Source organism: Hyperoodon ampullatus, assembly GCF_949752795.1.
Source record: "Hyperoodon ampullatus genome assembly, chromosome: 6".
In the NCBI taxonomy this organism is placed as follows: Eukaryota; Metazoa; Chordata; class Mammalia; order Artiodactyla; family Ziphiidae; genus Hyperoodon; species Hyperoodon ampullatus.
The window spans coordinates 4662916-5216459 of record NC_136919.1 but is presented as its reverse complement, the minus strand read 5'-3'; the positions used below and the strand labels follow the sequence as shown (position 1 = coordinate 5216459).

Here is a 553544-nt window from a genome sequence, read left to right as displayed (position 1 = left end):
GCTGCAGGAGTCTCCAGACGCCGGGCGGCCTCCGGGAAGGTTCCCTCCAGACACACCTCCGCTGCCTGGGGCCGTCGGAATGATCCCCCGGGACTGCAGGGCCGGGGTGGGAACGTGGGCCAGCGCCCGAACCGGCAAGTCAGACTCCTGAGCCCTGTGACCCGGGTCGGAAGTTGGAACGGGTTCATCCTCCTCGCGTGCGGTCACCCCGAGAGCGCTCTGTCACCTATGCACCTGCGCCTTGTGCTCCGCCCCAGCCTCCACCTCCCGGGCCCGACACCTCTTGCCTGGGCACAACCTTAGCGCCGCCTCGGCTCACCCCCACTCCAGCCCAGCCTCCACGCTGGCTACCCGAGTTTCCTGACACTGCCCTGATCGTGTCACCCACCCACTCCCCCGCTAGAGCCTTCAGTGCTGCCTCCAGCACAACTTCCTGGCCTCCTCAACCTTCCTAGTACGTGGTGGGCAGAAGTCATGGAATGACTTTTTAGACTCAGCACTAGACAGGCTGTGAGCCAAGAAGACAGAGGCCCTGTCTGCTGGATTCCACCTGTCCCCCCAGTACCTGGCACAGAGAAGGCAAACACCGACCTGTTCCAACTGCATGTTTCCCCAAGGCATCAAGTCTCTCTTTGCAGGTCTAGCTCCTAATGCATTGTGAGCACTCCATGAATATTTGATGACATTGAAATATGATGCAGGAGAGACTAATGTGCAGGCATCAGGCGAAGTCACTGTTTATGCAACTTCAGAGGCCTTAACCCACCTCAGGAAGGGTTACAGGATGGTTCTTCTGATGGGGGGGGAGTGTACAAGGGAACTTGGGCCTCCTGAGCCCTGTGGACCTGGACAGAGGGAAGCTGAGGAAGGAGCGGCTGGATGGACATGAGAAAGCCACCCCCCACCTGAGAGGAACTTACACAGAAGCTCAAAACAGGGAGGGCCATTCACACATTCACCACGGGGGAGGCAAGGTTAGGCACTTGGCTCTGGGTTTAGAGTTGGGTTCAAACCTTGCCTCTGCCGAGTGACCTCGGGCAGTGATGTGGTCGTGGTGTTTCCTTCCCAAATGTTATGGGGGAAGTGTTATGACTTCATGAAATTAACATGTGTGAGTGGAGCTTGAGGAATCTGATGGCGGGCAGAGGTTCAACAACAGACCACAAGAGAAACTGAAGCAGAGAAGTTTATTACTCACAGGTCTTGGAGGAGGTACACGGCATGCCTCAAGGGGCCACACAGGAGGTCAAGGCAGAGTGCAGATAGAGAGGCAGGCGCTGGGGCATATTCCTTTATCAGGGTCTGTGGGTGGAGTGCTTTGGGTTTCCCAGGCTAGGGCTGGGTTGGTTAATTCAAGCCGAAAGAGTGGGGTTTTGGTAAGGTCCACGGGGGTCTTATCTCAGGGGCGCATAAAGCATACAGGCAGGGGAGACTTGATCACAGGAGCATACGTTGGCTGGTGACTCCACAGGCTGCTGTCTAGGGTGTGCACGTGTATGAAGGGACGTACTGTCAGTGTGAGGCTTCTGCAGGCCGCTTAACCAAACAAACTGGATGCCAGGGCAGCAATACCATGGAATAGCTTAGCTAAACTCTCAACAGGGAAATACCACGGTGAGGCTTCCATGCCAGAAGGCACACAAAGGGCCTGGTGTAAGGCCTGGCCCAGAGCGGGTGCTGGGTGCCTGTTACGTGTTTTCTTCATTTGTGTATTTGTCTATGTGGCATCCATGCCTCACGGGGCCAATTATATTAACTATATTTTCTTATTTTCTGTATTATTTTCTTTTTTAATGCTGACACTTTTTTCTGGGGGTGGGCCGTGCCACGCAGCTTACGGGATCTCAGTTCCCCGACCAGGGATTGAACCTGGGCCCTCGGCAGTGAAAGCGCAGAGTCTTAACCACTGGACCACCAGGGAATTCCCGTTATTTTTTGTATTCTTTTTTTTTTTTTTTTTTTTTTTGCGGTACGCAGGCCTCTGGCTGTTGTGGCCTCTCCCGTTGCGGAGCACAGGCTCCGGACGCGCAGGCTCAGCGGCCATGGCTCACGGGCCCAGCCGCTCCGCGGCATGTGGGATCTTCCTGGACCGGGGCACGAACCCGTGTCCCCTGCATCGGCAGGCGGACTCTCAACCACTGCGCCACCAGGGAAGCCCTATTTTTTGTATTCTTGATGCTGTGGCATCTGGGGGCTTCCCCCAAGGCCTGCCACTTCTTAGGGATAGCAAAGGGAGCCCATCTTTCCCATGTGCACCAGCCAATGCCCAACCCCCTCTCATCTAACCCTACACGCTCCCACCAGGCCCCAGGCCCAGACACCCTCCTAGACCCTCCACTCCACCCTGTGCCTGGCTGACTCTTCCCACCATCCCTTCCCTGAGGATGCTCCAGCCCCTCCCCAGCTGGACCAGGCTAGCCCCTGTCAGTGTTCTCTGTAGCCCCGGAAAGCATGGAACACAGCTACAATTACGTAGCAGATTCTGCAGTCATGGGCTTGATGTTTGTCGCTAGAGCTGAGCCCTATGAGGGCAGGGTGGTGGCTGGCTTGTGCTGCCGAATCTCTCTGCCACGCACAGGAAGCACCTGTTGTTGCTGAATGAGCAATGGGGTTGAGACTCATAGGTTTGGCTTTCTCAGAACCAGGTGAGGCAGAACGCTGGGATTCTCTGCTCCCATCTGTACCATCCCCCACCAGGTCAAGTTCACAGGAGCACAGGAAACACAGCTTTCCAACATGGCCCTCCTCCCCCAATCCCCTTAGCCAGCCCCACCGCCTGCAAAAATGTCAGTTCATTCCCCTCAGGTCTTCAAGCTTTTGTTGAACACAAGCTGGCGCTCAGCACTTAAAGAGTTGACCAGGTGCCCGTCGTTTTAAGAGTATTTGTTGCCATTTTCCCAATCACGGTGTAACCCATGCTCATTGCAGAAAATGCATACGCACAAACACACACAAATAAAACTAAAATCAGCCATAACCCCTCACCCAGGGAAAACCGTGGTTTTGTATTCTGGTGTTTGCTTTTCTGGTCTGATATGGCCATGGCTAGATAGTGCAAAGTTAAACAAGGTTTGGTTACATATCTTGAATAGCAGTAAAGCCTCATACAATCCGTCAAAAGGGCAGAAATAGCAGGAGTAAACCCATGAATAACCAAAGTGGCAATCAGTAAAAGTCGATTGTGTAAAAGACAGTTCTTGAACCAAGAGCTCTCAAAACATGGACTAAGCCTCAGGGTACGTTGGTATAAAGCAGCTCGTATAGTGAGGAGGCAGTGACTGTTTATTCTTCACCATGATTGGTTATAATATTAGGATTTTCTTAAATAATATGGAATTGGTTACCTCATACCAATTTGGGGAAACAGTTTCAGTTGTGCTTATGATTTCCAGAGGCAGAAGGAAGGAATGACCCCTTGCAAGATAAGCTAAATTAAATGTGTGCAGGTAAACTGTCACCGAACCAAACCGGGGTCTGTTTGCCTGCGCACAGCAAAGCCAATCTACTGACACTGGGTTGCGGTGAAGGAAAATAAAGCGTTTACTGCAGGTGCCAAGCAAGGAGTCCAGGGCAGCTAGTGCTTAAAAGGCCCAAACTCTCCAATGGCTTTCAGGGAAGCTTTTTAAAGACAGTGTGAGGGAGGGGGGGCTGTGGGGTGTGTGATCAGCTGATGGACATTCTTCTGATGGGTTAGTGGTGAGGTCATCAGGAGTCAACAGCGTCAGCCTTCTGGTTCCAACCGGTCTGGGGTCTACGTGCTTGTGGGCAGCACGCAGTTAACTTCTTCCACCTGGTCAGGGTTTCAGTATCTGCAAAACAGCTCAAAGGACGTGGCTCAGAATATTAACTGTAGCCCCTGAAGAGGAACTAAAGGTCCTTGACTTTGTTTAATGGCTAAACTATTATTTTGTTTTGCTTGACTGTTTTCCTTTCTGCATTTTCTCACTTCTTTGATTAAATTTGCTCTTTGGAACTTGGGGAAGGCCTAGGAAGCTAACGTTTTTCTACAGCCAAGACGCAGGTGGAGGACATGACGGGGTTAGGGTGTGTGTGTGGGGGTCTTCTTTGGGAAGGCCCCGTAGGGTCCTGCTTGGTTACAAAACTGGTTTTGTCTGCTCAGGCAACTTTCAAGGCTGGTCTTCGTTTGTTTTTTACTTTAATAAACCCATTTTCCTGATGGGGAAATTGAGGAGCGGAGAGATTACATGGCTCGCCCAAGGCTTGCGGCTGCAAGTGGACCTCCAGTCAAGATAGCTGAGCTAGCGTGTTTGCGCAGATACACGCTCCAGACACGGAGGAGTGCATCATTGTCCCGTTCCAAGACAAGAAAGGTAAATACGGTATCCAGGCCCTTGAGAGAAGAAGGTCCTCGTTGCCGTGTGCCCATAAAGGAGCCGGGAGCAGATTGTGCCTTGGGGGGCGGGAGTCAAAGCCACAGCCCCACGCACAGCAGCAGGGTTCTGGAACTGGCCCTCTGCATTCCGCGGGAGCCTGAAAGGGTCTGTGCTTTTGTGAAACTGAAGCAAACTGCTACCCCAATGGCTCTGAGTAGAGTCCTCTCCCAGAAAGTGGAACGCTGGGCCTGACAGCACGTGGGCCACCTACATGGTGCAGAAACCCCAAGTGGAGAAATAAAAGATGGTCCACAGCCAGTGACTTCCTTAGAAGCCACCATAGAAGCCACCTGCCTCATACCCCAGGGCACACGTGCGGTACACACAGGGTGCCTTTAGAAGTTAACACCTGCTGACCATGAAATCATGATGCTGCTGAAGCCCACGAGGAAACCCCCCTACTGTGCAGCAGTCAGCAGGTGTGGCAAATGGGCTGAATCGCATCTAAGAAACTACAGTGATTTGAAAGATTTAAAACCAGGTCTATAAAAGTGTTTGAAAACATGGCAACTAAATGCAACACATAATCCTGGACTGGATTCTGTCCTGGCAAAAAATGCACTGGAAAAGGCATTGTTGGCTCATTTGTCCCATTCTTGCAACTTGTCTCTGAGCTTGAAATTATTTTCCAAGAAAAAGTTTTAAAAACCATTTGAAGAGGAAAGCACATGGAATAGAGTGCATCACCACAGAAAAGACATTATGAAAAACATGCAGATTTTAAAAGAACCAAATGAAAATTTTAACTGAAAAGTAAAGACATCAAGATGCTTTGCAGAGCCCCCGCAGCTGTGGCTTGTCTGAGGTTTTCTCTCATGTGATTGAATTTATGGATTCTTGGAAGGGATATACAACATCAGAGCTTCAAAATACCTGCATCACCTCTGTTTCCTCATGGTTACTTTTCCCATTTGTTTATTTGTCTCCCATCTAAGGTGGATGATCCCTGTCCCTGTTGATATTTTAGAGCAGGGGACTCGAAAGATGGTTAGAAGTTCTGAGTGTGTGGGTGAGGTTTGTTTGCCTGGGTACATTCATTGAGGAAACCCTGATATTTCTATATGTCTGTTGGTCTTTTCTCTGGGGCTGGTCATAATCCCAGGAGAGAATTCTTCCAGTCTTCTGCCACAAGGATGAAGTCCTGACTGCTGGCTTTCTGTGGGCACAGGAAATGAGCACCACAGCAATTGTTTTAGAACTGAGACCAACAAAATATTCTTTTCAGGGAGGAGTATTTTGTCACTGACATTGTTTAGAATTACTGTCCCATGGTGGTTAAAAGCAGAGCAGCTTTTAGCCAGTTTTATTATTGTCTTCAAACAATACACCCCCTTGTTGCCTGCACCCACCCAGGGTGGCCCCCTTCCACCCTGCTGCCGTGGTGTGTAACATCCTCCTCCTCCTCGGGCTAAGCTCTGGGTTGTTTTACTCTCTCTGGGTTAGCTTGCTCTTCATCACCAAAGCCAGCTCCCTGCATTAAATATCCCATTTCTTTTAAATACTCCAGGTGGTTTCTGCTTTCCCAGTTGGATCCTGATTGCCCCAGAATCAAGTCCTGCTTTCTTGTCTGGAGACTCTCATGGTGGGTTGTTTGCCTGTGCGTTTTGCCTTTGGGGGTTGTGCACTTATGTTTAGGGCGCTTTTTCTGTGGGAATCTTGTTATCTTGGATGGGGGTTGTCCCACCAGAGTATTTTTGCTTGGGAGAAATCCCAGTGCTCTTTTCTGGAGCCACTTTTTTTTTTTAATGTCAATTTTTAAAGTCGGGGTTTCTGGACCACAACAACGGGCTGAACTTGAACCCCAGACCCATGTGAGGAATAGTGGTCCCTGGGGATCTCCCTTACTATGTTGGGAGCTCAGCTATAAATTTAAATTGCCGTCTGGCTTGCCTATGTAGTCTAGCATTTCTCGGTGTTTGGAGTGAGACCTGCTTTGAGTTCTCCAGTCTGGTAAGTTTCAGGGAGTAGAAGTCTCACACGTTGTTTTAAAACCCAGGAGATTTCATATGACAATCTGTATTTCTGGCTTGTCTTGCTGGGCAAAATAAAAGGGGGGATTCGGCAACTCGGATCCCCAAGGCCTTTTCTGGCCACAAATGCATCCAGCCGAGGTCTCCGGCTTGCCCCAGTCTCCCCCTGCCCTTTCCCAGCTGGGCCTGGGCTGCTCCCCTCTTCCCACCCGCCTCCAACTCGGCTTCCTCCCCGGGGGGCCGCCGGGCGCGGGTCCTGCTGAGGCGGCCAGGCTGGTGGGCGCCCGCAGGTTCGGGCCCCAGCGCCGGGGCGCGCGTGGAGCCGCCTGTTGACACAGCCGCAGGCAATCTAGGCGGTCAATGATTAACCGGCCGCGCTGCCGGCACCAGGAAACCCGAGCCGCCCGCGAAAGCGGAGCCGGGCCCGACGGCGGCGGCGGGAGGCGCCGGACGCGGGAGGCGTGTAGCCCAGCTGGTCTCGCCATGGACGCAGGTAAGGGCGGCGGGTCCGGTGCGCGCTCCCGGGGGTCCCGTCTCCCGGGAAAGGCGAGGGCGACCCCGCCCCGGGCCCCGAGGCTGGCCTGCCCTGGGACGCCTCTCCCTCCCACCCGGAACTGAGGGGCTCCGGAGGCCGCTGCGGGGAGTTCGGGCACCTTGGCCGCAGCCCCCTCCGCCGGGGAGGGGCAGCCCTCGGGCGGGCAGCAGGTGCCCGGCTGTGGCGATGTGGGGGGCACGTTCCCCTCCCTCCCCCACGCCCCGTCCTTCCTCTAATGACTGTTCACCGGACAAAGGTGGTGAACGGGCTAGGCTGCAGTCCTTGGAGCGGGGAAGGGGGCCACCCTGGCAAGGGGGGCAGAAACAGGGTCAGGGAGGGCGAGAGAGCTTGGAAGAGACGGCAGGAGACCCCGCAGACTGAATCGGGGACCGAGAGAGGCGGGGCGGGGGCCAGGGGCCGGGGGCGTGCTAGGTAGCTGGGCAGACGGGGTGCGGGGCGCGGGGAGGCTCAGCCCGGCAACTCCGGCGGCCCGCGGCGCAGCCAGCCCTGGGCGGGGCGGGGGGGGGGCGGTGAACTGAGACCCCGGCCTTGCCCTCGGGAGTCCCAGGCTGGCCGGGCAGGGAGTGGTGGTGACGGCGGCGGGACCCGGCGCGGCAGGCGGTGCGGAGTCCGCCTGACCCACCGCCCCCGCGAAGCTGGGGCGGGGCGCACCTAGATTTCATCTGCAAGGGGCTCCCGAGGGTTTGCTGCTGCGAATGGGGACCGGCCCCGCCTGACTTCATCTGCCGCCAGCACCCCTGGCCCTCGAGCACCTCCCACCAAGCTCCCGGCCCCCCTTTCCGGCTGGAATGTCCCGCCGAGGCTCGGGTGTCGAGAACCCGAGAACCCGAGGCCACGGCCGGGCAGCGCCGCCAGCAAATTTATTTATTCTGCAGCCCTATCTCCGCGTCATCAGGCCAGGTATTTACCCAGGCGGCCCGGGTAGCTGCGGTTTTTGTTATGATAACTGGGGCAGGGGCTCGGCGTCTCCCCGGGGCACTCCCGTGCCCTTATCCGAGGGAGCGCCTCCTAGGCTCAGGTTACCTGCTGGGAGCCTCAGTTCTCTCACCTGTGAAACGGGATAATAAGACACACCTGAGGCTGACCTGAGCTACTGTAAGGAAACTCTCAGAACAGAGCCTGAGCATGTGTCCACTGTTACTATTTTTATTGTCTTATTTTAATTAATTAATTTGTTTTTCGCTGCCTTGGGTCTTTGTTGCTGCCCGCGGGCTTTCGCTAGAGCGGGGGCTACTCTTCGTTGCGTTGCGCAGGCTTCTCATTGCGGTAGCTTCTCTTGCTGCGGAGCACGGGCTCTAGGCGCGCGGGCTTCAGTAGTTGTGGCGCACGGGCTTAGTTGCTCCACGGCATGTGGGATCTTCCCGGACCAGGGCTCGAACCCGTGTCCCCTGCATTGGCAGGCGGATTCTTAACCACTGCGCCACCAGGGAAGTCCCTGTTATTATTTTTATTTATTTATTTATTTATTTTGCGGTACGCGGGCCTCTAACTGTTGTGGCCTCTCCCGTTGCGGAGCACAGGCTCCGGACGCGCAGGCTCAGCGGCCATGGCTCACGGGCCTAGCCACTCCGCGGCATGTGGGATCTTCCCGGACCGGGGCACGAACCCGTGTCCCCTGCATCGGCAGGCAGACTCTCAACCACTGCGCCACCAGGGAAGCCCCCTGTTATTATTTTTAAATGATCGTTACTATTATTGTCCTGATTTACAGATGAGGAAAGGGAGACATGGAGAGTTTGTCTCTAAGGTCGCAGAGCCAGGGTTCACAGGGTGGCAAAGTTGGCTCAGGGTTAATGCAGATGTCATGTCTGTTCCTCAGGGCCTGGCACCCGATAAATACTTAAAAATGGTAGCTGCAGTTCCAAGCACTGTCACTGCTATTCACTTGGACATCTTAGTGGCAAAGCTTCATCCACTTAGCAGCCCCACAGGCACCTGACCCTGCTGAAATCATGGTATTTTTGTGGGGTTTGTGTAGAGAATTCTTTTTTTTTTTAAAGTATAGTTTATTTGAAGGATAGTTGATTTCCAGTGTTGTGTTAGTTTCAGGTGTACAGCAAAGTGATTCAGTTATGTATACTTTTTCAGATTCTTTTCCATTATAGGTTATTATAAGATATTGAATATAGTTCCCTGTACTATACAGTAGGTCCTTGTTGTCTATCTATTTTATATATAGTAGTTTGTAGCTGTTAATCCCAAGCTCCTAATTTATTCCCCATCCCATTCCCCTTTGGTAACCATAAATTTGTTTTCTATGTCTGTGAGTCTGTTACCGTCTTGTAAATAAGTTCATTTGTATCAGTTTTTTAGATTCCACCTATAAGTGATATCATATGATATTTGTCTTTCTCTGTCTGACTGACCTCACTTAGTGTGATCATCTCTCGGTCCGTCCAGAATTGTATTTCTGAGCCTAGAACACTAGTCCACAGGAGTTGCCCAGTGGAAACATGTGGGATTGAATGGCTGGCAGCTGGGTGCCTCTGCCTAGCTGCATATTCAGAGGGTGGTTTGGGGGCTTTGTGTACCAAGGGTGGTGGATTTTGGCTGAGAGCTTCCTAAGTAGGTCAGCCAGTGGCCCCTGGGCTTAGAGGAAGGCCCTCTAGCGTAGACAGCAAACACAACTTCTCATTTTCCCCACAATGTTCCTTTTGTTCTTGCTGCCTTATTTGAAAACTCCAGCCGTTGGCTGGGTCGGTGAGGTTGGGAGCTGCCCTGGTGTCTCCCGCAGGGATATTTAGGTCACACCCACCCTCCAACAGATCAGCAACCCTGAAGCCCCCCACGGAGGTCCTCTTGGAAGAGCCCAGCTCTCTGGATCAAACTCAGAAGTCACAAACCTTGCTGACGTTACGTGTGATCTCATTCCTCATTGGCTTTGATTTCCCCCACTTCTTACCGATTCCCCAACTGGCTGGAACACCCTTCCAGTTTCTCATCTCCCAGCCGCTTCCTAACCTCAGATAACGGTAGCCGGCGTTAGTGGAGCGCCCAAGCACTGTACATGCATACACTCATTTCCTCCCCACAATAACCCCGAGAAGTGGTGACGTCCCCATTTTAAGGATGAGGAGACTGAGAAGGCACAGGGAAAGGAAGCAGCCCGGGCACGCTGGCCCCTGAGCTCCAGCTCCTGATCATGACCCAGAACCTCAGCCCAGGGACTTCCCTGGCGGTCCAGTGGTTAGGACTTGGTGCTTTCACTGCTGGGGCCCCAGGTTCAATCCCTGGTCGGGAAACTAAGATCCTGCATGCCGCGTGGCATGGCCAAAAAAAAAAAAGCACCTCATCCCATATCCACCAGCCCAGCTCTGCCCTGGGCACTGAGCGGGGAGAGAAGAGAGATCTGATCTGCCCTGTTGCTCTTGTCAGCTCCCTTCCCCTCCTCCCCCCGGATGCTGCCAGGCCCGGTGCACCGCCTCCGTACTGCCCCGGTCCGTCCGCTTGTCCATAGCCCTCTGGCTCTGGCCACTGCTGTGTCTCCCTTTATTCCGCCTCTGCCTCCTCTCCTCACTTCCAGCGCTCCCAAAGGAAACCTTCTGTGTCAGTTATCAGTTGGCTTTTTTTGCGGAACAAACCAGCCCCAAACCGAGTGGCCTAAAACAACAGACATTTATTATTTCTCATGGTTTTGCAGGTCGGGGCGAGCTCACTGGGGTTGGGTGGTCTGGGGACTGGTAAGCCATTGGTTGGGAGCCCCCATTCTCCTTGGAGCTGATCCAGCGGGCTCCCTCACGGCAGTGACAAGGATTCCCAGAGGTGGGAGAGAGCAAGCCCCGGTGTGCAAGTGTTTTCAAATATTTTTTCTTGGGCTTCCCTGGTGGCGCAGTGGTTGAGAGTCCGCCTGCCGATGCAGGGGACACGGGTTCATGCCCCGGTCTGGGAAGATCCCACATGCCGCGGAGCAGCTGGGCCCATGAGCCATGGCCGCTGAGCCTGCGTGTCCGGAGCCTGTGCTCCGCAACGGGAGAGGCCACAACAGTGAGAGGCCTGCGTACCACAAAAAAAAAAAAAAAAAAAAAAAAAAAAATTTTTTCTTTAGAGAATGTTTTAACTTTATTTGGGGTACAATTTAAAATGTACACTTTGATCAGTTTTGATGTATTACGCATCTGTCGAGCTATCACTACATCAAAGTAAGACTCTTCGTCACCCCCAAAAGCTTCCTTGTATCCTTGGTAATCCCTCCCTGCAACTATGGAATGGCTTCCTGTCCATCTAAGAAGGCGTGTTCTAGGATTTTATATACATGAAATCATACAGCCTGGACTCTTTTTGACTGGCTGCTTTTCCTCAGTCTAATGATTTAGTGATCCATCCATGTGGGCTGCTGTGTGTATCCACAGTTCATTCCTTTTTACTGCTGAGTACTTGCGACTGTTAAACAAATTATAGATGGTCCCCAACTTACGATGGTTCAACTTCTGCTTTTTCGACTTTAAGATGGTGCGAAGGTGATGTGCATTCGGTAGAAACCCTATTTTCTGTTTTGACTTTTGATTTTTCCTGCACTGGTGACATGCAGTGACATGATGCTGGGCAGTGGCGGGGCCTCTTCTCCCGGTCAGCCACGGGATCACGAGGGTAAACAACTGATACATTGTGTACCCATTCAGTCCTTCTATTTTTCATTTTCAGTACAGTGTTCAAAAAATGACATGGGGTACTCAACACTAGCTTCTCATTGCGGTGGCTTCTCTTGTTGCGGAGCTCGGGCTCTAGGCGTCTGGGCTTCATTAGTTGTGGCACGAGGGCTCAGTAGTTGTGGCTTGTGGGCTCTAGAGTACAGGCTCAGTAGTTGTGGTGCACGGGCTTAGTGGCTCCGCGGCATGTGGGATCTTCCTGGACCAGGGCTCGAACCGGTGTCCCCTGCATTGGCAGGCGGATTCTTCACCACTGTGCCATGAGGAAAGCCCGATATTTTCAACTTTTTTTTTTTTTTTGCGGTAAGTGGGCCTCTCACTGTTGTGGCCTCTCCCGTTGCGGAGCACAGGCTCCAGACGCGCAGGCTCAGCGGCCATGGCTCACGGGCCCAGCTGCTCCGCGGCATGTGGGATCTTCCCGGACTGGGGCACGAACCCGTGTCCCCTACATCGGCAGGCGGACTTTCAACCACTGCACCACCAGGGAAGCCCTTTTCTTTTCTTTTTTTTTTTTTTTTTGAAAGCCTGATAGTTTCAACTTTTGATGGGTTTCTCAGGAGGTAACCCCATTGTGAGTTGAGAAAGATCTGTACTCTCAACACTTAGGTTTTAAACAGCCCCCATTTATTACTGCACAGCCTGGTGTGGCTGGGCTGGGTGCCTGTGGCTTGAGTTTCTCCTGAAGTTGTAGCCAAGTCATCAGCCGGGATGCAGTCACCTCAAGACTCAGCAGAGGCTGAAGGGCTGCCTGCAAACGCACTCACCTGGCTGTTGGCAGGTTTCAGTGCCTCCTGGGTTGTTGGCTAGAGCCTCAGTGTCCTGTTGCATCACGTGGGCCCCTCCCACCATGGTTCACTTCCTCCTGGAGTTGCCAGAGACAGAGAGCAACTGATAAGAAGCCATGATCTTTTTAAAACCCAATCTTGGGACTTCCCTGGTGATGCAGTGGGTAAGCCTCCACACTCCCAACACAGGGGGTCTGGGTTCGATCCCTGGTCAGGGAACTAGATCCCGCATGCGGCAACTGAGACCCGGCAAAGCCAAAATAAATAAATAAACGAATAAATAAATAAAATATTTTTTAAAAAGCACCTAATCTCAGAAGTGACCCCATACCTGTTGCCATAGTCTCTTCATTAGAAGTCATGCAGGGAATTCCCTGGGGGTCCAGTGTGAGGACTCTGTGCTCTCACTGCCAAGGGTGTGGGTTTGGTCCCTGGTCGGGGAGCTGAGATCCCACAAGCCGAGCAACATGGCCAAAAAAAGAAAAGTCACGCAGTAAAAAAGTCATGCAGTCCGGGACACTCAAGGGGAGAGAATTACATGTCAGGAGGCAGGGATCATAGAGCTGCCTCTGCAGACGTATTCCAGTGTGTGGATACAGCACAATTGCTTTATCCATTCATCTGGTTGTGGACTTTTTGGGTTGTTTGTTTCCAGTTTGGGTCTACTGCAAACAGAGTTTCTATACAAATTTGTGTGGTTATATATATATATATATATATTTTTTTTTTTTTAAACCCACATTTGTTTATTTATTTTTTTGGCTGTGTTGGGTCTTCGTTTCTGTGTGAGGGCTTTCTCTAGTTGTGGCAAGCGGGGGCCACTCTTCATCGCGGTGCGTGGGCCTCTCGCTATCGCGGCCTCTTTTGTTGCGGAGCACAGGCTCCAGACGCACAGGATCAGTAGTTGTGGCTCACGGGCCTAGTTGCTCCATGGCATGTGGGATCTTCCCAGACCAGGGCTCGAACCCGTGTCCCCTTCATTAGCAGGCAGATTCTCAACCACTGCGCCACCAGGGAAGCCCGTGGTTATATATTTTTATTTCCCTTGAGTAAACACCTAGGAGTGGAATAGCTGAATGTTATGGTGTATGTATGTTTAACTTCTGAAGAAATTGTCAAACTGTTTCCCAGTTTGTTACTGTTTTATTTCCCTACTTGCCGTGTTTGTTTCCTGCTTCCATTGGTTTACATACTTACCGAAGCTTGCTAAGGTTAGGTTGGTTGGTTTTGTTTTTAATTTTAGCCATTCTAATGGATGTGTAGTGATATCTCGTTTTCATTGGCATTTCTAATTTTGATGGCATTTCTTTTTTTTTTTCTTTTAATTTTTTTTTTTATTTGCGGTACGTGGGCCTCTCACTGTTGCGGCCTCTCCCGTTGCGGAGCACAGGCTCCAGACGCGCAGGCCCAGCAGCCACGGCTCACGGGCCCAGCCCCTCCGAGGCACGTGGGATCCTCCCGGACCGGGACACGAACCCCCGTCCCCTGCATCGGCAGGCGGACTCTCAACCACTGCGCCACCAGGGAAGCCCTTGATGGCATTTCTGATGACTAAAGACATGGAGCATCTTTTTATGTGCTTATTGGCCATTTGAGTGTCTACTTTGGTGAAGTAGACAAATATTTCGTCCACTTTCTTATTGGGATATTTGACTTATTATTGAGTTTAAGAGTTCTTTATACAGTGTTGATACAACTCCTTTGTCTGATATATGTGTTATATTTTCTCGCACTCTGTGATGTGACTTTATTTCTTAGTGATGTCTTTTGAAGAAAGTTTTTTATTTTGAAGTCCAATATATGCATTTTTTCTCTTATGGATCATGCTTTTGGTGTCATACATAATATTGATTTATCTAGTCTAAGGTCACAAAGATATTCTCCTATATTTTTTCCAGAAGTTTTATAGTTTTAGGTGTTACATTTGGGTTTATGATGTATTTTAGTTAATTTCTGTGTATGCTGTGAGGAAAGAGTCAATATTCACTTTTTTCCCACAAAGATAGCCAGTTGCTCTTACACCAATTATTAAAAAGACTTTCCTTTCCCCACTTGGCAAAAATCAACTGACCAAACAGATATATACGTCTGTTTTGATACTCTACTATTTTAGTGCTACATTGATGTATGTCTATCATTTCATTAATATGAACTGTCTCGTTTATTGTAGATTTAGAGTAAGCCTTGAAATCAGGTAAAGTCCTCCAATTTTGTTTTGTTGTTTTAAAGAATGTCCTTTTTATTTATTTTATATTTTTAAAAGCCAAACATTTATTTATTTATTTATTTATTTATTTTTTTTTGCGGTAGGCGGGCCTCTCACTGTTGTGGCCTCTCTCCCTGCGGAGCACAGGCTCCGGACGCGCAGGCTCAGCGGCCATGGCTCACGGGCCCAGCCGCCCCGCGGCATGTGGGATCCTCCCAGACCGGGGCACGAACCCGTGTCCCCTGCATCGGCAGGCGGACTCTCAACCACTGCGCCACCAGGGAAGCCCCAAACATTTATTTTAATAAGCATGCATGGTTAATTTTTTTAAAAGATTTTTTTGATGTGGACCATTTTTAAAAATGAATTAATTAATTTATATTTATTTTTGGCTGTGTTGGGTCTTCGTTTCTGTGCAAGGGCTTTCTCCAATTGCGGCAACCGGGCGCCACTCTTTATTGCGGTGCGCGGGCCTCTTCCGTTGCGGAGCACAGGCTCCAGACGCGCAGACCCAGTAGTTGTGGCTCACGGGCTTAGTTGCTTCGCGGCATGTGGGATCTTCCCAGACCAGGGCTCGAACCCGTGTCCCCTGCCTTGGCAGGCAGATTCTTAACTACTGCGCCACCTGGGAAGCCCCATGGTTAGCAATTTTAAAGTGAATTTAGTGCTTTACAACAGCTAGAAAACTTTCTGTTTAGACAGAAAACTTTCCTCACCTTCTTTACAGTTATTTCAAAAGGATTACATGAATTTATTATACTCTGTCCTGTGTTTCATCCTCTTATATTACGATAATGCTCATATTTTATGCTAATTCTTACTGAACTTCGATAATCTACATCATATTTGAAAGGTTAGAATTATACCTTCTGGAAATCTTCAAATAGTTACAATCACTGAGAACATTTAGTCTATTCTCACATGTCCATTTTAAGAAGAATGTTAAGGAAAAAAATGTCTTCCCCACTAATCCCTCCATTCCTCACACCATCATATATATCATATTTTTTCACCTGCTTGGAATCGAGAATTACGTGGTCAGCCCCAAATCCTTCCTACCTAAAATGCTCTTTCATCCTTTAAAGAGTTTTTTGTTTATTTTTTAAAACCTTTATTTTTTTTGGCCGCGCTGTGCAGCTTGAGGGATCTTAGTTTCCCAACCAGGGATCAAATCCGTGTCCTTGGCAGGGAACTCCCCAGATATTTTTTCCTTGTGATGAGAACTCCCAGGATCCACTCTCTTAACAACTTTCATACATAACATTCAGCAGTGTTAATGTATCACGTTGTACATTACATCCCTAGTACCCATCTTATAACTGGAAATATTTTTATAATTATAATTTTATCTCATAACTGGAAATTTGTACTTAAAAAATTTTTTTTTGGCTGTGCGGCTTGTGGGATCTTAGTTCCCCAATGAGGGATCCAACCTGTGCCCTTGGCAGTGAAAGCACGGAGTCCTAACCATTGGACTGCCAGGGAATTCCCTGTTTTTAAAATTTTTAAGCCCTTAAAAAAAATTGAAGTATAGTTAAATTACAATGTTGTGTTAGTTTCAAGTGTACAGCAAAGTGACATATATATATATACACACACCCTTTTTCAGATTCTTTTCAGTTATAGGTTATTACAAGATGTTGAATATAGTTTCCTTTGCTGTACACTAGGATCTTGTTGTTTATCTCTTTTATATATAGTATTATAGTTTGTATCTGCTAATCCCAAACTCCTTATTTATCCCTCCCTTCAACCCTTTCCCCTTTGGTAACCATAAGTTTGTTTTCTACGTATGTGTCTGTTTCTGTTTTGTAAATAAGTTCCTTTGTATAATATTTTAGATTCTGCATATAAGAAATATCATCTGATGTTTGTCTTTCTCTGTCTGACTTACTTCACTTAGTATGATCATCTCTAGGTCCATACATGTTGCAGCAAATGGCATTATTTCATTCTGTCGCTCTTTTTTTTTTTGGCTCAGTAGTATTCCATTGTGTGTGTGTGTGTGTGTGTGTGTTACGCATACATACATATATATACACATATATACACACACACACATATATATATATACACCACATCTTCTTTAACACTGGCTTTTTTTTTTTCTTTTTTGGCTGCGTTGGATCTCTGTTGCTGCGCGTGGGCTTTCTCTAGTTGCGGCGAGCGGGGGCTACTCCTCGTTTCAGTGCGGGGGCTTCTCATTGCGGTGCCTTCTCTTGCTGCGGAGTACGGGCTCTAGGCGCCCGGGCTTTGCCTATTTTATCTGATATTAAAAGAGCCACTCCAGCCTTTTTTGCTTACTGTTTATTTGGCATATCTTTTTCCACCCATTTACCTTCAGCTCTCTGTGTCTTTATATTTAAAGTTTATGTATTGTAGGTTGCTTGTAAGTCTTGGTTTTTATTCATTATGTCAATCTCTGCATTTTAACTGGAAAGTTTAAACCATCAACTTTTAAAGTAATTATTGATATGGTTGCATTTAAGTATATAATTTTATTACTGTTTTCTCTTTGCCTCTGTTTTGTTCCTCTGGTTTCCACCTCTTCCACTCCCGTGCTGTGCCCCACTCCCTACCTTTTTTGGGTATGACTTAAATATTTTTTAGTATTCCATTTTATCTCTTGGTGTTTTGGCTACATAGCTTCATGTTATTTTTTTAGTGGTTGCTCTGGGGGTTAAAATTCATACCTAACTTTTCATAGTCTACTTAGAGTTAGTATTGTATCACTTCCAGTAAAATGTAGAACCTTGTAACCTTAGAGGTCTCTTTACCCTCATGCCCACCATCCATTTATAAGCTTAATAAGTGTTATAGTTTTCATGTGTAATACATCTGTACACATTGCAAACTCATCATAAAATGTTATAATTTTGGCCTTCAACCATCATATATTAGAGGATTTAAGAGGAAAAAATTATCTTTTTTATTTACCCCAATAATTATACCTCTGTGGTTCTTCCTTTATTTCTGAAGTTTCAGGTTTACCTATGGTATTATTTCTTTTCAGCCCAAAGAACTTCCTTTAGCCTTTCTGTTAACAGAAGTTCTCTGGCAAGGAATTCTCTTAGTTTTCTTTCATCTGGGAATGACTTTATTTTTCCTGTGGTAGGCAGAGCTCTAACGATGACGCCCAGGTTTTCCTTCCCTAGTTATTCAGTCAAACACTAGTATAGGTACTGCTGTGAAGAGATTTTACAGATGGAATTATAGTCTCAAGTCAGTTGATCTTAAAATACAGAGAGTTTTTCTGGGTGGGCCTGACCTAATCAGGTGAGCCCTTTAAAAGCAGAAATATCTCTCTACCTGGTAGTAGAAGGGAAGACAGGGAATTTTGAAGCATGAGAGGGATCTGATGTGCATCCCTGGCATTAAAGGTCGAAATAGTCACATGGGAAGGACGGTGAGCAGCCTCTGGGAGCAGAGAACCTCAGACCCACAGAACTGGAATTTGCCAACAACCTGAATGAACTTGCATATAGATTCTTCCTTAGAGTTCCAGGTAAGAGCCCATTCCAACTGACACCTTGATGTTGGCCTGTTAAGACCCTGAGTTGAGTCAGCCTGGACTTTTGACTTACAGAACTGTGAGTTAGTACATGAGCATTTTGGTAATTTTTCCCCGTTAAGAAAATTGTTGTAAAATACACATAACATCAAATTTATCATCTTAACAATTTTTAAGTGTACAGTCCCGTGGTACTAAGTGCATTTACATTGTTGTGTAACCATCACCACCATCCACATCCATAACTTCTTTCATCTTTCCAAGCTGAAACTCTCTACCCATTAAATAATGTCTCCATTCCCCCCGCTATCCCAGTTCCTGGTAACCACCATTCCCCTTTCTGTCTCTGAGTTTGACTACTCTAAGGACCTCAGACAGCGGAATCATACAATATTTGCTTTTTTGTCACTGGCTTATTTCACTTAGAGTAATGTCCTTAAGTTTCCTCCTTGTTGTCATAATTTCCTTCCTTTTAAAGGCTGAATAATATTCCATTGTATGGACAGACCACACTTTGCTTATGCATTCATCTGTTGGTAGACACTTGGGTTGCTTCCACCTTTTAGTTTTTGTGAATGGTGCTGCTATGAACACGGGTGTATAAATATCTCTTAAAGCTCCTGCTTTCATTCTTCTGGGTATATACCCAGAAGTGGAATTATTGGATAATGTGGGAATTCTATTTTTATTTATTTATTTATTTAAAACATCTATTTATTTATTTAGCCGCACCATGAGGCTTGTGAGATCTTAGTTTCCCGACCAGGGATTGAACTCAGGCCACGGCAGTGAAAGGGCGAGTCCTAACCACTGGACTGCCAGAGAATTCCCTGGAAATTCTATTTTTAATTTTTTGTGGAATTGCCATATGGCTGTACCATTTTACATTCCCACTAACCGTGCACAAGGATCTGATTTCTCCACGTCCTAGCCTCTGGGTTTTTCTTGTTTTTTGATTGTAGTCATTATATGGATGTGTGGTGGATGGGTGTTGTAAGCCGCTATATTTATGATAATTTGTTATACAACAATAGAAAATGAATACATGCCTTTATTCCTGAAGGACGTTTCCTTTATGTTTTATTTATTTATTTATTTTTGGCCTCGTGGCATGTGGTACCTTAATTCTCCAACCAGGGGTCCAACCTGCCCGCCCCCTGCTCTGGAAGCACCGAGTCTTAACCACTGGACTACCAGGGAAGTCCCTGAAGGACATTTCCTTAGATATCGATTTCTGGGCTGATCCACTGTCTTCTGACCTCGGTCGTCTCTTGACTGTCTGTGGAAATTCAAATGGTGGTTCCCCTGTATATAATGTGTCATTTTTCTCTGCCTGTTTTCAAGGCTTTGTTGTTATCCTTGGTTTTGAGAAGTTTTATGATGATGTATCTGGTAGTTTGCTCTCACAGAGTGCCTGTTCTGGGTTTTCTGAGTTTTATGAATTTGTCTTTCACCACATTTAGGAAGTTAGCGGCCATGATTACTTCAAATATATTTTTCCTAAAATCTGTCCTGAGACTTGACTGGCACATGGGGTGAAGACCTTCTTGTGTTACCACACAGGTCCCTGAGGCACTATTCTTTTTTTTTCCCCCCGTTAATCTGTTTGTTGGATTGGTGCTTCTTCAAGGTCACTGACTTTTTTCCCCCTGTCACCTCCATTTTGGTATTGAGACCAATCAGTGAATTTAAAAAAAAATTCAGATACTATGTGTTTTAGTTGAAAATTCCCAGTTGGTTCCTTTTTTTTCCCTTCAAACTTTCTAATTCTTTACTGAGAGCTTTTCTCAAGTGTGTTTATCTTTCCTCATGGAGCCTAGTTATAACAGCCGCTTTTTCTGATAATTCCATCGTCTAGGTCATCTGCAGGTGGACGTATGTTGATTGTCTTTTCCCTTGAGGACTGGTCACATTTTCCTAGTTCTTTGTATGGTGAATGATTTTGGGATTGTGTCCTGTACATTGCGAATGTTATGTGGTGTAGATTCTCAGTCCTGTTACAATCCCCTGGAAAGTCTTGATATGTTTTGTTTTAATAGGCAATCAACCTTGGTAGTTTCAGATCACTAGCTGTTTCACATTCTATGAGTAGCATTTCCAATCTTGGTCCAGTTTTCTGTTTTTTTATTTAGGTACAATTGCCATAACATTACATTAATATCAGGTGTACAATGTAATGATTTGATATTTGTATATATTGTGTAATGATCACCACAGTAAGTCCAGTTAACATCTATCACCATAATAGTTAGAAAAATTGTTTTCTTGTGATGAGAACTTTCAAGAACCACTCTTCTAGCTACTTTCAAATATGCAATACAGTATTTTTTTTAAGGTTTTTTGTTTTGCTTTTTGCTGCGTTGGGTCTTTGTTGCTATGTGCAGGCTTTCTCTAGTTGCGGCGAGTGGGGGCTACTCCTCATTGCAGTGTGCGGGTTGAGTCATTGCTGTGGCCTCTCTTTGTTGTGGAGCACGGGCTCTAGGCACGTGGGCTTCAGTAGTTGTGGCACACAGGCTCAGTAGTTGTGGCTCACGGGCTCTAGAGTGTAGGCTCAGTAGTTGTGGCGCACGGGCTTAGTTGCTCCGCGGCATGTGGGATCTTCCTGGACCAGGGATCAAAACTGTGTCCCCTGCATTGGCAGGCGAATTCTTATCCACCGCATCACCAGCGAAGTCCCAACAATGCAGTACTATTAACTGTAGTCACCATGCTGTACACTACATCTCCAGGACTTATTTAGTTTATAACTGAGTTTGTACCTTTTGACTCCCTTCACTCATTTTGCCCACCTCCATCCCCATTTCAGACAACCACCAAACTGTTCTCTATATCCATGAGCTCAGGGTTTTTATTTTATTTATTTATTTTCAGATTTCACATGTAAGTGAGATCATGCAGTATTTGTCTTTCTCTGTCTGACCTATTTCACTTAGTGTAATGCTCTCAAGGTCCATCCCTGTTGTTGCAAATATCAAGGTTTCATTCTGCTGAATAATATTCTATTGTGTGTGTGTCTAGATATATACCATTTTCTTTATCTGTTCATCCATCGGTGGACACTTAGGTTGTTCCCACATCTTAGCTATTGAAAATAATGCTGCAATGAACGTGTGAGTGCATATAGCTTTTTGAGTTAGTGTTTTCATTTCCTTCAGATAAATACCCAGAAGTGGAATTGCTGGGTCATACAGTAGTTCTATTTCTAATTTTTTCAGGAATCTCCATACTGTTTTCCATAGTGGTGGCACCAGTTTATGTTCCCACCAACAGTGCACAAGGGTTCCATTTTTTCCACCTGCTCACCAATGCTTGTTATTTCTTTTTGGTGATAGCCATTCTAACAGGTGTGTGGTGATATCTCATTGTGGTTTTGATTTGCATTTCCCTGATTGAGCATCTCTCCATGTACCTGTTGGCCTCCATTATGTCTTTGGAAAAATGTCTGCTCAGATCCTTTGTCCAGTTTTTTTTTTAATTTATTTATTGTGCTTCCCTGGTGGCGCGGTGGTTAAGAATCCGCCTGCCAATGCAGGGGACATGGGTTTGAACCCTGGTCCGGGAGGATCCCACATGTGGTGGAGCAACTAGGCCCCTGCGAGCCACAACGACTGAGCCCTCGGGCCTAGAGCCCGTGCTCCACAGCAGGAGAGGCCACCGCAGTGAGAAGCCCGCGCACCGCAACGAAGAGTGGCCCCTGCTCTCCCCAACTAGAGAAAGCCCATGCGCAGCGCAGCAGTAAAGACCCAACGCAGCCAAATATTAAAAAAAAAAATGTCTTTATTTATTTGGCTGCGCCAGGTCTTAGTTGTGGCACAAGGGATCTTAGTTGCAGCATGCATGCTCTTTAGTTGCAGCATGCTTGTGGGATCTAGTTCCCTGACCACGGATCGAATCTGGGCCCCCTGCATTGGGAGCGTGGAGTCTTAACCGCTGGACCACCAGGGAAGACCCATCTGCCCAATTTTTTTTTTTTTTTGCTGTACGCAGGCCTCTCACTGTTGTGGCCTCTCCCGTTGCGGAGCACAGGCTCCGGACGCGCAGTCCCAGCGGCCATGGCTCACGGACCCAGCTGCTCCGCGACATGTGGGATCTTCCCAGACCGGGGCATGAACCCGTGTCCCCTGCATCGGCAGGCGGACTCTCAACCACTGCGCCACCAGGGAAGCCCTTTTCTTTTTCTTTTCTTTTTTTTTTTTTGAAAGCCCTATAGTTTCAACTTTTGATGGGTTTCTCAGTAGGTAACCCCATCGTGGGTTGAGGAAGATCTGTACCCTCAACACTTAGGTTTTAAACAGCCCCCATTTATTACTGCACAGCCTGGTGTGGCTGTGCTGGGTGCCTGTGGCTTGAGTTTCTCCTGAAGTTGTAGCCAAGTCATTAGCCGGGATGCAGTCACCTCAAGACTCGGCAGAGGCTGAATGGCTGCCTGCAAACGCACTCACCTGGCTGTTGGCAGGTTTTGGTGCCTCCTGGGTTGTTGGCTAGAGCCTCAGTGTCCTGTTGCATCACGTGGGCCCCTCCCACCATGGTTCACTTCCTCCTGGAGTTGCCAGAGACAAAGAGAGAGCACCTGACAAGAAGCCATGATCTTTTTAAAACCCAATCTTGGGACTTCCCTGGTGGTGCAGTGGGTAAGCCTCCACACTCCCAACGCGGGGGGCCTGGGTTCGATCCCCGGTCAGGGAACTAGATCCTGCACGTGGCAACTGAGACCCGGTGAAGCCAAAATAAATAAATAAAATATTTTTTTAAAAAAGCACCTAATCTCAGAAGTGACCCCATACCTGCTGCCATAGTCTCTCCATTAGAAGTCATGCAGGGAATTCCCTGGGGGTCCAGTGTGAGGACTCTGCGCTCTCACTGCCGAGGGTGTGGGTTTGATCCCTGGTCGGGGAGCTGAGATCCCACAAGCCGAGCAACATGGCCAAAAAAAAGAAAAGTCACGCAGTAAAAAAGTCATGCAGTCCGGGACACTCAAGGGGAGAGAATTACATGTCAGGAGGCAAGGATCATAGAGCTGCCTCTGCAGACGTATTCCAGTGTGTGGATACAGCACAATTGCTTTATCCATTCATCTGGTTGTGGACTTTTTGGGTTGTTTCCAGTTTGGGTCTACTGCAAACAGAGTTTCTATACAAATATGTGTGGTTATATATTTTTATTTCCCTTGAGTAAACACCTAGGAGTGGAATAGCTGAATGTTATGGTGTATGTATGTTTAACTTCTTAAGAAATTGTCAAACTGTTTCCCAGTTTGTTACTGTTTTATTTCCCTACTTGCCGTGTTTGTTTCCTGCTTCCATTTTTTTACATAGTTACCAAAGCTTGCTAAGGTAACGTTGGTTGGTTTTGTTTCTAATTTTAGCCGTTGTAATGGATGTGTAGTGATATCTCGTTTTCATTGGCATTTCTAATTTTGATGGCATTTCTGATGACTAAAGACATGGAGCATCTTTTTATGTGCTTATTGGCCATTTGAGTGTCTACTTTGGTGAAGTAGACAAATATTTCGTCCACTTTCTTATTGGGATATTTGACTTATTATTGAGTTTAAGAGTTCTTTATACAGTGTTGATACAACTCCTTTGTCTGATATATGTGTTATATTTTCTCGCACTCTGTGATGTGACTTTGTATTTCTTAGTGATGTCTTTTGAAGAAAGATTTTTATTTTGAAGTCCAATATATGCATTTTTTTCTCTTATGGATCATGCTTTTGGTGTCATACATAATATTGATTTATCTAGTCTAAGGTCACAAAGATATTCTCCTATATTTTTTCCAGAAGTTTTATAGTTTTAGGTGTTACATTTGGGTTTATGATGTATTTTAGTTAATTTCTGTGTATGTTGTGAGGAAAGAGTCAATATTTACTTTTTTCCCACAAAGATAGCCAGTTGCTCTTACACCAATTATTTAAAAGACTTTCCTTTCCCCATTTGGCAAAAATCAACTGACCAAATAGATATGTGCGTCTGTTTTGATACTCTACTATTTTAGTGCTACATTGATGTATGTGTCTATCATTTCATTAATATGAACTGTCTCGTTTATTGTAGATTTAGAGTAAGCCTTGAAATCAGGTAAAGTCCTCCAATTTTGCTTTGTTTTTTTTAAAGAATGTCCTTTTTATTTATTTAATTTTTTAAAAAGCCAAGCATTTATTTTAATAAACATGCATGGTTAATTTTTTTAAAAGATTTTTTTGATGTGGACCATTTTTTAAAATTAATTAATTTATATTTATTTTTGGCTGTGTTGGGTCTTCGTTTCTGTGCAAGGGCTTTCTCCAATTGCGGCGAGCGGGCGCCACTCTTTATTGCGGTGCGCGGGCCTCTTCCGTTGCGGAGCACAGGCTCCAGACGCGCAGGCCCAGTAGCTGTGGCTCACGGGCTTAGTTGCTTCGCGGCATGTGGGATCTTCCCAGACCAGGGCTCGAACCTGTGTCCCCTGCCTTGGCAGGCAGATTCTTAACTACTGCGCCACCAGGGAAGCCCCATGGTTAGTATTTTTAAAGTGAATTTAGTGCTTTACAACAGCTAGAAAACTTTCTGTTTAGACAGAAAACTTTCCTCACCTTCTTTACAGTTATTTCAAAAGGATTACATGAATTTATTATACTCTGTCCTGTGTTTCATCCTCTTATATTACGATAATGCTCATATTTTATGCTAATTCTTACTGAACTTCGATAATCTACATCATATTTGAAAGGTTAGAATTATACCTTCTGGAAATCTTCAAATAGTTACAATCACTGAGAACATTTAGTCTATTCTCACATGTCCTTTTTCAGAAGAATTTTAAGGAATAAAAAGTCTTCCCCACTAATCCCTCCATTCCTCACACCATCATATATAACGTATTTTGTCACCTGCTTGGAATCGAGAATTACGTGGTCAGCCCCAAATCCTTCCTACCTAAAGTGCTCTTTCATCCTTTAAAGAGTTTTTTGTTTATTTTTTTAAACCTTTATTTTTTTTGGCTGCGCTGTGCAGCTTGCGGGATCTTAGTTTCCCAACCAGGGATCAAATCCGTGTCCTTGGCAGGGAACTCCCCAGATACTTTTTTTCCTTGTGATGAGAACTCCCAGGATCCACTCTCTTAACAACTTTCATACATAACATTCAGCAGTGTTAATGTATCACGTTGTACATTACATCCCTAGTACCCATCTTATAACTGGAAATATTTTTATAATTATAATTTTACCTTATAACTGGAAATTTGTACTTTTAAAAAAATTTTTCGGCTGTGCGGCTTGTGGGATCTTAGTTCCCCGATGAGGGATCCAACCCGCGCCCTTGGCAGTGAAAGCAAGGAGTCCTAACCGTTGGACTGCCAGGGAATTCCCTGTTTTTAAATTTTTTAAGCCATTAAAAAAATTGATAGTTAAATTACAATGTTGTGTTAGTTTCAAGAGTACAGCGCAAAGTGATATATATGTATATATATATGTATATATACCATTTTTCAGATTCTTTTTAATTATAGGTTATTACAAGATATTGAATATAGTTCCCTGTGCTATACAGTAGGATCTTGTTGTTTATCTCTCTCTTTTTTTTTTTTTTTTTTTGCGGTACGTGGGCCTCTCACTGTTGTGGCCTCTCCCGTTGCAGAGCACAGGCTCTGGACGCGCAGGCTCAGCGGCCATGGCTCACGGGCCCAGCCGCTCCGCGGCATGTGGGATCTTCCTGGACCGGGGCACGAACCCGTGTCCCCTGCATCGGCAGGCGGACTCTCAACCACTGCGCCACCAGGGAAGCCCTGTTTATCTCTTTTATATATAGTATTATAGTTTGTATCTGCTGATCCCAAACTCCTTATTTATCCCTCCCTCCCCCTTTCCTTTGGTAACCATAAGTTTGTTTTTTATGTATGTGTCTGTTTCTGTTTTGTAAATAAGTTCCTTTGTATAATATTTTAGATTCTGCATATAAGAAATATCATCTGATGTTTGTCTTTCTCTGTCTGACTTACTTCACTTAGTATGATCATCTCTAGGTCCATACATGTTGCAGCAAATGGCGTTATTTCATTCTGTCTCTTGTTTTTTTGGCTGAGTAGTATTCCATTGTGTGTACACACACATACATATATATACACATACATATATATATATATATATATACACACACACACACATATATATATATATACCACGTCTTTAACACTGGCTTTTTTTTTTTTTTCTGTTTTGGCTGCATTGGGTTTCTGTTGCTGCACGCGGGCTTTCTCTAGTTGCGGCGAGCGGGGGCTACTCCTCATTGCAGTGCATGGGCTTCTCATTGTGGTGCCTTCTCTTGCTGCGGAGCATGGGCTCTAGGCGCCCGGGCTTTGCCTATTTTATCTGATATTAAAAGAGCCACTCCAGCCTTTTTTGCTTACTGTTTATTTGGCATATCTTTTTCCACCCATTTACTTTCAGCTCTCTGTGTCTTTATATTTAAAGTTTATCTATTGTAGGTTGCTTGTAAGTCTTGGTTTTTATTCACTATGTCAATCTCTGCATGTTAACTGGAAAGTTTAGACCATCAACATTTAAAGTAATCTTTGATATGGTTGCACTTAAGTATATAATTTTATTACTGTTTTCTCTTTGCCTCTGTTTTGTTCCTCTGGTTTCCACCTCTTCCACTCCCATGCTGTGCCCCACTCCCTACCTGTTTTGGGTATGACTTAAATATTTTTTAGTATTCCATTTTATCTCTTGGTGTTTTGGCTGCATAGCTTCATGTTATTTTTTTAGTGGTTGCTCTAGGGGTTAAGATACATACCTAACTTTTCATAGTCTACTTAGAGTTAGTATTGTATCACTTCCAGTAAAATGTAGAACCTTGTAACCTTAGAGGTCTCTTTACCCTCATGCCCACCATCCATTTATAAGCTTAATAAGTGTTATAGTTTTCATGTGTAATACATCTGTACACATTGCAAACTCATCATAAAATGTTATAATTTTGGCCTTCAACCATCATATATTAGAGGATTTAAGAGGAAAAAATTATCTTTTTTATTTACCCCAATAATTATACCTCTGTGGTTCTTCCTTTATTTCTGAAGTTTCAAGTTTACCTATGGTATTATTTCTTTTCAGCCCAAAGAACTTCTTTTAGCCTTTCTGTTAACAGAAGTTCTCTGGCAAGGAATTCTCTTAGTTTTCTTTCATCTGGGAATGACTTTATTTTTCCTGTGGTAGGCAGAGCTTTAAGGATGATGCCAAGGTTTCCCTTCCCTAGTTATTCAATCAAACACTAGTATAGGTACTGCTGTGAAGGGATTTTACAGATGGAATTAAAGTCTCAAGTCAGTTGATCTTAAAATACAGAGGGTTTTTCTGGGTGGGCCTGACCTAATCAGGTGAGCCCTTTAAAAGCAGAAATATCTCTCTACCTGGTAGTAGAAGGGAAGACAGGGAATTTTGAAGCATGAGAGGGATCTGATGTGCATCCCTGGCTTTAAGGATCGAAATAGTCACATGGGAAGGACGGTGAGCAGCCTCTGGGAGCAGAGAACCTCAGACCCACAGAACTGGAATTTGCCAACAACCTGAATGAACTTGCATATACATTCTTCCTTAGAGCTCCAGGTAAGAGCCCATTCCAACTGACACCTTGATGTTGGCCTGGTAAGACCCTGAGTTGAGTCAGCCTGGACTTTTGACTTACAGAACTGTGAGTTAGTACATGAGCATTTTGGTAATTTTTCCCCATTAAGAAAATTGTTGTAAAATACACATAACATAAAAGTTATCATCTTAACAATTTTTAAGTGTACAGTCTCGTGGTACTAAATGCATTTACATTGTTGTGTAACCATCGCCACCATCCACATCCATAACTTCTTTCATCTTTCCAAGCTGAAACTCTCTACCCATTAAATAATGTCTCCATTCCCCCCGCTATCCCAGTTCCTGGTAACCACCATTCCCCTTTCTGTCTCTGAGTTTGACTACTCTAAGGACCTCAGACAGCGGAATCATACAATATTTGCTTTTTTGTCACTGGCTTATTTCACTTAGAGTAATGTCCTTAAGTTTCCTCCTTGTTGTCATAATTTCCTTCCTTTTAAAGGCTGGATAATATTCCATTGTATGGACAGACCACACTTTGCTTATGCATTCATCTGTTGGTAGACACTTGGGTTGCTTCCACCTTTTACTTTTTGTGAATGGTGCTGCTGTGAACATGGGTGTATAAATATCTCTTAAAGCTCCTGCTTTCAGTTCTTCTGGGTATATACCCAGAAGTGGAATTATTGGATAATGTGGAAATTCTATTTTTATTTATTTATTTATTTAAAACATTTATTTATTTATTTATCCGCACCATGAGGCTTCTGGGATCTTAGTTACCTGACCAGGGATTGAACTCAGGCCATGGCAGTGAAAGGGCCGAGTCCTAACCACTGGACTGCCAGAGAATTCCCTGGAAATTCTATTTTTAATTTTTTGTGGAATTGCCATATGGCTGCACCGTTTTACATTCCCACTAACAGTGCATAAGGGCTCTGATTTCTCCACGTCCTAGCCTCTGGGTTTTTCTTGTTTTTTGATTGTAGTCATTATATGGATGTGAGGTGGATGGGTGTTGTAAGCCACTATTTTTATGATAATTTGTTATACAGCAATAGAAAATGAATACATGCCTTTATTCCTGAAGGACATTTCCTTTATGTTTTGTTTTATTTTTTTCGGCCTCGTGGCATGTGGTACCTTAATTCCCCAACCAGGGGTCCAACCCGCCCGCCCCTGCTCTGGAAGCACCTGAGTCTTAACCCCTGGACTACCAGGGAAGTCCCTGAAGGACATTTCCTTAGATATCGATTTCTGGGCTGATCCACTGTCTTCTGACCTCGGTCGTCTCTTGACTGTCTGTGGAAATTCAAATTGTGGTTCCCCTGTATACCACGTGTCATTTTTCTCTGCCCGTTTTCAAGGCTTTGTTGTTATCCTTGGTTTTGAGAAGTTTTATGATGATGTATCTGGTAGTTTGCTCTCACAGAGTGCCTGTTCTGGGTTTTCTGAGTTTTATGAATTTGTCTTTCACCACATTTAGGAAGTTAGCAGCCATGATTACTTCAAATATATTTTTCCTAAAATCTGTCCTGAGACTTGACTGGCTCATGGATGAAGACCTTCTTGTGTTACCACATAGGTCCCTGAGGCACTATCCTTTTTTCTTTTTTCCCCCGTTAATCTGTTTGTTGGATTGGTGCTTCTTCAAGGTCACTGACTTTTTTCCCCCGTCACCTCCATTTTGGTATTGAGACCAATCAGTGAATTTAAAAAAAAATTCAGATACTATGTGTTTTAGTTGAAAATTCCCAGTTGGTTCCTTTTTTTTCCCTTCAAACTTTCTAATTCTTTATTGAGAGCTTTTCTCAAGTGTGTTTATCTTTCCTCATGGAGCCTAGTTATAACAGCTGCTTTTTCTGAGAATTCCAACGTCTAGGTCATCTGCAGGTGGACGTATGTTGATTGTCTTTTCCCTTGAGGACTGGTCACATTTTCCTAGTTCTTTGTATGGTGAATGATTTTGGGATTGTGTCCTGTACATTGTGAATATTATGCTGTGTAGATTCTCGGTCCTGTTATAATTCCCTGGAAAGTCTTGATATGTTTTGTTTTAGTAGGCAATCAACCTTGGTAGTTTCAGATCACTAGTTGTTTCACATTCTATGAGTAGCATTTCCAATCTTGGTCCAGTTTTCTATTTTTTTATTTAGGTACAATTCCATAACATTACATTAATATCAGGGGTAGAATGTAATGATTTGATATTTGTATATATTGTGTAATGATCACCACAGTAAGTCCAGTTAACATCTATCACCATAATAGTTAGAAAAATTGTTTTCTTGTGATAAGAACTTTCAAGAACCATTCTTCTAGCTACTTTCAAATATGCAATACAGTATTTTTTTTAAGGTTTTTTGTTTTGTTTTTTGGCTGCGTTGGGTCTTTGTTGCTGCATGCAGGCTTTCTTTAGTTGCGGCGAGTGGGGGCTACTCTTCGTTGCAGTGTGTGGGCTGAGACATTGCTGTGGCCTCTCCTTGTTGTGGAGCACGGGCTCTAGGCATGAGGGCTTCAGTAGTTGTGGCACACAGGCTCAGTAGTTGTGGCTCACGGGCTCTAGAGTGTAGGCTCAGTAGTTGTGGCGCAGCTGGCTTAGCTGCTCCGCGGCATGTGGGATCTTTCCAGACCAGGGCTCGAACCCGTGTCCCCTGCATTGGCAGGCAGATTCTTAACCACTGCGCCACCAGGGAGGCCCCATGGTTAATATTTTTAAAGTGAATTTAGTGCTTTACAACAGCTAGAAAACTTTCTGTTTAGGCAGAAAACTTCCCTGAACTTCTTTACAGTTATTTTAAAAAGATTACATGAATTTATTATTCTTTGTCCTGTGTTTCATCCTCTTATATTACGATAATGCTCATATATTATGCTAATTCTTACTGAACTTCGATAATCTACGTCATATTTCAAAGGTTAGAATTATACCTTCTGGAAATCTTCAAATAGTTACAATCACTGAGAACGTTTACTCTATTCTCACATGTCCATTTTAAGAAGGATTTTAAGGAAAAAAATGTCTTCCCCACTAATCCCTCCATTCCTCACACCATCATATATAACGTATTTTTTCACCTGCTTGGAATCGAGAATTACGTGGTCAGCCCCAAATCCTTCCTACCTAAAGTGCTCTTTCATCCTTTAAAGAGTTTTTTGTTTAGTTTTTTTTTTTTTTTTTTTTTTTTTTTTTTTGCTATATGCGGGCCTCTCAGTGTTGTGGCCTCTCCTGTTGTGGAGCACGGGCTCTGGACGCGCAGGCTCAGCGGCCATGGCTCACGGGCCCAGCCGCTCCACGGCATGTGGGATCTTCCCAGACCAGGGCACGAACCCGTGTCCCCTGCATCGGCAGGCGGACTCCCAACCACTGCGCCACCAGGGAAGCCCTGTTTAGTTTTTTAAACCTTTATTTTTTTTGGCCGTGCTGTGCAGCTTGCGGGATCTTAGTTTCCCAACCAGGGATCAAATCCGTGTCCTTGGCAGGGAACTCCCCAGATATTTTTTCCTTGTGATGAGAACTCCCAGATTCCACTCTCTTAATAACTTTCATACATAACATTCAGCAGTGTTAATGTATCACGTTGTACATTACATCCCTAGTACCCATCTTATAACTGGAAATATTTTTATAATTATATTTATAACTGGAAATTTGTACTTAAAAAAAAAATTTTTGGCTGTGCGGCTTGTGGGATCTTAGTTCCCCAATGAGGGATCCAACCCGCACCCTTGGCAGTGAAAGCACGGAGTCCTAACCATTGGACTGCCAGGGAATTCCCTGTTTTAAAATTTTATAAGCCATTAAAAAAAATTGAAGTATAGTTAAATTACAATGTTGTGTTAGTTTCAAGTGTACAGCAAAGTGACATATATATATATATACACACACCCTTTTTCAGATTCTTTTCAGTTATAAGTTATTACAAGATATTGAATATAGTTTCCTTTGCTGTACAGTAGGATCTTGTTGTTTATCTCTTTTATATATAGTAGTATAGTTTGTATCTGCTGATCCCAAACTCCTTATTTATCCCTCCCTTCAACCCTTTCCCCTTTGGTAACCATAAGTTTGTTTTCTACGTATGTGTCTGTTTCTGTTTTGTAAATAAGTTCCTTTGTATAATATTTTAGATTCTGCATATAAGAAATATCATCTGATGTTTGTCTTTCTCTGTCTGACTTACTTCACTTTGTATGATCATCTCTAGGTCCATACATGTTGCAGCAAATGGCATTATTTCATTCTGTCTCTTTTTTTTTTTGGCTCAGTAGTATTCCATTGTGTGTGTGTGTGTGTGTGTATTACGCATACATACATATCTATACACATATATACACACACACACACACATATATATATACACCACATCTTCTTTAACACTGGCTTTTTTTTGTTTCTTTTTTGGCTGCGTTGGATCTCTGTTGCTGCACGCGGGCTTTCTCTAGTTGCGGCGAGCGGGGGCTACTCCTCATTGCAGTGCATGGGCTTCTCATTGTGGTGCCTTCTCTTGCTGCGGAGTACGGGCTCTAGGCGCCCGGGCTTTGCCTATTTCATCTGATATTAAAAGAGCCACTCCAGCCTTTTTTGCTTACCGTTTATTTGACATATCTTTTTCCACCCATTTACTTTCAGCTCTCTGTGTCTTTATATTTAAAGTTTATGTATTGTAGGTTGCTTGTAAGTCTTGGTTTTTATTCATTATGTCAATCTCTGCATTTTAACTGGAAAGTTTAGACCATCAACATTTAAAGTAATCTTTGATATGGTTGCATTTAAGTATATAATTTTATTACTGTTTTCTCTTTGCCTCTGTTTTGTTCCTCTGGTTTCCACCTCTTCCACTCCCATGCTGTGCCCCACTCCCTACCTGTTTTGGGTATGACTTAAATATTTTTTAGTATTCCATTTTATCTCTTGGTGTTTTGGCTGCATAGCTTCATGTTATTTTTTTAGTGGTTGCTCTAGGGGTTAAGATACATACCTAACTTTTCATAGTCTACTTAGAGTTAGTATTGTATCACTTCCAGTAAAATGTAGAACCTTGTAACCTTAGAGGTCTCTTTACCCTCATGCCCACCATCCATTTATAAGCTTAATAAGTGTTATAGTTTTCATGTGTAATACATCTGTACACATTGCAAACTCATCATAAAATGTTATAATTTTGGCCTTCAACCATCATATATTAGAGGATTTAAGAGGAAAAGATTATGTTTTATATCTTTTATATTTACCCCAATAATTATACATCTTCCTTTATTTCTGAAGATTCAAGTTTACTTCTGGTATTATTTCTTTTCAGCCCAAAGAACTTCTTTTAGCCTTTCTGTTAACAGAAGTTCTCTGGCAAGGAATTCTCTTAGTTTTCTTTCATCTGGGAATGACTTTATTTTTCCTGTGGTAGGCAGAGCTCTAACGATGACGCCCAGGTTTCCCTTCCCTAGTTATTCAATCAAACACTAGTACAGGCACTGCTGTGAAGGGATTTTACAGATGGAATTAAAGTCTCAAGTCAGTTGATCTTAAAATACAGAGAGTTTTTCTGGGTGGGCCTGACCTAATCAGGTGAGCCCTTTAAAAGCAGAAATATCTCTCTACCTGGTAGTAGAAGGGAAGACAGGGAATTTTGAAGCATGAGAGGGATCTGATGTGCATCCCTGGCTTTAAGGATCGAAATAGTCACATGGGAAGGACGGTGAGCAGCCTCTGGGAGCAGAGAACCTCAGACCCACAGAACTGGAATTTGCCAACAACCTGAATGAACTTGCATATAGATTCTTCCTTAGAGTTCCAGGTAAGAGCCCATTCCAACTGACACCTTGATGTTGGCCTGGTAAGACCCTGAGTTGAGTCAGCCTGGACTTTTGACTTACAGAACTGTGAGTTAGTACATGAGCATTTTGGTAATTTTTCCCCATTAAGAAAATTGTTGTAAAATACACATAACATAAAAGTTATCATCTTAACAATTTTTAAGTGTACAGTCTCATGGTACTAAATGCATTTACATTGTTGTGTAACCATCACCACCATCCACATCCATAACTTCTTTCATCTTTCCAAGCTGAAACTCTCTACCCATTAAATAATGTCTCCATTTCCCCCGCTATCCCAGTTCCTGGTAACCACCATTCCCCTTTCTGTCTCTGAGTTTGACTACTCTAAGGACCTCAGACAGCGGAATCATACAATATTTGCTTTTTTGTCACTGGCTTATTTCACTTAGAGTAATGTCCTTAAGTTTCCTCCTTGTTGTCATAATTTCCTTCCTTTTAAAGGCTGAATAATATTCCATTGTATGGACAGACCACACTTTGCTTATGCATTCATCTGTTGGTAGACACTTGGGTTGCTTCCACCTTTTACTTTTTGTGAATGGTGCTGCTGTGAACATGGGTGTATAAATATCTCTTAAAGCTCCTGCTTTCAGTTCTTCTGGGTATATACCCAGAAGTGGAATTATTGGATAATGTGGAAATTCTATTTTTATTTATTTATTTATTTAAAACATTTATTTATTTATTTAGCCGCACCATGAGGCTTGTGGGATATTAGTTTCCCGACTAGGGATTGAACTCAGGCCACGGCAGTGAAAGGGCCGAGTCCTAACCACTGGACTGCCAGAGAATTCCCTGGAAATTCTATTTTTAATTTTTTGTGGAATTGCCATATGGCTGCACCGTTTTACATTCCCACTAACTGTGCACAAGGACTCTGATTTCTCCACGTCCTAGCCTCTGGGTTTTTCTTGTTTTTTGATTGTAGTCATTATATGGATGTGAGGTGGATGGGTGTTGTAAGCCGCTATATTTATGATAATTTGTTATACAGCAATAGAAAATGAATACATGCTTTTATTCCTGAAGGACGTTTCCTTTATGTTTTATTTTATTTTATTTTTTGGCCTCGTGGCATGTGGTACCTTAATTCCCCAACCAGGGGTCCAACCCGCCCACCCCTGCTCTGGAAGCACCGAGTCTTAACCCCTGGACTACCAGGGAAGTCCCTGAAGGACATTTCCTTAGATATCGATTTCTGGGCTGATCCACTGTCTTCTGACCTCGGTCGTCTCTTGACTGTCTGTGGAAATTCAAATTGTGGTTCCCCTGTATACCACGTGTCATTTTTCTCTGCCTGTTTTCAAGGCTTTGTTGTTATCCTTGGTTTTGAGAAGTTTTATGATGATGTATCTGGTCGTTTGCTCTCACAGAGTGCCTGTTCTGGGTTTTCTGAGTTTTATTAATTTGTCTTTCACCACATTTAGGAAGTTAGCAGCCATGATTACTTCAAATATATTTTTCCTAAAATCTGTCCTGAGACTTGACTGGCACATGGGGTGAAGACCTTCTTGTGTTACCACACAGGTCCCTGAGGCACTATTCTTTTTTTTTTTTCCCCCATTATTCTGTTTGTTGGATTGGTGCTTCTTCAAGGTCACTGACTTTTTTCCCCCTGTCACCTCCATTTTCATATTGAGACCAATCAGTGAATTAAAAAAAAATTCAGATACTATGTGTTTTAGTTGAAAATTTGCAGCTGGTTCCTTTTTTTCCCCATCAAACTTTCTAATTCTTTATTGAGAGCTTTTCTCAAGTGTGTTTATTTTTCCTCCTGGAACCTAGTTATAACAGCTGCTTTTTCTGAGAATTCCAACGTCTAGGTCATCTCCAGGTGGACGTATGTTGATTGTCTTTTCCGTTGAGGACTGGTCACATTTTCCTAGTTCTTTGTATGGTGAATGATTTTGGGATTGTGTCCTGTACATTGCAAATATTATGTTGTATAGATTCTCAGTCCTGTTATAATCCCCTGGAAAGTCTTGATATGTTTTGTTTTAATAGGCAATCAACCTTGGTAGTTTCAGATCACTAGCTGTTTCACATTCTATGAGTAGCATTTCCAATCTTGGTCCAGTTTTCTGTTTTTTTATTTAGGTACAATTGCCATAACATTACATTAATATCAGGTGTACAATGTAATGATTTGATATTTGTATATATTGTGTAATGATCACCACAGTAAGTCCAGTTAACATCTATCACCATAATAGTTAGAAAAATTGTTTTCTTGTGATGAGAACTTTCAAGAACCACTCTTCTAGCTACTTTCAAATATGCAATACAGTATTTTTTTTAAGGTTTTTTGTTTTGCTTTTTGCTGCGTTGGGTCTTTGTTGCTATGTGCAGGCTTTCTCTAGTTGCGGCGAGTGGGGGCTACTCCTCATTGCAGTGTGCGGGTTGAGTCATTGCTGTGGCCTCTCTTTGTTGTGGAGCACGGGCTCTAGGCACGTGGGCTTCAGTAGTTGTGGCACACAGGCTCAGTAGTTGTGGCTCACGGGCTCTAGAGTGTAGGCTCAGTAGTTGTGGCGCACGGGCTTAGTTGCTCCGCGGCATGTGGGATCTTCCTGGACCAGGGATCAAAACTGTGTCCCCTGCATTGGCAGGCGAATTCTTATCCACCGCATCACCAGCGAAGTCCCAACAATGCAGTACTATTAACTGTAGTCACCATGCTGTACACTACATCTCCAGGACTTATTTAGTTTATAACTGAGTTTGTACCTTTTGACTCCCTTCACTCATTTTGCCCACCTCCATCCCCATTTCAGACAACCACCAAACTGTTCTCTATATCCATGAGCTCAGGGTTTTTATTTTATTTATTTATTTTCAGATTTCACATGTAAGTGAGATCATGCAGTATTTGTCTTTCTCTGTCTGACCTATTTCACTTAGTGTAATGCTCTCAAGGTCCATCCCTGTTGTTGCAAATATCAAGGTTTCATTCTGCTGAATAATATTCTATTGTGTGTGTGTCTAGATATATACCATTTTCTTTATCTGTTCATCCATCGGTGGACACTTAGGTTGTTCCCACATCTTAGCTATTGAAAATAATGCTGCAATGAACGTGTGAGTGCATATAGCTTTTTGAGTTAGTGTTTTCATTTCCTTCAGATAAATACCCAGAAGTGGAATTGCTGGGTCATACAGTAGTTCTATTTCTAATTTTTTCAGGAATCTCCATACTGTTTTCCATAGTGGTGGCACCAGTTTATGTTCCCACCAACAGTGCACAAGGGTTCCATTTTTTCCACCTGCTCACCAATGCTTGTTATTTCTTTTTGGTGATAGCCATTCTAACAGGTGTGTGGTGATATCTCATTGTGGTTTTGATTTGCATTTCCCTGATTGAGCATCTCTCCATGTACCTGTTGGCCTCCATTATGTCTTTGGAAAAATGTCTGCTCAGATCCTTTGTCCAGTTTTTTTTTTAATTTATTTATTGTGCTTCCCTGGTGGCGCGGTGGTTAAGAATCCGCCTGCCAATGCAGGGGACATGGGTTTGAACCCTGGTCCGGGAGGATCCCACATGTGGTGGAGCAACTAGGCCCCTGCGAGCCACAACGACTGAGCCCTCGGGCCTAGAGCCCGTGCTCCACAGCAGGAGAGGCCACCGCAGTGAGAAGCCCGCGCACCGCAACGAAGAGTGGCCCCTGCTCTCCCCAACTAGAGAAAGCCCATGCGCAGCGCAGCAGTAAAGACCCAACGCAGCCAAAAATAAAAAAAATATTTCTTTATTTATTTGGCTGCGCCATGTCTTAGTTGTGGCACACGGGATCTTAGTTGCAGCATGCAGGCTCTTAGTTGCAGCATGCTTGTGGGATCTAGTTCCCTGACCATGGATCGAACCTGGGCCCCCTGCATTGGTAGTGTGGAGCCTTAACCGCTGGACCACCAGGAAAGACCCCCTGCCCAATTTTTTTTTTGCAGTACGCGGGCCTCTCACTGTTGTGGCCTCTCCCGTTGCAGAGCACAGGCTCCGGACGTGCAGGCTTAGCGGCCATGGCTCACGGCCCAGCCTCTCCACGGCATGTGGGATCTTCCCGGACCAGGGCATGAACCTGTGTCCCCTGCATTGGCAGGCAGATTCTTGACCACTGTGCCACGAGGAAAGCCCGATATTTTCAACAGTTTTTTTTTTTTTTTTTTGCGGTATGTGGGCCTCTCACTGTTGTGGCCTCTCCCGTTGCGGAGCACAGGCTCCGGACGTGCAGGCTCAGTGGCCATGGCTCACGGCCCAGCCTCTCCATGGCATGTGGGATCTTCCCGGACCGGGGCATGAACCTGTGTCCCCTGCATCGGCAGGCGGACTCTCAACCACTGCGCCACCAGGGAAGCCCTTTTCTTTTTCTTTTCTTTTTTTTTTTTTTTGAAAGCCCGATAGTTTCAATTTTTGATGGGTTTCTCAGGAGGTAACCCCATCGTGAGTTGAGGAAGATCTGTACCCTCAACACTTAGGTTTTAAACAGCCCCCATTTATTACTGCACAGCCTGGTGTGGCTGTGCTGGGTGCCTGTGGCTTGAGTTTCTCCTGAAGTTGTAGCCAAGTCATTAGCCGGGATGCAGTCACCTCAAGACTCAGCAGAGGCTGAAGGGCTGCCTGCAAACGCACTCACCTGGCTGTTGGCAGGTTTCAGTGCCTCCTGGGTTGTTGGCTGGGGCCTCAGTGTCCTGTTGTGTCACGTGGGCCCCTCCCACCATGGTTCACTTCCTCCTGGAGTTGCCAGAGACAAAGAGAGAGCAACTGATAAGAAGCCATGATCTTTTTAAAACCCAATCTTGGGACTTCCCTGGTGATGCAGTGGGTAAGCCTCCACACTCCCAACACAGGGGGTCTGGGTTCAATCCCTGGTCGGGGAACTAGATCCCGCATACGGCAACTGAGACCCGGCAAAGCCAAAATAAATAAATAAACGAATAAATAAATAAAATATTTTTTAAAAAGCACCTAATCTCAGAAGTGACCCCATACCTGTTGCCATAGTCTCTTCATTAGAAGTCATGCAGGGAATTCCCTGGGGGTCCAGTGTGAGGACTCTGCGCTCTTACTGCCGACGGTGCGGGTTTGATCCCTGGTCGGGGAGCTGAGATCCCACAAGCCGAGCAACATGGCCAAAAAAAGAAAAGTCACGCAGTAAAAAAGTCATGCAGTCCGGGACACTCAAGGGGAGAGAATTACATGTCAGGAGGCAGGGATCATAGAGCTGCCTCTGCAGACGTATTCCAGTGTGTGGATACAGCACAATTGCTTTATCCATTCATCTGGTTGTGGACTTTTTGGGTTGTTTCCAGTTTGGGTCTACTGCAAACAGAGTTTCTATACAAATTTGTGTGGTTATATATTTTTATTTTCCTTGAGTAAACACCTAGGAGTGGAATAGCTGAATGTTATGGTACATGTATGTTTAACTTCTGAAGAAATTGTCAAACTGTTTCCCAGTTTGTTACTGTTTTATTTCCCTACTTGCCATGTTTGTTTCCTGCTTCCATTGGTTTACATACTTACCGAAGCTTGCTAAGGTTAGGTTGGTTGGTTTTGTTTTTAATTTTAGCCGTTCTAATGGATGTGTAGTGATATCTCGTTTTAATTGGCATTTCTAATTTTGATGGCATTTCTGATGACTAAAGACATGGAGCATCTTTTTATGTGCTTATTGGCCATTTGAGTGTCTACTTTGGTGAAGCAGACAAATATTTCGTCCACTTTCTTATTGGGATATTTGACTTACTGAGTTTAAGAGTTCTTTATACAGTGTTGATACAACTCCTTTGTCTGATATATGTTATATTTTCTCGCACTCTGTGATGCGACTTTGTATTTCTTAGTGATGTCTTTTGAAGAAAGATTTTTATTTTGAAGTCCAATATATGCATTTTTTTCTCTTATGGATCATGCTTTTGGTGTCATACATAATATTGATTTATCTAGTCTAAGGTCACAAAGATATTCTCCTATATTTTTTCCAGAAGTTTTATAGTTTTAGGTGTTACATTTGGGTTTATGATGTATTTTAGTTAATTTCTGTGTATGCTGTGAGGAAAGAGTCAATATTCACTTTTTTCCTGCAAAGATAGCCAGTTGCTCATACACCAGTTATTAAAAAGACTTTCCTTTCCCCACTTGGCAAAAATCAACTGACCAAATAGATATGTGCGTCTGTTTTGATACTCTACTATTTTAGTGCTACATTGATGTATGTGTCTATCATTTCATTAATATGAACTGTCTCGTTTATTGTAGATTTAGAATAAGCCTTGAAATCAGGTAAAGTCCTCCAATTTTGTTTTGTTGTTTTAAAGAATGTCCTTTTTATTTATTTTATTTTTTTAAAAGCCAAGCATTTATTTTAACAAGCATGCATGGTTAATTTTTTTTAAAGATTTCTTTGATGTGGACCATTTTTTAAAGTTAATTATTTAATTTATATTTATTTTTGGCTGTGTTGGGTCTTCGTTTCTGTGCAAGGGCTTTCTCCAATTGCGGCGAGCGGGCGCCACTGTTTATCGCGGTGCGCGGGCCTCTTCCATTGCGGAGCACAGGCACGGGCTTAGTTGCTTCGCGGCATGTGGGATCTTCCCAGACCAGGGCTCGAACCCGTGTCCCTTGCATTGACAGGCAGATTCTTAACTACTGCGCCACCAGGGAAGCCCCATGGTTAGTATTTTTAAAGTGAATTTAGTGCTTTACAACAGCTAGAAAACTTTCTGTTTAGACAGAAAACTTTCCTCACCTTCTTTACAGTTATTTCAAAAGGATTACATGAATTTATTATACTCTGTCCTGTGTTTCATCCTCTTATATTACGATAATGCTCATATTTTATGCTAATTCTTACTGAACTTCGATAATCTACATCATATTTGAAAGGTTAGAATTATACCTTCTGGAAACCTTCAAATAGTTACAATCACTGAGAACATTTAGTCTATTCTCACATGTCCATTTTAAGAAGAACTTTAAGGAAAAAAATGTCTTCCCCACTAATCCCTCCATTCCTCACACCATCATATATATCATATTTTTTCACCTGCTTGGAATCGAGAATTATGTGGTCAGCCCCAAATCCTTCCTACCTAAAGTGCTCTTTCATCCTTTAAAGAGTTTTTTGTTTATTTTTTTAAACCTTTATTTTTTTTGGCCGTGCTGTGCAGCTTGCGGGATCTTAGTTTCCCAACCAGGGATCAAATCCGTGTCCTTGGCAGGGAACTCCCCAGATATTTTTTCCTTGTGATGAGAACTCCCAGGATCCACTCCCTTAACAACTTTCATACATAACATTCAGCAGTGTTAATATATCACGTTGTACATTACATCCCTAGTACCCATCTTATAACTGGAAATATTTTTATAATTATAATTTTATCTCATAACTGGAAATTTGTACTTTAAAAAATTTTTTTTGGCTGTGCGGCTTGTGGGATCTTAGTTCCCCAACGAGGGATCCAACCCGTGCCCTTGGCAGTGAAAGCACGGAGTCCTAACCATTGGACTGCCAGGGAATTCCCTGTTTTTAAAATTCTTAAGCCCTTAAAAAAAATTGAAGTATAGTTAAATTACAATGTTGTGTTAGTTTCAAGTGTACAGCAAAGTGATATATATATATACCCTTTTTCAGATTCTTTTCAATTATAGGTTATTACAAGATATTGAATATAGTTCCCTGTGCTGTACAGTAGGATCTTGTTTATCTCTTTTATATATAGTATTATAGTTTGTATCTGCTAATCCCAAACTCCTTATTTATCCCTCCCTCCCCCTTTCCTTTGGTAACCATAAGTTTGTTTTTTATGTATGTGTCTATCTCTGTTTTGTAAATAAGTTCCTTTGTATAATACTTTAGATTCTGCACATAGGAAATATCATCTGATGTTTGTCTTTCTCTGTCTGACTTACTTCACTTTGTATGATCATCTCTAGGTCCATACATGTTGCAGCAAATGGCATTATTTCATCTGTCTCTCTTTTTTTTTTTTGGCTCAGTAGTATTCCATTGTGTGTGTGTGTGTGTGTGTATTACGCATACATACATATCTATACACATATATACACACACACACATATATATATATACACCACATCTTCTTTAACACTGGCTTTTTTTTTGTTTCTTTTTTGGCTGCGTTGGATCTCTGTTGCTGCACGCAGGCTTTCTCTAGTTGTGGCGAGCGGGGGCTACTCCTCGTTTCAGTGCGTGGGCTTCTCATTGCGGTGCCTTCTCTTGCTGTGGAGCATGGGCTCTAGGCGCCCGGGCTTTGCCTATTTTATCTGATATTAAAAGAGCCACTCCAGCCTTTTTTGCTTACTGTTTATTTGGCATATCTTTTTCCACCCATTTACCTTCAGCTCTCTGTGTCTTTATATTTAAAGTTTATCTATTGTAGGTTGCTTGTAAGTCTTGGTTTTTATTCATTGTGTCAATCTCTGCATGTTAACTGGAAAATTTAGACCATCAACTTTTAAAGTAATTATTGATATGGTTGCATTTAAGTATATAATTTTATTACTGTTTTCTCTTTGCCTCTGTTTTGTTCCTCTGGTTTCCACCTCTTCCACTCCCGTGCTGTGCCCCACTCCCTACCTTTTTTGGGTATGACTTAAATATTTTTTAGTATTCCATTTTATCTCTTGGTGTTTTGGCTACATAGCTTCATGTTATTTTTTTAGTGGTTGCTCTAGGGGTTAAAATACATACCTAACTTTTCATAGTCTACTTAGAGTTAGTATTGTATCACTTCCAGTAAAATGTAGAACCTTGTAACCTTAGAGGTCTCTTTACCCTCATGCCCATCCATTTATAAGCTTAATAAGTGTTATAGTTTTCATGTGTAATACATCTGTACACATTGCAAACTCATCATAAATGTTATAATTTTGGCCTTCAACCGTCATATATTAGAGGATTTAAGAGGAAAAAATTATCTTTTATATTCACCCCAATAATTATACCTCTGTGGTTCTTCCTTTATTTCTGATGTTTCAATGTTACCTCTGGTATTATTTCTTTTCAGCCCAAAGAACTTCTTGTAGCCTTTCTGTTAACAGAAGTTCTCTGGCAATGAATTCTCTTAGTTTTCTTTCATCTGAGAATGACTTTATTTTTCCTGTGGTAGGCAGAGCTCTAAGGATGACGCCCAGGTTTCCCTTCCCTAGTTATTCAGTCAAACACTAGTATATGTACTGCTGTGAAGGGATTTTACAGATGGAATTAAAGTCTTAAGTTAGTTGATCTGAAAATACAGAGAGTTATTGTGGGTGGGCCTGACCTAATCAGGTGAGCCCTTTAAAAGCAGAAATGTCTGTCTACCTGGTAGTAGAAGGGAAGACAGGGAATTTTGAAGCATGAGAGGGATCTGATGTGCATCCCTGGCTTTAAGGATCGAAATAGTCACATGGGAAGGACGGTGAGCAGCCTCTGGGAGCAGAGAACCTCAGACCCACAGAACTGGAATTTGCCAACAACCTGAATGAACTTGCATATAGATTCTTCCTTAGAGTTCCAGGTAAGAGCCCATTCCAACTGACACCTTGATGTTGGCCTGGTAAGACCCTGAGTTGAGTCAGCCTGGACTTTTGACTTACAGAACTGTGAGTTAGTACATGAGCATTTTGGTAATTTTTCCCCATTAAGAAAATTGTTGTAAAATACACATAACATCAAATTTATCATCTTAACAATTTTTAAGTGTACAGTCCCGTGGTACTAAATGCATTTACATTGTTGTGTAACCATCACCACCATCCATCTCCATAAGCTCTTTCATCTTTCCACGCTGAAACTCTCTACCCATTAAATAATGTCTCCATTCCCCCCGCTATCCCAGTTCCTGGTAACCACCATTCCCCTTTCTGTCTCTGAGTTTGACTACTCTAAGGACCTCAGACAGCGGAATCATACAATATTTGCTTTTTTGTCACTGGCTTATTTCACTTAGAGTAATGTCCTTAAGTTTCCTCCTTGTTGTCATAATTTCCTTCCTTTTAAAGGCTGAGTAATATTCCATTGTATGGACAGACCACACTTTGCTTATGCATTCATCTGTTGGTAGACACTTTGGTTGCTTCCGCCTTTTAGTTTTTGTGAATGGTGCTGCTATGAACATGGGTGTATAAATATCTCTGAAAGCTCCTGCTTTCAGTTCTTCTGGGTATATACCCAGAGGTGGAATTATTGGATAATGTGGAAATTCTATTTTTTTAAAATTTATTTATTTAAAACATTTATTTATTTATCCGCACCATGAGGCTTGTGAGATCTTAGTTTCCCGACCAGGGATTGAACTCAGGCCACGGCAGTGAAAGGGCCGAGTCCTAACCACTGGACTGCCAGAGAATTCCCTGGAAATTCTATTTTTAATTTTTTGTGGAATTGCCATATGGCTGCACCGTTTTACATTCCCACTAACAGTGCACAAGGACTCTGATTTCTCCACGTCCTAGCCTCTGGGTTTTATTTATTTTTTGATTGTAGTCATTATATGGATGTGAGGTGGATGGGTGTTGTAAGCCGCTATATTTATGATAATTTGTTATACAGCAATAGAAAATGAATACATGCCTTTATTCCTGAAGGACGTTTCCTTTATGTTTTATTTTATTTTATTTTTTGGCCTCGTGGCATGTGGTACCTTAATTCCCCAACCAGGGGTCCAACCCGCCCACCCCTGCTCTGGAAGCACCGAGTCTTAACCCCTGGACTACCAGGGAAGTCCCTGAAGGACATTTCCTTAGATATCGATTTCTGGGCTGATCCACTGTCTTCTGACCTCGGTCGTCTCTTGACTGTCTGTGGAAATTCAAATTGTGGTTCCCCTGTATATAATGTGTCATTTTTCTCTGCCTGTTTTCAAGGCTTTGTTGTTATCCTTGGTTTTGAGAAGTTTTATGATGATGTATCTGGTAGTTTGCTCTCACAGAGTGCCTGTTCTGGGTTTTCTGAGTTTTATGAATTTGTCTTTCACCACATTTAGGAAGTTAGCAGCCATGATTACTTCAAATATATTTTTCCTAAAATCTGTCCTGGGACTTGACTGGCACATGGAGTGAAGACCTTCTTGTGTTACCACACAGGTCCCTGAGGCACTATTCTTTTTCCCCCCCCCCCCCCATTATTCTGTTTGTTGGATTGGTGCTTCTTCAAGGTCACTGACTTTTTTCCCCCTGTCACCTCCATTTTCATATTGAGACCAGTGAATTAAAAAAAAGTTCAGATACTATGTGTTTTAGTTGAAAATTTGCAGTTGGTTCCTTTTTTTTCCCATCAAACTTTCTAATTCTTTATTGAGAGCTTTTCTCAAGTGTGTTTATTTTTCCTCCTGGAGCCTAGTTATAACAGCCTCTGTTTCTGAGAATTCCAACATCTAGGTCATCTCCAGGTGGACATATGTTGATTGTCTTTTCCATTGAGGACTGGTCACATTTTCTTTGCTCTTTGTATGGTGAATGATTTTGGGATTGTGTCCTGTACACTGCGAATATTATGTTGTATAGATTCTCAGTCCTGTTATAATTCCCTGGAAAGTCTTGATATGTTTTGTTTTAGTAGGCAATCAACCTTGGTAGTTTCAGATCACTAGCTGTTTCACATTCTATGAGTAGCATTTCCAATCTTGGTCCAGTTTTCTGTTTTTTTATTGAGGTACAATTGCCATAACATTACATTAATATCAAGTGTACAATGTAATGATTTGATATTTGTATATATTGTGTAATGATCACCACAATAAGTCCAGTTAACATGTATCACCATAATAGTTAGAAAAATTGTTTTCTTGTGATGAGAACTTGCAAGAACCACTCTTCTAGCTACTTTCAAATATGCAATACAGTATTTTTTTAAGGTTTTTTGTTTTGTTTTTTGGCTGCGTTGGGTCTTTGTTGCTGCGTGCAGGCTTTCTCTAGTTGCGGCGAGTGGGGGCTACTCTTCGTTGCAGTGTGTGGGCTGAGACATTGCTGTGGCCTCTCTTTGTTGTGGAGCACAGGCTCTAGGCACGTGGGCTTCAGTAGTTGTGGCACACAGGCTCAGTAGTTGTGGCTCACGGGATCTAGAGTGGAGGCTCAGTAGTTGTGGTGCACGGGCTTAGTTGCTCTGTGGCATGTGGGAACTTCCCGGACCAGGGATCAAATCTGTGTCCCCTGCATTGCCAGGCGAATTCTTATCCACCGCGTCACCAGCGAAGTCCTGACAATACAGTATTATTAGCTGTAGTCACCATGCTGTACACTACATCCCCAGGACTTATTTAGTTTATAACTGAGTTTGTACCTTTTGACTCCCTTCACTCATTTTGCCCACCCTCCTCCCCATTTCTGGCAACCACCAATCTCTTCTGTATATCCATGAGCTCAGGGTTTTTATTTTATTTATTTATTTTCAGATTTCACATGTAAGTGAGATCATGCAGTATTTGTCTTTCTCTGTCTGACCTATTTCACTTAGCGTAATGCTCTCAAGGTCCATCCCTGTTGTTGCAAATATCAAGGTTTCATTCTGCTGAATAATATTCTATTGTGTGTGTGTCTAGATATATACCATTTTCTTTATCTGTTCATCCATCGGTGGACACTTAGGTTGTTTCCACATCTTAGCTATTGAAAATAATGCTGCAATGAACGTGTGAGTGCATATAGCTTTTTGAGTTAGTGTTTTCATTTCCTTCAGATAAATACCCAGAAGTGGAATTGCTGGGTCATACAGTAGTTCTATACAGTATGGAATCTTCATACTGTTTTCCATAGTGGTGGCACCAGTTTATGTTCCCACCAACAGTGCACAAGGGTTCCATTTTTTCCACTTCCTCACCAAGACTTGTTATTTCTTTTTGATGATAGCCATTCTAACAGGTGTGAGGTGATATCTCATTTGCTATTGATTTGCATTTCCCTGATTGAGCATCTCTTCATGTACTTGTTGGCCCCCTTTGTGTCTTTGGAAAAATGTGTGGTCAGATCCTCTGTCCAGATTTTTTTTAAAAATTATTTATTTATTTGGCTGCGCCAGGTCTTAGTTGTGGCACACGGGATCTTAGTTGCAGCATGCTCCTGGGATCTAGTTCCTTGACCACGGATTGAGCCTGGGCCCCCTGCATTGGGAGCTTGGAGTCTTAACTGTTGGACCACCATGGAAGACCCCTCTGCCCAATTTTTAATTGTGGGTTTATTTTTTGCTATTGAGTTTTATGAGTTGTTTAATATACTTTGGCTATCAACCCATTATCAAATATATGATTTGCAAATATTTTCTCCCATTCAGTAGGTTGCCAATTCATTTTGTTGATGGTTTCCTTTGCTGTGCAGAAACTTTTTAGTTTGATGTAATCCCAACTTGTGTGTTTTTGCTTTTGTTGCCTTTGCTTTTGGCTTCAAATCTAAAAAAATCATTATCAAGACTGATGTCAAGAAGCTTACTGCCTATGTTTTCTTTTGGGAGTTTTATGGTTTCAGGTTTTACACTCAAGTCTTTAAACCATTTTGAGTTAATTTGGGGATATGGTGTAAGATAGTGGTCCAGTTTCATTCTTTTGCATGTGGCTGTCCAATTTTCCCAACACCATTTATTGAAAAGACTGTTCTTTCCCCATTGTGTATTCTTGGCTCCTTTGTCATAAATTAATTCATGATATATGTGTTGGTGTACTTCTGAGCTTTTTCTTCTTTGACATTCATCTGTGTATCTGTTTTTATGCCAATACCACACTGTTTTGATTAGTGTAGCTTTGTAATATAGTTTGAAATTGGGGAGCATGATGCCTCCAGCTTTGTTCTTCTTTCTCAAGATTACTTTGGCTATTTGAGGTCTTTTGTGGTTCCATACAAATTTTAGGATTGTTTCTCCTATTTCTGTGAGAAATGCCATTGGAATTTTGATAGGAGTTGCATTGAACCTATAGATTGCTTTGGGTAGTATGGATATATTAACAACATTAATTCTTCCAATCCATGAGCACAGACTATCTTTTATTTGTCTTCTTCAATTTCTTTCACTGAGGGAGTATTGTTTTCAGTGTACAGATCTTTCATCTGCTTGGTTAAATTTATTCCTAAGTATTCTATTTTATATTGGTATTTTATTCTATTTGATAATGGGATTATTTTCTTAATTTCTCTTGTAGATTGCTATTAGTGTATAGAAATGCAACAGAGTTTTGTATATTGAATTCACATTCTGCAACTTTACTGAATTCATTTATTCTAAAGGTTTTTTGGTGGAGTTTTTAGGGTTTTCTATATATAATATCATGTCATCTAAAATAGTGACAGTTTTACTTCTTCTTTTCCAATTTGGATTCCTTCTATTTCTTTTTCTTGTCTGATTGCTGTGGCTAGGACTTCCAATACTCTGTTGAATAAAAGTGGTGAGAGTGAGTACCCTTGTCTTGTTCCTGATCTTAAAGCAAAAGCTTTTCAGTTTTTTTTTTTTTACCATTGATATGATATTGGCTGTGAGCTTATCGTACGTGACCTTTATTATTATGTTGAGGTACATTTCCTCTATACCCACTTTGTTGAGTGTTTTTATCATATATAGATATTGAATTGTCAAATGCTTTATCAACATCTATTGAGATGATCATATGATGTTTGTTTTTCATTTTGTTTATGTGGTATACCACATTGATTTTTTTGCAGATGTTGAATCATCCTTGCATCTCTGTAATAAATTCTATTTGATAATGATGTATGACTCTTTTAATGTATTGTTGAGTTTTGTTTGCTAATATTTTTTGTTGAGGATTTTTTTTTTTTTTTTTTTTTTTTTTTTTTTTGTGGTACGCAGGCCTCTCACTGTTGTGGCCTCTCCCATTGTGGAAAACAGGCTCCTGACGCGCAGGCTCAGCGGCCATGGCTCATGGGCCCAGCTGCTCCATGGCATGTGGGATCTTCCCGGACTGGGGCATGAACCCGTGTCCCCTGCATCGGCAGGTGGACTCTCAACCACTGCGCCACCGGGGAAGCCCTGTTGAGGATTTTTACGTCTATGTTTATCAGGGATATTGGTCTGTAATTTTCTTTTCTTGTGGCATCCTTTTCTGGTTTTGATATCAAGGTAATGCTGGCTTCATAAAATGTCTTTGGAAGTGTTTCTGCCTCTTCTACATTTTTGGTAGAGTTTGAGGATTGGTATTAATTCTTTGAATGTTTGCTAGCCATCTGGTCCTGGATTTCTGTTTGCTGGGAGGTTTTTGATTACTGATTCAGTCTCAGCAGATTGTATGTGTCTAGGAAATTATGTCTTCTAGGTTGGCAAATTTGATGGCATGTAATTTTTCATAGTAGTCTCTTATGAGCCTTTGTATTTCTGTGGTATTGGTGGTATCGTGTCCTCTTTCATTTTTTATGTTGTTTATTTGAATCTTCTCTTTTTTCTTAGTCTAGCTAAAGATTTGTCCATTTTATCTTTTCAAAGAACCAGCTCTTAGTTTCTTTAATATTTTCTCTTGTCTTTTTAATCTCTATTTTATTTATCTCTACTCTGATCTTTGTTATTTCCTAACTTCTGCTAGCTTTGGGCCTCATTTTTTCTAGTTCCTTGAGGTATAGAGTGTTTTTTTTGAGATTTCTGATGTTGTATAGGCACTTATTGTTATGAACTTTCCTCCTAGAACTGCTTTTGATGCATTGCATAAGTTTTGGTATGTTCTACCCATTTTCATTTGTCTGAAGGTATTTATTTATTTATTTATTTATTTATTTATTTATTTATTTATTGGCTGCACTGGGTCTTCGTTGCTGTGCGCAGGCCTTCTCTAGTTGTGGCGAGTGGGGGCTACTCTTCATTGCTGTGCCCGGGCTCTCTCTTGTGGCTTCTCTTGTTGCAGAGCATGGGCTCTAAGCACACAGGCTTCAGCAGTTGTGGCGTGTGGGCTCAGTAGTTGTGGCACATGGGCCCAGCTACTCCGTGGCATGTGGGATCCTCCCAGACCAGGGATTGAACCCATGTCCCCTACATTGGCAGATGGACTCCTAACCACTGCACCACCAGGGAAGTCCCTGAAGGTATTTTTTAAATTTCCCTTTTGATTTCTTCTTTAACACATTGGTTGTTCAGTAGCATGTTGTTTAATCTCTGTATTTGTGAATTTTCCAGTTTTCTTTTTGTAATTGATTTCTTGTTTCATACAATTGTGGTTGGCAAAGATGTTTGATATGATTTCAATCTTCTTGTTGGATTTGACCCCTTTATCCTTTTGTAATGCTCTTCTTTGTCTCTTATTACAGTCTTTGTTTTATAGTGTCTTTTTGTTATATAAGTAGAGCTACCCCAGGCTTTTTGGTTTCCTTTTGCATTGAATATGTTTTTCTGTTCCTTCATTTTCAGTCTCTGTGTGTGCTTACATATGAAGTGAATCTCTTGTAGACGGCATATAGATGGATCTTGTCTTTTTATCCATTCAGCCACTCTGTCTTTTGGAGAATTTAGTCCATTTACATTTAAAGTAATTGATAGGTATGCACTTATTGCCATTTTGTTAATCGTTTTCTGGCTTTTTTAGTGGTCCAGTTTTTAAAGTCTTTCTCATGCTGGTCTAGGTCTGTCCCCTACACATGCAGCTTGGGGGTGAGTCTAAGACTTGTGTGGATCCATTCTAAGATGACTAACCATTCCAGTTTGCCTGGGACTAAGGGGTTTGCCCAGATGCGAGATTTTCAGTAGTAAACCCGGGGAAGTCCTGGGCAAGCTGATATACGTTGGTCACCCCAGTGTACATACAAAACTAGGGGATCCCCCTCTGAAGCTACTTCCTCTCTAGGATTTCCCCACTATTTCCACTCTGCAGCGGCCCTTTCCTGGTTCCTCTGGCTAGAATAACAGAGTTTCCAGTGGAGTTTTATCTGCTCATTCTGGTGCTCTATCACATGGCTCTGTGACTGGAGCTTTGAGCTTCAAAGGAAATGAGAGGAAAAAAAAGGGAAATTCACCCCCTTTATGGTCACTTCTGCATTCTGACTGCACTCCACAATCTGCTTGCTTTTGTTGACTTTTCAGGGTCTTTGGGTAGTTTCTTCTGTATTTTGTCTAGCGTTTTAGTAGTGATCAGCAGGAGAGAGAGGCTTTAAAAAACTGGTAAAATATATGTAAGATTTACCATTTTAACCATTTATAAGTGTACAGTTCAGGGGCATTAAGTACATTCATGCTGTTGTGCAACCATCACCACCCTCCACCTCCAGAATGTTTTCATCATCGTAAACTGAAACTCTGTCCCCATTAAACACGAATTCCTCATCCCTCACCAGCCCCTGGTAATGTGGAGAGATGTAGGTTTTTAAAGCCTCTGTGTGCAAGATGTTTATTAATGATCCGTTGGCCGAAGCAAGTCACATGGCCAAGTCCAGATTCAAGGGGTAGAGAAATAGAGGGAACAGCATGGGTAGAGGTGTGGAGGTATGAACACCAGATGGGTGTGTAGGAGATGCTCTGAGTGAGACCCTGGCTGCTGGAGGAAGTGGGTGGGGAGCTCTCAGGGGCTCAGTACTCCCTGCCATTGGGGATCCCTCCCCTAAGGATCCCTAGTCTCTGACTCCACCCACCAGCTGTATGGGAGGTGGAAGTGGGGGGACAGATGGGAGGGGGATTTCAGCAAGGCTCCTTCACCCTCACCAGCACTGTCACTGTCACTGTCATGTCTGGTTTACTTAATTCTCTGCCTTCTATAACCCTTCAAGACACTTAGGAAATGAACCTCCAAAGCCACGCCCTGGGCTGCCTGTCCCTGCTGTGGATCCTTGAATGCCCACCCAGGTCCAGGGAGTCTGCCCCAGGACCCTTCCAGGCTGTTCCTCCAGGACCTACCTGAGGCCTAGAGGTGCTCAGCTGGTCAGAACTGCTCTTAGGAGGTGCAGGGGGACCTTCAGGACTTGCTGGGACCAGCTGGGGTGCCTCCAGAGTTTATGGTATGGATGCTGGAGGCCAGGACCAGGGAGGGAAGGCAGCTGGGCAGCTGAGGGCCTCTGAGCACCCTTCAAGCTGCTGGGTGGGCTGCTCTCCGCCCACTGCTCCTGGCCTCTCCCTGCCCCTCCCCCACCCCATTCCTGTTTCTGTTCCTTCTCTGCCTCAATAGGCACTTGGCCCTTAGCGACCTCCTGGCTCTTTGAAATCATTCGCTTGGCCGGGGTCCGACAACTCCAGAGCCGAGAACCTGATTGGCTCAGCTAACCTCCTCAGCCAGCCCCCATTGGATGGTGTCTCAGCACAGCCTATGAGGGGGCTGCCCTGGGCTGAAGCTTCTTCCCTGGTTCAATCAGCTGCGGCAGTAGGACCGTGGGGACAGGGCCACCTCCCAGCAGGGGCAATCTGGACCAGGGGCTGGCAGGTGTGGGCAAGGCCTGCCTTCCATCCAAGCCGGCCATTTGTACTGGCTGTGTGATCACCAGGAAGGCACCTCACCTCTCTGAGCCTTGGTTTTCTTGTCCTATTGTTGCACTTTGGGTAAAGATTCAAGGCCCAGCTTGGAGAAGCCTGAGTGCGGGGTTCATCAGGGGTCAGGATCGGCACGGTCATTGTTACTTTCTCCTTGGAGGCGCTGTGTTCTGGGGTTTGGGGGGAGGACTCCCACCTGGCCCGGCAGCCTCTTGGGGGCTCACCACCCCTGCCATTTCTTCCCAGGAGCGGACGCGAAAGGGGGCGGCAGCCCCGAGGACGCCGGGAGCGCTGAGCGCCCCGAGCTCCCGCAGCTCCCTCGCCGCCCGCAGCTCCTGGAGGAGGACGGAGGGCCCAGCGAGGAAGCGGCCGCGGACGGAGGCAGCGCCCCGGCGCCGGAGGGCACCCCCGGCGACCCCCCGGCCGAGGCCTCCGCGACGCCCCCCGCCCAGGCCCAGGCCCAGGCCGCGGGCGAAGCCCGGCAGGCGCCCAAGGGGGCGGCCGGCGGGGTCCCCAACATCGGTTTCGTGGGCGAGCCCCCGCCCTACGCGCCGCCCGACCCCAAGGCCGAGCACCTGCTCTACCCGCCGCCCTTCCCGCAGCCCGTGCTCTTCCCGCCCGCGCCCTCCGCCTCCGCCCTGTATCCCCCGCCCGCGCCGCTCTTCCCTGCGCCCACTGCGCAGCCGCTCTTCGCGCCCTTCCCGGTGGTGAGTCAAGTCGCGGGCGCCGCCCCCTGCCTGTTCACTCCCCCTGCCCCGCCCCCCGCCCCGCCCCCCGCCCCTCCCTCCTCCCCCCTCGCCTCTCCCTCCCTGGGCTGGAGAGTTTGGCGCGCAGGAGGTGAGAGGTCACCACAGGCACCCGGCAGGGGACGCTTCTGTGCCCAGGGGCGCAGTAGAAAAGGGCTCGCTCAGCTTGGGGATTGGGCGGGAGCGGGAGGCGTCCCAGCAGTGGGGGCCTTTGAGCTGGGTTCTACGGGATGAATAGGAGAGTCGAGGCAGAGGAGAGAAGGAGGGCACAGCACAGGCGTGCAGGGATGCAGGGGGCCAAGGCCAGTGTCTTCTGGCTGTGACGGTGGTTGGTTCAGCTCAGTGGGGAGGGGAGGATAGGAAGGTGGGATCCACCGTGAGGGTCCCCACGGCCTTTGGTAGGAGATGACTTGATTAGATTTTTAGGGAAAAAAACAAAACACTGGCCGCCTGTGGAGGACAGCTTCGAGGTCCCTCCTGGTGGGGACGCAGTGGGGACGTGGAGACACTGGTGGCTGGACCCTGGACTGAGCACTTTGTAGAGGGCAGAACCCTGAGACTTCTGGGGGCTGAGTGACAGGCTGGGGGTGCCGAGGGAGCGGGAAGAAGGGGGGCCTTGACCCCTGGGCGACCCGCAGCCTCACTGGGTGGGGCTTGGCAGTGGGTGGAGTGACGGGTCCACGGCTGTCGCAGGCTGCGTGCTCCCTAACCACGCCGTGGCCTCTGCCCTCACAGTACAACAGCCCCGTGGCCGGTGTGCCAGCCCCGGCCACGGTGGAACACAGGCCCCTGCCCAAGGACTACATGATGGAATCCGTGCTGGTGACCCTGTTCTGCTGCCTGCTCACCGGGCTCATTGCCGTCGTCTACTCCCACGAGGTAGGTGGGCGTGCGGCGGTCCTCGGTACAGCCCTCCCAGCCTGCAGCCACTAGGGCCCAGGTGGGGTCCACACAGCCCCTTCCCCAGCAACTGGGCCCCCGGTGATTCCCCCTGAGAAGGGTGGCAGGATTGGGAAATCAGTGCCCAGTTGTCTGTGCAGTCGTCGCCCTCTCTTCTGCTGTCTCTGCTCCCCGCCACTCAAGATCTGCCCTAGAAAATTCAACTGAAACAATTCACACTGAAGGTGTGAATGATTAAGGCCCAAGCAACTGCCCGTCCAGTGGGGGCTTGTGTTTAATCGGGTGGAGACTGGCATCCATCCATCCACTCACTCCTACCCATCCACCTGCATCTGTCTAGCTACCCGTCTGTCTGTTCAGCCACTACTCACCCATCCATCCACCATCTCTCTAGTCTCATCCATCCATCCACCCACCCCTCTGTTCATCCATTAATGCATCCGTCTACTCGTCCAACCACCTATCCCTGTCCATCCATCCATCCACCCACCCACCATCTCGGTAACACTCTTTCTTCTTCCTCCGTCCCTCCCTCCTGATTGTTTCTGACCATTGCCAGGCAAGAGGTTAGACCCTGGGGACTTAGCAGGATGCCAATGTGAGGACATTCTAATAGAGTAGGAAGGCCCTGGGGCTTTTGCTCATGGCTGACCTGGTGACAGCCCGGACCTCCCTCCGTGGTCAAGCTCCCCCGTCATAAGCAAGACAGGACTGTGGGGAGAAAGATGCTCTCGGACAGCTCAGAGGCGGGACTCTGGAGGCTGCTGCCTGCCTGTCAATTCTGGCTCCACCACCAGCTAGGGTGTGTCACTTAACCTCTCTGAGCCTTCGTTTCCTCATCTTCAAAGTGGGGACGACGATGACACCAAACTCAGGGTTGTTGTGAGGATTGTAGGCGATGGGACGGAGGGTGTGGACCTGGGTCAGGCCCGTGGCCAGAGCCCGGGAGCCGGCGGCCACCACCTCCATCGCTGGTGCTCCTTCGCGAGCTGTGGCCCAGGGAAGGCCCCTGACCGCCTCACGGGGTCAGCTGTGCAGCCTGCGCACTGGGGCCGGGCCCGATGGTGCCTCCGGGAGGGAGTGGGGACTCTGTGTCCGCTCACCCCCCCATCTCGTTGCAGACTCGTGCGGCCCTGGGCAGGGGGGACCTGGCCCAGGCTGAGGAGGCCTCGCGCAAGGCCCGCTCGCTTGTGCTCTTCAGCCTGCTCTTTGGGGTCTTCGTGTCCACCAGCTGGGTCATCTACGTGGTGGTAGCACTCTACCTGCCCTGAGGGCTGGTGGCTCCTTCGGGGACGTCAGGACACCAGGGACTCCTGACCTGGCCAGACTCTTTCTGCGGACCTGGATCCCTGCTGGTGGCCATCGGTCACCTAGAGGGGACCTGGGCAGGCTCAGAAGAAGATGGGCTTTGCAGCCTTCAGCACACTCACGGCTGGGCCTCTGCCCCTGCAGGTGGCCTCAGGCAGTGTCCTAGCCCGAGGTGGCCCCAGGGCCCAGGCCCAGCTGTGCTACAGGGGCCTGAGGTCTTTCTGGAACTGTGCTGGCAGTGCCCCCATGCCCCTGGCCTTCACTTGACCCCTGAGAGACCAGCAGAGGGACCAGTGCCCGCACTGTCCTCAGAGCCATCTGGAAGGACATTGCCTCCTCCGGCCTCCCCATCACCCAGCCCAGCCCTGGGATCGCAGGGCAGAGCTGCTGGGCTTTCTGTCTCCCTGTTGGGGAGTCGAGAGGAGTGGCCTCCTCTCTCCTGGGTCGCTCCTGGCCGGTCGTACGCGTCCCAGCCCCGTCCGGGGGGCCAGGCTCTCTCCTGATGACCCCGTGTCCAGGAACCAAGACCACGACGTCCGGTCAGTAAACAAACAGCAACACCCTGGGCAGAGCGTCTCATTGCTGCGTCGGGGCTGTTGCTTGCCCTGGGTCACTTTAGGGTGAGTGGGACGCACCTGTCCACAGCTGGGCCCTGGGGCTCCCACGCCGGCCCCTCTGAGACACTGGGGTTTGCCCAGTCTGTGCAGCGCGGTGTCTGACTTGTGCACGTGGCGGTGGAGCCACTGGGTACCGATGGTGGGAATTTCTGTAGGGTCTTTCGCGGGCCAAAGGTGATGAGGAAGCAAGGAAATCCATCTGCATCTCGAGAGGGGGACGGGGGGCCCCCTGGCCGAGCCGTAGAAGATTGACAGCTCAAGTTAAATCGGGTGCTTTCTGAGCACTAACCAGGACTGGGAGCTGGAGCAGGACGACAGCCCATCTCGGCCCTCGAAATGCTCCAGGGGCTGGAGAGATGGGGATGCAGAAGTAGGTGGTGAGGAGTGATGATGCTTGGAGCCTGAGAGGTGGCCTCACGGCCTAGGACATGGGGTGGCCCAGAATTAGGATATCAAACCCTAAAATGCACGATTGCCGCGGAAAAGGAGGAAGCCGTATTTTAGGGGTCCGTAGATGCCAAGAAGCACTTGGTAGGCCCCAACTGCCATAGCTCTTCCTGTTACTAAGCTCTTACCTAAAATCAGAATAGAAAGAAGTCATCTAGACCAGTGTGCCTTGAACCTGAAAGTACATTATGAAACACCTGGGAAATCTTATTAAAATGCAGATCCTGATTCAGTAAGTAGGACCTGAGAGCCTGCATTTCTCATGAGCTCCCAGGTGCCGCTGAAGCTGGTAGATGAACCAACAGCTTATCGTGTGTTAAGTGGGAAATTACTAAAACCACAGTAACCAGGACCAAGCCATGGGTGCCCCCTAGAGTCTCTGTTCAACATTGTTTTGAGGTTCTAGCTAATGTAAGAAACAGCAAAATGAAATTTGTAGTGTGAAAACTAGAAGAGACAAAATGATAACTCTAGCTAGAATATCCAAGAGTCAATGAAAAAATCAAAATAAGAGAACTCAGAGAAGTGACTAGATACAAAGTATACAATAGTCAATAGCAATATTCAGGTAAAAGTGGAAAAACTTTAAAATTCCACTCACAATAGTGATAAAAACAGTAAAACCTAGGAATAAACTTAACAGGAAAGATCCAGATCCAGATGAAGAGAATAATTTTATTTTATTTTGTTTTTTTGGAAGGCAAGTGCATGTATTGTAAGGTACAAGGACTCCGGGACAGCTAGTGCTGAGAAAGGCCCAAACTCCTCTAAAAAGAGCAAAGAACCAAATATCTGGATAGGAAGAGGTAGTATCATAAAAATATCCAGCCTTCTTAAATCAACAGATTTAATGAACTTCCAACAAGAAAGCCAAGCTTTTAAAACTGAAAACGATGTTTTTAAAAATAAATATGGAAGGAAAATGTGCAAAAACTGCTAATAATTTTGCAAAGTTTAATGAGGGAGGACTTTCTTCACCAGATTTTGAAACTTACGATACAGCTACAATAAACAAGGCGCAGTATGGCTTTGCCACAGAGATGGATCAGTGAAAAACAAAGTCCAGCAAACATTCCAAGTATATATGGGACATGAATATCTGACCAAAATGGCATTTTAATTGAGTGAGTCAGGGAGGGCCAACAGTAAACAGAGTTGGCGCTCTGGCTGGAAAAATAATTCTTCTCCTATTGTATGTAAAAATAAATTCCAGATGGATTTAAAGAGCTAGGTAGTGTGAAATAAAGCTCTAACAATCGTAGATGAAATCTTAGGAGAATATTTGTATAACTTCAGGGTGTTAGGCAGGATGGAAGGGGAGGAGACCTCCTAAAATCTGGAATTCCAGATACGAGGAAGAGATGGATTTGCGGTCCGTGGATAAGGGAAGTACAGACTTAAACCATGAGATGATTTTTACTTATCAGATTGGGAAAAAATTAGAAAGATTGATTCTAGAGGTGGCAAAGGCCTGACCCTCTCATTTTTTAATGGTAGATGTGTATTGCTACCATCTTTGTGGAAAGTGGGCTAGTGGTAGCTTCTAGTAATATGTGTACCATATATTAATATGCATGTAAGTGCAAAGAACAGAGTCTAGAAGCATACAGTGCAAACTGCTGAGAGTGGCTGCCTTTGGGGAGGGACTGGGACTAGGAGGGTTTGTGCCGAATTTTAAAATATGGGTGTATTCATGTGTTGTGTAATTAAAACATAACTGGAAAAAATGTGCATGTCTTTTGACCCAGTAATTGCAGTTTCAGGATTCACAGGAGTGAAGAAAGCAGTCCATTTCGACAGACGTTTGTCAGTGTTGTGGCTAAAGGGCCATGAAGGAGAGGTGACGGGGGCAAATCTGGAATGAGAGCTCTGATGACATCAGGGTGCACCCTGATTCCAGAGATGCTCAAATATGTGTGTCTTAGAATCACTCCGGTGTGGCCTAGAGGTGTTTGGCCTTGGAGAGTGGTAAAGAAAGGCTCTCCCGAGGAAGTTGTGAGTGTGTAAGACAAAGCTTCAATCAGATGCTGCCATTCCAAAGTGGTTGCATCATTTTGCATTCCCACCAGCAACGGATGGGAGTTCAGTTGTTCCACAAACTCATCAATCCCTGGTGTTTGTCAGTCTTTTACATTTGAGTGCTTCTGGTCGTTAAAACTGTAGTGGTGGGCTTCCCTGGTGGCGCAGTGTTTGAGAGTCCGCCTGCCGATGCAGGGGACACGGGTTCGTGCCCCGGTCTGGGAGGATCCCACATGCCGCGGAGCGGCTGGGCCCATGAGCCATGGCCGCTGGGCCTGCGCGTCTGGAGCCTGTGCTCTGCAACGGGAGAGGCCACAACAGTGAGAGGCCCGCGTATCGCAAAAAAACAAAACAAAACTGTAGTGGTATTTCATTGTGGCTTTAATTTGCATTTTTCTGACGAATGCTATTGAGCTTTTTATTATACGCTTATCAGCTGTTTGGATCTCTCTTTTTATAATGTACTTGTTTAAATCTTGTGCCCATTTTTATGTCTTTCTTTCATCAGTTCAGAGGAGTTCTTTAGTGTTTTCTAGATATGAGTCCTATGTTAGGTTCAGGGATTGCAAATATCCTCTCCTACTTTGTAGCTTCCCTTTTCATTCTCTTAATGGTGCATCCGATAGAAAAGAAGTTCTCAACTGTAACATATATTCAAATTTATCTTTTCCTTTATGGATAATGCTTTTTTAAGGCTTAAGAAAAATTTCCCTACTCCTAGGTCATGAAGATATTCTCTTATGTTGTCTTCAAGATCTAGAAGCTTTTCGGGTTTTTTTTCACATTTAGGTCTGCCACCCACCTGGACTAGATCCTAGAGATCCATTTGTCTATTCTTGTTACCACTATCATACCCCATGCCTGGGACTTGATAGTAAGTCTGGACATTGAGTGGGTCAGGTCCTCCCGCCATCTTTAAGATTCTTGGTCATTTAAAATCATTTGTATTTATAATAAATTTTAGAATTAATATGTCAACTTCCACCTCCTAAAAAACTGGGATTTTGACTCTGCTTTAAATCTATAGATTAATTTGGGGACAACAGACAGCTTAACAGTGCTGTTTTCCAACAAACATGATGAATCTCCTTATTTGTTTAGTAGGTCATTTAAACAGTTCCCTTGATTTTTTGTGTGTGCAGAAAGTTTGCACATTTTGTTAGTATCCCTAGGTATTTGATTTTTTGATGCTATTATAAATATGATCACTTTTATATTTTTTTGTTACTTGCTAGTGTACAAAAATGCAATTGATTCCAGATGATTGACTTTGAAGCCAGCACGCTTTCTAAATTCACTTATTCTGGTAACTTCTCTGGAGATTCTGTTGAATTTTCTATTGACACAGTATTACCATCTATATATAATGAGCTGCTTATCTTCCTTTCCAGCCCTTACGCTCTTTGTGTGTTTTCCTTCCTGCACTGGCTGGGGCCCCCCAGGTACAATGCTGGATAGCAGTGCTGACGGTGGGCAACTTTATCTTTTTCCTTGTTTCAAAAGGAAGGCTTCAACATTCTGTTTTTTTGTAAAAGATAGATATCCTTTTTCAGATTAAGGAAGTACTCTTCTATTTCTATTTTGCTAAGAGTTTTTTTTTAAAAAAATAAATTTATTTATTTATTTTTATTTTTGGCTGTGTTGGGTCTTTGTTGCCGTGCGTTGGCTTTCTCTGGTTGTGGTGGGCGGGGGCTACTCTTCGTTGCGGTGCGCGGGCTTCTCATTGCGGTGGCTTCTCGTTGCGGAGCACGGGCTCTAGGTGTGCGGGATTCAGTAGTTGTGGCACGCGAGCTCTAGAGCACAGGCTCGGTAGTTGTGGCCCACGGGCTTAGTTGCTCCGCGGCATGTGGGATCTCCCTGGACCAGGGCTCGAACCTGTGTCCCCTGCATTGGCAGGCGGATTCTTAACCACTGTGCAACCAGGGGAAGCCCTGCTAAGAGTTTTAAAAAATCATGCATGGATATTGAATTTTACTAAATTACTTTTACATATCCACTGAGAAAATTATCTGACTAATTCTGTTAATATGGTGACTTAATGTCGATTTTCAGATGTTAAAGTAACTTTTCATTTGTGGAACAAACCCATCTTGATCGTGATGTATTATCCTTTTTCTATATCGAAGATTGTGGATATTTTGTTTAGGGTTTTTGGCATCTGTGTTCATAAGTGAAATTGATCTGTAATTTTCATTTTTGTTTATGGTTTTGGTAGCAGGGTTATGTTGGTCTCATTACAAGAGTTGGGAAGGGATTCTCATTTTCTTTTTGGAAGTGCTGTGTAAGATTAGTCATTTCTTACAGTGCTACGCAGAGGGGTGTGTTAAAACTTCCCATTAGCATCTCAGATTTGTCCATTTCTCCATGTCGGCCCTTGCTTTAGATATTTTGAGGCTATGTAGTTAGATGCATACATATTTAGAAATTGTTAAATCTTTTTGATGAGTGAACCTTATATCTTTTCTCTGTTGGCTTGGCAGTTATGCATTCTTTCACTCTATAGTGGTGCCCTAGAGACTACACACTTGCATTCTTGACTTCTGAAAGCCTAGTACTTTTTCTCCTTTCTAGACAATTCAAGAACTAATTCAAGAATACTCTAACTCCATGTGTCTTCTTCCTGAATCACTCACTGTTGGTTTGTATTTTAATTCTCCATATTTTAAACCTCCATGAGACACGATTATTGTTTATACAGTTCATGCTCATTTAGGTTTACCCACATGTTGACTGGTTTTTGTGGCTTTTTCCTTCTCTCCTGCATGTCTGACTTTCCATTTGGGATTATCTCCCTTTGGCCTGAAAACACTCTTCAGTCTTGTCTTGGTGTAGGTCTGCTTGTGATGAATTCTGTTTGTTTGTCTGACAATATCATGATTTTTACCTTCATTCATGAAAGAGATTTAGAGTGAGTATAGAAGTGTGGTTGGTGATTTTCTTTCAGTACTGAAGATATTCCATTGACTTCTCTCCCCAGGTGCCTCTACTGGGGAGTCTCATTCACTGTTACCTTTTTTTTTTTTTTGTGCGGTACGCGGGTCTCCCACTGCTGCGGCCTCTCCCGTTGCGGAGCACAGGCTCCGGACGCGCAGGCTCAGTGGCCATGGCTCACGGGCCCAGCCGCTCCGCGGCATGTGGGATCCTCCCGGACTGGGGCACGAACCCGTGTCCCCTGCATCGGCAGGCGGACTCTCAACCACTGCGCCACCAGGGAAGCCCCACTGTTACCTTTGAAGGTAATGTGTCCTTTTTTTTCCCTTCTCTATCCGCTTAAAGATATTCTTTCTGTCTTTGTCTTTCAGAAGGTTTTTATTTTTATTTTTGGCTGCGTTGGGCCTTTGTTGTGCTGTGCTTAGATGTGTACAGTCAGCCCTCCCTATCTGTGGGCCCAACCAGCTGCGGGGTCACATGCTGTTTTAGATTTGAGGTTGACTCTGGTGCTGACCCCGTGGGTACAGAGGGCTGACTCTGGGACTTGAACTTCGGTGGATTTTGGTATCCAAAGCGGGTCTTGGAACCAATCCCCTGTGGATACTAAGGGACCACTGTGTTTCTTTTTAATTATCTTGCTGGGATTCATAAGGCTTCTTGAATTTAGGGCTTGATGTTTTTCAGTCAAGGACCGGTCAGAAGGCATAAACTCTGGAGTAATTTGAACAAGAAAGATTAATATAAAGAATTATTAACCGTGAGAGAAAAGCGACTCTGACGGTGTAGAGGGAATGCTAAAGTTACCCAGGGGTGAAGGTGGACACCCGAGGAAAGCAAACCTCAGGAGGGCCCGAGTCCCCCTGCTAGGATTCAGAGCTCGTTGGAGAAGGTGTGGTTACAGTCCACTGGGGGTGCTGAGAAACACACTGGGTCACCCAGGCCGGAGCTGGTTCAGAGCTGGGTGAGCCGAGGCTGGCAGGTGGGCATGCGTACAGGGTGGCACGAGGCCTGGGGGCCACAGTGAGAGAATGAGCGGGTCAGGCTGGGCTGCAGGCTTGCTGAGAGACAGCGAGGCGTGGGTAGAGGGTGTGGCCGGGGCAGAACGCACTGGATGCCTCCCAACACGTGCCTCCAGTAGCCCTGTGGTCAGAGTGAGAAGAAAAAAGCGGTCTCCACACCCGGAGCCGGCGCCTGCTGCAGGACCCCTCCAGGGACAAAACCCTGTGCTCCCTGCCCACGGGAAATGCTCACTGCAGAGCAGCCGATAAACGGGAGACGTGGACATGAGGAAGGAGAAACTGACAACGGGCACGATCAGTTTTGGAACCTTCTTTAAAAACAGCTTTACTGAGGTGTGATCTACATATCATTTTGAGTATAACATTAAATTTAGTGCATTTACAAAGTTGCGTAACTATTGCCATGAACCAGTGTTCAAACAATTCCATCACCCCAAAGGGTCCCTCATGCCATCTGCAGTCTGTTTCCACTCGCGGGCAACCACCGGTCTGCTCTCCGTCTCTAGATTTGCTCCTCCTGTACATTTCATTTAAACAGAAGCAGGAAGTATACAGTCTTTTGCATCTGGCATCCTTCATACCCATGTTTTTGAGGTTCATCCATGTTGTGTGTCAGTTCATTCCTCTTCAGTGCTAAATGGTGTTCCATCGTATGGAAGTATGTGTTCATCCTTTGACCAGTTGGTGGACATTTGGATTATTTCCACTTTTTGGCTATTGTGAATAATACGGCTATGAACATTGCTTCTACTTTGTTTTTTCCTTTTCTGTTGGTACTCTATTTAGACTTCTCATCCCGTCTCTTCCTGCCTTGTGTTTTGTCCATACTTTTCTCTCTTCACGCTTCATTACACACCTAGCTCCTATTCTATCTCCAGTTCATTAATTCTGTTTTTTAAATATTTATTATTTATTTTATTTATTTTTGGCTGCATCAGGTCTTAGTTGAGGCATGCAGGATCTTCGTTGGCACGCAGGCTCTTCATTGTGGAGCACGGGTGCCTCTCTAGTTGTGGTGCACGTGTGTTCCCTCTCTGGCTGTGGCGCGCAGGCTCCGGGCCGCGTGGGCTCTGGAGTTTGCGGCACGCGGGCTCTAGTTGAGGCGCGCGAGCTCAGTAGTTGTGGCGCGTGGGCTTAGTTGCCCCACGGCACGTGGGATCTTAGTTCCCCGACCAGGGATCAAACCCGCGTCCCTTGCATTGCAAGGCGGATTCTTTACCGCTGGACCACCAGGGAAGTCCCAATTTTGTTAAACACATTCACTGAGTTCCTTATATCAGTTAATGCATTTTTTGGTTCTAGAATTTCCATTTTCCCTCTATTTTACATCCAATTACTTGCTGAAATTCTCAGTCCTGTCTTATACCTAGACAGAGTATGTGTTGTGCTTTCACAACTACATCTGGTAACTCCAAAATCCCAGCCCCTGCAGGTCTGACTCTGTCCATTGTTTCTGGTCTTCTTCTGTTCATGCTTATTTGTCCCCTTGTGTTCCTGGTTAATTTTTGTTGTATATGAAAAATTAAATATATTGAGACCTAGGATGATGTCAGCCTCCTCAGTGAGGCTTTTGCATTTGCTCCTGGCAGGTGCCTGGGTGCTAGGAATCCAGACTGAAGCTGGGTTGGTACAGGGCTGTGAGGGCTGGTATACTTGTAGTCACACAGCTGGAAGGTATCTCCTTTGGGGTCTCAAAATATGAATTCTGGACTTTTTTTTTTTTTAAATCTCCCTTTTCTCAGAAGTGCTGCCGAGCTTCTCAGACACCTCTTCTGGAATTGGCAGGAATGTGACCCCAAATGTCAGGCTTCCTCCCTGGATTTCTGTCTCCTCCTGAATCCTGGCCCAGTAATTCTTCCTTCACCTGCTAGCTCTCTGATGAATCTAGGCAGGGATTTAAAAATACTTTGTATAGCTTTCCTAGCAGGATGGCTGGTCTGAATTACTTAGTGTGCCATTCCCAGAAGTGGAAAATTCCTTCTTAAACGTTTTTAGAATAAACTTGTCAAGAACCATACAAAATCCTGTTGGGATTTTCTTTGGAATAGTTTTGAAATATATACATTAATATGGGGGATAATTGACATCTTTAAGAAACTTAATCTTCCTACCCATGAATATGTGTATCTCTCAACTATTAAGGTCTTTATTATTTTTAAATGAAACCTTATTTTTTCATTTAAAAAATATATAATTTTATTGAGGCATAATTGACATATAGTATTAGTTCCAGGTGTTCAATGTGACGATTCACGTTTATATATTTTGCAAAATGATCACCACAATAAACCCAGTTAACATCCATCATCACATAGTTACAAAAATTTTTTTCTTGTGATGACAACTCCCCCCCCACCGCCGATATGCGGGCCTCTCACTGCTGTGGCCTCCCCCGTTGCAGAGCACAGGCTCCGGACACGCAGGCTCAGCGGCCATGGCTCACAGGCCCAGCCGCTCCACAGCATGTGGGATCTTCCCAGACCGGGGCACGAACCTGTGTCCCCTGTATCGGCAGGCGGGCTCTCAACCACTGTGCCACCAGGGAAGCCCGTGATGACAACTTTTAATATCTACCCTATGAGCAACTTTCAAATATGCAATACAGTATTACTAACCATAGTGACTATGCTGTACTTGACACCCCCATGACTTATTGTATAACTGAGAATCTATACCTTTTGACACCCTTCACCCATTTCGCCCACCTCTCCTACCTCAGGCAACCACCAGTCTGTTCTCTATACCTGTGAACTAGGTCGTATATATATATATTTTTTGCTCCAGATTCCACATATAAGTGAGACCATATGGTATTTGTCTTTCTTTGGCTTATTTCACTTAGCATAATGCCCTCAAGATCATCTTTGCTGTTGCAAATGGCAAAATTTCATTTTTTTCTGGCTGAATAATATTCTATTGTGTATGTATACACCACATCTTTATCCATTCATCCGTTGGTGGACTCTTAGGTTGCTTCCATGGCTTAGCTATAGTAAATAATGCTGCCATGAACATTGCGGTGCATATAGCTCTTTCTGTTTGTTGTTATAGAAAGATAAAAATGTATCTGCTTTCATAACCCCTCCTACACCCACATATAGCTTTTTAAATTTTAATTTTTTAAATTAATTTTCATTGCAGTATGGTTGCTTTCCAATGTTGTATTAGCCTCCACTGCACAACAAAGTGAATCAGCCAGACACATACAGATAACCCCTCCCTTTTGGACTTCCCTCCCATTTAGGTCACCACAGTGCATTAGGTAGAGTTCCCTGTATTATACAGTATGTTCCCATCAGCTGTCTATTTCATGCATAGTATCAATAATGTATATGTGTCAATCCCAGTCTCCCAATTCCTCCCACCCCACCCCTTTCCCCCTTGGTATCCATACATTTGTTCTCGACGTCTGTGTCTCTATTTCTGCTTTGCAAGTAAGATCATCTATACCATTTTTCTAGATTCCACACTAATGTGTTATTATACGATATTTGCTTTTCTCTTTCTGACTTACTTCACTCTGTATGACACTCTCTAGGTCCATCCATGTCTCTACAAATGACCCAATTTCATTACTTTTTATGGCTGAGTAATATTCCATTGTATATATGTACCACATCTTTATCCATTCCTCTGTCAATGAACAGTTAGGTTGCTTCCGTGTCCTGGCTATTGTAAATAGTGCTGCTATGAACATTGGGGTGCATGTGTTTTTTTGAATTATGGTTTTCTCTGGGTAAATGCCCAGTAGTGGGATTGCTGGGTCATATGGTAGTTCTATTTTTAGTTTTTTAAGGAACCTCCAGACTGTTTTCCATAGTGGCTGTATCAATTTACATTCCCACCAGCAGTGTATGAGGGTTCCCTTTTCTCTGGCATTTACTGTTTGTAGATTTTTTGATACAGCCATTCTGACTGGTGCAAGGTGATACCTCATCGTAGTTTTGATTTGCATTTCTCTAATAATTAGTGATGTTGAGCATCTTTTCACATGTTTGTTGGCAATCTGTATGTCTTCTTTGGGGAAATGTCTATTTAGGTCTTCTGCCCAGTTTTTGATTTGGTTGGTTGTTTTTTTGATATTGAGCTGTATGAGCTGCTTGTGTATTTTGGAGATTAACCCTTTGTCAGTTGCGTCGTTTGCAAATATTTTCTCCCATTCTGAGGGTTGTCTTTTCGTCTTATGGTTTCCTTTGCTGTGCAAAAGCTTTTAAGTTTAACTGGTTCCCATTTATTTAAATTTTCATTACTCTAGGAGATGGGTCAAAAAAGATGTTGCTGTGATTTATGTCAAAGAATGTTCTGCTTCTGTTTTCCTATAAGAGTTTTATAGTGTCTGGGCTTACATTTAGGTCTTTAATCCATTCTGAGTTTATTTTTGTGTGTGGTGTTAGGGAGTGTTCTAATTTCATTCTTTTACACGTAGCGTCCAGTTTTCCCAGCACCACTTACATATAGCTTTTTAAGTTTGTGTTTTTGTTTCCTTCAGATAAATACCTAGAAGTAGAATTGATAGTTCATACAGTAGTTCTATTTTTAATTTTTTCACGAATCTCCATACTGTTTTCCATAGTAGCCGCACCAATTTACTATCCCACCAATGGTGCACAAGGATTCCCTTTTTTCCACCTCCTCACCAATACTTGTTATTTCATTTTGATGATAGCCATTCTAACAGGTGTGGGGTGATATCTCATTGTGGTTTTGATTTGCATTTCCCTGATGATGAGTGATGTTAAGCATCTTTTCATGTATCTGTTGGCCATCTGCATGTCTTCATTAGAAAAATGTTCAGATAACCTGCCCATTTTCGAAAAGTTTTTTTTTTTTGCTATTGAGTTGTATGAGTTTTTTCATGTATTTTGGATATCAACCCCTTAGTAGGTATATGATTTGCAGATATTTTCTCCCATTTGATAGGCTGTCAATTCATTTTGTTGATGATTTCTTTTGTGTGCAGAAACTTTACTTTGTTATAGTCCCAACTTGCATTGTTTTGCTTTTGTTGCCTTTGCTTTTGGCTTCAAATCTAAAAAATCGTTGTCAAGACTGATGTCAAAGAGCTTACTGCCCGTTTTCTTTCGGGAGTTTTATGGTTTCAGGTCTTACATTCAAGTCTTTAATCCACGTTGAGTTAATTTTTGGGTATGGTGTAAGACAGTGGTTTTCCCAACACCATCTATTGAAGAGACTGTCCTTTCCGCAATGTGTATTCTTGGCTCCTTTGCCATAAATTGACGATATATGTGTTGATATACTTCTGGGCTCTTTGTTCTGTTCCATTGATCTATGTGTCTGTTTTTAATGCCAATACCATACTGTTTTGATTACTATAGCTTTGTAATATAGTTTGATACCAGGGAGCATGATGGCTCCAGCTTTGTTCTTCTCTCTCAAGATTGCTTTGGCTATTTAAGGTCTTTTGTGGTTCCACACAAATCTTAGGATTATTTCTCCTATTTCTGTGAAAAATGCCATTGGAATTTTGATAGGAGTTGCATTGAATCTGTAGATTGCTTTGGGTAGTATGGACATTTTAACAACATTAGTTCTTCCAATCCATGAGCACAGAATATCTTTCCATTTATTTGTCTTCTTCAATATCTTTCACTAATGTCTTAAAATTTTTAGTGTACAGGTCATTCACCTCCTTGGTTAAATTTATTCCTAGGTATGCTCTTCTTTTTGATGCAATTGTAAATTATAAATGAGATGGTTTTCTTTTTTTTTAATTAATTCATTAATTTTTTTTGGCTGTGTTGGGTCTTCATTGCTGCGTGTGGGCTTTCTCTAGCTGGGGCGAGTGGCGGCTACTCTTCGTTGCGGTGCATGGGCTTCTCATTGTGGTGGCTTCTCTTGTTGCAGAGCACAGGCTCTAGGCACACGGGCTTCAGTAGTTGTGGCACACGGGCTCAGTAGTTGTGGCTCACGGGCTCTAGAGTAGTTGTGGTGCACGGGCTTAGTTGCTCCACAGCATGTGAGATCTTCCAGGACCAGGGATCGAACCCATGTCCCCTGCATTGGCAGGTGGATTCTTAACCACTGCGCCACCAGGGAAGTCCCTTAATTTCTTATAATTCACTATTAGTGTATAGATACATAACATTTTTGTACATCGATTTTGCATTCTGCAACTTTACTGTATTTGTTTATTCTAATAGTTTTTGATGGAGTCACGTGTTGTCTATATATAATATCATGTCATCTGCAAATAGTTTTATATCTTCCTTTTCAATTTGAATGCCTTTCGTTTCCTTTTCTTGCCTAACTGCTCTGGCTAGGATTTCTAATACTTATGTTGAATAGAAGTTGTGACGGGGGCATCCTTGTCTTGTCCTGATCTTTTTTTTTTGGCTGTGCTGTGCGGCTTGCAGGATCTTAGTTCCCCGACCAAGGATTAAACCCCCACCACAGCAGTGAAAGCACTGAGTCCTAACCACTGGACTGCCAGGGGATTTATTATTTTTTTCCAGTGTCTATCTTGTTCTGATCTTTAAGGAAAAGCTTTCAGCTTTTCACCACTATGGTGTTAGCTGTGGGCTTGTCATATATGACTTTTATTATGTTGAGGTATGTTCCCTCTATACCCATTTTGCTGTGAGATTTTTATCATAAACGATGTTGAATTTTATCAAATGCTTTTACAATACCTATTGAGATGGTCTTTTGGTATTTATCCTTCATTTTATTAACGTGGTGTATCACATTGATTTGCAGATGTTGACCCATCCTTGTATGTCTGGAGTAGATGCAACTTGCTAATGATGTATGATCCTTTTAGTGTATTGTTGAATTTTGTTTGCTAATATTTTTTGTTGAGGATATTTGCATCTATGTTCCTCAGGGATATTGGCCTATAGTTTTCTTGTGGCATTCTCATCTGTTTTTGGTGACAGGGTAATGCTGGCCTTGTTTTAAAAACAAAAATGAGTTTGGAAGGGTTCCCTCCTCTTCTAGTTTTTGGAAGAGTTTGAGAACTGATATTACTTCTTCTTTGAATGTTTGGTAGAATTCACCAGTGAGGCCATCTGGTCCCAGACTTTTGTTTGTTGAGAGGTTTTTGATTACTGATTCAATCTCCTTACTAGTAATCGGTCTGTTCAGATTTATTTCATGATTCAGTGTTGGTAGGTTGTATGTGTCTAGGTATTTGTGTCTTCTAGGTATTTATCTGTGTCTTCTAGGTTGTCAAATTTGTTGACATATAATTGTTCACAGAAGTCTCTTAGGAGCCTTTGTATTTCTGTGGTATCAGTTGTAATAGCTCCTCTTTCATTTCTGATTTTGAGTACTCTCTTAGATTTTTCTTGGTGAGTTTAGCTAAAGGTTTGTCCATTTTATCTTTTCAAAGAACCAGCTCTTTCACTGATCTTTTCTATTGTCTTTTTTAGTCTGTATTTTATTTCCACTCTAACCTTTTCTTTCTTTCCTTCTAACTTTGGGTTTCATTTGTTCTAGTTCCTTGAAATTTAGTGTTTATTTGAGCTTTTTGTTTCTTGATTTAGGTGTTTATTATTATGAATTTCCCTTTTAGAACTGCTCTTGCTGCATCCTGTAAGTTTTGATATGTTGTATTTCCATTTTCATTTGTCTTAATGTATTTTTTATTTTCTTCTTTGACCTATTAGTTGCTCAGTAGTATATTGTTTAATCTCCATATATTTTTGGATTTTCCCATTTTCTTGTAATTTCTATAGTTTCATACCATTGTGACTGGCAAAGATGCTTGATATGATTTCAATCTTCGTACATTTACAAACACCTGTGGCCTAATGCTGGGGCATGTTTCATGTGCTCTTAGAAGAATGTATTCTGTTGCTTTTGGATGGAATGTTCTGTATGTATCTTTAAGTCCATCTGGTCTAATGTGTTTAAGGCCAATGTTTTGCTTATTGATTTTCTGTCTGGATGATCTATCCATTGACGTAAGTGGGGTATTAAATTTCCCTACTATTACTGTATTGCTGTTTATTCTCCCTTTTTTTTTTTTTTTTTTTTTTTTTTTGCTGTACACAGGCCTCTCACTGTTGTGGCCTCTCCCGTTGCGGAGCACAGGCTCTGGACGCGCAGGCTCAGTGGCCATGACTCACGGGCCCAGCCGCTGCGCGGCATGTGGGATCTTCCCGGACCATGGCACGAACCCGTGTCCCCTGCATCGGCAGGCGGACCCTCAACCACTGCGCCACCAGGGAAGCCCCATGTTTATTCTCCCTTTCAGTTTGTTACTATTTGCTTCGTATATTTAGGTTGCTCGTATTTGGGTGTGTAAATATTTACACATTATATTCTCTTGCTAGATTACCCTTTTTTCCTATAAGGTCTTATACATCTCTTATTGGGTTTATTCCTAAGACCTTAAGAATTGTGATGTTAGTATAAACTGGGTATTTCAAGAATTATGTTTTCTAGTAGTTCGTTGTTAACTACCATGATTTTCTTACTAATCTCTTAATTTTTTCTTGTTGCATTGGCTAGTATCTCCGGTACGGCAATGAAAGACAAGGTGACAGAGGGATCTTTACCTTGTTCTATTTTAAAGGAACTTTAAATATTTCACCATTAAGTATAACGTTTGCATAGGATTTTAGAAAGTAACATTTATTAGATTAAGGAAGTTTTTGATTACTACTTACCTAAGACTGTTATTTTTTAAATAAAAATTATGAATGGGTGTTTTAATTTTTTAACAGTGGTCTTTCTGACTACTGAGGTGATTATATGGTGTTCTTCCTTTAATCTGTTAATGTAGTTTATTCAGGAGAGGCTAGGCCATGTTGTGAAAACTTACAAGCCCTGAAATCTCAGCAGCTTATTGGTAAGTGCAAATTCATTTTTCATTCGTGTAAAGCCCAGTGTGGAACAGTGGGAGTCGTCCCTGACTGGGGTCCCTCCAGTTAGGGCTCTGCCATCTCAACACCTGGAATCTAAGTATGCCATGATGGAGAAAGTACACATGGAGGTGGCACCCTGTTCTCAGTTCCCCAGGAAGGAAAGGCGTACCAGATGGGAATGCCCAAATAAGGGTCTAAGAAAAGGGATCAAGTACTATCATCACTCCATCCTTGCATTTGAGGATGTGCCCAATGGGGAGTCTTGAGTTTTACGTTATCACTGGTTTGGGGTTGCTAAGATTATAATTTTTGCATCAGTAATTTTGCCTATAATTTTCTTTCTTGTCCTTGTCTGGATTTGGTGTCAAGGTTGTCTTCCACTCATAAAACAAGTTGAGAAGTGTTTCCCTTCTTCTGTTCCCAGGGGCATTCGCCTAAGACTGAAGCTACGTGTTTAGCATAAATTACCTGTTAAGCCTGTCTGGACCTGATGTTTGTGAGTGGATTTCAAATCCAACTTAATTTCTTTAATGTTAAGTACCTCTTCTTTGTAGTACTTATCATGGTTGTAGTATTTCACTTGTATCATTTTTAAATTAAGAGGATTCAGTGAGGTAAAGCTGCCTGCAAAGTGCTTGGTACTCAATATATGCTAAGTAATAATAGTGGTGACAGCTCACCAGATACTGTTCCAGGTATAACTTGCTGAGCCTTCACAGACTGTATAAGGTAGAGCTGTCACTACCCCCACTTCCAGATGGAGAAACTGGGGAACAGAGAAGGGACCACAGAGATGGGGACAAAAGACCCCCCCCAACACCCCCTGCCAGGCGCCCAGCCCACGAGGAGGTCACAGAAAGGAGACAGCTCAGTCGTCACTCTGACAGACACACGCGGCATGTGGTACACAGGTGGCCGCGGCTTTCATCTGTGTTTATTTTCCTTTCATATAAAAGTTACAGGTTTGAAATGTCTGCAGGAAGATGCCACCATCAGCCAGGTTAGTCGGGGATATATTACAATGTAACACTGGGGAGGCGCGGGGCCGTGGGAGGGAGGCGCTGCTCAGAATCGGGGCTTTAATTCAGCCCTGGCGCGTGCCTGCCCTTGCCCTGATCCACCCACACCTGCAGGTGAGACCTGCCTCTGCAGGGAACGAATCCTCCCGAGGGTGTCTTTGTTGTAAAGACTGATTCGTACAGCTGATCTGGCCCCTGAGACAGACAAACCACAGCCAGGCTGGCAACTCCCAGAGCCAGAATGTGTCTCGATGAGGTCAAGGTGGGGAAGCCTGTCAGCCAATAAGTTAAAACACACATTGCACCTGCTGTCCTCATGCAGGGTCACCTGGCCACGCCGGCCCCTTGTCCACCTGCACTGCCTGCCCAGTGCCTCGGCTCAGAGCCAGGGCTCCCGGCAAGGCGGGGAGGTGTGGGTGCAGGGTCTGTTCTGAATTGAGGGACGGTGAAGCCCCCGAGCCCCGTCCAGCTCGCGGCTGGGACGCTGAGCCTGAAGCACAGCGTCGACAGTTGCCCGCCTATGGAGGGAGGCCCCAGGGAACCGCAGTCCACACAGCCCATGGGCCCTGAGCACACAGCGGCTGCACACAGCAGCAGCAGAGCAGGGCCAGGCCAGGAGGAAGATGGGAAGGAGGGAAAGACTGAAATGAGAGGACTTAAAAAAGCGGGAACAAACTAAAACCCAACCCCACACACAATATTGTTCATAACCAGCGACTCTATACACACACTCTTTAAATAATAAAGTGACGCGTTCCGCCCGCTGCTGCAGGATCGCTGCCTGAGGGGTCGTAACTGACATTTCACAGATTCCTCCCCTCTGTGCACAGGACAGACAGCTTCTTGACAAAAGCTGTTCCAAGACCCATGAAGGACTCAAAGTGACGTGGCTGTTTCTTTAAACAGTTAACAGATGTTGCTTTCTACTTTTGTTCTGTTTAAACTGGGCTAAGCCCGGGTTGAGCCTGGTGTTCGCCTGCCCGAGTCCCAAACCCAGGAGAGGTGAGCTCTCAATTACGTAAAACGAACAAAACAGGAGGCGGGCAGCCGCCGGATTCTGATGGCAGCCTGCCCGCAGGCCCACGTCTGGCTGGCGCGGAGGCCAGTGGGCGTGGAGAGCCCCCGCAGACCTCGCCTCAGCTCGTCCACCGCAGCAGCGGGGCTGGTTCTGGAGGACGAGGCTGGAAAGAGCACCTGCTTCTGAAGACGCTGTGTCTCGCTGCCGGCTGGCAGGTGAGCCGTGGCCCTCAACCCCAGGGGGCGCCTCCGCGCCAGGGACACCCTGTCCTTCCCACGGGAGAGCCGGTCAGGCTGGCAGGTCTGATGAGCAAAGGGGAGCCCCTTTGGGCCCACCAGGCTCAGCGCCAGGGACGAGGGGAGCCCGCAGGGCGGGACGGATAGGAGGTGGAGTTTAAGGCACACGGCAAGCGACAGGGGAGGGGGCTGCCGGCCTCCCCCCCAACAGAAATGCCCCTCTCCTCTCCCCAGATTAACTCACCAAGAGCTACTGGCCCCAACTCAAAGTGTGTTTCTTGGATGGTCAAGTCCTTCCTTTCCAGCTGCTGCTTCCCAGCTCCCACGGTGCCAGAGGATGGGGAGGGCCGGTGGGACGGGGCGGAGCAAGTGAAGAGGCGAAAACACGACAGCCACGGCTGCTGCCTGTGACCCGGCAAGGGCGGGCCAGTACCGCGACGGGAGCACCAGCCCCAGGGCTGCTGAAAGGCCACCTGCCGTACCCTTCTGGGCCAGGTGAGAAGCTCACATCATCCTCCACTTAAAAAGTAGGACATGGACAGTGAAAGGAGTCTTCCCCGGGTCTCCTCTACTTTGTGCCCACCCACCTGAAGGTTACGGGGAGAGCAGCCCCCGCCCCGAGGCTCCTTGGGCCTCTACTCATCTGTCACTTCAGGAGATTCAGAAGACTCCCGCCATTCCTGGGCTGCTGCTGAAGTCCCTGCACTGCTCCCAGGCTTGGGGGGAGGGGGAGAGAGGGAGAGCGGAAGACACAGCAAAAGCAGAAACCCGAACCAAACCCAACCCCCCCGTTCACAAATCAGCAGTGAGGCCGCCCGCTGGCTCCCCGGGGCCGGGGGGGCTGCTCCTGTGGGGGAGGGGCGGGAAGCTGCTGCGGCTCCGGACGCCTGCCCAGCACAGCAGCGGCCTGGACGGGCCTGGTGGCTCTGAGGCCAGGACACGTGCCACTGCCACGTAACAGGTCCAAAGTCCCTTCCGGCCTCGGAGCGGCCCTCTGAGCCTCTCGAGTTCTCCTCGCTTGCGGCACCTGCTCCTAGGTCTTCTCTTCCCGGTCTGTTTTCCTCCGTGTTATGTTCCTGGGTTTGATTTTCAGAGAGAGTTCCCATAGCGCCTCCTCGGCCAGGTGGTCACTGAAGTCATTGAAGAAGTTGATGATGTCGTCGTTTCTCCGGATATCATAGTGCCTGGTGGAGGGAGGAGGGTGGCCAGTGAGAGCCAGTGTGGGCCGAACAGCCCCAAGACCCCTTGGAGGTGCCACGTGTGCCGCCCCAGCAGACTAACGGGGCAGGGGTGCCCACCTGTGACGCTTGTGCTCAGAGCGTGAGCTGCACCCCAGAGCTGTGCTCTGCTCTGTGCAAGGGCTCCCGGAGCAGCACCCTGCAGCCAGGCTCCCCTCTGCACGAGGTCCCAGGGAGACCCCACTGCCCTGGAGTAAGGAGGGCCAGGGCTTGCCAGCCTCCCCCGCCACGGGATGGTGGAGGACAAGCTGGCGGCCAGCTCTGGGGGTAGGCCCTGTGCCCCACTGGCAGGAGCAGCTGTTGGGTCCCCGGGGGGTCTCTGCTCAGTGCACCCCGCCCACCCGGTCCCTCAGGGCGGCAGTACTCACGCCTGCTGGAAGCACCGCATGCTGTCCAGGATGTTGAACTGCTGCCACCGCTTGGAAAAATTCACCTTCCCGTCAATATAGTCTGGGTTTCCCAGGTGAACGAAGGTGAGGTCCTGCAGGATGAGCCCCCTGGGAAGACGAAGAAGCAGGTTAGACTCTGGAGGGTGACTTGGCAGGTAGTCAGCTGATGGGCGAGCCGGAGCCCGAGCAGCTGCCAAACCCACAAGCGCGTCTGCGTGGAGGAGCGGCGCGAATTCCTGACTCAGGTTCTGGTCTCCGGAGAGCGGGCTCAGGCCCACCTGCTACGGAGCCTCTTCAACAGCCGTCCCAGCCCAGCAGAGCGGTACAAGTAACAGATGAGCAGGAAAGAATGACACCACCCTGAACTTGGGTGGCGGGGTGGGGGTCACACGCTGTCATCAAACAGGGCGCAAAGCCCCGTGGCGAGTGGGGGCGGGTCTTGCACAGGGAGAGCCCAGCCCGGGGGGCACAGCCACGCCCACCCAAGCAGCCCGGCTGGGGAGGGGTGTCGTGCTCGGCCAGGGCAGGAAGGCTAGGAAGCACGGCAGGGCCGTCGGCTGCAAGGTGTACACTTCGGAGCGTGGCGGCCAGGGCCGTGCCGCCGCACACTCAGCCCGGGACAGCGCTGAGCCTCCTGTCCCTCTGGGAGATTCCCACCGTCCACTAGCATATTAAGGGGTCCGGTGAGTCCCGCACAAAGAAAACTGTTTGGCTTCAATTTTTCCTGCTGTTTCCCAAGCTTACGTGACATGGGATTCTTTCTGGTGAGACACGTTTAGTCCGTGGCCCACACGTGGGGAAACGCTCCCTGAGCTGCCTCACACCAAGGACGCTCAGGGTTCCTGGGGTGACAGGAGCGCCCTCCGGGGGCTGTGATGTGCAGCTAAGCTTGAGGACAGCTGGACTACAGCACGCTGCCGCTGGTGGGGGAAGAGAGGTGCTACACGGCTGTCCACACGGGCGCCTAAACAAGCCCACTGGCAGATGAGGGGAGAGAGGAGGCGTGGGAGGACCGGGCGGTGGGGAAGACTGAACCATTTTCACTGGGCCCCTCTTTCATTTAAATTGTTTAACGAGGAGCACATTTTATTTTTAAAGTTCAAACAGAAGCACAAACGTCTGGGTTGGAAGCCTTTAAGCGAGGGCTTCTCTATGGGGAGCCCACTGTATCTTCCCCAGAGCACACGAGGGGCAAACCCAGTTGGGAGGCTGTACTCACAGGTATGGGATGCACGGCGGCTCCACCTCCGAGAGGGCGGCCCGGTAGGCGCGGAAGGAGGATGAGCTGTCAATCAGCGTGCAGTACTCCGCCAGGCCCTGTCAGGAGGGACGCGCAGTCCGTGAGCACAGCGCCAACGCTGGGGCACCGAGCCCCGGCCCCTCCCCCCACCAACCCAGAGCCAGACCCCGCCCCAGCCGCAGGCAGGCCAGGCCTTCCGTGGGTAAGTGGCCCGTGGGGCCGCGGTGCCGACAAAGAACCGCGTCTCTGAGCAGCCAGTGCCCCGTGTGCTGGACCTCGAGCTGGGCTCCTGCTTGGCTGTGCTCAGTGCTGCAGCCCGCCTGAACCTCAAAAGCACACACTGGACCATGTCACTCCAGGTCCCGAGCCTGCCTTCGCGCCTCACCGCGCTCAAGGCAGAGTCCACCAGGGATGGCGGGTGAGCTCGCTGCTCCTGCACGCAGCGTGGGTGAGGTTTTGCCTGCCTCTCACCTTGATGTGTCACCTCCTCCAGGAAGCCTTCCCTGCCTCCTCAGGGCCTGTTATGTGTTCCTGGAGCAGCTGGTGTGAATGTCCCATTTCTCCATACACCACTGTCTTGTAACTGTCCCTTTATGTCGCCCCCTGAGACGACCCCCAGGTAGCCCAGGCGACACAGCCCTGTGGGCTTTGTCTCCCTTCCAGGAACAGCACCCACACAAAAATAAAGGTCCAATTCCTTGCCAGGTCCCCCAAGACCCCTGTGATGCAGAGCCATCCTCCCCAGTGATGTGGCCACACTGGCCTCTGTTCTCCTCTGTCCCCTCTGATGGGAATTCCCCTCCCTTCCCAGGAAGCTCCTATTCGGGTCATGGTGTGATCGACACCTCCTTAGGGGGCCTCCCTGACCCCCAGGCTGGCCCAGGCTCCTCGTTCACATGCTTGCTCAGCACCCCATCCCCATCCTTCTCCCTGCAGTACCTGCCCTGAAGATCTCCACCTAATAACAGGTCTAGCCTGTCCACACTACATCCCAATGCCTAGTGCGGTCCGCACCCAAAGGAGCCCCTCTAGAAGCCCGGATGGAGGGCAGGAAGCAGAAGGTGAAGCTGGGGCCCAGGCACGGTTCTGCGGTACAGGCAGCAGGACATGACGTGACAACCCCGGCACTCACTAACACCAAGCCCTGCAGGGCCCAGTGACTGGAGATTAGAGACAGGAAACTAGGGCAGGGCGGGGCAGAGCTCGTCCCACCACAGCCAGGTCTCGTGCTCGTGTCCCACAGCTGCCCTCCCAGCCGCCCACCTCTGAGGTCTGCTTCTGCCACTCCAGCCTGCGGATGGGGGCCGAGTCCAGCGCCGACAGGATGGCCAGGTAGGAGTTGAAGTTGTTCAGCTTCCGTAAGTGCTGCAGAGAGAGGGTGGAGGCAGGGATGGGCGGGCGGGCGGGCGGGCAGGCAGGGGCTCCTGTGGCAGGCTCTGGGGAGGGTGCCCACAGTTACCTTCATGATCTTGATGAACTTCAAGAGCAGCCGTTCCCTGTCTTGGGCCTTTTCCTGTAACATGATGATGGACCGGACCCTGCACAGACCAAGGGGAGAAAGAGACGGTTGAGCTGACCCGTCTCTCTTCAGGCCTCTGGTGGCAATGGGATGGGGGCACCTGTACCAGCTGGCCAGGAGCCCGTGCCTACGGAGTGCCCCGGGCTCACGAAGCACCAGGTGTACCCCCGTCTCTGCTCTGAAGGAGCTCATGGCACCCCAGGGGTAGGTAAGAGACCACAGAGAGATCCAGTGGCTGGGACCTCTGACTGTGCGGATGGACGCTCTCCCGGTGAGCGCTGACCGTGAGCACCACGGCAGCTGGAAACGCTCAGTGAGTGGCCTCAGGATTAGCTCGGAGATGAGTGGGCGTGTGGCTAAGAGGCCACCTTGCTGGCCATGAGGGAGGGCACCTCTCAGAAACTTAGCAGCAACCAAAGCCAAAGGCCAGCCTTGCACGAGGACCTCACGGTGGCCTCGACCCCCTGTGCTTTCACAGGGGCCACCGCCCGTCACCCAGAGAACGTGCCCCTCTTCTGACCCATTAAAGGGCACTGGCACCGAGTCCACCTTGAGCACCGCGGCTCTGAAGGGGCCCCACCCGCATCTCCTCCTAGGCAGGCCCCAGGGGGTGTGTCTGGAGCCCCCGCGCCCAGCAAGGGGCGGGGCTGGAGGCCATGCTCAGGGCTGCACGGCTTGTCTGCCCTGGAAACCACCTCGTCCTCTGCTGGGCTGCTACGCTGAGCATGTGCTGCTGACGAGTGAAACGCGTCCTGCGGTGCAGAGAGAAGCAGGGCACGTGGGAGAGGACCCAACTCTCCTCCGAAGAGCGGTCCTTGGAGCACTTAACAGACAGACGTGTCCCTGGCGGTGGGTCAGTACGAGACTGCCTGGCCGCCACACCCAACCATCCTCTCCTGAGGCCGAGAGGCCGTGGACACCCTTGAGCCGCGTCTTTAAGAGTCAACAGTTCTGCTGTATGTTACAACAGAAATGCACTTTTGGGCTTCACTTTGCTTTAAGAATTGAAGGCTAAATAAAAGTATTAATACAGCCACTCCTTTGCTTTACTTCTCTTTCAGGCAGAGTCAGTGTGAGGATCAGTCCTGAGGCCACCTGGCAGTGGGGAGACTGGCAACGACCAGTGCAGGATGGCAAGTTTAACACCCACTCCCCTGCCGCCTTCGATAGCAGACATGACTAATAAGTCCTGGCTGAGTCCTCCTCCACCCACCCCCCAGGTGGCCCCTTCCAACGTGCAAGACACGCCCTGTCCCGTCCCTGCCCTTGTCCTGTCTCTGGTTCACAAGGAGTGCCCACAGGGCCCCAGAAGGAGCTGGGAGGAATGAAAGGGCGCCTCTTTCTCCTTGCCCGGGGCGCTCTCTGTGAAGGACACGCGGGCGCCCATCCAGAAGTGCTGTGCACCGAGGGCCCTTCTTACCAGTAGGACATGTTGTTGAAGTGCTCTGTGAACTGGGTCAAGTTGGGGCTCTTCTCCTCGTTCTGCTCTTTGGCCCAAAGCAAAACCTCAGGAATCTGAAAAAGCAGGTAGACCGGATAGAACCTGGGCCCGCTGGCTCTGCTGTGACGCGGTGGCTTTTCTCACTCGGGGACAAGCAGCAGCACTCACCAGGGCCGGGCACAGCCCTCCCCCAGCCCCACACGTGGCCATACCTCTATCTTATAAAAGAGCTCGGCATCTAGTAGTGTCAGCTGCTCAGCTATCTCGTGGCTGTGAAAGTCATGCAAGGTCCCGGGCCTGGAAGACAGAGGCACAAGATGAGTGGTCAGTGGACGGGACGGTGGGGGCCGCACTTCGGGCCTCAGAGCTGAGGGAACACGACTTGCTTCACAGCAGCACGGAGGCCACGCAGCAGGTCGGGGGCGGGTCAAGACCGGACTGCACTTCTCTCCCTGGGACCATGGGGCCTGCCTTCCTCCCTGCCTCCGCCCGGCAGGCTCGGTGGCTCCAGTCGCGAGCCCGCAAGCTCAGCTGCCTGAGAACGCACAGCCCGACCCCACTTCAGGGCCCAGTGGAAACAAAGATGGTGCCATGTGAATGGAGCTGAGACACCAACAAAGAGGTGATAAGTCAACAAACCTCCATGGTCTCGGGAGAGGGCCAGTGGAACCTCTACACAGGTGGAACCTCTACACAGGTTCTCAGGAACGGTCAGGATGGCACAGGGGGCGGTAAGAATTAAGTTGCCACGTTAGCGCCGGGAAGAGAATTAGGCGCTGACCACAGCCTGAAAGGCGTCCCTGTCCCCTGTCCTGGTAAGCCCCTACACGCCCTGCTGCCCCACTTCCTACTAAAACGGTGATCAGTCATACAACGTAACCCGGGAGAAGAGGCCCAGCCCCGGGGGAACCCCTGGGCTGTCCCTGAGGCACCTCGTCCCAGGGCCCGGGCAGTACCGGGAGGTGAGGTGGGGAGGCCGGGGGTGCGGGGGGGGCACTGAAGGAAATGGAATGGAGAGACGGCTGCTGGTACGGCTCTCGCCAGAGGCAGGGCCCGGAGAAGCCCAGGATGGACGGCGGGTGGCGCACCTGGCTGCTACGCCCCTGGCCGCCAGGGGCTGGTCGGAGTTGGCACACCTGAGCAGCTTCTTCTGGTCCACCTTGTCCAGGATGTTCTTTCGGAGCACCCGGGCCAGACTGAGCTCCCCGCTGCACACCAGGCGGAAGACCAGCTCCATCAGCAGCTTCAAGATCTCTTCCGTCAACTCCACTAGGCTAAAGGGCCAAGGGCCATGCGGTGAGGGGCAGGGATGCAAGCATAAGAAGAGGGCTGCTGCCACGGGGTCCAGAAGCCCCTCGAGACACCTGAGACACCCACCAGCAGAGCTGGGAAACCTCTCGTGGGAAGAGAGCCAGAGAAGGTCTTGGGATGGCTGTCTGCATCCTACAGAGTGCCGGGAGTGGTCCCACTGGCAACAAATAACTGCCATTCTCTCAGCAAATGGTCACTGGCACTGGATAAGCACCGGGGACCATGCTGCGGCCTGGGCTATGGAAACAAATCCTGCCCCAGGGGAGCTCCTGATCCCACAGGGGTGATGAATCACCACGACGAGGTCTGGGCTCCACAGACCAGACAGCCCTAGGACGCCCCTGCACAGTATTCTCCACACAGTGTTTCACAGCCCCACCCCATAATCACTAAGGCCACCCCCCAGCAGAAGGTAAACACCTTGAGGGCAGGGCCTGGGTGGCTTCCTTACCAAGGGCTCTCTAGATCTAGGAAAGGGACCTTGTGCTTTGTGTTTGTTAAATGACTGGAAACGGCAAATGCCACTCAGTCAGGGGACCGTGGAAAGATGAAGAGGGCAGCCAAGGTCTAAGCCACGTGCCAGAGGGATGGCCCCACAAGGAAACCAGGGCTGGGCCGGGCCAGGGCGGGGCTGAGGGGACAAGCCATTCTCCCCAGGGGTCGTGTTGAAGCAGGCAGGAGTGAGCCCTGTCCAGGGCCTTGGGCAGTGCTCTGTGGGCACAGAGCCCGGGAGACGCAGGTGAAATGTGACGGGAGGCCCAGAGCTCTGCGGGGAAGCCTGTACCCCAGCGGGGACCCCGAGATGCCCACGGTCTGCTGGGCCCCCTCCCCGCCATCCCCCGGGGGGAAGGACTCACCAGAGCTCGTCCACCACCCGTACCAGCACGAAGAACGTGTTCTTGCTGACGCGCTTCTTGAATGTGTCGGCAAAAGGAGAGAACTTCTCGTACGTGGGCGCAGGTTAAAGAAACAACCGCCCTCACGGGTAGGGACGGGGAAGTGAGCGGGAGGGCCGCCCTCCCCCAGCCCCCCTTCCCTGAGCGAACCCTGGAAACGAGGGCACGGGGAGGGCAGAGGACCTGTGCGGGGTGGCGGGGCCGCAAAGTGAGGTTCAGCCCAGACCTCTCTGACCCCATTCTCGACCACCACCCTCTCCTGCCTGCACAACCGTCTCCCGGCACTCCCAGGCCTGCCTCTCTGTTGGGATCAACCCAAGGCTCCTGTGACCGCTGAAATGCTGAAGGCTGCATCGCTGAGCTCAGGCAGAGAAAGGTGGTCAGAAAGCACTTGCCCTAAAATCCCTGGGTCCCTGGGGAAGGCGCACAGCCCCCCCCCCCCAGAGGGGTCTCCCTCCGCCCCCGTCACGAGTTCCCATCACCCTTCCACAGCTTCAGAGGCTGCCTGCACTTGTGCCCTTCAAACACCTGGCTACTTCCTCCCTGAGGCCGTGGGGTCCCCCTTGAGGGTCACGACTTCTCACTGCCCTCGTGTTCACCAAGCCTCCAGACACTTCTGTGGCTCCACACCGCCTGCTCTCAGGAAGGAGCTGTGCACCAGGGACAGCGCCGAGGGCCGGCAGCACATGGGACCCACCAGCCAGCTGCGCCCAGGATCTCGATGCTGCAACACGTCCGTTAACATGCCCGAAGCGCCAAGCAGGGCAGATACTGAGATGCCGAGTCCGAGAGGCCTGGGGGGTGCTCTCCCTCCAGGCTGCCCTACGGGTCACTTAACCTCTCTGAACTTGTTTCCTTAATTACACAGTAGGAAATACTATCATGGCGCCACATAACAAATGGCAGTGATGTGTGTGTGAAATGGTACAGCGGAGGGAGATTACCCACGCAATCGCTCAGCAGCATAACCGACACCAGGCCGTTCTCAAGTGTGAGTTACTGTCATTCGCTGATCCAGGCCTGTGCGTGAGCCACTGAAGGTGGGAGGCGGGAGGGAAGGAAGTCTCTGCACATGGGGGCCGTCCAGTTCTGAGGGACCAGGGCCCCGAGGGGGGGCCAGGGGAGAGAGGAGGACAGGAGGCAGAGGAGGCACACGGGAGGGAGTGGGCGAGCTGGGAGGGCTCAGGACTTCTGCCCCAAGGGACAGCGGCTGCCCAGCAGATGGCAGTCATGGGCTGTGACGCGGGAGGACGCTGAGGGGCAGGGACCCTGGGCTGGAACAGTAGCTCCTTCGCCTTGGCAGGATGGGCAGGTTTGGACCTGAGAAAGAAGCAATGGAAGTGTGTCCCTCCAGGCCTCGGGATCTTCCTTGGCCACTACTGTGGGGAGTCGTATCTGAAAGGGTGAGCCCGTGGGGTAGATGTGGTCGAGGGGCAGGAGGCGACGGTGCTCCCCTGCTGGGTCCGCCATCTGGGGGAGTGGCCGTGCCTGGCCCTGAGGTGGTTCTCTGGAGTCCTGATCCCCTCAAACCCTGCGAACTTCATACCCATCACCCCTAACGCCCTGGGGCTCAGCTCTGCAAAGCCGCAGGTGCCAGTGACCTGGGTCTCCGCAGGGGCCCGCACACTCCCACCCTCTCAGCGTGCACCAGTTCTTTCTAATTCTTTCTCAGAATCACCCAGTGATCACAACTGCCATTAGGCAGCACCCTATGTTCCAGGCACTTCACATAACGTCACTCAGCCCTTTTACAGACGAGGAATGAGGCTCAAAGAAGCCTTGCCTGAGGTCCCAAAGCTGGGCCATGGCGGAGCTGGGCTGAGCATCTCCCTCACTCCTGCCCGCAGCTCCCTGCGCGAGGGCCGTGTGGGCACGGAGGCCCCTCTCCCGGCGCCAGGAGGCTCTGTGCAGTGAGAGGTGTGACGCCAGGGCTGAGGCACGGGCAAGGATATCTGTACTGCAGCTTCTTGATGAGCTCCTCAGGGGTGATGAAGGTCCTGTAGGTGGTCAGGAAGGCCTCGCAGTACAGCACCAGGTCTGGAGGGAAGAGCGGTTGATTAGTGAGGCTGCCACTGGCGCAGGGCACGGACAGGCAGCACACCTGCTGCAAGTACATGCCACCTCTGATTACACACTGAGAGCTTCCTGTCTGCCTGAAGACGATGATTCAGAGTCTTAGAGAATACAATTCAAACTCATCAGCAGGACTCTGAAGCTAAAGCATAGGTAACACTTTAGGTGGCAGGGCCCAGGAACAAAAATCTTGGGAATTTCCACATAGTGAGAGACCTAAGAAAAGGCCGAAGGGGCTCAGCCTGGCATGTGGCTGGACACTCAGATGTGCAGGCTCTGGTGTCAGGGGAGGGCAAGGCCCACTGGAAGAAGGGGTCCAAGGCTGCACCCCCTGAGCCATGGGGTCTTCCAGCCATTGGTGTGGTCTCTGGTCTGCAGGAAGCCACCTGCCCAAGGAGCTTGCTGTGTGGCCCAGGGCCTCTGCCTCAACCGCCCATCCCAGGGACAAATGACTGGAGCCTCAAAATCTTTCCACTGATAAAACCGAGCGGAAGCCCCAGCGGGCAGCAGAGCCTCCTCTGCCAGGCACGGCCAGCACCGACTGGAAGGTCCTCGGGTTGCCCTGCCTGCAGGGTTCCCTCTGGCCTTGGCTGCAGCCGGCTGCACCTGGCAGGTCAGCAGTTTACTGCTCAGGGCTGAGGACTGGGGCCAGCTCCCACTTCAGCCTTTTACTACTGGACAAAAATGAGAGCTGTTTCTCATGCCAGGCTGAGGATGGAGCTCTGACCTGTCCGGCACGGAGGAGGGTTTACTGAAGAAGGCAGAGCACGGGCTGTTCCCGGGGGATGTAAGCAGATACTCCCTGAGCACTTCCTATGTGCCAACTTGCTCAGTCTTCACACCCACTGGGCACTTTGAACCTCTTCACAAAGCTGAGTCAGCTGAGGCCGAGAAGGGACGTGCCCAGCAGCGGCCCAGCCTGAGAACGCACGGCCACGATTCAAACTCAGTCTCCAGGACCGCACTCTGCCTGGCTCAGAAGAAACCCGGAGGGCAAAAGCGTGGCTGTGGTGAGTTTGTGGGAGCCATTTCTTCTTTTTCTCTAATTTTCCAATTTTCAGCAATGCAAACAATTAGTTTTGTACTACTTTCATAATTTAAAAATTCCCAGAATCATCTGTGTAACATACTTTGGGAAATCTGCTGTAAAAACATAGGGACCAGGTTGTTTACAGAAATGAAATTGGTGGGTTAGGGTTTCATGACTGGGGTGTTTTAATTCCTACACACCTTACTTTACCATTGCTGTTCCATCATCTTTTTAATAATTTAAAAAACGTAAAAAGGAAGTGTGTGTGGGGAGAGGCCGGGCCCAGCTGTGGGGCGTGTGCACTGCAGGCCCCTCCCACCTGACCAAGGTCACGGGCACCGGCCTTACAGACCCTCCTTTTCCTCCTTCCAGAACACAACTTGGAAAGACAGCTCCTCTGCTAGCAGAGTCCACCCAACAGAAAACAGGCCCTGCTTTTCCAGCCCTCTCGAAGGATCAGGACGTGAAGGGGTGTCTCTGTGCTGAGAGTGGGGAACCCTGTCCTGTGCAGGTAACGCTGCTGGAAGACTGGACGCTCCTGACAGGACCTCTGCCCCAGGAAGCTCCCAGAGGAGGAATAAAGGAAACCCAATCCAGCGGTCTGGAATAGTATAATGGGCAAAATATCAGGAAAAGCATAAAAAGCTACCCGCACATCAACGTAATTTTAGCACTATCGTTGAACATGTCGCTACTCAAGGTACCGTCTGTGGAGCACCTACCAGGTGCCGGGCTCTGCACCTCAAACTTGCCCCTTGATGATCCTGGGGTCCTTACTACCCTGCACCACCAGACGACACGCTCTGAGGGGGTTGGGAAGCGGAGGGTCTGGCTCTGAATGCGGGTCACCTGTCCCCCATGTGGGCACTCCCTACGGTAACCCAGCAGCACCAGGACTGCTGTTCTGACCCGCTCAGGGCTGGAGGAGAGGAGAGGGCAGGGCGGTGGAGCCGAGCAATGTCTCGGTTCAGCGGGACCAGCCTCCTCCAGGAAGCTCGGGCATAGAGGCCGCCGCGGCCGGCGCTGCCGTACCTTTCCTGTCCGTCTCAGTAGCGTGGACCAGTAGGATGTCACCAGATCCTCCCCGGACGTCTGGTCCGTCGTCGCCCTGCAAAACCACAGCAAGGGAGGGCGTGGAGCAGAACGCAGCTGTAAGAAAGTCTGCTTAGGGAGTCACAAGCAGGGACGAGATGACAAAGACACGGTGTTGCAGAGACGCCAGGTCCTCTCTGCCCCGCCCTCCCTCACTCCGGGAGCAGCGTGGCCGGGCTGCAGAGGCCAGGTGCGCCCATCCAGCCCGCCCACCACGTGGCACAGCGCTCTGAGGACACCACTGGCTCAGGGGGGCATGGCTCCGGTCAGTCTTTCCCTGTTCACCAACCCACGGCTCAGGGCAGAAGAGGGGACGGAGGGAGCCGAGGGGGAGGCAGGCAGGACCGGCACCGGCCCTTCCCAGGATGATGGTGGAGGCGGCAGACCACTTCCAGGTATGCGCATGTTCCCAAAACTGCAGCAAGCTGCCCTAAACCTAAACCTGCTTCCTCAGGTGGAGGGAATCACTTGTCACATCACATGTTCTTCCAGGGAGCCCTTCTTAGAGGAGTGAAAAGTGTCACAAAGATGCTCCATTAGGGGCTTCCCTGGTGGCGCAGTGGTTAAGAGTCCGCCTGCCGATGCAGGGCACACGGGTTCGTGCCCCGGTTCGGGAAGCTCCCACATGCCGTGGAGCGGCTAGGCCCGCGAGCCATGGCCGCTGAGCCTGCGCGTCCGGAGCCTGTGCTCCGCAACAGGAGAGGCCACAACAGTGAGAGGCCCACATACAGCCAAAAAAAAAAAAAAAAAAAAAAAAAAAAAAAGATGCTCAATTATATCCGATGTTGCTTACACTGACCGTGGCCTGCCAGTTAAGGGAAAAGTCTTATTTTCACATGAGCAAACTGAGGCCTTAACTCATAAAGCTGGCCTGCAGCCACCGGCCCCATACGCTGTAATTCCGAAGGAGACCACGCCCCGCGAGCTTCCTCGTGTCTCTAGCTCTTGGAGATGCACCTGCCTCTCCAAAGCTTCAAGGTTTTTACGCTGGAGGTGTCTTGGATTTCCAGCTAAGACAGGGCAGCTCCGCCCAGGGCCTGATTTTTCAGAAGAAATTTCTGGCAAGAGTCACGAAACATCATTCTCTCTGCAGAGGAGCCAGCCCTGCCTTCCCTGTTCCTCTCTGCTGCAGCCTAGCCACGTGTGTGTGTACAGCACAGCCGCCTCCTCGGTGGGGGTCGAGGCTACCACTGGGAGCCATTCCTCCGTGTCCCTGGAACCGCTGGGCAGCAGGGGGCAGGAGGCCCTCTCAGGTCAGCCCCTCTTACTGTGCCAGGTTCGGGCACCGCGTTTACCCATGAGGCTCTCCTGATAAGACATGGGACAGAGGCAGCCTCGGTGGCCAGGCCTGGAATTTCTTAATTAGCTGTGCTTCCCACGCTGACACTACACTGGGGTCATTCTGTCATTAACAACATAAAAATATCTTGCACTAGCGAGGGCTTACCACACACGGGCTCCGTGCTGAGCACCCTCGTGGATTTCGTTCTCACAACACCCTCCAGAGTCCTGTCATTTGGGGCTTAGAGAGGACATGTCACTTGCCCAAGATCACTCTCCAGAAGTGTCACAGAAGGGGACGGCACACTTCCTCCTGGAAGTCACCCATGTGCCCAGGGTCTTAGAGCACCCACGGTGGCCCAGGCATGGGGCCAGGACGAACGGGATGCCAGAGTCCACCGCCCAGGAGGGCCACCTGGGGGGGTCAGCACTCGGCATGGGCCTTTCTGTTTGGGACACCTGCAGGTTCCCCTCTCAAAGCCCCCCACCCTCTTCCCGGGCCAGGCCCTGCACACGAAGGCCTGTGAGGAGCCCACCTCTTGCTTGAGCGTCAGCCTTGCCATAATCTCACTGTGGTCAGTGAGGGACAGCTCGTCTACATCCTCCTCCGACTGAGCCTCTGGAGCATCTGGTGACTTTGGGGCCCTGGAGAGAGAAAGGGTTTGTGTGGTGTCAACAGACCCTGAGCTCCACGGCTCCCGGGGGCCACGGGGGTCTTGTGGTACAGCTGCTCCCCTGAACGAGTCCTCCCCGGACTGCAGCTCCAGCGAGAAGCCCAGACCCGCTTCCCACCCCTCCACAGGGGGCCCGGGGGTGGACAAGAGGCCGGGATGCAGACTGGGTTTCTAGTTCTGCTCCTGATAAGCTGCGTGACCTGGGGACAGTCCCTGCTCTCTCTGGACACTCCATCAGTAAGTGGAAGGGATTAAGCTCACAGAGCAAGAAGGTTCCACTGAGCAATTTGAAAAAGTAATGGTCTCAGTCACCTGTGTCAAGGCCCACAGACCGCACGGACTGTCAGTACTTAAGGAGAGAATGGCAAAGGGCCAGCGGGACGGGGGAACAAGCCAGCACGATCTCAGTGCCATCCCCAGGTCTTTCCCCAGGGCCACCTCTCTAGTGGACTGAAGAGGAGCATGAAGCAGGCCCCTGTCCGCGGGTGCCGGTGGGCAGCAGCATGAGCAGGGGCCCAGCCCGAGCCAAGGGCAGGGAGGGCTTGAAGATGGGACAGGCAAGCTGAGACTGCAGCGCTGAGTACGAGTTTGGTGAAGGGGGAGGAGAGAACCTCCAACAGACGAAGCACATGGGGAGCCTGCAGACGGGGGACACGAGGCAGACGGATGTGGGGCCTGCAGGCACCGCGCTTTCCCCCGGCATTTTCTCCCATATTCCCATCATTCTCATGATCGATCCTGTGAGCCACTGACTGGCCTTGTGGTCGCAGGCTTCATTTTTAACCCTAAGTATCTGAGACATTAAAACCTGGGCCTTTTGGGAATTCCCTGGCAGTCCAGTGATTAGACCCCGTGCTTTCACTGCTGAGGGCCTGGGTTCAATCCCTGGTCGGCAAACTAAGATCCCACAAGCCACACGGTACAGGCGAAAAAACCCAAGTCAAAACAAACAAACAAAACCCCCTGGGCCTTCAGTAAGACAACATGGATGGGCCAGAGCAAAACCATGCACAGTCCTGGGACGAGCCCTCAGCTGCATGTCAGCGTCCAGTTTGTGGCCTGGCCTTCATGGAAAGAGGACAACATCCCAGTGACCGCTTCTAGCCAGTCAGCGTGCTTATCCTTCTGCTTCTTGTGCAGGGGCCACCTGAGCTCTGAAAAATGGCACCCCTGGGTCCAGTGGAGCTAGAGCCCATGAGCTGCTGTTGTCTGGCACAGACGCCTCTGCCACTACGCGTTAGACTAGAAAACCCATCACCCCCTAACACGTGGGGAGACCTGAGCCTGGGCCACTGAACCAGACTCCGTGTGGACGGTACTGAGGGGCGGCCAGAGTAGGCTGGGCAGGCAGCCCTTGTCAACAGGCCCCTAGAGAATGCCTTCTATTTTTTTTTTCCTGTCTCTTGCTATTTTTACCACATCTTTAACCATTTATGTTTAGACCTGACAATAGCAAGTGGGTATTGCTTAGCTCTGTACCCAGGACTCCAGAAGTAGCCGAACCTTAGCCTAAAGAGGGAGGAAAAGCTTGAATTTGTGGAGCATTTCACAAAGAAGGGGAAGTCAACATGACGTCGCAGGTGGCAGGGCTGATTCACAGGTCCTGCACATTATCCTTTCTACGTGTGGACTGGAGAAATTTACTACATATTTCTAAACCTGGGCAGGTTTGACTCATGCTAATGTTGAAATGTTACCAAAGATGAAAGAGACATATGGCTAAATGCAGAGATGACTCCTGATTGACCCTGGTTCCAAAAAATAAGCCTTATAAGACATATTAAGGAGAACTAGGGAAATGGAAGATCATTTGCGTATCAGATAATGTAAAGAATTTATTACTCTTCTTAGGTGTGATAATCATATCGTAATCAGGTAGGCATCTAAAATTTTTTAGGAGACATGCTGAAATACTTAGGGGCTGAGTGTCATGTCTGTGACTTACTTTCAAATACACACTACATACAATTTACACACTATCTCTAGAAACTCACAATAAAAAGTTTGGTGGGGGGGAACCTTTTACACTCCTTTATTACATTTGAACTTGGAGGAGGCAGAAGGGAGGCTGGCCTAGGATTTGAGAAAGAAAACACTGTTGTGGGTAATTTGTAAGGTGAAGGGTACGCGTGGAGATGCTCAAGAAGCAGTGGCAGCCTGTGTGCCAGCAGGAAGGCTTCTGAGGGGTGCAGTTATCAGTGATTTTTCTTATTTTCTTGTACGTTTCTATACTTTCCATGTTCTCTACCCTGAGCATGCATAATTTTGAGAATCAGAATAAAGGGAAGAGTGTACACACATATCTCAGAGATACTGTGGACTCAGTTCCCAACCACTGCAATAAAGCAAATAACACAATAAAGTGATTCACATGCATTTTTTTCATTTCCCAGTGCATATAAAAGGCATATTTAGGGCTTCCCTGGTGGCGCAGTGGTTGAGAGTCCGCCTGCCGATGCAGGGGACACGGGTTCATGCCCCGGTCCAGGAAGATCCCACATGTCACGGAGCGGCTAGGCCCGTGAGCCATGGCCGCTGAGCCTGCGTGTCCGGAGCCTGTGCTCCGCAACGGGAGAGGCCACAGCAGTGAGAGGCCCGCGTACCGCAAAAAAACAAAACAACAACAACAACAAAACAACAAAAAAAGGCATTATTTATACTATACTGTAGTCTTAGTGCAATAGCATTATGTCTAAAAAAACAGTAGGGACATCCCTGGTGGTGCAGTGGATAAGAATCCGCCTGCCAATGCAGGGGACACGGGTTTGAGCCCTGGTCCGGGAAGATCCCACATGCCACGGAGCAACTAAGCCCGTGCGCCACAACTACTGAGCCTGCGCTCTAGAGCCTGCGAGACACAACTTCTGAGCCTGAGCTCTAGAGCCTGCAAGCCACACCTACTGAAGCCTGCGTGCCTAGAGCCTGTTCTCTGCAACAAGAGAAGCCACCGCAATGAGAAGCCCGCGCACCACAACCAAGAGTAGCCCCCGCTCACCGCAACTAGAGAAAGCCCGCACGCAGCAATGGAGACCCAACGCAGCCAAAAAAAAAAAAAAAAAATTAAATTAAATCTTAAAAATCAATCAATAAAAATTTTAAAAGTGTACATACACCTTAATTAAAAAATACTTTATTGCTAAAAAAATGCTAACCCCCATCTGAGCCACTGGTGAGCTGTAATCTTTCTGGGGGTGGAGGGCCTGCCTCGATGCTGGTGGCTGCTGACTGATCAGGCTGGGGCTGCAGCGATTTCTTAAGACGAGACCACAGTGGAGTCTGCCGCACCAACTGGCTCTCCTCTCACAAACACTTTTCTCTGGAGCAGGCGATGCTGTTTGCTAGCATTTTACTCACAGTGGAAATTCTTCCAAAATTGGAGTCAGTCCTCTCAAACCCTGCCGCTAATATGCTAAATCCGTTGTTGTCATTTTGATAATCTTCACCGCCTCTTCCCCGGGAGCAGATTCCGTCTCAAGACATCACTTCCCGTGCTCATCCGTAAGAAGCAACTCCTCCTCTGTTACAGTTTTATCATGAGGTTGCAGCAATTCAGTCCCATCTTCGGGCTCCACTTTTCATTCTAGTTCTCTTTCTATTTCTACCACATCTGCAGTGGCTTTTTCCACTAAAGTCTTGAACCCCTCAGTCATCCAGGAAGGCTGGAATCAACTTCTTCCAAACTCTCGTTAACGTTCGTATTTTGATCTCTTCCCGTGAATCATGAATGTTCTTAATGGCACATAGAATGGTGACTCCTTTCTGGAAGGGATTCAATTTACTTTGCCAGATCCATGAGAGGAATCACAAATTACGGTAGTGACAGCCTTACAAAATGTATTTTTTAAGTAATAAGACTTGAGAGTTGACATTACTCCTTGATCCAGGGGCTGCAGAACGGATGCTGTGTTATCAGGCAAGGAAACAACACTGATCTCACTGCATATCATCTCCATCAGAGCTCTTGGGTGACCAGGTTCACTAACCATGAGCAGTACTTTTTTTTTTGGTACGCGGGCCTCTCACTGTTGTGGCCTCTCCCATTGCGGAGCACAGGCTCTGGACGCGCAGGCTCAGTGGCCATGGCTCACGGGCCCAGCCGCTCCACGGCATGTGGAATCTTCCTGGACCGGGGCACAAACCCGCGTCCCCTGCATCGGCAGGTGGACTCTCAACCACTGCGCCACCAGGAAAGCCCAAGCAGTACTATTTTTAAAGGAATCTTTTTTTCTGAGCAGTAGGTCTCAAGAGTGGGCTTAAAATATTCAGTAAACCATGTAGTAAACAGATGTGCTGTCATCCAGGCCTTGTTGTTCCATTTATAGAGCACAGGCAGAGTAGGTTTAGCATAATTCTTATGGGCTCTTGGATTCTGGGAATGGTAAATGAGCACTGACTTCAACTTAAAAGTCACCAGCTGCATTAGCCCCTAACGAGAGAGTCAGCCTGTCCTTTGAAGCCAGGCATTGACTTCTCCTCTCTGGCTATGAAAGTCCTGGATGGTGTCTTTTGCCTACAGAGGCTGTTTTGTCTACACAGAAAGTCTGTTGCGTAGTGTAGCACCTTCATGAATGATCTCAGCTGGATCTTCTGGACAACTTGCTGCAGCTTCTCCATCAGCGCTTGCTGCTTCACCTGGCACTTCGACGTTACGAGACGGCTTCTCTCCTTAAACCTCTTCAGCCAACGTCTGTCAGCTTCAGAATTTTCTTCTGCAGCTTCCTCGCCTCTCTCAACCTTCACAGAATTGCAGAGAGTTAGGACCTTGCTCTGGATGAGGCTTTGGCTTAAGGGAACGTTGGGCTGCTCTGATCTTCTATCCAGACCACTCGAACTTTCTCCATACCAGCAATAAGGCTGTTTTGCTTTCTTATCATTTGTGCGATCACTGGAGCAGCACTTTTAATTTTCTTCAAGCACTTTTCCTTTGCCTTCACACCTTGGCTAACCAACTTGTTTGGCTGGTACAAGAGGCCTAGCTTTAGGCCTATCCTGGCTTTCAACATGCCCTCCTCACTAAGCTTCATTTCTAGCTTTTGATTTAAAGTGAGAGGGACTTCCCTGGTGGCGCAGTGGTTGAGAACCTGCCTGCCGATGCAGGGGACACGGGTTCGAGCCCTGGTCCGGGAAGATCCCACATGCCGCTGAGCAACAAAGCCCGTGCGCCACAACTACTGAGTCTGCGCTCTAGAGCCTGCGTGCTGCAACTACTGAAGCCTGCGTGCCTAGAGCCCGTGCTCCGCAACGAGGTGCCACCGCAGGGCCCACTGCAACGAAGAGTAGTCCCCGCTCGCCACAACTAGAGAAAGCCCACGTTCAGTAACCAAGACCCAACGCAGACAAAAAAAAAATGTGAGAGAGATGTGTGGCTCTTCCTTTCGATTGAACACTTAGGGGCCATTGTGCGGTTATTAACTAGCCTAACTTCAAATACTGTGTCTCAGGGAACAGGGAGGCCTGAGAGGGAGGGAGATTGGGGAACAGCCATTCGGTAGAGCAGTCAGAACACACACAATGTTTATCGATCGTTTGCCATCTTATATGGGCATGGTTTGTGGTGCCCCCAGACAATTACAGTCGTAACCTCAAAGATCACCGATCGTCATAACAAATATAATAATAATGAAAAAATTTGAAATCCTGGGAGAATTACCAGATACATGAAGTGAGCAAATGCTGTTGGAAAGGTGACGCCTACAGACTTGCTTGATGCAGGGTTGTTACAAACCTTCACTTTGTAAAAAACACATCTGGCGCAGCGCAAGTGTAAACATAAAGCCCCAGCAGGCCTGGCGTGCTCGCCGCAGGGGCAGCTGGGGCAGCTCTCACTGGGCGGGCAGACGTGATGCTTTCAGGGCACCCGGTTCCACGTGGGTAACTTCCTACCTGTCCCCGCCGTCCCTGCTTTCCTTCCCAGGTGCACTGCCGGCTGACGAGGCGTCTCTGGGATGTCCGTCCTTCGAAGCTGGTGATTCCTGAAAAGAGAAGGCAGTGCTGGGTGTGTGACAGGTGCCCCCGCTGGGCTGCTATGCTTCCCAGCATTCCTGCCTGCAAGTGGCTTTTGAATGCAAGTTCCTAAGGAACTTGAGATGTAAACACGTCAACCATGACTGCGGTCCATTACACAGGAAGCACGGGCCCTCTTCAGACTAGCATCTTGCCTCTGGGGAGAGTCAAAAGCGCCACTACTTATAACCTTTGTCAGCCGCCGACCTAGAGGAAGCCATCCCGACCACCTGCTGGAAGAAAGGACCGTCACAGGAGCTACCGCTCAGCCAAGCTCCGTGAGGCGCTGCACACGCCTTTCCTCACCTGGCCCTGACCAACACCCTACCTGCTGGCCGACGTCACCATACCCGGTCACACAAAGAAACAGAGACTGTGGGAAGTGAAGGGCCGGCCCCAGACCCCCGAGCTGGAAGGCTGTGGCCCTGCCCGCTAGGCCCTGCAGGTGTGCAGCAGGCCTCCGCCAGCTTGCCCGTCACGGCACGCCCTCAGCACCACAGCTATGCTTCCCAAGGGCTTAGCTGCTCGAGTGCACAAAGGCAACCCCTCCTTCCTCCAGCAGCCTTGCTTCTTCCTAGGAACCTGGGTCCACCCACTCAATGACAACACGGCACCCTGGCATCCCTGGTCTGCCACCGAGGCCACAACAGAGAACGGGGTGGGGTGGGGGGAGTATGAAGAAGCGGAACGTCCTCATGGAGGGCACTGCAGCACCTCACGGGGTCACAGGTGGAGGGGAGAGCTCTGGAAGCCCAGCCTGGAATGGACTCCATGTGCAGAGGCTGAATTGGATGATGGTGGGGGAGGTCACCAGAGGGGACAGGTGAGGTGGGAACACCAGGCGAGAAACAGCTTACCTCCCAAGGACGGGGCTGAACCCGCTGGAGTGAAAATTCTACAGTGTTCTACAGCGTGCTAATACCTGACGTGGGGCTTGCCTCATGTGGGTATCTAGGTGCTATGGGGGCCCCCTTAGGGGGCCATCCTAATGAGAGTGACCACGCTTTTAATGGACTGGGCCCCTTGAGCTGACCCCTGAGCAGGACGGAGTCCTCATGGCACCTCCCCTCCAGGGACTCGGCCCCCACTCGGGACGGTGGGGAGAATTAGTTTCAAAGGTTTTGCAGTTGCTCATGTTTTGCTGCAGCAAAACCTGGAAAGCTGACTGCTTAACAGAACTGCTGTGCCTTGACTGTCTGGCGCTGGGAGGGCAGCAAAACAAGGGCAACCACGACAGGAGGGAGGCCTGGCGGACTCACCAGGTTCCTTGGAAGCAGGGACTGTAGGCGTGGAGCTTGCTGGGTGGGAGGGGGATGTCGGCTTGGAAGGTTCAGTGTGGGAGAGAGGAGTCCCTGCCTCTGGGGGAGGGACAGCAGACGGGCCCCAACACCAGAAGACGGGGCAGAAAGAAATCCCTGAAAGCAACAGGACACGTGGCCAGGGCCAAGGCCAGGCTGCTCCCGTGATCTCGACGGCCCACCGGCCAGGCTGGAGGAGCAGCACACCGCTGAAGCGAAAGCAAAGGAGGCTCCGCTGGGGGCCGTCCTCTCCCCGCGGAGCCGAGCCGGCCCCTGGCTGGGCTGCTGGTGACCGGGAGGCTCAGCCAGATAGAAGCAGGGCCCGAGCCCTGCCAGGCTAGGCCGCAGGCACAAGGCAGCCCGCAGTTACTTTCTCCTCGCTGCTCTGGCCAGAGGCATACAGACTGACGGATTCACCCTCACTGGCGCGTTTGCGCTGGGGGAGACAGGACGAGAGGGGACGCACATGGGACGGACCCCGCCACGGGGCTGGCCCTGACCGGGACGCTCCTTTCACCAGGAGGAGAGGACGGTGGCGGCGGCATGCCCTTCGTTCTCCGGGGACGCCTTCCCAGGGTCGGGGAACAAAGCTGCTTCTGCCACCTCCTGCCTCTGTCAGAGGGGACCCACGTTTCCTGCTGGAGCTTCCCCAAAGGCGTCAAGGGCCACTCAAGCTGTCCTGGGGGAGGCGTACTCCTCCCCACTCTGCCGTGCTGGGGCCAAACATGGAGGCAGAGAGGCAACCCATCAAGACAGAGCACTGGCTGCACGTGCCTGCACTTGCCCTGCCCCCTGCCTGGCCGTGTCCCAGCCCACGCTCACGGCAGCACTTCCCTGTGGCTGGGTGAGGCGCTGCGGCCCATCTCGCAGCACAGCAGAGAGGCCCTCCACCCTCAGCACCTCGGCAACTAAACACGCAACTGCCTCCTGAGCTGTCGAAGATCTCTGCACCTTTCTCTAGACACAACCTATCACACAGAAAACCAGTAGCATTTGCTATCTTATGCTTATGACAACCTGTTGTCTCTAAATGGTCACTAACCCATTTGTGGAAAATCAGATCCCTAGTTTGATGGGAACTTTGCAGAGAAGGTTCATTTTCTGTTCTGGAAACAGACGGGCTACGATTTCACCTGGTGACCTGTGCACCCCTCAGTCCAGCCACACCGCGACTAGGCCCACGGCAGCAACAGACCTGACCGCTCGTGAGGGCGGAGGCTTTCTCAGAAGGCGCAGCCCCACGGGGAGGCGTGTGTGTGTTGAGTTCTCACCGAAGGCGTCTGGGGCGAGTCAGTGAAAGAGGTTTCGGAAGGAAGGCAGACAGTGTTCCCATGAAAGCTGCTCTCCTGAGAAGATGAAAGAGGCCCGTCCAGGGTGCTGGGAGGCGGATTGGCTACGGTTGGCACCGCTAAGTCAGAGCTCTGAGACTGGTGGACAGGTGGGAAATGTGGAGAGGAAGAGGAGGTAGACGGGAGGAAAGGCTGGACGGAAGCTTGGCTGTGAGGCACGAAATCCTGGGAGTAGGACCTAAACACAGATTTATACTACAGAGTCAGAGTGGAACACAGACACGAACACGAGAGGATGGGAAGAAGAAAACAGACAAAAGAAAAAGTAATTAGATTAACTCAGCTGAGCCGTGACAGGCCGTTCAGTCATTCTAACCAGAATCACCACTCAGGCCAACCACCCCCGTGCTCCTCTGGCCTAAGGCCCCCCCCCACCCTGGCACGGGTCCCTTGAGAAGGGCCTGAAGACTGACAAGTGCTGTCCTCAGTGTCTAAGGGGCAGTGTCTACCCTGTCCTCAGGGGCAGGACGCGGGTACCCCCAAAGGAGAGCAAGCCGCGCCCCACTGTATGGGGGTCCCGTCCTCTGTCAGAAAATGAAACCCACGCAACCCCATCTGTGCCTCTTGTCCTTCCAGGAACCTGGTGGCTAAATTCAGTGCGTGCAGTCAGACACCTGGTCATGTTTACTTATTTTGAGTTTTTTGGTTGAATCTCTCTGGTTTTATTCCTTGGAAGTCAAACACTGCAGCCTTTTAAATGTTGTAATCACTTCAAATCCTTCTGGAAGGGAAGGGCATAAGCCTTAAAAAATAGTTGAAAGAACAGTGCTACCAAAATGCTAAAAATTTCCGAATTCATTTCCCTTTCTGCCTAAACTTTTTCTTTTTTTTAACAAATGAAGTGCAATGCCTCTGACGCCACCTTAGAACCGCCAGGCTACGCTCTTCGAGATTCTCATCGTGAGAGAAAAGCCTGAGGTCAGGCTGGGGCGCGACAGCAGATGCCCACAGCTCCTTAGAGCCCGTGAGCGCACTTGGGCCTGGGCTCTGCTGCGGCAGGACGGATGGACGAGCTTTGGGACAAGAATCCCATAGTGTCATCATGTCCTGCAAAGGGTCTGCCGACACCTGCCAAACGGGGAGGAGCGTGAGGCAGGGCCTGCATCTGAAGTCCCTGCCAGGCTCACTTCCCACCACAGGTGCTGGAACTTGACAACGGCCCACCCAGCACAAACATGCACACTGCTCACTCAAATGTCCTTTGCATTTTGGCACAGGATTTCTGAAACCCACGGACAAGAAGGAGGAGGAAGAAGAAATGAAGTTTTAAACTAACCAGAGGTCAAAGCCACTCATACCCTTAAGCGTTTTTGCGAAGCTACATGCTTACAGGTTAACTGGACCGAGAGCTGCTGCCACTCAAGGGACAGGCACAGCCTCCCTCTGTCCCCCTGCTGCCTGCCCTGCCCTCCTAGGCTGTGCGGATCAGTCTAGAGCTCCTCCCCCCTCCTTGGTGAGGCCAAGGCCCTCTCACCCCATGAGCCCCACTGGCCGCTGGTTTATATCAGACCCAGGATACTGCCTGGGAACCGACTCGTCTTTACACATTTTATTCCCCATCTAACTCACAAACTCAAGGCCGAAGTGCTGTACCGACACTGAAGGCTTAGATTCCTACTGGTTCCAATTCGTCCACATCCCTTCTTTTTTTTTTTTTTTTTTTTTTGCGGCATGTGGGCCTCTCACTGTTGTGGCCTCTCCCGCCGCAGAGCACAGGCTCCGGACGCGCAGGCCCAGCAGCCATGGCTCACGGGCCCAGCCGCTCCGCGGTACACGGGATCCTCCCAGACCGGGGCACGAACCCGCGTCCCCTGCATCGGCAGGCGGACTCTCAACCACTGCGCCGCCAGGGAAGCCCCTTCTTTTGAGAGGAGCTGGGGGTGGTGGACCCCGGGCTTGGCTCCCCTCCCCCCGAGGGCTGTGGGGCCTGAGCGTCCACAGTGCCCTCCCCCAGCAGGTGCCATGTTTCACCTGACCTCTCACGGCAGCCATCCAGGCCTGGCCTTGCTGGGGATGGCAGAGGGGTGACAGGTTTGGCTTTGGGGACTCTCCATTTCACCTCTGGAGGATGCTCCCCTCACAGTGAGGCTCTCTCCCTGGCTGGAAAGGTGCGCAGAGAAGACCTTGAGTGAAATGTATCAACCGAGGGATGGAGGGATGGGATGGCCTGGTCCTGGGAGGCCAGCCTGTTTTGGGCAGTGGCTGAGGTCTGACGCAGGAGCCTGGGCCCCAGGCCTGTCGGATGCTCACTCCCAGCACGCAGGTGCTGCTATGAGATATGCTAACAGATACCTCTCCCTTGGCCATGACTCTATCTAGTTTACGATTCATGGTCAATGCTGCTATGGTCAGGATGCCTGCATCCCCCCAAATTCTTATGTTGAAATCCTAACCCCCAGGGATGATGGGATCTGTGCCACAGAAAAGAGGCTCCAGGGGGGATGCCTCACCCTTCTGCCACGTGAGGACAACGAAAAATCTGTGACCAGGAAGAGGGCCCTCACCTAACCATGCTGGCACCCTGATCTTGGACTTCCAGCCTCCAGAACTGTGAGAAATAAACTGGTTATTATAAGCCATCCAGTCTCTGGTATTTTGTTACAGCAGCCTGAACGAAGTAAGGCAAATGCCAACTCTGGAGTCCTGACACATCCTCACTGACGCCCCCTCTTGTCCATGCCCCATGTAAATGTGTTGAGCACTTAAGTGAGCCCTGCAGTAACCAAGCACCCACTTACAAGCACACGCAGGGCGGTGCCTTTTCTGGGAGGCGGAAGAATTGCCTAGAGGGCACATTCTCAAGTCACACAGACCTGGGCTTGGGTCCTGGGCTCTCTCTCTACCTGTGTGACCTTGGGCAGGTGAAGTAAGTTCTCGAGCCCCTGTCTCTTCCTCTTTAAAATGGGGATGAAAACAACAGTTCTTCTCTTACAGGGTCTCTGTGTGGATTTACTGAGACGCCCCCTAAGTCCCGCTGTGTGACAAGCAATCGATGTCAGCTAGCCTCTCCTGCCCTCCAAGATACCCTCAGGAACGCCTCTAAAAACAGAGCCAAGGCATTTAATTAATTAATTCAATACATATTTACTGAATGAGGGAATACTTAGGAATAGCTTCTAATGTTATTAACTAAAGTGCCTAGAATATCACCTGACTCAGCAGAGCATCGACTGCGGGTGTGGACAGTAGTGGACAAGCTTCCCTCGCTGTGCAGGTGCAGGTCCGAAGCGGGAGGCTGGGGAGGCCACCAAGGGTGCGGACTGCAGGAGAGGGAGCAGCCACCAAGGAAAAGGGAAGGAAGATGCCCGTCTCTCGGACAAAGCGTCTAGGCTGTCCTCCACAGCAAGGCTGCAGCAGCTCTGGTATTCAAGCTATGCAGTCCTGCTGGGACAGGAGCCAAGCCGGAAAATCACCTTCCAGTGGGCGGGGAGACACGGTCCCTCTGGGGGCCCTGCACACTCATTCCCATACCACGGTCAACAAATCCCGTCTCCACTGACTCCCCGGAGAAATGTTTCCAGGCCCTTTAAGATCATATTTATTCACACGGGCAGGGAGAAAGCAGGGCTGGCCGCTGAGCAGAAACACCCCTTCACCACAGCCTGGAGATTATCTTAGGATCTGGCTGGTGCCCGGCTTTGCTGCTGCGCTCCGCGGCAGGAATTTTTATTTATAGCCAGAGTAAGGCTGTTTGGGCCGAGGAGGAGTTATGACGTGAGGGCTGCCTGTCTGGAGACGGCAGATCTCTGCAGATCTAGGAGTGCTGGAGCAAGGTGCTGGGGAGGAGAGCAGTCAGGAGGTGGGGCACCTGGCCCCCACACCAGCCCTGATCACACAATCAATGCACCAGCAAGAACCATCCCATGATGATGATGGTGACGACTACGATGACAGCTACTCTTACAGAATGCTTCCTGCTGGTCAGGGGAGGCGCTAAAGGTTTTACCTTAATCAGCTCGTTTACTCCGCACGAAGTGCTGTTAGGATCCTTATTACAGGGATGGAGAAACGGGCTGGAAGGGGAAGCCACGTACCTAGTAACACGTGGCTCGGCTCGGCAGAGACGGTGCTGGGGCGGCCATCTCACACTCAGGGAGTGCCCTGGGCACGTGACAGGCCCTAAGCGCGCGGTCCCGCAGTGCTGCAGAATCCTGCCGGCTCACTCCACTCGGAGACCTCCTGAGGGGTGACCAGCCTGCAAAAGGCAGTGAGCCACGGCTTGATATACCAGTCGGGGATGCAGCGAAAAGATCTGCCCTCACAGGAGACACAGGAGCCAGCACCCCACTCTTTTGAAAACATACACCTGAAAGAACCGCCGAGAGTCTTCTGGGTGTAAAGGATGAGGGAGGCTGATGTGATGTGTGGCCAGTCACATGCTAAAAAGCAAAGCCATCCGAAGCGGGCCAGGCACCGGTTCTCAGTGCCACTTCCTTTCCATCATATCCTGGCATGAAAAACGACTAGGGACAGGCCCTGTGTTGTGTTGGCAAGAAAACAGGAAAGCAGATCTTCACATGAAAAATTCTGATTCCTTGGTATGACAGACGTTCCATTTAACTACACTGATTATCAGAAAGCTGGGGGAGCCAGAGGGGGCAGTCAGCGAGCCAGCAGCTGAGAGCTGGAGCCACAGGCCAGAGGACCTTGACTGGTACAGCTACTCCATGGTGACTTGGGCTCCAAGCTCTGGAGAACGTTCAGCTCTACCGATCATGGGGAAAAGGCGCTCATCAGAGTGAGAGGACGTATTGTTGCGGGCAAGTGTTTGGAAGTATAGAGAATTCCAGAGATCAGTCATTACTGTATCCTCTTGGCTCAAGCAAGGCTTATGACTTCAGTGTTTTTGGACGCTACTTAGCAAAACAGATAAGCTACTGGACAGCTTGTTTGGGGGCTTAAATTTTTATCCATCATTTGTGAGAAAACATATTCAAGGGAAGGTGCTTTTCTAGGGTGGTTTGGGCTTCCTTCCCCTATGGAGAGCCACAGCCCAGGGCCAGTCCTGGGCTCTGAGGATGCTTCTTTCAACCAGGGCCTGTGAGTGTTGACACGATATGGGTGTCAGTTACTTCTCTTGGAAGGAAGTAAAGCTTTTAGCCGCTGCAAAACACACATGTCCATGATTTCCTGGGGAGGCATCTCCTGGAAAGAACCACATCAGATTTGCTTCTTAGATGGGGCGTGATCACTCCTAGGTCACCAGGAAGGATTCTTGATAACGGTCCTTGTCACTCCATGTGGCAAACTGGCTGGAAGACTGCTCGTCTCCTCTCTCCTTCCTGGTCCCAGTTAATTACGTGTTTACGAAAGCCATCCTTCGGGTCTATCCTAGGTCCAGAGGGAACTTCCTTCTTTGATGCGCTTCTGTTAATTTATAACAACTACATGTTAGATAATGTCCAAAGATGAGGTTCCGAAGCCAAGAGGCAGATTCTGAGGCCAATGCCACAAGCTTCTGCACTTGGATTTCTCTGCTCAAGGTGAGGACAGACACTGTTGTTGGTCCCACCATGTGAACAATGAGACAGCGCCCAGCTCACCCAAGAAAGGCAATGTCAGCGTCGTATGCTGGATTCAAAAATACCTTCTCTCTTTCTGAATAAACTTCTTGGTGGAGTCTATGTCTTAAACTCATTTCAAAATTCTAATCTGTAGTTTTATAACAAAGGATGTAAAAGAACAAACATGTTTTGCTCAGGAGAATTTTAGGACAGATGTAAGTAGAAATTTCCTGTTTCTTCTCATGTTCCGTATTTTTGCAAGCGGAATCACAAGATCTTCCTTGAAAACACTATGTTTCTGGCCCGTGGTTTCGTGGCTAGTTATATCCTTGTGAGAACCTCCAATACGTTTTAGGAAGCTCCGTATATTCATTAAATATTAACCTTAATAACATCAACTCTTCATAAGAAAATTCAGTATAGATTCCAAAATTATCTGAACTTAGTTCTAGAAATCTGACTCAACTAGTTTTTACTCAGTTTGGATTTAAACAGCACGACAAGGGCTCTAGTTTATACTTATCTTTAGCACTATTTAGAGCCTGTAGCTACGCTCTGTGTCAGAACACAAAGGACAAAAGCACGCCCCTCAACGTCCAGCCCGTGCACGGGCTTTTCTTTCTACTGAGCCTCATCGGGTCTCAATGCTTACTGGCCATTAAGCAATTCATAAATGTCAACTTGACACTGTATGTCACAGGATGGGGATCTGGATTCTAACCTTAGCTCTGACTTAAAACTCTGATCAAATGGTTCAGTTTCTCTATTCTGGTGCCTCCATCTCCAGAACAGGGGTAAACATTCCATCACAGAGCAGGAAGGAAGGGCCCTTGACAAGTCGACAAGTAGCTTGAAAACATGAACGTAAAGGCAACTGTCAGTGTAGGAACAGCACCCTTAGGGTTCACATCACACAGGACCTTCACGAGGACCAGGGGCTCCTTTTGGTACCCGACCCGTCGACTGTCACGGACTGAGTCAGATGTACACGTGCAGTGAGGGGCTGCAGGGAAGTTCCTGTGTGTGAAGCAGCCTGCGGGCGCTGCCATCCACAATGCCGTGAGCGCCAACAACAGAGAGTCAGGGAGTCTTCAGAAGGAGGGGCAGAAACGGCTGGGTGGAGTGGCTGCTGCTGCGAGCCCCTGGGGCAAGGATCCCCAAGCCCCGGTCCTGCTTCTGGGCTACGACCAGCCCCGCCTCCTCGCTCGGCCCTTGCTGTGCACGGCAGGTGCGCCAGGCTCACTTCCGGACTCAGGCGGTGACCATCTCCTCCAGGGTGGGGGCTCGGCACAGAGCCGGGCTTCTACCGCTCCCCTGTGGGCAGCAGAAACCCGGCGGGTGCTTGGCTGCCTGTGCCTCCTGCCTCAAGGCCGTCTCTAGGCTCGGAGGGGCAGTGAACTCGGGCGTCACACTTCAGGGAAGCGATGGCCACATAAGCACCCCGGGTCACTGAGGAAGGGCGGAAAAGCACAGGGTAAACTTCCTGGAGAAGCCAAATCATATTTCAAGGGCCCAGCAGACAAGAAGTGCCTGTGAATCTCTCGGGCCAGAGAGCCAGCAGCCAGAGCCTCCTGGGTCAGCAGAGAAGGAAAAAGAGGAAGAAAGAGGGTTCTCGGCCACAGCCTGGGATCAGTGCCTCTGATTCGTGGGAACGGAGAGGCTCTCCCGTGATGAGTCCGCTCAGGTTGTTCTGATGAAATGCTCGGAAGCAGGGAAAGACGGCCGGGATGGTGGGGTGGGGGAGAGCTGGACGCCTCCCTGTCACCGCTCCCAGTCAGGTCAGCATCACAGAGCACCTGCGACTTGCTGCTGGGCCCTGACCCAGGTACAAGGAGCAAGAACATAAAAAGCCCAATCCCTACTCGCAGAGAAAAAGAGCCTGAGCACTGCAGAAGAAAGAAAAGCCACCCAATGCGGCAATACTGTGATAATGCCTCCCTTTTTACTGAATGCCGGTGTGCATCTCGCACTACAGTACGCTCTTTATGTGTGCTTTCCCTTTAATCCTCCTGACAACTTCACGCCCCCAGTGACAGAGGAGGAAGCGGAGCTGGGGTGGTATGCTCAGGTCCATGCAAGTAAGGAGAAAGGCTGGTGGGGAAGGGATTGGGGGAGTGGGAAAGGGCCGGGGCAGAGGAGAGAAGCCCAGGGGTGGGGTGGGAGGGGGGCAGGCAGTGATGAGGAGCCGGGGCGGGAGAAAGCAGAGGGAAGGCGGGGCCCGGGACAGGTGGGCGGCCTGGCCCTGCAGGGATGGGGTGACACTTCGGTCTGCCTGTGCTGCTTTGCGGGGAAGGAGGGCGGCCAGCTGTGGCGGCAAGGCTGGAAAGGAGGCCACGGTGGCCACACCGGGGGCGGCGATGGGGTGGAGAGAAGGACCAGCGTGGGGTGGGCAACAGGACGGGCCACAGGGCTTGGTGACTGGGTGTGCACACGTCCCGTGAAAACGAGGCGCGTACATGAGGCTGGGGGGACACGATGAGCTCAGTTCTCGCCTGGGCAACTCAGTGGACGGGGGGAACACGCACAGAAATCACCGGGACAGGGGGCCGAGGGCTTTGGCTCGTCCTGCGTGGCAGGTGTGTGGCGGGGGTGGATCCCTAATCCCAGGGGCCCAGAGTCTAGCGAGGAGACACTGGCACCTGCCCACTACACTCTGTGGTGAGGCCCCCAAGAATGGGGCAGAGCCTGAGAGTCCACGGCTTCCGGGCACTTGAGTGGCCCCCGGGTTGCCTGGGCCACAGCAAGCCGCAGAGGGGCCCGCAGAGACTCTCTGGCGGGCGGCAGCACGGCCCTGGCTTGCCCGATGCTGATGGCGCCGGGGCTGCTCTCCAGGAAAGCCCACAGAGTTGGGCAGGCCGACGGAACAACGCCCCCCAGGAGAGGTCAGCTCGGGGACACACCTGCCCATCCCTGGGCCCCAGTGCTGCCATGGACACGCCCTCTTCTCTCAGAGTGAGTTCTCTCTAAGCAGGGCAGGAAGCCATAAGGAGAAGGCGGCATCAGGAAGAAACAAGAGGCGGGCACGGGAGGCAGGAACACATTTTTCCCAGCAGGAGGGCACACGCTGTGCTGCGCCGTGCTGAGCGGCCGGCCCCCTCGTGACTCCGGCCCACAATCCCTTTCTCACCCGGCCCCGTCGTCTCTTCTTTCCCGCCTCCTCCCCCTTTCCCGTCTGGCCTCCAGACCTGTCAGAGTGCCCCGGTCTCCGGGATGCCTGTGACGGGAGGTCGAGGAGGGGGCCGGACAGAGCGCGTCTCCCCCGGGTGGGCCCTGAAGGGCACGCGTGCTGCGGCACGAGAGCCTGCGCCCAGCCCTCAAGAGTCACTGCCAGCAGCTCCACACATCTCCCCCCTTTAAACTGAAGTCCTCAACATGACACACCCTTGACCTTGTTACCCGAAAGATTTTTAAAAACAGATGACAGTTATTATGGGTATTTCTGAAGTTCTTCTTAAAACCTGGGTCTTCTAGTAGTTTTACTTCTCCAGAATCATTTCGGAAGCCAAGATGGTAAAGAAAGTATTTCAACAGATTCCTAGCATCCAGATAGATCTCTTGGTGATAGTAAATATCAGTTGGCAAAGAAAGGATGTACCAGAAAATAGTTCAGGAGACGGCGGAAAGTGATTTTTCTAACGTCGCCGTTGCAATACCTGGAGGGCACTGGCAACCCCAACAGTTACTGACAGACTCTCAGTGACACCTTGGTCAAGGGTAAGGTGAATATGGGCCCAACCCAAAACTTTCAAGATTGGCACCACTAGGGTTCAGAATGACAGAAAACGCAAGCCAGAGGAGGGAGATGGTGAGGAAACGGCACGTGGGACTTCAGGGTGGTGGGGGAAGGGCTGGTGCTGGAGGGACGAGAAGCGGGTGGAGGTGGAAGGCGGGCAGCCAGCACGGGCTGGGCCGCAGTGAGAACAGGGCAGGCAGCCCAGGGGGTACAAGTGATGGAGGAGAATCCAGGGACAGGAGCAGATGCCAGCACCACGTCTGAGACCTGTTTCTAGGAGGGCCCGTCACTCAAACCCTTACCAGTGTCACCAAGGGGCAGGCCCATTGCAAGGCCCGGCAGAATCAGAACAGGAACGAGGGCGTCGGCCTCCCAGCCCGGGGGAGGCTGCACCTAGCTCTCCACGTCATTCTGGCCTCACGGTCACTCATCGTTTCCCTGAACACCTCCTCCTATCAAACTGGTCTTAATACCCTGGACACCACATGTCAGTCCGGCTGCGCGTCTCCTAGGACCCCAGCGCGTGGCGGGAAGGACAGGGAGTCTGTGGACGGGGGGCTAAGCAGACCCAGCAGGAGACCGCGAAGAGGAGGGTGGGCGCCAGGCAGGAACGGGAGCAGGAACGCGTCTGGCGGACAAGTGGGGAAAGAGCTCAAGACCGGCCTGAGCCCCGGAGGGCCGCACCCACAAGGGAGCAGCTCGGGGAGCAGCTGGTCTGGGCTCAGGGGCAGGACAAGTGGAAGGGCTGGCTGCTGTCACTACCCTGCAGCCCACTCACCCAGGACCTCAGTCCTGCGTGCTTATACTTGAGACAACCTTCCAGAATGTATGCCAGGCCTTCCCGGCCTCATCTTCAGGCAGGGCCCTCGGCGTGGAACAACTGTGACTAGACTTCCTGACCTTTATCTCCCTGAAATCCTAACTGTCCTTCACACCACAGCTCGAGCGCCCCCTCCCCACGAAGCGCTGCCTGGCCCTGTCCTGGCTCCACAGACCATCTGCGGCTCTCAGGCTGTTCCTCACACCCTGCCCAGGCCGGAGTCTCTTTTATGCTCAACTTATCCTGCTCAACTGCAAGGGCTGCTCAAGGATGGGGATCTCCTACTCGCTCTGGATCCTTCTTGCTGCCTGACCCACACTAGGAGAGGCTCCGTGCTTACTGAATTAAACTTATCCTGGGATCCCGGGAAGGGTGAACAAGAATGCTGTTTCAGCACCTACTTCATTTTAAATCGATCAATGCAGGTTTACTGCTCTACAATTTCCTTGGCAAGGTTTTCAATCTTCCTGTTACGTGGCAGAAGTAACAGGTCACTGGACCAAGAACTGTGTGAGTTGTCTTCAGATTTGGCACCTGCTGTATTCCTACGAGGCAGCCCTTGGGAATTCCATGCTGGACTGATGACACAGGCCCAGGGACATTCGGGAATAGAGGGCTGCTCTGAGAACATGTCAAAGCCCTCTGTCTGGGGCTCATCTTAGAACGTAGCAGAGAATATATGAAGAATACGCTGGTATTACACTAAATCATTTCTCCGGGGTTTCAGCATTTCAAATGTCAAGTGTTGCATACATTTAGGCCATTACTAACAGCTCTTGAGGCCTGCAGGGACTTTCCTTTAAGTGAAATAAAGCACCTTTCTTAGCTCACTCCCCTCAGGCTCCTTTGTGGAGCTGCCGCTGAGAACACAACATTTCTGCTGCAAGATGCCGTAAGACTCCCCTACGTGCCAGGGGTGAAAACCATGACGTACTCATACCTAAACTTAATTAAAATGCCCTCAAATTTTCTTTAATTCTGTAGTAAACAGTCCAATGCATTGACAGTCTTCTACCCCAAACTACTCAAAAGCGATATTGCAGACACTCTTAGGAAATCTCACACTTACTTTCTGTTCACAGAGGGGGAAAAACTGTCAAGAGCTGGGATTGTCTACAGGCCAAGTTTTGCAAGATTTGTGAAGGGAGCTTGCCAGAGGTGCATGCTGAGGAAACAGAGGGCGTCTGTGCACCAGGGCAGGGCTGGGGGCCGGGGCGAGTGGTGTTTAGCCTTTCTACAGCATGTATGGTTGGTGCGGGCTCTAAAAAGCTAGGCTCTAGCACTGAAGGGAGGACTGCATCCCAAGGGCCTCACAACGGGCGGGCCCAGATTAAACCGGGCGCTGGACGGCTCCCAAATACGGAAACCAGACAAGACCACACTGGGAACCCAAGCTTGGAGAGGTCTCCAAAAGTCACCAGGTCAACCTCGTCATTCATACAGGGAAAGGGAAGTGCAAGCAGGTTAAGCCACTTGCCCAAGCTCTCCTGTACAGAATTAAAGCAGAGCCAAGACCAGAACCCAGAACTCTAAGGGAAAGAGCAATAGGAATACACTTTCTAAGCTTACTATGCTCCTGGAAGTCTCCTATGATTTTACTCAATCCTCCCATTCACGAACTATTGTAAGAGGCAAGGAAAAGTACAATCCCAGAGGAGAGAAACTGAGGCCTGGGGAGGATAAACCGACTTTAAGTGGAGCCCAAATGTGCCCCCTTGCCAAGTTCTTTCTCCTGACATCCAGAGTTTCATTGGAACAGATTAATTGGGTCAGCACAGCCACACTACTAAGCTGTGCCCCAGGCAATGACAAACAGTTACTGTGGTTTTAAGCCACAAGGTTTTGGGGTGGTATGTTACGTAGCAAGGGTTAGCAGAAGCTAACTGATACAGCTCTCAAACTCAAACTCTGTCATGCCGGGTATAACCTGCCCTCCGGGGCTTTGCTTCCTACGTGAGGACTATTCCTTTTTAAACACAGAACACTACAGGGCTGACCCAAGGCCCAGTGTGAGAATGGAATAAAAAGGCCAAAGCATCCCTGCCAGTTTATGCCTGGGTGACGACGTTCCAAGCGTGGCTGCTAACGATCCCCACCCCACCCGCTCACGCAATCCTTCGGGCCACAGCCAGCCAACCACGTGTACCCTTTCCCATCTAGCGCAGGGGCCTGCGGAGAGACAGGGCCGGCAAGGGGCAGCAGCACACACGTCGCGAGGCAGGAGCGACAAGGGAAAGATCTCGCTCACCGGTTTCCCAGTGGCGAGAAGCAGGGAGCGACTCACCGAGGGCACAGGTAAGTTGCCGTGCCGGCTGAGAAAGGAGTTAGAGACGGACACACTGATGCCCTGAGTGGCACTGCCGTCCTCGGGAGTGAAGGCCACTTTAGTTTGCTGGACACAGTAGGAGACAGAGGAGAAGGAAGAAGCAGCATAGGAGGCCTGCTGGACGGAGGAAGGAGAGAGAAGACAGGGAAGGAGGGAGAAAAGCAGAGAACAGTCAGGCATGTACACATAAAGGCTAAACAGGTGGCTACCCGACTCTGCTGGGACATTCTGGAGAGGGATGGCTTCCCGGCCCAGCTCAGGGGTTAAGAATGCCTGCCAAAGGCGACCTGGGTGAGAGGGCACCCTCTTCATTTCTGGGTCCGCTGGAAGTGGCGCTTAAGATGGGAGGAGCCACGCAGACCTGGGTGAGTCCCCGCTCTTCCACTTATTTCGGGCCCCAGACCCCCCTCTATGGGGTGGCTGTGCTCCGGCAGAGTGCAGAGCAGGAGCCAGGCTGCCTGGGTTTAACCTGAGCCCTGCCATTCGTGACCCGCCGGCCCCGGGCATTACTCAAAGCTCTCCGTGCCCCAGGTTGTCATCCATAGGATGTGGGGAACACGGTGCGGGGCAGTATGCGTGGAAAGCACTTAGAACCAGCCTCCCTCGGCACACGCGGGCCAGCAGGTGTAACCAGCACTCTCACTTCTATCTTGAAAAATGGGGTCACACTTCTTGCGTTTGCACTGGAGAAGGGATGCCAAGCAGCCGGCACAGGGCATGGCACATGTGTGCCTGGGCTTCAGTCAGAGCTGGGCGTGGCTCCCAAATCTTCCACTTCTGGCAGTGGGCTTTGAGTCAGTCTCTCCAGCTCTCTCAGCCTCAGTTTACTTAAAATGGGGGTGCCAGGGGCCGTGGGGAGGATCGTGTGACACCATATGAAAGCTCTGGTGCTCACACAGGGCGGTGTTCAACAGGGTGTCGGCCCACCTCCCGGGCCCCCGGCAGGTCTCTCCCCAGAACTGCCCTCACCGCCGCCCTGCCACAGGGGAGGCCGTCTGACAGCTCTCTCATGCGGGCTGGGACTCGCGTGCGCTCCTTAGGGATCTCTCCCCAGAGCTCTGACGCCTGTGGGCTACACAGTACAGAGAAGATGCCCAAGGCCAGCCGACAGGCACGCATGCACTCCAGCAGGAGGGGATGAGAAAACTTCACGTTTCAACCTAACTGGCCCAGCTGTCCAACCAAACATTTTAGGTCAGAGGTCCCGGGGGCAGGCATTTATATTTCTGTGGTGACAATTCCTTCTTGAAATTCTAGAATCAATTTTCAATTTCTGTTCATATTCGGGCACATTCAGGTGTCTGTGGGGTGAGCAGGACAGGTGAAAAGCTGAGATCCTGAACACAACTGCTGAGACACAGCTAGCTGGTGGCAGAACTGCGACCCACGACTCCCAGCCCGAGCCTGGCCTTTCTTCTACTGGTCCAGGCTGTCCCCCAAGAGGCTGGCTGTGGCTCTGCGGGGCCAGCCCCAGAGCCCGCTGAGTGTAGGAAGGCTCGGGGACGCCTGGGGCCAGACATGCTCGAGGCCCAATCACAGCACTGCTGAGGCCCAGACAGTTTCGAGGAGTCACCCAGGGGCCTTTGTCGTCCGGTCGGCAGCTGCCTCCCAGAAAAGTCGGGGCAGCACCTCACGTCCTCTCGCAATGGATAAAAGGCGGCCTGGCCAGCCACACTGGGCCCCTCGCTGGTTAAATCACTACCAGACTGACCAGCGTAAGAGCAAGACAGCACATGCAGCTCTGATAAAGTCGGGTCTCCTTTCCTGGAGAACATGGCTGGATGGGACATTTGGATTCCACACCCTGACCAGAGCCCACTCGGTTAGTAAACTGGTGGCAAAGAGAAAAGGGTTGAAAGGCGCACCCGCCGTGCCCCTCGTCTGGTCCCAGAGCCTCACAGCCTGCCCACGGCTGGACAGCCTGCCTCTGTGCCACCTACACGGAGTCCTTACACAGGAGGGGTTTTTGAAGGAGGAACGGTGTGCCATGCCTGAAACACAAAGCGGCTCTGTGCAAAGCCATCCTGCTTCAATAGAGCTGGTTCTCACTGGGCCATCCCCGGCCAGGGCGGGGTGTTAAATCACTGGGCAAAGTGAGGCCCATTATGTAAATCAAGTCCACAGATGGCCCTACACAGACGGTGCCCTGTGCTCTGATTGAGTCCCTCCTTTCTGGGAGGTCTATATTGGAGCCAAAGAAGAGAGAAAAAGGACCGTCAACAGAGAAAGCAAACATTCTGAGTACAAGCCAGCCCCAGCTGCAGGGGCTGCTCTGGAAAAGAAAGGCGCCATCCCCCAGGGTGGGGAGATGGTGCAGCAGGAGACCGGCCACAGCGAGGGCACGAGAGCACGGCCCAGAGCCCTGGCCCGGAAGGAGAGGCGCCGAAACCTGCCCCAGGACCACCCCAGTTCCTAGAGACCCGTCAGGACGAGAGACTGGTCGCTGGGGGTGGAACAGCGAGGGGCACCCGGGAGGGGCCACTTACCAGCTGCCGCTGCTTGGGGGGCAGGGCGGGGGGAGGGGCGAGCTCTTGCGGGGCATCCCCGGCGCTGAAAGAGTCGCTGAAGCCGTACACCTCCATGAGGAGCTTGTTCTTCTGCTGGTAGATGTGCTCCTTCTGCGGCGTCCGGTAGAACATGGAGGGCTGCGGCTCCGAGTAGTCCTCGAGCAGCTGCATATAGGCCAGCACTGCGGACACAGGGGACACTGGGCTGGAGACCGCTGTGCACAGATCCCCACCCTGCCCCCCCACAGTGGCCAGGGTGAGGGCCCGGAGAGCCCACTCTGTACGACACTACCACGCGGACACCCGTGTCAAGGCGATGTGAACCCTGACTCAGCGACCACGGCGTGTCATGGGGGGTCACGGTGGCGGTGGTGACGGTGGGGGAGCCGTGTGTGCGGGGAGGGAGGGCGAGGATCTACGGGAACTCCCTGTACTTTCCACTCAACGTCCCTGGGAACCTAGAACCGCTCTAGGGAATAGAGTCTGTTTTTAGAAACGCGTAGGGGGCACTCCACGCCTTGCTGAGAAGCCCTCGGGGCTTTCCAGCCTCTCCAGGGCCGGGGCCGTGGCCCGTGCGTGGGGCTCAGGGCACAGCGGGCGCCCCAGTGCACGCCGCCCGCTCCTCTGGCTCTCTCAGTTCCCGGACCACACTCGGGGCTTTCTGCAGCGCTGTTCCGGCTGCTCTTCCCGCAACCCTGCTGCTACGCTGCCAGGCCCGACTCATTCCCTCCTTTGGGCCTCGGGCTCAGGTTCCCTGCCTTCCATGGAGGCCTCTCACCCCCGGCCCTGCCCCAGCAGCCAGCCCCTCCTCGGCCCCACGTTCACTTCCTTCGGAGGCCTTCCCACTGCGTGTCACGAGCTAGCTGGGCTCTTCTCATTCGTCTGATTTTTCTGAGCACCTACTATGTGTTAGGCACTGACCCAGGTGCTGGGACAACACAGGGGCAGCAAAGTGAATCCTTCGCCTGCGTGGCGCTCACACCTCCCCAGGGAGACAGACAACAGGCTGAGGTGGGGTATGCGTGTCCCATGGAGGACAGTGAAATGGGGTGGCGATGGGGGTGCTTCTCTAGAATAAGGGTGAGGATGGGTGGAAGAGTCTTCTCAGCCAGGCAGAGGTCCACAGCCAGGACGAGGGTCCAGTGGGCAGAGCACAGCTGGTGAGGGGAGAGGGACAACTCAGGAGGTTGCATGGGGCTGTGTGAACGGGGCAAGGAAGCAGGCTTGATGCTGAGTTGGCGGGAACCCACAGCAGGGCACCCCCCCGCCCCGGGTGTGCCCGGAGCTGCTACGTCTTGGGAAGATGGTTCTGGGCGGCTGTGCTTGCTCAGGTGAAAGGCCGCGGTGGGGATGGGGGTGGGGTGAGAGTGGTTTGGTTCAGGAAGAATCTCCAAAGCAGGTGCAACAGGACTTACTGCCTCTCACTCAAGAGCTGAAGCCGCAGGAGGGCAGGGACCTTGTCTGTCCTGTCTGCTGCTGTATCACCGGTGCCTAACACACAGTAGGCGTCCACACATATTTATAGAATGAATGAATGAAGAGAACGCATGTCCCCCCGGCATCTGTCCCTGCTCAGTGACTTGCTGAACCAGGCTGCAGCCCCGGGGTAGGCGAGAAATGACAGTCACTAAGCTCAGTTCTCCCCCTCCAAGCCCACAGGTTGTATGGAACATCCTCTGTACAGAGGGACGAACAGTGAGAAAAGAAGTGCTCACACTGAAACATAAGGATCCTCCTCTCTAAAAGCCCTTTAAGAAGCCCTAGCCCGGTGCTTTGTGACCACCTAGAGGGGTGGGATAGGGAGGGCGGGAGGGAGACGTGAGGAGGAGGGGATATGGGGATACATGTATAGCTGATTCACTTTGTTATAAAGCAGAAACTAACACACCACTGTAAAGCAATTATACTCCAATAAAGATGTTAAAAATAAGTAAATAAATAAAGCAGCCCTAGCCCTTGCCACCGCGGACATCTGTCACGGAGCCGCAGCCTCACGGCGGAGTTGCCTGTACCTGAGGAGCCCACACGGCGGGCAGGCTCCCTCACTGGCAGTGTGGCGCCACCGACGGAGCCCTCGGCCGCAGACAGCGGCTCCGCGGCAGGTGTGAAGCCTTCAGCCCTCACGTGAGGGCATCAGCGTGTACTTTATTTCTGACTTTTGGTGGTTATTCAAGCCCCATCTTCTGAGCCAGGCCTTTCTGAAGACTCCAGAGGGTTCTGGGAGAACTGACAGTCTGGACCTGACAGAGCCGTCATCTGGTGTCCATAGCTGTGAAGGCTGGACTGGAGCAGAAGCCCTTTCTCCAGCCCCAATCTACCTGTGTGGACACGATCTCGCATTTACACTCCCTGTCGCAAAGTCGAGGTCAAGGCAGGCCCGAACTGCTCCGCCCTTCCGCTTCTCTAGGTAGCGGAGGAAGCTCCTGGGTGTTAGGGCATCCTCTATACAGACGCGTGTTTGGAGGGAAAGGCACTGTTGCGCCCCTCAATACCTGCGTCAGAAATAAGTACTAACTTATTTACAGAGTTACCGCGCACGAACTAAGAGGGAGGTGAAGGGACGCGAGCACCTGCTAGGTGAAGCCAAAGTTCAGATACTAAGAAACCATGGCAAGGACAAGTTTGCATGGCTTAACTTCGTATTTTCAAATAACCAGCAAGTTGGGCTTAACTGGAGACCTAGACCAGTCAGAAATGAAAGGACAGAGATACTTGGCTGGGGAAGGCAGCCATGAAGGTAGGGAGATGGTCTTTTTCTTCTCTGTACCTCACTGGCAGTCAAGGCAGACAGGAAATGCCTTTCTCCAAATACGTCTTTCTAGCACCCTTCACTGAAAGAGGGGTTCAAAGTTACTTTCTTTATTTAAAGGAATCAGTAAGAACATCTCAGCTCCAAAAAGCACAGAGTGGAGCTTGGCTGTAAAAGGTGGTTTCCCCCATAAAATCGGTGCTTCTCAAGGAGAAGCGCAGCTTGCAGTCCCCCTGGAGCCCCACATCGCCTTTTCTCTAACACTGCACAAGCAACACCACTGGGTTCCAGGGCAAGATGCAAACCATGAAGACGACCCCAAATGCCCATGAGTTTCTCCCTAAGGAGCCTGAATGCAACCGCCTCTGCCTGACCAAAATGGAAAGCTTCAGCAAGGCTGCGATCTTTTCAGGAGCTCCACGAACTCCTTGATGTTGAAGTCCTTGTAGAGAACTGCTAACCAAGCACAGAGAAGCAGCAGCGATGGTCGCCACCTTCTAGAATCAAGGAGGACCAGTCCATTTCAAAGGCAGCCCACCAGCACAAGGGCCCAGAGACTACAGCCACCGGCATCACTGGGAAGGCCCAGTGGGCACCTGGGGCTATGGGCAGACAGTGATGAGGAAGCTTGTCTGGCGCAAGGGGCTCACAGGGCCGGGGACCCTCAGAGCAACCCAAAGGACCGGGATTGCTCTCTGACACCGAGGCTGCGCGTGCACAAGCTTTGCCCAGCGTTAGCCAAGTATAAAGATGATGATTATCTCCTCCTTTCCTTCAAAGCAACTCTGTAAGGAGTGTTCCATGGGGTTGCAGATTGGAACTCTTCAAGGGTCCTCTCGGGAAGTGAAGAGCAGACTTGAGACTAGGACTAAGCCTCAGGGAGCCTCAAGTCAGGAGTCCTTTCACAGGGCACTGAGGAGACCACCAGCTGCGCAGGGGTTACTACTGTAAGCTGGCACAGGGCTCAGGGAAGTGGGGGGAGGCCTTCCTCCTCAGCCTGGGAGGCAGTGAGCTGAGCTAGGCAAACACTGCTCAGAAACCCACATCTGCCACCCACTTCCTTGCTGATCTGAGCTTGGGCAGAGGCTCAGTTCCTTTGAGCTCCTGTTTCTTCAGCTGTAAAAAGAGGGCTAATGACACCCGGCCAGCCAGGAGGTTGGTAAGGACGAATACGACAGAGTATGTCAGAGTATGTCGAGCTTCAGCCCAGGGTGCCACACCGGAAGCGCTCAGTAGATTTTAAAGGTTTGCAGGCACAAGAGCTACAGACATTTACGGATGACACAGAGCCTAGAAATACATGCCTAAATTAATAGGAAATATTTTCAGCCACAGGAGACTTGAGGCTATTCAAAAGGCAACAATGGACGCCTCCCCCTTTCCTTTTCTTCTCTGCCTGAAGCCGGCTGCCCACACCTGGTCTAAGAGCTCAGAGCGCGAGGCTCCTGGCTCCCCAGCCAGGCAGCACCACAAATCTGCTGTGGTTTGCACAGATGCAAGCCTGCTCTTGGTCTGGGTCCAGGAGATTCCTAGGAAAGGACAGGAAAGGGTGTGAGCCCTCAAGGGCACGCTGCTCAAGTCAAGGCCAGGAGGGTGGAGGGGAGAGGCCCATAGCTCTTTAGACACCTGTGCGTGTAGACAGAGAGGCGCAGAAGGAGACGTTCCTGGCGTTGCTGTTTGCAGCTCCCTCTACTAGCGGCCTGGTTTCTAGCGAGTGAACTTACATGACAAACAGGAATGACACCATTAGCCCTACAGAGCCAGCTCTCCCTCCAGCTGGGGGACCATACCACCGAGGCCATTATACAAGCTGGGCGACACCCAGTGCAGTAAATGAGGCCAGGTCTCCCCTTCTGAGAACGGGCCGCTCTCGGCAGGGCCAATCAGACGCTCTCACTTGGGAATTTAGAATGGACACTCAACTTCCAGGTCACAGAAGTCATCTGCTGGATGTTTCCACTGAGGCCAGGGAATCCTGGGGCTGTGGGCTGATGTGGCCACACACATATTGAAACACTGACAGCCAGTCTGCCCAAGGAAGATGAGGCAGAGCCGTGCGGGTGACGTGGGGAGAGGGCGGGGCAGAGAGACAGGCAACACAGAGCAGTCAGGGAGCCCGCAGAAAAGCAAATCCCTGCAGAACTTGACTTAGGACCTTGGAAACTATTCAAAATACAAAAATCCAGAATTTCAGCTCTACCCCTGGGCCCTAATAACATCATATATCAGATTATCTGGTCCAAGAAGTGTCCTCAGCAACTCCAACCAGGCAATCTCAGATTCCAAGTGGTTATGTGACATTTCAGTGTCTGCAAACAGAAGACAGAGCGGTACCAGGGTTCCCTCTAAACAGCCCCCTGCATTTCAGGGAGCCTTAGAAAACCCCTGTGGGTGCGATCAGGGCTATTTTAATTCAAAGGTCTGTTCTGCTTTACCCAGATGTAATGCCGTGATATTTGTTTCTCTTTGTCACCACGTGTTTGGGCCAGAAGGCCAACTGACTGCCATCTACAAGAGGCCAAATACTCTGTGGAGACCAGACCTGAGGTCCTGTCGAGACCAAAAGGAGAGGTCAGCTTATCAGGCTTTAAAAGTGGTCCCCAGTATTGGCAACACAAGGCTCCTGTAAGTGTCCACATACCTGTGGTTCTACCTTTTATGAAATTACGAGGCCACTGGTTTGATTCTGATCTAATGTTTCAATAAAACACCATTTTAGGTTACAAAAGGTGCTTCCCGACAATAGCTCAACAAAAACTTACTGTGTTTGTTTTTCTTCTCTGGTAGAGGAGGAGGTTTTTCTGGGTCACCCGTTGATTCAGGAACAGTGAAATCACCCACAAATTCGACAGAGGCTGAGGAACCTCCTTGCTGAAAGGGAAGAATAGCAGCAAAGGGCGTGAAGGGGACGGACTGGACCGAGGCCGGGTTTTGCAGGTCCTCCTCGGAGATGTTGTCGTACTGCGAGGGGTGCCGCTCGTAGGACGCCCTGCAGCCAGAGCTGTCCGCCGTCTGGGAGGCCGCGCTCCTGCGCTTCTTCTCGGGAAGAGCAGGCGGCACGTCCATCTGCTGCCCTGGGGCCGAGGGCCCCTCTGGCTGGGGACAGCTGCCCAGAGGCAACTGGAAAGAATGGCCGAGAAATGGAGACCCAGACTCCCCCAAGGACTCTGGCAACGGGCTGAGGTTACAGGCCACTTGCTGAGGTATCTGGTCTGCGTTAGAGAGGTCTTGTTGGAGGAATTCGTAGTCAGGGTCGTAATGATCTGCATTCACAACAGGAGAAACATACTGTGAGCCACCAGCCCCCACAGAAAGAAAAGATCCCACCCTTCTTCCCTGACCCAGTGCTGCTCATTAGAGTGACCAAAACACATCTCCCGTCTCATCCACAAAGACTCTCACTTTACATTATATTCTTCATTTTTCTCCTGCTTATAAAAGTAAAACCAGATGAGATTTTGACTGCTTGCTATCCAATTCTTTGTACTTTCCTGGATTTTTAAAAGTTTCTTACTTAAAAAAAGAAAAATGCATGACCACTGTAGAAAAGGTGGCCAAAAAACCCTATTGAGAAAATAAAAATCACCCACAATCCCATAATCTAACTATAATCTCTGCTTACCATTGGATATATTTCCTTAAAAGTCTTTTTTCCCTTGGATTTTTTTTTAAAAACTCTGAGAAAACACTATCTAAGTGGTCTTAGATTTTGTCCGCTGATCACTATATCATAATTGGTTTTTAATACAGTTATGTATTATTCCACCAAATGGATGTATCATAAGTCTCCTGATTTCCTACCACTGAGTAGTAGATTCTTTCCAGTTTATCAGCACTACTCTTAATAATGCTGAGATTAGTGTCTTTGGACAGAAATCTTGCCATAAATCTCTGATTATGTTCTTAAGATAAACTCTTCAGAAGTGAAGTATCTCGTTCGCGGGACATGAACAGTTCAGTGCTCTGTCAGCCTCCTGCCGAACTGCAGGCCAGGCCCTCCTCGGGCCCCAGCGCCCGCGGTCAGCATGTGCTGCTCACTCGCCTTCGCCCTCCGTCAACAGTAGTCCGGGGCTCTGAGCACAGATGGCTCTGAATTCTGGCAAAGGGAGTCAAATGACACACTGACAGACTAACTGAAGTAACAGCTACCATTTCAGTATCTCCCATGGGGTTTCACACTGCTACTATTTAAACTTTCAACCCCCTTCAGAGACAGACGCTGGTCTCCTCATTTTGCAGATGAGGAAACTGAGGCTCGGATTTTGAGTGACTTGGCCAAGGTCAACAGAGCCAATGACTGGCATCACTGTCTGAGCCCAAAAAAGCCACCGAGAGACGATGAGCCAGCAGCAATGGTGACCGAGACGCCAGCAGCTCACCTAGTGTTTCACAGCTTGTGTTCCGGGAGCACTGCCCGCTGTCCCTGTCCAGAGAAGACAGCTGCTCGTCCGACTTGCTGAGCTTGCCTATGCTGCTGCAGGGGGACAGGCGGGGCGACTCGCCGCCATATGAGTGGCTGCCGCCCGACAGTCGTCTCTGTGCGTAACAGTCCACGTCAAAATCCTCCCGGCAAAAACGAAAACAAACCAAGTCACTCCTGGGAAATGGTGGCAGAGACCAGGGGAGGGAGCCGGTACGTTTACTCGGAGAAGGAAATACCGGCAAGCTCAGCAACCTGCTGGAAAGGCCCGTCTTTGCTGTAGGCTGTAAACACCACTTCTGTGCCTTCCAAGAAAGAGGGCCTCTGCAGGCGCTCAGAGCTCGGTGGGAGGGAGGCCCTGGGGCCGGTCTCAGCCTCCCCACCCCGTGAGGGAACTTCCACCCCAAGGGGGAGAGCTCTTCCTGTGACCAACGCCAGGGACTGAAGACCACTGGGTTTCTCTCAGCTTCAGGAACCAAATCCCCAAAGCTGAGGCCTTCCTCTGCCTTTCTAGATGGAGCTAATTACCTGCCTATTAATTCCAACAGGCAAACTGGAGCCACTGGTGGCTCGACTCATGGGGGCCACGACGGCCACTCGGGTAGGGGATGGAGCCGACTGTCTCTTCTTCGGTGGCAATGCTGGTGGAGGACTGAAACAGAGCAAGGAACCCTATCAAACCAGACACCCCACAAAATGCTTTAAACAGATACTGGGGTATGGGAGGTGGGTTCTTTCATTATCAGACACTTCACACCCGCTTTTCACACTTTCAACTCCCATCCCATCAGTGCCAAAAAACTAGTATCCAAAGTCCTTGCTTTCCTTTTCGCAACAAATGGTACCAGTTTTTGCTTGGCTCAGGCTAAAAGGCAAGCGGTTGGGAGTTCTCAGGGTGCGGGGCAAGGGAGGGCACTGGGCCAGGCTCGCGTCCTCCGGAGACGCCCCTCCGGAGGAAGGTCAAACCGCCAAGGGGCCTAAAGAGCAGGTTCTGACCCTAATGGCACCGTCTTCTTTTTGGCTCATCCTACCCATCCATTCGTGAAATTATGACTAGAGGAGGGTGCTAGAAAAACAGAAAATTACCTATTATCAACCACACGAATGCCAGGTAAGGGGGGTTTGGGGGGCGCGACCTCTTCATCCGTGGAATCTGGGAGCCCCTCGGCCGACTGCGACAGGCCGGTCGTCTTGTTTAGAATCTCCATCTCTCGATCTGTCAAGGGGAGCTCAGACTGGCTGGAGAGTTGAAGAGAACTCGGGGTTACAGAAGGCCACAGAGAAGGTCCTGAGAGCGTGAGGACGTGACCAGGGCAGGGAAGTCATGGGGGGACAGGGACGGAGGTGCCCTGGACACAGAGCTGACACTGTGACCTGGGCTCCAAGGCACAGATGGGGTTTCAAGTCTGGTTCGATCACCCACAAACAGCAGAAGCTTGGCCAAGTCCCCCTGCCTCTGCACCTCAGTTTCCTCATCTGTAAGAGGAATCTCTGGACTAGATGATGTTCTAAAATGCTCCAAGTGTAGGTTTTATATTTTTACTAGGGGCTTGCAGTAGAAATTACTGCAAGGCCTTGTAACTGTCCACATTACCCTCAGTTTCCTCTCTTGGTAAAGTTAAATGCTCTCAAGTCAAACCCCTAAAACCCAACCCCTCAAAGTTCTTTCTAATTATGGGAGGAAGCTGGTCAAGAAAAGTATAGGTGGGTTTTGACACCACACACTATCCTTAGAAAAGGTCACGCTAACTATTAACCTGGAGACCACGCAATTCTTCAGAATGGGTGTGAGCTACACGCACTTTAAAGTAATGCAGGCTCTTACCTACCCAGAATTCACTGAGAAGGGAATGTGGGCCTGATGTGGGCTCTGGACCCGGCTCCCCTTCTTTCTCAAGTGTAGATCAACCGTGACCCCAGATACTGGAGGGTCTGGTCGGCACTCACCCGTCGGGTTTGCAGGCTGGGGAACTGGGTTTCACTGGGCTTGTTGGAGACGGATGCCCCTGCTTCTCGATGGTAAGTCTGACCAGCTCCTACACCCCACACAAGAGAAAAGCAGTGAGACACAAGGAAGCTTCCTCACTGGGAATGTTCCCAACCAGGTGGGTCACCTGTCTGTCCTCCACTCCCACAGATTCCTCACTCACCATAAGAGTGAGTATGATCTGACTTAGGTAATCTGCCTGACTTCCCAAAATGTCCCCTACCCTCCAAAAATACCTGCACAGCACGTTGAAAGTTTCAAGTGCATAAAGGCCCTTCCCTTTGGAAGGGGGAAACGACAAGCCCCACTGTCTCAGAATGACTAAGTTCATCACACAGATCAAACTCCTGGCAGAACAACTGCCAGTCGGTTTGTGGAGGAAGAACTACTACCCTTGAGTTCTCTGAAGCCATTATACGATGTGCAGGACGCTGCTTACTGACAACCAAACCTCTGGTCTTGGGGAAGGTGGTTTCCCAGAGTGAGCTGGCCATGGGTGTGGCAGCAGCTGGTATCCTGAAATGACTGGTGGGAATCTTTGTCGACGGACAGAAAGTTTAGGGCGTATTACCCAGCAGAGAAATGACTTTAGAAAATATTTTTTTAAATAGGAAAAAAAAAAAAAAAAGAGGTGATTAGGGTCTACTTGGTTTTTTCAACTAGAATGCATCTTCCCCCAGTTTGGTGAGTTTTGGTGACTGCATACACCATATAAGAATCACTCAAAAATACAGAACGTTCCCACCACCCTCTCTAGTCAATCTGCTCCACCGCAACCACTTTTTCACTTCTGTTTCTTGGACCACTTCTGCTTAGAACTTGAAGTAAGTGGAACCATACAGTATGTATTCTTTGGTGTCCATCTTCTTTTTCTGAACAGCTTTATGCCATAAAATTCAGCCATTTAAAGTGTGCAATACAATGGTTTTTAGTCTGTTCATAGTGTTGTGCAACCATCAACACAATGCTTTTCAGGACTCATTATTACGTCCAGAACAAACTCTGGACCTTTCAGGGGTCCCTCCTCATGTCTCCCCAGCCCTCCCGGACCCACAACCACTAATCCACCCCCTATCTCTATTCGTTGATCCCCTTTTGCTCAGTGTAAACACCCACGTCTCTGTGTGCATGAGTAGTGTGTCCCTTGATGTTGCTGAGTTGTATTCCAGTATATGGATAAACCCACAATTTCTTCATTCGTTGTCCTGTTGATGCACACCTGGGTAGGACCTACCTGTGTCACATGAGAAGTTCAGGCTTTCAGCATGAACGTCTATTTCTAAAGTTACAGAGGAGGCAGCAATGGAAGAAGGTGGGTAATGCAGCAGTGTGCCCCCAAATCAGACTGCAAAGCCTCTCCCAACTCAAAACACCCCACACAGGAATCCTGACAAGCGTGGTAAGGCAAAGAGTTAATATGATGGATGGAAGTAATGCTTTGGATAGCCTTTCTAAAAGATGACTTGTCAGTATACATAAAAAGCTTTAGATATCTGCATACGTTTTATAATAATTTAGCCCAAGGAAAATGACACGGATGTGTACAAAAATTAAGCCACAAAGAACGGTCACCGCAGCATTCCGTGTAACAGGTAATCAGACTACTCAATATTCCATAATTAAATATTCAATACTAAGTACTGATTACATAAATTAAGATAGACTTAAACAATGGACCATTTATATTACCATTTAAAAAACTCACAAGAATATATGATAGCGTGGAAAGTCAATACAATGTTAAGTGGAAAAACAGCCCAGATGGTACACTGGTGTATACATAGTATGTTTTGGAAACAAAATAAAACCAAGAACACACGTATAGGAAAAAATATGGCTATGAAACACCCCTTATTTTCTTGTTTTTGCTTCTCTGCTTTTTCTTACTTTGCTACAATGAACATGTATTACTTCTGAAATACGAATTAAAAGAAAAATAAGGCATACTCCATATAATCAGAATCAGTGTCACCCCACTCTGTAATAGTTTCGATGCCTATTCCTGGAGAAACGTGGAGGGTTGAGATCGCCAAGAATCAAGTACTGGAAGAAGAAAGGAGAAGGCTGGCATTTTCCTGTTATCACCATCTAGGAGTTAAACATAATCTCGCACATATTTTAAGGAACAGCTAACCAGCTGGTGATTACAGACAAGGTGGAGAGACAAGAGACGATGTAATTAGAAGAGAGGGCAAGTGGCGTGGAGGCAGGCCCCCTGCACCCCATCGCCTGGAGGAGGGTGGGGAAGGCAGTTCATCCAAGAAGCCCATCACCAGGCCGCACAGAAGAGCATCATGGCATCAGAGGGAGTCAAAGTGCCTCGGAAGCGCCACACTCAGCTCACTCTCTTTACAAGCAGGGCAAAGGAAAAGGGAGGAGCCTGTACGCTTGCATCTGCTGAGGCAGGACAAAATTCCACTAATTCTTCACTGATTCCTGAGCGATTATAATTAGAATGCCATCTTCCTGGAGAGGCAGCTGTGTGAACTCAACTACAGAACGAGGGCGAAAGAACCGCGCGACGACAGGCACACGTGCGCGAGTGCGCACCCGGATTCCAAGGCGGAGTCAGATCCCAGCACTCAGCCTCCTTCCCCCCCCCACCAGACCATCACAGGAGGGGGCAGCTTTCCACATTCACCACGACCTTCCAGCCCAAACACAAACACAGTGGCCAGAAGGTCTTCACTCTCAACCTGGCTTCTCTCTCACAGGCACAAGGGCATCCTTAGAACGTGCACGTACCCGGCGACCGTGCCAACACCCTCATCTCCTTCAGAGCCGCCCGTCTGTAACCTGGCCAGAGCCCAACTCCCCCACTACTGAAGCCAGAGTTCTGAGAGGATGTCAGACTTCCCAATCCTCCTGAGGCACAGGTTAGGGAAGACTGAGAGAGACGGCACATGAGACTGTGTCCAGAGCCGGCAGCTGTAAACCAGACAACTGCCAGTTCACCGAAAGGCAGTGTCCAAAAGCCCGAAAGGTACCTGGAAGAGTACCTTTCTAAATACACAATACTCTATTTCCATGTTCATTTTATTCATATTGAGAGTGATCACAGAGACACTTCCATCTTAGATGACCTTCATCCAGTCAAAGCACAGCTCAGTGCTCAGGTAAGGAACGGTCCTAACTGTTTCTGTCTCCTCGGCCCCTGCCTGGCAGAGGGGACACGGGCTGCAGTCCTCCAGGTTCACGTGGAGAGAAAACACACTTTAACTGGGAAGCGGGCCCGCCCTGCAGCCTGGGCCTGATGCTCCTGCTCAGGCCGCATCCCGACCTGTCACTGTCTGTCCTCTATCACCACGGGGTCCTGTGCTTATGGCCATGACACGGCCCCTCTACCGGTGAGCGGTCCTAAGACAAGTTCTTCACCAAAGACACTGGGTACAGGCCAGTGGGGAGTTTCCTGTAACTGAAGTGGCATAATGCAGTCACAGGGCTGTCCAGCCCCAGTATGACCTTTATGGTGACAACAAGGGACCTTCCCTGTCCACATCCTAAGTGGGGGTGAGGCAGCGACAGAGCAGAGGAAGCGCCTTCCTTCTCACATGTGCTCAGGAGCAGACAGAGCACTAAGCAGACAAGGGGCCAGAGTGCACCGGCCTGGCGGGTGACTCCTCAAGTCAGCTTCTGGAGGCCCACAGCAGCCTACAAACAAGGCAGCCAGAGGAGATCTCAAATTCCACCCTGAAAGATGCGGAAGAGACCAGCCCAGAAGCAGTGCCAGGCCCGGTTGGCATGGGGGGAGGGGCATAATTTTAAAACTGGGCACTTGTGTCTTCAAAATAATGACTTGGGGCCAAACACTACAACTCGAACAATAAAAGTTTTCAGGGTTCACCCCAATAAAGGCCCTAAACAAGCTTACAGATTATTGAAAGACCTTCTCTTGACATCTGTAACTAAGTAGAACACGTGTGGGCCCAGAAGGGAGATGCTGCTGCTACGACTCCTAGCTGGATAGGATGTCCTTCTACTCCCAACACCCTTGAGAATGAAAAAGCAGTAAATGTTCGGTGCAGTTCTTCAGGTTAGCAGATTTACTAGAAAAAATACTTAGTGAACTGCTCAGAAAGTAGGCTGAAGAGGGCTTATCTTAGTTTAAGCCACCCTATTATTTTGAAAAAACATTAACAACAAAAGTACCCCTAAACCCTGAGCGTATGAAGCTGAAATTGAAGCATGATGATTTCTCTGACTTACGAAAGTATATCCACAACATTCCTACATGGCAATTTCCTACTACACATAACCCGCTGTCTCTTCCCCCTTTCCTTTTTTTTCTTTTTTTTTTTTTGCGGTACGCGGGCCTCTCACTGTTGTGGCCTCTCCCATTGCGCAGCACAGGCTACGGACGCGCAGGCTCAGCGGCCATGGCTCACGGGCCCAGCCGTTCCGCAGCATGTGGGATCTTCCCGGACCGGGGCACGAACCCATGTCCCCTGCATCGGCAGGCGGACTCTCAACCGCTGCGTCACCAGGGAAGCCCCCCTTTCTTCTTCCCTCTCTTTCTCCTCCTTTGTAAAGCAGTGGAATACTCAGACCACTGCATACAGGAAATACTCAAATACATGCCACATAAGATGGACCATGTAGACACACCAAGAAGAACTATTTCAAATGACTGCAAAATGATGGATAACCTGAAGGTCAAAAATAACTTTGACACATCTTTAATACTTTCTAATAATCATACTGATGGAGGTGGTTACTGTTATTCTGAGACTTTTGTGTTTGTATTGTGAAAAAACAAATAAGTCAAAAACAAATGTTGATATTTTTTAAAACAGGGATTTTCAGTGTGGGAGGAAGAAAATTAAGATATAAGCTTGATGAGGTTAAGTAAAAACCAGTATAAACTCAAGATGTATTTTCTCTTAAAGAAACTAAACATGTGATCAATGAGTAGCAGTGAGGAACCTTGGGGTGAGGTCTCTAAACATCATTCCCCAATAAAGGGAACCAGAGCTCCTTAAAGGAACGGCTGATTCCAGGTCGGTGGTAAGAAATGTACAAGGTAATTATAACTCAATAATTAAAAAAAGATAAATAACACAATTTTAAAATAAGCAGAAGACTTGAATAAACATTTCTCTAAATAAGATACACAAATGGCCAATAAGCACATGAAAAGATGCTCAGCATCGTTAGCCATCAGGGAAACGCAAGTCAAGAACCGCAGTGAGACACCACTTCACACCCACTAGGACGGCTATATGGAAAAGAATAAGTGCTGGTGAGGATGCAGACAAACTGGAACCCTCATGTACTGCTGGTAGGGATGTAAAATGGTGCAGCTGCTTTAGAAAATAGTCTGGTAGTTTGTTACGAAATCAAACACAGAGATATTATATGACCCAGCAATTGCAGTCCTAGGCGTCTACCCAAGAGAAATGAAAACATACATCCACACAAAAACTTGTACCTGAGTGTTTGCAGCAGCATTACTCAAAATTGTCAAAATGTGGAAACAACTGAGACGTCCAAATGTCCATGAATAAATAACATGTGGTATATCCATGTAATGGAATATTATTTGGCGATAAAAAGAAATGAAGTCCTGATACGTGTGCTAAAACACGGATGAACTTCGAACACATTACGCTAAGTGACAGGAGCCAGTCACAAAAGGACCCACAGTATATGATTCCATTTATATGAAGTGTCTAGAAGAGGCAAATTTAGGGACGTCCCTGGCGGTCCAGTGGTTAAGACTCTGTGCTTCTGCAGGGGACGCGGGTTCGATCCCTGGTCAGGGAACTAAGATCCCACATGTTGCGTGACATGGTCAAAAAAAAAGAAAGGGGCAAATTTATAGAAACAGAAAGTTAGATTAGTGGCTGCCTAAGGCTGGGGAATGGAGAGAAATGAGGGCAGGGTATGGGGAGAGTACAAAGGGTATGGGGTTACTTTCTGAGGCAATGAAAATGTTCTGAAGTTGATTGTGGTGATGGCTGCACAACTCTGTGAATATACTAAAAATCACTGAATTGTTTTAAACTGGGTGAACTGTATGGTATGGGCATTATATCTCAATAAAGCTATTACCACATACACACACAAGTAAGTACAAGATGAACCTGGAACACCTTTTCGTGTCCCAAAGTGAGAAAACGATCAAAGACTTCTGGGGTCATGTCAAAATGAACTCAGGAAACAATATGAAGAAGCTGTCACTGTTCAAAGATGGGACTTGAGCATCACTAAGGATAGTAACTGCAATGGACTGGACATATAAACTATGTTTATTTACATCCCTGAGTTCAGAATGCTAAATTAAAAAACTCAATCCAGGGCTTCCCCGGTGGCTCAGTGGTTAAGAATCTGCCTGCCAATGCAGGGGACACGGGTTCGAGCTCTGGTCTGGGAAGATCCCATATGCTGTGGAGCAGCTAAGCCTGTGCGCCACAAGTACTGAGCCTGCGCTCTAGAGCCTGCGTGCCACAACTACTGAGCACGCGTGCCACAACTACTGAAGCCTGCGTGCCTAGAGCCCGTGCTCCACAACAAGAGAAGCCACCGCAATGAGAAGCCTGCGCACCCCAACGAAGAGTAGCCCCCGCTCGACTCAACTAGAGAAAGCCTGTGCGCAGCAACAAAGACCCAACACAGCCAAAAATAAGTAAATACAAATAAATAAATTAAAAAAACCCCCAAAACCTCAATCCAATGGTCATGTTAGATGATACTAAGAAACACTCATTTTGATAACTGGTAAATGAAGGAAGGAATTAAGCACTGATCCTGCCTTTCCCCTGAGAATCATAACACAGGATAACCTTGATTGACAAGGGGAGGTCTCTTTTAGTGTATTCCGGCTAAGGAATGAGGAAGCGATGGCAGAAAGAATTATAATGTCATCATTTTGCAACTCCAAGGAATTAACCGATCTAGGCAATAACCATCAACGGCTATTAATATCCAAAAAGGAAAGATGCCTCTAGATGGAAGTGCAGGGCAGTACCAAGGAAACATTCTTCTAGATACAAAGACATGAACCTGATTCAGCCTAGTTTTGCAGGAAATTCAAGGGACAGAGGAACATGTTAAATAACACTGCATAGATATAATCAGCAAAACCAGAGTGTGGGAGACGTCTCAGAGAAACAACCCTTCCTTAAAAAAAAAACAAATAAGTTACAAGGAGAAAAATACAGAGAAGGGAGAACTTTAGACAAATATTAATGAGTTATAGTGTTTGGACTTTATCTGGATCTGAAATTGAAAACCAAACTGTTTGAAAACAGCAAACTATACCCTGCAGGCCAAATCCAGCCCAGGGCTTGCTTCTGTAAGGCCCTCAAGGTAAGAATGCTTTGCTTAAAAAAATTAAATTAAAACAAACAAAGAATATGCAACAGACCAATATGCAGCAGAGACTATGTGTAGCCCCAGAAGCCTAAAATATTTACTACCTGGCCCTTTACAGAAAAAGTTCGCCTTGTTCTAGAGATATGCACTAAGATATTTACAGATGAATGGACATGATGCCTGGAATTCGCTTCCAAATAATCCAGGGGAGTAGGAAGAGGTCTGGAAGAAACAAGACTGGCCAGCTGTGGAAGTTCTGTGATGGGGCTTCATTATACTGTTCTCTTTTTTGCAAATGTCTGAAATTCATCATAAATAAGAATTTTAAAATAGGCTGATCAAGGAATAAAAGAGGTGGCTCATCTGAAATGTCAGTGCGGTAGAGACAGCTAGTTGCCCCACAGTACCTGCTCTTCCTTAGTAACAGAATTTTACTTGGGCATATGACCAAGTTCTGGCCAATAAAATGTTAAGTGAAAGTTCTGTGAGGCCTTTGAGGAAGCACCCCTAAATGGAGAAGCCACAACTTCCTACTCTCTTTTCTTCCTGGCTAGGTGGAATGTAGTCATAATTCATGGAGACTGTAACAGCCATTTTGGACCATGAGGTGGAATCCATGTGTGAAGATGGTGGGAAAGCAGGATAGGGCCATTTTGTGAAAATGCCACGCTAGCCTTGGACTGTCTGCCTATCTGTAGGCTTCTTATACGTGAAGGAGAAATAAAGTTCTATCTTTTGAAGCCAGTATTATTCTGGATTTTCTTGCAGTCAAGTCTAACCCTAACTGATACAGTCAGGAAAATGTTTCTTTCAAAATATTCCTGCTATTCAAGGTGAATCTGGTAGACAAGCCCAATTTTTGGGTGGTGATGGTTAAATGACAGAACTGCAAGTATTCCAAAGTTTCCCCCCAGGTCAGTATTTTTTTTTTCTTCCAATTAAAAAATGTGTGTGTGGGGGCTTCCCTGGTGGCGCAGTGGTTGAGAGTCCGCCTGCCGATGTTGCCGATGCAAGGGACGTGGGTTCGTGCCCCGGTCTGGGAGGATCCCACGTGCCGCGGAGCGGCTGGGCCCGTGAGCCATGGCCACTTGAGCCTGCACGTCCGGAGCCTGTGCTCCGCAACGGGAGAGGCCACAACAGTGAGAGGCCCGCGTACCGCAAAAAAAAAAAAAAAAATGTGTGTGTGTGTGTGTGTGTGTGTGTTGTGGGGGAAGAGGCTGGAGGTCTTAGAAGAGAGATCCAAGAAGGTCTGCAGAGATGGTAAAGCAGAGTCCAGAGAGATGGGTTAAGAAACTGTACATCTGAGATAAGAAGAAAAGCTGAAAAGGTGAAACTAGGAAGAGTTGGGGTCTTGGTTTTGAAAGGACAAACTCGTGTATCTGTTTGACCCTGAGAAGCTCAGTCCTCCAACAGCCAAGACCTAGGCTGGAGGTGGTTCCTACAGCAAAAGGAAAGTGAGGGCCTTTGAATTCCTTCCAGAGAGTCATGACCATCTGAGTCTCAGGCTCCCATTGGTAAAGCACCTGCCTGGGTCAGATTAGATAATGAGAGGTCCATCCTTCGACCTGAGTTAAGTTGCCCAAGGTTATAGAGCTAACAAGTGGCATTTACATGGGGGTTTAAATGATAGACGGTACTGCACATTCAGGGACAAAAACAAAGTAATCCTGCTTTACAACACTTTTTCAACCCTCAAAAGCAAAATTCCATTTATCAAGTGAATGAGTAACTTGGAAGCTGGTGAGTCAGTTTGCAGGAACATGCCAACACTTCCCCTCCAAGTGGGACGATGACACCCTCATGGATGTAGTTCACCTCCACACAGTCCGGTCCCTCCCAGCCCACAGGAGCTCCCTCACACCATGAGGACAGGAGCTTATAAGTTGTCCTAAGCCTGACGGGGACAGTGAGAGAGGCTGGAGGCCAGCTGGCCCGGAGGGGAGACACACTGAATCCCTTGGGCCAAACCATGAATCTTCCTCCTTGTGGGAGGCAGCTGAGGGTGATGGTGAGAACACAGGGTCTGGGGTCCAGCAGGCCTGGGTGTGAACCATGCCCTTGCCACTGACTACTGGTCTGCCTGAGACTGTTTCCACACCTGTGAAGGAGGGGATCACACCCACCTTGGAGGTCGTTATAAGCATTAAGTGGGTAATACACGTTAGCTATGATTACAGTTGAGACCCTAACGGCGAACGCCAACATTACAGTGTCTAAATCGTGCCCGTGGCCTTGACTGACTCCAACTATGAAAAACTTCTAGTGACACAGGCCAGCTCCTGCTCATCCTTTAGGCTTTAGCCTGCCTGTCTCTCCCTGGGGAAGTGTCTCTGATCACCCTGAAATTGAAGGTCCCCCCTACACCCAAGACCACACGCCATTCTTCCTTTATAGCACCAGTCCTGTGCTATTGTATATGTATATATATATATAAAATTGTATAATTATACAATTACAAGTATTTGATTGCTGTCCTTTTCCGCCTTTAGATTCTAAGCTCCATCAGGTCAGGGATGGTGCCAATTGTGTTTATCACTATATTCCCAATTCTATCACACTGCCCAGCACACAGGAGTTTCTCAATAAACGTTTCTTGAATAAATGAAACGAAATTTAATGTACAGAGCTCCTCACCTAGAGGATCTTTGTTCTGGTTAAAATATTTTAAAAACAATTATGGAAAAGTTCAGACGCTGACAGGCTCATAATCAATAGGTGTCTCTCGCTTTCTCTCTCCCTCCTCCTCTCTTATCCTGGTCAATTTGAAAAATCTGAGAAACTTTTCTTTTAGACAATTTTTCAACTGATACAGTGGCACTTTAATGATTTCATAAAGGAAATCCACTTGGGAATGTTACAAAGCTTTACGCTTAACTCTCTCTCTTCTATTTTGGATGTTCTGACTTGTTTCGAAAGATCTAATTATAATCAATTTGGTAGAAGGAAGCCTTAACAATGTCATCTGAAAAATAACACTTGTCAATAACAGCATTTCCAGAAGCCTGGACAGGAAGAGCAAGGCGAGGCGAGCCCGAAGCACACACACCCCGATGGTGAAGTGTGACCCAGGTCACGTCTCACTTGCCCTGCTGACCTCAGAGAGCGACCGGGAGGCTGGAATGGGAGAATGTGTGACTGAGCGCCAGGTCTGGAAAGCAACATCAGGTCCCACACAGCAGCCACCCTGGGCTACCTCCTTAAGTCTCACCAGCCAAAACCGATCGTGCAGGACCTAGTAACTGTGGGGAGTGAAGAGAACTGGGAGCCGTCAGAGGACACTGTGATGCCGTCCAGTCAAGCCTCCCTCTAAATGAGCTCCATAAAGCCCCAGCAGACACAGCAGCCCTGCTTACACAGTATTGGAGGTGGGGAGCCACCCAGACCGCACCAGGCAACACGGTTCGTTCCGGAGCAGTGTATAATGTCCAGCAATGCTTTCTTAGCCTCCCATCTGTAATTTTTACCCGTTGGGGGTCCTTATTCTACCCTCCAGAGCTTCTGGGGAATGTCAATCCAAGGAGGCAGCATTCAGGAGTCTAATGGCATGGTTGAGTGGGGAAGGAGCTGTTTGGACCTAGGGTAAGTATCTTGGCTACAGTTTTGTACTGGAGGGTCTAGAAAGGAAGAGAACACAGTTTTTCAAGCCAAGAGACCTGTTTGCAAAGCATATATCTAGCACCACATAATTAATAATAAACAGCAGCTACGATCTGAGTGTTTAGTATGCCCAGCATAGTTCTAAAAGCTTTATACGTATTCACTAATTTAACCCTTCCTACAACCCCACGACACAGGGTACCACAACTGCACGTACTTCGTAGATGAGTTGACTACGGTACAGAGCGCTTGAGTAAATTGCTCAAGTTCACAGACTAGTAAGCGGTGAACTTGGGATTCAAATCCAGCTGGGCTCCACTCTAGTCTAGCCCTCTTTCCACTACATTATCCGGCCTCACATTCCCACCGCTCACAGCCCTCATCCCAACCCACAGGATCCCACCTGTTTCACGCCCTACATTCTGCCTTGCTCCTCATCCACTGGGACTTATTTTCTCAATTAGGGTCCGTCCCTTGGACCTCAATTCCAGAACCTCCAAGGACTTCACTTCCTGCCGTAACAATGATTCATAGTTTCCCATTATGCCATTTCTGACTTCCCTGGGTAGTAAATTCACAGACCACATCATGGATTTCAAGTACAGTTAGTTTCATTTCTTACTCACGTCAATCCTGCTTTTCTACTAAGAATCCCAGAAGTTCTTAGACCATGAAAAGGTAGCAGTTGACATGTTGGGAGTTTTGCTAAAAGTCCCTGGACTTCATCTAGCCGGCAAGCGTGCACAGCCAGAGCTGTAGTATAAAGACTACCCGTAGATTTAATACAAGGCCCAGTAAAGGCTGACTGCTTCTGGCAGCTTTTCTAACTATCAGGACGAGTACTCCAAAGGTTGTATTCCTGTAAGAGTCACTTGTACCACAGAGAAACAGCTGCGGGACAGAGCAGCACCCAACAGCAGAAACACTGGAAGACGTTCACTCTAATGTACAAAGTTTAGCAATAAGTTCTCATGTGACAAACACCCAGCAGGGAGGGTGCTCCAAGTCCCTGAGGAGGACTGTCTGGAACCTGCACGTACCTTCACTCCGTCCAGCACGGCTTTGATGACCCCCTTCACCGTTGTCACCATCTCTTTATCTTCTGAGTTCACACCTTCTAGCATCACTTGGTCAGACCAACGAATGAGGTTGGCGAGACTTTGGTACACTCGGCTATAGCAGGAGGAGAGGGCTGAGCTAGAGGTAGGAGAAGATTTTTAAAAGAATATTAAAAATCTAAAGAATGACCATCACTTTACGTCATCTGTTTAGCAGAGAACTAGTTTCTCAGTGACTAAATCCTTCTTTCTATAAGATCTGCACCTCCTTTTAATAAACTTTTCCTCCCTGAATCTATTTCCTTACATCCCATGAAGATTTTGTGGAGCTTTATCTCCCAGTCTGTTATAAATTTTTTTTCATTTCTCATATATAATGTATAAAAATTCCACCATGATAGTTAATATGTTTTTTCAAACTTCACAACCTCCACGAGATTCTGATAACATCTCTCATCTTCCTCTCCTTCTAGTAGGTCAGACTGTTGTACACTTCTTGTTCTGGATTAGATAAAAATTCATGTTATATTGTGTCACAAGGAGTCAACAGGTTTGTGGAATTTTAGCAGGCAGGATCCTTTAAAGGAACAGCCTTTCTTTTTATTAAAAAAAATTTTTTTGGATCTTAGTTCCCTGACCAGGGATCGAATCTGCACCCCCTGCCGTGGAAGCGCAGAGCCTTAACCACTGGACTGCCAGGGAAGTCCCAAGGAACAGCCTTTAAACATGAGCCCAAAGAGATCTGAAATTTACTAGAATTCCTTCTAACATGGGCTCAGCTTCACCATCCCCTGCAATAAACCATCGCTGAGATGTCAGAGGAATGCACTAATGAGGAGTATTTTAAGGAGGACAAGTCAGAGGCAAGGTGACCTGTGGTGATGGTAGGTGGGGGGAGGAGGTACCAACTTCACTGTGATGCCAACAACTCAAAACAGAAGCCCTGAGCACATCTGGAGGCCCCAACGATTGTAGAGTGGAGGCCAAAATGAAGAAGTTTTATACTTCCACATATTTTTAAACAACTAAAGATACTTTTCCCTAGGATTTATGGAAAGGATTATTTTGCCATTTTAAATATTATGTATTACAACAGAGGTAGAGCAAAAATGTAGAAAATTTGTGGGATGCTACCTCCTCCACTAAAAAAAAGAATGAGGCAGACATTTAGGAGCCAAAGATATACTTTTTCCCTAAAGATATAATTTTGAGAAAAATATATAATATTGTAAGATATGATTAAAACAGGTTCTAAAAACAAAGACATTTAAAAAAAAAAAAAAAAAAAGCCTGAACCAGACAATGCTCTAATGAGAAGCTCTTCAGAATCAGGTAAGGAGGAGGAGAATTTCCAGGAGGTCTGAAGTCTCCACTTAGCCATTCACTCGGCTCCGTGCATGTTCCGGCGGGAGAAAGAAGAGTCAGGAAGGATGAAAGCAGCTCCTCAAGCCCCACTACAAAGAAGAAAACTTACAAAAGGAGCCACAAGAAAGCCAGGGTTTGGCTGCTTTAGAGGATGATACAAATGAAAAGTGTTTGGTGTCAGACCTATTCTCTTTGGAAGGAGGACTGAGAGAATAAAACACAACTTGCAGACCTGCCGGCGGGGGCGGGGGCCAGACCATAGATGGCGTCGTCCTGAAGGGGCGTGTGCTTCTAGCAGCTCTGTTCCTCCTCCCTGGCAAGGCCAGGCTAGGCCTCTTGAAACAAAGACTGTGGCCTCCCACCCGCAATAATTCAATGAAAGAGGTGGGAGGGGTCACTTTTACGTGATACTTAATTCCCACCTACACTGGATGTTAACATTTCCCTGAAAGCACCTGAAAATGTTGGTAATTGTGTCCACCCTTCACATTGTGAGCTTGCAAGAAGAATATCCCTGTGTCTTAATGTCATGGGAAGGACGTTAAAAAAGGAAGGAGGGTCTTGTACCATAGAAGTGTCCAGTGGACCAGTCGCTGGTGTGCACTGAGGGCAAAGCAGGGATCCTGCTCTCAAACATCTCTGCATGTTCCACCGTCAGGAAAAGCCTCCATTCACTGCGCACACGGAACAGCCAGCGGCTTGTTCACAGGCCCGTCACCACAGCCCTCGGAACCTAGGGGAGCCTGGCCAAGAGCCTACCTGCTAGGGCCCAACCCACAGAGAAGAGGCAGGAAAACACCCTCCCAGCTAACAAATGCATGGGAGGATGAGATGATGGAAGGCAGCTAAAAGAAACATTTGAGGAGCATTTTAGAGCATCTCAGGGAGATCAATATAAGTATCATCAACGGGCTTTGGAAGAATTTCAGGAGGAAAAAATCCCTTAAATGGCATTAGCCAAAGGATTACAAAGAAAAAAAAAGAAATCGTTATTCCTTATGGCCACACCCAGGCATTTCTCTTTTCCCCTCTAGGAAACTGTTATAGACAGTAAGTAATTTTTGTCAACTATCAAGTAATTACAAAACCTCCCCATGGACAAAAAATGCCCCAGACCATTGTCCTATTACTCGGTCAATTCTTCCAGAGCCTGCACGTCTAGAAAGTAACTTCCCAAGCAGAGTTGCTGGCTGACACTGCAGGAAGCGACAGTCCTAGCAGCATCGCCCTTTCAACGCTGTTACAGGGCTCAGTGAAGGTGACTGTCCTGGACTCTCCCAAAGAGGCCTGGCACGCGAGGGCATCCGCCCTCATTTCCCACAGCGCCGCCCGTCGGCGCCCTGGTGTAATCACACTCTGCTCACAGGACTGCTGGTCTCGTCCCTGCCGGGCACACTGTGCCCGCTGGCCTCAGTTCCTCTGCTCTTCTCCTTCTCCTGCCCCCACTGCCCATTCAAATCCTGCCCTTCCTTCAGGTCCAGCTGCAGCATATCCTGCCCCAGGAAGTGCAACTCTCTTGTAAGTCTCCCTCCTTCAGAGTCAAACAGAGCTTCCACTCGGTACCATCAATTCAGCACTGTCACACAGTGGGGGAGTTGATTTTTTCAGGTCTTAACTCTCCCACGGTAGGCCCATCCCGTGAGAAGACGTGTATGAGAGCATTTCATAAAAGCTACCTGTGCGTCTGAAACCCAGCAGACTGTTAAGCATGTTCCCTCAAAGGAGAACAGCACCGGGCCTGTCTACGAGCCGGGCACTGGGCTACCTATTGGAAAAGCATGGTGCTTGGTCTCAGAGAGTCCTCCATATGGAGCAGCTGAACAAGGCACCAAAGGGACTCGCTTCCTCAGAGGCTTCTCGTACATGACAGCAGCCTGGCCTGGAAAGTGAAGACAGAGCAGAGCGAAGCCTTATCCTTCCCCGCCAAGTGGCTTCAGTGAGCTTCCAGCCAAAAAACCACCATCTACAGGGGTCAGTAGAAGCTCCAGGGCAGAGAGCTTCTTGGAAATAAAGATACTGTTTTATCTCCCAGAAGAAGAAAACTATGCACTTCACTGTCAAGTTCTGAAAGCAGTTCACAAAAGCTTAGCCTCATGGGGCTACAAGGGCACTAAACCATCTTGAGGAACTGAAACAGAGAGATGTTTATCCTGCACAGGTACCAGGGAAGAAAAACAAAGCCAGCAGGCATCTGACAGCCTCTCAAAAAGAAGCTCCTGATAGGCTCTCACTGAAGATTACATTTCATACTGCTTTCCTTTCTGTATTTAACAACAAACATAGGGGCAAGCCGCTCACTAACCTTTCAGAGGAAAACGAACTCTAGCAATAAAAGCATTACCTCACAAAAGCGGACTACGCGTCCATACCTGGCTTCCAATGAATCCAGGTGCTGTTTGGGAGGACCTGGCTTGATACGATTAAATGTTTCACTAATCCAGGCTCTAATGGGATTCTTCTCTACCTCTTTTGGCCTAATAATCTAAGCAGCCAAGGTCTCCAATAGGTTAGATATTGGCAGGATTTAATGTCATAATAAACTATGGTTAACACAGGGTACTGGGAAAAATGGGTCCAAATCAATGCAATTATTGCCAACGAGCCAGCTAGTACGAAAAAATAACCACAGACTTACACTGTGGCTACATCCCCAGCAACGGTGGCGACCTTCCTCAGTGCTGAGGCCTCATGAGTAACAATGATGACCTCAACCTTGGAAGAATACCAAGTGACAGCCATGGGGCAGGGGTGGGGGCGGGGCGTGGGAGGGCTCCTTTTCCTCCTGGCCCTAGAAACACTGAGTGTGAAATGCCCCCGAACCAAGGTGCCACTAGGCCTCCACTGCTGACACAGCCCAGAGCAACTCACCTGTGTTGAATTCGAGGGTCGCTCTGCACCAGGGGTAAGATGGCCTCCAGCACCTTGCTGGCAGACCCTGGAAGCATCTCCAGTACCTTCTTATCAATAGCCATTTTGTCCACAATGGTCTTAAAGTAGCGCAAGGCACTGACAACCTCCTTCTCTTTCTCTTCCAGCCAGCTCAGGTTCTGAAAGGAAATGTTAAGCGTAAGGAGGGAGGAGAGAGATTAAAGGGAGCAATTTTAAAATAAAATAAAATAAAATTTCCTGCAAACTAGTTTGAGATTGACACCAATGGAAAAGGCTTCTTGCTGCAGAAAGCAAGCCAAATTGTTTTTCTAAGGATTGCAGTCAGGACACAGAGGCTAGACTTGAAGGAAGAAGAAGGGGCCGACGGAGAAAGGCTGTTCAGATATTCCTAATTCCCTTCCCGGACAGACACAGATTTGCCCTGGGGTCTCCGCCTCCACCACACTGAGATATCACCACTACACTCAGTAAGTGTAGTGAGGACTAATTTGCTGATGGCTGCAGGAGGCTTACAGAACCAACAGTTAAGTCCCAACGTGTGTATCTATCCAGTAAATCAAATCAAGAAACCCCAGGCCTTTCAAGGTCCTAGGGGCTGTGTAAGACCGGTCAGAGGCATTAGTGCTCAAAACCCACTCTCCCAGGACTCCTCACTAGATCCCCACATTTGACCAAAGACGCAGCCCCTCTCAACGAAATGATATGGCTCTCCCAGAGGACCTGGAAACCCTAGGGTTAGAAGGGGCGGGATGTGCTGGGGTGAAAAGGTGAAGAAGCTGGACAGATGGCAGTGATTCAATCACTACTCCTGCAGCGTGTGCTAACAGCACGCAGGGTCCCTCTGCCCCTGAGGAAAGCCCGCCTAGGAGGAAAATAAAACACAGAGTCCTGTACTTCCCAGCACTCACATTCCCACACCCAAATCTTTTCTCCTTGACTGTGGGATACCCTGAATGCACAGACAGTGGGTAAACACACCCCCCCTTTGGTTTCTTTCTCCAACCTCTCCTTATACTGACCCTAATGTCAACAACCCAGGTCCCAGCTGGCTGGCAGGGAAAGAGAGATCAAGAATAATCTATAAAATGGATAAATCCAAAAATGGATAATCTACTCAAGTAGAATCGATTACATGTCCAGGGCAAATTAAGAGTGGTACGTATGAGGAAAACTGCCACCTGTGGGCTCTTTGAGGTCCAGAGAATATTCAAATAAAAACCACCAAGAACAAGATAATTTCTAGAAAAAGTAGATTTAAAACTACATAAATATATAAAAAAGTGATACACAATCAAAAGTGATTATGATTCTGAACACCAGCTCTTTTAAAATAATGAGGAATGTCATTTTAAATAAAAAATTTCAATAGTGGATTTCATGGGAATATCGAAGGAAAAACATAAAAATGGAATCAAGAAGTAATTAGCTCCTTTCGTCAGACAACTTTCAAACACCCGATCTGATTTGTCTCAATGGGGGTACTTCCCAAAAGGTATCCTGTAGACCACCATGATACATTTCTCCAAGGGAGGAAAAAGACACCCCTTCCCCATCCCCATCACTGTGGCCTCTCTGCCGTCACTTGTTTTTCTCTTCTCACTACCCGACACGTTTGTTTATTTACTGTCTGTTTCCAAGAGCCAGGCGCTTGCTTCTCCACCTCGCGGCCCAGAGCGCTCTGCTTCGCCATGGCCTACACGGGGCCGAGAGGAACCTCAGTATGAAGGAACTCACGGTGCCTTGCAGACATCAAATGTGACTAAAACCACTTTGGCCAGTTGAGCAAGAGGACTCTGGCTACAACACTGCCCTCAGCACATCAGGACGCGCAAGGAGCCAGCAGTGACAAAACGTGGGGAGGAAGCAGGAAACATTTTAAGAAAATGTGTCGCGAGGTTTGCTAGGGAGAAAGGGGCTAATCTGGAGATGGGAGCCGTCCAAAAGTGGCAAGGCACTTCACAGAAAAAAAGAGAACTCTCCTGTCATTTGCAGAGAGATCAAATGAGCCACTGAAGAGCCGGGCTGCCCTGGGCTCCTAATAAAGGAGCCGACAACCTAGCAGAGTCAGGTTTCATCCATTAACTCTACAGAAAATTCCACTCCCAGAATTAATGGCCTCTGAACGCTGTGCATTCCCCTAGCCCATCAGCTGTTAAACTATGGCTTCTCGCAAAACACAGCCAGCAGTCGGAAGAGTTTACAATGAGACACCCAGACCGAACACCCCCAGGAACAGGGAACCTGAGGCCGAGGCCTCAGAGGGGCAGCTGCATCCACCTGCACACCCGCTCCTGCGTCAGGGGTTAGATGCCACCACTGGTGCAAATAAACCTGGAAACTACATGAGGCCAGCGGTGCTGGGGAAGGGCCTCGATCCAAAGGCACTGCTGGGCTTCAGGCTCCTCATCTGCAAAATGGGGAGAATAATGCCTGCCCTGGGTGATCGAAAGAGGTTCGTGTGGGGGGCTGGGTGAGAATGCATATGGAAGCACTTCATAAAATTAAGGGAGAAAGAGATTTTGATTAAGAAAACTTGGGCCAGAGCCCACACTCTCTGTATACTGGGAAGAGTGAAAGCGTGTGCACATGGTCCAGGTGAGGAGTAAGTAAGACGGTGTGTGAAATCACCCAGGACGGGGCCCGGGCGAAGAGAGACCTGCAGGAAGTTGTAGATGGATCCAGATCTATTTCTGTCTACCTGAGTTGCAATTTCCCATGTAATAACCTGGGAAAAATGGGAATATAGATGGAAATACTAAGTCGTAAGACAGCTAGTAAGCAATAATTAAGGAAGATGGCAAATGACAGAGCCGGCCAAGTTCACACCCCCCGGTGGATTCCCCAACACTCCCTGTTCTGACTGTGGGCCTCCACCATGGGTTTATACTCACTCTGTCTCATGCAGGTGGCCTGGGGCAGAGCACAGTCATTCAACCCTTCTTAAAGGGCAACGACCAGAAACCAGGGTAACACTCTTCCTTGGGTGAAGATCACATCTATAGCTCCTCCCCAGAGAACAGTTTCTCAGCCATGGCACTGACATTTTAGGACAGAAAATCCTTTGTTGGGGTGGGGGGGAGGCGGGGTTGCTGTCCTCTGTATTGTACGATGTTTACCAGCACCCCTGGCCTCCAGCCAACAGATGCCAGTAGCACCTGCTTCAATCTCCCAGTTGTGACAACCAAAAGTGTCTCCAGACATGGCCACATGTCCCCTGGAGTTTGCAGGAACCCCCACTAAGGAAAGAGAACTTGAGCATCAAATTTCCCCTATGACCTTCCTCTCTTGGAGTGATGAAGAAAGGGGGAAAAATTCCAAGAAGTGAGTGGCTGAAACAGTTTCTTATCAGAGTTCACTAGCAAAACACAGTGGTTAGTAAATCATTTTACTCCGGGCTGCCTGGACTAGTGTCAGATGACAAGTGACACTCTTCCTGGCGTTTAATATAAAACCCAGTTCCAAGGGGTTACTAAACAGATTGCAATAAGAAATAATTGTGGTACAGACCAAATCTCCCACTTTCTTACTCCTTCAATCTGGAATTTAGATCAATCTGGCAAACACCATATATTTCATTCTTGCTCTCTAGCCTCCTTTTCTTAACAGATGGGGCAGGAAAAACGATTATTCAACAAAGACTTTGGACTTAAAACCTTTATTTTCTCCACTTTTAACTAGACTTTTAAGATATTCTGCTGGTCAACATAAAAACAAAAGTAGATGCACTGCAAAATTGAAGAGTTATGTGTTTATATAAGAGGGTAGTGTTTGCTAGTGGCATTCAAGTGACAGCTGTGATAACAGTTCTACAAACTACACTGTGGACAGTCACTGAAGGGTTCAGAATCTACTAATCTATGAGGCTTGTCTTTATTTTACACCACTGAGTTTAATTTTGTTTTTATGTTCAGTTACATGTGGGAGCTAACATTAGATCTGTTAGATATTAAAAAATAAACTGACTTTCATAAAGAGTAACTGTAGCATCGAGAGAGTTTCGACTTGATGTCAGATGGCCTGTGTTCAAATCTCAGCATCACCACTCTTTGCGTGACTTTGCCCAAACGTTTAATATCTCCACAGTCCCAGCTTCCTTTTCTGCAAGATAAGTTTCCACCTCCCAGGGTTATAATGAGAATTAAGTGAGAGAGCGCGTGTAAAGCACATAGCATGGGGCTAAAAGAAGGCTTGGTACACGTTAGCGGCACAAAAGGTGCCCCCGGCTCCGAGAGCGCCGGGTCCGCACAGCAGCATCACACTCACGAGTCTCGGGAGACAGTTAACGGAGTACCTTACACTTTAGATGCCCTTCCTTTTCTCAACTATCCAGGTCGTCTTAGCAACTCAAGGAAAGAACAGCTGGTCTTAAGAGATGAGACTCACCCGCTTCCCCCGAACCCGTTGGACCCAAGCAGCACACCCAAACCAATCCCCAAAATCCCGGAGCTTTCGCCATGAAGTACTGAGCTCTCTCCAAAGGCCATGGGGGCTTGGATAAACTCTTACATTTATCCAAGGCTCCTTGGACTGTTTCCTGAACAATTAAGCCCACAGTTGCCACCCAGATGAACACAATGATATTGCAATAGATTTTTTTTCCATCCCCAAAACCACGGGCCAGGATTCTGCAGTAGAGGGCACGGCAAACCCAATTGTTCTTAACGTCACACTGACCTTCTGCCTTTGAGACCTGGAAGCCACAGCACTGGTGGACATAAATTCTACTGCCTGCTGCTCCAGATCCAAGGGGATAGGGTAGCCCTCTGGTAGAAATCTGTCTGTTGCCTCCTGGAAGAGAGGAAACCTGGATTCCTACAGAGCTTGAAATGGCCGTTTTAGGCTGAAGGGAGGGGTTGATGAAAACCAACAGCTGTTCCAACACATCTGGCTTGACTGGCCCTGCTGAGGTTACTGGTGTTTGAGGACATCTTTGGCTGGGTTTCAAGGGTTTAGCAAGTTTCAGAGCATGGGCCCTAAAGCCGAATGATGGATGTTCTGGACATCACGAATTTCCGTGTGTGTGCGTGTATGTGTGTGTGTGTGTGAGAGAGAGAGAGAGAGAGATTATGTGTGGGCAACGTGGGCCTCTCTGGGGCACAGAGGCAGCATCTTGGAGTGTGAACATGATGAGCTGAGCTGTTTTAAACGCCCAGAGGATGACACAGCTGGAAAAGAACTGTTCTAGCCAACCAAGCTTGACTCTGATTAACAGGAGAAACACTCACCATCCTAAAGGTTCATATTTCACAGGGACAATGAAGGCTCCGCCTGGAACCGTGGAATGCTATGGAATAGGTGTTCTGTACTGAAAGTTCAATCCCCAGGGTATAAACTTAAAAAATAGCACAAACTCATTGCTCAAAGCAGGTGAAGGCCAGGAGAAACACCTAGAGAGTCAGCTTACTTTGTTCACAGGCTTCTCTGGAATCTTCACAGACACCTCAGCTGGTTTTCCCTTCTTTGATGGCGTTCTCTTGATTTTGGGTGAGTGGAATTTGTCCATCAGCTTCATGGTGAAGGAGGAGAGATGAGAACGCTGAGAGTCTGAAAACAAAGAAGGTAAGGATTTTTAGAGGTAGAGTGGGAAGAAGCTGTGGTTCTTTGACCTTTTGTGGAAATGAGCATCGCCCTCAAACAAATCTTTCCCCCTAGCTGTTCAGGGTTACAAAGGATAGGAAATATGGATCCATTAAACATTTCTGCTTCCATGTTTCAATCTTTGCAATTTCCATCTAGTCTAGGCTGAAAGCAGTCAAAATGGGTTTGGAAAACAAACGTGCAAATATTTCCAAGTGTCCTTATAGAGTTTGTCTGATGATCTAACCAATGTCCAAGGGAACCGGCTAAGATGAAAGAATACCAAAGTAGAATCACAGAAGTGCTTGATGTAAGAACTGGAAAGGAAGGCCCTTTTGAATCAACCTTCTCGTTTTCTGGTTTAGGGAACTGCAACAAGTGACATGGGTAAGGCCTCAGAGCTGGCAGTGGAGACTGAAACAGAACTAAGATGTTTGAAACCCTCGGGGACACAGTGAAAGACTAAGTGGTTTCTCGCCAAGATCAGGAACAAGATGAGAGTGTCTGTTCTTACTACTGTCATTCAATTTTGTACTCTCTTACTCCAGTAAAAGCCATCCAGATTGGAAAGGAAGATATAAAACTATCTCTATTTGTAGATGACATAATCTTATATATGAAAAATCCCAAGCAATCCACTAAGAAACTACTAGTACTAATAAACAAATTTAGTGGGCTCACAGGATACAAGATGATATACAAAATCACATGCAAGATCATATACAAAAATCAACATTTCTATACATTAGCAAGGAACATATAAAAAATGAATGTCTAAAAAGCTTCCATTCACAATTATCAAAAAGAATAAAATACTTAGGCATAAAATTACACTTAAGTGAAGTACTGATATGCTACACTGTGGATGAATCTTGAAAACATTATGCTAAGTGAAAGAGGCCAGTCACAAAGACCACACAGTGTATGACTCCATATATCTGAAATGTCCAGAACAGGCAAATCTATAGAGACAGAAAGTAGATTAATGGTTGCCTAAGACTGAAGAGAGCAGAGAGGGACAGAGAGGGGCTGCTAGTGCGTAAGAGGGTTCTTTTGGTGGGGGATAAAAGTGTTCTAAAATTAGAATCTGGTGACGATTATACAACCCAGTGAATTACTATAAAAAAAAAAACTTGAATTCTACACTTTAAAGAAGTCATGTTATGTGAATTATGTCTCAATGAAGCTGTTAAAAAAAACTAACCCAATGAGCAGCCTTCCTTCATTTACCACCCGCCATTTACCACAGCACTTTCCACTGTTTGAAACCATCTTATTAAATTATTTACTTATGTGTTTATCTCCTCACAAGAATGCAAACTCGCTGAAGGCTGTACCTGCCTTGTTCAAGCCTGCATCTCCAGTGCTAACATGGTACCTGGCCCATAGAAGATGCTCAGGAAACATTAATTCAACAAATGAACAAATCAACCAACGAAAAAATACCCCACGAGGACTTCCCTGGTGGTGCAGTGGTTAAGAATCCGCCTGCCACTGCAGGGGACACAGGTTCGAGCCCCGGTCCGGGAAGATCCCACATGCTGCACAGCAACTAAGCCCGTGCGCCACAACTACTGAGCCTGCACTCTAGAGCCCTCGAGTCACAACTACTGAAGCCTGTGTGCCACAACTACTGAAGCCCGCGCACCTAGAGCCCGTGTTCCACAACAAGAGAAGACACCGCAATGAGAAGCCTGGGCACCACAACGAAGAGTAGCCCCCACTCACCACAACTAGAGAAAGCCCACGCACAGCGATGAAGACTCAACGCAGCCAAAAAAAAAAAAAAAAAAAAAACCCACAAAAAGGACTGCTTCTTTAGGTAATGTCAGAAATTCACAGGAAATCTTGAAATTGGTTGAAAATTAGGGAGAACATGATCCTATGCAATGGAAAAAGAAGTATCTGTATTTTTTTTTTTGGCTGTGTTGCATCTTCGTTGCTGCGCGCAGGCTTTCTCTAGTTGTGGTGAGCAGGGCCTACTCTTCGTTGTGGTGTGCGGGCTTCTCATTGCAGTGGCTTCTCTTGTTGTGGAGCGCAGGCTCTAGGCGTGTGGGCTTCAGCAGTTGCAGCATGCGGGCTTCAGGAGTTGCAGTGCGTGGGCTCAGTAGTTGTGGAGTGTGAGCTCAGCAGTTGTGGCTCACGGGCTTAGCTGCTCCGCGATATGTGGATCTTCCCAGACCAGGGCTCAAACCCATGTTCCCTGCATTGGCAGGCAGATTCTTAACTACTGCACCACCAGGGAAATCCCCTATCTGTATTTTTAAAATAAAAAATACACTCCCGGGCTTCCCTGGTGGCGCAGTGGTTGAGAGTCCGCCTGCCAATGCAGGGGACACGGGTTCGTGCCCCGGTCTGGGAAGATCCCACATGCCGCGGAGCGGCTAGGCCCGTGAGCCATGGCTGCTGGGCCTGCGCGTCCACAGCCTGTGCTCCGCAACGGGAGAGGCCACAGCAGTGAGAAGCCCGTGTAATGCAAAAAAAAAAAAAAAAAAAAAAAAAAATACACTCCCTTTCAATTTTCCCAGCAATTAAGTACTAAAAAAACAAAAAACAAAAAACCTTCCAAATAAATGACACAGCACCCTGTATTATAGGCATGTCAGTGTGTCTACTAGTGTTGCATATGACTTAATAGGGCCAAAGTTCAATTCTTTTGTCAAAGACCTTCCAGGTGGCAGGCAGGATCAGATAAACGATCTGCCCTTTGCAATTATCTAGGAACCCACTGCACTCTGGACCAAAGAGAAAAAGCCAGGGCCTGACCTTCGTTCACGAGTGGAGTCAAACCAAGCACAGCTTCACAGCTGTCTGTCTGCTGGCCAGAACTGCAGAAAGCCCTTCTTAGAGCCCCAGTGTGGACACAAATCCACAGGAAGCTCATGCACCTCTCTCCTCACCTGGAACGGCTCAACGCAGGGTCGGAAGGGCTCTCAGCACCAGTCCTCAAACGCTGTACCACCCCTGGGATTCAAAGCAGGTAAACTGGGATGGTGTGGTCGCTCTAGCTCCCCCCTTCGCCTTCCCCACCCAAGCAGGGTGGGCCCCATGTACAGTTTATACTTCCTTCTTTATACTTCGAAATGATGTGACCAGTCTACTAATTCATGTGGTAGTTAAGAGGGTGAGCTTTGCAGTCAGTCTGTTTGAGTTAACAGACTTCAGCGGCACCTCTCCAAGTCTTAAGTTTCTTTGTCTGGAAAATGGGGCTGATAACATTGTTCTAGAAACGGCTGATGTGATGTAGGTTAAATGAGATGCTGCTTGTGGACAACGTGGTGAGGCACTCAGCCATGTGCTGGGTACACGGTACCTGCTCAATGCAGGGAGCGAATTAACCTAACTATATGATTTGGGTGGGTAGCAAGCCTGACCAAACTCTGAATTCTTATTTCCCAGCTGCTTACGGATCTGAATCAGGATACTCTGCGGCACTGAACATCTGACCCGCGATCCCGAGGAACCGAGGGCCTTACACATGCCCCTCTCCTCTTCCTTTAGTCCTGACCAGAAGTTCATCTGTGTCCCTCTCTGGTGCCTCCTTCCGTATTGCCCTTATTGCTGCCCCCATCCTCCTCCTTCGGATGCCGGCCTCAGCATCCCGAAAGTCTCAGCACACCCCTCACCAGACAGGTTCCCCAAGTCAGATGTTAGGGTGTGACTTCCACCCGGGCAAGCAAGACTGAAAGCAGGGCAAGAAAAGCAGACACAAATGGGGAAGTAAAGGCAGGATGCATAGTTTCTCTGGTGGCCAAAAATGTTCAGAGACATGGGCTGGGCGAGCCAACCTCCGCCTCCTCTGGTCTGCTGCCCCGAGTTGCTATATGGGTAGGTAGGGGGCTGAGGGACTGGCCAGATTCACATCTCTGCCATCATGACCAGGGTGGAGCTAGGGTAGGCAAACAAGGTATGGGGGCTCCCACAAACCCCTGATCATGACCCAGGGGTCAAGTAAGGACACCTCCACCTGACAGCAAACAGAGCCCAGGAAGTATTTCACAACATACCCTCTCAACCTCTGCTTTGCCAAGCACAGCCTGAGACTCTGGTCTGTCTTGGGGCACAGCTGGGAATCCACATCAGCAGTTAAAGAAAGTGTTATATCCACCAATAAATCTCTCTCCTTGTAGTATTTAACAGCGTCAAAGCAGCCGGCTCTAGCACAAGATGTGATAAATGAAGTGGAGGAAGCAGGTTCTTTGTAATGACAACCAACCTCCTCAAGCCTGGAAATTAAGGACAGCACTAACTAGGGCAGATTTTGACTTGGAGGCTGCTTGTCACTTTTTCCTTGAAACAACAGCTTAGCAACACAGATTTCAACACAGGTTTCAGGAGACTTGCAAGGTCACTCAAACTATGCATTTCAGTGCTGATAAAGCACTATAATGACCAGTGACAGCATAGTGGAAGGAAGCAAAGGTGGCAGCTACGTTGGGGTAATCTTGCCAACAGTCCCCTCCCACACACACACTTCCTGCCCCTCTTCTCACATTCCTCATGTGTATCAATCATCTTGGGTAGAGGGCAATGCTGGAGAGATGCTCTCACACTACTGCAGAGTTTCAGGTGACTTTAATGACCATCTCTGACTTTTCACTTGGGAAGTTGTAAATGTATGTGTTTAGATATTTTCTAGTACTGAAATTAAAACAAAATTTTGAAAGATTTCATACATACACATGTACAACTTACAGAAAATTCATCAAATCCATGCATCCACCAACCCAGACTATCAAAGAGAACTGTGAGCAATGATGGAGTATCTGCACTATCCAACGTGACAGCCACTGGAGGCTATTAAGCACTTGAAATGTGCCTAGTGTGACCGAGAAACTGAGTTTTTATTGAAATGGAATTAAACAGCCACACGAGACTGGTGGCTGCCGTGCTGGACAGCACGGCTCTAGAAGCAGAAGATCAGCAATCTCACTGCCGCCACCACATGCGCCGTCATAATCATATCTTTCTTCCCGACGATGGGTAACTGTGGTTTTGATTTTTGTGCTTATCCATCCCTTATTTTTTAAAAAAATTTATTATTTAATTTATTTATTGATTTATGGTGGTGTTGGGTCTTCATTGATGCGCAGGGGCTTCCTCTAGTTACAGCAAGCAGGGGCTACTCTTCATTGCGGTGCACAGGCTTCTCATTGCAGTGGCTTCTCGTTGCGGAGCATGGGCTCTAGGCACGCAGGCTTCAGTAGTTATGGCTCGTGGGCTCTAGAGCACAGGCTCAGTAGTTGTGGCACACGGGCTCAGTAGTTGTGCATGAGCTCTAGAGCACGGGCTCAGCAGTTGTGGCATGCGGGCTCTAGAGCGCAGACTCAGTAGTTGTGGCACGTGGGCTCAGTAGTTGTGGCTCATGGGTTGTAGAGTGCAGGCTCAGTAGTTGTGGCTCACGGGCTCTAAAGCGCAGGCTCAGTAGTTGTGGTTCACGGGCTCTAGGGCACAGGCTCGGTAGTTGTGGCACACGGGCTCAGCAGTTGTGGTTCACGGGCTCTAGAGCACAGGCTCAGTAGTTGTGCCGTGCGGCCTCTAGAGCATAGGCTCAGTAGTTGTGGCACGTGGGCTCAGTAGTTGTGGCTCATGGGCTGTAGAGTGCGGGCTCAGTAGTTGTGGCTCACGGGCTCTAGAGCGCAGGCTCAGTAGTTATGGTTCACGGGCTCTAGGGTACAGGCTTGGTAGTTGTGGCATGCGAGCTCTGGAGCACAGGCTCAGTAGTTGTGGTTCATGGGCTCTAGGTATGCAGGCTTCAGTAGTTATGGCTCGCGGGCTCTAGAGCACAGGCTCAGTAGTTGTGGCACATGGGCTCAGTAGTTGTGGCACACGGGCTCTAGAGCACGGGCTCAGTAGTTGTGGCATGTGGGCTCAGTAGTTGTGGCTCATGGGCTGTAGAGCACAGGCTCAGTAGTCGTGGCTCATGGGCTCTAGAGCGCAGGCTCGGTAGTTGTGGTTCACGGGCTCTAGAGCGCGGGCTCAGTAGTTGTGGCACGTGGGCTCAGCAGTTGTGGCTCACGGGCTCTAGAGCGCGGGCTCAGTAGTTGTGGCACATGGGCTCAGCAGTTATGGCTCACGGGCTCTAGAGCGCGGGCTCAGTAGTTGTGGCACGTGGGCTCAGCAGTTGTGGCTCACGGGCTCTAGAGCGCGGGCTCAGTAGTTGTGGCACGCGGGTTCAGCAGTTATGGCTCACGGGCTCTAGAGCACGGGCTCAGTAGTTGTGGCATGCGGGCTCAGCAGTTGTGGCTCACGGGCTCTAGAGTGCAGGCTCAGTAGTTGTGGCGCATGGGCTTAGTTGCTATGCGGCATGTGGGATCTTCCCGGACCAGGGCTTGAACCCGTGTCCCCTGCATTGGCAGGCGGATTCTTTTTTTTTTTTTTTTTTTTTTTAGTGGTACGCGGGCCTCTCACTGTTGTGGCCTCTCCCGTTGTGGAGCACAGGCTCTGGATGCGCAGGCTCAGCGGCCATGGCTCACGGGCCCAGCCGCTCCGCGGCATGTGGGATCTTCCCGGACCGGGGCACGAACCTGTGTCCCCTGCATCGGCAGGCGGACTCTTAACCACTGCGCCACCAGGGAAGCCCGGCAGGCGGATTCTTAACCACTATGCCACCAGGGAAGTCCCTCATCCTTTATATTTTGTCATAGTTTATATCTATAAGTATAGTTTAATGTATAGGTTTGTGAAGTTAACTTAAATGGTATTTCACTGTAAATATTCCTATGTTCTTGCTTTTTCACTTAGTGGTAGGTCTGACGTTTGGCCAGGTGACGTGTGTATAAGTGCTTTTGTTTTCAGTGCTGTGAAGTTCCACATACAGCAGTTTTACTTAACCCCACCCTGCCAGTGAATACTGGGTCATTTTCAAACTTAAATGGTATTTCATTGTAAATATTCCTATGTTCTTGCTTTTTCACTTAGTGGTAGGTCTGACGTTTGGCCAGGTGACGTGTGTATAAGTGCTTTTGTTTTCAGTGCTGTGAAGTTCCACATACAGCAGTTTTACTTAACCCCACCCTGCCAGTGAATACTGGGTCATTTTCAGCATTTTTGCTTTTTTTTTTTTTTTTTTTTTTTTTTTGCGGTATGCGGGCCTCTCGCTGCTGTGGCCTCTCCCGTTGCGGAGCACAGGCTCCGGACGTGCAGGCTCAGCGGCCATGGCTCACGGGCCCAGCCACTCTGCAGCATGTGGGATCTTCCCGGACCGGGGCACGAACCCGCGTCCCCTGCATCAGCAAGGGGACTCTCAACCACTGTGCCACCAGGGAAGCCCCGGTTTTGCTTTTATAAACACACGGCAATGGACCTTCTCATACTTGCCTTCTGGAGCACATGCAAGAGCCTTCTGTGACTAGAACCGCTGGGCTACAGAGTACACACCACATCTCATTCCATGGATGTTGCCAGATGACTCTCCAAAGGGTCTGTGCCACTCTGCAGCCCCAAGGGCAAGGCTGAGTCCCAGCTGCTCTCCCAACACCTGGGGTTGCCAGACTTGCACTCTTTTCGATAGGGTCATACCTAAACAAAGGAAACAAAAGTCCTCCTTCCCATGGAAATGCTTTAAATTGGTGTATCTTACTGCGTTCTATCAAATCTGCCAGAACAACTTCAAAGCTCATGGATAGAACTTAAAAAAAACCCTCAACCACCACTTAGTACGGCATTTATACTAAGGAGGGTCTGGAGCTCCCAATGACCAATCGTCATTTCTGCCAGAGGAGGAAAGCTTACATGACCTCACAATCAATTTCTGTAGAGATGGCCGCGATGTTACTAAGAGCAGCACTCTCCTGGGCAACCATCACAGGCCGCAGACAGGCTGTCAGATGAACGTCCTTCTCTACCCTGAGGGAGAGAGAACGGGCTGGAGGAGAGGCACGTAGCCTGCTCACAAAATCAGGTCTGAAGCAAAACCAAAAACACACCAAAGCCAAACCAGTTTCTTCCAAGTAGTCTGCCAGGTATTCAAAATTTCATTCTTCAATTTTCAATTTGCCCCTTGGCCAGGCTTAACAACGATCTCTGCTTGGTGCTGACAAATGTACACATCAACTGGCCTTTCAGACGTCATTTGTAGCAGCAGCTGGGATCCCAACTTAGCAGTGCTTTCTGTCAGGGCTTAATTTCGCCTTGGATGGGGGAGTCTCTACATATCAACCATACAAGGGACCACAAAGTCAGGGGCAGTTCCTTGGGAGACACGGTGGCTGCTTATTCTTCGTACCGACGGCGTGCAGGGCGCGGAGCTGGGCACTGGAAGGACTCCCGCTCATCCGCGCACGAGCTCTGGTTGCACACTTCCGCTTCCTTCATCCACACCATTTCCCAAGTGTGTTAAAAGGACAACTAGAGTGGAGAAGTGACACGAGGACATTAGGAAGAACTGTTTAAACATAAGGACTTCAGATTTTTAAAGGTGTGTTTGCTTATCTAGAATCGTACAGACTGTAATGTAAAGACAAAGACAGCGTGAGAGTGAGTGGGTCACGGGCAGCGGGCTCTGGAAGCAGGCAGTTGGTGTTCTCGCTTGCGCGTGGCCTCTCTGAGCTGAAGGTGCCTCGCCTGTGGAGCAAGTGTAACCACAGGACCGACCTGCCTGGGTGGTTGTTGCGAGGGTTAAGCGTGAACCTGCGTGTGAAGCATTTAGCAAAGGACCCGATACACAGCAAATGCTCAGTACACGGCATCCGTTACTGTTACAGAATAACACCGCCAAGCCTCTGCCAACACTCAGTATGGCAAAGGCTAAAAATAATCCCAGCCTAGTAGAGCGCACAGTAACCTGATGCTTCATTTTTTCCAACAATTTCCACATTAAAAGATCCTCTTTCTTACTTAATATAGAACTATTCGTGTTAGGGAAAACGGGGAAAATAATTTCTCTAGTTCTGCAACACCAAAGGCTCTTTTGACATGAAAATCTGTTCATGTTACCCATTGGTTCAGGAAGTTGACTGATAGCTATGATGCTGCTGTGGGTGCTGATGGAAATATTAAGCATATCCTTTTTTCTTTTTTCAGTAACAAAAGTAAAACAACCTCATTATAAAAACCCAAGCACTATAAAAATATATAATATACAAAGTGAAAATCCCTCATAACTCCACGTATGGCAGAGCTGAAATATTTCCCTGACTTGCTTTTTTCAACTGAGCGATATGCTGTGGGCATTTTCCCATGTGAGCACAGTTAACGGGTGAATAATGTTCTGCTGAAAGGCCAACCACACACAGTCCACCAGTCTTCTGACTGATGGTTCCGGTTCCTAGCCCTTGCCCTTCAAACAACAGCACATGGAAGCACCCCCTCAGGCTTAGCCCTCTGAGCACCTGTCTGAGATAGGCTCCTAGAAATGGAACTGTTAGGCCAAAGGGCATAAGCACTGAAAACCTGCTAAGAGACCACGCAGCTGCCTTGAGCTGGAGGCAGGCCAGCAGGGACTGTGCCAAAGAGTGAGACTCGGGGCGCAAGCAGAAGAGGTGGGGTGCAGGAAAGAGACCAGGCCTGGGGACCCCTGCCACCTACAGAAGAACCCAGGCTTCACTGTGGATCTGGGCTCAACTCCGACAGAGCTACCAGTTTTGCTTTACTTGCGTAACAGGTAAGGGTTAAAAGCAGATTCAGAATTGAACAGACACTTCACAAAAGATGAAATCCAAATGGCCAATAAACAGATGACAAGGTGCTCCGTTCCATGTGTCATCAGGAAACAATAAATTAAAACCATGAAGCAATACTACTACACACACACCAGAATGGATAAAAGAAAAAAAAAAAAAAGAAACACTAAGCATTGGTGAGGATGAAGAGGTACAGGCACCCTCTCTCCACTGCTGCGGAGGGCAAGGCAGGACGAGAGCTGAGCACACGCTTCCTGGAGGCCCAGGATTAAACCTTAACTCATTTTGGAATCCGGCACTTAGCCCCGAAACCAGCACACAGTGAAAATAAATAAATGATTGTTAGTGAACACAAAGACAAAAGAATCAACGAATGAATTCTGCAACAACTAACAACTACTACATTCAACCAACACCAGAGAGTAATATCTGATTAGTGATGTAGACGGGACGGTTTATACTGATTTTTAATACAATTCTCTGAGGAATGCCAACACGTGAGTCAGAGACAACTCAATCAAGAACTTTCTCTGCTGTGGTGGTTCAGTTTGGGTCATCTGGGTTAAGAGAATGTTGTTCAAGCCACTTCCAGGGAGAAGACAAGAGAGAAACCATACCTTTCCCTCTCCCCATCTAGGTCTCCAGAGGACAACAGACTCCCTGTACTATCTGACAGAAATACAACAAGAGCCACATATGATTTTAAACTAACCTAAATTATCCATAATATTATAATTTCAATATGCAATTAAATAAAAACCATCAACAAGACATTTTACTCTTCTTTTTCTTTCATGCTAAGTCTTCAGAATCCAGTCTCCTGCTGGACCAGACACATTTCCAGCACTGCTGCAGCTCGAGGTCCTGGGAGTGGCTGGCCCTCCCCGTCCCTGTGAGGAAGGCTGGTCCACTGGTCTCTTGAAAGAAAGCACCTTGGGCTGCTTGGATTCCAGCGCTTCTGGACTGTGCCGCTGAGGTCTTTAAGGGTGCTTCGCCTCCCCCCGGAAAGGCAGACAGTGTGCAGCTGCAGAAGGGCCCACCACAGGGGGACCCCTCACCCCCAGGCTGGGCTCCAGGGCAGCACGTGAGTTCCAGGCTCTGAGGCCCTCCACTAACCACTGCCTACTGGAGGCACTGCAGGATCTCATTCTAGTCACCACGGGGTACAGGGACAGAGAGTGAGGAAACTCGCTGTGCAAGGCAGGAGGTGTAGGGCAAAGGAGGCAGACTTTGTTTGAACAGAAGGAATTTCTGACAATCATCGCTTCCCAACAATGCAAACCAATTTTCTTCGGCAGCAGGGACCAAGGACACTCATGCTGGCAGTGACATCATGTCCTCTGCTATGATTTGGGGGCAAAAGGAGTGACACTGACCTCCACACATGGCCAAGGACAGCCCTGTGAACTCATTCCCACCCCACCTGCAGCTCTGATATAAGTGAAACACTCCCAATGTGTGTGACTCTGAGTAAGTTGCCCACTGGGGCCTCACTTTTCTCATTTATAAAATGGGAATAATGATCCTTACCTCACCTCGTGGTGCTGTTATAAGGATGTAATAAAGTACTCCATGTAAAGTCACTTAGCACAGTACTGGCACTTCGTAAACATTAAATAAATGTTGTCTGCTGTTACCCAAATGTTCTGAGATAACTGCCACCATTCTGAATGGGCAATTATTATTTTTTAACACTGTAGAATTTTTAAATAGAGGAGATAATTCATTGAGCCGGTGCTCTTATGATTTGAGCATTTTTCTACATGTGTGTTTTACTTTAATTTAAAGAAAGTTGTAAAAAAAAAAAAAAAAAAAGGTAGAGCAGAGATGAGAGGAGTTGGACTCTTGGTGATGTTGTCTGGGCTGTTAGATACAGTTTTACTTTTCTGAGGCTCAACTGCCTCTCAACTTCCAGCAACTTGGAAAAAAAAAAAAGAAAAAAAGTAGAAAAAGAGGAGAATCCAGTAACTAAAGTACCCTGAAGGATTTAAATAGAAGCCACAGCCTCTGCCAGGTAAACTTCTGATGTGAACAAAGCCTGAAGATGACCTCCTGGGGAGCCTCCCACCCCCTACCTGTCAGAGAGGGCACTGAACAAAGAGTTTTCCCAACACTTACTCCTATTATGAAAAATTCGTCAAATAACGAACAGATATCCCATGAGATGAAAGGGGACCCTCTGGGATTGAGAGCTGCTTCCCTCGTGGAGCCCAATCAAGTGGCTAAACCAGCAGCTTGTGTGTTTAAACACCCTCCTGGAAGCCAGGCCCTGCCCAGGGCCAAGCTCACATCAACACTGGACTGGAAGGATTCTTAGCACCCTTTGGCAAATGAGGAAACCAAGTCGCAGGGGCCTAGTCCCCCACCTCCCACCCCCAGAACACGCAAACACTCATCACAGACAAGGCAACTGTAGCCCTAACGCGTGCTGTGAACCACTCAAGGTCAGCCTGTCCCCAGGGTGGCCTGCTCCCAAGGAAGGATTTTTTTTCTATGACTGTTTGGAATTGACCCAAAGATTCTTAAGGCCACAGGCTTCACAGACTTCCAGAGATGTAAATTAGTCATTTCTCCAGAGTGTTATTTCTAGAGACGAGAGAGGAGAGAGATCAGTTTATTCTGAGTAAACATACCAACACACTGGGCAGAAAGCAGGCGGGGCCAAAGCGCATCCCATCATCAGGAGCCCAGCTACAACAGGAAGCAGGTCCACCCTAACCTTTGTCCTTTAGGTGGAGCTGTCTGGAGCAGCCTCTGTCCCTCAGAGGAACTTGGATGTTAGGACTGGTGCCAGTTCAGAATTCAAACAACGCTCCTCAAGGGCAGCTGAGCCGACTGTGTAGCACGGTGTCGCCCGCCCAGCAGCCCGAGGTGGGGGCAGGAAGTCGTGTCCATGAGGCGCCAGGCCCAGCACGGGGCACCGCAGCACCACGGCCGCAGCAGACGGCAGCTCCATCCACCTCAGCTGCTCTAGGCCCAGCTAAGGGACCCCCGAGAACTCATGATTTGTCGGGCCACCCTCTGGGCTTCCAGAGGAAAAACAACATGTACATTTGTCTGTGAGCACATGTTAACTCATGTATTTCCCAGGCAACAGGAGAAGGAGCTGGGAGTCACAATCCCCAGCACTTTGGGACACTGCTGGGATTTCTCGCTGGGCAAAGATCTAAGAAAGTGAAGGGACAAGGGTCACCTGTCAACTCCCCTCCCTTCCCTATCACCTCAGAGAAACAGGGTGCATCAGGTAATGCAGGGCAGGCACAGACGGCACCCTCATTCATTCACTCACCCATTCGTCCCATACATATTGATATGCCAAGCATCTGCAAGTGCTGGCGTCAGAAAAAGGAGGACACAGCTCCTCCCTCCAAGGAGCCCCTCATCTTGTGGGGGAGACCCAGGAAAATCCTCAGTCCTGATGCAGCAAGGACTCCTGGGATGCCGACGTGCTGAGTAAAGGCAGGACCCTTCCAGCTGCTCACAGCCCACTCAGGAGGAGGACGGCTCCTGGTGCCGGTGGAAGCGCCCTGGAACCCACGGGCTTCGAGTGAAAACCCAGCCTGCTCCCCAGGGCAGGAAAAAGGGCTGAGACTACAGGCTTTGGACGTTTCACATGGGGACCAATGAAGAACATCACAGTCGGCAAACAGGAGCTGGTTTGGAAAAGGCTGCAAAAAACTCTGAAGGACACAGAGGAACCTGAAAATGCCCACTTCTCCAAAGACGCACTTCTGGCTTCCCAGGCATGGGGGTGGGAGCGGGAGGGGGCGGGTTTGCAGGAGAGGCAGCCTTTGCTCTCACGCAACCAGAGGCAGCGCGTTTGCTCCGGAACAACACGAGCCAAGGCTACTCGGCTGCTCCCTGACAGACCCCGCCCCCCCCCGCTCCTGTGCCTCAAACACGTCTGCGGCCAGGGCTGTGTTCTCACAAGCACGTCTACCATGTCGGTTCATGCACGCATCGGGTAAAAAACAAACCCCACTCGGCTCTATATGTTCAGAATCAAGCGCGGATCCATCCCGGTCTCTCCGGGGTAAGGACCAAGGTGGTCCTGGCTGCCCTGCTTCAGAGGCCCCACTCCCCACCAGGTGCCAAGTGAGCGGTGGGCTCTCAGCTTCCATGAAGCGTGGGAACTTGAAGGGATCTGAGTCTATGACAGAGGAAGCCGAGGCCCTGGTAACTGATTTCCCGCCAGCCTAGGACCCAGGCCTCCTGAACAAAGCCGGTCCAGGGCTCCCTCCTCAGTAATGGCCGAGAAGTATTAAACAGCTTCCAGTCACTTCTCTTCCTCATGGGACAACTTCAGCATAGTAAGTAAAAATGCAAAGAAGACAGAACGCGAGACAGCCACTCCAGTGCTGGGGACACCCACCTACCCTCTGCTCATGAATTACTTCGGCCACAGATGGTCTAACCGCCCACCAGAGGCTCTGAGCGGCCTCGAAAATCTGACATCAGGCTGGTTTAGTCAAAGCCAGAATTTCATTAGCTTACAGCCTGAAATCCAATCCAATTTGTTTCCAGTCAGATGTATGGGCCCCCCGTGTACAAGGTACTGCAGACACCATGTGAAGCCGACAACAGCAACACAGCCATCGCTGGGTCCACTGCTTGCAGGGAGTGCCCAGCACCACCCAGGCACTCTATGGGTCTGTCTCAGCTAATCCTCACAGTGACCCTCCAGGGCAGGAAAACTGAGGCTGAGGAACAAGGGACAGACTGGATCTGAACCCAGTGCAGCTTCACACACCAGGCACGCAGTCTCCAAACTTAGTAGAGAGAGAAGGGAGTTAAGTACCCTAAAGATGGCTCAAATGAAGCAGAGTACAGGTTCAGAGGAAGGTGGGCTCGTGTGTCCCACTCATAACAATCCAGTGCCCATGGGTGCAGGGCCCTGTGCTCGCCTACGAGCACCACTGCCCTGCCCCCACCCCGGCTTCCGACTCAGAAGGCACATCTCAGCGTGGGCTCCTCTTCCTCTTTTTTAAGCTGGAGCCCAGCAAATATGCCGTTTATTAGATGTGTTCACAACTTTGATCACCAGGGAAGCAAGTCACCACAAGAGTAGAAGAGACTTTCAGGCCAGGACTGCTTATAAAAGGGAATCACACCCTTCTGGAAAAGTCCAAGACCAAGATGGCTCACTCACAGAAAGACATCAAAGATGTGGCCGCCTCCTGGCCGTGCTAGCACCTGGGCTAAAAATACCCTCTGTGATGAAATCTCAGGCACAGTCTCTTAGCCTAAGGGAGAGGCCAAAGTTATACACTGAGTCTTTCAATTTGGGAGGTGGGATTAGGGATGGAACCGAGACACTATTTTTAAACAACAGGTCGCTGAAGAATACATATTTTAGTGACTGCTGGAGTTGCCAACATTTGGCTAGAAAGCATTGGAAGGGGATTTTCTGAAGTCAAAAAGGCCTCTCAGTTCTCAAGGAATTTATACCTTTACAGTCTGTGATAAATGGCAAATGGCCTCACAATATGTATTTTTAAAAGACAGTTCCTCAGTGGCGGCCAGCCCCTTTCCTGGATCTTGGACCCAGCCAAACAACATTCCTCTAACTGTCTCCAAATCTTCTCTCTTGTTCAGAACTCTCCCCAAACCTACCCCACCGCAGTGAGTGCCTTTAGTAAAAATCCAATTGCCTCATTCTAGAATCCTCAGAGCAGGAAACAGTGTGCATTTTTTGAGAAGACATCTCATTTTCCCTTGTTCTCCCTCAGCAGCCGTATCCTTTAAGTGTCCTACAACTGAAGTTCTTTTCAAAGGACCAAATCTTTGCACAGGAGGCGGCTTCCTGCCGATTGTCTAAAGGCCTCCATCTCGGCAAGCCAAGGAGGAAGAACACACACAGGCCACATGGCGAGGGGAAGGCAGAGACATGTCTTCTCAAAGTCAGCTGTCTGTGGTCAGCATTCACTTTTCCACTGGAACATTATTAAAAACTGAGTTCAGGCCCTGGCCATGGGGCACAACGTGGCTCCTTCCACCAGCCAGATGCTAGGCATTTGGAACCATAGAGGGTCCATGGTTGAACAGGAATGTAGGCCCTGCCCTCAAGTGGTTTATCAGCTAACACGGAAGTAAAGCTGTACACCCAGGGCTCCAACACACAGCAGAGCGAGACAGCTGCTGAAGAATTAAAGGGTTTACTTCCTGACATAGCCACAAAACATTCATGAAGGAAGCCCTGGAGTTGTAAGCCAAGCAGACACTGCAGAATCCAGCTGTGAGAAATGCAAAGGGATGAGGGTTGACTTGGGTGAAAAGGCATCCTTGAGAGACGAAGCTGAGTGGGCCTTGGCTACACGGGGGGCAGGTGTGTGGTCTACTCCTCCTGCTAACGTTAACTTCAAGTCACAACCCACTAGTAGGTCCCTAAATCAATTTCCTGGATCAAAACATGAAACAGAATACAAAATATCAGAGGGCACTGCAGATAGTAAGGCTAAATATTTCACGAAACTTATTTCACTTACTACCAACCTGACACGCTAAAGACCCTTCTCCCTGGGGAGCACGGGGTAGAGAAACCCTCTCACTAGGACAAAGAGGAGCCACAGGTCAGGGGTCCTGTAGGGCAATCAAGACTGCAAATCTAGTCTGTACCCGAAGTCACCAGGACACTGGTTGAGCTTCCTGACCTGGGTCTGGAACGAAGAATCACGCACAGGTGTAGAGCCAATAGGTGGGTCATTTCTAAGGTGGAGGCTTATCAGTGGCTTTCAAACCTTTTCTGACCACAGTAAGAAATGTATTTTATTTTGCAATCAAGTACACGAAGTATATCAAAAATCTACAGGTTTTAAATTCTTTTCCACTTTTCAATCCACTGAGTCGATTCTACGACCAAACAGTGTTTTAATCCCTCCCCTGACAGCGAGCAAGGAGCAGTGGGAGGAACTGTGCGGCCGCCGGCGGCATCACTGCGACCTGGAGCTGCTCAGAGTGCTGGCTCTCCACCCAACCTGGACCTAACGAGCGGAGGTCTATGGGGAAGGGACTCCGGAACTGGGGCTTTAACTAGTCCTCCAGGTAACTCTGCAGCACACTCACGTTTGAGAAGCACTGTTTTGGAAGACAAAGATCTGGGGGAAAGCAGTCAAGCTGATAAGAAACTCCAAATCTTGGGCCAAAGAGGGGGAGGGGTTGACTGCAAGCCCAGCAGAGCCAAGTGCACATATGAAGTGATAGGCAGGGGGATCCTTTGACTCTGACAGAAGGGGAGGGTCTCATCTCAGGTCAGAACATTCCTCAGGATAAGCCCCTCCTGATGGGGAGACGGATTGTAAAAGCTGCACCCAGAACACACCTGCATTAGCACAGCCAGGGGCCTGGGGGAAAGGGGTGACCACCAGTCTCAGCTGACAAATTCCAACCAGCCACCCCAAGCAAGAATCTTCAGCTACAAGGCTCAGAGCACAAGTAAACCGATAAATAAAACAGGACCTACCGTGTGCAGAGCTCTTGGGACACGTGTTTCACACGGAACTGGTGACCGAAGTGATCACCACCGCTCTTCCTTCTGCTCAGTGCCGTGCTCACTGACATCTGGCATCGACTCTGTGCTAGAAAAATCTGTGATTTTTGCCCTCAAGTAATTGCTCTAAGACAGTGATTCTCAAGAGGGTAGAGAGGTGGATAATGACAAGGTTTTGGTCTAAAAAAGCATAAACAAGACACCTATACAACACATTCCCATTTGCAGTCAGAAGAAAGCAAACCTGGACAAAATAGACAGAAGCTGAAAGGGGAAGGGCTGAGGTGTCCGAACGACCACAGTTAGGGGGGTGAGAGGCCACCACATTGACCCCAACCATGAATGAACTGTTTCCTCCATGGAAAATGAAGTATCTTTAAAGTCCTCTAAGTATCTTTAAAATTCAAGCACATTCTAAGATGAAAACCACATTTCACATTCGAGATGGGAAATCTTATATTTCCTAAAGAGGAAAACAAAATCAACCGGGAAGGAAAGGAATTTGCCCATGACCCAGACTCCCCAACCACAGGTCCCCCCAGATGTGACAGCTAGCAGTATGTTCCTGTCACCCAGTCTGTGTGGGGTCTACAAAGACCCCTTCCTTGGAGGAAAGGGTATGGCAGAAGAAAGTCTGGTGGTATTCAACCAAAGTTTCCAAGAGCCACCAAGCGGCCATAGAGAAAAACATGTCACTTCATTTCTTCCAGGAAGCGTGGGCCCATCATGTACTCATCATGACTTAAATCTGCTAAAAGACAGTTTTTGTTCTGCGACTGGTGTCCGCCAGCCACTGGTGTCCTCAGAACTAAGGGCACCTTAATAATAACATACGCAGCTTCCAAAAAGCTCATGGATATGTTTGAAAAATGCATGAAAATCAGTGGACTGAATCTGTAAATGGGTCTACGTTCTGCAGAAAGCTTGGCACATTTTTTTAAGGCCACCTTTTCAAACATTTTTGGTTCGAACTTTCTTTACAAACTGAAACATCACCACAGAGCAGGGATCAAAATAGATTTAGTTTCTTTGTAATAATATTTTTGTATTCTTTGTGGTAGAGGTTGCGAGTAGTGTTTTTATTTTCAATTTTATTTATTTGTTTGTTTGTTTTTGGCTGCATTGCGTCTTCATTGCTGTGCACGGGCTTTCTCCAGTTGCGGTGAGCAGGGGCTACACTCTGTTGCAGTGTGCAGGCTTATTATTGTGGTGTCTTCTCTTGTTGTGGTACACAGGCTCTAGGCGTGTGGGCTCAGTAGTTGTGGCTCTCGGGCTCTAGAGCGCAGGCTCAGTAGCTGTGGCGGACAGGCTTAGTTGCTCCGCGGCTCTTGGGATCTTCCCGGTCCAGGGCTCAAATCCATGTCCCCTGCACTGGCAGGCAGATTTTTAACCACTGCGCCACCAGGGAAGCCCCGAAGCTCAGGTTCTTGATGTCTCATCACAGAAAGAATTCAGTAAGAGACAAAGTGATAGGTAAGAAGTGGATTTATTTAGAGAGAAACACACTCTACAGAGTGGGGGCCATCTCAGAAGGCAAGAGAGGTGAGAGTAGTGTTTTTAAATTTTTCATCAAAACAAAAATATTAGCACACAACTGTGTGTCCTGAAGCTTGGTTAAAGTCTGCCTGTACGGGGTTCCCCCACTTTATCTTCAACATTCATTTCTGAGGCGATGAACCAAAACCAACCACGGAGAAGCCAGTTCTGAAATGCTGAAACAGGCAGCCTCTTCTATCCAGTCTCATGGAGCACTGTTTGGCTTTAAAATTCTGATCTCCTACTTAAAGAAGTCAACCTCATAAAACTCAGCTCACACGTCTGTGCTATACAACTGGTCCTGGGCCAATTCCCCAAAGCATGAGAGGTCCCACTCTGGGCCTCTCCCCAGCCACGAAGAAATCTAGACCTCCACACTTGGTTCAGGAAAAAACTCTTCTCCTGTGTGATTTCCCTCTTCCAGGGCTATAGCTATGCGTGGCCCATGGCACTTACGTAACTCTGCTGGCTTGGGCGTGGCAGGAGCTTGGAGAGGTGTCAACTGACGGCATCCGTCTGGTGAATGTAAATGTCCCCTGACGTTGCCCCACCTGTTCGTAAGGCACCAAGCTGAAGAGAGTGCCCTGTAAGCAAAGCCCAATCCAGGCTGGCTGCCTGCCAAGGAAGATCCTCTGTCACATTCCCTTCACTCCTCCTCAGAGGAGAAGGAACCCTGTGGAGACGGATGACTGCGTGAGGTTAACATAGCACTTTTCAAACCCTTAAGTACTCAGTGCCCAGGATGCAGCAGTGAGTCAGATAGACGTGGCACCAATACTTAAAAGGAACAGGGAAGGAAGACCTGAAACACACCATTACAAGGATGACAACTGCTACAAAAGGGGGGCCAAAGCCCACTAACCAAATCGGGGGAGGGTGGTGAATGCCTGAACCTTGGCCTGGGTTTCCCCAGAGGCAGGCTGAGACAGGGTTCAGGTCAAGTCGCTTATGTGGGAGCTGCTGGCAGGGGAGTGGGGCAGAAGACAGGGAAGGAAAGGCAGCCACTACAAGGCGCGCTTTAAAGCCCTCTTCCACGGTGGGCAACCACACGCAGCCCTGCATGGAAGCCGGTTTACACTGAAGCCTGAAAGATTCACAGCGTTGGCCAGATTTTCATTTTCTTTCTGGTGGGGTGAGAGGAGTGGACTGGGGAGAAGTGTTCCTGGCAGAGGGAAGGGCTGGTTTAGAAGGCCAGGGTCAGCAGGGTCAAGGTGAATCAGGAGACCTGACAGAAGGTCAGTATGGCGGCCGATGCCGGGGAGATGGGCCCTGCTCGATCAGGGAGCCTGAAGCCCCTGAGGTGTGCTGGGAAGTGCGTTTTACAGCGGGTGACGCAGCACAGGGTCCAGCAGTGCTTTCTTCACTTGCTACAGAAATCTACATATGGTCCCCAACAGGGCGAGAAGCCAACCACTCTGAAGCCATCTTCCTTTCAACAAGGAGATTCGTTACCAATGTACTGGTGGTCTTGCTGTTTAGACAAAGTGAATTCCCCCAACCCTGTCTTAACGCAAATTGCCATAAGGCAAAATCCAAGTGTGCAGGCACACCTGCCTTGTCTTAGGCCAGCAGAGACCACAGGAAGAGTAAACAGGAATTTAAGGCAAGTGTTAGCCATGTGTTGTCTATAACGTTCCACATCATATTCTCCTTAAAACAGCCCATAATTTATTGAGCACTTACCATGCCAGAAATTAATGTAAAATCCATTTTATAGATGAAGAAACTAAGGCTCAGAGAAAATAAGTAGGCTCAAAGTCACTCAGCAATTGGGGAAATCGCCTGAACTCAGACTCTGCTCATCTTGCTGCAAGCTGACTCAATCACGCATGAAAGTGCCTTCTTTAAGCATTATCAGTGACTGTCTTTTCAAGGGGGAAAGTGCTGGGAAGGTGGCACCAGGGTGATGGAAAATGAAAACGTGTGCACAGGAAAGGCCTACAGTAACCTTTTTCTGCCTACACTGAACAGCTTTTGCTCCAAGCCTGGCTGCCCATCAGGGATCCTCACCATCCCAGCCAGAGCAAAGAGAGAAGGGCTGTGAGTCAAAGAGCCATGGAACTCAGAGGTCCATCAAGAGTGCTCCTCCAGAAAAGGGAACCCTCCTACACTGTCCGTGGGAGTGTAAATTGGTGCAGCCACTATGGAGAACAGTCTGGAGGTTCCTCAAGAAACTCAAAATAAAGTTGCCATATGATGCAACAATCCCATTCCTGGGCATGTATCTGGAAAAAACTATTAATTTGAAAAGATACGTGCACCCCGATGTTCACAGCAGCACCATTCACAACAGCCAAGACATGGAAACAACCTAAATGCCCATCAACAGAGGAATGGATAAAGAAAGTGTGGTACACATATACAATGGAGTATCACTCAACCATAAAAGGAATGAAATAATGCCATTTGCAGCAACACGGACGGTCCTAGAGATGATCACACTAACTGAAGTAAATCAGACAGAGAAAGACAAATACCGTATTTGTCCACATATTTGTGGAATCTAAAGTATGACAGAAATGAACTTAGCTATGAAACAGAAACAGACTTACAGAATAGAGAACAGACTTGTGGTTGCCAAGGAGGAGGGGGTGAGGGAGGGATGGACGGGGAGTTTGGGATCAGCAGATGCAAACTGTTATACAGAGAACGGATAGACAACAAGGTCCTACCGTACAGCACAGAGAACCATATTCAATACCCTGTGATAAACCATAATGAAAAGGAAGATGAAAAAGAATGCATATAAAAAGAAATATGGGGGACTTCCCTGGTGGTCCAGTGGTAAAGAATCCGCCTTGCAATGCAGGGGACGCAGGTTCAATCCCTGGTCAGGGAACTAAGATCCCGCATGCCGTGGGGCAAGTAAGCCCGTGCACCACAACTACTGAGCTCGCTCACCTCAACAGGAGAGCCTGCGGGTCGCAAACTACAGAGCCCACGCGCTCTGGAACCCCCGCACCACAACTACAGAGCCTGTGTGCCCTGGAGACTGCGCACCACAACTGGAGAAGAGAAAACCCGCACGCCACAACGCCATGCACCACGCACCACACACCACAACTTAGTTGCGTGCCGCAACTAAGACCTGACGCAGCCAAAAATAAAAAATAAATAAAATCTTTAAAAAAGAGAAATATGTATAACAGAATCGGTTTGCTGTACAGCAGAAATTAACACAACTTTGTAAATCAACTAAACTTCAAAAAAAAAAATTACCAAAAAGAAAAAAAGAGGGTGCTCCTCCACTCTGACTTCAGTACCAACAGCACAGCGTGGAAATCTCCTGTGCAGGTGGCTGATTTTCCCTCAAGGCAGCGTCCCATCCACAGCTGACCAAGCACGAGGGCGGTGCTAACATCTCCCAGACAGTCAAGAGACACGATGCAGGAACTGGCAACAATGCGAGGACGCCACTCAGCTCCCAAACAAACCGCTCCCTTTGCGGGGTGGCGGATACCATCCGGTCACAAATGGGCAGCTGCCATAGGGCACTTTTGCAGGAGTAACTAACCAATATATGGAACAACACCTCTTATCCTCTTATTCTGTCCCAAGTTGTCTTTCTTCCCAAGAAAGAAACTGGGGAATGTGGTCACCATAGCAGTTTGCCAATTTAGAGACATCAGAATACAGTAAGTCCCCTACATACGAACCTTCAAGTTGCGAACTTTGAAAGATGCGAATGTGCATTCGCATGTCCAATCATGTAAGTTAGTTCACATATCTGGCATATACACTGTCACGTGCGTGCATCCTCTACAAGTGGTTGTGCTTTTGTGTACTTTACTGTACAGTACTGTATAGAGTACAGTAGTACGCTACCATCTCCCACCTCCTCTCCCTCCTCCAGTCAGTAACTCTTCTTGCCTGTTCACTCAATGCCAGCCCCTGTATGCCAGCTATTGTACTGTACTACTGGACTTTTCAAGGTACTGTAAGATTAAAAACGTTTTCTTTATTTTTTGTGTTTGTTATGTATTATTTGTGTGAAAAGTATTACAAACCTATCACAGTATTATATGGCCAACTGTGTTAGTTGGGTACCCAGGCTAACTTTGCTGGACTTATGAACAAACTGGACTTATGAACGCGCTCTCAGAACGGAACTCGTTCATATACAGGGAACTTCCTGTACATTTCTTTTTCCAGAAAGGGGGAGGAAAGGTCCGGCATTTAGTGTCAGTTCTGCCACTAATGAGTTTCGTCAGTTAGGCCCGGCGCAACTTCTCCAAGCCTGTCGTCTCATCTGGAAAACAAGGGCAATAAGCATAGATCACTGGCTCTCAGAGCGCAGCCCTGAACCACCAGCAGCGGCAGCCTCGCCCAGGAGGGACTGGTCTGAAGTGAAATCTCTTGGGCCCCACGCCACGCCTAACTGGATGGGAGACTCTGGGGCTGGGGCCCAGCGCTCTGCTTTAACCAGCCTTCCTTCCAAGTGATCCTGTTACACACCAAGTTTGAGAACCCCTGGCCTAGCTGATTTCCCTTCTTTCTTCATTGTTTTATAAGTCCACTATTCTTTACCCTCTCCCTACCTGCCGTGCTACTGACTTCATTTACCCAACAAATACTTACGAAGCCTCTACTGTGTGCTAGGGGACACCTGGTGAACAAGGCCAAGTGCGCTTTGTGGAAAGCAGGTGGGTGAGCACGCTCTGATGACAATGGATGTGCACGTGGCTTGTTCCTGGTTGTTGGATCAGCAGCACGACCCGGTTTTCCAGCAACTTTCCCCTTTAACCACGATCTTCCTCCAAAACTTACTTCACTTTTAAAAATAGGTGTTTTGCATAAAAGCAGAGATGCAAGGTGCCAGCAAATAAAATGTTACTGTATGGCTACTGATGAAAGAACCAGATTATGCAATTAAAATAAGCACAGAAAAATCTACTGGAAAATTTCTATACAGAAAAGAGTAACACAGATAACATTTCGTTCCTCCTAAAACTATTTTAGTGACTCACAGTGTTTACAAGTCTTGACTGTTATTCTAGGCACAAAATAAACACCAAGTGACATTTTTAGCAGTCCATTTTGCTTCAGGAGGTATACACAGGAAATGCAAAAGCAAAAACAAAAGCTAAAATGCTCTCCTCTAAGAGGTAAGACGCAACCCAACTACCATAACATTAAAAACAACTAAAATTAGCTTCTTCCCTTACGCCTAAGGGTCCTGCTAAAAGCTTGAGCCAAGAGCTTTTCCTCCTCCCCGCCTCAGTCCAAGTGACCAGGGAGGGTGAATGAAACGTGGCCAGAAGGCAAACAAACAGCCCGGCTGCTGCAGACCTCGTCTTCAACACTGGCTGCAGAAGAGAGCCTTGGTCTGCACCAAGCCCACAGATACACTCCACGTCAGAATGGAATTCTCCTCAAGCAAACTTACATCATGGGATTTGACCTCTAGAGCAGAAGCAGGAATCAGAGATCTCACCCAGAGCACAGGTCAACAAGCTCTTGTCTACATTAGTTAAAACACATACCTAATAATTAATGTAACACCCTCACAGCTGCTTCTACTCAGAAGCAGGAACAAAGCAACTCTTCCCCTACGTAGGTATTTATTTAGGCAACACTAAACACATAACTAATAAGACAGTTTAAAAGAGAACATAACCATAAGCTTGGAACACAATATTTACTGTGACTGAGCCATGACCATTCAGTTCTTAAATTTCCTAGTAGCAAAGGTAAAAGGGCAAAAAGATAGGTTAATTTTGGACCATCCAAAGAAAATATATGAACTCAAAAGAAGAGGGAAACTTTTCCGGATACAACATTCTAGAAAGAAATTTCAAGTAGGATGTGAAGTAACACTGTGAACTGAGTCTTCAATCTCGGCTTTACAAGATCTACAATGTTCTTCATATAACCAGTTAATATCTGCTATCTATCAAAAAATCAATAACCCAATAACTTTATCAGGGAAGACATTTCTTAGGAATGTAAGCTACTAATACAGCCTGGTGTGTTGTTTCCAGGAGCTCCGGCTTAATATAGAAATAACCCTTAAAGAACTTAATGGAAATGTGGTCTTTCCCCACCTATTTTTGGCAGAAATGAGATGTCAGTCGGAGGCCTAAACTCGGTGCAGTTAAAGTACTGATGACCTGGCCCACGTCCGCACCCACAGGACTATCAAGCACTCCTGGCACTAGCGGGGACTTTGGGTGCAAAAGAAAAACCAATGGTGCACCTGCGAGCCGGCCCCCACCAGGGGGAGGGAGATGGGCTGGGGGAGGAGAACCAGCAGCCCACTTCCTCCTCAGAGAATCTTTCTTCAAAGGGCCCCGCATTCAGACAGGCAGCCAAGATTACACAGGGAGGCTGAAGGTTTGCTTTTACCATTTCCCCCAGCCTTCTGTGAGTAAAATGGATAAGGTCGAGAAGGGCAGTAGAATGACAAAGAGGACAGCAGCAGAAGACAGATCAAGAAGTCAGGAATCCTTCAGACTGCAGAAGCGGCACTGAGGTTAAGGGGGGAACAAGAGGGCCGTCACCAACATGGCCCCCAAGTGTGGGAAGGAGGGGCCCCACTGAAACTCAAGGGAAGAAGTCAGGCCACAACCTCATCACTGACAAGAAGGGGGCACCCAGGCAGCTGTGTGAAAGACGGATTATGAAGTCTCCAGGTGCCAACACCTTGGAAGCTGAGACTGACTCTGGGGAGGGCACGCACGAGGACAGGCCCATCCTCCATGTGTCCCCTGGCTGAAGAACACTGGGCTAGCCAGTGTGAGGTGTCCATCTCCTCCACCATGGCCACGGCAACATCATGAGCAGGGCATCTCTCATTAGCTCCTTGCCAGAAGTACCTTGTCAGGGCCGTAGAAATGACCACAGGAGCCGCTTCTGGATTTGCCGGGTGAGACGAGAAAGGGACTAGGACTTCCCTGGTGGCGCAGTGGTTAAGAATCCGCCCGCCGATGCAGGGGACACGGGTTCGAGCCCTGGTCCGGGAAGATCCCACATGCCGCAGAGCAACTAAGCCCGTGCGCCACAGCTACTGAGCCTGCGCTCTAGAGCCCGCGAGCCACAACTGCTGAGCCCACGTGCCTAGAGGCCATGTTCTGCAACAAGAGAAGCCACTGCAATGAGAAGCCCGCGCATGTCAACGAAGAGTAGCCCCCGCTCGCTGCAACTAGAGAAAGCCTGCACACAGCAACAAAGACCCAATGCAGCCGAAAATAATTAAATGAATGAATGAATGAATGAATGGAAGGGACTAAAGAACGAAAGCTCACCAGGCTGAGATCAGACGTGCTGTTGGAGGTGAGCTGCTGCAGACTCAGCATCATGTGAGTGGTCCACCTCTTCCCGGGGCCAGTTTAGAAGGGAAAGAGCAGGAACAGCACTCCTGGGCTGAAGTTCTGTGGTAACCAGGCAGGGAGAGGGCGGCAGTCAAGCCTGGCTCCACCACGAACTAGCTCTGAAAACTCGGACATTAATTTAACATCCTCATTAGCAAAATGGAGACAAACAATAGCACCCACTACAAGGGGCTACTGTGGGTAATAAATGACAGAATATGTATTTACCTGAGAATTAAGCTTTTTTACACAAGTAACCACATCAGATAGGGGTCCTACAACTGCTAGCCTCTTTTGCTTAGGCAAAACAATAACAAACACCAAGTGACATTCTTGGCAGTCCATTTTGCTTCAGGAAATGCAAAAGCAAAATCAAAAGGTAAAATGCTCCACCCTAAGAGGGAAGACCTTCTAGACCTTCTCTGACATCACATTTAAAAAGCAGGGGAGAAATACTACACAAACACATTTATTTATTTGACACACATGCAAATTTTTTCTGAACCATATGAGAGTAAGTGGGTTCCCTAAAATACTTCATTGAGTAGTTCCTAAGAATAGGGACACTCTACATCACTGCAGTGCAGTAATCAGCTTCATAAAATTTAACACTGATACAATACTGTTATCTAAGCCACCATTCATACTGCAATTTTGTCAAGTGGCCCAACAATTTAAGGACAAGCTCTGAGGAGGAAAAACCTACTGCAGATTTCCAGGGTTAGCCTGAATTCTTACAATGTTTTAAGTACGAACCAGTAAAAGCTGCTCTAAACTGCTTATGTTTTGTCGTAGTTCTCCAGCGCCGTGTAACAAAAAACATGCGCATGTTATTGTTACGAGGTCTCTGCTGGTCAGGGCCCAGGCACAGCTCAGACGCACCCTCTGCCAAGGCTGTGGTCAAGGTGTCGGCAGGCTGAGGCACCCGGGAAGGCTCTGTGTCCAAGCTCTCTCAGGCAGCCCAGCTAGCAGACTTAATTTCCTTGCAGCCATCAGATTAAGGGCCCCAGCTTCTTACTGATGGTAGGCTGGAGGCCACCCTCAGCTCCTTGACACACATCGCCTCTGACTTCTCTAAAGCTTGCAAGGGAGGATGCTCTAGTGGGTCTGCTAGAAAGACGGTCTGCTATAACAAAACATAATCAGGAAGGGACATCCCATCACCTCTGCCATATTTTCGCGGTTAGAAGTAAGTCACAGGTCCGTCCACACTTCGGGATTAGACAAAGGTGTGAACACCAGGAGGTAACAAGCACGAGGGCCACCTGAAAGTTTGTCTGCCACATGCTTACCGCTCCCATACAATTATAAAATCAAATTAAATTTATAATTCAAAACAGTGAACAATATTGGTTAAACCCATGGACCATGGTTTCTTGAGACTGCGTCACCAGTGACAATGTGGACACAGTGTGGAAAGCTGCAGGGCAGCGCTTTGGGTTCAAGGCGCTTAACTACGTCAAAATGATGACTCATTCTTACCACTTTCCTCCAGTGAAGTCATGATGACATCATTTTAGCTTTGACGTCATTTAGCTTTTCAGGTCGTAGAAACGCACCATCTACGTATTAAGTCTACCTGTTCTTTTCTCCTCAGCCCGCACAACTGAAGCACAAAGAGGCTATGATGGACTCCATTAACCTCAGATGAATTCAGTTATGTACACTTGAAAAACAGACAGAAAGAGGGAGGGAGGAAGGAAACAGGAGAAGGATACGTATTTTAGGCAAATCACTCTCCATTTCTGCTAGTGAGTACATGACCCCAGTTGAAAGTAAGAGAGGAGAGGTGAAATGACTGTTTCCTCAGTTCCTTCATGCCTTCTGTGGTGTGAACATCTCACCTCACTAACAGGATTCTGGTATTTAAAGATAACAATTTTCTTTTTACCATGTGGTGCCCAAATATAAAACTAATTCCTACATTTGCTCTAAGCAGGGGTCAGCAAAGTTTTTCTTTAAAGGGCAGTAGAGTAAATATTTTTGGTTTTGTGGGGCATACAGTCTGTCAAACTACTTGACTCTGCCATTTTAATGGGAAAGCAGATGTGTAAATGAATGGGTGTGGCTGTGCTCCAATAAAACTATTTACAAAAACAGGCAGCCAAGTGGATCTGGCCCCAGGGGTGGTGGTTTGCACACCCCGGTCTAAAGAAACAGCATTCTGTATCAATGCCGAAAGGACAGCTCACTTTGTTGGTCTCCAGCAGGGATTCTCAAGGGTAATTTGGCTATACGTAACTTGTTTTATGTACTTTCATTCAAACCCAACTCCTCTGTATAAAATGCAACTCCACTATATAACTGAGCATCGACACACAGAGCTGTCAAATCAGCCCTGAAATCCAAGTAAAGTCACCACCCAGACTACCTACATACAATATGCTCGGCTCCTGTTTAAATAATTGTTGTTTCTCACTGACCTTCCTTGACCTCCTAGACCAGGTGACTCAGAGGCCCTGCAGGAAGCTCACTGCTCTGTACTGCAGGGTACGCTGACTGCCCCTCTCTTTCACTGGCCCTGAGAGGCACGGCTGTGTCTCGCCTGCTCGTGACTGTATTCCCAGGGCCCTGCACAGTGCTGGACACGTGCGAAGTCCTCATTAACAAACGCTGAATGAAGTAAAAGATTAGGGCCCATTACATGCCTCCTCAGCCCCAGATACTTTTCATTCACAGCACTTGAAAGTAATTACACAGTTGTACTATAATTATTTAGTCGAACTATGAATGGGGTGTGAATGGAGTATGAATGGGGGTGAAAAGGAAGATATAAAATAAACTGAACATTTCAACTGCTGAGGTTCAAAATCATATAAAAATAAAATTACCAACAGTATCGGTTATGTTAAAGCAAATTGCTAGCCGCTGGCTTCTTACCAATACTGGAAAATTTGAGAAGGCAAGCCCGAACAAAGGATTCAATTAATAACCAATTATTTTTGAGTGGCCAATTGAGTAGCTTACAGAGGGAATTCTATTCACCCCTCCCCACAAGCCTGTTCTCAACTGAGTATGTTCCCTTTAGAATTCATTTTCTAAAATGTCTCAAGAGTGAGGCGGTCCTCAGATTTTTCTTAACTGGAAGAAGGAAAGGAGACACATAGAAGGACTTCAGCCATTTGCACAACCGCCTTCCTATTTAGAACTCAGAGCTTGCCCAGCCCCTGGGCTGGTGCCAAGGATAACAAGCTTAAATGTAGTTGGCAAATACTTAATGCCAAGTAGGAGACCCTGTCTTCTCTCCCTCCAGCCCAGGACTGAGCATCTCTGCCATCCAGCCCAGGACTCTCCAGCCCCAAGCCTTAAAAGAAGTGAGTTTTCATATAAATAGAAAATTAACTTGTCCGTCTTGATACTCCATCATCACAGGTCCCAACCGTTGGACGACAACACGCTTCTGGCCGCTTGTACGAGTGCTAGCTACCCACAGAGCACACCCGACACAGCAGTTCTCCCAGTAATCATGGGAGTCATTCGTGCATGGAGGTTTCCTGGGACCTCCTAATGGAAAACATTCTCACTAGGAGCCCAACTGCCCATGAAAAGAAATAAAAATGAGCCACAGCCAGGTCTCTTCTCCCTTTTGAAGGTCAGGACGTGTGCGGTTATCTCCCCGGGCAGAGTTACCTTGAGGAGATGGCGTTAGAGATGCCATGCCAGGCAAAAGGAAGACCTTTCAAGATGGACTTGGGACACCGTCCCTCTAAGTCACTCCCTTTAAAAGCTCCCAAATCCTGTAAGTTAAGAACTTCAGGGGACTTCCCTGGGGGCGCAGCGGTTAAGAATCCACCTGCCAATTCAGGGGACATGGGTTCGAGCCTCGGTCTGGGAAGATCCCACATGCCGTGGAGCAACTAAGCCCGTGCACCACAACTACTGAGCCTGCAAGCCACAACTACTGAAGCCTGCGTGCCTAGAGCCTGTGCTCCACAACAAGAGAAGCCACCACAATGAGAAGCCTGTGCACCGCAATGAAGAGCAGCCCCTGCTCACTGCAACTAGAGAAAGCCTGCGCACAGCAACGAAGACCCAACACAGCCAAAAAATAATAAAATAAAATAAAATAAAATAAAGGAATTTCAGGGAGAACTCAGTCAATTATTCTGAGTTTGCAAACACCTGCAACCAATGGTTTTAACTCCTGTGGTTAATAAAAACAGAAAAAGCCCTAGAAGAACCACAATTCACTGTTTATATGTAAACCAAATAAACAGCAATGGGTTTCCTCCTGTACTTCTTATTTCAGTGGATGGTGACCACTCGTGAACATAAGCCAAAAACCCGGTTGTCATCTTTGACCTGCTTCAACCCTGTTATCCCCAAATCCCTTCCATTGCCAAGTCCTGTCCATTTCACCTTCCAAATTATCAGCGAATCGGTCCCACTGCCGCCACCCTCATCCATGCAGCCATCACCTGCAGGGATGACTAACTCCGCCTCCGAGTCCATTCTTGCCCTTTCCAGTACGTTCTCCCACTGAAGTCAGGGTAATCTTCAAAGCACAAATCTCATCTCCCTCAATCTCTTTCGCAAATACACACACATACCACTTAAAACACCAAGTGTCTTTCAGCTTGCCAGCACTCTGAAGCTCAAGGTTTCGACTGGATAGGTACATGTCCACCACTGAGTGGTCCTCTCACCACCCCCAGACCTCGTCCTCGGGGCCTTTACATGGTGTTTCCTCATCAGACAGCGGTGTGTGCCCGCTCACCCCCGCCCTAAGGCCCACCTCATTTCAGCTGGTTAACTCTGACTTAACCCTTCCAAGTTCAGCTCAGCTCCTTCATAGTATTCGTCCGTCTGTAATTAGTATCTACCTGGGGACTATTTTGGTTTCTGCCTTTCTCAACTGAGAGGAGAGAATGAAGTCGAAGACCCTAAGGCATGTTGGATGAACTGACTTCTCCTATTCTTCTAGAATGACTCTAGCTGGGTACCATCCTGGAATATCTGAGGAAACAGTCACTCACATACTTCTGTGTTCTGTGGTTCAGATGAAAAATGCAGGTTTGGAAAGATTTGTGCCTAACAGTATCTCACATAGCAGGTGCTCAAATATTTGTTGACAGAAAATGAGGAAATAAATTAATCAATGAACTCCCCACCCACGCTTCGATTCCTTTCACTGCATTGGGACCCCTGAGATTTAAAACTCAAGCCAATGACACTCTCAGCACGGGGGCTGATGGGGGGTGGACTTGCCCTGCCTCCTAATTTGCACGAGACAATTTAAACCATTCAAATTACACTCATCACTGCCCACAGCCCAACAGCCATCCACAGCCAGGGAACGACAATGGGATCCCACACACTTTGCACATACTGGAGCCAGAGGGATGTAGACACCAATCCCAGTTAGGCCACTGGGTAAAGCCTTGAGTAAGTTTAACTTCTGAATCTGTTTCCTTCCTGTAAAGGGGGCTGATACCACCATTTCAGCCATGGCTCTTTGGTAGCAAGGGACAGAAGCCTCATGAATCATGTTCAAGTAAAAAGGAAGGCTTAAGGGAAGTATGAGTGTAAGGAGCCTCCTGGGAATCCAAGGGAAGCTCAAGATCCAACCGTCAGGAAGGGTAAGAACCAAGAAGGCGGCTCAGAACCAGCGTCCTCCATCTCTCCCTGCTTCGGTGCCTCTGCGCCAGCTCCATGCCTCATCCAGGCTCACTCCTTTAGGGAGCTCGTCCACTCTTGTGACTTTAAATACAATCTTTATACCAAGACGCCCAAGTTTATACCTCTAATCCAGATCTTTCTCCTTTCAAGGCATATATTTAACTGTCCACTGAGTACTTCCATCTGGAGATCTAGAAGGCACGTCTACCTCAACTCCTGATCACTGCCACAGCCTTCTCCATCTGAGCGGATGGCAACTCCATTCTTAAAGTTAGATGCTCAGGCCAGAAACCCTGAAGTCATCCTTGACTCCTGTTTCTCCTACGATCCTTATCCAAGCAGTCGGGAAACCCTGTTGGCCCTAATCTTCAAAATCCTTCAGATCCAACCACTTTCCATCATTTGCACTGCGCCTCCCTGGATCACTACAGCAGCTTCTAGCAGGGCTCCCTACCTGTGCTCTGGCACCCCTTTATTCCCCTATACACACAATAGAGTGATCCTAGGAAAACTTAAGTCAGATGGTTTCACTCGGTTCAAAACTCGGCCAAAACTCTGCAACACCTGCCCATTTCCCTCATGATAAAAGTCAAGTCCTTATAATGATCCTCAAGGCCTGACAGGATCTTCTCTCTCTGTTCCAGTCATCCCAGCCTCCTCACTATTCCTTGAACACACCTACCTGTCACTCCACCTCCTGGAATGTCTGTCCCTCAGACACCTGCTGGGCCAACTCCCTTCCTCCAAGTCTTGCCGCAAATCTCGCCTTCCCCAGGAGGCCACCCCTGTCCGCCCTATTTAACTCTGCAGTTCTTTATGACTCTTTAGCTCCAGTGCCCACCAGTGATTAGATTGTCTCTCTGAGTCGTCGTTCAAATTCCTGAGCCAGAACCAATTGGCCCAGCTCATCTTTCTAAGGCAGGCCACATGACATAGGTCAATGGCCAGCTGCCTGTGGAAGAGCCATTAAGTACAGAAGGTCCTCTGGGCAAAACGAAAAAAGAGCAAAGCCGTCTGGAGCTATTCGTTGTGGGAGCACAAGCTCTCCATAGATCGCAAGAGCACTGCTGTATCATAGCAGAGCGCCATCATGAATGTCAGAGAAAGCCCAGAAGGGGTCAGAGTAGATGTTGAGCTCCCAACACTGACCTTAGCAAGAGTTGTTGTGGGGACTGAGTGGTGCATCTCAATGTCTGGCCCACCAGAGAAGCTGCATCATACTCTCAGGTAACTTAACTATCCTAGCCATAAACAGATTTCTTGACATGGATAATTGGTAAAAAACACTTAATATTAAAAATGAATGGATTAAACTCTGCAGGCAAGCAGGCATTTTTTAGAATTTCTCACTGTTCCCCCTTGCGCTGCTGAGGATTTTACATTACCTAAAGACAGAATGATTTAAATGAGCCGGGTGGTTCTGGCTCAGGGTCTCAGGTGTGGTCAGGGCGGCATCATCTGAGGCTTGACCAGGGCTGGAGGAGCCATTTCCAAGCTCATCCCCCGTGCTGTCAGCAGCAGGCCTCAGGTCCTCACCTTGTGAGCCGCTCCTCACGACAGGGCAGCTGGTCTCCCCAGAGCAGCAGATCCAAGAGAGAAGCAGGAAGGCAGAGCCCACCCACAGTCAGAAGTGACAACTCATCCATGCTTCTGCCACATTCTTCTACTGGTCATGCGACCAACCGTGATGCAAAAGGGGAGGGGCTGCACCTGGGCTTGTGACTACGGGGTGGGGGGGTGGGGGGGAGGCCTCCGGGGCCATCTTGGAGGCTGCTAACCACAGGTTATTCATGCAGACCAAGGCCTGTTTTTAAAGGGCCCAGAGCTAAGATGGTTTTTTACATTTTAAAGGGCTGTAAAAGAGAAAATGAAGAATATGTGACAGAGACCATACATGGCCTGCAAAGCCCACATTATTTACTATACGGCTCTTTATAGAAAAAGTTTGGTGACCCCCCCAATGTAGACTGTTTATTATAGATGACTTAAGGGGTTTTCAAGGGTTATTTGACTATAGGCAATGTTTCCCTTATGCCCTGACTTGAGAAGCTAACTCCTAGGTAAGCAAGTCTACTGAAGTAGGTACTCTGCAAATTGCAGCTCTGAATGTCAATATAATGTCAACCACTAAGAAATGAACAGCTCATCATAACCTGAGCAGAGAGAAAACAATCAACCATACCTTGCCCATAAGTAGAAGGCTGATAAATATAAACTCAGTGAATGAATGACTAAAGAAATAAGAAATACTATAAGGACACATCTTGAAAGTATAGAGTAACCATGAAAGTATGAAAAATCTTTAGTCAGTGATTTATACCGTAAGACCAAAGGTGAACTTTACATAGTAGTTACAACCATAGCTAACTCCCTGCCAAGTACTCCCCGATTCGTGCATCCTCACGACCTATGAGGTAGGGGCTATTAGCTGCCTCCATTTTTACAGATGAGCAAGTGAAAGCTGACAGAAATTATGTAATTTCCCCAAGGTTACACGATAAATAAGCAGCAGGACGATTTACTCTTACAGCAAAGTATGTAAGTATAAAGACCAACTTCATCCTGAATCTTCATGCCTCAGCGGCAGCCTGCTGACAGCACAGCCAACACACAGAGCCCTCCTCACTGGCCCCAGGCTTCTCCTCCAGGGAAGCTCTCCCTCCCGCCCAGCTTGCCGGAATCCCAACCCAAGGACTTCACAGAAGAGCGAAACTCCTGGGCTCCCTATAAGCGAGGTTATAGAGACCTGAAATGCTAGATTTAACCTAATTACTCATTTATGTGCCCCCTTTATCCAAAGAGAGCTTTAAAAAATATCTTCACCATGGTCTTTACTTTCCAACCAAATATCTTTTCTGAGACTGTGGAATCAGCACCCAGACCAGCCATCTCTCCAGCTGCTTCCCTAATGAGCTAAGTGGAGGGCAGCTGCTCGAGCCCCGGGGCCAACAAAGTTTTGACACTGGAATGATGACAGGCCAAAGAGAATGCTGCTGCTCCTGCAGCAAACAGAAGGGCTGTCAGATACACACGGGACTCGGGACACACTGGTAGCCACTGCAGAGAGAAGGGAGCTCTTGGCCAAGGGCTTTCTATGTGAACATAAGCAGACCTCACTCTCCCTGAGTGGTCTTGAAGATGGCTCAGCTTGTCCACTCAGATTCATGAACGTCAGGAGAAACGACTGCCCAAGGCTATACAACCAGTGGAAGGGCCAAAAGTTCCCTGATGCTAAGGCTAAGTTTTCCACCTTTTGGACTCTGCTCTTGGAAAGCTTGAAGTCCAGCTGCTTGAGGAGACAGATGTTGATCACAGCAGGTTCTGGAGGGAGAAGGACCTGAGCAGAGGCAGGCTGTCTGTGTCAGGGACAGAAAGAGAGAGGCAGCGATAACGGCAGACATAGAAAGTCAGGAGGCCTGGAGGCAAAGGGGGTTTGAATCGGGTCTTGTAGACGGTGGTGACTATCTGCACAGGCTGCTACAAGGTACAGGACAGTCACCTGACCAAGGACACGCACAAAGACTGTCAGAGGGCACTGAGGGTCCAGCTGACAGTGGAGACATGAATTTGTGTCAATAAAGGCCCTAATTACATACACAACTGTGACCTCACTGGGATTCTAATAAATACAGCTGTCCAATCCCCACAGTAAACATGCAAATCACAAGATAATCGCCTCCCTCAGTCCATTCTAATTACGAGATAACAGTCATCTTCAAAAATATTATTCCCTTGCCTAACAAGAAAAGAGAGGAAGCAACACTCTGGTCTGCTTGTCAACCCACACTATCAGGAATGTAGAACAGAGTGCAAGGGATTCTGACATCAGAGAGACCAAGGTTTGGGTCCCAACTCTGCCACTGACTAGCAGTGTGACACTGAGCAAGACACCAGACCCTCAATGACCCCATTTCCCCGTCTGTGAAATGAAGATAAAACACTACCCACCACACAAAACTCCTGCGAGGCTCAAACGCAATATACCCGGCTCACAGACAGCTGTGGCTGCCCGTCTGCAAAAATGGCCCCAGAATAACCACCCCAACCCTTGACTTCAGGGACCTTCCATCAAGAGATGGGGTCTCTCTCCCATCTTGAATCTGGGTTGGGACATGCTTTTACCAACGAAATGAAGTGGAGGCAACACTGTGCCAGTGCCGACCCTGGGCCTCGGGAGGCCGTGTGCGCCTCGCTCTCTAGGAAGCCGACAGCTGCCAGGTGAGTGATCCCGGCTGCCTGCCAGGGGCAGAGATGAGCCTTCCTGGCAGCTGATGGCAGACACAGGAGGGACCCCAGCTGAGACCAGGACTCCAGCCTAAACTGCCACTTGCAGAAGCGTGAGCTAAATTAACCATTGTTAGGTCCCTAAATCCTGGGGTGATGTGTTAGCGCTGACTGAGTGCTGCAGCAGAGCTCACAACATGAAGCTGTTAGAGCTGCTCCTCGCCAGTAATCCCCCCAGCCCTCAGTTCTCCCTTCTCTACCGGATCATTCACATCTGCATTCAATCACGCCATCACTTCTCCCTTAAAAAAGAAAGCTCTCCCTGACCCCACTGCCCTCAATAACTACCTCCTCGTCTTTGCTCTGTCTTGCAGCAAAACTCCTCACAGAACCACCCATGCTCACCGCGTCTAATTCCCCTCTGCCCCCTTCGCTTTCACATCCTCTTTCACCTCCAACACTGCACTGAAACGTCTCGTCAAGGTCCCCAGTGAACGCCATGTTACTAAATCCCGTGGTCGAGTCTCAGTCCTTATGCGATTTGGCTCCAATCAGCATCATCTGTCACCGCCGGTCCCTCTGCTCTAACACTGTCTGCACCTGGCTCCTGGGACGCCACAGTCTCCGAGTTTCCTCCTACCTCACCAGAGGGCCTTTCTCGTCACCTCAACCTCCCGATGCCGGAGTGCCCTGGGGTCAGTCCTTGGCCTCTTCTCTTCTCTAACTCACTTCCTTGGTAATCTCATCCAGCCTCAAAAGTCAGAAACTCAGAAAGGCCTAGATTTTCTCTGAAATCCAGATTCTGGCACTCACCGGCCTAACGGCCCCCTCTTTTTAGATCTCTAAGAGGCGTCTCAAACTCAGCCTGTGCCAAACACAACTCCCCATCTCCCCACTCGCCCCCATCTGCTCCTCTGGCACTCTTCTGTTTTTAACAGACAAAATGCTCAGGCCAAAACACCTCCTTTTCTCTCACACCCGATACTTTACCCCTTAGCAAATCCCACTGGCTCTCCCTGCAAATTCCTTAGCATCACCTACAAGGCCCTATGTGACTCGCTTCTCCCTGGCCTCGCGAGTTACCGGTCTCTCCCGAGTCCCTCTGCTCCAGCCGTGCTGACCTCACGTCCTCCTGTCGGCTCAGGCCCCCTGCTCCGGCTCCCCTTCCTCCTGGAGTGCGCTGGTCCGGAAGGTTCAGCACTTCTGCCCAATTCCTCACGGCTGGGCACTCTCCCTTTCCCGCCTCTGTAAAACTAACAATCCCTCTCCTAGTCCTGGACTTCCCATCCCCTCCCCGGCCCTCCTTCTATGATGCCTGTCATCTAACAGACTGTATGTTTTACTGTTTCTATTAAACTAGACACTTCGGAGGGCAGTGATGTCTGAATCTTTCACTAGGCGCCCCCTGTGCCTAGAATAGCGCCTGACACAGGACGCATTCGATGAATGTTGTTGAACGAATGAAAATCCATCAATCAAGGAATGAATGAAAGTACAGAAACTTGGGATGTTTTTAGGACAGTGCCCCCTCCAATGGTAAAGGAAGACGATTTAAGGCCTCTATATGCAAAGCACCGGGTTCTTCACACCTTCCCTGATCTCCTTTTTCATCACTGTAGTGATGAGAAGTATTTTTACAGATAAAGACCTGAATGGTGTGTGATAGGTTACAAACCAGAAGGCTCAGTTTAAGTAACTCCAATTTTTAAAATGAGTCACCTGGAGGGTGCTATTTAAGTCCTTTTTCTGGCTTGAAAATGTGAATATTTTTGGTAACTGATGAGTGACCTGCTTCTGAGTCCCCAAGTAACGATGGCAGAGAGCACCAAACCAAAAAGACCCCACAGGTCAGGGGTTGGCAAACTTGTGCCTGCAGCCTAAATCCCGCCAGCCTCCTGGTTGTTTGTGCAGATTCCTTGTTTATAGCCTGCAAGTGAAGAATAGTTTTCCCTTTTGTAAATGGTTTCATTTTAGCTGGTAATATAAGTTCCTGCGTAATAGTCTTGATTGTGCCTCCTGGCCCTGCAAAGCCTACAATATTCACTATCTGGCTCTTTAAGAAGTGTACCCACCCCTGACACAGATGTGCCATCCTGGGGCCAATTCCTCAGCTGCAGACCACAAAATCCCCAGAAACAATCATCTGGGTATTTCAGCATGAACTGACTTCCCAAACCAAGTGCCCTATAAGCAACTGCCCAAAGGTAATTAGATATAAAGTGGCCAGTGGCCACTGCTATTATCTTCCATATCGGTGACACCCTCTATACAGCTGGAAAAGAAACAGCCAAATACGGAAATGTGTTTTACGCATGTTCCCAGGGTAAAGCATATCCTAAAACCAACGGCTAGGGATAGATATTGTTCTAAATTTGGAAATATCCGATGACAAAGCGAAGTTTCCTTCCCTTTTCTTACCACACCCAAAACAACACCCTACCTTTCTCATGAGAAAAATTCCTTCACACTTATGGTTTCCATTTCCTACATTTGATCTTTCACTTAACAAAAAAAATGATTAATGGAAGCCCATGATGTATACAGATCTTTTAGTACCACGCCTGGCATACAGGAAGCTATCAGCATTCTTTTAATATTATACCCAACATATTATTATTGTATCATTATTACATTTGTTATTGCATCACATTGCATACTTTATGTATGGTAGACACAATATATAATGTACTGTAACACAACATGTTGAACATGTTATATTCTATAACATGTAAATATATAATATAAATATAAAATACATAATCATTATATATACAAGATGCTGTATTGTTTTATATCATTGTTACACACATTATTATATATCATTGTTATATTACTATCCTAACACAGGGGATACTAAGCCACAAACCAGCTGTGAGACTTCAGACAAGTCGCTTCACTTCTTTCTAAGCCTCAGTTCTCCATTGGTAAAATTAGGTAATCATTTTAGATTTTTACCACTCTCTTCCAGCTCAAGACTAACGCCAAAAGCATGCTAAATAACCTTTCCTTTGAAAACTTCTTCGCCTACCCTGAAGCCTATGCATGGTCACACCCAATCACGACAATGGACAGGCATGGACATCATCTTCGTTCATTACATCAACATCCTGATGCTCTGCACTTGTTGATTCAAGCCGCCCTCGCAGCAAGGTTTGAAGCAAGCTGTTTGATAGCAGTGTATCTATTTTAATAACAACTGGGTTGGTGCCCCATGATGTACAAGCATCCGGGGAAAATGGTAACGAATCATCCCTCAACAGAAACGGTCAAGAGGAAGAGTTGGGTCATTAGTCACGCCGGGTCATTAGTCACGCCGCTGAACAGTAAGCATTACACTAAAAGTGTTAATAACACTTCTGGGCTCACTCTGTCCCTTTCATGTGAGGAAATTAAAGAATTTAATAATCATTGCTCCCTGGGAGACAGAAGACAAAAAGTTGCGATGGTAAATGAGTATCCTTAAATAAAAGCTTCTCATGCCTTTTTTTAATGTGAAACTCAGCACTTGAAAGAGACTGAGCCAAGTCCAATGCAAAAGACCATGGGAAAATAGAATTCTGAAACAAAAATAGATTCTCAGCCCTAATAATGGTTTCTGAACTTCCCATTTCCCTTCTCTGAGCCCCATGCCTTTAGATAACTCATCACGATGGCACTAGTAAATACAGTTTAAGTTTCACAAGAAAAACAATTTCAAAATGATAACGCCCAACACTGATGTGCCTGTGGCTAACTGATAAATGTATGCATCACCCAAGAAAATGTTAACAATAGTCCATGGCAGGTTCCTGGACTGGGAACTTTACCTTGGGAACTTATCCTAAGGAAATCATCCAGCAAATCACAAATATATATGAATACAGCTACTTATTGTTACCCTACCTGTAACAGCAAAAAGGGGAAATAATTTCAATATCCAGCAGCAGGTGAATGAGTTAGTAAGTTATGGGACAGCAACATGATAGAATGTCACAGTCATTACAGTAGCTCTGAAGACCACATATGAAAAATATGCATGCATGTGCAGCAGCTCTGGAAAAGATTAACAGTAACAGCTAATTCTTCTGCTCACTCACTAGGTTTTAGGCCCTTTAGATCTAGTCACTCAATATGCATTTTCTTCTTCGCATTTTGTCAATTTTTTTCCAATTTCTTCTTTAATAACGTAACATCTTTTCGACTAAAATAAAATGAAATTTCTCTGTACTTAGCCTAAAAATAACAACACTAATAAACACTTACTGGACAGATACTACGTGCCAGGTACTGTTCTAAGCACTTCACATGTATAAACCCCTTGACCCTCACACCTCCCCATGAGGTCGGTACTATCTACATGTGAGAAAACTGAGGTCCAAAAGTTAAGTAACTCGCCAACCATCAGCCAGCTAGAAGTGGGGAAGCAAGGAGTCAATCGTGGCATCTGGGCTCCAGTGTACAGGCTCTTAACCACTATGTAATTATGAAAAAATATTTCAGCATTATTCAGGATGGGAAAATGGACTGTCCTGCTTAGTTCAATATTCTAGTTAACTAGGAATGGCTCAGCTATGGCTGGTCCTGCAGTAACTATTTTCAAAGAAATTCAACACCATAAAAACGCCCCTGTGACCGTGCTGTTCAGCAGAACCGAGGCTTCCTGCAGGTACTGAACACCAAGGGAGCTTGCAGATACGAGCAGCAGTGATGAGTGCTGATGGTCACTGATTCACAGCCCACAAGGCACCTCTGAGATCATCTGGCATGTGATCCCTTCAACTGAGGGAAGGAAATGGGTAGAGTTAGCCACACTCACACTGCTAGCTGGGACTGGGACAGATCCAGGCCCATGATCCATGCCCGCGGACGTGGTAAAAGCCGGGTACTTTCTTTCTATTGTGCAACATGTGATAACAAGAATGACTATGATTCATTAAGTGCTTGTGTACGCTAAGGGCTATAACCCCTTCACGTGAATTATTTAATTTCGCGCCACAGTCCTTCGAGGTAGGCATTATTATTAATCTCACGTGGAGACTAGGAAACAGGCTTGGAAACGTGAAGTCCAGCCCTTGCACATTCTGGAGCACTGCAGCCCCAAAAGCAATGGAATAAGACCACACAATGCATGGGGGTAGGTAGGCCGGCTCCAGCTCCGGCCAGAAAAGCCATCAATATTAATGATCTGGTACACAGGCATCCAGCGGCCCCAGATGCTTCTTGACTACCTAGCTAGGTACAAGCTTGTAGAGGCAAGTCTAAGCGCCCTTGCTGACTGGAATCCAAACAATTATAAATCTGCCCCCACAGCACAGGAACCAGAGAGCATGTGGAATGTATGCAAATCCTTGAGTCCCCACCCCCACCCAGCCAGGCAATCTCCTTCCCAGCCTTGCTAAGCCCATAGTCAGCCCAGGCCTCTGAAAGACACTTCAGCCTCAGCTCTTCCGCTGAGGGTGTTAATTTCATTTGCTCACACCCAACTGTGTACAAACATGCAAATCATTAACGTTTCCATTTACCAGGCCGGTATGGCCCTGAGCTGCTGGGGTTTCTGAAGGAGATAACAATTCTATTTGCAACTACGGCTGCAATTTTTAATTCCCAAGGAAACTTCCGCCCGTGTTATATTCCCAAAAGCCAAAATGACCACTGTAAGCAACCCTTCAAGTTATTCATGAAAAAAAAAAAAGACCAGAAGAAACAAAGAATTCTTCTTTTTTTTTTTTTAACACCTTTATTGGAGTATAATTGCTTTACAATGGTGTGTTAGTTTCTGCTTTTTAACAAAGTGAATCAGTTATACATATACATATGTTCCCATATCTCTTCCCTCTTGCGTCTCCCTCCCTCCCACCCTCCCTATCCCACCCCTCTAGGTGGTCACAAAGCACCAAGCTGATCTCCCTGTGCTATGCGGCTGCTTCCCACTATTTTACGTTTGGTAGTGTATATATGTCCATGCCACTCTCTCACTTTGTCACAGCTTACCCTTCCCCCTCCCCATATCCTCAAGTCCATCCTCCAGTAGGTCTGTGTCTTTATTCCCATCTTACCCCTAGGTTCTTCATGACATTTTTTTTTCTTAGATTCCATATATATGTGTTAGCATACGGTATTTGTCTTGAATTCTTTTGAGAGCACTGAACGGGATAGTAGGTATATTTCAGAGCAGTTCAATTTAGCTCTAAATTGAAGGCTTCCCCAGGTGCCTGGGTCAATGAATCAATAACGAAATGCCGACTGTGATTTAAGTGCCTTTTGTGAAGCAATCTTTTGCAGTGTGAACAATCATCAATAAATTTACTTAGTCTTTGTAAATTCAGAATTGCTGTGGGACAGAGGAGGGTGTACCTGTTTTCACCCCCCGACGCCTCTACTTTGGGCAGAGAAAGGCAAAGAAGGAACGTTTCCACCACACACGCGCCAGCACTGGTAGATACCATTTACTGAGCACCTACCGTGCACCAGGAACCACGCTGCACCTTTCGTACCTCATGTATACCCGTGGTAGCACTGGAGGCCAGGCAGCACTCAGTTCAGTTGCCGAGTGCACTCACTCACGGAGGGCACCAGGTGCCATACGCTGTGCTAGTATGGAGGACAGATCAATGATCCCAAGAGACAGCCCTCAGGTTTCTGGTCAGGAACTGTAGTAAACAGACCCCCCCTCCACCGGCCCAGCCCTGTGGTGAGGGCTGGAATGCAGTCATCTGAAGGCCACTGGAGGTAAGGACAGTGGGGAAACGATTTGGGATTACAAAATTCACTTGTTCAAGGTCAGAGAGAAAGTCAGGGGCAGCAGAGCTCTGGCTGGATGGACCGCTTGGGATCACAGGAAGCCACTGCCTTATCCTACCTCCCATCCTATTGTTTTGGACAGGGCCTTCTAGAACTCACTATGGTAATGCAAATGACTTAAATTTATCAACCACTGCAAGCATTCATTATTGTAAAAACCAATAAAGGCAGTACTGTTTCTTTCTTATGTTCTGGGTTCTGAGAGCTATAAGAAAAACTAGAACTATAAGAGTCGGAGAGTATAATGTTGGTCCCTTCAAAGGGTGCACGTCCCACACTGTTTAAAATCATTAGAGAGACATTTCTCTATTAGGCGTAAAATGCTCTTTAGGGTGACAGCAAGCAGAAGTGAGATTCATGTTTCTCAAACTAGTATTCTGTCACCTCGGTTTTTTAACTTTCCAGGTCTACAACATGGAAACAGAAACATAAATGATCCAAAAGGCAGATAATGATTTCCTTTAAATGTCCCTTCAGAATTTATTCTGCATTTGACCTTCCTAATCACGACTGTCTGGCTCCGGTTAAAGTCTGCCATCGCAGGTCAACACACAGACCGGACAGAAGTCAGGGGCAGGCTGGGCAGTTCCGGCTGCCTGCAGCAAATGCACACGAGGACGTGCCCCAGTTTCACTTGCCCCTAAAGCAGACAAGGATACCATGCCGCCTGCTCTAGAGCCTCGTGCCATCAGTCGTCCACTGAGCTTGGACTTCGAAAAATGCACTCGGATCAGGGTCAGGGTGGTGGCTGGGATCCACTAAACCAGCGGTCCCCAACCTTTTTGGCACCAGGGGCCGGTTTCGCGGAAGACACTTTTTCCACAGACCCGGGCCGGGGGTGGGGGGTGAGAGGGGATGGCTGAGGCAGTGACGTGAGCGATGCTGAGCAGCAGATGAAGCTTCCTGCTGTGCAGCCTGGTTCCTAACAGGCCGAGGACCCACACTGGTCCGTGGCCCAGGGGCTGGGGACCCCTGCACTAAATCATTCCTAACCATTGTTCCAAAATCCCAGTTCCAAAATATAAACAACCTTTAAAGACAAAGACACACAGACAAACTGTGAAGAATCAATAAACTCCACAGCATCGTTACTGTGGATCCTTGGACTGGAGAACAAACTGCGGGTCCAGGGTCTACCCTGCTCAAACCAACAGATCCCTACGCTAGCAGAGACACGGCCCTGGTACATGGGATGTGTGAAGACTCAGAAACCAGGGGCAGTTAACTGCTCTTCTTTTTACCCCCAGTTCACTGTGGATTCTGAAATCCCTACTGTCAACCCCTCTCGTTTAAATTTCTGAACACAACTAAACAACACAACAAAACACAAAAGCTTTCATTTTTGTCTGTAAGCCCAGCTGCTTCCTATGGAAGTATTAAGAAGTTTTAACTCACACATTTTTCTAAGGAAAACCAGAGACAACTTAAAAGTAAGTCAAATATTAAATTCCTGTTGTAAAAGTGACCTGAGTTATTGGATCAATGCCAATTTTCTTCTTGGTGGTTGGAGATACCAGGCCACATGGCACTGAAAGAGCGTTACATCCTGACCCACCAGTAAATACCCATGTCTGCTAAGATTCATTCTGAAGGACAAGGTACTATGATGTAAGCAGCAACTGCTGTTTTTTTTTTTTAATGTTTTTCTCCCCCAAATGAGTAAAGTACATTAAAGAAAATATAACAAACCTCATATATGCATGACCTGGATTCTAACAGTTGTTAAAATGATCCTGTTTTTCTTATCTGTATGTATGTGTTCATTCAGTCACCTGACCATTTCAGAGTAAAATTATAGCCAGCATAACCCTTTAGCCCTGAATACTTGAGCATGACAACCCCGAAAAGACACATGACTCATTACCGTCACCACACGTAATAACATAAGCAACAGCTCCCAAATATCATCTACCACGCAGTTCATGCTCAACTTTCCTGAACTGTCCCCCAAATGTCTTCTATTACTGTTTTGCTCACACCAGGATTTGATCAAGGACCAGTAAGGAGTACCTTTTTCAAAGTCACTTGTTGGACAAAGAATGAGTGACTGATGGAAAGTCAGAGGGGCTGGAATGGAACAGTAAATTAGCATCCGACCTACTTTTCCCTATTAAGAAGAAAAACAATTATATATAATCTGACCACAAAAGACAACTATTATTAACATTTCCATGCATTTTCTTCCAGTTTATTTTTTCTGTTCATAAACACACACCCGTACATACGCTTGCGCTCAAACTGTCTTGCTACAGGTCAGGTGCTATCTCCACCCTTTTTGGCAAGTGGAGATAAAAGAGCCAATACCTGATGAAGTCCTGTGGGCACCATCTTTGGTATTTTGGTGCCTGCCGGGTCTGCGAACTGCCGGTCTGCTAGGTTAATAACAGTGAAAAGGGCAGCCGAGTGCACTGGAAGACCCAAAGGCCCTGGGGCTGCTAAAGGGTCCTCCAGTTCCAGGCACACCACAGCATACTGCCGTGTGGCCCCTCTGGCTTCCTCCTCCTCAAAGCTGACGCTAACACAAGCCTGAGTGACACCGAGTAGGTTTTAACAGGTGTTGCTGTCCCATGTCACGGACATCTAGGATGGATAAATATGAGACTTGTTTTTTTTTAATAGAAGGTACTTTGAACTCTTTGGAAGAAAGGCGCTATATATTTAAAAGCTATTAATAACATTCTCTAAACCAAACTGTCACAAAAGATTCAAACTCCTGGATATCAAAATTTTTACTTGGGATATTTATTTTTTTTTTTTTTGCGGTACGTGGGCCTCTCACTGTTGCGGCCTCTCCCGCTGCGGAGCACAGGCTCTGGACGGGCAGGCTCAGCAGCCACGGCTCACGGGCCTAGCCGCTCTGTGGCATGTGGGATCCTCCCGGACCCGGGCACGAACCCACGTCCCCTGCATGGGCAGGCGGACTCTCAACCACTGCACCACCAGGGAAGCCCCTTGGGATACTTTTTAAAGCTGAAAATTTTCAACCAACGGACGTGTGCTGTACTAAATAAAACTCTCAAACTGAACTAAGTAAGTTCTCAGCCAAGCCAGGCCATCACATTGAGATGCAAATCGTTTTATTCCTTAGGAGAACTGCCTGTTAATTTTCTTTAAAATATGCTGAACTGCAAGCATTTTCTGATGAAAGGTATTTCCCCAAGCAGTTTCAGCTCTGGTTTTAAACCAAAATCTCCCAACAGAAGGCTGCCTCCTTCCTTCTTCCTGGCGATGAAGCACAGGGCCTCCTTACCTTGTTTCCAGGGGCACAGATGGCTTCGTTTCAGGGGTTTCTGTTTCTCAATAGCATTGCCCATTCTAAAGCCAGAGGATCACAGGGCCCTTCCAAGCCCAGGTGTCTTTGTTGAACAGCGAATACGGACCAAGTCACTAGCTGGAAGGGGATTCATCTCTCAGACATCCCAATCACCCAGCGGTGAGCCCTGGCAAACCCTCACAAGAAAAACCCGAACTCTGCTCTGGAAGGTCCTTGCCTCTGCCTTTCAAACTCCCTTCACTCCCAGGAAGGAAATCAGAATAAAAGGCTTGTTATCGCCCTGGCGGTGGGTCTCGGTACCTCTATACTAGGAAGCTCTTCCTCCGCCCTCCTTTGACAGTCTGTTACTCATTGGCACAGCAGCCTCAGATTAATTTCCAAACACTTTGGACACTGCTTTTCTTTGGGGGAGGAGTGGGAAATGAGATGATCAAAAAGCTGAAAGTTAAAAATAGACCAATTTGGGGGTGTGCCACAAGAAACATTTTTTTTTTTTTTTTTTTTTTGTTTGCGGTACGTGGGCCTCTCACTGTTGTGGCCTCTCCCATCGCGGAGCACAGGCTCTGGATGCGCAGGCTCAGCGGCCATGACTCACGGGCCCAGCCGCTCCGCGGCATGTGGGATCCTCCCACCGGGGCACGAACCCGTGTCCCCTGCATCGGCAGGCGGACTCTCAACCACTGCGCCACCAGGGAAGCCCAAGAAACAATTTAACAGAGACCCTAACATCACACCTTCTTTTTAAGGTTCTGGCCCTCAGACCAGTGTGCATCAGATGACAAGTTCCATCAGAGAGGAAACAAGCTGACTTCATTAATCCTGTGTTTCCAAGGGAAAAACAAACAAACATCAAAATGCAAGCTGCACTTTAGTTTCCAAAGAAGAAAAGACCTCAGAGGACAAGCAGCTAGGAGTTTGTCACCTCAAGCTCCAATCTTACACTCTATTTTGGAATTAATTTTTCTGGAGAAAATGTGGCACCACCTAAATTCTGAACAACAGGTTTCCTGGAAGAAAGAAGGGCATGAAATCATATGCTTTTTGGTAAAAACAAAGAAAATGGCAAGGTACGTGGAAAGATTTCATTGATTTAGATACCAGAGTTTGAGGGTAGAAAAGCTCTTAAAGAATCCTTGGAGCACATGCAGTGGGTGAGACTGGCTGCAGGACCAACCACCTGGGTTCAAATTCTGCCTCTGCGAACAGAGCACAGCCTTCTCAGTTTCCTCATCTGTTAATTGGGCATAATGCCAGTAGTCCCACCTCCCCGGCTGTAATCGTTAGGGGAAACACTGACTGAAACCGCCCGGCCCTGGCCAGGCAAAGACAGTAACAATGTGCATAAGTTATTTTACCACAGGAGATCCTGGTAAGGAACAGGGAACTAACAAGCTACCACCAACCAGAAGAATAGGGGAAAGGTCAAAAGGAGAGAGGAGACGCCAGTCCACATGTCCTACCAACCTCCCAGAATCCTCCTCGCTGGAATCCATCTTGGCTGAGCAGTTGCGCGTGCCACCAGAAAGGACCCTCAGTCAGAATGATTGGTCAGAGACAACCCGAAAACTCACCCCGTCACCATAAACCCCGAGACTGCGAGCCACGTGGCAGAGCAGTCTTCCTGGGCTCCCTCACCCCGCTGCTCTCCGCCCGGGCGCCCCTTCCCAATAAAGTCTCTTGCTTTGTCAGCACGTGTGTCTCCTCGGACAGTTCATCTCCGAGTGTTAGACAAGAGCCCGCTCTCGGGCCCTGGAAGGGGCCCCCCTTCCTGCAACGTAATGAGGATCAAATAAAAGGGACACTTAGGAATCCCTTGGTAAATCGTTATCACCAACACTGTTATACTCTTAGACTGTGAAACTGTATTAGCTCAGACGGCCGCTATCTGGCTTCAGGCAATTTAGCCAAAGGCACATAATCACAGTGAATTTCGTTCTATTGGGGTTGGAGGGTACAAGGTGGGAGTCAGAGTAAAATTTAAAGACAGTGTTCCAAAAAAGACCCACAGAACCAAAGAAATGGAGCTTGAGAGGCACTAAATGCACTAGTGCTCCAACTGTTCAGTGTGCTCTGTTACCACCCCCAGGGCCATGGCCAGCGTGCTGCACCAGCCACTGCCCGTTCTGAGGGAAACAGAAATACTCCTGCCAATGTATGAAAATGAATGAAGCTAAATCCAAATCTTTACAAGATCTTAAGGTTTCCTATTTTGATCTACCAATACAGAAATCATTTTTACAAAATCACAGCCTGAGATTCCAAACTTCTTAAAGCAAATAGCACGGGTCCGTTTCACTCCTCCAATGACAGGCAGGAAAGAGAGCAAATGCTTCAGTGAAGGCCACGGCCAACCCCGCTTCCCTCACACTGTGTGCTGAACTCAGCTTCCAATCAAACTGCAACCACAGACCAGAAAAGAGCAAAGGCTCGCACCCCAACCGCGCCAGAGGGGGCCGCTGAAACCTAAGAGTTGGTAGAAGATCCAATTCAAGTTCAGCACCCACCCCAACTCCATCAACAAACACCCCACCCTTTCGGTACACTCTGAAGAGACTTCAGTTTCCTTCCAAAAACCGTAACAATTTTCCTTAGGCAAGTTTGCAACGCCAGATATTATATCTGACCTCATTTCTTCCAGAAGACATTTAGTTCAAAATATCTACAAAAGCATAATAGATCAAAAAGGCTCTACTTTTTTTTTTTTTTTTTTTTTTTTTTTTTTGCGGTATGCGGGCCTCTCACTGTTGTGGCCTCTCCCATTGCGGAGCACAGGCTCCGGACGCGCAGGCTCAGTGGCCATGGCTCACGGGCCTAGCCGCTCCGCGGCATGTGGGATCTTCCCGGACCGGGGCACGAACCCGCATCCCCTGCATCGGCAGGCGGACTCTCAACCACTGCGCCACCAGGGAAGCCCAAAAAGGCTCTACTTTTTTTTTTGTTTGTTTTTTTTTTTGTTTTTTTTTGCGGTACGCGGGCCTCTCACTGTTGTGGCCTCTCCCATTGCGGAGCACAGGCTCCGGACGCGCAGGCTCAGTGGCCATGGCTCACGGGCCTAGCCGCTCCGCGGCATGTGGGATCTTCCCGGACCGGGGCACGAACCCGCATCCCCTGCATCGGCAGGCGGACTCTCAACCACTGCGCCACCAGGGAAGCCCAAAAAGGCTCTACTTTTGAACCTACATCTTAACGTCTCTTTTCACCTAAAGAAAGTTTTAACTTGTCAAATGCTCTGCACACGATGCCACCCAGTACCAGCAGAATACCCATGCACAGTAGGTGCTTAATAACTACTGAACAAATGGGCAGAGAGATGAAGGAATAAACAAATGGATGAACAAATGAAGGCTCCCCACCCCCCCGCAAACACACCCTACAATGTGTTAACGGGCGTTTTTTTTTTTTCTTTTATAAATTTATTTATTTTTTATTTTTATTTTATTTTTGGCTGCGTTGGGTCTTCGTCGCTGTGCGTGGGCTTTCTCTAGTTGCGGCGAGCGGGGGCTACTCTTCGTTGTGGTGCGCGGGCTTCTCATCGCGGTGGCTTCTTTTGTTGCAGAGCATGGGGTCTAGGCACACGGGCTTCAGTAGTTGTGGCACGCGGGCTCAGTAGTTGTGGCTCGTGGGCTCTAGAGCGCAGGCTTGGTAGTTGTGGCGCACAGGCTTAGTTGCTCCACGGCATGTGGGATCTTCCCGGACCAGGGCTCAAACCTGTGTCCCCTGCATTGGCAGGTGGATTCTTAACCACTTTGCCACCAGGGAAGCCCAACTGGAGTTTCTAATCCATAAATGAACTCTCCTTCCTGCAAGCGCCAGGGGTGTGGGCCCGCCTGAGCGCTGTTTCATCCACCTTCCCCACCCCTCAGCTCAGGCAAAGTCCCCAACCTGGAGTTTCATCCGTATCTTTTTTATCTCCACTAGTCTGTAAAGCTTTTGAAGTCAGGAACTGGGTTTGGGTCAGTTCCCCATGTCCCTGCGTGCACACAGGACAATAGGGCACCAGGGAAACCTGGGCTGGAGGCCGACGCTGCCATTTCTCAGCTAGGGGCTGCCACATTCTAACAGCTAATTTTCTGATGAACCTTCCAAACAAACTAGAAATTTCCTTGAGAGCAGCTCTGAAGGGAGGACCCTGTGGTTCAACTGCTTCTCGGTTAACCACGGCCTCCCAAAATGATTCCGTGTGAACTTGATGGGGGCTGGGGGTTGGGGAAGGTAAATCGAATCGCCTATTCTTAAGAATTCCTCCCTAACTCTCAGCTCAGAAAAAGCGTCTTCCAGAGTCGTCCCCAAGGGTGAATATGCTCACCATCCAAGATGGGCAAGTGACCCATCCAGTCCACACTTTAGGGAGACAACATGAGACTCAAACAGATGAGACGAATCAAAAGTGAAAGGCCACCAGAAGTGGAAAGCTCACTGCACGGCCAGCATCACGTGTCTCCACGTCCTGCGCAAATCCTCCGAGGGTGCTGTGGGTACATGGACTGCTTTCAATCAGACCGCGTGTCACCAAGTTACTCCTGAGGTATTACTACTGCAAGCCCCAAATCACGGACTCACAGAAGGGCAGGGCCTAAGGACACAGACTGACAAAATCATCTCCTCCTAAGAGCTTGGGGCAGGGCAGGGCGGGGGTCAAGGCTACACACTTAGTGAGAGAGCCAGGTCCAGCCCAAGAATTTTAATTCTTGGCCGGGAAACCTGCTACCTCTTTCTCCTGACCAGAGGGACGAGGCACGTGAGGAGTGGAAAGGGCTGGCTCTGGAGGAGCGCTGACCCGGTTTGAATCTTCAGGTGGGCACTTCCCATCAGGGCGACTTTGAGATAGGAACTTCACCTCCCTGGACCTGATTTTTTCACCTCTGAAAAATATGTACTAATATGCTGCCTACTTCACAGGGCAGTCTAAAGCTTAAACAGGATGTTTTAAAGGTGCCTGGCACACCTAAAGGATAGGTACCATTTTTGCTGTTTTTTTTCTTTTTAATTTCATTATCTATGAACATCCAGCTTTAGAGACAATACCTTAAAGAAAAATTATTTACCGTCACAGAGATTTTTTTCTTTTTTTAAATATCCCAGTAAGATCCATTGCAATGTTCTGGTAAATAACTCATTCCCTTAGTGCAAACAAAATAATATTTCACTTCCAAACATTTGTATCATCAGAATACTTTTTTGATTATGGAATGCAAGCGACATAAACCAGGGAGGTAACACTGTGGTTACTGAAGTCTGAAACATTTTACAGAGTCCTGTCCTCAATGCAAGATGCAACTGGATTCAGAAGAAACCTGCGTCAGGGAGTCCTGCAAGGCGCTGCTCACTGCTCAGAAGGGAAAGGCCCGTGATCGCTGTAATGTGCACCTTCACCACCTCCTCCCCACCCCGCCCCCAGGTGTGCGGGCGGGAGATGGAAGCTGGGCTCTGGAGCCAGTGCCCAGTAGCTGACATGAAGCTTTGTGCATGGAATTTGTCTGCTGGGAGGAAAGTCTGATGTTGGTCACTTCCCCTCCAGAGAAAAATACAACAATACAAGGAAGCCCCAAGCACTGTGGGAATGTTCCAAAGTGGGAGTTCCAGCTCAGTCCAGAGTATAAACAAAGGGCAATGACCAGCCTGGAGGTCAGGCCAGCACAGCACTGAGGCAAAAAGTCTGGGAGCCAGTCTCCTGGATGCCCTAGTCCCTGCTTTGAAGTGACATCCCTGCCCAGCGCTGCGGAATCACCGAAGGCGAAGGCACATCCCGAGTAGTGCATCACAGGAAACACAGACCGGGGCTCTCTTACGACACACTTGCAAACTCACAGATCAGTCTCAGAATGTCATGGCCTGAGTGGCCTCAGATTCATCCGACAAATGCCGACGTGGAGCTTAGGGAGAATCAGACAACATGAGCAAAGAGTCACTTAGTTACCACTGTAATCAGTGCTGAGAAGTTCCGGGAGGGGAACACGTCTAGCAGGGCAACCTAATCTAATCTGGGAGGTCAGGGAAGGGTGAGACTCAAAGGATGAGCAGGAGCTGACCAAGCAAATGGGTGAAAAGCATTCTGGGCAGGAGCAGCATGTGCAAAGGCCCTGGGCAGCTGGAGGTATGAGAACCGGGGGAGGTGGATGGGGGTCAGAGGCAGCAGAGCCTTAAGAGGTCCAGTGTTTCATCTCATGGGCTGCAGGGGGTGCCTAAAGTGTTGACCAAATCATGTGTGTTCATTTTTCTGGGAAGAGAAGTCCATGGCTTTCATTAAAGTCTCAAAGAGTTCCAAAAGGTTAAGATCCACAGAGCTAGTCCAACCCTCTCATTCCAAAACAAGGAAACTGAGGTTCCTCATTTTGAGGGAAAGACATTTCCCCACAGACAGCCAGAGAACCCTAATCACTGGCTCCCAGCCTGGTGTTTTTCCACAGCTAGCCAGCTGCCTTACTTCTGGCAGGGGTGTGTCAACAACAACAAAGTGCTAATCCTCACTGAATATTGATACTGTATACCACACAAGGCTACTTTGTTTCTGTCCAGGCAGGCCCAGAACTGACACTCTACAGAATGAACTGTAAAGTCTGCCAGTCCATCTTTCTTGGGGTGTGACCTAACCTGCAAAATACAGGGGGCAGAACCTCCAATTCCAAGGCACCCCCATGAGAAAGCTTCCGGGTTTTTCAGGGACCCTGGCAGCTGATGCTGGTTCACTAAAGGAAGAGCAATTAAGGCAGAGTCCTCGCTGCTAAATCAGCATCCAGACTTTTAAAGAAGCTGCTGCTTATTTGTTGTTCTTTCTAAAGTCAGGACTGGGGACGTCCCTGGTGGCGCAGTGGTTACGAATCCACCTGCCGATGCAGGGGACACAGGTTCGAGTCCTGGTCTGGGATGATTCCACGTGCCACAGAGCAACTAAGCCTGTGCACCACAACTACTGAGCCTGCGCTCTGGAGCCCACGAGCCGCAACTATTGAAGCTCACGTGCCGCAACTACTGAAGCCCACACGCCTAGAGCCCGTGCTCTGCAACAAGAGAAGCCACCTCAATGAGAAGCCCGCACACTGCAACGAAGAGTAGCCCCCGCTCGCCGCAACTAGAGAAAGCCCGCGTGCAGCAACGAAGACCCAACGCAGCCATACATACGTACATACATAAATAAAGTCAGGACTGGGCCAGAAACTAGCCTGCAGGACATGAAAGGGAGAAAGCCCACACCCTCAACTTTATTAATTCCACCTGGAATTGAGAGAAAGGAACTAATTTTTTAAGTGAACAAAAATAGTAATTTTCTCCTCTGCCACTTATTTCATACTATTTGCAATACTCGGGGAAATGTCTAAGTATATGTGGAGAATATTTCTTAAGCTCTTGATGCTTCCTGGAATACCCAAAGGAGGAAGTCAAGTGCCCAGACGGCCATTTGAGGCCTTTGGGAGTCCAGCCCCTGAACTACCTTTCCCACCTCCATCTCCCACATCCCCACTCAGGAGCCTTTACTTTGGCTAAAGACTCAGTACCCTGTGTGAACCTGCTCCTGCCTGCACTGAATCCCACCTCCTTCCTCCCCAGCAAAGCAGATGAAACCTAAGAGTCAACACCCAGCAGACTCTCAGTGGGCAACCATCAAGGGGGACGCACATTCTCTGCTTTGCCTGGAACATGACGGGGTCAGAAGAGGCAACGCCCTCACTGGGGAAAGGCTCCCACCACCTTCCGCTAGCCCACTAAGCCCCCAGGGTCTGTGGCCTCCTGCCCTTTACAGCACCCTACTTGCAGAGGCGGTCCTCCACCTTGACTAAGCGGCCTCTAGTTGGGGCGGGGCCGGCGTAGGAGTCACAGCAGCGCCCTCTAGTTAACGCTCTCCAGGCTTTTAAAGATGCACAACCTTCTCCACTACGAAGCTGAGCCCACACCCAACGTGTGCTTTTATCCACTCATTCAACAAGAATTTGTGAGCTTCACCTGTGTGCCTTTTGAGCTCTGGTGAAGCAGCAGCTGACAAGGAGCTTACCTCCTAATGAGAGAGAAAGATCATAAAAAAGAAGCAAATAAGCACTATATTAAAAAAAAAAAAAAAAAAAAGCAAAGGCAGGGTTAGGGGACAGTGAGGGGATAATGTGATGTGAATACTGCTTTGGACCCCCGTGGCTAGAGGAGGCCGCTCGGGGTGACACATGAACAGAGAGCCGAAAGGAGTTAGGGGGCAAACGCACCCAGAAGGGCAGCTCACGTTTCCCGAGACTCAGGACCTAAGTGCTTCCTGTGCGTGAACTCATAAGGACCCCACCATTGGCTCCATTTTCTCCATGAGGAAGATTTTTAAGAGGAAGAGGCGTGAGGGACTTTCCCAAGGTCACATAACCAGCAAGTGGCTTCTGACCACAGGCTCTCGGCAGCCATTAACCCCAATGCCCGGGGGGGATGAACAGGCAGAGCGAAGAGCAAGCACAGGTTCTGAGGCAGGAGTGTGCTTGGTATCTTCCCAGAACACCCGAAGGAAAAGCTCAAAAACCCGAGCGGCTGGGAAAGAGCAGCAAGGGACAGCGGTACGAGCGAGCCAGGCGCCAGAGTACAGGGTGCCACGCGCAGGCCGTGGTAAGGACTTTTTCATTCACAGTGTAAGGGGAAGCCACGGGACAATCCTCATCAGGCCTGATGTGATCTAATTCACGCTCTGGCTGTTGAAGGAAGGAAGGAAGACTAGACAGCTGTGAGGTGAAGTGGGAACCAAGAGGCCAGTGAGGCGGGCACCACGGCAGTACAGGGGGAGACGGCAGTGGCCTGGAGCCTGAGTCAGCAGAGGAGCTGGCAAGAGGGACCGGAGGCAGAATATATGTGAAGTAAGCCCAAGAGGATCTGCTGATGGGTCAGATACGGGCTGTGAGCGAGGGGTCGGGGAGGACTCCAAGATTTCTGAGCCTGAACAACTAGGTCAAAAATGGCGTAATTTACCGTCATGGGCACCCAGGGAGGAGCCAGCTGGGCAGGAGGTAGGGCGGTGAACCAAGAGCCCTGGTTTAGGCACATCAAGTCTGACACTTACAAGACATCCGAGTGGTGACGTTAAGTGGGCAGTCTGCAGTTCAGGGAAGAGACGGGGTCTGGACACATATACTTGGGAATGACCAGTATTTAGATGGCATTTAGACATGGAACTAGATTGCGCAGGAAGAGACTGGAGGACTCAGCCCTAGGACATTCCAAAATTGAGAGTCTGGAAGAGCAGGGGATACAGAAAAGGAGGGCTGAGATGGGCGTGTCCACGTGCTACCAGAACACTTACACATTAAGACAATTCAGAAGAAGCTTGTAAACACTTACCATGATGCTTTTAAAGTACTGACTTTAAACATAATTTAAATTTTAGAGTTTGGTTCTCGAGTCCTAGATACTTAGTTTTAAATGGTCTTGCTAATCATGACGACTAATATATCAAACCAATGAATTAGCTAATATCCCAAGGAAAAATATACATTTAGTGTGGTATTCATCAAAGAGTTTTCTTCACAGCTGCCGATCTCCTGGCCATTTTCTTGTCAGAGCTAATTAGATTGCTGTTTTTTACCTCACAAAGCTGCTGACAAAAGCAGGTACTGGAAGTAGAAGAACTGTGAACATCGTCAGTCTCTTGCTGTTCACCAGTGCTTGTATTATTAGAATCTTCTTCCATCTGTGGTGTCTTTGCCACTTATCCATTTCAAAAGGGTTTGTTTCAGTACCGGGCAATGGTTCCACCCTGCTCTTCCACGTGCCAACTGGGCAAGTCATGTAAACCTCAGTTTTCTCATCTGTAAAATGAAGCCACTATCACCTCCCCGCAGTGCTGTTGAAGGCATTAAATATACTCAGCACAGCTCCTGGCATCAATGCATGTAAATTGTTTTTTATATTCTTCCTCCCCCTCCAAGAGCAACTTTTCAGGTCGAATCCCTAGGAGCTTTTCCGTTCCTCTCCATACCTGACTTTAAGCAGTGATTCCAAAGGGTGCCCCCACCCCCAAACACCTACCCCACCAGGAGCATCGACATCATCTGAGAACTTGTTAGAAATGCCAGTTCTCAGCCCAACTCCAGACCTACTGAAGTAGAAACTGGGGGTTGGAGCACAGCAGCCTCCAGGTGCTACAATCTGAGACCTACTGGAGAAGGCAGGCGGCATTCTGGGACACCCAGGACAGGCACCACCTGACCCAGACAATCCTGTCATCAATACCTGCTAATATAACAGGCTGCAAGCTGCCAATCTGTTATAAACACAAAGCTTCCTACCCTTCTGGCTGTTTTCTTTAAACATCAACTATATCACTTGAATAAAAATAAAACTTCTTACAAAAATTCAATCCCTACCCTCCTTTCTATAGCAAGAGGGAAAAGAAAATCTCTAACTTAACCCAGATTACTGTTCCTATATAATTATTATATAATTATATATGTTTATATATATTATTATATTATATATAAGTAATAATATATATTATATATGTTATATACTACATATTTATATAATTATTATATAATTATGTAATTATTATATAATTATTTTTCCAATTCTCTTGACACGAACACTAAGATCCTTTCCATCCATTCCAAAGAATATGAATTTAAGATCTGGTTAATCTAATTTTTCTCATAAGGAAAACATGCTCTGGTTGTTTTATGTACACGTTTATTGTTTTTATCAACCAAACTGTCCCAGATTTTGATGCTTCCATGAGTTGAGTGACTGGAACATACGAAGTGGCAGATGCCCACAGGGAGAAGGGCACGAAAACCGAATCCAGCTGACCCCCCCGCGGACTCCATGGGACTGACCCCGCCTTGGAATAGAGGCCGTATTTCTGAAATAGTTCTCTCACTGCAAACGCAAGACCCTCTCCAACACAAATGTGTGGAACTCAGTAGCTGTAAATGATTCCTCCCTCAGTGTTTTCCCATCCAAATCAGGACACTTTTGAGAGTGACAGGGACGGCGCTATTAATAATCATGCCAGGACAGCAGGTGTAAGCCGGGATGTGTGATCATTACCCCATCTGTCATGTCTGCATGAGCCCAGTGATCCTCGAAGTAATTTTCCTCTGGTGTCCAGACACCTAACTGTGAGGCTAGATGAGAGCTACATTTATAAGCAAAACTCTAGAGCCTGACTCTTCAAGCAAAGGCTAGACCTCGCCTAGAGGGGAGACCTGGACAGCCACAGTGAGCTCCATGAGAGCAGCCTGGCTCATTTATCACTGTGTCCCCAGCATCTACCTTCACGAACTAAAGACAGCAGCTGCTCAAAAAAGCAGCTGAAAGAATGAAGCAATGCTTCCTGTTGTAGTTCCTTGATTCTAAAATGTATACTTCTTCACAGTTTAACTTTTGAAATCAGGATATGTTGTTTTATAATCAACCCTGCTAATGTATTTTATTTTTCTTTGTTTCCTGAGAAGTGCTACTATATCACTAAAATGTCTTACATGTGTTGGTGCCATAGTATCAAAAAACACAGCGACTGCCTATCGTCGCAGATTCACGGAGATGTGTTAATGATACTCATGGGACTAGAGACCTTATTGTGACAATCTCGAGGCAACAACTCCCAAATGGAGGCACCATTCCATCTAACAGAGTTTCCTGGCCTTAAAACTGTCAGAGGAAGCCTTGATCTTGCTTCCATGGATCGTCCTCCCTCTTCCCCTCCCCCAAGTCAGCGACACCTTCTCATGAACGTGGCCAGTAGCCTGGAATCCTGCCCAACAGTGCTAGAGTGAATGCCATCTGTGCTGTCCACCCAGAGCAAGTGCCCACAATGGTACCCAGGCAGTCTCAGATGGAAGCCACTGAGAGGCTTGGGAGGGTCTTTACTAAGAGCTGACATGCACTGAGCACTCGCTGTGTGCCAGGCTACAGCACCCCCAAGCTCTGGGGCTCAACTAGACCTTGAGGTCCCTGGACTCTCTTCCACTCCTGGCAACGTTCTACTCAGACGAATAAAGGACGGGAACCAAAGGTTGCCAGAGGGCAGCACTGGACAAATTCCCTCTGTCAGGGTCCTCGAGGAGCCCAGCACAGCTGAGAAGTGCCACATCCGGTGGGGAGGGGATCCACCCTGGCTTAAAAGCTCCCCGCCCCACAGGAGCCCACGTCTCATAATCTCACAGGCTCCCTCAAGAAGCACGCCCAGGGACTTCACTGGTGGCGCAGTGGCTAAGAGTCTGCCTGCCAATGCAGGGGACACAGGTTCGAGCCCTGGTCCGGGAAGATCCCACATGCCATGGAGCAACTAAGCCCGTGCGCCACAACTACTGAAGCCCATGCGCCTAGAGCCCACGAGCCACAACTACCGAGCCCGTGTGCCACAACTACCGAAGCCGTGTGTGTGCCACAACTACCGAGCCCACAAGCCACAACTACTGAGCCCGCGTGCCTAGAGCCCTGCTCCACAACAAGAGAAGCCACCACCACCGAAATGAGAAGCCCATGTGCCGCAATGAAGAGTAGCCCGCGCCCACTGCAACTAGAGAAAGCCCGTGCGCAGCAAGGGAGACCCAACGCAGCCAAAAAAAAAAAGAAGCACTCCCAGTTACAAGACCCACCGCACTCAGGGAGCCCAGGGTGTTGTGTCCCACCAAGTGTTTATCGTTCACCTAGAGGTCCTCCCAGCCCAGATATAATTAATTAAACCAGAGGTCATTTCTACCATAAGCACATCTCCCTAGTAATATACTTGGCTTATGCCATCACTTTTTAACTGTTTTAATATAACTTATTATAAGACATTTAAGATTAAATAACTATGACACAAATAAATACTGAAAAATAATTGGTATCCACAGCATTTTTTTTAACTGTGGTAAAATAGACATAAAATGTACCACCTTAACCATTTTTAAGTGTTACCACAGGTCAGCGGTAATAAGTACATTCACGCTGTCGTGCTGCCACCCAGTCACAGCAGGGCAGGAGGTGAGTGGCAGGCAAGCAAACCTTCACCCGCTGTTCCCCGTCACTCACGTGGCCGCCTGAACCATCCCCGCCCCCCACCCTGGTGGGAAGACTAGCTTCCACAAAACCTGTCCCTGGTGCCAAACAGGCTGGGGACTGCTGAGGTCACAGGACTCTTTTTGTCCTGTAAAACTGAATTTAAACACTAATTAAATGTTAAACAATAATTCCCCATTCTCCCTTCTCTCAGCCCCTGGCAACCACCATTCCACTTACTTTCTGTCTCTATGATTCGATTACTCTTAGGTATCTCACACAAGTGGAAGCATTCAGTATTTGTCCTTTTGTGTCTGACTTCTTCCACTTAGCATAATGTCCTCAAGGTTCATCCATGTTGAAATGTGTGTCAGAATGTCCTTCCTTTTAAGGCTGGATAATGTTTCATTGTGTGTACATACCACATTGTTGTTTATCCATCATCTGATGATGGGTACCTTTTGGCTATTGTGTGACTAATGCTGCTATGAAACTGCATATACAAATATCTTTTTGAGTCCCTTCTTTCATTTCTCTTGGGTATATACTCAGAAGGAGAACTGCTGAATCATATGGTGATTCTATTTTTAATTTTTTGAAGAACTGCCACTGTTTTCCATAATGGCTGCACCATTTTACATTCTCACCAACAATGCACAAGGGTTCCGATTTCTACACATCCTTGTCAGCACTTGTTATTGTCTGATTTTTTGAAAGCAGACATCCTAATGGGTGTGAGGTGGTATCTCACTGTGGTTTTGATGTGCATATCACTAATGGTTAGTGATGTTGAGCATCTTTTCATGTGTTTACTGGCCATTTGCATATCTTTGGAGATGTCTACTCAAGTTTTTTAATTGAGTTGTTTGATTTTTTTGTTGGTCAAATGCAATCTTTATTTCTAGGAAACAGAGCTAGTTAACCAAAGTCAAATTCTATGCAGATAAACAATGATTATAACCATACAATGAAATACTACTCAGCTATAAAAAGCAATAAACTGCTCATAAAAACAATAACTTCATGAATCTCAAAGTCAGTATACTGAGTAAAACAAGCCAATTCCCAAAAGTTACATGCTATATGATATTCTGGAAAAGACAAAACTATAGGGATGGAAAACAGATCAATGGCTGCCAGGAGCCAGAGGTGGAGGAAGGGTCTGACAACAAAGGGACAGCAGAAAGTCCCCCCCCCACCCCGACCCCGGGGTGATGGAATTGTTCTCAATCCTGACTGTGGTAGTGGTTACACAAATCTACACATGAGTTAAAACTCAGAGAACTGTACACCCAAAAAAGGGTCAATTTTACTACATGTAAAATTTTAAGACATTCTCATGCAGAAGGGGAAAGGGTTCTCCTTTTAACCACACAGGCATTATGATAAGCAGCTTACAAGCATCATCTCATGGAATCCTTACAAAACTTGAGAAATGTATAAATATCGACTGTCACCTGAGCCCAGGCCTGACTGAACTAGGAGAAACTAAGTCCTGATTATTCAGATACCCAAGATCCCATTCGATCTTTCCAAGACCTGGGGTGTGTGTAAATTATGATCGATCATACAGTAGGAGGAATTTAGTGTTGGTAGAACCACATCCACACATAATCTTTCTCCCTGGGGATGGGGTCCACAGGGCTTCTATCAGATCCCTCGCAGCACTTAGGATCTTAAAAAGCTCAAGAACCACTGTTCCCGTTCAAGGTCCAGGGAGGGGCTGTGGCCTGCCCCAGAGGACACAGCACATCTGTGACAGTGCCAGGCCAGAAGGGAAGGCTCCAGACACTCAGGCTGGTTCTCTCTCCATCATCCAAAAAATGCCACAGTTCCAAGCATTCCTGGTGACAGTGACTTCATATGTTCCCCGAGATGATTTTAGTCTACACAACTTCCCCAGCAGCAGGTGCATTTCACTACCAAGCTGGGACCAGTACTTTGGCCTCCCTGCAACACAGGCCTGAAACGGAGCCCAGGTTCCTAGTCCAATTCCTATCTTGGTCAAATATAAAAACTTCATTCTACAATCTTGCACATTTAGGGTAAGTAACAGACAGCTCCCCATAAACAGAATAAAACAAGGAGAGCTCATGCAGGAAAGCATGCTTTTGATCTGCACCTCTGGTTTTCTGATGACCTCAGAGAATTAGTATTTGCAAGGTACTCTTGACAAGCTGAGGCAGAAGCACAAATTGGTGTGGTTATGGTAATTAAATGAGAGGTCCAGGACTAAGTGACTGAAGCGAGTGAAAAGGGTTGGCTGGGCTTTGGTCTCTCTGCAAATAGCTGTGTGCTTTGAGCTAGTTGAACTGACAAAACTGCAAGCAGACCACACACATTTACTTTCACTTATCAGAAAGGCCCAAGAGAGCACAGGTTAAGGAAGACTCAGAACAATACACTAGAATTTCTGCATTTATCTCAACTGTGAAAATTAATCAAGGAAGGGGACTATAGGCTATGAAACCACCCCACTTGCCACGTTCAATGCAATTTGTAAGTTACCTGTACACAAGGCCCTTGAATGGCTTGTGGTGTTTTAGCTGTCACAAAACAAAAGCAACATCTCGTGATGATTTCACGTTCAGTGTTGAATAAAGATGGTTTTGTTGACCCTGAGAGTCACCCCTACAAGGAGAAACTGAGGTGGTGTCTCTAGGGATGGAGCAAAAGCCTACCTGCTGGTGACCTGCTCAGCCCTGCGCCGGCTCTGAGATAAGCTGCTGCCCACGAGCACAGGCCCGGTGCTTTCAGATAGACTTACAAAAGGATATAATCAGGACTTTTCCTCCATCTACTGCACGTGCTGGGGCCACGTGTGTAGTTGAAATGAAATGCCATCAACTCTTCCCATAAATTATCTCTTTGGAGGTTTATTATTTAGTCCTAAAAACCTATTCCCTGGAATTCAACTTGAGAGAGAGAGACGGACAGACAGACAGACACCCTGCAAGGAAATGCCTCAATAGCCAGAGACCTCCCCTTCTTCTGTGAGTGCTGAGGTCCGAACTTCACTTACCATATGACCATTTTAAAGGAAACGGTAATTTTAGAGCAGAAGGGGACACGAGGTAGGAACAAAAGCTAATGTTTATTGTGTCAAGACTCTGCTAACGTGCTTTACTGTACATCATCTCATTTAACCCTCTCTCAACACCATAAGGTAGGCACTGTTATAATTCTTTTCCATTTTACGGATAAGGAACTGAGGCTCAGACACGCAAAGCAACTTGCCCAGGATTCCACTGTTCCACGGGAGAGCTGGGATCCAAAACTGCAGCTTTAGGACTCAGTCGAAGCTCCCCATCCCTGCTCCATGAGTCCACCCTCTCATTTCACAGATGGGGAGACTGAGGGCTCAGAGGGCTCAGAGGGACCCCTGCAGACCCAGGGGCCATGAAGCAGGTCTCCTGACCTCCAGCCCAGGCTCATGCTGCCTCTAACATGGATGAGCGTTAAGAAAAGTATGAAAGCTAGATCAAAAGTCTCCTGCACACAGCAAATGCGGTGGCCAGATTCTCAACTCCCTAAGGGCACAGATGCCTCCAAACTTCTCAGTACCCTCATTGCATTGGAGGGCTGCTGGACACTTGGTGAGCATTCAGCCAATGCTGTATGGATGAAGAGGTATTGGGTGCATGTATGGATGGCTGTGTGGGTGGATGGATGGATGGGTGAGTGTGTAGGTGGGTGGACAGAGCTATGTCGACTAAGGGCTACTTCCCACTGGTTTATATCCAAAGTAGATTCCCTTGCAATATTTTCAGCAAACGTACTTTTTAAGCCACCTCTATAATGGAAAAAGCAGGAGCTGCTTCATAAATCTGTAGGCAGATGTGAATTCACCTTAACAGTCCTGCAGAGAGGTTGGAAAGCCCCAGGGGAATCCCAGAGCAGGTTCCAACCAAAGACAATGACAGTGCCTTCCAGCCGGCCTCCCTGTGGCTCTGTGGTAGAAGAGCAGCAGACCCCAGATCCAGACTCTCAGTGGGACCAGGGGAGCACACACCAAGGCAGGGAAGAGAAGGGATGAAGGAAACCCAAGTTCCCCAACCAGTTCTACCTCTCACTCAACTTGCCACCTGCCTCCCTTTCTTCAGCTGTCAAATGGCACAACACTTGCCATCTCTTTCTTTATAACAATAGACCTAATTAAATCATACAAGTACCAGAAGGTAAAATTCTGAGAGACTTCCCTGGTGGTCCAGTGGTAAAAAAATCTGCCTTACAGTGCAGGGGATGCGGGTTCGATCCCTGGTCAGGGAACTAAGATCCCACATGCCGCGGGGCAACTAAGCCCATGCGCGACACAACTACTGAGCTCGCCCGCCTCAACTAGAGACCGAGTGCCACAGACTACGGAGCCCACGCGCCCTGAAGCCTGCGCGTCACAACTAGAGAAGAGAAAACTCGCACTCCACAACTAGAGAGAAGCCTGCGTGCTGCAACTAAGACCCAATGCAGACAAAAATAAAGTAAATAAATAATAAAATAAATCTTTAAAAAAGAAGAAGACTCCCACTCCCAATGCAGGGGGCCCAGGTTTGATCCCTGGTCCAGGAACTAGATCCTCCTGCAGCCAAATAAATTAATTTTAAAAAACTAAAAAATAAAAAGGTAAAACTCCCAAGGACACAGGAAGTACTCAACAATCGTAAGCAGTCACCCTTCTCATTTGGGAAAAATGCTGTGTTACTCGAATACCTTTTAATAACAAAACAGACAAACAAAACCGAAGACAAGAGCAAAAAAACTGATGCCTATAATAGTGTTTTGAAAGCTACAAAGGATCATGTAAGTTTTATCATGATGATGAACAGTTACATGCCCTGCAACACTAGTGTCGGTAAAAACCAACAAAACTACCCTAACACACACTGCCCTTTATACTGCATACTAGACTCACAAAGAATCAGCATTAGAAAGGGCTTGGAAATGGGTTTGTCCCCCCGCCCATCAGGTTACAACAGAGGCACCAGAGGCTCAGAAAGATTAAGCAATTTGCCCAAGGTCACCCAGCAAGAAGCAGGGCTTCCTGGCCTCTTGAGAGCTGGAGCAGGATAGCCAGGGGACCAATGTCATCTCAAGCATCCCCTCCAACATTATCAGGTGGCCCTTTCAGTGTAGCAGCCACCTCAGTGACGGAGAAGTCCCTGGAAATGTAGACGCTCATTTTGAGCCAAGTCACAAAAGCCAAGAGAACAATGTCCAATGTCATCACAGCCAATGAAAATATGGATAAATGGGACATAATCAAATGGGCTTTAGTCCTGTCTTGGCCCCAACTTGGTACGACCATAGGCAAATCTCAGCTATTTTGGATCTCAGGATCCCACGCACAAAAGAAAAGCTCTGTGTCAGAGTTTTGTCCTCTGTAGAAGGAGAACGTAACAGTACTTTTCTTCTGTTGTGAGGATTGAAGGAGACCATGTGTGTAAAATACACAGAACAGAGCCTGGTACCAGCACGTGGTAAGTGCTTAATGAACGTTCGCTACTACTCTTATTTGTATTTATCATTGAAAGGAGAGGTTGAGAGCAGCTAAATCCATGACCCATGCACAACCATCCATCTATTTATTCACAGTCACTTGAAGGAGAGAGGGCACACGTGATCATCCAGGCCCAGCAAATAAATACAACCATTGTTTGCAAGCCAGAGGTTTTGTTTGTTTTTCTGTTTGCTTGTTTTGGGCCAACTAAGTGGCTCTGCGGCGCCATCTCATTCCACTGGACTTCCGCTGTCCCGTCTTCTCATTCCATGTCCACGCCTTCCTTCTTCCAAAGGCTACAAGCACCGCACTTCTGCTCAGGGGGACCACGGGCTGCTCCCATCCTTAACAGCACAGTGTGCATCCAGTCAAGTCCACGCCAAATGCCTGAACTCCGCCCTTTTGTGCCCGGCCCAGGAGGCACCACACACCACCCTGGGTCTGACAGCTCCATTTCGTCTACACTGTAAAAGCAAGGTAGAGTTTCCTGATCATGAAACTTAATTTGCCGTAAAATGACTGTGTGGAGCCAGCAAGCCAATGAAAAGCAAAGGAGAAAGAGCATCTTTAAGGGACCAATGGGAACCAAGGGTCTGAGCTGTTACGACATAGTAACGGTATTTTAGAAAGATGCAGTTCAGACTGCAGGACAGGACAGGTTCAGAGAACTATCGTCTATCTTCCAAACCACAGCCTGGAAAAAAAAGTGGGGAGAAAGAGGAATTGTGACCATCTGATGCCAGATTTCTAATCCATTTAGGTAAGTCTCTCCACTGCATCTTCACTCACAAAGAGCAAGAAGTGGCAAGAGAGACTCTGCTTAAATCCCTTGATACAGAAGAAAGGGGGCGCCAGCAGAACACCAACAGCCTGCCTCTCCAGCCCCTCGAAGACAGCGTGTACTGTACAACCACCCATAAACAGAGAGCTGACAGTGCAGGGAGCTGGTCCGAAATAACGCTCAGAGGCCAAATGAAAAAAGTAACAAGTACAGACAGGGCCTCCCATCATGGCGCTGGTCACACTGGCAGGCAGAGCAGAGCTGGCATGTGCTGTGGTTTGTAAATGAAAAAGGCAAAATCACAACTGCCTGACGCGAATGAGCACCGCCTAAGAGTACCTCACTCCTGTGCACCCCCAGAACCACTCAGAGTCACCACGAACGGGAGCTCCAGACTAGCCGGGCTGCACGAGCCTCTGCCTCTCCTCCCTCCCCAGAGCTCTCCCCACAGAGCGTTCTGGGAATTTCATCTCAGTCCCTCATCAATTTTCGGAAGAACACACCAGAACACTGATCACAATGTATATGGTTAACACAGAACCCCAACTAACTGCGTACCCTTATCAGAGTATTGGTCCTACTAACTTACCAAGAAACATCTCAATTGGCAATTCAAAACCCAGAAGCAACTCCATTTAAAGTTCATTTTGAGGCTTGGAATCAGAAACCTAAGTTCATTCTTTAACAACATGAATTAAATTCACTAGTAAATAGTTTCTGAGCACCTACTACGTTGTAGGTACAGTGACGGCAACCCCGTGGTAGACCAGACAGGCACACTCCCTCGAGGGGCTAACGGTCTATTTAAGACTGTATTTGTTGATTTTTAACTTGAGGAAAGGAAACTGGGGCTTTGGTTTCTGAACGAGCTGAACGATATTGTTCTATCCAAAGGGTTTATCTGGGGTCTTCGCACGGAATTCACTATCTGCTAGAGGAAGAGAAGGCACGGAGAGCCTAAAGGAAGGCGGATTTGGAAGAGGAGGCTGAGTGCACCCAGGAAGTGGGTCTTCACACTGTGCTGGTGGAGGATCCAAGGAGGGGCCTCAGGGGCCACAGCTGAGCGGTAAGGACTTGCTGTGTCCAAAGTGCTCCCCACTGACGGCTGGCTAAGAGCTTTCCTATATGTTATAAAAGGCCTGATGCTTTAAAACAAAACAAAACAAGGAAGCACTAATTTTAGATTCTCCCTCTCCCCGCTTCATGGCACTGATGGAGAAAATGAGACCCAGAAAAGGGAACAAATCTCCCAAGGTCACAATTGCGTAAATGGTCAAATGGTCTAAAGCAAGTGACCACAAACTAAGATGACAGATCCCTTAATAATTCACAAACTGGTTTTTTGTTTGTTTCTTTCTTTTTTAAATCATAAAACAGCCTCCAGGGCAAGGTGGATGACAAGTCAGAGGAACACCTGTCCCGGCAGCCGGGCGCCCGGTCGGGGCCGCGTGGGTGCGGTAGCAGAGGGGCCGGCCAGGCCGCTACTCCTTCCAGCGCGTCATCTTATTATGGCAACGGGAACACATTCAGCTGGACTGAGGTAAGCCCCAGCCGGCCCTGTGCTCAAAGGCATTCTCCAATCCGGGCTGGTTTGGGGGATGATTTTTCTGCAAACTCATACATGACTCATCTTTACAGGCCTCCTATCAGGTCTGCTGGCTACAAGGAATCCCATTCAAACCACCTCTGCCAACAGCTGCTCAGGAGACCAGGAAACCCTGGGGTTGCTGCGGTTGATGTTTAACACGTACTTAGCCTGCATCTGCGCTATTTTTTATCTTCTTACAGCACTGCCGCTGATATTAGTATCACACGCAGCCTGAAGACTGCATTTGGCCTACCCTAACTTAACAGAGGTGTTTTTTTTGTAACACCAGAAAAGAAACTTAGAAACATGAACAATAATTAAGATAAAGTTACTGCGTCTCCAGCAACATGGGAAGCTCTAAGCGGTGCTCTGGAAAAGGACTGGCGGAGTCGGAGCAGAGGTGGGCGCCCCGTTGCCCTGCACCGCACCAGGGTTGTGACCCTGGGCAAATCACCAACCTTCCCCGGGCCTGAACTGCCCTCAGGGTAAAACGGGGATAACTGGCCCTGCTCTAGTCCTCAGGACTTGTTTTAGGGATCAACTGAAATGAGGTCATCTGTCAATGCACTCCAGGCGGAAACTATAGAAACTGCACAAATATTCAAGACCGTCTTGATGTTACCCCTGGACCGAGAGCCCGGGAGGGCCAGGCTCCTGCTGGCTCCAGGCCACCGCAAGGCGGCACAGTGTTTGCCAACGAGGAGGGTGGAGGGTCGCTGTAAGTGCCACAGGAGTGAGGGAATGAATGACTAGCAGGTGCCATAAGAGTGCTGTATTTATTGACTGGATACATTTTGAGCGCAAAGATTGATAATTGTGGGGAAAAAAAGGAAGTGTAAAATTTGAGAGGAGTTTAAAATTGATCAAAATACAGTGACCGCTGATCTACAAGGACTCTTTCCTAGGCCAAAAACGTGCAGCCTCATGTGACAGACTGCACTTGTACTTTTTATCTGTTCTGAGAAAATACATAATGACAAAAAGTTACTATGACAGCAGACAGTGTGAATTTTTCATTTTAATTTATAATGAAAGCATCTTCACACATCTGAAATACACAGCACCTGAGTCTGAGACACCGCATTTATTCAGTCCTTGGGCAGGGCGCTGGCTGCGCCTGCTGCCACTTCAGCAGCCCCTCGGAGTAGCCTGAGGCCACAGGGGGCCTAGAGAGTGGCCAGAGGGTTCGGTAATTGATGAAACTCCTAGACAGGCTGCCAGTGGTCTGCTGGAAATACACAGCAGGGAAAGACCCCCCACCCAAACAAACAAACAAATAGAAAAACCTGCGTAATTTATGTCTTCATGACATCTACTTTTATTGTCTGCCCTAGTTGGATGGTATGGCCCAGGAAGCACAAATCTTTCTTGTATCCCAAACACTGGGATGAACTAGAAACTCTCGGCCTTTGGGAGGTTCTGGAAAAACTATTTGGTAATGAACTGAGGAACGAGCACCTGAGACTCTCTGATGAGTACAACCGGTGAAACTGAGGCCACCTTCTTCCCTACGCCCCCCTGCTCACCCAGCTAACGGCTCACCTGAAAATCTCAGCCCATCACAGAGGCAGTTCCCACCGTGAGTCTGATGGGATCCCTTGTAACCCCCCCAGCGCTCCCCACACTGCCAGAGGTAAGGCCTGTGTGGCAGCATGATGCCCGCCGAGTTCACCGCTGGCTCCCCAGAGCCTTGCACAGCGCCGGACAGCAGGAGCTCGATCGGTGCCAAGCAAGGGGATCAAAGAATGAATCCTTAAAGGAATGGGGCAAAGACTTCAAAGTCCAGATAAAAAGCAAACAAACACGAGTGATTTCCACAAGGAGAGGGATGCAAACTCAAACGTCAACAGTCCAAGTGGGAAGCAGGAATCAGTACTGGGGCTGGCAGCAGGAGTGGGAGGTCCCCGCCACAGTGGCCTCGTAGGAACAAGCGCCCAGGGTCACTAGAGCTGCTCACTTTCCAAAAGAACCAGAAACCTGAGATTTGTGAGTCTTTTCCTGATTGTTAAATACTGACCATCAATTCTTTCTTTTTTCTCCAAGAACATGTATGGATCACACACAACGCATCTATTGCCTGAATCCAGCCCACAGCCACCAGTCTGTCACCTCTGTTCACCAGGCAAGAGAGGTGTTTCAGCTCCAGAAGCATTAAGGCTTCAATTCCCTCCACTTAGTGCATCTGCTGGGAGTTAAGCACGAGCACACTGAGACCCACCATCACTGCGTACACGCCAGAATCAGATTCACTGGTCCCCGAAAGTGGCCTCAGCACTGCACACATCTCCCGCCAGCGTGGGTCCTCCAGAACAAGTCCCTCTTAATTCCCAGGGAAGCGCCTCTTCTCCTCGCCAGGCCATCCCGAAAGCTCACCCCGGGGAGCTCCCTAATCTGTCTGGCTCCACTCACTCCCCGCCTCCCCATTATCTCTGGAAGACACCAAGGAGCCTCCCCCTCCACTCCAGCATTCTTCCTGGCCTTCCAAATTCAACCCTTCTCCACCAAGCCTAACTGGACTGGCCCAACCAGCTAGCAAGCTGATCCTGTGCCACCCTCTGGAACCCAGACTGTCTTCATCCCCCACTGGGCCCAGGGCAGATAACCGAAGACAGCCAATCTGGTCCCTACAGAAGGGTAGGCCCTCCTAGGAGGGCAGTATGTATGACACCCCCATCCCAGACAGGCACTGCTCAGTAAGTAAACAGGTTGAAAAGCAGCGCGACAGATTCAAAAAGATCTCCCCCAGAGGTTGAAGAGGCTGCGGCTCATGAGAGGTATCAGGTGGGAAGGATGGGCAAGAGTCTCAGGGCTGTAAGGGATGCACAAAGTTTTCTTTTACACTCAAAAAACCTTGGCTCCCTTAAGCCCTGAGAAGTGAAAGCACTGGTCCTATTATCAGAGAGGAGATTGTGAACACATGTAAGCCACTCTTCTGCTCAAGTCAACAGAAAACAGCGAAACCTAACAACAATGAGCACTGACTGGGTGTCAGGCTCTATAATTTCCCAAAGACTGTTCACCTGCTAACAGGAGGCGCCACTTCACCTAAGGACCCTTCCTTTAAGAAACACTTTGCGGGTGACTTCACAGTAGGTCCATTTAGAAAACTCCAACAGAAACTGAATGGGAAATCTCATCAAAACGCAAAGTTGAAAGCCACCCACAATGACCAGAAGAAACCACCGAGAAGGTGTACCCCTCATTCCAGAGTGTCCCAGGCTTCCCTGACAGCTGTGTGTGAATCACAGCAGAAGACCTCACACTAGAAGGACAGACCTCCCGCTAGCTCCACGTGAGGTGCCATCTCTGGTCTTGCGAACCTCAGCACTTTCAGCGCAGCCGCCTCCCACCACGTGCATCTTCCTCCTGAGATTTCCACAACCCCTGCTTGGCCTCTTCCCCCACCTCCACGTGGGGCACCCTCGCCCTCCTCCAGAGCCCTCCCCATGCCCTCAGCGGACAGGCCACCCCTCACCTGTGCCCACGGGCCCCGCCTCCTGCTGCCCCACAGTTCCCGAGGCCTGGCAGCCCAGGGGTGATGCTGGGGCCGGCTCTCCCACCCACAGACAAGTTTCTCCGAAGGCAGGCACCCCTGGCTTCTGCATCTACTACAGCCCCCGGCAGATGGAGATGCCCAGGGATAACCTGGGCCAAAAAGAACTGGCCTCAGGCCTCCTTTCTCCAGGGAGTAGGGGATGCACGTGACAGCCCATCTGAGAGGGCTGAGCTCTGGAAAGCAGCCCGTGGGGTGGCAGGTGCTTTTCATTGTGCTCTTTTGGCTTTTCGTGATTTACCAATTTTTCAATTATCCTTATAATTAGACAAAACCCTGTTAATGCTATTTTGAAAATAAACCAGCCAAATTTCCCATCAATACCATTCAGAGACGCGACGCATCCTGAGAAACACTGCACATATTAACCAGAGGTATTTCTGGAACGGCATGTGTGCTAGGAGGAAACTCCTGGTCACTGGACACGGCCCTGGGCCTGAAGAACAGTGACAGAAATACCCAAGAAGCAGCACCTGAAGCCAAGGGCCCTGCCCCCAAGGAGGGCACCCAGGCTTCCACTCAGAGAGCAGGGCATCAGGGCCCGGCCCGTGGTCCTCTGGCCGGGCGGCCTACGAGAAGCCATTGAGCCCCCAAGCCTGTCAAACCGGGACCACGTTCTCTGTCACAGAGAATCTACGAAGATTTAATAAGGCATACGTTTAAGGTGCTCAGCACAGAGCCGGATACACAGAAAACCCTCAAAGAAGGCGACGAAAATTTCCTTCCTGTGCTCAAGCCACAGCCTGCAAGTTACACGGCCGGCTCGGTCCACTTCCGAGGCGCCTCTCCGAAAAGTGTCCTGGTTCAACCTGGGAAACCAGCAACTTCCAAAATCAGTGTAACCTTCCCCCTATCCATCCCCCTAAGCTCCCACCTTCCATAGCTTGGCTGCCAAGATGATGACAAGGTACCAGGTTATGACAAACCCGTGATGTCCCCGCTAGGGAGCCCAGGACCGCCCGCCTCCCTCACCTGCGACTCAAGGATGCGCCCTGCAAGGTGTCGCTAATTAAGCTCTGGGCCCCAGGTGCACGGCCCGAGTAGAATCTTTGGAGACTCTAATCCCCGTCAGGGCAAAACCCAGCTAACCGGAAGGCGAGGCCCCGAGATTTCTAGGAGCACACAAAGGGATGGGGTTGGCATCAAGACTTCTAACCCACCCCCAATCCAACTGGCTCCCCACAAGCCCCGCTTCCAGGGCTCAGCTTGATACCAGAGGAGAGCTCGCCCGCGCCCTGAAAACGCCCAGACACATCCTGCCCACTTCCTTTGAAGCCTCCGAAGTGGATACTTCTGGTTAAATATAAACTCGAGGCTCATCAGAAATGACACATTTTATGGCTCTGCTCTGTTCACTGCCTGAAAGACGACCGCCCGCCGCCGGGCCACTCGGGCACGCGGCCGCGGTCCCTGCCCCGTCCCCGGTCTCAGCCGTTGTCTCAAAGTTCACGCCGCGGGCCGAGCGGCGGGCACCGACCGGTCCGGCCGCGGGGCCCTGCGCCTGCACCCCGGCCCCCGCCGGCCGTGCGCCCAGGGGAGCGCCGCGCGGCCCGGCCCGCCGCCCGCCCGAGACGCGCCCCGGCAGGCCCGGCGGCGCTTTCACTTCTGCTCCCGGCGCGGCGACGGGCCCGCGCCCCCCGGGAGCCCGGCCGCCCGCCCGCCCCGGGCACGGGCCGCCCCGCGCCGGCCGCGCGTCTCACCTGCTTTCTCGATCTTGCCGGACATTTCCGGGCTGCGCCGGAGGCCGAGGCCGCCGCTCATCGGGCCCGCGCCGGGCCGCTGCGGAGCCACAGGCCGGCGCGGCCGCCGCTCGCCTCGGCCCTGGCTCGCCGCGCCTCAGACCCGCGCCGGCATGGCGGGCTCCGCGGGCCGCGGCCTGTGCGCTCGGCCAGCGGCGCCCCAGCCCGCCCGGGGCCGCCGCCGCTCCCGCCGCCAGCCGCCGCCGCTCCGCCTCCTCCGCTCCCGCCGTCGCCGCCGCCGCCGCCGCCGCCGCTTCCCCGGGCCCGCGAGCCGGCCGCAGCGCCGCGCCGCCGCCACCGCCGCCGCCGCCCGCCCGCTGGCCTCGGCCGCGGCCAGAGCGCCACCTGCCGGGCGGCTGCCGCGCCGCCGCGAGCTCAGCGCCCCCTGCCGGCCCGGAGTCTCCAAGCCAGGGCGAGGGACCCACCCCTCGACTCCCCCACCCCACCCCGCCTGCACCTGGGACTCAGCGTCTCCCGCCCGCGCGGTGCCTCCACGCCAAGGCCTGGAGTTGGACACCACCTCAGACTCAGCCTCCTCTGCCGTGGAACCCGAGTCTCCATCTCAAAGCCTGAGTCTGATCCCAACCAGGACTCAGCTTGCCCTGCTGGCTGAAAGCCTATCGTGACCCTCTCCCCCGAGACTCAGCCACCTCCCCCAGCCCCCCGCTACTGGCCTGTAGTCTCCATACCATGGCTTGGGACTGACACCCCAATCCAGGGTTCAGTGCCCTCCCCTGCCCAGGGCCTGGTATGCCCCCTCACAACTTGGAACACAGAGCTCCCACACAAACTCTAGCCTCCATGCCAGGCCTATGACCGATGCCACCCAGGATTCAGAGCCCCTTGATGGGCCATAGTTCATGCCAAGGCCTGGGACCAATCCCCCCTCCCTCCCTCCATCTGGGTCTCGGCAGCCCTTGCTGGCTGAGTCACCTGGCCAGTGCTCCCTGCCCTCCCAGAGGCTCCAGGCCGGGGACTGACCTGACTAGGGGTTCAGCCTGACCTGACCTGTCCCCTTGCCTGAGACTCAGCAGCCCCGGAGGGCAGGAGCCACCTGGCCAGGTCTGGGCCAGACTCCCCTGAAGGTTCAGTGTCCCCAGAGGCCCAGAGTCTCCCTGCCAACGTCTGGGTCCAGCCCATTAGGACACAGCGACCCCTGCCTGCTCTACTCATTTGACCCCCAAATGGGGACCAGGCTATCCTCCAGCCTGGGTCTCAGCTGTGGGCCTTTTCTAGCACGGCGACGAGTTCAGAAAAAGTCATTGGTTTAAGAATCAAAGATCCTACTTAGGGCTAGGCACTGTGTGAGCTGCTATGGGTCCTACAAAAATGTGCACAATCGATTCTTCCCTCCGAAGAGTCTGTAACTTGGGGAGTCAAAGTTAAATCATATAATGCAAGTATAAATAACAACAAATTTTAGTAACACAACAGATGTTCACATCCTGCCCCTGCTCGCTATTCTTGGCCCAAGATGGAGTGCAAAGAAGTAACACAAAACGAACTCGGTTTTCCCTCCTGTTTCCCTCAGATAAATAATCTGGTGATGGGAACAGGGTTTGGAAGAGGTGGAGGGAGAAGGAAAGGTAATTGACGTTGCAGAGATTCCTGTTCGCATCTGCCGGCACACTCTGGCGGGCTCGCTGATTCTGTAACTGAGAGCTGGCCCTGGGTGGCGGCCAAATTTCCAGAGTCCTCAGTTCCAGCTCTCTAGGGGTCAAAGGCAAAGCCAAAGATTGACAAATTCGTCTCCCTTTTCGAGCTGATGAATGGCTGCTCTGAGCCAGAGCCGCACTGCTCAGCTCTCGTGGCAGCTGCATCGTCAGGCAAAACTGGCCCTTGGCCCCAGACCACCTCCCCCCAACTCCCAAAGCCATCCCCAATCCTTCTAGGCTTCTGAGTCATCCTTTTAGGTCCAAAAGTCTGGGTGCAAAGCAGAAAATCAGTCTGAATAGTAGGCCCAGTCAGGGGTTCGTGAGAGTGGAACCAAATATATTCAATAAATCATGACATATCAAATGATGAGACATTTTCAAACAATAAAGTACTTTATAGGGACTTCCCTGGTGGCGCAGTGGTTAAGAATCCACCTTCCAATGCAGGGGACGCAGGTTTGATCCCTGGCCAGGGAACTAGATTCCACACGCATGCCACAACTAAGGAGCCGGTGAGTCACAGCTACGGAGCACATGTGCTGCAACTTAAGAAGCCGGTGAGCCGCAACTAAGGAGCCTGCCTGCCGCAGCTAAGACCCAGCACAACCAAAATAAATAAATAAAATAAATAATAATAATAATTTTTTAAAGTACTTTATAAATGGACATTACTGTTAGTTAATAAGGGTCATGGAGCTTATTTAATAAAGGTTATTCATCAAAGGTGTTTATAGCTATAATAGAACACATGCAAGGTAATGAAAGCAAACAAATTACTACAGCTTTGTTCTTCCTACCTTACAGCCTTCCCTCATGCTGCTCTTTTTGTCTAAAATATGCTCTCTCCCTCCTCTCTACCTGGCTAATTCCTAGTCATCTTTCACTTCTCAGTTTAACTGCCACTTCTACGGGAAACCCTTCCCTGACGCCCGCCCTCCATTAGGGCCAGTTCCCTGTACTGGTCAGGATGCTTGATTTCACTGTCAGAAACCCAGTTCAGCTCGGTTAGGGCAAAAAGGGAGTTTGTTGGACATCATAACTAGCAAACCAGGGTTACAGCCAGGACCAACAGCTACCTCTAGGCTCTGAAACTACGACATTACTCCTCTGCGTTGGCTCTATTCCCAGCTGATCTCTCTCTGTGCAGTGGCTGAGTTGGGTACCAGCTGACTCTCCTTAGCCTAGTTTGAGTCACATGCCTGTCCCTGAGCCAATGACTGCAGGCGAGGGGTGGGGGAGTAGGGTGCATAAATCGGCCGGCCAGGCCTGAGAATTGCACCAAATGCAAGAAACCTGGGGAGTGGATGCCACAGAACCAGCAACTGGGAGTGGGGACGGGTGATGCTCAAAGCAATATCTGGGGAAGAGATGCTGATGAGGCAGAATCCATGGACATTCATCTTGGCATCTTGGAGGGTTAAGAGCCTTGCAGAATCCTATATGTCTCCTTGATAGCACACACCTCCATATAGTTCTTTAATTTCTTGTATCTGTTTAATGTCTGTCCCCTTCAGGACACTGTGAGCTCCTACAAGCACGGACTGTCTCATTTGTACCCATGGGATTTTAATTTATGGAAGTGACTGAGTGACAACAAGCAGAGGCCAATGCCGCTGAGAGGAGAATTTATTACTTACATTTCCTGAGAGAAGGGGGCACACCATACCATGCAGGACCGCATGGGGAGCACCAGGGTGGTCAGGAGGCAGAAGCAGGAGTGAGAGGAAAGCTTAGGACAGCATCTTTACTGGGTTTTTTTTTTTCAGGAAAGGCAAGGCAGGGCCGGGTAAACAGTTTAGGATTGACTAGTGTGAATAATTCCAATGGGCTCTGGAAAAAGGGGTGCACTCTAGTTGCCTGGCCCTGGGATAACTTAGGGCGGAGGAAATATTGGTGTGGTGTGTGAGAGTTACATAACAGATACACGAAATTAGAGAACCATATGAAGGCAGGCATGTCCTCTCATAAGGTGATTGGGGATGGGTTGGTTTGCAAATGAAAGGTGTGCTCCCTCTCCTATCTCCAAGAATTGGCTAGACTCTCCCAAGCCAGGAAGACTTTTAAGATGTCAAAACTTCATGAGACAGACATGGAAAATAAATTTATGGTTACCAAAGATGACAGGGAGAGGGAGGTATAAATTAGGAGTTTTGGATTAACATATATACACTACTATATATAAAATAAATAACCAAAAGGACCTACTGTATAGCCCAGGGAACTATACTCAATGTGTGTGTGTGTGTGTGTGTGTGTGTGTGTGTGTGTGCATAACTGAATCACTTTGCTGCACATCTGAAACTAACACAACATTGTAAATCACCTATACTTCAATTAAAAATAAATAAATAAGTAAATATAAAAATAAAATTTCAATGTAAAAACAAAACACATCATAAGATACAGAAAATGAAAACCATTATTAGTACTAGGACCATGTCTGGCTTATGTACGTGGCAGCAACACAGGGAAGGAACTCAATCAGTACCTGCAAGGGCGCTTCCAGGCCCTCTCCCAACAGTCCAGGGAAGGATGAACCAGATGACCACTGCACAGCTCTGCAGAATCCACGGTGGAAGGGACAGCGAGGTGGCCAGGAGCCTGCTAAGAGAGCCTTTTTAAGAAGGGGCTTTTGGGGCTTCCCTGGTGGCACAGTGGTTAAGAATCCCCCTGCCAATGCAGGGGACACTGGTTTTTGTTTTTGTTTTTTTTGCGGTACACGGGCCTCTCACTGTTGTGGCCTCCCCCATTGTGGAGCACAGGCTCCGGACGTGCAGGCTCAGCGGCCATGGGTCATGGGCTTAGCTGCTCCGCAGCATGTGGGATCTTCCCGGACCGGGGCACGAACCCGTGTCCCCTGCATTGGCAGGCAGACTCTCAACCACTGCGCCACCAGGGAAGCCCGGGGACACTGGTTTGATCCCTGGCCCAGGAAGATCCCACATGCTGCGGAGCAACTAAGCCCGTGCGCCACAACTACTGAGCCCACGTGCCACAACTACTGAAGTCCGCACGCCTAGAGCCTGTGCTCCGCAACAAGAGAAGCCACCGCAGTGAGAAGCCCGCGCACCGCAACGAAGAGTAGCCCCCGCTCGCCACAACTAGAGAAAGCCCGCATGCAGCAATGAAGACCCAACACAGCCAAAAATAAATAAATAGATAGATAGATAGATAGATAGATAGATAAATAAATAAAAACAGCCGAAGGAGACTGGTGGCTCCAGGGCTCATCTCAGATTGGATTGTTGACAATCACTTCACACATACCTGCCTGAACTCCCCAACAACATCGTCAGTTCCCTGAGGACAGAGATGATCTCTTCACTATATCATTATTGCAGATCAGAAGGGGAGGTGGAGTCCATTAATAATAGTAGCAATGGTATGAGGGCTGCTTGCGGCTGGTCACTGCTTCAACCCTCACAGTAATCCTGGGAGGGTGGGATCTAGATCAGGGAATATTTGTTTGGTCACATGTTACAGATACCAATTTAATAATGGCTCAGCAAAAAGAAGAATTTATTAGAAAGCACGCAGGTGTCTCATGGGTAGAACCAAAGGGCAGGAAGTGCAATACCTCACCGGCACCTGAACTGCCCACACGGCCCCTTATCCACTCACCCCCAGGTCCCTTCCTCTCCCACCTCAGCTAACAGACCAGACTCATGAAGGATGCTCATTCCCAAACCTGAGTTCCAAGAGAGATGATCTGATTGGCCCAGCTCCAGTCAGAGGCTCACCCCCGGTCCAATCGGGGCTGGCCAGGTGGATAGGGTTACACAGTCCAAACAGCTGCTGGGGTCTAACCCTCCTGGTCTGGTGAAGGAGGGCAGCCACGTCCATCTTCTCCACTCCCTTGGCTGAGCGGGTTACACAGAGACACACTTCTAGTAAGTAGTCAGTCTGCACCACACTTTTTTTTTTTTAACTTTATTCCCCCCAGGCTCATGTTTTAACCACTGTGCTACAACTTCCCTAACCCAGACTTCTCTTTAGGTACCCCACAGTATTTTACATGACGCTCCGTATTTGTTCAGTTCAGTTCCATTCCATTCACATAGATTGCATGTCCTCAGCGTCCTGGCCTCATGAGAAGAACAAAGACAAACAAGACCTGGTTCCTGGTCTCCAGCAGATCCACGGGAATTGGGGGTGGAACTCTCAGTCCCCAACAAACTCTTCTATGAGACTGGCTATGATGAACATTCCAGCGGGGGGTGCCCACCGTGTTGTCTGGGTGTGAGGGTATTCATCCCGATTCAGAGCATCAGGAAAGTCCAAATAGAGGAGACAAATGTTTTAGTGACTTTGGATGACATTAGTGGTTTTGTTTCCATTGAGATTTTGCTCATTATTCATTCCTGTGAGCATGAGTTCCCCAACATTCCCCCGTGCCCCCAAATGCTTTAATCCCCGATCTGGTTGCCATGCTCAGGAGACTGGGGAAGAGTCCACATACATCCTCAAAAAGGTGGGGACAGATGTCTGGGTCATCACTCCTTGATCTAAACGTGGCATCTCCCAGACTGATCCCAGCAGAGCAGGCAGTACATTGGCTTCACGGTACTTTGGCCTTTTCTCAGGCAAGTTAACAGACTTCTTGCTCTGGGTGCTCGAAAGCTAGTATGAAACACACGCATTTTCAATCCTGACACATAAGCAACCACAGCCTTGAGGATCCGATTAAAATGGGATGGTTGAGCCCATAGCTGAAGCCCACGAGTGTGCGCGGCCTGGGTGCTGTTATTTTCTTTCTTTTTTAAAAAAATTTATTTATTTTATTTATTTTTGGCTGTGTTGGGTCTTCGTTGCTGCACACGGGCTTTCTCTAGTTGCGGCAAGCGGGGGCTACTCTTCTTTGCGGTGCACAGGCTTCTCATTGCGGTGGCTTCTCTTGTTGTGGAGCACGGGCTCTAGGTGTGCGGGCTTCAGTAGTTGTGGCACGCAGGCTCAAAAGTTGTGGCGCACGGGCTTAGTTGCTCCGCAGCATGTGGGATCTTCCCAGACCAGGGCTCAAACCCTTGTCCCCTGCATTGGCAGGTGGATTCTTAACCATTGCGCCACCAGGGAAGCTGTGCTGTCATTTTCTTAAACAGTTCAGCAAACGTTACAAATGGCCTGCTGAAGGAGGAAATTATGCAAGAAGTGTAGTAAATGGCGATTAGCAAATAGCAGAAGCACACAAAACACACATCTCTCCTGCCCCCTAGTGAACATTTAAAATTCTAAACTCCGTTGGCTCAAAGCCATTTTTTTAAAAAACATCTTTATTGGAGTATAATTGTTTTACAATGGTGTGTTAGTTTCTGCTGTATAACAAAGTGAATCAGCTATACATATACATATATCCCCATATCTCCTCCCTCTTGCGTCTCCCTCCCACCCTCCCTATCCCACCCCTCCAGGTGGACACAAAGCACCGAGCTGATCTCCCTGTGCTATGCGGCTGCTTTCCCACTAGCTATCTATTTTACGTTTGGTAGTGTATATATGTCCATGTCACTCTCTCACTTTGTCACAGCTTACCCTTCCCCCTCCCTGTGTCCTCAAGTCCATTCTTTATGTCTGCATCTTTATTCCTGTCCTGCCCCTAGGTTCTTCAGAACCTTTTTTTTTTTTAGATTCCATATATATGGATCTGTATTTCTGTTTTTGTGCCAGTACCATGCTGTCTTGATTACTGTAGCTCAAAGCCATTTTTAAGAAAAGCAACATAATATCATTTTACAAATCTTTGTGTGGTTTTTTAAAAAAAAATATTTATTTATTTATTTATTTAGGCTGCGCTTGGTCTTAGTTGTGGCATGCGGGATCTTTAGTTGCAGCATGCAGACTCTTAGTTGCGGCATTCATGTGGGATCTAGTTCCCCGATCAAGGATCGAACCCTGGCCCCCTCCATTGGGGGCACAAAGTCTTACTAGACCACCAGGGAAGTCCCATACAAATCTTTAAGTGTTAATCACAGAAAATACGTGCCATCATTTTGAAAAATAACATACAGACATATAAAGTGAGAGTCTCCCTTTCACTCATGAGAGGGAACGGCTTAACACATCCTTCCAGGCTTTTCCATATTAAAAATATATCCATGCACATACTTATTTTTTTTATATGAATCGGTTTAAAAGCTACATATCAGTTGGTGCAACCGAGGCTGGCTAGATGCTCACCAAGCCCACCTACTGGCATACAGCTAGACGACATCTCCCAGCCTCCCCTGTGGTGAGGAGTGGTCATATGCTCAAGGGTGGACAATGGAATATGGTTGAAGTAATGATTGTCACTTCCATGCCCAGCTCATAAAAATCTCCCACACCTGATCCTCTACTGTCTCTCTTCTCCTTCTGCTATGAGGAAGGATGGAAGATGGAAGGAGTCTGGGTCCCTGAATGGCTGCCTGGAACGGAGCAATGCTCTCCTCATGGACCTGCACGGGACTGGAGATATCGATAGATAGGTAGATTTTTTTAAAAAGCAACGTATGTGTATATATAGAGAGAGACTGAACATCTTTAATGCCAATACATATAAATCTTCCTGATACTTTTTAACAGCTGTGCAGCACTCCATTGTATGGATGTATCAGAATGTATTTAAGCATCCTCTTCTTTTTTTTTTTTTTTTTTTTTTTTTTTTGGCAGCACCGCAGGGCATGTGGGATCTTAGTTCCCTGACCAGGGATCAAACCCACACCCCTTGCATTGGAAGTGTGGAGTCTTAACCACTAGACCACCAGGGAAGTCCCTAAGCATCCTCTTCTTGATGGGCACATATTGTTTCCAATTTTTTTAAATTATAAACGAAACTGCAATAAATATCGAGGTCAGTATATCTTGCTCATTCATGTTATTATTTCTGCAGGGCAGGTTCTTATTCCCTACTGTTTTAGATAAGGACACAGAAATACAACAACCTGGGCAGTGGAGAATGACCTGGAATAGCTACATTTGGTTATGGCATGCATTTGGAGAGGTAGTAGAGTGCAGTGTTTCAGATCCTGGAAGAAAGAAAGAACCAGGTCCAAGTTCTGGTCCTGCTCCTTGCTAAGCAACCTTGTACAAGTCACTTAACGTCTCTAAGCCTCAGTTTACTCATCTGTGAAATGAGCGTAATGCTGGTGCCTGCCTCATATCAGTGTATCTGTAAAATGGGGATAATAAAATAGGGATACGAGTACCTACCTCATAAACTGTCAAGGTTCAATGACGAAGGAAGGAAGGAAGGAGGGAAGGACAGTGACCCCTGAAGGATGGATACAAATGAAGTGAGCCTTAAGATTGTTCCAGCTTAATGCCTGGAGAGAGTTTCCAGGCCGCAGTGTAGGGAAGGGCGACCCAGGCAGAGCCTGGCAGACTCCCTGAGTTGAGCAACAATGCTGAGAGTCTGGGGAGAATAAGGTAGCCAGAGTTCACAGGACAGAGGGGAGATGCACAGGGAACTGCAGGGCTACCTTGTAAAACTTGGTGTGGGGGGAACAGAGCAGGGGAAGAGGCAGGAAAGGGCTTAGTCACACGTGTCCACTTTCTCCTTCTAAACTGACCAACCAGATTGAGCAACTCTTCCTGGGGGTGGGGGCTGGGAGTCGGTGCAGGAGCAGAGAGAGGCTACGAGTGTTATGCTATCTGAGCTCTCTCCATCTAGAAGGAAATAGTGGTGTAAAAATGGAGAAGAAGCAATACTGTCGACACTCATACCTCAAAGCTCTCCTCCTGGCTCTGGGATTATTCTGAGAGGTGAGTCTGGACCCCCCGTTCCTCTACCTGTCCCCCTGTCGCAGGATCCGCTTGCTCAGTGGGCCATTTGCTATTGTCTTGGTTGATTATTTACCTTGCTGAATAACAAACTATCTCCGGATTTAATAGCTTAAATCTGTGCAGCTCTTGGGTACCAGCAAGAGTTCACCTAGACAGCCTGCATCTGATCTCAGTGGCATCAGTCAGGGTCAGGGTTTGGAGGATTCACTTACAAAATGGCTTCTTCAGGAACGTGCTGGGCCTCAGTGCTCCTCGACCACTCTCTTTGTCTCCACATGGCTTGGGTTTCTTACAGAACAGCGGTCTTGGAAAACCTGCACTTGAAACATGGTGGCTAGCCTCTGAGAGCCTGGAAGCAGAAGCTACCAGGACAGTTAAGGGCCACTCCTGGACCTGGCTGGGCATGCCTTTCATCCCTGCATTCTATTGGTCAAGGCTTCCATCCCTGCGTTCTATTGGTCAAGCCTTCCATCCCTGCATTCTATTGGTTAAGCCTTCCATCCCTGTGTTCTATTGGTCAAGCCTTCCATCCCTATGTCCCATTGGTCAAACCTTCCATCCCCACGCCCTATTGGTCAAAGCAGTCACAGGATCTGCCCAGATTCAAGGGGGTGGAGCAATGGACTGCACTGCTTGGTGGGGGTTGCCAAGGTCACTAAAAAGGACCACCCGGGATGGAAGTTGATGTTGTGAGCATCTTTGGGAGGTTAAACTGCCCTAGCCCCTGCTTCCAACCCCATGTGTATGCCTCCTGGAGTCTCCAGCTCAGACTTTGTCCTGAGTGTCCACAGCCTGCTGAACACCTGCCCAGGCTGTCTTGTAGGCAGCTCAGACTCAAATGTCCAAACCTGGACCCAGCCTTTCAGCCCCTAAACCTGCTTCTCCTCCAGGGTTTCCTATTCAGGAAATGCCACCTCCTTCCATGGGTTGCCCAGTTCAGAAGCCTGGGCGTCCAACTTGCCTCTGCCTTCTTTCAACCCCCATTTACTCAATTACAAATGCCCCGAGGCTTTCGTCTCCACTCCGACCCCGCCGCCACTCCCCTTGCTCTGCATCTGGGCCTCCATCTCACACCTGTGTTATGCCAACAGCGCCCTAATGGGCCCCAACCCTCATTCTTGCCCTTCTGGCAATTCGTCTCTACACTGCGGCCAGAGAAATCTTCCCCATGCTAACCTGATTGTGTCAATCTCCAAATTAAAAAGCCTCAGCCACACCCCATCACCCTCAGCACAAAGTACAACCATCCACTCTCATCTTCAACCTCATCTCTCCTTCACCAGGCCCACCAGACACAACTGGGACCCCCTGGTCATCCTCAGCCACTCGAGCTTTCCGGATGTGCTGGGCTCTCCTGACATCTCTGGACCTTGGCAAATCCTGTTCCCTTCACCTAGGACACTCCTCCCCCACTCCTCCCCTCCCTCCATCCTTGTCAAGATGGCCCCATCTCTTCCTTCAGGCCTCACTTGAAATGTGACCTTTGAGAAACCCACTACTTTGTGGCTTATCACTCAACTAAAACAATATTTTATCAAGCAAAATAGAATGTATGCACAGTAAACAGCATACATTTAAATTGTACAGTGGGATGAGTTTTGACAGGTGTACACACCCATGAAATCACCATCAACAATCAAGATACAGAACATTTCCATCACTCCCAAAGCTTTCCTCGTGCCCTTGGCACTTGACCCCTTCATCCACCACCAGCCCCAGGCAACCACCGATCTGCTTCCTGTCACTCTAGATTCTTTTGCATTTTCTAGAATGCTATCTAATGGAATCATACTGGTGTGTACTTTTGGTTCCTATCTCAATTTTATACTTTCTTGTTTGCTTTGGGGGCATCTCCCTCTAAAAGAATGCAAGATACAAAAGGACAGGGTTTGTGTCATGATGCCTGGCACATAATAGATGCCCCATGAATACTTGTTGACTAAATCAATAAACACCATGACCTTAGGTAGTTTCTCTGGGGCAGGAGCTATGTTTGTTTGTTTTTTAAAAAAATATTTATTTATTTATTTAATTTATTTGGTTGAGCCAGGTCTTAGTTGCAGCTCCAGGGCTCCTTAGTTGCGGCTCCAGGGCTCCTTAGTTGTGGCATGGAAACTCTTAGTTGTGGCACGTATGTGGGATCTAGTTTCCTGACCAGGGATGGAACCTGGGCCCCCTGCATTGGGAGTGCAGTTTTATCCACTGCACCACCAGGGAAATCCCAGGAGCTATGCTGATCAGGGAGACCTTGAGTCTCTCTAGCCAACCAGGAGAGCAGGGGCCTTGCTAAGACTGTCTTCTTGGAAGTCCCTAGCCTTCTCTGGCACCCCTTGCTCTCCCATACCCCCTAGATGTGACAGCTGGTAGACCCATAGTTCCCAGCTCACAGCCTCCTTTTGGAAATCACCTGCTTTTCTTCTTTAATGGTTTTTGTGGTAAAATACACACAGTATAAAATTTACCGTCTTAACCACGTTTAAGTGTACAGTTCAGGGGCATTAAGTACATTTACCTTGTTGTGCAACCATCACCACATTCCATTTCCAGAACTCTTTCATCTTGCAAAACTGAAACTCTGTACCTATTAAACAGTAACTTCCCATTCCACCCTCCGCCCCCACCCCCAGCCCTTGGCAAACACCATTCTACTTTCTGTCTCTATGAATTTGACGACTCTAGGTAGTGGAATCTATAAGTGGAATCATACAGTACTGTCTTTTTGTGTCTGGCTTGTTTCACTTAGCATAATGTCCTCAAGGTGGGTTCATCCATGTCATAGCATGTGTAGCATCTAACGAATTTCCTTCCTTTTTGATGTTGAATAATAATAATAATTATATATGTATATATTTTTTGTTCTTTTGTTGTTTGTTTATCCATTCATCCATCAATGGACACTTGGGTTGCTTCCACCTTTTGGCTATTGTGAATAATGCTGCTGTGAATGTGGGTGTACAAATCTCTCTCAGAGTCTCTGCTTTCAACTCTTTTGGGTATATACCCAGAAGTAGAATGGCTGGATCATATGGTAGTTCTATTTTTAATTTTTTGAGGAACCTCTATACTGTTTTCCACAGTGGCTGGACCATTTGGCATTCCCACCAACAGTGCACAAGGGTTCCCGTTTCTCCACATCCTCACCAACACTTGTTATTTTCTGTTTTGTTTTTTTCTTTTTTCTTTTCATAATAGCCATCCTAAAGGGTATGAGGGAAAGTCCGCTTCTGAGGGCTGGTTTGTTCCCTCTTCAAGGTCTTCTCCTGAGAAGACCCAGGTCTCCAAGCCACACAAATCTTAATCCTGGGAAATCTCAGCTCTGTCCCAACAGTGGTTCCACAACTTGAGAGTCGCCGATGGAAACCTGAGGCAGTTTTGACTTTTTGATGTCCAATGTGTGTATTTATTCAATAGATATGTATTGAGAGCATATCTCGGACAGGGCCTGGCCCCATGGTGGGACCTGATATCCCAGCTCAGGTTGGCCGTCCCCTTGACTGCACCCTAAGGAATTCCACTGCGCCATCTTGTTCACCTGGACAATGGGAAGAGGACCAAGAAGAAGCCTCCTTGCTGGATCCTCTTGGCACCCATCCTTGTTCTCCTGTCTTCTTCCATCTGCTTTTAATTTTACGCTATTTAGTCTTATTTTATGAACGCTGTGAGCCATTCTTAATTGTTTTTTTTCCCCAGAACAAGGCAGGGTATAAATAAATAAGTGAGAAATTGAAAAAAGAGTGGTCTGTGGATACAATTAGCAGGAGTCTCATTTTAGGCTGACTTAATCAAAATACTCTGCTATGAAGTCTCAGAGATGGAACAGCCCCCAGCACCACACATACCTTCATACTCATGGCACCCCTCCCCCGCCCGAGCAGGTGGTGTCAGGACCAGCCCTTCCCAGCGGCCCCCTGCAAGGTCTTCCCAAGGGCATGCTGGGAGTGTTCGTGTATGACAACATTCCCCATCACCACGCAGCACTGCTGTGATCCGTGTGGATTTGAGCCCCCACCTCCCTCTCTCTCCCTCCTGTAGGTGAACTGGCAGTGCCCTCTGTGTTTTCTGCTTCTCCCATCCTCCCAGGGATTCTTGCCAGCCTGGCTTTCTTTCCTGCTTCTGCAAACCAGCTCACATCTGCCTTCCCTTCTAGTCCTCTGGCACCTAGGTGCTCCCCCTCCAGCCCCAAACATCTTTATTATCTTTCTGGTTTATAAAATGAACACGTTTGTCGTAATTTTTTTTTCAGCTAACCGAACTTAGAAAGGAGAAAGGGAAAAGGAAAAACCACCCTAAATCCCACAGTTCTGTGATAATCACTATTAATATTTTGGCAGGGAACCTTTCAGACCTGTTTCTGAAAGTGTGTTCCTTTGAACAACAGCCCTGAGAAAAGCTTCTTAGGGAAAGAAAGGGATTCCATAGTCAAAAGTCCCCAGGAAGAGCTACATTATACTCACGGAACATCACAGCTAATAAGCAAGGTAAAGGCACTGAATTAGGCTTTCTTAAAACCCTTGAGAGTAACCCCAGGAACCCACATCGGAAAACATTATTTCAGGGTCTTTCTAATGAGTTGACCCCATGTACAAGCATAAAAGCACTCTTTAAAAAAAGCTTTACAAAAATCAGAAGATACTAAATTGCCCTTTTGTAAGATTTTATCTTACATTTTCCCATATTAATAAGGATATATCATCAATGCAATTTAAAAATGAATCTTAATAGATGATAAATGCACATGAATTGAGAACCCAGAAATAGATCCCACAAGTATGCCCAACTGATTTTTTTTTTTAATACATTTATTTATTTATTTTTGGCTGCATTGGGTCTTCGTTGCTGCGCGCGGGCTTTCTCTAGTTGCGGCGAGCGGGGACTACTCTTCGTTGTGGTGCGCAGGCTTCTCATCGCGGTGGCTTCTCTTGCTGCAGAGCACGGGCTCTAGGCGCGCAGGCTCAGTAGCTGTGACCCGCAGGCTTAGTTGCTCCGCGGCATGTGGGCTCTTCCCATTCCAGGGCTCGAACCTGTGTCCCCTGCTTTGGCAGGTGGATTCTTAACCACTGCACCACCAGGGAAGTCCCTGCCCAACTGATTTTTGACAAAGGTGCAAAAAAAAATTCAGTGGAGGAAATAGAGCCTTTTAAACAAATAGTCCTGGAGCAAGTGGCCATCCATATGCAAAAATATGAACATCACCTTAAGTGTCATACTTTGTAGAAAAATTAGCTCAAAATGAATCTCAGACTTAAATGTAAAATGTAAAGCTATAAAACTGTTAGAGGAAAAAAGAGGGAAAACCATTTGGATCTAAAGGCCCTTTTAAGAGAATGAAAAGACAAGCTATACACACTGAGAGAAAATATTTGCAAACTACATATCTGATAAAGGAGTAGTATGCAGAATACACAACTTTCTAAACTCAACATTTAAAAAAAAATGAACAGGACTTCCCTGGTTGCACAGTAGTTAAGAATCCGCCTGCGAATGCAGGGGACATGGGTTCGATCCCTGGTCTGGGAAGATCCCACATGTCGCGGAGCAACTAAGCCCGTGTGCCACAACTACTGAGCCTGCGCTCTAGAGCCCACGAGCCACAACTACTGAGCCTACGTGCTGCAACTACTGAAGCCCATGCACCTAGAGCCCGTGCTCCACAACAAGAGAAGCCACAGAATGAGAAGCACCGCAATGAAGAGTAGCCCCCTCTCGCCACAACTAGAGAAAGCCGCGCACAGCAGCGAAGACCCAACGCAGCCAAAAAATAAATAGAAAAATTTTTTAAAGTTTAAAAATAATTTTAAAAATGAACAATCCAATTAGAAAATGGGCAAAAGACATGAAAACACATTTCACTGAAGAGGATACACAAATGACAAGAACGCACATGAAAACATGTTCAACACCATTAGCCATTAGGGAAACGAAAATTAAAACCACAATTAGATAGCACGTCATGCCTATCAGAACAGTGAAAATGAAAAAACTGAGAACACCAAATTCTGGTGAGGATGCAGAGAAACTGGCTCACTCATACATTGCTGGTGGGAATGGAACAGGGTACAGCCCTCTAGAAAACAGTTGGGCAGTTTCTTAGAAAACTAAACATGCAACCGTCATATCCAGCAGTTACACCCCTGGGCATATATCCCAGAAAAATGAAAACTTGTGTTCACACAAAAACCTGTACACCATCGAACACAACTCGGCAATAAAAAGGAATCAACTCTTGATACAACAGCTGGATAGATCTCCAGAGAACTATGTTGAATTTAAAAAAGTCAGTCCTGCAAAGCTATATATTATATGATTCCATGTATATGAAGTTTGTGGAATAAAATAATTATAAGGGTGAAGAACAGATTAGTGATTGCCAGCAGTTAAAGAGGGGGTGGAAGCAGGAGGGAAGCAGGTGTAACTATAAAAGGAAAACAGGTAGGATGGTTGTGGTGATGGGGATGTCCTGTATCTAGGCTGTGTAGATGTCAGCATGGTGGTTGAGCTATCGTATAAGAGTTTTGCAAGATGTTAACCATTTGATAAAGGATCCCTGGGATCTCTCTGTATTATTTCTTACAACTACGTGTGAATCTAGTTATCTCAAAATAAAGCATTAAAAAAAATCACAAACGTATTTAGACAATGAAAAGTAGGTCACCACCCCACCCCCCGGGAAACACCCGCTGATCAGTTTCTGTACCTCTGTTTCTAAAAGTTGTGCTTTATCTCCCTGGCTGGATGTGCCATATTTTATTGGACCAATTCCATATTGTTAGAGTTACATTGTTCCTCCTTTTTACCATTACAAGCCATGTTATTATGAGCATCCTTGTGTATATATCTTTGCTAGAAGTGACATTTCTGGGTCAGGAAATGTGCATATGTGAAACATTGATACATGTTGCCATATTGTCCTCTAGAAAGACTGTATCAATTTATGCCTTTACTTCACAGATTCATCCTCTGACTCTAACAATCCCTTTCTCTCCTCACTAATCCACACTTTAAATTAAGAAAGGGCATAGCCAATAAAAATCCTGGATAAACTTTATTTCTATATTACATACAACCCAGGGTGTCAGAACGAAAAACAGAGGCACACCTTCCTTATTTACAAATTCCTACGAGGCAATTGCACCAACCCATCACTTAGACTGTTTTTTAAAACGAAAAGACAATGCTCTAGATTTTGAAAACAAGAGGGAGGGGATATGGAGATGTAAGTATACATATAAATGATTCACTTTGTTATACAGCAGCAACTAACACAACAATATAAAGCAATTATATTCCAATAAAGATGTTTTTAAAAAAAAATCCACCATTGCTAGCTTTGATATAACATTTCCTTTAGTCTTTACCTGAGAAGTCTTCTTGAACTCCTTTCTACTCTCACTTTTGCTGCTCTGAAAAACAAACGGTGTAACCTCTCATTTGCTAGAGGGGGGAAAATGTTAATTTTCACAGTTTTCCTTACCCAGAAAGGTGGAATAAGACAACCTGAAGGTCAGAATTGGAGGCAGCATCAGCTGGGTTGGCAGAGTCAGAACCGGGCCAAAGTGTTCTACCTGTGACTCCCTATGCTGTCACTTATGGATTGGGAGGTCTTGGTCAAGTTATTTAAATGTTTTAAAATCTGTGTCCTTGAGTGTAAAATGGATATAATAATAGCGACCATTCTTGTAAGGCAGGGAGTGATACTATAGCTCGATGCCTTCACAGGAAGGATGGAGACAGGGAGGTCCAAGGAAGGGAGGTGATTCACAGAATATCAACTGGTCAAGGGAGAGGTCAGGACTGGAAGAGAGCGCTCCTGACTCCCACCCACGGCCGTCAAAGCCCACTGTCACCAAAGCCACTCTGGGCCATCTACCTTGTTGTAAACCTAAGGGAGGAAAAGTGACTTAGTTGAGTAAGTGCTCAAGAAACGACGTAGCACGGCGATTCATGGAGGCATGCCATGTTTTTGCATTTGTGTCCATAGAAGGCCTGCTACCTCATAGACAGATGAAGCAGGTAGAGGCAGCTTTGGCGAAAAGGCTCAAGATCCCCCACCCTTCTCCCAACCCACGTGACTTGAACGCTCTTAGCGTCTGGCCCTGCTACCAAATCTGCCTTCGTGTAAAACCCACAAACCCAAATCTGCGCTCACAGCTTTCTTCCTCTAATTAAAATAGCTTTTATTGGCTTTTTTTTTTTCATATTGCAAAAGCTATAACACTTGCATTACAGGGGGAAAAAAAAGGTAAAAATACAGAGCAGCAAAAAGAAAGGGGCAAAAAGCCACAACCCTATCCTATAGCTTTGAACTGGGAAATCAACTAAGTACATTTCAGGAAAGGAAGCCATCTAGCAGGATGCTTTGGGGTTTTGAAAACAGTGAACAAAAAGCCAGCATCCCTGGGAACTTGTCTGTGCTTCACACGGATTGTCCCAGAAGGGCCCCAGAGCAGTCCTCAGGCCCATCAGGCCTCAGAGTCCTACCCACCACTGCCCTGCGCTGCCACGTGCTTATCACTCCCCCCTTCCCGCCATGTCTCTTGGCTTTCATTTTATTGCTAGAGTTTTTAAAGGTTTAACACACATACAATAAAGCAGGATGATCTTAAGTGTACGGCTTGATGACTTTTTACATGTGTGCACACCTGTATAGGCATCATCCAGAATGAAATCTACAACATTTAAGTGCACACACAGGTCCCCCACCAACCTCCTGGAGGCAACCACTACTTTGGCCTCTCCCACCATAGATTCACTTAGCCTGGTTTTGAATTTCATATAAATGGGAAGTTTGGGTCTTTCCATTGCTTAACTTTATACCTATGACATTCATGTATGCTGTACATGTAGCCCTTTTACATTGCTGCCTAATATTCCATTACAGGAAATGTGCACAACTACCACAATTTGTGCATCTGTTTTACCACTGATGGATATTTGAGTTGTTTCCAGGTTTGGGCCATTACCACTAAAAAGTCATGGACCTTGTACCTGTCTTTTGGTGGACAGAGTGTGTGTGTTTCCTGAGTCCAGGTACATACCCAGCGAACGGCTTTGCTGGGTCTTAGGGTGTATGTGTCCTTAGCTTCAGGAGGTACTGCTAAACATTTTCCCCAAGTGGTTGCGTCAGTTTACACTCCTGCCTGTCTCTTGGCTCTTAGAACATGCCGTGATGATGTAGGTAATCGCAAAACACACCCCTGCAAGGAGTCCCACTATTTCCCTAAACTGCATTTAAGGTGACACCTTAAATGCACCAGAGTGGACACCATATGCACTGGAGTTCTGTCTTTCCATTTTCCTTCTCACCTATGCACACCGCCTCCACGTGGTCCACACACACACACACACACACACACACACACACACATACACACACACCCGAGCCAAGGCACCTGATCCAGCCCAATGTGTAGTCACACACTCTTCCCAGCGCCTGGTGAGGTCTTGCAGGCTGCTCCGGGGGTGGCTGACTTATGTCCTGGATGGGGGTCACTGAGTGGTCCTGCCCGCACAGGACCGGGCAACGCGAGAAGCCTCTGCAGCTCTAGGGTGTGAAGGGCAAGGGCGAGTGTCCCTCTGGACGGCCTGGCTGTGGCCAGTCCTGTGTGGAACCACTAGGGGGCGACACAGCCCCGCAGAAGGACCGTGCGGCCCGGCTCCACGCGTCGGCCGGGCACACGGAGAGGAGCTGGCCCGGCAGTGGCCGACCTTGCTTCTCACTCCTCAGGGACCTGCCTTTCTCCCCGCCTCCCACCCTGGGGTGGTGCGCTGGGCCCTGGGCAGGAGATCCAAGGCCTGCCTGGCTCCTGCCCCTCACCAGCTTTGGGATTTGGGAGGATCATTCAACTCCTCTGTGCCTCAGTTTCCACACCTGTAAAATGGCAATAATAACGTCTTGCTCACTTTGTGGGTCTATGGGGAGGCTTGGTGCCAGTAATAATTATTGGTAACTTCTATGATCTGTCAGGTGCTTACCCTCAGCTGGAGTCTGTGCAGCACTTGGGGCTGGTGCTCTGAAGCATTCTCCCCTAGAATCCTCACCTCTGCCCTCTGAGGATCTGGGAGGGGAGGGGGGCAAGGAGCCACGACAGCAGCCACACCTATACGCCTCCCCACCCCCCGCAAGCCCATGCTAGGTGCCTTGCTCCTTGCTGGACAGGCACTCAGCTCCTTCCTTTACCCCACAGCCCACCTTGATGGGGGCTGTAGTGATCGCCACTGCACAGAGGGGGAAACTGAGGGTCAAACTGACTCACCGAGTCGTAGGAGCCAGGCTGGGGTTCGCCAACTCCACCCACGCAGTCTGGCCACAGAGCCCCTGATCAGAGTCGCTGGGTCGTTTGTGAGGCCTGAGGCATCGTGTGCATATGTGGCTGTCACCTCCCCAGGTGGCATCTGTACTACTGTTATCGTGGTGTCGGGCAGCAAGGGCAGCTGCAAACCCAGAGCTGGCTTCCCGGGGCTCACTGCACCCCCCAACCCCCAACCTTGCTTCTCTCCCCGCAGTGTGAGGAGCTAGAGGAGAATCAGTGCTTTGCTTTTCTTTTTTTAAATAAATTTACTTATTTAATTAATGTATTATTTTTGGCTGCGTTGGGTCTTCGCTGCTGCACGCAGGCTTTCTCCAGTTGCGGTGAGTGGTCTTCGCTGTGGTGCGCGGGCTTCTCATTGCCGTGGCTTCTCTTGTTGTGGAGCACGGGCTCTAGGTGTGCACAGGCTTCAGTAGTTGTGGCTCGCGGGCTCAGTAGTTGTGGCTCGTGGGCTCTAGAGAGCAGGCTCAGTAGTTGTGGCACATGCGCTTAGTTGCTCCACGGCACGTGGGATCTTCCTGGACCAGGTCTCGAACCCGTGTCCGCATTGACAGGCGGATTCTTAACCACTGTGCCACCAGGGAAGCCCAGAACCAGTGTTTTTCAATCAATGCCCCATGGAGGTGCCCCAAAGGTCGTGCAGGTCAGAGGGACCAGGGGCAGGTGAGGAGTCCCGTGGTGTCGAGCCCTCCTCCCCACTTCCTGCCAGAGCAGCTCTTACAGGCTTTGTATATTTTATTCTGGAAAAAGAGTTCTGATGCTAAAATTAACCCCCCAAATGTTTAAAACCACTAGACTAGATAATTCCTGAGGTCCCTCTGAGTTCTAAATATGTTATGAAAACCTTTCTTGAACCTATTTCTATTTTTAGCTGGTAAGTTCCATTTACCTTTTCCCTACTGAGTGCAGACTTCTTTTTTTGTCTTGCTTTGTTCTTTTTTAATCTTAAAATTTTCCTTCTGGCGTTGCAGGCACTCCCCACCTGCACATCCAGTTTTGGAGGCCCCAGCTTTTCCATGAAGTCTCTATTCTACCCTGTTTCTGGCTCTATTTTCAGGACCTCACTGGCTCCAGCCACATTCCTCCTGTTTCCTCATTCTGGATTGGAAACCTAACCTTCCCCTCTGGGGTTCTTCACAAGACCACCCTTTAACATAATCGATCTGGCCCTTTCCTAGCCCAAATCTGCAATATTTCTCACAGAACAGCTCCTAGCAGCCCATGTGGCGTTCCAGGGACCGGGCACCAGGGTCTGGTGGAAGAGAATTTGCTATTAACAAGTGAGACCGGAAAAAGGAAAAAGGAAAAAGAAACAAAAGAAAAAGAGGCTCACATATACATGCGCATTTTTTTTCATCATCATTTTCTGATCGATGCTTCCAACCTTCTCTTTTGAATGCAGAGATGAATCCATTTTACTTGAATAAATTCCACATTTTAAGCAGTTTTCAGGGTATATGAGAAAGAGGGTACCTTTGACCCTAGCACTTTCTGAGAGCATTTTAATGGCCCCTATTCTGCTGGGGAATAAAGTAACGTGGTAAGAAAGCCCACTTTACCTGTAAATACACTCTCTTCCAGCCTAACCCACAGCCCAGCTCTGAAGGAGAGTCTCACCCTTTCGACAGACACCACCGTCCTCTGAAGGACACAGCGTCCTTCACGACAGCCTCCCCTTCCCCAGCACGAGAACGAGAGGATCAATCGCATCAGCCATTGATCAACCCAGAAGTGCACGTCGTCTGCCTCACGTGGACCTCACAGTTTCAGGAACTGTAAGAAAACTGAGAGTCTCGACATGCAAGACGGAATTGTGGCTTGAGAGGGACACGGCCTTGGCTTCGGGCACAGCATGAAATGCAGCATGAACGCTAAGAGAGGGGGTGTTCAGAACAAAAGCCACATCTTTGCCCCAACCCTCAAGGCCATGCCCGAGCTCCCGTCCTCTCCGGGGGCCCCCTCACTTCGGCTCACCGTCCTCTGGCCACACGGACCCTCCTTCAGTGATGGTAATGGGTCAACCCCTGGTACCCTCCAGCCCTGCCCACGTGGACCCCACGCCCGCATTCTCCCCCTCAGCCCTCGCTGACCTGACCGTCACCCATCAGAGAACCCCCAAAGGAAATTAAGTTCCTCCACTACCATCACCCCCCTCAGGACCCTCGTCCTTCGTGGCACAGGACAGCAGCTCTAAGAGGGTGGTCACGTATTATTTGTTCAATCTTGGCTTCCCAGACTGGACTGTGACTTCGGCGTCTGTCTGCCCCGGGCCTCCAGCCCAGGGCTCACAACAGGTGCCCAGTGATTGTTTGTTGAATAAATGCGAACATCAGCTGATGAGCTAACTGAACAGCTGGACCACAGGGGCAGAGCACGAGGGAAAGGGACATCCTCATGGGCAGGAGCTAACAGGAACGCTTCCTGGGGGGCTACACCCTGTGCCTAGCCCAGGACCAGGCCCCTGGGGGTGGGGGGCGATGGTGGGCAGGCAGGGGATGAGACGAACCTGCCATCTGGGGTGTGAGGACACGGGCAGGAGACGGAGCAAGGCAGCCCAGAGATGGCTCAGGCCGGTGTGCCAGTGGGGCTGTCGTGCAGGGAGAGAGGTCAGCCCGGCTGCGGCAGGTAGGGGTGAGGGCGTGTCCTCCCCACGGGAATGAGCCTTTAAATGATTAATGCAGTTGCTAGTTATTGAGGGCCTACTATGTGCCAGCATGGGTTTCTGGGTGCTATGGGTATAGCCATAAACCAAGTCCCTGACATCATGGAGTGTCCACTCCAAGTGGAGAAAGAGATTAAACCCAGTACATGTCCATTCATCTGTTAATGGACATTTGGATTCCCCCCAGTTTTTGGCTGTCACGAATTTAAAAGCTACGGCACATCAATTCACTGGACTAGTGCTCAGCAAACAAACAGAAGGAACTACGGATACACACAACCACACAATGATGCTGAATGAAAGAAGTTAGATTAAAAAAAAGAGTATTATTAGAGAATTTCATTATATACAATTCTAGAAAATGCAGACTAATCGACGGTAAAAGAAAGTAGGTCAGTGGTTGTGCGGGGACATTGGGGGCTGGGAGGGACCACACAGGGGCACTAGAGAACTTCTGGGGGGTGAGGGGTGGCGTATTAGTTTGCTGGGCTGCTGTAATAAAGCTCCACAGGCCAGGTGGCTGAAACAACAGAAGTCTATTTTCTGTCTTTGGGGCTAGAAGTCTGAGATCAAGGTGTTGGCAGGGTTGGTTCCTTCTGAGGCCTCTCTCCTTGGCTTGCAGACGACCGTCTTCTCCTTGTGTCCTCACGTGGTCTCCCCTCTGTGCCTGTCTGTGTCCTAATCTCCTCTTCTTGTAAGAACACCAGTCATGTTGGATTAGCGCCCTTCCTAGTGCCCTCATTTTAACGTAATCACCCCTACAAAGACGCCATCTCCACATGTGGTCACATTCTGAGGTCCTGAGGGTTAGGACACCGATCTATGAATTTTTAGAAGGACACAATTCAGCCCATAGCAAGTATGGTCACTACCTTTATGGTAGTGATGACTTCACAGGTATAAAAAGTATCAGATTGAACACTTTAAATATGTGTATGTCAATGAGTCCTCCAGAGAGCCGTTAGAAAAACAAGTAAACAAATATGTCACACTTGGGGGGTGATATGTGCCGTGAGTGGGGGGGGGGTTGCCGCAGGGTGGCAGGAGGGGTGGTGAGGACCCGCTGCACAGAGCTGGAAAGAAGCCAGGATGGGGGAGCCCCCCTGGGAGAGGGCAGAGCTGGAGACACACGTTGGAGAATGATTCTGCATTTATGTTGTTCCATATTTTGAATAAGAAGCCCTTTAAAGGAGGGAGGGGGCCCTGGGGCATCCCGGCCGGGGAGCAGAGGTTTCTCTAAATGCCAGGAGGCTTCAGTACTTAGTTCAGATGTGCTAAGTGCTCTTACAGTCATTCCAAGTTTGGCTAGAAAACAAGCGTAAGAACTGAATTGTTTTTTTTAAATAGACTTTATATTTTTAGAGCTGTTTTAGGTTCAGAGTAAAACTGAGCAGAAAGTGCAGAGATTTCCCGTATACCTCGTCCCCACCATCAACATCCCCGCCAGCTGGTACATTTGTTACAAACAGTGAACCTACACTGACACATCATTGTCACCCAGAGTCCGTAGTTTACCTGAGGGCTCACTCCCGGTGTTGTACAGTCTGCGGGTTTGGACGAAGGTATGATGACACGTACCCATGTGGAGCATTTCCATGGCCCTAAAAATCCTGTGTCTGCCTGTTCCTTCCTTCCTTCCTTCCTCTGCACAACATCTGGCAAACGCTGATCTTTTACCGTCTGCATAGTTTTGCCTTTTCCAGAGTGTCATATGTTTGGAATCATATAATATGTAGCCTTTTCAGATTGGCTTCTTTCACTGAGTGATATGCATTTAACTCTCCTGGCTGGACAGCTCCACGTAATACTCCACTGTATGGATGTACCACAGTTTGTTCATCCAGTCGTCTACGGAAGGGCCTCTTGGTTGCTAAGGATTTTTTCAAACAACGGTTTTCATTCATGAATTCAAAGGCGTGTGTAGGAAGACCCAAAGTGAAGAAATACAGAGTTTACTGGAGGGAATGATGATTTTAAAGCAGAAGTCGCCGCTGTTTGCTGCGGGCTCGGCAAAGGGCTTCATCTTGCGTGCCAACCCTGACTCGTTCATTTATTCCACATGCATTTACTGAGCACCGACCACACCCAGGCACCATCCGAGACCACGTTCTGGGGATACACTTCAAACAAAACGGGCATACTGGCTGACCGCGTGGAGCGTCCCGTCTAGCGGTCTGGAAGGTGGATTGAGATAGGCAGCTTGGGACTGGAGAGGATTCTGGGGCTGGTGGGGCTCTGTGGGGAGGCGGCTGTGACTCCTTAGTGATGACAGCTGTCAGGAGGGGTACCAGGGTGCCCTGTTTGCCACAACTGGCTCATGGCCGTCGTCCCAGTGTACTCACTAACAGCCCCTCTCCTTGCTGAGCTTTCTGGCTGTGAGGTTGGGGCAGTGGGAGAGGGTCAGTTCTCCTGCCCTCCTTGGCCCAGGAGAATCACAGAAAATGTGCAGAGCCTGGAAGGTCTAAAAGTCTTCCTGTTAATTCAAATCCCTGAGATCAGTCACTAAATTTAGATTTTTCTAGATTTAACTATGAATTTCATTGATTGTATTCTTTAGATCAAAACTAGAAGATGTCTGTCTCAGGGGGAAAAAAAACCCCAACAAATTATATATTGAAAACATTATCTTGAAGATAATGTCATAGGGAAGGAATTAAGAACTGTGTATCGGGGATCGGCGAAAAGAAGTCCGGAAGATGTAAAACAGGTTTTTGACTTACGGTGTCTTTAAAAAAATTAACATTTGTTGCTTTTAAAAAATGGATCACCTGATCCACAACGGACTCTGCGACAGGTACTCGAGCATCACATTTAACTCTCTCAGAAGTCCTCTGTGGTGTGTGCTTTTTATCAAAGGGGAGTCCGTCGGCCTTGGAGGAGGAAGTGGGAAAGGAGGGATCTGGATTGGAATCCACATCTTTCCCATGCGCGAGGCGGTCTCTTGAGCCTCGTGGGGAATGACCCTATTTCCTAGGAAGTATCTCACCTTCCGCTGAAAACTCCAAGTAAATGAGGTAGCATCACTCCCTCCACACCCCCCAGACACCAGGGGCTTTTCAGTCTCATTCTTTCATCACCTGTCAGCCCAACTCGGTCGTAACAACCCCCGACACTGGAGACGGAGCTCCCCGGCGTGCTAAGCACGTTCATTTGCAACACGTAACTACATTCAGGTACCTGGTGCTGGAGACACAGGGGCGCACAGTTCAGATGCGTCCAGCCCCAGCGGGCTCACAGCCTAGAGGAGGAGACAGACAATCAAACAGAAACACCACCATGACTGTCAGGAGCGCTGGGATGCAGAAAGCACAGGCACACAGCAAGACACAGGGGCTTCCTGGAGGAGGTGACATGGAGATTGAGACCTAGAAGCTGGGTAAGAGGACCTGGCAGAGTATTCCACATACACAAGCCTGGAGGAGAGAGAGCATGGAAGCTTCCAAAAGCAAAAAACAGTTCAGTCTGGCTAGAGCGTGGAGTGGGAGAGTAGCAAGAAAGCTGTGTGTGTGTGTGTGGGGGGGCGGTTATTGTAATGGGAATGACTGATAATCGAGCCCTTACAATGAGTCAGGTGTATTCATCTCATTCCTTCCTCCTGCAGCCTATAAGGAAGCACTGTTATTATCCCCATTTTACAGATGTGGTAACTGAGACCCAGGGGTGGAATACCTTGCCCAAGGGTTTAGCCCAGGTCTGCCTGACTCCAGAGCAGCCTGGTGTCCCAGGGGCCTGGCTTTATCCAAAGGGCACTGGGCAGCAAGTGTACTCCCCTTGGAGGCCGCACGCCCAGCCTTCGGACCCCTGGCCCAGGCCTGTTCCCCCCACCAACTTGGCCTGTGCTGAACTTCTGTGGCACCCTGAGCTCCACCCAGGCTCTCCACAATGGCTCAGTTCCTCTGCAGGGTCCAGCTTTTCTCTTCCAGACAGCAGAGCCACAGCTGCACACAGGCTGCCTGGAAGCCGAGCACTGTTGGGCCGCTGCTGCGCCAGAAGAAAGACCCCCATCGATCGGGGTCTCCCCAGGGTCCTGCCTTTCTTCCTCATCTTTCTCTGTGGCCAGGAGACCCTCTGGTGGGGGCGGGCGGGATGCGAAGGTGACCCCAGGCTGCTTCCAGGAGGATGTGTCTGACCAAAAGCCTGACTAACAAATAGGAAAGCCAGCAGGACGTACAGTCCGTATTCCAAAGTCAAGCCACAAAAATGGGCTTCAGAAGGCAGGGCGGCCAGGGGGCCAGCATGAGTGGTGTTGGAAAGCCCTGCCCATCCCTCCTTTGTAGGCAGGAGCCAGCAGTGCCCCTGGGGGCCGGTGGACGAGGCCTGTGTCACTTTTGGCTGGTGAGACTGTGAGGCTGGTGCCAATGATGGGGACCCTGGCATTGGAAACATGCTCCCCAGTGTCTAGGGCACAAATTAGCTCTGCAGCCTTGGCCTGTCTCTACTTCTCTGGGCTTCAAAAGAGGAGAAAAATGGAGAGGTTGAATCAAATGCTCTTTCCAGCTTTGAGCCTATGATTCCTGCCCCGTCCAGCCTGACCAAGGGGAAAAAACCCTCTTCCACCCTGTCTACCACCGACCCCACTCGTTCCAGCAATGGGTGTTTACTGAGCACCAACGATGTGCCAGGCACTGCAATAAGCACTGGCAGTCCAGCTGTGAACTAGACATGGGCCCTGTGGTCAGGTGAAAAAAATGGTCCCCAAAGATATATTCACTTCCCAGTCTTCAGGACCTGTGAATATTGCCTTATATGGCAAAAGAGCAAATGCTATTTTTGGGGGGAAAAGGGTCTTTGTAGATGTGATTAAGTTAAGGACCATGAAGTGAGGAGATTATCCTGGGCTCTCTAGGTGGGCCCTAAATGCATCACGTGTCCTTTTTTTTCCTTTTTTGTTTCTATTCTTTTGTTTGTTTTATTTTTTAGATTCCACATATAAGTGACAACATACAGTATTTGTCTTTCTCTATCTGATTTATTTCACATAGCATAATAGCCTCCAGGTCTATCCATGTTGTTGTAAATGGCAAAATTTCATTCTTTTTTATGGCTGAGTAATATTCCATCGTATACATATACCACATCTTTATCCATTCACCTGTTGATGGACACTTAGGTTGCTTTCATGTCTTTCCTATTGCAGATAATGCTGAGAACATTGGAGTGCATGTATCTTTCTGAATTAGTGTTTTTATTTTCTTTGGATATATACCCAGGAGTGTGGAATTGCTGGATCATATGATAGTTCTATTTTCAGTTTTTTGAGGAGCCTCCATACTGTTTTCCATAGGGGCTGCACCAATTTACACTCCCACCAGCAGTGCACAGGGGTTCCCTTTTCTCTACATCCTTGCCAACACTTGTTACTTGTGGTCCTTTCGATGACAGCTATTCTGACAGGTGTGAGGTGATAGCTCATTGTGGTTCTGATTTGCCTTTCTCTGATGTTTAGTGATGTTGAGCATCTTTTCATGTGCCTGTTGGTCATCTTTGGTATGTCTTCTTTGGAAGAAATGTCTATTCAGTTCTTCTGCCCAGTTTTTAATTGATATTGAGTTGTATGAGCTGTTTATATATGATATTAACCTCTTATCAGTCATATCATTTGCAAATATATTTTCCCATTCAGTAAGTTGTCTTTTTGTGTTGTCAATGATTTCCTTTGCTGTGCAAAAGATTTTAAGTTTAATAAGGTCCCATTTATTTATTTTTGCTTTTGCTTGCTTTGGGGGACAGATCCAAAAAACTATTGCTATGATTTATGTCAAAGAGTGTTTTACCTCTGATTTCTTCAAGGAGTTTTATAGTTTTATAGTTGTAAATTTAAGGAGCATGCATTTAGGTCTTTAATCCATTTTGAATTTATTTTTGTGTCTGGTGTGAAAAGAAGTTTTAGTTTCACTCTTTTACATGTAGCTGTCCAGTTTTCCCAGCACACTTACTTGCTTTCATTTTTAAAATTTAAAAAAAATTTATGTCTTTATTGGAGTATAATTGCTTTACAATGTTGTGTTAGTTTCTGCTGTACAACGAAGTGAATCAGTTATATGTATACATATATCCCCATATCCCCTCCCTCTTGAGCCTCCCTCCCACCCTTCCTATCCCACCCCTCTAGGTCATCACAAAGTACTGAGCTGATCTCCCTGTGCTATGCAGCAGCTTCCCACTAGCCATCCATTTTACATTTGGTAGTGTATATATGCCAGTGCTACTCTCTCACTTCGTCCCAGCTTCCCCTCCCTGCCCTGTGTCCTCAAGTCCGTTCTCTACGTCTGTGTCTTTATTCCTGCCATGTCACTAGGTTCATCAGTACCGTTTTTTTAGATTCCACATATATGTGTTAGCATATGGTATTTGTTTTTCTCTTTCTGACTTACTTCACTCTGTATGACAGACTCTAGGTCCATCCACATCATTACAAGTAACTCAATTTCATTCCTTTTTATGGCTCAGTAATATTCCATTGTATATATGTGCCACATCTTCTTTATCCATTCATCTGTCAATGGACACTTAGGTTGCTTCCATGTCCTGGCTATTGTAAATAGTGCTGCAATGAACATTGTGGTACATGTCTCTTTTTGAATTATGGTTTTCTCAGGGTATATGCCCAGTAGTGGGATTGCTGGGTCATATGGTAGTTCTATTTTTAGTGTTTTGGGTTTTTTTTTTGAATTTTATTAATTTTTTTATACAGCAGGTTCTTATTAGTTATCTATTTTATACATATTAGTGTATATATGTCGATCCCAATCTCCCAGTTCATCCCACTACCATCACCCACCCGCCCCACCACTTTCCCCCCTTGGTGTCCATACATTTGTTCTCTACATCTGTGTTTCTATTTCTGCCCTGCAAACCGGTTCATCTGTACCATTTTTCTAGGTTCCACATATATGCGTTAATATACAATATTTGTTTTTCTCTTTCTGACTTACTTCAGTCTGTATGACAGTCTCTAGATCCAACCACGTCTCTACAAATGACCCAATTTCGTTCCTTTTAATGGCTGAGTAATATTCCATTGTATAGATGTACCACAGCTTCTTTACCCATTCGTCTGTCGACGGGCATTTAGGTTGCTTCCATGACCTGGCTATTGTAAATAGTGCTGCAATGAACACTGGGGTGCGTGTGTCTTTTTGAATTATGGTTCTCTCTGGGTATATGCCCAGTAGTGGGATTGCTGTGTCATATGGTAATTCTATTTTTAGTTTTTTAAGGAACCTCCATACTGTTTTCCATAGTGGCTGTATCAATTTACATTCCCACCAACAATGCGGGAGGGTTCCCTTTTCTCCACACCCTCTCCAGCATTTATTGTTTGCAGATTTTTTGATGATGGCCATTCTGACTGGTGTGAGGTGATACCTCATTGAGGTTTTGATTTGCATTTCTCTAATGATTAGTGATGTTCAGCACCTTTTCATGTATTTGTTGGCAATCTGTATGTCTTCTTTGGAGAAATGTCTATTTAGGTCTTCTGCCCATTTTTGGATTGGGTTGTTTGTTTTTCTGATATTGAGCTGCATGAGCTGCTTGTATATTTTGGAGATTAATCCTTTGTCGGTTGATTTGTTTGCAAATATTTTCTCCCATTCTGAGGGTTGTCTTTTCGTCTTGTTTATTGGTTTCCTTTGCTGTGCAAAAGCTTTTAAATTTCATTAGGTCCCATTTGTTTGTTTTTGTTTTTATTTCCATTACTCTAGGAAGTGGGTCAGAAAGGATCTTGCTGTGATTTATGTCATAGAGTGTTCTGCCTATATTTTCCTCTAAGAGTTTTAGTGTCTGGCCTTACATTTAGGGCTTTAATCCATTTTGAGTTTATTTTTGTGTATGGCATTAGGAAGTATTCTAATTTCATTCTTTTACATGTAGCTGTCCAGTTTTCCCAGCACCATTTATTGAAGAGACTGTCTTTTTTCCATTGTATATTCTTGCCTCCTTTGTTGTAGATTAATTGACTATAAGTGCGTGGATTTACTTCTGGGTTCTCTATTCTGTTCCATTGACCTATGTGTCTGTTTTTGTGCCAGTACCATATGATTTTAATTACTTTGTAGTATAGTCTGAAGTCAGAGAGAATGATATCTACAGCTCTGTTATTCTTTCTCAAATTGTTTTGGCTGGGTTTTCATACACATTGTAGAATTATTAGTTCTAGTTCTGTGAAAAATGCTGTTGATACTTTGATAAGGATTGCACTGAATCTGTAGATCGCCTTGGATGGTATGGTCATTTAAACAATATTAATTCTTCCAATCCATGAACATGGTATATCTTCCCATATATTTGCACCATTTTCAATTTCTCTCATCAGTGTTTTATAGTTTTCTGAGTACAGATCTTTTACCTCCTTAGGTAGGTTTATTCCTAGGTGTTTTATCCCTTTTGATGTGATGGTAGATGGGACTGTTTCTTAATTTCTCTTTCTGATTCCTTGTGGTTAGTGTATAGAAATGCAACAGACTTATATAGATTAATTTTGTATCCTGAAAATTTACCAAATTCATTGACAAGCTGTAGTAGTTTTTTGGTGGCATCTTTAGGATTTTCTATGTATAGTATCATATCATCTGCAAACAGTAACAGTTTTCTTTCTTCCTTTCCAATTTGCATTCCTTTTATTTCTTTTTCTTGTTTGATTGCTGTGGCTAGGACTTCCAATACTATGTTGAATAAGTGGGAATCCTTGTCTTGTTCCTGATCTTAGAGAAAATGCTTTCAGGTTTTCACTATTGAGAATGATGTTAGCTGTGGGCTTATCATAAGGTACCCACTTTGGAGTAACTGTTATGGCAGCCACAGGAAACTAATACAAATTTGGGAGCTCTCAGTCTAGTTGGTCTAGGAGGAGGGCATGTGGTTACAATCCAGTGTGGTCAGTGCCGAGTCAGGGGATGGGGACAGAGTGCTCTGGGTTCCTGTGAGAGGGGTATCTCCCAAGGTGAGGAATTGGGGCCAGAGAAGACATTCTGAAGAAGAGAATATCTGAGCTAGAGCAGGAGTGAGCGAGGAAAGGAGTCGGGAGCAGAGGAGGGAAGAGCATTCTGGGCAAAGAGGACAGCATGTGCAAAGGTTGGGAGGCAAATGATAGCATATTACATGAAGAAACTCTAGGATGTCCATGTGAGCAGGGGGGTGAGTGAGTGGGCAGCAAAGAGAGATGAGGCTGGTGAGGCAGACAGGCCATAAAGGGCCTTTAAAATAATCCTATTACTAACTATCTCTTACCGAGGTTTTGCTCTGTGCCATGCCCTGTGCTAAGAGTTTTGCAAGCACCATCTCATTTCACCCACAGCACACCCCTAGTACTCAGTGATTAGATGTCATTAGTCCCATTTTGCAGATGGGAAACTGAGGTCTGAAGAGGTTAGGTTCCCCACCCTAGTCTCTACCCCCAGTCTGACTCCTGAACCCTTGCTTTCACCAGCCAGGCTATATGAAGTCAAGCCAGAGAGCCGCCCCTGACAGCCCCCACCTAGCACTGGACTGGGTGCTGCTGGACCAGGCCACTCTGGTGAGGAAGACCAGGGCTGGGTGTGGAGAGTTGAATGAGAGCATGTCAGGCAGGATAACGTGGGCCCTGGGGAGGGACAGCGGGGCTGACTCATCCCATGCCAGCACCCTTCCTCAGGGCACCTCGGTCTTTCCTCAGCTGGGCTGATGGGACCCTCTGAGGGGCCAGTCACTGCTCAGGAGTTTGGACCCTGGGGTGTCTCTGCCCAGACATCCACACTTTTGTATTAATCATGCCTTTTATTGTCTGTATTTTTGATGCTTTGACATCTTGGGGCCTTGATGACCCTGGAGGGACTGCCCCTTCCAGGGTTAGCCAATTCCTAGAGACAGTAAAGGACTCACCTGTGAGCACACCTTACATATGCTGCCACCCAGCGCAGAGTCCACACCCTCAACCTCCTGTATGGGGCTCTCATATTCTGGGCCTCTGTCCACCTGCCCTAATCTCCCCAGGGCCAGGTGCCAGCTAGCATAGCCCCACGTGCCCCATAGCATACTGAAATTATTCAAACTATCCAATCCTAAGCCTGCTTATGCTGCCTCACCCGTTCCTTCCCATAGGAACCACAAAAAGACCCTTGCCCATGTTTTCCCCTCATTCCTTCTGCCTTCTGAGCAACGCTGGTGCTTCCTGGTGTGGCCCTGCATGGTGTGGCATGTCCTTCCTCTTCCCATCTGTGAGTATAACAAACCATCTTTTCAATGGCAGTTGTCTCCTGATCTGTTGGCCTAACCACACCTGAATAATCAGAAAACTTACATTTTAGAACACTTTCCCACATGAACGCCTGCATCAGTCTCTACCTTGGATAGACAGTCTGCTCTTGTCCACACTCTGGGTAAGGAGCTTATGATGTGAGTCTACTTCTGGCCATTCAGTGGCCCCTTGCTGGCCTCACTGTGAGGAAGGCAGGGCAGCGGGGCAGGTGGTATCACACTCCCTTTCGCCAAGTAAGAAACTGGGGTGTCTTATCCAAGGTGCTGAACTGCGCTAGACTCTCCCCGCCCCCCACCCCAGCTCTTCCAGACTCCCAGACCATGGCCACAGGCCACTTGTCAGGGACCCCTTGGGAACGACTTCCTGCTGGAGGATGAGGGACTCTGGGAACCCCTCTTCCCTCATCTCAGGGTTGGGTTCTCAGCTGAGCAATCAGCCTGTGTGTGTGGCTGATTGGGCCAGGTGGGCACGTGACCCAAGGAGGACCAATCCAATTTGCTTTCCCAGGGGCTTGGAGGCGGCACCAAGAAAGGGCACCAAGAAAGGGTTGGTGAGCGGCCATTTTCCTCCCTGTGGTTTGAAGAACACAAGAGGGCGGCTTGGCAAAGAAAGGAGCCAGTGGGCGGGCGGCTTGGTTTCCGGGTCTCAGGCTCCGCCCTGTCCACAGGCCTGGCAGCCTCTTGCTCCTGATTCCCCGGAGACGCGCGGTGACTCCCAACATCCCCCTGTGCCCAAGGGTTCCTGCTCTTTGCATGCGAAGGCCTCCGCGGTACCCCGGTGCCTCGCTGCCTCTTGCCGCTCGCGGTTTGTGAAGGCCCCCATTTTACAGATGACTCCATCCCCCGAGACACGGAGAGGTCTAATGGCCAGTCCCAGCGTTTGGGGGCCCCCGTGGCCGTGGGGAAAGGGGCTCCAAAGGAGGGGTCAGGCAGGGGCTGCAGTAGCTCAGGGCCTCGCTGAGCCAGACTCCGGCCGAGCGGAGGGGAGCTGGGGCCGTCTGTGAGGTCTCAGGAGACTCCCCGCTGGAGAGAGCTCGCTGCCCCTGAGCTCCGTGCCCAGGGTCCAGACCGTTCGCTGTGTCACTGCGGCCACACCCAGCCTCTCCAGGGGAGAGAGGACAGACAGAATGGCAGCGGGCCAGCCGGGCCCTGGGGGCGGGGCGGGGAGGTTTCCAGCCCTCTTTGAACCCAGAGTCATCTTTCCAGGAGGCCAACCCCTCCCAGACGGCAGGGCCTGGGCGCCTAGGGAGCCGGGCCTCTTGCCCATGCAGGTCAAGGGCGGCCCCTTCCTCCTCTCGCCTTCCACTTCCCCTGATGCTCTGCTGGAGAAAACACCTTTCAAAAAAGGATCAATGCAGGCAGGGTTTTTTTTTTTTTTTTTTTCAAAAGTAACAACGAGGTTCTTTAAACTCTCCATAAGCTCTTAAATCCAGGGAGCTTTTTTGGCTCATCTGAAAGTTGGGCTCTGATATTTAGAGAAGGATGACCTCTGATGGGGGGAAAGGTGACCTTTGTTCAGGAGCGGTGGGGCTGCCCCCTGCCGCCCCCTCCCTTCGCTGTGGGTGGCCTCGCCTGCCTCTACCACCCCAGCCAAGCCATCGCTCACTTCCCCCAGTGGCTCTGCCTGCTTCTGCCCACCAGTCCTTACTGGGCACTGACTGTTTGCTGGGCAGCCAGGGGCAAGGCGGTCCTGGCCTTCGAAGGCCACAATCCAGTGCTAGAGAGGAGTGACGGGAGTAACTGCTGGTACAGGTCACAGAATGTGAGCTTGAAAGGGACGGAGAGACTGTTAGGACCGCTACCCCCTCCCACTCTCCAAGGAGGAAGGACTTCCCCAAGGTCACTGAGTGAGTCAGCAGCCTAGCCTTGAAACCAGTAGGCTGACTGATCAGCTTCACCATTTTAATAGGCACCGTTTACTTATTGAGCACTTACTACATGCTAAACACTCGACCGCACCTTACTGTCTCATTTAGCCCCACAAGGACCCTGAGAGGGGGTTCTCATCTCTCTTTTCGCAGATGAGAAAACGGAGGCTGTAGGAGGTTATGCCACTTGCCCAAGGTTGCTTGTTAGCAAGAGAGAGAGCAGGACTTGAGCCCAGAGCTGTTAGATTCCCAAGTGCCAGCTTTGAAGGCTGCCCCACTCAGACCACTCTCCTCTGGGCAGGAGGGGGTGAGAACGTGCAGCTGGGTTGGGAGCCCTTTAGGAATTCAGGGAAGGCGCCAGCCCTGGGAGTCCCAAACTGGCCTCGGCTCTCTCCCTGCCACAGACAAGGACACAGTGTCTGCAGTTCCCCATGGAGTGGCAGGATGGCACATCCCCACGGGGTGCCTGCAGCCTTGGGCCAAAGCCACGGGGGCGGTGCCAGCCCTACTGCATCACCGGACGTCGGGAGGCCGAGCTCCCCGCAGCAGCTTGCAGGCTGTTCATGCCAGTGTTCCTGTGGGGCGGCCCCCCTGTGCCTGAAGAGCCTGCAGTCCAGTCCAGGAAGACAGCCTGACACCCACAAGGTCCCTTTTATGATACAAGAGAAGGGTCTACAAGGCGAGCAGCAAGGGGCCCTGGGCACCAGCTGATCCATTTTCCCCACTTTTCAGATGGGGATCCTGGGGCTCATAGGTGGGGTGAGACTTGCCCAGGGCCATTGTCCACCACCAGGCAGACTTGGGACATGGCTCTCGGGCTGTGAGTGACACGGGGCTTTTGTGAGTTCCAGGGCCCTGGGCTCCTGGAGAAGCTCGGGCCTGGTGTATCCCAGCTTGGGGGACTTGCATGCAGGTCCCCCACCTGGTCCCCTGGACACTAGCAGCAGAGCAGTGGAGGTGACACTCCAAAAGCCAGGCCCCTCCCCGTGGGAGAAGTGGGGTTAGCAGTCAGGAAAGGGATGTACAAGCAAAAAACTGGAGAAACCCAAATCGAGAGAAGGGAGTCCACCTCACAGCCCAGAACAAGCGTGAATCAGAGGTTAAAGGCCAGACCACAGTGCTGACAGCTGCACTGGCTGGGATGGGAGCTGTGCGGTGGGGAAGGGGAGGGGTGCATCTCAGAGAGATTTCACCTCTTCTCCTTCTCCTCTTCCTTCTCCAGCTGCCTGTATTATTCCTTCAAGGAGGGACCTCCAGTTCTCTAGAAAATGCACATGAGGGCTCTCACTTCTCAAATATTCCATGTCCCCAACCACCTTTTCATATCTGCAATTAAATGACTGCGTGCTTAATACCCATCTCTCTTGTCAAACCGACAGCCCTACACGGGCCTGGGCCCCATCTGCCTCGATTACAGCCGCATCCCTGGGTGAAATGACCTGGCGCTCCCTGCCCACCCAGGGAGTTCCCGAGCTCTCCAGGACCATGAAGCCGGGCTCAGATGAGGCCTCGAGCCCAGGGCGGGTATTGGAACAGAGAATGTGGGATTCAGGTCCCAGCCCCTCTCCCCAGGGAGCGACCCATCAGGGCTGACGGGGTAAAAGGTGATCAAGGTCTCGCCTGACACTGGGTAACTATCGCTCCAACCTGGGGTGTGGGGGTGGCAGGACTGGAGGTGGCAGCATCTCTGCCCCAGCTTTCCCTGAGCTGCTCCTGGGGTCACCGGGGACTGGCCCCCTGCACGGGCTTCCCGCATCCTCTCAGGGGGATCTGCCTGCCCTCGAATTGAAGCCCGAGCTTTCTAGAGGAACCCTCCACCGTTGGTCTCTCTCCCCACCCCTCTACTCTGCAGGGAAGACAGAACAGTGCTCCCCCCCAGAAGGCCACACATCCTAGTCCCTGGAACCTCTGAGTATGTTACTTAACATGGCAAAGGGACATTGCAGATGGGATTAAGGTAAGGATTATCCTGGATCACGTGGGTAGGCCCCCTGTGATCACAAAGTCCTTGTAAGAGGGAGGCGGGAGGGTCAGAGTCAGAGAAAGAAAATGTGATGACAGAAGCAGAGGTCAGAGACAGAGATTGACTTTGAACGTGGAGGAAGGGGGGCTGGGAGCCAAGGAAGCCTCTAGAAGCTGAAAAAGGCAAGGGACAGAGTCTCTCTGGAGTCTCCAGAAGGAACCAGCCCTGCTGACACCTTGATCTGGGGACTTCTGACCTCCAGAACTGGAGGGCAACAAACAGGCGTTGTTTCAAGCCACCACGGCTGTGGTAATTTGTCAGAGCAGCTCTGGGCAACTACTATATATAACAACTATGCAATTTTGTATTCGCACCCCCCACCCTTGATTTCCATTTTGATATTTATTTATTTATTTATTTGGCTGCACCCGGTCTTAGCTGCAGCACACGGGATCTTTGTTGCCGCGTGAGGGATCTTTAGTTGCGGCATGCGGGATCTTTAGTTGCAGCATGAGGAACCTTTTAGTTGCAGCACGCGGGATCTAGTTCCCTGACGAGGGATCGAACCTGGGCCCCCTGCATTGGGAGTGCAGAGCCTTAACCACTGGACCACCAGGGAAGTTCCTGATTTCCATTTTATAGTGAAGTGATACCCCGTAGCTATGTGACCTTAGGAAGCCGCTTGACTCCTCTGGGACTGTTTTTCTCATCAATAAAAGGAGAAGAGTAATCCCCACCCCCACAGGGCTCTTGCGGAGGTTTCACAGGGTCGAATGTGTAGGGGCCACAGCACAGGCCTGACGCGTTGTTGATGTTCGCATGAGATGCTCCAGGCCCAAGCTCCTCTCGCTTAATTTGGAAAAGGTACCAGGCTGTTGAAAGGGCACCAGGCTGGGCAGGTGGCCACAGATGTCATCAACCCTCTCCAGGCCTCACTTTCCTTGTCTGTGAAGATGGGACACTGCAGACCCGGCTCTCAGGCTGGGCTCAGCCTACAGACAGGCTTTGTTTAGCCTGCTCACTGTTTAGAAAATAAAAATGAGTTGTCCAGGTTTGAAAATTGGGAATCGCATCTTAAAATTCTATTTCTACCTTCTTTTGAAGAAATGGGCCCAGTTCTTCCACTGCAGGGGTGACCAGAGCTCAGGGCCAGCTGCCTTCTTGAGACCAGGCCTGTGGTCCCCAGCTTGCGACAGTCACCACTCCTCCCTGTGACCACACCCCTCCTGTTCCTTTCACTTATATGACCTGGCTGCTCCCACAAAGGCACTCGCGTTTGTGAGTCACTTTCTCTCCCTTTGCCTCCTGTGATCCTCTGCTATAAGACAGCAGTGAGGTCTCTGGAGCCCTTTTTCTAACTGCTTTAAATTCAAGCAAGTCAGACTTGCTTAATATCCAACTCCTTTGTGAAACCAGAGGTCCCGCAAGGGCACTGGCCCCCGTAAGTGGCCCCGGCTGGCCCTGCCTCTTCACCTCTGGCCTCCACCTGTTACACACCCTCTCCCCTCCTTCTGGTCTGGCTGCCCCTTGTCGAGTTGTGCTTGTTTATAGCGTCTGATCTCCACAATGGTCCCCTTCTGCCTTTCCAAGTATCGCCATTTCACACCCGCGAGAAGAAGAGAGAAGAAAATCCCATGCTTGTTAGAAACGAGTCTCAAATAAGACTGATGGGGCCCGAGGAACTCACTTGTGGGTCAAGGGCACGTACTTGAATTCTTGGGTTTTGCAACCTTGAAATGGCCCCTTTGGAGGATTTTTCAGCTTCCCTTTTGGATTCTTTTCAATAGTCCAGGCCACTCGAGTTGTTCATCCAGTGATTTCTGGATGACTGAGGTATTTCTAATATTAAACATTTAAGAATCACCAGCTTTGGACGGACTCCATTTTGCAGAATGGACCTTAGGGTCCTCGGTCCTTAGAATGAGATGCTGGAGCACCGCAGACAGTCCTCTGCCCCGGGTGTGCCCCTCCTTCACTGCCCAGAGGCGAGAGTCAGAGCTGTCCGGCTTCTCGCGGGACCCCCGCAGCTCTCCCCCACCCGCCACTGTCCCCAGGCCATGCCATTAACTGCTGGCCTTGGCAAATGCACACAACGGGAAACTGAGGCACAGCCAAGGGAAAGTTGGTGAGAGGCAAGAGCGCTCCCTACCTGTTGCTCTCTCCAGGTCCCCACCCGTCTCCCCCTCCCTGCCTGGCTAGGACGAGGGGCAGATGGCGGAGGCTGCAGTTTGCAGCTGCTCCTGTGGCCCTGGGGAGGGGAAACGAGAGTCTCTCCCTTTAAACACGGATTAGCAGCTCTCTCCCCAGCTCCCCTTCCTCAAAAAGAGAACTTGTCAGGGTTGGCATCAATAATAGATAACGGTGCATCGCTGTGGCAGGCTCCAGCCGGAGGCTGTTTTGATATTTTCTGGAGAATTTGTCAGCAATCGCAGAGTCGAGGAAGAGTGGGGGCTGGGGGGGCGGGGGCGGAGGAAGTGCCTTCATTAATTTCTCCTCATTTGCATTCTCGCTGTTAAATAATGTATTGATCGCTTTCCGTGTCTGCAGCCCTCCCCCGCCCCTGAGCCGCGCAGGGGTCCTCCCCAATATGAGAGATGAGCTCATCACTGGCCTTTGACAGCCAGAGGGCAGGGGGCTGCTGCGTGTCTCGGGGACACCCCACAGCCCGGCTGAGCCCGCCCCCCCAGGATCCTCGTGGACAGGAACTCCCGCCGTCTAGGGCATCATTATCCACTGTTTATTAAGTCCATACCAGGAGCTGATCCAGAACCAAGTGGTTTATGAGGATGGCACTGTGAAATCCTTGCAATAGCCCCATGAGGTCAGCACTGTTATTAAACCCATTTTACAGATGAGGAAAGTGAGGCTCAGGCAGGTCAAGGGCCTTCCCCAGGTCACAGAGCCAGGAAGTGGTGGAGCTGGGTTTGAATTCAGCTCTGCTTGGCTCTAAAGACAGGAACTGTCCTATCCATGGCCTGGCTGGACACGAGGCCCTCCTGGATGCTGATGCCGCCTGCTGACCCCCACCCGCCTCTACTCCCTGCTTCCCCAGTGGCCTGGCCTGGTGAGGTACCACGCCCATCCAGTGTTTCTCGCCTCCACGCCTGCGATGCCCTCCTTCCAGCCCCTCTCTGTCTCCTGGGAAACTCCAAGTCGTGCTCTGCGACCCACTCAGCACCCAGTGGAGCGGCTAAAAGCCAGGAGGCTGACAACACCAAGTGCTGGCGAGGCTGCAGAGCAGCTGAAAGTGGCATGTGTTCCCACAGGAGCACAAGATGCCTCCTCATGGGAGGACTGACCACCGTTTCCTGTAACATCCAGCATCCACCTGCCCTGGGACCAGTAGTTAGACTCCTGCGAACTCACCCAAGAGACTGGAAGACACGTGTTCACAAAGGACGTGCTTGAGAGTGTCCACAACAGCCTGATTCATGATGGCCAGAAATGTCCACCAACAGGTGAAAGGCTAGACATCCCTATTACAGGATGCTGCTCAGCTATGAAAAGGAAGGAACTGCTGGCTTGCAAACATCATAGACCGCCCTGGAGACAAGCCCAGTGAGTGTGTGGGGGGTACGTTTAAAGAAACCCTAGATCAGGCAAAAGTGGTTTATGGTGACAAAAATCAGAACAGTGGAGGAGGGACAGTGATGGGGACGGTCTGTATCTTGCTCTGTGCCAGTCACATAGGCGTATAAACTTACCCAAGTGCATGTGTAAGATCTGGTACACTTTATTGTACCTGAATCATTCCTCACGTACGTATCTGTATGTATCTATGTGTGTGTTTGCGTGTGTGTGTGCAGGTGTGTAAAGACCCCCCTCCTCAGGCCTTACCCTCCCCGGGCTGCTTCCCTGATGTCCTCCCCACCCCCGCCGCCAGCTGAGGCAAGAACCCCTCCTTCGTGCTCCCCGTCAGCATCTCTGTCTCGCCTTTGCTCCATTGTAATCACGGGTCTGGCTGCTCAGCAGCCCCAGCGTTCAGGGCGCCGCTGGTGGACACTGGTGGTGCTGCATCCTCTTCATCCGTGTGTCACCCTGAGCCCAGCATCACTCCTGCTGCCTCTGGGGGCTCAGTAGGCATTTACTGAACAGACAAATGAGGAAATGATTGCTGTGTCTTTATATTTATGGTTTAGCTACAGTCTAGATACATGTTTATGTCCGTAACCTCCATTTCCTGTTTATATCGATCTCTGTTAAATCCATATAGAGCCATAAACTCAATTTCCGGTGCATCTGTGTCACTAACTCTCTCTGTGAACCTAACTAAGCTCCTGGGACGGTATAGGCACCGGTCAACCCACAGGTCCTCAGGGTCCCCGTGGGCTGACAGATCAGCAGCCTCTGCCAGCCCCTCCAGCCAGGCTGGCCTGCTTCCAAAGACCCCCTGCCACCTCCCCCTTCTCGCCTTTCTTGTCCCCTGCCAGTGTGGGTGTCTGCCCCCTGCTCTAACGTATTGCATAGAGCTCAGGGGTTCTGAGGTCAGGCTCTGAGCTGAAGAGTGCTCGGTTTGATTTCTGGCTCTGCTGTGTGACCCTGAGCAAGTCACTTATTCTCCAGGTCTCAGTTTACTCATCTGCGAAATAGGACAGCATCAGCACCAGCCTCGTAGGGATGTCAGGGGGACCAGGTGAGGTTTTGCTCGTAAAGCTCTGAGCTGGGTGCATGAGGGGAACTGGCCAGCCAGGCACACCCTGTGTGCCCCCCAGGGGTTGTGTGAGTTGAGGGGGGGGTCTCCAGATGCAGAGTGATGCCAGCCTTGCCCCACCCCTGCATCCGGGCAGCCTCTGGTGGCCTTCTCAGCACAAAGAGCGTTTTCAGCTCAGACCAAATAGCCCTAAGCTAATTTTAAAATAAGGCTCACATGGTGGCTACAATTAATAATACTGTTATACACTTGAAGGCTGCTACGAGAGTAGATCTTAAATGTTCTCACCACAAAAAAAGAGATGGCAATTGTGAGAGGTGATGGAGGTGTTAGCTAATGCTATGGTGATAATCATTCTGCAATGTGTAAGTGTATCAAATCAACACATTGTATATCTTAAACCTATACAATGTTATATGTCAATTATATCTCAATAAAGCAGAGGAAAAATATTTTAGTATAAAAAATTAGGACAAAGGTTTTTAATAAGTCTGTCATTTAAATTAAAAGAAAATTAACAAAGTGATTTATATTTTTTTTAAAAAATTGGGGGACTTCCCTGGTGGCGCAGTGGTTAAGAATCTGCCTACCAATGCAGGGGACACGGGTTCAAGCCCTGGTCCGGGAAGATCCCACATGCTGCGGAGCAACTAAGCCTGCAAGCCACAACTACTGAAGCCCGTGTGCCTAGAGCCTGTGCTCAGCAACAAAGACAAGCCACCGCAATGAGAAGAAGCCTGCGCACTGCAAGGAAGAGTAGCCCCCACTCGCCGCAACTAGAGAAAGCCCGCGCACAGCAACGAGGACCCACCGCAGCCAAAGTAAAAAAATAAATTGGGAATTCCCTGGCAGTCCAGTGATTAAGACTCTGCGCTTCCACTGCAGGGGGCATGGGTTGGGTTCAATCTCTGGTCGGTGAGCTAAGATCCTGTGGGCCATGAGGCTCAGCCAAAAAAAAAAAAAGAAGGCAGATTGGAGACCACAGACCGCCCACCGCCACCCAACTACAAGAGAAAAAGCAGAAATGAAAAAACTATGAAAAAACAGTAGCCAAATGCTGGTGTGAAACTCGGTTCTGGGCAGAAGGGGGAACCTGTCCTGAACGTGGCGAAGCTCATTTCTCTTTCCTGGTGGAGGCAGCGACCAAAGGCCCTTTACCTGAGGAAGGACAGAGAGGCGGGGCCGTGTCATCAGCCCACAGAGCTGGGACCTGGGTTGTTGCCCGGCTCCACCCCTTCCTCAAAGCTGTGTGACCTCTAGTAAGTCACTGAACCTCTCTGAAGGGTCTGTCTGTTTCGGCCCCAGATCCCTCCGCAGGGCTGGGCATAGGTGGGATGCTTGATACAGACTTGGTAGAGAATGAAGGACAGTCTGAGCTGGGGGGGAAACCGAGGCACGGAGGAGTTGCTTAGGGTGACCGCAGAGGAGCACGGAGATGCAATGGCAGATGTCACCCCAGACGCTGAAGGCAAAGTCCCTGAGGGGGTGTGTCTCCCCTCTCCTGTGTACTCTCACGGCCCTGATAATCACACAAGAAATATATGTCCAGGAGAAATTAGGAACTGTAGGAAAATACAAAGAAAAGAAAAATCGCCCAAATCCCGCCACCCCGAGCCAGGTAGAGGTGAGACTGCAATGCACCTCCTCGGCCCTTCCACGCACGTGTTCACATATGCCCTGGTGCGCACGATTTTATATACATGGGATCACGCTCCTCCGGCTTCAGGCCCAGCACTGTTCACAGAATGATAATTGTGCACATCTTTTTCCATCAATAAAAACACACCTCTGGCATCATTTTTACTGGCTGTGTGATACTCTGTTGTGTGGACAGATCCTAATTTAATCAGTAAATCCCCAGTTGGGGTAGAGATCCCTCAGTGGTGTTTGTTTGTTTTCAGATATAAACACCGGAAGTAGGTGCCCCTGGCAGGTGGACATCCTTCTCTGAATCACCCCAGGTGACAGATGCTTGCTATTCCCAAGGCAGCCTCATTCCATTGTCAGGTGGCCCCAGGGCTGGGGAATCCTTCCTGAAGTGGACCCCAAATCTGTCTCCCAAGAACTTCCACAAGCTGGTGTCAATGCTGCATTGGGGTGACTCGGACCGTACACCCCTTGGCCTCGGCCCCGGCCTCGGCCTCCTCCTCCCCACCCGAAGACAGCCAGCATTTTCCCAGCTCGCCGCACACCCGCCCTTTTCTCTCACTCAGTTCCAGGCCTGGCTGGACACGAGGCCTGTCCTCTAAAGACAGGAACCTCTAAACCTGCAAACCCCACACCCACCTGGGAGGCTTCCCAAGGCCTGTGGTGGTTACCCACGTGGAGGACCCCGAGGCAGCCCAGTGGTTTGGGCTTGTCTGGCAGGTCGCTGTTTCACTTGGTCCCCACCAGGCGAGCCGGGCAGGCAGGGATGCTGCCCCGCTTGTAGGGGAGGCGCTGCCACCAGCTCTGCAGCTCCCACCGAGGCGCCTCCTGCTCTGTGTGGTGCTCTCTGGGGCTCCCCGAATATCCCACACTATCCTGGGCTCCCTGGGGAGACCGGTGAGGCTAGAACCAGGGTCCTGCCCTCTAGGGGCTTACAAGGTAGGCGGCCCGGATGAAACCATTCTGGGGAGTGACAGATGCGTCCGAGAGCCCACCAGGCGTCAGGTCCTGCCCTGGGCACTGGGAGTCGGGAGGGATCAGTCAGACCCGCCCTCATGCCGCCGAGGAGCTAAAACACCGGGTACCAGTGAAAAGGAGAACCAGAGGTGATGATAGTAATAACCGTAGCTCCCGTTTACCACCTGAGTCCTACATGCCAGGCGCTGGGCTGATGTGCAAGCGGGGGCTGTGACCACGACAGAGGGGGTGTGGCTGCGGGCCGGTAGCAGAAACTCTGGGGGTGCGGTGCTACCGCCCTGGGCCTCGACTCCCTCTTCTACAGACCGGGGCAGCCCCAATCCCTGACTCGTGGCCACGGAGAGGATTCGGTGCCATAACGCACGCAGTCGGCCAGGGCTCTTCCCAGCCCTCCCTCACAGCTCTGTCCCCAGGGCCACCAGGCCTAGGTGACAGCAGTGGCTGCTTCCTTCCACCTCACCGAGACCCGCCCTGGGACCCGAACTGGGAACCGTGACAGATGCCCGAGGAGGCGGGTTCCATGCTGGGCACTGTGGCCCCTGGGAGCCCCTGAGACCAAGGCTGTCCCTGGCTGAGGGGGACCACAGGGCACGGGGTGGAGGGAAGAAAAGGCAGGGACCCTCCTCCCCCGAGCTCTGCAGGTGCAGGAACGGGCTGCTGTGTACAGTGGGTCCCCCTGCCCTGCCGCACGGGCTGTTGTGAACTCTGGGTGAGTCTGTGTGGGCAGCTTAGCACAGGGCCTGGCCTGGGGGGAGGGTGCCGGGCACGGGGATTTGTTATCATCCTCACACCCTTACCATGTCCTCATGACCGGGGTCAGGATGCTCAGTGTGTCCAAAGCCAGTCTTGGGCTGAAGCCACACTCAAGAAAACCAAAGTGCTGTGGGCTGAACTGTGTCCCCCAAAAGGTATGCGTTGAGTCCTAACCCCCAGGCACCCGTGGATATGACCTCTTTTGGAAATAAGGTCTTTGCAGATGTAATTAGCTCAGAAGAGGTCCTGCTGGATGAGGGTGGGCCCTAAATCCAAAGACTGGCATCCTTATAACAAGAGGGGAAGAGACACAGAGCCACGTGGGGGAGGCCACAGGAAGATGGCGTTAGAGAGTGGAGTGACGCGTCCATAAGACACGGGATGTCCGGAGCCCGCGGAAGCCAGGAGAGAGGCCTGGACCAGATCCTCCCTCAGAGACTGCAGGAGGAACCAACCCTGCCAACACCTTGATTTTGGACTTCTGGCTTCCAGGACTGAGAATAATTTCCTGTCGTGTTAAGCTACCCAGTGTGTGGTACTTTGTCGCAGCGGTCCTAGGGCACGAATACGTGAAGCCAGGAGGGCCACTGCCCCCTCTGCCTGATGCCTTCAACCCAGATCCCACCAGCCAGCTCCCTCGCCTCCTTCAAGACTTTGCTAGGACCTCGATTCTCAGACACCTTCCCCACTCACCTCTGTGACAGCACCCACCCCCCAACTCCTGACCCGGTGGCCCTGCTTTATTCCCCTCCCTGGAGTGAACCATCTCTCAACATTCTATCTAATGTCCTTACTGGTGCTTCCCTGCTCCTAGGAGCGAGCCCCTCGTGGCAGGGCTGGGTCCCCAGCATCTGGCACAGAGGAGCCCCCATCAGTATCTGCTGAATGAATGGCTGGGTGGGTGGCTGGTGGATGGATGGCTGGGTGGGTGGATGGCTGGATGGATGGATGGATGGATGGCTGGGTGGGTGGATGGATGGGTGGCTGGGTGTGGATGGATGGATGGATGGCTGGGTGGGTGGATGGGTGGGTGGATGGATGGATGGGTGGGTGGATGGCTGGGTGGATGGCTGGGTGGATGGCTGGGTGGGTGGATGGGTGGCTGGGTGTGGATGGATGGATGGATGGGTGGGTGGGTGGGTGGATGACTTGGTGGATGGGTGGCTTGGTGGGTGGGTGGCTGGGTGGCTGGGTGGGTGGCTGGGTGGATCGATGGGTGGGTGGATGCGTGGCTGGGTGGGTGGGTGGGAGGGTGGATGGGTGTGGATGGATGGATGGATGGGTGGGTGGGTGGGTGGATGGCTCGGTGGATGGGTGGCTGGGTGGGTGGGTGGGTGGATGGGTGGCTGGGTGGGTGGTTGGGTGGATCGATGGGTGGGTGGGTGGCTGGGTGGGTGGCTGGGTGGGTGGCTGGATGGCTGGGTGGGTGGGTGGATGGCTGGGTGGGTGTTTGCATTCTACAGCACTATAGAGACCCCGTGCGAGGCTCAGCTGCCTGAGTTCCTGCAAAGGAAACCTGCCCAGAAGGTACAGGTGTGAGAGCCGGATTTAGGGTGACAACTCCCCTCCCCACAATGAAGCACGGGGATATTTTTCCTTCATCTGACCCCAGGTCTCCTCTTCCCTGTGTAGGTGATTAGCATGCACTTTAATTGGCTTCGCAGAGCCGTGGGCTAAGTGAGGGGAGGGCAAGCTTGCTTGCTACCCTCCTGACCCACTGGGACCACGCAACTGAAACACAGGAAGAACAGCCACCTCTGCGGGGACGCTGGGGGCCCGACACCTGGGAAATGGTGGGGAAGCTCCGAGTCATGGCTGGGGCTCCATGTCACGGGTCTCCCGTCTCCTTCCTGCATAGACTTGGCTCTCGTGAGCGTAGGAGCTGCTCTGCCCATCACCGGGGTCCCAGTGCCCAGCCAGCACAGCCCGTGCAGGGCTGCCGTGTTGCACAACCCCAGGGCGTGCCCATCACCTCGGGCTGTGTGGGAACGGTGTCCCCTGGGCTTGTGCAGCTTGGCAGGGCTGGTCCCTGCATGAATCAGGAGCTCAGTAAATGCGCCACCGAAGAGGGATGCTCAAGCTGCCACACTCAGACTCGCCGACCCTCCTGGCTGATCCGTGGACCCGGGACACAAATGCTTCTCACCTAACGGAACGTCCGGGTCCTCTTAGGCTCAGCTCAAGCGCCCGTCAGAACGTTACCCTCTTTCACGTCCACATCCACACTTCTACTCCCACGTCCACGTCCACCCTCGTGAGGGCAGCGGCCACAACAGACCTTTGTGAGGTGCTAACTGTGTGCTGGGCACTGAGCGGTGGTCCTAAACAAGCCACCTCATCTCATTCTTACAACTACATGGCGTTGTTGCTACCCCCCACTTTACAGATGACAAAACTGAGGCCCCAAGAGGTGAAGCAACTTACCCAGGGTCACACAGCCTGGACGTGGCAGAGACAAAACGGTAGCGGAGGCCTTTCTGACCCAGACCCCACTCCCCACATCCCAAACTCTGAACCCCCCAGCCAGTGGGCATTTTAGATTCACTACAGGAGAAGGTGCTGGTTCCAGATGCCCAAGTGTTCAGGTCTGAAATGGATGGGGAATCAGGAGGGGAAGGGGAAGAGAGACTGGGAGAGTGAGGGGGCAGTCGTCATTCGGAGGCACCTCTGGCCAGTGAGCAGAGAGGCAGGGAACCACAGGTGACAGGGCAGAGCAGGAAGACAGGCAGAGACGAAACGTGCTGGAAGCACCAAGTTAATGGAACTGTTAAGTGGTTCATCCTTCCCAGCTAATGAGGCCCCCTCTACGGGAGGGAGGGGCCGGGACAAGAAGGCACTGTGGCTCAGTTTCTCAAGGCACTGGAGCTAATGAAGTCACCGGAGACTCGGAATTCCTTGGGCACATCTGGCTCGGCTCCGTGGCGACGCTATTTTAAGTTCAGTCTGAGGATGACCAAAGGAGAGAGAGTCCCCTGTTAAAATGATGAGCTTGGGGGACAGGAATTTGGAGGGGGGGACAGGAACTCAGAACTTGTCTAACACGGACAAAGGACCCAGGATGGATGCAGGGATGCGGGGACCCGGAGGGGGCTTCCCGGAAACGTGTTTGAAAGGGTGGAATGAAGCTGCAGCCCACAGGGTGAAGCCAGGGTTCGGGGGCAGGTGTGACTTGCTGTCCTGGGAGGTGGCGTGGCATGCACACTGCAGACACACTCAAACACACGATGAAACCCGTCAGCTAATATTTATCCAGCACCTCATGTGTGCAAAGGGCAGAGACCAGTAAGGCTCGGATCCCACGGGGCCGAGGTCTGTCGGACTCCCAGCTTGAAGCACCATCCTGCTTCTCTCGGCAGGAAGCCCGCGCTCCTCCGGGGCTGTCTCTGCCCCCTCTCCGGACACGTCTGGCGTGACCTCCTCCCTGCCCAGGGCACCGGCCTCCTGGGTCCTTCCTTCAGCTCCTCCCTCCGGGCTCCGGGCCTTTGCACCTGCCATTCCTTGTGCCTGGCGCACTCTCTGCCGTTAGCTCCCATACAACCTCAGGTCTCTGCTCCAACGTCACCTCCTCAAGGGACTGCCCCTGACTCCCTACAGCGTTGGTTCCCTCTGGAGGCTCTGACTTAATCTGTTCCACGCCTCTCTCCCAGCTTCTGGTGGCTTCTGGTAATCACTGGCATTCCTTGGCTTTTGGCTGAATCACTCCAATCTCTGCCCCCATCTTCACGTCACCCTTTCCTCTGTGTGTCTGGGTCTTCTTTTCAGTCTCTTATAAGGACACTGTCATTGGCTTTAGGGACCACCCTAATCCAGGGTGATCTCAATCCAAGATCCTCACCCTATTACATCTGCAAAGGCCCTTATTCCAAGTAAGGTCACATACTGAGGTTCCAGGTGGACACGGTTTTGGGGAGGACGCTATTCAACTCATCCCCTGGCTGTAGAAAATTCATCACAACTGGAAATAATCCGTTATTGGTGTCATTATCTGTTGGATGCCCGTCTTTCCTGTTGGACGTTCAGGTCTATGAGAACAAAGACTGGACTGGGCTACTCCTGCAGCCTCTGCAGTGTCCAGCCAGGGCAGGCACACTGTGACTGTTTGCAGAATGAATGTTGAGGCTGGCAGGCTCCTGGAAAGGCGGTGAGAAAGGGCACGCCCAGGGCCACCCCTGCCTTGTGCTGCATCTCCCGATCCCAGGGGGAGGAGGGTGCAGGAGGTCCCACAGATAGTAAGAGCTAGAAGGGTTCCTGCAGATTGGCTGGCTGTCGGCAAGTCCTCAGGACAGGATGGGAGGGCACAGGCGGGGGGGCCCCGAGGGGCTCTCAGATGGGGGTGCCAAGGAGAGGGTACCACAGGCCAGAGTCACTCCCACACGCTTAGACATCAGGAGTTTCCTCTCCGTGTCTTCAAAGAACTTCAGTTTTCCTTTAAATCTTTTCATTTTGCTTGATTATCATCCAGGTGAACAGTAAGTGAGAGGACACAAAGGGTTAAGGAGGGCCAAGAGAAACTTACCTCAGGGCTGTGAGCTGGAAGAGGGGAGGATGTGGGGATGCAGAGGCCGAGGGAGATGGAGAGTCTGGTCACAGCATTAAAAAGTTTTGTTCCCTTCACGAGGCAGCAGGTCAGTGTGGCTAAGAGAGTGGGCTCTGGACTTAGACTGGCCTGGGTTTGAAACCCACATCGCCACTTGCTAACTCGGGGAACTTGGGTGAGTTCTTTAGCCTCTTGGAGCCTTGTTCTCCCAACTGTAACACCAGAATAATTGTGTCTCCTCCCAAAATGCATTGACAGGATGTGCTGAGAGCACCACACTGTGCCTGGCATAGGGTAAGGGCTCAATACATGATGGTGATGAAACACAGCAGAGGTCAGGGGAGGTGTGGGGCAACTCAGGGCGTTGTAACTAGGTTCAAAATCTCCGAGCTGGATTCTAAACGGCTTTTTCATTCAGTCTTGAAGGCGGGGCCATGCCTGTCCAGTCACCCGTGTAACTGTCCCAGCACCCAGCAAGACTCTAGCGTGTGAAGGACCTCCATAAATACTGTTTAATTGACTAGAAGTTGAATGAATGAGTAAATGAATGCCAGCAACCCTTCTGTTCTCCAGCTGCTGAGGACGCTGGGTTATTTCTCACTCGACTGGCTTTTCCTGCTTTCTGAGGTCCTCGACCAGCCTCCAGACTGCGTTGGGACAATTGCTATTCACAGAATCCTTTCTAGTGTTGATTGCTGAGGTGGAACAGCCCCCCACCCCAAACTCGGCCACCTTCCTCACCCCTCTCCACCACTGGTGACTCCGGTGAGTTTCATGATCAATTCCCCTCCAGAAGCGTTCTGATGAAGCCACATGCTTGCGCCAGGCAGCCTCCCAGATCAAGGATTATTTCACAAAGCTGCTTTCCTCTGTGACTTGTGTTCATTAGCTGCTGCAAGGGTCACACAGTTTTGCTGGTTCAGAGAGGCCATCTCTGAGCAGACAGTCCCCCTGGAGGGAGGCTCTCCCCAGCCTGCCCCCTGGGAGAGTGGGGAGTGACTGGAAGGTCACTACTGGCCAGACCCAGTGGCCTGGAGTCTGTGGAGGGAAGCAGATACCTGGCAGGGGGTGGGATGATCTCAAAGGAGAAGATATATATATATATATGTATATATATATACTTTTTTTTTGCGGTACGCAGGCCTCTCACCGTTGTGGCCTCTCCCGTTGCGGAGCGCAGGTTCCGGACGCGCAGGCTCAGCAGCCATGGCTCACAGGCCCAGCCGCTCCACGGCATGTGGGATCTTCCCGGACCAGGGCACGAACCTGCGTCCCCTGCATCGGCAGGCGGACTCTCAACCACTGCGCCACCAGGGAAGCCCTCAAAGGAGAAGATATTAAGATGAGCCACATGATATTTCTGATATTCAGCCATTTGTCGACTCAGGAAAACGGCATTTCAACCTAATAGGACCATCTAAGTTGCTCCTATAGAGAGGGAGGGTAGGAAGAGGAGAAAGGAGTCAGGAACCAGGTCCAGTCCTGCTCCAGTACTGGTCAGCTGGGCGGCTGAGGGAGCTTGGCCCCGTTGCTCTGCGCCTGCTTGTTGAGCACCAGTAACCATGGCACCGCCTCACAGGGAGGGCCTGCAGCTTCCCCGCACCCGTACGCATCACCACCTGCCTCGGCGGTCACTGCAGAGCCAGGGCACAGTCAACAGCAGCTGTTTCAGCATTAACTAGCAGCTCCTTGGGGCACTGGTAGGGTGTGGCTGTTCTCCTGCTAGCTTTCCCACCACTCGCTTCTTCAGAGTTGCTTTTCTGGCAAAGGCACCCTGGAGCTTCCAGAGACTTTGGGGAAAATGCACGTTAGCTGATACCAGAGAGGTCCTCTGTGGCCCACTCCCGTTGGCAGGTAAGCCGAGGCCTCGCATCAGTACATTGCCTGACACAGATAGCATACTCGGCAAACGCTTGCGGAATGGATGGGCAGATGATTTTGTTGACCTCTTGGGAGACTGAGAACTAGGCTTTGTGAGTATGAGATACACACACACACACACACACACACACACACACACACACACACACACCGGGAGTGGAGGTCTGAGAGTGGGCACAGTAGGAGAGTGGTGACCAGCAGTCAGAGGAGAGGAGACGGGGCTTTTATGGGGCCATGGAAATCACTGGCATTTCGAGCCCACCGTCCAGGCGGGGCTTGCCCCCTGGGTACTCTCCATGGTGCTGAGCCACCATCTTGGACCAGGGGCCCAGCAGCCTTGCCTCTCTGCCTGGGCTCAGTTGAAGCCTCTCCGCCTGCTTTCAGGAATTCCGAGCCAGGGGAGACAAGAAGTGGCGGGGTGGCGAAGGGCGGATAGAGAGTGAGAGGTGACACCAGACAAAGGCTGCTGGCCGGACACAACCAATGCCGGACTACTGGAGGGTGGGGCTTTTCTTTTTACATGACTGCAACCCCTAAGCAATAACCCCCCACTGTGGGAAACCTGGGCACTTCTCCCGCACCCACTGTGCTCTGACACCTTTACGGTGAAAAGCAAACCCATCCCACGTCTCCAGACCTAGGATCTGTGCTCACACCCCTCGCTCTTGTCCACCAGCTCTTTGCAGGCCATTGCACTCACTCTGTTCCTTTCAGCCCAGGCCTTTTGCTCACCTTCCCACTGTCTCATCTATCCACCCCTTACCTCCTTCCAGGCCCATCCTCAGTGTAGCCTCCCCCAGGAAGCCTCTCTTGACCACTGCAGCCCCCTCTGCCCTCCTACTGAACGTAGAGCCAAGTTTAGCAAGCAGTGCTTCTCTAGCTGCTCCCCACGAGCTTTCTCTTTCTCACCACCCAGCGGCGGGCTCTCAGAGGACCTGATTCTTGTCCAGAAGAGCCGAGCCTGGACTGTGCGAGAACATCCCCGTCATCATCACCATCAGCAGACCGTCAACCGCCATGAATGAGCGCTAACGCCGTGCAATGGCCGTGCTGGCACTTCTTATGCTTTATCTCACTGAAAACTCAGAACTAACTCTTTGAAGCAGGTCCAGTTATTATCGTCATTATAATGGGAGGCTCAGAGGGACTGAGGAACTTGCCCGAAGCCATAGATGCACCAGAGCCAGGGTTCAAGAGAAGGTCTGTCTGACCTCAGAGTCCAGCTCTTAACCGCCAGTCCAGCAGATTCATAGCGATGACCCATAACTGAAACACACGCTGCAACCAGCTCAGCTCTGCTCTTTACTTACGGTGAAACTCCACCCCCCAGAGAATCAATGCTAGAAGAACCAGAGACCGTACGGTTTTTTACCAGGATGGCGCAGAGCCCTGCAACCTTCCCCTGCCTCTAAGAGTTGCACTAATTTCTACAAACATTTATGGAGTCCCCACTGCATGCCATGCAGTATGCAGTATGACGAGTACTGAGTCAGATGGTCATAAATACAACACATGCTGACACTGTCAACCTGTGACAGAAGGTTTTAGAGAATCAGGAGAGGAGTCGGTGGCCCAGCCCCATCTTTCTCCTGGAGGCCCAGCCAATAGGTGGCACCAGCTTCTCTGCTTTCAGAAAGACCTTGGAGTATTCTGAAAATTGCACGGACTCCTGGAGAGACAAGAGGGACATTTGGGACGGGGGCTCTGGAGTGTTCAGGAGACAGTGAACCATAGATACGCCTTATCTGGTGGCTGCTTTGCATTGTCAGGCTGTCGGATAACATCAAACCAGCCAGGGAGCCAAGCCGGTCCATCAGGATGGGATTCTGTGTGGGTGTGTGTGGTGTCTGTGTGGTGAGTGGTGCACACGCATGCCTGTGCACTTCTGCATTTCTTTTCAATTAGAGATACACCAATCCTGACAAGGAACAGGTGCAGGAACACGATGAAATCATAAGGTTATTGGAGCATGGGTGCATGATGGGGAAAATAAGATAAGTGAAAATCACTTCCCTGTGTGTGTGTGAAATATCCAGCCAATGAGAAAATGCTGCTTCCGCCGCTCTCAGAGCTGATGCTGAGCAGAGCAGGGGCTATCTGGGGAGCTCTTGGAGTTGCAAGGTTGGGGTGAACAGGGGCCAGTAAGATGCTTGTGAAGGGGCCTGGTCAAGCTTCTCTCCCTCCATTATCCTCCAACATGGCCCTCTGGGCCGTTCCTTCCTGCTCTGAGCCTCCCCTGCCCCTTGTACCCTCTTCTCCGTATCTTTCCCAAAGGGGCTGTCATCATGTCAGAAGCCCAGGGCTTTTAAAAAAGCCTTTCTCTCCTCATCCTTTGATTCTGCCCCTGTTTCCCCCGGGTCTGCTAGAGAACAAAGTGCATGAGTGAGCGGGAATGGAATGGGTCCCTCCTGTCAGCCTTCATTTCAGGCTCCTGTCGATGGGGGGAGTTTCGATTGCTGGCTCAGTGGCTTCCTCCTCTCCCCGCTGTAGGGAAGTCAATGTCCCCATGTCCTTGAGAGTGAGAAGGGCCTCTCAGTCACGACCACTCAAAAGCAGGATTCTATCGCTCCACAGATATTAGCGCCTACTGTATGCTAGATGCCATCATAGCTGAGGGGATCAAGCAGATGTCGAATCTTTAGACAAAAGCTCTGGCTTCTCCTGGAGTGGCTTTGCCATTTACCAGCTGTCAGACCTTGAGCAAATAACCTCCTTTTTTCCATCTTCAAAATGGAGAGAACAAGAGTGTATCGTTGGGACTTCCCTGGTGGTGCAGTGGTTAAGAATCCATCTGCCAATGCAGGGAATACGGGTTCAAGCCCTGGTCCGGGAAGATCCCACATGCCGTGGAGCAACTAAGCCCGTGTGCCATAACTAACTGAGCCTGTGCTCTGGAGCCCGCGGGCCACTACTACTGAAGCCCGCGAGCCACAACTACTGAGTCTGCGAGCCACAACTACTGAAGCCTGCGCGCCTAGAGCCTGAGCTCCGAAAAGAGAGAAGCTACCGCAATGAGAAGTCCGTGCACCGCAACAAAGAGAAGCCCCCGCTCGCCACAACTAGAGAAAGCCTGCGCGCAGGAACGAAGACCCAACAATGAAGACCCAAAGCAGCCAAAAAAAAAAAAAAAAAAAGAGTGTATCGTTTATTGCTACTATAATGCTGCATAACAAACAACCCCCAAATCTCAGTGGCATGCAAAAATAAGCACTTATTTCTGTGGGTGGAAGTAATATATGCCACTTCCAGGCCTGGCCCCCAAAGCCTGCTGTATGATCCCCCAGAGCTTTCTCTTTCTTGGTCTCATCAGATACAGAGGGCCCAGTGAGGGACTCCAAGGCTCTAGGGCAGTGGTGGGAAAGCTATGACCTCCCTCTGTTTTTGTAAATAAAGTTTTATTGGAACATGGTCATGCTCATTCCGTTCTGTGTTGTCTATGTCTGCTTTCATACCACACTGGCAGAATTGAGTAGTTGCCACTGTATGGCCTGCAAAGCCTAAAATATTTGCTATCTAGCCCTTTACAGAAAAAGCTTGCTGGCTCCTGCTCTGGGGGATGGTGGAGCTACTAGTTGGAAGAAGCCTGGGTCCCTGGATGACTGCATGGGGCACAGTCTCCCCTCCTGCGATAAGCTTCATTGGAATGTGCCACAAACAAGAAAGAAACCTTCATTGTGTTGAGCTACTGAGGTCGGGGGCCGTGAATACACACTGCCCAGAGCTCCGATTCTGGCAGCAGCAGAAACACGGCTGCCAGTCCGTCCTCTCACCCTGTGCCCTGCACACCCTGGTAAGGAGGCTTGTCTCCAGGCCAGGGCTCCTGCAGGACCACAGTCACTTAGGCCTGGTGACCTTGAACTGTGGTCTGGGTGAGGTTACTTTTACAGAGTGGTGGGGACCCTTCCCTCCTCACGGGAGATAAAATAGTAAGAAGACCTGAGTGTGGGGAGAGGGAAGCCCATGGGCAGCCTGTACTGGTGCCAGCCTGTTGGTCTTGGAGAGGCAGCCTTGTTCTCAGGACGGTCATCTTAGGGAATGTGACCTTGAGGGTTTGTCAATTACTGGCTGTGTGATGCTGGATAAATTACTTAACTCTCCCTCCCCAAGCTTCAGTTTTCTTATCTGTGGAACGTGATCAAGAGGACCTCTCTCCTGGAGTTGCTGGTAATGTGGGACCTTCGGCAGGGAGGTCCCCCTCCCCCTCCCCAGCGGCATTTACATGTGATGTCCCTTCTCACTCGCTCATATTCTCAGTGCTTTGGCCCCTGGAGCCCTATCCCTTCTGAGGATACCCTGCCCACAGCCCTGGGTTCCCAGGCACAGCCCTGACACCCTGGGCACCGCTGCCTGCACTGGGGAGCCCGTGCTCATCTGTAGGTGGGGCTGAGCCATCCGCCTTTCTCTCCTGGGATTCTGACCTAGGAGGGACTGGGATGATGTGTCAGCGGAGAGGTCATGCTGGACCACGTACCAGAGGCGCAATCGGAGGAATATCCAACGAGAGAGAAGAGTGAAGCAGACCCAGGAAGAGGAAAACCCACGTCTCTAGGAGACAGTCCGTCCAGTAGCACCTTCTGATGTGCTGTGTCTGCACGGCTGGCCGGGGCGGGCGGCGGCTCTCAGGCTCAGCCTCGGTTATAACGTGTGGCTACTGACCACCTGAGGTGTGACAAGTGCAGCTGAGCCAATGGACAGTGAGCTTCAGTTACGTGAGAGAAACGTAAACTCTGCTCACATTTATTTCATTAAATTAGTTCTAATTCAAATGTGGCAGCTGGCGGTCACCTCGGACAGCGAAGCTCTAGTGCCTCGCTGCCGTTCCTCCAGGCCGAGGTCTTTCCTGGGTAGAGGGGCTGGGAGCAACCCCTGCCACCGCGATTAAGCTGCCCCCGGTGGGGTTTCCCAGGCTGGGGGCTGGGGCCTCCCAAGGCTATAGCTGCGTGTGTGTGAGTGTGAGTGTCTGTGCACGGTGGGAGAGCATGCCACTCGGGAAGGGAGGTCAGGCCAGGCAGGCCTGATGGAGAAGCAGATGAGGCCCACCGTCTCCCCTCCAAGGGCGTGGCCTAGAACCTCAGTTTTTGTGTAGTAGTTTCCCTGCGTAGAGCCCTTAACGACAGAACTTTTGAAGTGAGCTGCCCTGGGAATACGTCTGCCAGGCCACGAATTCCTTAACCAGCATCATTTACGCCTTTCCTTCTCTGGCCAGCTCTTCATTCTGCTCCTGCATCTGACAGCTCTGGTCACCCTGGGCAAGTTAGTTAACCTCTCTGGGTCTCAGGTGACTCATCTGTCGAGATGGGGAAGTGAGCCACAGGGAAGGCCTTACAGTCGGCCAGGGCCTGGTAGCTGGGTCACGCCACACACGCTGTCTGCTGAGCCCAGAGACAGCCAGCGACTTGCTTATAAGCACACAGCCGGTAAGGAACAAACACAGCCTAAGTGCCAACTGCCATAACTCGGTACCTTCACACTTTGGAAATGAAGGAACTCCACAGACAATTAGATCTGAATCCTAGGCTAATCTGTAAAAGGGGAAAAGCTGAGGCAGGTGATGGGGGGCTGAGGAGCTGCAGAGCTGGGGGGCAGCATCAGGGCACCTCAGAGCATGGGGTGGGGGGTGCCATGATCCTAACTAGGATCTTGGAGCCGGAGTGACTGTGGCGCTCCTGGGAAGAGAATTTGGAGGCCAAGGGGCCGTGTCCCCGCCCTCCCCCCTTGGCTGAAATGTTGGCAGATTCCATGATCCTGACTGAGCCTTGGTTTTCTCATCTGTAAAATGGGATAATCTTAGCAACTAGGTTACACACATGAGGGGGTTGTGAGAACTCAGGGCGCTGTTGTATCTAAAGCCGGCACACCGTAGGTACGCAATCAGTGGTAAAGGTTGAAAACTCCAGCGGGTGCAGAGGAGGGCTGTTCAGAGAAAGAACCAGGAAACAGCCTGTTGGCACCTCTCCTAAGAACAGTCCCTCCTAAAGCAAGGCTGAGGGGGACCCTGACAGAGGAGTCCTGGGCGGGAGGGGCCTGGCCGTGACCTTGGGTGACCCTTCCAACTCTAGAAGGCAGGAGGACTCGCGGGGAACCTCCTGGTCCTTCAGTTGAAGGTTTAAACGCGCCCCACCCTCCGCCCGCCGGTTAAGGGGACGCAGGGGAGGGGAAGGAGTAAGTAAGTGTTTTGGCTTCTATCCACCCTGACTTGCCCTGGGGTTCCCGAGAACCTTGAATTCATTAGCGACTGCGGCTCTGAGCCTTGATTAAGCAGAGGCCACATCTTTTTTCCCCTTTCTCTTTCCCCCTCAGTTCTTTCCTGAGCAGTGATTTCAACTTGCAGCCGACTCTCTGGGATGGGGAAGAGGACGGGGCTCCCGCCTGCCCAGCCTCCTCTCCCCGTCCCTTTCCTCCTCTCCCCATCCCTCCCCCTTCCCTACGCCCTCAGTTGCAGGCCTGGATCCGACACACCTGCAGTGCGCATTGATTGCCTGATTAAGGGGGAGATCGATTGGTCCCTGCTGTCATTAGCATACAGTTAGCAGCGACCTCTCTGCCTGGCCTCCCACGGGTGGCTCTGACCTGAATGGATCAGCGAGCCTGACAGGAAACGGGAACCTGGGGACAGAAGGGGCAGGGCAAGGGTGGGGGGACCTGAGGCTTCCCAGTGCCCAGGTGGGCCGGGAGTGGGGGAGTGTAGGGGGAGGCCCCTCGCCTGGCTTGGCCCAGGACCTTCCACTGTGACCAGCGGACCTCAGTTTTCCTCGCTTCTAAATGGGGAGATTAAGTGCAGTGTTTCCTAAGAAAGCTTTGTCCGAGTCAGAAAAGAGGGGGGCCCTTGCCACCCCAAACTCTTCACCATCTCCCCCACCCTCCCAGCCCCTCCGCCCACCTGGACCGGAAGCCCCCTGAAGCTGAGCTCTCCTTCCTTTCTCCAAGTACTTTCACCCTCACTGTCCTGCAGAGAGGAGCGGCAGCTGCTGGGGTGTGGGCGACGGAAAAGCCGGGCGTGGTTGGAAGGTCCAGGCCCACCCCTGGGGCACCCACAGACCTTGATATGCACCCACACAGGACCTGAGAGCTTTGTGTGATGGCTGTCAAACAGCCATGGGGGGCTGAGGTTGGGGTCCCGGGCTTATCCACACCTGTGGTCCGGCGCAAACACTGTGTAGTGGGCTGAGGGCTGCCTGTCCCCCTCCCAACCCCCGGAGGAGAATGATTTGAAGCTGTCAAGAGTACGGAAAACTAGCTGCATACACTGTAAAATGAAGCCACTCTTCTATTTGCTCAGTGGATGTGTGACTCGAAACTTTTTCATAAAGCAAAATTCGGAAACGCCAGGTGCTCTGAGAGAGCTTGGGGGTAGGGGGTGACCCCAGAGCCCCCGGCCTGGTGGAACTGTCCCTCCTGGTCCTCAGAATGACACCCTGTGCAGAGCATGTGGGCCGAGCCTGGAGAGGGAGCGTGCCAGGGTGGTCTCAGCACAAACTTTGGGGTCAAGTTTGAACCCCAAATGGGTCCCTTAGCAACTCTGTCACCTTCTGCAAGCTCACAACCTCTCCGAGCATCGCCTTCCTCATCTGTGACGTGGGGTGATATTAACTACCCTGAAAGGATCTTTGAAGGGCTTAAGTGAGATCGCCGACGCGTGGTGTGGAGTGGGCCCTCGCGATGAGCCGTAGGAGGAGGACTGACTTGGTTGTTTTCACCCTGGTGAGCGAGGATATGACGCTGTATAATACGCTTTGCTTATTGACCTCCCGAAAGCATATGCCTTGAAAACAAACGTAAAGGATCACTGTGAGTTCTGTAACCACAGCAAGGCGCAGTCTGATCCGTCCTAATGTGATCGACAGCGCTGCCCAGTACCTGGAACACTGCAGGTGTGCAGATGTCGGGCGAGGTGAGGCATCTTGGACTCAGGGTGCTCCCAGGCTCTGTCCCAGGGTGCCTGGCTCAGCCCTGTGGGTTGGGACACCTCCTCCAGGGCTCTCACAAGGTGACGATGAAGTCAAGCCCAGACCACTCGCCCAGCTCCTCGGAAGGGAGATTTCCACCTGGCCGCAGCGAGGGGATATACGGACCAGTGGATGGCCGTGGCGGGGGCTGGGTGGGCGTGACAGGAGAGCAGGCCTGGTGAGCACCCCTGGGCTGGGCAGATGTCTGTGTCCAGGCCACATGCTGGGATGCCGGCGGGTGGAGCCCATGAGATGGGAGGCCTCTTGGGTAAGGTCATGTATTCCTTTGCCAGGGCTGCTCTGACACAGTACTGCAAACCGGGCATCTTAAACAGCTGACATTTGTCTGGAGGCCAGAAGCTTGGGATCAGTGTGTCGACAGGAGTGGCTCTTCCCGAGGGCCCCAAGGAAAAGATCTGCCCCAGGCCTCTCTCCTTGGCTTGTGGATGGCCGCCTTCTACCTGAGTCTCTTCTTTCTGTGCGCGTGCCTGTGTCCACGTGTCCCCATTTCGTAAGGACATCATCTTGGAGTAGAGACCTAAGGACCTCATTTTTTTTTTTTTTTTTTTTCCGGTTCGCGGGCCTCTCACTGCTGTGGCCTCTCCCGTTGCGGAGCACAGGCTCCGGACGTGCAGGCTCAGCGGCCATGGCTCACGGGCCCAGCGGCTCCGCGGCATGTGGGATCCTCCCGGACCGGGGCACGAACCCGCGCCCCCTGCATCGGCAGGCGGACTCCCAACCGCTGCGCCACCAGGGAAGCCCAGGGCCTCACTTTAACTACGACCTCTACAAAGGCCTTGTCTCCAAACAAGGTCACACTCTGAGATACTCGGGGTTAGGACTTCAACATATGAATCTGGAAGCACGGCTGCGCCGGCGCATCGAGGGGAAGCGGTAGCAGCCGTGATGGACGTGCTCCGCACGATCCGGTGCCACAAGACCACCATCTTCACGGACGCCAAGGAATCGAGCACCGTGTTCGAGCTGAAACGCATCGTCGAGGGCATCCTCAGGCGGCCGCCAGAGGAGCAGCGGCTGTACTAGGACAACCAGCTTCCGGATGATGGCAGGACACTGGGCGAGTGTGGCTTCACCAGCCAGACAGCACAGCCTCAGGCCGCAGCCACTGTGGGGCCAGCCTTCAGGGCACAGGAAGCCTCTGAGGCCCTGCGCATCGAGCCCTTCTCCGGCGCACGCGAGCTTCTGGCCGTGGCGAAGCCGCGGGACGCAGGAAGCCGCGCCAATGAACAAACCGTGCGGTGAGAGACCACTCCACTCCCCCCCGCAATAAAAGGGATTTGGGTGTCTCCCCAGAAAACTATGAATTTGGGTGGGGGGCACACTTCAACCCAGAACAGGTCACTTTGAGCTCAGAGCAAGGATGGGACAGGGAGGTAGCTGTGGAGAGCTTCCTGCCTGGTCCAGCCCACGGGAGGGCAGACAGAAAGCCCCAGGGACTCAGGAAGCAGCAGCTCTTAGGGGACAAGCATGGGGGGCCGGCTTTCGGCTGCTGGCACCTGGCTGAGACACTGGGAGCCTCGAGCAGGGCCTGGCAAAGCCGGGCGGTACTGGCCAGGGATGCAGGCCCAGCTGGTTGGGCCGGAGAAGGCTTCCTGTGAAGTCGCAGCCTTTGAAACCTTGACTAATAAGGTTTTCTTCTCTTTCTAAGTTGAATGCATCAGTGGCTTCATATAGGATCCCATCTGTCCGCTCCATCGCTGCCAGTCGGATTCTAGGCCCCTGGCCAATTAAAAAAACCAAACCAGCTTAGCATGAATATGCTTGACAAATAGTTTTGTGACTGTTCTGTTTTCCCTCGGTGGAAGAGAGGCCTCTTGACTGCCCTTCTGGGTCCTGCTTCCAGAATAAATCTAGAATCCTGAAGCCAAGGAGCCTGGGTGGCGTTTGAATTAGCACCAGGAGGTGGAAAGTGACAAGGAGACGGCTGTCAGCTAAATGCAAGGAAGGCGTTTTCCACCACGTTGCTCAAGGTTGGAATGGAGGACCCACGGCACCCTGGGCCTGTTTCAGGTTTAGCACTTGGTCCATGGTAGTGCGAGCTTTTCTTCACCTGGACGTCTCTCCCACGGGCCCCTCGAGCACAGTGCTCGACGCTTGTCATTAATAATTAATAACTTGTCATTAATTGTGGGATGATGAACAAGCGCCCAGGGAGGGAGCCAGGGCGTCACCAGGACTGGTCACCTATGGGTGTTTGGTCTCTTGGTGGGACCCTGGGAGGACATCCACACCGCAGCTGGCCGAGGGCAGCACCCTGGGATTCCCCAAGGCCGGACACGTTGCTGGAGGGGGTGTGTGTGGAGCGGTGGCAGGGGGCGGTGGCGGGGGGGATGTTTGCTGCTGGGCAGTTACCTGACTTCTCTGTGAGAGGGTGTGTGCCTAAAGGCGGGAGCTCATGAGGGCAGGCGCCACCCAGAGGCCAGGCTCCAGCAAAGAGTAAGCAGAATCCCTAGTGGGGGTCAGAAGAGTGGCTGCGAAAACCAGACATCTTGCTCAGACACAGCTCTTCCGGCAACAGGCAGACACGAAGCGGTCTGTGCCCGGCCTGCAGCTGAGCAGAGAAGGCCTCGGCTCCTGTGACAGCGGGCGGGCCCCAGTAGCAGAGAGACAACATCTGTCAACAGAGGAAGCGGGCAGAGGACACTACACTGGGGGCTATTTCTGCAGGGGAGACACCTCGCAGGACAGTCGACCTGTTAATATGCTCAACAAATCTCCAACAAACCCTGATGTTTTTAGGACCCTCACCACGTTCTATCAGAGCCCGGCCCTGCCCTCCAGCTGCCCTGGCCTGTGGTTCCCTGAATCCTCCATGTCCGTGACCCCTCACCACAGGGCCTTTGCACACACGGTTCCCTCTGCTCCAGGGCTCTCTACTCCCCTCCCCCAGCAGCCGACCTCTGTCTTTTGATGCCGACATGATCAGATGTCAGATCAAGCCTTCCTTTCCTGCCTTCCCTGACTCCTAGGCCGGCCCAGGGCCCTTTGTCCCGGGTTCTCAACCAAACCTCACCACTTTCCCTCCGAGCGGGACTCTCAGCTTGATGCCACACTCCGAATCACATGCCATGTGCCCGCCTGGCTGTAGGATTCCCGGGAGAGGGGACGTTGTCTTACTCGGTCGCTGTTTTAGCCCCAGAGGCCAGCACAGGCTTGGCTCACGGGGTTTCTCAGAGGAGTGATGCCACCAGAGCAGGAGCCCGTGCTCCTTGGAGTGGCCAGAACTCCTGACAAGGGGGGTCAGTGGTTTAGAGAGTGTTCTTAGACCCAGCCCTGGGTTCGAATTTCCATTCTGCCATTGACTTAGTGGTGGCTTCAGGTAGGTCAGGTAACCTCTCTCTCTGAGAGGTGGTGTCACCTGTTCCGTAAACAGGGCAGTGGGAGGAGTCAGTGAGAATATAAAGGCCAAGGAGCCCTGGGTGCAGGGCCTGGCACAGGGCGGGCTTGGCTGCCAGGGGGGCCAGCGATTCTGCCAGTCCCTCTCTCTCTGCAGGCCTGGATGCTGCTTATTCTTGCCCCAGGGTGGGAGCAGGGGACCTCCTCTGGCTGCCCCGGAGCCATGCAAAGCGGCAGCTGCCCTGAGCTGGCCGGGTAGGCAGGGCCCTGTGGAGACCTGGAAGGCTCTGGGCTGCAGGCACAGTCGGTGGCAGTGGCTCCAGTCCAGCCCAATGACTCTGAGAGGAGCTACTCAGAGCACTCACCACCGGCCCCTCTGCGTCCTGGGCCAGCGGAGCCTTTGGGAAGAACAAGGAGGGGTGGGCGCCCTGCAGGAAGCCGGCTACCTACGCCTGCACGGACCCGCTGCCCCGGGAGCCCATGGCTTCCCCAGAGCTGCTCAGACACCAGGAGATGCCCAGCTGGGATGGAAGCCAGCAGCACAATCTCGAGGGGCTCACTTAACCTCTGGAGGCTCAGTTTCCTCATCTGTGGGTTGGGGGTGAAGACCCCTACTGTGTGCAATGCGAAGACATTCACAAAACTGCCTGGCACGAAATAGGTCCTTAACAGTCTCGGTTCCTGACTCTCAGCCCACAACTTCCCTGCACTGTGCTCCTGTCCCCTCACCTCCATCCTAGAAGCAGGGTCCTTCTCTATGGTCTTAGGAGAGGATCCCAATCCCTCTCCGACGGCAGAGTTCAGGCACAGAACGGCTTCTCCCCAGCAGGAGGCGGCGTTGATGAGAAAGACTTTGCCATTAGCCATGGGAACTGGGCAGTAACGGTGACATTTCAGGACTGGCTCTTGGGGCAAGAGATTTTCAGGCTGAATGTGACGAATGAGGGGGTGGGAGGAGGGAGAGTGAGGAGACGCTGGTGTCCCCCAAAGATAAGGCGTGAAATGCAGCTTCTCCACTCCCTGGCTGTGTGACCTTGGATAAGCCTCTTGACCTCTCTGAGCTTCCTCCTCTGTGAAATGTGGGCGGTAACTGGTGCCGATTCATATCCCCCAGGACTGCTCTGAGGACCACATGGGCTCCATAGGTGAAGCCTCTAGGCTGGTGCCCAGCATGCGGCACGCCCTGCCCTTCCTAGTTGCTGCTGCTGCTGCTGTGCTTACTTTCTATACCAGGAGCTGGTAGAGCATTCGAAAAATTCATCAGCCCCAAAACCTTGTCTCCCCAGCAACGGCAGCAGGGCTATGGGAATACAGCTCGAGGCCTGGGGAGGGGCAGACATTTCCAGACTCCTACCAACCTGGCTGCTTTGAGAAAATACCTAACTTTTTGCCCTTGGACTGGCCAACCGTGTTCACGGCTGGACTGGCTTCTAGAGGGAGTGGAGGCCCAGAGAGGCCGAGGGACTCGGCCAAGGTCACTGTGCCCGAGAACCTAGAACCTATGTTTCTCCATAAGCCAAGCTGCCTTCTCCCAGTGCTGCTGGTATTCCTGAGGGCCTGGCCGGTGAGAGCACTGGGGAGGGGGGAGCTCTGGACAGCCAGCATCTTGAGGCCATGGGACGGTTGGAATTTTCCAGGACCTGCCTGCAGGAGCAGCGACCCTGGCCAACCTGCCAGTCTGTGCAGAGCTCCTGGCACCGACCCAGAGGCAGCTTCCAAACATTCTTAGGCAGAGGGCACTGGGAGGCAGCCCAGGCTCCCCCGATACCCGGGAGGGGAGTCGCCTGTCTCCGCCCAGAAGGCGGAGGGGGGAGGCTGACCAGGGCCTGGCATGGAGAGGGAGATGGCGAGGGTACAGCCGGGTGACAGGCATCTCTGTCCCCATCTCCCCTTCCTGCAGACAAGCAGAAGGGCCAGATGAGGAGGGAAAGCAGGGAGATGCAGAGGGGGAGGGGAAAGAGAGACAAGGCAGGGGGGCCTCCTTGGCCATTAAGCAGGAGTGAGGGAGGTGGCCTGGCTGTGTCCCCATGGATGTCATCATACGCTGCCATGGCCCGGGAGCAGTGCTTTTCCCGTGAAATGGCCAGGGTTTCCTCCCCTCCCTCAATGCCACCTTCCTCTGGGGTTTGACACCATCCTAGTAGAAGTAATTAGGTGACCAAGTGGCCACTATGGTGGCCACTCCAAGGGTCACACTCCTATGACCCTGTCCCAGGTGGGGCCCACCTCTCCTCCCCCAGGGAGCCTTCCTGGATTGCCCTCAGCTCCACTGAGCACCTTTACCCCTCTGGGCCCGGCCACACTCTAAGCAGTTGCCATGAGGCATATGGAGGGGTGGAGGGGGCGCAGGTCATTTCACATCCATGGAATAGTGGACCCTTCACAGTGAACCATCCAGTTCTGAGGGCCTGACGGTGTCCAAGCAGCTTCCCAAGTTCACGGTCAGTATCCTGAGATGGACCAGTCTTTCCTCTGCGTGTGTCTGACACACTGGGGGCAGGGAAGGAGGGGGAAGGGAGGAAGAGACTTTGACTCTTTTTCTTAGGCTGGTTTAGTGGCATGAATGATGCTAGATGGCCCTTCGGTACATTGAGTAAGAAAACAGCAATGCTGCCCCCACTTTTTCAGCACTTCTTACTTGCAGGGACCAGGCTAAGTGCCTCCTACGCATGCACCTCTGAGATGGGCCTGACACTGTCCCCACCTTACAAAACAGAGGCCTGGAAGTGGCCCAGGGTCTCACAGCCATGGCAGGAACTGGCTCTCAGCCAATGGGGAGCGTTCGAAGCCAGATGAATCACCAGCCCCACCCGTGAATTCATCCCCGTTTTAGAGACCAGAAAATAGAGGCCAGTGAGTTCAATGACCACCTCGAGGTATCACGGGTAATCGGGTAGATCTAGAGCCTGGGGTTCTTCCCCCTGACCGGGGATGGCAGACATTTCACTGGCTGCCTGCCACGAGTCGATCTGGCTGCCTGGAGCCCTGGGCTAAGAAGGATTCAGAAGCCATGTTTGGGCCCACTGGGAAAGGGCACTGGGGTTGATTAGCAATGTCTGCCAAGGGTGTGGGCAGGGGAGCAGCGGCCTGCCTGTCACACGTTGCCCTGCTGGATTATACCCTGTTAGCCCTGAGCTGACGGACGCCTTCCTACCCTGGCAGTCAAGAAGTCAATTTGATTTCCCTGGGGGCCTTACAGGCCCATCGGTCCTAGAGCTACAGTCTGGGGGCTTCATGGAGGGACTTAGGGGACTGTGACAGCCTTTGAGAACCTGAGCTGGCACATCCACTGGGCATTAGTGGTGATGCCCTGGTGCCCAAGGCTTTCTGCACTTTGGGTTTTAGCCTGAGCCACAGCAGGGAGAATGCTGGGGGTTTTAATAAACCTTTTCAGAGAACAGCTTTTGGAGCTGGTCTGTATTACCATAGAAGAACTGCCCTGGGATCTGAAGACGAGGGGGGCCATTCGGAATCTACGGCACCATTTTCATAAGAGCCAAATGAAATTCAAGCTCCAGCTGCCTTTGGCTCCCAAACCACGACCTCGGGCTGCTTCTGCATCTCAATGCTGCAATAATAAATCTTCCTCCGTGACGCGTGCAGAGGTGCATTTCCCCGACCCGCTGTGGGTGTTGGGAGGCAGCGCAGGTCCTTGCGACATCGAGGGTATATTACATGTGTCAGAGAAAGGAAGGAACAAGTGTGCAAGTACGGCACTGGACCTGCTTAGCTGTGCTGACCATACTGGCTAAAAAGAGTTCGTCTCGGAAATTGGTTTTCCGCCTTTGTTTGTCCTACCTTACAGGGCTCAGGAAACGGGGGCTCATGGTCCTCATCCAGAGCAGAGGAATCTGGAAGTGGAAATGAACAGGAGAGTAAGAAAGGCAATGGTGATGGTAATCACAGTGACGTGCCAGGTGCCACGTGCCGGGGGCTGACCTCGTGCCAGGCTCTGTGCTAAGTGATTCAGGGTAATTTCTGCAACAGCCCCATCAATGGGTGGTGTTACTAGTCACAGATGAGGGGACGGAAGTCCAGAGAGGGTACGTGACTTGCCGGGGGTCACACAGTCAGTAAGAGGCAGGGCTGGGATTACTGCCGCTGGCTTCTAAAGCCTCTGCTACTAGACGCATCTGTGGTGGAATTGGGCTGCCCTGGCTTTGGTGTGTAAGGCTATAGGGCCAGCCCCGGGTCAGGAGGGAGCTGGAGCCTCTATCCCAGGGGAGGTATGGGTGGGATCTTCCCAGTTTCTTCCCTTGGTCCCTCTTGGACTCCTAGTCTTGGAACTGGACCTTGAGCCAGGGCTGGGTCTCACCCAGGAGGATTTAGAACTTTCTGGACTGCCAGAACCTTTAGAATGTAGCAAAAAATGATCACACTTTGATCCACTGGCTTGTTGGCATGAGTCTGGACTGCAGCTGGGAACAAATACATTCTACTGGAGGCCTCCAGGGACAAGGTGAAGGCACCTCAGAGGTCACCCAGGTCAGAGATCACAATGTCAGGTAAGGAAAAAGGCTCCTGGTGGGGTATGGTAACCCAGAGCATGCCCCACCTTTCCCCCCCGCCCCAGTTTTTGTTTGTTTGCCTTTAAGTATAACCCACATAGGAAACTGCCCAGAGCGTACGTGAGTATGTGAATGAGTGCCCACGAGTGTATGAATTTACACACACTGGACGCCCATGTAACCAGCACCCCAGAAGGTCCCTCCCATCTATGTGTGCATTTCTTGTAAGTGAAATCATACAGCATGTCCTCTTTGTGTCTGGCCTGTGTCACTCAAAATCATGCCTGGGAGATTCACCCATGTTGTTGCCTGTCATGGTAGATGACTCATTCTCATTGCTGTATAGTATTCCTTTGGGTGAGACTACGACAGTTTACCCTTGCTACTGTTGTTGGGCCTCTGGCTAATTATAAACATGCTATGAATGGTCTGAGGCATGTCTTTCCTGAACATGTTTATGCGTTTCTGGTTGGAGCAGAATTGCTGGGTCATTGGGTATGCATATGTTCAGCTTTATTAGATTTGCCACACAGTTTTCCAAAGTGTTGTTCCAATCTACCTTCTACCAGCAATGCATGACAGCTGCAGTTGTTCCACATCCTTGCCAACTTCTTGGTATTCTCCATCTTTTCATTTTAGCTGTTCTAGGGGGTGTGTAGTGGGATCACACCATGGCTGCTCTTTGCATTTCCCCGATGGCCAATGAGGTTGAGCCTCTTGTTATATGGTTATTGACCATTTTTCTGGGCCATGGTTCTGGCCCTTTTTTTCTCCTGGTATGTTTGTCTTTTTCTTACTGGTTTATAGGCATGTTTTAAATACAAGTCCTTTTATTGCAAATAACTTCTATTCTGTGGATTACCTTTTCCTTCTCTTAGTAGGTTCTTCTGTTGAGTAGATATTCTTACAACAGTCCAATCTATTAATTTTTTAAATTTATGGTTAGTGCTTTTTTTTTTGCCATATTTAAGACATCTTTGCCTATTCTGAGGTCACAAAGATGCATCCTCTAAATGCTTTATTGCTTTGCCTTTCACATGTAGAGCTGTGATCCACGTGGAGTGTGTTTTTTGTAATTTGTGAGGTATGTTTTTGAGGTGACTTCCTTTCACCATTATACTGTAGGGGTGCCCCTGTTGACTGTGCTGGGTGGGTGGGGGGAGCTTCTGTTTTTGGAATCTCTCTGTTCCATTGGTCAGAATGTCTATCCTTGTGCCAATCCCATGCTGTCCTAATTACCACGGCCTCAGAATAGGTGCCATCTTGCTCTGTTTTCAAGGTCTTCTTGTTTGTTCTTGGCTCTTTGCTTTTTCATATAAAATTTTACATCAGCTTGTCAATTTCTACCAAAAAGAAACCACTGGCATTTTGGTTGGCATTGCATTGAGTTTAGGTATTAATCAGGGGGAAAGCATATTTACAGTATTGTAGTTTTCCAATCCATGAACAGAGTATATTCCTCTATAACCTCATTAATTTCTCTCAATAACATTTTGTATGTTTCAGTGTAAAGGTCTTGGGTGTCTTCATAGGCTTCTTCCGACTTTCAAATTTACAGCTAATTCACAAGAATAAAATAATGGCAATTCTAAACCTTGCCCACCTGCCCTAAAGATACAGCTGTTCTGCCCCCAGCTGAGTCGGCCTGTGGAAAAGGGGCCCGTCATGGCCAAATGGTCTTCAACTTTGTTTTAAATCTTGGACTTTAAAAACCCTAGACTTTGGTGTGTGTGCAGGAAAGAGGTAGCTGTGCCATAGCAGGCCTGAGACAGCTACCCTTTGAAAGGCCTGCATGCAAGGTGGGCCTTGGACTGGCATCTGGGAACTTGGATTTTGGGAGAGTGCCCACCACTCCCTAATATATGAGTGGCTCACTGTGCCCAAATTGTTGGTGCAAACCATGTGGTTTGCACCAACATGTGGGATCTAGTTCCCTGACTAGGGATTGAACCTGGGCCCCCTGCACTGGGAGCGTGGAGTCTTAACTGCTGGACCACCAGGGAAGTCCAGGGGAATCTGGATTTCTGGCATGTGCTGGGCAGAAGGTGGCTACGTGACCAGCTGCCAATAAAAACCCTGGGTGCTGAGTCTCTAAGGAGCTTCCCTGGGGGACAACACTACAAGAGCATCCTGCATGACTCCACTGGGAGAAGACTCTTGGAAGCCCGCACCTGGCTTCTTCTGGATTTTGTCCCATCCGCCTTCCCCTTTGCTGATTTTGCTTTGTGTCCTTTTGCTGTAATAAGTCATAGCTGTGATACAACTATATGCTGAGTCCTGCCAGCCTTTCAGTGAATCACCAGTCCTGGGGGTGGTCTTGAGGACCCCCGACACAGAGGATCAGAGCCTGCTGCTCCTGGGCCAGGGCTGCTTCCAGGAGGGTGTAACTGCTGGGAGAAGAAGTAGGAGGAACCAGGTTACATTTCACTTTCTGACGGGAGAATGTTTGCAATCTAACGCTGTGCGAAAAAGAAGTGGGTACAGAGCAGTCTGTACCACACGACATAATTTCATTTCATAAATAGGATGTCTCAGCATTAAGAAGTAAGGAAATCCTGACTCATGCTACAGCTTGGAGGAACCTGGAGGATATTTTGCTACGTGAAACAAGCCAGACACAGAAGGACAAACACTGTATGATTCCACGTGTATGAGGTCCCTAGAGAAATCGAATCCATACAGACAGGTAGTAGAATGGTGGTTGTCAGGGGCTGGGGGAGGGGAAACTGGGAATTAGTGTTTAATGGGGCAGAGATACAGTTTGGGGAGATGAAAAGGTCTGGAGATGGATGGTGGTGATGGCTGAACAGCAATGTGAATGTACTTAATGCCCCTGAACTGTACACTTAAAAATGGTTAGAATGGTAAATTTTGTGCTATGTATATTTTACCACAGTAAAAAAAAAAAAAAAAAAAAGAATACAATAAAATAGGATGTCTCTGTGTTCACACGGTCACAGTCCTGGAAAGGCACAGACCAACCCGCTCATTCATGGCCGTCACCTCCGGGTGAAGGAATTGTGGGAGATAGTTCTCTTTCTGCTTTGCTATTTCCCACTTTTTTTGGCATGGGATATATATTGCTTTTTTAATTTGAAAAATTTCAAATACAGAAAAGCATGGAGAAAAATAAAACAAACATTTATGTACATATTACTTTTGTAATTTGGAAAAAAATTCTATTAATAATAAATACTATGAGGGAAAAAAAAAATCAATGTCCTCAACCAAACAGAAATATTGGAAAAATAAGGACAACCTACTTGTTTTGCAAAAACACCTCAAGCCATACTCCAATTGGAAAATACTCTGTGGAATGTGCCGGGGCCTCTTCTGAGGAAGCCGTTTCTGGCCGGGCAGTGGCCACCGGGGTCATGACTGGGAGGCCCGCGTGGATTCCTGGCCACCCAGACCTCCGACTCGGAGTCCCTAGGGGGCCCGGGTGCTGCACGGTAAAAATTCCAGGTGGTCTGACGGTTCACTGGGCTTGGGAACCCCTGTCTCTAGGTTCCCTGACACTGCGTTTGCAAAGGCCTCCTTCACCTGCTGTGGCTCTATTCCTGTTTGGTTTGGATCCTGATCCGAGTGTGAACTGGGTCCTTAAAGCCCGTCTGTAGCCAGACCCCAGGAAGTGGTGCCGTCACCCCCAGGGAGCCAAGTGGAAAAGATGGGATGTGCTAGAAGAATCCATCACCTCTAACAGCGATGGCCCAAGGTGCTCGCCCGTGGAGGGAAAGTGCCTCACCCCACATTGTCACTGGGATTCTGCAGGGAGAGGGCGGGGCTCAGGCAGCCTGTGTGACCTGTCCAAGGTCATCCAGCTAGTGGGTCTGCAGGACGGAGGGGTCCTGCAGCCCCGACTCCGTAAGCCCTCTGGAAGGGCGCGGTCAGGCTGACATGGAGGGGGCGGGCTGTGTCCTGTGGCCCTTGTCTCTGGGATGGCAGACCCTGGACCGCTTTTCCGAGGACCGCTCTCTCCCAGCCCCAGAATCTCGCTTTAGCTCTTTTCCACCTCCTGGAGAAACATCTGGGGGCGACAGCAGTGGGGGGACCAGCAGAGGGACAGGCGGGGGCAGGTCCCGTCTCCCCACCCATACCCGCTCCCCACACCCTTCGCTCCAGCCCAGCTTCGCGGTGGAAGAGGTCTGCTCAGAATTCACAGCTGCTCAGGGGCTCATGAATTATGTACGGGCGCCAGATCAATCTGTCAGCACCCTGTCAGAGAGGAATCAAAGGCCCCGGCGGCTGGCCGACGGCTCTCTCTGTGCAGAGCAGCAGCGACGTGGCTTTCAAGGCCGCCGTGAGAGCCCTGTGCCCGTGCTGGCGGAGCCCTGGGCTCTCTGCTCCCCGCCCCTCCCCAGTGCCCCGTCTCTCTGTTTCTCTGCCAGGCGCAGATTTGACAAATGTCTTTAAAGTCAGGGGAGGGGGTAACAACAAAAAACCCCAGCCCGTGTGTTTTGAGCGCGTTCCCAGATGCTCCTTGGGAATAATTGATGCCAGCGCCAGGTTTGTCATGAGACAGTCACCTTGGGTGGGGATAGTTTCAGCCACATCACAAGCTTCCTGTGGAGCTGACGAGACGGCCACTCCCAGCCCACAACCCCGTCCCAGCGGCGGGTGGTCTGGCTCCTGAACAGGAAGTTCTGAGCTGCTCCGTCCAGGCCTCAACAGCTGGCTAAGCGGAGGGCAGGGGAGAGCCAAAGCAAGAGAGTGGAGGTGGGTGGGTGGCCACTGGGCAGCCCTGCCCTCAGAGAAGCTGGAGATGGGCCTGGGAGGGCGATGTATCCATAATAGATGCCAACAGACCGCGTGGCTCAAGATGACAGAAATGTACCTTCTCATAGTTCAGGAGGCCAGCGTCCAAAGTGTCAGCAGACAGAGGCTCCGAGGGAGAACCTGCTGCGTCCCCTCTCCTAGCGTCTGGAGGCTCCGGCACGCCCCAGCCTTCCTTGGTTTGTGGACACATCACTGCGGTCTCTGCTTCCATCTTCACACGCTGTGTTCTCCTTTGTGTTTCTGAATCTGTGTCTCTCCTTTCTATAAGGACACCTGTCACTGGATTTAGGGTCCACCCTAATTCAAGATGATCTCAAGATCCTTACTTTAATTACAGCTGAAAAGACTCTTATTCCAAATAAGGTTGAGCTGAGGTTCTGGGTGGACACATCTCTGTGTGTGTGGGGGGGCGCCACCATTCAACCCACTTCAGCGGGAGACACAGCAGCACGAGGTACAACAGGGCCAGAGCCGCCTGGGCCAGACGGTGGCAATGACCTCCTCCTCTCAGGGCACAGCTGGGCCCCAAGCCCGTCCCAGGACCCTGAAAGGAAACCTCTGGGAGCCGCTGCTGGCCTAGCTCCCCACGGGCTGCCCACCGCGCCCAGGTTCCAGCTGCTCTGGCTGGGACGGGATGTTTTATTACCACTTAACAGACGAGGGCTGTGAAACTCAGAGGAAGTGGCTTTCCCGGAGACCCAGGCCAGGGAGCGGCGGCTGGGTCACGGTTGGCGTCTGGGTGACCTGGGGACTCTACCTTCTCTCGCTCTGGGCTGCCCAGCTGTGCTCCGGCCCCTCTGTGCTCCATCGTCTGTGATGCTGCTTCTACCTGCGCCCATCCCCCAGCCTCGTCTGCCCTCCCTCAGCCACACCCTCCGGGCCAGCCACTGCGGCCTCTTTGTGGTCCATGGTTCTCAACGCTACCGTACATTCAGGTTCCCAACCCTGGAAATTCAGATTGAAGGGAGCGGGGTGTGTGTTTTCCAGGCACGCAGCTCATCCTCCAAGTAGCCTTGTACTCCTGTCGAGCAGGGGAGCCCTCTGAGCATGGGCGTAGCCCCTCCCCGCTCCCCCAGGGCCCTGCACACAGGAGGTCCTACTGCAGCTGAAAGGGGGCTGGCTCCGATGAGCTCCTCGTGGCCCCGTGGTTCAGAAACACAGGACAGTCTCCCCTCCTGGATCAGTCAGGGTTATTGGGGTCTAAGCAACAGAAAGTGATGCTGGCTAATATCAGGAAGAATAAAGAAGGATTTGTGGAAGGAAATGGGGCTCACAGAATCAAAAGCAGCAGCAAACGTCTCACACCCACCAGGAGGGCAATGATCAAAAAGCCAGAATACAGCAGGTATGGTGAGGGTGTGGACAACTACGAACCCTTGTGCGCTGCTGGTGGGAAAGTAAAATGGTGCGGCCGCTGTGGAGGGGTCCTCAAAAAATTAAACATAGAATTGCCATTTGATCCAGTCATTCCATCCTGGGTATATTCTCCAAAGAATCAAAAACAGGGACTTGAACAGATGTTTGTACACCCGTGTTCACAGCAGCATTATTCACAACAGCCAAGAGGCGGACACAACGTAAATGTCCCTTGACGGATGATAGATAAACAAAACGCGGTCCATCCACACAACGGAATGTTACTCAGTCTTAAAAAGGAAGGAAATCCCAACACAAGCTGCAACGTGGATGAACCTTAAAGACATTATGTAAGTGAAATAAGCCAGACACAAAAGGACAAATACTGTATGATTTCACTGATGTGGGGTATCGAGAGTGGCCCAATTCTCAGAGACAGGAAGTAGAATGGTGGGTGCAGGGGCTGGGGGGAGGGGGATGGGGAATTAGTGTTTCATGGGGGCAGAGTTTCAGTTTGGGAAGATGGAAAGTTCTGTGGACGTATCGTGGTGACGGTTGCACAGCACCGTGAATGTACTTAATGCCACTGAACTGTGCACTTAAAAACGGTTAAAATTGGGCTTCCCTGGTGGTACAGTGATTAAGAATCCTCCTGCCAATGCAGGGGACATGCGTTCGAGCCCTGGTCCGGGAAGATCCCCCATGCCGCGGAGCAACTAAGTCCGTGCGCCACAACTACTGAGCCTGCGCTCTAGAGCCAGTGAGCCACAACTACTGAAGCTCGCGTGCCACAACTACTGAAGCCCACATACCACAACTACTGAAGCTCATGTGCCTAGAGCCCATGTTCTGCAACAAGAGAAGCCACCGCAATGAGAAGCCCGCGCACTGCAATGAATAGTAGCCCCCGCTCACCACAACTAGAGAAAGCCCACACGTAGCAACGAAGACCCAACGCAACCAAAAATAAATAAATAAAATAAAATAATTTAAAAAAACATTTAACAAATGGTTAAAATGGTAAATCTCATGTTATGTATATTATGCTACAATAAGAAAAGTTAAACTGAAAAATACAAAGCAAAGGTGAAGAAGTCGGTGGCGGAAAGGGCAGGTGGGAGGCAGCTCGGGGGCCAGGGGAACAGGAGTGAGGCCAGGCTCTTCCTGGCTCTGAGGGAGAAGAGGCTCCAGCCGGCGTCCAGCCCTCGGATCACTCAGCCCAGGGGTCAGCATCCCAGGGGGCGGGGGTCAGCTGGCTTGGTGAGGGCCTCGTGTCCATCCCTTGTTCAGGGGAAGGGGGCGCCTCCAAGGACAGCCCTTCCAAGACAGCATACGAGTGTCTGGCCTGGGCTGGGGGCTCCCAAAGTCACCTCGGGGTGCTGCCTCAAAATAAGGTGGGACGGATGCTGGGCCAGCAGAAACGAGCACGGCTGTGCCGGGAGAGCATGAGCAGCACTTGGAAGCCTGCCGACCACCGCAGAGTCTGAACTCGGGGACACCAGCTGTGGCTCCAGGGACATGTGCAAGGTCAGCTGCACGAGCTGCCTGGGAGCTGGAGCTGGGTGAGCTGCTGGTGGGCCCTCCTATCTGGCCTCCTCCGCCCGCTGTACGGAAGCTGAGACACTTCTCCGCTGCTCACTCTGTGAGTGGGAATCGGGAGCTCCGGTCGGGTAGACCCAATCTCACCCAACGATCAACCCGTCGCTTTGGGCAAACGAACTTCCCGAGTCCCACACGGCACTACTCCTTCCCAACCTGGCTGCTTGTGGTGCAGGAAATGGGATGGCGGCTGAGGGCAGGGGTCTGTGGGTGCACAGCAGCTCCATCCTCGCAACTCTCTGCTGGGAGTGGCTGCCCAGGAGCCCTCAGGACTGAGCACTACTGGTGAGGCTTCAGGTAATGTCCCGGCGGTCCCCCTTGCCTGGGCCCTGGGGTGCTTGCTCTCTGGCTGGCCCGGTCCCCCTTCCCAGCCCCTCTGTGCCTCCCCCGTGTGCTCCAAGTGACCCCTGGCCTCTTATCAACCATCGCAGCCTCGGCTGCAGGGTCCTCACTGCTTTGCGAGCTGGTCCCACAGACTCTCAGCTGCTTCCAGGCATGTGGGGTCACTGCAACCCATCCAGGCCATAGGGGAGCTGCAGGCGCCAGGGTTTCCCAGGTTGGCTGCGGGCAGCCTGGGAAGTGATCTTTTCCCAGAGTCTCAAATGTGAACTTGGACAGAAACCTCCCTGCTCCCAGTTTTCCTCTGGACCAATGTAGCATCCCTTTGGGCCAAAGTCTGGAGAGGGGGCACGGGGACACATGTGCTCCCCTCATACTCTCCTCTGCATTTCTCCGCTTCCTGCCCTCCCCTGTCTACCTGGAACTTCCTCTAGTTTGCATGGGCAGGAAGGGCTGGGCTTCAGGCTTCCCACTTCCTCTCCATAAAGAGAACATGCAGGGATGGATTGGTAATGTCTGCCATGGACAAGGCAGTGAGGAGGCAGGTCTGTGTGCTACTCATTTGCCACCTGGGGCGTATCCAATTCTGGCTCTGAGACATGTCTGGCCATGTCTAGCAAATGTTGGGTGGGACCGAGGACCCCTGAGTGAGAAGTTGTCCTCTGGGGAGAGGGCATCGGTTGACTAGCCTGATGGAGCAACAAACCTCAGTGTCCCCTGGTGGAGATACCATTCTGAATTGGACAGTTACTTGAGTTTACCCTAGGTCTACCTCCTCAAAGATTCACACCCACGTCCAGAGGACAGGGAGGATGTGGTTGAAAACTGAAAGATTCCACTGAGATCTCTCTAACAGAATGTAACAAAAAACGAGGAGATCCTGCTGAGCTTGGAGGGTTGAAAACTCAGAAAGTCCCACCAAGAAGCTCACCCTGATGACGCTTCTCCACCAGGTTTCAGGACTGTCTCCCTTTTGCTGGGAAGACAATGATCATCAATTTCGACATGTTCCTTTTGATGACTGCTCGAGGATGCCGGTTTCAGCATTCTGGCTCCTCCAAGGGAGGACTAAGTGATATTGGTTTCTAGACGTGGTATTCACTCCTGCCAGCAAAATCATCCATCATTGTGTACAAACGGCTTGCCTCCTAAAGGCCACATTATGAGAAGATGCCAATAAGCGTATTTACATTTGCCGTTGCTCCATCAGGGCAGCCGTGCAGGAGCATCTGCTGAGTCTGGACTTTTGTCCACATCCCCATCTGTTCCTCCAGCCCTCTTCATCAATTGTAGATTGAGTCCATCTTGGGTAACCAATTGTTGGTGGGTTGCTGGGCATTTTCTTTTCCTTTTAATTTTCTGTATCAGGTTTAATTAAACCAAGGTGTGCCTGACCCTGTCAAATCATATCAAAACAGGTCTCCCTGCTGCAGGAGGAAAAACATCAGCATAAATTATCGATTAATCTTCATTCAAACTAATCTATCAATGACTTTCTCCGGCTCGGTGGACCTGGGGAGCCCTTAGATATTTCAACGCAAACAACATTTGAAAGCTTCATTTCAAAGACGTCTGAGACTCATTCAATAGCAGTCAATTGCTTCAGCAGCAGTGGGGGGCTGCCCCTGAAACGCTGAAGTGCAATCATTCACTTTGGCCCCAGTTCAGCAGTGCCTGTGATGTGTCCTGTCTAGTCAGGGAGTTCCATCTGGTCCCTGCTCTAGGAAGGGGGCAGCTCACGGCTCAGTGCGGGGGAAGAAGGGGACAAAGATAGACACATGCACAGAACATGCAGATATAATTTGTTGGGTGCTATGATAAGGGTATTATGGAGTAATACTGAAAATCACACAGAAACCTATTGTGATCATATGGAGATCTAATGTTTAAACTGACTTGGGGAAGATATCAGGAATAGCTTTATGCAGATAAATTTGAAAAGTGAATGAAATAGACAAAATGTTTTAAAAACACAACTTATCAAAACTATCACAAGAAAAATACCTATCTATTAAAGAAATTAAATCCAAAATTAAAACTCTCTGACAAAGAAATTTCCATATGGCTTCACTGGTGAAATCTACTAAACATTTAAGGAAGAAATAACCCCAATTTTACACAAAATCTCCCAGAGAGTACAGAAAGAAGGGATACTTCCAAGTCATTTTATGGGGCTAGCATAACCTTAATACTAAATCCTGACAAGGACATTACAATGAAGGAATATTATGGATCAATTATTTTCAAGAAAATAGATGCAAAAATGCTTAACAAAATATTACCGTATCAAATAAAACAATATCAAAACCAAGTGGAATTTATTTTAGGAATGCAAGGTTGGCTTAACATTCAAAAATCAATCATAATATAATAAAGGAAAAAAATACATGATCATCTTCATTGATGCTAAAAAATTATTTGATGGAATTCGATACCACCCATGAAAAGAAAGCTCTTAGCAAACCAGAAATAGAATGGGACGTCCTTAACTTGATAAATGATATATATTAAAAATCTACAGCAAACAGCATACTTAATGGTAGATTACAGAAACTTCCACTTCCCCAAACCCCAGTCCTGAGACTGGAAGTGAAACAAGGTTTCCCATTACTATCACTTTTGTTCTACATTGTACTGGCAATTCTAAACAATGCAGTAAAGCAAGAAAAAAAATATAAGGAGTGAAAGAAAAAAATGCACACTTGTCATTAGTTATAGATGATATCACCATATACATTGAAATTCCAACAGAATTTACAACAAACTACCATAATTCATAAATGAATTTAGCAAGATTCTGGAAACAATGTCAGAATACTCACTTTCCTTATTCCAGAAACAAACAAAAAAGAAATGAAATGGAAAATAACATTTACAATAAAATAAAAAATAAAATACTGAGGAATCAATCTATGGAAAGATATACAAGACCCGCCACTATACTGAATAAAGCCTGTAGTCTATTTAACAGCATTGTACTGATGCCCATTTCCTGGTTTGGATATTGTAGTGTAATTATGTAAGATGTCACCATTGTGGGAATCTTGGAGGAAGGGTACACAGGACTCTCTCTGCTATTTCTGCAACTTCCTGTGAGTCATCATGATTTCAAAATAAAAAGTCTTTAAAAAGTGTACACCCCTTGATTTAGTAATCCTGTTTTTGTGATTCCAGCCTAAGAAAAAATTAAAACGTACTCAAAGGTTTAAAGGCTACTATATTTTTGTGCTAGGACTGCCATAACACAGAACCATAGACTGGGTGGCTTTAATAACACAAATTCATTTTCTCACAGTTCTGGAGGCCAGAAGTCCAAGATCAAGGTGTGGGCAGGATTGGTATCTTCTGAGGCCTCTATCCTTGGCTTGCAGACGGCCACTTCCTTGCTGTGTCCTCACATGGTCCTCCATCAGTATGTGTTGTGTCCCAATCTCCTCTTTATATGGACAGCACTTACACTGAATTAGAGCCCAACCATGTGACCTCATTTTACCTAATTCCCTCTTTTTTTTTTTTTTTCGTTACGCGGGCCTCTCACTGCTGTGACCTCTCCCATTGCGGAGCACAGGCTCCGGATGCGCAGGCTCAGTGGCCATGGCTCACGGGCCCAGCCGCTCCGCAGCATGTGGGATCCTCCCTGACCGGGGCACGAACCCGTGTCCCCTGCATCGGCAGGCGGACTCTCAACCACTGCGCCACCAGGGAAGCCCTACCTAATTCCCTCTTTAAAGGCCCAGTCTCCAAATAGCCACATGCTGAGGTATTGAGGGTTAGGATTTCAACACATGAATTTGGGGAGGGGGGGACATAATTCAGCCCACATTATCTTATCCAAGCATTGTCTCTAGTAATGAAAAACTGAAAACAACCGATGTGTCCACTAATGGGGGATTGGTGGACTGAACTGGGGGGCACGTATGTGATGGAACACTAGGTAGTTATTTGAAAGGACAGAAACGTATGCTTATTAATGTTTAAAGATGCTTACAAGATGCTCGTGAGTAAAAGAGCCAGTTACACTATGGCATATAGTAGTATAACCTGATTTTTTGTGTGTGTGTGTGTGGTACGCGGGCCTCTCACTGTTGTGGCCTCTCCCGTTGCAGAGCACAGGCTCTGGACGCGCAGGCCCAGCAGCCATGGCTCATGGGCCCAGACACTCCGCGGCATGCGGGATCCTCCCGCACCGGGGCATGAACCCGTGTCCCCTGCATCGGCAGGCGGACTCTCAACCACTGTGCCACCCGGGAAGCCCTAACCTGATATTCGTTAAGAAAAAAATCTGTATCTATATCTGGAAGGGTTTGCATCCCCATAGTAACTGTGCTTCTTTCTGAGTGTCGTGCTTATGAGGAATTTTTATTTCTTCTTAGTGATATTTTCTATTTCTTGCCTTTAAAAGTAATGAACATGTATTATTTATGTAATAACTTTAAAAAAAACTTATTAAAAAAGAACTTTATAGCACATTTTATTGCCCTGGGAATTCACAGAGAAAATCATGAAGAGAAATTCCAACAACTAACAGTGTTCTTATTTGTAAGCAATAGAACTAGTTTCTAGCTGATTTAAGCAGAACATGGATTCATTAGAAGGGTGCGGGGCTCACAGACTCTCTGGAAGAGGCCGAGGACCCAGCTCAGAGCCCCTGAAGCCAAGAGGGAAGAACCAAAGCCAACAGGATGGGTTAGTGAAGACGCTGCACTGCCGCTGGGCACAAGATGCCGTGGGTGCTCTGACTACCGCTGCCCCCGGGGCGCCATCACCCGTCACCAGGACTGATTCTGCAAGGTCCTCACCACTTGCCTCTGGTCAAGGTCGGGGTGGGTGCCGCTAATGGGCCGAGTCTGGGGCACATCCGCCATGGTCAGCTTTGACAGTGGAAGGGGGAGGCCTCCGCAGACCCAGGAAGGCATTTCAGGTGTTGGTGACCAAACAGAATGGCATCCTCGGCCCTTATGAACCAAGAACAGGGTCAGCAAATTAGGGCCCGTGGGCTGAATCCAGCCCAAAGCCTGTTTTTGTATAGCTTGTGAGCTAAGAATTGCTTTACATTTTTAAATACAGTAGTAAAAAAAAATTAAAAGAAAAATAGTATTTCTGGACACGGGACAATGTAATGAAAGGATAATTTCAGTGTCTATAAAGTTTTATTGGCACACGGCCACATCACATATTGTCCATGGTTGTTTTTTTTGGTTTTTTTGTTTTTGCGGTACGCGGGCCTCTCACTGTTGTGGCCTCTCCCGTGGCGGAGCACAGGCTCTGGATGCGCAGGCTCAGCGGCCATGGCTCACGGGCCCAGCCGCTCCGCGGCATGTGGGATCCTCCCGGACCGGGACACGAACCCGCGTCCGCTGCATCGGCAGGCGGACTCTCAACCACGGCGCCACCAGGGAAGCCCCGTCCATGGTTGCTTTTGCACGATGATGGCAACTTCAACAGGGATGAGCAAAGTTGTAAATATTTACGCTCAGGCTCTTTACAGAAAGTTTGCTGACCCCTGACCCAGAACGATGATGGCCTCCAGCCACAACCATACCCTGTTCACTGTTCTCGCTCGTAAGGACCAAGGGATCTTTTGGGGCTCATGCCCAGGCAGGATGTAAGATGGCTTCTCAGAGACGGGAGCCGGGTCCTCACGTTGAGCTGCTTTGAGCATGTCTCAGGTGTGTCTCCTGGTCTCTGCTTCTCATCCTGCATCTCATCAGAGCTCCTGCTACCCACCTGCTTCTTTACTGTCTTCTCTAGAGCTTTTCTCGGTAGCTCTGGGTTTTTGCTTTCTCGCAGTTTCTGATTCCTCATCGTCCCAGCTTGCTCCTGGCCCTTTCCAGGCCCTCGCTCCACCTCATGACCCTCTCTCCCTGAATCTTCTCAGCTCGGCTCTCTGGTTGGTCCAGCCTATCTAGGCAAAACTTCTTACACCAGGTCCACTTGTGGGCCAGTGACCAGTAAGGGCCTAGCCACTCCTAGTCCCCTCAGCATGGCCAGGGCGGGGGAGCCATGAGATACACGGCATGGACACCTACAGCTGCCCACGCACAGGGAGATGTTTCCCTTTGAAGATGCTGGGGGGGGGGTTGGCAGATACCACCATGTCCAAGGAAACCATGGAGTGATGCAGACCAGCGATGCAAATCCTGCACACATTGCGATGCATTCAGAGGCATGGGGGAGGGCCGTGCAGAGCTGCTGAGAGTGTTCCAGGCACCCTTTCCATATACTGGGCCATTTACTCCTCATATAACCTTGAGAGGGAGACCAGTGGGCTGGCCAAGCCTGTCTCCCTTTTCTCCCAGGCACATAGCTGGACGACATTTCCTAGCTTCCTTTGCAGTTTGGTGGAACCATGTGCTGAATTCAGGCCACGGAACATGCGTGGAAGTGATAGATGCCACTTCCAGGGCTGGCTCATAAAATCCTCCTGTGTCAGCTCCCTGCTTTCTCTTTGCCAGGATCTGCCAGCTGGATGTTGACACCAGGGCAACCTTGGAAGCTACATGTAGAAAATGACAGAGTGCCTTTAAGCCTGGGTCCCTGAGTCACTGCATGGAGCAGAGACCCTCCTGGTCTGGGTCCCTGAGTCACTGTTTGGAACAGAGCTCTTCCTGGCTGCTGACTGCACTTTTCACGAATGTAGTAGATTAAAGATGGTCACAAATTCTGTGAACTTTTCCCATTGAAAGGAGGGGTCTATATTCCTTCCCCTGAAATGAGTGGGCCTGCTAACTGCTTCAACCAACAGAATACAGTGGAAATGATACCATGTCTATTTCTGGCCCCAATCCCGTTTCTTGGAGCACAGGCTCTCGGGGCTGAGCTGCTGTGTGAAGAGGGTCTACCTTGCTGGAGAGACCACAGGGAGAGGCCACAAGACCACAGGGAGAGGGAGAGGACCAGTAGAGGCCAGGCTTCCGGCGTCTATGCCAAGGCACCAGATGGCTGGCAAGTGAAGCCACCTTGAACCCTCCAGACAAGCTCAGCCACCAGTTATTTCAGTCAATGCCACATGGAACACAAGCTCACCCAGCCAAGCTTTGCCTGAATCCCTGGCCCCCGAAATCATGAGATTTTAAAAAATGGTTGCTGTTGTAAGCCGCAGTTTTCAAAGTAGTTTTTTTTGTTTTAAAGTAAAGTGGTAGATAACCAGAACTATGAGTGAGAAATAAATTTCTATTATGTTGTATCATTGACGTTTTGGGGTTTGTGTGGGTGCTGGTGTTCCCTTAACTAATTTGGGAGATGCTATTATTAGGCCCCCATTCCAGGTGAGGCACAGGATGTCCTGCCCAAGCTGATGGATAGGTGGTAAGTGCCAGAGCGAAGAAGCGGCTCCGGACCGGCTGATCTGGGCTGGCTCGGTTGGCTGACTCTGCTCTTGGCTGATCTGGCTGGGCTCGACTGCTGGGTAGATCCAGGTCTGCTCTATCCGTGTTCATTCTGGGGCAGCTCTTTGCAAGGTGCGTCACCCGAACGCAAGAGGCAAGCCCTGCTGTGCAAGCACAACGCTAGCCAGTGCTTGTGGTGAATCTGCTTATCTTCATGGGCCCAAGCCAGTCCCAAGGCCACGCCCAGGGTCAAGGGGTGGAGGAAGTCCACTTCGCCCACTGGGAGGCCACAGCAAGGGGTGAGGACACACTGCTGTAGGGAGGGGAGGGATCGGGACCAATAATTCAATGTATCCCAGGAGGCCGAAGTCCGGCTGGACGGGAAGACGAGGAGGAGGCGACTTCAGGCTAAAGGAAAAACCGCCTGGAGCTCCTAGTCTTAATACTTTAGTCCACGTGTGACAGCCTCAGCCCATCTTGGGTATTTTGTCCTCTGTCCACATTTTTTGTTGTTGTTGCGGTACGCGGGCCTCTCACTGCCGTGGCCTCCCCCCTTGCGGAGCACAGGCTCCGGACACGCAGGCTCAGCGGCCATGGCTCACGGGCCCAGCCGCCCCGTGGCATGTGGGACCCTCCCGGACCGGGGCACGAACCCGTGTCCCCTGCATTGGCAGGCGGACGCTCAACCACTGCGCCACCAGGGAAGCCCCTCTGTCCACATTTTGACATTGCGAGTTCTTGTCCCCTGGGGGGGTGAGCTGTGGGTCCTCCACCCGGTCCCTGGGGGCTCTGGACCACCCTTCCTCCCAAGCCCCTGGGCCGGGCGGCCCTCTTCTCCCCCTCGGCTTGTTCTGTCCCCCTTGCAGATGTGAGCAGCCTTTGGTCGCCGAAGATTTCCAGTCCTGCCAGACTGACCCTCCCCATCGCAGGCCCACTGGCCTGGGGGCAGATGAAGGGTGCCCCCCGCCGTCCTCTCCCTGCACAGAGCAGAATCGATACAAACTATCCACGCAGCTGGCAGACTTGTCAGAGGGAGCCTGGCGAGAAACTCGGGCTCCACTGGGAGAGGCAGGCCTTAAAGACGAAGGTATTTTCAGCCGGAAATTTTATGAGAAGAAAGGCTGTGTCAGGCCCGAGAGGGCCTGTTGTCCATCGCGGCCGAGGCTCCTCTGCAAAGAGGGGAGAAGCCCCACGCCGGCTTGAAGAACCCCTGCTGCTGGGGGTGGTGTCCCCTCCCAGAGCTTCTGAAGACCACGCGAAAGTGCTTGCTGACTAAGGGATTCGCAATTCCCGACCTCCAGCTTTCCAAAGTGTGGGAGTGAACCTTTCTGCTCAATAGCTGTGTTTTCTCTTTAGTGGGAGATGCTCCAAAGTGTCTGGGGCCCTTCTCTCATCCCAGCGTTGTAGAACCTTCTGGGTCCTGGTCCCCTTTGATGGAGGCTGTAGACCTTCCCCCCCCATCTCGTGCAAGTTTGCCAATGAAGTCAACTTGTCTGTCATGGGGCCCTGGAGCTGGGAGAGACCCCTGGGGTCCATGGATCCCCGATTCAGACGGCCTCCCTACTCTACGGGGCACTGGACACAGGGGCTTCCCTGCTACCCTACCTCTCTCCTAGGGCAGGGGGAAGGCAGGGTTTTTTGAATTCCAGCCGTGGGACTTGGCCTCTGGTAGGAGGTGCTGGGTGAGCCAGGCTCTCAGTGATGGCAGCTCCTGTCCCAGTTTTCTGGACCAGCCTGCAGGTTTCCCACAGATGCTCACAACCCCAGCGCCTCTTGCTCAAAATCCACCTGTCCTTCCAGGCTCATTTCAAATGCCACCACCTCCAGGAAGCCCTCCTTGATACCCAGGACCCTTTTCTCAATTCCCCGTAGCCTTTGTCTGTTCTTTCCTGAGGGCCTTGTGACCCCCACTGGACTGCATGCATCCGGAGGGAAGGGCCCGAGCCCCAGAAGGGGCAAAGCTTTGGTGCACACAGCTCTGGGGTGAAAGCCTACCTCCTCTACCTTATAGCTTGTGACCTGGGGCAAGTCCCTTATCTGCTGGTGGGCAGTGAGACTGTGGGCAGGGGGAAGGTTCCACTAGAGAGGGAACGGGGAAGCTGGTGGGCAGCCGAGCCTGGGATCCTGCCCTGACCCAGGCTGGAGCTGAGCTTGGGGAGGGAGGACAGGTACAGCTTTGGGGTGCCTGCCCCCCACTTCCAGTTCCCCATGGACGGCGCTTCTGGTGATGACACCTCACTGGGAGTTGTCAGGCCCCGGTGTCTCTGTGTCTCATTTCCTTCACACCCTCGACCTGCGACCTCCGAGGTCGTATCACTGCCCTCCCCCTCACCATCCCCCTCCCTGTACTAGCCAGCCGAGGAATAGGAGGCGGTTCTGTTATGAACACTGGCCTTGAAAGGGGAAACACATTCACACTGAAAAACACATTCATGAAAAATTCTGGCTTTTAGTACAACTAATGATCTGGGGGCCAAAACAGATCTGGAATTTCACTTCCTATTCCCCCCACTTTCTCTTCTTTAAGAAAACAGCGTGTCCACACATCTCAAAAGCCTGGGTCCTCTGGTTGTTTGGGATGGAGCCAGTCCCGAACTCACTGGAGCATTGTCCCAGCTCACTGCGTAAAATGAGGCTGATTATGCCAAGGACAGACCTACCCTCTTCTTTCCCTCTGAAGGATGTTTCATTTTCAGCCTGGAAACCAAACATGGGGCTGGGCTAAGAATCCAAGTGCTTTGCTTTAAACTGATCCCAAATTACTGTCATAGCCACGACCAACAGTAACAACAAAACAGCAGCAGCAGCTGACTTTTATCTAACGTGTTTGTTGAATCTGCACAAAATCGAGGTATCATTCCTGTCAAGGAGGCCTCCAGACTGTGCTTGTTTGCCTCTCTCAAGAGGGAACTTACTACTGCGAGCCACTGAGTTCAGAGGATTCCAGGCGCATGCGCCCAGTGTCTTCCGGGGGTGCTGGCAGATGCTGCAACGCTTTTGCTTTCAGACAGCAGGGCTCCTGGTTGCAACAGCCTAAATGGACTTTGGCATCTCATACAGGAAAGCATGGGAATGGAGGGATGTCGGAAGCTTCCAGAATCAATAGGAGAAGCAGAGAACGGCAGGAGCCGAGGCTGGCGGGGCAGCCGGAACCACAGCTGGGCAGGCGGCTGCTGCTGCCGGCACCCGGGCTGGCACCAAGGCCACCGGATGGGCACTCAACTGTCCCTGAATCTTCGCTCCGTTCTCCCAGAATCCGAAGCCTCCAACTGGTTGATCCAGGCCCATGCCTGGCCCAGCTGTTAGTGGGGCGGGAGGTGGGGAAGAGAGGGCGGGAGGTGACAGGAAGAGCCGGCGTCCTTCTAGGACTCACACGCTGGGAACCCCGAGCAGGATGGGTGAACTCGGGCTCCCAGGCAACTATTGGGCTCACCACAGCCCAGGCCAGAGGGTCAAGTCGGACCAAGTTTTACGTGACACCCTTCTCCCCAGACACAGCCTCCTTCCGTCACTAGAATAATACACATGCTGAAATAAGCAGTGGGTTATCTGGAAGGGCAGGAAAAGAGCCTGTCAATGCGCTGCCTGCCCCGGCTGCCCTGGGGGCTTCGTCTCAGGATTGTTTCTCATGGTTTTGGCCTCATGTTTCCAGTGGTCGCAGCAAACCCCACATCTTGGTACCAAGGAGGGCCTGAATGATTGCCTTTTGCTCCTTCTCAAGGTCTGGAACCAAGAGAGAAGATAAAGACCCATGTGACATCTGTCCTAGAAGTCACCCAGCAGGGAGGAGCCAGGATCCCAGCTTCACTGTCGAATGAAGCCGTGGCACAGGAAGAAAGGTGGAATCACCGGCTGGCCAACCTGTGGAAAGGGAAACCCAGAACACGATAACCCCTTTCCCAGGAGGGAGCCAGGCAGTGGTGTCTGCTCCTTAGGATGAGGAAGGGCCAGTCACCTCAATTTCATCTTTAAAATCCTACTATTCAGCCTGAGAGGCAATGCGATGGTGGTTATGAACTTGGGCCCTGCAGCCAGGAAGATGTCCGGCAGCATGCGAGCTGTGTGACCTTGGGCAAGTGACTTAACCTCTCTGAGCCTGCTGCCTCATCTGCAAAAGCACCTCAGGGTTCTGTTCTGATGGCAAAGTTGGATCACGCAGACAAAGGGCTTGTGGCGGACATGGAAAGGCGCTGCCCGTGTCATCTTCAGGAAGGACCTGCTGCCCAGCTGCTGCAGTGTGGTCACCAGAAGGGCCCGGCTCTCAGCTCCTTCAGTGGGGCCTGGGCTGCAGAGACCTGCCTCTCCACCCCAGGCTGTGTTCTTGGGGACAGTCGGCATCCAGTGACTGAGAGAGGCAGGTGTATAGGTCTGGCTGTTTGGGACCAGCGTGGGACCCTTGGAAAGACAGTGCTCGTCTGAGCTCCCCCCAGGCTGGCTGAGTCCTCACAGGGACAGTGTCACCATTCAGCCACTCCCTCCGCCCAGTCCTGCTTCTGCTCTCTCCCCTTCGCAGGTGCTGATCGCTAATAAACCTCTTGCATCCATCTCAGATCCTACTTTCAGAACCCAAGCCACAGTAGGGCTTTGCACCGCGCTGGGCACACGGTGAGTCTCCCTGAGTGTCCTATTAGTCCTGTTACATCATCACCACCACCACCACCACCACCATCAGCAGCATCAGCACCATCATCACCACCATCATCATCAGCATCAGCATCATCATCATCATCACCACCATCACCATCAGCATCAGCATCATCATCATCATCACCACCATCACCATCAGCATCAGCATCATCACCACCACCATCAGCAGCATCAGCATCATCACCACCATCAGCAGCAGCAGCAGCATCATCACCACCACCATCATCATCAGCCTCATCATCATGCCTATCCAAATATCAGGTTGAAAGACAAGTAGATAAGTTCAAAATTGGGTGGAAATGAAAAACCAGTGGCCAAAACAAAGTGAAATGTCCAAAGAGCAGGCAAAAAGTCCTGTCTGGGAGAGGGGCTTGGAGACCTGCCCTCAAAGTAGCTGAGACTCTTAAAGGCCCCGGAGCCAGAATTTAGAAATGCATGTAAATCGAGGTAAGAAAAAGAAAATCCAAGAAGTGATTTAAACAGGGGGTGCTGTCATTGGTCACATGTGTGGCTTCTGATGTTTTAACTTGGGGTGCTGGCCACGTCTGCAGACCAAGCTGTTCTAAGCCCAAATGCCAGCCGCTTGCTGGCACCCTTGTCTGTGTCACCGCCCATCCAAGTTCATGGGTGGCAGGTGACAATGTCTCATACTCCTCGGCATGTCCAACTGCATGAATCAGGGCTTGGGGGAGTCGGAACTTGGACTAGAATATCTTGGTATTTAATAACAGCGAGAAAGGATGTGGATGGGGAAATCAAAGGACTCTGCCGCTAAATGCCTTAAAAAGCTATTTTAAGTGGAGTTGATGTTTTAAGTAAATTCCACTCAGCCCTCCCATTAACCCCTTGAAATTGGTTGTGAAAGATTTTGCTCGGTGATGGTCAGAGAACCATCCGTGGAGCTGGAGGGCAGAGACGGCTCCGGCTGCACCTGGGGGAGAATTAGCTCAAGGCGGAGATGCTGGCCCCCTTGGGCCTCTCCAGGGAGCTGGGCAGCACCTGCTTGGGTCCACACTGACCACATCACTCAAGGCCACGCTTAGGAACAAACTCTTTGTCCCCGTCTGAATCCCTCCACACCTGGCACCAGTCATCTGCCAGAGGAGCAAAGGGACAGATGGGGGATTTTACAGGGCGGACACTCAGGCTAGAGTGAGAGGTGAACTCAGGGCTCCCTCATTCAGTCAGTAAGTCTCCGGATGAGGTGCTGGGACACACAGGGACTCAGTCCCTGCCTTTCACTCCAGGGGGACACAGGACATTGCTGTGAGGTCCTGCACGAGGTGGGTTGGGGTGCTGCATATATGCATTTTTCTGAGCCACTCGAAGGTAAGCTGAAGACATTCTAACCTGCTCCCCTCAGTACATCAGACCATGTCTCCTAAGAACAGGATACGTTCCAGCATCAGCCCCCAGAAAACGGACGCTGATGCCCTGTGATCTGCTGTGCAATCCCCACTCTAATTTCTCCAGCACCTGGGACCACATCTCAGGCCGCCCTCCCCAGCACGTGAGTATTGACTCCTCCCTTCCTTCACTCCACAAACATTTACTGAGCGTCACTATCTGCCAGGCCCTGTGCTAGGTGCAGGCGACGCAGAGTGAACAAGAGGATCCAGGTCCCTGCCCCTGGGGTGGGGGGCACCCGCTAGTCAGGGAGAGAAAGTCAGCAGGAAGTGAGCAAAGCAATCCTGGAGATTGACACGGGCCGTGAAGCACATAAACTGAGTGACAGATTTGGAGGTGACTTCTGGGCTGGGACTTGGATGACAGGCAGGGACAGCCATGCCTCTTTGTATCAGGGTTCCAGACAGCTCCTTCATTCAGTCACTCACCCACTATCTAGGGAGCGAAGGCACCCCTGGTGCCCAGCGCTGCCCCAGGAGCTAGGGACGAGGGAGGCATTTTCTCCCGTGCCTGACCGGGGCCTGTGAGGGCAGATCACTTGGCTCTTAGCTCGCAGCTCTCCAGGTGGAAGGGAAGTGAACTCCAGGAGCTGCACTTAAGGGACTGCCTGTCGTGAGGAGCTCCCTCCTGCCTGGATGACGAGACCAGGACTTGGAGCCAATGCTGTGACGGGCTGAGACTTTTTTGCAGCGGGGAGTATGTCTGCATGTCCACTTGTGTCCAGAGGGCACAGTGTGATAATTTGAATATGTCCACAAAGTGTGTGGCACGTCCTCCTATGGCGGAGCCTAATTCCGCTTCCCTTGACTTAGTGACTCACTTCTAACAAAGAGAAAACAAGCGGAAGAGATGGCACGGGAGGCTAGGTCATAGGAGGCGCTGCGGGTTCCTGCTTGCTCTTTCTCTCGGTCCCTTGCTCTGCAGTGGTTGGCTACCATGCAGGCAGCACCCTTAAGAAGCCCTGCGGAGGCCTTCCCTGGTGGCGCAGTGGTTGAGTCCGCCTGCCGATACAGGGGACACAGGTTCGTGCCCTAGTCCGGGAAGATCCCACATGCCGCGGAGTGGCTGGGCCCGTGAGCCATGGCCTCTGAGCCTGCACGTTCGGAGCCTGTGCTCCGCAACGGGAGAGGCCACAACAGTGAGAGGCCTGCGTACCGCAAAAAAAAAAAAAAAAAAGGCAATTAACTGGAACCCTCAATTAGTTCCCCAGTAAGGTGAGAGAGAAAGAGGCTCCTACTGAGGATTGTTTTAAAAACCCAACTTCACCAGTTGTCCTTGTGCCCATTAGGATCAAACTCAGCCGTAAGTGAAAGTACATCCAGAACAATGGTGCCTTCAACAAGACATTCTAGTCTTCTCCTACATAAAAGAAGAGCAGGGATGGATGTCAAAGTTACCAGAGAGCCAGGCTCCTTCCATCCTGCTGCTGTGGCATCCTCAGCACGTGGCTTCTACCTCATGGTCCAGCTTGGCTGCCTGAGGCCAGCCATCATGTCCACACTTCCACCATCAGGAAGAAAGAAGGTGCAGAAAAGGCCTCCCTCCTCTCACCCCCCACTTAAGAACCCCCTCCAGCAGCTGGACATCATCTGAGTCACATCTCAATGGCCATTTAACTGTAAAGGAGCTGGGATATGAAGTCTTTATCCCAGGATCAAATTGGGAGCCTTATTACGGAGGGAAGAATGGAAGTGTGGCTACTGGGGAAGGCAAATAGCAGACTCTGGCCATGTCCTGAAGTCAGAATACATTCAGCCCGAATCAAAACGATGTCTCGCGTCAAAACAAGACATTGCCCTTGAGTGCAATGCGAGAGAAGGGGAGATTGACAAAGGCGGAGCATAGGCCCCACCCGGAAGGGGGAAAATGTAATGCGACAGAATGTTAAAAGGACACAGAATTAGTCATGCAAACTCTCACATTTAAGTCATGATGCTATTCACGCTGTATAGTACGGAAAAGGTAAACTTTATCCAGACAGAAAACAAAAGCCTACCTGACCATATCCACGTATTCAGCTCTCCAGCTGGCCCTCAGCACCCCTATATTTTAGTCACACTTAAGGCACGGCAAGGTCCTCAGTCTGGACCCTGGACCCCATGGCATGAGAAAGATCTGCAGAGTTAATCTTCTTGATCCACACAGTTAACCATGAAACAAGCCATGAAAAAAGAAAATCCTAGGTTCCTAATATATACCTACTAACGTGCTTACAACCTATCAGGGTAACAGTCAGACACTGATCAAATATGTCCATGAACAAATAGAACGTTTCCCACGCAGTCAAGGCCAAGAAAGCCAGTAAGGGGGCGTGTTAGGACCAGATTAGGCTGTGAGGGGTGTAAGACACATGTAACTGTGGCTGAGACAGACGCTGACTTCTCTCTCGACCTCTAGGGCTGGGGGTGGCAGCCCTGCGGTGCATCTGTCCTAACTTGCTCTGCACAGCGGCCTCCTTGGTCCCAGAGGGCGGCTCCTCCTCCCACAGCATGAACGGGAAGGACGGCCCCCATTCTGGTTTTAAACAAGTTCACACATTCTTGACACACCTCTTATCTAGAGGTGGGGATTAAGGAGGCCACTGGTGAGGGCTGAAAGGGGAGTGAGGAGAGAAGGGGACCCTTGTCAGGCAGTGGCGGGGAGTTGGGCAACGCTGTCCCTGTGGATCAAGTGCGAGCCAGGAAACCGCCCAATGGACTCAATCATCCTCTTAAGGATACTTCCAGGCTCCCTGTTAAAGAAGCTGCCTTGCTTCTTATGGGCTAAAAGGAAACTTCTCAGTTTTTAAACTTAAAGGAAATATATAAAGGAGCCATAACTTGCTGGGTTTGAAAATAAAGCTGTTTCTCATTCCTAGCCTCTCCAGATGGTATGGGGGCAAAAAAAAAAAAAAGAAAAATCTCAAATTAAAAACTGGCCTCTGGGCAAAGATCAAACCAGGGAAGGCTTGTGCAATACCTCAGAGACACCTAGAGCAGGGCCTCACAGCGCCAGTCACCAATTTACTGCCTTTCAGCTACAAATTCACCCTTCATTGCCTGATCTATACAATGGATCTTGGCCCTTCGAATACTTCTTCTTTGCCTGCTGGCCCTATGTTAAGCACTGACCACACACACTGCAGGAAAAGGGACCTTCCCCTTCCCCACCTGGCCCAAGCTGTACAGGAGTGAGCTAGGTTCCTGCAGGGGGCCCTCCAGCTTCTGGTTCCAGCAGCTTCTCAACCCCTTCTGTTCAAGTTCCATGGAAACCAGTGGTACTTTTCTCTTGGCACCCCAGCAAGACATAATTGTGTGTCTTTGGTGGGGTTAGAGCACGTGCCCACCCCTGAACCAATCACAGTAGGACTGTGTGTGTTGGGTGAATCTGATACTAAGACTGGCCAGGACTTCCTTCCCCTGGAGTGGGGGTGGGGAAGGGCACACTGATGAGAGACAATCTAATCGAAGCAGGTGGATTGATGGGAGGCGTCAGGGGTTGGTCCCCCAGAGGCAAGGCGAGCTCCTGTTTTATCCCAAGAAGGGTGACACCACCATGGTGTCTGGATTCTTGTGGTCACGTGCTCCCCATGCACAAATGAGGCTCATGGTAGGACAGCATCCCTGACATGCACTTGGCTGCCTGGGGCACTCAGTCATCAGGCTGTGGCTCCTGAGAACCCACAGCCTCTATGCAGTGAGGCGCTGAACTTGGAAATGCTCAGGCCCAGGTACAAGATTCAGCAATGAGACACCTTCACTGTGGGCAACGGAACTAGACTCATCTTATCCCACTTGCCTCACATCGTGGGTATTTATATTCTGAGAAAGGAGGCAGCTGTAGGGCCCCCCTTGTCCCTTGTCACCTTCAGCCCTTCCCCTGCAGTCCAGGTACGGCACTCCCTGCCCTGAGCAGATGGTCTGCTCTGGGGTCCCTCACCGAGGCTGAAGACAGGCTAAACAGTGTCACAATTCACCCATTTACAGGTTGTCCAGGCCCCTGTGTGTCAGGCCCACGGCTAGGACTGGCTCACAGGGTATTCAGTGTCTCTTGCTGGTATGATCTCATAACCATCCTTCGGCTATGGCCCCTAAGTTCTAAAAAAAAAAGTTTTATAACTACCTGCCTGCTTCCTAATTAGATCCCTACTCTTTCATGCTCAGAAGTTTTCTTGAACTTTGCTGGTTTGCAAACTAATGGAAAGAAACAGGTAGGAGAGCAAATTAACTCTGGCCTTTTGGCGATCATTAATATGACCAACTACCCTTTGGAAATGAAAGGCCAGTGTGTATTAGCTTTAGGGGCATCGAGTGCAAAGTCAAATATCAAAAGGCCACGGCAAGAAAGGGACTCGATTCTAATCAAGGCAGGGAGATGCAGCACGTTTCACAGAAATGCAGATAGGATCGGGAAACGGGGCGGTGTCCCGAGACCCTGACATTCTCTTCTGAGTACTTCTGCTTTCCAAATGGCATTTTAAATCTCTTGTGCTTAAAAGATGATCTTGATGCACAGCTGAAGCTGCTTCACAGAGGGGAAGCCTTCTCTTGGGGTTGCCGCCTACCCTCTGGATTCCTTGCTCTGAATATTTTCTTCAGAGCGAGCAAAGAGAGACGAGTGGGTGTCACCAAGGCCATGGCAGAAGATGGAACAGGCCCACCTGGGTGACCACTGCCCCAGAACAAACTCACTGTGCCTGCAATGGATGTCACTGACAAAGCTGTCTTCACTGTCGGGCCCTTTCTCGTTTGCCATGTGAATTGCATCCCTGGCACCTAGTACCTGCACACAGTAGGTGCACAATAAATATTTGGTGTGATCGCTAACAGGACTTCCGCACTGGATGGCCAGAGCCACTGGCCCAATTCACAGATGAAGTACCCACACTCAGAGGGATCAAGTGACGGCCCGCGGTCACCTACTTAGGAGCAGAGAAGACACCTGAGCCTGGCTTTCTTATTCCTTTCCACTTTCGGCAAATATTTATTAAGCACCTACTGTGTGCAAGGGGACAGGGCAGTGCCCTAGACAGACACGGTTCCTTCTTCATGGAGCGGACCCTCTTGTAGGGGGCGTGGACAAGATAAACAAACAACTAATGTCCAGTGTGGTGGGCGCTCTGAAGAACAGCAGAGGAAAGGGGCAGGAAGGCATGGAATGCCCACGCTTTTAGCGAACGGCCAGGAAGGCCTGTCTGATAAGGTTGCTCCTCCTGGGAGAACAAGAGAACAGCCTGAGCTGGCACTCTGTGTGCCCTCTTCTAATTGAAGTGAAAGATGACTCGGACTCAAGCTAAGGTAGGAACGGGAGAAACAGTAACCTCTACCATCTAAAAAGAACCTACTGTCCGTGGCATTGTTTCCAGTGTATCTGTATGATGTTTGGGATAAATGACGCTAGCAGCTATTATAAAAAGAACACCCCAAATCTCAGTGATGTAACACAATAAAAGCTTTAGAAGTTTACTTCTCTCACACAAAATCCGCCGCAGAAGCTCCTGGCTGGGTGGCTCACTGGGGCAGCTCGCCTCCAGGCAGTGACTCAGGGATTCAGAATCCTTTCATCATCTAACCCTACTATTGTCGCGTGTCGCTGCTGATGGTGCCTCAGAAAAGGAAGAGAGAGCATGGGAAATGCACGTCTTCTTTTAGCTGCCTCTTCTGCTCATGTTCCACAGCCCCACTTAGATGCAAGGGGCCCAGGCAACTGTCTGGCTGGGTGTTTAAGAAGAGGAAATAGGTTGGGTGAGCATATGATTAATAACTGGAAAAATAAAAAAAGAGCAAACCATGGGGCTTCCTGGAGGCAGGATGTCTGGGCAGAGAACAGCCCAGAGGCCAGGAGGTGGGAACGTTTGGCGCTTCCTGAAAAGGATTCCACGTTGGAGGCTCTTTCCACGCCCCAGCCCGGTGCCCCTCCCCCCGCCATGTTTGAGGATGGTGTCCTCCCAGAGGAAGGTGACAGCAAGCATGAGGCTGGGGTGATGACAACCCCTTGTCCTGAGTGTGGGCCCCCAGGAGCCTGTGGGGGAGGGACCCTAACCCTAACTCTGGGCATCCTTGGGCATGTGGGGTCCTGCCTGGGAGGGATGGGTGCTGAGTGCATCGCGGGAAAGGGGCGGGCAATCTGCTGAGGCAGACAGCTCCTGCACCCGGCACATCTCTGGGCCCCCTCCGTCCCCTTCCCACAACAGAGCCATCAGCGTGTGGTTTGGGTGGCTCGGCAGTCTGGAGGGTGGCAGCTGTGATGGGGGTGGGCGTCACCCCCAGGAAGCTCTCCCAGATTCACCTAGCAACCTCACACAGGCCTGGTTAAGTGCTAGGGACTCGGCCCCCAGCTGCCCATCTGACCGCAGGATGCTGCCCGACTGCCATCCCATGACAGGGAGGGTGAAAACCCCTGATATTAGACCACGCCTAGCAGAGGGGCTGTATCAGAGACACTGCTCTCCGGGGCCCAGGCCGAGCGGTAGAAACAAGTCTGTCACTGCCAACGCTTTCTTTTAATACGCTGTGCTGTAGCAGATCTATTTCATTTGGACACTGCAGTTCAAGTGTTTTCCTGAGAAGAGTTTTGGGGAAGTGGAAATCACGTTGACTGAGGGAGTTTCGTTCTGGTCCCCACGCTGTCACCGACCTGCTGGGTGAGTGAGGAACAGGGCTGCAGGCCTTGGACGCCCTGAGTGACTGTCTAATAGACAGGCTGAACGAGAGGGCAGCTAAGGTCCCTGCTGGGAGAGGAGGAGAGACAGAGACAGAGGCAGAGACAGAGAGAGATGGAAGGGTGGGGGGGACCTCCAGAGAGAGGGGCAGAGAGAGAGAGAGAGAGGGAGAGAGAAGGGTGGGGCCTCGAGGGGGGAGGTAAGGGCGAGCAACAACGTTCACTACAGCAAAACCACAATCTGAAACCCAGCAGGTTAGACTCAACACCAAAAGCACAACCCATGATCAAAAAATCTCATAAATTGGACCTCATCAAAACTGAATATATCTGCTTTGCAAAAGACCCCATTAAGAGGATGAAAAGAAAAGTGACAGTTGGGAGAAAATATGTGCAAATCATATGCCTGCCAAGGATTCATATGTAGAATATATAAAGAACTCTCAAAACTCAGCATTTAAAAACAATCTAATTAGAAAATGTGCAAAAGACATGCACAGACAGTTCACCTAAGACAATATCCAGATGGTAAAGAAGCACATGAAAAGTGGCTCAACATCATTAGCCACTGGAGGAATGCAAGTAAAAAACACAATGAGGTATCACTCCACACCTATCAGAATGGTCAAAATAAGAAATAGTGACACTACCAAATGCTGGTAAAGATGTGGAGAAACCGGATTACTCATACACTGCTGGTGTGAATGTAATATGATACAGTTTGGCATTTCCTTTTAAAGCTAAAAATGGACTTAATATATGACCCGGCAATTGTACTCATGGGCATATATATTCCACAGAAATGAAAACTTATTTTCATGCAGAAATCTGTACACGAGTGTCCATAGCGGCTTTATTGATAATGGCCACAAACTGGAAACAACCAAACGTCCTCCAGTGGATAAATGGTTAAACAAGGTGTGGAAACCACTGGAATATTACTCAGCAACTAAAAGGAATGGATTACTAATACACAGAGCAACTTGGATGAGCCTCAAGGAAATTATGCTGAGTGAAAAAAGCCAACTTCAAAAGGACGCATACGGCAGGATTCCATGTATATAACATTCATGAAATAAAATCGTTCTGGAGACGGAGAACAGCTTACGGGGTGGCCAGGGGTTAGGCATGGGGAAGGAGGTGTGTGTCGTTTGAAAACGGTAGCATGAGGGAGTCTTGCAGGGAGGGTACGGTTAGATATCTTGATGGTGGTGGTGGTTCCACGAAGCTACACACATGATAAAACTGTGTGGAGCTACATGCAGACACACAATCACACAGACACATAAATGAGTGCATGTGTAGCTGGCGAAATCCAAGCAAGCTCTATGCATCGTACCAATGTCAACTTTGTGGTTTGAACGTTGTACTGATACTACTGTCGTGCAAGACGCTGACATTGGGGGAGGCTGGTGAAGGGTACACAGGACCTCCCTATACACGCCTTGGTAACTTCCTGTGAATCCATAATTATTTCAAAATAAAAACCTAAACATCCAGGAGAGATTCATTGTCTAAATTATGGTCATCAAAGCGTGGAAGGCCACTGCCACACAAAACCCAAGGACAGATGAAACAAGGAACACAAAACCCTCAGGGCAGCATCACTGCCCACGCTCCTGACACAGGAGAGCATGCTGCTCGGCGGAGGCTGCTCCCTTCTCTTCCAGAACAAGGGTTTCCGCCGGACCCACAGGGGCCCGGTTAGAGACTGCATCCTCCCAGCAGCCCTTGCAACCAGGTCTGCCATGTGACTAAGTCCTTGTTAATGAAGGTCAAGTGGAACTGATCCATGCCAGTGCTGGGTCTGGTCTTACAACACCTGTGCGTTTTACCCTTTTTGTAAACTCAGAAGGTGCCTGTGACTCAGCTTCCACCACGCAGACCATGTCCCAGGTCACGTGGGTGAGACGACGGAGGAACAGGCTCCCTGAGTGACCACGTGGAGGACAGCAGCCCTGGGGTCTGAAGCGCTCCCTTCCTCTGGGGCGCTGAAGTGGAAGAGAAGTAAGTGTCTATATTCTTTAAGCCACTGTTTTGGGGCCTCTGTGTTGGAGTAACTTAGCCTTTGCTAAACGGAAAAAAGCAGGTTTCAAAACAGTACACAGTACGATCTGCTTTTTTTACAAAAAATGTGCACGCACCAACACGTCCATAGGAAGGTCTGGAAAGGTATACACCAAAGTGCTCTGGTCATTGTCTCTTGCTAGTGGGAGTGATGGGTATTATCTTCTTTGCTTGTCCACATTACCTAATTTTCTATAAAAGGAACACACGTATTCCTTCTGGAATTAAGAAAGCGAGGCTATGATCGAGATGACGGCCAAGAATCAGACAAGGGTGGGTAACGCGTTAAGTAACGATCCACCCCACAGCTGGGGGGCTGGTGGAGCTTGCTGGCGGCCCAGGCTGGCTCTCAAGCTCATGGCCTCTTACTGTCCTCCACCCTCCCCTCATCGCCCCCCTCGTCCCCTACCTTCCCCGTACCTTTCTTGGCCAGAGGGACACTTCACTCTTTTGTCTCTATCAAGCTGGGGGACCCATGATGCAGATGAAGCCCGCTGGTGGCAGGACCCACCTGTTCAGTTAGCACTGAGCCACCGCTCCCACTGTCCCCGAGGACAGCCAATGTGCAGCTGAAATTTCAAACTCAATTAGCACAGAGACAGGCTGAAGCTGTTCTTGAGTAACTAATCATCTAAAAGCTGCCAAGGCGATGCTCTACCTGGGATGTGCCTGTGAACTTGAAGGTTTATCTCTTTGAGTACTAATAATAGGGAACAGCCAACCAGCAGTTTAAAATGCAACTTGGGGGCTTCCCTGGTGGCGCAGTGGTTGAGAATCTGCCTGCCAATGCAGGGGACATGGGTTCGAGCCCCAGTCCGGGAAGATCCCACATGCCACGGGGCAACTAAGCCTGTGTGCCACAACTACTGAGCCTGCGTGTCTGGAGCCTGTGCTCCGCAACAAGAGAGGCCGCGATAGTGAGAGGCCCGCGCGCTGCGATGAAGAGTGGCCCCCGCTTGCCACAACTAGAGAAAGCCCTCGCACAGAAATGAAGACCCAACACAGCAAAAATATAAATTAAAAAATATATGTATATATATAAAATGCAACTTGGGAGTGATGTTTTGAGGTTCCTTCCATGAATTCAAGGAGCGGGGGTGGGGATGAGAATGGGGGAAGGATGGCAGAGATGGGGAGAAAAACCTGCCTGTCCTAGAAAGTGAAGCCTAATTATTTCCCGAGCAGACCAACTGGAGGACAGGTTTGTCCACGAACGCCCCGCACAGGCTCATCTCTGATGCACATATGGTGTGGCCTTGAATGAGCTCTGTCTGCGGTGGACCAGCCCTGCTGGCTGCACCCCAAGAAGCAGGTGGAGTGGAATTGGCCCACCCTTCCCTGTCGAAGGCAGGACAGTGGAAGCCCCCCCCGCTCAACTTCGGCACGCCAGTGGGGACGCGGACGCTGTAAGGCACCGACGAGCAAGGTGGGTCGTCCTCTATCTACAGACCCGACGGCCCCAAGACGCCTCCCGTCGAGTCGGCGGGGGTTCGGGACCTTGTGAGAATCCTGGCGGCTTAGGTCGCCATTCCTTCTCCTCCTCCCAGCTCGAGTGACCTTAAAAGGCTCTCGATATAGCATCAGGCCCACACTCTGACACTCTAAATGCGATGGAGAGTTTGCACATTAACACTGAAAGATCATCATTTTGTGCCTGCAGCTTTCCGTCAGGAGTGTGAAGTGTAAAAACATCACTCGATACCAAAAGGCCAATTCCCAATTTAGTGCGGGGGGAAAAAAATCTGGACAACCTTTTACGGCCCTCCTCATCCCATTCTGTCAGCTCCTAACGGGCGCCCTGCTGATTAACAGTAACCCGGCCGGCAGAAAGTACGGGGTAGATGCATCGCTGCTTATCCTGGCACAGAAGCATCTGTAAGACAGAGGTTTCCAAGCTCGGGCCGAGTGCTTCTCGGGCAATTCTTGACACGACACACTCGGCAGAGCAGGGACTGGTTAGTCTCTTTGCTTCTGGGGAGGAAGCTTTGCTGTTGAGTAGCCATGGAGCTCGACAACGTGGGCAGCGGGATACCCAGGCCCTCCGGGCCTTGAGCACACAACAGGGAAAACAGCACGAACCCGCCGGGAGTAAAGCAGACAGCATATGGAAAGCGCCTGGCACAGAGGAGATGCTGAGCTGTCAGGTGGTAATTAAGTCACGTAAAATACCTCGTCGTTCTGGCCTGGGGCTCACCCGTGTCCAGTCTCAGGAATGCGGGGCTGGCACACCCGTTGATGGCCGTACTCCTTTCTGTAAGGGGTACCAAAGGATGGTTCCAGACCCAGTGGCTATGCCCAGAGCAGCATTAGGTCCCAGCTTCCTCCCAATCCACATCGTGGAACTGATCCCAACCCACCTCCAGCCTCTACTTTTGCCCACTTCAGGTCAACATGTTCTCCAGATTTGAACGGTTGACACACAAAGCCAGGCTCTCTCATGGGTGTCTGTTAGGCACCAAGTGTTCGGGGACCTGGCGCACGAGCCCCTCCCCCTCCGGCCCCTCTCACCTTTCCAGAGCCCAGCCCCCTCCCTTTCAGCTTCCCCCACTCGGCACTGAAGAAGGAGAAGTTCAAAGGGGGGAACGCCCTAAAGGTTGACTAGCCGGACCCTTATATTGTTTCCCCTTTTAATGAGGGAAAGTTAAAAAAAAAAAAATAGAAGAGTAGTACGCATCACCCACCTATCCGATGTCCAGCCTCAGTAGTTATCTGCTCATGGCCAATCATGTTTCGTCTACAAGCCCCCGGCCCCCTCCAACTCTCCTGCCTCGCCATCACTGGGCCATCAGCCGGGCGTCTTGTGGGAGAGGGGACGGGGTCTCACAGAGGACGAGCGACTTGTCTGCGTGCTACAGCTCGGAGTAGGAGACCAGAGTTGAGGCCCTGGCCCAGGCACGCCCTTGGCACTTTTTGCTGTTGCTACACTCTACCTGTGCTCTCGTTTATTTGTTAATTTTTATTTTTTATTGAAGTATAGTTGATTTACAATGCTGTGTTAGCTTCTGGTGTGTGCTATTATTTAGTATTTTTCTTTAATGGTCTCACTTTTTCGCCTAAGTGCCTTAGTTTCACATGGAAGCTTCTTATCACGCCTGTAAATGGGGAACAGGCATCAGGGGCCACAGAGAGTAGGTATCACTGAAAACGACGCAGAGAGGACAGGAATAATGTCCCTCCGTCTAAGGACAAACCACCGCCTGCCCACGGCTCTGAACTCAAGGTCTGCTCTCTCTCCACTGGAAACAGAGCTCGGCGGGGGGTGGAGAGATCTTTGGGACCCACGAGGACGCTCTCAGATTTGCTGCAAACACTTAAAAATCCAAATAGCTCTCTTACAATGCGGTGTACTGTCACCACAAGCCCATCAATCATTAAGAGGGCTGGTTTCCTCACACGGGAACCTCCCTGATGTGCCCTGTCAGCCAGCTGGCCGTCGGCATGAGCCTGTCATCAGCACACGCACCAACTCACCTTGTCGTCACTTCACACGAGCTCTGAGTACCCGTACATCCTGCACGGGGTCAGTCTACTTGCCATTTAAATGCCTTCCAAAAGATGTACAGCCACGCGACAAAATGTTATTATACACCCAATGTCCTCAATTCGGGATTTTCTGGCAACAAACAAGCGTCTTACAAGACCAAAGAAAGGAAGATACCCGCAAGTCAGTGCAGCTGTGTTATTATGCTCTGTTTCCGGGAGCCCTGGGAAGGGATCGCCTGTCACATGTTAAGACAGTAAGACTTGAGGCAGGAGAGACCGCAAACCCCCTTGGAAGACATGAAAGGAATTCCAGGGCAATGAAAGGCTGGTGTGACTGATTCATGTATCACAACGGATTATCATTAAAGCGTGTGCCATCGTTTAATTAGCAGCATGCTTTGCTTAGGGGATCATGAAATAGTGGTGCATCTTACAAGCGATGGCATCTTAAATGTGATAAACCCTGGTATTTAATCTAAAATCACCCGCTGTGTGGAAGCGTTCCTGGGTTGCCAGACCCACCCCCCAGAATCACTGATTCAGCCAGCCCGGGGTGGGGCCCGAGGATTTGTGCTCCTAATAAGCTCCCATGATGCCACAGCTACTGGACCATACTTGGAGTGGCACTGTTCTATTGCTTCCCCCATCACTTAACCCCCTTTATCCTCTGGGTCTTTTTAGCCTGGCGGGGGTAGGTGTGGAGGGCCTGGGTGGTACCAGAACCCAGGTGGGAGCCACCCATTCTTCTGGACACCTCGGAAGGCAGCATCTCTCCGGTATTGTTCACCGCAAAGAGGACGTTACCTGTCACCTAGGCTGGGCCTGCGGAAAGCTCTGGGGACTCCCCTGTCCTTCTCAAGACCTTCAGCAGGTCAACACTTCTTCATGTAAACAGGTTAGGGCTTTAAATGTCAGGGGCGAGGCCCTGAATAAACTCGGCAGACTGGGCTGGAATCTGTTCACGGTAATATTTAGGACAAAACGGGACAAACAAGCCAGGCACACCTGTCCCGCCCGCTCACACGTGTTCTGGCTGGTAACACAGGAAGAGTCCTTTCCCTTTGGTATATGTATGTGTGAATGGTTTAGTAAAATGAAACATCTGTGTACTTTTTCCCTCAAAAAGAACAATCCATTTTTCAAGCCGCTGAAACATCTTTGAAATGGAATATTTGCCAACACTTCCCTCTCTCCCAAAAGCAAGAAACAGGGAAATGTGTCCTCAAAAAGAATTATTTCAAATGCAGACATTACTAAGTTATTTTTCCTTCAAAAGGCCCAGATCTACTCACATGTTCACGGAACTGAATGTAAAAGGTACTTTAAGAAAGCGGAGACAAAGCCTTGTCCTGGGTACAAAAGGTTTATTGCTTATAAAAATAAGTTATGGAACAAACCAAAAAACTCAGCACGACACAAAGGCTCACTCCAACTATAAAATGACTTAGAACATGGATCCAGGTGGGTCAATGGACTAGTACTGCGAACATACACGGGAGAACATGCTGCCTAACTTCCTTATACTGGGTCCTAAGACGGTCCCTTTGCCTTCCACGCACCAGCTCAGGTGTACAACAGTCCCATTAACAGAGACGGAGTCTGCTCTTCCAGAAGCTCGGCCTTAGCGCACGACATGCTGTTTTGCGGAAGCGAGTGGGCGGCGGTACTGCTATCCGGGCCGCAAAGACGCATCTGAGCCATCGCTATGACTGAGGGCTTGTCTGGGAAGGTGCTGGATGGGGGTCTGCGGGCTGGCCCGGGGCTGGGGCAGGGCTACTGCCGGCAGGTGTCGTGGAAGGCTTCGAGGGTTCGGAAGTCCCTCCACGTCGGGGGAAGGCCGTCCTGCAGAAACTTCCCGCAGCGCTGGCACGGGGCCTGGAACAGCTTTATGTAACTTCTCAACCAGGTCTAAAAAGAGAAGTGAGGAGAGAAATGACAGAAATGGGATCCGGGTGCTTCCGATGTCAGCCTTCCTGTCAAGCCTAATGATCACCAGGAGAGAGAGCTTGAGTCGGCTGTGACCCCCAAGAGGTGCCCTGTGATTTTACAGAAAGCTCTGTGCAGAATCCACAAGGTCACAGCGCTGCTGATTCTCAGTTCTGGCGCCCCGGGCCCCTCCCAATGAAGGGAATTTTAAAATAGAAATCCCTGCTCTCAGGCAGGCAGCGCTCCCGGAGGAGCGGCCGTGAGCGGCGGCGCAGCCTCGCGGCCCGGCGGGGGCATAACCACATTTCATCGATCCTCTCCTTGTTCACCACCCAGAGGTGGCCGCAGACACGTGTGGAGAGAGGGTGAGTGGAGAATTCCCCACTAAGGTCAACGTGCCTTCTTTCTAATCTGATTTCAGAGGTCACCACTCCCTGTCACAGAGTGGCCCAGACACACCTAGGGGGAGGGCAGGGACGACCTGGGGCCACCAAAATAACATCATAAACGGCAAGTACACACCGGAGGGGTTCAGAGTGCAGGGCTCCTTCGGGCATCATACATAAGGATGAGACTCTAGTAACTAAATTCTCCAATTCAAGGAGACTCACATCCGTACCAACCCGAGCCCACAGCAACAGGCCAGCGCGTGAGGCGAGCTCCCACTGTGATGGGGGTGTGCGAATCTTGTCACTTAACATCCTCCTGAATCGGGCAAGAGGGAACTGCCCTTTGGAGAGGTTGGCCGAGTGGACGGACACAAACCCTTCTGCTTCAGCACAGCTGCCTTCCTGGTGGCAGACCGTGGCTCACCCACCCTGTCCCCCTTCCAAAGGCCAGGGTTCAAAGTTTGGGCAATAAACATGAGGATGTCAGTGGATCATTCAGTCAAACTATGTATTCTTCCCAAACCCCGAAGTCAGTTACCAAAGGGGAACCGGGCGTTACAAACGTTAGGCTAAAGAGCAAGTCTTTCGATCCATCCAAAGAGGAGGCGCTCGCTGGAGATCGCCAACTGAAACAGTTCTCTCTACACGACAGAACCTCTGTGCGACGGCTCCGCTGAGCCCCAGGTCTGCTTCTTCAGCCTCCCCAGCGTGTGAGCCCGTCAATGAGCCGGGCTGTATTTTCTGAGAAATGAACTACAGGCTCCTAGAAGCTTAACTGCGGCAGCAAACATGACGAGGTGGATCGGACGAGCAGAACTCCGCCTGGCTGTCAGCACTGAGCAGCACTCACTAATGGGCCCATTTTCTGAGTATGTTCTCTAACGGGCAGCCTTACTGGCCAGAGTTAAGATGGGAGCGTTAGCGGCAGCGAGAGATGGAGCCTAGCGACCTGAGAGCACGAAGCCCCGTCAGCGTGGCGCTGAAACAGCTGGCCACGCCTGCCAGGATACGGTGGGGCCAGTTGTTGGCCCTGCGGAGACCGACCGGCGGGCATGTGATCAATCAGTGAATCGGCTCCAGGGGTGGGAGCCGGGGGCAGAGGGGAGTCCTGACGTGCAGGACCGATCTCCAGCACGTGAATATTCTGGTTCAATGTCAAGTCACCGACGGCCGAACAACCAGCTCGAGAAACTCTGAACATTAAAGGAGAGCCGGCGGGAGCCGACACCAGCGCGCCGGGGGGATGAGCCGACGCCAGCACGCCGGGGGGATGGCTGTTTCTGAGCTCTGTTTCTGAGGCTGTTTCTGGGTCACTCCCCATCCTGAGCTCTGACCTGGAAGTCTAAGGAGTAGGGGTCTTGGAGGAACGGTGTCACGGTACCTGCTTAGCGCCAAGCACAGGGCCCGGCACAGATCAGGAGCTCGATAAATACCTATTGACTAAATCAACGTTGGAAAATGTGCTGGAAGGTCACTTCTGAAACCACCATGTGTTCGGTAATTATAGGAAACACCAGCTAATTAAGTGGGACACGGTTTCTCCTAGATCTCTTCCCAGTTGAAAGGAAGTATCATTTCCAAACTGGACCGTCTTCCCCCTGCGAGGCCCTTGCGAGCTAAAGACGAGCTACCTTCCGAGCTGCCTGTTCTCACTTAAGGAGCCAAGGCTCAAGGGGGACACTTGACTCCTAAAGCCACTTACCATGAAGGATCGGACCACGACGTCAGGCATCTGGGGCAGCTGGTAGTGGAGCAAGGCGGTGGTGGCATGGTCCGTCACCTGGGAACCAAGGAACATGCCTGGGTCAGAGCTACTCGGAACCAGCACAGAGAAAACAAGATGAAGGCACTCTTTTTATATGACGTCTCGTGGAGGAAAAGACATCTAAGAAAATCTGAAGGTTGAAAATTAGTTAGCAAAGTTGGGGGAAGGGAGGGGAGGTGCGTTGTAAGCAGACAGGACACAGGTATTCAGGCCCGGAAGCAAGCAAAGTGTGGAACCTTCCAGCAACTCCAGACAGGCTGCAGCACCTGAGAGAGGCGTGGCCAGAGGTCAGTGGAGAGGTAAAGAGATGGCAGATCACAGTGGGCTTTATAAGCCCCGCCACTGCATGAAACACTGCCTGGACACAGAGGCTCGTTTCCAACTGTCCATATTCGACTTCATCTTTACCCGGGAACAATTTTCCTGCCAGCGTAACTGGGCTTTCTACTTCCTTTAATTCCCATTCTGCCTCATAATTTGTAGCCATACAGATTCTGTGATTGCGACCCTGATCATTTCTGATGATCTTTCCCTGAGGCCTCACAGATCCTACCGTTACCTTTCTGAAAAGCCGTGTCACTCCCAGTGTGGTCCCGTCTGACCAGCTCCCTGAAAGCTGTGGTCTAGTGGGCCATACCCACTGACCCATAACTCCCCCAGCAGGGCCAAGGGCATGACTGCTTTAAGTTCACTAGAGGCATCTGGGGACCAGATACAACGTGCACTAGGCTTAAGTCCCAGCTCTGTCTGCTGACCTGATCCAACTACTCAATCCCTCTGGGTCTCAGTGTCCCTCCTGAAAAGCAAAGGGTTCGCCTACAATCCCCTGTAGTTCTGAAATTTGATGACACCATGGATTGCTAATGCCTGCCATCCATCAGCAAATTAATAGATTATTCCTAATTTGATAGTCGTGTTCAAACTCATGGTTTATTTGATTGTCTTCATTAGGGGGTCTTGCCATTACAAACGTTGTGGTCCAAAAGCAAAATGAAACAAAAAACCCCCCGATAAAATAATTAACTTTGTGAACAAGAGTCAACATGGTGTGTTGACGGGCCTTGGCAGCAGTTACGCAAACGGACCAGGTGGAAACCAGCAGGGCTGGTCCAGGTCCCGCACAGGGAGTTGCAAATGATCCAGAAATTAGTCCAGCTGTGTGTCCACACCCAAGGCCAGAGAGGCTACACCCTGAAGAGTGAGGATGCAGGCTCCCCAGTTCACCGAACCCCTAAGATGCGATCTCCCCTGGGATAAAATGGTCATGCATGTGAGGTGCTTACCCTCCAGCCACGCCTCAGGTCCACCTGCCCCGTCTCTTCTGCTCTCCCCGGCCCCTGGACTGGCCCTCTTTCCTTCTGGACTTTCGTGACCTGCCTGGAGGCTGGTGAACCCCGCTAGGCGATCAGCTTTGCAGGCGGGGATCACGCTCATCCAGTTCATGCTGTGTCCCCAAGGCCTAGAATATCACCTGGCAACTAGCAGGTGCTCAACACATATTTGTTGAATAAAGAAATAAACTTTAAAATGGCCACTCATCAAAGGCCACATACCAGAAACACCTGTACTGGCTTTCTTGCAAATACAGCAATGGTTCACATATCCAACATTGCTGAGAAATTCTTACCCAAATGACTTTCAAGATAAATGGCACTTATTCCTTCAAGTGCAAAGACTGTTTTTATTTTAAGCGTTTTTGACAGACAGCTTTCTAAAATGAGCAATGCTTAAAAAAAAAAAAGTAGAATGATAACTTGGCAAAATGGCGGGTAGTGATTGGCGGGGTGAAATGAACGGCTACAAAATGCAGCAAAGGAAACTGGGCCCCGATGATATCTGCTTAAAGCTTGGTTCCTACCCATCAAGATGCCTTGCTGAAAAAAAAAAACAAAAAACACACAAGTGCCATTTATAGGCTGGTAAGACACTCCTTACAATCGCATTTGCCATTACAAAAGAAGCGAAGTTTCCGGAGAACTCCTTCTCCTGCCCCTACTGTTTATTTTACAAGCCTCTTAGAAGCCCCACCCTGCATACAAGCTCGCAGAGCAGGTGTGTCGTCGTGTGTCCGCTGTCCCCCAGCTGCGGGTGCACTCCTTTCCCAAGATGCAGAGAATCCATCTCCAGTCCCTGAATGAGTCTAGATCCGTCCATTTTGGCACCTCGGGCACCTGGCCTGGGGCCCGATTTCCCAAACAGACGGATCACCCAGAGGCCACGTCCAAGGCTGGGAGGCTTTGTCTGACTGCATGTTTTCTTTGCTTTTCTTTTTACAATTTTTAGCACGGATGACCAACATTTAAAATTCAGAAAATGTCCCCTAACTTGGATCCTCGGCTTCTCAACACGTTGGAAGATCTGGGGGCAGCAACAGTGCACCTGCCTGATGGGTTGCTAATGAAGATTACATCAGTCCAACCGTATGATGGGCCCTGAGACTGTGACCTGGCCCTGCCCACTGGCCCCCACAGATCCAAGAGGCCACCATCAGCGGGAGCTGGGGAGGGGCAGCGCCTCTGGGCAGGGCAGGTACCTGCCGCTTGCTCTGTGTGCCCTGTCTCACACCCAGCCCGCTTCCCTCTGCTACCTGCCTGGCCCCTGTGGACTTTGGATTTTAGGGCCTTTACCCAAACAGCGCCAAGCATCTCTGCCCCTCCCCCTCCTGTTCGCTGGGTGCCTGGCCTGGCAAACCTGTGCTTCTCTACCCCTCCCTTCCTTAGCGGACCTCTGGCCTTGACCTCTTCTGGCTGAGTTTTGATAACTGCACGGTGCTAAGCCAGGCAAGGCATCATGCTAATTACAGGGACACCTAAGGCGCTCTTTCAGACCTGTTCCTCCTGTGTTTGTTTTCAGTAATGACCGGCCATCCACCCAGCAGCCTAAGCGGGAAACCTGGGCTTTTCCTCCCACTTGTACTCAAGCAGCCTCTTGCATTACAGCTCATTTATCTGGAATCCCTCTACTTTCTCCCAGTCCACTGTCTAAGCTTCCGCCTCCTCCTGTCGGGATGACCAGAAGAGCCCCAACTGGTTTCCTCTGGCTGTGGCACCCAGAGGGGGTGTTCTGTGGCAAGGGGTCAAGTCTGTGGCTCTGGAGGTGTAAACTCTGGCTCCACCGCTTCCAGCAATGCCACCTTGGGCAAGTTACCTCATCTTTCTTAGCTGCAGTTTTCCCATCTGGAACAGGGTGATAATAACAAACATTACCCATCACCTGGGATAATTGTGAGGATTAAATCAAATAACGTGTGCATGCTGTCCGATAAATATTAGTGATTATTATTACTAAGCTATAAATCTATAAAGCTATAAACTATGTCACTTCCCCACTGAAAACCCCTTCAGAGCGTGTGAATGCACTCAGGATAGAATCCAAAAGTGCAAACGTGCAGGACCTGGTCCGGCCTCCTCTCCCGACCCCCTCCCACTTCTGAGAATGTTTCAGCTCCCCGTGCTCCACCTCCTCCTCCCTCTTCCCCTCCCCTCCCCCTGCTTGGCTCCTCTTCCTCTTTCTGGGCCTGGTCTAGATCCTTGTGCTTCCTGACCGGGTCACGTCCCTTTACTCAGATCTTGTCTTTCACAGCATTCCTCACAACTGAGCTTGTATAATTATTCTTTTTTTGCAGTTTGGGTTTTTCCCTAACTTGGCTGTGAACTCTGAGAGGCCGGACACCATGTCTGCCTAGTGCCTGACACAGAGGTTTTCGAGTTGCGTGTTGACTGAACGGATGATCCCTTCTGTCTCTGAGACGTCCAGGGAGACTGGCTCATGTGAGGTTTGGGGATAGAGGCAAGGGCCTTAGCGGGGTGGGGAGTGGGAGGCAGGAGCTAAGGACTCTGGACCCTGGTCTACCCTTACTCTGCTGGGAATCTTGACTTTCCATCTGCTGGGAGTTGCTGGGGTTCACTGGCCGGTTCTTCCCTCCTTCCTGGCACAGGGGAACTTTCCGGTCTCTCCTGGAGTTGGGCCACGGGGCTAGTTCTGACCGAAGCATCAGGAAGCGGAAGGGGCGTGTGCTACTTCCACAGAAGATGGTGAAGAGCGGGTGTGGACTCTCCAAGGCCCCTCTCCCCCTGCAATGCTGGGAGCCACACCCTCAGATGGTGGGTCTGCAAGGCGGCGGAGCCTCCGTTAAGTCGGGCCCCAGAGTGACTGCGTGGAGCCCAGCCCTCCGACAACTCGGGATGGGTGTATGGTGGGAGCAAGAAATAAACTCTGTTTGAACAAGAAAAACTATGAGGTCTGTTTGTTACAGCAGCCTTCTCTCTCCTCTTCAGACTGAAATACTGTACCCTCCTTGGATTATTCATTTCCCGTCTCAAAGATGAGCCATGGCCTTTGCGAGGTCCACGAGTCCTGTAAGTGGCGGCACGCACAAGTTCAAGCTGCGACCTAGGAAACCTCCAGAATGGGGCCGCTTGAAATGTGGTTCACGGACCAGTAGCGGCAGCATCACCCAAGAATGTGTTGGAAACGTGAGTTCTTGGGCCCCAGTGTACACCTAGAATCGGAATCTCTGGGTTGGGGCCCAGAAATCAAGCCGGCCTCTCCAGCTATTCTCAGCGATGCTAAAATGCAGAAAGATGCAACTGTTACTTAGTACCCAAATCCCCTGGGGATCCTGCTACTGAGCAGCTGCGAATTACACAGGCAGGTGTGGTGTGGAGCTGAGACTGGGCATTTCCAACAGACCCCCAGGCCTGCCCCTGCTGCGGCTGAGGGGCCAGGCCGCTCAGGGGGCTGAGTATTCTGGGCCCTACAGGGAAAAGGCATTTCATTCTGGGGCATGACACAAAGGACTACAAACCCAAAGGAGAGCTTGTCTTTTTCATGAATCACAATGAACGACACTATCCAAATCTCATAATGGTGCTCTGGAAGGAGGGGTTGGGCGTGGTAGTGGTGAAGTATTTTCTTTTTTTTTTTTTTTTTTTTTATTGTACAAAGATGTTTATTACTACATTATTTATAATAACAAAACATGAAAACTCTGAATATCCATATAATAGAAGAATGATTGAATAATCTTTGTTCATCAACTCAATGAGATGTGATGCAGCCATTACAAATCATGATTAGGAAGTTTTGTTACAGTTTGAATTGCTGTTAATAATAGTGATTACAATTAGCTCAACATAGCACTCTATGAAAAAGACTGAATACAAAAGCTTCAAACATTACATTCTTTCCTTTTAACCTCCACAATTTTGTCCATGCTCGCTCCTTAACTTGGAATAAATGGATCAGTGTACAGATACAACTACGTAAACATCATATGCGAATACACAGATTCTGGCAAGGCACTGAAATTTAAAAGCCACATGGTGAGATTTAGGATTTCCTTTTTTTAATTTTTAAATTCCTACCATTGTTTGTATAATAAATAATTGATCTTTTAATGACTAGCAGTGCTATGCTTCTTTTAATTCAGTAGGGATTTAAGAGACCTGAATGATCACCCTTGAACAGGCAGCATGGCAGTACCTACACTGGCAGAAAAATTTGAGAATTTAGGTACTTATCCAGGTAATTCAACATCCTGACCGACCCCCATCTCTACACCCCACCCCCCAAATTATCACTTTTTAAAAAATCATACAGAAAATTAAAACAGGTTTTTTTCCTTTAGATAAAACTGTCTCAACTCTCAACTCACTTTGCTGGTTACAGTCCGTTACAGCAATGCTTCTCAAAGTTTAATTGCATATGAATCGCCTGGGGATGTTATTAAAAGGCAGACTTTGATTTGGTAGATTTAGGGTGGGGCCTGAGATTCTTCATTTCTTTTTTTTTTTTTTTTTTTTTTTTTTTTAATTTTTATTTTTTGCTTTATCACAAATTTAATCAGTTATATGTATACATATGTTCCCATATCCCCTCCCTTTTGCGTCTCCCTCCCACCCTCCCTATCCCACCCCTCCAGGCGGTCACAAAGCACCGAGCTGATCTCCCTGTGCTATGCGGCTGCTTCCCACTAGCTATCTACCTTACATTTGGTAGTGTATATATGTCCATGCCGCTCTTTCACTTTGTCACAGCTTACCCTTCCCCCTCCCCATATCCTCAAGTCCATTCTCTAGTAGGTCTGTGTCTTTATTCCTGTCTTACCCCTATGTTCTTCATGACCTTTTTTTTTCTTAAATTCCATATATATGTGTCAGCATACAGTATTTGTCTTTCTCTTTCTGACTTACTTCACTCTGTATGACAGACTCTAGGTCCATCCACCTCATTACAAATAGTTCAATTTCATTTCTTTTTATGGCTGAGTAATATTCCATTGTATGTATGTGCCACATCTTCTTTACCCATTCATCCGATGATGGACACTTAGGTTGTTTCCATCTCCGGGCTATTGTAAATAGGGCTGCTATGAACATTTTGGTACATGTCTCTTTTTGAATTATGGTTTTCTCAGGGTATATGCCCAGTAGTGGGATTGCTGGGTCATATGGTAGTTCTATTTGTAGTTTTTTAAGGAACCTCCATACCGTTCTCCATAGTGGCTGTACCAATTCACATTCCCACCAGCAGTGCAAGAGTGTTCCCTTTTTTCCACACCCTCTCCAGCATTTATTGTTTCTAGATTTTTTGATGATGGCCATTCTGACTGGTGTGAGATGATATCTCATTGTAGTTTTGATTTGCATTTCTCTAATTAGTAAAGATGTTGAGCATCCTTTCATGTGTTTGTTGGCAGTCTGTATATCTTCTGTGGAGAAATGTCTATTTAGGTCTTCTGCCCATTTTTGGATTGGGTTGTTTGTTTTTTTGTTATTGAGCTGCATGAGCTGCTTATAAATTTTGGAGATTAATCCTTTGTCAGTTGCTTCATTTGCAAATATTTTCTCCCATTCTGAGGGTTGTCTTTTGGTCTTGTTTATGGTTTCCTTTGCTGTGCAAAAGCTTTTAAGTTTCATTAGGTCCCATGTGTTTATTTTTGTCTTTATTTCCATTTCTCTAGGAGGTGGGTCAAAAAGGATCTTGCTGTGATTTATGTCATAGAGTGTTCTGCCTATGTTGTCCTCTAAGAGTTTGATAGTGTCTGGCCTTACATTTAGGTCTTTAATCCATTTTGAGCTTATTTTTGTGTATGGTGTTAGGGAGTGATCGAATCTCATACTTTTACATGTCCCTCTCCAGTTTTCCCAACACCACTTATTGAAGAGACTGTCCTTTCTCCACTGTACATTCCTGCCTCCTTTATCAAAGATAAGGTGACCATATGTCCGTGGGTTTATCTCTGGGCTTTCTATCCTGTTCCATTGATCTATCTTTCTGTTTCTGTGCCAGTACCATACTGTCTTGATTACTGCAGCTTTGTAGTATAGTCTGAAGTCAGGGAGCCTGATTCCTCCAGCTCCATTTTTCGTTCTCAAGATTGCTTTGGCTATTCGGGGTCTTTTGTGTTTCCATACAAATTGTGAAATTTTTTGTTCTAGTTCTGTGAAAAATGCCAGTGGTATTTTGATAGGGATTGCATTGAATCTGTAGATTGCTTTGGGTAGTAGAGTCATTTTCACAATGTTGATTCTTCCAATCCAAGAACATGGTACATCTCTCCATCTATTTGTATCATCTTTAATTTCTTTCATCAGTGTCTTATAATTTTCTGCATACAGGTCTTTTGTCTCCTTAGGTAGGTTTATTCCTAGATAGTTTATTCTTTTTGTTGCAATGGTAAATGGGAGTGTTTCCTTGATTTCACTTTCAGATTTTTCATCATTAGTATATAGGAATGCCAGAGATTTCTGTGCATTAATTTTGTATCCTGCAACTTTACCAAATTCATTGATTAGCTCTAGTAGTTTTCTGGTAGCATCTTTAGGATTCTCTATGTATAGTATCATGTCATCTGCAAACAGTGACAGCTTTACTTCTTCTTTTCCAATTTGGATTCCTTTTATTTGCTTTTCTTCTCTGATTGCTGTGGCTAAAACTTCCAAAACTATGTTGAATAAGAGTGGTGAGAGTGGGCAACCTTGTCTTGTTCCTGATCTTAGTGGAAATGGTTTCAGTTTTTCACCATTGAGGACGATGCTGGCTGTGGGTTTGTCATATATGGCCTTTATTATGTTGAGGAAAGTTCCCTCTATGCCTACTTTCTGCAGGGTTTTTATCATGAATGGGTGTTGAATTTTGTCGAAAGCTTTCTCTGCATCTATTGAGATGATCATATGGTTTTTCTCCTTCAATTTGTTAATATGGTGTATCACGTTGATTGATTTGCGTATATTGAAGAATCCTTGCATTCCTGGGATAAACCCCACTTGATCATGGTGTATGATCCTTTTAATGTGCTGTTGGATTCTGTTTGCTAGTATTTTGTTGAGGATTTTTGCATCTATGTTCATCAGTGATATTGGCCTGTAGTTTTCTTTCTTTGTGACATCCTTGTCTGGTTTTGGTATCAAGGTGATGGTGGCCTCGTAGAATGAGTTTGGGAGTGTTCCTCCCTCTGCTATATTTTGGAAGAGTTTGAGAAGGATAGGCGTTAGCTCTTCTCTAAATGCTTGATAGAATTCGCCTGTGAAGCCATCTGGTCCTGGGCTTTTGTTTGTTGGAAGATTTTTTATCACAGTTTCAATTTCAGTGCTTGTGATTGGTCTGTTCATATGTTCTATTTCTTCCTGATTCAGTCTTGGCAGGTTGTGCATTTCTAAGAATTTGTCCATTTCTTCCAGGTTGTCCATTTTATTGGCATAGAGTTGCTTATAGTAATCCCTCACGATCTTTTGTATTTCTGCAGTGTCAGTTGTTACTTCTCCTTTTTCATTTCTAATTCTATTGATTTGAGTCTTCTCCCTTTTTTTCTTGATGAGTCTGGCTAATGGTTTATCAATTTTGTTTATCTTCTCAAAGAACCAGCTTTTAGTTTTATTGATCTTTGCTATTGTTTCCTTCATTTCTTTTTCATTTATTTCTGATCTGATTTTTATGATTTCTTTCCTTCTGCTAACTTTGGGATGTTTTTGTTCTTCTTTCTCTAATTGCTTTAGGTGCAAGGTTAGGTTGTTTAGTCGAGATATTTCCTGTTTCTTAAGGTGGGATTGTATTGCTATAAACTTCCCTCTTAGAACTGCTTTTGCTGCATCCCATAGGTTTTGGGTCGTCGTGTCTCCATTGTCATTTGTTTCTAGGTATTTTTTTATTTCCTCTTTGATTTCTTCAGTGATCACTTCGTTATTAAGTAATGTATTGTTTAGCCTCCATGTGTTTGTATTTTTTATAGCTCTTTTCCTGTAATTGATATCTAGTCTCATAGCATTGTGGTCGGAAAAGATACTTGATACAATTTCAATTTTCTTAAATTTACCAAGGCTTGATTTGTGACCCAAGATATGATCTATCCTGGAGAATGTTCCATGAGCACTTGAGAAAAATGTGTATTCTGTTGTTTTTGGATGGAATGTCCTATAAATATCAATTAAGTCCATCTTGTTTAATGTATCATTTAAAGCTTGTGTTTCCTTATTTATTTTCATTTTGGATGATCTGTCCATTGGTGAAAGTGGGGTGTTAAAGTCCCCTACTATGATTGTGTTACTGTCGATTTCTCCTTTTATGGCTGTTAGTGTTTGCCTTATGTATTGAGGTGCTCCTATGTTGGGTGCATAAATATTTACAATTGTTATATCTTCTTCTTGGATCGATCCCTTGATCATTATGTAGTGTCCTTCTTTGTCTCTTCTAGTAGTCTTTATTTTAAAGTCTATTTTGTCTGATATGAGAATTGCTACTCCAGCTTTCTTTTGGTTTCCATTTGCATGGAATATCTTTTTCCATCCCCTTACTTTCAGTCTGTATGTGTCTCTAGGTCTGAAGTGGGTCTCTTGTAGACAGCATATATATGGGTCTTGTTTTTGTATCCATTCAGCCAATCTGTGTCTTTTGGTGGGAGCGTTTAGTCCATTTACATTTAAGGTAATTATCGATATGTATGTTCCTATTCCCATTTTCTTAATTGTTTTGGGTTCGTTATTGTAGGTCTTTTCCTTCTGTTGTGTTTCTTGCCTAGAGAAGTTCCTTTAGCATTTGTTGTAAAGCTGGTTTGGTGGTGCTGAACTCTCTCAGCTTTTGCTTGTCTGTAAACGTTTTAATTTCTCCATCAAATCTGAATGAGATCCTTGCTGGGTAGAGTAATCTTGGTTGCAGGTTTCTCTCCTTCATCACTTTAATTATGTCCTGCCACTCCCTTCTGGCTTGTAGAGTTTCTGCTGAGAGATCAGCTGTTATCCTGATGGGGATTCCCTTGTGTGTTATTTGTTGTTTTTGCCTTGCTGCTTTTAATATGATTTCTTTGTGTTTAATTTTTGACAGTTTGATTAATATGTGTCTTGGCGTATTTCTCCTTGGATTTATTCTGTATGGGACTCTCTGTGCTTCTTGGACTTGATTAACTATTTCCTTTCCCATATTAGGGAAGTTTTCAACTATAATCTCTTCAAATATTTTCTCAGTCCCTTTCTTTTTCTCTTCTTCTTCTGGAACCCCTATAATTCGAATGTTGGTGCGTTTAATGTTGTCCCAGAGGTCTCTGATATTGTCCTCTGTTCTTTTCATTCTTTTCTCTTTATTTTGCTCTGCATTAGTTATTTCCACTATTTTATCTTCCACCTCACTTATCCGTTCTTCTGCCTCAGTTATTCTGCTATTGATCCCATCTAGAGTATTTTTCATTTCATTTATTGTGTTTTTAATCGATGCTTGATTCATCTTTAGTTCTACTAGGTCCTTGTTAACTGTTTCTTGCATTTTGTCTATTCTATTTCCAAGATTTTGGATCATCTTTACTATCATTATTCTGAATTCTTTTTCAGATAGACTGCCTATTACCTCTTCATTTGTTAGGTCTGGTGGGTTTTTATCTTGCTCCTTCTCCTGCTGTGTGTTTTTCTGTCTTCTCATTTTGCTTATGTTACTGTGTTTGGGGTCTCCTTTTTGCCGGCTGCAGGTTCGTAGTTCCTGTTGTTTTTGGTGTCTGTCCCCAGTGGCTAAGGTTGGTTTAGTGGGTTGTGTAGGTTTCCTGGTCGAGGGGACTAGTGCCTGTGTTCTGGTGGATGAGGCTGGATCTTGTCTTTCTGGTGGGCAGGTCCACGTCTGGTGGTGTGTTTTGGGGTGTCTGCAGACTTTTTATGATTTTAGGCCACCTCTCTGCTAATGGGTGGCGTTGTGTTCCTGTCTTGCTAGTTGTTTGGCATAGGGTGTCCAGCACTGTAGCTTGCTGGTCGTTGAGTGAAGCTGGGTGCTGGTGTTGAGATGGAGATCTCTGGAAGATTTTCGCCGTTTGATATTATGTGGAGCTGGGAGGTCTCTTGTGGACCAGTGTCCTGAAGTTGGCTCTCCCACCTCAGAGGCACAGTACTGACTCCTGGCTCCTCAATTTGGGATGATTTGTTGTCTATTCATGTATTCCACAGATGCAGGGTACATCAAGTTGATTGTGGAGCTTTAATCCGCTGCTTCTGAGGCTGCTGGGAGAGGTTTCCCTTTCTCTTCTTTGTTCTCACAGCTCCCGGGTCTCAGCTTTGGATTTGGCCCCGCCTCTGCGTGTAGGTCGCCGGAGGGCGTCTGTTCTTCGCTCAGACAGGAAAGGGTTAAAGGAGCAGCCTCTTCGGGAACTCTGGCTCACTCAGGCCGGGCGGGAGGGAGGGGCACGGAGTGCGGGGCGAGCCTGCAGCGGCAGAGGTCGGCGTGACGTTGCACCAGCCCGAGGCGCGCCGTGCGTTCTCCCAGGGAAGCCGCCCCTGGATCCCGGGACCCCGGCAGTGGCGGGCTGCTCAGGCTCCCGGAAGGGCGGTGTGGACAGTGACCTGCGCTCGCACACGGGCTTCTTGGCGGCGGCAGCAGCAGCCCCAGCGTCCCACGCCCGTCACTGGGCTCCGCGCTTTCAGTCGCGACTCGCGCCCGTCTGTGGAGCCCCTTTAAGCAGCGCTCTTAATCCCCTCTCCTCGCGCAGCAGGAAACCAAGAGGGAAGAACAAGTCTCTTGCCTCTTCGGCAGCTCCAGAGTTTTCCCGGACTCCCTCCCGGCTAGCTGTGGCACATTAGCCCCCTTCAGGCTGAGTTCTCGCCGCCAGCCCCAGTCCTCTCCCTGCGCTCTGACCGAAGCCCGAGCCTCAGCTTCCAGCGCCGCCCGCCCCGGCGGGCGAGCAGACAAGCCTCTCGGGCTGGTGAGTGCCGCTCGGCACCGATCCTCTGTGCGGGAATCTCTCCGCTTTGCCCTACCCAGGTATGTGGGGAGTTTCTTGCCTTTTGGGAGGTCTGGGGTCTTCTGCCAGCGTTCAGTATGTGTTCTGTAGGAGTTGTTCCACGTGTAGCTGTATTTCTGGTGTATCCGTGAGGAGGAAGGTGATCTCCGCATCTTACTCTTCCGCCATCTTACCCGGAAGTCTCTCGAGATTCCGAAGTATTTTCAAAATGAAATATTTTCAGTGGGTGGCGGTGGATTGGTAGGGTTTTCCTTCCTTCTGAAAGGTGCTCTTTCAGGACTGCGGGATAATTTTATTAACCTATGGTAGCCACATTAATGAGAGCTTATGATGTGTGTGTCCCGCTCATTCAATCCCCATAGTAGCTGAGGCGGGTGCTCCCCTGGATCCATTTTAGAGACAAGGAAATGGGGACTTACAGAGCTTGGGAAGATGCCCCAGGCCACACAGCTGGCGAGGGGAAATGGGTACATGGGCCCAGACCCTGCAGGCCCAAGCCTACACCACCTCCCTCCTAAGACACCCTGGCCAGCTCTCCGGTTTGCTGATAAAGGTGCACATCCCAGGGGCCCCGGTGTCATCTGCCCACCACCTCCCAGCTCGGCAGGCAAAGTCTACGGCAAGCCAGAGGCCCACTGCCAGGCGCAGGTTAGACCTGCAAATGTGGCTGGTAGGTAACAGGCTTCTCAAGAGCAGAACAAACTGAATTAACTAGAAAATGTCCTCCTCCAGAAATGGCTGGAGTCGCGCACCAAAGCTCTGTTTTGGCATCTGGCTCCCAGGCAGGGCACGGAATCAATTTTTACATTACTGGGCCGGCAATCTGGCCAAATTCAGCGTCTTTTTTCAAAAGGCCCAGTATACTCTCTTAATTGCCAAATGGTGGCAGCTTTTTCTAGTGCTGACATGATCGTTTAATTTCTTCAACTTCCCATCACCAATTAAAGAAATATTTTAATAGAAGGAAACAAAGCTAATTTGCTCTTACGTTCTCCCTCCCTCCCTCCCAAACTTCCCCGACTGGTAGGTTCCCGTGGCTGAACTCCAAAGCAGCAGGTAAGACATGGTTGTCAGATGTTGGAGAAATTCACCTGCAATGATCTTCCTTTTTGTCAAAGCATTCCACCTTCAATATTTTTTTGTTTCCCGCTTTTCAACAACAAAGTTGGTTTTTTTGCTCAGCATCCAAGATGTGGGAAAAAACAGGCCTGGGGCAACAACAAAAAATTGCTATTAACTAATTTAAATCGACTCTGGACCAGTCCAGCCTCGGTTCGGGTCCCATTGTGATGCTGAGCTAATGAGAGTCCCCTGGGAGATGAAAGCCGCCCTGTCTGGAAGCTGAGGCCACAGAAGGGCACTAATGCTCCCGAGAAAGGGAGGCCATTCATCCACCAGTGAGTGCTGGTTTGAAAAGAGCTCCGGAAAGATCAAAGCAGATGGCAAACCCAAGGAAAGAGGGAGGAGAAGACATGAAAGTAACAATCAGCCAGGGAGATAGGGGATGCGGCAAAGAGGAGTCGGGTGGTGGGGGGAGAGGCCGGGGGCGGAGACTGTGCTGAAACCAGCAAGGGCGGGAAGAGGACGCGCACAGAAAAACAGAGAGGCTCCAAGGAGTATGCAGACACTGGGGACTTCGCCAAGAAATGTCCCGTTTCATCTCAAGGCAAAGAAAAACTGCAGATGCTCTGGCTTAGTCTGGGGTGGGCACCTCCTCCCCCTCAACCCCGTCTCAAGGCTGGACTGCAGGTGATTTATTTACTTAGAGTAGGGTGGCATTTCTATTGTTGCCAACACACCCACTTTGCTTTATGAACCTTTCTTTCAGTTCTCTCCTCCACCAACCAGGGCTTACTGAAATTCCCTCTCCCCCAGGCTCAAAGAGGCAGAGAAAGAAGGTCTTCCAGCACCCAAACTGATGGGGAACTCAGCTCAGAAAGGGAGAAAGGAATCTTTCAAGAGACCTTGGAACAGCTACCAGTCAACACACTGAAGAAGGAGACTCCAGTCAAAACAAGTCTCCCAAAACTCCTCTACCATATTGCGTGCAAAGAGCTTCTGACGTCTAGAGGGTCCTTCGGAGATCAGGAGTTATTTTAGCTGAACCCTAAGTGGAACCGCCTGCACTAACGGCAGGTTTCCAAGTCGACGTCTGCTGAGCACCAGCTCTGAGCAAGGGCTGGTCTACGCCACGCGGCTCGGTGAGGAGCCTGGGCTTTGGGGCCAGACTGCACAGATTTGGATGTCGTCTGTCACTTAAGAGTCGAGTGACCTTGGACAAAGATTAAAGGGGTCAGTGCAGGGAAGGTGCTTGAACAAATGGGAGTCATTCTATCTTTTCCTCACCATCCCCACAACCTTGTGATGGCACTACAGGTGGAAGACAATTTCCAATCCAAGTGAGGGAGTGAAGTCACAGGGAGGTTAGGTGACCTGCACAAGCCAAGCAGCAGAGCAGGGCCCTAGGCCTTCGGGGGACAGAGGCTGTGGGAGTGTGTGGAAAAGTGGCACGTGAGGCCATCTCCTCCCTACTAGGGAACGGACCCCAAGACTCTCAGGGTAGAGGTGGGACTCAGTCCCAAGTGCGTTCGCTTCCACCTCAGCTCTTACCACGTACACAGCTGTCCCTCTCCTCACGACCAAAAGCTTCTGCCCATCTTACTCAACCACCTACCCTGAACCCAGCACCTACCCAGAACAAATCCCGACACAGGACCCTCAAGAAGATCTCAAGACTGAATGAGTCTCCCTGCCTTGCAGAATGAAGGGGGAAACGGGGCAAATGAAAGCCGGCAGTGTGAAGTCAGGTGAGCAGGCATGTTAATCAAGGAAAATCAAAAGTACAGCCTAAGGGGGGGCGGTGCTAAGGGGGAAATCCCGCTGTTGTAGTGATGGCTTTGGCATAGAGTCCACTCTGCTTCCCACCTGTGCCCTCCTTGAGCTGTGAGGGCAAAGAGAACGGGTTCAAGTCCAGCAAGACTATTTTCTGCTGAAGGTCAGCCCCTCAGAGCCTGGGTTTTATGGCGGCCAGACTCTGTTCTTCATCCATAAGGGAAGAACAAAGGGCAGAGTGGTGGTACACACCAAGGATCAGTGAGACACAGGGATGGGACCAAAACTCTCCTAACATATTATCATCCCCCAGCAGTTTCCTCTTTTAAAAAGCAACAATGTGTTGTATTTCTTGGTGGCCCAGGGACTGTCCTCGGGGATTCCTGAGTCCACTGAAGTTGTAGGCATCGTCCTGACTCTGTGCGGGCTTCCAGGCTAGAGGGGAGAGCTTGCAGTGCAGCAGAGATGAGGCGTACAGACTCTGGAGGCGGGTTGCCGGGCACCACCCCCCAGCTTCTGGAAGGCTGTCTAGGCTGGGGGCCAGGACCTGTGCTGTTAAAAAGCTCCCCCGGGGGATTCTGATGTCAGCAGTGTTGGGGAACCACAGGTGAACGGGCCGCTGCAGGTCTCTGCCCACTTCCCACCACCAGGGGGCAGGACCGCAGCCACACAGCGCGGGGTGGGAGCTGAGCCTGGACACTGGCTCCAGCAGCTAGGTGGCGCTCTTCCCAATGCAACGGACTAACGGCACTGAGTACATTACCTTACCTGCCAGCACGCAGCCCACGCAGCCCAAGCCCTCCCCGGCTGAGCTAGGAGAGCTGGGGCCTCTGCCTAGTAAAAGTATGTCCCGCAAGATTAATAAATAGGAAAAGTTAAGTACAAGTGTTTAGAAGTTGCTTATTTAAAAGAGAAGTCTGGTAGAGACCCAGATCTGGCTCTCCTCCGGTCAATACCTGCTTCCACGTACCATGAAGAGGAGCTTCTCTCTGGCCTGTATTAATGTGAACAAAAGGCAGCGAGGTGGCAAAGAAGACCCGGAGCTGTCAGGAGGCCGGGGTACAGTCCTGGGTTCATCACTAATTATCTGGGTGACTCTGGCCACATCACTCCTCCCGCTGGCTCTTGGTAAAAGAGCACGAGGCTGCGATCACGGGGTGCCTCAAGGTCTAGGTTTTCAGTGGACGGCACTGCAGGGCCTGACTGCACGGCCCCCGAGGGTAGCTCAGTGCCGAGCTCCACCCTCAGGCCAACCAGCGTCAAGTGAAAGCCCTTTGTTCTTTTAAAAAGGACACGCTGATCCCAGCAGGGGCAGGGGCACCAGGTTCCTGCCTCCCTCCACCTTCTGCCCTGATGTGATGTCACAGGGTCCTCAATTTCTGGGCCAGCTACCAAGAGCTCAGAACCAGGGAGACGATCAGCACAGCGCTATTCTTGGGAACCTCTTCCCATCTCGATGGGTTTCAAAGAGACGCTGGAGCACAAACTAACAGGCAGCAAAGCCAAACATGTGTTACTTAGTCGTACACATGCTGGTCCTGCAACTCAAAGAAATATAAATAAACTTTCATCTGCTGGATATGCTTTAATGCTATACAAGGAGATTAATCCAAGAGTTTGGGTCTCTACTCCGGGTTTTGCCAAAAAAAGACCCACCCTTGACGAGCGGGACACTAGAAATCTCTCCAAAGGAGAAAATTCTTTGTGGGTCTGGGAGTCGAAGATGTGAACCTAGTGTGTTAAATGTTTAAAGAGACAGCAACCCTGCCAGCAATGCTGCTCCAAGGATGAGCACTGGTTTTATGAAGAATATTTAAAACAGTCCCAGAAGTACTCATTTCATCAAAAGAGGAACCATGATTATTTCAAAATTGAAGGCTATGAAGCCAGTCCTGAAAGTGCCGGGGGCAAGGGGGAGCAGTGCAGAGACGGGCTTCTAAAACTGGGAAAGAAGTCCAGGAGAGCACAAGCATGGGGGTTTAGTATTTATTATGCAGCTGGAGTCTCTAATCTGTACCCTGGATTTGTGTGCCACGGGTTCGGCAGGCTGAGAGGCCCAAGGAGGAAGCATCACGGTCCAGGGGGACTAGGGATTTACTTAGGATCAATACTTCCCTCTCTGCTGATGAAGGAGTCATTTGCATGGGCTCTGAAGGGCTTAAAACTGTCCCCCGGAGCCTGGCAGTGCTGCTCGGGATGAGACCAGGGGCAGGGCTGTCTGGGCTGGAACTGGGGAGGGGAAGACAGACACTGCTGCTCCATCCTGCTTCAAACCCCTTGTCACAGCTTTGAGATCAAGCTCCATCTGAGAAGGATGATATCTCGTCTGTAAAGTACAGAACATGGCCTGTGGCACAAAACAGGGCCTCCATAAAGGAGTTTTTGTTTGGTGTGAGGGGTTCCAACCCAACCCTCTTCAAAGTCCCAGCCAAGATGCCACTGATGCCCCAAAGGGAAGCCCCTCAACTCCCAGGACCCTTGAGAGCAGACTGGGCGGATCCTCCAGAGGCAGATGTGCCTCTCCCAGCACCCCGCAGCCACACCTGCAGGATCCTTCCCAACACCGCAGCACGGCGTATGCGGTCCTCGATGGCCTGGGACCTGGGTCCAAGCCTTGTCTCCCTCGAGCCCCACATCACACACCAGCGATACCGGCTGCTTTAGCAATCCCTCCTCCCAGACCTGCTTCCCTGACTCTGCTCAGCCCTCAAGCCTGGAAGGCCCCGCCCCTGGCTAAGTCCTTCTCTCCCCTGGAGATCGAGGCCAAGGGCCTCCCCTCCGACCCTGGGCTCTCCTGCACCCCCAGCAGCACCCTGCGGACCCTCCGGCCCTGCGCTTGCCCGACCCGTGACCAGAGCACCCGCCTCGCCCCAGGCTGTGCTGTGCACTGGCCCCACTCACCTGGTAGGACCCCAAGTGAAGGAGAGATGAAGTGGGCCAGATGCTATTGATGTATTTTTGGCCGGTGGGGTTAGGGGAGCAGAGTGAAAGGGAGGGTTCAGGGGTGGGAAAGGCTGAGGTCACGGGGCAGCACGGGGAGGAGGGCCTGGATCACCAGGGAAACCTTAGGGTGGACTCGAGGGAGCTCTCCAGGGTGCTGACCAAATTTAAGCTTCTGCCAAAGGCCTTGCGCCTGGCCGAGAGGAGCCACTCACAAAGGGTCCTTCCCGTTTCCCAGGATTAAGGAATTAAGGCTCTTCATTTAGAAGAACAAAAAAAAGTTCAATGCTTTCCAGATGGTAAAATGCCAGATTCTGCTGCTGGCTGCCTGGGAAGTCCAGGCCCAAAGATACCTGCATTGTTCTGTACCCACTTGGTGTGATGTTATTTTCTGCAGGAACAGCCTTGCAGTTAGAGAAACACATCCAAAGACATCTGGGCTCCCAAGAAAATACAGACAATACCACCAACTTCCCCATCAAAACTGAGGCAACTGCAGGAGACAGAACAGGGACCGTGGAGCGGGAGTGAGCCCTGCCCGGGAGACGGCTCTGCTGCTGTGGCACTGGGTGCCTTTGCCCAGCCCCTGCTGGGTGGGGACAGGTCAGGGTGGAACACATCGATCTCATGTGCCTTCTGCGGGTCACCAGAAGTGCCACTGGCCCTCTCAGGACACGAGAGACTGTTCCAGGTCCTGGGACCGTGACTGTACGTCAGCGTGTCAGGGCTGCCCACAGGGCACTGCTGGGGGTGGGTGTTAATGTGGGGTGCCAATTCCGTGAGGCAGGTACTCTTATGATCTCTGTTTACAGATGAGAGAACTGAGGCAAGTGAGGCCACACTGAGAGCAGTGGTCAGCTGGGTCTGAATATGGGACAGCCCAGCTCCCAGCTACTGCCAGACTGCTCACTGGGGGGAACGTGACAGGAGGCCGGCCAGGATGGGGGAAGGGAGGGGGCTGGGTCTCACAGGGGGGCGGGCAGACAGACATGCTGCCAGGAAGGTGCCCTCAGCGGCGGGTGGCCTGTGGGGTGGTGGGAAGGGGCCCGGGAGGGCAGGAGGCCGGGCTTCCCAGAAGCGGCTGCTGGGTTCTGACCCGGGGCACACAAGTCTCGGGCAACCCCTCAGGAGGAAAGCAGCTGCGAGATGAAGGCGAGCGCTCCGCGCCTCCCTAATGGCAGAGAACCACAGACCGCTTCCAGCGGCAGGCGAGGGGGCGTTCCGGCTCCACTCTCACCCTCACACTGGGGCGCGAGGCTTGTGGTCATCACCACCCGCAGCAGCGGTAGAGGGAGCCCTGCAGAGGGAAGGTGCTGGGGTATCATAAGGGGAAAACAAATGATCAAATCTACCCCGGGTTTCGGAGCTCGTGAATATTCAAACACGGCCCTTAGGAGACAAGGTGGTGATAAAGGCTCTTCAGCTGCAGCGTGAGTGGAGTGACCCCCCCAGCCCTTCTCAGCTCCCAGGGACCTGGGCTAACCCTTCACAATGTCCCCTCCCCTCTTCCCTTTGCCCACTCAGCCCGGTGGTCCGGCTCTCAGCTCAGGAAGGGGCTGCCCTCCGGGATAACCCTGGAACTGTCCGTCGCCTCTCCTGTCCCGAAGCTTGTCGACAGCCCAGTGCTTGGCTCCTGCAGGGTTGCCACCCGTGCACGCCCCGCCCCGCCACTCACTGAGACCACGGACGGGAACCTCTCTTCCTTCGTGAGGCTGCCCCCCGGCCCTGCCGCCGGTCAAAGTTGCTCCCTCGGCTTTCTGATTGGGGCTGCCAAGACACACGTGTGAGGCAGCGACGGAACACACAGAAACAGGACGCCAAGGCCACCACATTCGGTCCATCGTACGCAAGCTCTCCTCTTGGAGGTAGTTGGACAGCATTTGAGAGAAAAGGGGACCACGAGAGCAACGGGATCCAGCAAAAGCAAAGGGCCCTCCTACGACATGAGACCCCCTTTTGGAGGCTGAGGGGTCCCCTCTAGGCGCGGGGGCCTCTGCCGACGGCCTCAGCTGGGCAGGGCGCCCGCCAAGGGCGAGGACAGAGACGTGGCCCGCTGCCTTCGGGCTCTCACCGCAACCACAGCCTCCTCTGGGGCCTTATCCGTGCTGTGGGAAGAGGGGCTTCTGGAAGGAAATGGAAGTGAGCTGGGAGGAAGAAATGTGAGATGTTCTAGAGCACGAGATTGAGAAGAACTGAACGCCTGTTGACTGAGCCCCTCTGGTGACGTGCGACGCTAGAGCAGGTACACACACTCAGCCACGTGGGGACAGCTCCCCTTCCCGGGGCTTGGAACGAGCAACAAGTTAGGTCCGCCACATACTATTTGGGTGGGCACTCAATTGAAGCCAGGTACTCAGTGTCTCCAACATTTCGGAGAATCGGTCCTTCTAGGGCTCATGCAATCTTGTCTATTGACAAGCACCGGGTGGCCACTTGATAGTCTGCCCCACAAAGGCCAGTGTTTGTATCGAAGCATGAACGAAGGAGCGAAAAAATGAACGAATGAGCGAACACAGGAATGAAGGAGCCGTGGCGGCCTGCTCAGAACATTATCCACCACCTGTCCACGGCTAAGCTCTGCACGGGACCGAAAGGGTTACTTCTCCCTCTGCTGCCTCTAGAATAATGTCTGTGGACGAAGAACCAGGCATCTGCGGCTACGACTTTTGTCTCTGCCTCCAAGTGAAGGAGCTGCGACGCAGGTGCCAGTCCCTCCGCCACCGTCTCTCTCGTCCCCACCTGCCCACCTGGGGCTGCACACACACTCCAGCTCTTTCTTTGGCCTCCCTGCCAGGATTTAACGCAGTTAAGTAGCTGCAGAGTTGCTCTCGCTCTTCCTAAGTTACTGGATGAAAACGCCCACTGTTTTGAAGTTAGGAGGTTAAAGATCAAAACAGTGGGTGCCCCTGCAGAGTTTAAATGTCAGAAAAATATGAACACGCTTGAAACCTTTCCCGGCTCTTTGTGATTCTGCCCTTTCAGACGGTGCCCCCTATTCCGAAGTTCCATTCTCTGAATCTGCTCTGTGGGAGGCTTGCTGGCTATAAAAAGCTCCTCTGCCCTAGGACGGAGTGCAGAGAGCCTCCGGGACACCGTGGTAAACGATGGGAGCCTGTCGGCAGCCACGGCTCCACAGCCAGCTGTCCCCAGCCCTCCACCGCCCGGAAGGGGGCTAATGAGGAAGAGGGGAAGGGCTTGCTGACAGCCCCCGTCACAGACAAAGGCAGGTCGCATTTAGCTTCACGTGCTAGGATCTGCCACGGGACCTCATGTGCTTGGCTTTAACCTGGGGAGCCAGGCACAGCCCGAGGAGAATTTGACAGGTGCGTGTTTCCATTCTCTCAGCGCCTGATGCTATTTTCCAGAAATAAAAAGGCGAGTGTAAGCTTGGCTTGGCTCTGCGAGGCAGTGTCCCCTCCCACCCCCGGCTTTGTCACCTTGAGGGAAAGACCTGGGAGGGCTTCCCGCCTTCCCGTCAGGCCTCTCTCTGCGGTGGCCACCGCTGCTACTTGTGGGCAGGAAAACACACACAACACACAGTAACTGCAACCGCATAATGAGTGCCAAGGAAAGAAAGCGCTGGGGCCCCACCTACAGCAGAGCAATGCAGGGAGACAGCTGCCCCAGCGCTGCTCACGGAGCCACGGTGGTAGCTACTGTCCCCACCTCAGAGCTGGGTCTGGGGCACAGTTCTGGCGTCTACCCACACGGTTAGGACACTTGGGAACTGTTTCCTGCCCGAGAAATGACCTCTTATCGGTGACCAAGGATCCTCTTTGACCTTGTACTTCCCCAATCACTTTTTTTTTTTTTTTTTTTTTTTTTTTTTTTTGCGGTACGCGGGCCTCCCACTGTTGTGGCCTCTCCCGTTGCGGAGCACAGGCTCCAGACGCGCAGGCTCAGCAGCCGTGGCTCACGGGCCTAGCCGCTCCGCGGCACGTGGGATATTCCCAGACCGGGGCACGAACCCGTGTCCCCTGCATCGGCAGGCAGACTCTCAACCACTGTGCCACCAGGGAAGCCCCTCCCCTATCACTTTTACTCCTGTTCCAGGTTGAGTCTTTCTGGATCAGGTTGACAACTGAGCCTCCCCCCGCCGGGTTACTTGGATGGGTGTAAGCAGGTTGATGACGGGCAGAAGGGAACGTTTACCACTGTGCTCTCAAGCAGCGTCTTTCTGGGAAATGCTACAAGCAACATCAATCAGGACACCTCCAATTTAAGTGGATGGACAGGAAGAAAATAGAATTCTAAGCAAAAGCTGATACTAAAAAGCAGAGTTTGGAAATGTTGCCACCTAATCTTTTCTTTTGGCATTTTGAGTTTGAAATGTTAAACATCATCCTGTCAACTGGACCAGGCCTTCAGAATCTGCAAGGAACACGGCGGTGCCAGCCTTGCTTTCAGTGCACAGTCTGGCTGTGGAATAGGGAGGGCTGCCCTCTGACCCTCAACATGGCCTGAAACTAACACAATGAAATAAGCCCAGTGAGGTCACCCCCCATCGTGATTCCACATTCCACATTCCTCATCTTCTTTACCAACATCTTCCGCAAGAACAAGATCCCAAGCCCCTTCGAAGCAACGATGATTAGCTGGAAAGCTTTACTGATAAAGGATTAAACTGAATTCTGTACTACATTATTTTCCAATATATTCCTTAATTTGACAGCAAATGGACAATGTTTCAGTAGGGGAGAGCACGGACTCTGTAATCCACTAATTCTTACCTGACCCTGAAAAAGGAAAAGAACCTCGATGTTATCTGCCTTTTGTTCTCATCAGAAAGCACCATCTCCTGTCTCCAAATTATGGTTCTTTAATCTAGTACAGGTCAGTCGCAGAGGTCAAGTCCATTTAGTTAAAAAACAGGTGAGGGGAGGGATGATAAAGGAGCCTCAGAAAGGGCTCTGCATAAACACGGATAGCATGCCATTCACCAGTTGAGATAAAATTCCCATCTCTACAAATTCATCCATTTTTACTGCTTCAAACATGTTACATAAACTACGAGGAGGCAATTGGCGGGTGATCCTAAATCTCCCCAACTAACCAATATCAAATTTTAAACACTGCTGCACTGTGCGTTTGTAGTTTTAAACAAACATAAAGAGTGCTTGGCAGGTTATTTTTAGGGGTGGTAGAATAAAAATATAGCACTTTCTCTCCAAATCTATGCTTCACCAAATCTGTGTTTCACACATTTTACAACTTCCTAATAAACTTTCTGCTTGCATTCAAAAATACTTTAATACTACACAGAACATTAAAAAATATATTTGCCAAGGCAAGCCTGGGCAAGGCCCTCCCTCATAAAGGGTATCTGAATGGAAATTGGACATTGTTAAAATCCCAGGTTATGGGTCTGTGATGCTCGGGGCCCCTGAAGTCATTGCCCGCCTTTTGTGGAGCCAGAAAGTAACTCACTGAAATACCACAGAGGACACTAAGATAAACCAGGTTAGAAAAAAAAACAAACCAAAACTGTTTTAACGTTCTTCACTGGGAAAGCGAAACAAGATGCAGATAACGAGCAGTGTTCTTTCTCCTCAGAATGCTTTTCAGCCAGCTGCTGGGGGAAAATAAGAGCTGTCGGCAGGGACAAAGTTAGCAACTAAGGCCGAGGCTTTATGCAAGCTGAACAGGTAAAGGCCTTGGGTATGGTCACCTAGATAAGAAGGCCAAGGTTAAAACGTCGTTGCCTACACTAAAGCCCACATGTGACTACGCACTTTTTTTTGGGGGGGGGGGTGCTGCGTTGGGTCTTCATTGCTGCGCGTGGGCTTTCTCTAGTTGTGGCGAGCGGGGGCTACTCTTCGTTGCGGTGTGCGGGCTTCTCCTTGCGGTGGCTTCTCTTGCTGCGGAGCGCAGGCTTCAGTAGTTGTGGCTCGTGGGCTCAGTAGTTGTGGCGTGCAAGCTCTAGAACGCAGCCTCAGTAGTTGCGGCACACGGGCTTAGTTGCTCCGCGGCATGTGGGATCTTCCTGGACCAGGGCTCGAACCCATGTCCCCTGCACTGGCAGGCACACTCCCAGCTACTGCACCACCAGGGAAGCCCGTGACTATGTCCTTCTTTCCCTTAGGCTCTGGCCCAGGGAGGGAGGCTGTTTTTGCCTTTCTGCGTCTAGGGAGCTCGGCTGGGGGAAGGACTGGGACTCTCAGGAGAGCCAACACTATGACTCTCTCTTTGAGATGAATTTTAAGTTTTGGATTAGTTTCAGATTTACAGAAAAGTTGCAAGCGTGGTACACATAGTTCCCATATACCCCTCACCAGGTTGCCCCATTGTTAGCATCTTTCATTATCGGGTACGTTCATCACAACTAAGAAACCAGTGTTGGTTACTTATTATTGACTCAAGTCCACACTTTATTCAGATTTCACCGTTTTTTCCATTAATATATTCTTTCTGGTTCAGAATCTAGTTGTGATAAGATCATGACATTTTCACGCTTACGTAGGCTCCCTAAATGTGTGGCATTACGCCTCAGACCGCTCCCCAACCCTGGACATCTGTCCTTTGCTTCCCCCTTTCAGTGTAAAGGGGTCCAGGGAGCAACGCGAATTGAGGTACATTAGACACCAACAGAGGGCTGGCCCGTTATGCTCCTTTGATGCGAAAGCCCAATGCTCACTGCTAAATGCGGATGGGGTTTCCTTTGGGTGATGACAGTGTTTTGGAACTGGACAGAGGTGGTGGCTGCACAACAATGTGAAAGTCTAAGAGCTATGGAACTGTTCACTTTAAAATGCTTATGTTATATGAATTTCACCTCAACTGCAAAAAACCCACCATCCTATGCTAAGCAACCCGGTACACCCTGGACACAGTTTTTACTCAAGTGGGGATAATTCGGGCCCAGCTTTCAAAATCACATCCTTCCCCCACACTAATCCCTCCGCTGGCTTCTCACTGAATTGACAGTAAAATCCAAATTCTGCACCGGGACCGAAAGGCACCTGCCGAGCCGGCCCTGCCTCGCGTGCCTTCCCCACCGCCCTGTGCCTGCTCCCATCGCACGGGTCCCAGCGGTGCTGGACCGTGCAAGTCCCTCCTCCACAGCAGCTTTCAGGGCTGCTGCTTCCACTGTCTGGGACCCTCTTCCCGTGGCCCTTCGCATGGCTGGCTCCTTCTCCTGCTTCCCGACTCAGTTTAAATTTTGCTGCATAAAGGCCTCCTGAGACCACCCTGATGCGAAGGAGGTCCCTCCTGTCCTCGACCACAGCCCCCGGTAATGACCTGGAGTTCCCTTATTTATTCTGCTTCCTTGTTTGTCTTGTTTCCCCTGTATTAGTGCCGGCAAAGGGGCTTGATAAATAATTGCCGTTGAACGTGAGGAGGCAGTGAGTGGATTTACAACCAACTCTATTATTTGCACTGCTGGATGGAAGCGGACACAGAGGACGGATAGCACAGAAGAAAGTGGCTGGTGCCCTGCAGGGAACCTGGCCTGAGGGCCATGAGAGAAGCCTTCAGAAGCCTCTTCAGAAGCCTTCAGAAAGATTGAGCTGGGCCAGGGAAGGGACCCTTCTACCACTGGGAGCTGGGAAATGGACTTTCTCTGGTCACATTTCATTTTTTCTGACATTTCCCAGAAAGTATTTCTTGGGGAAGCCCAACATCTGAAAAAGATGCCACTGTAATACAGAGTGGGGGTGGGGTAGGGCCAGCCCACATTCCTCAGCCCATCCTTAAGGCACCTGTGTAGATTACAGGGCTGTGAGAAACTGAATTTAAAAACTGTGGGTTGAGTCTGAAGCAACTCAAAAGCCTCTGATTTTTTTTTAAAGGTATAATTTATATACAGTAAAATTTGCCCTTTGTAGGCATATAGTTCGTTCCGTGAGTTTTGAAACATACAGTTGTGTAATCACCATAATGAAGACACAATATTTTCATCACCCAAACGTGTCCCCTTATAGCTCCTGGGGGACAATCTCATTCCCTCGCTCCTAACCCCTGGCAACCACTGATATGATTTCTGTCCCTAATGTTATCTTTTCCAGAACATCACATAAATGGAATCATACAGTGAGCAGCCTTTTGTGTCTGGCTCTTTTCACTTTTTAAAAAGCCTCTGATTTAAGACCAATGTTTACACCTCGAAGTATTCATATTTCCCTTAGTGCCTCTTGAGGAAGAAGCAAAAAGTACAACTTACCTTCTGGAATACTTGATAGTTGGATTTGGACCATATATCAAGCTGTGGGGGGAAAGAGATAAAATATCAGCATCAATTTTAGAATTTTGGACTCCAAGAAATGATACTGTAACTACTGTTATTAAGCTTGAAAAAAAAAACATGATTATAGAAAAAACAGAGTCTTGGGGTTGAAAGGATCCTAAATGTCGAGCCTGAATTTCTTCTTTATCAACCTGTGGTGATTTGAGAAGACGATACGAAGAGATATAAGAAGTCAACTTGAGGCACTTGCTGCGTCCACAGCCCCATGAGCTGAGCCCCTCGTTCACTTCTCTAACTTTGACCCCTGCCACGGTTCTCTTGCGTCACCCAACATGCCAAGGTCAGTCCTGCCTCAGGACCTTTGCACCTGCTGTGCTCTTCGCCTGGACTGCTTTTCCCACAAACCCTCCCATGGTTCCTCCTTCACTTCCTTTGGCTCCAACATCACCTTGTCAGACAGGCATCTCCCAGTTACTCTAAAATATTCCCATACCTGTTGTCTTGCTTCTCTTTATCCTTTCAAAAATTAAAAATCTTCATAGCTCTTAAAACTAACTGAAGCTTTTATTTCTTTTGTTTACGTTGTCCTGGCACAGGACCTAGCATGTTACAGGCATGCGTGGAGGAAAACAGCCCCCCGCTGTTGAACACCTGTTCCATGCCAGGCACGCACTGGTCGTTCCACATGCACTCTCCCACTCACTCCCCAGAACAAGCCTGTGTGGCTGGTCCCATTAGCAACCTTCCTTCCCAGATGATGAGACAATGGTTTGGAGCCATTCAATTGCCCATGGTAATCTGGAGAAGCTTCTTATGGATGGTCTCCCTTGGTGGTGCTCAAACCTGGGTGGCGTCAGAAGCCCCTGGGGGAATTTCTTTTGTTTGTTAATATACAGATTCCTTGGTCCCTCCCCTGGAATGTCTGAATTAGTAGGTCTGGGGTGGGCCCGAGAATATGTTCATTTGTGCGTTTGTTTTCACAGCGCTCCGCAGGTTCACTGTGATGGCTGGTCAGGTCAGGAGCCCTGGACCCCTTGGTCAAGGAAACAGAGGTCTGAGATGAAATGTGGGCAGAGTTCAGAGTCCAGTCCTCCTCTGGCCACACTTGGTCCTACACAGGGTAATCCGTGGCTCAGTCTCACCAAAACCACTCTGGTTTGACAGGTTGTATGAGAAATCAAATCGGTGCCTTCTCACTGTTTCAAGAGGTTAGAACAAATGGAGTATGGCAAAAACAGAACCACCCCCAACACAGTGCAGGAGACAGAGCAAGGACAGTGCAGGTTAAAAGAGGGGCCATCACTAGGTCCCAAGGGTGCTAACAAGTCAACTTTAATATACGAGTTCAAGAGTTGAGCAAACTGAAACCCCTGGTCAATGGGCCTCTTGAAACCTGCCTTTGGGGTTGGCCAGTGGTTAAGGTGGAAAGCCGAGACACGGCTACTTAAGCCTGTGTGCTGTGTGATGACTCTGAAGCATCTGGGGGCATGGGGACCTGTCAGATGGGAAGACTCCTCTAGGAAGACCGGAAGGGAAGCGCTGCGCCCGACGTGGGACAGTTCGGGGCTCTGTTTCTGTTCTGAGGGCTTTCTGAAAACCGCCCTTGGCAGTGAAAGGCTGGGCTGCGAACAAGCATGTGTGCAGTTCTCCTGGCTTCGTCCTGTTCATAAGTGGAGGAATCTGGGTGGCGCTGAGGACGCCCCACTGGACTCGGCAGGGCTCCGGCTGGAGAGCATAAGTTTAGCGGATCCAAGTCCAGGGACGACAGCGGAGGAACCGTGATTGAACGTTTATTTGAATCTGTCTGCCTCCCCCCCGATCCCCACTGCTGAACCACCTCCTTCCTGGATTTCCACAAAAGCCCCCACTTGACTCCTCTCCTACTCTGGCTAAACTGCTCTCCAGAAGGAAGTTGTCAATTTTTAGTCACTGCTCCCCAACTCAGGCCAATTGATGGAGTAAGAATTTTAAAAAGCTTAAGGCATTAGATTTTTATTTTGACAGGTTAGCAATTTGCAGGGGGGAAAAGTGACATGTGACCTCCAGATAACTCGGAAGGAAACCTCAAAAGAAACATATGAAGTTAATTCCCTACATTATCAATCCTGTTGAAGAAAACTGTTGGGCAGCGGGTCATATTTGGGAGGATAAGTCAGGTTTCTATCAGGATCTTAGCGCCGCGGTTTAGCGCAGGGCTCAACAAATGTAGCATTTAAAGACTATTCAGACATTGCGGAAGGAATAAGAACAACTTTTTGTATCTTTTCGTTTTACCAAATCACTGCCAAGATGACAAGGAGATGCCAAAGATTCTAAATCTAAATTATTGGAGAAGTCACCTCAGTATCTGAACTAATACAGTTCTCTTTCCATTTTCAGCCCACAGCTGTTTCTTCTGAAGTTCTCTGCTGTTCATCCTTCCTGCCTGTTCACATCATACACAGGCTGACATAAACACAGGGCCACGGAAGAAGAGAAAAGGAAGAATCTGCATATAGAGTGAAAAGTTCGTTTTAATTTAAAAGAGAAAATTACATACATATAAAAAAACCTTCAGTGTCTGCAAAATGTTTTAAATAGAAAAATCATCCAGAGAGAAATACGCACAGGTTTAATTAAGAGATGGACTCTCTAGCCTGATTGTGGCTTCTCAAAACACACAGCGCTCATTCTAAGTGAGGGTGTTGCTCTTTTTGAAGGCGTTGAACTACATTATTCAGGACCCTAGGGACCAGTTCTGACCACCTGGGATAGAAGGACGCTAGACAATACGCCCTGCTTCCCAGGCGCACAGGGGTGAGAAAGGGATCCGAAGACAGTGGCTTCCCCTTTTGCTGTGAAGGCACAGCAGGCAGTCTGTCCTTGATTTTCTGCTAGATTTATGCCAAAGAAAGCCATTTAAGCAGGCCTTCTAGAGTTAGTGCCCTGCCTTTCCTCAGGGCCAGGAAGATTTCAGAAATTCATTTCAGGGAGCCGGGACTGATGCAAGTGAATATTTATTAGCTTCAGCTTATTTGCTACAGAGGAGGGCATGGCTACCAATTTTTTGCTGGCTGCAATATTCAAAAAGGAGCATTCTGGAAGCTACAAACTTTCAGCCCCATGAACGAGAAATTATGCTGAACTATAGTGTCAGGGAAAAGAAACTAAGCATCCCCCAGTACTCTGGGCAAGCATTAGAAAGATCTTAAAATGGAAAAGCCAACCTTATGGTAATTGGGGCTGAATCTGCAGTCTTAGGAGCAGCCTGTGGGACTCTGGGGATTAGAATGAGTATTTTAGGGGTGGGAATGTGGTCTCTTTTCAGATAAAATAGAAACAAACCCCACAGATGACCAACTGCTTCAGCACGGATTCATCTGCTCTAAGGTTACACGTCAGATGTCAAAGGTCCTCCTAGTGCACAGGAAGAACTGGTGATAACAGTGACAGTCAAATTCACTCACCGAAATGAAAAATCCGAATGCCCGCAAATCAGTAGGCAAAGGAATGCTGACTATGATGCCCATCTGCACCTCCGGCACAGCCAGAGAGGGCAGATACCATCTGCAGGTGACCATGTGTTTAGCCTGCACTGCACCTGCGTCATCTTTCTAAAGTCTCCCAGCAATCGCACGAGAATGATAAAATTATTTCCAATTCACAGATGAGGAAACTGAGGCCCAAAGACGTTAAGCAGCTTGTCCAAAATCACATCGTTACATGTGGTAGAGAATTCAAAACCAGGTGTGTCTCCAGAGGCCCAGCTCTTAAACTGGGAGGAAGATGGCCCTGTACCTAGAATTCAGAGGGAATGCTGACTCACAGTGCCCCCCCTAAGCTGTCACAGCTCAAAGTGGTGGTGGGACACTCTTGCAAAGCTCAAGATGACAAACCTTTCAGGTCTACTGATGTGACAAACATCACCACTAAAATTCCTTTAGCAGCAAGTGAAAATTATGGCAGCTTACCAGAAAGTTATCAATTCTTCATTTCAAAAAATTGTATAATGAAACTATAAATTATCTAAAGTTAACACTTCCAAATAAAACTCATAAGCCTCACAGGCACTTCAATGTCTAAAACTTTTATTTATTAGTAGCTTCATCTTGCAAGGTCAACAGGTGATGTGTCAGTAGGGGTAGGGTGCTATAAACCAGCAATGGTGATGGATTTCTCCATGGTCATCCAAGTTTTCAAAACCACAAACTTCTATTTGTTCATCTGCTTAAGTCTGCCCACCCTCCCCTGGAGAATAAAAAAGTGAACAAGTTTTACAGGTCTGTTCTTCTTCAACTTTTCACTTTCAATCAGGACATGCACTTGTTACTAAAAAACTGCTGAAAGCACAATTTCAGGGCATCCTCTGCATATGAATTAAACCGGATTCCCCTTCCCCAGCTTTCACCCTTCCCCCATAAGTAACAAGAGGCCATTTTCCTGAAGGTTGTCTGAACAATTTCAAAGGCTATAACAAATCAAAATGTTCCCTGCATCTAATATCAAACGGGGCTGATGCCAACACTTATTAGAGGAATCAGATTCAAGCTTCCCCCAACCCCCTCGACCGAAACACACACACACACACACACAACTCTGAAGTGGGAAGAATGCGGGGATCAGAAATTACCCTGGAGACAGCTCTGGCTGTCTTTGAAGGTTCCCTTTGATACCACCATTTCTTTTCCTCTCTTGTGCTAGGAGGCTAAAAGCGGCCTTTTTTTTATTGATATGGGATAATTAATGAAGCTATAGCATTAACATAACCTAAATCCCCTAATAAGATAAATTCAACCAAGACACATAGCTTTTCAGCTAAGTCTGACTGGTGTAAAGTCAGGACAATGGCCAGGTGTTCAACACGCTGAGTCATGGCTCTTTGCCATGATGACAATGAAGAGTAGGGTGGTAAATCTTAACAGCATTTTAATATTTTGTTCGAGGAAGTAGTCTGCTGGTGCTTGGCATCAAAAATATGCATCACAGGTAAAGACACAGGATGATCAGGGTAGAGGTAGTGGTTGTTAGTGCAAAGTGAGAGGCTGGCTGGGATTCTAATGGGGGGAAAACCTGCCAGAGCTGGAAATCGGGGTGGCGTGGGGCCACTCTTGTAACGACAGATCTAAGCACACTTTCAGAAGCTGGTTGCTTTCGGTTTGGAAGAACACAGACAACTGCACAGGCAGGAGGATTTCGCAATTCAGACCCCTAAGCCTAGGCAAGGCTTTCCAAGCCACACCTAGTGCATCAGGGCAGTGATCCACCCCCAGGCAAGCGCTTAGGCACCAACTCAGCAAATGCAGGGCTGCACCTTTGGAACAGCAAAACTGCAGGCAACGATTTGTTCTTAGACCACACTTCAAGCTCCGAAGGCTCCTTCCAAACGCTGCATTTTATTTGGGATGTGCCAGACGGGTCAACACGTTAATTGCACTAATGCTTGCATGTATATAAATGTGTAAGTTCACATATACCAGTATCAGTACTAAAAAGAGAACACTAATAATGGCTGCACAACTTTATCATTTGTAAGGTACTCTGAAAAAAAGGGATGAATCGAATTGGCTGGGCTTAGATTCTGGGCAAGCTTCTCTGACAAATGTGGTAAATGTGCCTTTAAAACAACAAGTGGGGACTTCCCTGGTGGTGCAGTGGTTGGGACTCCGAGCTCCCAGTGCAGGGGGCCGGGGTTCGATCCCTGGTTAGGGAACTAGATCCCACATGCATGACACAACTAAGGAGCCCAGGTTCCACAACTAAGGAGCTCACATGCCGCAACTAAGACCTAGTGCAACAAAATAAATAAATAAATATTAAAAAAAACAAAAACAAAAAACAACAACAAGAACAAGCGGACTCAGTCCTCCTAATCGTGCTCTTCCTGCTTTTAGGGTCCCTGCTTATCTCTAGGCCAATGTATGCAGCTGTAAAAGGGAGCAAGAGGTCTCCTGTACCACCTTTGTGATAGGACTCAGAATTCAGGCTCCCAGACACACACTCACTTTCCTTGTGGTGAACAGAGAACCCGCGCTAATCCCTCATTAGGGGACCACGACCCGTGTGCACGTGCGTGCTTCCTTTATTCTTTATTTATGACTTCACTCCCTGTTGCTTCGTCTAGTGCCCGTCTCTCATTTCTTTTTTTCTTCTGGCTCTCATTTCTGATTCTCCATTCTTCCATCCCACCTGAAGCATTTTCACATCCCCAGGAGGCTTTTTCATTACCCCCTCCCACACATTACTATTCTACTGTGTTTCAGGCACTGAGGTATATCCAACAGGAGGGAGAGAGTGTCGGGACAGAGCCTGGACCCTCGAGGAGCCCCCGGCAGATGGAGGTCTGGGATCTGGCTCGGTGAGTGACCGGAGGCAAGTCATGTTACCACGCTGGGTCTCAGTTTCCTTGTCTGGAAGACGAGTCTAACCGTGGTACCTACGGTTCCATAACCACTGGAGGCAAGGTCTGCTTCGCACAATGCCTACCAGACCAAACATGGAGGACGCTAGAATATTCATTAACTGCAAGACAGACCTGCAACAAATAATCAGGACGGACGAATCCTAGTACTAGAGGAAGAGTGTTCAAAATGCCACGGAGGTTCGAGTGGATGACGATCACTTGTGCTGTGAGTAGAGGCAAACCCAGGCCTGCCACCTCCAGAGCCCGTGCTCACAGAAGAGGCCTCTGGGAAAACGGGGGCCGGATGAGAAGAGACAGGGCACTCAGCCAGGGTAAAGCCAGTGAGCTCGCCAGGTGGACGGGAGGGGGCGAGCGTCCCAGGTCAAGGGCGCAGAGCACAGGTGCAAGTGTGTGGAAGAATCTGGCACGTCCTGGGAGCCACAAGTAGCACAAAAGGCTGGAAAGTAAAAGACGAAATGTATGTAGAAAATGACAGCAGAGGAGGATGCAAAGGCGGGCAGAGGCCAGACCACTAGGCTTTTCTATGCCTTGCTAAGGGGTCTGGATTTCATTCTACAAGCCAGAGTTTTCAGAAGTGTGTTTTGCCAAACACCAGTGTCACAATATGCTCCAAGAATAAAGGAAGAAAAAAAATGGATGGTCAGATTCGTTAGGAAAAGACTGCATACTATGTACCCCTCTTGGGAGCTTCATAGGCACTTAGGCAAACTAAGTGTTTAAGAATTTCCACAGTAGGGCCTCCCTGGTGGCGCAGTGGTTGAGAGTCCGCCTGCCGATGCAGGGGATACGGGTTCGTGCCCCGGTCTGGGAGGATCCCATATGCCGCGGAGCGGCTGGGCCCGTGAGCCATGGCTGCTGAGCCTGCGCGTCCGGAGCCTGTGCTCCGCAGCGGGAGAGGCCACAACAGTGAGAGGCCCGCGTACCACAAAAAAAAAAAAAAAAAAAAAAAAAAAAAAAAAAAAAAAAGAATTTCCACAGTAAAGACAGAATCCGACGGAACGTTCTCTAACCCAGGGTTTCTCAGACTTTTCTGATCATGGACTGCTTTGCGCTTAACATCTACTAATACCCCACTTTGCTGCTTTGGGCAACGGGGACAGGGCAGAAAGAAAAAAATCATCCCCTCGGCTGTGTATTTCAGGAAGACAGCTCTGGAGGCCAGGTGAAGGAGAGACGGCGGAGGGAAGCGGGACGGCAGACTGGAAGTGAGGAGGCTGGTGCAGCGACTCAGCGGAGAGAGAAGGAGAAGCAAGGAGGAGTGAAGATGGATGCGAGGGGCCCAGCTGGAGGGATAAAGAGGGAGACTCGCCAGAACCCACTAACAGACTCCATATGCAGACAGCGGATGGAAGGCCTGAGCAGTGAGGTGGTACAGTCACCCCGGAGAAGGACCAGCTGAGGGAAGCTGAGGCTGATTTTGGATAGGCTGAGCTTGAGGTCCGTCTGGGGAGGAGAGGTCTGACCTCGACACACATCAGGAGTGATCCCTGTGCGGGGGGACATGTGCGACCACAGGGGTACATGTAAGAACGGCCAAGGGGCATGAGAGGAGAGGGAAGAGAACCGCCAGTAATCTGGGAGTCAAGGGGGTAGATGGGAGGAAAGGAACTACCCATAGCAGCTGAGGAGGAATAATCAGAGAGAAATTCCAGAAGAATACATGTGAGACTATTTTCTAATTCCCTTGTTTTAAGTGCAGAATAAAAATAATACTAATCATTTACTGACTATTAACTAGGTGGCAAACCGCTTGTGTTATTTTGGACACTTTCAGTATGGGGCAGTTAAATAATATCATGTTAAAGATTGATACTGATATTGCAAAACAGGTAAAATCTCCACTCCTTATAATCTACTTTCAGAGTATGCTTCACTGGCATCCTGAATTTGGTATCTCTTACAGCACGGTCATTATTAGTACCTAGCTTTTATATATTTATTCTTTATATCCCCAAGTCACTTGTAAGTCCTTGGAGAGCAAGGGCGTGTTTCATAGCAGGGGTGACTATAAAGTGGTAAATCTGGAACAGAGGCAACAAGAACCCTGTCTCTAGATGACCACTGACTCGGGCTCTTGGCGAGGGTCTCCACCGCCCCAGCCTTGCCTCTGCTGCTGCGAAGGAGTTTGGCATTTCTCGTTTAGAATCGCCATCTGAGTTTCTGAGTCACATACACAACAGATCACACTTGCCCCAATTATCTATTTTATTCTCCACACTTGGTCCAAAGACACTTTGGTTTTTCCAAAAAGAAAAAGGAAAGCTTCCCTGGAGGACTGCTTTTCTCTCAATGGGGAGATTTATGAGAACTCTGCAGGACCCGGGGAGTAAGAGTAGCTTCCCATGGGGACAACACTCAAGTGGAACGTGGAAATTCGAAATGCTGGGTTACTTGTTCAAAATACAAACCCACTTTACAAACCCAAAGTACAGACCCACTTTACGGGTCACACCTTTTATATAACACACTGTTATGTGCTAAGCTACATTTGTCACCTGTTATTGGAGAACATTCTATCCTCATTATAATGTGGCCGTTCGGTGGTAAGTGCTGGTACAAACAAACTTTTAAATTTTAATGGGATTCATGAAGAGAAGGGAAAGCTCCAGGGAGAGGTGAAGATGGAGGCTTAGTGTCAGGAAGTGACCAGGGTGTACCTGGGTGGGTGTCTCTGGCAGAATGCTCATTACGCTCTGGAAGCAAACACAAATGAAGGCTGTCGACTCTCATTAGCATCCTCTGGTGCTCTCTGTATCTCCATATGGAGAGTGTGCAGTCAAGAGAAATTAGGGGTTCACGTGGGTGAACTTCGCATGAAACAAATCACTCATGGAAATAACTCATCTTTTTTCAACTGTAGCGTTCAATACGGACTGCTATGGACAATCAACTTCTGGGGGCTACTTGCTAGTTTCAAGGAAAATGATCATTATCAGGTTGTGTGTCAAATTAACTTGAATTTCCCTCATGGTTCTAGGAAAAGCAAAATGCTGAACCCTGGGCTATTGATGTGCGGCGCGACTAGGCAAAAAAAAAAAAAAAAAAAAAAAAAAAGAAGGGAAAGAAAAGAAAGGAAGAAAGAAATCCATTTCCTCAGAAGACACATTTAATGAGGCAACTGGGGGTCTAAGGTGATAAATTAGAAATTCAACTAAGGGTAACAGGCTTAAAGGAAAACGCAGAAGCTTGATGAAAAATGCAAGGGGAGAGAGAGAAATGTTTTTTTGTAAAGTGTTCAGCTTCATACTGATAAATCTATGCTTGTTGATCATTTTAGCTATGATTGCTAGTGTTTAATGTCATTCATCTGGGACTCTATTACATTTGTTCTGGGATACAGAAAATAAAGGAAAAAACAAAAGACTCCAGAATGCTTACCTTGCCATCTTCCGTGTAGACGTTCTCATTATACCCCTTCACTATCGTTCGATCAATGAACAGGCTCCGCATGACGACAATCACTTTCAACACCTTTCCCAAGGTCACCTGCCAAAACACACGTGTACAAACATGAATGCTTACACTAGAACATGCAAATCACATGAATTGGGCAAAACAATGAGAAGAAGAAAGGATCACCTCTCCTCCTGTTCCTGAGAGACACACCAGTGGACACTCGGAGGAAAGGCGCGGTGGTGGCGCCTTGTGCCAGCCTCCTAAGGCATTTAAGATGGCGCAGGTCCCAATTCATCTAACTACCCTGAATTTATTTATAATATTGGCTTATAAACTCTCAGGATAGGCCTCCCTGGTGGCGCAGTGGTTGAGAGTCCGCCTGCCGATGCAGGGGATACGGGTTCGTGCCCCGGTCTGGGAGGATCCCATATGCCGCGGAGCGGCTGGGCCCGTGAGCCATGGCTGCTGAGCCTGCGCATCCGGAGCCTGTGCTCCACAACGGGAGAGGCCACAACAGTGAGAGGCCCGCGTACCACAAAAAAAAAAAAAAAACTCTCAGGATAATTTCCAAATGTTTACTATCTGCTGGATAAAGTAAGTTTCCCCCCTTTTTTTCTTCCCTGTCTTAAGATTATCTTCTTCAAAGACTATCTTACAATTCTGGCCTTCTAGGAGTTAGAGCACATTTGTTTTCATATTATGTCATAAGCCTATGTACACCCATGGACTATGTAGAGAGTACAATAGAGGTATGAAAGGCAGGCACCAGATACCCTCTGGTTGAACTATCTTTTTTTTTTTTTTTAATATTTATTTACTTGGCTGTGTGGGATCTTCGTTGAGGCACGAGGGATCTTTTTTATCTGCGGCATGTAGGATCTAGTTCCCTGACCAGGGATCGAACCCGGGTCCCCTGCACTGGGGGCACGGAGTCTTAGCCACTGTACCACCAGGGAAATCCCTGAACTATCTATTTTTAACAGCTGGTAAAAAGTGGAGCAGTTCTGAAGGTAAATGAAAAGTAGCTGAATTTTATCTCCAAAAAGGAACGTGATCCCGTAAATACACTTAAGTGCATTTACTCTCTTAGAACCTAAGCACATGTTATAGATTAAAAAAAAAACAAAAAACAAAAAACCCTAAAAAAAAGTGCAGTTTCATACATGCCGGGGAAAAAGTGACCTGCTGGGCTTGCTGAACAGGCTCAGCCTTCAGAATAGAAACAGCGCCTTCTTTTCTTTTAGGGGCTCACAAAACCCTTCTGATACTTTGTCAAGCCTCCTCTTTCATTTCCTAGATGAGACCCTAAAAGCAGACTCGGCAAAGGACTCAACCCAAGGCGCACTGTCTGGGTTGGTCCATGAGGCTCTGACATCACAGAATTGGCTAAAAGGAGTCCTGCTGGGCTCAGACAAGAGTCTCTGCCCCAAGCAGCAACCGGAATCCTGCAACTCAAGCAGCAGGCAGTTTCTCGGGAGGCCACCTTCAACCAACCTTTCCTTACTTCCTCATTCCTTGCAGTTCTTAACCTACTGCTCAAAACAACAACGGTCTTCTCTTCTTGATCAGTCCTGGGTGTCAGTGAACATTACTAATACCTAGTTCCTTCAATAACGTCTAGTGCTGAGTTGATCTCTATTTCTATATGCCCCAAATAGTACAGAATATAAACGGGGTAAGAAAAAGATATGACATGTTTACTTACATTTAAGAGAATGTTAAAAGTACCTTATTTCTGGATAGTACTTTCAAATATTGCTATACCGTGTAACATTTAATAGGTCATTTCTTGCATAACTGGAAATCACTATTTAAGGATGCCAATAAACCAGCAAGGTAGTAATAGGAACTCTGTCTCTAGTTTACATGCAGTCTTGGAAGGAAGCAAGGGAGGGAGAGGAACCCAGTTATAGTTTTGACAGTCATAAGCACTGAAATTAACAGCCTCTCGCTGGGTTACAGTGAAGGTCCAACATACCCCGTCCAACAGTGCCACCATTTTCTAACATATTTTAACTCTCTTTGCTAAAAAGTGTAGATAACTAAGCAATTGTTTCCTTAAAAGAAACGAAATCTAGCTGACTTTAACTGATAAATTACCTTAGTAATTTCTCAAGCTTCTTAAAATGAAATTAAAAAAAAAACAAAACAGGGCTTCCCTGGGCCCGTGAGCCACAACTACTGAGCCTGAGCGTCTGGAGCCTGTGCTCCGCAACAAGAGAGGCCATGATAGTGAGAGGCCCGCGCACCGCGATGAAGAGTGGCCCCCGCTCGCCACAACTAGAGAAAGCCCTCGCACAGAAACGAATACCCAACACAGCCAAAAATAAATAAATAAATAAATAAATAAAAAACAAAAACCAAACCAAAAAACCACACTAAAGATACTAGAAATGTTATATTTAATTTTTTTGTTTTATAAGTGATTTTTGGTATTTTAAAGTTAACTAATAGTAAAATAGTTAATAAATGCATATTATTATGGAACAATCTAAAACTAGAGAAAAAAGGAATAAAATAATTGTTTATAGACTTTCCATCCAAAGATAATCACCACTTTAACATTTTGGGGTACTTCTTTTTAATCTTTTTACTATCAAAGATGCATGGTTTTGGAATTTTTCATGTTTATAATTGAAACTAAACATGTAATTTCAAGTCAAAATTTTATTTAAAATTATGAGGTAAGCATCATTCCATATTGCTGTGTAGTCTTCAAAACTGGCATTACAAGTGGCCTGGCATTCTACTGAGTGGCTATACTATAATTTCTTTAACCATTCGCCTATTGCTGGACATTAGTTGCTTCCAAATTTCCCCTAATATTAATATTAGGCTGCAATGTGCCCTTTTGTTCACCAAATTTTTGCTGCATTTGGTATTACTTCCTGAGGATAGATTGGTAGAATTGTAATTACTGGGGCAAACAGTACAAATATTTTAAGGCTTTTGATACAACCTACCACAAGGGTTAAGAACACTATGGTCAGCACTCCACTCGTATCAGCAATGGGTGCTATTAAATCAAAACAAGACAAAATAAAATCCACCCCCTCGAGAAGTACCGACTTAATTACCTTCTTTAAGCCTTTTATTATGGAAGACTTAAAAAAACATATACAGGGCTTCCCTGGTGGCGCAGTGGTTGAGAACCCGCCTGTCAATGCAGGGGACACGGGTTCAAGCCCTGGCCTGGGAGGATCCCACATGCCGCAGAGCAACTATGCCCGTGCGCCACAACTACTGAGCCCACATGCCACAATTACTGAAGCATGCATGCCTAGAGCCCATGCTCCACAACAAGAGAAGCCACCGCAATGAGAAACCCGTGCACCGCAACAAAGAGTAGCCCCTGCCCACCTCAACTAGAGAAAGCCCGCACGCAGCAATGAAGACCCAATGCAACCAAAAATAAATAAATAATAATAATAAAATAAAATAAATTTAAAAAAACATATACAGAAGTAAATGAAATAGTATAAAGAACCTCCATGGACCCATCCCAATGTCAACAGCTACAAGTCTCGGGCAGATCTTTGTTTTACCTACACCCTCACCTACTTTTCTCTTCCTGAATTATTTTGAAACAAATAACAGCCATGGTATCATTTTATCTGTAAATACTTCAGTCTGTATCTCTAAAAGATAAGGGCTCTGAAAACAAAAAAACACAGCCATGCTGCCACTCCACACTCCACATCTAAAACAACAACAGGGATTCTCTAGTGTTATCAAACCTGCAGTTCGGTCAGTGTTCATTTCCAACAGTCTCATAAATGACACATTAAAAAAAAAAATTTGCTTGTATCAGGATCTGAGTATGGTCCACGCAGTGGAACTGGCTGACCGACCTCACAAGTCTCTCCTAAACTAAAGGTATCCCTCTCTCTATCCCCCTCCCCATTCTATTTGCGGAAGAAACTGGGTCATTTTTTCCATAGTTTTCCACAGTCTAGATTTTGTGGATGGCGTCCCGGTGGTGTACATGTTACTCCTTACTCTGTACTTTCTGTAAATTGGTAATTAGATGAGATTCAGCCTTGATTTTTTTTTTTTTTTTTGGCAAGACTACTTCACAGGGGTGTCACAGACTACCAACAGGAGGCATGTGAGGTCGGGTGTCTCAGTTTGTGATGCTGGCAGCTGATGACCCATTAAATTCACCAGGGGTTACAGACGGTCGTATTCCAATGAGATCAACAGGCTTCATTATTAGCTGGAACACTTTTATAAAGAAAAACTTCCCCTATCTACTGACTGGTTGGTTACCCAGCGGTAGAATTTGTTATATATGTGAGAGAGGATAAATGCTCAATTCTTTCCATTTATTTACCAGCTTTCTTTTTTTAAACTTTTAATTTTATATTGGAGTATAGTTGATTGACAATGTTGTGTTACTTTCAGGTGTACAGCAAAGTGATTCAGTTATACACATACCAGTTTTCACACAATGCACTGTCTCACTAGTTTACTTCCAATGTAGATGGCTTAGTTTTTTTCCCTTAACATTATTATAAACTCAAGGAGTGAAACATATTTGATATATGTTTGTCTGATGCAATTGTTCTCCTAATGGATGCTCGAACTGCTCTGTCTGTGGCTGGTGGGCACCTTTTTGAGGCTGAGTCCTTTCGTCGTAACCCTAGTCTCTGTGATGGCTTCCTTGCTGTCTGGCATATGATACCCCAGGCCTGTCCTGTACGGTTCCCACCTGAGGTCATGAATCAGCCATCTCCTCAAGCAACTCTGGTTCCTTCCAGTGGGACGTGGTATTTCAAGACTGCAACCAGAGCAAGGGGCAAATCATTTTTTGATAGGTTAAATTTTTTGTTTTTCACTCTATGAATCTGGGTTAGGATAGTTTTTCCTTTCCCCCTTTTTTTTCTTATCCTACATTCATTTATGTATTGAGGTTTAAGCGTTTCAACTTCTTTTCTAATAAAAAAATAAGGTCCTCCGCAGTCATACGGCGCCCCCACTCCTGCCCCCCCAATCATACTTCGCACCTCTGCCCCCCACCCTCCGCCCGTCATACCTCCCCCCACCCCTCCTGCCCAGTTTGCTCTGGAGTCCTGGGATAGGCTGGTTCTCCATGCCCCGCCTCGTGCGCTGTGGCTTCATGCTATCAGGGAAGGTGCATGAGCCAGGGAGGCTCATGAAGTGCACCCCTCCAGCTTGTGTCTATCCTGGGCTGTGCTAGTTTATGGACACTCAGTGCTGTGAAGTCTGGCTCTGGTTTACTTTTATCATCTCTTGAACCTGTCAAGGTCTATGAAGTTTGTCAATTCTTACTTTTTATAGAGATAGAAAGGACCCTGGTACCCAACTAGATTGAATATGCATAGAGTTATGGCTTTTTGAATTTCTAACACGGTCATAATGAAACTGCATACACTATTCTGAAGCTTAACATTTCGAGGCTTTGGAATCAGGCGCATTTGGAATCGGGTCTTGGCTCTGCTGCTGGAAAGCGTGGCCCAGTTACTTACCTTCTCTGAACATCACTCTCCTCCAGCTAATGGAGATCAGAAATGCCGCGAGGAGTCAAGGAGACAAGGCGCCTGGTAAGGGGTGTGGCGCGGGGCCTGGTTCCCAGGGGCAGCTATTGCTACTCAGCCCAAAACCTTGTCTGGACTTCACAGAGGCGAAATGATTTGAAGCCAGCTAACGTCGAAGCTGGAACCACAAGGGCTGCTGCCTCCAGTCCAGTGAAATTGCCACCTATGCTAATTTGACTTTCTGCTGTCACACCTGGGGCTAAAGGGACACTGCAGAGAGTGGGTGACAGTTGTGCAGGCCCTGAAGTATGAACAAAAATGTGCTCCTGTTGATGCTGAGAGTCTGCAAGCTTGGGGGGCAGGCGGTGCGGTGAAGGTACGAAGCTGCCACGTGGGCTGAGCTTGCTGACTCCCAAAAGAGGCCATTGACTGTGAAGGTCAAGTGCACTGGGACTCTGTGCCACACCTGTCCTTTACAGGCAGGGTGACCAAGGGTGAGTCGAGTCACCTCTCGTGCCTGCTCACACAGCTGCAAGACGCGGAGGGGCCCGCTGAGGAATTAAATGCAACGACGATCCATGGGAGACACACGGCCGCGGGCGGGGCGCACCACACAACTCACCATCTATCAGCCTTCGTTCTCCTCAGAGGTGGTGCGGTAGACAGGGTCCTGTGAGCCCTTTGAGCCCTGCCCTCAAGATGGAGCTTCGTGTGTGTTCTCTAACGTTCTTCCCAGCTCGCACGTCACCCTGTAATGATTCAGATTCTTGTGTATCTGGACGGTGCCAGTTCCTAACGTATCTGGATGCAGCAGGTTGCAATGACCTTGGAGTTTTGGTAGACTGATACTGCAGTGCACCATATACAGGCCAACAGACACGGTTCTACAAACTAGCCAGTGCTGGCCATGGCTGGAGCAAAATGCCCAGAGACGGGACCACAGGTCGGTGCTTGGCAACTGCTATGGGATCCCACAAATAAAGCTAATGCATCTGGTAATGAAGTGGGCTTGCCGTTGCCATGGTAACCCTTCTTCTACACTGAGCAGGTCACTCTGCTTCTGCGTCTGTGCCCGCGTGTTCAGATGGCAAGTTGAGAAGAGTCTAGGGGTGCACTGTGCTTCCCCAACGGGAACCGAGGCACGCTTGGAAAGGAAGCCGCTGGGCTGGACCACCCAGCCGGCCGTCACCCTTCCAGGAAGTGCCCTTAGAGATGCTGTCGCAGCCCATCCCCTTGTGGGGGCTGCATCAGCGGTCTTCTCTATCTGTTCTACGGCAGTCGCCTACCAAGCTGTGTGGCATTGGGAGAATTTCTAGTTCACTATGGCGAGGCAAGTCGCAAAGTGGGAGGCAAGCTGAGGAGAACAGCAAAGATATTTCATTCTGCTCTGCCGCTGACTGCTGTCCAACACAAACGTAACATATCTGGTAGTTGAGACGTTATCTACACTTGGCAGACCAGGTGAGCTCCGAAGGTGGGAGAAGCTGATCGCTTGCAACCTCACTCCCCTGGGCTTGCGCAGGGAGAAGGCACCCTGAGCCTGAGCAGTAGCTGTGTCTAGGATGCAGCGGAGGCGAGCTGACCAAAGGCTTATCTGCACGAGGAACCTGGACTGGACACAGCACCCCCTGGCCCAGCATAAAGCACGTGTGTGGGAGGTGACATGGGGAGCACAATACTTGTCACTCAGACAAAGGCTGCATGGATGAGCTCTGCTTTGGGGGCAGGGATACAGTTAAAAAAAAAAAAAAAAAGAAGCCAACCATATATACATACATGTGTCCACAAATGTTATTTTTCAGGTACAAACAAGGTAAAAGTTTACTGTGTAGGTGTCCTTAAGGGGCCTGCTGTACTTGAAATGATGTTTTTCAAAGTGTAGTTAGAAAGGGGTGGGGAGGGAGGGAGAGGGGGCAGACGGGCACCTACAGGAGGTTCAGGAACAGTTTTTCTTCAGTACAGAACCAAGAACCTTCCTCTCTGTACTAATGACAAAGAAAGATGGGGATAAAGTGAATGATCCCAATAAGCCCTTATGTATTGAATATGTAAGTGTATGTATTATGTGAAGCACTGGGCAAGGACACTACTTCAGAGAATCATGTAACTTGAGAGCTGGCAAGTTTTAAGAAGTCATTTTCTCCAACTCCCCCATTTTCAAAGGGGTAAACTGAAGCCTAGAGAGGTTAAGAAGTATCAAATATGGCTCCTACCTCGAAGGAGGTGATAAAACTGACATATGCCTGAACTAACTGGAGGGTGGTACACGGCGCTTGACCGCATGGGGCTCACCGTGTACTTGAGAAGTTTGGGGGAGAAGAGTGCTGCGTCACTGAGCTGTCGGAACATGCTGGGTTGGGTACCCCACGATCTGAAAGGCGGAGTTGGTTGTACAGATGAGCACTCCCCAGACGACGTCCCATGAAACATTCCTCCAAGAGATGTTCTTAGATGTGATCTGGAAAACGCGTTCCCCCAAGCTGTTCCCTGACGCCTGGGGGTCTTCCCCCGAATAATGCAGATACCCCCTCGGCTCTATGACAAGGACTAGGGCGCGCCCACGGGGCTGTGGTTTCCTCCTCTACCTAAGAACCCTGCAGTACAGCCCAGGCAGGTGTCTCAGTCTCATTCTGAATAGAAGCAAGCTGAGGTTTAGCAAGCTTTCAGGGCAAGGTCACTGCTGTTCTGCGCAGGGCCAGGCGCCTGCCTCTTGCTGTTTCCCCTTCTCATGCCTGGTCCATGATCCCGCAGCAGTGTCTCTGAATCACAAGACACGGCGACCACAGAGCCTTGGACCAGCTAATCCTCAAACGGCCAGCCATATTTTCTGAAACTCTGCTAAGTGGCTCGAAACCGTGCTTCCCAAGGCTCCTGGCTTCCCTCCCAAATGGCTTTATACTCACACTCCTGACCTCATCTATAAGATGCCACTAAAACACTTGCTTTGTCTAATTTTAGTGTTTTTGTTTTTTGTTTTTTTTTTAAAGTGAGCGCTCTGAATTCTGCACAGCTGCTAGGTATGTGCAGCCCTGACAGAACCGTGCTGGGCGGAATTGTTCTCTTGACAGCAGGCCTCGCAAAGCTGCAGCAGCAAGAAGGACTGGGACCTAGAGGTACAGAGGGAAACTGGCTGCTGCTTCTTTCTAGGAAAACTGTAAAACGGGAAATAGCCAAGAGAAGACGGAGACAGACCAACCCTGAAAGGCTGAAGCGCTGGCCAAGCTGAGGTAGCGAAGATGAACTTGCTGTCATGGCTGGAAGAGGAGGTCACTGGTGCGGGGAGCTGGGCAGTAACCCAGTCGTAACAAGAAAATGGGCTGCGTGACTTGGAAACCAAGAGGTCAGACGGAGGCATCATCGAAGATAAAACTGATATTCCTCTACGCTGAAGGTCACTTGTTTTTTGCTCAATGGGGTGGCTCAGTTATGCCTCTGATGATAAAATGCAATGCAACGTAGTGTGATACAAGAAAGAGAAAATCAAACTGGAAAGCGACTCCCATGGATGGGCTAGATTTGAGATGTGAAGTTGTTACAGCCTCAAGATGTGAATTATACCTTCCCTTTTGACAGAGACCTAGGAAAAATAAGGCAGAGAAGCTGACTTTAGGTTCTGTCTACCAACAAGTTAGAAAATCAACTTGCCAGCAAGGCAAGCAAGCATGGGAGTTACGTTTAAGGACTCTGGGGGAAGGAAAGACCTGAGTTTAGATTTCAGCTCTGGCCCCTCCTGGCTGTGTGACGTGAGGCAAGTTACCTGGCCTATTAAGCCCCGGCTTTCTTGCCTGTAGGACCCAGCATAAGGCTGCTGTGGGGAGGAAATGACACCAGACTTGTGAAGGGCTTAGCACTGTGATTCAAACACGGCCAGCACGCCATCCGTGGTCATGCTGGGTGACTCCCTCCTCGCCCTTGTCATGGGGGACAGGCAGCATGGGGAGGGGGCGAGGTCCAGGGCTTTGGAGCCTGAGAGACCCAAGTTCAAATTCTGCCTCTGCCATGTACAAAGCAGCGTGGCTCTGGGAAAACCAACTCACGTGAGCTCTGGCTTCCTCGTCTCTAAGATGGAACCCTTTATAAGGACTGGGCATCCACTGCTATTAAGTGTCCAGGGGAGTCACTACTGTCACTCGCTACGTGGTAGCAACTGCTGTATCACTGCGGTAATCTTTTTATTTTGTGGTACGCGGGCCTCTCACTGCTGGGGCCTCTCCCGTTGCGGAGCACAGGCTCCGGACGCGCAGGCTCAGCGGCCATGGCTCACGGGCCCAGCCGCTCCGCGGCATGTGGGATCTTCCCGGACCGGGGCAGGAACCTGCGTCCCCTGCATCGGCAGGCGGACTCTCAACCACTGCGCCACCAGGGAAGCCCCGGTGATCCTTTTTAACAGTTACGAAGCACCCCGCCCAATAAGACAGGTTCATTTTTCTTTAGGTGGCTTGTTCCCTTGATGAGTACATTTGAATCGCCTCCTAAGGAGCCATCAGTGTTAACCATCTGGGCACTTCTGATCTTCCTGAACCCGTTCCTCTCTTCAAAAGTCACAACTGCCCTGGTGGGAGTGGAGTTTCATCAGAGAGGTCTTACTCATTTTCCAAATTTGTTTTCATGACAAGGAAGGATTAAGAAATAAGTTTCCATTTCATACGATAAATAACAACTTCCTCACAGCCATCCTCTCTCATCTGGCTTCATGTTCCCCTCAACAACAACAAAATTCACACACAATGTAAAGAAGCAAAAAGACCACAGAGAAAAACTGTGCTTCCCGACCTTGGTTTCTGGCTACCTTATAGGGTTTCCCTTGCAGTGTCATGAAAAATCCCCCAAACCGTCAAAACAGAATTTAGTTCATTTCCATTTATAAAACATACATTCAAATATATAACATAAACCCCTCTGGGAAAAAGGAGAATACGACGCCTGTATAAAAATAGGGCATCAAGATTCCAAAAAGATGTTGAGAGAATCAAGTGGGATACGGGTTAGCTGACAAAAGGAGAAGCTGACTATTGTTTTCTCCAATATGCTGAAAACGTCAAGTTTCTACTAAGGGATGTGATGCGGAATCCCCGTCAGCACACACACCCTTCACTTGCCCCCTGCCCTGAACACGGCAGCAAGGAAGCCACTGCACTCAACGTTCCTGTCTTGCAGGACATGCCTGCTGCCCGGGAAGCAGCTATTTTCTGTCCTGGGCAGGACCAGTTGGCCCAGGGGTAGGAACTGGGTCTGGTACAGAAGGTTCTCTCCATACTGGCTAGACCACGTACACTGCCTCCTTCCAGAATCTGGCCTGGAGAACATGGAGAAGACTGGGAACCAAAAATAGCACTCCTCTGAGAAGGAGGCCATGTAGCGAGAGAGGGCGGAGGAATGAAGTGCTGGGGAAAGGAGGAGGAGGGACGGACGGACGGACGGATGCACTGGAGCCTGGAGCTGCCTTGAGGTGCAGACGGCTTGCTTTCCAGCCCTCCCCCTCCTTCCACCCAGCAGTTACTTGTTAACGCACGTCATGTGCAGGCCTGGCATCAGGTACACAGAGGTAAACGAAAGAGACCTTCAGAGAGCTAACAGTCCTGGTGCAGGAGACGGGCAACAAATAAGTATATAAATAAAAATGTATAATTTGCCAAGAGTTTTAAAGGAAATAAACAAAAAGGGAAGGGCTCAAAGAGAGACTATTTAGGCAATACCTATGTGTGAAAAAAATGACATTTAGATCAGATGATTCAATTGTTCGTTTGTCCATTGAATTCACTCCAGTATTTCTTGGACACTCACTATCATACCAAGCATCCGCCTAAGGATTAGAGATGGAGCAGTGAACAAAACATCTCATAAGGGTGCATTCTTGGGGTGGGGGGAGGGGATGAGCAGACAATAGAGAAACAAAAATATATCATCTGTGTGGGGCTAGGAAGGCAATAAAGCTGGGTGAGGGGGCAGGTTCACATGCGGTAGAAACCTACTACCTAAGGTGAAGCTAGGCCATGCAGGGTGCTGGGGCAGCGGGCCCGGCCATGGGAGGAGCCTGGCAGAGGCCTGGGTGGGAAAGACCGGAGGAAGGAGGAGGCAGCCGGTGGGGAGGGCAGGAGAGAGGCAGGCGCCGGGCAAGGGCGGGCCGGGGCGCTCGAGAAGGGCAGAGGCTCTGACAAGAGGCTAGCTGCATCCGGGGTGAAGTGGAAGTCACTGCGGGGCTTCAGCAGAGAAATGACAGGTTTGATGTGTGCTTTAAAGAAACATGTCCTTGGCTGCTTGGTGGAGAGATCAAGAGAAGAAACAGGGAGACCACGAGAGGACGATGACAGCTTCGACTGGGGCTGTGGCGGCAGAGGAGGTGAGACGCCAGTAGATTTCAGATAGAACGAAGATGGAACTGAAGACAGGATTTGCTGACAGATGGGCTGTGAAGTGAGAGAAAGGGGGGAACTAAGGAAGCTTGTAGGTTTCTGGCTTGAGCACCAATTAGATGGTTTTGCTGTTTACTGAGATAAGATGGGGAAGCAAAGGGGTAAAACAGGGGGCAGGGAAAATCACTTCTCTTTTATGAAGTTTAAGACACTTCTGAAACGTCTCAGTGGAGAGATGTTAAATGGGCAATTTGGAGACTGGGACTCGCGGCTGAGGTCTGGGCTGGATAGTTCAAGTTTATGAATGATCTTATCAGGCCCTCATTTTCAGGGCAGTCTGGGTGAGTTCAGATGACCTGAAACCTCACCCTAAACCCACGCAACTGAGCAGCATTATCTGGGCTCTGAGGAGCTCAGGGGTGTTCTTCCCGGAAGAAGGTGGGTCTGTGGACTTAAACAGGAACCATCCCATCGACCAGGCGATTCATGTCCAGGTGAAGGTGATCCCCACATAGATCTGCCACTTGCCACCTGCATTAGAATGGGACCACGGTGCCCTCCGGCACATGTGACCCCATTACACCTCCACTTCTGTCGATACCCTGTTAGGCAGCGCTTGGCTTTTTAATATTTTGACTGTAGGATATGTGCCAACTTGACCTTGATGTAGAAAATTTTAATTCAAATCAATACATGGCCAAGGTCACTTTAAAATCCAATTAATATGAATGGGAAAATATGCCCCACAGTTCTGCGAGCTGAAAATGGAACACTTGCAAGTTAACAGCAACAAAAGACACAGTCACACAAGCCTGTCTGGGCCCTTCTGTGTATGATAATGCAGCTAGCTGTGTCTTTAAATACAGGCAGGTCTTAGAACACCGAAAAACGTTACATGGTTTTGGCTTCTGTTTAGGGGAGCTTAAAATTAAACTGTAGGTTCTTTTGAAGAAAAACATAAAATGTACTGAAAACTGTGAATTCCTATAACCTGATTTTAAATAAATTAAACCCTGGACTTCAACTCACCCAGGAATCCCTAGAGAAATCTAAGGCTTTAATAGAGTTTGAATAGTGGCAATGTGCGTTTATATAGAACACCTTCACAAAACTGCTTGCAATGATAACATAACATAAGGGGAAACTGAGGCAGATATTTCCGAGACCTACTTCTACTAGCAAAGGCAACCAGGCTACAGGTCGCTTCCTCCTCAGATGTACCACCTTTGCCCCACATTTACTCCTTAGTGACTTTAGAGAATGGCTTACTCTATACCAAGAATCAGAGAATCATGCAACCAATGATGAGGACACTATGACGGCTGGTTCTTCCAGGCTATTCTCTCTTCCTTCAGCTTCATTGCCACCCCATCTGGAACCCCAGCTTCCCTACCCTTAAACCAGCTTAGAATAGAATATAAATCAAGCATCCACCTAAAAAGATAAAAACTGCTTTGTAACTTAGAGGAACGACTGCAAATTATGTAAAATTGGAATGAAATATTAGGGGTGCCAGTGAAATATCATAAACCTATTTCTCAATTTATTTTATATTTGGATATTTAAAAAAAAAAAAAAGGCTGCTGAAGGGATTGGAGCTGAGCTGTATGAGGAAAGGCCCACTTTGGGTGGCCTTTCCAGCATCCCAGGGAATCCTCATGGATTTGAGGTGCAGATGTCCTGCAACATGGGGCTGAAAAGAAAGCTTCAACCTGAACGCTGCCGGCTAAGGTCACGAGACAGTTGTGTGAGGGCGTGTGTTCACCTCTCCAGATTACACTGCAGCAGCAAATGAAAAGCAGCCCGAGTCTCTGCAGCCAAAGGACAAGCTGCTGCCTGGCATAATGTCTGTTCTGTCCTCCCCTCGTGGACTGGTTCGAAGGATCGCCTTGCACTCTCCTTCATTCGAAAATAATACAAACCAGCAGACTTCCCGTCCATCCGTCCCTCTCCCCACCAAACGCCAGTTACCTCATCTGTTGCTAGCATGAATGCTCTTCACACACTCATTATTCTTTAATGATGCCTGTTTGTAAATAGCAAGATGGGATGCAATTAAACCATGAGAGGCTAAATAAACACACATACTAATTAGGATCTTTACAAGAGATTTTTTTTTTCATGTATAGACTGGAATTTACCTTTCATTAATCTAACTTAATTGCAATAGTGCACCAATAAAGAGTCAACACAAATTAAGTGCTCTAAATAATCTCCCCATATTAAGGGTGAGCAAGTGATCCTTCCTTTGGGTACCAAGCCCTGTTCTGCAGGAGGGAATGAGATGGGAAAACAGCACCGCTAAGCATCAGGAGAAGGAGTTCGGCAGTGCGACGGGTGTCACAGCACTGTCACGATGCTGCGCTTCAGGTGCCTGAAGTCAACGAGGTCAGGGTCATAGGTTCACACTGCAGCCTTCACCCCTCATGAGTCGACTAGCTTTGCTCAGTTCGGAGGTAGCAGGCATCACCCCTCAACATTTGTCAGCTTTCTGTCACTGGCTCCAAGAGAGAAAGAGTAAAGGTTTGGATCAATCAGTTCAAATCCATTCCCACCGCTAGAATAATAACGCCCAGAAACATTCGCTCTGTGGCAAGGCAGTACACAGCAGAGATTTCTGCACAAAAGGGACGTCTGTTAAGTGCAAGAAAACAAAAAGTTCTGGTGTTTTAACCTTTGATTCTAGAAGGTGTGAAGGATTATATACATTTGGCAACTAAACTGAACTGAAGCAGAATATGATGGTGTAGCAACATCAGACGTCTTTTTTGCAAAGGCCTCGGAGTACCAACAATTTATTCATTCAACAAATGTTGACTGAGCCCCTCCAGGTAGCAGGCGCTGGCTGGATCAGGCTCAGGAAACTACTTTAGGAAAAATGTCACTCGCTCCAGAGCTCTTTTCACCTTTTACATATTGTATTTGTCCTTCCCTGATCACTGCTGCTAAGTCATGTATCATCTTCCTCTTTGTCAAGCACAGACATGCACGGATGCACAGAGGCCCCGGCTTCCCTCCTGCTTCCTAACTGGGCCAGTGGTGCCACTGGCCTGGGGACTGCAACTCTGAAAAAAGCCAGGTCCTGAGAGGTCCAGAGGGGCAAGATGGCTGAGGCAACTGCCCTGAGGACCTGGGACTCTACATTCAGCGACATGACCAAGACGGCCTCAACCAGATTCCCCAGTTCCTGATTTTAAAATAAATACTTGGGATGTTCTCCATGACAACATTTCCCAAACTGTATTCCATGAGAAGGGGTCTGTGGCCAAATAGGTCGGGGAAACTGTGTAGACATCCTCCTCCTCTTGCAGATCCACAGCGTACAAGGGCATATGAAAGGCTCTGCAAAGGACTGCAATGAAGGAACCTGCTTAACTGGCTTTGTTTAACCAGTGAGTGCTTCTGAAACTTACTGCACACATCACCCTCCTTAAGAATTCATGTTGCAAGAAATCCACTGCGGGAAACACTGTTATATTACTACCAGGAAAGAAATACCCTGCCTATTCAACCAGTCCCTCGCAGCCTGGGTCCTGTTCCTCCAGGCTGATACTACACCTCAGCTCGCTCCCTGCCTCCCTCCCTCCCTGCAGGTAGAAACAGCACTGCATCGCTGACCCCAGAGCCTGGCACCCACAGGACCCAGGATCACTGCACACCAGCCCAACAGAGGCCCCGATGATGGAGAACGGCTCCCTGACAGACTGTGGATAAAAATGTATCAACCCTAAGATGTTTAACTGTTCCCAGTTCAAGAACTTCCAAAGATTCACTTAAATTCCTTTTTATGGTTACATTAAAAGTCTCTGAAAATCCTACTCTTGTAACAGCAGTACCGACAGCCCTCACTTAATCACTCTGGTAGATCATATATAAAAACAAAATAGAGCTAAAAAAATTCATTCCATGTTAGTGAGCAGATGTCTAGCCCATTTGCAATTAATACGACCCACTTCCATACAATCAGACTGCTTAAAATTCCTGGAACAAGATGTAAAAGTTAAGATGCAAATGTTCTGATTTTAATGAGAATGAATGGAAGCTATAAAATCCACTCTCCCTTTGAGGGTAGGTACAATCTACATAGAAGTCCCAACTGCACACTAAATTTATCAACAAAACAATCATTTGATAAAGCTTGTGTGAAAGAAGAAAACAGAACTGGGAAAGTCAGGAGTATATTTGGAAAGCATTTCCTACCAAGATTAAATGTTATCAAAGCCATTATTCTTTTAAGGAGCTTTCAAGAAAACTTGACTCATTTCAGTACATTTCCCCCAGTTACCTACACGTACTAGGAGATTCTTGTACTCCTTTGAGTCCATGAGACCTGGTCAGTGGACAGTGCAGAGGGGGAAAGAAAAGACCATGACTCTGATGCTTCCTGGATCACCCTTCAAATCCCAGCTCCATCACTTCATATGACCTTGAGCGACTTAGTTATCCTTCTGAGCCTCAGTGTTCTCTCTACAAGATGGTGATAACATCTTGTGTTGGTGTGAATATCAAATCAACAGGGGTGTATTAAAGAGCCAAACAGAGCTCCAAGCACATGGCAGGCATATGAAGTGGCAGCGATTATTAGAACTATTATATTCATGGTGGCAGGGGCATACTTGTCTAGGATCTAAAGACAAGTCTCAACTATCGCTTTTATTTCTCCCTGCTTGGAAGGCCCTCCGGTCGGCTTACCGAAACCTTACCCCTTCCTCGATGGTCCAGTTCGGAAGTCTCTCCTGTGGTCTGTATTTTCACTAGGCAGCAGTGGGTTTCTCAAGGTGTGGACCCCACAACTCCATCTGAATCAGACACCCCACCCCTGGTCACCGTATTGGCTCTGGGCCGGAACTGACATTCCCAACAAGCACCAGAGCCTAGCCAGTCTCTGAACGTTGGGGAGACGCCTAACTCGGGTGATGCTCAGTCGGCCTCTGTTGAATGAAACAGCAAAAACCGAGAACTTGAACTCTCACAGCACTTACTTGTGCCCCCTGTCTTCATTCATTCGTTCCGCAGCTATGAAGGGAGGCCCTCCTCTGGGCCAGGCACAGTTCTAAGCCTGGAAAGTTGACAAGGACCAAGAAAGAATCGGATGACATATCTTCCTGGGGGAACTCGCAGTTTCCTGGGGGATTTGCTCCAGGAGGAGAGTAGACGGGCAGGGGCCAGGCACGAACCCTCCTTTTATCTTTCGTGACTGGCACAAGCCCTGTGGAAACCAGACACTCAGAAACGATTTGATGACAACCATGAACAAAATCAACAGGGTAAGTCTTCAAAGGCCCAATAAAATTCTTAGAGACCTGGTAGTAGTTTGGAAACATCCAGAAATGACAAGGCACGCAGTAAAGCAGAAAGAACGTGTACTTTGGAGGCAAACTGCCAGAGTTTAAACCTCAGCTTTGCTACTTATTTGCTACCTGCTTAGGGCAACTTATGTTGCCTCTGTCTGTGCCTTACCTACCTCAGAGGGCTGATGGGAGATTACACTGCAAATAGCACATATGTTCATTGAATAAATGTTTACGGGGCACTCAGCATGTGCCGGGCACTGTTCTAGGCACTGTGGATACAGCAGTGAACAAAACAAAGTCCCTGCCTTCAAAGAGCTCGTCTTGTGGAGGGTGGAGATTGACAGTAAGGTAATACATAACGTGCCATATGGTGAAAATGCTATAAAGAAAAACAAAGCAGGGTAAGGGACAGAATGGCACGGGGTGGGGTAGGGTGCTATTTTAAATAGTGCCACCAGGGGAGACCTAGAAGCTCTTGGGAAGCGAAGGAGAGAGCCAGGGGCAGAGGGCACAGTTGGTGCCAAGGCCCCGAGGCCGGAGCAGGCCCGATGTGCTCTGGGAGCAGTGAGGAGGTCAGTGTGGCCGGAGTGGATGGATTGAGCCAGGGGGCAGTGGCAGGAGATGGGGTCGGGGAGGAAGGGGACCGTGTAGGGTCTGACAGATCGTGGTAAAGATACCTCCAGGTGCGATGGGAAGCTGGTAGAGTCTTCTAGGCAGAAGAGTGACATTTCAAAAGTAGTGCTCTAGCTGCAAAGTGGTTACAGTGTGTGAAAGGCTACAGAGGTGCAAGGGTGGCAGGAGGCTGCAATCAGCCAGGTGAGAAGGGACAACAACTTGAACTGGGGTGTCGGGAGGAGCTGGTGAGACGTGAGGAGATTCTGGATGTATTTCTTTCCTTCTTTTTTTTTTTGACTTTTTTTTTTTAATTGGAGTATAGTTGATTTACAGTGTTGAGCCCATCTCTGCTGCACAGCAAAGTGACTTAGTTATACACATACAGACATTCTTTTTTATATTCTTTTCCGTTAGGATTCTGGATGTATTTCTAAGGAAGAACCCGCAGAATTTACCAGTGGATTGGCTGTGAGAGAAAGGAGAGGCAGCGGCCACTCCAAGACTTCTGGTCTGGCAACAGAACGAATGCAGTCGTCATTTACTAACACGGGGACCACTGCCCACGCGCAAGTGGCAACGTCAACCGGCACCTGGGCCTGAAGTCTGGGGAGAGACCTGGGTGAGCATGTAAACCTGGGCTTCAGCAGCAACTATTTAAAACATATTTAAAATCCTGGGATGGATGAGATCACCTAGGGAGTACGGACAGAGAAGGGACCAGACCCAAGAACTGAGCTCGGGACACGCCAATGTTTTGGGAAGAGGAAGAGGAATCTATAGAGAAGACTGAGAAGGAACAGCCAGGGAAGTGGGGGAAGATCCTGAATAAGTAGCACCTAATATTATGAATGTTAACTTTAAGGCAAAACCCAACAAAGCCCCTACTTCAAAATTCTGTTTGACAATCCTCACATCTCTGTAGTTGAACAAAATGGAGAAATAACGGATGCCCTATAAAATAAGCATGATCACCGAGTAGTCACCTTAAAAGCAGATACAGAGACAGTCACTATGTAATTTTAACTAAAAATATAATTCAAGAACGAGGAGAAAAAGGAAGGTGAGAATTCTCAACTACGTTTAAGAAACAGGTCCCACATTATTGCAAAGGGTTTTTGAACAGAAACAAATAATTTTTTCTTATGTTCACAACGTTTATGACCAACAGTCAACATGGTAATTAAGCCATGAACGAGGTCCATACAATTGCATGATCTTCAACAGATGTCTAGCAGAAATCACTGCAATCCCCCTGCCACGCCCTGCCCCCATCCTGGCCGTCTGAGCTCACCAGCGGCTGGCCTGGCTCCAAGGATTAAGTAACCAGGTGATCTTCACAACAACCCCATGAGAGAGGACTCTGATCAGCTCCGTTTTACACAGGAGGAAATGACGGCACAGAGACATTAAGTGACTACCCAACGTCACACGGCTGGAATCGGCCAAGCAAGGAACTGAACCCTAGCCGCCTGGCTCCAGGTTTGCTTAGGAGCTGGGTTGATTATGATGGTGATGAGAATGATGACAATCACTACTCCTGTAACTACATACAGCACAACCAGTTAATTTTAATTAAAATTCAATACAAGATAATTTACATAATTAATACTATAGACCATATTAGTATAAACTCATGCTCATCTTTTAATTCAATTGCCAACCGAAAATGGATTGTGTATGTCACTTTTATTAGAATCGAGCAACTGTTTTGTCTCAATGCACAGACACAATGAAAAGATTAAATGGAGGAAAAATCAACTGCGTAGACTGGGATTAGGGAATAAAGTAAAATACCAAGATAAACTGCTTTTAAAATCAGTTGAAGATTTAATGCAGCTCTGGAAAGTTTCGATTATTTACACGCTTGGTCTATGCTGTGTAAATCTGGGCTAATGAGATTCAACTGCTGTGTATAAATCTGAAGCAGGACAACCCGACTGTCTAAAGAAAATAGCAGCTTGGACTCCTGTGTTAATAACTCTTCAAAACAAAGATTATGATTCAGGAAGAGTAACATCATTTTTGCTTCACATTATTGATTGCAGGGGTATTGAGAGAAATGGCTCCATTGGTCAAATATAAGCTCTGAGACAAGCTGCCAGGGAGTCAAAGACTCTACTGATCAGTATTACTGTTCTTCTAATAACAAGACCAACAATGACAATTTATTTATTTATTTATAATTTTATTTATTTATTTATTTATGGCTGCATTGGGTCTTTGCTGCTGCGCGCAGGCTTTCTCTAGTTGCGGTGAGCGGGGGCTACTCTTCGTTGCGGTGCGCGGGCTTCTCATTGCAGTGGCTTCTCTTGTTGTAGAGCATGGGCTCTACGCGCACGGGCTTCAGTAGTTGTGGCATGCGGACTCAGTAGTTGTGGCTCATGGGCTCTAGAGTGCAGGCTCAGTAGTTGTGGCGCACGGGCTTAGTTGCTCCGTGGCATGTGGGATCTTCCCAGACTAGGGCTCGAGCCCGTGTCCCCTGCATTGGCAGGTGGATTCTTAACCACTGCGCCACCAGGGAAGCCCAACAACAACAATTTCCATTGTCTCTTTGCCCTATGGAAATTATGAAGCCCCAAGAGAACGCTCCTTCTTTGTAAAGTCCCCCGTGTCTAGTAAAGGGCTATGTAGTGCTACGCACGGGGGTGGATCACAATAGATCCTCACAGGTACCCGGCCGGGTGGAGCACTTCCCCTTAGGCTCTTCAGAAAGGTTTTGTGCACAGTGGTACACAATTACAGGTACTGTCAACTGCATCTTAAAGCAAAGTGATCCACTTAAGATCAGTCCAGGACACTGCTGCACACTTTTTAACACAGGCATAAACAGGACTTCCAGAGCACAAAGGATGGAACTCTCTCGGCCTGGAGAAGTAAGGGTGGGCTTCTTGAAAGGTAACATTAGACCCCGATCTCAAAGAAGGCACAGCAGTTTTGCCAGAAGGGGCAGGAGTTGGACAAGGACACCACAGAGGGAAAAGCAGGCACAAAGCACAGAAGCAAATGGGCACGGAGTGTTGGGGGAATCTTGTGGTTTCTAAGGAGCCCCTGGAAACGAGGAGGTATTTTCGCTTGTCACATTGAGTGTGGCAAGCCACTGAATTTTAGCATTCTGGGGTCAGGGATACTAATCCTCCTGCAAGACACCACCAGCTCCATACCAGGAGCAACTGTCCCGTTCAAAATGCCAGTAGTGCCTCCACTGAGAAACACGAGAGGGTACCCAGGTGGTGGGGGGAGACAGTAAGAGAGGAAGAGGCTGGAAAGGAAAACCGAGGCTGGGTTATGAAGACCACCCACATACGCTTCCCTAAGGAGAAGGGCTTTACCCTGCAAGCAAAGGAGTAGGAGACTGGCTTGGGGAGACCTGCCCTTTGGAATGAGCACTAAGTATGGAAGATGTAGTGGAGGCAGAGCGTCCAGAAACAAGGAGACCAGGGGATCAGTTAGGTGGCTGCAGCAAGAATTCCGGCAACGGAGATGAGAATGGGGAGGTGGGTGGGGGGCCGACTGGGAGGTGGGAGGCAGGACGGACAGTGCGTCGGGGAGAGTGTGCAGGTGGCATTTTGTGTGTATGGGGATGGCTCACTGCTGGAGCTTTCAATTCGGGGTCATCTTTCACATAGTGTTTGATCAATACAGTTCTTGTATCTGCTACAGAAATGAAGATAAGTGATGGAGCAGAGAGCTACCGAATTGGGAGCAGGTATAAGACAAGAAGCCTGGAACTCAGGTACCCTGGAAACAGACCAACACTTTCGCCATTGAATAAAACTGAATTAAGCCACACACACACAGAAGATAGTTGTGGCTTTACTACTACTTTTTAAGGTAACTGTGCATTTACTCAACCCCTTCTTCTGAATTTTGAAAACAGTTTTACCCTGCCTCAAAAAGGTAAGTGCCGGGCTCCCCTGGTAGCGCAGTGGTTGAGAGTCTGCCTGCCGATGCAGGGGACACGGGTTCGTGCCCCGGTCCGGGAAGATCCCACATGCCGCGGAGCGGCTGGGCCCGTGAGCCATGGCCGCTGAGCCTGCGCTTCCGGAGCCTGTGCTCCGCAACGGGAGAGGCCACAACAGTGAGAGGCCCGCGTACCAGGAAAAAAAAAAAAAAAAAAAGGTGAGTGCCACAGGTTTCCACTAGACATTAATTTCATAAATCAATTAATAATATTTAAAGCTAAAATCCAATGAAACTCCTTTGGAGTTCAAAGAGCTTTCTCCAACATTTAAATTCACTATTATAAATGCTAGCCTAATGAAATATACCTGGTAGAGTTGGTGGAATGTGCTTCCCAAGTTTGGGAGGATAAATGCAATTGAGACGCTTTGAGGGAAACTAGAGGTCTGAATCATGGGCTTCCAAGGCATCATTAGAAATGACAGACTCCAGGAATTATTGGCATATTAGCATCGGGGTGGGGTGGGGGCGGTTCTGGGATGCCTAAGTAGGTTATCCTTAAGTTAGACTCAAAATTTTTAGGGAATCTGAGGGACACTATCAATTACCACTGAGCCCTAAACACACATTCATGTAACAGATGTAAGTGTCCCACTGCCTCTGGGAGCAACTGTCTTGAACCAATAGGTAAAGAAACTAAAGAAACAACATACACCTAGTAAATGGTATTTGTAAAAAAGGAAAGTGGAGGGAAGGAAGGAAGGGAGGAGGGAGGGAGGGGGGAGGGGGAGGGGAGGGGAGGGGAAGGGGAGGGGGAGGGAGGGGAAGGGGAGGGGGAGGGGAGGGGAGGGGGAGGGAGGGGAAGGGGAGGGGGAGGGGAGGGGAGGGGGAGGGGAGGGAGGGGAGGGAGGGGAGGGGAGGGGGAGGGGAGGGGAGGGGAGGGGGAGGGGAGGGGGAGGGAGGGGAAGGGGAGGGGGAGGGGGAGGGGAGGGGAGGGGGAGGGGAGGGGAGGGGGAGGGGAGGGGAGGGGGAGGGGAGGGGAGGGGGAGGGGAGGGGGAGGGGAGGGGGAGGGGGAGGGGAGGGGAGGGGGAGGGGAGGGGAGGGGGAGGGGGAGGGGAGGGAGGGGAGGGAGGGGAGGGGAGGGGGAGGGGAGGGGAAGGGAGGGGGAGGGGAGGGGAGGGGAGGGGAGGGGAGGGAGGGGAGGGGGAGGGGAGGGAGGGGAGGGGAGGGGAGGGAGGGGAGGGGAGGGAGGGGAGGGAGGGGAGGGGAGGGAGGGGAGGGAGGGGAGGGGGAGGGGAGGGGAAGGGAGGGGGAGGGTAGGGGGAGGGAGGGGGAGGGGAGGGGGAGGAGAGGGAGAAAAGTATAAACGACTCCTTGAAATTAGTTCTAAGGAAAAAAAATGCTTTTGTCAGAATATAAAAACGATGTAACTAAAAAAAAATTATTTATGCTTTAGTTGTCATTAAACTGAAAAACACCTTTAATGCCAAGCATTTTGGGTAAGTTGCTCCACTCCGGTACCCTCCTTCGCATGGCCATTCTCTTTAAGAGCAGTGTCTCTAGCACTGTGCTTTAACCTGGAAGCCACCAGAAATACAGGTGGAAATGAAGTACAGCTGTTAAAATATACTGAATATAAAACAAGAATATGAACGTTAGAGGCTGAATCAGCAGGTAACCAGAGAGCCTTCCTGAGAAAGGACTTAGAGCTCCATCGGGGTTTAAGACCAGTGTCCTTAACCTTCTCTGGGAATTAACCACCCTTTCTAATGGGAGCCACATACCCTCCCCTCAGAAAAAGGCACATAAGTGTATCTACACACAGGGGTTCCGAGATTTCCTGAAGCCCATCCATTACCTTCTAGGAGTTCACGGACCAGCTGAAGATCCCTGGGATTACGACAAGAGCTAGTTTCAGAAAATTAAGTCAGAACAGCAGAGGGAACCCCACAAAAAAGGCCATCTGTATGTGTGAAGGAACACCGTATCTACACACACTTAAAATCACAAGCCTTCAGGGCTTCCCTGGTGGCGCAGTGGTTGAGAATCTGCCTGCTAATGCAGGGGACACAGGTTCGAGCCCTGGTCTGGGAAGATCCCGCATGCCGTGGAGCAACTAGGCCCGTGAGCCACAACTACTGAGCCTGCGCGTCTGGAGCCTGTGCTCTGCAACAAGAGAGGCCGCAACAGTGAGAGGCCCGCGCACCACGATGAAGAGTGGCCCCCGCTTGCCACAACTAGAGAAAGCCCTAGAATAGAAACGAAACCCAACACAGCCAAAAATAAAAATAAATAAATTAAAAAGAAGGCTCAACATTAAAAAAAAAAAAATCACAAGCCTTTAGAAGATAAAGCCAAGCATGACTTTGGTGTACATATTCAGACGGAAGTGCTGCAAATATTTTGCCTAAGAAACCTCAGAATCCAGTGGGCCCTGAAAAATTATTGAGCCCGTGACCCCCTCTCTGCGTCCCTAGTGTAGTCTCCCCTTCTTGGTTTGCTCGGTCCCGAGTTCATCTTTGGCACCACAGGGGCTAGATACTCCAAGGGCAAGGAACACCCTGAGGAAGCAGCAACAACATGCTTCAGGGCTGGGGATGAATGAAATGACATCTGGGCAGCTTCAAGGAATTTTTTATTTTAATGGGTGAAGGTTTGAGCTCTCGAGTCACACAGACTGGGGCCTGAACTGTCACTTACTATTGGGGTTATCTTTCCGCTGTGTGACCCTGATCCTCTGCAAGGCCCAGCTTATTAACCTGGAAACGGGATAAAGTCACCTACCTCCTGGGGTCCCGGGCAGAACTAGTGAGGCGGGGTGTGTAAAGACCTGAGCTTGGTGTCTGGCACAGAGAGAGCACTGACTAAACAAAGACACTTACTGAGGAATAGGTAAGATCGGGCCCGTATTTCTGTTGCCAGTGAATTTTATACTTAAGAGGACAGTTTTTGTTTTATAAAATTTAATCCTAAGGATAATGCATGGTTACAATAAAAGAAATCAAATAATATTTAAGTGTTTCAAGTAGAAAGTTAAAGAACTAACTCCTCTCCCCCTCTCACCATGAGATAACCACTGCTCTACCAGGAGGGTAAAGACAGCCCCTCTGGACTGTTTACAAATGAAGGTACAAATAGGTGCATGTCCATTCCCCTCAAAGTCAGGATCACACAGTCTCTACTCCAGGCTCACATCCCCTAATAGCTCATCTCAGTATTTTAAAAAATCTTTTAATTCAGCTTCTTTATATATACACACATCAAAATGAATGAATATTCATTCAACACATAATTACTGAGCACCTACTATGTTGCCAGGCACTGGTCTAGGGGTTTGGGACACATCAATGAACAAACAGACAAGATCTCACTCTTGTGGAGCTTACAGTCTTTCTGGAGGAAACAGATAAGAGACAATAAGCATAGAGAATTCCCTGGTGGTCCAGTGGTTAGGGCTCTGCGCTTTCGCTGCCGAGGGCCTGGGTTCAGTTCCTGGTTGTGGAACTAAGATCCCACAAGCTGCGAGACTCATGTAACAGACAAGAAAATCACATACTATCTTAGAAAGTGAAAAGTACTATTTAAAAAAAAATAAAGGACATTCAGGCAGATCCGGGGCAGGGGGTAGTTACACATACTGGTCAGGTAAGGTCTTACGGAGAAGGGATACGAGAGCAAACCTCGAAGGATATGAGGAATGAGGCCTGCAGACGTCTAAGGGCAAAGGCCCCAAAGCAGGAGGGGCGCCAGCAGGGATGGGAGACTGAAGGTGGAGTCACGGCAGACGAGGAGCCTTAGGAGGACTGGGGCTTCTACCGGAGTGAAATGGGGAGCCTTCGCAGGTTCTGAGCAGAGAAGACACGCTTCTTGAGTTTCCCTTTAAAAGACTCTCTGGCTTTGAGTGCAGAGCAGACAGGGGATGGGGGGAGACCAGTCAGGAGACTGCTGTACTGACCCAGGTGAGAGGTAACGGAGGCGTGGACAGGGGTGGTGGCGGTGGAGGAGGTGGGGACAACGGCCACATTCTGGACCAGACATAATTTCATGTAATGTAAAAATCTAAATATGCTCGCTTAAAAATGTTAACTTCTTATTTTGAAATAATTTTGAACGATTTCAGACTTACAGGCCCTATATGTTAGCGTTACGTTGCATGAGCTTGGGCCTGGGTCCTTACATCTGGCCTCTCCACACACACACACACACACACACACACACACAGGTGTGCACACCCACCCCCCACACACACACACAGAGGTGTGCACACCCACACTCATACTGTCTGGCATCAACCCTTCACCCATTCATTTTAGCATTCATTGGTGATTCTTGATTCTTATGTAAAACAATGATTACTATGGTGGCTGCCAAATTTTCTAATTCTTTCTGCATCTATTAGTTCACATTCTACTGTAAGGAATGGTTTTCCCATAGCTATTTTTATGTTATACTGATACCTCCTCTTTCTTTCTTTCTTCTTTTATTTATTTCAATCAGTATGGACACGTGGATTACGATGGTTTCTGTGGGCTGTAATCCATTACTATCACATTTATCTTGGTGCTCAATGGTCCCAGGCTTGGCTGACAGGAGCCAAACTGGCTTCTGTGTCCATGGCACACCGCCCCATCATTCTGTGAGCACTTCCCTTGCTTTGGCCTGAGAAGATGTTCCAGGTTCACCTTGTACTTTCTCTACCCGTGTTCTGGAACCAGCCATTTCTCCAAGGAGCCTAGTTCTTGTTAGTGAGAATGCTGTTTAAAAACAAAGATGGGGACAAGAGACGCACTCATTGTTCCTGGAGTCTCACTGCTTGTAGACCATCTCAGCAGACGGAGTTGGGACATGTGTGCACATGGGTATGTGTATACACACTTGCATCTATTTCTATATCTATCTGCATATACATATCAAAAACAATTAGCTCACACTGATACTGCCAGTTTCAATCCAACACCAAGGGTTTAGTCTAGCCTTTTCCTTCTGTTTGGTAATGTCCCTCTTCAAAAGGGAGAAATCTGGTTCCCATTATCTGCAATTTATTTCCTTATTTCCTCAATCCTAGAATACATATAAAGCGGTTTCAGAACTGTTAACCCATACCTTCTATGAAAAACTGGCAAACTACCAAGCGGTTAAATATTTATGCACAGGTATAACAATCCTCAGCCCAAGGATCTAGAGTCACAATGCTGTGTTCAAAGGTCACTAGGGTTAGCTCTCCATCCCTTCCCCAAAGTGTGGTTACATTATTCATTTGAAATACAGTTAGGTTTATTTATTTCTGTTTGCATTCCTTTTTTTAAAAAAAATCCACTCTAGTTGACTGTATTTATTTTTTGCATACATGAAACATTACCATGGTTCTAAAAGTCAAAACTAAACAAAAAGATATTCTCAGAGACACATTCCCCTCCCTATACATATCCACCCTACCCTATTCCCACCTACCTCCCTCTAACCAATTTCTTTGTTTCAGGTTTCATCTTTTCTGTGTGTTTCCTCTACAAATGAGAAGAGAACAGATATTCTTTATCTCCTTCCTTACAAAAGAGGAAGCATATTAAGGATACTCTTACACTTTGGTTTTTTTCTCTTAACAATGTATCCTAGAAATCACTTCAAATGAGTCATAGAGGTCTTTCTCATTCTTTTATAGAGATGAGAAAAAGCAGTGGTGTGGCTCCACTGTGTGGCTGTATCATAATTTATTCAATCACTCTCCTCTGCACAGGCACTGAGGTTATTTCCAGTATTTTGCAATTACAAACAAGCTGTGATTAATAATCCTGTGCATATGTATTTTCATATTGTTGGAGGTGTGTCTTCAGGGTAAATACCTGGAAGTAGTACTGCTGGGTCAGAAGGTAAGTGCATACAGAGCCTTACCAGATGCTGCCGAAGTCCCTCCAAAATGGTTGCACCAATTTGCATTCCCACTAGCAATGTACGATGGTGGCTGTTTCCTTACAGGCTCACCAACAGAATGTGTTGTTATACTTTTTAATTTTTGCAAATCTGGTAGGTGAGAAATGGCATCTCGGTGCAGTTTTAATTTGCATTTCTCTAATTATGGGTATGGTTGAACATCTTTTCGTATGTTTAAGTACCACTTTTATATCTTTCCAGAAGTTAATTGTCTGCCTCTTTTCCTCATTTTCTATTCTATTTTTGGTCTTTTTAAGAGTTAAAAAACGATCTTAGGTATACTAGCCCTGTATCTGTGATACACGGTGCAAACATTTTCTCCCAGCGTGTCGGCTGCCTTCTGACTTTGTGATTTTTTTTTGCCACCTAAATTTTTTCCTTTTTATGGTAGAGGCCCTGTTGATTTTAGATCCTACCTTTATCACACGTAAATTTCTAAATGTAATTGAGTTTACTTCTAGTCTATTTTATTCTACTAGCCTATTTGTCCACCCACGAGCCAGCACCACACAGTTTTGTTTTGTTTTGTTTTTCACACAGTTTTAATTATAGAGGCTTTAGAGTATGTTTCAATGTCTGACAGGGCAAGATCCCCTGGTAGCTTTTCTTTTTTGGTTTCCTATCCTTTCTGCATGCTTCTTTTCCAAATGAACTTTAATATCAGCTAAAATGAAACCTTTTAATGAATGTATTATATTTGTTCACATTTATTGATAAGACTGATACATGTGGTCTCAACTTGGTCACATGACTGTGTAGTTATTATGTGCATCGTATTTCCAATGCTTCTTTCTCTAAGTGACGTTTTCTTTGCTTGCTCACTCGTTTATTGGTTGATTGATTAATTGTATTTAGGAAGGTTTATATTTTTGTTCTCACGCTTACCTTTGTACTTATACATTTTAATGCCCTTAGACTCCCATGTTCTTAGATACTATTTTAGCATTTTGTTCGTCAATTTTTTTTTTTTTTTTTTGCGGTACGCGGGCCTCTCACTGTTGTGGCCTCTCCCGTCGCGGAGCACAGGCTCCAGACGCGCAGGCTCAGCGGCCATGGCTCACGGGCCCAGCCGCTCCGCGGCACGTGGGATCCTCCCAGACCGGGGCACGAACCCGCGTCCGCCGCATCGGCAGGCGGACTCCCAACCACTGCGCCACCAGGGAAGCCCTTGTTCGTCAATTTTTAATGGCATCCTTTAAACCTTACCTCTTACGTATATAAAAATCAATGAGCTCATTCTACTGTCATCTTTACCTATCCCTTCCCCCATTTTTTGTTGAGATTATTTTTACTGTGTTAGAATACATAACATTTATATATTATTACTTTACCCTCATCACTTCTGTTTTAGTCTTAGATCAGCAATTAAATACATTATATGCTCACTATGAGTCCTTAGGCTGAAGTTTCCCCACTCATCTCTTTGTTGCATGAATCTCATTCTCCAGTAGACTCCTCAACGTGGGCTAATGGGTAGAGAATTCTTGCATGTTTAAAATGGTTTTTCTCTGACACTTGAAAGACATATATACCTTTGATTCATACTTTCTTTGAAAATGCTGCTCCATCATTGCCTTGCTTTATATATTGTTTTTGAGACATCCGATGGCAGTCTAATTCTTTTGCCTTGTAAGTTATTTGATTTTTTGCTTGGAAGCCTTGAGGATCTTTTTCTTTATCTCTGAAGTCAGATAGCATTATCAGAATACATCTTAGACTTGATTGTTGCTGGTCAATTTTCCCAAGTACCCAGTGAGATCTTTCAATGTGCAAATTTAGACCTTCATTTGTAGGAATTCTTCTTAGATTACAGTTTTACATATTGGTTCTGTTCCATTATTTTGTTCTCCTTCTTCATGGCCTCCAATTATATACGTGTTGTCTCTTCTCTGTGCCTCACTTTAACCACTTTCTCTATGAACCTTTCTACTTCTTTCTTCATCTGATTTTCACTCTCTTGGTTGTTTCTTAGCCTTTCTTCAGTGCCCTTTATTAAATGTTGTTTGAATCTATTTTTCCTTGAGCATCTTGAAATTTAGTCTTAATTTGAGATAATTTTATCATTTTTTCCTGAGTACAGTAAATCCTTTTCATTGCTTCATCTTTTTGCCAGTTTCTGTTTTTAATTTCTGAATTCCTGACTTAAGGATTTGTCTTTTCACCTCTCCAAATGCTTGAGGGTATTAAAATCAGTTTGGAGTGCTGTCTGTGTTAAATAGCTTTCTTCTGCTTTGTGGTTTTTGCTTCCTTGGTGGTGGGGGCTGTGTGTATGGGGGATTTCTTTAGTTGAAGTGTTTATTCCTTCAACATTTTATTATGAAAAATTTCAAACATCTAAAAAGTTGAAAGAATTGTCGGGTGAACACCTGTATTCTCATGAGCTAGATTCTGTAACTGTTATCATTTTGTTCTATTGCTTTATCACATATATATTCATCTATCTGTCCATTCATTCACCTTATTTTTTGGAAGAGTTTGAAAGTTGCAGACATTAGTATATTTCATCCCTAAACACGAAAGCAAGCATATCATTAAGCAGTTTAATGTTTGTTAAAAAAATGTTTTCTGAGGTAAAATTTGCCTCCAATAAAGTACATAAATCTTTAGAATGTACCATTCTCGGAATTTTGGCAACTGCACACAACCATATATGCCACACCTCTGTCAAAATGCAGAACCCTTCCACCACCGCACAATGTTTCCTCATGCCCTTCCCAACCCATGCCTGCTCTAACCCTCCCAGGGGAAGTGCTGTTCTGATTTTTATTCACCTTAGTTTTGGCTCATTCTAAAACATCACGTAATGCAATCATACAGTATGTACTCTTTCGTATGATGCATTTTTCCCTCAGCAAAGGTTAACAGTGGGTGTGCAAGTGACAGCTCATTAGGATTTGTTTGTTTTTTACTCACACATAATTCGGAGTGTGGGTGTTCTTGGTCTCTCAGCTGTGTTTAACGTATGGTTTTTGTAGTTTTATTTGTTCTTGTTTTTCCATATTGTTTGGAAGATATGTGGAGAGACTTGAATTTAAATAACCATTCATAACATTTCTGAGTGTGAACATTTTCAAACATAAAGGAAGACAGATTGCTTAATAACCACCCAAATTTAAAAATTATCAAAATTTTGCCATACCTGCTTTATTTATCCCTCCGTTTTCTTTGTTGAAGTATTTTTAAGGCAAACCTCATACATCATGTCATTTGAGCTCTACATACTGAAGCATGTGCCTCTAAAAAACAGATCTTTTGTTTTATAACCATGAGAATGTTATTAATCCTAACAAAATTACCAACAATTCCTTGGTATCCTTTGAAATTCAGACCATGTACAGCTCCTCTGGATTGCTTAGAAAACATTCTTTTACAGTTGTTTTTTTGAATCAGGATCCAGACAAGGTCCACACGTCACATACTGCTGTTGAGCCTTTTAAGCACTCCATCCTCTCCATTTTCCCCACATTAAGTTAGTTGTCCTGTAGAATGTCCCATATTCCCTTGACTTTTACTTTTTGACCTTTTTTTTAAACCTCAAAGTTTTTAATCACTAATAAGTCTCCATTCATATCACTGCCATTGCAACAAACATTTCTAGAACCACTTTTTGAAAGTGAGTTTGAGAAACTGTTCTGAATAGTCTTAACAGTTAACATACTTCTTAAAGCAGCAGTTCTCAAACATTTCGGTCTCAGGACCTTTCTACACTCTTGAAAATTACTGAGGACCTCAAGCAACTTTTGTTTCTGTAGAATACAGTTGTCAATATTTACCATATTAGAAATAAAACAGAAATGTTTAAAACACAAGACTATAGGAGCCAACAGGTGCCCACATGATGATGTCATCCCTCACGATGTAGCCTCTGGAAAACTCCACTGTGAACTTGTGAACGAACAAAAGTGACAAAGGAAAGCGATGTCTGAATATCACCATAAAAACACTTTTGACTCTGTGGACCTCCTGAATGGGTCTCTGTAACCCCTTGTTGCCAAACCATAATTTGAGAACTGCTGTTGTAAAGAATGGGTCTGATTTTTGGAAATAAATGTCCTTTGGAACCAGGTCTGGTAAACCAATTTTTTATGTCTCAAAAGTGAAGCAGCACTATAAAAACTGACTTTTCTTATAAATCTTATAAGATGGCATTTAACAAAGAATTCTGATAATATCCTGTGCTGTGACAAAAAATGGGTATGCTATGTTAAAACATGGGTACAGATTCATAAAGTGATTGCTGTAGCATCACAGAATTTTAGCACTGGATGGTCTCAAGAAATTTCTGAAGGACAACTGAAGTTATTTCTGTCTTTGTATGTTTGGGAAAAACCTGTTTTACTACTTCAGAATTGTTAGTGGGGTGTAAATTAGTGCAACTGTTGAGGGAAACATTTGGCATTTTCATGGGAAGTTGAATATTTGCATGCCCTAAACCAGGGTTTCTCAACTTTGGCACTTTAATTTGGGGCTGGACAATCCTTTGAAGTGAGGACTGTCCTGCTCATTGCAGGATGTTTAGCAGCATCTCTGGTCTCTACTCACCAGATGCCAGCGACACCCCTCCCCCCACGTTATGACAATTAAAAATGTTTCTAGACATCACCAAATGTCCCTTGGGAGACAAAACAATCACCCCTAGTCGAGAACCACTTCCCTAAACTAAGCATTCTCCTGGGAGTCGCTCTAAGAAAAACCTTAGCCCATGGGTCCCAAGGAACACGAACAAGAATGTTCAAAGCAGGGCTTCCCTGGTGGTGCAGTGGTTAAGAGTCCAACTGCCGATGCAGGGGACACGGGTTCGTGCCCCGGTCCGGGAAGATCCCACATGCCGTGGAGCGGCTGGGCCCGTGAGCCATGGCCGCTGAGCCTGTGCGTTCGGAGCCTGTGCTCCGCAACGGGAGAGGTCACAACAGTGAGAGGCCCACGTACCGTAAAAAAAAAAAAGAATGTTCAAAATACAAAAACAAAAAAACATAAACAAATCAATGACCACTGATAGAAAAATGTATAACTAAATTAGGATATATTCATATAATGGTATCAGCAAAATGAATAAGCTATTGTAGCTAAACCAACAATCTGAGTAGAATTTAGTTTAAAAATAAAAAAAAGAATGTTGAGTGAAAAAATTAAGTCCCTGAAGACAACATGTGATACCTTTTAAAAATCATTAAGATAAACAGGCAAAATTAAAGAACACACTATCCATATGTATTTAGGAATACATATATTTGTGTTAAGCCCTCCCTCAAAAAAGGAAAGAGAATGACCCACAAAGGGAGGGATAACAGTTCCTACAGGACAGGGGCCGGGGACAGTCACAGGGAGTGAGGCTGCAGATAATGTTCTAGCTCTCAGGCTGGGGGGAAGGTTCACAAATGTTCACTCTATTATTAAATAAATAAACACGAAAGGGCCACGTCTGGATCAATGATGACAGTGTGATCATCAAGCAAGGATTCTGATCGATTTAACTGGAAGTTAAAATTTAAAACATCAAATGCCCAGCCCTACCCACAGTCTGTGAGGCCCAGAGCCTGGTCCCTGCCTGTTCTGTTTCGGAAGTCTCACCTCCTCCCCCTCTTCCCTCGCTCCCTGCACTCCAGCCAGCCTAGCCTCCTCGGTGTGATCTGCACACAAACTGTCTTGGGCTCGGGTCTTCGATGCTGCGCTGCCTCTCATGGGCCCGGCTCCAGGCTCGCCTCACTTCCCACAGGTCTCTGCTCACAGAGGGGTACCCTGAGCCCCAGCTCCCCGCACCATGCCCTCCTCTCTCCAGCCCCTGTCCGGCTCTGCCCCCCACCATCATATTATGCAACACCTGGCTGGTCTCCCATCCATGAGTGCAATGCAGGCTCCATGAGTACACGGACTGTGGTCAATGCTGAACAGTGTCCAGCACTATGCCTTCCTCTCCTGGTGCTCAGTGTTTACTGAATAAATATATGAATGCTTTAGCAACCTAGCTCACAAAAGGGCCTGATGCTTGATCTGAGACATATCAAAAAGGCTCACCTTCATTGGAACTCCAAGGGCACAATGGTTTAACATTATGCTCTTTGAAACGTGCTCCATAGATGACTCGAGACTCGGGTGGGAAATGTGGCGTTGGGGCTCTATCCCAGAGCTGCTGAATCAGAATTTCTGGGCTGCCTGCCAGGAATATGCATTTTCCACAAACTACACTGGTGATTCTTGGGCCTACTAAAGTTTGAGAACTACTGAACCCAGCAGAGAAATCAAGGCCCAAAACAGTTAAGCACTTTAGCTGTTCAACAGTCTTCCTACCTCATAGAGCGTGGGATGGAGTGAAATGAGATAATGTGTCTAAACGGTTTAAAACAGATGTGTCATTCAAAAACAAGGCATGAATATGTTAAAGAAACTGAGGGTTGGTAAAAAGTAGATTAAAGGGATTGATAAATGAGTTTTATCTGTTGTAAACCATATAATATGTAAAGAAAGATTAATCTATAAAGTATTAAGGTATGTTTCAAATATCATGGTTGAAGTTTCATCTTTTTCTTCTTCTCTTACATTTTCATACCTAGTAGATCAGTAAAAAATTGTGGGTTAATATTTTAAATGCCAAAAGAAGCCAGCTGCTTGTTCTAGTCTGACTCAGTTAAGCTCTTACAATATTTTGACTGTTTGAAGAAAATTAATAATGGGATGTAAGGTGGTAGATTAACTGAAACTAAATATCAACACAGCTAGATTTATTTTTGGATGACTGAGCTCATCTCTTCAAAGAACGGGAACAGGATTTATTTTATCATGAGTTATTAACTTACACAACACCAAAACAGCCCCCGACCAGAGTGGAGAGAGCCAGCCGGACTGTAGTTAAGGATTATGTAAGAGGCTGAAAGTTCAGATTTCATATTAGCCAGGACTTGGCCTGTCCAGGCTCCAGTCGATGACCCAAGGCTCACAAAGATGCCAGGAGAAGTTAAAGTGATAACTGCCCTTAGAGTTCTGGAAGCAGGCTAGTTTCCTCTCCCCTGAGTAGCAGGTCCCCATTGCAGCCGTGGGGAGAAACCGGTACATCCAGAAGAGAAAGATGCTTTTCTGCGTGCATTCCCTCAGCAAACACTGACTCAGCCCTGATCTGTCCTCCCTTCCCTCCTCCTGAGCCTGCGCTCCCTGTGGGTCCACAAGCAGGAAGTGGATACAATGCCTGGGCCTCCAGGTCAAGCACAGAGCCCAGGCCGGAGGTGACTGCTCCTACGTCTGATGGGCTCTGAAGCCCGATGTCTCCAGGCCAACAAGGAAAGGCAGCTTTAGCTTTTAGAGGTGCAAAATTGACCCCAAATCGCCTTAAAAGGTGCCAATTTGATACATAGTCCTCATTTTTTCCTCTCCCCTCTACATTGTGAAGAAGCTGTTGGTGACAGGCTGAGGCTCCCAGGTACAGATCTTCGTATATCTAAGGCACCCTGCTGCTTCTTGGCAGGGATTGCTTGGTGAAGGGGGAAACCAAAATGGGATCACCAAACCTGCCCTTTGTTCACAGAATGCTCTGGAGTTCAATGACTTTATGCCATTTTTCCATGTGTGTGCACAAAAAATCCAAAAACCCCTCTGTGCTCACACTCCAAAACCAGAAGAGGTCTACAGTGACAACAAAATCAGTGGAACATGCTGACCGTGGACACCAGGCCATGTTAACCAGAGCTGTTTCTGGACCCCTCTGTACACCAGTGTGGACACCAGGCCACTACATTTCACAATTCAAGTGACTCTTGGAAAAGGCTGTCCAGGGCTTCCCTGGTGGTGCAGTGGTTAAGAATCCGCCTGCCAATGCAGGGGACACGGGTTCGAGCCCTGGTCTGGGAAGATCCCACATGCCGTGGAACAGCTAAGCCCATGACCACTGAGCCTGCACTCTAGAACCCACGAGCCACAACTACTGAGCCCGCATGCCACAACTACTGAAGCCCGTGTGCCTAGAGCCCGTGCTCCACAACAAGAGAAGCCACCGCAATGAGAAGCCCGCGCACCACAACGAAGAGTAGCCCTTGCTCGCCACAACTAGAGAAAGCCTGCGTACAGCAACGAAGATCCAATGCAGCCAAAAATAAAATAAATAAAACAAATAAGTTTATTTTTTAAAAAAAGAAAGAAAGGAAAAGCTGTCTGCTCCACTGCTCCCAACACTGCTCTTCCTCCGCTGCCTCTGTGGCTTGGGCGAAAGCTTAAAAATATATCCTGGTATATGTGCAAGAATGATCATGCCACCATTATTTAAAAAGCAAAACCGGAAACAACCCAAACACACAATGACAGGCGAAAGAATAAAGTGTGTACGGTCACAGAATGAACTATTACATAACCATGAAGATGATCAAATTATCAGATACAACTATCAACATGGCTACATCTTAGAAACAACCACACAATATGACACTGTTCTTATAAAGTTCAAAATTCAACAAAACTCAATGATACATTACTTAGGGACACATGTCCATGTGGTAAACTCATACTTAAAAAATGAAGAGAAGGGGATGATTATCAGGATGGTGGTGATTTTGGGGGGAGAGGCAAGGACTGGGGAGAAGCACACACTGGTTATCTTCTGCTTCTTAGACTGGGTAGTGAGCTCATGTGTTTATCATTACACTTTTAAACTGACATACACATTACATATATTCCTTTGTATACATCAAATTACACAATTAAAAAAAAACAAGAAAAAATTACCCGCCTGGTGTCTGATCACCCAAATCTTACTCACCAGCACTACGAAGTATAATCAGAGACGGGAGGAAGAAGCACCCTGGAGGCCTGGAAGCCGTGTCCTGGCTGCACGAGCCTGGAGAAACCATGACCTCCACTACCTCAGTTTCCTCACTTGTAAAATGAAACCCATTGGTGCTACCTACTTTGAGGGCCTCTACGAGGAGGAAAGGAGATGAGCGCTAGGTAAACCACAAGGCTCCGCGTGGTTCAGGGGGCAGGGGACACGTACTCTGTCATACGGATTGCTTTCTCGGCCGTGCCTCTCTTCCCCTGAGGAATGACCTCCTCCACTCCACATGCTTCTCGGGGGCTGCCAAGGCAGGACCCACCCCCCAGGCGGAGGGACAACTTCAGGTTAGGCCAGTGGGAGTGTTTCTCCTGGGATATATGAGCACAGGTGCAGGATGAAAGGACGAAAGGCAGTTGAGGTCAAATCACTTGGGCCACAGAGTCCAAAAGGGACCTTGTCCTGCTCCTGACACCCCTGGAGTGAACCTGGTTTTTGTCCCTCCGGGCAGGGCAGCTCTACCTTCATGTCTGTGAGCATCCAGCATCATTAAAAAGCAAAACAAAGACAAAAGCCAACCCTTTTCTTGCTTAAGTTCATCAGAGCAGGTTTCTGTCGCCCGCACTCACGGAAGCCTGGCTGACTCAGGAGGAAACGCTGCTTTATTACAAAGCACGGGTGCACTTGAGGCTTCGGCCGAGCAGGCAGAGATGTCAGCAGAGACTGCGCACGTGTGTCCTGCTTCAGCGGCCTAGGTGGTCTCCCCATCAGTCTCACCTGCCTCCCAAAGCTTTCAGAGTGCACCACCTCCCAGATTCACACAATTCACTTCAGAAGGATCTCCAGAAAACAAGTCTCACTCTTGCCTGGACCTCGTGCAGTGGCGCCCCTCTGCCTACAGCACGGCTCTCACACTGTCTCCACCGGCCACAGGGCACAGGTGACTAGCAAGGGGACGAGGGGAGGTGGCAGCTGCCGGTCCCGCTCTCCGCCCAGGTGAAAATTCCCTTCAACCTCAGAGAAGATGTGTGTGGTGACAGCAAGTGGCCTAGGAATCTGCAGTCTAATAAAATACCATCTTTAAAATTAAAAGCCAAATAAAGCCATGATGTGAAAACTATGATTATCCACCTGGCAATTTAATTCCGAATCAGATCACCCACTGCTCTTCCTATAAACAGACACCACCTTGTGTGAATTCCCATGTCACCTAAGGAAGATGACAGCTTGCTGGCCAGATGCACAGTGATCTGAATTAGCCACTCATGGCAGTGAAAACGGTGTGTATAAAAGCGAATTCTGTCCTTGATCGAGCCCCTAAACTCTCATTATCAGTCTATTAAAACAGAAGCTCAGTGAGAAAGCAGATGAGGCTGACAGGTCGTTGTGAAATAAAAGCCCACTTTCTCAGGTGGAAGTAACTCTAATATCTTAGACCTGTTTGCCTAGAATCCTGTTCTCCCTGCTCATTCCTGTCAATGCCAAATCCCTACCTTCATCAGGAAATGGAGGCTCAATGACCCAGAAATAATTTGAGCAAACCCATCTCACTGCGGACACTTTCACTTTTATCTTCATTAACTCTTTGGTGCCTGTCAAGTATCCTGGAAGTGGGATTTATGTTTCAGCTGCTGGGTCTAGAGGATCTTAACATTTAGACAATTTGTACGCTTAACCGGGGCAGAAAATATTGCATGTTTTTCTAGACGTATACAAACTGTTTTCTTTTTCTAGCAAAAGAACACTGTGTTATCTCATTCGCTGTATTTTTTAACTGAAAGAATTTTAAAGAAAAGTAGCATGTTACCCAGATGAACGTCACCAATTTTGCCTCACATGTGAAATCCCGCCCAATTAACAATCCCACGTCTTTTCCTTTCTTAAGAGAAAAACACACATGCACACACAAGAAGCCTGCTCTCTTCAGGCGAGTGGACTGAGTGAATAGTCACTTGTCCTGGGTGACTACCTATTTATAAGAGTTTACAACGGTAAAACGCTGAAGTCCGGGGACTTCACACCAGGCCCCAGAGCAGCGGTGCTAGTGAGACGTAAAACAACACTCAGTCCTGAAGCTTGCCTTCCTGATGTCCATCAAAACCCACCACTCTTAACCAGTTAATTCTCCTTTTCTGTAAAACGTGGAGGCTCCTCAAAATCTGTGCTTGAGGAAGGGCTCCCCAAGCATGTGTATTAGTACCCAGAGCGCCAGAAAAGCACCTCATCACTGCAGTCTCCGTGCCTTTCTAATTGCTACTATAATTTAGCATTTCTATTCTACCGTATTTCCCAAACACACCTGCCTTTGGTGAATTTATGTGAATACAAACATCAGTGATGAGGTCAGGAGGCCAACTTGCTCAGAGCAAACCCACATCAGAAACAACAAAATCAGACTTCCCTGGTGGCCCAGTGGTTAAGAATCCACCTTCCAATGCAGGGGACGTGGGTTCGAGCCCTGGTCGGGGAACTAAGGTCCCACATGCCACAGGGTAACTAAGCCTGCATGCCGTAACTACTGAGCCCGCGCACCACAACTAGAGAGGAGCCTGCATGCCGCAGCTAAGACCCGACACAGCCAAAAACAAACAAATTAATAAATAAATATTGAAAAAAAGAAAAGAAAAAGAAAAAAGAAACAACAAAATCGGAAACCGTCAGTGATAAGCACTCAGACACTTTCTTCAAATACGGAATGGATTTTATAAATGATTTCCCATAGCAGGATCCAATAGGCGAGCATTCCTATTGTCTTTGGTACACTATAAGACAGGTTCACCAAAACACCATGAACGGACTCACAGGGGACAGGGTCTCACACTGTATTTCCTGTCTGGGTAACTCTTAGACGGGCTCTGCGATTTCGTTCAAAAGCATGTAGAACGTACTACAGAATGCCGGTAAAGAGAAATAACGCTGTTCACCATCAAACTGGGATTTAATTTCCATTCTAGAGCTCCGACCACACAGAAACAGGTTAACCTGGAGGCCAATGTCCTTGCACGTGTCCCTACAAACAGGTCAGGCAGAACTTACGAGAAGCATGGCGGACGTCCCATTGGGTCTGGATAAGTGGATGGACATTTCAGGGAACATCCTGTCAATGCGGCTTATCACGTCGTCAACATATCTGAGAGGGAGAAAGACACACAGGTGTAAGAGCTGGAGCCCTAGTCACAGAAATACAAACCTACAGTACGCTTTTCTTCTCAATTTAATTTTTCATTAGTGAAATACGTTTTTAAGAAGGCAGATGGGATTTATAAGCCTTTTAAGGAAAAATACTACTCCCCAGTTCCCCCTCTTGCTTTTTAGTGATTTAGTGGCCATCCATTTTTTTAGTGATTGGTATTTACCGCTGTATTTCCACGTGATGTGTTCTTAATGCCAGTTCTCGGTTTTTCATTTTAAGGTGTGACCTCGTGGCTTTCTTCTATAGACCAGAATTTAGTTCTGCCACCTTCCTGGCCACTGGGCTCCAATTACAGGGCCCCTCCCTCTGTCCTTCTGGTCTAGGGATGGAAGCAGCTTCCTGTTTTGCTCACCTCTGTTTGCCTTCCTGTTTCCTCTTTGGCTTCTCATCTCAGTCACCTCAATAATCAAGTCTCCGGATTAAATTCCTTCTGTTTTAAATACCTGAAGTCATTCCTGTTTTTCTGGTTTGAGTCTAATTCAAACGACCTCACCATTTTTGCTTAAATCAGTATTTATTGTTTATATTCTAAAATATCTGCTATATATATATGTTTAATAGCTGAGCTGCATAGTGGCTTGTGAGTATATTTATTTACTTGTACAGTTTTTTGTTTCACTGGATTTTCACTTGATTCATTTTCTGTGTACCTATTAAAATTTTTTCCCTTAAACTCTCTACCTGACTCTAAAACTTCTCTGACATATCAGACATATCAGTTTCCATTTTTTTCTTGGAAACATCCCTCTGAAAGGCAGTCTTCTGTTCTTCTGGCCCAAACGGAAGCTGTACCTATTACGATTTAATGATCATTGAGATAACTGACATTAAGCACTTAGCATGGCATAAACTTAGGGCTCAGGATTTATAAATACTCTTCCTGGTATATCATGGGCATCGTGGGCATAGTCTGCAAAACTGTCCTCTCTTAGCAGGAAGAATCCCTCCCACCCCCAATACCCCAGTGGAAGCTCACTGAGAAAACACCAACCCACAGCATCAACAGAGCTGGGTCTGGCTCAGATCCTCTGAGAATAAAATCACAGCAGCATTTGTGCTCACCGTCCAATCACACGGACACAAAGGGGATGTAGAATACGGTAGCTGAGATGCAAAACTATCTGTTAAGGATTTTTACATTGGATTTCGTATCTGTTGGATATGACAAATTAAATTACATGTCCATTAGATCAGGGACACATAAAAGCTATGTTCTCTTGGGGGAAAGAGGGAGACTCGCCCTCCACTCACAACATGAACTGATTTTAGTTTGAAACCTGGGGCTCATGAGAGAGAGCAGACAACACAATGCCAATTGTTAAAAAGTGAACTTCAACATATGAGCTACGGGAGTCAGTAATCTTGCTGATTTAACCTATCAGGTTTTCCCTAGGGAACGTTATATGCAGTTTTCAACTTCAAGTTGAAAAAGGAAGGGGGAAAACTCTAGAAGGCCCAGTGGTGAGTAACAATGATAGGAAGACCAGAGCAGAGACAAGTGAGAAGAGGTGGAGGTGCGCTGAAGGCTACTTGCTCCTGCAGAAAAGAGGGCTGCCTGTGGGGAGACTCAGGTATTCTTCAAGTGTGCAAATGGCTTTTAAAACTCAGTACCAAAGAGCCATCTTCCATCTCGAGAAAGGACCACAAGGTGAGGATGTGGCATTAAAAAGTAAACTAGCTTAGAAAGAAAAGAGGTATAAGAGGTACTGCTTAAAGGCAAGGCTCCATTCTGTTGATTTTGAAAATGGTTTAGAAAACAATCTTCCCTGGATGGCTAAGAGCCAGAATGACTAAGACATCGCGCATCATCTCCCACGGTCCCTTCTAGATTTACAGCTTCACGATACACAACCTTGGCTCTAAGCTTAAACGCTACAAAAGAGGCGAAAAGGTGAGGAAAGGAGGAAATTAACTCATTTTTCACGACTGCCTACTGTTTCTTGAGATGGTGGAAGACAGGTGGCAACATTCATGTCAAAAGTTCACACCAGGGCTTCCCTGGTGGCACAGTGGTTGGGAGTCCGCCTGCCGATGCAGGGGACACGGGTTTGTGCCCTGGTCCGGGAGGATCCCACATGCCGCGGGGCGGCTGGGCCCGTGGGCCATGGCCGCTGGGCCTGGGCGTCCGGAGCCTGTGCTCCGCAACGGGAGGGGCCGCGGCAGTGAGAGGCCCGCGTACCGCAAAAAAAAAAAAAAAAAAAAAGTTCACACCAGGTCACTGGAGACATTTCTGCATTTACAGACTGCTTTGCTAACTCTATGTGTGCGATTTAAACCCAGTTACTTCAGACTCAGCAGGAAGCAGAAATCCACTCTCCTGTGTGGATGGAGGTCATTGCTAAGTATATGCTAATGGGGAGGGGGACAGTCAATGTCTTCTGAAGGGATCCTCAATCAATAGCCATTATAGCTCTGGACAGTAAAATGCAAATGAATATGCAGAACTTCAGCACAAAGTTGACATCATAATTTGCTCTCCCTTGTACCTTTCACCTTGAAGGTTTCAAAATACTTTCTAGAAAACTTGTCTCTCTAGTAGGCTAGGAATTTAGGGGGATAGGTAGGTTAGGTGATGATTCCAGAAACCAAGTTCAGTGTGTAGATTTCCAGGATTCTATGCCAACTACTTGACTTTGCTTGCTTTTATAGCAGGGTCCAGAGTTCTAAAAGGGCAGACAACGAATGTTCCTTGACATTTCTGGAATCTTCTGTATACGAGCTCTTTACTTGTAAAGGGAGGCAGTGGCAGGAGAAAAGAGTCCCAGAAGAAATATCTGATGCGGACATGGGAAAGTAGAGAGGTCTGGGGCGGTATTTTTTGTTCCCTCCCCAACCAGTGATCTCAGATAAAGCTCAGCAAGCTCAATCCACAGATTTTATTAAGCAAAAATGCATTTCAAGGAGACTGTTCTTCATTCCCACACCTAACATAAAGGAGATGCAAATTTCCTTTTTACAGGTGACATTATGTATTTGCCAAAAAAGAGAAAGAAAGTCAGCTGCATCTTTCGCTGAGGAAAACAATGTCGAAATCCTAGAAGCAAAAAATCAAAACATTTCATTTTCAAATAGACCCAACCTTCAAAACGCAAATGCACCACTAGTGACTTGACAGAAATAAGGAAAGCTTGGAACGGCAAATTAAAAAGCTGGAGCCGAGATGACATTTTCTTTCTGCAGAGGGTGGAAGTTGGCATGGGAGGGGCTCCTGGCTTCCTCTGTGTGCCCCGCCAGCCCTGCCAGCGCCTGCAGAGCTCAGAGCGCGGGCCCAGGACAGGTAGGAACAGCGCGCTCCCCTCCCACACGCCACCATATGCTGCACTCCGCTCTGCGGCAAGATCGGATTACTTTAATTTTTACCTTCGGAATATAGGCAAACAAGCACTAACACAGCAGTGGTGACTAGTTTACACTTGAGCAGACGCGGTGCAGAACGACATTAATTTAGTGCCAAATTGAGCAGTGAGTCACAATTTGCACATATCTGTCAACCTGTTAACAGGGTAATAACTTGGAAAGATCGCTGTTCCTATTTACATTACAGAGGCCTTTCGAAAATGGAGAGCTGCTTGGTTCTCCTCCTGGAAGCACTCAGCTGATCAGCTGGCTGGCTGGTCCAAGAACCAGGTGTTTAGAAACACAAACTCCTAGAAATCACAGGTTCACATCGAGGTGTGATTCATAGTTTCAATATTTTCAGGTAGGAAATGAACTTTTAAGCAATTAGAGAATTCCATCTCCCTGTTCTGCTCCTCAGTTACTGTCAGACTCTCAACAGTTTCTGATCCAGTTGCCCCAGTGTATCCGACGGCTCCTTCTCAGGCTTTCCAAAGGCTTCCTCAGCACCAAGCTTCAGTCTTAACTATTCCAACATCTCTGCTGCATCAGAAACAATCACGCCTTTCTCAGAATCCTAACATTCGTCTCTGAAGCCCTATAGACCTTGTTCTCTTCTGATTTTCTTCAGGTAGCTTGGCCCGCTCCTTTAAATGTCCTTAATCAGAGAATTAAAGAACACCAGGATCTCAGAGGTCCTCTTACTCCAAACCCCCGTCAATCTAGGGACTTAACAGCATCTCCAAGAGACAGTCTGCTTAAATAAACAACCCTGTAGCACACCTTATAAGACAGCCCCATGCACTGCTGGACCACCAGGCTGCTTCCAACCCACTGACCAGTATCTCCCTCCACCCAATTACTTCCTTCAGCCTTGTGAAATCACACACAAATATTTCTTCTGAGACCTAAAGGCTTTCTACAAACATGTAAAAGACTATTGGTTTTCCGATTTATCAGTGTTTTTAAATCTTTCTTGGGTCACAGATCCCTTTCAGAATGCACTAAAAACTAAAATATATGTCTGCACAAAATTTTGCATGTAATTTTCTGCAGTTTATAGGTCCCTTAAAGTCCATTCGTGGACCCCAAGTTCAGAATAACTGTTCTAGACCTGTTCTAGAATGAAGGTATCTGGTTTTCTTCTTTAGTCCTTTCTGGATGGAAAATTGTATTTTTCAATAATGCTATCTTCATTTTAGAAACATATATATATTTTTTGCAGCCTAGAAGTGAACATAACTGAAGTGGTAGTACAGGGGGTACAACGGGTCTCATAGTTCTGATCATCTTAAAATCATGCTTCCATGTTGGAGTCCAAGGTTAGTGTTTGTTTTTAAACTACTGTCTCTCACTGCTAATCTTTCCAACAAAGTCAAGGACCTACTTCCGTGACCTTAGAGGTCACCTGATAGTAAGTAACCCTTTCTGCCTTCTACAGCCACGTCACCTGTGCTTTATAGAAGCTCCTTGCTTGTAAAAAGAGAGAGCTCCCCGCTTTCTGCATCACTGCTTAAGGCACAGCTCGGTGGTGAACTTAACCTCAAGTCCTCGGAGGGCCAACGAGGCCCCGAGGTCCAGCTGCTGCTCTGCTCTGGCCTGGCCCCACCTCCTCCCCCTACGTCCAGAGCAGGCTCGCACTACCTTGCACGTTGTGCTGTGGACGTTCCACATTCTCCGCCTGGAGGATTCCTCTCGTAACTCCTCCCACCCCCATGCCCAGGTCAGCCCTGTGCATGCTTCAAGTCTTTGGGTTCCAGCTTAAATGACACTTCCTCAGGGGAACCTTCTCTGACACTCCCCCGGGTGCCCCCATCAGTCAGCGTGCCCTTCATCTCACCTCTTACGGCACTTTTTAAAAAATAAATCTTTATTGGAGTATAATTGCTTCATAATACTGTGTTAGTTTCTGCTGTACAACAAAGTGAATCAGCCATAGGCATACACATGTCCCCATATCCCCCCCCCCAGAGCCTCCCTCCCACCCTCCCTATCCCACCCCTCTAGGTCATCGCAAAGCACTGAGCTGATCTCCCTGTGCTGTGCAGCTGCTTCCCACCAGCCAACTATTTTACATTTGGTAGAGTATATATGTCGATGCTACTCTCACTTTGCCCCAGCTTCCCCCTCCCACCCCATGCCCTCAAGTCTATTCTCTATATCTACGTCTTTATTCCTGCCCTGCCACTAGGTTCATCAGTATCATTTTTTTTAAGATTCCATATATATGTGTTAGCATACAGTATTTGTTTTTCTCTTTCTGACTTACTTCACTCTGTATGACAGACTCTAGGTTCATCCACCTCACTACAAATAACTCAGTTTCTTTTCTTTTTATGGCTGAGTAATATTCCATTGTATATATGTGCCACATCTTCTTTACCCAATCATCTGTCAGTGGACATTTAGGTTGCTTCCATGTCCTGGCTATTGTAAATAGAGCTGCAGTGAACACTGTGGTACATGACCCCTTTTCTTGTTTTTGTTTTTTTTTTGCGGTACGCGGGCCTCTCACTGTTGTGGCCTCTCCCGTTGCGGAGCGCAGGCTCAGGACGTGCAGGCTCAGTGGCCATGGCTCACGGGCCTAGCCGCTCCGCGGCATGTGGGATCTTCCCGGACCGGGGCATGAACCCGTGTCCCCTGCATCAGCAGGCGGATTCTCAACCACTGCGCCACCAGGGAAGCCCCCATGACTCTTTCTGAATTATGGTTTTCTCAGGGTATATGCCCAGTAGTGGGATTGCTGGGTCATATGGTAGTTCTATTTTTACGCTTCTTAATTCTCTCCGTGTCTCCCGTCCCAGTTGTAATTAAGCAATTTTTCCGAGTGATTACTTAAGGTCTATCGCCTCAACAGGTCTCTCCAGGGGATTGCATGACCGCCTTCTTCAAGGTTGAATCCCAGCACCTGGCCACGGTGCCTGGTACCCACCAGACGCTCCTTAAATATTTGCCGAAGGAGCAGACAGGACATTAAAAGTAAGCTATGCAGACGCCAGTTAGGCAGTTATGAAACAACTGCAATGCAAAGTTCTCTTTAGCAGGTGAAGATGTGACGTGTTGAGTTCACTACATTAGCCACCAAAGGTCACCAACAATGGCAACCACAGAGCCCCTCAGAACAAACCTCAAAGAAGGCAGCAGAGAGTCTTCAAAGTCTTAAAGCTTAATATGCAGCTACAAAATCCCTGCATCTGTTTTAGGAGAAGCTCGATGCTTCTAAGGAGCAAGCATCTTCTGAAGGCATGCATTGCGTTATTGACATGCCACTTTTCAAATGCTGCTTTTAATGAACTAATTAATTCTGCAAAAACATCAGTACAAAGAAGTGTGCTATCAAACCAGGATTACAATACCAAAATGATAACAAAACAGAATGTGGAAGACATTTCTAAAGATATTGGTTTTGCAAAACATTAGTTGTCTCCCCTACACACTGAAATATATTGCAGAGTATCTGTTATTAAAGCCTTAAAATAACTTGCTGGACAGATGGCTTAGTTCTCTAAAGTCTGACCCCTCCTCAAAAGAAAAAAAAACAAACAAAAAAACCCCAACAAACCTGGACTCTAGCCAGTGATCCCGTGTTAGCGAGATGTTTAGCAGCTCAGACCAGATTTAAATAGCATTTACCCCACACAGTGTGTACAATACATGCTGTTCATTTTCTCCACCCATACAAAATCTGAAAGTTAGGAATGCATATATTAATAAACCACCTTTCTGGGGAAAGGGTAATGCCCAGCAGATAACAAAAAAAAAAAAAAAAAGGAGTAATTTGCACCATTTGAAAATGATTTAAAATTTTCCTCCACACCTGTCCAGAATGATGAGACCAAGAGGACTTTGTCAGTGGGTGGAAACAGAAGGGGGTTTGTTTAATTACTTCATGAGAATGAGACTGCCTGAAACTCCAACTATCAATCTCAATATGCTGAAGAAAGAGGACTGGAAACTTAGGTCAAACTTGCTCACTTCCTCCACTTTGGTCAAATATCTCAGGTTTGTAAAATATTTGTATCATCACGTAGGTCAAAGATGTTTAGTCATTCTCTAACTGTACGTAAAAAAGCAAGACTAGATGAGTGACAGACAGAAAGAGAAGCTAAGATTCCTCCACCGTCTCTCACCACACTCCCTCCCTTGCCACCTCTACCCAGCTAGCTACCTACCTACTGTTATTCTCTTTCAGGAAAAGACACTCAAAACTTCAAAATCTCTTCATGGAAACTCAACACCTAAGCAGACATGGCTGTCAAGAGTAGGAAGACCTGCTTCCTCAGAGCGGAACTGCAGCCAGGCCACAGAAGTAGAAGGTGAGCTTTCCCCTCTTCTCTCCTGAGTAGCTGATGAACTTCGAACTACATGAATGTGTTACCTGAACAAATTTGGGAGAACCACCTGGCAAGCAAACAGTAGCTACCTGCATTTCCATAAGTTGAAATAAATGCACAAACACTCACCAAACACTGAAATAGAGAAACTAACCTTCCTTCTTCCATTGGGTGTCAAGCAGCCCAGTAAGCCCTGAGTATGTATGAACTGGAACACATGGCAAATACCATCATAAAGACAGAATTCTTCTTATACACGATTTAGCATGATTTAGAGAGGTAAAGAATTCAGTTTGTAAACTATCCCTATTATCTATTAACAAATATTTATTGAGTGCCTATAGTTGTCAATAATGACTGTGTTCAGGGAATGATCTTAAGTACTAAGGATTAAAAAAAAAAAAAATTGTATTAGCTGGTTCACAGCAGGCTTTCTCTGGAGGGACAGGTCCAGTCTGTGCTTTCTGCTGGAGAAGAGTCAGGTTGAGCAGGAAAGTAGACCTTGCTTTCCAGTTTTCAAAGCACTTTTGTATTCTTTATCTCATTTGAACTCTCACTAACTCTGTAAAATAACAAGGGCAAGTGCAAAACTCCTACTTCATAAATGACAGAAAAAAGGAGGTTAAGTGACCTGCCCGAGGTAACAGCACAGCTAAATGGCAGAGCTGGGCCCAGAACTGACGTCTCTGATCCCCATTCCAGGACTTTCCTGCACATCACAGTGCTTTTATAGGTCTGTGAGGATTGCACGGAAAAAGCAGATTGCCTTTTTGTGATTCCCCGGGCTTTATAAGACAACTGAGAAAGTTCTGAGTAGCGTATTGACAAAATGGAATCAATGCATGATTTTCTCTCTTCCCAGTCGTTCAGTAAATATCCACTCGGTGCCTAACTGAGCCCAGGGACATAGTGATGCTCAGGTGGTCTCCGCCCTCAGGGGGCTCACACTTCATTTGGTTACAAGCCATTTTCCTTCAAGATCACAGGCTTATTTCCAGGGAAAAACAGGACAACTAAGTTAAATTTCCTTCCATTCTCCTGTTGGGAGAAAATTAAAGTGCAAAGTTGGTAGGTTACAGGAAGGGGTGAGAAGTGAATACTTGTTTTGCATTTTACTTTACATTAATAACTAAAAGGTAGACGTTTTTCTCAATGTCTGCTCTTCTTGATTAAAAATTTATTCGGGGGACTTCCCTACAGTGGATAAGTGGATAAGACTCTGCACTTCCAATGCAGGGGGTCTGGCTTTGATCCCTGGTCAGGGAACTAGATCCCACATGCGTGACGCAACTAAGAGTTCACATGCCACAACTAAAGAGCCCATGTGCCGCAACTAAGGAGCCCGCCTGCTGCAACTAAGAGCTGGTGCAACCAAATAAATAAATAAATATTCTAAAAAATTTATTCAGATATTGGTGGGTCCCAGTTTTCCCTAAAATGTTGTAACAATGTATTAAGCTTGGGAAAGAATTATGATTTCACTCAACATCTACCTCCTCTGCAAGCTCTTCCATGTTACAGAAAGGGAAAAAAACCCCAAACAAACAAAACACCCATATCGAACTTTCCAGTAAGACCAATTTACAATAGTTGTTAAATCAGTCACCTCTGTCGGATCTGCAAAAATGACCCTCAGAGCTCACAGCCCGCTCCCTTTCATGCTGGGTTCCTGTAACCATACTCTCCCCGCACCCCTCAGGGGAAGGGCTGGCCTGGGCTACTGCACTAGTCCCTGTGTTTTCCCACACCTGCCTGCACCTCTGGAAACAGGCCCTTTAGAAAAGACTCCTCAAACTGGAAACCGTCCCTTTGCTGGAGGCGCCTCCCGGAACTCTAAAAGGTTCCCCTCAAATAAATCCTATGACGTTCCAACCAACCTTGCAATTCTCTGGCTAGAACAAGAAATCGGAAAAATAAATTCAAAAATAGTTCAACTAATTGAGAACAGTGGTGACACGACTATTCTAAATTGGTAATGAAGTAAAACTTCACATACACTCTGCTTAGCACTTTAATTCAACATCATTCGTTTAACAAGTGCTTCCCGGAGTGTTTTAACTGTGGATGTGACTACTTTTGAAATTCATGGCATTTAAACAGAATAATGGGATCATAATGAAAGTATCTGCCTCACTGAGAAACTGTTACCCAGTCTTCTCCTCTCACTGCCCCTTTCTCCTTAAAGGGACCATGTCCCTCCACACTGCAAGCACAAACCGTTCCTTCTCAGACCACTGCCAAGTGCTAGTTTGCTTTTCCCTCTAAGTTCACTGTCCAGTTCACATTTGCCCCAGACCAACAATTTCCAAAGTGTGACATGAAACTCACAGTGGCATGTGGGGTGGTGTTAGGTGATCTATGGATGAACACTTTCAATGTATATAGAAAAGTATATAAGTAGCAAATAAAACCTGTGATCTCATAGACATTACTTCTTAGAAAGGGGCTAAGTTTTAAAAATGAGTTTATTTAAAGAAAAATATTACGCAAATAACAGAACAGATGACCAAAGATTATGGCAAAAATCCTACAGGTGGTTGAAAATGACTGAGTGTAGAAACGCCCTTCAAATAAGGCAGGAAATTAAACAGCTTTGTTTCAAAAAGGTTTTGCTTGTCTTTGTAGATTGCGGGGTTTTTCCATTCTTAATGAATCTTCACTTTTAGACCTTAAAAAAAATAAAGTTTTCACCCATACATCTGGAGCTATTGAAAAGAGGAGATGTAGCTAAGCAGCCTAGGAGAGGGTAGGTGTTTAGGTCAGCAATACTGGGAGGCAAGGGCTGCGGCTGATCCATCACCCTGGGAGCTGACTACACTAGAAAGCGCGTCTGGGAATCTGCTACGTGAGCACGGGACCAGGGCCTCCTTAACAGAAAATAAAATGGCTTCCACTCGGGCACCAGCATGCATGGCCACTGGCTCCAAAATTCCTTTTGCCACCCTTGAAGGAGTTAAAAATTGTACCAGAACATATTTCTCCCAGTGGAGCCAAATCTAGGATTCTACCGGTGGCAGGTAAAAGATGCTTAGGGCACCCTGAACAAACTCTCAGAGGGCACCCCCTACAGGTTTACGGTGGCCTCATCAAACCGGAGCCAAACTCAACATTTACCGTATTGCCATAAGCTGAGAAATCTTGTGGCGGTCTTTCAAATCCTGGCACAAGCTTTTACACTGCACATCAGAGGAGAAATAAAGTTAATCAATCTGGGGCTTCCCTGGTGGCGCAGTGGTTGAGAGTCTGCCTGCCGATGCAGGGGACACGGGTTCGTGCCCCAGTCCGGGAAGATCCCACATGCCACGGAGCGGCTAGGCCCGTGAGTCATGGCCGCTGAGCCTGTGCATCCTGAGCCTGTGCTCCGCAACGGGAGAGGCCACAACAGTGAGAGGCCCGCGTACCGGGTAAAAAAAAAAAAAAAAAAAGTTAATCAATCTGACCCTCTTGCTCACCCCCCTGAGTCCTGCCTACTTGTTCCTCTCCCACAGCACTCCCATCCCAAGGAAGCTTTCCTCTGCCCAGGGAAAGGGGAAAACTTCAGAAGAACAAAGCCCATCATTTACAACAAGGAAGGTCATAAGAATGATTTGAAAAAACAAACAAACAAACAAAAAGCTTGGAAGGGTGACTTCATCCAGAAAATGTTCTTCAAAACAGTCAATAACAGGCCTCTCTCAGTAATGAACACAACAAGCAGATAAAAATCAGTAAGAATAAAGATTTGAACAATACTCTCTACTAACTTGACCCAAATGACATATATATTCTATGTCCCCAAACAGTAGAATACACACACTTTTCAAGTGCAAATGGAACATTCATCAAGACAGACTACAAGCTGGGTCTTAAAACAAGTCTCAAAATTTTGCAGAATGTGTTCTCTGACCACCACTGAGGTTAAAAATCAACTTAAAAAAATATATCAGGAAAACTCCCCCCGATATTTAGAAATTAAACAACACACTTCTAAATAACTCATGAGACAAAAAAGAAATCACAAGGGAAATTAGAAAACATCTTGAACTGAATGATCATAAAAATATATCGAAATTTGTGGGATGCAGCTAAAGCCAGGCTTGGAGGGAAATTTATAGTTTAAAAGACCTTAAAGAAAAAAAGAAAAATGACTAAAAGATCAAAGATCTAAGCTTTCATTTTAAGAACTTAGAAAAAGAAAAGCAAATGAAACCTAAAGTAAGAAGGAAGGAAGTAATATTTGTAAATGAGTGAAATACAAAACAGATAAAAAATAGAGAAAAATCACTGAAATCAAGAGCAGATAATTTGGAAAATAAATAAATAAAATTGAGAAATTTCTAGCTAGACTGATCAAAGAAAAAGAAACAGAAGACACAACTTACCAATATCAGGAATGAACAAGAAAACATCACTCATTCTAGAGACATTAAAAGGATAATAAAAGAATATTACAAACAACTTTATGCAAATAAATTTGACAAGTTAGATGAAATGAACAGTCTTTGAAAGATATAGATTATATAACTGATATAAGAAGAAATAAAAATCTAAATTGCCCTATATTTTTTTTTATTTATTAAATTTGTTATCAAAGGTCTCCCCATACAGAAAACTCCAGGCCCACATGGATTCACTGGTTAATTCTAACAAAAATTTAGGGAAGCAATAATACCAATCTTAAGGAAACGTTTTCAGGAAACAGAGGAAGAAGGAACATTCTCAACTGATTTGATGGGGCCAGAATACCCTCATACTGAAACTAGACAACAGCACATTACAAATAGAGAAAACTACAGACTATATTCCTCATAAACAAAGACACAAAATTCCTTAACAAAATATTGGCAGATAGAGTCCAGCAATACATAAAAAAGATAATACATCACGATCAAGTGATTTCTAGAAAGGCAAGGTTGAATTAACATTGAAAAATCACCCCATGTTGTGGTATATACATAAAATGGAATATCATTCGGCATAAAAGGGTGCATTTTGTGTAAATTCTACTTCATTAAGGCTGATTTTTTAAAGTGTTTAGAATATGTGTTGAATTCTCTGCACTACTGTCAAATATTAATGGGGTGAGAGCCAAATTAAGTCATTTTAGATAAGTCTTCGGGAGACAAAGAGAGAGACTGGATCCCTGGGGGACTCTCAGTGGTGAGAACTTGGTTTGCTGCACTAAGTCTGTGTGAGTGTTGGGAAGACCATGCGCAACAATGCAGCCCTAAACCAGGCGAGGGGCAGGGGCCGCATGTGGGGTCACAGTCCTCAACGGCTCAGGAGCAAAGCTGGGTTTCATCATCATCACTGTCTTCTCATCAGAGCCTGGGACCAGTCCTTACAACTTCGGTGTAAATGGATGTGAATCCATAGAAAGTACGAGAGGAGATGCAGCCTTCACATACCAAACACGCCCACAGCAGCAGAATTTCAGCAGGACAACCTCATACCGTGATGCTCTTTCGGCCTCCGTATTTGCCCACCTGGATTATTAAGCATTTCACGTGCATTTAAATATAGAAAACATTTTGGATATGTTTAGACCTGTGCATTACTATTAAAGCAAGATATTTCCCTCAAAACAATTTTTGGATACTTTCTTTTCAGATGGAAAGGGAACAACAAATATTTTAAGAAGGCAGTACTGTAGTTCAGATCATAAGATCGCGCGTTGCATTGGATGGGTTCAAGTTCTAGCTCTGCTAAGTGAGGCAGATTACTGGGCTTCAACCCTCATCTTGAAACGAGGATAACAACAGTATCTTTCATACGGTGGTTTTAAAGACTAAAGGAGAACTTAGCGCATTTCCTAGTGTAACGAACACACACATACACACAGAGCAATAGTAGGTTATACGATGATAAGTCAGTACATTAAACTCTCGCCCCGAATCCTAGTAACTGGGTCCTTTTGCCACCATCTTCTCCATCACCCCATCTTAGCCCGAAGTGTGTAGGGCAGTGTGCGTAGCTGAGAGAATCCTGGATTAAGTGTAGAAAGATCTGGGCTCTACCCTGGTTCTCCTGCTCACTCACAGGGCCACAGTGGGCAAATCATCTAGCCCTCCCAGCCTTGGTGTCCTCTTCTTTGGACTAGATGATCTCTAAAGGTCATTCCAGCTCTGGTCAGTTCAATATACACTCCCTAAGAGCTTACTATATGCACAAAGAAGCAATTAGACACTTTCTAAAGACTATCCATCTTCAAATGGTACATATGGTAATTATTCTAGAAAATTCAATCAATCAGAACACCCCATTCCTTAACCTTTGTGAATAACTGAAATCTATTGTACTGTAGTAAAATTCATCAGTGTTTTAACAGCAGGACTATTTCAAGTATATAGTCCTGGCATAAAACACATTGCCTTTGTCACTGTCTAGTGGGGCCCATTGCTAGAAATGTCTGAAGAAACATATAACTAGAAAGGATTCCTGCAACCAAGTCTTAGGACTAAAGATGAGTGTCTTAACAAGAACCCCAGGAAACAGCAATTCTGTAATCAAGGAAATTTACAGGAAGGATTCTACCCACTAGAGTTCACACATGAATATTTACTGTGGCTGAGCAGGACGCTCAGAGGGCATGTGTAATTAACGGGCACACAACGAATGCATCTTTCACCTGAGGATCTGAGGATAAAACAGATAAAATCAAATATTTACTTGAATGCTAATGACTTTAGGAATAGAAGTCAGGAACATAAGCATCCAGGTCCTTAAATTCTTAAATTTCAGACACCCACTCTCGTAAACAGAAGATCTGCTACAACAAACAGATGCAGCTGTAACTCAGATTTGGTTATGTTATATCAATCACTCCATGTAATGCTCCAAATATCACCACATACATCTACCCTCTGAAGGCTTTAACTCAGTTCTGACCCGTGAAGGGGGGTGTGTGTGTGCAGGAATGCACGTGCACTGGGGACACAGCTCATAGTGATGGAATGTACGTTTCTCCCGCTCGGACCCCTCCGTTGTCCTCGACACGGAGGACTCAGTGAATCACCCTGTGAATGAGTCGACAACACAATGGTGCCCAAATCAAACGCTTGGAACTGTGTTAATCCGGAGGATTACGTGTAAAAGGAGAGAGAATCATTCCATTTTGGTAAAAAAAAGGTGTAGTACCAACGTGAATAATAACAAAGGGATGACAGATTGGAGGGTATGCTTAGAAGATGAACACACCACGTAATCCTTTTTGGAAACAAGGTGTACAAAGACTTAAAACCAGGGGAGAGAGTCTGTCTCTAACAGAGAGGAGATGATACAGTTACTCCTGAAACGTGCAAATGGAAGTTGCTGAGTGAAGACAGATCAATTATTCTTGGTCGATGAGAATAATAAGGGAGAGTTCCAGCAGGGAACACCGAGGTTAAATATCAGGCACAACTTTACAAGTGGGAGGATTGCTAGCAGAGCAGAGCGGCGGCCCGGAGGCGAGGAAATGACCGCCTGTAGAGGCATTCAGGGTTAAACTTGACACCTGCCTAATTATGCCTGGAATTATTCCTGCCACAGTTCAGGAGAACGGCAGAAATGTGCCATCAGAGAGGTCTGTTCTGGTCCAAAGGGGGATGAAAACAAGGAGGTTAAACTCCTGCTTTTCAACACTTTTAACCCTCTGGTATAAGTGAGGGTTTTGCCCACTGGGCAAAACTCTTGACATTTAAACCCATCACAAGCCTGTTAAAATGGCCTGCATATGCTGCATAGGGCAAGAAATCAAGATAATGGCGACTTGTTTTGGAGAAAAGAAAGGCAGCCGTCTGCGACGTCGCTCTGGGTGATACACACCACACCCAGAGAACAGTATTTCTTCCCTGCCTGCAATGCTCTATGACATTTTTCAGTCTTAATTCAAAGCTTTCTTTGTTGAGTTCCAAACGGGCATATTACTTGTTGTTAAACAGTGTAAAGTGTTTAAGCTTGATTAGCATGACTCAGAAACTTTTCATCATTTTCAGGAAGGTTCTAAGGGCCTGCTGACAGCTCTGGGAAACAGGACTTTTTTCAGATTTCCACTGCAAATGATGACTGACCATTGGCCTCTGCATTCCAAGGCCTAATGAAGGCAGCAGGGTACAGGACAGAGCTTGCACCTTCATTAACTAGCTGAGGAATCCCGTGCTGGGGAAAGACCTAAGCTAGCAGAGCCCACGCACGCCCACTGGGACCCAAACGCTCTAAGGCTAAAAGGCTTTTTGCTCACTCTCTGAGATGACAACGCATACAGTGTCACTCCCAGCACTTTTTTTTCCTCCATGAGAAGGACTTTAGTGAATCTGCCATTTTTGGAAATACAGTCCAAGAGTTGACAGATTTAAGAATCCTAATAATAGGGCTTCCCTGGTGGCGCAGTGGTTAAGAGTCCGCCTGCCGATGCAGGGGACACGGGTTCGTGCCCCGGTCCGGGAAGATCCCACATGCCGCGGAGCGGCTGGGCCCATGAGCCATGGCCGCTGAGCCTGCGCGTCCGGAGCCTGTGCTCCGCAACGGGAGAGGCCACAACAGTGAGAGGCCCGCGGACCGGGGAAGAAAAAAAAAAAAAAAAAAGAATCCTAATAATAGCCCTCACAAAGAATCATATAATTCTGGAGCTGGAATGCAACTGAGAGGATGGCTAGTCCAAATTCTTTACTCTTTGGAAGTGAAACTGGGGCACAGAGGCTGGCGGGCTTGGGTAAAACCTTCTAGCTGGTTGTAGACCAAGCTGGGATTAGAATGCAGACCTTCTGAATCTCTTCCGGTCCTAGATATGTGGCTACTAATAAACGTTATGAACCAGTAAACTCTTCCAAAAGACAGATTTAAGAGCCTCTTAGAGTCACGTGTAAAAAAGTTGTCATTGTATTTTTCCATTGCAGTTTTTACAATATTCTTATACACTCTCATTGTTCCAACAAAACATTCTGGTCATAGTTTAAATGTACTTGAAATTATGCCACACGGTTTGGAGAAATCTTCTCGATCTATTTTCAAGCACAGACTTTGGAGAAATAATGAGTTTGTGTTAAATGCACGCTTGGACGTACTCAACTCAATCTAGGCAGGATGCTGCCCCGTGCTCAATACCTGCTTTAGTATTTTCTGAAAAACTTTTGGAAAAAAAAACAATAATCCAGTTACACGCATTTTCAGCACTCTTCCCTTCAGTGAAGAGGTAAAGCTGGATGAAGAACAGAGTAAAATGGTTTCATTTTATGTGGATTTCAAGTAACGGGCTAATGATTTTCATTCTGCAGATGTGGATGACACTTCAGCATTGATTCGAACATGCTGGATTCATCTATTTTGGTTTGTGAGAAAGTTTCTACTCTAAAGATAAAACTTTAAAAAACTGAACATATATTTCGAAAACCTGTGCTGCACTGACCAGTAAAATATTGAAGCATCATGTTCAACAAGACCATTTTCAAGCCATACATCACTTTCTGTTTGGGTCCGACCCAACTGTTTCAAAGTTCATTTTTACAGTGTTCAGGGCTAATAACAACCGCATCATTCACAGGAGCCATATCCAGTCAGTTTCTACAGAGAGTAAATGGAATTTTTCCAAATAAATCAAGTTTTAGTGGAGAGAACAAAGACCCCCTGGGGTTAGTATTTCTGCAACAAAATGGCCAGAAATTAAGTTTAGATCATGTCAGGGTATATTTTTCAAGTGTGACTGGCTCAAAATGGGAGGGCCGCCACCTTAAACATGACATTTTTTAAAGTCCCCAGAAGCAGTAAGCAGGAAAAGAAGATGTGAACAACCGAGATTCCTGTATCATGGCAAAAGTGTTTCTGATACCCGTGGTTGTAAGCGGCAGGACCTGCAGCCTGGCCGCATTCGTCTACCACTACCGGACAATGGGCTCTTCCTTGTTAGCAAAGGTTTCAGAGGCCTCACGCCTATGTCTTTGGATGCCTGAATTTAGTTTTATCCATTTTTATGACTATCTTTTTAAAACACAGATATATGTATTCCTAACAAGAAAACATTTATTAACGTTATAGGCATCAACTCAAGCCCTTGTGCTTTATATTTAAAGTTGTTTTTTGTGTTTTTTTCTGTTTCTCTTCCTGTTACGTAAGCATCGGCTCCTGGCTGTTGTCAGTGTGTGTGCTGCATGTTTCCACACGCGTTACCCTGACAACCCAAAGCAAATGGGCTCTGCAGGAGGGTCTTCGACGGTCTGGGAACATGGCAATAGCAACATCAGTGAGGCCCTGGCTCACGCTTCTTGGTTCTCGACTATGTGACCATCTGTCATGGGGGCCAGAGACGGAACAGTGACTGAGCGGGTGCGCCCCATACGATGCTGGTGAGCCACCTGGCATCAAGCCCCTCCAGTCGGACTGTGAGGCAATGGAGAAGGCAGCAGAGATGCTGAAAGGGGTGAACACGTGGGCTCTGGGGAACTTGGGCAAGTCAGTAAACACTCTCAGCCTCAGTTTCCTCAACTAAAAAATGATGGTAATGGTTGCATTTAGCTCAGAAGGTTGTTAGGATTAAATAAGGTGTTAAGTACTTAGAACAGGGCCTGAAACCGGGTAAGTACTCAGAAAACAACAGCTGCCTGAGGTGGTGGCAGTGGGCGGTGGTGATGATGTACGACTGGGACGCAGTATCCCGGCTCATCTGAGCCTCTGTTAATTCCTTCAATGCCAAGATGGTCAACAAAAATTTCATCCACTGAGGCAAATCACTTTGGCCCCTTGTCAGGCCCACAAATAAAGCACCATGGGGATTTTTTTTTGTTTTTTGTTTGTTTGTTTGTTTTTTGCGGTACGCAGGCCTCTCACTGTTGTGGCCTCTCCCGTTGCGGAGCACAGGCTCTGGACGTGCAGGCTCAGCGGCCATGGCTCACGGGACCAGCCGCTTCGCGGCATGTGGGATCTTCCCGGACCGGGGCACGAACCCGTGTCCCCTGCATCGGCAGGCAGACTCTCAACCAGTGCGCCACCAGGGAAGCCCACCATGGAGATTTTTAATGATGTAAGAACAAGAGGAAGAAGAGGGGAGTTGGTGATGGTGGTGGTGGGGGAGATCTTGGTCTTGTGATGTTGGTACCTAACCCCTGTCCCAATCTCTCTTATTTAAACCTTGAACCAAGGATGTGCAATTCTTATAAGATGGTGGTCTGTTTTAGAAAGTGGACAGCATAAGGTTTAAGCACAAGGGATCAAACTGGTCTGCTCTGATGGAGTCCTTTCGACACAAGGACATATTAACCGTATTTCAAGCTTTCCCACAGCACTATGCTAATGCACGTTCAATGTTACATTCTAAAATACCTCAACCCCTCCAGCAATTCCATTCTCAGTTATTTTAAACTCACTGTATTTATGTGACTGTACCTTTCTCAGGAAAGGTTTTTTAAAAGTGAAAGTATATAAACTTAGAGATATCATGTATGCATTACGAATTTTATTTACCTCGATCTATATCATTTATAGGTATTTTCACTTAATGTAAAAAAGGTTTGGAAAGGTGAAAAAATTCAGATCCCTTAATTTTTTCTTTTGCAAATAAATTATTCATGAAGCTCTCTCCCTCATTCCCAAATGGTTAGGTTTAAACAACTGCTTAACGTGCTGTTTTTAACTGAAGAACACATTATTCATAAAGCCTGCAGCCCAGGAAACACTTACTTGCTAACTGGTCATTTTCATCTGATCAATGACTTCACAGCGCTGAAACAGACCGCAGTGGAATATGCTTCCAGCATGAGGCCAGTGGCATTAACAGCCTGCCTCTCATAAACAAAGCAAGTTGGTTAATGGTCATTTTATGGTCCACTTATTACCCTGAAAATCTATCACAGTGTGGCTTAGTCAACCTTCTCTGAAATGATCTGGGGGTACTAAGCACAGTGGGAACCTTCCTGTAACAGGTCAATGGATAAATTTATTTATTTCCAATTTGTTCTTTTCAAGTTGAAAAACCACTGAAGACTTTCCAAGCAATCAGCTCAATAACCACGGGGTGAGGCCATCACACTGGATGTGGTGGTCTCAGCCCTTCTCTGGCATCTACGGTTCCTGGGTCAGTGCTCTGGCTCACAGGCGGCCCCGGAGCCGAGTCCAGCAAAGACACAGAGCCTGGCTTTGTCTCTGTGGGGTCTACGTGTCCACCAAAATCTTGGGCTATCTTATGTTCAAAAGTATCGCCGGGACTTCCCTGGTGGTGCAGTGGTTAAAAATCCGCCTGCCAATGCAGGGGACATGGGTTCGAGCCCTGGTCCGGGAAGATCCCACATGCCGCGGAGCAACTAAGCCCGTGCGCCACAACTACTGAGCCTGCGCTCTAGATCCTGCGAGCCACAACTACTGAGCCTGCATGCCACAACTACTGAAGCCCGTGCGCCTAGAGCCCGTGCCCCACTACAAGAGAAGCCAGCGAGATGAGAAGCCTGCACACCGCAACGAAGAGTAGCCCCTGCTTGCCACAACTAGAGAAAGCCTGGGCGAAACAACGAAGTCTCAATGCAGCCAAAAGTAAATAAATAAATAAATTTATTAAAAAAAAAAAAAAAAAAAAAAAAGTAGCACCAGGCTTCACTTTTTCTTAAACACAAACCCAAAGTTAACAAACAGTTCAAGGGCCTCCCTGGTGGCGCAGTGGTTGAGAGTCCGCCTGCCGATGCAGGGGATACGGGTTCGTGCCCCGGTCTGGGAGGATCCCATATGCCGCGGAGCGGCTGGGCCCGTGAGCCATGGCTGCTGAGCCTGCGCATCCGGAGCCTGTGCTCCGCAACGGGAGAGGCCACAACAGTGAGAGGCCCGCATACCACAAAAAAAAAAAAAAAAAAAAAAAAAAAAAAAAAAAAAAAAAAAAAAAAAAAGAAACAGTTCAAACAAAAAAAATAAAGGATTCCATTTAAATGACAACGTATAGGCCACTCTCCTTTTTCAATACATATTCTCAAATTTCTCATAAAAAATGTCACTAATTTTAGATTCACCACCCCTCCTCCCAAAAAAAACTGGGGGAATTCTCTTTTTAAATTACTGTCTTTCAAATATTAACGCTCCAGTGCAGAGTAACCAAGCATCAGCAGGACAGCGGGTGATAATCACAGATTCAGGAGTCCTTAATGATTCCTGGTGACCACGGGTAGCTACAGGTGCAATACGGTTCTGTCACCTGAGATTAAGAGTGCATTCCTGCTAATCCAAAACTCAAGATTTTAAGGCCCGGGCAGGTGGAAGTTTTCTTTTTGGTGAATTTCAAGTCACTTGCAATAGGGCTAAAAACTCAATGTTGTCCCTAACGTAAAGGAAGAACGACTTTTAGAGTTTCTGAGGATTCTTCTGCTCTTCTAGTACCATTTCCAGTGACATGGCTGAAAGTGAGCATTTGGAGTCTTTGTGTCAGTCACCATACCGTTGCCGGGCAACATCGGACAGCGGACAAGAACCTGGACTCTGGACACGGACCGCCCTAGTTTAAATCCTCGCTCTGACACTAAGTAACTATGTGACCTTGGCTGAGTCACCTAACCTCTCTGTGCCTCAGTTTCCTCATGTGTTAAGGAAACATAATAGTACCAATCTCACAGGGATTTTGGAAGAATTCAACGGCTTAATAAATGCAGAGTCCTAAGACGAGAGAGCAGCACCCCGTACGTACTATCTGAATGCTCGCTAGAACTTGACCTCTGTCACTCTTCACTAGCTGTGTGGCCCTCGTTCACTTTCTCGCATCCCAGTTTCTTCATCTGTAGAACAAGAACAATAATAGTATTTTCCTCGGAGCGTGGCTAAGAAGCACTGCATGTAACGAGTGCCTGGCACAGGGTCCGGTACACAACACGTGCTCCATGTGCACAATGACCACTGTCATTGTATCAGGAATCGAACACTTCTCACATTGCGTTCTACTCCATGCAAGAATCTTTGTGCTTGAATAAACAATATGCCATAAGCTTACTCAAGATACAAACCCTGGGCCATTCCAATTTGTGGGTGTTAATTCAAAAATTTCAGAAATGCCTGGTAACTATTTCTGGAACTGTACTTCACCAAGAAATCTCTCTTAAATGTATCCCCCAAGACACCACTGCTGTGAATCAACAAAAAAATGCTCAATGGCTGCTTGCAAATGGATAATTGTCAAATTAAACTGAAGTGCATTTTTTTTAAAGGTATCACTTCTGCTTTCATTATCAGATTACACTTATAGCAGAGACTCCAACTCAGAAAACACCTGTGTCTCAGGACTCTTATACTCAGGGGCTGGAATGAACTTAAGCTAACAGATATTTATCAGAGCTGAAAGGAACCCAATCCCCTTATCTTCTGATGGATGGAAACCTAGTGGCATTAAGCGGTAGGCCCAAGGTCACATCATTACTAAGGGCAGAGGTGGGCAAGGATCTTGCTTTGCTTCTGGCTCCAAGGCCGTATTTCTTCCCACTATATTAGAAGACTCTCCAATGCAGACATTCTATTTGTGAATTTAGAGTTTGCACTGTCTTAGACGCCAGTTCCTATTCCGTCTTTAGCCACAGTATGTGTCTACACACACGGTGCAGTGAGGGACTCCATAACAGAAAGACAGAGACTGAGATGTCAGTCCTCTTTGCTGGGACATGGTAAACCTAGATTTTAAAATGTCTGATGATACTTAAGTCAGTATATATTACATTACTATTTTAATATCTTGGATTTTTTTAGTTTAAGGGGCTTTCAAAACATTTTCGAGAAATATTTTTCTTTTACTTATTTTTCATGGTAATATAATTATAGTAAAAAGGGTGTAATATAATCATAGTAAAAAGGGTTAGAGCTTTTGGGGAAAGTTTCACAATTTATAGGGTGGCCAGAGAGGGGTGGGGCCTTATGTGCCCTTGATTCACATCTACTGTCATGGGGCCACCACCATTCTAGCTCAGTGGGGATTCAGGAGCGAGTAAGAAAGCCCTGACAAACAACCAGAGAATGAAGAGAAGCTTCTGTTCAGGTGGCGATGGGCATCGTGCACAGAGCTCAAAGTGGGTGAGACGGCAGCGTATGAGGGTGGCTGCGTCGAGGGTGGTCAGCACGGCCTCTGAGGCACCATTTAATCAGTGGAGCCCCCATAATTGTTGGAATCTCTCTCAATCTCCTGGAAACTAGACAGAGCAACTAGAGAGCAACAGTGAGAAGGGGATGAAATCTTCAGTGAAACTTGATTTTAAAAATTCCCCACGAACCACAGAATATAGGTGGGCAGGACTGCACAGGGTCAGCAGCTGGGAGGCTGGGCGGTGGGCGGGGAAAAGGGACAACTGATTGGCCCCAGGGCCACACCCCCCCAGGCCACCAGGAGACATTTCCTCCAAAAACAGGGGCCCTAACAGAGCGGGAGCCCTGAAATCTGGGGCTGGAACAGCTGGCAAATTGAGTGCGTCTTCTCAGTGTCTGAGTGAGGAGGATCGCAGACGCCCACGAGGGCTCCGGGAGGGCTGACGGGTCAGCCCAGGCCGTAGAGCCGTCCAGCAAATGCTCCACTCAGAAAGGCAGGTCCTCCACGCCTGAGGGCGTGTGCTGGGAGTGGCAATCCCATGAAGCAGGGGAGGAAGCCCTGAAAGGCAGGAGGGCGGGCCGTCCAGAGCAAGTGCCCAGTAGCAAACACAGCACCTAAAGGCCGGGCCCCCAGCACCCTGGAAGGCCTGCGCAGCATGGAGCTCTGAGAGGCAGACGCCTGGGTCCTTTATGAGACGGGGAGGCCACCCGGGCCGCCACACTCCCTCCACAGGTCAGGGAAGTCCATCTCCCCTGCCGGGACGCAACAGAAACGCGACCCTGCCCCACTCAATACAAGAAAAAAGAAGGTGCGATTGAACAGGCTAGTAGTCCACACCACGAAAAAGGGACCACAAGCAGATAAAAACTGTAACCACAAATAACCACAAAAAAAAAAAAAAAAAAAAAAAAAAAAAAAAACTGTAACCAATTATTTCACATGGAGCTAAGAGAAATTCAGAACACAACTAACGGATGGTTTGAAAAAACAGCACAAATCAGAAACAGAAGTTCTCAGAAGTGAGGTGGCCTGACAACAAGAACACATATAATGAGAACTAACAAAATTCAGGAAAATGTGAGAACTACTCTCTAGAAATCAGACCAAATTAAAAGAAACATAAGAGCAAAGGGCCATCACAGAAAGCACAGTTAGAGAAACGGAGGCGAGAGGAGACAAGTGAGGAGTGGAGAATCAAATGTGCCGTGTGGACCTTGGCTGGATGCTGATAAAAAGCAAGCCAACTGGAAAAGGACATTTTCAAGACAACTGGGGAAATGTGAAGATGGGCTGAGTATTACATGATGTGAGGGAATTACTGTTAATTTTAAGTGTGATAATGACATTGTGATTATGAAGTGAATGACCTTATTTTGTAGAGAAACAAGTATTCAGGAGTAAAATGACATGATGTCAGAGATTTGCTTTCAAACATTACAGCAGAAACAACTTTAAGAAAGCAAAAAACAAAGGAAAAAAAAGATAAAGAAAATATGGCCAAATATTGGTGATTTCGGAGAAACTTTAATTGGTGAGGGGTACCTTCCTGCTGCGTGATCAGGGGAGGGCAGAGAAGGCAGAGGGAACAGTGCTGAGGCTCAAGGCAGGAACTAGCTTGGAGATTTCCAGGAACAGGGAAAAAGCCTGTAGCAGCTGCGGGGTGACGGGGTGGGGGGAGGTGTAGTGGGGAGGGAGGTCATAGGGGAGGTCAAGGGGGAAGTGGATAGAGCTGAAGCTATGGAACTAAGCAGGGGCCACATTATGTAGGCCTTTGTAGACGAGGAGGAGGAGTTTGGAATTTGTTCTTCATGTGATGGGAGGCCACTGCAAGGTCTAATCATTAGGGACAAAACTGAATTTATGTTGGAAAAACACTGCTGTGTGTAGGGGCAAGAATGGAAGTAGGGAGACCAGTGAGAGGGGTTTGCAGGACTTCAGGTGTGAGATGGGAGCAGCTTGGACCTGGGCCACATTAGTGGTGATAGAAGGGTGGGATTTGACATGTAATTTAGAGATACCACTAGCAGACTAGATTGGGGGGACGGAAAAGTGGAGGTGAAGAAAAGAGACATTCACTCTTGGATTCTGGTCATCATAATGATCTGTCTAATTGCAATCTTTCCCCAGAAATGAGAAGAAAACTTCCCAGTTCTCTATGGCTATCTCTATACCATGCTCTATGCAAAGGGCCCTCTTTCTCTAAAAGAAAATTTCAAAAGCACTGTCAGATTTAAATCACCCTCAGAAGCCTGATGTACACATGCCCTGGCTCAGGCCACTCCCTACACAGATGATAAAGCCATAAACACACAGACTATGCAGGTAAGTGACAGAAGAGAGTTTACTGCAAGGCCCACTACTCTCTCACTTAAGAAAAAAAAAAAAAAATCCTACATTGGCAATTGCTATCTTCCCCCCAACCATCTTAGCTCTAGTACAAGTATCTGCTAATTGGGTGTGTTCCAGCACAAACCTGAAGGTTTCAAATATATGAGGTTTGAACCATCGAATATTTATTTCAGAGACTTTTGGAGGAATGAATACTAAAATGAACTGTCTCTTCTCCTTACGTGGGAAGTGAGGTCAAATTTCATATTCCATTTCTAATTGGAACAAGTCCTCAATACAAAATGGTGTCTTTAGGTTTACCAAAAACTGACAGTTTTAGCAGGCTATTCCTCTATCAAACACTGATTTTCAGAGATGTTGTACTGTAAGCAGAGGGACAGACAGTCAAGCAGGGATGTCTATGTAGCCAAGGGACAAAGAACAGAAATATCTGCAAGGCAGCAAAGAACAAATGTTACTTCCAGCAATCAACTCCTCAAAAGTCAGATCCTCCTCCTGAGGGCACCAAAGTCTAAGGTGACAGGACATGTCACCTGTGTGGTGAGCCCTCCTCAGCACCTAGCACTGGGCCTTGCAGACATGGGAGGCTCAGGAAACATCCACTGAAAGAATGAATGAGTGTTGTCTTTGATTCTAATGGTCCTTCTCCCCTGAACTCTCCAAGTCCCTGAGCTGAATGAAGAGAGGCTCAGCTAGGGGCAATGCTCCAGAGGACACAGGTGGAGAAAACCCCTGGTGACATCACAGAAAGAACTGTCGTACCACAAAAGCTATAGTCTGGATGCTGGGCAGCCTACCAAGCTTGCTCCACGGGTCCTGTTCAGAAAATCAAGAACAAACTAAGCACCAACTTACAAAGGGAAGAAGTGGGAAACGTATAATGCAATCATGGTAAGTTTTTCGGGAGAAAGGTGGAGGAAATGGGTCACCTCCCAGCCACTGCGGAAAAAAAGAGGCCCTGTGGGCGTGAAGGTTAAGGCCAAGAGGCTGAGCTGGATATGAGCCTCATTATCAAGTAGCAAGTGGGGCACAGTGTCTAAAATTTTCTAGATCTTTATCAGGAAAAAAGTAAGCAGCTGCATTATTCCAAATAAAAAGTGCAGTCCTTAAGAACACATACTTCATTTGTTTTGAAGCATTTAAAATGATAAAATTAAGCCTAAATGTATGCAGGAAGGAAGATAAGGAATGTTCAAACACCATTTATCTAGTATCCACCTATAAAGGAATTTTAAGAACAGCATGTCATATCATGTCATAATATAATCAATCAGCAAGCATTCAGAAACAAACTTCACAGCTTTAAAGAAAATTGAGGGCTTCCCTGGTGGCGCAGTGGTTGAGAGTCCGCCTGCCGATGCAGGGGACACGGGTTCATGCCCCGGTCCAGGAAGATCCCACGTGCCGCAGAGCGGCTAGGCCCGTGAGCCATGGCCACTGGGCCTGCGTGTCCGGAGCCTGTGCTCCGCAACGGGAAAGGCCACAGAAGTGAGAGGCCCACGTAATGCAAAAAAAAAAAAAAAATTGAGAATTTTTTCCAAAGAAGACATACAGATGGCCAACAGGCACATGAAAAGATGCTCAACATCACTAATCATTAGGGAAATGCAAATCAAAACCATAATGAAATACCACCTCACACTTATCAGAATGATAGTTATAAAAAAGACAACAAATAACAAGTGTTGGCAAGGATGTGGAGAAAAGGGAACCCTCGTGTACTGTTGGTGGGGATGTAAATTGGTGCAGCCACTGTGGAAAACAGTACAGAGGTTCCTCAAAAATCTAAAAATAGGGCTTCCCTGGTGGCGCAGTGGTTGGGTCCGCCTGCCGATGCAGGGGACACGGGTTCGTGCCCCGGTCCGAGAAGATCCCACATGCCGCGGAGCGGCTGGGCCCGTGAGCCATGGTCGCTGGGCCTGCGCGTGGGGAGCCTGTGCTCTGCAACGGGAGGGGCCGCAGCAGTGAGAGGCCCGCGTACCACAAAATAAATAAATAAATCTAAAAATAGAGTTACCATATGATCCAGCAATTCCACTCCTGGGTATTTAGCCAAAGAAAACAAAAAACACTAATTAGAAAAGATTTATGCACCCCTATGTTCGCTCCAGCATTATTAACAATAGCCAAGATATGGAAGCAACCTAACTGCTCATCAATAGATGAATGGATAAAAAGGATATGGTATGTATGTGTACACACACACACACACACACACACACACACACACACACACACACAGCAATATTACTCAGTCATAAAAAAGAATGAAATCTTGCCATTTGTGACAACATGGATGGACCTAGAGGGTATTATGCTAAAAGAAATGTCAGACAGAGAAAGACAACTACTACATGATTTCACTTAAATGAAGAATCTAAAAAACAAAACAAATTAACAAATATAAAACAGAAACGAGTTACAGATACAGAAACAAACAGGCAGTTGCCAGAGGAAAGGGTGAGGGGAGAGGGAAGAGGTGAGGGAGATTAAGGTACAACCTTGCAGCTGCAAAATAAATGAGTCACAGGCATGAAATGTGCAGTGTGGGGAATACAGTCAGTAACTATGCCGTATCTTTGTATGATGACATATTGTAACTAGACTTATAGCGGTGATCATTTTGAAATGTACAGAAACATCAAATCATGATGTTGTGTAACAGGAACTAACAGTCTTGCAGGTCAATTATACTTCAAAAACAAACAAACAAACTTGCAGAAAAAGAGATCAGATTTCTGAGTATCAGAGGCAGGGGGTGGGGGAAGGGAGAACTGGATGGTGGTCAAAAGGTACAAACTTCCAGTTATATAAGATAAATAAATACTAGGGATGTAATGTAAATACATTAAATACTAGGGGTGTAATGTAAACATGGTAAATATAATGAACACTGCAGTACGTTATATAGGAAAGTTGTTAAGAGAGCAAAGCCTAAGAGCTTTCATCACAAGGAGAAATATTTTTTTCTATTTCTTTCATTTTGTATCTATATGAGATGCTGGATGTTCACTAAACTTATTGTGATAATCATTTCATGATGTATGTAAGTCAAATCATTATGTTGTACACCTTGAACTTACACAGTGCTGTATGTCAATTATATCTCAATAAAACTGGGAGAGAAAAAAAATGAGAATTTTTTTCCAAAACGGATTACGTACTTTTCTATATTGAAATGTATAGAAAGTCATTACTATTACAGAATTTATAAACAACTTAATGTATCAATAAAAAACTGCAAACACCCAAATGCCCAGAACAAGAAGATAACTGACATTAATCACAAACCGTCTTCCTGTCACCAACTCCTATCTGGAAGAATCCTCAACCCTGTCAGTATACTTTCCTGTTTCAATAGTTATCCGTCCATTCCCTCTTTCTTCCTGGTAACCCAAACCCTAACTGTGTCAGATATCATCCTGCAGGGAAGGCAGCCTCAGCCCGAGCCACAGCTGGAGGATAAATCCAGTTGAGGTAGTTCTGGGTCCCTGGGCAATGACCTAGATGCCAAGGGGCATCTGAGTGATGTGCGACCTTTGGGCCAATGAGACTCATGGGGAAATCAGCTGCAGGGCTTCTGGGAAAGGTTTCCTTTTTCTTAACGGGAGGCACCAGAATAGGAAGAACCACTTCCATCTGGCCTTTACCTTGTCAGGACCAAATGGGCTGCAGCCATCTTGCAACCGTGAAGGGGAGAAAGACTAAGGACAAGGGTCAACATGCTGAGAACAGCAGTCTGGAAAGATGATATCCACGAGCTACTAAATTACTGTATTTCACTGGATTCTAAGATACATTCTTCCCACACATTTAATCATCTCTCAAATCAGATGTCTTTTATAATCAATAGTATGTCATAGTTTAATTGGCGGAGATTTTTCTTTTTCAGTGGAACGTAAAATGAGGGTACATCTTACAGCTGGTGACATCATAGATTTGATTAAACATAGTACACCCCAGCACACTCCCTATCTTTGAACTTCTTGTTATAAAAAATTGTCTTGTAAATAAAATGTCCTGCTGTTTAAGTTAGTTATACTGGGGTTTCTGATACGTGTGGAGTAAGGTACCAGGCTTAACTGATATACAGTCGTCCCTTGATACCCACAGGGGATTGGTTCAGGACTCCCCTCCCTCAGATACCAGAATCTGAAGATGCTCAAGTCCCTTATATTTATATAATGGTGTAGTATCTGCATATAACCTACTCACATCCTCCCGTATACTTTAAACCATCTCTAGATTACTTAATACCTAATACAATGTAAATGCTATGTATTCAATAAATAGTTGTAAATACAATGTAAATGCTTTGTTGCTTTTGGGAACTTGCTAGAATTTTTTTCCTCTGAATATTTTCGATCCGCAGTTGGTTGAATCTGCACATGCGGAGGGCTGACTCTACACATCAAACAGGAATAACCTGGGGCTCCCATGTGATACTGAGTCCACATACTGATTTCCATTCTTTTCCACTTGTACTACTACTAGGCTAGGTTGTTAATGACCCTAGTCAGTCAGGATGTGTGATTATATCTAACCATGTAGATAGGGTTTTTACAGTGAGAAGGGGCCTTGGGAGATTGCCACATTTAATTATTTCATTTAAAAAATGAGAAAACTCAGGCCCAGAGGGAAGTGACCTGTCCAGAGATGCGGAGCCAGTCAATGGCAGAATTTGAGAGTCCTGACTGTGTGATCTGGGGTGTCCGGTACACCCACTGGGGCTTCCTTGTGCCCACATGCCCAACGGTGTAGCACAGGAGAGAAAAATGGGTTAACCGGAGAGAATGGGTTAACTCCAGCGACATAAATTCTCATCCCATTAAACTCTCGGGCACTATTTTTGCACTGGGCGCTTTCTCACCACTTCAGCTGTGTCCCCATGATCCTCCTCTATTTGTCCCTTCACTAGACAGTGCATTTGAGACCACTTCTCCTCACTGCTGGTTTTCTACGTATCTCCTCCATTTCCCATCAGTTCAGAAGGGAGTCTACATTTTTTTTTTTTTTAAGAACAGCAAACCCAAAAGGTGCCAGGGAGAACTGCATGATTCAGGCATAAAAACTTTGGTGAGAGTGGGTGATCAATGGAATCTAAGCGATTTTCTGTCTGATACACTTGGTTCTACGTTTAACTCTCATCTATTTTCATGCTGACCTTTAAGCCAATGTAAAAAGCCATAAAAAGAAACTTAATTACTTTGCGGTCATTCGTAAAACTTGTTTTGGTTACTGTTATTTATTTTTTATCCTTTAATATGTGAGTTGGAAAAGGTTTGCTGAATACTCAAGTAAGTTTGTATAGTATTGTGGAGCCAGTATTTTTTTTTTTTTTTTTTTTTTTTTTGCGGTATGTGGGCCCCTCACTGTTGTGGCCTCTCCCGTTGCGGAGCACAGGCTCCGGACGCACAGGCTCAGCGGCCATGGCTCACGGGCCCAGCCGCTCCGCGGCACGTGGGATCCTCCCGGACCGGGGCACGAACCCGTATCCCCTGCATCGGCAGGCGGACTCTCAACCACTGCGCCACCAGGGAGGCCCTGAGCCAGTATTTTTAAAAAGGAATGATCTCCCATTTTATCACCGAATAAACAGCAGGTTAGCATCACACCTCTATTATGATAAGTTCCCCTAATTTTTAATATTGTAAGCAGTCACCCCTCTGTATTACAAAGAGTATATATAGGAATGTGGTTAGTGGGCTGTCCAGACCGTGTTACTTTTCCTTTGAGCTTGCTGGCCAACCCCATTGCTTATTAATTCCTCCAACAGACAGTGGGCAGAAGCAAAGACAAGTTCAGCTACATGCTAGTGTTGCCAGAAAAGAGTGCAGGAAAGACTGGGACCCATGAGGATGGTCATGTCCCAGGTCTCAGGACCGCCAAGTGTGGGTCCTTGGCTTCGTGCAGGAAAGAATTCAAGGGATAGCCATAGTAAAGTGAAAGCAGGTTTATTTAGAAAGATACATATTCCATTGACAGAATGCGGTCTGTCTCAGAAAGTGAGAGCAGCCCTGGGAGAAACACACTCCACAGACAGAGTGTGAACCATCTCAGAAGGGGAGAGGCCCCAACATAGAGGGTGGTTAGTTTTTATGGGCTGGGTTATTTCACAGACTAATGAGTGGGAGGATTATTCCAACTATTTTGGGGAAGGGGCGGAGATTTCCAGGAATTGGGTCACTGCCCACTTTTTGACCTTTATGGTCAACCTCAGAACTGTCATAGCACCTGTGGGTGTGGCATTTAGCTGATGTGTTAATGAGCGTATTAATGGAGCTCAAGGTCTAGTGGAAGTCGACTCGTCTGCCATCTTGGACCTAGTGGGTTCTAACCAGCTTATGTCATGTCCTATGGCTATGTCCTTCTTTTAAAGGTTGTGCCTTGCTCCCTTCCTGTCTCACCAGAACACCAAGGAAAGAACTAACAGAGAAGAAAGGAGACTAAAACTAAAACCAATGGCTACAGGGAAGCACAAGTTTGATAAAAGTCCTGAGTTCTCATCCAGTTGCTGCTTCTAAATAAACAAACTTCATAAAGTTTGAGCAAATATTATCTCTCTTGGTTTCAGTTTAAAAAGTAGCTGTGTCTAGAGTCATTCATTCTTTTAACCAACATTTACCACATCCCGTACTGTCAAAAGCACTGGGAGCACAAAGATGAACATGATACAGTTCCTGCCCTCAGAGAGTTCCTGGACTAGAGAGGCAAAGAGAAACATCCACGTGGAACACTGGACAAGATAAGGAATGACACAGACAAGAAACACATGGGCATGATGAGGATACAGATGTCTTTGGGATCAACTGGGTGTGAGACAGGAGGGAAGGGGGCAGGGTACAACCTTTAAAAGAATGACATAGCCATAGGACATGACATAAACTGGTTAGAACCAACTAGGTCCAAGGTGGCAGAGGAGACTTCCACTAGACCTTGAGCGGCAGTATACGCTCACTGTAACACATCAGCACGCTGAATGACACACCCAGAGGTGCCATGACAGTTCCGAGTTTGACCATAAAGGTCAAAAAGTGGGCAGTGAGGGCTTCCCTGGTGGCGCAGTGGTTGAGAATCCGCCTGCCAATGCAGGGGACACGGGTTCGTGCCCCGGTCCAGGAAGATCCCACATGCTGCGGAGCGGCTGGGCCCATGAGCCATGGCCGCTGAGCCTGCGCGTCCAGAGCCTGTGCTCCGCAACGGGAGAGACCACAACAGTGAGAGGCCCGCGTACTGCAAAAAAAAAAAAAAAAAAAAAAGTGGGCAGTGACCCAATTCCTGGAAATACCCACCCCTTCCCCAAAACAGCTGGAATACTTCTCCACTCATTAGCCTATGAAATTACCCATCCCTATAAAAACTGAAAACCCCGTACCCTGGGGCCTCTCTCGCCTTCTGAGATGGCCCACACTCTGTGGAGTGTGTTTCTCTCTAAATAAATCCAGTTTTTACCTATCACTGTGTCTCTCACTGAATTCTTTCTGCGATGAGACATCAAGAACATGAGCTTCATTAAGTCCTGAGAGCAGGTGTGTCATCTCAGTTAAAAGACCATGGGTTGGGGCTTCCCTGGTGGCGCATTGGTTGGGAGTCCGCCTGCCGATGCAGGGGACGCGGGTTCGTGCTCTGGTCCGGGAGGATCCCACGTGCCACGGAGCGGCTGGGCCCGTGAGCCATGGCCGCTGAGCCTGAGTGTCCGGAGCCTGCGCTCCGCAGCAGGAGGGGCCGCAACGGTGAGAGGCCCGCATACCGCAAAAAAAAAAAAACAAAAACAAAAAACAAAAAAAACCCATGGGTTCAAGTCCCAATCTGAGTTTCATGGTTTCAGGTGCAAGGAACAGGAATTCACTAAAACTAAAGGAAAATGAGGGAGTTCATCGGCAGGACACCCAAATAACAGGAAAGCTGCCGGTCCTCCAAGGGAGAAGGCCTAAGAACTGAGGGGCTGCTGGGGATCTAGGCAGCATCTCTGTCTATCTCAGGGCCCACAGCTATTCCACTCAGCAGGGTCTGTGATGGAGGACTGTGGGGTGTGAGGTCGGCAGCTTGTGTAGGAAGGGGTGTGAGGGCAGAGGAATTGGTGGAGACAGAAGGTTCTATAAGGACCAGAGTGATATTACAGACAGGAGTTAAAAGAGGTCTTAGAACTATATTAGTCCAACTTCTCATAGTTAAAAGTGAAGAGGGCTTCCCAGGTGGCGCAGTGGTTGAGAGTCCGCCTGCTGATGCAGGGAACACGGGTTCGTGCCCTGGTCTGGGAAGATCCCACATGCCGTGGAGCGGCTGGGCCCGTGAGCCATGGCCGCTGGGCCTGTGCGTCCGGAGCCTGTGCTCCTCAATGGGAGAGGCCACAGCAGTGAGAGGCCCACGTACCGCAAAAAAAAAAAAAAAAAAAAAGTGAAGAATCTGGGGTAAACTGAAGTCTTGTGGGCCCAAGTTCACCTGGCTAAATTGAGAGAGCCCAGAAAGGACCAGCCTCTGGTCTCTCACTAAGCCCAGGAATCTAACAACACCCCTGCTCTAAAATGCTATGATGCAAGAGATTCAGTTATTTCTCCATTATCCTAATCAGTTGATGATAAGTTATGATATGAAAATCAAAGGCCAACGATTCTCAAAAGACATGAAGCCCCGAGGCTTGGTAAATACTCTGGAAAGCAGAGTCCAAATCCAAAGTGATGCGAGGGAACCAGAAATAAAAATGAACAGAATTTCTCAAGAAGCAATTTAATAAAGATGGATGCATTGGGACTGACATACATACACTATTGATACTATGCATAAAATAGATAACTAACGAGAACACACTGTACAGCACAGGGAACCACTTAATGCACTGTGGTGACCTAAATGGGAAGGAAATCCGAAAAAGAGGGGATATATGTATATGCATAGCTGATTCATTTTGCTGTACAGTAGAAACTAACACAACACTGTAAAGCAACTATACTCCAATAAAAATTATTTTAAATTAAAAAAAAATCAAAGGCCAAGAGGAAAAAAAAGAGAAAAATGAAACAGACATGGGTGGGGGGGAGGTGGATTAGGTTATTTTATTACTGGGATGAGTGACGGGATTAATCGAATGCTAGTCCTGAAACCAAACAGTGAACAAATGTTATCACTAATCCAATCTTCCATTACTGATAGGCCTTGCCAATGGATTAAAACCAATCCTGCTGGGATAAACAAGGCAATCTAGGGAAGTGAGCAAAGAAATATCTTCAAAGTCTCTTTTCTTCCTTGATAAGCTGAACTTTTGACTAATTTGCCTCATCACTTGCTTTTTAAAAATCTGTAAATATAAACTGTTTACAGTGATTATGGAAATAGCTACCAAAAGACATCCAACCAAATAACAAACACGGCAATAAACTAAACGGGTCTGAATGTAATCTACAATGCTATTATCTAATCAGGAAAGACTAAGAAACAGATCATTATGTAAGAACGCTGTAATTATAAAAGAGCCCCCCCCACCGGTTTCCCACCCCCCCACCGTTTTGCTCTCCCAAACCCTGATCACAACACAGTTATTTCAAGATTCAACTTGCAGGAGCTCCATTTAAACAGGAAAAGCACTAATTGGGACTCTAGTAGCAGCTGTACTACTTTGATGTCAGTTGCAAGGATGAACTTGAGCAGAATTCTTTTTTTTTTTTTTTTTTTTTTTGCGGTACGCGGGCCTCTCACCGCTGTGGTCTCTCCCGTTGCGGAGCACAGGCTCCGGATGCGCAGGCTCAGCGGCCATGGCTCACGGGCCCAGCCGCTCCGCGGCATATGGGATCCTCCCAGACCGGGGCACGAACCCGTATCCCCTGCATCGGCAGGCGGACTCTCAACCACTGCGCCACCAGGGAGGCCCGAGCAGAATTCTTTACAGCCCTGCCAAGCCAGACTCAGGAAGGTTAACCCTTAGGCAGCTCGTTCATCCAGTCCTGGTTTCTGGAACCCTATTCCAAAGTTGCTTCTGCAGGAACACTCCACATGTGACACGTCCTCTGACTGGGGTCCCTGTGACTATCACAGAGCAGTCAAGTCGCAACTGAATAAGTCAGATAAGGAAGGGAAGGCTCCAGAACCCAAGGCAGTCAGGTCAAAGCCTGGTTTCTGGAAACGGAAATGTATTGAAAGGTCGAAAATTTGGTTTCCATTTGTCATTACTGCCGTAGCCTTATACAGGAGGGAAGGGCCTTATTTTCCTTGAGTGTAAAAGTAAGTTGGTCTGTTATGGAGCTGGATGGATGGTGCTAATGGCTGCACAACAACATGCAAGTACTTAATACCATTGAACTGTGCACTTACAAATGGTTAGGAGGATAGACTTTAGATTATGTGAATTTTAACACGATTGAAAAGAGAAAGATCCAAAGAAAGTAATTTGGTCCAGATGATTGCTAAGGAGTATTCCAGCTCCTTAAAAACCAAAATGAGGGCAATCTGATTTATCCAGCCCACCCGCTACAGGCTCTCGGTGGTGCAGACCAACCTGCTCTTCTGGCTGGCCCCTGAAGAAGGCCTGTCCCCCCATCTCTCTCTAGTGGGGGTTCTGGAACCCACTCCACCCCTCAGCTCCCCAGTAGCCGTGGGCTGCTCTAGGTCCATAGGAAGGACCTAAGCCATCGCAAAAGTGAGTGTTCCTGACCAAAAATTTTAAACTTTAATTTAAAAATAATTAGAAAAACGGTGAATTGGTTATTATTGACGGATGCTAGAGAATCAACCCTACTTTGAAAACTGATGGATAAAGGGAAATTAAGCATTTACTCTGCCTGTCCTAATAAGCAAGTTGCACCACTGGATAACCAAGCAGTTGATTGAGGGGAGTGTGTCCTTATAGAAGCGTTCCAGCGAGTAGATGCACAAAGGAATGACAGTATTAATATATTGTATTGGCCAGAAAGTTTGTTCGGGTTTTTCTCTAACATCTTATGGAAAAACCTGAATGAACTTTTCGGCCAGCCCAATATTACCACTCTGCGCCCTAATGACTCTAGACGCTGACCATAAACAGCTGCTAGCATCATCAAAAAAGAGAGACAACTAAACATTCTGTGCCTCCCGATAGAAGACAATAGCATTGATGAAGTAGCCTTGGCAAAACAAGCAAATCAAACATGACTGACCAAGCTTCTTGATCCAACTGCCAGTCTATACAGTACACACAGAGGATAGAGAAACATGATCAAGAAAACCATGCGGATGCAATCAGCAAAACCCAGACCATGGGAAACTACAGGACAAACAACCGGGTCTCTTCAACAACAGCAACAAAACTGTGAGAAGAAAGAGAGAAAGGAAAGAAAGGAAGAAGAGAGACTGGAGAAAGAACTAGTTTGCGTATGCTCGAAATTCTCCATTAAAAAAACTTAAAAAAAAATAAAACATTAACAAAATTATTGGGGAAGAATTGATAGAGAACAGATAATTTTTAGGGCAGTGAAACTATTCCGTGTGACACTATGATAGCGGACACATGTAATTACACATTTGTCAAAACCCATAGAATGTACAACACCGAGAGTGAACTCTTTGTAAACTATGGACTTTGCGCGATAATGGCGTGTCAATCTAGTTTCTTCAATTCCAACAAATGTGCCAGTCAGGAGGGTACACATCTGCTGGATGTGTACACATCTGTACCAGTCTGGAGGGTACACATCTGCTGGATGTGTACACATCTGTACCAGTCTGGAGGGTACACATCTGGAAACACATCTGCTCGGTGGCAGAGCCACTTATCCCAGAACATTCCTCACCTTCGGACAGGGTTCTTTGCACTAGACCATGTTACCTACCTCCTTGCAGAGTAGCACCTGACCCCAGGAAGAAAGACAGATGGATGGACAAACGGATAGATACACGGATGGATGAATGGATAGACAGATCATAAAATCCACTCACCCACAGGATTCTATAGGATCTCTTTTTCCTTAGGCTGCTTGGTCTGCCCATACTGACATTTCAACTTTTTATTGAAAACATAATAAAACTATATGGATCTCCAATTCAGAATCTCAGCTCAAACTGTAACTATTTCTATTTCTTTTCTTTCCCAAGGGAAATATACTCATTTATTAATTTTTTTTTTTTTTTTTTTTTTTTTTTGCGGTATGCAGGCCTCTCTCTGTTGTGGCCTCTCCCGTTGCGGAGCACAGGCTCCGGACGCGCAGGCTCAGCGGCCATAGCTCACGGGCCCAGCCGCTCCGCAGCATGTGGGATCTTCCCGGACCGGGGCACGAACCCATGTCCCCTGCATCGGCAGGCAGACTCTCAACCACTGCGCCACCAGGGAAGCCCCCATTTTTTAAAATTTTATTTATTTTTTATACAGCAGGTTCTTATTAGTCATCAATTTTATTTTATTTATTTATTTAAAAATTAATTAATTTATTTTTATTTTTGGCTGGTTGGGTCTTCCTTGCTGCACGCAAGCTTTCTCTAGTTGGAGCGAGTGGGGGCTACTCTTCGTTGCGGTGCACGGGCTTCTCACTGCAGTGGCTTCTCTTGTGTGGAGCACAGGCTCTAGGCACGCGGGCTTCAGTAGTTGTAGCACGCAGGCTCAGCAGTTGTGGCTTGCAGGCTCTAGAGTGCAGGCTCGGTAGTTGTGGCGCACGGGCTTAGTTGCTCCGCGGCATGTGGGATCTTCCCGGACCAGGGCTTGAACCCGTGTCCCCTGCATTGGCAGGCGGATTCTTAACCACTGAGCCACCAGGTAAGTCCCAGTCATGAATTTTATACATATCAGTGTATACATGTCAATCCCAGCTTCCCATTCATCCCACCACCACCCCCACCCCCGCCGCTTTCCCCCCTTGGTGTCCATACGTTTGTTCTCTACATCTGTGTCTCAATTTCTGCCCTGCAAACCGGTTCATCTGTAGGATTTTTCTAGGTTCCACATATATGCATTAATATATGATATTTATTCAAACTGTAACTATTTCTTTAAATGACTTTTGGTCTGCAAATTGCCAAAAGTACAAATATATCACTAACAAGAAAATCACTGTTTCTTGCGGGGAGGATATATAAAACAGCCTTAACAAGTGGGTAGAGGGTAGGGGAGAGGAGAGAAATTGAGCCGCTGCCTAACAAGAGCCATAGCTATAAGCACTAAACTGCTTTAGAAATGAACCGGTCACCTAATTCATTAAATATCAAATGCTGGACCAGGCAAGAATTTCCTCTCACTCAGGGCACACCTGATTTTGACCCCCAAACACAGACTACTGTAATCAGCAGAAGGCTGCACCGATTAAGAGATTCTAGCATTCAGGAGAGCTGAAAACAGACTGGCAGGCACCAGTTCTTGTACACAGTAAGCTATTTCATGTGTCTGCACTTTGTCTTTCCATAAAACACATGGGACCTTAGGGCAAAAAGGTAAGGGGTACAAAATAATACATCACTCTTCACTTACCAAGAAGAAGCTGACAGGAGACAGTGCTGCTTCCCAATTAGTTCTTAAAAAAAATCAGTGCACACTATTCAATCATTTTGTGAATTTTGCTCTTCTTGGAAACTCTCTCTTTAAAATGGGTTTTGACTGTTTGCTGGAAAAGCTGTATAGAAACATCAGCATGCCTAGTCCCATTTTTTCAAAAAGGCACAAGAGATGTTGAGCTTTAACTATTACTTCACTGCTCCTAAGGAGAGCCTTCTTAGTTCAGGGAATTCTGACACCTCTTGCAGGAGAGAGCAGTCAGCAAAGACACAATTTAATTCCTTGTTAGTGGAAGAAACAGTTCAATGGAGCAGATTAGGAAATAAAACCCTGGAGGAAGAGTTTCAGTCACCTAAATTTTTTGACAGAATTTGCACACTTTAAAAGCAAGGATTAAATCCCAGGTTTTCACCAGAAATCAGCAGAGCTTTCTTTCTTTCTTTTTTTTTTTTGATTCTATTATAAATGGAACTGTTTTCATTATTTTGTTTTCTGTTTGTTAATTGTTAGTGTATAGAAATACAACTGATTTTTGTGTATTGATCTTGTATCCTACAACTTTGCTGAATTTGTTTATTAGCTCTAATTGCTATTAACATGTGACCCCTGCGCTAGTCCACACACTTTCTTTCATCCCTATCTAATTGTTGAAGAGAAAGAGTAGCTGAGACTTGCCCAAGGTTCTACTGCCTCTTCCAGCTGAGCTCCCATGCAGCTTAGCGCTCCAGCTCACCCCCTTAACTGAAGAGGTTCTTTTCAGTGTACTATGCACACACAAATTCCAGCAGGTGCCCTCTGCAAAGCCTCCTTCCTGTCCATCTCTTCCAACTTCCCAATCTCTACCTCCTGTTTGCCTTCTTTTAACCATTATCACGAACCCAGCTGGACTCCCACCCCAACCCTGGCCCTCAGCTCTAGCTGTCTGGTCGCAGAGATAACACTCAGTAAGTGAAACCCCAGGACCCTTTACCCCCAATCTCCTACCTGGAGCAGAGAACCACAGGGGGCATCCACCACCTCGGTTCCCTCCCAGCTCCTGGTAACCCTGGTCTCCAATGAGACAGCCCTGGTCTTAGGTGTCCCAGAGCTCTGCACACACGGCCCTGGCAAGGTCAGACCCTTTACCTGCAACACACCTTCCAGGAAAGCAGGCAAATTCAGAATGCAAACCAGATTTATTATAGGGGTTAGCCCCCCACCTCACTTGGAATCTGGTTCTCATGCTCACAAAAAGGCAGTCCTTAAAGGTGGGACTCCCATCTCCAGATCCAGAGAAGCTCCGGCCTAGCTTTCCTTATCAAGAGCTAAATCTGGACAAGGGTATCATTTCTCAGAGCAGCAGGGCTCCTAACTGCGACAAAGAACACCACTGAAATTGTTACCCAAAATATAAATACGATTTCAGAGCTGTTGGCGACGACTCCCATTTTGTGACTGTATGAAACTTAATTTCACACCTTGTATAAACATTTGCTCATTCACAGCAATTGTTGCAAGTTCTAAGGAAAAACCACTATTTGTTTTAGCTAAATTACAATAAATCACATGCTTCTGATTTCTGCACAGGGTGAGAGCTAAAGACATTTTCCCTCAAAACTGGCATAAGACGAGCATAAACTCCATGGAGTCTGGGCCCATGTGCTGAAATGAAACAAAAATACTGTCTCCGATAATGAAGAAGTCAAACACATAAGAAAATGCACAGATGATCCCCAATGCCTTTTTCTCTAGTTCGTTTATTTCAAAATGTGGTCCTTTGTGAGAAATAATCCTAACTGATGCCAAGTGGCACAGCTCTTCCTTCATCAACTACTCCAAGGAGAAGAAATGACTAGTCCCAAAGAGGAGGACCAGAGGGGACTCGCAGGATTTACAGCCACCTGGGTGGTCGCAGCTGGTATGCAGCCACAACGGCAGGAGAAGGCAATTTACCATATGGACACAACCACAGAGCAAGGCTACAGCGTGAGGAAGGAGGGCTACAGTGAGCTGTGTGGGCCCAGAATCATCATACAGCAAGGGGAGCTCGGGGACAGGGGTACACTGCCAGGCAAGGAATTAACACGCTTTCAGACAAAAACTGGCCTCAGATTTCCCACCAAATCTGACCACTGATCTGTTTTCTTCCTACTTTATTCTGAAGTGGTAGGGAAGGTGAGAAAAGGGATTCTCATCGGAAAGAAAGCACTCGGGGAAAAGAGCTTACTACGCTTAGACCAAGCCCCCCATCCCACTTAGATATGTATATGCTAGTGGCATTAGCAACAGTGGTAGCAGACAGCATTTATTCTACACTTCGTATGTCCCTCCACGTGGAGGAGTCGGCTACGTGGATGGCCCCCAATGGAACATGTCCTGGTATTTATGCCCTGGTGTTGGGCAGTCCCGTCTCCTTAAGTCTGGGATGATCCTGTGACTTGCTTTAGCCAACAAAATGTGGCTGTACTTCGATATAACTCAGTCTCAATGCCTCAAGAATGTTACACTTCAGAAGGAAAATTTTAAGATGTGTATGCAAAATTTAGATATAAAAGCCAACCTGCCAATTTTCTCTTTTCCTAATCATTCTGTAAAACTTTCCCCTCACTAAATAGGTACTGTTAATTGCCTGGGAAGAGTCTCCTTTTATGTCAGCAGTAGTTCTTATTTCAAAGGCTACCTGTAATGCTTTACAAAACTGGCTTTGACTTTGGTGTGAGACAAATATATGGAAGTTTATTACTACATTCAACCTAGATTTCCCTTCCAGTAATTAACAATAAATATTTTTAGCATCTGAAAATGTGCATCTCAGACAGATATGTAAATATTTAGCGCCATCCTTTTGAGACTGTTAAGTTTTCATTTTCACTCATGCAGGCGTATGTAAGTGTTTTCATTAATAGCCTAATTATATCGAATATTTTCATTCTGCACAATATTTTGCTTCTATATTTGAAATAGTTGAATTCATCTGTGCTAATAAATGTTCTAAATGGACATGTTAATAACTGAAATCAGCGCATACTGTAACCCTCAGAACAATATATAAAACAAGGACGAATGTTTATATTACACCAAGGCAAAACTGCCCATGACCGGTAGCTTGGCTCAAGGTCACATTTCAGTTTAAATTCCTTATGTTGCTCCAACTGATTCTGATGGGGGGCGGTGCGGGGGAAGAGCTTACCACGCTGAGACCAGTTGTTTACCTCTAGTCTCACGAACAAGACCCAGCATCTTCACTTGCTGTTCCAGGCCCCACTTGTCTTTACAACCTTATATTAATGCTCCCCATTCTTTTGTGTTCCTCTGACTGGAACTTTTCCCTCAGAGGCCTACATGGCTAAGCCTCCTGTCACATGTGCTCGAAGGTCGCCTTCTCAAGGAAGTCTCCCCTCACCATTCCTTTAAGGCAGCTCTCCCAGCTCTTCTAACATTCTATACATTACTTATTTATTATGGTTACTGTCTTCCACACTCTCTCTGCTAGGAATGTAGACTCCACGAGGAAAGGGGCTCTGTTTTGTTCACGGAAATATTCTGAGCACCTAGAACCATATATACATATATAAACACATACATATAGCAGACACTTAGTAGGTATCTGTTTAACCAAGAATGACTTATCTGCCAGGCACTGTTCTGTTCTAGACCCTCGGGCTACGGCAGTAAACAAGACAAACAGGGTCCCTCTTGCATAGAGATTTCAGCCAAATAATTTAAAAAAAACAAGACAATAAACCAATAGAGAACAGCAGACAGTGATGAGTACTACAAAGATAATTCAAAGGTAGTATGATAGAGAGTGACTGGGGAAGCTACTTTAGACTGTAGTCAGGGAAGGCCTCTCTGAGGAGGTGACATTTCAGCTAAAAAACTGAATAAGGCGATATCTGACTCTTGCACACGCTTGTTTTACCTTCCATGTCCCCGATCCGCTGTGGGCTAAGGCAAGTCACAGTCCTCCCCTTCTGCCCGGTCTCTGTTTCTCCTGGCACTTCTTGCCTTTATACGGTCAGTACTTTGGCCCCAGGTTTACCTGTTATGGCCTCACTGTGGACTGTACACTCTGTTGTTATGATGTTTCCCTCTACAGCCATTTACGCCGTGTGTCTTTTATTTTACTTTATTTTTGTTTTTGGCCGCATTGGGTCTTCGTTGCTGCGCGCGGGCTTTCTCTAGTTGCGATGTGCGGGGGCTACTCTTCATTGCGGTGCTCGGTCTTCTCATTGTGGTGGCTTCTCTTGTTGCGGAGCATGGGCTCTAGGTGTGTGGGTTTAGTTGCTCCGCGGCATATGGGATCTTCCCAGACCAGGGCTCGAACCCGTGGTCCCCTGCATTGGCAGGTGGATTCTTAACCACTGCGCCACCAGGGAAGTCCCACGCCATGTGTCTTGAACTCAACCTTCTGGCATTTCTATCACAAACTTAGTTTTCTCTTAGTTAGAAACGTAGGATCTGTTTTTGTCCAATATTCCTTGAATATTGTACATAGTAGGATTTTGGTTTGGGGGACAATCTGAGTCTTTTTACTTTAACAGGTATTTATTCTGTTGGTATTTATTGACAATATAGATGTGTAGTCTAAAACTGGTCATCTTATTTTATGGTTTTAGCTATTAACACTTTGTTTTTGTTGTTGTTTTTATCTCTTGCTATATGGATTGTCTTTTCTGCTGCCTTGGGGGTTTATACTGCATCTTCTTTCTTTTTTTTTTCAAGTTCTTTCTAATTTTACATCATATACTTAAACTTCTATTTCTTGATGTTTAGACACATCTCTGGCTCCCAAACAAGATGAGAAAGGACGCCTACCCAAACTCAATTCTATTTGCTCTATGAATGTTTCTACATTCCCATGTTTTATAACATTTACCTTCTCTTTTTATTCTTGACAATTATTTGGCCTTGACTATTTATTCAAAACGACAGATGGCTTTGCCATTATTGACCACAATGTAAACGTCTATATTCCCTGTGCCTAGAACAGGGCTTGGTACACAACAGGCAGTCGATATACATTTGCTGAATGAATGAAGGGACACAGCTGATCCCTTGACTCGACTGGATTTTTGTCATTAAGTACGTATTTGAAGAAAGGTTCATGGGCCTTTCCTAGACTTCACGCTTTATCCCCACCTCCTTTTTTTTTTTTTTTTTAAAGAACACTGCTAACACTGCTATCTTTCTGTATAACACAACTTGGCTGAATATAAAAATTCTTGGGTCAAGCTTTCCACACAAATTTTGTGGTATGCTCCACGGTATCCTGGCATTGAATGAATGCTGTGGAAAACAATCTGAGGCAATGATTCCTGTAAAGGGTGATACTTTCTCTGGTCACCAGCTTTCAAGCAGGTTAAGACCCTTCCTTTGATTGACTGGTGCATCTTTTGTGGGTTTTAACTTCTTTTTTGTTTCTGGCATTAAGTTTTATGAAAAGAGGCCTGGTGCAGAGACCAAAAATCCAGGAAGTTTTTGAAACAAGGAATAAGCAAAGGTATAAAGATGAGAAAGAGCAGAAGGATATGGGAATGAGCAACCGTGGATATGATGTTTCCCTAAACCGGCCCCGTGGAGGAATTCACTCAGTGTGGAAGGGGGGATGGCTGGGAAGGTGGGCCGGCAGGAGCTGGAGCTCTCTTCCTTCATTCTAAACAGGTTCCATCTTCAAGAAATCACTACCTCCCCAAATATCACACATGACAATGCACGAGATCAAAATGTTTTCCTGATGATAGTAAGTCAGTCTTTTAGGTATTTCAAAGGCATTCTTACTTTCTTGCAAATTCACTCAATTTTCTATTCCCTCTTGCTTTCTGTTTACATTATCCCAACTGTCAGAAGGACAATATTTTGACACAACAGCGAGCAATTAAAATGCTACGGGCAGTCATGAAGAATTATGCATGCAACTGGTCCTCCTCCTACTGGAACGAGTACCAGAAAACCTCATTAATCTGGATTCTACTGAAGCAGTGGGGAAAGCAGCCCACTAGGAATCGGGACGCAGGGGATTAGCTCTGGCTCCCATCCTAGTTGTATGTAAGTTACTGTCCCTCCCGGGGCCTCAGAGTTCCCAGTTAAGCAATGAGAGTATATGCCAAGGTCCTGGGGCAGCAAAAAACCACTGGAAAAGGTCGGAGTTTGTGTCTCTTAAAACATGGACAGAATTAGCTGACTTTTAGTTTTACAATTTGTTTTTTTTAAATATGAGCTAGGAAAATTATTTCTGTAAATACAGCAGTCACAAAGTAAAATAAAATCATGATATTAAAGGGATAAAATTATGAGCTCTTTTTAAAAATTTGTCTAGCATAGTGATTACTCGTATTTTTTTATTTTAAAAAAATGACAGAGTCAATACTGAGAAAATATCCTTTGTCAGCCACTTAGATATGCTTGTTTACACAGGAATAGTTATTAATGTATCAACTGTGATTTGTCCATTAAAGAAGCCATTAACTTTGCAAGCCTAGCTCTGAACAAGGATATGCAGAGGTGTGGGGAGATGGGAATGGTGCTGGGTTTCTTCATATTCATCATCTCATTCAAACTTCATAACAATTGCAAATGTTATCATCCCTATTTTGATAAATGATAACAAATGTTATCCTTATTTTGTGGGTGAAGAAACCAAGGCTATGGCAACTATATAAGTAGCAGGTGACTATAAGAAAAGAATATTTATAACACTTTGAAAATATTACATTATTCAGACTTCACTAATTAAGACTGAGCTTCCTCTTAGCAAAACCATGAAGCAACGAAACTGGTGTGGTTCTAATATTTTACCTGGAACTTCCCCCTCAGGACAAAAGCAGGAGCCCAGGATCTCCCTTGACCTTTCATCCCATAAAAACATGCCTGAAGAGGCCTCAGCAGTGGGTTCTGTGGCTGTAAGTCACACTCTGATATTACTCCTTTGTAGGTAATGTGGTAAAATACATAACACAAAATTTTACCGTCTTAACCGTTTCCAAGTATTCAGTTCGGTGGCATTAAGTACATTCACAATGTTGTGTAACCAACTATGTTATTTTTAACTCAACTTTTTATTATGGAAATGTTTGAACTAGTCCCAAAGTAGAGAGAACCATATAATCAACTCTCACGTCAGCCAGCTCCAGCAATTATCCATCCTGTTTTATTTACCCACCCCCCATATAACCATACTTTTAAAAAAACTAAAATAGAATAACACAAATTCATTATCAATTCACCTACAATCTACTTCAGTATGATATGGTAGTATTTTAACACCTGCCACTGGGAAGCAACAGATTCACCTTTAAAGTAATTGAATTACGAGCACCCTGCTCAAAATACTTTGTTATTGACCACCTGCTAGCTAAAACCCACCTTCAGCCAGCACCCTCCCATGCCCCTGCTTTCACACAAACCAGGCAGCTCATGATCTTTTTTTTCTGGTCATGCTGCATGGCTTGTGGGATCTTAGTTCCCCGGGGATTGAACCCGCGACCTCTGCAGTGAAAGCGTGGAGTCCTAACCACTGGGCCGTCAGGGAATTCCAGGTCATGATCTTTTCCCATCCCCGGTTTTCCTTAGACTGTCCTCCTCCAGTCCACCTAATGTTTCCTCCTCACACCTTCTCTGTTCAAGAAAGGCTCTGCTTCCTTCGAAGTCCAGCTCCAGTCCTCTCTGCAAAGGGTTGGGGCCCTAACGGTGCTCTCCTTCCCACAGGTGAGCCGACAGGTACGTTGTAATAAACACCTGTGGCTCACCTCCAACAACGCAGTGATGCTCCAAGGAGTCAGGCCCTCTGGAACCTTCCTGCTCTGATGGGCATCTTCTGTTTTGTCCATGGGACTCTTTCTGACCGATCCTGAGGCTCTTGACGTGGGGTCCTGAAACTGCACGCACTGTTTACATTGCTCGCAAGATTATACTTTCCGTGAGACCAGGGATCTTGTCTGGTTAGGTATCCCAGATCCCTAGTGCCTAGAACAGCAACCAATTCCACCAATGTTTATTGAGCATCCTATACATTTTCCAAAGGTGGGGAGTGTCTCTTATTCCTAAAAAGGTCCAGAACCTCCAGCCTAGTCCTTTTGGATCCATGCCTTGGTCATACAGCCCACCGGGTCACTGGTTTAAGGGTCACTTCAAGAGGGTGTGGTCTCTTGTTTCACCCTGAATTCCATGCTCTGCAGCTTGAAAGCCAGTCCTGCCTCAGGGTCCTAGGTTCCGACCAGATAGAGGACTTCCATTAGAGCAGGAGATTTGGCCAAATCTTACCTCCCGGATGACCCCCGCTCACAATAATCTCACGAAGGACTGTCTATACACATCGCCAGGGGCTGATATTCCCGATCTGTCTCTGAACACAGTCTCACCCTTCAATCGGATTGCAAGCCCCTCACAGTCAAGGGCACATAACACCGTGCACTCATCAGACATAGGGTGGGAAATCCATAAACACTTGTGGTCAATTCATTAATCAATGCACTGGCATTACAGGGGCAGGGAACAATGAGAAACGTGGAGGTATGCTAAACAGCAGAGCGAAGTGAGTCTTGTCTTTTAAATCGTAATACAGAGGCACTAAAAGAAGAGCCTGTTTTCCCTTCCAAGACACCTTGTGACAGTTTTTCATAACTGCTACTTGTACCCAAATATCTTTAAGGCAGATGCATAAAACAGACGCTTGCTATGTAAAAGAACAGCTGCATTTCAAAAAATGCAGGTGCCATCAGAGACCTAAGTCTGTACCTGTGGAGAGAGAACTTCCCCGAGACACCACCATTGAGAATTTACATTTTAAAGCAGAGCTGTTACTTCCACATCCTCTAAGCCAGCCAGGAACCCCTTAGAAAACAGACAGGAACAACCTAATTTTATTAGTTGCTACAGAAATCCAAAGTGATCTATTTTCTAACTCCTCATTGGAAGCAAGAAAAATACCTTTGACACTTATCCCTGCCCACACCCCACAAAGATCTGAATCAAACTCAATAAGGGTAACAGGCAAATCTCCACTGAACTTTGTAAATGATCTGTCCTCTCACAAAGCCAAAGTATTAGCAATCTAACTTCCTGTTTTATGGCAACACACTTAACAAACATAAATTAATAATTTTCAAAATCAAAACGCAATAAAACATACAACACAAAATACATAAAACAGAATTTAATTTTTCTTTGAAGGTTCGGGAAGGAACTCAGATTTTTCAGTGTTTTGGATTAATTTAAATCAGGACATTTACTAAAAATGCCTATTAGTAGAGCTTTTTATAAGTTCCTTTGGTGACCTCTGTTGTGATATTTTATTATTCTTCACTGCCCAATTCCTGTGATATTACCTGGAAAGAAAGCAATGTGCTCCCATGTATACTCTGTGTGTGGGGGGGTGGGGGAGGGGTGTCTGTACTCAACAGAAAAGATACAAGCCAACAGGAGACATAATTTTATCTGAGTTTTAAACTGATGAGAAAAACAGGAAAGGAAGGCCTTGTTGCTGTTTCTATCGCCATTAACAGGAATCTTTTTACTTTGTAAGACATGGACGTGGAAGACAGCTATATGCAAACAAGGATAAACATCTACAAAATTCCAATCTATCAATATTGTTTCTCTTTTGGTGCCATGTCTTAAAAGGAATGCACATATTCCTACAAAGGATAACTCTTCAGAGCCCACCTCCTCCACGGAGCCTTCTTCACTGCCCCTCACTAGAACTCCTGACCCATAATATTCATTTGGTGCGTACTACTATCATCTAAATAACAATATGCATAGTAAATAAGCAACTAGCACTTAGTGAGTGGTACTGCCCTACTGTCCCATTATTATTATCCCCATCAACCAATGAGAAAACTCAGGGTGAGAGAGGTTAATTAAGAAGCCCAGAGACACACAGAGAATAAATGGGAGACCTAGGGTTCAAACCCAAGCCGACTGACTCCTGAAGCTATTTTTTCAGCCTATACTTCCTTGTTTATTTTTCATGTGCACTATGTTCTAAGTCCCCTTGCCTGTGAATGTCTAAGAACAGGGGTTCTCTGTGTCCCTAGAGTCTCTACCGCCACGCCTGACATAAGCTTGCTGAGAGTACATAACACAGTAGTTTAGTATCAGTTCGTATTCATTATAAAAAAAAAAAGCCCAGACTCTTCTTTTGCAAGCCCTTATTTACCATATTGAAATGTTACACAGAATGTCGCGTTTTATTGTGCTTTGCTTCATTGAGCTTTGCAGATACTGCATTTTTTACAAATTGAAGGTTTGGGACAACCCTGCATTGTCTGATGATGGTTAACATTTTTTAGCAATAAAGTATTTTTAAATTAAGGTATGTACATTGTTTTTTTAGACAAAGTGTTATTGCACATTTAATAGACTACACTATAGTGTAGATATAACTTTTTTTTTTTTTTTTTTTTTTGCGGTACGCGGGCCTCTCACTGTTGTGGCCTCTCCTGTTGCAGAGCACAGGCTCCGGACGCGCAGGCTCAGCGGCCATGGCTCACGGGCCCAGCCACTCCGTGGCACGTGGGATCTTCCCGGACCGGGACACGAACCCGTGTCCCCCACATCGGCAGGCGGACTCTCAACCACTGCGCCACCAGGGAAGCCCTAGATATAACTTTTATATGCATTAGGAAACCAAAAAATATGTGTGACTTACTTTGTGATATTTGCTTTATTGGGGTGGTCTGGAACCAAACCCGCCATATCTCCAAGGTATGCCTGTACAAAAAAGATTAATACTGGCGGTAGGGGGTAGGAACTAAGACCAGCATTCTGGATCCTAGCCATACAGTAACAGTCTCATGGCTGAGAAAGATTACAGCAGACAGGAGACACACCTCTCAGATCCCCTTTGGGAAGGCCTGGCCGCCTGGCTGTGGGGAGTGCAGTCAGCAGGCAGCCTCCAGCTGCCAGCTCATTCAGGGTCAGTGTCAGCAAGCCACTTCTCTGTGTTAACACTAATTCCCAGAGACCTAAACCTTCCTCATGGTCTCCCTGTTAAGAGTCGGGGGGACTTCCCTGGTGGTCCAGGGGGTAAGACTCTGCACTCCCAATGCAGGGGGCCTGGGTTCGATCCCTGGTCGGGGAACGATATCCCGCATACATGCCACAGATGAGAGTCCGCATGCTGCAACTAAAAGATGCCGCAGGCCACAACGAAGATACCACATGCCGCAACTAAGACTCGGCACAGCCAAAATAAATAAAGTAATTAATTAAAAAAGAAAAAAAAGAGTGGGGGCCCACGGGGGTCAGGAAGCAGATGAAGCCCTAGCCGAGGCCCGGCTTATGGCGGGTCCATCCACGGGGTCTGTGGGCGCAGCTGGCGTGCGCCCTTGAGGCCAACGTATTTGGCAGTCGGCACAACCACCACTTCAGGTCCTTGGTCTGTGGGGTTAGACCTTCCATAGTGGAGAAGGCCAAGTGGAAGTGTGATGCTGCCCTGCCCCGCCCCACCACTGTCCCCCAGCCAAGACAGTAGTAGATCAAAGAGAATACTGCACCCCACGGCAATGGCAGAGATTAGTACCATTTTGAAGGATCTCAAGGATGCAGAGGAAGTGGTCTCCATCCTATCTGGACTGGTGTAATTTGCCAGTCTGACTCCTGCAGAAACCAGACAGATCCTGGAGGAAAACTGCAGACTACTGAGGGCTCAACCAGGAAGGCAGCCCTGATCACAGCCACTGTGTCAGATGCAGCACCTTTCCTAGAGCAGGATAATACAGTCTCTGATCATACAAAGCCATTGGTTTAGTGAATGCATTTTTTTATTCCAATCAAACAAGAAGATCAGAAACAGTTCATATTCCATGGTACAGTACACGTTTACAGTCTTGCCTACGGGCAAACTTCTGCCCTCTGTCACAATATAGCAGGAAGAGCCCTGGACGTCTAGACATCCTCTGACCGTCACAGTGATCCATGACATAACGACATGATACTGATCAAGTCAGATGAGCAGGAGGCGGCCAGGTCGTTGGAGGCATTGGTAAGATACATGCTACGTCTTCCCCATCCATAAAAATGTTTAGGGATCCGGAGGCCAGGTGCACGCAGGACGTCTCACTGTAGAGAGACAGCCCTCTGCAGATTTCTCACACCCTACACATCGGCTGGGTATGCTGAGAATACAAGGCCCCGACCACTCTTTATCTGGGACCTCTCTCAAGGTTGCGCTTGCAGTGAGCAGCCTTGAGGGATAAGGTAACATCTCCCTGCAAATAAAGAGCAAACTTGCTGACAGGCTGCTATAATGTGATGGGTTTTCCAGGCTCAGTGTCCCTTCCTGTGATGTAACCCACTGTGAGGGCAGGCATCCATCTAGGCCCACCCGAATCACCCCTTATGGGATTCAGGACACTAAGGAGACCCTGCTGACAGCCTGGCTGCTCCTTTTCCTGGGACTTCTGTCAGCATCTATGTGACTGTGATAAGCTAACATTTTAGCTTGCAAAAAAGAAGGGGGGGGAGGTAAAAGTCTCAGACCCCTCACAGCTCTTGACACCTATATAAAGTAAAACATAATGATTGCATTTTGCATCTCTTATCACGAGGAAAAGAAGCACCATGTCTGGTGGGCCTCTTTGGGTACTATCAGACCCACCAAGTCCTCAGGTCGCACAGGCCCAGCCACAATCAGCTCTGAGATGCGAGCAGTACACCCTGGACTGAGCATGAGGAGAACCAGAGGCCTTGGGCCCTAGGGCACCACCACGCTGTCTCAGCATCCCTCCCGCAGCTTGTGTCTGTTTGTATAGGGAATCCCATACGATCGACTGGAGGAGGAGGAAAAAGCCCAAGCCTGCTTTACAGACAGGCCACCTTGGTATGTGGGTACAAGCCAAAAGTGCACGGCAGCTACGTTACAGACTCACTTGGGATGAGCATAAAGGCCAGCAGTGAGGGAAAGGCCTCCGACAGGTAGGCTCTGAGCATTCGCAGCAAGGTGCCAACCTTGTGTGGAAAAACAAGTGGCACAGGTTAGACGATATATGGGCTCATGGGCAGTGATGAGTGGTCCAGTCAGATTGTCAAGGGCCTAGAAGGAAAGACTGGAAGGTCAGGACAAGAAAGTCTAAGGTGCAGACATGCATGAACACATGGGGGTGTGCTGAAGGGTAGAAGATCTCTGTATCACCCACCATGGAAGAGCACTGGATAATCAAGGGGAAAAAGTGACCTGACCAGTTAATATCAGTCAACCTTGTCAGCATGATGGACCCATAAACAAAGTGGCCACAGTGGCAGAAATGGGCCCAACAGCATGGACTTGCACTTAGAAGAGTTGACATAGTTACTGATGCCAACAAATGTCCAAACTGCCAGCAACAGAGACCAATACCGAGCCGTACAGTAATAGTGGCGTGGCTGACAAAGAGCGTGATAGGCAAGGACATGCAGCAACAGGTCCCTCCTTCAAGGAAGACCTTGCTGCCCGGCTACGGGAACGCGGTCAGCACTCGGCCTTCAGCGGTCAGCTCACCCAGGGACAGCCTCAGAGAGCCACCCCACTGCAGTCATGGCCTTCCTGGAGCCACCTGCGTCTGGTGACCGAGCAAGGCAGGATTATAAAGGCCAAGGCTGCTGGCCGACGCAGGACAGCTCTTACAGGCCATGCTCGCTCCGGAGATCTCCTGGGCTTTGTCAGGCTGTATCGCAGTTAACCGTCTTCCCCTGTCCAATCATGCTTCTTCCCCCTTCCTCTGACAGGTGTTGACCCCTAATAAATATACTGCACCCAAAACTCCATCTCAGCATCTGCTACCGAGAAACCTGATCTATGACAGAGGTGAATGCAAGGCACAGCTCTACCCTGTACGGCTCAGAGGTGTGGGTTCTGGAGTCCCAGTGCCCAGGTCTGAACCCTAGTCCCGCCACCTCCCAGCTGGGAGACTCTGGACAAGGTACAGGCAAGGAGAGTAGCAGTACCTCTCAGAGGACAAATGTAAGAATTAAATGGGTGCCTTTTGTTTTGGCTTTCATTATTAACCAGTCCTGAGCTATTTCTTCCCTCACTGTAGATTCGGCTTTGGTTGGTTGGTGATCTCTCACCTCATTTCTTTGAACCCGGAGTCTATAAATCTGGGCTCATTTGTAGAACAGAAATATCTGTCCCTACTGGCTGATAAAGTATTGTTTCTCTGCCAAAAAGAAGTGCTAACAGGGCAGAGCTCCAGGGCCACAGGGAGCACTGAAGCAGAGCGCTGGAATTCGTAACACACAAATGCTGAAACCGCCCCCTTCTTGCAAAGAACCAGAAGCAAGGGCTGTGTGGCCTCTGCTAGGCTCACACACAAGACTCAATAAGCAATCAGTGAAGTTATCCCACGTGGGGAATCTCAGAACAGCAAACAGGGGTAGTGATTCTATGATACCATCCAAAAACATCACCTAAAAAAAGATGCAATTTTTTAATATCCTGTTTTGGGGTGTTTTTTTCTCTCTCTCTTCCTCCTCCACTGCCCCCCACCCCCCACCGAGTCAGGAGAAAGCGGGAGAATATCAGCAGGAGCAGAACAGTCAGGGGTCCAGTCCTGGCTCTGCTACTAATAAATCTCTGTGACTTCTTTGAGAGAAACACCTCCCTACCTGCACCCTCAGTTTCCTGCATGGTGAAATGATGGGAGGGAAGCAGCTGCCTCCTGGCTCTTCTGGGTCTGGGTTTTCGTGACACTCTAGACACGTCCCTCAACAATATGAGAGGTTCCTTAATGGGCAGGACAAGGCCACATGCTGTCTAAATGTCTGTTGGATGAACTGTATTAAATTAATTGGTCTTAGGAGACTTTAAATATTTAAGTACCCTTTGTTAAAAATAAAAAAGTGTAAAAAAAAATCTTTTAAAGGAGAGGGGAAGTTAATTTCTAAGAACCCATCCTAGCCCTCCTCGGATCTGTGAAGTGAGGTTCTCTGCATGCCACACTTGGGGCTGAGGCAGGGGTGGGAGGGCGGGGCCTATTTGAACTGACAAGAGAATATGGGAGTTCTGGCCAAGAGAAGGAAAAGGGATTTGGTGCCTTTTATTTACTTAATTTCAGTTATTTTATTTTATTTTTCCCAAGGTGCCCAAGTCAACAGGGAAAAAAAATCTAAATCTATTTTGTTATATGTCAGATAGGAAAAGAACATCCTTCTAGAGCTACTGTGCTTGGGATTTATACTGGCTTAATGATATGATAAAAATGAAATGAAATTTTATTTAAGACTGTGAGAGACTTACAAGGATATTTTCTTTGGGACACTGAGATGTAAAGTAGGAGTAGATAAGTGGAAGGAAAAGGACCCTAGGAAACACTTCTGGGGCTGCAATGAGTGGGGCTAGGATTGGAGAGGGGACAAGTTATTGAACCTGTAGCTAAAACCCCCTAGGTTTCTTCTCTGGAGACAATAAGTCCCAGCAAATCTAACTCTGTGTGAACTGGGGCAGCTGTACAAAGAGAAAGTTCCCAGAGCCAAAAGTTACATTCCTTCCAAAGATCTACCTGGGAATGTCTTTGCCTGAGCCCCCAGTACATCAGGGTGGGGGAGATGGAGGGGGTATGAGGACGTTCTGCTCAACAACACATAATGGCGTCAGTCTGTGGGCAGGGCACACAGGGGAATCCCAAAAGGTGGTTCTGTCCTATTACGAATGTCCACCAGTGCTTAGAGACTAGGATCTTCTGCAAGTTTGATCCCAAGCCTGGCAAAGTCTCTTGTCGTGGTTATTAAACAGTAAAAAAAAAAAACAAAACTAGGTTTCCAGGGACAAAGATGAGAGGAGGGAGGGAGAACAGCAACCTCAGAAAAAGAGCCAAAGAAAGGAGCACGGGATCTCAGGCCCGCTATCACGGCCGTCTCCCAATCCCTTTCACATCACAGTACCCACAGATGATATCTATAGGACACAGTGATATAAGGAACTGCTCAAAGCCCCAAGCAAGTCTCCTTGAGAGCTGAAGGGATCAGTATCCCCTCACGACTCCAGGAAGTGGGCTCTGGGAGAAGAGCCAGGTAGAAGAGTGAGAGGTGGGATACAGTGGCCCCATTCAGCAGTTCCCACTTCTCAGAGTCTTGCCTTTGCCCCTTCCTTTTAGGGGTTAATGGGGAGTGGGCCTGTTTTAGGCTGCTCTAATATGAGCCACCAACATTATATTTAAGTCCGTTTGTAGGGAATTTCAACTTTTCCGAGTCCACATCCTCCAAGGAGCCTTCCTGGTTCCCTTGGGTTGATTTCATATCCTTCTTTTGAACCCTAATGGCCTCTTTACTTGTCTCCCCAGGGCACGCTTAAGTTCTTTAAAAGAAGGTTTATTCATCACTGAATATCCAGCATCTAGCATGATGGACATCAGATTTTAATATTTAAAATTAATAAAAAGCAGAGCAGACTAAATAAATACCAATTAAAGATAATGAATAGGGCTTCCCTGGTGGCGCAGTGGTTAAGAATCTGCCTGCCAATGCAGGGGACACAGGTTCAAGCCCTGGTCCGGGAAGATCCCACATGCCGCGGAGCAAATGAGTCCGTGCACCACAACTACTGAGCCTGCACCCTAGAGCCCGCGAGCCACAACTACTGAGCCCATGCACCTAGAGCCCATGCTCCACAACAGGAGAAGCCACTGCAGTGAGAAGCCCACGCACCACAACGAAAAGTAGCCCCCACTTGCCACAGCTAGAGAAAGCCCACACGCAGTGATGAAGACCCAACGCAGCCAAAAATAAATAAATTAATCAATTTTTTAAAAACCGGTAAAGAATAGCAAGGGTCTAGACTCCAGTGGTTCAGAGACCAGAACCCCTACCAGAAAAATCAGTACAAGTGAAATTAAAATCCTATCCCCAGCACCAATCAGCTCCAGACCCACAGCCATGACACAAGTACAGGAAAGAAGATGGACATGGTGAAGAAAAACCATGACACATTCAAGTAAAACCTGCAGTGTCTGATCACCAGGTGCACCAGTCCCCGATGACCATTTCCTCTGAATTCCTCACAGCAACTGGGAGAACGATGAGCCCACAGTAGGTACTTGACAGATACTCACAAATATATAATAAGTTATCTAGGACAGGCTCTATATTAAGGCATTTTCAAAGCCATAAAGGAAAGGAAACCTACATTTCTCAAATTTTTGCACTTCACCCAAAGAAAATATACAGATGGTAAATAAGCACATGAAAAGATGCTCAACATCATTAGTCATTAAGGAAATGCATGTTAAAACCACAATGAGATACCACTACATACCTATTAGAATGTCTAACATTAAAAACACTGACTACACCAAGTGTTAGTGAGGCCGTGGAGCAACTGGAACTCTCACACCCTGCTGGAAGGAATGTAAAATGCTACAACCACTTTGGAAAACAGTTCAGCAATTTCTTAAAAAGTTAAACACACACCTACCATATGACCTAGATATTGTACTCCTGTTTACCCAACAAAAATGAAAGCATATGTCCATACAAAGACTTGTACATGAATGTTTATACTGGTTTTATTTGCAATAGTCAAAAACTGGAAACAATGAAAATGTCCAGCAACAGACAAATGAATAAACAAATTGTGGTATATCTGTTCAATGGAATACTATTCAGCAATAAAAAGAAATGATCTGATACGTGCAACACTATAGATGAATCTCATAATAATTATGCTGAGTAAAAAAGTCACATTGAAAAAAAGAATATATACTGTATGATTCCATTTATATAAACTTCTAGAAAATGCAAACTAATCTATAGCAACTAAAAGTAGCTCAGTGGTTGTCCAGGGACAGAGGTATGGGGTGAGCAAGATTACAAAGGGGCATGAGGAAATTTGGGGGGTGATGAATATGTTGATTATCTTGATTATGATAAGTAAGGTGATGGTTTCACAGGTATGTCAAAAACTATATACATTATATGCGTGCAATTTATTATATTTTTGTACATCCCAATAAAGCTGTTAAAAAAAAGCTATAAAGAAAAATAAGACACATCGGATCAGCAATGAACTAAATTGTGTACTTCTGATTTACATAAATACATTTAAAAGCATCCAAAATGACAATGCAACATGCTTAGTTGTAGATACTAGTTTAACTAGAAGGACCAACTACTAATATAAAATAAAAATACATTGAAAGGAAAAAAAGTAAAGTATCACCAGACCGTCTTATTCCGTGGACCAAAGAGTCACAAAGCTAAATAAAGCTGGTCAGGGAAATAAGGTATTGATGACACCAGATACATCTGGGAGCTGATGAGGAAACAACCAAGTTAGGATCCACCTTTTTCTGAGTTTTAAATCCCAGCGGGTTCTCATCAGTAGCCTTGAGCAAACAGGCTCTACCAAATTTTCCCCACAGCAATTATTCCCCTCATCTTATAGACGTTCTGACAAGTGTTTTCCCAGATACCTCCATCCCTGGAGTGTTCCTTGCACCCCTCCTGGAGCAGGGGTCTTGAATATCAGGGGCAAACAGGAACCACCCTGGGAGCTGTTTAAGAATATGGATGACTGGGCCTCTCCCCACAAAAAGCTCCCTATATGTTTCTAATATGCAGCCGGGGCTGGGAATCACTGCTCTAAAGGCTCCCTCATCTCTGGAGAAGAGCTGGGCCACCACATCCGGCTGGTTGGTCCCTTTACTTGGGAGCCCATTCTAGTCCACTACTACCCAGCTGTCAGAATGTCCCCAGAGGGACATCCCTGGTGGCGTATTGATTACGAATCCACCTGCCAATGCAGGGGACACGGATTTGAGCCCTGGTCTGGGAAGATCCCACATGCCACGGAGCAACTAAACCCGTGCACCGCAACTACTGAAGCCTGCGTGCTTAGAGCCCACGATCCACAAGAAGCCACCGCAATGAGAAGCCTGCACACCGCGATGAAGAGTAGCCCCCACTCACCGCAAGTAGAGAAAGTCCGTGCACAGCAACGAAGACCCAATGCAGCCAAAAATAAATAAATAAAAAAATTTTAAGTGTTAAAAAAAAAGGGGGGGTTTGCTTCCCTGGTGGCGCAGTGGTTGAGAATCTGCCGGCCAATGCAGGGGACATGGGTTTGAGCCCTGGTCTGGGAAGATCCCACATGCTGAGGGGCAACAGGGCCTGTGAGCCACAACTGCTGAGCCTGCGCGTCTGGAGCCTGTGCTCCGCAACGAGAGGCTGCGACGGTGAGAGGCCCGCGCACCGCGATGAAGAGTGGCCCCCGCTCGCCTCAACTAGAGAAAGCCCTCGCACAGAAACGAAGACCCAACACAGCCAAAAATAAATTAAAAAAAAAAAATGTCCCCAGAGTGAGGACTGACCTTGAGAGCTCATCCTAAGAACCAGCAGACCTTGAGCTCAGAGCTTAATCTAGGTTGAGAAACTGGCTCCAAACAGAATGACAATGACCGGTTCCTTTACACTAAGCAAACTTGGGGAAGTGATATACCTCAAGTCTGAGGAAGCTAGAAATAAGTATAACCTGGGCTGAAAATAGGGTTTTTTAAAATTATTATTAAAAATTCCTGTGTATCTGCCATGAATGAGGACTATCAGAGTGACTGGCATCACCAGATCAAAATCCATTCTTCCCTAAAAGACTCAAGCTAAGAGACAAAGCCATTTCCTAACTCAGGCCTATTCCCACACTACCGAGGTCACTGTACCTGTTAAAGCTTACAGAACAGTTTTCAGCACAGATAAACAGAGACACTGGCTCAGTGCTTCTTGACTATTATAACTCTAAATAGGGACTTTCTGGGCCCAAATCCACAGGTTACTAATGGCCTACATGGCAGACAGAAAAAGAAAAAGAGCCACATCAAGAGACCACCAAAATTACTTTCCATTCCAAGAAAGAACAGAAAGATTAAAAAAAAGAGTTTCACTTAAAACCAGCGTGGGTTGCGAATGGCATAGTGTGAAATATTAACAATCCTGAAGCTCTCTTTGTTATGCAAAAAGGGATTTTAAAAAAAGATCCAGCTTCTATCTGATGAGTGTACTATTTAACCACCCATTTCTTTTCTTCCTTTGCCCAGGAATGGCCGGAGTGATGTAATTACCACACTAGACAGCTGTCTTCCTGGATAAAATCACCTTGTAAAGGAGAAATGCAATTAGAAGATGCAATGAAAAATAATTTTTAAACTGATTTTGCAGGCTGCCACATTCAAGTTGGTGCTTAATGGCCAGCTTCTTTATCACAGCTTTCTATTTTATGCAATTTCTCTTTGATTCAGTATCTATGGAAGACATGGAGTCTTAAATTTTAGTCCATGTCACAAAGGGTCTGAGATAAATATAGGACAGATCAGCTGAGGAGCGAGGCCAGGACCAGAACCAGACAATAAAGGGCCGAAGTGCCACTTGACGGCAGGGCAAGGCTGGGCAGGGCGGCAGTGTCCTTCGCCAGCGCTTCCTCCGCGTGCCCTCCTCTGGTCTCCCTCCACCACCCCTGGCAGAGTCTACCCACGCCCAAGACCTCTCCCATCACGCCTATACTGCTGACTGCCGAAACTCTACTTCTTCAACAACAATCCAAGCTCCAGACCCACATTTCCAAAAAAACCATTTTGTTGTGAAATTAAAAAAATATATACTCCAAGGTAGATAAACAGTATAATGATCTCATCGACAGTATTACATTCTCATGATCCAGTTTCAACAATGAGCAACTATTTTTATCATATCCCGCAACACTTTTGAGAAGTGGAAGGCTGGAGTATCTTAAAGCAAGTCGGGTCCATCATACCGTTTCCCCAAGGCTTATGGGCACCTCCGATGTGCTTCAAAGGGAACTCATTCTCTTTTCCGTTGGTCTGTAGACAGGAGTACTTCTACACCTTCAGATTGCCTGCTTGATCAAGCATACACGTAGCCTGTAGAGAGGGCTTGATATATGTGTGCAGAGTGAACAGTACAAACATAAACACACTCGTGCGAGCACGCACATGCACACAAGCACGCACATGTGCACACACAGGAGCAAACTAGACGGCATGAAGCAGAGGTCCAGACGGAGGGTCTAGATAATGAGACGGGATCCAGGACTTGCTACTGGCTTCCTGCCACAGGCCAGCACTTCTGAGAACGGGTGAACACAAGGAAACCCTCTGGCTGAAGCAGGGGAACACAGCAGTTCTCCTGTCCGTCTGAAGTATGACAGACCCCAACCAGTTATGGGTTTCAGCAGGCAGCTGTTAGTTGAACCAAACACGATTCTCTCAAGGGGAGAAGGGGATCTTTTACAACGCATATGCTAATGAAGCACAACGACATAGAGCATTTAAAACAAAATGGCCCCATATTTAGTCTCCATAGACAGACTTTTACATTAATATTTATGAGGGATTCCTCGTTTATTTCTCCCAGAGATTCTTCTCCTGCCCAAATAGAGGGGATAAAAGATAAGTAACATGAACCACTTATCTTTTAAACAGCTACAAAGGACCACCGTATTTATCTGCATTCTGCTACTTGATTAATCTTCCCAACACACCGCCTTCGGCACACCAGCCCCTGCTCACGGGCCCCAGGGCCTGCTGCTCCCTGTGGCGCCGCTGCCAAGGCCTCTGTCTGCCTTTCAGGCCCTGCTTTTGCTGCCCCGGCCTGCAGATCCGATCCTACCACCCGCACTCAGCAGAGCCCGACCCACAACTGCAAATGCTCACCTGCCAGCATTCCTGCACCTGGCTACCAGCCATTTATATACCCAACGCTTACGCTTCCAACTTATCAAGAGGTGTGAGCAGTACAAGCACACATCCAGCACATCTTGTAAAAAGACATTCTTGCCTCACCAGCTTGTGGGGCGGGGGGCGGCACAGAGGGGAACTAGCCTCCAGGGCTGGTTCACTCAGCCGTCAGTATGTGAGCCAAGGCCAGGCCGGAAAGGGACACAGGGAACCCTGGTCCCCAAGGAGTTTCCAGGCTTAACAAAACACAAGGCAGACAGTGGCAAATGCCGTGGAAGGGTTACCGAAATCAAGCCGTTCAGGAGTTCAGAGTTGAAGGTTTCTATCTGCCCAGTCACTGAACCACATTTTCCCTTCCCCAGTCAATGCCACAGACGGAGAAAGACACTTTCCTTCTCCACCTGCCAATAACACAAGCAATAAAAACACAAAAAAGGACATTTCAAGAACTATTACTGACTGCGTCTTCTCCGGGCCCTTGAATGGAAACTCTAAAGAGCAGGAACAGGCAACAGTGGAGCCTGGATACATAAGAAGACTATTCCACACCCCTGGCCTCAAATGCCTTCTGATTCGATTTCAAAGCAAATGGAAAACAAATGTGAACAGCAACAAAAAAGCAGAGGAAGAAAATGAAATGATGCTTGTGCAGTTAAACTTTTACAATCCAATTGGGTGAGGCCCTGGGCTCTTCCCTGTTCCCACGCTGAGGTTACGGGTGCAGGCTGGCTGCCCGAGCTCAGAATACCAGGTATCTGACCGCCAAGGGTTTCTTTCTGTCATGGTGTCAAGATGGTCTGACAACATTTTATAGAGTTCTCACCCTTTTCCCAGCCACAGTCATAAAACCTCAAAATAGCTAGGTATACTAGTTCCTACCAACCTTTTAACCTGTACAGGGAAAGCTGGTTGAAACTAACGGGCTGAAAATTATTTTGTTGACAACACAGAGGGATACAATGAATTACAGGACTGAAGAGCCACATACAGGTAACCCCTGCCATATGAACACTCGTATCCAAACTCAGGACGCTGAATAGATTTGGATAAATTTTTTTTTTTTTTGATAAGACTGGTATCCCTCACTATTCCGGGACACAGCTCCAGTCTTATAGGAAAAAGGCAAAAGAAATACTGAGTCAGACAAGCTTAAACAGAACTGATGTTAATAAATGAGCTTCTGTAGTGTTGGCTATTGGTAACTGATCTCCTCCTTATTAATAGGGTCCCGCAATGGAGAGGAAGATTCTTCCGTGTTCTAGAATGCAAACAATGCTTTAATCTTTAATTATATTCTCAATTTCAACTCTTCTGGAGAATTACAGCCACCAAGGCCTAGGATTATTTCTTTATTACACAGCCTCTCAGTGGTATCTAATGAATATTGTTACTTAATACTTGCCAGCAGGGGAAAGGAGGCTTTAGTGAATTTCTACTCAAGTTCTGATGACTTTTTGCAGAACTGCAAGGAAACTTCCAGCTGCCAAGTTCTCTGTTTCCTTTCGGGAACGCGTGCTCTGCTCACCAGCCCAAGTGCAGAGAGTCGGCCTGGGAAATAAGCAGCCCTGGAAAAGGGGGTTCAGGCAACGATGCTGTGTATTTCTAAAGCTCCCGGCAAGGAACCGGTTTGCTTCTCATTCGTGGTGCATTCACGGTCGCTTTGCTCAGAGACAAACTAAACTCTAATAAAAAGAGATGCCAAACATTCTTGTTCAAGGCTCCTACCACCATCTAAATTGAAGAATTTAATATAAACTTATCAACATACAACCAAATTCTGCCCTCAACAAAATATCAAGATCCTCGGGAGGCAAAACAAAGCCCGAGTGATCAAGAAGAAAATTAGGTCCCTGCAAGGAAGCAGGTTCACAGCCACTATCAAACGACATCTGTATCAAGGTTTCTGTAACAGCATAGCAAATACAGAAACTTGGAGTTTCATCTCTGTGTGGCTGAGAAAAAAAACTAGTAAAAAAGGTATGGAAAATCAACAACGGAAGAGATAATGATGCAACAGCCAGCAAGCTACAGGAAGAGACTCTGGGTTTCGTGCGCTTCATTCTGGCAAATATTTGCCTTTCTCAGTTTAAACATCAATGACCACGGTAAGTGGAGCCCCCTCGTTCATCACTATCGCCAAGGACGGATTCATGTCACCTCTCTGCTCTCCGTGATTCCTGTAGGTTTCACGTTAAGCAAAAGACAACAGAAGCCTCCGCCTTTCAAGAACAGAAGCTGTACTTACCACACATCTTGGAGAGAATCCAATCATCTGTATAAGCACCATGTGTAATTTCAAGTCGATGATCTTCTTGGGAATTAGCGTGCAAGGCAGTGGCAGAAAATGAGCCTCTTTCAGTTAAACTCCCAGAACCAAATCAGTGGCCACCGCACCGAAGGCAATCTGTTGTTCAAACACGGGACCCCCTAGGTATGCGTCATTATCCCTGTCACCTCCTGAATTGGTGGCCTTTCTCTCCAGCAACACTTGTCCCTGCACACAGCTTTTGTGTGTTGCTGCTGCTCAAACCTGAGGTAGGTCATCCAAGAACGGGAGCATGAAGTGAAGACTCCCCACACTCTCGAAGGTATTAGACAACATTGAAACAGATGCCGAATGGTGAGGAAATGCCACTGGCAGGCTCGGAAGAACACCAAGGAATCCTTTTCAGCAATAAAATGGAACGGAGCACTGACACACACCACATGAATGAATCTCCAACACACCACATCGAGCAAAAGAAACCAGGAGGAAGGTATTATGTTCGGCATGACTCTGTTTACGTGGAGTTCTAGAAGAGGAAAACTAGGGAGCGGGGATACAAATCGGAACAGTTGTTGCCTGGGGTGGCTGAGAAACTGGAGGCTTGTACAGTCAACTCCTTCAAGGAGGTCTGCAGTGAAGAGGAAAGAGGGGAGCAGGGAGCTGGAAGGGGGAGGGGGTTATGAGTCGGGTGTTCTCCCCGGAGATGGTTTTGGAACAAGCATGTCTGCATTCTACCAGGAGTGGGCCAGGAGAAGGGGAACACTGACGGAGCAGGACAGAAACAGGAGAACCACACGGAGAAATGGCTCGGAGCAGGTGAGAGGGGACTGGGCCTAGTGGACAAGCAGCGGGGCCGCTCTCGGCTGCGAGCGGGGACGGCGCATCTCCAGTGACTAGGGAGAAGGCAGCCTACGGAAGGTCCTTAATTTCGTAGGCAGGACCTCTTCACACGTGGTACAAAAGAAACTGCCTGGCCTGACGACTTCCGGGGCAGGGGGTTGCGGGGGAGGCAGGTAATACTTTTACAACTAACCTTTCTGTAAAACAATTTATGTTTTTTTTTCCTGGAACCTAAATGAGATCTGTGTGTGCAGAAAATACGAACACAGGAGAGTCTTTCACCTCGGCTGCCCCTGAAAGCCAGCATTTCCTCAGGCCAAGTTGCTGAACAGGAGTCACAGGCCAGTCAGCTTGGCCATACTGATTAAAACCAACATCCCACGTTGCCACAAAAGTACACTAAACAATACAGCATAGAGTTGAGACTGCTACCTAAGAGAGCACAAGTAAACGTGGCTCCAGCTGACATACAGTAAGTACACAGCGATCTCAGGATGCAACTCACAGATCGATCAAGTACGACAGCCACTTCCCAGGCTGATCCCGATCCTACAAAGGTCAAAGGCTGACAATGTTTACCCTGCAACAGGGGACACAGCTCCTTTATGAAAACGATAGTGTCTGCCTGCAAAAGACTTAATATGAACACTCGGGAATCACGGAAGTGAGGTCGCTTCACCAGTGCCCTCTGAACGCTAACACGGGATCAAAGACCTTTCATCATGAACAACATCTTTGTCTCCTTACAAGCTTCTCTGGAGGGGGAGAAAGATATGAATCATTAATCCCACAAATCACTAATCCTCTGGGAACTCAGGGGAGGATCTGAGTTTTCAAAGACTACTGCTATTAAAGCCAACCGCACTTTAAAAACAAACACCTTAACGCGTGATACAACTCTCCTGCGTTGTTGCCACGCCTGTGGTCTCGGCGCACTCAGGCAGAGACAGTGGTTTTGTGGCAGTAGCTTCCGTGCCACCCAACTGCTGACACAAGCCAATGCAGAAACTCAACTGCCACCACACTAACAGATGCACAGAGTTCCAGGGGCGGGCGAGCGAGGGGCCCAGCCCCTGGTCCTTCACCGGCCTCCTCCACTGTTTAGAAATAAACCCTTTCCTGGTGAGCTGGGACGAAGTGAGAGAGTGGCATGGACATATATACACTACCACGTGTAAAACAGATAGCTAGTGGGAAGCAGCCACATAGCACAGGGAGATCAGTTCCGTGCTTTGTGACCACCTAGAGGGGTGGGATAGGGAGGGTGGGAGGGAGACATAAGAGGGAGGGGATATGGGGATATACGTATGCATATAGTTGATTCACTTTGTTATACAGCAGAAAGTAACACAACATTGTAAAGCAATTATACTCCAATAAAGATGTTAAAAAAAAAAGAAAAAGGTCATTGGAGAATATAACACAGAAAAAAGAAAAAAAAAAGAAATAAACCCTTTCCTTAGAATCCTGTAGGCCTATGCAAGAAAGCATCCAGCTCTCCATAAAGGAAAGCCTCCATCCTTCACAGCTGGCAGTGGAGAAATTGGGTGAAGTTTGGCTGGGCCTCCCTGCATGGAACTCTCTCAGCATCCTGCCTGTGGCCTTCTCGGGCACGTTAGGACCACTTCCTTAGGACTTGGCACACTCGACTATGATTCCCTGCTACTTGTTTTGTTCCTCTATTTCTACTCAGAGTGTCCTGAAAGCCGAAATTCTATCTTATTCATCTCCAAATCCCCAGCACGGAGCACAGAACCAACCACCTATAGGCCCCGAGTAAATATTTGCTGAATAAATAAGTCAATGGGGCTCACAGGCTCCGCCACTCTTCCCTCTGTGTAATGTCTCTCCTCATTGGCAACTGTGGCGCTTTTAAAATATGTCTGCAAATTCTTTTTTATTTTTAAATTTTCTAAATCTTTTGGCTGTGCCCCGCGGCTTACAGGATCTTCCTTCCCCAACCGGGGATTGAACCCGGGCCCCTACAGTGAAAGCTCTGAGTCCTAACCACTGGACTGCCAGGGAGTTCCCTGAAATATGTCTGCAAATTCTGACACTCCTTCCTTCACAAGGGAGAGGCTCTTCCCCCCCACACCTTGAATGTCAGTGAGACGTAGTGAATCATTTCTAACACACACTACAGGGTGGAATTGATGCTACATACCTCTGAGGCGAGGCCATAAAAAGGACAGGCTCTGCCTGGCTCGCCTTCTTCTAGATGGCTTGCTCTGGAAGAAGTCACCCCTAAGCCCAGAGGACACTCAGGCACCCTGTGGACAGGCCCACGTGGGGAGGAACTGAGGTCTCCCACCGACAGCTAGCACCAACTTACCTGCCATGTCAGTGAGCCACCTTGGAAGTGACCTTTGAACCCTGGCCCAACTTGCAGACGACTGTGGTCCTGGCTGCCATCTGACTGCAATATTATGAGAGGCTCTGAGCCAGAACCATGCAGCCAAGCCATTCCCAGGTAGGATCCACAGAAAATATGGGCGATTATGTTTACTGCTATTAAACCACTAAGTTTGGGGGCAACTTTTTACGTAGCAATAGATGACTACTGTAACACCCCTGGAGGATTCGTGTGTTGTTTTATAAGGGAGTTCAAGGGATTTCCGTAATTACAAAGATAGTTTATGGTCATATCATACTTATAGTAAAAATTCTGTAATGAGTCATGTCCTACAGATAAAACCACAACATGGCTGATTAACAAGCAAATTTAAGTATTCCACAGGTCAAATTATACTACCTTAAAATCTAAGAACTACATTCAATAAATGTTGGGATGTGATACAGAACAATATTACAATTCTTCTTGAAGGTTGTCTTTTGTTTTTAAAAATTATATATTACATATGCATAGAAAAAAATCTAGAACAATGTCCATCAAAACTTTAACAATAACTTTCTCAGGGTGATGGTATTATTATTTTTTCTTTTCTTTTTTGATACCTTTGGTTTTTTCAAAATGTACAATATGTATATATTACTAGTGTCCTATTTTTTAGTCTAAAAAAATATATATGATCCAATTAGGCCAGCAGCTATGCATTACTGGTGTCTCTACTCTGGACATCTAACACTATAAGTGGCACATAGTAGGTGCTCAATAAAAGTGAACAGAATGTCCTTTAGCTGTAGATCCTGCCTACTGGACAGTCACTTTACAAAGGGATTCCAGGATAATGTGAGTCCACAAAGCTCAATGATGTGAAAAGGTAGCAGTCAATTTTCACAGGAAAGAGGCTACTAAGTAAAGGAAATCATTTCAACGTTGTATTCTTAGGACGCCGTAACCACTTTTCTCTTTGAAACTAAGTATTTTGAGTGATTTATTATAAATTTATAATGACAGTTGTTTTCTTTTTTTTTGGCATGCGAACAGAGTCTGTTGATTGCCTTGGTGCTTAAAATAGTTTCTAAGTGTCCTCATAATAGCATATCACCTATAAACAGGTTTCAAGCCAATGCAAATTAACAAATGGTGAACAGATGGACTAAGAACTGACTTTTGTCAAGAGAGAGTTAGCAACAAACACTTTTGGCTCCAGTCTTGTGGGACCATTAGAAAGTCTTTCACTTCTCGCCAAGCATCTTGCCTCAGTAGACAATCCAAGCAGAGAAGGTGACAAGTTATAAGGGCCCATTAGACTTTTGAGAGCCGAAAGCTGAGATGGGCAGAACCACCACATCAACACATGAGAAGCATCAGACGGAAGGAGCTTCCTGCCAAATGGTGAAAACTCTCTCTATCCTGCATCACTCAAAGAAACTGTCCCTGTAGTCTCCGGAAAGGATGGCACCTGTGCATGCAGCAGACAAAAAATAACTTGTTGGAGGCCGGCTGGTTATGTTCATCCCATCCTGGAAGCACATGTTAACTGTGAAGAAAACCTGAAAGTCACAGAAATGGTGGCCTATGGGTGTCCACTGGTGAGGGCAAAGGTCCCCAGAGTCATCTCCTGCAATCTCCCCAGCTCCTGAATGGCCCTCCTCCTCCTCGTTCTCCGAGCCTCCCCCTAATGTCATCTCCTTGGAGAGGCCTTCTCTGACCACCTGTTTTAAGCAGTCGCCCTTCCTAACCACCCTATGTGTTCCCTTCCTAAGTACTAATCATAACCAGAAATCGTTGTATTAATTTGTTTAGGGGTGCTTGTTTTTTGTCTTTTCCCCCCAGTTAAACCAAAAGCTTCAGGAAGATGGGACCACGTCTGTCTTGCTCATGATTGTATCCCCAGAGCCTAGGGCAGTGCGTGGCAGAGAGCAGGCATAATAAATAGTTGCTAACCAAACAGAAAATAAATGAGATCCCGTGTAAAGGCAAACAACCGAATCTCCCCTGAAAACACTCCTTTGGACTGGAAATTTTAAGATGTAGTTTGTAACTGAGGATGTAAGCAAAAGAGGGTACAACAGGAGGGCGGGTTGGGCTGGGCAATGTGTTTAAAGACCAAGTCGAGCTTTGGGGAGTAGTGCCCCTTTCAGGGGAGTGTTCACGTGGATAGAAAGGCTACTGGCAAAGACTGGTGTGCTTCAATTTCTGACTCCACATCACTGACTGAGCCTTGGCCTTCATCTACTGGGGCTTCTAGTAAAGAACAACCCAACGGGTGGAATAATTGCGGCATATTCGAAGGAATACTACACAGCAACAAAAAAGAACAAGCAACCCGGATGAATCTAACAGATATTGTGTTGAGTGAAGACAGCTGATATAAAAGATTACATATTGTGTGATTCCATTTATACGAATTTCAAGAACAGGTAAAATCAATTGTTCAAGGAAGTCAGAATAGCTGTTAAACTTAGGGAGGGAGGCAGCACTGGGAACATGAGAAGAACCCTGTGGGGTTCTGGAAGTGGTGGCCACGTGGCTTGATCTGGGTGGAGCTACACGGAGGTATACACATGTGAACAACCAGTGATCTGTACACTTTACAGTGTCTGCTCTCTCTCCTATTGGGAAAAGGAAGAGCACATATATTACTATTTTAAAAAAGAATAAGTGGGCCTAGCACTGATTCTAATCCCAGCTCTACCGGATTCCCTAGATGGCCTGCAGCTTATCACAATGTGCTCCTCGGCTGTCTCATTTGTAAGATAAGGAGAACTGCCCTTATGCTCTGCCAACTCTGGGAATGTGACAAGGAAACAAAGAATAAGCTCTGAGGTATCCTGAAGTCCTAGAGTCACACATAAACCGTGTAAACTATGAAGTGCATTATAACTGCTTCTTTTAAGACCTATGCTGTGACAAAGCGAGAGAGAGGCACAGACATTTATACACTACCAAACGTAAAATAGATAGCTAGTGGGAAGCAGCCGCATAGCACAGGGAGATCAGCTCGGTGCTTTGTGACCACCTAGAGGGGTGGGATAGGGAGGGTGGGAGGGAGGGAGACACAAGAGGGAAGAGATATGGGAACATATGTATAGCTGATCCACTTTGTTATAAAGCAGAAACTAACACACCATTGTAAAGCAATTATACTCCAATAAAGATGTAAAAATAAAAAAAGACCTATGCAAAATAGATTACCTACATGTTTGGTTTCTAATCTTAACAGATACCTTTTTAAAAGAAAGAAATGACTTTGCAAAAACCAGTTTCCACTAGTTAAAAACAAGCACAAAGCAGACGTCACCCAGGACAAAAGTATGTTTTTTAAACCCAGCACTCACTGAGGCGGTAAGACAAGAGTCGTGGGTTGAGCCTTTGGTCTACGTTTAGCAGATACTCCCATCTGGTTAGCAGAACGTTTCAGCGACTGTTGATTCAAAAGGCCAGATGCCAGACCTGCATGGTACTGCAACTGCAGAGAAAAACCAAACAAAAGGGGAAGGAAAATAACATTTGGTAAAAGCTAGACAAGGGGTATTACACTATCAATACTTGATACATCTTACTGGCTCAGAACATTCTTAATAACTTCAAATACAGCTGCTAACATTTTGCTTCAAGGAATGTATTTATAAGGAGATAATCAGACAAATAGGAAAAGAAACATGAATAAGGTGTTCATCGTGGCATTACAAAATGATAAAGAACTGGAAACAATCTAAATGCCCAACAATAACTGGGAAATTGGGTAAAATATGTAAAGAACTTTAAAACATCATTTTGTTGAATTAAAAAAAAACAAACAGGTTACACTGTAAACAGAGAGACACTTAAAACCATGTTCTCTAAAATGTTAACAGTGTATTTCTAAGTAGTAGAATTGGGATAATTTTTTACTTTGTTTTTCACTACTATTCATATATGCTTTATGTAAATGGTTTTAAAGCTTATGTCATTTTTTTAAAAGAGGAGCCAGTGGGTTTCCTTAAAGACAGATTAGTTCTGGGAACTCTTGCTACTGTCATGTCTTGCTTATAATAAAAAGCATATAACTCATAGTCCACTGCGGTAAACCAGGAGCACAACAGGCTTATCATAAACAGATTCAAACATACCGCTGGGCTGCTGTTTCCAGTGGTTAAGATACAAGTATCAATCACAAGAATAAGCACATGAATATATCTTACGACAACGTATACAAATGGATATGGGTTCACTGAACAGAACTGGTTGGAGGAGTTAATTCCACTCCATGTACATGCAACTGGAACAATACAACTGGGGTAAGGAAGCAGTAGACTTTAAATGGGCTGAGAGCCAGCATCCTTTGCTTTGTTCATGACAAACTGCTGAGTTTCGAGGTTACTTAGGACAGATCATCTTACTTTTCTAGACTTTAATTTCTCTATTGGAAAAGAGAAATAATACTGCCTAATTCTAAAACAAACAGGACATTTCAAAAAATCTTCTTTATTGAGTTATAATTTACATAAAATAAAATGCACACATTTTAGGTGTACAGTGTGATGTTCTGACAACATATACCTGTGACACTGCCACCCCAATCAAGATACAGAAAATCTCCATCACTGCAGAAAGTTCCCTGGCGCCCCAATGCAGTCAATCTCCCTCGCCCCCAACTCCGATCATGAGGATCTTTCAATTTAAAATACAACTCATCACTCTCACTCATTGCCAAAGGAAGCTTATATCCAATTTGACATGGGACCATGACTCCCATCTTCCTTTTTAAATCCCATACTTTTGTATTTTAGATCTTAAGAGCTGCCATTCATCTCTATAATAAAATTGTCCTTGAAAGGTGTCCCAATTTTCAACAGATGTAAATAAAGCATTCAGATGTGAAAATGCCAAGCTAAGAATTTGGATTGAGATCATTTATAACATCCAGTATGTTTCTTCCTCCCTTCTCAAATTAAGCAAGGTCTTTCAAACATTTATTTAGAATTAACTAATATACAAATAGTAATTCATTCTGAAGCTCTGAATCAATTTCTTTTCAAAATGCTCTTCCAAGGCATAGATTTCCTTTGCAGAGTCAGCTACATTACAGCTCATGGTAATGAAACTGGTGACCACCATATAAAAGGGGCCGGGCCCTGGATGCAAAGGGTAATAACATTCTGAAAAATAAATGGCCTCACCTAAAGCCACTGGGCTGCACACAAATACAGAGTGGAAGAAAACAAAACCAACTGAAATGATCTGCTTCTTGAAAGTGGCTATAAAAATGAAGATATCCAGTGACCCAGTAATACTGAAATGTCTGTGTTTGGAGCATCCATATTGCTTTTTAACAGGCTCTTGATTTACTTGGTCGATTTGCTGTGGGAGCCTTATGGCTGCACAATACAAGACACAGATATATCACATTGATAATAAGGACGGAGCTCTTCTCGGGGTGGGAAGGGGGGGCATAATTTGGCTCTAACAACTCATCGCAGACCAATGAATTTTGCTCAGATTTGTTTTTCTGCTACAGATTTCTTAAATGGGAAATCGATGGAAGCAAGGGACAGTACAAGTTTGAAAGACGATGTTTCAAAATGTCAGCTACTTGGGTTTCGATCTTCCCCACCAGAATTTGCAATGAGTGCAATATGCATGGAGCTTTATGGAATTAAAGGGAAAGACAGCTTGGCAGGGGTCCCCTCCTGGCTCAAGGAATCGTCTCTCCTTTTGGCTCTCCTTCTTTGTATCTTATTGGGGTCCATGCAGGCTCAGCCACTCCGGCCCTGCTGACTCTTTGGAGGGGACGAGTCCTGCTAACCACGCAGAGCAGCACGGTGATTTTGCCCACCTGGCATCATTTTGATCATTTGCCCAAACAAACAAACAAACCCAAAACAGCAGAGATGCATGCTAGCTGCTGTCTTTCAAAGGGTTCCTTTGAAACTTCTACCATCTGGGACGCTCTTAATGTACACCACACCCCTAAGAGCACATGAAGATGGAAGGACTTTTCTTCCCCCCAAACGAAACCTGCCTTTGAAAGCTGACTCACAGTGATTAGGCAACATTTGTTCACCATATATACATTTCCCAGTTTCCAGGAGCACAGCTCCAACTGTCAAGATCTATAAGGAGCCCATTAAATATTTACCGAACCATCTTTATAATGGGAGAAAAGGTCAAAGTTAATAAAACTGACAGGCAGCTCCTGTCCAACTGGATTTATACATTATTTAAGCACTAAATGCTCCATTCCATGAAACACAGTTTAGATCTGAAGAGACTCTTGGAAAATGTTCACTCAGACAATGGTTCTAGAACAGCAGAAAGGAGTCCAGAGCTAATCTACAAATTAACATTAAGAACATATCACTCCCCAAAATACTGCCGTAAGTTTCCAATTACAGGCTCTGTAATATTTTCTATAAAAATACATTTCAATAAACATATGTGGCTTGGGAACAACTCTATTTCAAAAGGCAACTTATCAAAGTTATAATGTGATTTTTCTATCCAAGATCATTTCTCCATTAATCAGCAAGAATAAAATGAAAGAGGGAGAGAAATAAAGCAGTCCATTCTTTTAACTTTCACATCTCACAGCTGTGGGGAATGGGAGTGTTCATGTGGTCAGCTGCGGTGCGGGGGCTCTTTATTTACTGGTAAGTGGCCACTCCGCAGTAGCTGCTATTTCCATGTTCTCTGGATTTTGAGAACATTTCTCTCAGTTCCTGTTTTGCTATCTATGAATGTCAAACTTCTATTTTCTACGACTAACCTCGGATTTTTCTGTCAGTTCTCAACCTAAAGCCCTTTCTAATCAATTATGTCTACTAATTAGCTCTATGTCTGAGATATTTTCAACAACTCATAATGATCTGAGGGAAACACCATTTTGAATTAGGAAAACCTTGATTTACTGCATATTTCTTAAAGTACTGCTGTTTTATTAATATTAAACATGCACAAGTGTTGAATGTTACCAGGTAGGGTCCCGGTAAACTCTAATGTACAGACTAAGAGCCTCTATAACAAGCATTCTCTTTGGAAATGTGCTACTGAACTCTGCTACTAACAAGAGCTGCGCGGTCTTACACATCTCACTCCCCTCTCTGCAAAACATGCGTTATGTTTTCTCCAAGGATCCACCTAGCTCTAAGGTTTGATTCCTCTAGGTTTCTAAAGAAGTTACATGGGTATTTGACTTCACCACAAAGTGCTGAAGTAATGTCCCTACAATTTCATACAATAGCAAACCCTTTTCCTCTGGATAGCCTAAGTCTTTACTGCTTTTAAAAAAGTCCAAATCCAATTAGCTTTAATATGCTTCAAATTACAAGTAACAAAATGTACTGGAAGGAAATGACATGAAAGGAAATTATTTTAAAAAACAGGACTCAAATGCAAAGTTTCTGACTTAAATCTCGGGTTCAGAAAATCAGATGAGCAATGATCCCCCTGCTTAGTTCTCCAACTTGTTTCACGTCTTCCACGTTGTTCTGAATGCTCTACCTGCTCCAAAATAGATAAAGGACATGTTCTGCAATGGACAGAAGTTTGAGAAGAAAATAGAAGGAAATTCATCATACCGATTACATTCAATATACTAATTAAGCCAGTGGCGTTCAATTAGGCCTAGTACTTAAAAGCTGTAGTGTTTCCTAGAACCTCCCAGGGGTCCATGGTACAGCATCTATTCATAAGCAACACTATCCTACCCATGCCATATGGCCTGAATCTCACTTTAAGAAAACTGACATTCAAAAATCTCAAAATTTATAAGCCAGATCAATGAAGGCTTGATTCTTCCTACTCTGAAAACCATTATTTCGTTTTCAAAGACTCACCAAAGGCTTCTTTAAGGGGGGGGGCAAGTTCAACGACAACAGCAGCAAGACTTCTCCGAACCTTAAGGCATTTCACTTTATTTCTAAAAATCACTTTACACAGAATTACATATACGTTCCTAAGAACACTAGGAAGATACATTGGTACTTTAAGTAACTAAACCCTTTGGATGAAGACTGAGACAGAAGTCAGTCATAATAAATTCTGGCTGGCTTAGAGCAGGGCCACAGGAGCGGAAGAGGAGCTCAAGGCTGGGGAGCCCCTGGGCCTCCTCCAGTCCCCCTCGGGCAGCTCCCTTCTCCCAGCAGAGCTCCTCTCTGTCACTGGGATTTGGCACCAGGTAAAGTAGCCTGGTGTTCTTTCTTGGTCCAGGAGTGACGCTGGCCACGAGGGAGACGTACCTGGAGGATACAGCCTTGTTACTGATTAGTCTGCATTCTCTGCAACCTGCAGGGTAGTGCATGACGTACAGGTGATGCTAATGAATTTGTCAGCTCTTAAGTGGACTGGCAGATTGGTGAAACTGCCCTGGCCTGGCCTGTCACTGGAGCCAATCTAGAGAACAGAATGACTCCATCAGACAGTCCTCTTAAGGCTGGTCTCTTACAAAAGCAAACACACAGCTTTGCAGGTGCTCACTGCTGTGACAGAGCCATGAAGGAATCCTTTCTCCCTCTTACTCTAATTGCTAAAAAAGCGGGCATGTCTGAACCTCTCCGCAGGCTTGAGTTCAGGAAAAGGCATCCATGGGGGCTGCACTCGGATTACTTCAGATCACAGAATTCTCATGTCAGAGAGGAGTCTTAGTGAAGCCTCCCCTCACCACACCCCACCCCCACTTTACGGGAGAGGAGACTCTGACCTTAAAGAGGTCACACATATCACAAGAGGGAAAAAGGCCATTCAAGGTTCACCTTACATATCTTTTTCCTGTGGTTTTAAGTGTGCTGAATCTTTCTAACCGGAGGACCTGGCATTTGTTATCTCTGCTTCAGCAATGACACACAGGTATTCTTCTCGGGCAGGCGGGAACTAGAGCTAAGGGAGCGGGGACGGAGCATCACTAGCATTCGCTGGCTCTTGTCTGCTCTGTTCGCTCTGACCTCTTGCAGGCGCTGAGATGTCACATGGTTTTCCCTCCTACTGACTCCAGTCATGTCTAAGGTGGGGAGTTTGGGGAACTCATTCATTTTAAGGTTTTAATATCATTCGGCATCAAAAACTTTAGAGAAAAGAAACCAAGGAACCATAGAAACCTCAATGTTGTCAGAAAACCTAAATTCTAGACTCAGCAGTAACACATCTGACCTTCCTAGCAGCCTTGATATCATTTGATGGGGCAACTGTGCTAGGGCTTCATGGGTTTTCATAAATTATCTTATTGTCCAGGAGAATCCACATGTGTATTATCTGTTTTTACTTAGGGATCATCTTTGAGAATTTGTGTAATACATCATGGTAGTAAGAGGCAAGGGCACTATCCACGTCGGACCACTTCCCCTGCAGATCACTGACCATAACAACCAGAGCTGGTTGGCATAAGTGTGCTGACAATCTTTCCAAGATGCAAGAGTGCACGCCAAGCTCACGGCCCCAATCTAGGGACATCTGACACCAGGATCAGTTCATGCCACAAACACCTGGATCAAGCCACACGCCATGAAGCTGGCATATGTGTATGTGGCACTAGCAGGGTCGGGGAGGCTAAGGTGAGATTTTCATACAGTCATATGTCTCCTAAACCATTAAGCTTTCAACTAAAACCAATATTTGTGCAAAGCTAGGAACACTTCGTCACCACTTCGAGTTGCAAAAACCTTTGCCCCTCATTATTAAAATGTGTTTTGTTTCCAGCTAATGAGAAAGAACCATGTATTACAATAAAGCTCTGTTTCTTCTTTGGAACATAATTCTAAGGAAAGAAAAAAGCAAGGTTGCCTGGTATTATCTGTGCCAACGAAAACAACTACAGAAAAATAACATAAATCTAACTGTTTTACTCAGGTTTTTATCTAAATATCAGATAATGATATTAGCTTCTTTTCTCATTTTATCTCCTACTGCTTCTTTCATATAGCCAATATGAAAAAAAAGAAAGAAAGAAAGAAAAAACAACCTTAGATTTGAGCTTTTATGGGTAAATGATTTTTTTTTAACTTGGGCAAAACAGCATCAATAAACCATAAGGAAGCCTCCAATTTATTTGCCTATTTGTTCTCTACTGGGAAGCTGGGTTTCAGGCCTTTCAATTACCATGAAAGCCGGACACCAAATCAGGGCTGTGCTTCTGCTCAACTGTGGCATCATTTCCATGCTAAAGGCCATTTGGGTTTCTTTTTTTCTACATATGAATCCTCAAATGTCCAAACTTCAAAACTGTCAAAGAAGTAAACAGAGAGCATGGATAGCAGTCTTTTTCTTCCTTAAATATCTGCAATGTTTAGAGTTGTTTAGAATTGTTCCTCTGGAGTGTTCCAGAACTCACACCTTTATTAATAGGCCTCTCTCCACAACTGCCCCTCTTTACACTACAGCTGTACGCATGTTATCATACTTCAAGGAGGCTAATCAGCTGGAAGAGCTATCACTCATATATCTAAACAGATCCAATAAAAAGCAAACCGTGAATGTGGCTAAAAATGGAGGAAACAACCATCGTAGGGACTGTTTGTAGGGGCAGAGAGAAAGCAGACAAAAGAAAGCGAAAAAGAGACCCTAACAGACAGACAAGGGTACACAAAAACTGGTGTTCCCCATCTCCTGTTAACCACCTTGCCTTTCATACCAGGCTTTCAACCTGTTTATCCTGCGCAGTCCTGGAGAGCAATGCACAGGGTCATAAAAATCATGTTGGAGGGCCCCTGGGCCACTGAAGAAGATGAAGGCAGGATATACAAATAGGATCAAGGCAAAATCTGACAATGCACTAATGAGAGCATTCTAACAGACTAGTAAACGATGGGGACAATGAGAACATGTCCTCTGAAGAGGGACAACATGGGGGCAGTCTTGCTCACCTACATTCGTATTAGAGGAAGCAGTCCATGCCAGATGGGCCATCATGTTCTTGTCTCCAACTAAGCCTGAACCATCCCAGAATAATTATCCATTTACACACTATACTATATCCAACAAAAAACAAAATGTGTCCTTGACCTTTCTCTATCACTGACCAAAGATAGAAGTAGCAGGGAAGAATGACACGCCCCAGAATTAGCTTTATATTTCCACCAGAAATGCCAAATACTAGTTTTCTATTGCATACCTAGGGCCTGGATCAAAAGTCTAAAATGGAAGGCTAGAATTAATTATGTCTAAGGTGCCTTCTAACACTGAAATTCTATGATGTTGTATTTCTCTATGAAAATGCAGTCTAAACTTGCATTAGTGAAATTTAAATACATTTTTGAAACACAAACATTTTATCAGTCACCAGAAGTCTCTACTTAAGGCAGTTAAAGAAGGGAAAGGGCTCTTTGTGATGTCTGATGCTTGGTTGTTAGTTGAAATCTAGTGCAATGCTAGAGGTCTAGCAAGTAACAAATGTTTGTTGACACACACTACTTTGTTATTCTTCCCAAACATTCATAGGTGAGGCCTGGAGGAAGAACTGTATATTCCCATATAATAGGTGTGTCCCTGGATATTTCTTTTTTTCTCTTCCTCCCAAAGAAAACAGATTTTTCAACTGAGAAATGAGTAAAATGACAACCACTGGACACTTCCATATCTCAATTCTAGACACTGAATTCTTTTTTTTTTTTTTTTTTTTTTTTTTTTTTTTTTTTTGCGGTACGCGGGCCTCTCGCTGTTGTGGCCTCTCCCGTTGTGGAGCACAGGCTCCGGACGCGCAGGCTCAGCGGCCATGGCTCACGGGCCCAGCCGCTCCGCGGCATGTGGGATCTTCCCAGACCCGGGCACGAACCTGTTTCCCCTGCATCGGCAGGCGGACTCTCAACCACTGCGCCACCAGGGAAGCCCTAGACACTGAATTCTAAGCATTAGTCATTTGCCGACTTATCACTGAAAAGATTTCAGTCGAGAAACCAGTAAACATGATTTTTTAAAAATTACCAATCTGATCAATTTAAAATTATGATTAGATTATTATAAACTTCTTTTATGGGTAGTAAAAATGATTCCTATGTGCTCATAGTCAGTCAGTTTAGATTTAGTTGGACAGTTTAACTCTCCCTTCTTCTAATGTCATGAAATGCTGAGTTCTGCTTTAAGCATCATCTTCATTACCATCAAAAGCAGCCCCCATCGGCTTCTGCTGCTTCCTTCCATAAACATCATAAACATCGTCAGTGGGAGCCAACTGGCTCCAAATCAGGGATCTGATCAGCCTCAGCCCCAGCCCGTGCTTACTCAGGAAATGAAGCAAGGAGGCGGGGAAGAGGGAAAGGGAGCACAGAGAAAACTCAGAAGAAGAATGGGAAACAGGCATACGATCACTGACTTTAAAAGATACATAACTACGATGTCAGACAAGCTGAAAATAACAGGAGTGGAAGCAAAAGGCCAGCGGCTCAGGTCGGAGGCCTGTGAGAGCAGGAATCAGGAAATAGAAGAAGACATTCAGGAAGACGCTTTTTTTGTTGATCATTTTTAACAACTGCCTTTTCCCTTCGGGAATGGGAGGAATAAGGCCTGGTGGCTTGGGGGCAGTAAGTCCAGGGAGGCACGTGCTTTCCTTTGTGCTCTGGCAGCAAAGGCTGCAACTCCAGAGGCAGTGTGGTCCCCGGGGTAGGAGGACGAGCTTTGTAGTCAGACAGCCCCGAGTTCAAACCTCAGCTCAAGTACGAGTTATTCTGGGCATTTCTGGGTGTTTCCTCTTCCCTGTGAGCCTGTTTCTCCATCAGCCCAATATGGGGGGAAAAAAAAGATTTCTCTCGCAAGGACAAAGCTGTTCTCTTGTTGACTGAGCACACTCCCTAAGGCAGACTTCGCAAGTGCCTTTTCCTTATCTCACAACAACCCCATGGAGAGAGGTATCGCAGCCTCCTTTTACAGATGAAGAAACGGAAGGTCATAGAAATTAAGTGATATGGTTCGTGCAGAAGATGTAAGCACAGGACCCAGCGCCCCGGGAACAGACAGAGTTGGTCTTGTGATTATCAGAAGTGACTATGCCCCAAAATTCGCCTCTTCCAACGATGCCGAGAATGACCGAATTTTCACAAAACTGATTAAGAGTATATCACCTTTCAATCAAATACTGTCATCCTAAACATGTCAGATAATAAACTGGTAAGTGTAATGGAAAAAAGGAAAAAGTGCCCCCCATCCCCGCTGTTCTGTATGAGGTATGCAGAGAAGGAGCCCCAACTTGGTTCCTCTTGTACAAACGAGGAAAAGGATCCATCACGCTGGTGACGCCTCACAGCCAACTCTGTATAAAACTCTCCATAAAGCCCAGGACAGCTGTATGGAGCCTAAGGAGACGCTGTAAGCACTCAACACGAAAGGCACCCAGAGGATCAGCTGGGAAGCTCCTTCTAGCACACCGTGGAGAGTGGTTTTTAAAGCTACGAACCACCTAAATGCCCAGAAACTTGGCTCAACCTTGACGCATTAAACAAGCAAGTTACAGAGTATTTCTTAGGCAGCTAACGAAGTATTCAGCACTGGAAGATCAAAGTCTCTCTGCAGACTCCCAGAGTACAGTCTTCCCTAGGTATCCACGGGGGACTGGTTCCAGAACCTGCCGTGGATACCAAACTCCGCAGATGCTCAAGTCCCTTATATAAATGGTGCAGTATTTATATATAACCTACACACATCCTTCCGTATACTTTAAGCCATCTCTAGATTACTTATAATACCTAATACAACGTAAATGCTATGTAAATAGTTATAAAAACAATGTAGATGCTATGTGAATAGTTGCCAGTGAGTGGCAAATTCAACTTTTGCTTTTTGGAGCTTTCTGGAATTCTCTTCCCAAATATTTTCACTCTGCAATTAGTTGAATCTGAGAATGCGGAAGCCACGGATACGAAGAGCCGACTGTACTTGTTTCCTTCCTTATCGGCCTGTTGAAGGTTTTTTGTTGGTTTAAGTTCTGACTGTGAATGTCTACACAGGAAGTATGAGAAAAGGCAAAGCAGGAGTCCATGCAGGATTTTCCTATGATAAATGTGGGGTTAGGATTTTTTCTTTTGGAAGGAAACAAAGGCAAAACTCATACATACAATGGGTATGTTTTCGGTTTAAAATGAACAACAGGTCAGTGTGAAACTTCTACTGATCAACAGGACTGAGGTACGACTTCTACTGATCTTAATCTAATTAAGAGTGTAGGTATGTAGTCAACTATGTGGATATAAACCATGAGCCCTCTACTTAACCACCCGTGAGCTTCGGTGAGTTGTTCAACTTTCCAGAGCCTCAGTTCTCTTCTATTACTGGAGATAATACTGCTACTTGATACCACTTGATTACCCTAGAAACGACCTAGGGTTTCATGGAGCAAAACCACACTCAGCTTCTTGGAGTTAGCGAGAATTAAGTACATGAAAGCACTGAGCAAAGTGGCTGGCACAAAATACACACTCAAGAAATGTTAACTATGATTATTATTACTCAGCTGAGGCTGTTGAGCCATTAACAATTAGACTGAGTGTGAGGGGTGACTAAGCCAATAACTGGAAGGCCTTGCCTCTGATGAAAAAACCTTAGAGGAGATGGACCAGTGAAAAACGGGCCTGTTTCTGGGTGGATCTCGGTGAGGGGAGTGCACAGAGTTTGGCAGGACCATAAGAGAGCTGAGCCCCTGACACAAAAAGGGCTGCTCTGATGTGCAAGTTACTTACTTCTATGATGCCTGACAGCCCTACTCAAACCCCAAATTGTGCTGTAAAGAACAAGTCAAGCATACAAAATGGGGACAGCAGGAGGCAGCTGGGAATGTCCAAGAAGGAACAGTGACAACACGTCTATAACCAGCCACATCCCTCCAGAGGTGAGAAGCAGCCTCCTTTTGGACCAGAGAAGGGAAAATAGTAGGCAACTGGTGCCACAGCCAATGTTTCCTTTTGTTACACAATACTCAAATAAATACATTGCCTTTCCCCTTAAGTACCTGGCAGGTAGGAGCTGAGAAGAGCTGAAGCTAGTTCAAGCCAGTCCAGAAGTCTTTCTGAAGCCCCTTTTATAGGGCTGACCATTAGAGAATGCAATAAATGTTTGCTGGGAACGGGATGGCTTGACGGATGCAGAGCATAGCGCTAGACATGGATGGATATAAAAAGAAATGTCCTCTGCTTTTAGAGGGCCGAGATCTGCCTGGAATGCACGCTCCATAAGAGCAGCCAAGAGCACCGCAGAGCTCCTTAGTCCTCATCGCTAGGTGCCCTTGTCTAGAACAACGCTCCGCATGATGGTAATAATAACACGAGCCAATGTGCATATAGGACTCATTGTGAACTAGGTGTTATTCTAATTCATTTAACTCAATCAAACTATGCAACCACCCTATGCGGTAGGTACTATTATCTGTATTTTACAGATGAGGAAATTGAGCCACAGGTGGTAAGTGGCCTGCCCAAGGTCGTGGAGCCCAGTCAGTGGCAGGGTCGGGCCTGGAATCTGGACAGCCTGGCCCCAAAGTCCCTGCTCTGTAACCACTACACTCCACGGCTTCTCCAGAACTTGGCATGTTCTCAGGAAGGATTCTTAATTTTATTTTTATTTCCTTTTTGCTTTTTTTTTTTTTAACAAACCCTTGTGTCGAAGTATTTTTTAAAATAAATGAATACATGAATACATAACTAGCAGGGGACGGCTACGGGAGATCTGAACTAAATGACAGAGTACAGTGGGAATCTGGACTCTGAACCACCTTCTTGCGTAAGGTCCCCACAAAGTGGGAGGATGATGGGGCTCTACTGCCTCCCCTCCCTCCCCTTTCCTCATCTGTAAAATAGAGATAATAGTACCTACCGCACAGGGTGGTTGCATACTTTGATTGAATTAAATGAATTAGAATAACACCTAGTTCACAATGAGTCCTGTATACACACTGGCTCGTGTTATTATTAATGTTATGCTGAGCGTTGCTCTAGACAAGGGGAAAAGGCCCAGCTCAGCCTTCTCAGGGTGCACCGAGCAGTCACACCCAGTTAATAAGGGTTTGCTGTGAGGCTCCCTGGGAAGTAGAGAGAGCAGATGTGTCCCCAAGCAGGCCCCTTAGAAAACAGGAGCAAGCTCGTGCCATGCGGCCAACTGCTGCCCAGCTCACGGCCACTCTGACTGCTGGCACTTGCGGCCTCTTCCAACTCCCTGTAACCAGATGCTCTTGACTTGCCCTGTTCTCTTCCAGGCCTCCGCCTGCTGCTATGTGAGTGGACAAATTCGCACACACCACCTTTTCACACAGTTAGTGCCTTCTCACACCTGAGAAACAAAGGATGGACAAGAAGCTGGCATTACAGAGCCACAATTTTTTTTTTTTTTTTTTGGCAATATAAAAACGTGTAAAAAGTTTTGAAAGTCAAAAGCTTTCTCATCGGGGCTTCCCTGGTGGCGCAGTGGTTGAGAATCTGCCTGCCGATGCAGGGGACACGGGTTCGTGCCCCGGTCCGGGAAGATCCCACATGCCGCGGAGCGACTGTGCCCGTGAGCCATGGCCGCTGAGCCTGAGCGTCCGGAGCCTGTGCTCCGCAATGGGAGAGGCCAGAACAGTGAGAGGACCGCGTACCACAAAAAAAAAAAAAAAAAAAAAAAAAAAAAGCTTTCTCATCAATACAGGCGCCAAAACTCCTGTGGCAGCAAAACCAGACATGAACTGATGTGAGTCTATTTAAATCTTAATTTATCTCACGTAGTGTGAATAGTCAAACGTTTTGCTACACAATATTTGATTGCAGGGTACTGCCCCAGACCCCGCTGGAGACATTCGTAGTAATATGAACCATACTACCTTTCAATAATCCAAAATATTCAAAATCCAAAACACAGTCAAACCCGAAAGCTCTGGATAAGGAGCTGTGAAGCCGAGCCAGGCAGTGGCGAGCGGGCCGGGCAGCACGCGTGACTTCTCATCACGCGGGTCTCAACCTGAACTTCACCTTCGCAGAGAGCTTCCTCTGGCCACCGGATCCAAAGGCGCCTCTGGGTACTCTCCATCACACCGCAGTGCTTTACCTTAATGACGGCAGTCAACCCAAACAGGTATTTTATACGTATTGTTGTTTCTTTGTCTAGTGTTTACGTCCCCTGCTCTACTCCACCCCCAACACATACACTAGAATAAAAGCTCCACTGACACCCAGACTCTGGTTCTCTTCGTCACCACCGCAGCTCCGACACTCAGAACAGTGTCTGGCACACTGTTGTAGCTCAATAAGTGCCTGACAAACGAATAAATAAGAAAACACTCAGAAAAGGCACGGAGGCATCGCAGGAACGGTGCACAGCCAGACCCACACACCCTGCCTACACAAATTAAAAATCCATATACTCCCAAGCAGTATGGATTTTTTCACACCCTCTGTGGACTTTACTTGGTAGACGGTCGGGGGAGGGGTGCCACTGAGGATATCAGGCAGGGCAGTGGTACAACCAAAGGGTGCTGTAGCCTCATTCTTCAAAACGGCCCGAGATCCTCTGCCATCAGAATCACCTATAGGGTGCCCACCAAAAATGCAGATTCCATGGCCCCACCTTAAATCTGCTGGATCCGAATTTCTACCAGGGAGCCCAGGAATGAACACTATAAGAAGCAACCCAGGCAGCTCTCAGACACACTAAAATCTGAATCCATTCACAGTATAATCTCAAAAACATTTGTTGACTCACTGATTGAAGAAGTCAGTCTCTAGCTGGAATCCACCAAGAATACGCTACACAGGGAAACCTGACAAGTCACAATTAGCTAATCTAAGGACACAACACTAGTTGGCCCACCACGTGGATTCAGGGTTTTAAACATGGATGCAATATGCTTCCAGCGTTGAGAAGCTTCCATCTTTCCAAATCCTATTAAAAAAATCTGACTGTTTCATGCATATATTGTTGAAGACTGGCGGAGGCAGCAGGATAGGGACACACAGTAGAGACTGAAAGAGCTTTTAGAACTCTGAGACCCTCCTCCAGCTCTAACCTACACCTGATTAAGCAAATACAAAACCTGCATTGCAAGAGTCTTCAAATAGTTAAAATTTCAATCTTTATAAAAAAGAAAACCCATCAGATTTGATTGATAAGTGTACTTCTTAAAACTAAGAGTAAAAAAGTGAAGATTGGCAACATTTTTTTGCCACATAATTTGCTTTCTTTGCCTTTTTCCACAGCACTGCACATAAATCAAAGAAATGCTAAAGAGGTCCATATATCACCAACTGGCATTTCAAAACTATTTACCAAGCCTTTAACAGACACAGGTCTGAGTATGGAAAACTATGACCAAGGAGGCTGAAATTAAAGGGAGAAAGTTAACTCAAACACTGACAGAGAGTTAATTAAGTTTACAAGTAACTTTCCAATGAGCAAGTTACGATATTTAATACGAACAGCCTCCCTGAAGCAGGGTTACAAACTATGCAGGGGGGCGGGAGCGGGGGGTGAGGAAGACAAGCCAACAGAATTTTCCAAACAAGAATGTATATTTGAACAAGCTGCCTTTCTATGATTAAGCACAGAAATCTGGGATCAAGGCTGGGGAAATGATGTTTTAATAAGGTATGAGACAGGCTTGTGAGCTGCATTTTGCATTACCCTTGCAAAAAAAAGGGGGGGGGAGGGGTGTCCAAAAGTTGCAGATCAAAGTATACAGGCTACTGTGTGTGTGTGAGCTGCTGCTAAAGGTGGCACAGAGGTCAAGAAAGGTGGACTTAAATGGGCTCGACTTCCCATACAGAAAATGCAAAGACCCCTCAAAGGCAGCATGCTGAAATGGGTGGCTTATGTCCTCATTTTCAAGGACAGGAAGAGATGTAAAAGGCTTTTTACTTGTCTGCCTTCATCAGCTCAGCTTACCATAACAAAATACTGGGAGGCTTAATCACAGACACTTATTTCTCATACTTCTGGAGGCTGGCAAGTCCAAGATCCAGGTGCCAGCAGACTTGGTCCTCAGTGAGGGCCTTCTTTCTAGCCTGCACAAGGCCACCATGTCACTGTGTGCTCACGTGGCCTGTTCTTTGTGTGCTCACAGAGAGAAAGCGCTCTGGTCGGTCTGCCTCTCCTAATAAGGGTATCTAATCCCATTATGGGGGCCCTACTCTCAGGACCTCATCTAAGTTAATCACCTTAAAGGCCCCACCCCCTAATACAATCACACTGAGGTAACATCAGGGCTTCAACATATGACATTTGGGGGGGATATAAACATTCAGCGCATTAAATGGTCCATCTGTTCAAGATGGCACAGGCCTGGTGAGTGCCTGGCCAGGTGCTCCACCATTATTCCAAGAAGCAGGGCTGTGTGCACTGGCACCAGAGCCATGCTGAGTCTTGGGGACAGCATCCCTCCTCCCCGTCACTAGACAACTGCTGGCCTTCCCCTGTCCCAGCACAAGGGTAGCGGCTCTAATTTTAATGGAGTCGCTGCTTCTTTGAGAAGTTCAGCTTTTAACACTGCAGTCACCCCCCGCGTACTCTCGCCCTCAACTATCACTCCTGAAAAGCTAACTGCTGATACCCAAAGTAAGAAGAAAGCTCTGCTGAGAAAGAGGTTTTAAAACAGCCTGTAGGTAAAAGAGGGGGGAAAGGTCAGTCTTTTCTTCTCAAGAATTCAGTGTTTTATCATCTCTCTTTGCTGCTACATAATGAAATATTAGCATCAGACAGATCCTCTTAGAAGGCATACTAGGGAACCAGAGACATATTACTCTATTGCAAATCAGCCAGGTGCAAGTGTCTGCACAAATTTCTTAGAGTCGTGCAATGAAAAAGAGACCTTTCATGGAAAATATGAGCCCATTACATCAAAATGTGCTTTTTAAAATACTCAGATGTTGGAAACCTATGTGTAATAGGAGGCAAAATGTATCCAAAACAGGAGCCAGAGGTCTTCTTGTTGCACATGGTAGAATGAACAGTCATGTTCACTATACTCCCTCCCCAAACCACAAAAACGACGGCAAATAAATAAACAGGGGGTGTTAAGTCCCAAGGATAAAGAGAATAGGAGAGGAGACGACAACAGAAAAGAGGTCAACTAAGCCGTAGACTATAGAAAGCACATGGACCGGCACTACCGCAGCAGAGAGCAGTACTTGAAACCTCCCCTGGCTGGCGGGAGGTGGGAGGGAGAGCGGAACAGGGTTAGGGCGGTTGGTGGGGAGAATGAGTCAATAAGGAGCAAAGTGAACTAGACTAGGATTTCCAAAGACTAAGGGAGTGCAGGCACCCAGTGTGGTGGAGGGCCAGTGGGGTGGGAATAAAAACAAGGAGTATCGGTTGAGTCTTTTGTAAATATAGATCCCTACTCCCATCAGAAGCCAGGAGAGGCTGACCTAGAGAGCCTCAGAGACAACTGAAAACAGGGGGACAAGTCTGCACTCGGAATGGCGAGACAGCCTCCCACCCCCAGCCTTCACAACAATCGCGGTTCACTGTATGGCTTGGCTGTGAACAACACTTCACAGTCATGACAGTATAAAAACTGAGTATCAATTAAAGCAAATTGGTGGGGAGAAGGTGGGATATGAGAGTTAAATCTGTCTTCCATCGTGGAGTCAAAAGATGACATCTAAAATAGCAGTCTAAGCAAGTTGTTAAGAAAAAATGTAGGCAAGTATCCAAAGAAACAACTGAAAGAGTTCAAAGGAGTTCCCTCCAGGGAGCGGCATGTGGAACAGTCAAAGGACGAATGCTTTTGTTATAAATCTTGTAGGATTACTTATTCACCTTTTTGTATATGCCTTTGATGAAAATAAAAACTACAACAGAAAACAGAAAGTAGAGCTGCAAAGTTAAGCAGGTCCTGAAAACGTAAGCCCCTGCATACTACAAAATGTGCGTCATCACCTGGGGACTATTAGTTTACTATAGTAACACTTAATTTTATTTCAAGTTTTACTGCAGCAGTTAAAGGTTTTTATAACAGCAGATGCCTTCCCTCCCACACATCAATTAATTTGCAAATTATCTCAGGTTGCAGAAATAATGAGGTGCAGAAAGCTTTTTTCCACTGGTGAGCACTGCCATCAGAAGGTAGATGTGGTGGGCGAGGTGATAACTGTGATGTTAGCTGCAAGCCAGAGCAGACTGGGCTCTGGAGGACACTCTGCCATTAGCCCGCTAGCCCCGAGGACCCGTCCCTGGCCTCAAATCAAGAGAAAGAACATAACAGCAACCACCATGAAAAATGGAAAAACAGTGGAAAAATTCTAGAGACGCGCAAGGGAGTGAGAGACAGTCTCTGCCTCATGAAATAAAATCATGGTTTTTATGCTCCTTTTTATAGGTTCTCATTCGGTGTTTGCCACAAAAGTAAACTTTTTGAAAAGTAATGATGAGGGGCTCTCAGTTCAACTTTGGACTGTGGTTTGGCAAAACCACCTGTCAAGCCCACACGTTTGATTTCTTTTCTTTTCTTCTTTCTGAAAGGGCTGAACCGAAGTAACCGAAGTTGTTTCAAAACATAGGGTTGAAAATAGTTACACTGCTTCTGGCTCTGCCAAAGAACTGCCTCTTTTCTCACTTTCACTTAAATCTCTCTTTCTTTAATGACCCAAATGATAAGATGAACAAGAAGACACTTTGTCACTTTCACCTATGCAAATAACATTTTGTACAGAACAAGGCAGCGATTGTAGATCTTAACACCTTGAGGAGCTGAGAGGGCTCGTGAGGCACAGCCCATCGGTAGGAATGGCAAACACCCCCATCACAGGGTCCATTTCCCTGGTTCCACTCGCTCTAGGAAAGCCCTCTTTTCCACCCAGCCTCCCTCTTGGCATCTTGTCCCCCCTCCCAAAGCCTTGAGTCAAGCCCCTCTCCTCATGGGCAGCGCCTGGCACTGCAGCCCAAGCTGAGCCATCTTTCTGGTCTGTGATAAATTGTCTGAGTGTGAATAAGCATTTCAGAAGGCTTCCTGCTTTGAGAATTCACCTTTCCAACAAATTAAATAGGTGTCTACAGCAGCCTGACAGATAGCAAACACACATTTTCTCCTTCACAACTGGTCCTGTCCAGAAGTAAACTATCACGCAAATATTTTCCATTCCCCACCAGCCGAAAGCAGTCTCATGCACGGCGTTTGTCCCTCTAAACACACCACTCCATTAAGAATGAACGTCAGAGCCTCTGGAGTTTGAGGACAATAATTTTCTTTACACGCTTGTGAAAGCAATCCGAAGTTCCCCTGACATTTTCTGACCTGGCATTGTCTGTAAAGGGCACAGGTTAACAACGTTTAAGAAAAGATCACCTACAATATATAAATCATGAAGATTCCTGGGACATTGTTTAGTCCAGGACTTCAGATTCAATACCATTATCACCAAGAAAAGAAACAGCTTTTCCTTCCACTTCCACTTGTCCTTCCACACCACACTGGGCTCCAAAAGCACCATTAAAATGCCAACAAAGGCATTTTCGGATCTACAATCATTTGACATTTTTGCTAAGGAAATTCAAATTTGAAAAACGTTGGTAAATTTAGAGTCTTGTGAAGTACCACCCGCCTCCCCTTCCACTCCCCTAAAAAGGGCAAGAAGATTCATCATCAAAGGTTACCCCTCCCTCGAATGTCATCAGAGTGTGGTATTTCAGCACATACATTTGTGTCTATAAACCTCCAACTGTTCTGAGATCTCCACCATCGCTGGCATAACCGGATGAGTTCATAATGGAACGGCTGCCTTCCTGAATTCCTTTGTATTTTCTCGTCCTTCCTGTTGGTGTAACTTAGACCCTCGGTGTTCTGTGCAAGTCTCTGGATTCTATTTGGCCCAAATGTAAGAGGAAGACACCTGCCTTTCTTCCCCTACCAGGCCCCCTCCCCCCACTCAAGAACCCAAGGACATTCATTACTTGGTGATTAAAAATACACTATTTTTATTTCAAAAATTCAATCATAACACATTCCCTTCTTTAAAAATTTTATAGCAGCTACCACTTTCAATTTGGGATTTCTCATTCATGCTAGGTGAGCCTCTTATGTTCTATATTAAATGCAAGGCATGTGTGATCAGTACTATTAATAATATAACAGTGCCAATCTCAGAAGCAGCAACACAGCACTGACACACGGCCCCTCTGAAGAGAGGTGGAATCGTGAGCGCCACGGCGATATTATTAAACACATGGGGATAAAGAATGAGCCTTACTCTGGTCTGCCCCTCCCAGCTAGAGAATCAGGAGGAACTTTTCCTTTCTTTCCCAAAGGCATATCATTAGCTCTCATAAATATAAACAGATATGAAACAAAAACAAGGGATTACCTTTATTAGATTCAAGGAAGAAGGAGAAGGTGAGTTTTAAAGTATTCATGGGATAATCAAGATTATAAATTCATCAAAGTGTATCACACTCAAGGATTTAAGGTCACTAAAGTCACCTTTTATGATTATGACAATAAAATAAACCCCAGTTCTCACCTCTTCAAGAACCAGTTTCCTAACAAAGCGTGCCCTTCACTTTGATATCATCACAGTGCTCTCTCCAAGGATGCAACTTGGGAAATGTTCTCCAGAGATGTCTGTAGAAGAATCCAAAGTATACCTCACTCCCAGGTCCAAGAGAAGGCTAAAAATGAGCAAGTGGTGGAGAACAGAACCTCAAAGTGATAGCTTGGGTTTCTGACATGTTATCATGAAGACATTGAACAGCACCCTCCTTGCTTCCTCAGCAATCCCAGGTACTAGTTAACTTAGGGATGGCTCCTCCCTTTGCATGCAGTGGATTCAGGCAGAGTTCCTAACTGGGCACTGTCTGTGGCCATCACCCTTCTCCTGTCTGGCTATGAGCACAGGTCAATGAGAAAGAGACTCAAGGTAGGAGGACATTACATACAGGGTTTGTTTTGTTTTTCATTTCATTCTTTTTTTTTAATTCTTTATTGAAATGTAGTTGATTTACAATGTCTTTATTATAAAACATCCGATTGTCGAGAGTAAAAAATGGGGACTGTTTGTGCTGAGACTTCAGCTCACAGGTATGTGAAGGTGGCCTAGTTCGTTCACAGCACGAGAAACTCGCCAGAGCACGTGCACGTGTGTGCACACACACCCGTGTACACACACGCACACTTACCTCAAATGAGCAGCACAGAAACAGAAAAGACAAATCAAGACTCCTAGTCTACACAACTTCTGAAACAGTAACAATAGCCTCTAAGTGTCTAGTGAGTGCCAGGCATTTAGTACTTACGACCCAATAAAGGAGAAGGTGTTCTCACGAACCCCACTTCACCTTTAAGGGAAGAAGCTTAGGGAAGTTAAGTCACTTGACCAAAGTCACACAGCTGGTCTCAGGTCCAGATGAGCCCAACCCTGCAAGTTTAATGACTAAGCTATACTGCCTTGTCAAATAGTTTCACTCATTCAATAATGAATGATTAAAAATAATAATAATGAATGATCGTTATAGATGTGCATTGCAAATCTAGTATGCCTGGCACTGCTCTAAGTACAATACTGGAATAAAGCAACGAACAAAGCAAACTCCCATCCTCGTGGCGAGTACATTCCAGAGGGGCATGGGAAAGACAGTGAACAAAAGGAATAAGGAAAACACGCAGGATGAGAAACGTCAGGAGCGTGGAGAAAACTGAAGCGGGGGAGCAGGTAGGGGGGTACAACACTCAGTAGGGTGGTCAAGGAAGGCCTCTCTGAGAAGGTGCCATTTGAGCCGAGACCTGAAGGTGCAAAGGCATCTTGAGGAACCCAAGGAAACTTTGGACGGAGGAGGAGACGCAAGCACGGTCTGTCTGGCACGCCCTGACGCTGAGAACCCCAGAGGGGAGCCTCTTTCGGGACCGCTGCACGTTATACCCGCGCTGCTTCTCTCCCTCGGGCGCCCGTGGGTGGGTGAGCAGGTCTCCGGCCTCACCGCCGCCCCCACACGTGACGGCTGACCGGGCTGGTCCTGAGCCCGGGCCTCCTCTCTCTCCAGCTCCATTCGCCAAAATGCATCCCACACGAGGAGCGCTCCTCCTGACACTGCTCATTCCACACGTCCTCCCACGCCTGGTCACACACAGGTAAAAGTGTGGTAATGCACTTCTGTTTGCCCATTGGATTAACAAAGATCTAAAGACTAGATGAAATCGAGTGAGAGGCAGAAAACACGCACTTGGTCTCTGTCGGTGGAGAGTGTAAACCGGTACAACTATCCTGAACGGCAAGCGGACAGTATCTACCAAAAGGGTAAACGCGGCTCCCCTTACACCAGAGACTCCTCTAGAAACTTCCTGGACATCTGGGCAAACACTAACATGCCAGGATATCTGCTGTGGCATGGACTCGAATAACCTAAATTACTATTATTAATAACCTAAATTCCCTCTATGGAGAGCTGGGCATGGCACCTCCACAGAGTAGGCTCGGAGCAGCTGTTTAAAAAAGAATGAGGTGGGCTTCCCTGGTGGTGCAGTGGTTGAGAGTCCACCTGCTGATGCAGGGGACACGGGTTCGTGCCCCGGTCCGGGAAGATCCCACATGCCGCAGAGCGGCTGGGCCCGTGAGCCACGGCCGCTGAGCCTGCGCGTCCGGAGTCTGTGCTCCGCAATGGGAGAGGCCACAACAGTGAGAGGCCCACGAACCCCCCCCCCAAAAAAAAAAAGAATGAGGTAAGGGTGGTGAGGATGAAATACTGGTCTTTCAAAAGAATACGTCTGACAGGAATTGCAGCCGTAAGTGAAGATCCCTTCATTCTTAGTAGTAGAGGGTCAGGATACAGGATATCTACTCTCCAATGCTTTAGCAAAAAATATAATAATGATAGTATGCATAATGACAAAGATAAAGTACATGTGGTTGAATCCAGTTAAAGAGTAGACAGAGTTTAAGGCACTATTCTTTCTTATGACTTTTCTGAAAGCTGGAGATATTTTCAAAATAAAAAGTTTACGAAAAGTGTCAAGACCATGGCCCAGCATCACTGGGGAAAGCTCTACGACACGCAGATGACCGGGAGCCCCTTCAAGGAGCAGGCATCCAGGGCGGCACCCGAAGCAGGCTGAGAAAGGGCAGGGGCGGAAGACCTCTCTGTGGCAATAACTAGCCCAAAGCTTCAGTCAGTCAGTTACCACACCATCCCCCGACCCAGCCAGAGAGGCAACAACGCAAGTTCTGACACAGATGCTGGGTCAGGGGCCGTGCAGCCCACGCTCCCACCCACACATCTTCCCAGTCCAGCCCAGCGGGAGCTGACATTCTGACTGATGGCTATGAAGGACCTGCAAACTCCTCTAAAGAAAAATAAAAGAATAAACAGGATGAAAATACATTTTTGTGCTGGGGTACTTAAAGCAGAAAAAGAGATATTTTGGAAACACCTGAAAAAGCCAGAGAACAAAAATATTATCTGGCTAGCTTTTTTTTTGGGGGGGGGGTGGTGCACTGGGTCTTAGCTGCAGCAGGCGGGCTCCTTAGTTGTGGCATGCGAACTCTTAGTTGCGGCATGCACGTCGGATCTAGTTCCCTGACCAGGGATCGAACCCAGGCCCCCTGCTTTGGGAGCACAGAGTCTTACCCACTGTGACACCAGGGAAGTCCCCTGGATAGCATTTAATAAATAAGAACACCTCATTTTCCTAAGCATCTGGATGCACTCGGAATACAGGTCATTTGGTTTATCTGTTATTGTGTTTTAACCGTATTAGTAAGTCATATGTCGGGACTGCCAACATCCCCTGCTTATTAAGAATGAACGTGTTGCAATAGTTTGGGTTTGAATCTTGGCTCTGCCCTTTAGGACCTGAATGATCTTAGGCAAGTGACTTAACCTCTTTTTACCCCAACTTCAAAAACATATAATACACATAATTTCATAGGGTTGTCTGTGAAAACTAAAACACACCATTCACCGCAGAAATATTACTGATTCTATTTCCAGGTACAGTGCTAGGTGCTAGGGATACAGCTTTGAGCCTCATGGAGCTTACAGCCTGTTAAGTATAGCTAGACATTAAATAGATAACCCCCGAAACTAAAAATTCACAAACTTTTGTGACAAATGCCTCAACAAAAAGGCCCCGTGCTGAAAGCCTAGGCCAGAAGGACATTCCCAGCAGAAGGAACAGCATGTGAAAAAGCAGAGGGAAGGGGGAGCTTGTGAAAGTGAACGGTGAAAGTGCGTGTGAAATGCTGAATCGCAGTGCTGGGAGCAGGGGAAGCCCTCCACAAAGGGCGGCGGTGACAACAGAAGCCACTGGACAAGCAGCACACCCTGACCATCATATGCACGTAGTACTCCATTTATCGTGGAGAATGGGAAGCCTGAGTCACAAAGCAAATAAGCAGAGTTGAAGGCTTCCCTGGTGGCGCAGTGGTTGAGAGTCTGCCTGCCAATGCAGGGGACACAGGTTCGTGCCCCGGTCCGGGAAGATCCCACATGCCGCGGAGCGGCTGGGCCCGTGAGCCATGGCTGCTGAGCCTGCGCGTCCGGAGCCTGTGCTTTGCAACGGGAGAGGCCACAACAATGAGAGGCCCACATACCGCAAAAAAAAAAAAAAAAAAAAAAAAGGAGAGTTGAAATGAGTGTAATCTTAATTTACGGGCTCACTAGATATGGGGCTGCTATATTCTGATGACTTTCCGAAATGACTTTCTGACAGAGTGTTGCCTATGGAATGAAAGCATGAACAGTAACAGCTGTGTGAGGTTTTCAAGCCCACGGTTCAGTTCTGTACCTGGGCACCAGCTTGTTCAGCCACAAATCGCCCCAGGCATCTACACAAAATAAGAGTAAGGTAGGCTCTTAGAACAGTGGTTCTAGCAGTTGAAAGACTAGTTACTGGCATACAAAACAAACAGCAAGCCATTGAAATCCACGGAGCGGATGGTAATTCATATTTCAAAATCTGAAGCTTGGATGGTAGAGAGAACAGATGGCTGTGCAATATGCAAACACATCCACAGCAACAATGGGCTCGAGCTGCCTTCGGTGGCCGAGAGCGAACTGGAGCTGCCGGGCGGTGAGGGGAAAGGACGGCGGTCTGGCCAAGAGGCTCCTGGGGACATCACAAAATGCCAACAGGCAAAACAGGCAGGGCTCTCCACGAGCAGCTGGGCCTGGCAAGAAGAGGCATGTTTCTTGCACACAAGCTTTGGCCAAAACAGAGCGCGTTCCCGCGCCAGAAGTAAGAGGAGTGTGCAGATCTCTGGATCCAGCAGTGACGTGTCACTTGTCTCCCCAATACCACCTAAATCCCGCCTGCCCCACGGATGCCACAAGCTGGGTAGTGGGAGGACAGATGAGTGACGCAACGACTAAGGTGCAAAGAATCTGCAGACGTTATAGTCGGGAGGATGCGACCTTTCATCTAGTACACGCTGCTACATATTTAAGAAAAAACAGAAAAAGGCCCAAAGAGAAAGTGGCTTCACCAAGGCGACACTTTCGTCCATTTCTTTCACTCATTCATTCGTTCGTTCAACAAATATTTATGGGCTACTTCCTAAAATGTGCCAGGCATCTTCTAAGCCCTTGGCAAACATCAATGAAATAAACAAAGAATATGTCCCTAGTAGAGAAAGACAGACAATAAAGCACTTTTCTTTTTTAAAGTAAAATATATGGTGTGTTAGAAGATGAAACGCGTATGGTTTTAACATGTGCAGGCTAGGGAGGCTGGAAGCGAGGGTGCTGCAATATTAAATACGGTGCTTACTGAGAAGATGAATCTTGAGTAAAGATTTGAACATGAGGATACAGACATGTGGCTGTTCAGAGGAAGGACGGTCGGCCCAGAGGCCCTGAGGTGGAGACGGGAGCACACCTCGGGGGTCTCAGAACCAGGAAGGAGGCTACTGGCTGGAGCAGAGACAGCAAAGGAGAGGGGAGAAGCACAGGGCTGGGAAGCGTGGTGGGCGGGTCTCACGGGGTGTGGAAGGCCACCGAAAGCATGGTGGCCTTTACTCTGGGACAGATGGGAGCCACTGCAGGGCTTGAAGCAGAGGAGTGACATGCCTGGACTTTCCTCACTAAAGGACACCCTGACTGCTGGTCAAGACTAGGCCACAGAAGCAGGGAGAGTCACCAAGTCCAGGGCAGGCCCAGAACAAGAACATGAATGTCAACCTGGTTTAACAAGGGCTTCAGATTTAAGCGGTAATAATTTGGTCCTTTTACTTTCAACTTGGACTTCTAAATTGCAAAGAATGTCATAGACCAAAATAACTCCCCACAGGATAAAGAGCTAATGGTTTTCAGATGGGAGAAGAACTTCTCAGGCTTCAAAAAACAGTAAGAACACAAACAGGACTATCAGTAGTTTTGATGTTCAAATGCTTTATCATCAAACCTGTCATTTACTGCGTGAGTGCAATGTGTCAGGCGCTTTGCTGAGAGGCAGGAGGGCTCAGGGGCCGGCGCAGGGCACGGCTCTGGGGCCAGACTTCACCACCACCCCGCCGTGGAAGATAAGCTCTCAGCCCCCTGAAATGAGAATGGTAATAATAACTGTACATATGCCCTAGGGCTGCTGTGGGGATTAAACGTGTTAATTCACGACAAAACCTCGCCCACTGCCTGGCATGTGCCAGCGCTCAATAAACGTCAGCCACTGTCATTACTAGCTGCCACAGTGCAGTCGGCGTACGGGCCCCAGGTCGCCACACTGAGAGAGGAGAAGGAGGCGGGGCCTCACGGTTGTGGACACTGAGCTGAACCGCCCCCCCCCAGGCTGTCTGATGTCAGAGGCCACGCCGGGTCCATGTCAGCTTAGGAGGGAGGCCTCCTTCAAGCGAGTCCACCTGGAGAGTGAATGAGGACGCCATTGCCCAAGGATGAGGAAAAGGAGCCAGGGGGCGGGTGTCCACCGGAGCAGAATCACGCCCCGTGTGGGCCAGGGGACACTATGACACACACACTGGGTCCCACCTTGAGGCGGTTTCACAAGGGACACCCTTCACCTCTGTGACCGCAGGTCCATCCCTTATAAAAGATTATTACCTATGGCCTCTCTTCTGGCTCTGAAATGTCATGGTTCTGTGTTTTGGATTCTTTTGTTTGCCTGTTTCTTAAGACCACAGAAGGGGGAAAAGTATCAATAAAAAAGCAGGACAATTTGATAAAGAGAAAACAGACAACACGTATTCCCCCTCACAAACACTTTCTGATATGATAAATCTCACTCACGGCACCACACCGTTATCAACCATTGCACGTCACTTTTCAAGATGTTGTCAGATAGAAATTGATTACTTGTGAGATTTCAGCTCGTGTGCTCAGCATCAGTCCTGACACACGGGTCAATCGACACTAAACAAGACCAGGCCTTTCAAGCCGTCGGAGCCTCACTCTCTTCCCTGAGGCGGGGAACTGAATTATTAAAAGATGAATAGCAAGTGTCGCCACCTTTTTGCTTTTCTTCCCGATGGGAGAATAGGTGAAACTACACGAGGTAAGAGACTGCATGGCAGGTGACTTCAGAACAGTCACTTATAAAACACATCCATATAACACGGGGGATGGAGCGGCGGGGCAACGGGGAAAGGGGCTGAGCGAGCCGAGGTGGCTCCACACACAGAGAAGGGGTGTCACCTGACGGGAGCCTGCCCATGCGAATGTCACGAGAAAGCTATAAATAAGGCTGCAAATCTATACGCTGGGCAAAAGTGTGACGCGGCAAACAAATACTAAGGCAGCATGTTTACTTTTAGCCGTGTCCTGATGGGGACAGACGGCGGGCTTAACTACACCCACACCTTTGAGCCCATTGAGATAAATCTGGATCAAGGACACGAAGGCCCCAATAAGAAGTATGAGAGGTGGCAAAGTATTACACTGACTCAGCAGGTTCTCACTTCCTCCCGCTGGCGCGTCCCAGGCACGTGCACTCCGCTCCACACTCACACACCAGCTCGCACTTCAGGATGTGCTGGGGCGGCTCCAGCAACATTTTGATTTTCCCCCTTCTTTTGCTAATTTCAGAGATAACGGACGCTTACCTTAGTCATTTTGCCTCGTGCTGAGACTGGGTGAGGGAAAGGATCTGCAGCCTTGCTCCAAAGAGCCAGGCTGCACCCGCGGCCAGGATCCAGGGCCACGGGGGTTCCAGCATGACTCCGGGGGGTGCCGCAGTGCAAGGCAGGGACGCATTACTCACATGACCAAACCATGGGCAGCAAAGAAGGATAAAAAGGAGGAAAGAGAAAGAACAAAATCAAGCTGAAGAAGAGGGGCAGAGAGGGGAGACACAAAAAGAACAAAAGGCAGGTCAAGAGAGGGCCGCCAACACCAGCATCCCTTAGTGCCTGACCTGGGCCGTCAGTGGAGGCCGGAAGGATGGAGAGGAGGAGACGCACTGACAGAGGGGAGAGGAGTGTGGCGTGGGGAAGCGAAGGACGCAGCACAGACACGGTCACAGGGGAGCCAGGCTTGAGTGGGTCGGACTGAGCACACAGACGTGTGTGCGTGTTCTCCCTGTTCTCACGTCCTCTGTCTTTCACCATCAGCTTGGTGATTCAGAGTCGAGGAGCAACTGCGTGGACACTAAGCTTTGGAAAGAACAAGGTACGGAAAGCGTAAGGGAGCGGCACTGAGTGGACATTTAACTTCTGAGAATCCAGCCTTGTGCCGGCGAGTGGCTGTACGACGCCCACAGAGCTCATCCGCGCCCCCTCCCCGCCCGGGGCTGCGGGCTCCCCTCGTGGAGTTGGCCGGCCTGCAGTGCTCCTGTGTGTGTCGACAGAGCTCTAGTTGTGAGCTGAACCCCTGCTACTGAAAAATGTGCAGCCACAGGAGTTGTGGACAAAAAAAAAAAAAAAATTATGTTTTTAAATTTTTTAACTATTGTGTGGCTTAAAAACTTAGGACCGAAGTCCAAATTAGTACTGTGTGGCAAGAAGAAAAGGGGGGGCTGGGGGGGAATTCAGTCTGAAGCAATTACGGGCAAGCACATGCATGGGGTCTGGCCTACGATGGCAGCTGCCACTGACTTTCTTCTTCTCAAGAATGCAAATGATTAAGATAGATTAAATACCTACTTTGCTTGAATACTCTTGATAATGAGTTTCTTTCCTTCTTTTAAGGGTGTTTGATGTTGGCAGTTGATGGATCTTGAGTTAAATTGTTTTAATTCAGAACAGCACCATCTGTTGTTAGGATCTGCCGGCTCAAGACAGGAGGCAAGACACCACCGCTGAGAGCCAGCGAAGGTGAGAAGCAAATGGTGCAGATGTTGGCGCGGAGAGGCGGTGGCAGGGTGGAGAGAGCACTGTGCGGGGAGTTCAGAGACTGCGATTCTCAGCTCGGCCTCTGAGTGCCCATGAGATCTGGGACTCGACTTCTTCCTCTACAAAATGGGAGACTGGCCTAAAGACGGCGATGACGGTGACACTGGCAATCATGACTGGCAGCTACAACTCTTAGTGCATGCTGTGTGCCTGGCACTGAGAGTATTACACAAACGAACTCGCCTATACCCTTTTTATACCTTGTTTAAATTCCTTATGCCCGAAAGTATGTGTACTAATGTTGTCCCCATTTCACAGCTGAGAAAATCGGACTCAGAGAGGTAAAGTCACTTGCCCAAGGTCACAGAGCTAGGAGTGGGAAAGCCAAAATATGTGTCTGACTCCAGAGACTGCGCTCGTAACCAGGAGCTGCCCAGCAGCCACTTAAGAGCCTTTGAAGAGCCCTGGGATTCCCGCCCTTCCAGTATCCAGAGCCCAGTGGCTACAATCTGCCTTTGCTCTGAGTCCTCACTGAAGCAAAAGCCAAGATGAGAGCTAAGCCATTCTGCTCCTGGAATCTCAGATCTGGGAGTGGACTCGGCTGCACCTGGCAGGACTGCAAGACAGGTCTCATTTCACTGGGCTCCACTTTCAGTCCACATCTGTGACCCGAATACTGAAGTGAGTTGTAAAAATTAACAAAACCTGAACTAGATCCAGTGGAAAATCCCCAGCATTTGATTTTTGAAAGGCTCGCTAAGTATCTTCCAAGATATGCTTATTCACTTGGAACCATGGCATTGACTGTATAAAAGGGGTGACGGTGTTCCCATTAATCGTGTGGACATTACCTCGACCAAGCCTAGATATGGGAACAAATTAGGGGGGCCAACAGGTTACCTTGTGAGGGGCAAGGTAAGTTTTCTAGTAACATCTGAAGTAGGCAAATATAAAACTCTCAGTAATAAAAGCACTACCTCCAAGCAACTTGAACGTACTCTTCGGAAATCTATATAATTAAAATTAGGAGGATGAGGAGGACATCATACTCCCAAGAAAATGAGCAGATAGTACAGTGTTTCAAAAGAGAAAGGAAAAATAACAATCTACCAGAAGCTCAAGATTTAGGTGCTAGCGTCACAGTTATTTTTACTGCTAGACTCTGGGCAACTCGTTTAACCTTTAAGGCTCCATTTTCCCATCTACCACCTTAAAAAAGGGGGGGCGGGGCGGGGTAGTAGGTAAAAATGTCTGCCTTCAGGAAATAATAAACTCAAAATCGGGAACACTGCATGGTGGGGTGCACTGGGGGGAGCTGGAGGGGGAGGGGCTCAAGCACCTGGGCAGGAACTGTCCCCTGGCTTGGTTTCTTTTTTTTTTTTTTTTTTTAATTTATTTATTTTTATTTATTTATTTTTGGTTGTGTTGGGTCTTTGTTTCTGTGCAAGGGCTTTCTCTAGTTGCGGCGAGCAGGGGACACTCTTCATCGTGGTGCGCAGGGCTCTCACTGTCACAGCCTCTCTTGTTGCGGAGCACAGGCTCCAGACGCACAGGCTCAGTAGTTGTGGCTCACGGGCCCAGTCGCCCCGCGGCATGTGGGATCTTCCAGACCAGGTCTCGAACCCATGTCCCCTTCATTGGCAGGCAGACTCCCAACCACTGCGCCACCAGGGAAGCCCCCTGGCTTGGTTTCTTAAACTAGGAGTAGGTACACAAGTATTCACTTTCTTATTATTCATGCATTTCAGTATGAATAGCTTCATAGTTTACATATAAAATCTGGCATAATTTCAAAAAGAAAAAACTCTTCTGATTGCCCTAATGTGGAGAGCAAATGAAAATATATTCTCTCAGAAAACAGTAAACGATGACTTCGATTAAAATTTAAGTTAACAGATTTAAAAAAGAATTCTAATGGTCAGTACCGTAATTTATGATTCAGTAAGAAGAGTCTTGACGTGAGAGAACCAACATTCGACAGCACAGTGGACAGATACCAATAAGATAAACGAGAAACCATCCAACCGAAAGAAGGGCCAAAAGCATGAACGAGCAAAGTGCAAACGAAGACACACAAATACCACTTCCTCCTGGGGAGCTGGCAGAGCTCTTCTTCCGTTAATATCCGGTATTGACAAAAATCACGGGAAATGGCATCTGCACACACTGTGGTCCAGGGTGTCAGCTGGGACTTATTTTCTTCCTCATAATTGCTATAATTTCCAAATTTCTGTAATAAACCTGTAACTTTCATCATGTGAAATGTAATTTTTTAAGTGACTCATGAGTTTACTGAAAGGAGAAAAGAAAAAAAAGACAAGGGGTGGACAGAGAGCCAGGAGAAGGGAAGGAGGGAGAAGAAGGAAAGGGGAGCCTGAGGCTTGGCTCCAGGCTCGGCAGCTGGGGCCTGGCACAGGTCACTAGTTCTCCAGGCTCAGTTTTCTCCTCCATGAAAGAGGGACAACGATGCATATGTCAGAGTTGCTTCTAGGTTGAGAAATAACATGAAGCACCTAGCACAGTGTCTGAGAGTCTTACAGGTGCACAACGAATGCTCTTTTTATTATTACTCCTATTTCTCACAGCCGCCACTTCTTCAGGGGTCTTTCATCAGAAACCCTGGAGGGAGAAGGGGCTGGTGCCCAGGAGGTCTGTCCTCAGGGGCGATGAGAGAGGCAGGAGGAGGATGCAGGCTTCCCCCATCCCCAGGGTGGCTGGTCTATTGGCAGCCTGTCTGCCCAATGCACCACATTTTTAGTTTGCAAGCTAACATTGTTTCTAATTATCTGCTTTGCAGTTGGATCTGCTGACCTCACATCTGAAGGACAATACTGTATCTGTTTAAATGATCAAAAACAGTGCACATTTTACCCACAAAGTCCATGGTTGGAAAATTACCTGTAGAACTGAGTCAAAATGAAGACACTCATTTAATTTGTTTCGTTTCTGGTCAGTTTTCATTTAACAAGGAGCATGCCATTAACAAGGCAAAAATAAAATTTATTTAATCCAGTGGAAATGCATTAAAAACAGGGAAAGGTTTTAATCGAAAGTGTTATCTCACGCCACACACCAAAAGTAATTTTAGATCGATTAGAATTAAAAGTATGAAATCAAGTCACAGAAAAACATGGGAAAAACAAGATGTGACCATCTCACAACTACTTTCTTCGTTTAAAAGAGACATGAGACAAAAAGAAAAAGACCAACAGATTTGACTCAATAAATACTTTAAAACTTCTGTAGGGGGCTTCCCTGGTGGCGCAGTGGTTAAGAATCTGCCTGCCAATGCAAGGGACACGGGTTCAACCCCTGGCCCAGGAAGATCCCACATGCCGCAGAGCAACTAAGCCCATGCGCCGCAACCACTGAGTCTGAGCTCTAGAGCCCGCAAGCCACAACCACTGAAGCCTGTGCGCCTAGAGCCCATGCTCTGCAACAAGAGCAGCCACGACAATGAGAAGCCCGTGAACCGCAACGAAGAGTAGCCCCCACTCGCTGCAACTAGAGAAAGCCTGCACGCAGCAACGAAGACCCAACACGCCAAAAGTTTAAAACTAACTAAATAAATAAATAAATTTATTTTTAAAAAAACAAAAAAACAAAACAAAACAAACTTCTGTGGGTTAAAGAAATATATATATAACAAAATCTAAGGCAAGCAACAAATTGGGAAGAATATATACAAAAGCAAAAAACCTTAATAGTAATAATGTTAATGAAAAATATTTGCACAAAGTATGCCAAGATATGTGTTCAAGAATACTCCCTGCAGCATATTTTTAAGTATAAAATAACTAGGCAACCTGTCTATCAATATGAGAAAGTAAAATATAGTGGCTATATCCATATAGTGGAATAGCATATGTATGGTGTACATACATATGATCTATATGATATATTACTGAATGAAAGAGAATTATAAGATGTTTAGTAAGATCCACTTTTGTTGTTGTTAATTACACACACACACACAGGAAAAGGTCCTAGAGAACTATTCATCAAGCTGTTAATAGTGGTTATATCAAAAAAAGGAAAAAAAAAGTGGTTACATCTGAGTGGTAGGGGTAAAAGGGTGGGAAGGAACCCCACCCTAGCCCTTTACTTTTTACTTTTTAGACCTCTGTGCTTGTTTGTTTTACAACAAACAGATATTATCTTACAATTCCACAGAAAGCAATACTGTGGCAGCCACTTCCAACTACTTGTCAATATCTATTCTCCTTTACTTTCTTAGAAACAGAAGCCCAAGTTTTTAAACAGGAGCCACTGCTGCCCAGCCAAAAGACTGTATTTCTCAGCAATCCTTGCATCTAGGTATAGCCAAGTGTCTAAGTTCTGATCAACAAACAAAATGTTCTGGCAGCTTCTGCGAAACCTTAAAAGCTCACGATGACTGCCCTCTGCTCTTTCTTCTTCCAGGTTGCTGCTAGGAATGAGAATGTGATGATGGCTGGAGCTCCAGCAGCCATACCGGACAACTTGGGAATGAAAGTTATGCATGGCAAAGCACTAAGATAAACGGAACCTTGGTCCCTGACAATATGGAGCTCCCGTTACCAACCCTGGAATATTTTGAAAGGACTATGGCATCTACAGCCAAACCTGATCCTGATATAAATACATTTATATGTCTAAACTTAGCAAATTAATAGGCAATGATCTGAATTGACAAATAAAGAGAAGAAAAGAAATACACCTAGGAAATAATATAGAGGTGAAAGTTCAATCTCACTACTAATTAAGGAAATAAACACAGTAAGCTGCTGTGGTTCACCTATCAACTAAGTAAAGATGGGAATATTTTTGTCTTATTTTGACAATTTTTTCCAATACTCACCTTTTCACACACTGAAATAAACGGGCCAACTGATATTGCCATGGATTGTCAAGTGGTATAGTCATTTTGGAAAGCCAGTTGGTAATATGTACCAAGAGTGTTTTTAAAAATCCATACCTCATATCAGACCCAGGTAAGAGTGAGCATTCTCCACCCTGCCTCTCCACTGACTGCAGCTATAAAACCTGGACAGCAGGTACGGAGCAGTTATCTGAGGAGTCTGAGAAGTAAACAGTAGCAGATGAATTAAGGAAGAAGACCAGAAAGCAAAGTACCACTGAACCAGGGATGAGCAAACCATCTGTTTATCCTCTAGTATCCCCCAGCCTGAACTCAATGCTGCCCCAAACTGGAAGTATGCATCTCTAGTTCTGGCTCAAAGAGTGGGAAAAGGGTCACCCAGTTCAGAGAGAGTGGGCAGAATCGTCAGCTGTTGGGCTTTTTTCTTCTCTCCATCCTCTCATGTCCCAGCTCCTCAGCAACTGTAGCAGTGGCAGTGACAACAGCATTAGCAGCTGCAATGGGAAACCAAAAGGGCCTAAAATTTTGAGGGGAGGTAAATTTCCTTTCCAATCAGAAGAGCTGTAGACCAGAGGGAGTGGAGGAACATGCCCCACCCTTTCATTCTCTCTCTGCCCTCCCATTACTTTGTCCCAAATGCAACAGTGGGAAATACGTATCAGGGCAGGGCAAATAAAGCCCCAGCTTTCTAGCCATGGACCAGAAAGGAGAGGCCCACAGAACCAGAAAGCAAGAGAGATGGCAGAAAAAGGTGTGCCTGGGGAAGCAAACTCCTAAAGTTGTTGATGAACTCCTGTACAAGCATGGGTTTGCCCCTGGAGAGCATAAAATAGATTCTTACTTAACAACTCGACTATGGGACACCAAGTCACAAACACGGAGAGGCATAAACATGAAACAGACTGGAATAGCCACACAAAGCCTTTGAAAACAAAGCACTGAAACCACAACCCATTGAAGGCCGATCTGAACCCGCAGTCTAAAACCCAACGGGGTCGACTGCCTGCTAAAACAAAAATATCCATACTCTCCACAGAATTTAAACAGTTTCCTAACGTAATCATGAAAATGTCTAGGATACAATCCAACATTACTTGGCATATAAATGATAAGGAAAATTTCAATTCAAATAGGTAAGGTAAACATACCACTACAAGATGACAGAGATGTTGGAATTTTCTGCCAAAGGCATTAAATGGCTATTATAAAAATGTTCCAACACGTAAGGGCAAACACTCTTGAAATGAATAGAAAAACAGAAAGTCTCAACAAAGAAAGAGCAGATACAAAGAAGAGCTAAATGGAATTTTCAGAAGTGAAGAACAGAAACACACACACACATATCTTAGACCACTTGGCACCTCTGCAGTAGTTCAACTGGTAACCTATGGTTTCATAATAAAGCCTGTCCAAATCCTGAAAAATAAAAAAATCCATACCCTTTGACCCAATAAATCATACTTCAGGGGCTCTATTCTTAGAAAGTACTCCTAAGCAAAGATAAAACTTTGTGCATGAAGATGTTTATCCCATCAATATTTGTAACAATGGTAAACTAAATGTCCAATCTAACAGGGAAATAGTATGGGAAACTATGGTACATGTCCTGAATAGAATATTATAGTTTTTAAAATTTAAATTTTCTGAATACTACAGAATAATGTTACAATATCATTAAAAAAATTCTTGAGATATAATGGGAAACGGGGTGGGGGCAGTTTTGATTGTATATGAAGAATGAATACAACAAAGCTAAACACAAAAACAGTTACCTAGGAAAAAAGACTAGAAGGAAAGAATATTAAAGTGTTAACGGTGCTAAACTAAGTAAAGGGATTATAGATGACTTTTTTTCTTCTTTCTGCTTCTCCGTTTTTCAGATTGGAAAAATAAGCACATATTACTTTGAAAATAATAATTAACTACTTCCTGCCTCCCCCGAAATTTTCCCTATCTTGCACTCTCAACATGATCCCTCAAGATACTAAGTCACATTACAGATTTTCCAACCAAAATTCTTCTCTCAGGATTGAAAAAAATGTTTCTTGAATGCAGGAATCTCAATTACTCTTGTTTCTAACCCTCTAGTCAAACACTTGGCAAGGGAAAATATTCCTACTGCTGATGTTTAATAAGTAATGTGAAATTTTTCAGAACTACTCAAATCAGAACAGTCCTCCTTATTAGAAAAAAAATTTTTAATATGACACATTTGCAAGAACACCATTCCAAAGTAGCTTGGTCTCTATGGACAATTACAGAATGTCAAGCTGTCACACAGACGCCATTAATAACTAAACTGTTCTTTTGATTCCTCCTAACTTAAAGGTCCCCACCTTCCAAACTGTCAAGGAGGCCCCTTCCCCTCCATCTGTTCTACTGTACCAGGCTTAACATGAAAGGCCAACAGCAGAAGCCCTCTGGGCCCGTCATCCTGGCCCTTCAGCCACATGGATAAGCCAGCCCACTCTGTGGCCACGGTCTGTCCTTCATCCGACACCCTGGTCACGGGGGAGGGAAGCAGGGATTGGCAGCATGCTGGGGTCTCATCACTCACGTTACAATTTCCAGAAGCAAAGCAGACCATTCCTAAACCACAGAAAATTAGCTGTGACTAATTTTCAGGCTAAAAAATGCACACTGGGTTTCTGCCCTTTAAGCATTGGTGTAACTGCTTAGTTAATTAGAGATGTGCTGTTAAAAGCAAACAGCGCCAAAGGAGAGCACAGGGTCAACTCCGGTGCCTGGGCAATTTGGTATCTTCTTCAATCTCCCTGAAATGTGATTAAGCATAACCTTTAAGAGTAGTGGATCACCAATGAATTTTGGTGAAACAACCTTGCATGGGACACAAGAGCGTGCCCTGTAGAGGGAGGAACCTACCACGGCAGCAGAGCCTAACCATCTCACTGTGCAGAAAAAGTTACCGAGATTTATCTCAATTGATTTTACTTGCAAGGAAAACACATCATAAAACTGCAACCTCAGCAGGACACTAAAGGTCGGTCTTGGCTTCTTGAGGGATGAACTTGATATCAATAGTTATTAGGACACATTCATACAAGATACACAGGAGAGGTGGAAAGAAGATGCTGGTAATCTTACTTAATCCTGATGCGGCCCTAAATCAGGCTCTGCCGACTGTGGGAAAAATCAAGGAGAAACTTCAGTATTCCTGAGATGAGATTCTGTGTGCATGTGCTCATCTTTGGAGCCAGAACAGCAGCAAAGTGGTGATTCTAGAGCCCCATGAAGGGAGACATCGTGCAAGGGGCTGGAAGATCACCAGCGTCGATGCTTCACTGCTCCTGCACTTCTCGGTGACAAGTTAGTGAGACCCGGCCCAGTGTTCAGCAGAGAACTAGGCTGGCCCAACCAGGAAAATATACACAATCACAGAACGCTGAGACCTGGACAGGACCTTACAATCAGAAAGGGTTGAGAAAGAAACACAGCAATTCGAGCACTCAGCAGCTGATACTTATTTCTGCTCCACCAACTGTCGACAAGGCTGGTTCCCAGAACCCCACGTTACCCTAACCACACATTCAATCCTCGGGAAAAGTAGAAAAGTGAAAACACTGCCAGAAAGAAATGGAGGCAATCCAAAGAGAGCAAGAAAAGGTAAAATTTCTTCAAAAGAAACCAGAGTTGGGATGTGTGTGTGTACACACAGGTTTTACACGGTTTTAAAATAAAGTTATTCCTTTTTCTTAAACCTAACACCACAAAGTGTTCTTGAGCCCAAGGAATTGGAGGAATAAAATGTTTCTTACACTGTGGAACAGGCCTGATCATATTTATTACCAATTCAACAAACATCGGGGCATTACTTGTGATGTAATACAAATGGTACTTAACCATGAATCAGGAAACAAGGGGTCCAGTCACAAGCAGGTGACATGGGAAAGCATCCCAGAAGAGGTGAGGGCAGGTGGGCCTTTTGGGATAGGGAGGATTTGGGAAAAAGTGAGGAGAAAAGGATGTTTCAGAAGAGGCACAGTATCAGCAAAAGGGAAATGTGGAATCCAAGTTGACAGAAGACTGACTAGTCTGCCTACAGGAGGGTACACTTAGGGCGACAGGTGGGAGAGGCAGCCAGGGTGGGCTGCGGTCGGAATGCCAGGCTAAGGAGGGCAGGGGCCACCAACGGCTCACCACCCAGGACATCGCCGTGGCAGGAAGAAGGCAGGCCGCAGGTGGCAATTTACAACCTGATTTTGGCTGCAAATGTCCAACAAGGGAAGTCACTGCAAGAGACAGGGTCCAGGCCCTGTCATATTCATGGGGAAGAGAACACTAGGAAGTCAATATAAATTACAGATGCGGAGTATCTTCCTTTGACAGTAAAAGATACTAACAGCAACAACTGTAGCAGAATGCCTTCAAAGGACTCTTGCGTTGGATTTCTCGCCGTTTCTCTGTAGGGAAGGCTCTGCCCGGTAGCTCCCTGCAAGAAGCCCCTGCCTCTCACACAGGCCTCCCGGCTCCCCACCTAAAGGAGCCCCACCCCCATCTGTCCCTAACCTTTCTTCCTGCTTTAGTGTGTCTTTAAAGCACTTCTTACTACCTGATGTTATTTACATTTTTTATTTGTACCCCCCACCCCTACCGAGAATGAAAGCTCCGCACGGGCAAGGACCTGAAGACTTTTTTCACTACTATATTGACAACATCTAAGCATACAGTAGGCATTCAATACCTACTGGATGAATGACTGAAAAGACTCAGTGATGGCCTCAATCAGCGTTTATCAATCATAACTTGTCCAAGAAAACCCTAGATTCAACACATACATACATATACATATACCTATATATACACATACACACACACACCCCCATGCACATATACCTCACCCAACACACACATACTGCTGCCAACGCTCTAATCAATCTATCCTTTTCAAGTGTCAAGACAGTAGCTTTTATAATCAATTGTGAGATGCTTCCCAAGTAATGTGTTCCCAGTAACAGTTAGAGTGCGTGAGACTGTCAATTATTTACTGATAAACAGATCAGATTCAAGGTTATCCCTCTAACATGTCTGCCACTCATGTGCATTTCAGTAAGCTTTCTTGAGTGGGAAAGAAAGGAGTAGAATTACAGCTGGCTGGTACACGGATTTCTGCAAGGATTAGCCCAAATGCCACATGTACTTCGTTCTAAAATCTGACAATGTTGGGGAGAAGAGAGGGCTTGTCTTAGCCACAGACTGACACGCTTTAACTGAGGGTCCGCTTTCTTTCCTCATCCCATCATTACAATACTTTTCAAAGACCTAGGCCATCTCTTGCCCACATCCCTGAGCCAGACATCAAGACCGTGGAAATATGCACAGTTCAATAAAAAGGAGGGTTATAGCACTGGTCTATATGGCCCAGAGTTCTTTCCAGCCTCTAGATCTGTGTCATCCGATACAGTGGCCACTGGCCACATGTGGCTACGTAATTTAAATTTAATTAAAAAAAATTAAAAATGGAGTCCCTCAGTTTACACTAGCCACACTCCAAGTTACATGTCAATAATACATGTTACATGTCAACAGTTACAGGAGTAACCTAGAGAATATTTCCATCATCACAGGAGGTGCTATTGGTGAGCACTGCTCTGGATTCCTAAAATGAGTATGTCACGTGCCAGACGAACTGCAATGGAGGAGCCTGAAGTGCCAGAGCAGGCCTCTTCCCTTGCCATCTTAACCGTGACGGGGCATTCAGCTTATGATCAACTGTGCAAAAGAGGAACCATAAAATAAAACGAACTGTGGTCCAGGAAAAAGGGCAACAGGAGAGAGTAACAGGGCTACCATTCACTTTCTGACTCATTTCATCCAGCCCTAGCATTAGCTTGGCCGTGATACGTGCAAGCTGCACACAGCAAAGCTGTCACAAGCAGAGATGGATGTGGCCACACAGAAAAGGGACTGCGAGGGAGGAAACCCGCATCAGCAGTACCCGTATCTCTTGACTCCAGGAGAGTTGCCTTAAGACAGTTTTATTCCTTCACATTTCCTTTAAAAGGGGTCAGCTATTTGTCTACAAACTTCTGCTTCACAAGCAAAACCAAAACATCTTGGAGAAGGGCTGACATTTCATCTGCAAACAGTCCCTTTTTTGAGGTTTCATAATGAAAGATTAATTCCACACAGTGGCTATCTAGTAGTCATGCACTGTGTGTGTTTTTTGAAATATACAATGGCTCTCAGGTTAAAGCCTAATAACTCTGTGCGTAACTAACATCTCAAAGGTAAGACTTAAATATACACACAATGAGAAAAAAAAAAAAAATCTCTCCGTAACAAAACCCAGTCAAACTTAGGAGCAGTGAGATTCTCCACACCACACTCCAGGTCAAGCGAAATTACTGCTCCATCCTGTTCTTTATGAATCGGCCACTTAATAATTCCATGGAAAGGTGGCTCAGAAACCTGTTAGTTAGCTAGGCTATAAAGAAAAACACAGTAAGGAAAAGAAAGTAATAGGGCGGGAGGTGCTAATTTCTTTACACTAAGCACCGAAGATCTGAATACAGACGGGGGCTTCTGGGGAAGTGGGGGAAAAAGGCGGGTTGGTTAGAGGAAAATGCTTCTTTCTTATACACACGGACACGGACACTCTAGTGAGTGCTTACTACATGCCAAACCCTACAGGGAGTAATCCATAGATATTATCTCAATCCTCACAATAACTCAATGAGGAGGACACTATTACCCCAATTTACATGCAAAAACTGAGGCACAGAGACATTAAGCAACATGGCAGAAGTCACACAGCCAGGAAATGGCAGAAGCAGGCTATGAACCCAGAAAGCCAGGTTCTAGAATGCAAGTTTGAAACTCTGGCGCCACAATCCCGATGTTACTGCTCTGCTTCCTCCTACTGTTCTCCTTTGTGTGCGTTACGTTCCAGGCAAACCAGTCAAGTCTCATTAGCAGAATACAGAGTTCACCAAAGTGTGTAAGATGGTGTCTACCAGCTGAGTCCTGGGCTGTTCCCAGGTGAACACTGTTTTGCACATTAGTAGCTCTGTATTACAATGTCTATTAGAAAACCCATACATAATTAATCATTAAAGAAGTCACAAAGTTTCCTTTTCAAAGAAAATATATTAAGGAAAAAAGTTAATCTATTTAAAAGGTATCAAGTAATCAAAAGTAAAAATGATATGGGAAGAAGAAGAAGAAGAAGGTGGTATGGGAATCTCATTTTTTCAGATCGGCAAGTTCAGAAACCTAGTTTTTTAGCACTTTAACTTTTTGTTTTTGTTTTTTAACATTTGCTCACACTGCACTTTCCACTTGGAATGTTCTTCCCATTTTCTTCCCCACCCTCCATGTCTGCCTGTCAAAAGCACGGACATCTTTCAGGGGCGTCAACACCGCCCGCCCCCGGCCCACCCCCCCCCCGCCCCCAGTCTTCTTCAGGGTGTACTGACCAGGGTCGTCTCCTCCAGAAGACCCTCAGAGGCCCTCTGAGCCTCCCCGGTGTGGTTACGGCCCCTCTGCTCTGGACCCCGCAGATGTGTCCTGCTCTCCGCTCACTGCACCGGAAGCCTTGCAAAGGCGGCCTGGTCTTCTCCAGGGCCCCACAGGGTCCAGCACACAAGGCCCTCCAGAAACATGTCCTAAAGGATCGTGCTGGGGCTGTGCCAAGCATTCTCAGGAGACGAGATGAGGTACTCCTCACTTCCGTCCACAAAGCAGAAAAGACGCAAAAGAGCTATGTTCCAAATACTTCCTGAAACAGAAGACTCCAGCAGAAGGGTCGGGAGCCAAATTTATCAAGAATTTGGCTTGATAGAGATCATTTTTTCACTAATGCTCATCAAGTGTGATTGCAAGTCTGCGGGCCTAAACCAGGACTGAGCTGCAAGTCCTCCACAATGTGCCTCACCTTCTATGAGAACTTTATAAACAACTTTATAACCTTTATAAACGGTAATTAACCTTGGGACCACTGAAAACCACATGTACAACCAGACAAAATTAATATTTACAAGATCAAACAGGACAGCAAAGACGATTAAATCAACAAGGATTTAGATGTGGGTCAACTCAGACTCCAAACCACAAATGAAACCTGCTGCTAAGATGCCTTCCGCTCACTCACAGCACTGCTAAGCGGCTTCCAAGACAGAACACTAGGAAGGGGGAGGCATGTGGACTAATATTACACCAATGGAGGGAGGACTGCTCGTTACCCACGTGTTCACTGGGTCAACAGAGCAGCCAGGACCACTAAATCCACAGAGAGTGCAAAAATCTCATTTTAGTCAAGTCTCCATCACGACGCAACTGTAACGAGTAGTCCTGCTAAGAAAAGGAGCTATTTACTGAGCCCTTATTATATGTCAGGCACCACTGAAAGTGCTGCAGGCATATGAATTCACAGAAGCCACACAACACCCCAGTGGGGAGGCTGCTATGGTTAGGCCCCCTTCGCAGATGAGGAAGCGCAGAGGGGCTCGTCACTCACCCCCAGGACACCCAGGAAGGACTTGGCAGAGAGGCAGAGCTTGAAGCTGGCATCAGACAGAGCCCAGGTGCTCAATCGTCGTGTCATATTCTGTGTATCTAGCTTTGCAGTTTTACCCTCAAACATAACTGACATAACATTTGCTCCCATTTCCACCACGATAATTATGGCACATTGTTTATTTTATGCCTTCATTAAGTAACTTCATTAGGTAGGACAAATAATGGCAGTTTTTACAGCTCATTATTAGTCCTACAACGCACACTGCTCCTGTGAGAAACAAAGATTAATCTTCCTACATCTGCACGGACGCCTGGTTGGGGCCATCATGACGGCATAAAGGAGGCGCCGACCTCAACGTCATCAGTGGGCGCCCTGGTAAACGCTCACACGGCGACCCATCCCCCGTCCCTGCGACTACATGAGAATTGCTGGGTGAAAACATCACCAACTTCCAAGCAGGCATGAGCCATTTCAGAAAAGCAACTTTCTGACTTTCAGAGTAAGAGAGGAAGGCATAGCCATGGTCCCCGAGGATTCATGACGTGCGGAGGAAGCTTCTGACTGGCTCAGCATGACTCCTTCCTCTAAGAACTGTCCGCCCCAACTCCATGGGCACATTCATTGGACCAGAACAGACAGCTGATTCCAGATTCCCTCGTGGAAAGTGGAACTGCAAGGTTCTTCGTCCAGCCCCTACTGCTCACATCAACTGAGGTGATGCAAACGCCAAGGCCATGAAGCTGTCTTGCCCGACCGAGTGCACCCATCTGCAGACAGAAAAGCCTGATGGAGACACACAGAGAGCCAGGGACAAGGGACCATGAGTCCTAGAGTACCGAGACAGGCAGAGGCGTTGCTCTGGTTCCTGACCTCTTTCTGGTTCTCAGTGCCATCCCCCTGGAAACCCTGGCTCCATTTCCTGCCTGCTGGTCCCATAAAACACCCAATAAATGCCCCCCTTTTGCTTATTTTCCTTGAAACCAGATAAGCCTAGAAAAGGTAAAAGTAAACATCAGCCTGCGTCACGTGAGGTAATCCTCAGCCAACCCCATTAAGCAGGATTATTTAAAGTCCTGGGGCTTGTTTGGGTCTCATCCACCTCTAAGGGGCGAGAGAGGGGGTGGGATCGTGGAAAGAGCCCCGGGCTCAGCTATCTCAGGGTTCAGGCAAGGCACCTGCCTCTGCACCAGCAAGCAAACAGGGACCACCATGCTCAACTGGCCTGATGTGCAAGTCTCTGGGAGGTCCAAATGCGATCACGGATGGGACTCTGGGCTGTGCTCTGCTGTGAGCAATTTCTCCAGGAGTGCTAGGTGTGCCTTAAAGAGGGAACACAGAGCTGGGCACTTAAATATTCTCCTGCGTTTGTAGCCAGTTTCCTTCTGCCTGAAATAATCAGGAATAACTTAAGTGGGACCTCAGTACACTTCATTTTCTCTAGGATAAATATAAGCACGTGGCAAAGCCAACGGGAAGCCAAAATTTCAATTTCTCAGATATTAAATTAGCCAGTGACTAGAAAATTCTGCATATATCTGGGATTTTCTAGCAGGTAGTCCTAAACATTACTCATCAAAGTGAAAAGACTCCCTGAGTTTAGGACTCATAAGCCCCCTGAAGGCAGAAAACCAAGTTTATCTTTCTTCAAGATGCTGAATAATCGACGTCCCCCTCCACTTTCTCAGCCCCTTCTTGACAACAAGGATGAAGCTGTCACCACTATGGCTTCCAGTGAGGCAACAAATACAATGGAATATTCTGTGCTCAAGGGAAAAATATGAAAAGTGACAATCCTATTTTTTTTAACGTTAAGAATTTTGTGAGACTTAGCCACCAGCTTAAAAGTAAAATCTTAATATCAGGCTGAATGAAATATGTTGATCATATGAGATCATTCAAAAGTCATACATAAAAACATGATACAATATGCATGATAAGGATTCCGGTCCCCTCTTCCTACTCTGCACAGAGAGGCAAAGTGCATTACTTTTTTTTTTAGCAACTGGAAGGTCATGTAAAGGACACTGACAAAAATGTCTGGGCCCTCCAAATCCACATCTCTACAACTTCAGTGAAAATGCATCAAAAGCTAAGGATTTTGTAACCAGCTCCATTATCAATATACCATATTTCATTTATTCTAAAACCTTCTGAAATCAAGATACATCTGAAAATTCTCTTTGGCAGCACTCTTTCTCGTGTTTTCCCGGTGGTACATAACATAATGATGCGTCTTACAATCAATGGCATCTCACAGTCAATATAACAGAAGCTATTTGGTGAAGGCGCCACCCCACACATTTCACACCACCTTCCCAACCCTGAAAAGCACTAACAAACCCACAAACTCGAGCCGCATTCTGGAAATCCCGCTTTATCTGAAAGGATGAAGCAACAGCAGTGGCTAGATGTCCTCACTACATCAGAGAGAAATGAAACGTAACTCCCATGCAAGGATCAGAGAGAACAGTTCTCCACAAGTCAAACAAGACCTCTGGGATCAGAAGCCAAACAAGTGTTTTTCCTTTTTCTTAAAAGCTTCTAACTAGAGTATTCACTTTGGAGAAAGGCTCGTATCTCAGGGAGGGCAGGAGAGGAAAGAATCACCCTCAGAGTGACTTCAGTGAAGAGCTTACAGACCAGCATGGGGCCCGGTTCAAGGGAGACAAGCTTCAAGTTTAAATAGTAATTTGTGCATAATTATCCTCACAGGTTGATACAAGATAGTTAGATTAAATAAATTAATCAAAGTACAAATTGTGCTGGCAAGCTCCAGCGTCTGGCTTCTCCTAAGGCCAACCTGCCAGCAGCACCAGGGCTGCGTTTCACAGCCCCCAAATCGGAGCTGGCAGGTGACGGGGGCAGAAGAGAGGCACTCACACTCCCAAGCAGGGGAGCCAAGGTGACAATCAGAGGGGCGGGCGGAGGGAGGGCTCCGCGGAGCTGTACCAGTGGAAGCCTTAAACACAAGATCCATGACAGCCCGAACACCCACAGCCATTTACACATCACGGTCGGAAATAAATCCTCGGGAAAGCAAAGATCAAGGGGAAGCAGCCATTAATACGCCTTGCCCGAAGCCCAGCTCAAGCCAGATCTCTTGTCTGCCAAGAGGTGTGACCGGGACGCTCTCTTTCTCTCACCCGACCCCCTCACTTGGAAGTCAGGTTATTATCAATATATTAGGATCAATGCTAATCTATTTCATTAGCATACTCCTGAGAACTAACATTTATTGAGCCCTGGGCAAAGTTCTTTACTTAATGCTGGTAACCCAAGGAGGTAAGAACTATTATGATTCCCATTTAAAAGATGTGGAAACTGAGACTCAAGGACCAAGGGACCTGCCCAAGGTCACCCAGTGAACAAACCACAGAGCCTGGGATCAATCTAGATACACAGCTACACGGTCAGGGGAGGAGAGGAGGTTCAAGGTAGAAAAAAAATTAACATAGGAACGAAAACTGTTTCCATTTCTTTGTAAAAGAATAATTGATTTGCATGAACATGATCCCACGTGTAGAGATTCGTGGCAGAATTAGTAAGCGGGTCCCTGCTATGAGGTGAAGTAGCAGCGACACACAATCTGACAGAAACACAAACCCATGGCCACCGGCAGATAGACGCAGCCCAAAGAGCTGGGTCAAAGGAACAAGGGAGAAGAGTTGACAGAAAAGTTGTAAAACACCACCTTGATCTTTTCCGCTGTCAGCTCCATCTATACCCATCAAGCCAACCGATAAACATCTTTCTTTGCAGTTGGTGGGAGAACAAGCACACAGGGACAGCATCTGTTGCTGCCCTCCGACTCTGCACAGTCCCATTCAATGGTCCCGTCTCTCTGGAACCTTCATCGGAGTGTCACCCTTTCTGAGCTTCTCTGCAGGAAACCTTTGCACTCTCCACCCATCACACTCCATTACTCAGCTTCCAAATTCAACTTGCAAACAACCTGTCTCAAATATCTCCTATTTTCTTTCAGAGGAAGGCATGCACGAGCTTTGCCTTTGTGTCCTGTCACCCCACAAGTAGCTCCAGATAATACAGTCACCCCTCATCTACAAAGGACTGATACAAGACTCTTTCTGCAACACTGAAAGATACTTTAGGAAAGAAAGCACAGGCAGGAGGAGAGGGACCACGGGAAGGAGGCACAAGGAATGGGTAAAGCCGTGAGGGATGGAGGCTGAACCTGGACTCTGGGAAGAAGTCCTCAAATCACAAAGTGAGGCAAGGCTAAAAAGACTGAAGGCGCCTGGTTCACAGCACACTCCTGCAGCCCTGCCCCCCAAGGTTCTAGGGCTTGGCTTCGGGAGGGTCTGTCCAGCCCACCACAGTCAGAGCTGGAGGTGAGGTTGTAGACATAAAAATGACAATACTCCTGGGGACCTCCCCGGTGGTCCAGTGAGTAAGACTCTGCACTCCCAATGAAGGGGGACTGGGTTCGACCTCTGGCCGGGAAACTAGATCCTGCACGCATGCCGCAACTAAGAGTCCGCGTGCCGCAACTAAGAGTCCGCGTGCCGCAACGAAGACCTGGCGCAGCCTAAATAAATAAATTTTTAAAAAATAAATTAAAAAATAACAATGCTCCTAGACCTCTTGATGTTTGTTACAAGACTGTGCTTTTTATACTTATGCTGGTAGTAGGTTGCAAATGAAGTTTGATGTGGCAAACTTTTAAACTACATTGTTTTAGCTTGAATATTCTATACTTTTTTAATTTTTTTATAAATTTATTTATTTTTGGCTGCATTCGGTCTTCATTGCTGCACGCGGGCTTTCTCTAGTTGCGGCGAGTGGGAGCTACTCTTCATTGTGGTGCGCAGGCTTCTCACTGCAGTGGCTTCTCTTGCTGCGGAGCACGGGCTCTATGCATACAGGCTTCAGTAGTTGTGGCACGTGGGCTTCAGTAGTTGTGGCTCGTGGGCTTCAGTAGTTGTGGCTCATGGGCTCCAGAGCGCAGGCTCAGTAGTTGTGGCGCACGGGCTTAGCTGCTCCGCGGCATGTGGGATCTTCCCGGACCTGGGATCGAACCCATGTCCCCTGCATTGGCAGGCGGATTCTTAACCAATGAGCTGCCAGGAAAGTCCCTGAATATTCTATAATAAGCTTTTATAAAGTATAACATTCTAAATCACTACAAAATTTGTTGTACTGTAAGAAGGGTGTAAATAGTTTATTAATAAAATGCTTTGTATGCAAATTTAAAAGAAAAAGAAAAAACCAATACTTCTCTCTCTGTGGCAGTGGTTCTTGAACTGTGGGGGCCACAGACCCCTGAAAGGATCTTGATGAAAGCTGAGGATTATTCTCCTGAAAAATGGACCTACATACATTCAAGACCAACAGAAGTCTGACCGCAGACCCCAAATTAAGGACTCTTAACTTTGTGAGCTGCTTTTTGACGACATATATTTTATCAAACGAAAACAGGCAAGCAGCAGTCAGGGTGGGAGGGAGTGGACAACCGACAGGCACAGAATATATATAATTCAATGACCCCTCCAATCAAATGCTTAAATTATTTCTATGACATCTCGGCCACATGCCAGCAGAAGCCGCAGGAATGGATGAGTACTGTTGTCATGACCAAGATCAGAGATCATTTCTACGGTCCTGAAGCTTTGGGGAGCTAAGTTATGTTTTAGCAACTCAAATTTAAAGATAACAACAACAAAACCCTGAAAATATGACATAATATAGCTAAATTAGGGAATTACAATTCACATAAGAAATTCTCCTTTGCCAGCCCACATATATATTTAAAATGAGATTACAGACAATGACCTTTGTGACTTATAAAAATGCTTGGGGTCACAGATCTCATAGACAGTTAGTAAACTTCTGGAAGTTTCTATCCAAAGATTTTACCTAAAAGAAGAGCCATTTTCTAACAACGCCCCCGTTATAAAGACACCACCATGTTCTCCAAACAGCAAGCAGTTGCCCTGCATCTGTGCCATTGAGACAGCAAAGGCACACTAGAGAATAAAAGGATCTGAAGTCAGATGATCCATGCCTCTTCCCGGTGGCCTGGGGCAGGTCTCTTAACTTTTAGGAACCTGAGCTCCCTCTTCAGTAAAATAAGGCTAAGACGCAGAGTTATGATGATGATGATGACGACAGTGACAATAATGGTGGTAACTGACACATACCAGCCCTCTTCTGAGCCCCTCGCATATACTAAGCTTTTGATCTTCACAACAGCCCTGAGGGAGATTAACTGTCATCAACCTCACTGTACAGATCAGAGAACAGGAGCAAGTTGCCCAAGGTCACAAGTAGTAAAGAGAAGCAGCAGAACTTGAACCCAGGCAGCCAATCTAGTCCCAGAGCTCCTGCTTTTATTGCCATGCTACACAGCCTCTCCGGCTGGATGAGATGATGAACGCTTCCACACTTCAGAAACTGTAAAGTGCTGAAACAGGGACTTCCCTGGTGGCCCCATGGTTAGGACTCCACACTTCCACTGCTGAGGGCCTGGGTTCGATCCCTAGTTGGAGAACTAAGATCCTGCAAGCCGTGCAGCGCAGCCAAAAAAATAAAGTGCTGAAATACAATATAAGACATTTCTGTAACGTTCATTGTCTCCTTTCTTTGCCCTTTTCATATCTGCCTCAAAATAAGATAATCTGCCTTCTGTTTGTATCCCCAAACCAGTTAAAAAAAAAAAAAAACTTAATATGCATTATCCTTCAGTAAGTCAGGCCGTGAGTGGAGTGCACAAACCAAATAAAGACACCTCAGCAGCTGTGCACCGAGGAAACACAGCGGCTGAGAGGCACCTCCTACCCGAACGTCAAGAAAAGTGGGACCTGGAACCCTACAGCCCCACCTCCCCCCTCAAAAACACGTCACTGGAATTTTAATATTGACTTCAAAGACAAGGAAGCTACTTAGTTAACTCAAAGTGTTTTGTTGGTTTGTCTTCTTCTGTTGGGCCTCGCTAGACGTTGGAAATACCCTGGTGAACAGGCGGGCAGCGTCCCTGTCCCCTGCCCCAGCTATCGGTACTTACAGTCCATCGTGGATCACGCCACAAGGTAGGCAAGGGGGGGCTGCAGGAGTACAGGGGGGTCACCTCACCCTGACTTGGGGAGTTGGACTCTTCCGAGTACGTGACCATAAACAAATATGGAAAAAAAAAGTGAGAGAATATTAGCCAAACAAAAAGAGGGGTGGGGCCGGTTGAAATAGGCCACTTCAACAGCATGAGGGCAGGAGGGCGTGCAGGTTGAGTGTGGAGCTGGGGCACCATGTGAGCCAGACCGTTACCAGCTACATTACAGAGTCTGTCTTCATCCTGAGCGCACGAAGAAATCATCACCATATTTTAAGCAGGAGACTTGTGAGATCAAACTTGCACATTTAAAGGTCACTGATGCTATGTGGGGAGAGACAGGAGGTGGTGAGACAGGAAGGCCAGTTAGGAGACTTCTGCAAATGTCCCGGCTATGAGAGAAGACGCCCTGAAGGAGGGTGGGAGTATTCGCTCATCCATTTAGCAACAAACACTTACTAAGCACACGCCAAGCACTAGAAACCATGGCTCGACCCCAGTGCTGGAGGTGTAAGGGTCCAGCGCAGCTGACGTGCAGATGGAGTGAAATCCAGGAGGCAGGGATGCTGCCTGATTGATCTGGCTGGTTGTCCTTAACCCACCCCAGAGCCGGTGCTTCCAGCACTCCCCTGGCCATCAGCTCCCAAGTCCCCACCTCCCTATGAGGCTGGCCTTATCTGATGAGTGGGAGTAGAAGGTGGAGGTACGTTGGGAACTGCCCTCCAGACCCCACCGGGGTGCAGAGATTGTCAATGTGCCTTTAGGATCAACAACAAACTGGAGGCTTACGAGAGCCCTTTCCCATCTTGTGACTCATCAGAATAAAGCAACTGCACCCTCCGCGAACCAAAAGCTCTGAAAACCTTCCTCAAAAGCCACACGTGCCCGTCACTTTGTGACTGAGAAGGACAACACGTCCCCACAGGCGAGGCAACGTCCCCACAAGACGTCTCACTAGGAAATCACCGCACTCCGGGTCTATAAGCCGAGGTCCCCAAGCACGGCATTTTGGCCGAGGATCCCAATGAGCTGCCAGCAGGATGATGTGGTGACGCTCTCTGAGCTACTGTGAAAATGCATTAAAATCTCAATGTTTGAGCTCATCCAAGCAATTAAAATGAACACGGACTGCTCTGGTTTAGACTGGGAAAAACAAGGATAGGAGAGCGCTGGCCTCTACAATCCTCTGCGGCTTCTCGGAACATTTTGAACGCATTTAGATAGCACCTTTGCTATCCAAACCAGGCTGACGGTAATCTAGTTAACCAGCAACACCTCCACTGGCTCAAATTCAGTGTTATGGGGGAGAGGGCGTGGCGGACGGGAACTTGCAGCGCTGGAAGGAAACGCGTACCCACCAAGGGCTTCCTCTGTGCTGGCCCCGCGCTAAGAGCATTACCTGCCCAGAAAAATAAGTGTCTTCACAAGCATTTTTCGGGTGAAGAGGACGAAATCTGGAGAGGAGCTATATGACATGGAACTATATAACATAGAACTATATATAACATAGAACTATATAACACGGAACTATATAACACGGAACTATAAAACACGGAACTATGTAACACGGAACTATAAAACAAACACGGAACTATATAACGGAACTATGTAACACGGAACTATAAAACACGGAACTAGAAAACAAACACGGAACTATATAACGGAACTATGTAACACGGAACTATATAACACGGAACTATAAAACAAACACGGAACTATATAACACACACGGAACTATAAAACACGGAACTATAAAACAAACACGGAACTATATAACACAGAACTATAAAACACGGAACTATAAAACACACGGAACTATATAAAACGGAACTATAAAACATGGAACTATAAAACAAACTCGGAACTATATAACACGGAACTATAAAACAAACACGGAACTATATAACACGGAACTATAAAACACACAGAACTATATAACACACACGGAACTATAAAACAAACACGGAACTATATAACACGGAACTATAAAACACGGAACTATGAAACATGGAACTATAAAACACACGGAACTATATAAAACGGAACTATAAAACATGGAACTATAAAACAAACTCGGAACTATATAACACGGAACTATAAAACAAACACGGAACTATATAACACGGAACTATAAAACACACAGAACTATATAAAACGGAACTATAAAACATGGAACTATAAAACAAACACGGAACTATAAAACACGGAACTATGAAACATGGAACTATAAAACACACGGAACTATATAAAACGGAACTATAAAACATGGAACTATAAAACAAACTCGGAACTATATAACACGGAACCATAAAACAAACACGGAACTATACAACACGGAACTATAAAACACACAGAACTATATAAAACGGAACTATAAAACATGGAACTATAAAACAAACACGGAACTATATAACACGGAACTATAAAACACGGAACTATGAAACATGGAACTATAAAACAAACACGGAACTATAAAACATGGAACTATAAAACAAACACGGAACTATATAACACGGAACTATATAACACGGAACTATAAAACACGGAACTATAAAACACACGGAACTATATAAAACGGAACTATAAAACATGGAACTATAAAACAAACACGGAACTATATAACACGGAACTATAAAACAACACGGAACTATAAAACAAACACGGAACTATAAAACACACGGAACTATATAAAACGGAACTATAAAACATGGAACTATAAAACAAACACGGAACTATATAACACGGAACTATAAAACAACACGGAACTATAAAACAAACACGGAACTATATAACACGGAACTATAAAACACGGAACTATAAAACACACGGAACTATATAAAACGGAACTATAAAACATGGAAATATAAAACAAACACAGAACTATAAAACACGGAACTATAAAACAAACACGGAACTATATAACACGGAACTATATAACAAACACGGAACTATAAAACAAGCACGGAACTATAAAACACGGAACTATATAACACGGAACTATAAAACAAACACGGAACTATATATCACGGAACTATAAAACAAACACGGAACTATAAAACACGGAACTATATAACACGGAACTATATAACATACGGAAACCATCGCAGTGACTTTCACAGGAAAGAAGATACAATTCCACCTGATCACTAAACAAAACTCTTCAACGGCTGCCTCCTCATTTTCTGCTCACTAAGAAACAGAGGTCGAGAATTCATTTTATCTTGAAACTCGGGTGGTTCAAATTCTCATCACAAACACCATGGATGATGTAGGATTTCGAATCAACTCATTCTCTGGGAAACACACTGAATTATCAAGTGTGATTTTAAATAGTGAGCTAGACAAATGATTGGATGGACAGCCAGGCAGGTGGCCAGGCAACAGGAGAGGACACAGTGCAGGCAGCGGGCCCCAGCCCACCCCTGGTGAGACACTGAAGTCAGCGCACAGGGCCAATCTCACCCACGGGCAAAATCAGCCTTCAGGGCTCCAGGTATTTAAATGAAATTTAAACAGACCCATTCGCTGGGAATTCCCTGGTGGTCCAGTGGTTAGGACTCGGCACTTTCACTGCCAGGGCCCGGGTTGAATCCCTGGTCTGGGAATTAAAATCCCGCAAGCCCCGTGGTGAGGCCAAAAAAAATTAAAATGAAAATAAACAGACCCATTGACAAATAAGAGAGAATAACAAATGTGCAGCACCCTTTGCAGTCACTAATCCATATCAAAAAAAAAAAAACACGTGGAGAGTTCTTTTAGGACAGAAACAGTCCAACTGGGTCAGGTCTCATGTCAACGGTGGCAAGAAAGTCAGTACCCTGTTTTTTTGCCTTTGGACACAAATATAAGATAGACATTTAGTGTTCTCTTAAAATCAATGAAAACCCCTTAAAACAAGCACAACCTGGGACTTCCCTGGTGGCGCAGTGGTTAAGTATCAGCCTGCCAACGCAGGGGACACGGGTTTGAGCCCCGGTCCGGGAAGACCCCACATGAGGCGGTGCAATTAAGCCCATGCACCACAACTACTGAGCCTGCGCTCTAGAGCCCGCGAGCCACGACTACTGAAGCCCGCGCGCCTAGAGCCCGTGCTCCACAACAAGAGAAGACACCACAACGAGAAGCCCGTGCACCGCGACGAAGAGTAGCCCTCACTCGCCACAACTAGAGAAAGCCTGTGAGCAGCAACAAAGACCCAACACAGCCAAAAAATAAATAAAAATTAAAAATAAATAAATTTACTTAAAAAGGAAAGAAAAAACAAGTGCAACCTTAGGCTACAGCAGAATATGGGCAAACTGGTGACATGCCAAGGGCAAACAAACCAGAAAAGTGTATATTACAGCAATAAATTTGCATTTGCGTTAAGCACAAGACAGAATTAAAATGCACCAAACTATAAAAACAGGATGATATTTAAGATCTCAGGAGTGCAAGACAAAATTTTCTTTACGTTCAGGCCCTGTTCTAGATAAGTTACAGGTGTTAATTAAGTCACCCAGCACCTATCAGTTATGCTCCTTTCTGACAGTAAAGACAGGTAAACTGAGGCATAGAAAGGCCACTGATTAAGGGGAAAAAAAGACCAATAGTGGAGTCAGGAATTATTGTTAGAATCATGTGCTTTGGGCATGCTGATCAAGTTAGAGAACTGGATATGTGCTAAGTTCCAGGAAGATGGGAACTGATCAGTTTCATTCACTGTGTCTAGAACAGTGCCTGAAACATAGTAGATGCCCAATAAACACGTGTTCAAAAGATGGATTAGATATTTCCTAGCAAACAGCACACTACTCAAAAGCAGTTTGGAAATTAATATGATTGAGCATTTTATACCAAGTGCACCCACTTTCTCACATATGAACGCACACACACACTCAAAACCTGCAGACTCTCTCGCTTCCCAATCTACTGTGTATGGTCATCAGAAGAGCACCGAGCCCAAATGCTCAGGGGCAGCAACTACTAATAAGTGATCAGTAATTCGAGAAGCCTACTGACTGAAAATCATGATGGTACGATGTAACCCTCCAACCCTAAAACACACAGAAACATCCAAACGGGGAAAAAATAAGAGCAACTGGCATCCCATGAACCCACTGGAGGACTAAGTACAATTCCTGTTAAAAAGGGGAAAAAAGTGGGCAGGGGGCTTATCTTTACACAGTCGTCCCTGGGGTCCCCACCCATGCCAGGAAGGGGATAAGAGGCTCCACAGCAGTACCTTTCTTTCCATGACATGCCCAGCAAACATGCCAGTGAGTTGCTAAGATCCTAACTTATATCATATCATACTTATCACAGCGGAGTTTAAAGCAGATGAGGGTACCTGCCTCTCTGAATCTGCGGGGCCTGGGGCTGCTCTGCTCATGGAGGTCAAGGCAATTGCCCTGAGCCACATCCATGCCTAGGCTGGGCCCTAGGCAGTCTTGGTCTGCGCACAGACTGCAGCTGTCAATGGGTCACACCCACCCCCGTGGTTCCCTCTGATACAGCATGTGGACTGACCACTGCTCCTGCTTCACTGACAGGGGGATCAGCAGACACAAAACCACAGGTAAATGGCAATATTTTAATGGGCTTCAACAGCGGAAGAAACCTCTCTGCTTGCCTGGACATCCGGATGACATTCCCTTTTCAGGCTACTGAACACTGCAGGTCCCAGTTACAGGGCTGGCGGTGTGGCCCTTGGACAAGTCGCTCTCTCTATAAAAGAAGGGGCGCTGCCCCACCTGATCGTGGAGGTCCCCTTGAGATCTAACACTTGGCCAGAGGAGGCACAGTGCCTGGAGTCTGTTTGGAAATATGGGGGGACTTTGGGGGCTCAATTACGAGTGTCTACTTTGTCCCTGACGGAAGGCCTTCAAAGTGACACCAGAGCCCCAACCCTCGAGGAGAGGGGACGGACCTGGAGGGCGAGCAGCTGCGGCAGTGCAATCAGCACAGCTGCTGAAAGCCTGTGGGGCAAACACAGACCAGATCAGGTCTGCCTGGTCATTCTGGAGGCTTCTCTGCAGCAGCGCTTTAATCTCTGGGCTCCTCCCAGAGGAACCGGGCTGCGTCTAGCGGAGGAACCGGGCTGCGTCTAGCGGAGCAGCCACAAACGAAACTAGAGATTTCAGAAAGAGCCTCCAATCCACAGGGTTGAGGCAAGTTTGACGGTGCAACAAGCTACCGACTTGCCAGAACCTACTAGATGCGTATACTGTCCCTGGGGGGAGTGAGGGTCTTGGGAGTTTCGGTCACTTGGTCAAATCAGCGAGGAAAAGCAGCAGGCCGAGCAGGGCCCCGGCCCAGGGAGCGCGGCAACCAGCTCCGGAGAGGCTGCTGGAGCCTCCCAAACAAACACGTGACTGCTGCAAAAGAAGGGGAATGCTGACGGCACAGGCACAGGACCCACGGGTGAACCCCTGAGCCCAGCCCAGAGGTCCTTAAGGTTAGGGCATGGCCGCCAGAGAAGGGATAAAGCCTCTAGGCGCTCCCTTCCACACCTCCTCCCTTTCAGTTCCCCCACACCCAACAACAACAGAAAGCTGCAAAAAGTCAAGGGCAAGTAAATCGCAGCAGACTCAGAAGGGAAAAAACTCAAACTGATCATCTAAAAAGGAAAGAGGAAGAGATTTAGAGGCTTCAATTTACTTAGAAATAGCTACTAGCAATAACAACTATTTACTAAAGGCCACTATACATCCTACCCTGAACCAGAAACTTTATATACAGCTTCTAATTAGACATTCAGACCAATCCGATGAGATTGGTATTATGTCCATTTTCTAGTCAGGCAGGCTGAGGCTCAAAGGTGTTAGATAACACCCAAAGTCTAAGTCCTAACACAGGACAAGGCTTACCCTTGTGGGGATAACAAACAGGCAGAGGAGGATAAAAGCTGTCACAGGTGTAAACGCAGGGGCACCTAATCTGGGTACATCTCAGAAGACTTCCCAGAGGAAGTCTAAGACCTAAATGACTAAGACTTTTCCAAAGAAAGGAGGGAGAAGGGAGAAGAGCGTGTGCAAAGACCCTGAGATCAGAAGATTCTGGGGAACCGCAATGCATTTTGCAGATGAGAATTGGCAAAAATAAGAGCAGGGAAAGTGGGAAGAAAGGAAGCTGAATGCTGAAGGATTCACGATGAAATGACATGATGTCGGGAATTGCTTTCAAATACTCCAGTCCTCACCCGTGACCCCCAAAAAGGAGAGCAGGGGGATGTGGAAATCAATGAAATAAGAGTGGCAAAATATTCTTAATTGTTGAAGCTGAGTAGACAATGGCTCATTAGATAATTCTCTTACTTTTGTGTAATTTGAAACTTTCCACAATAAAAAGTTTAGGGGTTTTTTCCCCCAGAAAGAAAGGAAGGAAGGAAGGAAGGAACGAAGGGTGGGGGCTAGAGAAGGGAGCTGGTGCCAGACCGTGAGGCCCTGCACCCGGACTGCTAACGGTAAACAGGTCATCTGCCAGGCTCTGCGCTGCATACTCAAGGGAGTATTCACGTAATCCTCACAGCCACCCTAAGACGCAGGACTGTTCGTGCCATTTTGCAGATGAGGAAACCGAGGCTAAGAAGTCTGGCCAAAGGTCTGTCTGCTTCTGGACTCAGGTCCCTGGGTGCGATAACTAAAATGCCTCCCAATGCCAGCCAGGAGCTGGAATTAATCCTAAGGGAGATGGAGGAAACCACTGAGGAGCAACCAATCAGGTGTCTTCTTTGTCCAGGTCCCTGGGAACTGCCGAGCGGAAAATGGCTGCAGTGGGTGGGGAGGAGCAGGAAGCCAGAGGGGAGGCAGGAGCATTGCCCCAGGCAATAAGGGGGGCCTGGGCTCAGACAGCGGCCGTCAAGGTGGAGAGGAAAGACGAAGCGGTTTTGGAGGGGTGGCATCAGTAGATCTTGGTCAGCAGGTGTGAGGGTCCGGGCACCCCGCCACGAGGAGCAGGTCTGGGGGCGGGGGCAGCGTTTCAGTTCTGGGCTCCTTCTGCCCGGGAAGCCTGTGAGTCCCAAGTGCAGATGTCCAGCGGGCACTCTGACACAGGGGTCAGGATCTCGGGTGAGCTTCTAGCTCTGGCTGGAGTGCGGTGTCATCCGTGTACGGCTGGCAAGTGAAGCAGCAAAACAGATGGGCTGGGCCGGAGCAGGCGCCGACCACAGGAGAGAAGCACTAGTTATCTCTCAGCTCTTTCCCAGCTCACACCCGCCATGAGGAAAAGAAGACAAGCAAAAGGGGAGGCGTAACATCAGATTCTTTCTGCACTTGTGATGATACACCTCCTTCCCCACCGTCAATGTGCAACTTACCAGGAACAAAAATGATATGGGACAATTTCCTGTCTACTAAACATTCCTGGAAGAGAAGAGAAAGTGCCCTTTTCAGGCTCTGGTTACAATCTACACAAAGCTTTGGGCAAACCGCACAAACCCAATCAGCCCAGAAAAGGCTACTATAAGACAGCCAAAGAGGGACTCAGGCTGAGTTACCCTCACCCCCAGCCCCGGACAGAGTGACTCCTGCAGGGCACGTGTGACACACAGCCAGCAGCCTCTGCAGCCTGCCCAGGGCAGCTTCTCAACAGAGTTCCTGCTCCTTTAGAGAAAAAGAAGGAGGGAATCACACATCTGATTCCAGGCCACAACAAAGTGACAATTTTCAGAAACCACAACTAATAAGTAGAACACAAAGATACGGAATTAGGCCAAAGCCTTGGGGTGGAACCCACTTAGAACTATGGGGGCATCAGGTGATTTTCATGACGGCTTACACTCGGTGTGTTACAGGAGGCTACTGCTGTCTAGAGAACCTCTGAAAGGTAATCTTCCCCTAAGGGCCTCTAGGGCTGCTGCTCTCTCCTGGTCTGTTCTGAGATGCTCTGTAGCGTGCACGACAGTTGTGCTTAAGAAATGTTACTGGACAAGAATTACTCTCCTCTACCCCCCCGGTTACACTTTCATTTCCAAAACCACGGAAATGCATAAATGACTCCGCTGCTCCTTCCCAAGTGACAGCCAAAAGGGACTCGAGAGATTTTCAGTCAGTCCAGCTCTTTATTCTACCAACAAGGAAGCTAGAACCCAGAGGAACAAAGCCACGGGCACAAGGGCACACAGCTGGCGAGCAGACAGCCAGAACCAAATCCCAGCCTCTGGAGACCTCTGTCCAGTGCTCTCATGACTACCGCTGCCTCGATGAAGCTTAACCAATAGTATTAAAAGGAGTAAGAAGAAGCACTAACACCACTGCACGCTCACTACACACTGGGCACTGCTCTGGGTACCTCAGGTGTATTACACTCATCAGTCCTCACAACAGGCCTATGAGGCAGAAGTGTTATCATCTACTTTTGACCGATGAGGAGGCTGAGACAGAGGGAGGGTACGGAACTGACCCCAACTCACAAAGCCGGGGAGTCAAACCCAACAGAGTCCGACTCCAGAGCCCTGTCTTTAATGAGCACCCAATTTACAAAATGGATGCAATCCGAGTGCTTATTTTTACACGGGCCCATGTGTGCAAACATTTTCCTAAAGAAACAGCACTAGAAATCCCAGACTAGCCTATGATGTTTTCCCCACCAGGTAAGAGGACTACAGACCAATGGGAACTCTGAGCTCTGGGAGCAAGGGCTTATTAAGTGCCAAAGTGAGAGGATTCCTCCTCAGTTTGCACAGATGGTCTGCTCTAGGCAAGACATAGCCCTTCTCCCCAACCTCTCTGCCATCCCCTCATTCCTCATTTCTTCCCAGGCCCCTCACCCTGTCTTCACCATCCCTCAAGTCCCACATCCCATCCAAAGCCCTGGCTCCATATCAAAAGGTTACCAAAAGGTTAGCTATCTTCCTCACCAAACGCCCAAACCTCCAGGTTTTTTGAGGAAAGAGCCCCCTCCCACTAATTCATACTAATGTGTGAATTGTTGATATCTATGCCCAGCCTTCCTCAGGGGGAAAAGGTGCTGATTACCTAAAAGAATCTAATTTGTAGAACTTCAGAAGAATATACTAAAGTCAAGCTTGGGAGGCTGTACAGCGGAAGTCACTGGGAGACAGGCCCGCACTGCCTGGGGGTCTGTCCTCGCCACTTTGTTAAGCTAATAATACCAGCCCCAGGGCTTCCCTGGTGGCGCAGTGGTTGAGAGTCCGCCTGCCGATGCATGGGACACAGGTTCGTGCCCCGGTCCGGGAAGATCTCACATGCCGCGGAGCGGCTGGGCCCGTGAGCCATGGCCGCTGAGCCTGCACGTCCGGAGCCTGTGCTCCGTAACGGAAGAGGCCACAACAGTGAGAGGCCCGTGTATGGCAAAACTAATAATAATAATAATAATAATAATAATACCAGCCCCTAGAGAGTATTTACTCTGTGCCAGGTAAGTGCTGTACTTACATTACCTCATTTAGTCTCAACGTATTTTTCTGTGGTGGGTACAACTATCGTCCCCATTTTAAAGAACAGAAAACTGAGGCACAGAGAGGGAAGCTTCATCGTTGCCAGGTAGCAGAGCTGGGATGTGAACCAAAGTGGTCTAGCGCTGAAGCCTATGCTCTTAACCACTGAGCAATACTGCCACTCCGTAAACAAACACACACATACGCTTAGTGTGCCGGGAATTATAACTACCATTTATACACACTTGTGACATGTGAGTTGTTCTAAAGCACTTCATACGCATTATTTCATTTAATATTCCCTATAACACTATGATACAAATACTTGTATTACCCCCATTTTACAGACGAGGAAACGAATGCTTTAAACAAGTTTTTCACGTGTTCAAGGCACAGCGTAAGTGCAGAGCTGGATCATATCTCAGGCAGCCTGACTCCAGAACTTACAGTTAAGCCTTGACATTTCTGACGGTACCTTCCTTTACTTCTGAATCCAACAGTATCTGGAAACCCCGGAGACTGGTTTTGTTTGGTTCTTTTTCCTGTTTGGTTGTGTTACTCTTTGTTCTTTTCATAATGGCTCACACAGTATCAGGGCTTTGGGTGGGGAGGGAGGAGAAGGGTGCAGGGTTCAAGGTCAACCAGGGCAGTCACTACTGCAGTCAAACGCGCTCTGCTGGTAAGTTCATGCTGAGTGACAGGGAACCAGGAAGGTTAGGTTTAGGTTTAAGAACACCTCTAAGGATGGTACCTGGCCCCTCTGCTAATACTAACAGTCCAGAACAGTGCCTGATCCAAAGCCATGATGATTAAGGTTTTGGGGGGCATTTACGTGATTTTGTTTCCTCATTATGTTCTGCATGAATCCGTATTCCCTGAGTGAGTCGGGGGTGGGTCTGGTGATAAGGAAAACACTAGGAACAGAAATTAGTTATTGATGACACACCAAGTGGGATAATCCCTAAGAGGCTGACGGAGTTGACTCGCCTCTTCCCAGTTTTCGCATTTCTGCCAAAACAACAGCTGCCGCAGAACACCTGACATCAGGTGCTGTCGCTCAAATGAGCCCGACTCAGTCAACTCCGGACGACGTCTACCAAGTCCCATCCCCTCCTGAGCACTGGCTGTCAACCCAGCTCTCTCAGGAAGGGAACACCAGATGACAGGCAACATAGATGAAACCTCCAACCTCAGCCCTCAAAGAGCTTATCATCAGTTCACCAACTGACCTCACCTTTCCTTCCAAATTACCCTTCTGGAATCTGGCCCTGGCCTCCAGCACAGGACCTCAGAATTTTCTCTCATCTACAAGTGGCACAACTAGATTTCTCAGTAATGGCCCAAAATGGAAATGTCCTGATGGCACTTCATCAAAAATACAAGCAAGCAAACCACAAAAGGGGTTGTAAATTAAAAATTCAACAGAAAACCCTTTTTACTTATTCTTTCATTCATTCAGTGAATTTTAATTGAATGTGCACTGAGTACCAGGAGCCCTGCTAGGCGCTGGGGACTCCCCCCTGGGAACGAGAGGGACACAGTCTCTCTCCTCAGGGACCTAAAAGAGGATGGGGCCCCTAAGGGAAAAGGCTCCGTGTTGCAGTTTTAACCAATCCTACCCGTCCGCTCCATGATGCCAAAACGTCAAGAGCACCTTCAAGGCTGGATGTGAGGGACACAAATGTTATAGCAACTTAAAGCCACTGAGTAACTAGATTCGGGTAAGAACAGCTCGGGAAGGTAGAGTGGAGGAAATGTCTTCAGACTTTCCAACTGAATACCCTTGGAATTGAAATTTGCTCTTTCTCTAATAAAAGTGGAAAATTAAGCCTGCAAAAACAAAGAAAAGGCAGCGCCAGCCCCCTCCTCAGGGCTCATTTCCCAACCCCGGGAGAAAGTGACACTTCTGGGGTCTTTGCTCCTTGAGACATCACCAGGAAAAGGCTGAAGTCTTCGTCCCCTTTTCAGGCAAATACACAAGCAGCCTCCTGCCATAAACAAGTGAAGAAAGTCAAAGCCGGAAATCAAAGCCTGGAGACAGGACACTGGAAACCTTTGGAAAGGGGCCTTCAGAATAGTTCAGCCTAACTCTCAGCATAGCTGAACGTAATAAGCGATAATAATAATAAGAACAATCCAGAACAGTGCCTGATCCCAAGTCATGATGATTAAGGTTTTGGGGGGCATTTAAGTGATTTTCTTTCCTCATTATGTTCACATTCACTATCTTACAGCAAGGACCGCGTTGACGCCAATTATTTTTTGCCGTCGTCGAGAGCTTGTCATCTCTCTACAGAACAATAATCTATAGGTGCACAAGAGTTGAAAGCTAAATTCTTTCCCCAACTCAGCATGGGAAAAGTGCTGCTCCCAGCAATTTGACATCATTTCATTAGATTAGATTAGTTTTTATTTTTCTAGGTTAATTTTTAAATGTGTTATCCTAACAATTATGCCAACTACCATGTAATTAATATTCTGACTGACTTTACAAAAATTACAAAATCCCCTAAAGAAAATAATTAGTCAGTAAGCATGAATGAGACTTCTCTATGGCCAACGGCACATAAAATAGAAAGTTCATCACATAATGGGTGGTATCAAAGCCTTTCCCACACTTCCGTCAATGCTTAGCCAACAGTGCAGAAAGCTGACATTGGCAAGTTACCCTCAACTTCACCTAACATATTAATGCACTTTCCAGTTTAAACTCTTCGAGGGTAAAATGAAGAATGATGAAAGCTTTTGCAATTAAAAAGCTCTTTTCATTTGTAAGACAGGCATGATAAACACATATCATTGCTGCTTCCATATCCCCAGCTGGAAATTAGAATACTGGCTTATTTCTTGGGGCTACTTCTTGAGTTTATTAAAGAAATGTACATATGGCATCCTTACCCTTGTTTTCCTCTTTTCTTTCAAGGTTTGAAGTACAGTATTCGCATAATAGATCTTAAATCCCTTCTAGAGTAAGGTAAGGTATAAATAAGCAATAGTCAAATAGGACATTATCTACCATAACAGAAATAAAAAACATGTTTCCCCTGTAGCCCACCTTTGAATAATTGGCAGGGGCTGCCTAGCCCCAGAACAGAGTTGTGAGCCCAGAGGTGGCCTTAGCGGGAAAGAATACAGAGGGTGGTTAATGATGTCTGCCCTGGACAAGAGTGACAGTTCGAGGACCATGTCCCATGTATCTGCCATCTCCATCCTTCAGTAAACCACTAAAAATGAGTAAAATGTGATGCCGGTTCATGAACAAAATATAACATATGAATTGCTCCTGTGATGAAGGTTAAAGGGGGAAAAATGTTTGCTATAGTCAAAACCTTAAGCCAAACCTGATTAAAGCATCAAGTTTTAGAGGAAAGAACACTGACCTACATCCGGAAAGGCAAATTCTAGTCTAGCTATGAAGCCATGAGCAGGTCGGTTCACTTGGCCTTGGTCTGCTTGGCTATAAAATAAGGGGGTAAGCTAAACATCTCTTAATCATTCTCTTTATTTTGCCAATTAATGGCATAAGACTCCAAAACCCCCTCTCTGCTGGGGCACTCGGAAGCTGGTGCTTTAGAGGCATGCACCATGCCAGGACATGACTGAAACCCCTACACCACTCACACTGCTCAGATGGGACTTCAAATCTGTGATACATTTCTACATCTAGTTTTAACCTGTACCATCTCCAGGACAAGAATTTCCACATACATAATATTTCGTTTCCTTAACACATCCTCTTTTCCACCTGAGGGCAGGGGTCGGGGGCAGGGACAGGGTCTTCTATTTTAATACTCTAATAAATTCAGCAAACAATTAAAACCACCTTCATTCAAAAGTTAAGAGTCATCACTTCAAGTTAAAACCAGTCGCTTCCACTGGAGTCCCACGTACTCATGGTTTCGAGACCAGCCTAAATCTTCCCACCACTGAAAAGTCTCCATCCCTCAAGCCTATTCCAAGAACATTACCCACATGATACATGAACACAGCTTCCACGTCCAAACACCAAAAAGCAAGACTTTCTACCAGGAGTCCAACCAGAAATAAGTCGCCTACAGATCAGAGCCCACCCAATCACCAGGTAAACTCACATTAAGATGTCCAAGCGTGCCCCTGGGGAAATAAGGGAGCTCAAACAGAACAGCCTGAGAGGGCAGGGCTATCTGTGTAGGGCCAGAACAGTCTCAGGTCTGGCCCTGGCAACTGCAACAGACATCTCTAATTTCTTGTCTGCCTTGTGTCCTCTCCTGCCTCTGTCTAATTCCAAGCAGTCCCAATTCCTGTGCTTCAACTGATCTGCACTGGGCAGTCAGAGAATCCCACCCCCTGAACTCAGTGAGCTGTCTGGGTAGGTAGGGGCCACCTACCAAACAGGGCCAGAATCCATTTTTAGGGTCTGGTGTGGACACCTGGAGATCACCTGGTAGAAGAACCATGCAAACCTACAGCTGCCAGTGTGTCTTTTCCACCACTGGGAGATATCAGGCCAACACTGGGAAGCAGGCGTAGACAGGGCAGGAGAGTGACAGATCCCCATACCACCTGGGCACCCTGATCCTCAAGACTGAAGTGGGTCTCTGTCAACAGCAGCCCAGAGCTTGGAGGACAAGCCTTAGAGGTTAAATGCACGCATCCCAGGTTCAAGCTCCTTCTTGAAGTGCCCCACCATAAATCATTTCTCCCTGAGTCTCAGATTCAGCCGCCAGGGTTCCACTGCAAACCAAATAATGTTAAATACTCCTCCAGACAAATTCAAAGGAAAAACTCTACACACTGGAAACACTGTCAAGGCTCACCTGTCACTTAAGACCTGAGAGGGAAAAGAACCACAGGAAAGAGGAAAAGGATGCCGGGTAACTGGAGGGGGAAGAGCAGCTCACAATCAGTAACTGTAGGAACAATCATCTCCAGGGAGGCAGCAGTCTAATGAGAACAGCTTCCCAAAATGTTCCAAACATATATTCTAGCTTTCTCTCAGCAGCAAAAAAACGAAACAAAACATAATAACCCACAGCACCCAAACAAGAGGAACTTGTTAGTAAACCAACTAACTGTTTCCAGGCTTATGAGCCTAACTGTTCCTGTTATTTTTACACTACAGCTTAGTTTTCCTTTTACAGCTGTCCTAAGGTCTACGCCACGGGCCTGCCTACTGCAGGAAACCATGAACAGCAAATTCTAAGGAGAGTGTTTAGAACAATCTCCCTCAGACGGGTGTAGAATAATTAGAGAAAAGAGAGTATTAGGAGGTTATTTATTTTATGCATAGTATACACACTACTATGTATAAAATAACCAGCAAGGACCTACTGCTGGTTATCTATTTTATAGCACAGGGAACTATACTCAATAGTTTGTAATAACATATAAGGGAGAGAATCTGAAGAAGAATACACACACACACACACACACACACACACATATACATATCACTGAATCGCTGTGCTGTACACCTGAAACTAACACGATATTGTAAATCAACTATACTTCAATAAAAAAAAAAAAAGATGAAAAAAAAAAAGAGAGATGGGGACTTCTCTGGTGGTCCAGTGGTTAAGACTCCGCGCTTGGGTTCGACCCCTTGTTGGGGAACTAAGATCTCGCAGGCCGCGTGGCACGGTGTGGGGGGCGGGGAGAGAGAGACAGTAATCTACCAAACAGTACTCTAGTGATGTTCTTCCATCAACCATGGGGAGGACAGGCCAAGCAACATAAGCCATGTGAGTGGCTGCACACTTAGACCAGCAGTCCTTCATCTTCTGGGGGTCGGGGACCCCTCTGAGAATCTGATGAAAGCTAGGAAGTCCTCCCCAGAAAAACACACACACACACAACATTCTGCATGTGATTTCATGGGGTTCAGAAAAGCTGCTCCCTACACCCAGCAACCAGGTTAAATGCACCTGACTCTGAACAATCCTCAAAGACTTCAAAGGACTACATAATCTCTCATAGGGAAAGTCTGAAACTTCCAACTCTGTAACCCGATGCTGAATCAAGAACAAAAAAGGAAAGAAAAACCCTCACTCTCTGCCTTTATGAAACGTAAGAAAACTTGTTTTTTCCTGTATTAGCTCCATGTCTGACACGGCCCCCTTACCTTGTTTGACCATTTATAGGCCTGAAGGAGCTGACTGTAGAGAGGGGTTTTGTCCTGCACGGGATCCAGACTCAACAGCCCGCTGTTATGCAGAGGATGGTTCTCAGAAGGCTTGCCGACCAAGTTGCTCAGACGTTCCAGTTCACTGAAAAGTAAAGATACAGCAAATAAACCCGAGTCCACTGAAACTCCAGTGCTGAGCCAACCACATTGGTCAATGGCTGTTCTTCAAACTGCCCATCAAAAGTCCCTTAAGAAGAAATACTTTCTGAAAGGTTAAGAAGGCTGGGGCCACTTGAGACAACCCCTAACTGGGGGCTGATCTCGTTTTGCAACTGAGCTCTCTGGCGCCATGCTAAAGGAGAACAAGAGTTAAGAGCGATGAAATCAATAAGCCTCCTAAAATGACCCTTGAACAACTCGAATCATTCTCTGAGGGGGCGTGGGGGAGAGGAAACTTTCTGGAATTTTGAAACGCAATATAACACTGCTCCTTACTAAGAGTTTTCAGACCCACATACAGATCAGTACCTTTGGCAGAAGAGCAAGTACCTGAATAAATGATGATGATTTACCATTCACACAGAGATAGATTTGTACGTGGCGCTTCACAGATGGTAAAACTTAACAAAACAAAGAAGAGGTAAAATAAACAAACGAATGGGAAGACACCACCGAGGGGCTGTGTTAAAGAAACACTCTTCAGTCTAGCAAAAAAAAAAACCTCTAGAGCAGCTTGGGAAAGGGAGCCAACAGCAAAAGCACATTCCAGGGCTTCCCTGGTGGCGCAGTGGTTGAGAGTCCGCCTGCCGATGCAGGGGACACGGGTTTGTGCCCCAGTCCGGGAAGATCCCACATGCCGCGGAGCAGCTGGGCCCGTGAGCCATGGCCAGTAAGCCTGCGCGTCCGGAGCCTGTGCTCCGCAATGGGAGAGGCCACAGCAGTGAGAGGCCCGCGTACCGCAAAAAAAAAAAAAAAAAAAAAAAAAAAAGCACATTCCAGAAGCACGCCAGTCTGAGGGGCCAGTCTCAAAGTGTCAACAAAGGCTTTGCAGGAACAGCTTCTCGTGCCACGTTCATTCTGGAATCTTCAACCACCTTCTTCTTGGTACTGCTGTCTAAAGATTTAAGAAGGCAAAGGGGTGATGTCAACATTCTTAAACTTTCTACAATGGTGAAGGGTTACAACATCCTGTATATTACCAAGGGAAGCCAATCAAAGAGGAGACAGAAGAGAGTTAAGAACCACCAGCGCATCCCCTCAAGCAGGGAAAGTATTAACTGGCACTGCGCCAGAGAACAGCAAGTGGGTGTGGGAGTTGAGAAGGGGTGTGTGATTTCCTGGCTTTCCCCCAAAACAAGAATGGCAACTACTTAGAGGAAAATAAATAAATAAATAAAAAGAGGCTCCCATCATTTGGTCACCACCTCCTCTTCCATCCTACCTCCTCCTTCCATCTGGTTACTAAGGAGACCAAGTTGAGATGGGGAAAAAAAAAAAAAAAAAAAAACCCAGCCACTCCAGAAATTATAGGATGACTAGCTCACCCAATGCCTTCCCCTGCTAAGGTCAGTTCTGAGAGGTAAAAGGCAAAAAATCCTGCAATTCTAACCCTCCTGGAAAGGACTGACTCTCATAAGCAGGGGAAGGCAAGTCCAGGACCTAGCCAATTAAAAAGGGCCTACTATGTGCCAGACATTTTACAAACATCCTCTCACTTAATTTCACTTATAAAGTAGAAGAAGGTGACTTGTAAGAAAGAAATATACAATCCTTAACCCTAAAAGACCACAAATTAATATTTGTTGGGGGGCGGGGGGAGGTGTAAGCAGAAGTGATTAAGCTGGTTAAGGCCGAGATTAGGTCTCTCTAGAGGCAGAAACTTAACAGGACCAGTGAGAGTGGGAGTGAAAGTACTGATCAGGTGGTTTCGGAAGGGATAGGGGAAGAAAGAACAAAGCCTATTTTGTCGCGTTTGGGGGTGGGTTAGAGTGGAACTGATGAATTCCAGGTTCAGGGACGCAAACCTGGGGCCAATCAGATGGAGTGCACTTGGCTTTGGGGCAGCGCTGAGCAGGTCCTGTTTGGTACTATTTTATCAGACATGGTGGGGCCCAGAGGGCCCACAGGTGAGAACCCTGTCGAGCTGAGATGAGGAGTGGAAGTTCCTGGGAAGAGCACGTCCCCCAGTGAGAAATGGAAGGACCACTGAGGAGGTCCAGGACGGCGGGAGACAGCCAGGACCTGGAGGCCAAGAGAAGGGAGACGAGAAAGCGGGGGTGGAGGATGAGGTGGCCCTGAGGGGCAGGTAGAGGCTTGGAGAGGAGGGAGGGAGGGCAAGAGAGCAAGGAAAATGGACAGCAGCCCCTGACTGAGGAGACTCGCGCGGGGTCGGGACAGGGTGGGAGGTCCCCGGCCCCTTCAGCCGGTACCTACTTGAGGTCCCGGTTGACCGAATGCAAGTTGTCCTGGAAGTGCGCAATGAAGGCCTTCTCCCGGCCCTCCAGCGTCTCCTTGTTCCGCATGCCATCCTTCAGGCAGTCGAACACCCTGCTCACGCTGGAGCGCAGCGCCTGGATGGCACTGATGGCCTGGGCAAAGGCTTCCAGGTTCACGCCGACACTTAACACGTCCGCCATGTTGCCGCCGCCACACCGGGCTCTCCAAAACCAGCGAGCAAAAAGCCGCGCTCGCTGATGGCGCAAGCCCTCGAAGGACTCTGGGAAATGTAGTTCTCGCGGGGCGGGGCGGCCCACATGATTCCTCAGAGCCCTGTCCCAGAGAGGGTTTCCACTTTAAACATGCGTGGGCAGGAAAGTGATCCCCTGGATCTGGGGAAGTCGGGCTGCACGCTCGGCTTTCCTAATGGTGACAAGGAAATACAGACAGTTCCCTCACTTCCCCAAACTTGCACTCTTGGGAGTCACATGGGAAAGAACTGCTCAGAGCGTTAAGGTGTCCGTGGTGTAAAGGGTTGAATAAAATGCTTCCAAATTCGTAAACCAATAGGGGTGAAGGGAAATTTCTTCCCTACAGTAGAATGCCAACTAATAAATGTAGAAGGAACGATGGAAAGAAAATTACCATTTGGCAACCGTTAGATTAATAACTGATTCAGATAGGAATGGAAGGATGCTAGTGGGTGAAAGTGTGAGGAGTAAGAGCACAGTTACATAGTCTCAACGTATCATTTCACAAGAAACTTGCTAATTAAGAAGGGAAAAATAATGATCCAGCAATTTCAGTTCCGGTTACATACTTAAAAGAAGGAAAAGCAGGGTCTGGAACAGATATTTGTACACCCACGTTCATAGCAGCATTATCTACAAGAGCCAAAATGTGGAAGCAACCCAAATGTCCATCATGGGATGAATTCATAAACAACATGCAACATATACATACCAGGGAATATTTATTCACCCACGTTCATAGCAGCATTATCTACAAGAGCCAGAATGTGGAAGCAACCCAAATGTCCATCATGGGATGAATTCATAAACAACATGCAACATATACATACAAGGGAATACTTATTCACCCATGTTCGTAGCAGCATTATCTACAAGAGCCAGAATGTGGAAGCAACCCAAATATCCATCATGGGATGAATTCATAAACAACATGCAACATATACATACAAGAGAATATTTATTCACCCTTAAAAAGGAAGGAAATTCTGGGACTTCCCTGGTGGTCCAGGGGTTGACTCCGTTGGCACTCCCAATGCCGGGTGCCAGGGTTTGATCCCTGGTCAGGGAACTAGATCCCGCATGCCACAACTAAAGATCCCGCATGCCGCAGCGAAGATCCAGCACAGCCAAATAAATAACTATTTTAAAAAAACAAGGAAGGAAATTCTGACACATGCTACAACATGTGTGAACCTTAAAGACATTATACTAAGTGAAATAAGTCAGACAGAAAAGGATAAATACTGTATGATTTCACTTGTATGAGGTACCTAGAAGAGTCAAATTCATAGAGACAGAGAGTAGAATGGTGGGTGCCAGGCGCTATGGGAGTGGGGATGGGGAATCAGTGTTTAAAGGGAACAGAGTTTCAATTGGGGAAGATGAAAAAGTTCCATGGATGGTGGTGACGGTAGCACAGCAGTGTGAATGCACTTAATGCTACAGAACTGAACACTTAAAATGGTTAAAATGGTAATTTTATGTTATGTATATTTTACCATGAAAGAATTTAATTCAGGAATGTAAAGGTAATAGGTAATAGTGACTTCATAGTGGAGAAACCTGGCTGACACTACCCTTACAAGAGATCAAGGTCAACGTCACCAGTGTAGGACAAACCACCCCCTGATATGATCCACTGAGGAGAGCACAACATGACTTCTGTGATATTCCTGCCAAAAATGCAAAACCTGAGTCTGATCAGGACATCTGACAAACTCAAAGACATTGGACAAAATAAATGACATCTGAAAGAGAAAAACAAATACTGTATGCCAACACATATATATGGAATATTAAAAAAATGGTTCTGATGAACCTAGGGGGAGGGCAGGAATAAAGACGCAGACGTAGAGAATGGACTTGAGGACACAGGGAGGGGGAAGGGTAAGCTTGGACGAAGTGAGAGAGTAGCATTGACATATATACACTACCAAAGGTAAAATAGATAGCTAGTGGGAAACAGCTGCATAGCACAGGGAGGTCAGCTCAGTGCTCTGTGACCACCTAGAGGTGTGGGATAGGGAGGGTGGGAGAGAGGCATAAGAGGGAGGGGATTTGGGGATATATGTATACATATAGCTGATTCACTTTGTTATACAGCAGAAACTAACACAACACTGTAAAGCAATTATACTCCAATAAAGATGTTAAAAAAAAATCACAGATGAGTGAAAGAGCTTAACAACTGAGTGAATGGCTTCCATGTTTCCTTGAGAAGCCAAGAGTGTAATCTGTTAGATATTCTCCAGAATAATGAATTGGCATGATCAGCTCTCTGAGTTAACGCCTCTAAAACACGGTCAAATAAATTTGTGCTTGTCTCTAAAAAAAAAAAAAACAAAAAAACTGACATCTGACAAACTCAAAGACGTTAGACAAAATAACTATTGACCTATACTTTCTCACAAAACACTTGTGTCACGAAAGACCAAGAAGGATGGAGGAGCAGTTCCAAATTAAAGGAGACTAAAGAATGCAGCCCGTGATCTGGGATTTTCTTTTGCTGACCCGACTGAGACAATTGGTGAAATCTGAATAAGTTTTGTAAACTAGTTCATAGTATTTTATAGGTGATGATTTTGTTCATCGTATAGTGGTTATGGAAGAGGATATCCTCGTTTGGGGGGAAATATACCCTGCAGGGCATAAAGGAGCATTGTTATGTCTGCATAAAGAAGAAAATAGTATGGATATGTTTATTTAGAGAGAGAAGGATAAAGCAAATGTGATAAAAATACTAACAGTTGTGGAAACTGGATGAGGAGTATACAGAAATTATTTGTACTATTCTTGCAATTGTAAGTCTGAAATTGTATCAATATACTTTGTTTTCAATGGCCATCGACAAGGGGCATGGAAGGTGTAAACACGATCTAGGTGGCAAGAAAAGCCTTCAGTTCTACCAGGCTGTGCGGACCAGGATTTTGAACTTCTGTAGTTTATCTCAAGCCCACTTCCTTAATCTTTCCGCCACTCTTCTCCAACCTCACTCCCCTCACACCCCCTCAATTAAAATTCTCTAGTTCTGGAACAGTAAAGATCAATTCTGCTCAAAAAGTGGGCTCTCTTGGGGCTTCCCTGGTGGCGCAGTGGTTGAGAGTCTGCCTGCCGATGCAGGGGACACGGTTTCGTGTCCCGGTCCGGGAAGATCCCACATGCCGCGGAGCAGCTGGGCCCGTGAGCCATGGCCGCTGAGCCTGCGCGTCCGGAGCTTGTGCTCTGCAACAGGAGAGGCCACAACAGTGAGAAGCCCGCGTACCGCAAAAAACAAAACAAAAAAAACTGGGCTCTGATGTTGCTCTCCATGAGTATTTAAATTTAAATACCATTAAAATGAATTAGTAGTCCCATAAGAAAGAAAGGTGTTTTATTGTCTTGGGTTTATAGAGTTGCTTTCATTTTCTGACATATACCTCACTTTTCTAGTGTGGCCATTTACAGCGTTTCCTAAGGAGAAAGGGTAGAGATAGCAGGAAACTTCTAGGTGTGGAATTTTGAACAAGTCACTGAGCCTCAGTTTTCCCATCTGTAAAATAGGTCTAGTAATAATACCTTTTCTTATAAAATAGCTGTGGGGTTTATAACACCTTGCAGGCAAACTTTTGAAATATTGTTCGGCATATAATAATCACTCAGAAGATCATAGCTGTTAGGAGGATGTGCTGAGAAAGTTTCTGATGGGGCTGTGACATGTGCTCCCATCCCCCACTTGAAGATTCTTTGCACAGAATCAAGAAAGGATTAGCGAGAGATCTATTCAAATGATCTCTAATGACATGACCCTGTTGCCAAGAGCTTGTCAGTAAACTGTGTCCTATAATTCACTATTTTTAATGGTCTTTTCTTATCTCCTTTGTAGTGCAGGGGGGTTGTTTTTATTTTTTTATGGTTTCTGTAGAAAATATTTTTTAACTTTTCAAAAGTAAAGTATCCGTGTCTGTTGGCTTGTTTTGGTTGTGGCTTCAGTTCATTCATTCTTTCTAGGGGAAGAGTAGAGAAGGCTAACTCCATTGTCATGTTTTTTCTCACCTGAGGGCTTAGACAATATGATTCATGCTGTATATTTTGTCCCCGGGGTGGGGGTGGGTGGGAACTGTACCAGTCTGTTTCTGCCCACACCCATGTGTATCTATAAACATGAAGTTTTGCATACAATTTCCGGGGGTTCACAGCCCCCACTAAAGCCCAAGCATGAACCTCTGGTTAGAATCATGCTCTAAGGCAAACACCATAGGAGGATGGCTGGCAGCTAACTTGTAACCATCAGGTCTCCAATGCCTTGGGCACAATAGATGTTCGCTCTGTGAAAGCAGTGAGTTAACCCAATATATTATATTTGCTCCTTAGATCCTCTCTCCAAATTATTTCATCTCTTTGTACACTCAGATACCATCTCTCCCTCCTGCTCAGCCTTCCTCCTGCCACCCACCCCGACACACACACACACATACAGACAATTCGATTTTCCTTTGTCTCATTCTCTGTTTCAGTGGTTTAGACTCTGATTGGCGCAATAAAGTACAAATATGCTCTGTTCCCACTGTCATTAGTTTTCAGGATTTCTCTTGGGCTCTGGTCTTCTGGGAAACTCAGAAATTGATCAGTGGAAATATATATTTCCCCTGAACCTAGTAAGGATTCTTTCATCATGTCAACAAAAAACTTGTCATTAGGGAAAGGGATGGACAGAGTTTCTCTAAGGTGTTGTAAATTCTTGAGACTGTTGGCACATATATGCTTGCACCTGTGTGTGTTTGTGGGATTAAAAATTACTTCAAAGGAGTTCATTTTGAGAAATATCAGACGTTAATTATTATGATCTTATGTGTGGGTAAAAGGCAGCACCCTGCTACTAATACCTTCCAGAACGAACAAGCCATTAGCTTGGTGCTAGCAGCTCAGGCGTATTAGAATGAGCAATCAGGATTAAAGTTGTTAAATTAAATTAAAGTTGGATTTAATTAAAATATGCTGCAACTCCCATCATATTCAGAGAGTATGTGTTAAGCACTGAGACTGAGAAAGCCCCCTCATCAATGAATGATTATTAAGGATTCACTAGACGCAGAACACTGCATTGGACGGTGGGCAGAATGTCACCAGATAGATTTAAAACCAAATTTTCCTTGGATAAGCCACAGCGGAACTGAGCCGCCTGTCGTAGTCAAGGTGGCACAATGCCTAAGACCTTGGGGGTGGCCCTGAGGATCACACTGAGGCAGCACACGGTTCTGGGGACATGGTAGGCATTCAAGTTAGTCGATCAACAAATACAGATAATGAATGTGCTCGACATTTTGCTAAACAGCTGGGGAGCCAATGGTAAAACCAGGCCCAGCCTAGCCTGATAAATATCACTGAAGATATCTTGAAGTAGATTATGTGTTCTTCCCCATTCATCTGTTTAAGGCTCAGGGCAGCCGTCATTTTTTAATTGCTTAGAACCAGGTTTACTATAATTAATTGAAGCAAGTTTGGTAAAGAATCCTCTTTTGGTCTCTTCTGAACCTACCCCTGCTCCTGTTTTCCTCTTATTTCCTACTTCTTATGATGTTGACACAGTGATGATGATGATGATGATGATGATGATAACAGTGATGATGGTGACTAAAGTGATCCCAAGGACCAAGAAGTTTCCTGGAGGTCAGGAAATCAGCCCAGGCTCGGCCCCACTGGGGTCTCTCAGGCAAATGAGCTAACCCTTCTGAACCTTAGCTCTTGTATCTAGAGAATAAGGAAGTGGGATGGCCCCCAGAACTAACCATGAGGCGTATAAGATTAGAGGAACTTTTTATTAATTCAAGAGCAGGGAAAGGGAGAGAATCATTTGCCTTTAATGCCGATCACAAGCACTGCACCAGGGTTCCTGCACTCCCAATGCATTCATTTACCTGGAGACATCCACTGAGTGAAAGGATTAAATAAGAATCGGAATAGAACACATTCCTGTCCTCATGGCGTTCGCTCACAGCCTAGCAGGGGAGACAGTCACAAATGGGACATGAAAAGCAGTGAGGTTCACGTGTGGGGTAAGAGACCTGAATGGAGAATTTTGGAGGCCTTAGATAGGGTGGTCACAGCATCCTCCTGAAGAGGGGAGGCCTGGGCGAAGCCTGCTAAGGTGACTAGGGGCTAATCAGGTGCAGTTGGGGTGGGGGAAGGGTAGAGGTAAGAGAGTTCAATAGATAGTTCTAAGTGGAGGTGTGACGTGTGGAGGTTAGATCTGTGTTTGAAAGTCCATTCTCTAGCTGCAGAAGTGATCAAGCCTAGAGGCAGAGAGACTAGAAAGCCAGGGGGACCTCCACCTGCAGAGCAGACAGCAAAGGACCACATGCGAGCCATACGCTTCCCATCTCAGGAAGCCAGGAGGTATTTTAAATATTTTAGTAAATTATTGATTGCCCATTCGGATGCTCGCTTAATCAACAACGAGCATGTTGTTAGGGACCTCCGCTTTCTGCCACGTTTATACGTAAGTAAGTACAAAACATCTCGGGAATGGACCCTTTTACCAACACATTAGGCTGAATCAAAGTGGAACAAAACACAAGTTGTTTGCACAGGCTTGACCGCAGCCCATTTGAGGGAGGAATTGCCTTCTAATTCCATTACTGTGTTATGTGGATGGTGCATTTTAATTAAGAGGAACCATGGACGGCCAGCATCAGAAGCTACCAACCCTGGAACCCTCACCCAGAACCTGGGGGCAGATGCCAAGCTTGTGGGCTCCCAGGGAAAGCCAAGACGTGGGACAGCCGCAGCAGAGCAAGGCTCTTTGTCTCAGAAGCTCTCATTCAGCACCCCTCCTCCCCATCACATGCCCTTCCAGCTCCATGTCCCCTCCTCCAGCTCTTGGTAAGCCTCAGGAAAGACAACACAAAGAAGGCATATCAGATTCCTGACAAAGAAACGATCCATTCACCTTGGCGATGAAGTCTTATTTTTTTTAATGTGTTGCTTTATTTTTCCTCATTACAAATACATGCTTACTTTTGAAATCTTGGAAGATGTAGACAAAACCTACATAAGAAGATAAAGTTATGCATACTTCCACCTCTCGACATTCTGGCTATTCACACGTACACATTATTTTACAAAATTGGAAGCATACTATTTTGTGACCTCCACTTTTCGTAATAGAGCCTAGATACCTTTCCCTATCATAAAATAGTCTTCGAAAACATTTTAATTATTGCAAGCATTCCATTCGATGGTTTACAGAATTTCTTGAATCCCCTATTGTTGACCATCTAGGCTTTTCTACCTTAAACAATACAGCAGTGGACATCCTAACTTGTAAATTTTTGTGTGTAGAGTGAACCCGTTCCTTGCAATTGATGTCTGTTCACCATTTGGCTGCAAATTACTTTCCCTGTTTGGGGATAAGAGTTGTGGAGGAGAACCAGGAGACCAGTTTCCACCTCCTTGGTATCACCAGTCCATTCTTAGGAGGCAGTGGACGGGGGGCAGAGGTAGAGGGAGCACAGGCCTTGGAGGACAGACAGACACATGTTCAGGTCCCAGCTGCACCACTTAGGAGTGATCCCATTAGAGAAGTGTTTGGCTGCAACTAACAATCACAGAAAAAGCTAAAGGTAGTTTAAAGAGAGGAGGGCTTATTGGTCTCATGTGGTAAGTGGTCTAGAGGTACATATGGGCTGATGCAGTGACTCATCAGGGACCCACACTCTTTCATCTCTCTGCCCCAGCACCCTCAGCCTCGTTTCTGTCACTTCTTGGTTGCAAGAAAACTGGGTCCCAACTCTGCATTACAGGCAGGAAGGAGGAGGAAGGAGCAGAAGTGGCAGCAGCAGACTTGCGCTCACACCTCGTTGGCCAGAATGATGTCACATGGCTACCTTTACCTGCAAAGGAGGCTGGAAAATCAAGTTTTATCTTTCTTTTCTGGCACAGCTGTCCAATAGACATATAATGTGAGCCACATATTTTCTACTAGTCATAGTAAAAAAGGTAGAGAACCTCACACCTACTAGGATGGTTACTATTTAAAAAAAGAAAGAAAGAAAGAAAGAAAATAAATTTTGCCAAGGATTTGGAGAAACTGGAACACTTGTATGCTGTTGGTGGGAAGGTAAAGTGGTGCAGTATGGAAAACAGTACGAAGGTTCCTCAAAAAATTAAAAATAGAACTGCTATGTTATCTAGCAGTTCCACTCTGAGTATACATTCAAAAGAATCAAAAATGGGATCTTGATATTTGTACACCCATGTTCATAGCAGCAGTATTCACAATAGCCAAATGGTGGAAATAACCCAAATGTCCACCAACAGATGAATGGATAAGCAAAACATGGTATGTACATACAATGGACTATTGTTCAGCCTTTAAAAAGAAGGAAATTCTGACACAAGTTACAACATAGATGAACCCTGAAGACATTATGATAGTGAAATAAGCCAGTCACAAAAAGATAAATACTGTATGATTTCTCTCATATGAGGTACCTAAAATAATTGAATTCATAGAGACAGAAAGTAGAATGGTGGTTGCCCTGGGCTGGGGATAGAGGGAAATGGGGGGTTGTGGTTTGATGGGGACCAAGTTTCAGTTTTGCAAGATGGAAAGAGGCCTGGAGATTCATTGCACAGCAAAGTGAATGTATTTAACACTACTGAACTGTACACTTAAAAATGGGCAAGATGGTCAGCTTTATGCTATGTGCATTTTACCACAATTGAAAAACTAAGGACAAACCAGGTGAAATTTCAACAATAGATTTTACTTAACCCAATATATCCAAAATATGATCATTTTAATATAAACATTACTAATGAGATCGTTCCCATTCTTTTTTGCCTACTGAATCTTTGAAATTCTTTGTACGTAGCTAGTGGCTATACTATTGAACAGCACAGCCCTAGAATAAAGGCAGGCCAGGGAGAATCATGAGTGGGAAACAGAGGTTGGGTCAGCCAGCTTGACCCTTGGTCAGGTTAATTAATCTCCCTGAGCTGGGGGATGGGACATGGGCGGTGTTCTGTGTGATTGATGCAAGAATTATGTTGGTTAATATGTGGAAAGCCCCCAGTAAACTGTCGGGCACAAAATAGCTGCTGCTGTAAATAGTAGTCATTGCTATTCATGTTTTCATGTATCCATGGAGAATGGAGATAACAATTAAAAAGGACATTATGCGAACTGTTTCTTTAAAAGTTTGTAAGACAGTAAGGGAAATTTGAACATATTTTGTGGGGTTTTTTTTAAGGTTCATCTTTTAGAGGGATACACTGAGATATTTCCGGATAAGATGATATAATATACGAGCTTTGCTTCTCAATAATATGGGGGGACAGAGGTAAATGAGGGAAAGGGTGAGAGAAGATTGACCGTCAGCCGATAATCGTCGAAGCTGGTGATGCGTTTGTGGGTTTCATTATATTGTTTGATATTTTTCCATAATGAAAAGTTTGTTTTTTTAGGGATATCATGTGGGTATTGAACATGCCTTGAGTTTTTCAGATTCTAGGTCTTTTTTTTTTTTTTTTTTTTTTTAAGGATTCGTTGGTTCTGTTGACAGTCTGGTAGAAATAAGTGGTCTAAGTGGCTTCTTGGGCACCAAAAGCAGCCAGCACACTGTCCACTGTGACGGTCATTGCTGGAAAGAAGAAAGCATGGTATGGCCAATAATCACTTTATTCCTCCTGTATAATTTCCCCAAGAAAGAGACTTCCATTTTCTCTCCACCCAAAATGTGATGGCTTGTGTTATCTGTGCTGAGTTGAAGGCTGTTTACATGGTATTTGACTCTATTCAACTACTTGATTTTCGGGTGGGTTTTTGTGTTTTTCTTTCCATAATTGAAAATATGTAAGAGCTAACCATAGTAATCACTTTTATTAAGTGTTCAATTACTGAAAGGCAAAGAACTTTTTTTAAAATAACAGCTTCTGGGCTTCCCTGGTGGCCAGTGGTTGAGAGTCTGCCTGCTGATGCAAGGGACATGGGTTCGTGCCCCGGTCCGGGAAGGTCCCACGTGCCGTGGAGCGGCTAGGCCCGTGAGCCATGGCCGCTGAGCCTGCGCGTCCGGAGCCTGTGCTCCGCAATGGGAGAGGCCACAACAGTGAGAGGTCAGCGTACTGCAAAAAAAAGCCACACACACAAAAAAAACAAAAAAAAAAAACAGCTTCATTGAGATAGAATTCACATACCTTAAAATTCACTTTTAAAAGGTTTTTTTAAGCACATTCACAAAGTTGTACAACCATCACCACTATCTAATTCCAGAACATTTTCTGCTCGCCTTAGTCCCTGGAAACCACTCATTATTTTCTGTCTCTGTGGATTTGCCTACTCTGCAAATTTCTTATAAATGGAATCATATGATACATGGTCTTTTGAGTCTGGCTTCTTTCACTCATAGTGTTTTCAAGGCTCGCCTATGTTGTAGCATCTATCAATACTTCATTCTTTTGTGGCAGAAAGGAATGGACATGTCACCTTTTGTTTATCCATTAAACAGTTGATGGACATTTGGGTTGTTTCCACTTTTTTTTGCTATTATGAATAATATTTCTGTGAACATATGTGTACAAGTTATTGTGTAGGTATATGTTTTCAGTTCTCTTGGATATTTATCTAGGAGTAGAATTGCTGGGTCAAATGTTAACTCTTTTTCAATTTTTGAGAAACTGCCAGAGTTTTCCATAGTGTCTGCACCATTTTACATTCCCACCAGCAGTGTATGAGTGTTACAATTTCTCCACATCCTTACCAACACTTTTTGTTGTCTGCCTTTTTGCTTATGCCCACCCTAGTAGGTGAGAACTGAAATCTCATTGTGGTGCTAATTGGCCATTCGTATATCTTCTTTGGAGAACTATCTATTCAAATCCTTTGTCCATTTTTAACTTTATTTGTCTTTTTATTGTTGTGTTTTAAAAGGGCTTTTAAAATTAATTCTGAATAATACCTAACATTGTAGTGAACATAACTGAGCACATAGTAAAAGTTCTTTGAGATATTCATCATACTACACCTCACCCAAACTGCTAACCAGCACCCCAAATTGTACCAGATATGACAAGTTTTCATTATGAATAGCTACCATAACCAAAATATCTCCAAACCCTTTCCATGAAAGAGAACAGAGGGAGGAGGAGGGTGCCATTCATTTTTATACTTTGTGTTTTCCGGGCAATTGCTGGCATCTGGCTGAGTGATTGCTCTCTGGGTACTGCTCTTAACAGGAGAGATATGAATGCAAGTCAACTAAAATTCAAACTGCTATTAAGATCAAGGCCATATGAATGGTGACCACCGAGTTTGAAGAGAACTTATAGAAGGGAGAGTCACTTTATCTGGGAGGCAGAAAGGGCTCATGAAGGATGTAGCGTTCAAGCTAATCCGGCCATTCTCAAGTCTGTCTGAAGGATATTCTGGGATTGATATCCATAGATTGATATCCACATCTTGATTCTCCAATATTTATTCAATAAATATTGATTAATCGAATATTATAAGCCCAGGGGATTCAGCAGGGTACACGGTGAGATAAAGTCCCTGCCTTGCAGAGCCTACATCCTAGTGAAGGGAAGCGGATGGTAAAAAAGAATAGCTGTATCTATAATAGGTCACGTAGTGAGAACTGTTCAGAGGGAAAATAAAGCAGGATGAATGGACAGAGACGTGAGGAGGCAGCCGTTCTGATAGGCTGGTCTGATAAGGAGAGCTTTGAGTGGTAACCGGTGTGAGGTTAGGGATTGAGCTGGGTGGATACCTGTGGGAAAGGCATCCCTGCAGAAGAGAAGGCAAAGGAGAATTCACAGGAGACAAGATCACATAGGGCCTTTCATGCAAACATCTACCGTGGAACAAAATAGCTCTTGGTCCACACATCGATGTTACGTTGATGCATTCCATCAGGTCTTTGTTGGAGTCATCTCGGTCATCTCACTTTAATTCTGGCAGGTTTGTTGTCATGTTGTTTTCTCGTGGAAGATGAGAGGGAACCAGTAGGAGCAGAAGGTCTGAGGGGTCTTCTGACTGCGTGGTGTGGTCTTTAGGCCTTTCCCTTTGAGAACCTCTGTACTAATGAGAATCTGGTTTTCAGCAAAGTCCATACCTCTGAAGAGACCATACCTAGAAGCTGTGGAAGGAATAGAAGTTTGGGGATTCAAATGAAATAAACAAAATATTGGCCAAATCTGGCTTCACAGAGGTTCAAGACATCTTCTCCTTTGTCTATGTGTCCTCTCCCCTATGGACAGGTTCCTAAAAAATTATGATATTTCCTACCGGAGAGAACCTACCCAAGTCGTCATCTTTCCGTAGAGGAGCTGGATGTGCTTCATTTGTAGCAGAGAAGATGAGAACAGGAGGAAGGTCGTGATGGTGACCCTCAACTTACCTTTGTGTCAACCATGGGGAAGACTCCTGTGTAATCTAGTGGCAATAATGAGGACCAGTTGTAGGGAGGAAGATCTCAACCTAACATTACAAAGGACTTCCTAGAATCAGGAAGGCAGTGAGTCCAATGACTAAAGGTATTCAAGTAGAAAATAAATGGGCATTTACCTGGAGTCTATGCAGGGGATTCCGACACTGGTTGGTAGGGTAGACCAGAACCCCCTTAGAGCTAAGAGTCTATAATCACATTGTACTGTCTTTCTTCTAGGTAAAAATCAAGACCATTCATGAATGGGAACCCCATGGAACAACTTGAAGGTCATTTACAGTGCACTCTAAGTGTTTTTCCTCGAGTTACACGCTGTTAAGGGGGCTTTAATTAAGCTTTCCCCGCCGGGCACAACCAGGCTGTTTGTGGTGAGTGCAATATGCCGTCCCAGAATATGTCAAACTTCATTTGCAAAATATCAGACTGCTGTTTTTTTCCCAGAGCCAATCTGCAGAGTAATACGTTCAATAACTTTTGCTCTTTTCACTCTCAAAGATAGGTCTCTTTTTGGAGTCGATAGCGCAATAAATGCGGAATCTGGTGCAAATTCCAATGGAAAGAAAAGATATTGTTATTTAAAGGCCAAATAACGGCTTAAAATTAGAGTTGTGAAGGCATTGAAAAACACCAGACTTCCCAGATGGCTTGGAGATAATTCACTGTGCACTCAGTCCGTTCACACGCTAAAAAAAATACTTTTGACTCTGTTTCTCCTCAGATTGAAAGTTGGTGCCTGCTTTAAACATATGTGCTTCTCTCTTTAAATTTAGCTCTGAGTCATGTTGTATTACATTAGGAATTCAGCAGGCAGGCACTTGGAAAATGTACATCAATGCGTTTATTTTTAAATTATACAAAAATAAAAATATATGTTTAAATATATTAGGCTGTATTTTTGCCCAGTTTCAAAATGGTTGTTCTCAAGAACAGATTAGATAAAAACAATAATAACAATGATGACACTCTGATTCTGGAACGCTGCCCATTCCCAAGGATCCCAGAGCAACTTGACAAATCCTATCGCTTCTCCTCGCCCCCAGCCCAGCTAAGCACGGGATTCATCATTGAAACCTCCGCCTCCACCACGGACCAGGCAGCTCCCTTAACAGCTGCAGGGCGGCCTAATTAAGATGCTCTTTCCCCCAGAGTGTCGGGTTGCTGGGCAGAAGTCAGCTAGGGGTAGGAACGGTCAGAGGGGCAGAGGCGGACAGTCTGTTGGGACATCTTTAGCTTAGAGGCTACACTGGTGGACTATTGGGCACAGAAGGACAATGCTGGGTTCAAATCCTGCCCTGTCCCTCCTAATCCATGCATCCTTGGAAAAGTGATGGGATGGGGCCTCATGTGGGTCTTGGCTTCCTCATCTGTGAAATGGAGAATGGCTCCCATTTAGGGGTTGCTGTGAGGACTGCTGAATAGAATTCATTTAATTAATTTAGTCATTCCCACAGAACGAATTTATTAAGATCTATGGGACAAAGTGGTGAATAAAATGAACAGACTCACAGTCCCAGCCCTCATGATGCCTATGGACTTAGTGGGTAGAGAGACACTTAAGGAATAATCATAGCCATCACTATTTAATCAGAATTATGATGAACACAAGAGGAGAGTTTGCAATGTGGGACCCATCCTGATCTGAAGGCTCAGGAGAGCTCCAGCAAAGAAGTTAAAGAATGCAAACTGTCGGGTGGTGCCCAGGCACGTAGTAGGTACTTTTTAGTCCTTTTTATGGGTTTCCTATGGCTGCTGTAACAAAAAACTGCAAAGTTAGTGACTGAAAACAACACACATTTATTCTCTTACAGTTCTGGAGGTCATAGATCCTAAATTGTTCTCACCTGGCTAAAATCATGGTCCCCACAGGGCTGTGTTCTTTTTGGAAACTTGAAATAAGAATCCATTACCTTGCCACTTCCAGCTTCTAGAGGCCCCCTGCATTCCTTGACGTGGTCCCTTCCTTCATCTTTAAAGCACATCACGCCGACCTCTGCTTCCATCTCCACATCTCCCTTTTCTGACTTTGACTCCCACCTCTGCCTCCCTTTTATAGGGACCCTTATGATTACACTGGGCCCAACTGAATAATCCTGGGTATTCTCTCTGTCTCAAAATCCCTAACTTAATCATCATGGCAAAGTCCCTTTTGCCACATAAGATAACACATTGACAGGTTTCAGGGATTGGGTTGGGGGGAGGTTATTCTGTCTACCACAATCCATGAAGTTTAACATCCAAAAATAAGACTAAAAGAACAGAGAGAATAGAGGGGAGGAAGTTATTAAAAAAAAAAACACCAAAACTATGCATGGCAGTTTCCCAGAACTATATGTTTCCAGATTTAAAGAGACTTCAGAGCGCCGAGCACAGAAGCATATCAAACGCTCCAAAGAGAGAATGTCGTACTCAAAGGATCAGGGATCAGGCACTGAACTTTTTTTTTTTTTTTCCTTGCGGTACGCGGGCCTCTCACTGTTGTGGCCTCTCCCGCCGTGGAGCACAGGCTCCGGACGCGCAGGCTCAGCGGGAACTCTCCACTGCCTTAGAAAACATAATCTGCACAGAACCAAGTGGGTGTCCCAACCTTAGTCCTGTCTCTGGAAATATTTATTACACTAGTGAATTAGCAATAGCACTTGATGCTTTTATCTCAGTACACTTTCATATCAACCCTGTGCAACAGGAAATCTATCATTTAATTTCCATTTTACAAGTGAGGAAACTGAGTCTACAGTAGCTAAGTAGCAAGGTCACTATATAAGCTAGTGGCAGAGTCAGGTCTAGAATGCTACATTCCCAGGCACTGAACTTTTTAACACCATCACTGGAAATTAGAAGATACAGTGCAGAACCTTCATAATCCTGAAGGAAAATAAATTCCCAGCCCAGAATTTATTAATAATTTTATCAATTAAGTCTAAATGTGGACAAAATACATTTCAGACGTACTAGGTCTCAACAAATTTTCCTCTCACGTACCCTTTCTCAGGAAGCTACTAGAGGATGTGCCCCACCAAAATGAAAGCGTAGGGCTTCCCTGGTGGCGCAGTGGTTGAGAGTCTGCCTGCCCATGCAGGGGACGCCGGTTCATGCCCCGGTCCAGGAAGATCCCACGTGCCGCGGAGCGGCTGGTCCCGTGAGTCATGGCCGCTGAGCCTGTGCGTCCGGAGCCTGTGCTCCGCAACGGGAGAGGCCACAGCAGTGAGAGGCCCACGTACCTCAAAAAAAAAAAAAAAAAAAAAAAAAAAAGAAAGCGTAAACCAAGAAAGTAGAAAACAGAGAATGTAGGAAAGAGCAGATGTAGCACAGGAGAAAGGCAAAGCTTACCCCAGACCACAGGTGTGCCTTGGCTCACAGGTGTGCATCAGGCTCAGCACAGCAATCAGGCCCAGGGTGTAGGGCTCAAAGCAAAACATGGAATTTATAGGTTCCTGAGGCTTTTATTATATCAACAAGAATTTTATAGTTATGATGTAGAGTTTGGAGATATAGTTAGCTACATAGAAAACTAAGCGACCAGAAAAATGACTAACTCTGAGGAACACAAATTGTACAAAAATGTAATCATAGTACATTGGGTGGTCTTGGCAAACAATATTTACATAAAGCATAGGACAGTAAGCACTGAATATTGATTTAACTAGAATCTATGAGACTGAGAGGATGAGTAGAGGGGAAGTATGAGGGAGGCGGGGGCGGTGAGAGAGGGAGAGAGAGAAAGGGAGAGAGTGTGTGTAAGAGAGCCAAATCCTCATTTTCTCTAGTGCAAGTCAATTAGAAGTTGCCTACAGCTGAAAGATCGAGACAGCTAAAAGAGTTGAAGGTGGCTGCCTCTGGGGAAAAGATCAGGGTCAGCAAGTGGGACCAGTTTAAAATATAAGCCTTATAGGTCTTTTTGACTTTATAAACTGTGTACATGTATTAAAGTAATCTTTAATAAACTTTAAAAACATTTTTAAAGGAGAGAGATGGGAAGAATGCTCCCTGAAAAAGGAGGCAGGTGGTGGGTTCTGGGAAACGTAGCCCCTCTGTCCGTTTCAGGTTTTCTCTGATTTCAGCCTCATTAAATGGTGGGAGGGAGGTGATTTCAGTAAAGGACATCAAATCTGTAGGAGGTCCGGCTAGGTCACGAAGCCCTCTGCCCTCCCCAGCAATGACAGAGGCTGCTGCCAGGAGAGCAAGCGGGGTGGCGGACAGGGCCCTGTGAGCTGCAGGCAGCTGTCACTGCCTGGAATCCTCCCAGCAGGCCTGGTGGCCCCGGTGGAGGGGTCAGCTTGGGAGTGACAACACTTCCTGGGATAGACCCGGGTGGGGAGGCAGAGAGGAGGACTGGAGAGATACTGGGGAGATGGGGTGGGGAGATGGGGCTCTTTCTTGCATTCCACCCCTGACACTCACTGGGAATGTGAATACAGTTCAGCTCGCTCGGCAGCCCAGCCAGGGCCAGTCTCCATCCTCTGCTATCCTCACCTCTCTGTTCCACCTCAGACGAAGGAAAGGGGGCAGCCCTGGCGTGGGGACTTACCTGGGGAGCAAAAGGAAACATTGCCCTCCATCAACAAGGAGGTGTCTGGCTCCTAACAGGGCTACTCCTGAGATGTGAGCAAGACCCCAGGCTGCACAGGCTCTGACACTCTGGTGGTGAAGAGTTTAAAGAACATGGTCACTTCTAGTCCGGGGATGGGAGAATGGCAGGTGACTCTTGTTGGTTTCCTCTATCTCTCTTTTAAAATGTGATGATGATCACCGTCAAATTATGCTGGGCCCTCACAAGCAAAACACATTTAAGATGTGCTGTCAAAACATTGGAGCCCAGACTTCCAGGGCCTGACATCCTCAAAGGGAGATGGAAACCCAGTCTGGAGGCCCTTGAACAGTGGACTTCTCCCTCTTGAGCCCAGGGAAAAATAAGCTTATCCCCCAAATTCTCCATGGAACTAAAACCCATGTTTTATGCAACTGACTAGCCTTGCTGATTAGTAACAGATGTTTAAAAGGTGTGTATAGGGGCTTCCCTGGTGGTGCAGTGGTTGAGAGTCCGCCTGCTGATGCAGGGGACACGGGTTCGTGCCCCGGTCCGGGAAGATCGCTCATGCCGCGGAGCACCTAGGCCCGTGAGCCACGTCTGGAACCTGTGCTCCGCAATGGGAGAGGCCACAACAGTGAGAGGCCCGCGTACCACAAAAAAAAAAAAAAAAAAAGGTGTGTATAGTGGAAGGGTGGGCTGTCTGGGGTCAAGTGAGTTTGGAAAATGCTAGGTTAAACAAAGGAAGTGGCAGGAATGCTAAATAGTTTAATATTCATTGTAAATATCCAAAGAAGGTTGTTCCTTTTGACAGTTGCACCTGTTTCCAAGAAGCATCCCATAGGATTAGAATTCCATGGAAGATGCTTTGGGAAACACTGGCCAAGCATCTGGAGCACCTGAGGGCTTGGGAATCCTGAGCCCTCATCTGCAATGTGCTTGGTCAGAACACACATTCATGTTCTTCTCTGTTCCCCAACCCCCCACTCCGTGAGGCTACCCTGAAATGTTTGCAGGCGGAACTCTATCTTTTTCTCATGCACCAGCCATGTAATGCCTGGTTTTCATACAAAGCATCTTTGTTTTTAATTGATTTCTTTAGACACGGAGAAGAGCCTTGGGAAATAGAACCTTAGGGGACCTGATTCTTCTGGTTCTTTCCTGAATTCTTGGATCTCTTTTCAACCCCCCCAAAAATTATCATGAGAATTTTTAGGCCACACCACCCTGAGGATCAGAATTGTTTCGTTTCATGCCTTAGTACCCAAGGGCCGAGACATACGTATTTGTTAATAAAAGCCCTCATGCAACAGTTTCAGAAAGGGCCCCTTTATACCTTTTTCAAAGTCAGAATACCATAGGTCTACTTGCAACAGAGTCTTCTCATGCAGTATTTGTGCTTTCAAGGCCATGGAAGGTTATAGGTGACAAAGATAATCTCATGAATATCCCTTGACTCATACTCTCCAAGGCCACTGACTTTGCACATCTGAGCCTGGTGAGTCATTAACCCTATCTTCCTTCATTCATTCATCTGTCCAACATATATTTAATTAAGCACCAACTCTTGAGTCAGGCACTGAGCTAGATGCTTGGATACAGTGAGCAAGACAGATGTCACCTCCGCCTTGGTGGAGTTGACAATCCAACTTCATAACTGATATTAAATATTTCCTGCAGGGCCACCATGTGTGGTTGTGCAGGGTGTTCACTGCACAAGGGTTTGAGGCCAAAGGGGCAAGTGGCAGTTGAAATCTACCCCTCAGTGCACTCACCAAGTCAATACAGTTTGGCGCTGCATCTATCTGGAGGGGCCCCTTTTTCTAATTTGCACAAAGGTGCTGCTGTGTGGCTCAGCAGCAACTCTGACTTCCTATAAGGTTATAGGGATTAGAGACCTGTGAGTAGCCTCATGTCAACGAATTCTGGGTTTATTTTTAGGGTCTTTAAGCCCCAAAGTTGAGCTGAGTGGTTGTTAGTCCCACATTACAAACAGCAGGCTTGCACTAGCTCATCTGAGAAGTGAGAAAGAGAAAAGTGGACTTTGACCAATTCTATTAGAATGGGTGTCAATTATTTCCCGAAACAAGGTCTGTGTCCTCTAGCCATCCTTTGAGAAACTGGGGCATTCAGCCTTAACCACTTGGATTTGTAAATAAAAAGTTCCCCTTCGCGCACTGTCTGATCCATCCTGAGTAGCACAGGTGTGTGTGTGGGCGGGGCCGGGGGCAGGGCCGGGGGAGGGAGGGGGCGGGGAGATCAGCAACAGCACACAAATTCCACCTGGCAATTTTTACCGCTTAAATTCAATGTTTTCTCACTCTGGGTGGGGGGAATACTCTTTAAAAGCTGTATGGCAGCATTTGAGAAAGTGTTGAAGACAGAATGGGGGAAATGTGATAAATCTTTCTGATTCCCAAAGTGTGTTCTATGTTTGAGAGTGAGATCATTTTTGTGTGTGAGTTTCCCGGTTCAGTGCTTCTCAATTTTTAATGTGTAAATGAATCACCTTGATACTTATTCAAACTCAAGTCATGATTCAGCAGGTGCCTTTCTAACAAGTGCCCAATTAATGTGGATGTAGCTGATCCACATACATCGCAAAGCCCTAGTCCACGTGCTTTGGCATTGGAGACACCAGAGTTAGTGTCGTGCTCTGCCATGTACTCGCTGTGTGACCTGAGTGAGTTAATTACCTTCACTGAGCCTTCACTTTTTCCTCTGTAAAACAGACAGATGAATCCCCACACCTTAACCTTCTTGTTAGAATCACATGAAATGACACATGGACAGCAGCGTGATGTCTGGCACATTGGAGGCACTCAATCCATGTGGGCATTATTTTCCCTCTGCCTTTTAAAAAAGGAATATCAGAAGAAGGGAGAAAACTTAGTAAAACAAAACCTCAGTTGTCACGGTCACCTGGTCTTTGTCACAGAGTCTAAACCACAGGGGCTCAGAACCTGTGTTTCTAGTCTCAGGCCCCCTGAGGGCTGCGCCTGTGCCTGGCACCTAGTTGCTGAATGAATAAGGCACTTCCGTCAATAATAGTAGCTGTAGGCGGCAGTGGAGCCCACGTCCCCCCTATGGTGGCAAAATTAGAATATGTGGGAGGTGGGGGTAGAAACTAGATGAGAAACCTCTCTCTGAGACTCTGATACCTCCCCCAAGGGGGCATCCCTCCTTCCCACTGAGGAATCAATAGTCCAAAGGAGCCTCCAGAAAACTTAATTTTGCCTTCTCTAAAATCATGCATTGCTCAGTACTGTTCTTTCATGTGAGTCCCCAGAGAGGAAGAGAACTGCAAGGGTGGCTTGGGAGCCTTTATCAGCTGTGCTGGGATGGAGGGTCACCCTCCTGGGATCCCCAGCCTTGGAGACCTCATAGTTCCTTAATCTCCTCCCTGGGGTTTCAGCATGGAACTCTTTGTAGGGTTGGCAGGTCTCTGGCTAAAGACTCAGGCACTGTCAACGTTGCAACTTGTTCTCACCAGTGTGTCTCACGGCTGCTCCGCCCCTGCCTCTGCCCAGCCAGAGGGGTCTTGGCATCCTTCTGCCCAGGCATGAGTTCCAAGCCTTTGCCCCACTCTCCAAGCCAGATTGAGCTGTCTCAGCCTCGCCTTTCATTTTCTTTCTCTGTGGGTATAATTGTGTTGACAGCTACGAGGAACCAAATGTTTCCCTGCATGGTTTAGAAGTGTGTGGCCCATGAGATTCCTTTTCATTTTGTTGTTTTCACCAGGACTGCAATGAGCACAGCTGTCAGGAGGAAAACCTCAAAACATTTTGGGGAAATAGCAAACTTAGCATCCCAGCAATGTGTTACCATTAGACTAATGAATCAATCAGGCAATCAAATCACATTTGCTGCCTGAGAAGACTGTGCCTCGCTCTGAGCAGGTGTAGTTCAGGGTGCCAAAGCCAGGGGCCCCTCTAGTACAGCCCAGCGGCAAATGAAGCCCAAACGCAAGCGAGAGCTGGGAGGAAATGGGGGGCAAACAAGGTGGGACACATGTTAGTTGACCGGTAGGCAAATTACCAAAAGCTGTATTTAAGAGCCGAGAACTGGGAATTAGAAAGACAGCAAAGGTGGCAAGAGAAACAAACACATCATCTCCCTGAATCCGTCAAACTACATCTCTCTCCAGTAGGACTGGATTAGATTTATTTTTTGTCTTAAAGGGATTTATATTTACCTGTTAAAAACAACTTCGAAAACAAAGAAGTGCATGAAAAAGAAAATTGTTCACAACCCCACTTCTGGCTGGATATACCATTTGTATATATCCTAGTAATATATGTTTACTAACTTGTGTGGTTCAGGAGAACCTTGAACAATTGTTAAATAAATACATCCCTCCTCCTCTTTACCCTAGAGCAGGCTTCCTGAAGCTGTCCACGTGAGAAGCAGCCCAATTGCAATTGCAGACCAACATCTACAATTCTGAGCATCATGCTCATGACCCTTAAGGCTCGTATTAGAATTTGCTCTTTGTTTCTTATGTCTGCAGTATCTCAGTATGTGTGGTATGTCATCCGATCAGTCATCAAGTCCTGATTGTTCCACCATCAAACTGTATTTCATATCCAACCACCTCTCACCACCTCCTCTGATGTTTCCCTTGTCCATGTCACAGTTATCTCTCATCTGGAATGTTGCTTTATCTTCCTCCCTGGTCTCTTTGCTTCCCATTTTTGCCTTCCTATGTTTCATTCTTCTCACAGAAGCCAAATGCATCTTTTGGGATTGACATATACACACTACTGTATATAAAATAGATAACTAATAAGGACCTACTGTATAGCATGGGAAACTCTACTCAGTACTCTGTAATGACCTATATGGGAAAAGAATCTTAAAAAGAGTGGGTATATGTATATGCATAACTGATTCACTTTGCTGTACACCTGAAACTAACACAGCATTGTGAATCAACTATACTCCAATAAAATTTTTCTTAAAAACCTGTAAATCGGGCTTCCCTGGTGGCGCAGTGGTTGAGAGTCCGCCTGCCTATGCAGGGGACACGGGTTTGTGCCCTGGTCCGGGAAGATCCCATATGCCACGGAGCGGCTGGGCCCGTGAGCCATGGCCGCTGAGCCTGTGCTCCGCAACGGGAGAGGCCACAACAGTGAGAGGCCCGCGTACCACAAAAACAAAACAAACAAAAAAAAAACCCCCCTGTAAATCAGGTTATGTCATCCCCTGCTTGTAACTCTCCTGTGACTTCTCATTGCATTTAGAATGAAATCTAAACTCAATGCTCTGCCCAAGAGGACCCCAGCCAACCTTCCCACTTTACCGCTTACCACCCTCTCCCAGGCTCACTCCATTCCAGCCCTGCTGGTCTGCTTGTTGTTCCCTGAATGTGCCAAGTTCATTCCCCACCACAGGGCCTTTAGATATGCTCATCCATCTCCCAGGAATGCTTTTCCCACAGATCTTTGTATACCTGAAGGTTTTCCTCCATGAAGACATTCTCTAACCACTCTCTCTTTAAGGGAAAAAAAAAAAAGCTAACTCTCCAAGCCTATTTTCTTTCTTTTTAAAAAAAATATGATAGTTACTATGAAATTATTGTTAAAGTACACCATCACTCTCACAGAACCTTAAGCTGCAGACTTCCAGAATCTGAGAAGCATAAAATTTTGGAACCTAAATTTCACAGTCATGGGATCTTCATTATGTCAAAGCTGAGAGTTGAAGATTTCGGAAATTGTCCATTCTAAGAAATTCACTGCATAGATGGAGAAACTGGTCCCACTGGGACTGAATGACTTGCTCAAGGTCCAACAGCTAAGGGGAGAACTAGGATAGAATCAGGTCTTTGAACTTTGAAGCAGTGCTATGCCTCTGTACCAGTGGTTTTCAAACTGGGTTTCCC

The 553544-nt window shown here is 47.7% G+C and overlaps 3 protein-coding genes and 1 pseudogene across 11 annotated transcripts; 2 read left to right on the top strand and 2 right to left on the bottom strand.

Annotated features, from left to right (window-relative positions):
* Nucleotides 1-7708: 7708 nt before the first annotated feature.
* On the top strand, nt 7709-54762 carry PRRT1B (proline rich transmembrane protein 1B; the record flags this gene model as incomplete). Its single annotated transcript, XM_079706662.1, has 4 exons — nt 7709-7820; nt 52092-52552; nt 53327-53470; nt 54613-54762. The coding sequence occupies 4 exons, from the start codon at nt 7709-7711 to the stop codon at nt 54760-54762; spliced, it is 867 nt and encodes a 288-aa protein (XP_079562788.1).
* A 19207-nt stretch (nt 54763-73969) lies between these two features.
* Nucleotides 73970-223386, bottom strand: RAPGEF1 (Rap guanine nucleotide exchange factor 1; the record flags this gene model as incomplete). 6 transcript variants are annotated; one of them, XM_079707221.1, is made up of 26 exons in its annotated part: nt 73970-74120; nt 74543-74671; nt 75783-75880; nt 77067-77168; nt 77263-77341; nt 78743-78837; nt 78976-79060; nt 79852-80037; nt 80932-81017; nt 82916-83007; nt 85106-85181; nt 86983-87091; nt 93004-93092; nt 95693-95965; nt 108112-108270; nt 110640-110842; nt 116172-116672; nt 117789-117972; nt 118358-118481; nt 118916-119068; nt 119777-119865; nt 131768-131924; nt 136019-136197; nt 140714-140827; nt 141444-141583; nt 213524-213584. In XM_079707221.1, the coding sequence occupies 26 exons, from the start codon at nt 213582-213584 to the stop codon at nt 73970-73972; spliced, it is 3714 nt and encodes a 1237-aa protein (XP_079563347.1). The 6 variants fall into 6 exon arrangements, with proteins under 6 accessions (XP_079563347.1, XP_079563348.1, XP_079563349.1 ...); XM_079707222.1 differs by lacking the exon at nt 140714-140827 and having other exon boundaries at nt 108112-108267; XM_079707223.1 differs by lacking the exons at nt 95693-95965; nt 108112-108270; nt 213524-213584 and adding an exon at nt 223185-223386.
* Nucleotides 223387-273241: 49855 nt separating this feature from the next.
* Nucleotides 273242-273668, top strand: LOC307055209 (elongin-B-like; annotated as a pseudogene). Its single transcript has one exon. The product of its transcript is annotated as an elongin-B-like (transcript).
* Nucleotides 273669-315262: 41594 nt separating this feature from the next.
* MED27 (mediator complex subunit 27) lies at nt 315263-530665 on the bottom strand (the record flags this gene model as incomplete). Of its 3 annotated transcripts, XM_079707235.1 has the most annotated exons (8): nt 315263-315815; nt 317925-318002; nt 344132-344173; nt 353934-354041; nt 393329-393422; nt 462367-462497; nt 528027-528171; nt 530463-530665. In XM_079707235.1, 8 exons carry the CDS (start codon nt 530663-530665, stop codon nt 315681-315683), a joined length of 936 nt encoding a protein of 311 aa, XP_079563361.1. The 3 variants fall into 3 exon arrangements, with proteins under 3 accessions (XP_079563361.1, XP_079563362.1, XP_079563363.1); XM_079707236.1 differs by lacking the exon at nt 353934-354041; XM_079707237.1 differs by lacking the exons at nt 315263-315815; nt 317925-318002; nt 344132-344173; ... (1 more) ...; nt 393329-393422; nt 462367-462497 and adding an exon at nt 523687-523731.
* Nucleotides 530666-553544: the final 22879 nt, after the last annotated feature.